Source organism: Pongo abelii, chromosome 10 (genome assembly GCF_028885655.2).
Source record: "Pongo abelii isolate AG06213 chromosome 10, NHGRI_mPonAbe1-v2.0_pri, whole genome shotgun sequence".
NCBI lineage: Eukaryota > Metazoa > Chordata > Mammalia > Primates > Hominidae > Pongo > Pongo abelii.
Window position 1 is genome coordinate 4,406,730 of NC_071995.2, and position 576,716 is coordinate 4,983,445.

The following is a 576,716-nucleotide window of genomic DNA, read 5'->3' on the forward strand; positions in this document are numbered from 1 at the left end:
CAGCGCTTGTGAGTCCCAAGGGAGCTTGAAGAATCTGGTAGGCAGGGGATAATTTCATTTTGTCAAGTCCGATGACCCAAAGATGGGTTGTGCACTCAACTCTTCAGAATTTCTTACAGCAAAGTAATAAGATGAACCAGAATTCAATAGAAATGGATAATTAGGAGGGGAAAAAAATACCCCTCACATTTTAGATTTCCGTCAGCGTAAAAACATTGCTTAACAGTCACTGATGAGGTCATTACAAATGCTTCACCAGACATTTAATTAGTTGTGCTTCTTATCTACATGCATTAATCTTTCCTCTTTCTTTTGGGTAACTTTTTTTTTGAGACGGAGTCTCACTCTGTCGCCCAGGCTGGAGCACAGTGGTGCGATCTCGGCTCACAGCAAGCTCCGCCTCCTGGGTACAAGTGATTCTTCTGCCTCAGCCTCCTAAGTAGCTGGGACTACAGGTGCGCACTATACCCTGCTAATTTTTGTTTTTTTTAGTAGAGACAGGGTTTCCCCATGTTGGCCAGGCTGGTCTCGAACCCCTGGCATCAAGTGATCCTCCCGCCTTGGCCTCCCAAAGTGCTGGGATTATACGCATGAGCCACCACACCTGGCCTCTTTTGGGTAACTTTTAATTGTAGTGTTTAATTTTTTTCTGCACTTTTTTTTCCCATAGTACACATGATAACTGATTGAACAGTACAAAAAGTTATCTACATAGACTAGGAAAAGTAGGTCTCCCTCCTGCTACCCTGACCCTAAGTTCCCCTCCCTGCATTCAGGTTTAACTCTTTAAAGATACAATGTTTAGCTAGTGCCTGTGTCTGAGGAAACAAAATCACATTTCTATTTTTAAAAATCTGAAGTCAGTTCAATTTATTTTGCTGCTTCTCAGTCATTTTAATTCACTCCAACTAGCACTCAGTGATCCCTTGGGGCCTGATACTAGGTGGGCTTTCAAGGAAAAGGTCTACAGTTCAGACTGCCAGCCCAGAAGGTTGACTCTTCACACTCACTCCCCACCGTAGCCAGCCTGTTCTGTTCTACCCTAATTCTTGTTCAGGAAGAAACGTCTTTAAGGAGTTCCTTTCAGCAATGGGATTCCAGGATTCGAGACAAGTTGTATAAACATTCTCTAGTTGGATGCAGCCCTTTCCGTCTAAGAGAATCAAAATAATTTACCATAATCTACTATTCTGCCTTTTAAATCACATATAGTCCTTTTTTTTTTTTTTTTTTTTTTGAGATGGAGTCTTGCTCTGTCGCCCAGGCTGGAGTGCAGTGGCGCAATCTCGGCTCACTGCAAGCTCCGCCTCCCGGGTTCACGCCATTCTCCTGCCTCAGCCTCCTGAGTAGCTGGGACTACAGGTGCCTGCCACCATGCCCGGCTAATTTTTTACATTTTTAGTAGAGATGGGGTTTCACTGTGTTTGCCAGGATGGTCTCGATCTCCTGACCTCGTGATCTGCCCACCTCGGCCTCCCAAAGTGCTGGGATTACAGGCGTGAGCCACCATGCCTGGCCCATATATAGTCTTGAATTAAAGTAAGGGTGGCCCCTCCATATGAGGCGCAAAATTGCATTTCCTAAAAGTCTGGTAGTGAGCTGGCTGACAAGGTAGGATGACAGACCACAAGGTCCTTGAAGGGTTGTGTCTTAGTTTTCAGTCACAGCGCTTGGTAGAATGCCAGGCACATTGTAGATCCTATTAAATAGCCATCGAATAAAATGAACAACACTTCGGGTGCATCAAGTGTATCCAGATTTAATTGAAATTTTTGCCATAAGACTCAAACTTGGTTTCCAAGATGTTGACTCCTGAGTCTTACTATATTCTCTGGAGTTCTGGAACCTGTTTGGTATTTGGAGAGAACTGTCCTCTCTCCTTTTATCTCCTATCAATATGCATTTAGCACTTGAAGAGGTTAAACTGTCAATTTCGCATGTTATATATCTTGCAACTTAATTTTGCATGTTATATGTCTTGCAACCAGGTTTAAGGACCTTTGGTGCCTAGAAGAATAAATGCCTCACACACAGCAAGGCCACAGCAAAAATAATTAATTTATTTATTACAATAATAAAGGGCAAATCATAATTCCTATAAGACATTTTCTTTAGTTAGAGATTGTCTAACTAATTTTTCTTTCTTTTAATTTGAGCTGTATTGGATCAGTTTGCATTTTTCTGTATCCTTTGAGGTGTTTTCACATGTTTTCTTAAAATAGAAATCCCTGCTTCCACCACATTACCCCTTATATAGGTGCACACAAAGGGGCCCTCATTTGAATCATTGCTAATGGATTGATTATTGTGGATTGTGATCCAATTCTCCACAAATCTGATCTTTAAAAACATTCCAGTTGTTTCATGTTGCCAATATGTTTCTAACTAGCTTGACTTGGTACTGACTGGACACCTTTCAGTTCCACAGAGAAGAATCACCAACTCATACTGGATACCTGGGTACCTGGGTATCTGAAACACCCATTAAACCTGTTGGATGGATGGATGGATGCATGAACAAATGAAGGGTGGATGGGTTGTATACTTGGCCATTCTCACCAAGACAACATACATGGACAGTTTGTCTTTAATACATTTTTCCAAGAATTTTTATAAGGCCAGAGTTGGAAAGAGCCCCCAGATTTATCTATAACAATCCGGGTATGACCCAGGAATCTTCTTTACAACCTCTCTAGTTAACCCAGTCCGAAGTCCATGAGCTGAAACTTAGTATCTGTTGATCTGCCTGGCTTCTTTTTCTCTTAGGCTCCTTGCCTTTCTTTCTGTACATTTTTTGAATCTTTTGACGGGGCAAAGGGAACATGGCTCCTACTGTGGGAAGGGTTTTAGTTGAAATAAAAATTATTCATATTGAGAAAAACCAGCAAACACTAATTAGGAGAGTGACAGAATCTTCCCCTAAGATTTAAATACACACACACACACACACACACACACACACTCACACACAAAGACAATAAGTGGTTCCTGGGCAGAAAGCTAGGAGGGTTGGATTAGCCCTCCAGTCTAGTCCCCAACCTCCCCAAGCCCCCTGTAGATGGACAACAGGGGTGTTCCCCTTCTTCCCAGCCTGAAGCCCTACTCACTGTAGATGGTCTGATGGGGTGCGCCATCCACATGGCCATTCTTGTGGATCTGCAGGTGGTAGCTGTTCCTGGCTGTGGCTGTGTACAGGTGGATCAGGCCACCCCAGCTGGAGCCGAGCAGTGGGGAGGCATTGGGATAGGCTCTGAGGACGCTCACGCTGCAGACGCTGCACAAGGCACAGACCCAGAGCCTGAGGCGGGCCCCCAACATTGTGCCCTGCTCTAAGTGGCTGGTGCTGAGATTGAAACCTGACACTCCTGTCGGGACTCTCCTGGCCCAGGCCTCACTGGCCTTTTCCTTCTTCCTTGCAAGTAGCTGGTGTGAGGATCCTAGACTGGATTCCCTCCTTTCTGCCATCAGACTTTTAAAGGGTAGCAGTGTGACATCAAACAGGAAAAACTCCACTGTCCACATCCTCTGTGTTGTAATCAGCCCATTGAAAGAAAGTGCAAAGACCCCGGAGGCGCACGGAAGGCACGTCGGTTCCAGACACACACACCCCTCAATTTCAAGCCAACGCTCCAAAAAATGAATGACGTGTGGGCAAAAGTTATCTGCCACTCTGGGCTGTCTGTTGACCTGTCCCACTTCCATCAGGAAATGTGAAGGCAGCCAGCGGTTCCCAAAAAAAATCCAGCTTCAGTCAAGCAGTCAACCGACTCCTAGGCAATTAATCTCCCGTCGAGTTTACTTATTTTGGTTTTCTTTAAATTCCAATCAGCAAGTATGTATCCAGTGCTTAATCTGTGAGCAGGATTTGGTGGGTAGCTTGCAGGATACAGAGATACATGACACCATCAGGCAGATGGCATCCTCTGAGAACCCCCACTTCATGAAAGATGGGAGCTGGGAGCAGGGGCACAAAAGCCAAAGTTGCCATTTTGGGAAGATTTTGAAATGGAAGAAAAAGAAGCAAGACCTTGAGGTCAGTGAACATGCCAAGGTTCAGTTTCTCAGCTTCCTTAGTCTGGACTTCACTGAACATGCCAATGTTCAATTTCTCAATTTCCCTAGTTTGGACTATCGAGGGCAACTAAACTAGTAGTCTCTCCAGTAGTAAGGAGACTCATTCAGAGACCTCATGGGGATTGGAACAGCTGCTGGCTGAGCATCGGGGATCCGAGCCTCAGGACAGGGTGTCCCCACATTTAGTGTCTGTACATGAGTGCTCAGCTTGGTGTTGGATGCCTGCCTGCAGATGCTGTTCACAGTGAGCCCTCTGGGAAGCTACACCTGATGTTGGGGGGAATAGTCCTGGCACATACAGTCTAAAGGGGAGCAATCTACTGGAACACACACCCAAAAAAACACACAAGGAGACTGCTACTCTTCCAATTTCCCATGTACTGAGTATATGCCATGTACAGGCATCAAGCTAGACTCATGTACAGGTTGATATAGGAGACAGCAAGATGTGATTCCTATCTCGAGGAGTTCAAATCTAATGCAGGAGGCAGATAAAAATAAGTAACCATGATACAAAATGAGTGCAAGCATACAGGTATAGACAGAAAGAGATGGCATTTGTTACCCTACATTTGTACAGTTTTTTTTTATAGTTTACAAAGCATTTTCACATCTATTAGCTTATTTGAACCTCACTGCCACTCTGTGAGATAGGCAGTCCATGCATTATCAAGATTTTAATACTTTACATGAAGAAATGGGGATCTTAGTGTTTCCATGTCCAAAGGCACAAAGCAAATAAATGGTAGAGCCAGGACAAGGTCTTCTCCTTCCCTAGGCTGCTTCTCCAAAGAATCACAGCAACAACTAACACTCATGGAGAGCTTACTGTTCCACTTACTGCTCTAAGTGCTTTACTTGTAGTAACCCATTTCATCTTCAGAATAACTCTTGAGGAGATGCTGTTATTTTCTTTTTATAGATCAGGAAACTGATGCACACAGTTTAAGTAACTTGCCTAGAGATAGAAAGGTAACATGTGGAAGAGGTTGGATTTGAATCCAGGTCTGGCCCCAAGACCTCCTAAGCACTTTTCAAGGTGTCCAAACCTATACAACATGTTAGAGCTAAAGCCATGAGAGCCAGGAGCTTGGTAAGAAAGTGCAGGTGGCAAAGCAGTCCTCTGTTATTCTCTAAAAACCCCAGCTTTTACCCACGATGAATCTCTAGGACACATGGTGCTTGTCTCCCCAGGGTTGAATGGAAGAAGTATGACATGAAATGTTTATATGTAAAACAGTCTTCTTTCCTAATAGCCACAGAATGGATTATAAATATAATGCCACGTCTTAGCTAATTGAAGAAATAGCTAGCTTTCAGAATTGAGATGCAAATCACTTAGAAACATTTGCCCTGCATTTCTTATTCTGGTTGTGAAAGGTAAAGAGATGGGAAGTAATTACAAGGCAATCAGCAGCCATTGAGAACCTTCTCTGTGTAAGAGATGAAAGGGAGGGTGTAGGACTACAAAGCAGGACTAACTCCTCTAGGGGCTTGCAGTGTAATTGAGCAGGGAACATCTTTGTTCAATACAAGGCACTATGTGGGAGGAGCTTCGTTACTAGGAGCAAATTAGTGAAGATGTGGTACTATATTTATAAACCATCCTGTGGCCATTACTAAAGAAGCCTGCTTTGTACATAAACATTTAATGTCATACATCTTCTAAACAACCCTGGGGAGACAAGCACTATGTACCCTAGAGATTCACCCTGGGTAAAGGCCTGGGTTTCTGAGAGAATAACAGAGGAGTGCTTTGCTGCCTGCACTTTTTTACCAAGCTCCTTCACAAAAAAGAAAGGTTGGCCAGGCATGGTGGTTCACGCCTGTAATCCCAGCACTTTGGGGGGCCGAGGTGGGCAGATCACTTGAGGTCAGGAGTTCGAGACCAGCCTGGCCAACACAGTGAAACCCTGTCTAAACCCCGTTTAGTAGAAACCCTGTCTCTATTAAAAATACAAAAAATTAGCTGGGCGTATTGTGTAATCTCAGCTACCTGGGAGGCTGAGGCAGGAGAATCACTTGAACTGGGAGGTGGAGATTGCAGTGAGTTGAGATTGCACCACTGCGCTCCAGCCTGGATGACAGGGCGAGGATCTGTCACACACACACACACACACACACACACAAAGGTCATGGTGGGTGGATGCTGTGGTCAAGGAGGGCTTTGAGGGAAGGAGAGAACTGAGGGAGCTTTGTAGGATACACAGAGAAGGGTTTTCCCCAGCACCTGCCAAGCATGATGGAGAGGGAGCGCTGGTGTCTTGGGATAAGTCCACAGCCATTGGGTCATTCCCTTAGCTCCTAGAGGGACTGGGGAAGGGGCTCCTCTGTGGCTACTTCAGCTTGTCTTATTAGGAAAGAGAGCCCTGTGCCAGCTTACCCAGGTCCAAAGGCTCCCCTCCAAGAAGAAGCCCTGTGTGCTTAGCATCTGGCTCTAATGGCAGAGTCCAGCCCAGAGGAGTAGATTTATTTTTAAGAAGGATGGGAGGAGAAGCAGCATTTCCCACTTAGAGAGAGTAAAGGAAGGCACAAGAATCTCAGATTAATTCTCCCCATTTGAGATAGGGAAACATTGAGAGCGGAGATGAGGATTTGCCCATTGGAACATGGAGACGGCAGAACGTCCAGCTCCTGGCTGAACTCCCTACCAGTGGCTTCCGAATCTGGCTGCTCACTGGAATTACCTGTGGAGCTTTAAAGCCATAATTGCCCCAGGACTAATCTTAGACCTACTGAATCTGCAGGGGCAAAAGTCAGTTTATTTGTACTTTATTCAAAGCCACCTGGGAGCTTCTAATTCTCTACACCAGACATGGCTGATACTAAAGTACTTATCAATAAACAGGCTTTGAGCACCAACCACACATCAAGCACTGGAAATAGTACACAGAGACTAAGGCCCTCTTCAGTGGCAGGCTCAACTTTCCGTTCCCTTCTAGGATGTCCAGCCTAACTGCAGGTCAAGATGTAAATGGGCCTTTCTAGGGAATTTAGTACTGAATTCTAAATCGGTACCTCGTGCTGACAAGTACCCTGTCCTAGAGTCCAGTGCATGGTCTCCTCTGAAGCTTCAGTGGGTAAGAGAAGGGAGAGGCCAGAAGATGTCGGTTCCTGTCCTTTGCACCTAGAGGGCACTCCTCCGTCACAGTTCAGGTCCAAGGGTCTGGGAACCAGTGTGACCTCAGGAGCCCAAAGAGAAACACAGATACCAGCTGTGAGCAGGAAGCCCAGGGAGGAGGCCCTGGGTTTGTGCTGTTTGGATGTCACTGTCCTTGGTTCCCAGGTAGCTACCTGAATGCAGCAGATAGGCTGGTTCCATGGCAGGCAGGGAAACCTGTTGTCTCCAGCCTGGCTTGGAACCCACTTCTCTGGCATCAAGAGAATTTGCCCCAGGAGCTGTATGGAAGCATCAAGTCTAGTCCCTGCATTTACACTCATAGAATCAAGGCTGTTAGTATAGATAAGGGCCTATAAGAATCTGTATTCCAGCTGGCTGCAGTGGCTCATGCCTGTAATCCCAGCACTTTGGGAGGCTGAGGCAGGCGGATCACCTGAGATCAGGAGTTTGAGATCAGCCTGGGCAACATGGTGAAACCCTGTCTCTACAAAAATACAAAAATTAGCCGAGCATGAGTGCATGCCTGTAGTCCAAGCTGCTCAAGAGGCTGAGGCAGGAGAATTGCTCAAATCTGGGAGGCAGAGGTTGCAGTGAGCCGAGATTGCACCACTGCACTCCATCCTGGGTGACAGAATAAGACCCTGTCAAAAAAAAAAAAAAAAAAGTATTCCTGCAAATTCATTACTTTCCTTCATCTCCTGACTTCTTTTTATCAGCGTCTGCTCTGAGAAGGTACTGAAGAAGATTCTCACCCAGATCACGTTCACTCAAAGTAAAGACTGGGCAATAATTTTCAAACAATAACATCAACTTCATTGTCCTTAGCCATGATGAAAAAATGTCAGAGGAATCAAGGTAAAAAAAAAAGCTGGGAGATAGGAGAGAAGGTGGTCTTACGGTGGCTTGCAGCTTTCTTTTCTTTTTGAGACCCTGGAAGGACCTGGCAGGCCTCTGCTCCCTGTCCCTTTACTCCTCCTGAGTCTGTCTCCACCATTTCAGTAACGGTGTCCCTGCCCTCTTGCTTTCTCAGAGCATTACACATTGTCCAGACCTCCAGTGTTCAGGGAGATGGATATCTAAGCCATCTAGAACAAAATTTTTTTTTTTTGGGCTTCTTGAAGTTCTCTGGAGAGGTGCCATTCCTGTATCTCATCTGAAAATGCCATCCTAGTGTCATCTTGACAGCAAAAATATGCTTCCCTATAGCCAATCTATTCTCTCTTGCTTTAATGCATCCAAGCAATCAACACATAACTTTTTATGGAAAGCCTGTTATGTGGCTACTACCTTGTAGAAAATCTTTAGAGAAGTCTGAGAATGAAAAGGTACAGTCCTGATCTTCAGGGAATTTGCAGTCTACTAGGCAGAATATTCTTCGTATTTGTCTAGCACTTCACAGCCCATAAAGTACACTCACATCTATTGGCTCTACTGAGGCTCAAAACAGTCCTATGGGCTGGTCTGGGGGGTGTCGGGGACGACTTTCCCAAGAGCATCCTGTCTCCTGATACACACATTCTGTATCGTAGGAATTTAAAGAAAAGAGAGAAAAAAACCATTATTTTAAAAAAATCTGTTTTTATTAAAAAGTAGATCAATGCAGAAATGTATGAAGTAGAAAGTGAACATCCAGTATAGTTTGTACCCTCTAGAGGTAAAATGTTATTGAAGACAAATTATAGGTTTAGGGCATATATATAAAATATACATTATATTTAATATAATAAAATACATTAATATATTGCCAATAATACATGTTAATAAAATATATAACATATTAATAAATATTTAATAAAATATGTATATATTTATATTTATGTATTTCTAAATATGTATATATTTAACATTATATATTAATACTAAAGTGCATATTATATATAAGTATATATATATCTAAATATGCACTTTTATTTTAAAATTTTAAAAAAATTTTGCATCTATCAGCCAGAAAAATACGTACTTTTAAAAGACAAAATTGAGGGCATACCGTATATAATATATACCCACTTTGTCCGTTGAAGTCGATTTTGACCACCTTTCCAGGTCAGTATGCATATCTTTACCTCATTCTTTTAAATTATTCCATTCCATTGTATCTGAGAGTGGTCAGCTCTTCTGAAAGCCTCATTTCCTTCCAAGCTCTGCCCCAGAGGCTTTTGTGGTGGTTCCCAAGGCCACAGGACTTTATATTTACATTTATGTGTATGTACACATACACACCCATTATATACCTGTGCATACATACATATATACAGATACATACACACATATACATATAATAATGGCCCTGCATGGGATGGCACTGGTGGCTGGGGTTACCACAGTTCTCTGCTACATCAAGAACTTACCCCCTTTTAGTCTAGAACCAATACCTCCCATAGAATCAGTCTCCAGTTCCCTTCTTTCCCTCCAAATGACATGTTCCAATTTCTCCTCCCCAAGACAAAATTTCCAGCTTATTTTTGTCATGGCAACCTTTCCAAAATAAAGGCCCATGGCGGGGGGCTTGTCTTCAGGGCAGCCTTCTCCAATGGGCAAGGGAGGCTGGAATTCCAGCAGCGGAGGGACATCAAAGCTTGGAAAGGGGTTTGAATCCACAGAAAATGTGGAGGTGCTTCTCCACGGTTCAGCTGTGATAGTTTTCCCTTCTGCCACTATGGCCAATAAATCTCCACACTTGCAGTGATCTCATAAAGACCACACTTGTTAATTTATAAATATGGCCACTGATAGCTGGTAATGACTGCTGATGACAAGGTGACAAGGATGGGCATAGAAGTGCTATTTACTGAAGCCTTTGGAAAATAAGCTTTGATTTTCAAACATGTAATATAAAATTTTGCAACCTATTTTGAACTTAAAACAGAGCATAAAGTTTTTATAAGAACAGGAAATGTTTGAGGGTATTTAAATATGCATATCTGAGTATTTATTTAGAAGTTTAAAGTTATTCAAGAGTATAAAACGGCTATGCTGAGTATCAGAATTCTGAAGAACATTAGAAGAGAGAGGGTAACTGAAAAGAAACTGATGCAAAAACCATGCAAAAAGAATGGCTGCATAAAAAAGAATGAATTCATGTCCGTTGCAGCATCATGGTTGCAGCTGGAGGCCATTATCCTAAGCAAACTAATGCAGAAACAGAAAACCAAAGACCACATGTTCTCACTTATAAGTGGGAGCTAGACACTGGGTATGCATGAACATAAAGATGGGAACAGTAGACACTGGGGACTACTAGTAGGGGAGGGTAGGAGGGAGGAAAGGCCTGAAAAACTACCTATTGAGTACTGTGCTCACTACCTGGGTGATGGGTTTAATCATTCCCCAGACCTCAGCATCACATAATATGACCTTGTAACAAACCTGCACACAAACCCCCGATTCTAAAATAAAAGTTGAAAAAAAAAGTTGGGGGGAATGGCTGGAAACCAGCAGAAACAGAAAAACCAAAGGGCTAATCAACAGCAGGTGCAGATGAGAGAAGCCAGCCAGGAGCTAATTACGTTAGCCAATGACATAATTACAGGCAAGAGCATCACTGGCAAGTGCTGTGCACAGTGAGCGTGGCCCTGTAAGATGTTAGGGGCTGAAGCTGAATACGGCCGATACACTATAGACTGTCATTCATGGGTAGTTAGTTATCACTTCGTCCGCTGCCTGAGACAGCTGCACAACAGGAGAACTGAGCACAGGGAGGGCACACAAAGTCAAGGACTGGGGCACAGGGATGTTTGGAGCAGTGGCACGCTTCTGTACGATGCTGTGGGTACATGGCACTATGCATTTGTCAAAACCCGTAGAACTGTACGACACAAAGAGTAGACCCTAATGCAAACGGTGGATGTTAGTTAATAATAATGCTTCAATAGTGTTTCATCAGTGATTAACAAATGCACCACACTGATGCAAGATGTTAATAGGGAAAATTGTGTGCAGAGTAGGGAGAAGGAATATATGGGACCTCACACTTTCTGCTTAACTTTTCTGTAAACCAGTAACTGCTCTGAAAAATAAAGTCTATCAAAAAATGAGAGCAAAATTCAGCAAAATGGTGAGCAAAATGAGCAAAACGGTGTTTGCTCAATAGGTGTTCAGCATTTCATCACTGCCTGGAATTATTCATTCCAGGTTCACATCAGTGAGATGAGCTAAAACAGCATATATTTCACTGTGTACAGCCAGTTACCTTTCAGTCCTTTAAAACAAGACAAAAGAAAATTTCTCACCCATCCGCGTCACGTGGGTTAGCTTCCCCACATGATCTACCTGCCTCGGCCTCCCAAAGTGCTGGGATTACAGGTGTGTGCCACCATACCCTTTTAATTAATTAATTTTATTTAATTAAAACTAATGGAAAAATTAAAAATAATTCATTAAAAGTAATGGCAAAAACAGTTTTTTGTTGTTGTTTTTTTTTTTTTAGATCTGTATGTGCAGCCTTAGGCAAGTGACTCCCCTCTTGCACTTGCTCTCCCAGCCTGGAATTGGGGAGGTGGGACATGTGGATGAAATCACCTGTAAAGCTCCTCTCAGCTGCTGCAGTCTGGAGGTAGGATGCTGTCTCATCGTCCAGCTTCCCCAAACTGTTTGCTTTATCACCTGCTACACTTGATCATCTACACAAGAGTTACCCACCTTGTCCATGACGACTGGAAGTGTTTACATTCCCTGCTGGGAGATTTGTTTCCCTCTCTCTGCTTTGCTTAAAATGTCCACACTGGATTAGGGATAAACTTAAGGAAGGCATATTCCTTTAATCTAATATACATTATTAGATTATATATTTTTATAATGTAACATTACAGGTACCTATAATAGCACAACAGATTTCCTCAATAGCAAATCTAAATATATAAGTAGAACCTTCACCCTGCTTCCCAAAAGGAAATACACATGGCTTCTGTAATATTATGAAATCCATGGTCTTGCTCTCCCAACTTTGGTGCCCACAACCAGAAGCTCATTTTGCCAGGACAAAAAGAGGTTAAAGCATCTTAGGTGCCCTCAGCTGGGGAATCCTAGAAAACTGAAGGTTATAGCAGAACTTGAGAGCAAAGGCTGTTGAAGTCCAGGCCATTGATCAATAGCTGCAGCCTCAACTCACTTTTCCTTCCCTCTCAACCCCTCACCCCCTCACCCCCTCCTCTTTTCCGCCAACACACTCTTTTTCCTGGAAACCCTCTCCTGGCCTCCACCGCTGCAGCTTGTGGGAGATAAGACATGTGTCCCACGGGTGGGGGAGGCCAAGCCTGTGTGAGTGATTTTACAAAAGGTTCACTTTGGGTGATAAGAACAGGGTTATGACTGTTCTACTTAGAGCTAAGCCAGGGAAGAGGGGACAGTTTTGAAGGAAGGTTTCCCAGTGGAAGGTTTGTTCATTTGTTTCCTCCCTCCTGAAACCCTACAAATATTCTTACTTCCAGGAGTCTCCTTAACTCTCCTTTCTTTGTCTCCATCACTCTTTACCCTCCAAGAAAAATGTCTTTTCACTTTATATTAGAATGGTGCTTTTCAGCTTTTCAAAATGTTTTTGTAATGGTTGTCTCATAGAAATAGTCCACTTGGACAGGCACTTCCCCCAAGCTGTTCTTCCTATAAGTCATTGTGAAGCCAAGGCTCCTTTTGGCTGGCCAGACTAGGGCATTTATGGTGCTTACTGGAGGAACCAAGAGCCCCAGCCTCACTGTCCCCACCCAGGGCGCCCCCACATGTCTCCTCTTCGGGCCTTTTCGAATCAGAACCCCACCAGTTTTCTGAACTTGGGAGACTTGTATCCCCTCCCTCTGTTTCTTCTCCTTCCTTTGCCACCAATGCCCCCAAACCGGAGTGACCCAGGAGTCTCTTCTCCCCACCCTCCTCTTTGTATCAGCTGTGAAAACAGAATCTGAGAGTTGGATGTTGGGAACCCTGGTGATCATCATCCTAGCCTGTTTTTATGAGGTCGGTGCAAAAAGTAATTGCGGTTTTTGCCATTACTTTTAATTAATTATTTTTAATTTTCCCATTACTTTTAATTAGATAAAATTAATTAATTAAAAGGGTGCAGTGTCTCACACCTGTAATCCCAGCACTTTGGAAGGCCGAGGCGGGTAGATCACTTCAGATCAAATGTTTGAGACCAGCCTGGCCAACATGGCGAAACCCTGTCTCTACCCAAAATACAAAAATTAGCCAGGCGTGGTGGCGTGTGCCTGTAGCCCCAGTGACTCAGAAGGCTGAGGCATGAGAATTGCTTCAACCTGGGAGGAGGAGGCTGCAGTGAGCTGACATCAGGCCACTGCGCTCCAGCCTGGGCGACAGAGCAACACTCTGTCTCAAAAAAAAAAAAAAAGGAATGGCAAAAACTGCAACTTTTGTAGTGATCTAATACAAGAAGAAAACTGAGGTCTCCAGAGTGATTTGCCCAAGGTTACACGGCCAAGTTGAGGGCAGAGCTTAGAATTAGAATCAGGCTTCTGACCCTGAGCACAGAGGCCCTTCCAGCACCCCTCAGTACAGTAATTCATTTGAACACACTCACTGGAAGGGAATCAGCCACCTGGGCTCTGAGCCTGCCTCAGGACTAGCAGGTGACTTTTCATCTGCCCCATGCAGGCATCTGACCCCTCATCTGTGCCACCTGGAATACACGTGCTGTGAAGATCATGGAAGCCGCACTTTGGCACTGGAGGAACCCTTTGCACACAGACCCCTCCTGCCCTCCTTAGTCCTAGCACTGCCCAGGGAGCAGTGAAGCTTGACTTCCCGTAACTTCATGGCCCTCATCTTAGGGGCATGAACTCCTTTTAGTGCCTTCAAGGAAGGTTTTGGAATCATTTCTTGCACAATTGTTTTGTCTCCAGCCCTGGTCTTTCCCATACTAACTCACATCATGGAGTGGCAGGAGCTGAGCCAGGAGTCTTGGAATCCGCCTTCTCCCTCCCCTCTGTAGGTCTCGTTTCTGGCCTTTGTTGAATACGGGGATTCAACTAGCAGAGGTGTGCCTTCAGGCAGATCCAGCTCTGAAACCTGTGCGCCTCAGCCTCCCATCATGGCTGCACTAACCATTGCCTCAGCATTATCATCTCTAGACCCAGAAATCGAGCTTCTAGAGTTAAAAAATATATATATATGGCCTTCTTTAGAGATGTCTAAGAATTTGTGTCTTGGTTGAGGCATTCCAACAGTCTCTAGACACCTCCACTATCCTCAAACTAATCTCACTTTTTCTGGGGGTAGGACGGAGTTACTATTATTTTTAATTCTAAGGTAGAGCTTCCTGAACTGTATGTTCTGGAAGCTACCATGGAGGTAAGAGATGCATACAGGCAGTGACTCTCTGAGCCCGCAGTTGCTGGAATCTGGGCTGAGGGATTGCCTCTGGAGTCAGGAGTGGCCTCTGTGTCCTAAAAATATTCTGTTTTTTTTTTGAGACGGAGTCTCGCTCTGTCACCCAGGCTGGAGTGCAGTGGCGCGACCTCAGCTCACTGCAAGCTCCGCCTCCCGTGTTCACGCCATTCTTCTGCCTCAGCCTCCCAAGTAGCTGGGACTACAGGCGCCCGCCACCACGCCCGGCTAATATTTTTGTAGTTTTAGTAGAGACAGGGTTTCACCGTGTTAGCGAGGATGGTCTCGATCTCCTGATCTCGTGATCCGCCCGCCTCGGCCTCCCAAAGTGCTGGGATTACAGGCGTGAGCCACCGCCCCTGGCCAAAACATTCTTATTTTCTATGTGGGCCATGGTGTGAAAAGATTGAAAAGCTGTTGAACCAAGGTCCACACACTAGCTACAGGTGTAATAACAACCACAATGACAAAGTGCTTTTGCAGACCCACTCTGGGCTACATATAACCCCACAACACAGGCTGGGGCAGTATCATAACATGACATGTTTAAGTCACATGCCCAAGAGGACCTGTAATTGAAGCTGGGACTAGATCCTGCACCATAAGTCGCATGTAGTGACATCCCTTACATTTGCAAATAACCTTCCTAACCGTACACTTTTTACAGAGCATTCTCACAGGCATTCTCTTATTCTATCTTCCCCAAACCCCATGAGATACAAAGAATCCTCATCTTTCATTTGAAGAGACTGAGGAACAATCTGTGACTTGCCTAAGAGCACACACCTAGTATGTGGCAGAACTGAGAGTCGAATCCAGGTTTTCTTACTCTGAATTCAGATCTTTGTCAATGACCCCACAGCCCTCTTCTATGAATGTCCCTGTTTTCAAGAACGTATCTTCGGGACTGAAGCCACCAGGATGAGCACGTGGCAGGCCAAGGGCATGGATTGGGGGAGGGAGGGGAACTTGGTACATGGGGAACAAGTTCTATTCAGGGCGAGATTTGATGTTTCTTTTCTAGGTGGGGGACGAAGGAGCAATGGTTAGAGCCTTTGGTTCTTCTGCCTGCAGGGCTCAGCCAGGCTGCTGTCTACTCCTGTGAGCCCACTCAGTTCCTTGATCCCAAACCAGAGGGAAGGCAGCCATGCTTCCAAGGCTGGGATTCTGCCCAAGGAAGGAACAATGGAAACTTGGGACTGCAGAGGAGCCGTGTGTGTGTGTGTGTGTGTGTGTGTCCACACAGGCTGTCCAATCTGATTGGTGCTCAAAGGCTGCCCTAGAGGACCCAGCCCACCCTCTCAGGATGCCTGGGGCTTGTCACGCAGCCCACGTCAGGGAGCAGACATCCTGGTTCCCACTCACCTCGTTGGAGCCGGTGACCTAGGCCAGCCCACCACGTTTGGGACTCTGCACATCCGGACTGGTGTTATCTCGGGATCCTGGGACTCCTTGGCTCCCCTGCCCTGCCTCCTCCCTTCCCTGTGGACACGTAGCCACCACACACTTCTCGGAGGGCTATTTCTAGCCAAGGGGCCGGTCTCTCAGCCCCAGCCTGTCAGCTCCGGCCGTCTGTGTGCTGCAGCTGGGACGGGCGGCCTGACACATTGTGGGTTCAGCAGAATGCAGGATGTGGGGGCTTCCGGAGGCAGCATCCCCTCAGCCTGCTGGAGGTCAGGGTTGCTGAGATGTGGGGGTGGGGGGCAGACAGGATGCTCCTGCCGCGTGGTCAGGAGGAGCTGGGTGTCTATGGGAGAGGCTAGACCTCAGCCTCCTCACACCTCTAGCAGGTCTGTGACCCTCAGCAGCCCTTTCCCTGGCAAGAATCATTTATTTGTCTTTAGTAGAGCAGATGATGAATAGCCCTGTGGTTGAATGCAGGCCCTGGGTTAAACAATCTGGCTCAGAAGCCAAACCATGCCCTGTACGAGGCGTACCATCTTTGTCAACTCACCTTGCTTCTCTGAGCCTCAGTTTCCTGATCTGTGGCAAAGGGAATGATAGTACCTGCCTCATTATATTGTTGACAGAATTCAATAATATGACACTTATAATGCTTCATGTCACATGAAGTGCTCACGGAAACCTGCTGGGTAAGTGGTAAATGTTTATTGTTGTTTTGTTGCTGTTGCTGTTGTTATTGTTCCTTTTCCAAACCCCAACCTCCTATCACAACTTCAGGTCATTCCAACAAGCCCCTCACCGCTCAGCAGGATTCCTCACAGGTGGCCATCAGAATTACTGCTATTTCAGAGTGATTTCGGACGCCTGGCACATTTTAGGTGCTCCATAAGTTTTCACCAAATGAAGGAGTAAATTCTTCCCTTAGTTTGATATGCTGGAAAGAACACTGACCTTGCAATTAGAACAAAAACCAAAAACAAAGCCTGGGTTAGTCCTCAGCCGTGCCACTTGGCCAGTGTTGTGATGTGGCAGAGGAAGCTCACTCAGTGTCCCTAAGTCCCCCACCTAAGGCCCTGGCTCCCACCTAGCCTCTTTCCTGGTCGGGAGGACAAATGTGCACAGGGCTGGCACTGCTCTGCGAACCATACAGGGCTGTGCAGTTCAAGGCAGACTATTCTTTATCTTCAGCTGTTTCACATTTCAGATTCCCCACTCCAGAAAGATAGATCCGTATTTTTTTCTTTCTTTCTTTCTTTTTGAGATGGAGTCTCGCTCTGTCACCAGACTGGAGTGCAGTGGCATGATCTTGGCTCACTGCAACCTCTGCCTCCCGGGTTCAAGCAATTCTCCTGCCTCAGCCTCCCAAGTAGCTGGGACTACAGGTGTGCACCACCACACCCAGCTAATTTTTGTATTTTTGTAGTACAGACGGGGTTTCACCATGTTGGCCAGGATGGTCTGATCTCCTGACCTCGTGATCCACCTGCCTCAGCCTCCCAAAGTGCTGGGATTACAGGCGTGAGCCACCATGCCTGGCCGATAAATCTGTTTTATTTAACTTCCTTTCACGTCGCCATGTTCTCCACCAGCACTGAGGTTTGCCTTAATGGTGCCACAGTCTCTTCTGTCTTTTTTATCCTCTCCCTCAAAACATGGGGCTCCCTTCCTTCCAAGTTAAAGGAACTGAGCCAACTCACCCCATTAAGGAAGCCTTCCCCCACCAGCTTCACCCAAATCCAAGAACTCCATCCAACTCATCACCCAATGCTCCCTGTACAGAGGCATTGAGAATGATGTACTCTTTTCCTCTGAGTGTATTTTCATATTTTTGAGGAATTCATTCACTTATTTGACATAACTTTATGAGAATCATCTGGGCACCTTCCACCCTCCCTTGGTGTCTTTCTAAGCAAAGTCACCTGATCTGGATTGAACCTCACCACAACTATCTGAGGGAAGTAAGCCTAGCCTTATTGCCTTCATTTTCTAGGTGAGGTCATGGACACCTAAAAAGGGTGATTCACTGACCCAAGGTCTCATAGCCAACGCATTGTGCCCAGGTCTCCAGTTTCCGTGCATTATGGCTGGGGGATCCTGAAGGTGACATCGGGGATGTAACAGGGTTCTTCTGATGTGTCACCTGATGTGGGAGCTCCAACTTCATGTGTCATAGATTTGAAAGTTCCAATTCTCTTACTGGCTATCATCTTGGACAAGCTATGTGATGTCCCTGAGCTTAGTTAACATGTCTATAAAATGGGGATATAACATCTACCTCATATGCAACTTATCTGGCCCCTCATAGGTACCCAACATTTCCTCCCTTTCCTTCTATTTCCTCAAAGAACCCAACCATCCCTAAAAAGTGCATATTCATATTTCCATTCCCCCACCCTACCATTAAGGTCTTTCAAGGTAAGGTGAACAGAAGATTTATCCAATTATTCAATGAGTCTACACTTGGTGCCTAGTATATACAAGATGCTGTGCTAGATTCAGGGATACGTGGGTGAAAAAAAGACACCGTCCTTGCCTTCAGGGAGCTTACAGTATAATGGGGAAAAGCACCTGCTAAAGAGATAATTACTCTAAGTGTGATCTGTGCCGTGAAGGAGCGGGTGTTTGAAGGGCTCTGGGAGCCCAGCAGGAAGAGCCTCTAAATGGCCAGGGGAAGTGAAGTTGGGCTTCACAGAGGGACCAACAGCCGAGCTGAGTTTTGAAGGACTAAGAGTTGCCCAAACAAGCAAGGTATGATAGAGGGGAGAGTATTTTAAAAGGGGAGATCGTATGTGAAAAGGCACAGAGTCATGAAAGAATATGATATCTTGGGACATCTGTAACAATTTCAATATAAACACAGTGTAAAAGGAGGCATGGAGGCTGGGCGCAGTGGCTCACACCTGTAATCCCAGCACTTTGGGAGGCTGAGGCAGGTGGATCACCTGAGGTCAGAAGTTTGAGACCAGCCTGGCCAACATGGTGAAACCCTGTCCCTACTAAAAATACAAAAATTAGCCGGGCGTGGTGGTGCATGCCTGTAGTCCCAGCTACTCAGGAGGCTGAGGCAGGAGAATGGCGTGAACCTGGGAGGTGGAGCTTGCATTGCGCCGAGATCGCACCACTGGACCCCAGCCTGGGCGACAGAGCGAGATTCCATCTCAAAAAAAAAAAAAAAAAAGGGAGGCATGGAGTATTGGGAAATTGGGGGAAAGGTGAACAGAGTTGGATCACACATGGACTTGTGTGACATGTGAAGGGATTTAGATTGTAACTTTGAGCCTATAAGGACACCCTGGAAATTTTGAGCAGGGAATTACCGTGATTAGACCTGTGTTTCAGATGATCGCTGTGGTAGCCGTGTGGTGAATGAATTCAAAGGGAAACATGACTATATGCAGGGAGACCAATTAGAAAATTTCTGAAATATTTTAGATGAAAGGTGGTAGCAGGTTGAACTAAAGCAGGGTCATTTGAGGCTGGAATAAAAGGGTTATCCAAGATCTTCAGAAAGAAGAAGTCATGGGAATAAATGATTGATTGCACATGGGGTTGGGGGAGCAGAGAGGGAGGAGTGAAGCATGAGCTCCGGTCTCAGAGTTGAGTGCTTCTAGGAGGCTACAAAATACTAGAAAGGAGAAGGACTGGAAGCTGGAAGAAGGGATGAAGGGTTCAGCTTGGTTGGACTTGGAGTTCATTAAGAGATGTGTGGCTCTGGGGTAGAGATCAGGCCTGGTAGGAGAGAAATGAGAGAATGAGCTGTTTGCATAGAGGTGATAGTTAAAGAGATCTTAAAAAGAGATAATCCAGGGAGAGCACATGGACTTACGAAGGAGGACCCAGGATGAGAAATAGCAACATTTAAGAAGAGGATGGAGGAAGAGGAACCTGCAAAGGAGACCAAGAATTGTTGCGCAGCGAGTTTCGGCTGAGAAACCTGAGTGCCTGATTCCTGGATTAACGTTGGTTGCCGTGGATTCCTGAAGGCGAGAAGATGTACAGTAGATGTCACAGGCGAGTGTGCTGCCTTTGTCTTGAGCAGAACTTCTAGCCTGGTGAGCTCTGCTGGGTAGCGTGTGAATGCTAAGGGCCTCACAACTAATTTGAAATGCTGACCAAAGACAGACAGAAGGCAGCTTCTTCTCATCCTCTTTCCTCCAAGCTTCTATTCTACTCCTCACCCTTGGGGTTTTACCTTTCCAATTGCCAAAGGAGGAGATGAATACGTATATTTAAATAAATGAAAGATTGAGGCTTGTTTCCTAAAGGCTTGAGCAGAGCTAATGTAGCCTCTTCTCCCTCTACCCTCCCTCCAGCCCCATCACAGTGGGCTAGACTTCTAAGGAGATAGGGAAGGAATAAAAGAGATCTTAGTGGCTGAGAAGAGGGCATGGTGAGATTTACCTGCTGCCACTTCCATGTAAAGTTCATTTATTCCCCCTACTGAAAAGCTCCAGCTGAGAGTATCAGGACCCCAATGTATACCTATAAAAGGAAGAGGCCCATTTTTCTATTGACTCATATCGCCTCCATTCCCTGGAGGTGGAACTAAGAAGTCTTAAGCTCTCTTTAGAGCTCAGAATGTGTCCTTAATTATAAGGAATGGGGAAAGGAAAACAAGAGGGTAGGGTGTTAGGGAAGCCAGAGGAAGCAACATTTCCAGAAAGAGGACATAAGCAACCATGTCAAATGCTGAAGACAGGAGACATAGCTAAAGGACCAAATAATTTTTTATTTATGATTTTGCAAAGAGCTGTTTCAATGGAGTAGGATTGGGGGCCAGATTGTGTAGGTTAAGGACAGAATGAGGGATGAGAAAATTAAAATACAGAGTACAGACACGCTTTTGAAGTCTGGAATAGACAATAATAGGAAGGGACATAGAGTAATGTTCCAAGGTAATTAGTTAAAAAACTCAAAAGAAAAATGCTGTAATCATCAGACCACCAAAAGAAATTTTTTGGAGAAGTATTGCTTCATTTATTTACTTCCATTTTTCCAAAATTATTTGGGTCAGTTTCGGGAGGGTTTATAGGATAATTCATGACTGTCTTTTCAATCAGGGAAACGGAAAACTAGGAACTACATTTTGAGTTTAAAAATGATTTCCTGCTTAAAATGTCCATGTAACTTTTTTTTTTTTTTTTTTTTGAGACAAGTTTTTACTGTTGCTCAGGATGGTGCTGTCATGGCTCACTACAGCTTCCACCTCCCTCCCCAGGCTCAGATTGTCCTCCTACCTCAGCCTCCTGAGCAGCTGGGACCGCAGGTGTGCACCACCACACCCAGCTAATTTTTGTATTTTTAGTAGAGACAGGGTTTCACCACGTTGGCCAGGTTGGTCTAGAATTCCTGGGCTCAAGTGATCCACCTGCCTTGACCTCCCAAAGTGCTGGGATTACAGGCATGAGCCACCATGCCTGGCCCGGGTACCTTATAGCCTGACAGGTTTGGCAAAACCAAAGGATTAGACTTAGAAAATAAAAAGCAGTTGCTGTGTGCTGCTGTTTGTTGTCTTTGTTCTGTGATACAATTTCAACATATATATTCACTTAATATATATTTAGGCTGGGCACAGTGGCTCACACCTATAATCCCAGCACTTTGGGAGGCCAAGGAAGGTGGATCACTTGAGGCCAGGAGTTTGAGACTAGCCTGGCCAACATGGTGAAACTCCATCTCTACTAAAAATACAACAATTAGCTGGGTGTGGTGGCTTGCGCCTGTAGTTCCAATTACTCGAGAGGCCGAGGCATGAGAATTGCTTAAATCCAGGAGGTGAAGGTTGCAGTGAGCCAAGATCACACCACTGCACTCCAGCCTGGGTGACAAAGAGAAACTCTGCCCCCCCCACCCCCAAAAAAAGAAAGCAGTTGCTGTGTGCTGCTGTAGTCTCTGCTCTGTGATACAACTTCAGCATATATATTCATTTAGTATATATGTATTGGGTAGAGTTGCTTTGTGATACTTTAGCAATGAAAAGAAAAAGACAGATGTGGCCTCTGCTCTCAAAGTGACTGATGTGTAGAAGGGAAGAAAGACAATTCTATAAGTAACATTAAAATGTGATTAATGTTATAATAGGGGTAGAATTCAGCCCCATAAGAAGGTGTGGCAATGGGTCCTATCCAGACAGGCGAATCGGTGAAGAATCAGGAAGAAATGATGACGTCTAAGCTGACATCTGAAAGATGAACAACTCTGGAAAATATAGAAAAGTAGAGGGGTAAAAAAATCCATAATCTTTCTGAACATAAATGATTATTTGATAACAGCTTAGTTTATTTTCTTCTGATCTTTATTTATTAAATAATATTTTTTGTGAAAATAATACTCATAAATACTTTAAGAAAAAAGAGTAAAAAGAACAAAGTAAAAAAAAAAAACTCACTTGGCCGGGCGCGGTGGCTCACGCCTGTAATCCCAGCACTTTGGGAAGCCGAGGTGGGTGGATCACGAGGTCAGGAGATGGAGACCATTCTGGCTAATACGGTGAAATCCCTTCTTTACTAAAAATACAAAAAATTAGCCAGGCGTGGTGGCATGCGCCTGTAGTCCCAGCTACCCAGGAGACTGAAGCAGGGGAATCCCTTTAACCTGGGAGGTGGAGGTTGCAGTGAGCCGAGATCGCATCACTGCACTCCAGCCTGAACCACAGAGAGAGACTCTATCTCAAAAAAAAAAAAAAAAAAAAGAATACTCAGTGCCTTTGTTAGTCCGTTTTGTGCTCCTATAACAGAATACCCGAAACTGGTTAATTTATAAAGAACAGGTATTTATTTCTTATAATTCTGGAGTTTGGTAAGTCCAAGGTTGAGGAGCCTGCATCTGGTGAGGGTTTTCTTGCTGTGTTATTCCATGGTAGAAGGCAGAAAGGCAAGAGGGCAAGAGAGCATGGGGACAGGGGGAGGGAGAGAGAAAAAGAGAGGGAAAGAGAGAGAGAGAGAGAAGGAGGGAGGGAGGAAGAAGAAAGGAAGGGAAGACAGGAAGGATGGAGGGAGGGAGAGATTGAACTCACACCTCAAGCTTTTTTATAATTGGCGTTAACCTATTTATGAGAATGGAGCCCTCCTAGTACTGTTGCACGGGGGATTAAGTTTCCAACCTATGCTTTCTGGGGAACACATTCAAACCACAGCACCACCCATAAATATCCACTCTTGAATGAACATTATTTCATATATATATATATGTTTATGGATAGAATATTAGGTAAAAATGTTAACAGACATACTTTTATAAAAATGGGATCATACTATTTGTGCTATTTTTTAAAACAAATGTTTAATGAAATGTTCCTTGGATTTAACAGAAGAAAAAGAAATGGAAATCAAACTGAAGGAACTGGTGAAATTTAATTAAATTTGTCTTTTCTATTAAATGTGTCCTTTGCACAAGAGGTATTGTTTTAATAAAATCCTTCTACATTTAAGAAAACAGATATGAAAATATTATGAGAGCCATGAAGAGATTAGAATAATTGGCTATATATTTTTGGAAACTTATTTAGACAGTTTAAATTGGGTAAGCGCGATGAAAAATAAGATAATAAGCATTTCTCACATGTCCTCTCTCCTCACGACTCCCTAATTGTGTTAATTATATTGTTAATTTTACACTGTCAAAAGTTACCAGAAAATTGTCAAAGTTTATGTTGTTGAAATTTGTTCTGTAATCATAATTTCCACAATTGTTTAGTCTTCCTTCAGTATCTAATAGTTTCAGTACTTACCACCAGTACTTTTTTGACTGTTTCTCCTTTCTTGAATTTTTATTTGGATTTATAGCTTAATATATAAAATCTTATAATCAAGTAGGTATTTTTCCTCCAAGTATGATTCCTCGGTGCTATCTTTCTAGAGAAAGAACTTAGAAATTATTTTTTCTTTTCGCCTTTGTGTTAAATGACTTCTTGATGGTTATAATTTTGGGTGCCATTTTCTTTCCTCGAAACTTTGTAAATATCACTACATTGTTTTCTGACATTAAATATTGCTTTTGGAAGTCTGAGGTCGGCTTGGTTTTGCTCCTTGTACATTAATTGCTTTTGTGCCTAGCTTTTGTTCTTTTGTTTGTTTTTTAGGAAGGCCTTACTAAGTGCCAGGCACTGTTCTTTTTTTTTTTTTTTTAATACTTGAGTTATAGTAATTAATTTAACATTTTATATCATCTTCAAGATGCCTGAGGAATTCTTGAAGTTCAATACTTTAACTAGATATATCTTGGTGTTGAAGCTTCCATGTTAGTTTTTCATGAAACCAGTAAGTGTAGATTTGATTCTTTCTGCATTTCTGGGAAAATTCTTGTATTATATACCTTTAATGTTTCTAGTCCATTTCTTGGCTTCTTTACCTCAGTGACATGAAATACCTTATGTTGTGTGGTCTCTCACCATCCTTTAGATTTATTGTTTTTTTCTCTAATTGCTTTTAGTTCTTGTCTTTGTCTTCTGCATCCACTGGCACTAGCTAAAGCCTTTCCACTGGCAAATACATTCACATGAAGTGTATCTGTTCTGCTTCTTATTTATTTATTGCTTTGCCTCCTTATTTCTTTCCTTAGCACTATAATTTTCCTCTCCTCCTCTCTCCCCCAGCTCCCTCTCTGGTTCTCTCTCTGCCTCTCTGTCTCTGTCTTTCTCTCTTTTGTTCTTATTCTATTGTTTTATCATCTTGTCTTTGAGTTTTCATTTTAATCAAATTCATGTTCCTTTAAAGATTTATTTTCTATTGTAAAACACTTGTGAAGAATTTCCTTCTTTTCCTTGGGTTATGTTTTCTTCCAGAATGGGTTCTTTGTTTTTTGCATGCTGTGATTCCTTCTTTGCTTTTACTTTGCTTTTTCTCTTCCTCTCTCACTCCCTCTATTCCTTCCTTCCTTCCTTCCCTTCTTTCCCTTCTTTCCCTTCCTTCCTTCCTTTCTTTCCCTTCCTTCCTTCTTTCTTTCCTCTGTAGTATTTTTGCATACTTTCCATGCTATTTCTTTGTATCTTATTCGTGCCTGGGCAGCTCTACGCCCACCTTCCGTTTGCTCTGGGTTTAGAGATGAGGCTGAAGAAAGCTCTGCAGAATCTATATGGATTTCTATTGGATTATTTAACTCTCCTTTCCCTTCTGAGATTTGGTAAAGTTTCTAGTGTCGTGGGTTACTCTATCTTCTGGATTTCAAGGCAAAAAACCTTTTTTAAAAACTGGGGTAACACTATTGTGGTGTAGTAGATCTGGTTCAGGCCAGGTGCAGTGGCTCACACCTGTAATCCCAGTACTTTGGGAGGCCGAGGCAGGTGGATCACCTGAGGTCAAGAATTTGAGACCAGTCTGGCCAACATGGTGAAAGTCCGTTTCTATCGAAAATACAAAAATTACCCAGGCATGGTGGCACATGCCTGTATTCCCAGCTACTCTGGATGCTGAGTGAGGCAGGAGAATCACTTGAACCTAGGAGGCGGAGGTTGCAGTGAGCTAAGATCATACCACTGCATTCCAGCCTGGGCAACAGAACGAGACTCTGTCTCAAAAAAAAATTTTTTGAATTTGAAAAAAAATTTTTCAAATTCTTCATTGTTCTTCCTGTTAAGAGACAAAGGCTATCTCTGCTCTGTCAAATCTGGATTGGCCTATGACTTGTTCTGGTTGGGAGATTATGGCTTAAGTGGCATCGCCTAACTCCCAAAGCTTAGCCTCAAGGGAGATGCAGCTTCTGCTTTCTTACACTCGGAATGCTCCCTCTTGGAAGCCAGCTATCACATAAACAGTCTAAATGGCCTGAGACCACCATGCCATGAGGAAATCCAAGCTAGCCACAGTGCCAGACATGTGACACCTTCTTGGACCTTTCAGCTACCAGCTAAATGCAAGTAAGTAAATGATCCCATCTGATGACACATGGAGCAGAAGAGCCACCCATTTGAGCACCATTTTGTCTCTTCACTCTGCTTCACAGAAGCCTTCTTTGGATCCAATCCTCTGTCCAAAAAGTGATGCTCAGTTGCCCTGCCCCTGGAGCCTTGAGAGCGGCTTCAGGGCTGGAGCACTCATTCGCTCATGGTAGTGTCAACCTCCACTGCCCGGGGACTCTGTGGAGAACCCTCCACCTCCATCTCCAGTGAAACGGGAGCTCAAGGGCTTTCGTTTCGAGGGTCCATGTGGTCTGAGAGGGGACAGGATGCTGTGAAGGGCCTGCCTTTATCAAGAGATGGGGACACAGGGTCCTAAGAACCAAACAGAGAACACCTGAAAATGTACGGGGACAGCCAAGAAACTGCGGGGAAAGAGGGGCAGCAGAGTCCAGGGGTCTTGGCAGGTGCAGAAACCTCAGGGCTAGCAGACTGAGGAAAAGAGTAGAGCTCTTTCTTCACTGAGATTCATGGAACCAGAAACTTTCCTTTTGGAAAAGTCACTTTCTTTATGCCATTTTTATTTTTTGCCATTACTTCCTTGTTGTTTCACCTGAAGACTTAGAAAAGTTTCTTTGGGAAATGCCAGCCGCCTCAGCTCTCCTGAAGAGATGTCGGGAAAAGATTTCTCTTTGGTTGGTTTGTCAACAGGACGGGTTGCAGTGGGGAGAAAACCCCATTGAGATGGCAAACACAGATAGAAAAATAAAAGTGTAGAACTTTGATCTCCTATCCAATTAAACATGCCACTCCCACTCCCACCTGCAAGCACAGGGTGGACCCACAGCTTGAGGGGCTGGGGTGGGTCTGCTCCTCTCCTGCTGCCCACTCAGCTCCTGGAGGCAGGGGTCTCCTTGTGTGTCCACCCCATGTAGAAGGTGGCCAGGTGTCCCTGGCCCTCCTCCAGCTTTCTGTGGGCCTGTGTGTTTGCTAGTGGACTCCCTCCCTGGCAAGATGGTCTCCGTGGAGTGGTTGTGGTTCCTGCCATGGTGTTCAGCTTCACTCCACCATCCTGTCCCTGAGAAATCTCCTAAAAATTTCCTAGGAAAAATCAAGATTCTTTTGACCCAACCAGAAGCACTTGCCAGTGAGTGTTTCTCTGGTGGGCTGTCCCATCTTCCAGCAGGCTGCTGTCCCACACCTCCTACTCCTCACTGACCTGTGAGCTCTCCGCCTTGAAGCCTCAGGAGCTACCAGGTCCTCCTCTGGCCCCGCTCTGTGCACCTGGCCTTCCCTAAAGTGCTGGTGGCCACCACACCCTTCCTTCCCAGTTGACTTTTAGTCCACATTGATGGGAGGGGAGACCAAGAGTGGGGCTGCTTTGGCTGCCTCTTTAAAGCCTTTAATGAGGGCTGGTGGTGGTGGTGGGGATATGGTTTGTCTTTGTGTCCCCCACATTTATGGAACTTTGAACTTGAGATAGACGATTTAGAAAGGAATTTCTAAGCAGCAAAGCATTCAAGAGGTGACTTGGGTGCTGTTAAAGGCATTTAGTTTTATAAGGGAAGCAGAGCATAAAAGTTCAGAAAATTTGCAGCCTGACAATGCAATAGAAAAGAAAAACTCATTTTCTGAGGAGAAATTCAAGCTGGCTACAGAAATTTGCATAAGTAACAAGGAGCCAAATGTTAATCCCCAGAACAATGGGGAAAAGTCTCCAGGGCATGTCAGAGGTCTCTGAAGGCAGCCCCTCCCATCACAGGCCCAGAGGCCTAGGAGGAAAAAAGTGGTTTCAAGGGCTGGGCCCAGGGTCTTTGTGCAGTGTACAGCCTAGGGACTTGGTGCCCTGCATCCCAGCCATGGCTGAAAGGGTCCAACATAGAGCTTGGGCCATGGCTTTAGAGGGTGCAAGCCTCAAGCTTTGGCAGCTTCCACATGGTGTTAAGCCTGCAAGTATACAGAAGTCAAGAATTGAGGTTCTTGACTAGATTTCAGAAGATGTATTAGGAAACACCTGGATGTCCAGGCAGAAGTTTGCTGTAGGGGGTGGCTCTCATGGAGTACCTCTGCTAGGGCAGTGTGGAAAGGAAATGTGGGGTCCCCACACAGAGTCCTCACTGGGATGCTGCCCAGTGGAGCTGTGAGAAGAGGGCCACCATTTCAAATCCCAGAATGGTACATCCACTGACAGCTTGCACCATGTGCCTGGAAAAGCTGCAGAAACACAACACCAGCTCATGAAAGCAGCCAGGAGGGGCGCTATACCCTACAAAGCCACAGGGGCAGAGCTGCCCAAGTTCATGGGAGCTCACCTCTTGCATCAGTGTGATCTGGATGTTAGACTATGGGGTCAAAGGAGATCATTTGGGAGGTTTAAGATTTCACTGCCCGGAGATTAAGACCATCCTGGCTCCACTAAAAATAAATATATATATAAAAAAATGAGCTGGGCATGGTGGTGGGTGCCTGTAGTCCCAGCTACTCAGGAGGCTGAGACACGAGAGGCGGGAGGCGGAGCTTGCAGTGAGCCAAACCCGGGTTTTGCAGTGAGCCAAACCCGGGAGGCGGAGCTTGCAGTGAGCCAAGATCGCACCACTGCACTCCAGTCTGGGCGACAGAATGAGACTCTGTCTCAAAAAAAAAAAAAGATTTCACTGCCCTACTGGATTTCAGACTTGCATGGAGCTTGTATCCCCTTTGTTTTGGCCAATTTCTCCCATTTGGAACAGCTGTATTTACCTAATGCCTGTACCCCCATTGTATCTGGGAAGTAACTAACTTGTTTTTTGATTTTACAGGCTCATGAGCAGAATGGACTCACCTTGTCTCAGATGAGACTTTGGACTCTGGACTTTTGAGTTAATGCTGAAATGAGTTAAGACTTTGAGGGACTGTTGGGAAGGTGTGATTGGTTTTGAAATGTGAAGATATGAGATTTAGGATGGGCCAGGGGCAGAATGATATGGTTTGGCTCTGTGTCCCCACCCAAATCTCATCTTGTAGCTCCCATAATTCTCATGTGTTGTGGGAGGGACCCAGTGGGAGATAATTGAATCATGGGGGCAGGTCTTTCCCATGCTGTTCTTGTGACAGTGAATAAGTCTCATGAGCTCTGATGGTTTTAAAAAAAGGGGGTTTCCCTGCGCAAGCTGTCTCTTTGCCTGCTGCCATCCATGTAAGATGTGACTTGCTCCTCCTTGCCTTCCACCATGATTGTGAGGCCTCCTCAGCCACATGGAACTGTAAGTCCATTAAATCCTTTTTCCTGTATAAATTACCCAGTCTTAGGTATGTCTTTATCAGCAGCATGAAAACGGACTAATACAGGGGGTGTAAGCCCCAACTCATTAAAAGCTTTCTTTCAAGTGTGAAGGTTCTTGGAGCCCCTTACTTGTACCTCTGGATTAGCCACAATTCTAGGACAACAGGAAAAGTCCCACCCAGCATGTACAGTATTTTAAATGAGACCATCCCAAACACTCCTCTACATTTGGTAGATGGCAGGAGATGGGCTGTAGGATGACATTGTTCCCATGGAGACACCCAGGTGCTGGGACTTCGGGACTCAGAAAGGTGGCAGCAGAATTGTTGCAGCTCTTGAGGCTCTAGTGTGATGGTCTTAGATGCAATGTGGAATAGGACAAGACCAGGAGCCCCAAGGCCTAAGAGCTAATGAGCTCTGGTAGAACCGAAAGCCTGAGCTCTATAAGCTTGACTTTAAGGCACATTCTAGGTTCATTTCCTGGTAGTTCTTCATTAGTATTTAGAAAATTTATGTTTAGTGTCAGCTTATTTCAAAATACTAAAAAGAATTTAAAGCTGGTGAGGGATTTTGTTTTTTTAATAAGAGCATTTTTAATATACCAATAGGTACACTATATTTTGGCTATGTATAATATAATATGTTGCCGTGGAGATGTCCTGTATTTCTGGTGACGACACTCGAAACACAAAAATCAAGATGCATTGAACTGTATGGACACACTTGTGGGGACAGTGGAAAAGAGTATTTAAGATTGGGACTGTCCTGGAAGATCTAGAACATGTGCTCATTGTTCCTGTGGAGTGCAGCCACCTCCCTTGACCCAGTCACTCTGCTGGGTTCTAGGCTGCCAGTACAAGGGATTTGGGAGCCAGAACAAAAACTGAATATTTAAGGTCTAATGGGAGCTTAGTCCCATTCTCAGATGGAGAAACTGAGGCCCAAAAAGAAGTGTGTTGTCTATAGTCATGTGGTTAATTAGATATTTAGATTTAATTCAGGGATATACACATTGACTATGCATGTCTATAAAAAACAGCCAGCTAGAAAGTGAAGGTAATTTACCCAGTCACTCAGATGTTTGGCCCACAAGATGTCCAACAACTGTCTTCAGACATTTTTTTGTTGTTGTTTTGCACTAGTTTTTTTTTTTTTTTTTTTTTTTTTGAGATGAAGTTTCACTCTTGTTGCCCAGGCTGGAGTGCAATGGCACAATTTTGGCTCACTGCAACTTCCACCTCCTGGGCTCAAGTAATTCTCCTGCCTCAGCCTCCCGAGTAGCTGGGATTACAGGTGCCCACCACCACACCCAGCTAATTTTTTATATTTTAAGTAGAGACGGGCTTTCAACATGTTGGCCAGGCTGGTCTTGAACTCCCGACCTTCAGGTGATCCACCCACCTTGGCCTCCCAAAATGCTGGGACTACAGGCGTGAACCACTGTGCCCCGCCTGTTTTGCACTAGTTTTTAATGGTTGTCATCATCTCTGGGTGTGAGAGTATTTTACAATTTACAAAACACTTTCCTATCTATGGTCTTCATCCTCTTAACATTTGTGCATCGTGGTGTATCAGGAATGCATTTGGCTGCAGTTATCAGGAAACCCAACAACAATGGCTCAAACTCAGAGGGGGCTATTTTTCTCACATAACAATAAATTCATAGATAGGTGTTTGTTGGTGATGGTTTAGTGGCTCAATAATGCCGTGGCTGACATCACTGTGATTCTTTACCCCATGGTTGAAAGATGGCTGCTCTAGCACCAGGCATCATATTCATTTTTCAAGTCAGGAATAAAAGAGAGGACGCAGGTTGCTTCCCACAGCCCTGAGAATTCTTCTCATTGGTCAGAAGTGTGTCACAGGCCCACCTCTGGCTACAGAGAGGCTAAGTAAGTGACTTTTGCCTGGAGTTGGACACATTGTGGGCCCAAGCAAAACTGAGTTCCATCAGTAAGGCAACCAACAGTGCCTGCCGTAGGTGGGCCTCAGCTGCTCCTTCTCCCCTGCCTGGTCAGCAGGGATGTTTGGCTTTGCTGCATTTTCATTTCCTTTTTCTGCACGAACCTATTTATATAATAACCTTCATTCCTCCTGTGATGACAGAGGAAGAAAATGCTCATTGTAAAGCCCTAGAAATTTCAGGAAAAAATAGAGAGCATATCATCTATAATCTTATACCTAAAGATAATGACAAATGTTAACATTTTAGAGTATTTCCTTCCTGAAATTTTCCCATGCGTATATAAATGATATTACATTATATATTTATGATTGTATCATGCTTTTTTACTCAATAGTATATTGCATGTTCCCAGGCCATTAAAGTTTTTCAAAGTAATAATTTTTTTTAATTTTTACCATTTTTCTGATCACCATAGTAACACATGCTTGTTGTAAAACATTAATGTTTAGCATATGAATATTCCCTATATTTCTTCCTCAAGAGAAAACCACTATAAACAGTCAGGAAGTTTATCAGAATTTTTTGAACTATTCCCACGTTATTGGACATTCAGGTTATTTCCAATTTTTCATTATTAAGGACAACATTTTATTGAATATCCTTATACATGGATTTCATTCACATTTCTGATTATTTTCTTTGTGTAGATTCCTAGAACTGGGATTACTGGGTTAAAGGGTATGAACATTTTCAAAGCTCCTGACGCATATTGCCAAATTGCTTTCTGGAAGGACTGTACAATTTATACTCTGACTAGTATTTTATAAGCATGCCCAACTTACTCCATACTCGCCAGGATTTCAGAATCTCTTTCGGCCATTTTGCAAGAAAGCAATGTGGCTTAGCAGAATGCATTGCAGTCAGAAGTTCAACTAATTTTGACTAGTAGTCAGAAATCCTGATTTTAAGTTCTGAGTATATCAGAACTTGTGTGTGACATTAGGTAGGTCACTTTCTCAGTTTACTTAAAAAATATTGTGTAGTGTAGTCGACATTGTTGGTTCCTTTTTTTTGAGAAGGAGTCTTGCTCTGTTGCCCAGGCTGAAGTGCAGTGGTGTGATCCCGGCTCACTGCAACCTCTGCCTCTCCGGTTCAAGTGATTATCCTGCTTCAGCCTCCTGAGTAGCTGGGACTACAGGTGTGCACCACCATGCCTGGCTAATTTTTGTATTTTCAGTAGAGATGGGGTTTCACCGTGTTGGCCAGGCTGGTCTCCAACTCCTGACCTCGTGATCCACCAGCCTCAGCCTCCCAAATTGCTTGGATTACAGGTGTGAGCAACCGTGCTCAGCTGGTTACCTTTTCAGTAATTACCTCCTCTTTATTTCATTGTAACAGAACCCTGATCTGTTCAGATGCGCACCTCTCCTCTCCATAGCCTTAGAGCTTCAGGAGATGCTGACCTCCGCTTTGACGCGTGGACACTGATTAATATCAGCAGAGCTCATCAGACTTTTTGGTCTCAGACCCCTTTACAATCTTAACAATTATTGAAAAACCTGAAGAAGATTTGCTGATGTGGGCTATATCTATTGATATTTACTGTATTTGATGCTAAAATTGAGAAATTTAAAAACTATTAATTAATTTAAAGATAACAACATATGGGAGGCTGAGGCATCCATATGGACCACTTGAGCCCAGGAGTTTGAGACCAGCCTGGGCAACATAGCAAAACCCCGTCTGTATTAAAAATACAAAAAATTAGCTGGGCCTGGTGGCACATGTCTATAGATCCTCCCACTTCGGGAGGCTGAGATGGGAGGCTGAGGTGGGAGGATCACCTGAGCCCATAGAGCCAAGGCCGCAGTGATTCAGCCACTGGACTACAGCCTGGGTGACAGGAGCAAGACCCTGTCTCAATAAAAAAAGATAACAACATATAAGCCCATAATATGTTAATCTGATTAACATATTTTAATGAAAATAACTATATTTTCAAAAAAATGTAGTAAGTAGAGCAGTACTGTTATGTATTTTTGCAAATCTTTTTACTGCTTGGCTGAGTAGAAGACAGCTGGATTCTCATATCTGCTTCTACATTCAATCTGTCGTGATCTCATACATCATGTAGTCTCTAAAACTTCGTTGTGAGAGAATGAGGAAGAAAAAGGGGATAATGTTATGAAAATAATTTTGGCCTCATGGACCCCCTTAAAGGATCTCCAGGGACCTGAAACCACACTTTGAAACAGCCATGGTGATCCCATTCCCTTTGCGAGTAATTGGTGCAGGAGTGGGCTAGTATGCTTTTCTTTGGGAGCATGAATTTTCCCAAAGCCCACCAGCATCCTCTCCTAATTCCTCACTGGTCAAAATGAATTTTTGCTCCCAAAGGAAAGCATAAGAAATATATATGTTATTTTGTCTGTATGTGACATCAGGAAATGCTTCAACAATTTTTATTCCAGCCTGAGGATGACGCCAGCCCATATGAAAAGCAAAGACTAGGGATGGTGTGCAGGCCAAGCTGGGGGCCATGCTTGGAGTCCACCCTCGTTGTGTGACATAGAAAATTGATTTGGAGAAGGCATGTTAACAAAATTTGGTATGAGGAAGTAGAGGCGTTACACGCACCATAACCTAAGATAAGGACTGGGATGAGTTGAGAAGGTGTCTCTGCAGGCAGCAGGAATCAAGAAGCCTGCTGTTCCAGGCTGGGAAGCTGGCGACACTGTTATGTGGTTGTGAATTAATGGATCCCACTATTTTCCTTTGAACTTGGAGACAGTAAGTGCCCATTGAGAGCACTAGGGGAAATGGTTTAATATTTAGGATATTAATATGCACCGGCTATTATTTTGGTGGCCTTTGGTAGATTCCTATAAGAAAGAAACAAACTTATGCCTGTCTTAGAGCAGAGAAAGCAGGAATCTTATCTGCAGGAGATATTGGGGCCCAGAAAATCCCTACTGGCCAGGTCTCTCTTAAACACCTTCCTCTAAGCTCTTCTCCACTGACACACTGGACAGGCTTTGACAAGATTAGCTTGTTGGTGGTGACCCCCTGCCTGAGAATATTTTGGACTGTCTCCAGGCCGAGGTCTTTAAACTAGCTCCAGGGAGATGGGCAGAGCACAAAGGCCAGTGACCAGGAGACTCAAAGAACATATATCCAGACAAAGTCTTTGACCCATGCTTAATAAGCCATAGAACTGACCAGAAACAAATTGATGGAAGCCTACTAACTTTTAAAAGCCATACTGTCAAAGAAACCCTCATCTTGGCCAAGAAAAGCCATGGTATTTTTACTCTGTAGGGCAATCCCCACACCTTGAACCTCTGGTTGCTAAAGCCCTTCTAATTAATTTATTATTATTATTATTTTGAGATGTGATCTCTCTTGCCCAGACTGGTCTCAAGCTACTGGGCTCAAATGATTCTCCTATTTATTTTTAATTTTTCTAAAACTTTTACAAGTTTTGAGAGGGGAGCTTCAGTTTTAATATTTTGAGATTTGCTATGTAAAGTCTGCATTTATCCTAATTATCCTTAATTATTTTGCAGATTTTGATATCATTATATCTCTGCCTTTTTCTTAGTACTCACTTTTTTCTAAGTCTTTTTAAACTTAGAACATGATCTGGCTGATCTCAAAGAATTATGGAATTCTAAAGCCAGAAAGGACCTGATATGACTGTTCTCGAGTATTGGTTAAGTGACCTGCCTCATAAACCTTAAAAGAGTGAGTTTATTTAGTATACTTCTAATACAACTTTTATGTACCAAAATTATCTTTGGAAGCAGTTTTCATGAAGACAGCTAATACATAAGCTGGTGTTAATCTGTGCTCAGTTGACGTCTGGTAACGGTCCTCTTTTTCTCCCCCTTTATGTCATCTTCCTGGTGAAACTGACCACCAGTAGAGGACAAGGGTGCACTCTCTTTCTGTAGTAGCTATATCCCCCTTCATAACTCTAACACTGGTCTGAGCACAGGAGATACTTAATGAATGTTTACCCATGAATGGGCTAAATGAATGGAGGCAGCCCAATGCCTGAGACTTGTCCTCCTTTATGGCAAGGCATAAATAACATGCAAATTCCAGAAACAGCAATAAGGATACCATTCCAGTAAAGAGAAGAAGAAACTTGTTTCCGGCCAGCATCTGCCAAAATTGGTCCAGGAAAGAGGACAGCAATGACGATTATTTCTCAGAAAATGTTTTGCCCAGGCATGGATACAATTGCCCTGGGAAACAAAACCATGTAGAGGTGCAGAGGCCGGGGGTCTTTCTGCCCACCTTCCTTTTCCCCTACTCCAACTTCTCCCCTCTCTTCCGAGGCATGCTCGTCAGCAGTGTACCCCAGTGTGTGGTTCAGATTCCAAGAAGTTTTGGAACTTGGAAAGGGTCTGAATCAGTAGGACAGAAGGAAAGAGAGGCAACATCCGGAGGTCTTGAATGTTACGCTGCAGACCTGGACTAGTTGTAAATTGTCTGTTTCCTTGCTAATGAAGAGAGGCAGAGGTATGGCTCATATGGAAAAGTAGAAGCTTCAGAAATCACATGTACAACACTTTGGGAGACTTTTAAAAGCATTAAGAGATGCTCTTTGGAGCACACATCTGCTGATGTGAAGTTTTCAACAGAAATAAATATAATGGAGGCTCTATACAAGAGGCCAATGAAGACCAGTTTATTCAATGTAGTGAGGTCTGAGTAAAAGAACGTAAAAGAAAGTCTCTTTGTTAGTATCTGGTTAACATGAGCTGTTTGATTTAGTTTTGATTGTTCAACAAGTTTTCTTGTCTTCTGAGTAAAGGCCATCAATTTGACCATTTCTGAGAGATTTGCTCATCCTGGCTGAATTAAGGAGGACGGTCAAGCATAAAAATCATATAGGAATCTGGACTGATTCCTAAGGAAGCCTCAAGTGTTGAATGAATCTATTGTAGACCACACTTAGCTGAAACCTTTGGCACTTGGGATGGAATTTGCTTTATTAATTAAGATGGGGAATGTTGAACTCTTCCAATTTTTTGTATTTATAAAATTATGACTGATACTAACTCTTTTCTCTCCTTCCCTTGTGGAGGGCTTGAAGAAATTAAGGGTAACATTTAGCTCGAGGCTGCATAGAGGGGAAAATAGTGAAAGGGCAGGAGAGTTCCTGCCCTCCCTTGAGTTCAAAGAGGAAGTTGAAGCTCATTATCATATAATTATAGAGAATATTGGGGGCAGCGCCAACACACTGCCTCAGAGGCTCACATGTGGGCACCAGATGTAGTTCCTATGAGATCTGAAAAGTAGTATTGTTCCTGCGTAGTTAGAAGTGACCTCAAGTTATTTATGCCCTCTGGGCCTCACTTTTCTCATATGCAAAATGAGAGGGCTGGCTGGGACTGTTTATTCTCCACTCAAGCTATACATTATATCACCTGGGCAGATGATTGAAAAATGATTCTGGATTCGGAATCCACAAATGACTTAAGTGGAAACCAGGCATCACGATTTTTTAAAAGCCCCGCAGGTGATTCTTAAATGCAGCCAGTTTCACAACCACCACCCAGGTGATCTCTGTGGTCTCATACAGCAAAAGCTTCCAAATTTTAGAGCTAATGGATAGCTGAATAACGGCACCTGCATTGCAATCATTCTTTCTGGTTTGTAATGGACCTCTGAAGGGATATTTGTAGGAATGTACTTATTTTATAACTGATGATGGGCAAGGATGCGCTTTTTAAAAAGTTCGGAGGGCCTTGATTTCAACTTGGGCCGTCTAGCTACATTAATCCTTTTCCATGTAGGGGTGTACCTATGAATATGCTTCTTGTGACCTGGAAAATGGTATGGCCAGGAAAGCATAACCGGTTTAAGAAAGGCTTGATAATTTGGTTAATAATGCAAGCAAGGAACCTTCAGGAATAATTCTCTAGCCTATCAAATCATCTACCCACCCAAAATATTTACTGAATGGCTGCTTTTTCTAGAAGACGCTGTCCCAGGTGAATTCTTTTAGATTGCTCTGGGAGCTCTCTTGAGCTCCTGTCAGAGAGATTCTACTGAACAGAGAAAGCCACGCTTCCGTGCTGGGATCGCTTTTCTCCTCTTCTGATATGGTTAATGTCTAACAATGAAGATAGCGTGGATCCACCTTCTCTTCCCACGCGGGCACTTTTGTCTCTGTAGTGTCAAAATAGTAGCAGCTGAAGTTGATGAAGTTCTTACTGTGTGCTGGGCATTGTGGTTTTTTGTTTGTTTGTTTCTTTTTTTTTTAATAGTTTGTATTACCTCTTTTTTTCTTTTTCTTTCTTTTTTTTCTTTTCTTTTTTTTTTTTTTTTGACAGAGTCTCGCTTTGTTGCCCCGGCTAGAGTGCAGCAGCACGATCTCAGCTCACTGCAACCTCCGCCTCCCAGGTTCAAGTGATTCTCCTGCCTCAGCCTCCCGAGTAGCTGGGACTACAGACACACACCACCATGCCTAATTTTTGTGTTTTAAGTGGAGATGGGGTTTCACTATGTTGGCCAGGCTGGTCTCAAACTCCTGACCTCAAATGATCCACTGGCCTCCATCTCCCAAAGTGCTGAGATTACAGCCGTGAGCCACCATGCCCAGCCTGTATTACCTCATTTAATCGTCCCAACCACTCTAGGAAACAGGCTGTATTCTATTATTACTCTGGACTGAATATTTGTGGCCCCTCCCCACCCAAATTCGTATATTGAAATCCTAATCTCCAATGTAATGGTGTTTGGGGTGGGGCCTTTGGTAGGTAATTGGGGTTAGATGAAATCCTGAGGGTAGAACTCCCATGATGCGATTAATTCCTTCATAAAAAGAGGAAGAGACACGAGATTGCTTGTGAGAACATAACTGGGAAGAGGGCCCTCACCAAGAACCTAACCATGCTGGCATCCTGATCTCAGATTTCCAGCCTCCACAACTGTAAGAAACAAATTTCCATTGTTAAAGCCACCCAGTGTATGATATTTGTTATAGCAGCCTGAGCTGACCAAGACAAGTTTTTATTTGTTTGTTTTGGTTTTTTCTGGGACAGCATCTCGCTCTGTCACCCAGGCTGGAATGCAGTGGCGTGATCACGGCTCACTGCAGCCTCAAACTCCTGGGCACAGGTGATCCTCCCACCTCAGTCTCCCAAGTAGCAGGGACTACAGGTGCACACCACCACGCCTAGCTAATTTTTTGTATTTTTTGTAGAGATGGGTTGCACCATGTTGCCCAGGCTGATCTCAAACTCCTGGGCTCAAAACAATCCACCTGCCTCGGCCTCCCAAAGTGCTGGGATTACAGGTGTGACCACCTGTAATTATTTTTATAGGTGAGAAAACGAGGACTTAGAGAGGTTAATTAACCCGTGCAAAGTCACAGGGTTAAGAAATGAGAGTCAAAACACCACCCCAGCTCTCCAGCCTTGCCTTGGGTGCAGGGACCAGGCACTATACTCCTTGGTGTCCTCCCACGGCAGCTAACAGTGCTGAGCACACAGTGGTACAGAGTCAGAAAATGAACTGGGGTGGGCTGAACGGAAAGGGAAAAGAGGCTGGCTGTGGGTGAACTCCTTCACCGGCGAAACTTCCGGAACAGGTGCCCCAAGGCAGCTGTGAGCAGCGTCCTGAGAACTGCTAAGAACTGAGCAGGTATTCGGGGTATGCTCAGCCTCCAGGGGAAATGCAGGCTTGTTGGCCCCTGTCGGTTCTTTCCAGCTCAAGGATTCAATATTCCGCTGATTTCTAGAACTGTTGGCTGAAAGGGAAATGTTTACGATCAACCACAGCACGCTACTAAAGGTGACAGGAATTGTGCGAGTGTTTGGCCTGATGCTTATCCTGTGGGCTAGCCAGTGATAGGCAACCATTTGCTAGCGTGTCATCAGCTGCACAGGGCTTTCCCCAGCAGCTTCCTTTCCAATTATTCACTCCTACTGTAAGCGTGGGAGAATGAGGGCACACGGGGGAAGGGAGCTGTCTCCCTGCAGCCATGGACGATGCGCACAGAAGGAGCATGAGCTGCCCAGAGCAAGTGTGATTTCTGGGGCTCTCAAAACGTCCGTGTTTGCCCTTTGTCCTCATGTTCTCTCTCCAATCACTTAAGCAGATTATTCCTACAAATGCAGGTGAGGTGAGGTAAGCAGAATCTGTCACTCCATGGCTAGAGCAAAGAAATTACTAATGCATGTCAAGAATATTCACATGCATCAATGGACCCTTAAATCCACACTGTGCAGTTGGTACTGTCATCTTCATTCCATATGAGTAAATGAAACTTGGAGAGACCAACTGACTTTCTACCAGCTGGGTATGGAGCTGAGATTCAAACCACATCTTCTCTGTATCTATTTCCTATTCTTTTCACTTATATTGACACTGCTTAAATTTGTAAGGATAAAGAACCAATATGGGGAAGGAAGAGCAGGAAGGAAGAGGTTTCTGAAGGGTGCAGACGGGCGTGGGGGAGAGGTCTATCAGGTGAAACACAGGACACCCAGGGAAACTTGAATTTCAGAAAAAGAATGAATTTTTAAAAATATAAATAAGTACCAAATATTCCATGAAGGCATACTTGTACGAAAACATTTTTCATTGTTTATCTGAAATTCCATAATTCAGGTACTGTGTTTCTGTTTGCTAGATCTGCAGCCCTACGCGGGAGTATGAGAAGATCCACAGTAAAGGATCCTGAAAGCAGACTTTATGGAATTCAAAGTTTGCGGTCAAGCTAAGTCCACATTTCTCTCCCCAGTGTGTGTGTGCATGAGAAACCGTGGCGTGTCTCAGGTCTGGGGTCTGGTTGTGTGTCCCGAGTTGGTTCCTTCCGGTGGGTTCGTGGTCTCGCTGACTTCGAGAACGGAGCCTCGGACCTTTGTGGTGAGTGTTACAGCTCTTAAAGATGGCACGGACCCAAAGAGTGAGCAGCATCAAGATTTATTGTGAAGAGCGTGGAATTTATTGTGAAGAGCGTGGAAAGGGGGACCTGAACGGGTTACTGCAGCTGGCCAGGATGGCTAGTTTTTATTTCCTTATTTGTCCCTGCCCATGTCCTGCTGATTGGTCCATTTTACAAACCTCTAGCTAGCTACAGAGCGCTGATTGGTGCGTTTTTGTTGTTGTTGTTGTTTGTTTGTTTTGAGACAGAGTCTTACTCTGTCACTCAGGCTGGAGTGCAGTGGCACAATCTCAGCTCACTGCAACCTCTGCCTTCTGGGTTAAAGCGATTCTCATGCCTCAGCCTCCCGAGTAGCTGGGACCACAGGTGCCCGCCAGCACACCTGGCTACTTTTTTGTATTTTTAGTAGAGATGGGGTTTCACTGTGTTAGCCAGGATGGTCTCGATCTCCTGACCTCATGATCCACCCACCTCAGCCTCCCAAAGTGCTGGGATTACAGGCGTGAGCCACGGCGCCCGGCCTGATTGGTACGTTTTTACAGAACACTGATTGGTGCATTTTACAAACCTCTAGCTAACTCCAGAAAAGTTCTCCAAGTCCCCACTCGACCCAGGAAGCCCAGCTGGCTTCACCTCTCAGTTGGAGGGAAGGAGAGAGGGACCTAAGAATTCGGTCTGCTGCCACAGCAGGCAACCTTGATGACACGGCACTAAATGCAATGAGCCAGACACGAAAGGACAGATATCGCATCATTCCATCCATATGAAGCGCCTGGATTACACACATTCATAGAGACAGGTAGTGGAATGGTGGTTGCCAGGGGTTGGGGCTGAGGGGCAATGGGGTGTTAGTATTTAATGGGGCAGAATTTCAGTAGGGAAAAATGAAAAAGTTCTGGAGAGGGATGGTGGTGACGATTACACCACATTGTGAATATAGGCAACACCACGAAACTGCAGAGTTAAACAAGATTAAAAGTGCAAATTTTATGTTATGCATATTTCATCACCATTATACACAAAAAGATTCCAGTTCAAGGTCCTGCCCTATCCTTAAAAGAGCTCTGTAGAGAGCGGCAGCCAGCTTGCCCCCGGGTTGCCCTGGACAAGAGAAACTCAGAAATACACATGAAGCTCAGGCTTCTCCTGCTGCTCAGCGTCCAGGGTGCAGGGGCCAGGCATTCAGCGCCAGCCAGGAGGGGGAGAGGTTTATGTGGCTCAGTGGAGGTCACACTGCAGACAGAGGCTCAGGGAACCCAAGTCTCCCAGCCTCCATGTGGGGCTCATTCCTCTGCCTTAAAGGGAGAGGAACACACAGCCCTCCTGCTGCTCCTCCTCCTGCTCCAACCGCTGTGCAATGAGCTAATCTCCGAAAAGAGCTTAGAGCTCTTCTCAGAAAGATGCTCTATAAATACAGCATCCTCTTGCTAACCAGGACTCCAGGGGTGAGGAACAGATCACCGGAGGGATCCAAATGGGGGGAAGGGGTCCCTGGGGGACTTAAATTTAACCCCAGAAACTGGGCTGAGGTCACTGACTGCGACAGCCCTGTGCCCTGTCCCCAGGAGAAACCATCCGGAGAATACTGTTTATTCTTTGTAATTTAGGGGCTTCCCCTGCCCCCAGTCACTGCCTAGGAGGATCATGGATTAATATGGGCTTTTGGATAGAATATGAATTTTTATCAGCAGCTGTTAGGACATCTTCCCTGGTCTTTGCTTTAGGGGCTCAGGCTCTGCTAAATTCAGACCAGACAGAGTTAGTTGCTTCTCAGACAGACCTTACAAGGAAGCAGCAAGGCCAGAGAGGCGTGGGGTAAACAATTTCAGTGACAGTTCTCAATCTGCCGTGGGAACAGATCACCAGGGGCTTCTGACAGCTTTCACTCAACCTTCTCCAGGTAAACAAACTGCTGCAGTCCTTCTCTCCCCTGTCACCCCAAACAGCACTTTTAATAACAAATATTTTATAACACTATCTTTACTATTTAAAGTGAAACTGATGGTCAATATAATAGTGCCTACACATATCACTTAAAAGATTAATAAAATGCCTTAACTGTAGAGAAAAAAGGGAGAAGGTAACTTAAAAGATTGTATTTCAAGATCTAAATGCTCAGGCACAGCCACATTAAGACAATGGAGGATTCAGACGCTCATAGTTAGTTATAATGAATACATGTGGATTTAAGAATGGCAAGAAAGTGTTCCACTAAAAACTATGTGCCGTTTTTGACATTTGAGATAGGATTAGGTGTGTCTGTGTAAATACATATAGTGAGAGAATCACTGTGAATGTGAGAGCTACAAATGTACTGATAACTGACTGGTTATCATGCTAGGGTTTTTCAAAGTGGTGCACTGTGCTTAAAAGGTTTCAAACAAAATACAGTCTTCCCTAGATTTATACCCTCGTTGGGAAACTTTGTGTTTTAAGGCGATAGAGAAAAACATTCTCTGCTTTATGTAAAGCAGTTTGATTCTAGGCTCAGATTTATAAACAGGTGTTCTACCGACGTGACATTCTGAAAGCTGAGCAATGCTCAGGACAATTCTTCATGATGGAGACTGTCCTCTGTGTTGCAGATGCCTCTCATCTGTGGCTTCTGTTCACTGATGCTAGCAGCATCCCCAGTTACTGTGATAACCAAACACCCTCCCAAACTGCCGAAGTGCTTCACTGAGAACAACCGATGCAACAGGGCTGAGTGCCTGGTCCTTACAGAGATATTCCTTCCCTCCCCTCCCCTCCCCTCCCCTCCCCTCCCCTCCCCTCCCCTCCCCTCCCCTCCCCTCCCCTCCCCCCTCCCCTCCCCCCTCCCCTCCCCCCTCCCCTCCCCTCCCCTCCTCCCTCCCCCTCCTCTCCCCCTCCCCTCCCCTCCCCTCCCTTCCTCTTTCCTTTCCCTTTTCTTTCCTTTTCCTTTTTTCCTTTCATCTTTCCATATGATTCTAAGAAGTGGGATCCAGGAAAGGGAGAAAATAACTCGGTCTTGCTGTGTGGAGTGGCTCAGGAAAAACCAGATGAGTTGACTGTGAGGGAACACTAGGGCAAAGGCCCTAAAGATCTTACTAGGAGTCCATTTTCTAAAATCATTATATTAAAAAGATACATTCACTCATATGTTTATCGCAACACTATTCACAATAGCACAAAGATATGAAATCAACCTAAATGTACATCAATGGATGACTGGATAAAGAAAATGTGGTACATGTGCACGATGGAATACTATACAGCCATAAAAAGAATGAAATCATGTCCTTTGCAGCAACATGGATGGAACTAGAGGCCGTTGTTTAAGTGAAACAACTCAGAAAGTCAAATACCACATGTTCTCACTTTTAAGTGAGAGTTACATAATGTATACACATGGGCATAGAGTATGGACTGATAGAAATTGGAGACTTGGAAGGGGGAGAGTGAGAGGTGGTTGGGTGATGAGAAATTACTTAATGAGTACAATGTACATTATTTGTATGATGGATACATTAAAAGCCCAGACATCACTACTAAGCAGTATATCCATTTAACAAAATTGTGCTTGTACTCCTTAAATTTAATCTCCTAAGAATCCATGAACAGTAGGGATTCTCATAAGAATCCATTTTCTTTCTTTCTTTTTCTTTGAGACAAGGTCTCACTCTGTCACCCAGGCTAGAGTGCAGTGGTGCAATCACAGCTCACTGCAGCCTTGAACTCCCCGGGCTCAGCCTCTCAAGTAGCTGGGCTACAGGCGTGTGCCACCACGCCTGGCTAATTTTTCCACTTTTTGTAGAGACGAGGGTTCACCACATTGCCCAGCCTGGTCTTGAACTCCTGGGCTCCAGCAATCAGCCTGCCTCAGCCTTCCAATGTGTTGGGATTACAGGTGTGAGCCACTGCGCCAAGCCAAGAATCCATTTTCATTCTACTTCTGTAAGTGATTTACACTTCACACAACTCTTTCCAGCATATCATCTCATTTGAATCTACACACTGATTCTGCTTGGCAGGCAGGGCAGGAATATAAGCTGCACTTAAGAGATGAAGACATAGAGGCAGAGCAAGCTTAAGTGATTTATTTATCCAAGGTTATTCTCTATCTTATCCCTGTGTATAGTTCCTTGCCAGCCCTCCCATGACATGAAGTAATGCTGTACTGTTGCATGGGAAACTCATGGATGTGTATACTCTCTGTTAGAATGAAAGCTCCCAGCAGACAACAGTCCGCTTTCTCTCTAGTTCACTGTTCTTCACAGGCACCAGCATAGTTATTTAAAGCTAGTAGGTTTAAGATAAATATTTATTTCATAAATGAATTAGCAGCCTCCTTGCTTCCAATCCTTTATTCTCTTCATAGAATTCTCCTCTTAAAATAGTCGAATCACCTCATGCCACATCATTGCAAAAATCTACTGTGGCTCACTGCTGTATAGAAGATAATTTTAAGCTCCTTAGCTTGGCATTCCAGCTCTGTCTTCAACTTCTGTTCCCCTCTGCGCCCTTAAATGCCATCCATACTCCAAAACAGCCTGCGTCACTTGCCATTAGCAGCTAACATTTATTGAACGCTTACTGTAGGCCAAGTACTGCCAAGCACTTTACGTATATTATTCTATTTAATCTTCACAAGGACTCTGTGAAATAGCCACTATTGTCTCCATTTTAATGAAAAGGGAAACTGAGGCTTAAATAACTTACCTAAGATCATGCAGCTCTTGAATGGCACACCGGGGCTTGAACCCCCACCTTTCCGCCCTCAAGTGCGTGCACTAAGTCCCACGTTAGGTTGAACTTACTCTGCCTTTACACCTTGGCTGGGGCCCATGCTTGGGTTCCTTGCTCGGGCTGGGATAACTCTTCTCTTCTCCACGTGCCTGCATCCTTGCTGTCCCTGCCTCAGTGGCCTTTCATCCAAGAGCCTTCCCATCCTACCCACTCTGGTGAGCCACTTTTTCCTCTGCAACACAATGCATTCTGATTTAAAGCAGTATTAGCTGGGCAGGAGACTGTCCTCCAGAAGGGTCTGTGAGCTCTTTTTAGGCAAATACTATAATCCATTCTTTTAAAAATTTTTTTAAAAATTACTTTATTTTTAAATTGAATAATTGCACATATTCAGTAATAATTGTACATGTTCATGGAGATACATGGTGATGTTTCAATACATATAATGGTGAATAAATGAGAGTAGTTAGCATATTCATCATCTAAATTTTTATCATCTCTTTGTGTTAGGAACATTTAACTTCCTGCTAGCTATTTGAAACTACATAATACGTTGCTGTTAACTATAGTCATCCTACAGTGATGTAGGATACTAGAACTGATTCCTCCTACCTGATAGCATTTTGTATCCTTTAACAAACCTCTCCCTATCCCTCTCCTCTAAAATCAGCATCCCAGTCCCAACTTACAATTGGTGTTCAATGACTCTTAGACAACTCAGGATGAAGTTTAGTGATGATGTTATTATTATTAAGGAAATAGCCACAAGGGGGCAGTACCAACGGGTCTTAGAATGGATTGCCCTCCCTGTTCCACCTGGGAGAGGGATGTTCTGCTCCCAACTCGCACCATGGCCCTGAGGGGCAGAGGAACCAAGGTCCAATATAATGAAGTGTGCACGACCAAAAGGTAAACAACAATGGGAAGCGTGGGAGGAAAATTGGAAGAAAGTTAGAAAAAAACCCAATTTTTTGGAAGCTCTTGAAAACTTTTGGAGTTTTAAAAACGTTCAGATAATATATGGATTATAGTTTTTATCCTGCAGAGTGTTATTTGGTTTTCTTCATACAATATTTATATCTTTAGTTCCCTAAACATAATTTTGTTAGCAGACTAAGAAACACATAACACATTTCGTGTTATTGAAGAAAACTCACAGTTCCATAAAGAGGGCTAAAAATGATTAATGCTATTTTCTACTGTGCTTCCTTAAATTTTCTATTGTTCTTTCTCTACCTTCCTCCTAATTGTTGTTTGTGGAGATTGTAAGTTATATCTTCACTCATTGTTATTGCTGTTTTGCCTGTTTTTTTTTTTTTTTTTTTTTTTTTTTTCCTAGTTAAAAAGGAGATACGTTCTTTTCTAGCCCTAATGGAACCTGCAGCTAATTCTGGCAAAAGATGGAGCAGGGCTGGGGGGAGAAGGATGGAGAAGGGCCACAGAGTATTGACGGGCCTTACGGGCCTGTGCTCAAAAATTCACGGGATTCGTGGGATTCAAGACCGGGCATAGTGGCTCACACCTGCAATCCCAGAACTTTGGGAGGCCTAAGTGGGCAGATCGCTTGAGCCCAAGAGTTCAAGACCAGCCTGACCAATGTGGCGAAACCCCGTCTCTACTAAAAATACAAAAATTAGCCTGGCTTGGTGGCGGGTGCCTGTAATCCCAGCTACTCTGGAGGCTGAGGCAGGAGAATCATTTGAACCCAGGAAGTGGAGGTTGCAGTGAGCCGAGATCGCACCACTGCATTCCAGCCTGAGTAGCAGAGTGAGACTCTATCTCAAAAAAATAAATAAATATGAAAAATTCATGGATTCACCCATATCGAGGGTTGGAAAATAAAAGGATTTTGAGAAGTCTTTCTGAGGGAAAGACTTTTCAGGGGACCTTTTAGGAAGGCCTGGAATAGCTTCACGAGTGAAGAGAAACTTCAGTAAGATCCCATGGAAGGCTTGACATGTGTTCCCGAAGCTGAGGGGTACCGTGGACCGCTCTGTGATGCCTACGTGGAAAATTCCAAGGCAGGAGAGAGTGTGTTTCCTGCTGCTGCAGTGCTAAGAGTGAAGGGCAGGCTGCCTCTGCCCTGGGCTTGGGCTTCATTCCCGGAGTTTGCAGGGACCCAGATTTTCTGCATGTTTCCCGGAGACCGGCCATGAGCCACACATAAGAGCATCCCTAGCTGCCACCCACCGCCTACTGCACAGCCTCCCCAGCCACCACCCACCACCCAAAACCCTCAGCCTCCCCAGCCGCCACCCACCACCCAACCCTCAGCCTCCCCAGCCGCCACCCACCACCCAATCCTCAGCCTCCCCAGCCGCCACCCACCACCCAATCCTCAGCCTCCCCAGCCGCCACCCACCACCCAACCCTCAGCCTCCCCAACCGCCACCCACCACCCAAAACCCTCAGCCTCCCCAGCCGCCACCCACCACCCAACCCTCAGCCTCCCCAGCCACCACCCACCACCCACCACACAGCATCCCCAGCTGCCACCCACCACCCAACCCTCAGCCTCCCCAGTCGCCACCCACCACCCACTGCACAGCATCCCCAGCTGCCACCCACCACTCACTGCATAGCATCCCTAGCTGCTGTCCACTACCCACTCTCCATCCCCAGTTGTGACAACCAAAAGGGTCTTCAGGCATTGCCAAATGTCCTGTAGATGTCAAAATTACCCCCGCTTGAGAGTAGCTGCCTTTGAGGGAACTGCGTATCACACCCAAAAGAATAGGCCCCCCAGTTAGGGCTACTTTTGATGATAGGAGACCACTTGGGGGCCTGGTAAATGCACCAGCTGCTGACTCCTGTCGTGGCACAGGAAATTAGAATGACACCCTGTGTGAGGGCAGCCTTCCCCAGATGGCAGCAAGGCACTGGTTTGGACTGAATGTGTGCTCCCCAAGTTCATATGTGAAAGCTCTGACCCCTACTGTGGCTGGATTGAGAGATAGGGTCTGTAAGGAAGTACATGAGGTTATAAGGGTGGGGCCCTAATCTAATAGGACTATGGCCTTATAGGAAAAGAAAGACACACCCAGGTGTGCGGTGTCTGTCCTTATGCCTGGAGGAAAGGCTGATTAAGGACACGGTGAGAAGGTGGCCTTCTACAAGCCAGGAAGAGAGGCCTCACGGGACATCCATCCTGCCAGACCTCGATCTTGGACTTCCAGCCTCCAGAACTGTGAGGAGGAAATCGGTGTCTGTTGTTGAAGACACTGTGTGTGGCACACTGCTCGGGGGCCCCAGCTCTGAGATGGCACTGGATGCGCATCTGTGACACCAGAGGCAGGCCCCAGGGGTCCCTGGCACCACGAGTAGCCGTGCCTCAAGGTGATGTGTGCCCACTCTATTGGACGCCATGTGTCCCACCAAAACCAGATGGGAGGGCTCTTGTGTTCTTTGTAAGAAAAATGAATGGCTAATATTGACATTTACAACCAACCCTTCAACTGGCCAGCCTAGTTAGACCCTGCAACCTCCTCTGCAGCCTAAGCCTCCCCAACGCTGCAGTCACCAACCTCCCTTCTCTCTTCACGGGAACCTCTGTAGGAATGTCAAGGAATGGAATATGCTGGTTGGTTGATTTTGAAAAAACAAACAGTATTAAACTTGTTGGGGGGTGTGTCCAAAATTTTGTGTTGAAAAATCTTTTTAAAGTTATGCATTCATTTTTAAATAAACATGCTTGTTAACTGAGTATTTTGCGGGTTCAGCATTTTCATCCTGAGCATCATTTGTCTATAGGATGATTGGACTGTAGATGAATACAGTATAGAAGTCTTAATGGAATATGGACACATTCCAGAATGTCCCTGGGATATTGTTTTCACGGTATCTGTTATTAGCTTGTTTTCTTGGCATTTTGGCTTTTTTTCTTCTAAAACCGGAGGAAAGGAGGAAAAGCAGCTGTCCTGGCCAAGTATCTGTGTGTGAAATGAGGTTGTCGTGTCCGTCTGCTTGTGTTTAGCACCATCGTGTTTAGTCTCAGGGCCCTGACAATAGACGGATAGCAGCAGGGCAGCAGAAGGCTTCTTGTTAGTCCCTTTAGGGGACGTGAATTGTCGGGCAAAGAATATGAAAGCTCTTGGGATCTCCCTCAGAAAATGGAGGGGCTGGTTCTTGTGTGCTTTAGAAGAATCCGATTCAGCCCAAGAGGCACTCCCTGGAGTCAGGGCTGTGCTGTGAGCCACACATGCGGACTTCTTTTTCTTGTTTTTTTTTTTTTTGTTTTTTTTTTTTTTAGATAGAGTCTCACTCTGTCACCCAGGCTGGAGTGCAGTGGCGTAACCTCGGCTTACTGAAACCCGGGTTCAAGCCATTCTTCAGCCTCAGCCTCCTGAGTAGCCGGGATTACAGGGTGAGCCAACATGCCTGGCTAATTTTTGTATTTTTAGTAGAGACGGGGTTTTGCCATACTGGCAAGGCTGGTCTCGAACTCCTGACCTCAGGCGATCCACCCACCTTGGCCTGCCAAAGTGCTGAGATTACAGGCATGAGCCACCATGCTCGGCCCACACATGTGGACTTCTTTCCGTCCAGGCGTCACTGCTCTCTCCAGTGCTGTCTCCTCTAGCCTGGAACACTCCTGTGTGGGAGCCTCCAAATTGTTCTCCCTGCACACAGGCTCACCTCACCTCATCATTTTACGGGAGACAGTTCTGATGATTGTTCTAGAATCCCTACCTGGTCTTGTTACTTTTTTTTTTTTTTTTTGAGACAGGGTCTTGCTCTGTCACCCAGGCTGGAGTGCGATGGCGCGATCTTGGCTCAGTGCAACCTCTGCTCCTGGATTCAAGAGATTCTTGTGCCTCAGCCTCCTGAGTAGCTGGGACTACAGGTGTTACAGGAAAGGGGTCCCAATAAAGACCCCAAGAGAGAGTCCTTGGATCTGATGTAAGAAAGAATTCAGGGCGAATCCACAAAGCAAAAGCAAGTTTATTAAGAAAGTAAAGTGGTGAAAGAACGGCTACTCCATAGACAGAGTAGGGTGTTCCCAAAAGTACGAGGAGGAACGTGTCCACCCGAAGTACAATACTCATTTATATATAGGATAAAAACAGATCATGGGGAGATGTGCTCTTCTATAAGGGTTTCTGATGAAGGATTAATTTTCTTAATTACTATATGTTGCAAGAATCAATATTATTATCTTTAAAGCAAAATTAGGAATGTTTTTGTTCTCAAGATATCAGGATATCAGGTCACTCTGATTCATCTAGTCTACTGTAGATGAATACACCTACTGTATTTATCTACAGTACAATCATCCTATAGACATCCTATAGACCAAAGTCTGCGTGTGTTTATTAAACATCAATCTGTTCCCTTAACCATAAACATCTGGAGGCTAGGAATACCTAACTTCCTAAGAATGCGGCCCAGCAGTCGCAGCCTCATTTTCCTAGCCCTCATTCAAGAGGCAATCACTGTGGTTCAAACACCTCTGACACAGGCTCATGTCACCATACCCGGCTAATTTTTTGCATTTTTAGTAGAGATGGGGTTTCACCATGTTGGCCTTGAACTCCTGACCTCAAGTGATCCGCCACCTCAGCCTCCAAAGTGCTGCAATTACAGGTGCTTGCCACCCTGCCAGGCTAATTTTTGTCTTTTTAGTAGAGATAGAGTTTTTCCATGTGGCCCAGGCTGGTCTCGAAGTCCCGACCTCAAGTGAGCCTCCTGCTTTGGCCTCCCAAAGTGCTGGGATTACAGGCATCAGCCACCATGCCCAGCCTGGTCTTGTTACTTCTTAAACCTCCCTAAGGGCCTCTCAGTGTTTTCAGATTAAAATTCAAGCTCCTCTAAAGAGACTGCATATTGTGTGACTATAGGAAATATCCAGAAAAGGGAAAACGACGGAAACAGAAAGTAGATCTGTGGTAGCTGGGGTGAAAGCAGGGAGGAGGGGATTAAATGTGCATGAAGAACATAATGAGCCCTCATCTCAAAAAAAAAATTTTTTTTAACTAGCTGTTTGTGGTGGTGCGTGCCTGTGGTCCCAGCTACTCAGGAGGCTGAGGCGGGAGGGTTGCTTGAGCCTGGGAGTTCAAGGCCGCACTGAGCTATGATTGTGCCCCTGAACTCCAGCCTGGGACACAGAGAGACACCTTGTCTCTGAAATTAATAAGTGCATAATTTAAAAAATGTGCCTGAAGGGTCTTAAAGGAGTAATGAGATGCTCTAAAACTGATTTATGGTGATGGTAACGTTACCTTAAATTCATTGAGTTACACAATAAGGGTGAATTGTATGATACGCAAAATTTTAAAAAATTCAAGCGTGTTAACATAGCTTCCCAGTGCTCTGGGATACAGTTCCTGTCCACCTGCTTGAGCTCCATCCTGCCCATGCTCCTCTCATTCTGGATACAATACTGACCCTGCTTAAATCCTTGAAGGGACCATGTTTTTCCCCAGCTCTACCGGCAAACACCTGCTGCATCCTTCCTTCCTCACAACATTCTTCCCCTGCCTGTCAGCCCCCTGTGTTTAGCACCATCGTGTTTAGCACCCTGCCCTAAATCTGGCTGGGACCCTTCAGAGCTCAGCTTTCCCAAGGATGGATTCTGTCATCCACCAACAGGAGGTCCTAACCCTGTTCTGTGCTCCCGTAATATACTTGAAGTTTCTCTTTTGTGCTGCTCATTACGTTTTGCTGTAATTATTTTATTTATTTATTTTGATTTTTATTTATTTATTCATTTAGATGGAGTTTCACTCTTCTTGCCCAGGGTAGAATACAATGCACGATCTTGGCTCACTGCAACTTCCGCCTCCTGGGTTCAAGCAATTCTCCTGCCTCAGCATCCCAAGTAGCTGGGATTACAGGTGTGCACCACCACGCCTGACTAATTTTGTATTTTTAGTAGAGACGGGGTTTCTCCATGTTGGCAGGCTGGTTTCGAACTCCCGACCTCAGGTGATCCGCCCACCTTGGCCTTCCAAAGTGCTGGGATTACAGGCGTGAGCCACCGCGCCCGGCCTTATTTTTTATTTTTATTTTTTCCCCCCTGAGACGGAGTCTTGCTCTGTCACCTAGGCTGGAATGCAGTGGCATGATCTCGGCTCATGGCAACCCCTGCCTCCTGGGTTCAAGTGATTCTCCTGCCTCAGCCTCCTGAGTAGCTGGGATTACAGGTAGCCACCACCAGGCCTGGCTAATTTTTGTATTTTTAGTAGAGATGAGTTCTAACCATGTTGGCCAGGCTGGTCTCGAACTCCTGACCTCATGTGATCCACCCACCTTGGCCTCCCAAAGTGCTGGGATTACAGGTGTGAGCCACTGCGCCTGGCCTATTTTGCTGTAATTGTTTATTTAATGTCTGTCTTCCTTGCCAGTTTATAAACCCATATATAGTTTTCACAGTGATATTCCCAGGGCCCCGAGTGGTTTCTGCTGCATAGTAGGGTGTTAGAAATATTAATTGCATAAATAATACAGGAATGAGGTGCAGAGTCCGAAGGACCAGGCAGCTCTTCTTCCAAGAGAACATAGATTTATTTGGAACCCAGAGTTGCTCGACTGAAGGCACATTGGGATCACCCCCAAAGATGGCATGAAAGGGGTGAGAGAGTGGGGGTGGCCACAGCAGGGACATGGCACAGAGATGACAGGGCTGATGACACGAAGCTCAGGAAGGGGGCAGTGTGAAGGGAAGGAGGAAACTCAGGAGGCTGTGGGATCCTAGTGACTTAAACTCTCTAGTCATCTTCTTTTTATTTAACCTATAAAAAGATGGCATAATTTATAGTCTCCCCCAGCTCAAATGTCCTGCCATCCCAGTCATCCTACTAGATGGGTGCTTCAACATCAGACCCACCTGGGATGTGTATTAAACGTGCAGACTCCTGGGCATCGTCAGAATATCTGGGAGTGGGACTTGGAGATCTGGAGATCTACGTCTTAACGTGCTCTTGGGTGATTTTTTGTAATGCAAGTTAATGAGAGCATGGGGACTGCGTCTACCTTGTTCACATGTGTATCCCAAAAACCTAGCCTAGTCCGGGGCAGGGATGAGCAACTCAGTATATCTTGATGGGTAAATAAATGAATGAATGAACTCTATAGTCACAGAAATGTGTATATTTGGTTTTGACCAAGGCAAAAAAGGAAGAGGGATGCTGCCTCGCTATAGTCTTCCATTGCTGTCTTCACCCTCCTGGGCCAATTTCCCCATTGGCAAGCTACAGGGCTGTCGGACTGAGTACGCCACAGGACTTCTTCCTGCCTTAATAATCAAGAGCACCATGAATCGGTGCTTTCGGTTTCTCTTTGCCTGCCTTCCTGCAAGGGGGGAAAGAATCAAGATGAAAATCAACGACAACCCAGAGATTTGTTGTCAGTTTTAATAGGAGGAGTGGAGTCAGAGTTTAGAGAAATGTAGAAAAAGACCTTTTACTTTTTGCTGGAACATGATATGGTTTGTGCATGGCACATACATATTAAAAAAATAGAGGTATCACATTTCACAATCACATGACCGAACAGCATCTGGGTTGTACTACGTGCTGTGCCTAAGCTGGAGGGCAGCTCTACCCTGGGACCAGCCTGAGGTACTCAGCGATTTACAGAAAGAGGAAACCACTCAGGACACAGCTCTCTGGTGCTGGAATTTCAGTCGTTCAATGAGGTATACAAACATGGTTCTGCGTTGGCTATCTGCATGATGGACCAGATTCAGGACCTGCTTGGGACATCATCACATCTTCCACCTGTTCTGGGAAGAGGAAGCATCAACTCAGATGTAAGCAGAGACTGGAGTATTTCTCTCTATTCTTCTGGCCTTGTCCCAAACATTCCTCTCTTTGGAGTTTTTCTGGGAGGTAGCAGAATGAGTGGCTGGTTCCTTCAGGGGACAAACAAGTATTAGAGACCCACTTTATAGACACAGGCATGGTAAGTGGCAGAGAATGCTTCCTCAGTGACAGCTGACCCAGAGTCTTTGAGGAAAAACATTGGATAGAAGGATGAAGGAGTTTTCTTTCTTTCTTTTTTTTTTTTTTTTGAGACGGAGTCTCGCTCTGTCGCCCAGGCTGGAGTGCAGTGGTGCAACCTCAGCTCACTACAAGCTCCGCCTCCCGGGTTCACGCCATTCTCCTGCCTCAGCCTCCCAAGTAGTTGGGACTACAGGTGCCCGCCACCACGCCCAGCTAATTTTTTTTTGTATTTTTAGTAGAGATGGGGTCTCACGATGTTAGCCAGGATGGTCTCGATCTCCTGACCTTGTGATCCGCCCATCTCGGCCTCCCAAAGTGCTGGGATTACAGGCGTGAGCCACCATGCCCGGCCAGTGAAGGAGTTTTCTAGCTTGTGTCCACATGAAAGGGGCAGAAGGAGATAGAGGACAGAGGGGAGATCCTCGTGTCTTGCAGCACATTGGTAGATGTGCATTTAGTAGATATGTTTGCACCAGTGACTGCTGCACAGGACGGGCGAAGGCAGTGGACTTCAACAGGGGGAGAGAGGAGAACTATAGCTCATGGACTCTCCTATTTCTTTTGTCTGTCAGGACTTGCATAGAACAAGAACTTGAAGGGTCTCAGGTCTAGGACAAGAAAGTGGCCCAGCGCCAGCATTGAAGGAGAATCGCAAACTGGCCAGTACAGGACGACGGTCACGAGAGAATCTGAGGCCTGGGTTTCCGGGCAGGAGAGGTATCTATATGTCTAAAGAGGAGAGAGGTTTGGCCGGGCGCGGTGGCTCACGCCTGTAATCCCAGCACTTTGGGAGGCTGAGGCGGGCGGATCACGAGGTCAGGAGATTGAGACCATCCTGGCTAACATGGTGAAACCCCGTCTCTACTAAAAATACAAAATATTAGCTGGGCGTGGTGGTGGGCGCCTGTAGTCCCAGCTACTTGGGAGGCTGAGGCAGGAGCATGGTGTGAACCCTGGAGGCGGAGCTTGCAGTGAGCCAAGATCCCGCCACTGCACTCCAGCCTGGGTGACAGAGCAAGACTCCATCTTAAAAAAAAACAAAACAAAAAAAAAGAGGAGAGAGGTTTGTACCCTGAATCAGAAGGCAGAAGAAAATGTTCTTTTTGTTAGGTCATAGACTGGCCCTGACCAAGGGCTTGGCATGTGTATTAGGGCACTGTGGGATGTGGCAGCAGAGGGGAAGGCTGTGGAGGATAATGGTAGGGTGTTAATTAGAAAATTACATGCTGCTTTCCAGAGAGGTTCAAAAATGTATGGGAAGTGGGAAGGGAAGGGGTGTTACAAGGCAGTGAATGATGAAACAAACATAATCAACAGCTTGAACAAGGCATTTGGAGTTTTCTGGTTTCCTATGAGGTTCATCCATTGCCCTGAAAATGGTGGAGGTTTTACAGGGAGCCTGAGGCTCCCCCATTGCTTCTAAGCTAACCTCTACAGCTGCAGCTGAGAAGTGTATCTTGAAGGGTGTGCAGATATGCTGCTCTCCTCTTTATTATTTGCTCTTGAAGAGAGAATAAAACAGCCTCTTGGCTCTTGGAACTCCAAGTTTGCATGGAGCTGCCAAAGAAGATTCAGGATGAAAGAGAGGTGAATTAGCTACAAAACTCTAGAAATCAGGCTCATTGCTCAGCACTTGGGGGATGGAGGGCCCAAGTCTTAGTACATCCTCATTGGGAAAGTGGGGTACACTCTGGTTCCCCTGCATATAGCAGTGTCTTCTGCAGCCTTTGGGAGCCAATGAGCCTGACAACTGAATTCAGGACTCAGTGGACATGTGACCAGATAGGAAACAACTCTCCATGCCCAGGCACAGAAACGGAAGCTGGAGAGAAGGGACTGAAATGCGTCCTGCTGATCTTACTCTGGTCTTGTCCCTTAGCTCACTTCTGTAGATGGGGATTGACTTTTCTTAAGCCTAAGTCACTTACAGGAAAACAGGAAGCCCTTGAGAGAATTCCTTTGCATGGGAAGAATTTTAAAGAGTCACCCACACATACCTGCATCCAAAGGTGGTATTCAAAATACTTAGCAACCAGCTAGGTGTCGTGGCACATGCCTGTAATCCCAACAGTTTGGGAGGCTGAGGCGGGTGGATTGCTTGAGCACAGGCGTTCAAGACCAGCCTGGCCAATATGGCAAAACCCTATTTCTCCAAAAATAAATACAAAAATTAGCTGGACCTGTAGTCCCAGCTACTTGGGAGGCTGAGGAAGGAGAATCGCTTGAGCCTGGGAGGTGGAGGTTACAGTGAGCCGAGATCACACCACTGCACTCCAGCCCGGGCGACAGAGTGAGACCCTGTCACAAACAAATAAACAACCCCCAAATACTTAGCAATTCATACAGCATGAGCCCTGGTACCAGTTAGACAGACACCCAGACCCTCATATCCAGTGCGGGTGCAACTGCCATGCAGTGGCTCAGTATCATGCGTGCTTGATCGTAGGCATTTCGTAGCTTCTCCTTCTCCCTCCTAGCATGAAAAATGAAAGTGGACATTTGGGGAAATGCCTTGCCAGGATTTGAGCAAGGTTATGATCCTCTAGAGAGATGAAGGACAGGGCTGGCAGCCCAAGGCTTTGGAGACTCTCTTGAAGATGGCTCCTCTCATGCCATGTGAGCTGAAAGATCTTGGAAAAAAGGAAAGTATGCTATGGGACCTAAAACTTCTTTCTCCTTTTTTCTCTGGATCACAGTCATGCCGTCCACCAGCCATCCCACATTCCAAGCTCCACTAGGAACTGATATGCACCTCAGGCTTGGGGTGCCTGCATTTCTGATGGACCCTGTTCAAGAGACTGATTGCACTGGACAAGACTCCCTAAAAAACAGTGGAGAGTTTTATCCCTGCCTCCAAGCAGACCTGCACTTCAACCTTCCACGGAATCAAGATGGACCAGTTTTCTCCCTTTTCTACCACATCCAAGGGTCTGCCGTGTGCACACGTGCTCTGGGGCTTCTACAGTTTCTTCCATCTTCATGTACCTGGGTGTGGCCTTTTCCTCCTCACCCACCACATGTCCTTCCTGACATTTGCAGGGCACAGGAGGTGGCCAGTAAGGTGTCTCCCCCTTTGATTGCCAACTTCCCATCTTCAGCTGAGAATCCCTCAACCCAGATCTATCTATAGATGGATGCAACTGCAAATAGCAAGGTATGTTGAAGATGAAGGTATTTGCAACAGATGAGGGATTGTCTTGCAGGCCGGGGCCCCTGAGAGTCGCAGAGGGCGTCAGGTCATTTTGTAACTTGATGGTTCACATATGCCAAAAATATTTGCACTCTGATATGGCTCTCTCTGGTTTCAGATTTAGGAACATTCCAATGGTTCAGGAATCTGAAGGCTCCAGGCAGACAACATTTATAGTCACTTGGGGAACCTCTGCTTTAAATATTCTCAAAGGACAGGAGGCAAGAAGGCATTGTGCAGCAAGGAGCTGCTTCAGCTTGGCTGCTTGACTCCATGGGATTATCACTCTCTTCTACTGCAGGGAGGGAGAGAGCACAAACTCTGGAGGTCACGGTGCCCATTCTGCTGCATCCAGGCACAATGCGTATGTGAGATGAGGATGAGCAAGAAGGAAGTGAGGGTATCAGATGAGAACCTGGGTGCGTTTCCTGGACATAGTTGGAGAGGAATTACCATCTGTAGTCCAAAGCCTCTCTACTTCCTTCACGCCCTATTTTGTCCCCCTACCCCTCGCCAAAGAGGTTGCCATTATTAGGATCCTTGTCATCTGAGGTTAAAATAAGACCAGTTCAAAGTGAGGAAACGTTATGGGCAGGCAGCCTGGCCCCTGCTTGTTCTTGGAGCCACACGCAGCCTGAGTTCTCCAGGCAGAGTGGCTCTCCTAGAACATCCAGTCCCTTCTGCTGCCTCCGCAAGCCTTCCTCAGCTGCCCTAGATGCTGCTCTACCCCTTTTCTCCAAGAAGGGAACCGCTTCTCCCCCAGCTTCCCTGACAGTTCATCCCAGTGTCCCCAGAGCCCTCACTGGCAGGAAGCTTGAAGTGCCTGATCACTCTCTTTCTGGTTTGCAGTTCAGCCTCACACCCTCTCACTCTGCCGTCTCTGCACTTTGAGGACAGCTGCTCCCTGCTGACCTGTGCAACCCCTGTAGTTAGTGGCCTCTGAATGGAAAGATGATTGGAAAGAGGCAGAATGGGAGCACACATCAATCCTGCTGGTTTGACAAGTGACATTCTTACAGGCAGATTCCTGCAGCGATGATGCTAGGAGAAAGAAACCTGATGCTTTGAAATGCCATTGCTCTGAGAATGTATATAAAGCTGTATGGATGTACGACAATGCACACAAAGTCCTACCCTGGCCTTGTCCTGTGCACACGGTCACATTCCACAAGTGTCACCGATACCTTCTCTCCTCGAGGGAGGTCAGAGCATGGGATAAATTGCCATTCTAAAGTTGCTGATTGCAGCCGTCGTTTGAATGGGCTGCAGGCCGTGGGGTCCAGTGGCCGAGGGAAACAACTGGGGTCTCCCCAAGCACAAGATGAGCCTGATTCAGAAGCCGTGGAAGGCAAGTGGTATTATTCGCTTGCGCAAAATTCCAATAAAACAGATGCTGCTTTAAATCTGAGCCTTCTTTCGTGGGTCCTTATATCCTGGGAAGGAAATGAGTGACAGTCATGATCGGGGACACCTTGCTGCCCCGCTTTACCCGTCCGTATTTGCTCAGGGCGATGTAGGTCCCTCGGTACAAGTCTGACTCATAGGCATTGTAATTGTTGGGCAGGAGGGTTTCTCTGAACTTGCATTCTTCTTGGAAGCTGGGCTGTGAAAGACACGGGCAAACAGCAGAGACTGCGTTAGAAATGAGGAGTGCTGCAGATGCCAGCTGGGCCGCAGAGAGTAGGCCCCTCTGCCAGGTGCCCTTCCCTTCTCTTTGTGAGACAACCACCGTGAGGTCTGAGCATCCTGGGTGAACAGAATGGTGAAAGGTTAGGATGGGAAGAGGCTGCAGGCTCTCATGGTTTCCTCTCACCTTCCCTCCTTTACGATAAGGAAACCAAGGCCCAGGGACACAGGGGATGGTTTGTGCCACATGGGGTAGAGCTGAGGCTCTACCACTCAGGTCTGACTTCCAGAGTAGTTTCTACTAAGTCCCTAGATGGTAACTTATTCCATTCAAAGAACAGACCAGGAAATGACACAAGCTGTTTTCTCAAGTTCACTGTGAGAGGGAGTCTACTGGAGCAGGGATGAGAGCCCAGGGTGCTATTTCGTGACTTTTCTACTTCCTAATTGTGTGACCTTGGGCAGGTTCCTCCCCTTTCAGCCTCAGTTCTCTTTTCTGCAGACTGTGTGTGGTGGGGGAAGAAGGAGAGGTGGTTGGTGGAGAGGGAGGGGGCACAAGTGATCTCTTAAGCCCTTTCCAGCACTGCCTGTCTCTTTCTTTCTGCTTTTGGTTCCTCAGTCTGTCTTTCCTGGTTTAAGTCCCAAGTTTTCTATCCCTCAAAAAGGCCCATTCTCAGTTTTGACTTTGAGTCTAGAAGAGGTCTGGTACGTCCTAGACCAGGGGTCCCCAACCCCCAGGCTGCAGACCCATACCAGTCGTGGCCCATACCAGTGCAAGACCTGGGCTGTACAGCAGGAGGTGAGCTGTGGGTGAACGAAGCTTCATTTGTTTTCCAGCCACTCCCTATTGCTTGCATGACCACCTGAGCTCCGCCTCCTGTCAGATCAGCAGTGGCATTAGATTCTCATAGGAGCAAGAACCCTTTTATGAACTTTGCATGTGAGGGATCTTGGTTGCCTGCTCCTTCTGAGAATCTAACTAATGCCTGATGATCTGAGGTGGAACAGTTTCATCCCCAAACCGTCCCCCCATGTCCCCATCACTCACCCTGTCCATGGAAATAGTCTTCCATGAAACTGGTCCCTGGTGCCAAAAAGGCTGGGGACTGCTGTCCAAGACAATCATAGTTTTCCAGGGACATGCATGAACAGAAATGGTGAGGAGCAGGAATTTTTATGGGGAAAAGGACCTGGTTCCCAATGTGACAGGTGACGCCAAGGAGCCTGGGACCAACAAAAAAATGGTCTTTTCCATGCTAATTTTGTAGAGTGTGTGTGGACCACCTGTTCAGAACATGAACGCTGGACTTCCTGTCACATGAACGCTGGACTTCCTGTCAGTCTCACATGCACAAATTCATTCCCAGTATATCACCCCAAGTCCTCCTCTTTCCTCTGCAACCTGCCTGGGTGGCTGCCCTAAGGGAGTATGCGGGGATTTCCTGCTCTTGTGGGGAAGCAGCTGGGTCAGGGCTAGAAGAACAGAGAGCGAGGTGGGAGCCAGAGACCTGGGATCTACTCTTGAAAAGAAATATAGAATGAGAAATGGGTGGAGGATAACTTCTGACTCCTTCTTGCTTGAGTATAAAAAAAAAACCCGCTCGATGGCTACTGGGCTTTGCCAGAGGTGTCCTCTGACCTTCTGTAAAGGAATCGTACTGCTAGTGTCCCATCTTGCTGGCAGTTTAGCTGGACGAGAACCTCTGAAGGGCTGGTTACTAGCTTGTTCCTCAGGGCCCCAAGACTCCCAGAGCCCTTTCAGTGGACCTCTCTGGCAACATTTAGAATAGCCATACTTTCTTTCCCAATAGGCTCCAAGATCCCGGAGATGAGGACTGTGTCTTGCTTGGTACATGATGCTGAGTGGATGGTGGTTTAATAGCAACAACATGGCTGGTTTCAGTGGCTCACACCTGTAATCCAGTACTTTGGGAGGCCAAGGCAGGAGGATCACTTCACTTGAGCCCAGGAGTTTGAGAGGAACCTAGGCAACATAGCAAGACCTTGTCTCTACAAAAGCTTAAAAAAAAAATAAAAATTAAAAAAAAAAGGGCAGGTATGGTGGTGCATGCCTGTAGTCCCAGCTACTCTGGAGGCTGAGGTGGGAGAATCGCTTGAGGTCGAGGCTGCAGTGAGCCATGATCGCTCCACTGTACTCCAGCGTGGGTGACAGAGTGAGGCCGTGTCTCAAGAATAAATAAATAAGTAAATAAGGACAGCACTGAAACATAAGGAGACCCCTGCATGGGTGGCTCTTTCAACGTGATGTGAGCGTGGGCGAGAGGACAGCCTTGCCTATGGGAACGTGGTGAAACTCCCCTCATACATTTTCCCCATCTTCTCCTCTCACGCTTGCAGCTTATTTACAAAGCACTTTCACGGATGTTAACTTGCTTGAGATAAATGTGAAGGCGTTCACCAGCCATGTCAACAGGTTAATGCCACACCAGGGGGATGGGTTTTTCATAAGCTTTCCTGTTTTCCTCGTTAGGATGCTCAGTGAACATTTGTGGAATGGATGAATGAAGGGATGTCCTAAAGGTAAAAATGATGAACTAATCAATGTAGGTCAAGAACGTATTTGTGCCACAGCTTTGAGGTTAGACTGATGACAATAGCCTCTTACTTAGCTACGTGAGCCTGGGGAAATCGTTTAACCTCTAAAGCTTCAATTCCCTCATCTGTGAAGTAAGAACAGTAAGAAAAATTGTGTCATAGAACTGGAGTAAGCATTAATTGAAAGAATGCATGGAAAGTCCTGGGAACAATGCTTGCTATACGGTAGAATTAAAAACAAATTAGTAGTGGTAGTATTCTTCTCCAAGTAAATCATGAACTACTTTACATTAAAAGCCTCAAAAGACTGCCTTACTCTGGATCACCAGTCCCATAAGACTTGCTGTGGGTTACTGGACAATTTAGCTTTTAAGCTCTGTGGTTTTTGACGGAGTGCCTGGGAGACAGTGAGCTTGCATGGAAGAGCAGGAAGCGAGAGGAAAGGCAGAGGCTGACACTGGCTCTGAACCACGGCCCCTCATTAGGAGCCTCTCTGGACCCTGGTTTCCTGCCCTGTGCACAGGACTTCAGTCGTTGGTGGGCAAGCTTGGGAGAAGCAGCACCAGGAAAAATTCACCTCAGAACTGAGTGAAACATTCCAAGTAAAGCTACACTAATGAGAAGTCCAGTACATGTCAATGAACAAAATAGAGTCCGGCAGTAGATCCCAACACATACATGGATGTAAAATGAAATGAATCTGAAATGAATATAAAGTAAAAGTGTTATTTTAAATCACTAGAGGAAACATGGTGTTGGAACAACTGAATGGGATTTTATTATAATGATAATAAAGTTTGATGTGTATGACTTTATCCCTTACATCAAAATAAATTCCAAAAGGAGCAAAGATTCAAATGTAAAAAAAAGAACCATTAAAATCCAGAAAAAGTTTTTTAATAAACTTAGAATGAGGAACATCTTTCTAAGCAGGACAAAAAAAATTAAAGCCATTTAAAAAAAGTAATAAATTAGTCTTCTACTTGAAAAATATTACCTTAAATAAAATAAGAACAGAAATGGCAAACTGGATGAAAATACGTACAATACACATATGTCAAAGAGTACATTTTGTTACTATATTCAGAACCCTAAACTCACTGGAGAATGAACAACATTTATAAAACAGAAAATTCCCAGGAAAGGAACTATCAATGGCATTTGAGCAGAAGAGAATATGCCTAATAAGAGAAATATAAGTTATAACCGTGAGATCCCATTTTTAGTGGCCAGATTTCAAAGAGAAAAGCGTTTGACACTATGCTCTCATTAGTGACAGCACAGAAACGAGGAATTCTCATGTAATGTCCTCTGATGTGTATACTGTTATAATCTCTACAAAGAGCAATTTGGCAGCATCTACCAGAATAAAGGATGAATATAGCAACTGATCAGCAATTCCACTCCTAGAAATTTATCTTACTGATATGTTCCCACACACGCACAAAAGTTACTACAGCATTAAATAACAAAAGACCAAAAACAACGTATCTATTAAGAGAGGAGTAACTGAGGTGGCTCATGCCTGTAATCCCAGCACTTTGGGAGGCCAAGGTGGGTGGATCACGAGGTCAGGAGATTGAGACCATCCTGGTCAACATGGTGAAACCGTGTCTCTACCAAAATACAAAAAATTAGCTGGGTATGGTGGTGCACGCCTGTAGTCCCAGCTACTTGGTAGGCTAAGGCAGGGGTATCTCTTGGACCGGGGAGGCGGAGATTGTAGTGAGCCAAGACCGCACTTCAGCCTGGTGATAGAGCGAGACTCTGTCTCAAAAAAAAAAAAAGAGAGGAGTAACTAACTCAATTATGGTAGATCTACATGATGGAATTCTATAAGCCTTGAAAAGATAAGAAGCCTCTCTGTACTGACATGAAATGGCCTCAAAGATACATTGCTAAGTGAAGACACAAGGTTTGAAAAAGTGTTAGCATAGTATGCTCCTGTTTGTGTGATTTTAAAAAGATGATACCGGTGCATGCATGTGTGCGTTAGCTATTTCTGGAACGATATACTGGAATGAAACACTGGTAACTGTGGCTGCCTCTAGGGAGGAACTCAGTGGCTTCAAGACAATGGTAGGAGTGAGACTTTCCATAGAATATTCTTTGATACTTTTTTCTCCTTAAAACATATTCATGTATTACCTAGTCAAGTACGTAAATTATTTAAAGTGGGAAGGGAATTTAGGGTAGCAGATGGGCCAGGAAACGGAGCAAGAAAACATTTTGATCAGAAACTGGTGGTCTCCTCCTTGTTGGGTCACAGCCCCTCTCCACCCACCAGCCTCCCCCCTGTTCTAACTTTGTATGTCCCTGGAGAGTAACCCGCCCAGTCAGTTCCAGAGAATTTATTTCTGATCTGGATGGTGGTTAAGGGAGAGGTTTCATGTGTTGTTTGCAAGCTCTAGTGAGGAAATGAAATCTTGAGGTGGAGGAAGGGGAAGTGGGAGGAACTGAGTGACTTGGACAAGAAACTCTCAAGCCATTGCCCACGTCCCCGTGCCTAGAATGTGTCCATTTGAGAACCCAGCCTCTCCTAAATGTCTGGATCTCCTAAAACATGATTGTTTAAGCGTGCATGACCGTGGATGTGTAGATTGTACTTTGCTTCTCTGGTCATTCGATTTTGGATCATTCAAATCCACTCCCCCTCAACATACACACTTTTTTTTTTCTTTTTCTTTTTTTTTTTAAGTTTACTACTTTTTTTTTCTTTCCATTCTGCCCTTTTCTCTAACCTGTCTCATATCCCTGGACTTCCCCAGAATCCTGTACAAAACTGAAGTGAAAAAAGACAACTAGTAGATGAAGCTTGTGTTAGAAGCCCTAACCTTCCCCTTGCTGCTCTCTCTCCTCCGCCCTCAGCACCCACATCCGTGGGGTTTGGGAGGCCAGGAGGCCTGTGGCATGAAGGAGAGATAATGCATTTTCCCTGAATGCTTCAGGCTGATGGGATTTTCCCGCTGCCCAGAGTGATGCTCAAGACCCAGCCCCTTAATTCGTCTTCATCAGAGCCCTGAGCTTTGAGTTTTCATGGCTTGGGAATGTTGGCCCCCAGCTCTGGTGAAGAATGCACTCAAGTCAAGTGAATGCCATGTTCATAAAAGCAGCTACCGTATATGATTACTTGAACAAATGAAAATCATTCCACTGGGTCACATTTCCTGGGCCTGCCGGGCTCAAGCCCCAGCATGACAATGTCTTCAATTCCATGAGGTCTACTCAGACTTATGTGTGTTTGGCACTCACTATGGAGAAGGGCATTTCGCAGAGGAGCAAGCATATCCATGGGGTAGAAGTGCCCCAAAAGTGTGAGGCGGACAAGACAGCCACCCTCTTGCCTTTAGAGCTAAGTCATTTGGACCAATGAGGATCTAATCCTGCCTTTAAACATCTTCATCCTGTGACCGCTGGGGCCATTTGTCCCTGTTCCTCCTGGGAGTGTGTGTTGGATGGAGAAGGGTGGGGTGGAAGGATGTGGGCAAGAAGGAAAAATAAACCAACTCTTTGTCCTAAGACTTTCTTCTGCAGCCCCTGACTGCTTCTTTTCCTGTCTTTAGCTGAAATATTGTCAGCTCTGAAGATGCCTGCATTTTCCAACCCTTTTTCCCAGCACACAATTGCACTGTTGATTTAAGAATGTTGGAAAGTGTTTTCACCAGGTGTTTCATTCTTCTCACTCCAGTGCAGCTCTTTGTAGCAGGTGGGGATTTGTATGCAGAGCCTCAGGCCCTGCATAAGGGCACGTGCCTCCCGCTGCTCTCCAGCCCCATCTCCCAGCACTTCCTCATGGTGGGTGTCCTTCGCCCCATTCCCTCAGGAGTGCTGTTTTCTGCTAGCGTGGCAGCTGAGCCAAGGCAAGGCTGGTCCTCCCAGCCTTGTAATGCCCCAGATAATAATGTAATGCCCCAGATAATAATCAAAGGTCTCTGCAGGAAATCATTTTTGTCCTTTGCACAATTGTCATACTGTTGATGAAAAGGATGTAAATGCAGTTCTTAGTAAAACTGAGATCACTTGAAAGCATAACCGAATTGCTGGTATCTTTTTACTAGTATATATTTTTCTAAACTAAAGGATTCTAATAGAACCACTGTCAGGTGGAGATCCTTGATATTTTGTTTTCTGAATTTCAAAGGGGACCAAAGGGGCTAGAACTCACTGATTTCTGCCTCATCCTCAGAGAGCAGAGATCCAGGCCCAGAGAAGTTCAGTGACGTTGCCCAAAGTAAGATGAGTAGCTGGAGGGTAGGTTGGCCAGGAACTGGAACTCGGGTCACAGAGCCCTGAGACAGGGCTGCACACAGCTGTGGCTGGACGTGTGACCCTGGAGACCAGGTGTCCGCAGCCGCACAGGGAGGATGAAGATCAAATGCACTTCCTAGGGGTGCTGTGAGATCATGCTCGTAAAGCCCTCTGCAGCCTGTGAATCCTAGCACAAGGAGTAGGCTAGTGCTCAGGGCAGGGCAGCTGTTTATATTGTCTAAAGGGGGGCCTGGCAAACTGCCCTGAGCCTCCACACCCCTCTTTCCAGGAGACAGACATGTGTGAAGCCACTTCTAGCCAGGTTTCCTTGGCCCTTATTCTCTGCCCATGAGTCGAGTCGTTGCCTTGTTCCCCTCACCAACACCTCAGCCCCAGCCCAGTTTCCCTCCCCGACCCATGAGAAATCCCATGTAGTGGCAGTAGCAGCTGAGCCTGGGAGATGAGGCAGCTCCGGGGGCTTAAAAGGAAATAGTGTGAATGAAATCATCACCCAGCAGGAGTCTTCCTGGCTCCGGGGATCAGTTGGCAATTGTTTTTTTAGACTGTGATAACGGCCTCCGAGGGGCGGAGAGGGAGGGGTAGAAGTTGCTCAGGAGCATCTGGTCCTGAGCCACACAAAACATCAGGTGCCCCAGGCTTGGGGCACAGCTGTCCAGCCCCACTCTCTGTGTGCAGGCCCGGCTGGCCCTGAGGTCCAGGGAGGAGAATCTCCCTCCCTGGAGAAGATGCTCTTTGGCCAAATGCTACTGAGGGTGAAGGTAGGAGGGGTGGGAGGGCAGAGGTGAAGGGCGCCGGGTCTTTTCCCGGAAGTTTTCCGTTCTCCTGGACTCTGCTTATTTAGTGAGCCCAGCAGTTCATCAGCCTGCTTAACCCCCTTTAAAGTCATCAGCCAGTAATGGTGCTGCAGAGTGAGGGCTGGGGGTGGGGTGGGGGGTTTCAGGCATTAGGAGTCGGCCTCCTTTCCTTTTTGCTATTCTGAATGCTCTTCCCCGCTTTGTGGCTCTTTCTCTGATGGTTAAATCTTATATTCCCTTCCCCAGCCTTTCCCAGCTTCTCCTTCCAGGGCCAAGAGATTTAAAGTGGGAAGTGGGTAAATTTCCTCTATATTTGTGCATTTTCTCCTTCCCACAATTAAATTCCTTTCTGGGTAGGAAGAAAAAACTAATAAGTAGTTGGTTGATAAAGGTGACAAGGAGAAAGAAGAGTTTATGAAATTTATGCTTTCTCCCAGGAGATTTACTTGCTAAAACGTCCCTTGCTTGCATGGAGTCCCACAGCCAACAGCCCAAATTCCTGGCTCTCCCGACCCTGTGGGATTCTGGGCATTATGCAGGCTGGAAAGAAGGGGTTCTTTGGGATGCCCCACCCTACAGAGGGGAAACCTGCTCCACCAAAACATGGGTTGGTCCCAGGCCTCTTCCTGTCCTCGCCATCACTTTTCCAGAGAGCGGTAACAAGGATATGTCTCTTCTGTCTCATCTCACCAGGTTCTGGTGAACCAGAGCTGTCCAGCTCTCAGGTTCAGTGTAACATGGGCAGTGGGTGGTCCCCTGCCCTCCAGAGGCCATGTAGCCTGCTGACCCCCAAGCCTGCCTGTTCCTCAGAAACACCTGGCAAATTTAAAATACAAAAGCAAACGGATTTCCAGGCCCACATCCCAGCTCTGTTGAATAAGAATCTCCTAGGTAGGTACCTGGAAATCCATACTTTTAACAAGCTTCCAAGCTGATAGAGATGCAGACTGTCCACAGACCCGTGTGAGAGACCCACTGATTGTAATACATGCCGTATGTCCACATAAACCAACCCAGACTGAGAGATGTTAGCACTAAAGATTATGGGGTAGAGGCAACCTGGTGAACCCGTTCTTGTATTTCATAGACCTCCTCTGTTGGGACAGCTCCCCTGGGACCCAGTGCCAGTCCTGGATCTATTTCTTCACATCCCAGTCCTCAGTTTATCCTCCAAGGGGCAGTAGATCAGCCCTCCACACCCTCCCCATAAATAACTTTGATATTTTTTGAGGCCTGCTCTGAGGTCTTCCTTTTTAGCTTGCTTATTTCTGTCAAAGGAACTCTCCATTTCTTTAGCCTCATAGGGATGTTTGCCCAGCCATATTTTGTAATAAGCCAAATGATGGGCTGAGGGCTGCAGGAACGAGTAGGTCAGTGAGAGCAGAGGCTTTGGTCATGTGCTTAGAAACTGGTTGCATTAACCCAAGTGCCAGCATTGGCACTCCCAGGGGTGACCTATGGGGGTGGGGATGGGAACGGGTGGGACTGGAACCAGCCTAAAGTGTATAATGGGTAGCCTGCTTCTCTAGCTTATGCGATCGGAGACCAGAGGATTGAAAACCCTAGCGCAGAATCTCAGCACACTGATGAGGATGAAAATAGCCTCCCATTCCACTCCTCCTGCTGCGCACGAGGCTGGGGCGTCTTGCAGGGCGCGTGTCATGGAGCAGCACACCCAGGCAGAGAGACAGGCTTGCTCCCGGGGCCTCGCCAGTGCAGGGAATCACACCTGCCCACAAGCCTGGATGCCAGAATGCGGGTTTCCCTCTGGCCCACAGGCTCCCTGAGCTGTGGTTTCTGTTTAATCACACAGGCTCCATCCAGCAGGTGGGAACAGAAGAAGCACGGGCCAGGGCAGAGGACAATCACCCATGAGGCGGAAGAAGCACAAGCTGCAAGGCCCCTCCCTCTCACAGGCTCCTTTCACAGCCTTTCCTTTCCCATTTAGATAGTCACTTCTCTACTCAGGATTTCATATTATTTTCTTCAACTGTGTAAGCATCAAGCCTTGTAAACCTGGCACTTCCCCGGCCTGGTGAACTCACCGTTGCGTACAATCTTCCTTTACTGTTCATGGCAATGAAGAGGGCACTTCTCACTCCAAAGAGACTCACCACGCCTCGCTCCACGGTGGAAATTTCCAGCAGGCCTGACAAGGAAAGGGGGGCCACATTACCTAAGGCTCATGCAAATCAGAGTGGGAACCTGAGCCGACAAGGGCATCTCAGTCCATCCCCCTTCTCCTAGAAAGCCAGACTCTCCATCACCCCATCCATGATCCCTCTAACTCTAGGAGACCCTGGCTGCTGGACTCATCAAGTGCTGCCATTGTGCTGTTAAAAATCCAGTTCTGCAAGGGAAAGTTCTGATATCAGAGTTAGGGACTGCAATGACCACTTAGCTATCTATTTAAGATGAGCTTTGAATCTGGGCTTTCACTGACATAATTACTTGAGGTCGTTGACTTGAGTAAAAAAATAAATTCTGATTATTATTATTCTTAATGTGTACTCTACATGTTTCAACAAATCTCAACCCACTTAATCTTGAAAACACAGCAGCCACACCATGGCTGGTGACTTTCTTGGATCCTGCAGCCCTCATCCTTTCTTGGATAGGAGACTAACCATACAGCAAGCTGACAACTTGCAGGATAAGAACCTGGGGACAGAGGGAGACCATTGAAATAAAAAGAAAGGATGTGCTTCAGTTGGACATTTTGCAATTGAATTTCCTCTTTCCCCAAGAAAGAAGCTGAATAAAAATGAGCTTGTGTCAAATTTGATCCAAGTCTACTAACTGATTCTCCCTACCCCTGCCTTGGGGGCTTCCCAGACTAATGGTTCCTAGTGGTCTTACAAGGCGTCAGATGGGCCAGTAATGCTGAAATAGTTAGTGCCACTGAGGATCTAACCGAGGCGATGGCAAAGAACACCAGGATGCTTGGACCCCAGTATACTGAGCCTGCACCCAGGCAGGGTCTCATGGAATCATCTAAGTGGTGAGCAGCATTTCTACCCCCTTTATTGTGCATCCTGTCCACTAGAGCAGGGCCCCTTCACCTTTTAGCCCTGCATGAGCCCAAACCCCCAAGCATCCCGACTGGCTGCAGCTGGCACTCACTGTAGGGGTTCTCCTCGTGGGTCCCGCTGATCCGGCCGTCGGGGAGCACCTGGAGGTGAAAGCCGATGCCCACGTTGCAGTAAAGCCTCCGCTGCCGCTTGATCCCCACCAAATAGCCACTTTCCCAGTTCACCCCGGCAATCTCTCCAGCTAGCCCGGCGCGAGACCTGGACAGCAGGGTGCCCCAGCCCCTCGAGTCCAGCAGCGTGTTGTTGGCACGGGTGCCTGCAGGCGAGGGCACCACCATGCCCACTAGGATGCCTAGGAAGACGAGAGCCCACAGCGTGCCCTGCAGACGTCCTGCTCCCCGGGACATAGTGATGAACAGCCTCTGTCCCAGGGCCATCCACCTTGCCTCTCAGGCACGTGGTCAGAATTAATGGCCCTAAAAATACCGCCCTTCTTGTTTTTCTCCCTCCGGCATGGCGGCAGGGGCTTATTTTTGGAAGGCAGATGAAGGCTGCTGACATGAAACCAAAGCCTCCATCGGGCACTCGGGTTGAGAGCAGAGGGACCCAAGCTGAGCCGTGGCCGGTAGAGACCATGGCTCGGGGACGCTCTCTAGCTCACCCGCTTGCTCCGTCCCGAGTTGATGATATTTGATTTGACCTATCTTTATAGTTGCTTCAGCAGCCCGGCCCTCCCCTCCACCCATCATCACCCTGACGTCAACCCGCCCAGCTCACTTATCCAGGGCTGTAACATTAACCTGCTCTTGGGCCTGGCTGCCTCCCCAGACCCCCATCACCCTCCACACTCCCTAGGGGTTCTGGGAGCCACTGTCATTCCAACTATGAGGCAGGAATGAAGTGAGCAGGGAGCATCTCTGGGGGAGGGGGGAGCTGGCTGGGGGCCCAGGGAAAGAGAGAAGCGAGAGGCCACCCAGGACCCATATTGGGCAGAAGTTCTTTGCCTGGCAGCACTGGCTTCCTTATTTAGAGGGCAATAGGTAGAGGCAGGGATGGGAAAAGGCTCGTGGTAGTGATGACCGTAGCCTGCAAGTCACTCTTGAGATCTTTTCATGGAAACAGCTCATGGTGGAGGGGAACACTGAAAGGCCAAACCCTTTCAGCAGGAGGGCACAGACATTCTCAGGGGGTGGGGATGGGGGTTGTTCAGGGAGCTTTAAGATTGTGGAGGGAAGGAGGGCAAGGGCAAGGTTTGCCTGCTTACTGTCCTGGTCCTGACGTTCACCTGGGGTGGAAGTTGTGTCTGGCCTTTGACATAGCCCCCTGGCCATTCTCCTCCCTGGATTTATCCCTGGCATGTGACTGATATTATTCCCATTTCACAGATGAAGAAGTTGAGGCTTAGAGAGGTTAAATGACCTGCCCGAGTTATCACAGCTAATAAGTAGCAAAGCCAGAACTTCTAAGGTCTGCCTGAGTCTAAAGCCTGTGTATGTCTAATGCTTGCAGTAGAAGTTGGCTGGCCCATAGAATCTGTTTAGCTCCTTAAATGCCAATAGCACATCATAGAGTTATTTCAGTAGCATAAAATGATTCATTTGTTAAAAAAACTTGAGTGTCTTTGATGTACATGGGAACTTCTGTATTTGCAGATAACTTTTGCTGGGCTGATATTACACTCAGAAACTAGTAAAAATATTTCTGCCAGGAAGTTATTCCTACACTCATTTTTCTTATTCCCATATTACTTTTAAATAGATTACATGTCTAACTGAAGTGAGAAAAAAAATGTAAAGCTACCAGGAAACTCACCGCACAAATTGCTATACGATATAAGAAGGAACTATTAATACGTCTCTGAGGGTGAATAAGTTAACAAGGGTCGCCTGGGGAATTGAATTAACTTGAATTAAAAATCCTGTTTCTTGTACTTCAATCCAGGTCTTAATCTGTAGGTGAGACATTAGCGCTGATTGTGCCGGGATTGGAGGGAGTGTGTGGGGGGTGATGACAATGGCGTACAGATGGATTTGAGTGTCCTCAGCAGTAGAGCTGATCCCAGCAGGCAGCTCCCTTAGCCACACTCTGCACCCACGTTGCAGGCTGCAGGCAGCCTGGAAAAGCTCCTGGGGTGAGTTCCATGGCCCAAGGACTCCACTGAGGCACCACCGCCTTCCCTCTGATTCTAAACCTTCTGCTGTGCCCTGGGTCCCAGCCTCTGGTCTGTGCCTCTGCCCTTCTGCCTCATTCACTGGGTTCGATGCGTTGGTTCAAATTTCTGTCAAGCCATGGGTTTCAGTGTTACCCTAGACATGCCTTCTCAAATCCTGTGAAGCCCAGATGTCTGTCTTTACCCTCAGCTGGTAAACTGAATGGGGAGGGACATAGGCACCACTTGTTCCTACTGTCACCACGGGCCCCCTGACTTCCCCATTGGCTTCCTCTCCCTTCCACTGCCGTTGTGCCATACCCAATCTCATCATCACCAGCACTGCCATTTCCCATGAGGAAAGATGATGCCTTATGGGCTCAGATTGAGTCTACTATGTAGGCCTTTGTTGGAAAACTGTTTTTAAAAATCCTTCTGCAAAGTAAAAGGTTCATGAATAATCCGAAGACAAAGTTGTCAATAAAAAGAACTTCACTTTGGATTTCTAGCTGGGTTTCATATAGTTAAGCTTTCATGGATGCAAGAGCAGTGGGGACACTTTCTCAGTGATGTTGTTTGGAATCTTGTGTTAATTATGCTGGTGGTCCTCACTTAGGGAAGAGACAGTCCAGAAACATGTTGGATGGTAAGGAGAAGTCAGTCTGAAATTAACACTTGCCTTGGATAATCGGAGAGGTGCTCACCAGCAGAGCTCAGAATCTCTGTGGAATTTCTTGGAACCCATCCACTTTGGGACTGCCTTAGGAGAGAGATTAAACTATAACAAGGTCCATGCCATATACCAATAAAAATGGTGATGCTCCTTAGATTCACCTCATCCTGGATTCCTCTCTGTGCGGAGGTTGTGGCTGATGTCTCATAGAGCAATGGGCTTTGGAATGGGGACACCCGGATTTGAATCTCAACTCCACCATTTAGTAGCTGTGTGACCTTAGGAAAGTTCTGGACCTCTCTGAGCTTATTTTGTCATCTGCAAAATGAGATCATTACTTCCTAAGGTTGTTACAGTGACTAGCAATAATACATACAACTGGCCCAGTGCAGAGCTCAGTATAGTTATTTCCCAGAAATTTCCCTGAAACACATTGAAAATCTCTCACCCAATTAAAGAGGACAAACCCAAAGTGAGAAAGACCATCTCTCATCTCAGGGGGTGGGAGAGACACATGGGCTTCCAGTTCTTCATTGCCATCCGCCAGAGCATATGTTGTGATGGCTGCTAACATATGCAGAAGCAGGCAGCCCAGATTCCTCAAATGTTCTGAAAACCAGTGAGAGCCTTGGTGTCGTCCCCTGTTAAATTTAAAACTTAAGTAATTCATGCTATTAAAAAGCCTGGGTCTTATTTTTATCGGGTGATGCGATGAGGCCCTGTTCTAAATGCACCTCCCCTGCCTGTCTCTATAGCAACTTTACTGTGCTCATATAGGCATATATTTTTCCTGAAGGCTAATTAAGTTGACAACTGCTAGGTCTTCTTGGCTTACCAGATTTGCACTTGACCCTTCTCTTGGGGCTTAGGGACCCCTATGGATGTGAAGTGATAGAGAAAAGAGTAACAGGTGGAAGAGGCCTCTCTCCATGGACCCCTCTTGCAAATAGTTGTCCAACAGCCTTTGGGGATTGTCAATCACTCTCGCTGGATGAGCCAAGATCCAGTGGAGGTGAGTGGGAAAATACGTTAATGTCTGTCTCCTTCCACAACAGGGTCCTTGTCCCCAAGGGGGATACCACAAAATACAGATTTGTCAAATTTGGCAGTGCTTAGCCACACCAACCTTCCGCATCATCTGCATGGCAGAACTCCCTCCGTCACACCAGGTGGTTGCTCTGTGACTGCTGTGTGTTACATAATCAAGATCAAACGCCTGAGGGGTGACCAAAAGGGAAAGCACATAAAACTCAGATGAGCCTCATCCACGTGAATTGTGAAAAGCTGTGCTTACTTGTACTTTTTACATTTGGTTTTGAAAAACTAGCATTTGCCTTTTTCTATAGATAATTTGGAAAATGTGGAAAATGATAATGTGGAAAACAAAATAGCTGTTTGTGCTTAGTGTCTTTGTCTCTTTTGTCTCACAGTCTGTCCTTGTGTGAGCTTGGCACAGCGGCCTTGAAGCCTCCCTGTATCTCTCCCCCATCTTGCTCAGACAGGCAGCTCTGCACCTATCCCTGGTTTTTTAGTGGTAGAGATTGCTCACGGGATTTAATCGGCATGAGATGGACATGTGTAGAGATGAGGATCTAGGAAGGATTCCTGCCCTAGGCCTGAGCAAAGAGGGACATTTGTAGCTCGTAAACTTGCTACATGAGGGAGAATTCAAGAGAAACAGTTTCAACTGATCAACGGTGTCCAGGTTGGACTTCTACAAGGACGAGCCAGCCATTATCTTGCTAGCTATTCCCTGGGGAAACCTAAACTTTGTACTTTCCTAGTAGAACTCAACTTTTCCCAGGCCTCACCCACTTACAAAGTGGGAGCCATTAACAGTTATAATCCACATTTCCCTGGTTCTTGCTTCTTCCAACTCATGTGGAACTTCACCCCACTACAAATCACCCCTAAGATATTTCTGCAGTTTCAGAGCATGTCTCACATATGTTCACGAGCACGTGACTGCTTCTGCCTGGGCACATTGCCAGGCACCTGCGTGGATCACCCTGTTCTCCAGCCCTTCCACCTCCTGCTGGGCAGCCCGGGGGTGTTCCCTTTCTCACTACAGCTCAGCACCTGAAGCCCTCAAGGAGCCAGAACTGCTTTATGTTCTGTTTCAAAGCCAGGAAGAATAACTTAGTCCCTGTCTTCATGTTATACCTATTAAGGAAATACCTGGCCAGTACTACTCATGGCCTGGCAATCTGCTGATTTGAAGTTTTTTTCAGACTCCCTGCCCTGCAAAGGACTCAGTCTTGTTATGGGTTGAGCTGATCAGGTGGGATTCCCATTTCCTTCCATGTGGATTATTTTTCTGGAGGCCCCTCGACCCCTCAGACAAATACACTTCTGCTGGGGCCGGCCCATCTGCATTGTCTATATGTGTCTGAATCCTGGCTTGAGTTCAGATTGGAGACCCTGCCCCACTCCCAGAGACCCCTACAATGAGGAGGGAGGGAGCCCCTGAACATGCAGCTTTGTGGTCTGGTTGGTCACCAAGTATTTGCAGAGTTTTCTGGGAGAAAGATTCTCCTCTCCACACTAGCAATCATCTTCTTGCATTAAAGTGCTTCTTGATCCATCCCTTCAATCTGAGCCCCATGTGGCTGTGTCTCTCAGCATGACTTCCTATCTCTTAGCGCTGTCTTTCTTCTCTGTCTCACTCATGCTCTCCCCTTCCCCCTCCTTACTATGCTCCAGTCATAGATGCAAGTCTAAAGGCTCAGCCAACTGCCAAGAAAGCAGCGCCTCAGGGCTGGCTGACCACTACGGCCACACATCTCAGCTGAATCTGCAAAGGGGCAGAGGAGTCAGATAACTTTCTGGAACTTCGGAACCTAAGGGATTTTGGCTCCGCTCAGAGTTTTGCGGTTTCTCAGATTTGCCTCTCATGATCATCATCTAATAATACCTGCTGCGTGCTGAGGCGGGCATGCACCCTGCCAGCCACCATGCAAAGTTATGTAAAAGACTCAGCCCTTAGTGGCAGGCTCCCCAGTGTGACACAAAAAGGCCCTCCCTCTCCTGACCTCTCCCGGCCTCTCCAGCTCCATCCCCTGCCTGTCCCTCTCTGGGAATTTTTGCTTCAGCGACCTCAAATGGCCTGTTGTTCCCAGGCATACTGTGTGCTGTTTCTGCCTCTTGTTTTTGCTCAAACTGTCCTCTCTTTGCCTGGTGAATTGCTTCCGTCTTTAAAGAGTCAGCTTAAATGTCACCTCTGGAAGTAATCCCTGACAACCTTCCACCTGTCTCTAAACTGGATTCAGTGGCCTGTTCCCCTCCCTGCTTTCCCTGCCTCATTGATATTTCGCGTGATTATGTTTGTCACTGCCCTTACTGGGTTTATAACGCTCTGACAACCCTGCCTCATTGATATTTCGCATGATTATCTCTGTCACTGCCCTTACTGGGTTTATAACACTCTGACAAGGTGCTGACTTTGATAGTGAAATCCTTAAGGCACCAATGGCGTCTTACCTGTCTCTGTATCTTCAGAACCGAGCACTGTGCCCGCCATGCAATACAGTTTATGAAATGTTTGAATAAATGTTGTTGAATTAAAGGCTTTAAGTCCATGGATTTCACTAGACAAGTTATTCTCAAACATGGGCCAGCCCTCTGTAGAGGAGTGATCAGAATTTTGGTAGGAGTGGGATATTAATTTGAAAAAAGCACTTTCAATATAATGATTTGCATTTTGTCATTTAAAATAGTTACATTGAAGAATTCTGCTTTCACGATGATGGAGAAACTTGTGTTGCACTTGCACCCCATAATAAACAACAAGAAAACGGGACGAATGAAACAGCAGTTTTTAAACATTGGATAACAGGAAGCACAGGACTCTGACCCCTGAAAAAAAGGAAACAAATAAGATAGACCCCATAAGCGCATCTTCTTTCTGCCTGGAGGCACTCTCCAGACCTCAGAGCAGGAAAGGAGAACCTACACAGAGTGCAGGGGTGACCATGAGTGGAGGGTTCAGAGACTGAAGTTTGGCGAGGCTAAGGCAGTCACAATTTGCAAAGCAGAGGAAGCTGCGTAGAGAAAGGGCTGCAGAAATCGGTATATAGGTTTGCTCTTGTGTTTGTTGCTGAAAGCAAAGCCACACAAGTACGGATGAAACTCCATGAAATTAGGAAAAGCACTGCCAGAAAGCAGTGAGGTGAGCAATCCTGAGTGCTCACACGGGGAATCTTTGTTCAGACCAGCCAGGTGGAGAAAACTAGATGTTCTCAGTGGAGAGTATTCAGTAGAGACCCCAGAAGGGTCATGTCTTGGTAATAGGGATAAATAGGCTCTGCAGGAACTGGATTTATTCTCTTGTCCCAAATAACGAAAACATTGGAAAAATACATCAAAGAACAGTTTTCAAGACATTAGACATCAGGCAACAAAGAACAGTGATCCTTGAGAAATGAGAAGCTGAGATGAATCCTACACTTCTACCAGCTGACTGATTTAAGAGAGATTTCAGGCATGACGCAGGGAGGAGGAGCCTTGTTGGATCCTGGAAAACACCTTGAATTGAGGAGATGAAGCTGACTGAGAAAGACTAAGGCAAAGAGGGCTTTCAGGGAAGAGTACCAGAGAAGAGAGAGCTGCCCAAAAAAAGAAGCTAGAGATGAATTGAGGGACCCCCCTCAAGTGTTCACAGAGTACTGATTAGCACATGTGTACACTACCTGAGGCTGGAGAAGGAACTAGGGAAAAAGATTAGAGGGAGCAGTATCTGGAGCTCATACAAGACTGGAAACAGTACCTGTTCCCACCAGCCAGACTGGAAAATATCTTCATTCCTGGGGTGTTGGGTTGAGTCTTGCCTCGCTAGTGGGGAATAATTATCCTCAGACCAAATGCTGCTCTGATCCCACCTAACAAATACTATAAGCAAACACAAAAAGGATCAATCTGTTTTCAAGTATATTAAATGCACTCTAGGAAAAAATTCAAGAATATTTATAGAACATCGGGCCGGGTGTGGTGGCTCAGGCCTGTAATCCCAGCACTTTGGGAGGCTCAAGGCAGGCAGATCACAAGGTCAGGAGTTCGAGACCAGCCTGACCAACATGGTGAAACCCTGTCTCTACTAAAAATACAGAAATTAGCCGGGCGTGGTGGCGTGTGCCATAATCCCAGCTTCTCAGGAGGTTGAGGCAGGATAATTGGTTAAACCCGGAAGGTGGAAGTTGCAGTGATCTGAGATCATGCCACTGCACTCCAGCCTGGGTGACAGAGCGAGAATCCATCTTAAAAAAAAAAAAAGAAAAAAGAAAAAAGAAAAAGAAAAAGAAATAAAATACATACAGCCCTGAACAGGGCAAAATTTATACATTAAATTGACATATAGTAAAAAATGCCAAGTCATGCAGAGAGGTAGGATAATATGAGTCATAATGAGGAAAATAGTAATAAAGTTGAAACCAACCTGGAATTAACACAGATGTTAGAATTAGCAGACAGAGACATTAAAAAGGTTATCATAACTGTATTTAATATGTTCAAAAAGTTAAAGAGAAGATAAGAAATGTTAAGTAGAGACATGGAAGATGTAAAAAAGATCCAAATCAAACTTCTGAAGATAAAAAGTACAATGCTTGAAATGAAAAATACACCGGACAGGTTTAATGACAGGTTGGACATTACAGTAGAAAGCATTAGTGAAAGCGAAAACATAACCATAGAAACTTTTCAACATGAATCACGGATAAAAAAATAATCTAAAAAATGAACAGAACAGACTTCTGGGTTATGGTCTGGTATATAAGTAGCTTGAAAGTTGTCATTCGATCCTAACGACAAGTAAAAGCCCAAACACACTAAAAAATAATCAACACTTTTTCTCAGATTTGTTAGAGAGATGATGTCATAGGAGCTGTTGCTTGAAAAACTAGAGAGACAGACAGGCGAATACAAAGAATCACAACTTGCTGGAGCAGACACCCAGGAGCTGAAACCTCCATGGAAACCAGAGCTGGGGCAGGGAAACCTGAGCTGCAATTGATCAATTGTTGGAGGCTCAGTGAATAAGATTGAGTGATAAAAACTCCATTGGAGGGTGGTTGGGGGCGGTACACTTTTGTGACTTTTACCTCCAGAAGCTGTACCAGGTTCTCATGGTGGATATCAGAGAAATCTAGATCAAAAACACTGTAACAGAAATGAAGAATGCCTTTGATGGGCTAATTAGTAGACTGGACATGGCTGAGGAAAGAATCTCTGAACTTGAGGATATGACAATTGAAACTTAAAAGCAAAGGGAAGAATGAAAAAAACAGAACAGAATATCCAAGAACTCTGGGGCTACAGAAGATGTAACATATGCACAATGGGAAAGAAATAGAACCAATATTTGCAGCAATAATGACCGAGAATTTCCCCAAATTAACGTCAGAAGCCAAACCACAGATATAGAAAGTTCAGAGAACACCAAACCAAATAAATGTCAAAAACGACATGTAGGAAATTATATTCAAATTTCAGAAAATTGATGATAAAAAAAAATTCTTGAAAGGAGCCAGAGGAAAAAACACCTTACTTACAGAGCAGTATTGGGGCATACCCTGAAGTATGGTTCCTCGGCATGCTGATTACTTTGAACTGAAGATTGGAAAGGTCTCAGGAGCAAGGTCTTTCTGACCTTCTTCTGCCTTCCTATCTCCTGCCCCTCCACAAAGTGAGTCACAGGAACCAGAAAGAATCCAGCTGGGCAGGGTGGCTCATGCCTGTAATCCCAGCACTTTGGGAGGCCAAGGCAGGCAGATCAGCTGAGATTGGGAATTCAAGACCAGCCTAACCAATATGGTGAAACCCTGTCTCTACTAAAAATACAAAAATTAGCCGGGCTGTGGTGGTGCATGCCTGTCATCCCAGCTACTCAGGAGGCTGAGGCAGGAGAATCGCTTGAACCTGGGAGGTGGAGGTTGCAGTGAGCCGAGATCGTGCCCCTGCACACCAGCCTGGGCGACAAAGGGAGACCCTATCCCGCGCTCCCCGTCCGCCCCACCAGGAAAAAGAATCCTTCTTCCCCAAGGTGAGTCATAGAAACTAGAACCCCTCTCCCCCAAAGCAAGCAATAAAAACGAGGAGGGTCACTCTCTCCCTTTTCTCTTCTCCCTTGAAGACCCTCATTCCAGAGAGGTCCTGCTCCATTCCCAGGAGGAAGGAAAGCTACACAGAGAGGCCAAGAAAAATCTGAACAGACAAGCATTGCTGCGTTTCCCCTTTCCACTCTATTACCATGAGATCATACTTTTTAGTCCAATTCCATTTCTACATGGCTGTCCATTTTTCATTGCACATAAGCACAAAACAGAAAGTTTCCCCTGAGTCCTTGTGTCTTCATTTCTGAAGTCTTAATTTTTCTTTCATTTTTAAAGGATAATTTCACAGGGTACAGAATTCTAGTTTGGTGAATTTTCCTTCAACACTTTAAATATTTCACTCCACTTTCATTTGCATGGTTTTTGAGGATGCCAGATATAATTCTTATCTTTGCTCCTGTGGGAATGAATAGATGTGATACCTTTCCTCACAAATCACAAGGTTCATGGCCAACGAGAAAAAAAATGATAATAGCAACAATGTATTCAACTCTGTATGTTTATGTATGTATAAGATAATTATGTATGCTTATGTAGAAATGAAATGAATACTTATACAATTATACAGTAAGTGGGAGGCAAAAATTAGAAATGTTTTATTATAAGGTACTTGCACTATCTGTGAAGTTGTATTGTGCTATTTAAAAGTGAACTTGGCCGGGTGTGGTGGCTCACACCTGTAATCCCAGCACTTTGGGAGGATGAGGCAGGCAGATCACTTAAGGTCAGGAGTTTGAGACCAGCCTGGCCAACATGGTGAAACCCCATCTCTACTAAAAATACAAAAATTAGCCGGGTGTGGTGGTGCATGCCTGTAATCCCAGCTACTCAGGAGGCTGAGGCAGGAGAATTGCTTGAACCTGGGAGGTGGAGGTTGCAGTGAGCCGAGATGGTGCCACTGCACTACAGCCTGGGTGACAGAGTGAGACACCATCTCAAAAAAAACAAAAACAAAGAAACAAACAAACAAAAACACAAAAAAAGTGAACCTGAGGTTAGGCATGATGACTCACACCTGGAATTCTAGCACTTTGGGAGGCTGAGGTAAGAGGACTGCTTGAGGCCAGGAGTTTGAAACCAGCCTAGTCAACATAGTGAGACCTCATCAGTATTTAAGAAAAAAAAAAAAGAAAAAAGTTAAATAAATAAACAAAGAAAAGCAAAAAGTAAAAGTGGGCTTGAATTTATTGTCAATGTATATTGCAAACACTAGTGCAACCACTGGAAAAAAAGTAAAAAAAAATATAGTTGATATGCTAAGAAAGGAGAGAAAAGAGAATTATATAAAATATTCAATTAAAACTAAAAAAGGCATAAAAAGAGCAGACAACAAAAATAAGAACAAATACCAAGGACAATGAATAGAAACAAAGAAACAAATATGAGAGATATTAATTCAAATATATCAATAATCACTCTAAACTTCAATAGTCTAAATACACTAATTAAAAAACAAAGATTGCCAGAGTGGATCCAAAAACAAGACCCAACTACATGTTGTCTACAAGAAATCCACTTTAAATACAAAAACTTATATAGATTAAAAGTACAGGAGTGGAGAAAGAAATACTCATTAACACTAATCAAAATAAAGTGCGAGTAACTATATTAATTTCAGACAGTGCAGACTTCAGAGCAAGAAAACTTATCAGAGATAAAGCAGGACATCATAGAATGATGAAGGTGTCAATACTGCAGGAAGACACAGCAATTCTTAATAAATGAATCCACTATTATAGGTAGTGACTTCAGCACTCCTCTATCAGAAATAGACAGTTCCAGCAGGCAGAAAATCAGTAAGGGCATAGCTGAACTCAACAGCGACATCAATCACCTGAATATAATTTACATCTATAGACGACTCCATCTAACAACAGCAAATTTCACGTTATTCTCAAACATACGTGGGATATTCACCAAGTTAGACTAAATTCTGGGCCATAAAACACACCTGAAAAAATGTGAAAGAACAGAAATAACATAATGTCTGCTCTCAGACTGTAATGGAATTAAACTAGAAATCAATAACAGAACTATAGATGGAAAATCCTCAAATACTTAGAGACTAAACAATGCACTTCCAAATAACACACGGGCCAAAGAAAAAATTTCAAGATAAATGTAAAAATACTTTGAACTAAATAAAAATGAAAAGACAACTTACTGAAATTTGTGGGATTCAGTGAAAGCAGTGCTTTAGGGAAATTTACAGAATTGAATGCATGTATTTGAAAGGAAGAAATATCTAAAAATCAATAATCTAGGATTATTGATTTCACCTTAGGAAACTAGAAAAAGAATAGAAAATAAAATCCAAATTAAGAGAAAAAATAATTAAAATTATAGTAGAAATTAATGAAATTGAAAAGAGAAAATCAATAGAGAAAATCAACAAAATCAAAAGCTGATTTTTGGAATGGGTTGATAAAATATATAAGCCTTTTGCCAAGCTAACTAAGAAGAAAAAAGACACAAATTACTAATTTAAGAAATGAAAGAGGGCACATCACTACAAGTTCCAAGGACATTAAAAGGATAATAAAGGAAAATTATGAAAAACTCTATGCTCACAAATTTGACAACTTAAGTAAAATTAATCAAGTCCTTAAAGACACAGTCTGCTAAAACAAAAATAAAAAAAATAGACAACGTAAATAGGCCTATCTCCACTAAAAGAAATTGAATTAATAACTAATAATCTTCTAAAACAGAAAGCACTAGGCCCTTACAGATTTATCTGGTGAATTCTCCCAAACACTTAAGAAAGAAATTATACCAATTCACTACAAACTCTTCCAGAAGGTAAAAAGAGGGAATATTTTTAATTCATTCTACGAGGTCCACATTACTCTAAACCAAATCCAGACAAGGACATTCAAGAAAAGAAAATCACATACTAACATCTCTCATGAAAATCGATGCAAAAATTCTCAGTGAAATATTAGCAAATTGAATCCATTAATTTATAAAAAGAATTTTATACCAGAACCAAATGCAATTTATCTGAGGTATGCAAGTCTGTTTCAACATTCAAAAATCAATTAGTGTAATCCATCACATTAATAGGCTAACAAAGAAAAATCACATAATTATATCATTAAATGCAGAAAAAGCATTTGACAAAATCCAACATCTATCCATAATAAAGAAAACTCTTAATATACGAGGAATGGAGGAGAAATTTCTCAACTTAATAAGAACATTTACAAATGCCCAAGAGTTAACATCATACTTAATGGTGAGAAACTAGACGCTTTCCCACTACCGTCAGAAATAAGGCAATGATGTCTCCTTTAACCACTGCTTTTCAATTCCTACTGGAAGTTCTAGCTCATGCGATAAAACAAGAAAAGAAAAGGTATACAGTTTGGGTAGGAAGAAAGAAAACTGTCTTTGTTTGCAGATAATATTATTGTCTACGGAGAAAAACTTTAAAAAATCAACAAAAAATCTCCTAGAACTAACAAGCAATAATAACAGGTTGCAGGATACAAAGTTAATGTACAAAAAGTTCATCACTTTCCTATATGTCAGCAATGAACAAGTTGAATTTGAAATTAAAAACACATTATCGACTAGGGCGGTGGCTCACATCTGTAATCCCAGCACTTTGGGAGGTGGAGGCAGGCAGATCATGAGGTCAGGAGTTCGAGACCAGCCTGGCCAACATAGTGAAACCCCATCTCTACTAAAAATACAAAAAACTTAGCTGGGCATGGTGGCAGGCAACTGTGATCCCAGCTACTCGAGATGCTGAGACGGGAGAATCGCTTGAACCCGGGAGGCGGAGGTTGCAGTGAGCCAAGATCACGCCAGTGCACTCCAGCCTGGGTGACAGAGGGAGACTCTGTCTCAGAAAAAAAAAAGAAATTATTTACATTGGCACCCCTAAAATGGAAATACTTAGGTATAAACATAATAAAATATGTATAAGAGCTTTATGAGGAAAACTACAAAACTCTAATGAAAGGTATCAAAAAATAACAAATGGAGAGACACTTCATGTTCATGCATAGGAAGACTCAATATTATCAAAATGTCCATTCTTCTCAACCTGATCTGCAGATTGAATGCAATATCAATTAAAATCCCAGTAAATTGTTTTATAGATATCAGCAAACTTATTCTAAAGTTTATATGGAAAAGCAAAAGACCCAGAATAGCCGACAAAATATTGAAGGAGAAGAACAAAGTTGGAGAATAGACAGGACATCAAGACTCACTATAAAGCTATAGTAATTGAGACAGTGTGGTACTGGTGAAAGAAGAGATAAACAGATCAATGGAATAGAATATAGAGCTAAAAACAGACTGACAAAGTAGTCAATTGCTTTTGACAAAAGAGCAAAGGCAATATAATGGAGAAATGGCAATCCTTTCAACAAATGGTGCTAGAATACTTGCACAACCATGTGGAGAAAAATGAATCTAAACAGACCTTATACTTTTCACAAAACTTTACTCAAGATGGATCATAGATCTATATGTAAAATGCAAAACTATAAAACTCCTAGAGTATAACATAGGAGAAAGCCAATATAATTTTGGAAAAGGCAGTGACTCTTTAGATACAACAGGAAAGGCACAATCCGTGAAAGAAATAATTGATAAGCTAGACTTCATTAAAAGAAAAACTTCGGCTCCATGAAAGACAATGTCAAGAGAATAAGAAGACAAGCCACAGACTGAAAATACTTGCAAAAGACACATCTAACAAAGGACTGTTATCCAAAGTACACAAAGAAATCTTAATACTTAACAACAAGAAAATGAACAACCTGGATGAGAAATGTACCAAAAACCTTAACAGATACCCCACCAAAGAAGATATACAGATGGCAAGTTAGTATATGAACAGATGTTCAACATCATATGTCATTAGGGAATTGTAAATTAAAGCAATGAGATATCCCTACTTACCTATTAGCATGGCAAAAATCCAAAATACCACACAAAATGCCGGTGAGGATGTGGAATAATAGCAACACTCATCCATTGCTGGTAGAAATGCAAAATGGTATAGCTACTTTGGAATATTGTTTGTAAGTTTCTAAAAAGAACAAAACATATTCTCACCAGCAATCACACTCCTTAGTATTAACCCAAATGAATTGAAAACTTAATGTCCACACAAAACTTGCATGTGAAAGTCCATACCAGCTTTATTCATAATTGTTAAGACTTGGAAGCAATCAATATGCTCTTTAATAGGTAAATAGGGCTGGGTGCAGTGGCTAATGCGTGTAATCCCAGCATTTTGGGAGGCCGAGGCAGGTGGATCACGAGGTCAGGATTTGAGACCAGCCTGGCCAATATAGTGAAACCCCATCTCTACTAAAAACACAAAAATAAGCTGGGTGTGGTGGTGCATGCCTGTAGTCCAAAGCTGCTCAGGAGGCTGAAGTAGGAGAATCGCTTGAACTCGGGAGATGGAGGTTGCAGTGAGCTGAGATCACACCACTGCACTTCAGCCTGGGTGAAAAAGTGAGACTCCAGCTCAAAAAAAAAAAAAAAAAAAATTTAAATAGATGAATAAACTGTAGTACATCCAGACAATGGGATGTAAACAAACAAGCAAACAACAACAACAACAACAACAAAGAGCTATCAATCTATGAAAAGACACAGAGGAAACTTACACGCATATCACTATATCACTAAGTGTAAAGAACTCAATCTGAAAAGGCCACTCCTGTATGATTCCAACTATATGACATTCTGGAAAAGGCAAAACTATAAAGACAGTAAAAAGATTACTAGTTGTTAGGGGTTGTCGGGTGGGAAGGATGAATAGGTAGAGAACACAGGATTTTTAGGGCAGTGAAACTATTTGGTATGATACGAAAACAGTGGATACATGTCATTACAGATTTTTCAAAAGCCATAGAGTGTACACTACAAGGAGTGAACTCTTATGTAAGTTATGGACTTTGGATGATAACGACATGTAAAAGGAGGTTCATCAATTGTAACAGAAGTACAACTGTGGTGCAGGATGATGATAGTGAGGGAGGTTGCATGTATGTGGGAACAGGTGATACATGGGGACTGTACTGTGACCCTAGAACTGCTCTGAAAAAAACTAACATTTCTGTTGAACAGACCATCATTTAAGCAACCTAATATATGTGTAATGGGAGTCTCTAATAGAGGGGAAGGGATGGAAAAAATATTTGAAGAAATGGTGGCTCAAATTTTCCAAATTTGTGGAAAACTATAAAGTCACAGATCCAAGAAGCTCAAGTAGAAGAAGCATAAAGAAAACTATGAGGTGTGGGCCGGGCACGGTGGCTCACGCCTGTAATCCCAGCACTCTGGGAGGCCGAGACGGGCGGATCACGAGGTCAGGAGATTGAGAGCATCCTGGCTAACGAGATGAAATCCCATCTCTACTAAAAAATACAAAAAATTAGCCGGGCGTGGTGGTGGGCGTCTGTAGTCCCAGCTACTCGGGAGGCTGAGGCAGGAGAATGGTGTGAACCCAGGAGGCGGAGCTTGTGCACCGAGATGGCGCCACTGCACTCCAGCCTGGGCGACAGAGCCAGACTCCGTCTCAAAAAAAAAAAAAAAAAAAAGAAAGAAAGAAAACCACCAAGAGGTGTAACGTAATCCAATTGCTGAAAAACGGGGATAAAAAATATTTAAAAACTTTCACTTTTCTTTTTTGTATATATTTATTTTTATTTTGTATATAATTGATACATAATAATTATGTATGTTTGTGGGGTACAATGTGGTGTTTCAGTACACGTACACATTACATAATGATCAAGGCAGGGTAGTTAGCATGTCTGTTGCCTCAAAGCTTTATCATTTCATTGTGGTGATAACTTTCAAGATCCTCTTTTCCAGCTATTTTGAAATTTACTCTACATTGTTATTGGCTATAGTCACCACGCTATGTAATTGAACATCCCAACTTATTTTTCCTAGCTGTAACTTTATACCCATTGACCAGCCTTTCCTTGTTTGCACTCCCTCTCCTAACCTCTAATAGCCACTATTCTATTCTGTACTTCGATGAGACCAACTCTTAGATTTCACATGTGAGTGAGATCATACTGTGTTTGTCTTTCTGTGTCTGGCTTATTTCACTTAACGTAATGTCATCCAGGTTTATCCATGTTGCTTCAAATGACAGGATTTCATTATTTTATGTAGCTCAATAGTATTCCATTGTATATATATACAATATTTTCTTACAAAAAAATCTTAAAGCATTTGGGAGGGCGAGGCGGGTGGATCACAAGGTCAAGAGATCGAGACCATCTTGGCCAACATGGTGAAACCCCGTCTCTACTAAAAACATAAAAATTAGCTGGGCATGGTGGCATGCACCTGTAGTCCCAGCTACTTGGGAGGCTGAGGCAGGAGAATCACTTGAACCTGGGAGGCAGAGGTTGCAGTGAGCCGAGATCGTGTCACTGCACTCCAGCCTGGCGACAGAGTGAGACTCCATCTTGAAAAAAAAAAAAAAAAAAAAAAAAAAAAAAAAAAAAAAAAGAATCTTAAAGCAACCAAAGGAAAAAACAAAGTTGAGGATGACCATACATTTTTGTAGGATATATTGAAAGCAAGAAGACAGGGACCAACATCGTTAAAATACTGCAAGAAAACAGTCAATCTAGAATTCTATGCCTAACAAAATATATTTTAAAAAGGCAAAATGATGACATTTTCAGCCAGTAAGAGTTAAATATTAAAGTGAGTCCTTTAGGAAGAAGAAAAATGATGCCAGATAGAAATGTGGACTACATACAGGAATGAAAAGCACCCAAAATGGTAAATATGTTGGCAAATATATAAGATTTTTAAAAAAGTCATTTAAGTATATTTAAGAGATAATTGATTAAACACAAATAATAACAATGTAGCGTAGAGTTTATAATACATGTAGAAATAGAATTTATGACAATAGCAGAAAGTTCAGGAAGAGACAAATGTTTTAAAGTTCTTATGTTATACAGGAAGTAATAGAATGACACTTGAAGGTGGAGTGTGATAAGTTAAAAATGTACTATAAACTGTAAAGCAACTACTAAAAGAATAACAGGCTTACAGTTAATAAGTCAACAAAAATGGGATGTTTAAAAGTACTCAATTAACTCAAAGCAGAAAAAGAAGAAAAAGGGAACAGAGATAAGACAAATAGAAAAATAGTGATGTTAGATTTAAACTCAGTCATACCAATAATCATATTAAAAACAAATAGTACAAATATGTCAATTAACAGCTGAGATTGGCACATTAGATAAAACAGAATTATGATGTATGCTGCCTAGAACAAAGCCATTGTAAATATAAAGATACAAATATCTCAAAAATAAATCAAGAGACAGCTTGAGTGTCTAAAAGCTGGAGTGCCAAAATAGATTTCAAAGCAAAGAATGCTATAAGCAACAAAGAAGGTGATTTCATAATGGAAAAAGAGTCAAATAATAGAAGCGAGCATAACAATCATAACTATTTATGTACCTGACAGTAGAATTTTAGAAAACATGATGCAAAACTGATATAATTACAGAAAGAAACAGACAAATCCACAACTACAGTCAGAGATTTCAATACTCTGTCTCAATAAGTCATAGAACACGTAGACTGAAAATTAGTAGGGATAGAGGTTATCAAAAATCTTACCTAATATAAATTTCAAGAACTCTCCATCCAATAATAGCAGAATACTCATTATTTTTAAGGGCACATGATACATTTACCCAAGTAGATCATGGATTCACTGGTAAATTTTACCAAACATTTAAGGAAAAAATAATATCTGTTCTACACAAACTCTTCCAGAAAATTGATAAAGAGGATACTTCTCAATTAAACCAGCATTTTTACCATACCCAGATAAAAACATTAGAATTAAAATAATAACAGCAAACAACAGCAATTATAGCCCAATATCTTTCATGAACATAGATGCAAACTTTTTTTTTTTTTGAGACAGAGTCTTGCTCTGTTGCCCAGGCTGGAGTGCAGTGGCGGAATCTTGGCTCACTGCAAGCTCCACCTCCTGGGTTCACGCCATTCTCCTGCCTCACCCTCCCGAGGAGCTGGGATTACAGGCGCCCGCCACCATGCCCAGCTAATTTTGTGTGTGTGTATTTTTAGTAGAGACGGGGTTTCACCATGTTAGCCAGGATGGTCTCGATCTCCTGACCTCGTGATCTGCCTGCCTCGGCCTCCCAAAGTGCTAGGATTACAGGCGTGAGCCACCGCATCTGGCCAGATGCAATCATTCTTAATACAATTTTAGCAAATCAATTACAACAGTATATAAAAGGATAACATATCATAACTTCATGGGATTTTTCCCAAAAATGCAGTCTTAGTTTAACATTCAAAAATCAATGTAATTCACCATTTAACAAACAAAAAAAATTATGATAATTTCAATGTACACAGAAAAAGCATTTAACAGAATTAATATCCATTCCTAATGAAAACTCTCAGAAAATCAAGAATAAACTGGAAATGCCTAAGCTTGGTAAAGGGCATCTGTGAAAAACCTAAGCTAACATTATACTTAATGGTTTAAGATTAAATACTTTCACCCTAATATTTGAAACAAGTCAAACATATTTGCTGTCATTACTTCTATTCAACATTATACTAAAGGTTCTAACCAGTGCAATTAGGCAAGAAAAAGAAGTAAAAGTCTTCTATATTGGAGAGAAAGAAGAAAAACTGTATTTGCAGAGAATATGATTCTCTGGAGAGAAAGTCCCAAGGAGTTAACAACAACAACAACAACAACAACAACACAAAAAAGTTGGTAGTATAACGAACAGCCTACAAGTGAAATTAAGAAAATAATTCTATTCACAATAGCAGCAAAAAGAATATAATACTTAGGAATAAATTCAGCCAAAGACATTCAAAACTTACACACTGAAAACTACAAAGGATTGCTGAGAGAAATGTTAAAAGATCTAAATAAATGCATAGTCATTTGTGATGGTTAATTTTGTGTCAACTTTGTTGGGTTACGGTGCGCAGCTATTAGGTCAAACATTATTCTGGATGTTCCTGCGAGGCTGTTTTTAGATAAGTTTAACATTTAAATGGGTAAACTTTGAATAAAGCATGCTCTCCTCCATAATGTGAGTGAGTCTCACCCAGTCAGTGGAAGGCCAGAATAGAACAAAAGGGCTGACCTCCCCTGAGCAAGAAGGGATTCTGCAGCAGGTGGTCTTCAGATTAAACCTCTACCTCTACATATACAAAACCAACTATGTATACAAGACCATATACAAAAATCAACTCAAAATGAATTCAAGACTTAAACGTAAAACCCAAAACTATGAAATTACTATAAGAAAACATAGGGGAATTACTTCACAAATTGGGTTGGGTAAGAAGTCTTTAAATAAGACCTCGAAAGCACAAGTAACAAAAGCAAAAATGGACAAATGAGACTATATCAAACTAAAAAGCTTTTCCAAAGCAAAAGCAAAAATAAAAAAAAAAAACAGAGTTGAGACAACCTACAGAATGACAGAAGACATTTGCAAAGTATACATCTGTCAAGGATTAATATCCAGAATAGATAAGGAATTCAAAGAACTCAACAGCAAAACAACAACAACAACAACAACAAAGCAAAGCAAAACAAAAAAAGGCTGATTTTAAAATGGGCAAAAGACCTTAACAGACATTTCTTAAAAGAAGACACACCAATGGCCAACAGGCATATGAAGAAATGCTCAACATCACTAATCATCGGGGAAATGCAAATCAAAACTACCGTGAGTCACCGTCTCACTCCAGTTAGAATAGCTATTGTAAAAAAGGTGAAAGAAAACAAGTGCTAGTGAGGATGTGGAGAAAAGGGAACACTTACACATTGTTGGTGGAATTGTAAACTAGTACAGCCATTATGAAAAACAGCATGGAGTTTCCTAAAAATATTAAAAATAGAACTACCATATTATGCAGCAATCCCACTACAAAGTATACGTCCAAAGGAAATGAAATCAGTATGCCAAAGAGATATCTGCACCCTCGTGTTTATTGCACCACTATTTACAGTAGCCAAGATATGAAGATATGGAATCAACTTAAATGTCCATCAACAGATAAATGGAGAAAGAAATATACATATACACACACACACAATGAAATACTACTCAGCTATAAAAAGAATGAAATCCTGTCATTCATGACAACATGGATGGACGTGGAAGACACCATGTGAAGTAAAATGAGCCAGACACAGAAAGACAAATACTGCATTATCTCACTTATATATGGAATCTAAAAACATAAGAGTTGATATTATAGAAGCAGAGAGTAGAACAGTGGTTACCAGAGACTGGGAAGGGGAAGTGGAAGAAGCAGATGAGGAGAGGTTGGTCAATGGGAGCAAAGTCGCCATTGATGGGAGGAATAAGTTCTGGTGTTCTATTGTATGGTGGGGTGATTATGGCTAATAGTAAAATATTGTATATTACAAAATAGCTAGAAGAGAGGCTTTTGAATGTTCTCACCACAAAGAAATGATAAATGCATGAGGTGATAGATGAGGTGTCATTAGAGAAATACAAATAAAAACTACAATGAGATATCCTTTCACACCCACTAGAAAGGCTCTATAATAAAAAACATAGACAATAACAAGGGTTTGTGAGATTGTGGAAAAGAAAAAACTGAAACCCCCATATACTGCTGGAGAGAAGGTAAAATGACACACCCTTGAAGAATAGCTTAGTGACTCCTCAAAAAGCTAAGTGTAAATTTACAGTATGATCCAGCATTTCCACTCCTAGATATCTACCCAAAATAGATAGATAAAAACATGTATCCACACCAAGATTTATATAGGAATGGTCACAGCAACATTATTCATGGTAACTCCAAAGTGGAAACAATAAAATGCCTGGTGAATGAATGAACAAAATGTGCTCTATCCTTATGGGGACTACTGTTTGGCAATAAATGATACAAAATACTAATACATGCTATACAGTGGAAAAACTTTAAAAGCTTTATGCTAAATTAAAGAAGCCAGGCCCCTAAAATCACATATCGTATGTTTCTATTATATAAAATATCCCTAAGAGGCAAATCTATAGAGACAGAAAGTAAATTAGTGGTTGCCAGAGACTACAGGTGAAAAAGGGTGGTTACTCTAGATGAACATGAGGGATCTTTTGAGGATGATGAAATGTTTTAAAATTGAATTGTGGTGATAGTTGCACACATGTAAATTTACTGAAACTCCTGAAATTTTATATTTGAAACAAGCAAATTTTATAATATGCAAATTATACTTCAATCAAGCTGTCTAAAAACACAGGAGAGCTTTTTATCGAAATTGACAATTTGACTCTAAAATGTATAGGAAGTGGAAATGTCCAAAAATAGTGAAAACAATTTCGAAAAGGAAGAACAAAGTTGGAAAACTTATGTGAAGATTTCTATAAAGCTGCAGAAATCAAGAGGGCATGATACTGTTGCAAGACAGATGTATAGATCAATGCAGCTGAATAGAATCCAGGCAGAGATTCACACATGAATAGACAACTGCTTTCAGCAAAAACAAAAGGGTAATTCAATAAATGATGCTGGAACAATCCACAGGTGGGGTAGACAGAATGATGCTCACCTATCCCCATCCCAAGATGTCCATGTTCTAATCCCCAGAACATGAGGATGTTACCTTATATGAAAAATAGGATGTCGCATGTATGAGCAAATGAAGGACTTTCAGATGGGGAGATTATCCTGGATTATTGAGGTGAGCCCAATCTAAGTAAGAGAGTCCTTAAACATGGGAGAAACAAGGAGGAAAGAGAGGAAGATGTGACTACAAGAGGAAGGCACAGAGTAATGCAGTGTTTCTGCCTCTGAAGATGGAGAAAAGAGGACATGAGCCAAGGAGTAGAATATGGGTGGCATCTAGAAGCTGGAAAGGCAAAGAAATGGAGATTATCTTGTAGAGTATCCAGAAAAGAACATTTATGACTTTGGTTAGGAGACGGTTACTTAGGTACTATACTAAAAGCAGGATCTATGAAACAAAATACTTTTAAATTAGATGTGTTTTTTGAAGACCAGAAGTTTTAAAAAATTAATTAATATTTATTTATTTATTTTTTGAGACAGAGTCTCACTCTGCTGCCCAGGCTTGAGTGCAGTGGCACCATCTCAGCTCACTGCAGCCTTCACCTCCCAGGTTCAAGCGATTCTCATGCCTCAGCCACCCCTGTAGCTGGGACTACAGGTGCTTGCCACCATGCCCAGCTAATTTTTGTATTTTAGGTAGAGATGGAGTTTCACCATGTTGGCCAGGCTGGTCTTGAACTTATGGCCTCAAGTGATCCACCTGCCTCAGCCTCCCAAAGTACTGGGATTACAGGCATGAGTCACTGCACCTGGCCAGAAGTTTTTAATTTTGATAAAATTAATGTTGTTAAGAAAATAAAAAACAAGCCACAACCTGGGAGAAAATAATTGCAATACATATTTGTGAGAAAGGACTGATGTTCAGAATATATAAAGAACTCTTGCAGCTCAATAATATGACACAACTCAATTGAGCAAAAGATTTGAGCAGACCCTCCATAAAAGAAATACACAAGTGGTCAATTAGCACATGAAGAGATGCTTAACATCATTTTTGCCTGGAAAAGGCAGATCGATACCACAATGAGATGCTATTTCATACCCACTAGAATAGCTAAAATTAAAAGATATGAGAATGCCAAGTATGGATGAGGATGAGGAGCAACTTGGAGCTCTCAAACACTGCTGGTGGGAATGTAAAATGGTACAACCTTTTGGCAGTTCTTATAAAGCTTAAAGTATACTTACTATATAGCTCAACAATTTCATGCTAGGCCTTTGCCCAAGAGACATTCATTTCATACAAAAACTGTAAACTTGTACATGAAAATTAAGAGCAGATATATACATAATTGCTCTGAACCGGAAACAACTCACATGTACACCAACCAGAGAATGATTGACAAAATGTGGTACATCCATACAATGGACAACTGCTGAACAATAACACTGTTATATGCAGTAACATGTATGCATCTCAAAACTGTTTGCTGGGCCCAAGCTACACAAGAGAGTTCAGACTTTATGATTCAATTTCTTAAGAAATAAAATGCTAGAATAGGAAAAAACCCCAAAAAACCCAATACTGACAGAAGGCAGATTAGTGGTGCACTGACCCAGGAGTGGTGGGAATTGAATGCAAAGGGGCGTGTGGGAACATTTTGGGGTGATGGAAATAATCTGTATCTTGACTGTTGTGATGGTTGCACATTTTTCAAAATGTATTAAATAGTATACTTAAATGACTATATTTTATTCTATGTAAATTATATTTTTAAAAAGTTGATTAAAATATGATTTTGAAATTCCAAATAAAAAAGGAAGGTGAGACAATATTTATTCTATGTAATTAGAAGCACTGACTGAAGATATTTGAGAAATACAGGGGCACATAATCTCTAACGTCACATTGGCTCTGATACTCCATGACTTCAGTAAAGAGGTTGAAAGCCTAGGAAAACAGGTTTAGGCTTGACATGAGGAAGAAATCCCAGCAATAAATATAGAACAATTGATTTTGGAGGAGGGAGCTTGGTTATATTATGCTAACTTTTTATCCTATATAGGAATGCCTGTTATAGACTCTTTTATTAGGTTATTGTGGAGATCTACTTTAAGCCATCACTCGGCAAAGCAAATCCATTATTGGATTATACTAATTGTTAAAAAAATTATTAATAGGATTAAACTGGGAATCTTTTTCTCCTGGTCACTTTTACCCTTGGATCTTAGTCATCCAATTTTGAATTTTACTGTTATGAGAAAAAGTCATTTGGGGGATGTCTCTCCTGGAATTCACTTCAAGGGCAGGAGAGATGAGCTGCCCATCTACATGGCAGTCAGAGAGTGACGGAGGCAGTTCCCAATTAAAAAAACCCCATTGGGCTCGCATAGTTCCTGTTACCAGTTAGAGGCTCAGGGATTGTCCTCCAAATAGCTTGGCCTCAACTTTTTACATTTCTTATAAGTCTGTACTTAGACCAAAAGGCTCTGTCACATATGCAGGGAGTCCATGCTAACTTACTACAGTGAAAGGAAATCTTGGTGGTTAGCTATGTTCCCCGGATGTGCTAGAAGGGACACAAACATCAGATGGAGGCAGGACTTGGTTATCTTTAAGACCCTCTGATTCTAGGGAAGTTACAAGTATACTCTTTCAGATTACTGAATTCGGCCTCATGTTCATATATTGGGTTTCTGTGGCAAGACTGTTAGCTGGCTATCCAATAGAGATTCCTTTCTTTTTTCTGCTTTCACAAGCAACTTCGTAAGTATGAAATGTGGGCTGTGGCAACCATCTTGTGATGAAGAGGGAAAAGCCAAGAAAACTGCAGAAAGATTTAATAAGAACCTGATATCATCAAGCTGCTGAATATACCAACCCTGAATCCTCCCACCTTTAGATTCTTTTTTAAGTGAACAAACACCATCGCTTAAGCAACATTAAGTTGGGTCTTTTTTTGTTGTTTCCTTTCTTCAAGTACATTCTAACTAATACAAATTCCTAAGCCATCCTAATAGACAGATGCTGTACTGAGAGCTACATCTTTTAGCTCTCTTTGATATTATGGTGCTAGGTATACAGCTTCCAAGATGGGCCCCAATGATCCTTACCTACTGGTATTTCCATCCTTTGTTGGCCTCCTTCACACTGAATCAGGGATGGGTTTTGTGACCGTAGATTATGGCGGAAATGATGGTGTGTGACTTCCGAAGCTTGCTGATGAAGGACATTGAAGCTTCTGCTTGTTCTCTTGAATTGCTTCCCTGTGGGAAGCTAGCCACCCTGTTGAGAGGACACTCAAGCAACCTGTGGAGAGGCCCATGTGGAGAAGAACTGAGGCCTCTCACCATAGCCAGTCCCAGCTTCTCAGGCACGTGAAGGAGGCCCTGCAGCTCTGTCAAGCCTGTAGATGACTGCAGTCTGGCTGACCTCTGACTCTGCCTTATGAGAAACCATGAGCCAGGCCACCTGGCCAAGCCATTCTGAAATTTCTGACCCATAGAAAATATTAGAGATAATAAATATTTATTTTTAAGTCACTAAGTTTGGGTAAAATTGTTACATAGAAATAGATAATTAATACCGGTAGCAAGTTCTTTTATCTTAGGACCCACATTTTATTCCTCAGTTCTTAGTCACAAGTGCTTTCCTTACCATTACTCAAAGCTCTACTTGAGGCTTTCCTAAATTTATCCAAAAAATTACCCACACTAGGATTTTTACTCTTTGTGTACCCAGGTCGTAGATCCAGATGCGTCAGGTCGTCCCTGTTCTGAAAACAGCTACAGTTATTCACCGCCTCTTCCTCTTCTTCCTTTCTGTCTCCATCCTTCCTGATTCTGCAGTTACTCTAATAGTTGCAAGATTTTTCAGAACTAGGTCCTTACAATCACTCAGAGCAGGAGTCAGAAAACTACGGTCTGTGGGCCAAGTTGGACCTTCTTCCTGTTTTGGTAAATAAAGTTTTATTGCACCATAGCCATGTTTATTTGTGTACATATTGTCTATGTCTGCTTTTGCAGTACAATGGCAAAGTTGAGTGGTGGTAACAGAAACCATATGGCTCACAAAACTTAAGTTTGCACCACCAGAGTTAGCGTTTCTAATATTTCATATTGTGTACCAGCCTACCTGGGGCTTCTGTTGCAAAACTCCTGGGGAGAACTGGGCACAACATATCACCATGTGGCAGCATTCACCTTCACAATCTGGGGAGTCTGTTATTCCAGGTTCTCATTTTCTGGCCCACAATAACCATCGGTAAATCACAACTCACCCCACTTCAGTTTTTTGGCTTTCTTCATACTAGAGTTCTCACTCCACACTTGAAGTTGTGGGATGGGCGCATGGTTCTTTCTATTCTCCCTTCCTTCCTTTCTTTCCTCTCTCTTTCTTCCTTCCTTCTCCCCAAAAAGGATGGGCAAGATGGCAAAATCATTTGAATTCATTACTCATGAATTGAGAAACAGTGCAAGGAGATGGGAAAATTTTGGCTGTGGGACACACACGCACACACACATACACACACACACACAAAACCAGAGCTGGGCGAGTTTGGCATGGAGATGCCATCCCCTGACACATAATCACAGAGCACTTCTCAGCTCTGACCCTTCAAAGAGGAAGAGGAACAAGGGTAATTCCAGCTATTACAGGTTCTTGGGCACCAAATGAAATACTCTGTTGTAAATTGCATATAATCAGAGAGGAAGACTTTTATTTCTCTGTGGTTATGAATGGGACTTTTCCTTCCTCTTGTCTAGGAGGAAAGGAACTGGTTTAGATCAGTCTGGGGGAGTTTCCTTTGACGGAGATGACCAGAACTCTCTCTGGATCCTAACAGGGTTCCTGTCCTATATTGAGAACATGTGTCATGGAAATTCTTATGTCTCTTTTATTATACCAAAATCTCCCTTCTCCTTACCACACAATTTCTGTCCTTAGGACCAAGTACATAAACTACAAGACGGTGGAAACTTTCAGATGGTTGGAAGTGATGGATACAGATTATAGGCTCCTGCTCATTCTATAACGTTTTTGCAACTCTATCCACATAGTCCGTGTCCTCTGGGAGCTCTCTGTTTTGTAGGGGAGACAATTATTTGTAGGAAAATACAGAGTTACAGAGGTCTGACCCTCAAGAAGCACAGAGGGGAATATATTTCACATATTGCATATATTTTTTTTTCTGTGCAAAGGCAGGCTGGACAAGTTTCTGCTATTTTATGCTTTTAGAGAGGACTCTTCCAGGAGTGACTGGTGATATCCTACAGGTGATGACAGTGGCATTTGGAGATTGTTGTGCCCCTACTGGTCCAACTTCTATATCAGGACTGTCTCGCAACACATTTTCTCTTAGCCTCACACTGAGTAGGATACTAAGAGTAGAGTGGTAGATCCACTCTCACTGGGGACACAGTCTTCTGGAATAAAGACAAAGAATTTCATACACAAAACCATTAGAAAACCAGACAGAAGAAAACAGATTTCTGAACTGTTCAGAACAAAGTGTTCCTAACTGAAGGAAGAGGACAACATGGTCTAGAAGTTGGAGAAGACAGAGCTGAGCTAGTGGAGGTGGGGTGAGCAGAGAGGAAGGGGCAGGGCTAGGACAGCAGTCTCCCCCATCCCACATACTGAAGCCATTTAATCCCCCCTGACCTAGTTCTTACCTCCACCCTCCGTTTTGTCTTCCCATTATGACTTTTTTCCATTTAGCATTTAGCACTATTTTTTATGTATCATTCTGAGCTTATCATCTATCTACATTAGTTGATCTCTCTCAGTTTCATCAGCTCGTTTTTGCCACTATCTTCTAGCTCTATTATATTTTCATTGTGTGACATATTTACTTCTCAACCTTGTCATTTCATATCTATTTCCCTATCTATTCTCTGTCAAATAATGTATTTCTCTATCCCTATTTATGATCATCTGTTTTTACTTTCCTGTCCTTTCTCTATTATGTCTAAATGGTTATCTGCCTTAAGTCTTTCATTCTAAGAAATTAAACTGTTTCCATTTTTAGATGACACAATCTCATATATAGAAAACCCTAAAAACTCCACCAAAAAACTTAGGACTAATAAATGATTTAGTAAAGTTGTGGGATACAAAATCAAGATAAAAAAGCAGTAGCATTTCTACATACTAATATCAAAAAACGGAATCAAGAAAACAATTTTATTTACAATAATATCAAAAAATATGTAAAATGTAAACAATTAAATACTTAGACATAAATTTAATCAAACAGGTGAAAGATCTGTACACTGAAAACTATAAAATATTGATGAAAGAAATTTAAGAAGACATAAATAAATGAAAAGATATCCTGTGTTCATGGATGGGAAGAATTAATATTGTTAAAATGTTCACACTACCCATAGTGATCTGAGACTCAATGCAATCCCTATCAAAATTCCAGTGGCATTCCCCATAGAAATATCAAAAAAGAGTTCTAAAACTTATATGGAAGCTCAAAAGACCCTGAATCACCGAAGCAATTTTGATTGAGCACAAGGAACAAAGCTAGAGGAATCACACTACTTGAACTCAAAATCTACTATAAAGCCATAGTAATGAAAAATGCATGGTACTGCTACAAAGATAGACATTCTAGACCCGTGGAACAGAACAGAGAGCCCAGAAATAAGTCCATGGATTTACGATGAACCAATCTTCCACAAAGGTGCCAAGAACATACAACCCAGAAAGGACAGTCTATTCACAAAATGCCGTGGGGAAAACCTAATATCCACATGCAAAAGAATGAAATTGAAACCCTATCTCACCCCCTATATAAAAATCAACTTGAAATGGATTAAATGCTTAAATGTAAGACCCAAAAATCTTCTTGACATTGGTCTGGCAAAGATTTTATGGATATGACCCCAAAAGCACAGGCAATAGAAACGAAAATAGACAAATGGGCTTTCATCAAACTAAAAGCTTACACGCAGCACAGGAAACAATCAACAGAATAAAGAAAAAATCTACAGGATGGGAGAAAATATTTGGAGATCATACACCTGACAGGGAGTATGCAAAATATACAGTGAACTCAAACAACTAGATAACAAGAACACAAGTAATCTAATTTAAAAAGGACTTGAGTAGCTTTTTCTAAAAGAAAAAAAAAAAGACATAAGACATATAAATGGCCGAGTAGATGAAAAAAATGCTCAACATCAGTAATCATCAGAAATGACATGAGAAATGTCATCAGAAATGACATCAGAAATTGAAATGACAATGAAATGTCACCCAACACCTGTTAGGATGTCTATTATGTATCAAAAAGATAGGCTAACAAATGTTGGTGAAGATGTGGAGAAAAAAGAATCCTTGCACACAATAAAATGCAAGGAATATAAGAATATATATTCCCATATTCACCATGGAATACTATTCAGCCATAACATAGAATTGTGAGGAATATAGGAATATATATTCCCGTATTCACCATGGAATACTATTCAGCCTTAAAATAGACAGCAGTCCTTCCATTTGCAACAACATGGATGAAACTGGAGGACATTATGCTGAGTGAAATAAGCAAAGCACCGAAAGGCAAATACTGCATGATGTCATTCATATGTGGAACCTTAACAAGTCGAACTCATAGAAGCAGGGAGTAGAATGGTGGTGGTTACCAAGGGCTGGGTGAAGGGGAAGAATTAGGCAGATGTTGGAGAAATTAGGGGGATAATTAGGCAGATGTTCAATTAGACAGAAGGAATAAGTTCAGGAGGTCTACTGTACAACATGGTGGCTACAGTTAATAAAAACATATTGCATACTTCCAATAGCTAACAGAGTCAATTTTAAATGTTCTTACGACAAAAAAGTAAGTATGTGAGGTAATAAATATGTTAATTAGCTTGATTTAGCATTTCCACCATGTATACATCTATCAAAACATTTGTAGGCCATAAATAGTATAATTTTTGTCAATAACAATTAATTTTTAAAAGTCTTGCATCCTTAATATTCCCTCTATTTTTCAGGTTTTTCTCTTCATTACTCGTAAATCTTTCCCTACCCTTGTTTCCACCCAATAGTCCTTACAGGACAATACTCCACCACCCTGTGCCAATGATTTATTTTTCTCTCATTTATTAATAGTAACAAGCAAACCCTTATATAGCTCTCCTTATATGACAGGCAGTGTTATAAGTATTTCATGTATGTTCATTCATTTAGTCCTCAGAACAAGATCATTGATTCTCATTATCCTCATTTCAAGGAAACCCAGATAGAAGTTCAGTGACATGCCCAAGGTCAAGGCTCAATTCCAGGTAGTCAAGCACCAGAATCTGTTCTATTAACGACTGCGACATACAACCAGTTTTGGGGAATCTCTGCTCTCTCAGCTTCAGCTTCCACTGCTCCCAAATAGTCCCCTTTCTCCCCTCCCCAAATATAATCCCAACACTGAGTTCAGAATTCCTAAAACAGAAGTCAGGAGAGGATTTTAGATTAGCTTCCAGTACTGCTTAGGCTAGGGAACACAAACGTCTGGCCATGCTTTTGGCATGAGTGAGGAAAAATACAAGGAGAAAAATATACAGATTATTATTTCAATAAATTATCCCACTTCATGGATGAGGTGAGAATATCATGGAATGGAGGTGGCACTGTGACCTATTCTGGCCCAGGTCCCCAAGCCTCTGAGCCTGTTAGCTTGCTTCCATGTCCAATTCTATATCACACATAATCATTCCTGCTCTTGTAGCTAGGGTAATCTGCTTGAAAAACAATTTTATCCCATGAACCCTTTGTTCAGAAACATTCAGAAAGATGTTATCTGTTCTGGAATTAGATCATGGTGATGGTTACATAACTTTGTGAATATACTAAAAACCACTGAATTTTACACTTTAAAAGGATGGGTTTGATGGTGTGAATTAAAGCCTAATTTTGAAAAAGAGGAAAGGTATTTTATCATCTCTCCCTTTGGAGTTAAATTCTGGATCTTCAAGATCTTCCACAATATGATCCTTCATTATCTCTCCAGTCTAATTTCATCTCCCACTATTCAGCTGTCCTTTCCACTCTCCATACCCAGTCCTCCTCCACATCTCTGGTCATGTCGTTTCTCTTAATTAAAATCCCTTTCTCCTTTCGTTCATCTTTATCTCATACTTTCCTCAAGACCAGTTCAAGCCCTACTTTTCTGAAAACTAGTCTTTGTTAATTTCTTTGGACTCTAAACCCTGTTTGCTTTTATAGTATTCCTACTTTGGCATAAATTTTAGTATAATGACAGTTCCTTGAATGAAGAGACCCTTCTTTTTCATCTTTATAACTCAGCATCCTGCACAGTGCCTGGTACTGAGTATACACTTTGAAAAGTGAATGTATAAACTGCATTTTTACTAATTTCTAAATGGTTCATATGTGCTTGTCTTGTTTCTTCAACTTGACTGTAAGGTCCTGCAGAAAGAGTCTACACCTCTATTTGAGATTTAGCACAAGTTCAGAACAGGACATATGGTTGACCCCTGAGTGAGTTAGACCCTTCAGCTGCTTAATTACCTGATGTCTTGGCAGAGAGAGTTGTGCCTTTGACATTTTACTGGTGGTGCACTGAAAGGGAGGACACTGAACTGGCGGAGAGAGTCCCCAGGATGCCTGGCTGAATGGTGGTTGCTCCACCCTTAACCACAAATGGTTCATTGTCCACCACTTTTGGCATTTGCAACAGTATGTGGAAAGAGATGTAGCAATTTCCCCCCCAGGGCTTATTTTTAAAGTCAGTGGCTGAGAGTGCTTGTCGGAAGTGGGGTCAGACAGGGCTGAGGGCTCTGAGCTGCCTGGTGGATGGGATGGGTGCTGCTCAAGAAGAGATATAGTGGTTGGTCCTTAATTTTGGACCTCTACTGCCCTGGGAGAAAAGTCCAGGCCAAAGGAAAGGGATGACTTGCCCAAAACAGATCACAGCTTCCATGGAGATACAACTACACAGTCAGGCAGTGTTTTGCCAACCCTAAAGTTTTAAGACTAGGGCTGGGTCAGCCAGAGGGCTAGTGGGCTTCTACTCACTCAATGAGAAATGTAAGTTTTATTGAGGGCTCTATGTGCCTGGTAGTAGTACTCTGCTACGCACTAGAGATTAAAGTGTAGACATGGCAGTTTCTGCCCTTGAAAAGATTATAGACAAATAGAGAAAGCCAGACAAATGAAAAGATAAATATATTAGTGTGGTAAGTGCAACAATGGTGGTAGAGGGATAAAGACTCTTTAGTTCCTTAAAGAAGTGGCATCCAAATTGAGGCCTGGTGGTGAATTGAAGGTAACCAGATCAAGGAGGGAGATATTTCAGAGAGTAGATTGTGCAGTACTCAAGAAATGAAAGAAAATGTCATCTACACAGATCTGGAGGTAGTTCAGTTGTGTAAAGCAGGGGATCATCATATAATAGCCCATGAGCCAAATCCAGCAAGCCATCTGTTTTTGTAATTAAAGTTTTATTTAAACACAATCCCACTCATCCATTTGCATATTATCTATGGCTGCTGTTGCACTACAGCTACAGAACTGAGTAGTTGCAATGGACAACACATGGTCCTTAAATCCTAAAATAGTTACTGTGCTGGTCTAGAGAATATTGTTTGGGGGAAGGAGTTGGAGAGTGTCCAGAAATGAGGCTGGAGAGGTAATCAGGAGACAGACCAAAGAGTTCACTCTTTATTTTAAAAGCAACATAGGAGCAACTGACATGTTTGAAGCAGGAACACAGCATGATAATATTTGAATTTTAGATAATTATGGTGAGATTAAGAAAGAAGAAGAGGCAAAACTGGAGTTGGAGAAACCAGTTTGAAAGATGGCATATAGGCAAGAAATAATGGCACCAATTATTTCTTAAATTATGAAGGCACCAATGGGATGGAAATAAATGAACAGATTTGAAAGATGAGGATTTGGTGATCAGCTATGGAATTGTGTGAGAGGGATGGTACTTCAGGCAAACTTTCCATTTGGAATTTTTCTAAGATGAGGAAGAAGCAGTAGTGACCCAATAGCTCAATGATACTATTAGACTGCTCTCATTTACATGAATGTTTCAGTCTTTCTTGTCTCACAATATTGTTTTTCCCCAGTCTACTTAGACTCAATATTACCACTTCAGTGGAATGTAGAAACCTTGTCGCCATATAGGTTTCCATTTACATTCTAGTTGTTCTTTGCATAAATATGTTGAAAATCTCATTATATAATGTTATAATTTTTGCTTTCAATAATCAAACATACTTTAAAGAACTCAAGAGGAAAATATTGTATTTACTCAGGCATTTACCATTTCTATTCCTTTTCCTTCATTCCTCATGTTCCAATTTTTATCCTGAAAGTCATTTTCCTTTTGTCTGAAGAAATTCCTCTAGCAATACTTCCTTTAGCAGGTCCGCTGGCAACAAATTCTCTTAGTTTTTCTTTCTTGGAGAATGTCTTTATTTCCCCTTCATTCCTGAAGAATTTTTGTACTGGATATAGAATTGTGGATTGACAGTCTTTTAGCACTTTAAAATTGTTCCACCTCCTTCTGGCTTCCACAAGTTTAGATGAGAAATCTGCAGTCGTTCAAACTGGTGTTTCCTTATGAGTAATGCATTGGGTTTCTCTGGCTGCTTTCAAGATTATTTTCTTTGTCTTTAGTTTTCAGTATTTTGATTATTCACTAAATTTGGAGAAATTTCAGCCAACATTTCTCCAAATATATGTTTTCTCATCACTACATCTTTTCTCTTCTTTTGGGACTCCAATGTCATGAATTTAGAACTTTTTGTTTTTCCCATACAGCCCATGAGGCTCAGATCATTTTTTCATTTTTTTTCCTCTGTGTATTCAACGTGGAAATTTTCTATTGATCTATTTCCAAGTTCACTGGCCATTGACTCTTCTCTTTGTCATCTTGATTGTGCTTCTGATCCTATCCAGTGAGTTTTTTTTTTAAATTTTGGAGATTGTTATTTTTTATCTCTAAAATTTCCATTTGGTTCTTCTTTAGATCTATTTCTTTGCTAAGAATTTCTATTGTTTTACACATTTCAAACGAATTTTAAAAGGGCTTTTATAATAGCTGTTTTAAAGTCTTTGTATTATAATCCCAACATGTGCCATCTCAGAATTACTGTCTATGGATTGTTTTTTGAGAGTTGAGTTTTTTTCTGATTCTTTGTAAGGCAAGTAATTTTAGATTGTATCCAGGTCATTTTTACTATTGTTATGAGACTCTAGGTTTTAAATCCTATGGAGAATGTTGATATTTTTCTCTAGCAGACAATCAACCAGTCTGTTTCAGGCCACACATTCAGACCGACCTCTCGTGGGTTATGGTTTCAATGTCATTCCCATTTTCAAAGACTTTGCAGTGTTATCTGAATTTGTCTTGCATGTGTGTCACTCAGTGGACAGTCTAAAATCTGGGTGTAGTCTAAGCTCTCAAAAGCTTTGGTATGAAGTTTAGAATTAGATTCATGCTGGCACATCTCTAGTGTAAGCCCAGGAGTTCATAAACAACTTTATGGGTTGGCTTTCAAACTCTCCCTTTCTATAATTTTCCTTGTGTTTACCTTGTGTCTCCCATTTTCAGCTTTCTAGACAGAAATCCAGGGCTTTAGTTTCCCACACTCAGTTGTGTTCATCCTGTAACTCCTGCTTTTTGGTTTTGTTTGTTTTTTGTTTTGTTTCCTCAGCCTGGGAAAGCAACTTCCTCTACTCTTTATCTGGCTAATTGCTACCGATTTTTCAGGTCTTAGTTTAAATATAATTTCCTCCTAAAAGCTTTGTCTTATTTGCATATCAATTATATTCCCCTTGTTATTTTCTCACAGGACCCATAATAATCTATAATTACATATATAGTTGTTCATTGATTTTAATGTCTCTTCTGCTAGACAGAGGATGAGATTATCTGTCTTATTCAGTATTATGCAACGTTTCCAGTATCTAAAACAATGCATGGTACACAAAAGATGCTCAATAAATATTCATTTAATGCATAATTATATTCTTCCTTTCGTCCATGCATCCAACTTTCCATGCTCTGCCTCATCCCCAAAAAAATATGAAGATTGTCACATTCAAATATGAACCTACTCTCAATGATCAAAGTAAACTATATCTTCTTGTAACTTTATAATTTGTAAAGCATTCTTATTTTTTTCGTGTGGTTTTATGAATTAGAGAGAGGAAAATGTATTAATCGTACTTTATGGGCAAATTAACTGAGATTCAAAGAGATAAAATAATTTGTCCTAGTCACAGCTAGTAATGAAAGTGATGGATAGGGCTTAAATGACAGGTTAGTTAGTTATAAAATTTTAAATTGGCAGTTATTTTCTCTTAATGCTTATCATTTTCTGGTGCTTATTGTTGCTGTTGAAAATTTGTAGTCTTTAAAATTGTCATGCAAATCTCTCTTTATTTGATTCTTAAAAAGTTTTTTAGAGACTTTTAAGATTTACCTTTGTTTTAGGTGTTCTGCAATTTTACCACAAAGGGTCTAGCTGTAGATTTATTTTTCTTTTTCTGCTTAGATGTCTACCTGCTTCCTGAATCTGAAGATTCATGTCCATCAATTTTGGGAAATTTTTAGTTATGTTTTGTTATTGTCTTCTACCTGTTTCTGTCTACAGCCCTAATAAAATTGGATGCTTACCTCACAATATTCAAAAGTGAATCTCAAATGGAATAAAGGCCCAAATAAGAAAAAGCAAAATGTTAAAACTCATAGGAGAAAACATATGAGTATTTAGCTATGATACTGGGGGTAAGAAACAGTATCTCAAGTGAGACATAAGAAGTTTAAACCATAAAGGAAAAGATTGATATGTCACATCAAAATTTAAGACCTCTGTGAAAATAAAACATAATAAAAAGTAAAACAACAAACCATAGCCTGGGAAAAGAAAAGAGGTTTTCAAGAATACCGAATAAAAGTTTAATATTTGGGGCCAGGCGCGGTGGCTCACGCCTGTAATCCTAGCACTTTGGGAGACCGAGGCGGGTGGATCATGAGGTCAGGAGTTCAAGACCAGCCTGGCCAACATGGTGAAAACCTGTCTCTACTAAAAATACAAAAAATAGCTGGGCATTGTGGTGGGTACCTATAATCCCAGCTACTTGGGAGGCTGAGGCAAGAGAATCATTTGAATCCAAGAAGGGGAGGCTGCAGTGAGCCAAGATCACGCCATTGCACTCCAGCCTGGGTAACAGGAAGAGATTCCATCTCAAAAAAAAAAAAAGTTTAATATTTGGAATATAGAAAGAATGTCTGCAAATTCAATATGGAAACGGAAAACAAGGGAAGAGAAAAAAATGGACAGAGGATTCAAACAGACAACTCATGAAAAGGGAAATCCATGCGGGGAGTGGTGTCTCACACCTGTAACCCCAGGACTTTGGGAGGCTGAGGAGGGCGGATTACCTGAGGTCTGGAGTTCAAGACCAGCCTGGTCAATATGGTGAAACCCCGTCTCTACTAAAAATACAAAAATTAGCTGGGCATGGTGGTGCACACCTGCAATCCCAGCTACTCGGGAAGCTGAGGCATGAGAATCACTTGAACCTGGGAGGCGGAGGTTGCAGTGAGCCAAGATTGTGCCACTACACTCCAACCTGGGCGACAGAGCAAGACTCTGTCTCAAAAAAAAAAAAAAAAAAGAAAAAAGAAAAGCGAAATCCAAATGGCCAACAAATGTGCCATGCTGCTCAACATCGCCACTAACCAGGGAAATGCAAAATAAAACAGTAACGAGATACTATTTCATACTTATCAGAATGGTAAGAATTAAAATTTCCAAAAATTTCTGCCCAGTCTATATGAAGCAAAAGGAGTGTTCATACATGCCATTAGAAGGAAAATTTGGTACAACTATGGAGTTAAATATGGAATTTATTAAATTTTAAGATGTCAATAATCCAGAAATTGTTTTCAGAGATATAAATCATGGAAAAACTGTAACATATGTACACAATGATACACGTACAAGAATGTAGTTGCTGTGGCACAGTATGAAATGACATAAAAGTAAAAGCAACCTCACTGTCAATAAATAGGAGAATGAATAAATACATAAATTGGACTATAGGCATATAATTCAGTCTTCAAATATACTGCAGCCAAAATTAGTAAAGTAGCTATATGTATATTAGCGTGATTAAATCCCAAAAGCATGATATTGGATTCTTAAAAATGCAAATATTGAACGATATGTAGAAGATAAAGCTTTCAATACAATACTATATACATCTTATGGCTACGCTCTGTAGATATGCATTAAAACTATAAATTAACCTATAAGAATGAATAACAACAAAGTCAAGATAGTGGTTACTGCCAAGGAGAAAGTATGACACATTGAAGACAAAAATATTCCCAATCCTTCTCCTTATCCTGTGTTCACGCTCTTTTCAATGTGACTTTTTAGCACTTCTCATCAAAATGAGGAGTCTATTACCCCACCTCTTGAGTATGGGATGGCTGTGTGAACCAGATTTAATCAACGACAGAATGTAGTGGAAGTGATGGTGTGTCAATTCTCTTTTCCAACTCTACTACCACTATGTAAACACGTCTGGGCTAGCCTCACGGAGGATGACTCACGGTGAAGAAAAGTCCAGTTGTGCCAGCAGAGGTCATCTATTCCAGCCTACAGCCAGCCAACCCCCAAATATGTGACAAAGCCTAGCCCAGATAATCAGAGTGGCCTACTCGACCCACCACTGACCAAAGACTTAAAAATGAGCCCAGGCGAGACCAGAACTGCTGAGGTGACCACCCGTAGAATCGTAAAGAATAAATGCTTATTGTTTCAGCCACTAAGTTTTGGAGTGGTTTGTTCCTCAGAAGTAGCTGATACAAGGAGAGACTAGAGCTACGGGAGCAGAAGAGAACCTGCATCTGTGATCTTTTATGTGATAAAAAAGAGAGCCCTAAAGCAAATGTGGCAAAATTTTAAGCTTGAACAAAAATAAGTAGTAGGCACATGGTTATTTGTTATAATTTCTCTAACTTCTTTTTATTTTTGAAGTATTTCACGATAAAAGGAAATTCAGACAGCAGAGTCAATGTGCTACACTAGCTGAGACAGCCAAGATGATTTTTAAAAAGAAAAAGTATTTATCCTAGTGCCCCTCCCCCATCCTCATCACCACACACATAAAGTAGACTAAATAGATTAGTGATTTCTAAGTTCTGATCCTCTTCTCTCATCCCAGGACATCTCCTGTATACCTTCCTAGCATCTAATCCTCTTGCCTCAGTTGCTCATCTGCAAGACAGCAAACACATGATCAGCTTGCTGACAAGAGGGTCATAAGAGTTGAACCAGGAAAGCATTACAGGGACAAGTTGTTCATTCGGTTGCTATGTGGGTAGCAGACTTTAAATTCCATAAGTACCTCATACTATTGTTATTTCTAAAATCTAGATTCACTTCATATAAAAAATATGATAGTCCTTCCTGCTCTACTCAAATACAGGGTTAGTCACCTACCCTGTGACTTCCTCCTGACATTCAGATCCTTTGTATCTGAAATTGTTGCCATTGCTGGCACAGATGGCATTCTGCCCATCTTCCAGGAGGATTTGTGCTTCACCTGTTGAGAATAATGAGGGTTCAGAGGATACTCACTCAGTGCCAGAGAAAGGCAGGGATAAGCAGTCTGCTTTCAAGGGGCTCAACATCTCTCTTGGCCCAACGTATGCTAATGTTTCTATTTTGATTTCCATAGCACTCTGTGTATGCTTTTTTCTGCACTGACCGTATACCTCTAGTATATGCTGGCTGGTACTGTGGTTACTGTGTGTTCTCTTACCAACTCAATTGGGCTGCAAGCTTCTTGAGGACACGGTGTCTTAAGTGACTTAGCATCCCTTCTATCTAGTGAAAGGAAGAAAGGGAAGAAGGAGAAAGGTCAGACAGGAAGGAAGAAAGGAAGGAGGAGACAGGAAGGAATGAAGGAAGGAAGGATAATAGCAGCAAATATTTATAGAATGACTATATGCCAGGTAATGTGCACTTCTTATGCAATCCTTCCAACCATTCAATGAGGTAGATACTATTATTAATTTTCCCTAGCTTACAGATGAGGAAACATGCTTAACCGGATTAGGTAATATGCCCGATGTAATAAGCCACAGCAAATAAACTGAGGAGTCAGCATTTGAATCAGGCTTAACTTTAGAGACTGTGTTCCTGATCTCTGATGTTATATTGTTGCTCAGAGTAGAGACTTTTGAGCACAGATGAGTTGATACCAGGAAATGAGAATTTATTATAAAGAAAGAAAAGGAGAGAAGGCTAGAAAGTGGGGGAGAAAGAGGGAGAGATGCATCAATACATTCTCCTCCTGCAGATGTCACACCTAACGTATGACAGATGACAGTACAGTTTCTGCTTAATTCCTGAACATCTCCAGAAAGGATCTGTTTGCATCTTTGGTAATGTGTTCCAGGTTTCATTCTCTATGCACCAAAGATATCTACAAATAGCTCTTACACCCTCGACGGTGAGGGAAGACACATACAGTCGACTCTCACAGTTCACAGTAGTTATGTTCGATAAAGTTGCTGTGAACCCTGAATTAGAGAATACTAAATCACTGCTCCCAAGGGAGATAGAGAGTTAAATTCCTGCAAGTCTCGACCACAACATTCTCATAAGCTCATCAATATATAATCTCGTTTTATGTGTGCTACTGTTGAAAGACACCTTATTTAATACACATCACTGATTCATTATCATTGAACTTTTGACAAACAGCACTACATTGCATACCTGGACAGAGCTTATCTAGACATGTGTTGTCTTCATCAGGGACATCACAACTTTCTTGCACTTGGGAACACCAGATAGCACTTGAGCACTACACTTGGACCATTTTGAACAACAAAATCACCACAAAGCAATGGAAAAAAACATGGTGCTAAACAGACCCATGAAAGGGACATTTATTTGCACTGTGAAAGCTAAAATAAGGCAGCAGAGCATCACCTTGCTCCATCTGAGCTGGGAACATATGTGTTGGGCGACTCAAACATTTTGGTGCTCTGAACATGCCCACAGATCACCTGAAAGTGCTGCCAAAGGCCCTGCTTTTTATTCTGTTGGCCAGTTACAACATCTACATGACTTTGATGTGATGAATCTATTGTCTTTGTAAATGACTGTATGCTTTTGTAAATGTCTTTAACAATTTCGGAGTTACAAATAAATTTTAGTGAATAGGTGATTTCATAAATATGGTATCTTCAACTAATGATTGACTGTATATAGTATGAAGTTCAGCCAGCCTTAGATTTGGATATATGAGAAAGCCTCATATGTCTTCGATTTGGACATATCCAGAACCATTTTCCTGTAGGAAAACAGGAAATGAACCGCAAGAGAGATCTGAAGTATATGGTAATTTTATCTGTGCATATTTAAATAGGACATTATAAGCACATATTGGTCCTGCAGGCAACCTCAGGAGGTTACTCCTCCTTTCCCCTGCTTTAGCTGAAATTTTATTTTCGTTATTAGAGATCATCAGCATCACAGATTACAGAAAAGCCTGCCAAGTCTTCTGTCTTTACAAGTCCCATTGCCTTTGTATAACCTTCTAGGGGCTGAATCTTGCTTGCACTATGCCTTTGTGTATAGAAGAAACTCAGTAAACACTGGCTGTTTATTGAACGAGATTCTCAGGGTCAATCTGCTATTTATGTTTTCTTGATCTCTGCCTTCCCTTTGTAACATACTCTCATGTAAATATTTCTGCCCAAGGTTGTGGTTCCCAGCTTGGGGTTCCTGGAATTAGTGATCCTTCAAGATGTTATTGAGCTATTTAAACAATCTCTCAAAAAATACATTTCACTTGGATGATGTCCCACAGGTTAAGTCAAACACCAAGGCTTTTTTTTACAAGTTTGCCTGGAATTACACAATGATAATTCTATGTATTTTATGTGGTAATACTATGCATGAGAATGCACGGTGATAATTGTAGGTGATAATGCTATGTACCATTTGCTAATCAGAAGCTTCTCTCCAGACATACCTGTCTTTGATTTAGTAAAAAAGATTGCTCAAATAATTCCAATTGTTTATGTTCTCAAAACATTTCGGACAAAGATGGGATGGATAATGAAAGGTTCTTGAATAAAGGATAGAAAACCACTGATTTAAAAGGTTCTGAAAACATGGTACTTTTTCCAAATAGGTGTTGTATTCTTTTTGCTTCACATTTATAATGATTTTTATACTTCTATTACTCCTACTGAGCAAATCAGTCCAACTTCATATAAATGGAAAAACTTAAGTCACAGAAAAGCAGCCATTTTCACCTAGAAACTGAAAAATAGAAAATAAAATAAAAAGAAACTGAAAAATAGGCCTGCAGCTCCAGTCTCTAAATTTGGTGGGTTCTTTCTACAGTTCTGTGAATTCTCCCTCAGAGCTTCTAGAAAAGAAATATTTCTGTGATTTCATCTTTCTTTTGTGAAACATGTTTTCTTCTTGTGAGAATCAGCCAGGATCCAACTGAAGTGACACAAATGATGGTGTGTACTGTGCCAATAAGAGATCTCCCAACTCCCAGGCAAGCTCAGTTTCTTCCCGCTGAAATTCTTTTCCATGCATTTCTTCCATTCTGGTCACACTGTCATGCTGAGAAACAGCGGGTGCCACACTTCTAGATCAATGGCTTTGCTTGTGTGGTGCTTTGAGAGCAGAAATGGGGGAAGGAGGAGAAAGAGCAGCACAGAATGGAGACCTCAGGTTCAGTGCCTCTGCCTGATTTCCAAAGCACACTCTTAAGGCCTTGAGGGCCATTTAGGAATATGTAACTGTTTATACAAACAGAAAACGTCTAACTCACAATCCTCACCAATGTCAATGTTTGTGCTAATCTCCCCATCCTCAAAGACTCTTGTGGTCAGCTCCTCTCAACTTATTGGCCATTTACCACTGCCTCCATTCTATTTCTGCTCCTATCTGCGCCTTACTCAGTTGTCCCTTGGTGTCTGCAGGAGACTGGTTCCAGACCTCCTGCCAATATCAATATCCCTGGATGCTCCAGTCTCTCATATAAAGTGGTGTAGTAATTGCATACAACCTACACACAGCCTCCCATATACTTAATTCATCTATACATTACTTATACCAAATACAATGTAAATGTCATGTAAACAGATGTTACATTGTATTTTTAAAATTTTTATTGATTTTTTTTTTCAGAATATTTTCCATCCACAGTTGGTTGAACAGAGTGCCACCTGTACCTAGAATGCGGTCGCAGCCTAAGGTAACTTCTTCACATCATTCATGGAGCGCTTTAAACCACTCCCCTCCAAGAAGCCCTTTAGAACACTCAGAAAAAGATCCTCATCTCATAATTCTTGGTCCAAATACAAAACTCCAGACTCTTCAATTACTGCATCACTAAAATTCCCACCACTTAAGTGCATATAATTAGCTTTTTAAGTTATATATTTATTATTGGCTTGGTGTTTGTGTATTTCCATCAGTGGTAACACTATAAACATAATTCTTCCATTTTTACTACTTCTATAACAGTTGCATGTGGAAAAAGGACATTCGATAAATTTATCCTGATTTCATATGCCAAATAGTACCTTTACACAGCCCTCAGTTAAAGCCACCAGTTTATAAGTAACTTAGTGGAATGGCCTAGAGGTGACAAAGGAAGAGTTGGACAGCAGCATTCAACAAACATCCGTGAATGAAACTCTGCTCCTCCATTCCGATACCTGGGCTGCACTGATCTACCACTCTCCTGGTTTCTGCCTCTGTCTTCCCTGCTTTGCATTAGAATCAGTCTCAGTGATAACAGTGGTGCCTGAAAGACAATTTCTCCAAGAGAACTGTATAGGCTCTAAGGGCAAAATACCTGCCAAGAAGGCTCCCTGACAAATAATTTGGAGAGTTTGAGTGTCTAATGGACATACCGCTGGAGTGGGTGTTCTCCTTAGGGTTGTCTTTAGTGTTGTTACCTGGACAAACCTTTCCCTTGAGTAGAAAATTAAGACACATTCTGTTATAGGAAAGCACTCTGCTTGCCAACAGAGTTTCCATAATAATTATTACACTGAGGCATGTTAATGAAGCGTGTTTTGTTTCTTGTCATCAAGACATGCCATCTTATGACACCAAATGCCCTCCATTTCATTCTTGTGGCCAGTTACAATATCCACACAACTTGGAATTGATGAAACTATTGCTTTTCTAAACACCCGTGTGCTTTTGTAAATGCCTTTGTTTAATGGCGTTACTACTCATAGAAAATGTTATAGATGGGACAAATATATGACATGCAGCACCTGAGAAAGTAGTACCATAAGGAAAAACAATGGAAAAGGAGGGGAAACAGAGAAGAGACAGAAATGGGGATACATTTATCTGCAAAGAAAGGCAAGAGGTAGAGGAATGGTTAAGCAAGCTGAGAACGCAGGGAGGACAGAAATATAAAAATGATCTTCCTTGTCTGATTGTCACAATGTTGATGAGCACTAAAATACTGCCAGGTGCTGGTTTAGACTAACTCGACATCAAGCTTGCAAAAAAGAACACTATTTCCCCGTCCATGAAATGTTATTAATATGCGAGTGCAAGGTCACACAGGGAGGATGAGAGAGAGGGAAAAAATCCAAAACGTCTTCTGACTCTAACTTGTACATCCTTAGAAGGGGTAGATTAAAAAGACGGTTCTGAAACAGGAGAATTTAAAAGAATAAGCACATTTGTCTTATACATTTGTGTTTCTATAAAAAGATTTTCACAGGAAATTTGTACTTGCAATGTATATTTCAGTGCTTTTAAATTTTGTTTTGGCAAATAGAGTAAAAGGAAGATTTTTTTTGTATGTTTAATTAAGGCTTGCACCTGCGACAAGTCAAGCCTCTTGAAAAAGTCAAATGCCTCCATGTAAATATAATCAAGTTTCCTTTCGCAAATGTCCATGTGTGATAAATAAAAAGTTTTAGATTACTAATATTCAGAGGTAACACAGAGAAGAAAAAAAAGAGAAATTCATAAAGAGACTTGAAGTGTTTAAGTTAGGGGATGATCACTAGTTTGTGCAGTATATAAATTTTTGGAATGGTTTCACAGACATGTATCCTGATTTGTGGATTGAGTTGCAAGTTCTCTTTCTGGGCATCTTTTGCTTGACAGATTCCCAGCATAGCACAAGTTCCTGGAGAGTTTAACAATCATCTTCTGCCAGCATGTCAATCTATAAGGGTTTAGTGCTTGGATGTCAGAGTGAGTGTTGATGATACTCGGAAGATCTGGGGAAGCATGTTACTAAGTTGATAAAACATTTCTTCAGAAATACTCTGTAAGAGGAAAAAATAATAATTGCACTTGTTAAATCATCATTGATTTAAAAAATAATTTTAGAAGTATTTTAAAATATGGACCTAGTTCTACTAGGAATATGTGAGTACAGTATGTGAAAATTATCTTTCGTGACTGATGTAACTGCATGGCCATGGACAAGGGCTGGTTTTCTGGCTCCATCTTCTGAGAACTTATGTCATTTCTGTCAAATAATATGTTTGAGTAATAGAAAAACCTCTAGATAACACTAGTGTAATCAGTAATAAAAAACCACTAATTTTGCTAAGTTCTTCACAGAATACAGAATCATCTGCTAATGTCATTATTTAAGAATCCTTTATAATCTATATAATACAAATATGGAGAAAAACAAAGGAATGATGAGTCAAGTTTTGTTCAGGGGTTAAGTAACAAATCCCTTGAGTGGTAGACGCTAATATCTTTGACAATACACTAAGTGCCTTTATCACATCCAAATACTTCTCTCCTTAAAAAACAGAAAGCGATTAGCCTTTTGTGTTGTTTTTAGGATTTTAGAGCAGGATGCCTAGCTGTATCTGTGAGAAATCTAATAAAAGAGATTAAATTGGGGTGAGATCTATTCAGATAACATACCTGTGGTACTAGAAATTGCACTGTCCTAGAAATTCCTCCATCCCATGAAGCCATTTCCATCATGAAACCTAAAATAGAAAAACAGATGTTGCTGCATAACAAGTTCTGGCCTTCAAACCTACCAGTCACTTACTGAAATTAACTGAATTCTCACTGTGGGGCTTCATGTCTTGATTTTTTAGGTAGCCATTTGCTCGTAGGATAGGCTACGCCTAAAGGACAGATAAATGTTTGCAATTCCTAATTCTTCATGCCAGGGAGGTTTAACAGAGTTTTGTCAACATGCTCTTATTTATGATTTCTCAAATCAAATTTAGTCTCCATATAATGAAGCCAAGACAGTTTATTAAAAGTTAATAAATATGTGGCTCTATTTTTTTTCGTTTTAAGAGAATAAAGGTAATAGCAAGCTGGCAGCAGAACAAAATATAAATAATGTCTAAATAGCCTTGTATTTCAAAGGGGCTGGAGACTTATTTTGTGACTAGAAAAATAAAACTAAAAAAGCCTATTATAAAATATTTGCTTGCTAAACTATCTAACTGAGGCACTAGATTACAAGGGTATCTTTCACATTCTCTCTTCTGGGTTGCTCTACTTTCAATATTTGGGAGGAAACACAGGTGGTGGTTGTCAGAGATAAGATTATGCTCACCTTTGACACACTTGAACACAAGTTCCGCTCTCCTTAAGCACCAGGGTATAGTCATTTCCTAAAAACAGAAACGAAACATAAGATATGTTTTTCATAGAACTTTGTATAAAAAATAAAGTCAGATCTTTATTTATCTATAATGTTGACTATCCATGTTGTGAACAGATTTAGGCAACTGTTTGCTAATCCCAACTGGATTTCCTCTAGTTTTTAGGCATGCAGCTTCTTCCAGCTGTTAGACTATACTTGTGGAATACAAACTAATTTAGTTAGCCCCCTAAATACAATTAAAAAAAAAATATCCTTAATTTTTCTGGATAATTCTAAAGACAAATATAAATGACACAGGAACTCTACCTACTACTCTCAATGTTAGCATGAATAATTCTATTACACTGTATATTTGCATAAGCAATAAAATGTTTTTACTGTATAATACATTATTACAAATGAGTGGAAATAAACAAATGCCCCATCCCAGCCACCTAACAAAACAAATGCATTCATTTTTCTATGTTCCTTTCTAATCTTCAGTCAAATATGGACATAAGTGTCACTGTCAGTCTATAACCAAAACATTGATAATTTTCCACAGTATGATTAGCATGTATGCCATTTAAAAATCTATTCCCCTTCACAAACACCAGAATTGTTTTTCCCTAAATCTTCATAATTATAACTATAAAACATGTAGATTATTTCATTATTGTGATTCTCAAACTTTGTGGGTCTCAGGATCTTTTGCACTCTTAAATATTAGCCTGGTGCAATGGTGCACATCTGTAGTCCCAGCTACTTGGGAGGCTGAAGCAGGAGGATTGCTTGAGTCGAAGAGTTCAAGTCCACCTGGGCAACATAGTGAGACCCCCTACTCTAAAAAAAATTTTTTTAAATCACTGAGGACTCCAATGAGCTTTTCTTTATGTAGATTATATCTCTTGATATTTATTGCATTAGGAATTAAAACTAAGAAAACATTAATTTAAAAACAATAAACCCATTCATGTTAATATAAATAACATTTTAATGAAAAATAACTATTTTCTAAAACAAAAAAAATCTTAGTAAGTGTAATAATGTTTTAAATTTCTGCAAATCTCATTAAGGCCTAGCCTAACGGAAGATATCTGGATTCTTATATCTGTCTCTGCATTCAATCTGTTATATTATCACACAGCACATAGCTTCTGAAAAACTCACTGGACACCCGTGCAAGAATAAGAATAAAAAGGCAAATAATGTCTTCCTTAACAACTACTCAGTCTTTCATCTTTTCTAAGTAGGCTTCCATCCCATCACTCAACTGAAAATTCTTTATGTGAGATCATCAATGATTATTAATTACCAAACCTTTTCTCAGTCTTATTCTAATTGCCGTTTACTTATTGTTGTAATTCACATACCTGGTGACTACTCCTTTTCATCCTGACATTTTTCCCCCCTCTGCCCTGGGGCTGATGTATCATCAAATTATTCCAGTTCTTCACCTATCTCTGAAGGTCTTTGTGACCTCAAGGCTAGTTACCGCTATGGCTTCCTACCTAGTGTCCTGAATTCTAGTGTTTCCCCTCTAAACCACTAATTTTGGCTATTTTAAGTACATTTCTGATCATATTATACTCCTGTTTTAAGAACTTACAATTGCTTCCTACTGTCTCACACATAATATGTAAGCCTTTCTTTTACTATTTAAGGCTACATACTTTAAAGCCAAAGCTACTTTAAGCTTCTGTGACTTTTAAATTTTTAAAAATGAAGGTTTCATTCAAGTATATCTGCTCACATTTGCCTAAACATGGTCTGCAATGCCTGTCACCCACCTCCCTCCATTCTTCCTCAATCTGTTTCTTCTACCTACAATGCCCTTCTCGGTAATTCCATCTATTGAAACTGATCTTCATTCTTCAATGTCCAGCTGAATTGCCGTCTCCTCCATGCAGTACTTCCTCTTTGCCCAGCCACAAGTATGTCTCCATTTTCTGAACTCCCAAAGTGCTTTACTGTTCTTTTATCTCAATGCTCACATTTTTATCCTGTCGTTTTCCGGGAGGAAGGCAGAGGAATGTGCAGAAGGATGGGATTTATTCTTTCTCTTGATTAAGTTGTGTGCTCTCTGAAGGTAGAAGCCACTTTTTATTCACCTTTATTACCTTTACAATGCCTTCTATAATACTGAGCAATACACATGCTCAAAAACATAGGTTGAGTGAATTAGCTTTTATCCATGGACATTTAAAAAGAATGCGACTTTCTCTGTAGCCAGAAATAGGGTTTAATAGGAAGCTACTTTTAAATTTGTGTCCAAGACACTTTAAGATTGATTAATGAAAGAGGTCTAGTTTTTTAGTTGGCTAAAAAGTAAAGAATCCTCTTGGGTTAGGTTCTGGAAGCTTCTAAAAATTCACTAGAATTTTCTGATATTCAACTTTAAGTTATAACACTTTGGCTTCAAAGTTGACAGAAAGAAGAGTATTTCCTTGTAACTGCAAAGGCTGCTGCAAAAGAGCTACAGTGGTCTTATGGAGTACACACATGCATGGAGCGGCAAGTGTTTGGTTTTTTTGTCTTACTTCCTCCTAGTGAAAAGATGATGTACAGAGAGAACAAGGTGACTAAGAAATGTCTACAGCTGGCTGGGAGTGGTGGCTCACAACTGTAATCCCAGCACTTTGGGAGGCCGAGGCAGGCGGATCATGAGAGGTCAGGAGTTTGAGACCAGCCTGGCCAACATGGTGAAACCCCGTCTCTACTAAAAATACAAAAATTAGCTGGGCATGGTGGTGGGCGCCTATAATCCCAGCTACTCGGGAGGATGAGGCAGAATTGCTTGAACCTGCGAGGCGAAGGTTGCAGTGAGCTGAGATCAAGCCACTATACTCCAGCCTGGGTAACAGAGCAGGACTCCGTCTCAATAAATAAATAAATAAATAAACAAATAAATGTCTACAGCTACAGAGCAATGCTGATGGCCCTAAAAACTACAATAAAAATGTCTTATGTTTACATGGAACTTTACAATATACATAATCTAACAAAAATAACCTTTATAAATTAAAAAAAAAAAAGATGCTCAGAGAGGTACAGTGAATTGCTCATGTGACAGCCTGAGGCTTGAATTTTCATTTTCTTATTAGCATCTTTGATGAGCTAAAGTTTTGAATTTTAAAATATAATTTATTATGTTCTTCTTTTATGGCTTATGCCTTTCTGGCCTAACAAATTTTAACCTGCTTAACCTGACATCATCAGGATTTTCTTTTATGTTTTCCTCTAGAAGTGTTATAATATTAGCTCTTTTGTTTAGGTCTGATCCATTTTAAACTAATTTTTATATATGATATAATGTAAGGGTTACGATTGTCTTTTCTATATGAATATCCAGTTGTTTCAACAACACTGAAAAGATTATCCTTTCTCCCACTGCACTGGCTTGGCATCTTTGCTGGAAATCAAATGACCATATATGTATGGATTTATGTCTGGATGCCTTATTATGTTTTCTGATCCATAGTCTATTCTTTTGCCAATATCACATTGCATTGATTACTGTAACTTCATAGCAAGTTTTGAAATTAGTTAGTGTAAGTTCTTTAACTTTGTTCTTTTTCAAAATTGTTTTGGCTGTTTCAGGTCCTGTGCATTTCCATATACATTTTAGAATTAGCTTGTCAAAATCTCAAAATTACCTTATAAGAATTCCAATTGAGATTTAAATCTATAGATCAATTTTAGAACTATTATCTTGACAATATTGAGTGTTCCAATCCATGAGCACAGTATATATTTCCATTTATGTAGGTCTTTTAAAATATCTCTCAGCAATGTTTTATAGTTGCCAGGTCATTTTTCATAACATCTTTTTACTTGAAGGCATTTTAAGCTTGTCTTCAGTTCTTTAAACACAGTAATCAACTATTGTATGGTCTGTGTTTTATAATTCCAGTGCTTCAAGTCTTTGTGCATCTGTTTTTATGTTCAGACGTTTCTGCTGATTCTCATTCATGGCATCTAATTTCATTAAGGATCTACTTATTCACTTATGTTAAACATTGTATTCAAGAACCCATATGTAGGAATAAATACTATTGTATAACTGAGTATTTGTATCATCTTAAAATATTACTCTAAAACCAATCATTTTTTGAAATACTATGATAGTAATCAGAATCAAGGAATTAGTACTATTTATACTGTTTTAATGAAGCACTCATTTTTAAATATAAAAAAGCATTTTCTGACAGTAACTTTTCTTATAATCTAGAATTTACTGACATCTATGATTAGCCTTGAATTATTTCAGGCTAAGGTCAAGTCTAAGCACCACTAGTCACATGAGGACAACTAATATGAACTGTAAGCATAGAGCTTATTGAAGGGCTAGTTTTGAACACCCACAAATAGAATACATATTCCAATGCATTAAAATTAGGATACTAATGGTAATAATGAAAGATTGTAATGAAAGTTAAAATAGGGATGGGTTAAATGGTATGACCAAAAGTAGGTAGGGGAAGAGTAATCAAGTTAATTGTCCCACTTGTCCAAAGATCATCAGATTTTCCTCATTAATACCCTGCTTTCTTGCTTTGTGTATATGTGTGATTAATAGCATGGTCTAGGGCAAGTATTTGTGATACAAATTAAGAACTTCACACTTTTCAGAATGGTGTGAATTAATGACAAAATTTCATCAATGCTATTTAGAGAATATACCAAAATACCAATTTGTGACAGGACCCCAGGAAATCTTTGAAGTGACCGACATATTTTAAAAATAAATTTAATTCTCAGATGATATAAACTCTCATATTCAGTATACTTTAACTTAATGCCATTTAGCAGCGTATGACTCTAAGAGGAAACTAGACAGCTACCTGTATATGCATGTGCACGCACACAAACACACAGACACATATGTCTGAGTTGTTTTCAAATCTTCCATGTGCCTCCATAGAGACTCCACCGTAAGCTTAAGATAGAAGCTTGCAAGGTTTTTTAATCCTGTCATTTTGTCTCTGATTAAAACCAGCACCTAAAAAGAATGGCTTTGGGTACTTAGAAAAAGTAAACTGTAAGCTTTAGAATTCAATAAGGTCATGAGAAGAATGACTTATTCAATGTCATCACGAGTTGTGGTCAGCAGTTTCACAAGGAGCTCACTTCTGGAAACAAATCTTAGTATATATGATATAATAGATGGTATAGACAACATAGTGGGCCAGGTAACAGTATAGAAAGTTTTTGACCATAAGTTCTAAATAATGGAAAAGTGACTAAATCTTAGTGACATGCGTGTGATAATGCACTGTTAGAGAAATCCAATGAAGCTGGAAGGATCAGGTGGAACACTATAGACTTTATAACTGGCCAAAAATTGGGCCCTACTGTCACACTTTAGATGACACGTGCACAGAAGAGATTCTAAACCTATGAAAATGAAATTGAAATCTCAGTTCTGACTATAACTGAGACAACGCCTTCTATCTAAAGCTCACTGTTACTCAACTTGAATCCTCTCATTAGGGTAAGGCTGAACTGCAGAGTTAGCCAGTATGTTCTTTGAAGTCTTCACTGTATGTCTTGGAATTCAGATATAAGAATTATTATCTGAGTTTATGCACCAATGGGGAATATTCCAAGATTATTCTTTACTTCTCAAGTATGTGCCTCTGAGGTACTTGAAACACTTGTGTTAATAAGTTTCACAGTCCTTATAAGACGAGAAATAGTTTGGCTTTATTTCTTATTTTTTGCATTCAATATAACAGCATAGGTACAACCACTTTGAAAAACTATTTGGCATATCTACCAAAGCTAAACATAAATATACCCTGAGACCTAACAATTCTATCCCTAAGTATTTTGACAAGCTAATTTTCAACAGAAATGTCAAAAGATGTCTATTGGAATGTTCATAGCAATACTACTCATAATAATAAAAATCTGGAAAAACTACCCAAATGTTCATAAATAGTAGAATGTATAAATAATTGTGGTCTAGTCACACAATGAAATAATATATAACAATAACAATGAACAATCTATAACCATGCACAATATTATGGATAGATCTCACAAACATAATATTGAACGAAAGAAGCCAGATATAAGATAAACAGCAAAAGCAAGCCCAACTAATCCATAATTTTCAAGATGGAGTGGCTACCCTTGAGGAGGGAGTGTGGTTTAAGTGACTAAAAGGGAGGTGGCTGCTGGGTACTGGTCGTGTTCCGTTTCATCATCTGCATATTTGTTATATATGGATGTTCAGTCTGTGAAAAGTTGAGCTGTATACCTATGTGTACCTTTCTATATGTGTGTTATACTCCAATATAGAAGTTAAAAACAAACAACAAAACCTTCATTAGTAACCAACAGTTACAAAACTAAATAATTTGGTAAGCCCCAAATTATTCAACAAGTTAACAGCAAAAATAAAAGGAAGTTGAGAATTCAGTATTCTTGACTTGTAGCTCCTCATTCCATAAGACTAACTCCAATAAGACAGTATCTTCAGATCACAAAGATCTACTGAGATAAAACTGATACGTCTTTCTTCTTGCTGATAGGTTATTTTTCCTTTATTCTTTTTAAACTGCAATTAATTTCTATAGCTCTTTTATCTGACATAGGACATGGGCTGTTTCAGTCATCTTCATTTTCTTGCACACACTAAAACATGGTAACTGAGTGTCTAACAATTCTGTTAGAAGAGGAAAATGACACCTGAAAATGCTTTGGGATCCTTGCACCAAAGCTAAAACAATATTACCTCTATATCCTGTATAGTGTTGTCTGAGTTTATAGAGTAAACTTCTTGACCTGAATGGATGTTTAAATACAACAAATGGGAGAATCATAGCTCAATATACTTTTGTGAATTAAATTGGACACTTTGGAAACAAACAATGTTCTGCAGCTGGCCTTCCCAATTTAAAACATGTAACTTTTGTAACATTGTGGGAGAGGGAATGCTAGTAGTATCAGATGTCTGGAAGTAAATCTGAACTTAGTGACTTTTGGAAACACTGTTTTTGAGGTTGTTTCCCACCTACATATAACCATTTTTATAAACTGGCTAACCAGGAGTCCAGCTGCAGGAATGTTTGGATGAATTTCTTGTGGTAGGAATTCATCATAAACTTTGTTACTCCCCAAAGACCCTTTTATAGATAGACTAGTTAGTGATGATGATTTAACAATAGCTAAAAATTCCTGATGGAACTAAAACTTTATAAAGCTACAGTGGGGAAAAAAATGTCCATCTCTCTTGATACCATATTAGGTATGACTGAGGCTACAGAAGTGAATGGAATGAGAAATTAGTAAGTCTGATGAAGCTTTCATAGGATAGTGCCAGGATTCTCCTAATCAAAACAACAACGTGCCTGGTAAAAATATACCAGCATAGATTATAAATGGGAAATCATTGAAAATCACCCTGTCTTGGAAGGACAAGAATTATTTTTTTGTGTTTATATAGCAGCAGGCCCCAACCTTTTTGGCACCAGGAACCAGTTTCATGGAAGACAATTTTTCCACAGACTGGAGTTGGGGGTGAGGGTGGGGATAGCAGGGATGGTTTCAGGATGAAACTGTTCCACCTCAGATCATCAGGCATTAGATTCTCACAAGGAGCACACAACCTAGCTCCCTCGCACATGCAGTTCACAATAGGGTTCACGCTCCTATGACAATCTAATGTGGCTGCTGATCTGACAGGAGGCAGAGCTCAGGCAGTAATGCTTGCCCTTCGATGCTCACCTCCTGCTGTGTGGCAGGTTCTTGGCCTGGCGGTTTGGGACCCCTGTTATACAGGATACGAAATTTAAAATGAGGCCTCTGTAATAAAATGAATCTAAGTGGGGACTTAGTCTAAAAAGTAAAACATAAAATCTTTTACACTGTCCTTTACAATATAGCATTTTTCTTTTGGTAAATAACGATTTATAATCAGTAATCAAACTTCCTTCCTGACAATCACAATCTCCGCTTCCCAGTCAGTGATTTTTTTAAGAAACACAGTTTCAGCATGTCGCTCAGGCTGGTCTTGAACTCTGGGCTAAAACAATCTTCCTGCCTCAGTCCTGGGAGGAGCTGGGACTACAGGTGCCAATTTTGCTTTTTAAAAAAATGCGTCCTCAAAATAAGCAGGCACAGAGTTGTTGACAGGAGTCCTTCATCACCAAGTTAAGCACTGGCTCTCCTATGACTTGTCTGGACCTGTTTGGCTTGAGGCTCATTTGTTTCTCCAGACTATGTAAAGTTGAATTTTAGTCTTTATATTATTTCTACAGTGTATGCCTTCTAACCAGTTTCTATGTGGGGGAAGGAAGAAAGAGGAAAACCAGTCATGGAAAGAGACTGTTAAAAATTAAATTATAGTACATAACCAAATGGAAGAATGATTATGCTACATCTTAATTGCAGAACTGTATTATCTAAAAAGAACCCTTGAGGAAAATGTTAAACTAAGGCTGGCTTCTTCCTGTCATCTAGCATCTTTTTCCATTACCTATTAATGCAAACTCAGAAAATGCAGACTAATTTTCATGGCAGCCTAAGCCAAATATATGTGTATGTAAATCTAATGCTACTTAAGCCAAAAAGAAGAAAGAGGGGTAAGAAGAGGGGGAAGGGGAGAAGGAAGACAGGGAAGAGGAGGAAAAAAAGGAGGAGAAAGAAGTGTAGGGGCACATGCCTTATCCAAAGCTAAATATTATTTTGATTTTCTAGTTTATTTACTATAGGACAACGCTATAGCTCTCTGAACATAAATGGTTAAGGATTATTCACCATTTTGTATTATATTTCACTCGATTCTACTAATCAGATAGGAGATGCAAAAATCCATTAGTTTAAAAAAATGTAAAGTGGATTATTATACAATATTGGGGGTTAAATCAATATTATGATTATGTAAATCATAAAATTACAGGATTTTTCTATCTGCTTACCTCTGACATATCATGTACCAGCAAGAGAGGAATGCTTATTGTTGTGATGTCATGGGTACAGCAAACTTTCAGTATATTTCGGAGTCCCATAATGGCAGGATCACGAGCAGTGATGTTTCCCGATTTCACATGGTCATCCACACAAAGATGGAAAGCAACATGGATTTCTGAGAGGTTAGAATGCCGTGTAATATAAAATTCCCCTGTGAACAATAAATACAATCATGATTATCAAATGCCTAAGTCACATTCATTAATGGGCTTTATAAATAAGTGTAATGGGCAATCAATGTGTTGAACTAGTAGGGGTGTATCATGAACATTTACCGGATTCAGGAAGCAACTGTGATTACTGCTCTTTAATTCTCGGAGAGAAGGTAATGAAAATAAGAGACAATAGCCAATTATGCAATAGGTTCATAAATTGGTATGAAGTGACCACCAAGTAGTAAATAAATCAAATGAGTACTCATCTTTATTTTGATGTAAATGCCTAAGATGTCAAATTAATTAATTAATTAATTAATTTTGAGATGGAGTCTTACTCTGTCACCAAGCTGGAGGGCAGTGGCACAATCTTGGCTCACTGCAACCTCCAATTCCCTGGTTCAAGCAATTCTCCTGCCTCAGCCTCTCGAGTAGCTGGGATTACAGGCATGTGCCATCATGCCCAGCTAATTTTTGTATTTTTAGTAGAGATGGGGTTTCACCATGTTGGCTAGGATGGTCCCCATCTCCTGACCTCATGATCCGCCTGCCTCGGCCTCCCGGAGTGCTGGGATTACAGGCGTGGGCCACCGCGCCCGGCCTAAAATGTCAAATTTAACACGTAAAAAAGGTTACTTGTTTTTTCCATGCCCTAAATCTGCTGTTCCTCATCTCAACTTATGAGACCAATCTGTCCAGTTAGTTGCCCAGGACAGAAAGATAAGTGTCCTTAATTCCTTTGCTTTCCCTCAATGCCTATCACCCCATCCACAATCCAGTCTACCACCAACTATTTTCAGTTCTATCTCCAGAACAGCCCACATCTGAGTATTCCACTTTCATTGGTGTCACCCCAGTTCATGCCACTGTAATTTCTCACCTAGGTTTTTGTAACATTCTCTTAATTGATCTCCTTACTCCCTACTTGTCCACCTACAAACCAATTCTTCATGCAGCTATGACTTAAATATATATCATATTATATCTCTCCCCTACTTAAAATCCATACCCTTTATTGTGGTCTAGAACAAGGGTCCCCCATGGACTGGCACCGTCCATCACCTGTTAGGAGCCAGGCTGCATAGCGGGAGGTGAGTGGCAGCAAGTGAGTGAAGCTTCATCTGTATTTACAGCCGCTCCTCACTGCTCACATTACTGCCTGAGCTCCGCCTCCTGTCAGATCAGCGGCAGCATTAGATTCTCACAGGAGCCCAAACCCTACTGTGAACTGCGCATGTGAGGGATCTAGGTTGCATGCTCCTTATGAGATTCTAATGCCTGATGATCTGTCACTGTCTCCCATCCCCCCCCAGATGGGATCATCCAGTTGCAGGAAAACAAGCTCAGGGCTCCCAACTGATTCTATATTACAGTGACTTGTGTAATTATTTCATTAAATATTGCGATGTAATAATAATAGAAATAAAGTACACAATAAATGTAATGCACTTCAATCATCCTCAAACTTCCCCAACACCCGGTCTGTGGAAAAACTGTCTTCCATGAAACTGGTCCCTGGTGCTGGTGCCAAAAAGGTTGGGGACCACTAGTCTAGAAGGCCAAGATGACTTGGACCCTGCATCTCCCTCCAACATCATCTTGTCTCACTCTTTCCTCACTCCAGTTACACATGCTTTTATTTAGTTCTTCAAACATGCAGAGCTTGTTCCCAATTCAGGGCTGCTGCCTGGAGGACTTTTCTCCAAGATTCTCACAGGGCTGACTTCTTTTCATCAATCACATCTCAGATCAAAAGTCACTCCTCAGAAAGGTCTTCCTTGACTATCCTATCTACTAGTGGTCTCCTCCACCCTTTACTCTTTCACCTTATTCGGTTTTATTTTCTTCTTAGCACTGAAATTCTTTTATGTACATATTATGTTAAAGAGACCACTGTGTATGTGCCATAATTATAGGGATTTTATCTTGTTAAATGTTCTATCTTTAGCAAGCAGAACAGCACCTGGCACATAGAAGGTACTCAATAAATATTTGTTGAATGAATGAGTATTTAAGGCTGAATGCTGGAGCAGGCTTTCTCAAACATTAAAATCCATGCTTCCTACCATCACTTTTTTCTGTGTAGCTCTACAAACCAAGAAAAATCTCATCAGCTTGTATTTTCTGTAGTTCCTATCAATATAAAGAAATAAAATAGAAAACATAGAAAGGATATGTTCTTACCAATACACAGACCTCACTGGAAATTCTGATAAGTCCTTCTAGGAAAGGTCTGCGTATCTCTACTCTTCCACTCTTAACCTTTGCCCTCACAAATTCTGCTCGCCCTTGTAGCAACATCATTATCTTAGGATCTACTTGTAAACATACAGTATACTTAAAATACTTAATATACTTTAGCCCTAAGGTTAACATTTCAAGTTGCCAGTGTGCATCAGCTGTATCCACAGATGCCTCTGACAGGTCCCAGGCAAAGGTCTTTTTATTTTTTATTTTAACTTGAACAAGATAAAGGAATTAGATAAACAGAGAAGGAAATTAAAGAAAGGACAGCAACAAATATATCACAATAAACTGGATAAAGTGAAAGTAAAAAAGAAAATTGGTGAGGAATAGTTTAGTTATAATTTTCTAGGAAGGCAACAAAAGACACAGACTGTTTATCAGAAACTCAGTGGACTATATGATAAGACAATATCCTTCTGGCCCAGTGAAGTGTATTACCTTCTAAACTGCTACTGATAATTCAGATGATGGAAGTCATAGCTTGAGATATGGGCCATGATCCAGGAGTGTAGCAGGATGACTTAGTGAACAAGTCAGGTGCTCCTAATCCCCAAATTGGCACTGCTTTCTTTGACCTTAAATGACTTGTTTCTTGGCCTAATTTTACCCATTAATAAAATGGGGGCCATGGGGCTGGCAGTATTAATCAAATTAATATGATATAGTAGAAAAAGGACTAGATTGTTAAGAAGATCTGATTTCTAGCACGTTGGCTGAGTGATCTTGGGCAAATCAATTCAACTTATTGATACTCTGTTACTTAGTGTATGAGATGGGAAAAATAATGCTGATTGCTTTCCTTACAAGGTTATTATGAGAATTAGATGACATAAACTGTAAATACTTAGATCACTATTAAGTAAACTACGACTGGCTTACAAGTATATAAATAAAACTGTTTTTCTTTGCAATTTAAAAATTAATTTTTGATTTAGATTTTTTTCATCTACTGTAAACATCCTGGTTGTGTAGGTATACTTTAAATGGAAATTAAGATGCTATTATCTCTAACTGAATAATATTCCTTTTCTAACTCAGACTTACGATATATCCTCCTGATTTGGTTGTAGTACACAGATAAAGTATACAAATAAGAGAGTCCTTGTTATGTTCTGTGATACAAACACTACTAAGGGTCATCAGAGTGAATTCAATCAGAAACAGGATTGAGAGACTGAACTTCCAGTTGTTAAACAACTTATAGGCTTTTTCCAAAAAAGACTAAGGAAGGAAATACATTAACAACAAAGAGTTATGTTTAAAAAAAAAAAACAGACATTGGTTCTTCCAGAGTAGTAATAAGATTGGCAAATTTTAAGAAAGCCACAAAATACGGATGATTTAAATTGTGGATCCATGAAGAGAAATACAATAGATCCTTCATTGAAGGCATTTTTAGATGAAGAGGAGGATGGTTTCCTGTTCCACACAGTGGAGGAAACAGCATGTGGTGATTCTAACATTATCCACCGAGGTGGGATAACTGAAGGTGGGAGGAAATTTCGAGGCTGATGACCACAGGCTAACGGACTGGGCCTGACAAGATGAATACCAGAAACGGGTATAATATTTGTTTAGATTAAATGTAATGTGCTCCAACTGAGTGACAGTGGCTTAGTGTGTAGGTTAATGTGATCTACATGTCAAAGATTTGGGGAAGAAAATGTGAGAAAATCACCTTAGAGGAGAATAAAAACCATCAAGAGATGGCTATTTCTGAAGCTGTAAAATGTACCACTCAGTTAAAAAATTTTATAAAGTGTACAAATAGTCCTTGCTATGCTCTGTGATACAAACACTAAGGGTCATCAGAGTGAATTCAATCAGAAAGAGGATTGAGAGACTGAATTTTCAGTTGTTAAACAACATATTCAAGAATAATAAAGGAAAAAAATGGAAAGCAGAAAAATGTAGGGGAAGTGAAAATAAAATAAATGAGATGATCCATTCTCTTTATATTTAAGTTCAACTGTTTATATCTCTGTGTACTATTGTTCATATATCACTTGATTTTAGCTATAAGGCTGAGAAGTGTATAGTTTATATTCAGAGTAAAACTTATTTTTTGGTTTATTTCTTAAGAAACTAAGAGAAGATGGCCGAATAGGAACAGCTCCAGTCTACAGCTCCCAGCGTGAGCGACGCAGAAGACGGGTGATTTCTGCATTTCCATCCGAGGTACCCTCTTCATCTCACTAGGGAGTGCCAGACAGTGGGCGCAGGTCAGTGGGTGAGTGCACCGTGCGCCAGCCGAAGCAGGGGCGAGGCATTGCCTCACTCGGGAAGCGCAAGGGGTCAGGGAGTTCCCTTTCCGGGGGTGACAGACGGCACCTGGAAAATAAGGCCACTCCCACCCAAATACCGTGCTTTTCTGACGGGCTTAGGAAACGGTGCCCCAGGAGAGTATAGCCCGCACCTGGCTCAGAGGGTCCTACGCCCACGGAGTCTCGCTGATTGCTAGCACAGCAGTCTGAGATCAAACAGCAAGTCGGCAGCGAGGCTGGGGGAGGGGCGCCCGCCATTGCCCAGGCTCGCTTAGGTAAACAAAGCAGCCTGGAAGCTTCAACTGGGTGGAGCCCACCACAGCTCAAGGAGGCCTGCCTGCCTCTGTAGGCTCCACCTCTGGGGGCGGGGCACAGACAAACAAAAAGACAGCAGTAACCTCTGCAGACTTAAATGTCCCTGTCTGACAGCTTTGAGGAGAGCAGTGGTTCTCCCAGCACGCAGCTGGAGATCTGAGAACGGGCTGACTGCCTCCTCAAGTGGGTCCCTGACCCCTGACCCCCGAGCAGCCTAACTGGGAGGCACCCCCCAGCAGGGGCAGACTGACACCTCACACGGCTGGCCAGGTACTCCAACAGACCTGCAGCTGAGGGTCCTGTCTGTGAGAAGGAAAACTAACAGAAAGGACATCCACACCAAAAACCCATCTGTACATCACCATCATCAAAGACCAAAAGTAGATAAAACCACAAAGATGGGGAAAAAACAGAGCAGAAAAACTGGAAACTCTAAAAACCAGAGTACCTCTCCTCCTCCAAAGGAACTCAGTTCCTCACCAGCAACGGAACAAAGCTGGACGGAGAATGACTTTGACGAGCTGAGAGAAGAAGGCTTCAGATGATCAAATTACTCCGAGCTACGGGAGGATATTCAAACCAAAGGCAAAGAAGTTGAAAACTTTGAAAAAAATTTAGAAGAATGTATAACTAGAATAACCAATACAGAGAAGTGCTTAAAGGAGCTGATGGAGCTGAAAACCAAGGCTCGAGAACTACGTGAAGAATGCAGAAGCCTCAGGAGCCGATGCGATCAAATGGAAGAAAGGGTATCAGCCCTGGAAGATGAAATGAATGAAATGAAGCGAGAAGGGAAGTTTAGAGAAAAAAGAATAAAAAGAAACGAGCAAAGCCTCCAAGAAATGTGGGACTATGTGAAAAGACCAAATCTACGTCTGATTGGTGTACCTGAAAGTGACGGGGAGAATGGAAACAAGTTGGAAAACACTCTGCAGGATATTATCCAGGAGAACTTCCCCAATCTAGCAAGGCAGGCCAACATTCAGATTCAGGAAATACAGAGAATGCCACAAAGATACTCCTCGAGAAGAGCAACTCCAAGACACATAATTGTCAGATTCACCAAAGTTGAAATGAAGGAAAAAATGTTAAGGGCAGCCAGAGAGAAAGGTCGGGTTACCCTCAAAGGGAAGCCCATCAGACTAACAGCGGATCTCTCGGCAGAAACCCTACAAGCCAGAAGAGAGTGGGGGCCAATATTCAACATTCTTAAAGAAAAGAATTTTCAACCCAGAATTTCATATCCAGCCAAACTAAGCTTCATAAGTGAAGGAGAAATAAAATACTTTACAGCCAAGCAAATGCTGAGAGATTTTGTCACCACCAAGCCTGCCCTAAAAGAGCTCCTGAAGGAAGCGCTAAACATGGAAAGGCACAACCGGTACCAGCCACTGCAAAATCATGCCAAAATGTAAAGACCATCGAGACTAGGAAGAAACTGCATCAACTAACGAGCAAAATAACCAGCTAACATCATAATGACAGGATCAAATTCACACATAACAATATTAACTTTAAATGTAAATGGACTAAATGCTCCAATTAAAAGACACAGACTGGCAAACTGGATAAAGACTCAAGACCCATCAGTGTGCTGTATTCAGGAAACCCATCTCAAGTGCAGAGACACATATAGGCTCAAAATAAAAGGATGGAGGAAGATCTACCAAGCAAATGGAAAACAAAAAAAGGCAGGGGTTGCAATCCTAGTCTCTGATAAAACAGACTTTAAACCAACAAAGATCAAAAGAGACAAAGAAGGCCATTACATAATGGTAAAGGGATTAATTCAACAAGAAGAGCTAACTATCCTAAATATATATGCACCCAATACAGGAGCACCCAGATTCATAAAGCAAGTCTTGAGTGACCTACAAAGAGACTTAGACTCCCACACATTAATAATGGGAGACTTTAACACCCCACTGTCAACATTAGGCAGATCAACGAGACAGAAAGTCAACAAGGATACCCAGGAATTGAACTCAGCTCTGCACCAAGCAGACCTAATAGACATCTACAGAACTCTCCACCCCAAATCAACAGAATATATGTTTTTTTCAGCACCACACCACACATATTCCAAAATTGACCACATACTTGGAAGTAAGGCTCTCCTCAATAAATGTAAAAGAACAGAAATTATAACAAACTATCTCTCAGATCACAGTGCAATCAAGCTAGAACTCAGGATTAAGAATCTCACTCAAAACTGCTCAACTATGTGGAAACTGAACAACCTGCTCCTGAATGACTACTGGGTACATAATGAAATGAAGGCAGAAATAAAGATGTTCTTTGAAACCAACGAGAACCAAGACACAACATACCAGAATCTCTGGGATGCATTCAAAGCAGTGTGTAGAGGGAAATTTATAGCACTAAATGCCCACAAGAGAAAGCAGGAAAGATCTAAAATTGACACCCTAACATCACAATTAAAAGAACTAGAAAAGCAAGAGCAAACACATTCAAAAGCTAGCAGAAGGCAAGAAATAACTAAAATCAGAGCAGAACTGAAGGAGATAGAGACACAAAAAACCCTTCAAAAAATAAATGAATCCAGGAGCTGGTTTTTTGAAAGGATCAACAAAATTGATAGACCGCTAGCAAGATTAATAAAGAAAAAAAGAGAGAAGAATCAAATAGATGCAATAAAAAATGATGAAGGGGATATCACCACCGATCCCACAGAAATACAAACTACCATCAGAGAATATTACAAACACCTCTACGCAAATAAACTAGAAAATCTAGAAGAAATGGATAAATTCCTCAACACATACACCCTCCCAAGACTAAACCAGGAAGAAGTTGAATCTCTGAATAGACCAATAACAGGAGCTGAAATTGTGGCAATAATCAATAGCTTACCAACCAAAAAAAGTCCAGGACCAGATGGGTTCACAGCCGAATTCTACCAGAGGTACAAGGAGGAGCTGGTACCATTCCTTCTGAAACTATTCCAATCAATAGAAAAAGAGGGAATCCTCCCTAACTCATTTTATGAGGCCAGCATCATCCTGATACCAAAGCCTGGCAGAGACACAACCAAAAAAGAGAATTTTAGACCAATATCCTTGATGAACACTGATGCAAAAATCCTCAATAAAATACTGGCAAACAGAATCCAGCAGCACATCAAAAAGCTTATCCACCATGATCAAGTGGGCTTCATCCCTGGGATGCAAGGCTGGTTCAATATACGCAAATCAATAAATGTAATCCAGCATATAAACAGAACCAAAGACAAAAACCACATGATTATCTCAATAGATGCAGAAAAGGCCTTTGACAAAATTCAACAACCCTTCATGCTAAAAACTCTCAATAAATTAGGTATTGATGGGACGTATCTCAAAATAATAAGAGCTATCTATGACAAACCCACAGCCAATATCATACTGAATGGGCAAAAACTGGAAGCATTCCCTTTGAAAACTGGCACAAGACAGGGATGCCCTCTCTCACCACTTCTATTCAACATAGTGTTGGAAGTTCTGGCCAGGGCAATTAGGCAGGAGAAGGAAATCAAGGGTATTCAATTAGGAAAAGAGGAAGTCAAATTGTCCCTGTTTGCAGATGACATGATTGTATATCTAGAAAACCCCATTGTCTCAGCCCAAAATCTCCTTAAGCGGATAAGCAACTTCAGCAAAGTCTCAGGATACAAAAATCAATGTACAAAAATCACAAGCATTCTTATACATCAATAACAGACAGAGAGCCAAATCATGAGTGAACTCCCATTCACAATTGCTTCAAAGAGAATAAAATACCTAGGAATCCAACTTACAAGGGATGTGAAGGACCTCTTCAAGGAGAACTACAAACCACTGCTCAAGGAAATAAAAGAGGATACAAACAAATGGAAGAACATTCCATGCTCATGGGTAGGAAGAATCAATATCGTGAAAATGGCCACCCTTCCCAAGGTAATTTACAGATTCAATGCCATCCCCATCAAGCTACCAATGACTTTCTTCACAGAATTGGAAAAAACTACTTTAAAGTTCATATGGAACCAAAAAAGAGCCCGCATCGCCAAGTCAATCCTAAGCCAAAAGAACAAAGCTGGAGGCATCACACTACCTGACTTCAAACTATACTACAAGGCTACAGTAACCAAAACAGCATGGTACTGGTACCAAAACAGAGATATAGATCAATGGAACAGAACAGAGCCCTCAGAAATAATGCCACATATCTACAACTATCTGATCTTTGACAAACCTGAGAAAAACAAGAAATGGGGAGAGGATTCCCTATTTAATAAATGGTGCTGGCAAAACTGGCTAGCCATATGTAGAAAGCTGAAACTGGATCCCTTCCTTACACCTTATACAAAAATCAATTCAAGATGGATTAAAGACTTAAATGTTAGACCTAAAACCATAAAAACCCTAGAAGAAAACCTAGGCATTACCATTCAGGACATAGGCATGGGCAAGGACTTCATGTCTAAAACACCAAAAGCAATGGCAACAAAAGCCAAAATTGACAAATGAGATCTAATTAAACTAAAGAGCTTCTGCACAGCAAAGGAAACTACCATCAAAGTGAACAGGCAACCTACAAAATGGGAGAAAATTTTCGCAACCTACTCATCTGACAAAGGGCTAATATCCAGAATCTACAATGAACTCCAACAAATTGACAAGAAAAAAATAAACAACCCCATCAAAAAGTGGGCGAAGGACATGAACAGACACTTCTCAAAAGAAGACATTTATGCAGCCAAAAAACACATGAAAAAATGCTCACCATCACTGGCCATCAGAGAAATGCAAATCCAAACCACAATGAGATACCGTCTCACACCAGTTAGAATAGCAATCATTAAAAAGTCAGGAAACAACAGGTGCTGGAGAGGATGTGGAGAAATAGGAATACTATTACACTGTTGGTGGGACTGTAAACTAGTTCAACCCTTGTGGAAGTCAGTGTGGCGATTCCTCAGGGATCTAGAACTAGAAATACCATTCGACCCAGCCATCCCATTACTGGGTATATACCCAAAGGACTATAAATCATGCTCCTATAAAGACACATGCACACGTATGTTTATTGCGGCATTATTCACAATAGCAAAGACTTGGAACCAACCCAAATGTCCCACAATGATAGACTGGATTAAGAAAATGTGGCACATATACACCATGGAATACTATGCAGCCATAAGAAAGGATGAGTTCATGTCCTTTGTAGGGACATGGATGAAATTGGAAATCATCATTCTCAGTAAACTATCGCAAGAACAAAAAACCAAACACCGCATATTCTCACTCATAGGTGGGAATTGAACAATGAGAACACATGGACACAGGAAGGGGAACATCACACTTTGGGGACTGTTGTTGGGCGGGGGGAGGGGGGAGGGATAGCATTGGGAGATATACCTAATGCTAGATGACAAGTTAGTGGGTGCAGCGCACCAGCATGGCTCATGTATACATATGTAACTAACCTGCACATTGGGCACATGTACCATAAAACCTAAAGTATAATAATAATAATAATAATAAAAAAAAAAGAAACTAAGAAATAATGTATAAGAGAAAATTTGCCATAGCAAACAATGATAAAACTTATGCAAATTCTTGAGCAATTTTTCTTTTATGGATCTAGAAAAAAGTGAGTACTAGTATAATATTAATAATTTTTAGGCCAGGCATGGTGGCTTACGCTTGTAATCCCAGCACTTTGGGAGGCTGAAGCAGGTGGATCACGTGAGGTCAGGAGTTGAAGACCCGCCCGGCTAACATGGTGAAACACCATCTCTACAAAAAATACAAAAAAAGTAGCCGGGTGTGGTGGCATGGGCCTGTAGTCCCAGGTACTCAGGAGGCTGAGGCAGGAGAATTGCTTGAACCCGGGTGGCAGAGGTTGCAGTGTACTGAGATCGCACCACTGTGCTCCAGCCTGGGCAACAGAACGAGGCTTTGTCTCAAAATAAACAAACCAACAAAATAATTAAGTTTAACACTGGAAAACATCTGTGAAAGTGTATTATAGAAGTACAAAGTGTTGTTTCAAAGTGATATAATGACATACTAAAATCATAGATCTAAAACATAAATTCCTATGGTGTGCATTATAAAACACCTTTTGGTATAAGAAAACAGTAATTAAGAAATACTTACCAGGTAAAACATTTAAATAGTTCCTCTCAGCATTCTTAGTCTTATCATCATTTCCTCCATTTTGGTTTCCAGAATCTATTCATAAGACAATGCAATATGAAAGAACATAACAACATATGAGAATATGTTACTATGACTGCTCCCAAAAGAATCACAACAACAGCAAAAATTCACTAAGGGCATCTATGCGCCAGGCATTCTGCTATATGCTTTATATGGATGATGTCATTTAATTCTTACAAAACCTCTATAACCACAGCCCTGGGAGGTAAGTCCTACTACTATGTTCATTTTATGTATGAGGAGACAGAGGCTTGGATGGGTTAAGTAACTTAACCAAGTATGCACAGATAAATAGTGGAGCCAGGTCTTTAATGCACATACTCAGATTAGAAGTCCTATGGTATTACCCATATTAGACATGCCAGTATCCTATTTTTCATCTGGGAGGTTCAGGGCACCAAGTTAACCATATATAAAATAACTTCATTAGATAGTTGTGGTGTGGCCATCTTTATTTTTAGAATCTGAGTCACTGTTGTTGATATAACTTGTTCAGGGCTACAAATAAACGGCTAGTGGGACCAGGAATCACTGTATATTCACCCCACTCCTAAAATTTATTTCTTACCTGACATTATATACAATTATAACAGATAGCTGAAACTGTTTCAAATGAAACATTTTTTTTCAGGTATTTAAGTTTTTCTTCTTTTTTGAAGGCACGTTATTTCTTAGAAGAATAAATGTTGGTAAAATAAACATTATGATTGAACATACATTATAAAGACTGAATGCAAATTATTTTACATATATTTTATTAAAAGAGACATCTAAAGTTTATAAGAAATTCCATCAGAACTCACAAATGCAAACTGAATATTAGCCTTCAAAGTAGCTATCTTGAAGAGATTGCATATTTATTCCAATTAAAAACTATTTTGGAATCTATTTTGGAATGGCCTTTAGCATCAGAAAATCACATGAAAACAGACCTTCAAACAAGTAAACAGCAAATATCAAAATGTTATAGTTTTAAAAGAGATCTGAATAAAAGTAACAATATTTTTATCCAGTGACTTTGATAAATTGATTTGTAACACCGTACTCTGTAAATGCACACATTTTATAAATCAAGAGTCAGAGAGATAGAAGGCTCTGATGCTAGAATCCATATTTAATGAATTATTGTTTCTAATATAGAGCCATGTGATTTGATGGGGTTTGAATAGATGTCTAATCGTAGCATAGATTATAAGGAACAATGAAGAAGGACTCTAATCTTGTTCACATGGAGTATGAACAAATAGAATCTCTGTTAAGTAAACAAGAGAGAACAGTTCATAGTCCATTTCCCTTTCCATGTTTTCATGGCAATACCTTGTTTAGTAATAGTAAGAAGATGGCTAGTTTTATTTTTTTTAAATGTATATAAAATGTGCATAAACATTTTTGGCTTTTTATCGTGGACCATAGAAATATGAAGATGTTAATATAACAACCATAGTAAGAAAAATAATGGAATGTCTTAGAATAAACAAGTAATTGCATATCAGGATGTAAATGTGCAGAACACACATGTAGGCGTGCACAGAAAAAGATGGAGAAGGTATTTTCACAAAGTTCTTCTATAACAACATGCAGCTTTCTTTAAGAAAGTCTTTTATAAACCTACTTACATCACTGACTCACTGAAACCACAAAGTAGTTGCTTGAACAAGAACAAAATAAAATCATGATATACACACACTGCCTTAGCCGTATGTGGTTTAAAAACTTCCTGTCATTAACTGCACACTTTCTATCTCTCATAAATATACTTAGAATCCTCCTCCTCCTTCCACACCTGTCATGATCTCAATCTTCATGCTTTTAGTCACTACTAAGAATAATGTTCAAATGTTTCTGATCACATCACTGCTAGTTTGTATAAGAAGAAGGAAGCTATTTTTACGTAATATGGATATGAGTTCTTTTTGCGAGGTTGATAAAAGTAATAACAATTGGTAGAAGAATAAGAAGGTATACCGAGATTTTCTGAAAGGTTTTGTTAGGATATACTTCTATAGGGATTTTCTAATACTCAGCTGGCTCTGTTATATACAACACATATTGCCACAGCAAAGCCTCAACTGCCTTTAGTGGGAATATAAACTGGTAGAAATACTATAGAGAGTAATTGCCAATGCTATGGAAAATTATAAACGTATGCGTCCTTTAACCTGGGAATTTATCTTTAGGAATCTCTTCTGTAGATATGCTTACTGCTCACACACATGCACAATTATTCATATGCAAGGTTATTTACAATTAATAGGCATTACTACTTATAATAACAAAAAATAAGGAATAGATCAAATGTCTATTAGTAGGAGACTGATTAATAACAGGATATCCTGCAATGGACTACTATGCAACAGCATAAAAGTATGAGGATGGTCTTTATGGACTGATACGAAATGACCTCCAAGATAAATTACTCAGTGAAAAAGGCAGAGTACAGAATAGTGTTATGTAGAAAGCTGCCATTTATGTAAAAAAGGAAAATAAATAAGTACACACATACACTTGCTTATACATACATAAACATCTGTCTGGAAGGTACATGTGAGATAGCACTGGGTGCCTCTGAAGAGGGAAACTGGATGGCTGGGAAAAGAGTTAGGGACACTTTCACTGTATGCTCTTTTGTACAGTTTGAATTGTGAATCTTCAGAATGTTTTACCTATTTAAAAAATGATTAAAAACATATAAACCATTTTTTAAAAGTTTATTGAATAGATAAAAGAAACTGCAGTGAATCCTAGTCAAGTTATGACTAGATAGCCACATTCTAGCTACGGGAGAAAGGAAGGAATTCTATAATTTCTGGGAGAGAGGAAGATGGGAGACGGGAACAAAGACCCTTCAGAAAGGTCTTCCTTATACCAAGCAAAGATATAATATCTCTCTGCTACTGTACAACAGAAAATATATGCACCTAAAATACTACAATGGTTTCTTTAAACACAGCAGGTGCAAACAAAAGAAAGAAATAAAAAAGCATTCAAAAGTACCGAACACAGATTTAAAGGGGCAAACAGCCTCAATTTTAAAGCTTACCACATTTTATTTCCTGGGCACCAACATCAGGTTTTTATAAGAAATAATAAAATACTTGCCAGGTGCAGTGGCTCATGCCTGTAATCCCAGCACTTTGGGAGGCCAAGGCGGGCAGATCACATGAGGCCAGGAGTTTGAGACCAGCCTGGCCAACATGGCAAAACTCCGTCTCTATTAAAAATACAAAAATTAGCCAGGCACGGTGGTACATATCTGTAATCCCAGCTACTCAGGAGGCTGAGGCATGAGAATTGCTTGAGCCCAGGAGACAGAGGTTGCAGGGACTGAGATTGCGCCACTGCATTCCAGCCTAGATGACAGAGTGAGACTCTGTCTCAAAAAAAAAAAAAAAAAAAAAAGGAGAAATAATAAAATACTGTGTATGCATTCAAGCCAGACAAGAGGATGTTTGTGAATTTACATCCATGATATATGAAATATAAGAAAAACACAACTTAAAAAATATTTGAAATGACTATTACCCTAATATTTAGGTCCTAACTAAACAAACCTACGGTACCAATTTAATTTACAAAGAAACCACTTTAAACTTTCATTTTTCAATTAAAAAACAGCTGAATTACTCAGGGATTTGAGCCAGAAATTTTTCTTTTACCTGCCTTCCCTTAATCCTCTTCCTATGTGTAGATAGAAAGCTTCTAAAGAAAGATGCCATTAACTTTTTCAATAGCTTTAAAAGCCATTTCCAGGATGGAGGTTTCTTAAAAAATTAAAAACAGAACTATCTTATGATCCAGCAACGCCACTTTAGTGTATATATCCAAAGGAAATGAAATTAGTGTCTTAAAGACTTCATTTTGGCATTAGTCACAATAATCAAGATATTAAAAACACACCTAAATGTCCACACATACACAAACAGACAAACAATGGAATATTATTCAGCCTTAAACAAGAAAATCCTGCCATTTGTAACAACATGGATGGACCTGGAGGACACTAAGCATCCTGGAGGATGCTAAGTGAAGTAAGCCAGACACAGAAAAACAAATATTATATCATCTCACTTATACATGGAACCTAAAATAGTTGAACTCACACTGATTGATAGAGTAGAAGGTGGTTACCAGGGCTGGGTCGGGGGGAAATGGGGAGATTTTGGTCAAGGGGTACAAAGTTTCAGCCACACAGATGGTTAAGCTCTGGAAATCTAATGTACGACAATGTGATTATATTTAACAATATTCTAGTGTATACTTGAAATTCATTAAGAGGACAGATCTTAAGTGTTCTCACCACGGACACAGAAAAGTGGTAACTATCTGAGGTAATAAATATGCTAATTCGTTTGAAGTAATTATTTTACATTATCTGTGCACATTGAATCATCAAATTGTATACCTCAAATATATACAATCTTTAATTGCCAAATACATCTCAATAAATCAAAAAATTTTTTCCTGTAAATTTCCTAAACAGAAAGAATGTTATGTTATGGATAAATATAGAAAAAGCAGTCATTCAAGGATACAGTGATTTTTTTTTAAAAGAACCAAAAATAATTCATTTAACTGACTTCATGCTACTTAAGCCAGTCAAAGATATAACATACAAAAAGTGTGTATTTTGTGCTACCTTTTAGTCCATGTTTCCAATCCCCTCTGTAGTAATAATTACGTCCACTTTAAAGATATAGAACTTGGATCAAAAGATCAGCAATCTTCCACTGAGTGCCTACTTCAAGTATAACTACAGTACTGAAATTTAACAATAGTTTTCACTCAGAACCTTGAAGAAAATCATCCTCTTAAAAAAGAAAATTAGGCACAGAGTCCAAGCTTCTGAAGATCTGGGTATATATCCAAAAGAATAGAAATCATTCTATATAAAGATACACGCACACGCATGTTCTTCGCAGCACTATTCACATTAGCAAAGACGTGGAATCAACCTGAATGCCCATCAGTGATAGACTGGATACAGAAAATGTGGCACATATACATCATGGAACACATGGTATAAAAGGGAATGAGATCATATCCTTTGCAGAGACATGGATGGAGCTGGAAACCGTTATCCTCAGCAAACTAATGTAGGAACAGAAGACCAAACACCACATGCTCTCACTTATAAATGGGAGCTGAATGATCAGAACACATGGACGCATGGTGGGGAACAACACACACTTGGGCCTGTTAGGAGAAGGGAAGAACATCAGGAAGAATAGCTAATAGACGATGGGCTTAATACCTAGGCGATGGGTTGATCTGTGAAGCAAACCACCATGGCACACATTTACCTATGTAACAAACCTGTGCATCCTGTACATGTACCCTGGAACTTAAAGTAAAAGTTGAAGGAAAAAAAACCCCAAAAAACCAAAAATACATTTTGATGTTCTTTTTAAATAAAAAAAAAACTTTAAAAAAATCTTAAATTTTGTTTTTAATTTCCTTCTATCTTCCACCAATATAATTTTCTATATGATTTTAATATTGATCCACACACTATTACAGTGATTACAGACAGAATATAATAAAATTGAGTTTTACCCACCAAGTGATTCTTTCAACTTACTCCTGCGCTGGGTTCTAGCATAAAGTACCACCTGTTGGACAACTTCTAATTGCTCTTCAATTCGGGGGAAATGGAAGTCAGTGCATTCTTGGCAAACTGTGGCAAAATCTAAGGGACCCAAAACATTTACAAACTTCTAAATGTGAACTACGAAATATTTAGTATTTACTTACAATGAGATTTAGTAGAAACAGAAAATAATGCTTATTTTTCTTAATGAGATTTCTTATACTTGTGTTTTAAATAATTATGCCTTAAGTTAGGGCACAGCAATTTTGTTTTGATTAGAAACTTAACCTCTCGATCACTCAAAAGAGTTAATTATATTAACATTTCTTTGTGAATGTAATTCCAGGTCTTCTTTAAATAATACTTTCATCATAATCCACCCCAAAAGGTGCTATAAAATATAAGCAGGTTCTTATATTTATGAGGGGAAATAAATTCTATTTAAGCTTCTTTCAAAAACAAGTATACATTTCATATATTTTATATATTTTACATTTTACATATTTACAAATTTAGAAATAATCGTAAAAAGTGAGTTGTAGTAAGAGGGAAGGTAGAATTTTACCTAGCAAATTTAAGAGGTAGGTTATTAAAAAATATATATATATATAGAGAGAGAGAGAGAGGGAGAGAGAGACAAATGGATGAGCTAAAAATCACCAAGCCAGGATTTGCTTCTAAACTGAAAACATGTGATTGCTCTTTTTGTTCTACCTCGTAATGAGAATTCTATAAAAACATTATTTATAATATAATAGCATTTTAAGAAAAATAAATATCATGAAGCACTCTATCAATGCTACAGTTTGAAATAAAATAACTATGGCTGGGTATGTTTGTTTGGTCTACTTGAATGTCAAGGTGATTAAAATTTTTTTTCATTTTCCCCGTAATTCCTTTCTTTGTAAGAATGGTGTTACAGGGTGAAATTCAACAAAATAAATGTGTATGATGTTAACTTACCTCTTTTAATACCACTATATGAATTAATTCGATTATCTACTAGTAAAACCAGGCCACAGAGAGATGTAGAATAAAGTGACAGAGCTGTTTGCAGCCGATGAAGTTTCACACCACTTCGATGATTTCTTTTATGCTTACAGAAGTCCAGCATATCTGCTCTCAGCAATCTCAAATTATGCATGGTCTTCAACTGGGCTCCTGGGGGTAGGCAACAGTCCAGGAAAGATACTTAAGCAGCTACAAAAAGTCCAGTTTAACAGGATGCAAATCTCTATGGCAAGAATCCAGATAAATCTGTATTCTTTAATACATTATACATTATGTATTATGTATACATATGTATACATATACACAAATGTATACATATATACAAATGTATTCTTTAATACATAATAATTAAAAATGGGCCTTGCAACTTCCCATTTTAATGACTATTTCAATTTAATCTATCTGCAAAAAACATTATATAAATATACAAAACTTAAAGCCAACAAAATATAGTCTTTCTTAAAGTAAAACATAATTTGGAATTAAAAATAACATAGGTACACTCTACTCATGTTAGGGATTTTTCTCTTACAGCATATAAAAAAAAGTTTCAGCGGCCAGGCACGGTGACTCATGCCTGTAATCCTAACACTTTGGGAGGCCAAGGTGGGTGGACTGCTTGAGCCCAGGAGTTCAAGACCAGCCTGGGCAACATAGCGAAACCTTGTCTCTATTATTTTAAAAAAATAATAATCAAAAAATAGTTTCAGAAGTTACAATAAATTATAACTGCAAAAAAATTAACACACTTACCTAAGTGAATGGTAAAACTTTCTTCTAACTTTCTCTGTTCCTCATAAATCCTTCCAATTGCTTCTACAGATTCTCTGAACTGACTTGGCTGAACTTTAATTTCCTCACTAAAAGTAATAAAATTATTGATATACTTTTATGTTTGTCAAAAACTTTTCTTAAAGGAAAGCTTTATAATGAGAGAAAACTCAACAGCTGAAAGTCTTGCTTAATTTTTTCCTAAACTCATCCTTAATCCACGGTGACAAGTAAGACAGATAAGCACCAACAAGTTCTAAAATTCCCACTTGTTCTTTCATTTCCTCACAATAAATAAAGCAGATTATTATTTTCAATCATTATAATGTCAATTAATATATTGCCATTTAACACTTTTAGCAGCCTAAGAGAATGATTAAATGAAGCGATTAACTTATTACTTTAAAATCACATTATATTTTAAAATACATAATACATCCTATACCAGGGCTAGCCCTAGGCAAAATTAGAAAATAGATGAAGTGATAGCAATAAAAATTTAAAGTCAAATAAAATAGATAATAAAAAAGATGAAATTCATTTTGACGTATACATACCCTTTACCATTTCTTGTTTGTTTTGTTTTTTACCTCCAGCATTCTCCTCCCACTAAACTGCCTTTCTCTTTGCTCTCCTCTTTATAGTTCCTGAGAAGACTTCCACAAAACAGCAATAACTGTATCACTGTTCAGTTCAAACAGTGGTATATGCTGAGGATGATACAAGTCTGTACGAGTCATCCATTTCCCTGACTAAATTTTTGGGGCTAATCCCAACAGTCCCATTAGACTCAATGACTGACTTCATTAGTAAATACGGTAAATTCAAATCCAGCCAGACAATCTACAACAGGGGACCCCAATTCCCCATACTGGCCTGTTAGGAACCGGGCCGCACAGCAGGAGGTGAGCATTACCACCTGAGCTCCACCTCCCATCCGATCAGCAGCAGCATTAGGTTCTCACAGGAGCGTGAACTGTATTGTGAACTGTGCTGCCAGCGATCTAGGTTGTGTGCTCCTTGTGGAACAGTTTCATCCCCAAACCCTCTCCACCTCTCCTGGAAAAAATTGTCCTCTGTGAAACTGGTCCTTGGTGCCAAAAAGGCTCAGAGGACTGCTGATCTACAAAATCATACTTTTCTGGAGTCCATCAATGATTTGTGATAATAAGGCAACCTAGTAAACTGAATTCCAACTGTGACATAACCCTCCAAGGACAGACAGGATACATAAGGAGTTTCATCTTCGTTACAGCATAGCTGAAATAGGATGCTGCCATGCAAGGGGGTAAAAAGAAAGCAGCTAAAATGTGAACAGATTCTTGAAGGCCAAGGGGGCTGGCAGCCACAGGCACATGAACTTGCAAACTCTTTTCCACTGGCCTCCATTCAGGTATTTCCAGAAAAGACTGAGGGCAGGAGACGAGAGCCTTCTCAAGGGCACAGGCAGAAATGCTGGGAATCAAGATACATGAGGCTTGACCAAACCGGGAGCTGACAAAGACAACAAAGATGGAGAAGAGCTGAACAAAGTGACCTTCCTGACCCCCAACTATGAGCCTAGATTCAAGTAACAAGTAACAAGCCTACTGCTGGGAGGCAGAGCAAAAGTATGGAGACAGACTCCACTCTGCAGCTCTGGCATGCGAAGACTGCTGAAAGCAAGGGATGGAGCAGAGAGACGGAGAAAAATCCTCCTGGACCCCTAAGTGCCGTTCTAAGCACAAAGCAGCACCAGTAGAAAATGAAGCTGGTGGTACACTGAAGGTACTGACAGACACGAAACCAAACTGGGATAAAAGTGGGGTAAAAGACTACACATTGGGTACAGTGTACATTGCTCGGGTGATGGATGCACCAAAATCTTAGAAATCACCACTCAAGAACTTATTTGTGTAACCAAACACCACCTATTCCCCAAAAACCTACTGAAATAAAAAAATAAAAAGTTTTTAAAAAAGAAACCCATAAAGTCTACAAATTATATGAAAGCAAGATCTCTAACAAACTTGCCATGCATTTTCAGATTTCTCCAAGCATTGTTCCAGTGAATTAGCTAATAAATAAAGTCTAATGCAAAGGGAAAAAAAAAAGGAAACCAAACTTACCTCAACTGCTGATAAGATGTGCACAACCTTCACATTAATATTGTTCATTTCTGGACATAAATACTATTAACCTCAGTCTCTTCTAATACTCACAATAACCAGTATTCAGTTAAAAAAAAGAAAAGAAGAAAAATAGGCTGGGTGCGATGGCTCATGCCTGTAATCCCAGCACTTTGGGAGGCCGAGGTGGGGGGATCACGAGATCAGGAGTTCAAGACCAGCCTGGCCAACATGGTGAAACACTGTCTCTACTAAAAATACAAAAATTAGCCAGGCGTGGTGGCATATGCCTGTAATCCCAGCTACTTAGGAGGCTGAGGCAGGAGAATTGCTTGAACGCAGGAGGTGGAGGTTGCAATGAGCCAAGATCGCAGCATTGTAGGCATTGTACTCCAGCCTGGGAGACAGAGAAAGACTCTGTCTCGGGGCAGGGGAGGAGAAGAAAAAAGAAGAAGAGACAACCAGAAAAGCAAGAAAAAAACCCAACCCACTGTCAAGAGATAAAGCAATCAACAGAAACAGATTTAGAAAGGATCCAGATATTGGGACTAAAAGAAAGGGACTTTGAAAAACTATAACCAACATGTTAAAAGATCTAGTGGAAAGGTAGACAACACACAAGGAATTTTAGCAAAGAGCAAAAACAAATGGAAATACTAGAAATCAAAACATTGTATCAGACTGACGACCACAGATCAACTCATTTTACAGTGCCCCCATTAACCTGACACCAAAACCAAATGAAGATGTTATAAGAAAAACAAACAAACTATACACCAACATACATGCATAAATATATAGGTTGGTGGATATATGTCACATACATATATGTGTGTGAAACAATGTATATCATGACCTATATGTGAAACCTAAAACAATAAAACTTCCAGAAGAAAAAACACAGGATAAAATCTTTGTGATCTTCCATTAGGCAAAGATATCTTAGGCAAGATAGAAATCATTTAAAAATAGATAAATTGGCAGAGCACAGAGGATTTTTGAGTAACAAAACTACTCTGTATGATACTATAATGGCAGATACACGTCCTATACATTTGTCCAAACTGACAGAATATACAATGGCAAGAGTGAGCCCTGATATAAACTATGGACTTTGAATGATTATGATGTCAATATACGTTCTTGATCATAACAAAGGTACCACCTTGCTGGGGGATGCTGATAATGGGGAAGACTATGCATTTGTAGGTCAGGCGGTAAATCTTAGTACCTTCCTCTCAGTTTTGCTGTGAACCTAAAACTACTTTGAAGAAATAAAGTCTTTAACTGATAAACTGCACTTAACTAAAATGAAAAACTTCACTCTCTGACTGACACTATTAAGAAAATGAAAAGACAAGCCACAGAGTGGGAGATTGTAAAATACATTATTTGATGATGGACTTGTATCCAGAATATATAAAAAACTCTCACAACTCAGTAAGAAGACACATTTTTCCAGCACATGAAAAAAAGTTAACATAATTAGGCATCAGGGAAATGCAAAGTAAAATTACGAGATATCACTGCAAAACTCACTAGAATGTCTAAATAGCAATATTGAGTGCTGATGAAGATATGGAACATCTGGAACCTTCATACATTGGTGGTAGGAACGCAAAATTGTATAGTCACTTTGGAAAATAGTCTGGCAGTTTCTTCTGAAGTTAAATGTACACTTACCATATGACCAAGCAATCCCATTCCTAGGGGAGAGGGATTGCATATTTATGAAAGAGAAATCAAAACACATGTCTACACAAGACCTGTTCATGAATGTTTATAGCAGCTTTATAATTGCTAAAATCTGGAAATATCCAACATGTCCATCACTGAGTAAATGGATAAACAAATGGATGATAGAACAGTACTGAGTAATAAAAAGAAACACTGATAAACACAACAACTCAAATGAGTCTCAAAAGTATTATGCCACATGAAAGAAGCAAGATACAAATTGCTACATACAGTTTGATTCCATTTATGTGACATTCTAGAAAAATCAAACTACAATGAAATAAAACTACCAAAAAGGGAAATTCTGTATTTTGATTGCAGTGATGATTTTATGACTAAGTTTGTCAAAATTCATCAAACTGTACACCTAAAACAGAAGAATTTTAACTTTATGTAATTTATTCCTCAACTGACCTGACTTTAAAGAAAAATAAAGCAAAAATAAATTTTAAAATACCACTTTTATCAATCTCTTATAAGGGTTCCATATATAGTTGTGTTGAAAACAGATCTCTCCTGCCCAAAGAAACATCTATCAAAAAGAAAAGCAAAGTAACAAAGTCACAATAAAAACATTATTTCCTAGGAATACTTGATTTTTAAAAGCAGCATCAGCTACAGGCCAATATTTACACAATGAAATTGATTCTACACTTTTACACTGTTGGTGGGACTGTAAACTAGTTCAACCATTCTGGAAGACAGTGTGGCGATTCCTCAAGGATCTAGAACTAGAAATACCATTTGACCCAGCAATCCCATTACTGGGTATATACCCAAAGGATTATAAATCATGTGCTATAAAGACACACGCACACATATGTTTATTGCGGCACTATTCACAATAGCAAAGACTTGGAACCAACCCAAATGTCCATCAATGATAAACTGGATTAAGAAAATGTGGCACATATACACCATGGAATACTATGCAGCTATAAAAAAGGATGAGTTCATGTCCTTTGGAGGGACATGGATAAAGCTGGAAACCATCATTCTCAGCAAACTATCGCAAGGACAAAAAACCAAACACCGCATGTTCTCACTCACAGGTGGGAACTGAACAATGAGAACACTTGGACACAGGGTGGGGAACATCACACACCGGGGCCTGTCATGGGGTTGAGGGAGGGGGAAGAGATAGCATTAGGAGATACACCTAATGTAAATGACAAGTTAATGGTGCAGCACACCAGCATGGCGCATGTATACATATGTAACAAACCTGCACGTTGTGCACATGTACCCTAGAACTTAAAGTATAATAAAAAAAAATTTTTTTTAAAAAGAAATTGATTCTAAACATTGAATTTCTGAAACTCTAGCAGCAAAGTAAGGGATAACTTTTTTTTTTTTTTTTTAAGAGTTTCTCACTCTTGTTACCCAGGCTGGAGTGCAGTAGCATGATCATAAAGGGATAACTTTCACAGCAAAGGGCTTTCACAGCTTCCTTAAATCAGTGGCTTTCAATGTTTCTGACTACAATATACAGTATATATTTTACATTTTGGCTCAATACACACATTCATTTATAGAAAGCTTCACGTATGATGCACCCTGATTTTTTTTCCTATCGTTATTTTTAAAAGGCTGGTTGGAAAATAAGGGATGTAGAATGGTTCATAGCAGGTTGCGACGAACAGTGTGGGGAAAACGGTAAGGCAAATGAAAAACTGTAATATTTAGATAAGAGATGATACAGACGTCAGGTAAAGATTTTAACAATAACCTATCCATCTGTCCATCCATTCATCCCATAGATTTTTACTGAGCATGTCTTATGTGCTAGTGTCAAGAACTAAACACTTGGCAAGGAACTGGGTATACAACGAAAAAAAAAAAAGACATGAGACTGACATTATACAAATAAAATGCTATTTTAAAATATTTATAGCATACACTGGCATATGCTGGAAATAGGATTATTATACTATACTCAGTATATTTCCAACTGAATATACTTTAGGATTTGAAAAATATTAATTCTCAAACATAACAGATACATAGCCAGGAAATAACATGGGCATGGTCAAGCTCTAAGGGAATATGTGAAACACAATTTATCTAGGCCAAGAGATGCCACACAAGTTATAATTTATGAGAAATCCTTCCTGCTATTTCTGTACCTTCTACATGCTTCTGTTACTGCACATACCACTCTGTGCAGTATTATTTTATTTATAGATCAGTCTCTCTTTCTAGAATATAAGCTCCATATAGGCAGGTTTTTTGTTTGTTTGTTTTTCTGCTTAGAGAGTGTTTGGCATTCAACCAATGTTTACTGCATGGAGTGGAAACTAAAGAAATAAAGATAGTATTTAAGTATTTAGGTGTATGTATCTAGAACATAAAACTAAAGTTCTATTTCAAACTAACCAATAACCATTGCCCCCCAAATAACCCACATAAAGCCTATAATGCAAAAGGTGGTAAAAGCACAGCATAAAATTGTCTTGAACTTTCACTAGCAAATTAAAAAGACATACAGCTAAAAGGTTTAATTTTGCAGTAAACATAAACATTACTAACAATGGACTATCATATGAATAAGAACAATACATAGTTAATACCTAAGGGAGCTGTTGTTGGGGTTTTTTAGGTCTTGGTGAAGTTTTATTACCCATTCTTGATACTCTTGTTTTTGGATAGCAGTTGATTGTTTTAATTCATTCGACCATTTATTTTCTAGGTCCTAAAAGAAACAGTGTGCCAACTGGTTAATTTTTTTAACAAAAACAAACAAACAAAAAAACAAAAGAAAATGCAACTGCATACCTAAAAGTCACTGTATTTCACTTACTTGCTGGGATTCAAAATGCTGAGCAGCCAGTGAATTTACATCTTGATCTGTCAGTGATTTTCCCAATTCCTGCATCACTTTTTCCATTTCAATACCTTGCCTAAAACACAAATAAGCAAATCAGGGATATTCATCAAACTTTCAAGGTATATGATCCTTCAGATTCATCGAACAAGCTCTATAAAGTGAAAATAAAACATTTATTTTATAGAAATGTGTCCACGAATGAGAATTGTAACTGGAAAGTACTTAGAATCCTTGGAAATGGAGACTAGCCAGTAACGATGATAGTGTCATATAATATCAACATCATTTGTGCAGCTAAATTTTCATCTAAATTTATTGCACAGATGAATGCAGTCAAAATCTAAGTTACCTTTCAATTACCATGGCTAATGTTAAAAACTCTGGACCCCTTTTCACCTGTAAATTTCCTCAAAGAAGAGGCTCTGCAATTTCAGCTTAAATGGATTTTCTATTTGTATATGAACTGAAGTGACTTCAACCTCTGAAAGTTAGTTTACATTATATCCAGAAGCAGACAATTAGATCCTGAGTCAAATTACTATTAAGTCATAAAATTTACAGAGGGATGTAAAATACAGTCTGAAGATGTTAGTCACACCTTCTGCATTTATCCAAAGAAATAATGTGTAAAAATTAAAAATGGTTTTTCCTACAGGAAAAACTAACCAATGGTGTTAGAAGTACAGATAATGGTTATTTATGAGGGGAAGGGTGAAGGAGTAGAGGGCATGAAAGAAATATTCTATTTCTTGATCTGGGCAATGGTTACGTGGTCGTGCTTAATTTGTGAAAGTTTACTGAGCTGTACACCCACAGTTTGTTGCCTTTTCTGTGTGTATGTTATATTTTAATAAATAAGTTCACTTAAAAAATTGAAATTAAAGATTATCTTCTAATACAAATGTATGCAAAAAGTTTGTTCTAAAACAAATTTCTAACAAACTGGGAAAGAACAAAACACAGATATAAACTAAAAGGATTTTATCGTCCTAGTTAATTCAGGTAAATTGCTCTTAACAGTGAATTTTTGGCCGGGCGCGATGGCTCAGGCCTGTACTCCCAGCACTTTGGGAGGCCGAGGTGGGCGGATCACCTGAGGTCAGGAGTTCAAGACCAGCCTGGCCAACATGGTGAAACTCCATCTCTACTAAAAATGCAAAAATTAGCTGGGCATGGTAGCAGGCGCCTGTAATCCTAGCTACTCGGGAGGCTGAGATAGGAGAACTGCTTGAGCCCAGGAGACTGAGGTTGCAGTGAGCTGAGATCGTGTCACTGTACTTCAGCCTGGGCAACAGAGCAAGACTCCATCTCAAAAAAAAAAAAAAAAAAAGAGTGAATTTATACTTATTTATAGCACCGATTAAGATACTTATATATATATATATGATAAATTAAATTCAAGCAAGTTACACATATATACATTTCTATATATACCTTCTGGTAGTAAATATTCAATATCATTTAAATCCCACTTAGTTCTAAGGCAGATGACTCCATTAACTTTTAATAACTACTACGGGTCAAATGAAAATTATGCTTGCAAGTGAGATTCTTATTTAGAAACAGAAATAACTGCTAACCATTTATAAATACAAACTTAGATATAAATATATATTACTATTTTACATTACACATGTTCCCTCTAGTGGATAAAAGGTATCATTGCCATTTTTAAAGTTTAAAGAAATATCTAGAATCTGGTTTGCTTAAAAAAAGAGCACATTTCTTGTGAAGAAAAAGAAGACAGATAGAAATTCAACAAATAAAATTTCATGAACATTTATTTCATCCTAAATATGTCCAAAAGGCAACTAGCTAATCCTATACTTGATGATACAATATATATTTTCTATGATTAAGATAGAAGAAAATTTTATTACGTCTCAGATGAAATACTAAATATAGCCTGGCTTAGTATGTCAGATGTGACAACTCTGGCAACCTGTATATTATCTTGAAGATACTTAAAGAAAAAAAACATTATAACTTGTATTATTGATGCTGTGCCAAGAAACTGTCTTTTAAAGATGTACAATGGCATTAAAATGAAATAAGAAAATGTGTCATTTCTGCTCATGAAATGGATAAATAAATTAAGCATCAAAATTTTGGGTCAACCTCCACAGACACTAGTGAATTTCAACTTAAGTCATACTGTTCACCTTTGCAATAAATATTACCTACCACAGGAATACAGCTTATTTTTCTTTTTCAAGCTAGCGGTTTGGACAGGTTAAAAATAAATTACAAAACTTTTAAAAATAGATGAATTGAAGTATTATTTGTATGTTTAGAAAGAAAAAAGGCCAAACCCCATCAAGAAATATGGCCAAATATGATTTCAAACAATAAAATAAGCCAAAACAAACCTCTACTAAAAAACTATTCCATGAAAAAAAAGTATGAATACCAGTAAATGCAGGTAATTAGTAAGTTAACTGAACTTCCCAAAAGATAAAGAATCATGTAGAACACAAATCTTCTTCAGATTTAGAATAAAGAAGCATTATAGACTGTGAATAGCTAGATATAGAGTTTTCTGGGGGGTATAGGCAGCAAACTATGCTGCAAGTTACAGTCACTCAACAACTCAACGAAAGTACTAGGAATGGAAGTATAGGGAGCCAAAATGGGAATTTATCAATATACCCAAAGAGGCAGAATGAGTATAGTCACAGAAAACCTGACGGCTAATAGCAGATTCAGGATGACTTGAAGGTTATATTATTTGAAGGCCTAGGAGGAAAAATCAAACAAATGAAGTTCAACAGAAAGTAATTAATTAGTATTAGGTAATTCTACTTTTACGTATTTTTAAAAACCTAATTCTATATTTTGTTCTTCTTTTTAAACTATATTCACAATTTTATGGGCCACATAATAAAGAACTAGAAAAAAAATTTTGTCTTCCCCAGGGAAATATGTTTCAACTATATAGCTAGCGGCAACCACTCACTGCAGGTATCTCATCAAAAAGGAATAAACTGCCTCAATACAGCTGGTCAAGAAACCAAACCTATAAACAGTGACAAATATCTCAAAACATCACGTTCTTTTTGACAAAGAGATCATTCTAATATTTTACAAACTATGAGAATAAGTGGTCCAGAGGAGTGCAATTGTTATGAAAATTTACAAATCTATGCAATATAATAAAAATGCTAATTTGGTACACAGAAGAGAGTATCCCTCAGGAACAATTATTAAATACATTTCCTTATTATTTTTCTGTACTTAAAATCTTCTTAACCATGACAATGCTCCAAAGATTATTCTCATCTTGCTAGCCTTACTGTTTTCTAATGGGAAGCTAATAAGAACCAGGAACAAACCAGAACATCTTTTTAAATTTACTCCTTTGGGACTATTAAATCAGTTACACACACACACACAAAAGTGATTTAGTCCTAATATACTCTCACAATCAAAGCAACACTAAAACTATTATCTTAATGGCATATACACCCAATGTCTTAAATAAGTGTTTTTAAGATAATAAATATTATTAGATTCTGCTAAATTACAATGGATTATCTAGAAGGACACATCCTGAATTCCTATCACAATTTATATAGAGTTACTAGAAAGCAGTCAGGGAAGCCACTTATTACTTTAAAATAAATAATGCTAGAAGTTTTTTACATACTCTGAAGAAAAGATAAATAATAAAAACGTTGTTTGTATACTGTGTTAAGTAATCCATACAGCAGGAATTCAAATCTAATTACAACTTCTTGGAACAATACTAGTGTTATTATTTTTTTCTAAGGTACTTGAGCGTACAAAATGAACTGAAAGAGCCATGGACATAGTTAGAGCAGGGCAATACAGAGGTTCTGAATAGGGAGACAGAATGGTACAGTGGTTAACAGTTCTTAAGTCAGATTTCCTGGTTTCAAATTCCAGCATGCCCTTGGACAAGTTACTTATTTAAGCAAAAACTTCTTCATCTGTAAAATGGAAATAATAGTAGGGTTATGGTAAAGATCAAATGAGACAGGGCATCCAAAGCACTTTGCACAGTGCCTGGAACAAAGCAAACCTTCAACAGAAGAAATCTATTCCTCTTATTAGAGATAAGAATATATAAGGCCCACCGGTATCATTTATTTAGTTAAACCACTTAGAAGGTGTATAAACCTATGAGGACCCTCCCAGTTGTAGTTACCCATTTAAACATACAAGAAAATTAATTCTAATATTGAAGTATTTTTTTCTATCTTATCCTTTTTGTAAAAAATAAAAACAAGTTGTTCTGCAGGCCATCTATTTGACAACGTAACATTTAATTCTGATAATGCAAGAAATTTGAAATACCTCTCTCGTAATTTTTTCAGCTCCACATCTCTTTCACCAATCAGTTCTGAGATACTAACAAAGTAATTATGTTCCAAATTTAAGAGAGTTTCAGAGGCAGGAGAATGAATTAAGTCATGGTACACATCTGCAAAATCTTCATCCCAGCTGGGTTCTTCAGGCCTTGCATGCTCTAATGTGGTCTACAAGATAATACACAGACATTCTTAAATCATGATCTAGTATTTTTATTCAACACACTACTAGAAAAGTATGTATGATTCCATTTTTGTACTTCAATGACAGAAAGACCCTCTTTTTTATATATATATGTGTAAATATATGTGTGTGTACTATATAGGATTGTCTAAGCACAGAAAAAAAAAATGTGGAGAGATACAGACTAAGTTCTTAATATAAGTTACCCGGAAGCAGAAATGAGAAGGAGGCACTAATGTGGAGGAAGGGACAGGAAGTGTCCACAATAAGAGCATATGCTGTGACCTCATTTCTGTGAAATCTCACATACACACACACACACACACACACACACACGATCAACAAAATGCTAATGGTGGCTATTTCAGGACAGTGGGATTTCTGATAGCCTTTATTTATATTCTAACATACGGTATGGTAAAATAACTTGCATGCATTAGTTACATAATCAGAGAAAACTTTTCATTATTAAAAAAATACTGTTAAAGTAGGTTACATATTTAAAAAATAAGGTGATCTATGTGGTCACCTGCGAATGAAAGCCAAATCCATGTATACCTATATCAAGATAAATGTGTAATTATGCATTTAGTTTGACCTTTTCTAGTGTTACATTTTCTTTTTAAAATATCAGCAGGCTTTTAAGGATATAAAATGGTAGCTATTAAAATGATGAAGGGACTGAGTAAACGCTGATAGACAAGAAAAGCAGAAACAGGGAGAAACGAAATGGGAATGCCCTCAGCACACACAGATACATCCAGGGAGGTACAGATGCCTATCCCAAGGGCTGCCTCCTCAACTCATCGGAGGAAACTGATACTGAGAAGTCAAAGATCATATGATTTAATGGCATGAAGTGGAAATAAAACAAAGATTTTGATGTTTTTTCCATTATAGATTTTTGCAAAAGATACCTGTAAAAAAAAAAAAAACTAAATTCTTCCCTTTTCTTACCCACGAAAATATTAAAAACTGGAATTTATAATATGACTTGAGTAATAATTTACCTTAAAACAAACGAACACATCACATAAACAGGTATCTTGAACTCAGTCAGTCAACAGGAAAACTTTTCTAGTTTGTTCTCTTTCACTTCAATCAGTTGCCACATCAGAAGGCAGGAGACTAGCTGAACCTAGAACTACGATTTCATATACTCTATGCCTCTGAAACTCCAAAACTGTTCTGATAACTGTTCATCTTTAGACGTGGGACTGCTGTAGGAATTATAACCAGCCTACGGGACTTAACTTCTGTTTAAAATTCACTTCAGGGCAAAGTTGAAATTTTGTAGGGAGGAGCTACTGTAAGACTGTAGGGATGTGCTTGGCCACACATAACACCAGATGTTCAGCAGCCCCACTACCAGATCATCTAACTACAATAATCTGCAGCATTAATTTTAAACTCTGCCTAGGGGAAGCCTTATGAATAGGTAGAAGATACCTACGTGAGAAGAACTAAGCATAGTTTTTTCCTTGACCTAATTTACGCCACTCCCTCAGGACAGATGCTACTAGAAAGGGGACTATGACAGCTGAGAGGAATGGGGCACTGAGGAAGTGACTGCAGAGAGAAAGCGATTCCATGTCCAGGCCATTATTTCTCCACCTCCACTTTCAGGCATAATGCCTGACTTCTTTGAGGTTCAAACCATTCAGCACCCCTTATCTTTCATGGCCATCATTATCTAACAACCTACCTGTCTGTCACTCACCCTCATTTCTGTAAAGCTTTGGCACCAAGTTCAAAGACTTCCTCTCTGCCCCACATCCTGCCATCAACCTGGGTTACTTGGATATCCATGTGGATAACCATCCAAGGCCCTGCCTTCTTACTTTCCCGAACTCTACAATCTTTACTGTGGAGTCCCAATTAGGGAAAAGGAATCAGCCTGACAGGACCAGGGGAAAGCAAAAAGAGAAAGCAGATAAGCTGTAAGTGTGCCTTTCTTCATGGTCCAGACCAAGCTTGTCCAACCTGTGGCACAGGATGGCTTTGAATGCCGCCCAACACAAATTCATAAATAGTGAATTTTTGTTTTGTTTTGTTTTGTTTTTAGCTCATCAGCTATCCCTCATGTTAGTGTATTTTATGTGTGGCCAAAGACAATTCTTCTTCTTCCAGTGTGGCCCAGGGAAGCCAAAAGATTGGACACCCCTGGTCCAGGCCATGTAGCCCTCCTGCACTCACCTTTCACCAGACACCTGCAAGATAGCTGCCAGACTGCAGCTCACTGCAATCTTGGGGTTATCAGTACTGCACGCAGCACTCTACAGCATACAGCATAAACACTGTCCTATAAAATCTCCAGCAAGCCTTTGTTTCCTTGAAGTCAGCTTCTCTTCTGCTGGCCTGCCCATTGCCTCCTTGCAACGTATTTTCCTGCTTTCTCTAATAAATCTACCTTTCTTTATCTACAACTGTCTTGGGAAATTCTTTTACCCCTGTACCACCAGCCCAGATAGTCACATTCATCTGCAACATTTATTAGTTCTCCACACCACCTCAGCCATCCATTTAGTAACCTCACCAGAAACTCAGTCCATCAGTATTCAAACATTCTAGTCTCTGACTGTAAACTCCACCCAAGATTTCTCACTCAATAATTCCCAGGTAATTGATATTTAGCCTAATCAGGACCTCCACTTCATAAGTTTCTCAATGTTTTCTTTTTTTTTTTTAATCAGCCAGCAACTGCCACTTAGCTTCACTTCCTTCCCTATGTAGCTTACATTTTGTGATCTAGCATTCAACCGCTGTCTTGCCAATATCCTCAACTCCCTTGACTGATGTACGTTATCTTACCCACCTAACAAAACCCTCATCTTATTCCTCTTCTCTACGCCTGCAGTCAGGCTTTAGAGAGCTGTAGCAGAAAAATCACAAAACTCTATAAAGTTTATGGTGACAAACTGGTGCCACTCTTAATCTTGGCCTCAATGATGCCTGGCAATCCTATCATTCCCTGCTCAGTTTTCTCCTTAAATATCCAACAATCTTATTATACCTACTGCCTCATCTAAACAAATAACCTGTCTTTCCTTAAAGTTGAAACAATCAGAAGAGAATATTCTCAACTTCCTGCTACCAAATTAATAAAATTATCTGAATTTATATCCAAACTTTCCTGTTTCTCTTTGGCTACAAGTGGAGAAGCATCTGTCTTCCCAGTTACGATTAATTCTCCATTTGAGTTCTGGATTCTATCCCTTCCAGTCCTAAACTCTGCTGCCTTAAAAAACAAACAAACCTTTGACCTTGTGTTCCCATTTAGCCAGTGCCCCATCCTTCACCTCTTTATATTCAAACTTCTTCAGTTAGTATCCTAATTCTTCCTATTTCCACACTCCCACATTCTTAAAGTCAATGAAATCTCATTTCCACCACCACCAACTTACTGAAACTGATCTTGCCACAGACAAGATTACTTGATAAACGCAATGGATATTTTTGAGTCTTTTCTTTGCCTCTTATACTTGATGTCATCTTGGCATTCTCTCATAGTTTAATTTGCAGTGCTCTTTCTTAGTAAATAAAATCATTTGTGGTATACCTAATGGCATCTTAGACTTTATGAAACAGGGTATATTATTTAAATAGAAAATGATATTATGTGACTACACAACAGTAATGAAGATAAGTTTATAAAAGTAAACCAAAGGTTAAATGAATACTATTGCTGGTTTAGGGTTGCCAGATAAAATACAGAACACTCACTTAAATTAGAATTTCAGATACATAGTGAAAAATTTTTTAGTATAAATATGTTCCATGTAATATGTTATACTAAATGATAAAATAAATGATATACTAAAAATATTCATTTACCTGAAATTCTAACTTAACTGGGTGTCCTATATTTTTAATTACTAAATCTGGTGACCCTATGCTGGTGAGATATACGCAAGTAGCCTCTTGTTTTACAAAGGTATTACATAAAAAACATTTTGTCTTATGTGCTCACCCTGATATAGGAAGCACAGAAGCAGCAATATATATTATAGAATATTGGTATATGGAGAAAAAGGATCTTATAACTATTTCAGGATTACCATAGCATTTTAAAAATTTTCACCAAAATCCAGAATATCCTTGAAATTTACAATCTGACCTATTTTCTTACCTCAGCATAAGCTTTGGCCCATGTACTTGCCAGCTGATGTAAATCTACTTCACCTGATTTCACAGCTTCCAGGGATGCTTCAGCATCTCTGTCATAATCGCTCAGGGATTCTTCTTCTATAAACTGAGTCAGAGCTTCTTTTAAGTCTGTTACAGGGACATCAAACACCATCATCAGCAAAGTCCAGGTATAAATAGGGAACATTTTACTTGGCTGAGAGTTCCAATGTGAAATCTTATTTTTAAATTTTTATTTATTTATTTAGAGATGGGGTCTCTGTTACACAGGCTGGAGTGCAGTGGCATGATCACAGCTCACTGCAACCCTGAATTCTCGGACTCCAGTGATCCTCCCACCTCAGCCTCCTGAGTAGCTGGGACCACAGATGCATGCCACCATGCATGGCTAATTTTTGTATTTTTGGTAGAGACAGGTCTCACCATGTTGCCCAGGCTGGTCCTGAACTCTTGAGCTCAAGTGATCCACCTGCCTTAGCCTCCCAAAGTGCTGGGATTACAGGTGTGAGCCACCTTGCCCGGACATGAAATTTTATTTTATCAAGCTGATACTCTTAATAGAATCTCCAACTAAAACGAAATCAGCTTAGGGGATCATTTAACTAATTTCATGATTATTTTCCTTTACTATTACAGGCTATTGCAGACAGAAAGGTCAAAAGTCTTAACTCTTATGTATTCCCTTGATACTAGTAAAGTAATGTTACTTTCTTAAGCCTGATATTTCAGTTTGAAGCCAAGTGGGTATAAGTACATAAAGAAAATGCTACAGATTTTGAGTGTCTGAACATTACTGTATTTACATTAAAAAGAGTTTTCCATGTAACTTTAAAGGGTACATTGTTACATCCTTTGAAAGAGAAGTTAAATGACTAGCTTATTAAAACATTTAACTCAGATGACTGACCGATTTCAGTTTTACAGACACCACTTAGAGAATGATATAATCGAAGAGCACTGAGAGAGAAGTTAGGACACCTGTGTTCTGGCTTTGGCTCTATCATTATCACTATGTTCGCCACTTTAGACGGTGGTTCACAACCTTAAGTGTGCATTAGAAACCCCTGGAGGCCTTATTTAAACAGACTGCTGCATGCTACCCCAGTTTCTGATTCAGCAGGAATGGGATGTAGCCCGAGAATGTGCATGTCTAACAAGCTCGCAAGTGATGCTGTTGCTGCTAAATGATTAGAAACCATATTTCAAGAACCACTGCCTTGGGCAAATAATTTAACCTCTTTATGTTCCAGTTTCCCTGTTTGTACAATGTGATTGGGCTATAAAGCTTCTAGGTTCTCTTATAACTCTAACCTGTGATCTAACATATTCTGAATTTTAAATTTTTCCTAGACTGTGAGATAGAACACAGACCTTTAAAAATGGTTTAATACATATAACTTTATAAAACTAATTTAGGTAAGCAAAGACTATTCAAAAATTAGTACACTTTCTGTTCTACGGTATCTCAGAAATTAATGACCAGATTATTAAAAGGGTAACCAATTTAGCACTATAATTCTATTACCACGATTAGCGATAGCTAAACTGCCTTATAACTTCACCCAACTAAATTCAGAAGAGCTCCTCTAATTCCAAACTTTGTAGCTAATTTTTCATTATAAAATCTAATTTGTATACTTTATAAACAACTACCACTTATAGGAAAAAACACTCAATAAAAGAAAGCTCTGGAGAAATGTTTTTATTTTTGGAATCAGTTCCTATGTTGTGGCTGTTTCCAAAGCTTCTTAGGTTTATGCTTTCTAATATGAAACTTCTAATGACAGACTATTGAAACTAATAAAGTGGTGTTACTTAAAAAAAAAATCAGTCCTCACCTTTTTCTATAAAGCACGGTAAACTGTGCAGCAGCATCAGACGTCCATGTAAATGACTGGCATTCTCTTGAACAGGAAATCTGAGTGGCACTCTCAGTTCTAAGCACTGACTTCCTACTTTAAATTTATATACAAATTCTCTCTCTCTATTGCAGAATCTTTCTCTGTTTTTCTTCATATTCTTTGACAGGATTTCTATAGAACTAACAAAAAAGCAGTAGGTTATAAGTCCATAAAGAAATTATGTTTCATTATTGCTGTCCCACTTCTAAGAAAACATTCCACCATTCAAGAGATTTTGTCTATGAGCCAATTACTCTAGTTTTTGCCAAGTGTTTATCCCTGTACTTCCATCTTCATGATGAAAACAAAGTGCTTCTTAAAAAAAAAAAAAAAAAAAAAGACACTTTGTTTTAAACTTGATTTAAGAAAAAAAATTATGGCCATAAATTACTTTAAAGTCCAAGGCAGGGTTCTCAATAACAGGGAAGGACCATGGAGAGAAGAGGAGAGAGAATTCTTAGGGAGAGTTCATGGGTGGGGAAATACAAAGCTTATGAAACCGTTGGTAAAAAGAAAGTCAAAGAAGCAGATCAGGGATCAAGCAGTGATCCTGGAGAACTTAGAGGTTGTGGTTATGAGATCCGATTTGGGGAAGGGGAGTAAGAAAGTGTAAGAAAGATTTCCATGTGGGAAGAAGATACACAGAAAAGAGGGAGTACAGGACCTCCACTTCCGGCCCACACCCCAAAGGCAAACTAGACACTACTAAGGAAGAACATCTAGTTAAAGGGAGTAAGTATCAACATCAATTAAAGATTAATTTATTCATCAGCCTTGTAACTGGACTTACTATGGCTAGACTTTCTCCCAACAAATCAGTTCTCACATTATTTTCTACACTGAAGTTATAGTAATCTTTCTGTTAAAAAAAAAAAGGAATAAACTTATCTGATCATGTTGTTCATCCGCTTAAAAACTTTCTATGATATTCCATTGCTCTCAGGATAAAATGTAAACTCCTTATCCCAGTTTACAACACCCCTGCTTATATTTCCACTCTTCTCTCAGAAACTGCACCTCTCCTTCCTAACACACAAATTCACAAATTTTATTTTCCAGCCATTCTGAACTTCTATCAACACCAAACTTCTCTTTCCAAGCTGAATTTTTTTGAATGCCTTTTCCTTTGCCTAGAGCACTCTTACTGATCTTAATTTCCTTGGATAACAATTGTTAATTCTTCAGGTCTCAGTTTAGCCTCTAGGAAGACTTATCCAACACCCTAAAACTGGATTGGGTCCCGACAGGCTCTCTCATATTAGCCTGGACTTATTTGAATCATGGCACTTATCACGCTCTATTTCTTACTCTTGCTAGAAAACAGTCTTCTTGAAGTGGAAGGAATACTGTCTTGTATTCCATGTATTAGGCAGGATGTTGGGAATGGCAAGAACTAATAAATCATTGTTGGATTGTATGGCATTTTTATTTTATGGTGCTCACTGGAAAAATAAAGAACAAGCAATTATTCATACCGTTCTTTAAAAAGATATCACCTAAAATATAAAAAAAAACTCAAAGGATTTTTGTACGTGTCGTGGGGCGGGGCTAAGTTGAATTATCCAGACTATATTTTCAAATCTGTGTGTAGGCTATACACAAAAATCTTCGTCTATTTCACCATAATGCAAAGCGATAGGGTATGTTGAAAAATGTTGGAAAAAAAGGCAAACACAAAAGCTCTGGTTCAGCATTTAGACTTGTGTTTCAAGAAACTGATAAGTTTAGTTCTTTCTCCCCTCACTCTTTTTTTAGACTAATGGTCTATCCTGAAGCCTTGGCTCAGTTTTAGCAACCGTGAAATCCAGGAAGGTTTCCCATAAGAAAACGGGATGGGAGGAGGGCTGGACCGAACACATACAGCTAACAGAGCGGAGGCTCTGAGGCTCACATTAGTCAGGGAAAAGGAAGGCAGACGGTCGAGCTGAGAAACTTCAGCCGGGTGAGGGGACTAATCCCTCTGCAACGGGTGTCAGTCTGAAAGGGCGTCCTCACTCGGTTCTGGGCTCACCTCGTCCAGTTCCGAAGTCCTGAGCAGTCCGCTCACTCGAGCTGTCAGCGCGTCCTGCACTGGGAAACCAGCTGACTTGCCGACATACTTTTTCCACCCCGCGGATCCGCGACCGTAGATTCGCCACATCATTTTCTATTTCCTGGCATCTCGCAGAAAATTTCTCAGTCCAAGTGCCCCTATGTCCCAACCTGTTTCAATTTGACCATTTGAAAAGTGCAATAAGGTGTATTTCTATTGTTATTCTGTATTTCAGAGACAGAGCAAATCCGCCGTTGACGAAAGTGCAGAGACAAAGCACAAACTCGGCTCTGGTGGACCGGATACGGAAAAGCGGTGCCTTGGGAAGGGCGGGAGCAAATTCGCTTTCCCCACAGCGCGTGCGCCGCCGCAAGCATGGCTGGTGATGATTGGACGACTGGTAACAGGGGGCGGAGGGCCCCGAGGTCTGGTTTTGGGCGGGAATTGAAACCGCCGCTGAAGCCAACAAGAATTTGAGAACTGTAAATACCAAGCCTTGAAAGGGACCATGGTGCGGCCTGTGAGGTGGGTAGTTGCTGACATTCGTCGGGGTGGAAAGAAAACTAAGAGAAAAGGCATGAGACTAAGGGGAAAGGATCGAGTAAGACCGGAGGGCAGCGATGGTGGGGTTAGGATGGACGGTTATCAAGAACCCAGACTCCAGTGAGAGCCACCCGTTGCTCAGAAGTATCCTAGCATCGTAGCTTTTTCCTTCTCTTTGCCTCCCTCACAGCCGTCGCCGTTTCTTTTACCAAGACCTTGTTGTTAGCTCGTTTCACCGAGCGCCCAATTATGTGTTATTTTATTTGTTCATCACTGTAGTTATTTGATATAGAAAGAGTAAGCATTCCTGTTTTATTGATTTAACATTTCTACCTATAGAGGGTAAGTTATCTGAGTCATACAGCCCAGTAAGTGGCAGGGCAATACTCAAACCTAAGTCATCCCACTCCAGATCCTCTGTGCTTTCCATTGTGGTATTAGAAACGATTCTTCAATTTACACAGTTGAGTGCCATGGAAGCCTACGGTTAGCCATTCATTTAGTAAAATTATTGAATATATTCACTTCTTTAATGTACGAGGTGCTGGAGGTTACATTCTAGCGGGAGGTGAGGTTAGGGGGCCGAAAATAAGCCTCGAAATATGATAAGAGTGCGAAAGAGGAAAGCACTACTTTGAATATAGTAGTTAGTATGTGACTCTGAGGCGATAATACATGCACTGAGTCATGAATCGGGGTAGAGGGAATAGGAGCCAAGGCCCCATACTTGACCATATTTTAGGGACAGTCTAAAGCTGTAGGATTAACAAGCAGTGGGGAGAATCATAGGGGATTAGGCCAGAGAAATAGGCAGGTGCCAGAACAGATAGGGTCTTGTAAGTCTTAGAAAGGAGTTTAGGTTTTATTTTAAGTCAATGGGAAGTCAGTGGAGGGTTTTAAGTAGGGGAGAGAAATCTAAGTTTGCTTTTATAAAGGTCACTGGCTGCTGGTGGAGAATAAATGATGGATGGGGTGACCAGAATGGGAGCAGGAAAATCAGGCTATTATATCATTGGAGAGCGGTTTGGGATAGGGTATTATCAGTGGGCATGGAATGGAACAGATGAATTTGGGATGTATTTCGGAGGCACTGCAGACAGAACTTGCTGATGAAGTAGATGTACAGGTAAGGGAAAGAAAGAATCAGAGATGACTCCACAATAGTTTTGGTCTGAGCTACAGAATGGATGATCTTTGTATTAAGATAGGGAAGACTAGGAAAAGGAAGGTCAGGAGGTGTGAGGGATCAAGATTTCTGTTTCGAACATGCTGAATTTGAAATGAGTTTTAAGCATCCAGGCAGTGGAGTCATAATCCCTTTGTATGGAACAGCAGTTGTTAAAGTATGGTCTACAGACCTCTGGGGGTCCCTGGAAACTTCTCTAGAGGTCTATGAGGTCAAAACTCTTTTCATAACAATACTAAGACATGATTTGCCTTTTTCGCTGCTTTGTCATTTGCACTGCAGTGACGATAAAACTGCTGGCACCTCAGAACAATTAAGGCAGTGGCACTAAATTGTACTACTAGTCTTTGCAATGTTTACTGCTGTACTCTTAAAAGTAAAAAAAAAAATTCATTTCAGTTGAGAATATGCTTGATGAAGTAGTGGAAATTATTATATTCATCATAGCTTAACCCTTAAGTATACTAATTAAAAATAGGCTATTGATTTTATTTTACTATTATTCAAGTTCAGAATTTCTAAAGGGGTTTTCACATTTTATTCAGCTCTAAATTCTTTAACTCTGAAGAGTAAGAGAGTAATATGAGTGCACTTCTTAATATTTTGCGTGAGGAAGTACACATAAAGCACTTCTACATACTGATGTGTGATAGTTTTCTCAAGGAAAAGCACTTGTGAGATTGTCTGAGTTGTGAGCTGAGCTTACCTCTTTTTCATAGAACATTCTTTTTTCTTGAAAGAACAACCAGCTGACAAATTCACATTTAGCCATTTGGAAAAATATAGAAATAAAAACTAGAAAAACATTTTATTTAGTACCTAGAGGAGGGAGGAAAAAATTATTTTTTTCACTTTGAATATCATTTTCTTTTAATGCCCTCTGAAGTAGTACAGGTTGAGCATCCCAAATTTGAAATGCTCCAAAATTTGAAGCTTTTGCAGTATCTACATGGCACTCAAAGGAAATGTTCATTGGAGCACTTCAGATTTTAGATTTTCAGATTTGGGATGCTCAGCTGGTAAGTATATAATGCAGATATTCCAAAATCTGAACAAATCCAAAATTCAAAACATTTCTGGTTCCAAGCATTTCAGATAAGGGATACTCATCTCAGGTGGCAGGAACAAGGTCACTCACCATTTTTAAGTGTCCATTGCATAAAAATGTTATTTGGTATTGTGGAGAGATTGAAAAAAAAGAAAGTAGCTTTTAGTGTCAAGACATTTATAATCTAGTAAGAAAGATAGAATGCACACACAAAACAGAAGAACACGTACAACGGGAACTTACAAATGCCCAACAGCAATTAAACAGTATAGCAATTATAAATGTTAATTATATAGATTATTGTTTGTAAATTATCTGAATTTTTTTCCTTTATCATATAATTGAAAAGCCAACAATACCCAGATATATTAGGTATAGTTGTAACTATTTTAGCTAATGATAAATCCCTGTGGTAAAATGCAAATTATGTTTAGAGTTAAATATTCTTACATGAACCCAAACACATTTTCATTTATTCAAACACATTTCATTTATTTAACACATTTTAATTTATTTTGTTTATTTATTCATTAATTATTAATAAATGAATAATATTAAATAAATAAATAATATTCATTAATAGCCTTAAGTAATAGAGGTAAGAAATTGACATTTGTGTTAATGAAAAAATTCTGTTTTGGTCATAGACGTAAGAAACCAGTCAATTACTCACAGTTTGACCACTCTGACAGTGATGGTAAGTAAAGCTTCTTATTTTTGCTCTAAAGATTTGGAAACTCATTTCCTCAGAATTTATATGGCATATATAGCTCAAACACTGACTAAATTGCCCAGTTGCATATGAGGTAGGTCTGGAAAGATAGTTTTCTAATCATTTGGGATAATTATGCTGATAATTATACTGATAAAAATTATGTTAGTAGGTGATAAATGAACAGGCCAGGTGAAAAGTCTCTTTAGATCTAAACTACTCTAAGTCCATAGTTGTCACATAGAGGTTTGTCTCCTATTCCATCCCTGAAGAAGGAAAACACTGTCTTTTTGAGATACAAAGATGTTACAGCATATTATATAAAATTCCTATTAATGATACTATAAAACAAGACCTTGAAGAAAGGTTAGACTTATGTTATGCCTTTTAAGCATTAGTCATATGTTTACTTGACTCTGCTATGATTGAAAAGTTTGAGGAACATTGCATTAGATTATGTTATACATTGAAGTGGATTTAATATTTCTTTCTTAGACCACTAGAGTTTTCTGTAAGTCAAATATTTAGTAAGTCTTCGGTTTGAAGGAGTCTGTTTTTGCCTTGAGCACAGCCTTAACTGTGTCTACCACTTGGGAAAAAGAGTGTACAATATAACATCTAGCTTTTTTTTTTTTTTTTTTGTCATCAGTCTGTCATCAGATACTTAGAAATTGCCAGGTGTGTAGTAGTAGGTGGGGGGTGGCAGTAGGTGGGGGGAGTCATAAGTTATCTTATTTTTACATGGGGAAGCATATAAGAGACAACAAGTATTAGTGCTTGCTGAGTATGTGATTAAGACTACATAGACCCTGAAGGTATGCATGTATGCGTTGTGTGCATGTATGCGTTGTGTGCATGTATGTGTTGTGTGCGTGTATGTGTTGTATACATGTGGAAAAGCCACAGTAGTAGTTTTACGTTGACAGTCAAGAGTAGAACTACAACAGTTCAGAGGATTGGTAAGACAGAAAAACCTGTGAGAAACAGTAATGGACTGGAAAAGAACATCCTTTTGCCAGAAAATAAGAAGTTACTTTGGTAGGATCTTAGGAAGATCATTATGGTAATGGAAAGAGAAAATACTACTATTGTAAAAATCCTCAAATAGCAGCTACTTTCTCTTCCCCCCATAATGCTTCTTATTTGCTCTAGCATGGTTAATGTACTAGGAATAGGTAATGGACTTTTTTTTTTCTTTTTTCTGAGACGGAGTCTCACTCTCGCGCCTAGGCTAGAGTGCAACAGCGTGATCTTGGCTTACTGCAACCTCCACCTCCCAGGTTCAAGCGATTCTCCCGCCTCAGCCTCCTGAGTAGCTGGGATTATAGGCGTCCGCCACCATGCCTGGCTAATTTTTGTATTTTTTAGTAGAGACAGGGTTTCACCACGTTGGCCAGGCTGGTCTTGAACTCGTGACTTCAGGTGATCTGCCCGCCTTGGCCTCCCAAAGTGCTGGGATTACAAGTGTGAGCCACTGTGCCTGGCCCAAGTAATGGGCTTTGAAAAAAGATATTTGGCTACATTGTGAAGTTCCCATAAAAATAATTTATTTCCACTTTTCAATGTGATTAAATTCTACCAATTTTTCTAATGGTTTTACAAGTTTTTAATCATTTTTTCTTTGACATTTATATGCTGTCTTAATTGCTTTTGCAGTTTTTAGTGAATTGGTTTTTGATAGACTGATATTTTTAAATATAAAGGGCACAAAAACAAAAGTCGAAATAGATGAATGAGAATAAAGATAAACAAAATACTAACGATGATTTTTAAATTGTGGAAATTAAACAATCTGCCTAGCCTATAAAAACTTGAACACACATTGTAATGATTTTCATTTACGAAGAAAATAATATTTTTCTTTTGGTTTTAATTCACACATGAATAGATGATTTTGTTTCTGCAACTGTACCTTTAAACAAGAAATCCAGAACAGCACCAAAGGAGTTAAAACAAGATAAACCAAAACCTAACTTGAACAATCTCCGGAAAGAAGAAATCCCAGTACAAGAGAAAACCCCTAAAAAAAGGTGAGAGGTAAGACATGCAGTAAATATGTGATGTTAGATGCGTTAATTTTAAAGAGACACAGATTCAAACGCTTGGTTTAAATTAGAACTTGAGCAGAGTCATAGGTCTTATTTTACTAGGTGCATGTCAGAAAACAGGACGTACTATTTTTTTCTGGCTTTCTGACTTAAAGAAATTCACAAACATACAAGGAAGTATCATTAAATATTAAGACAATAATGATTGTGGAATTCAGAAGTTATGACTGGTTTTGACAGGACCCGGCACTTGTCTCTGAATTCCTCAAATCATACGAGACTACTTTGTTAAAAATGACATTAGATGACTTAAGATGATTAAGACACAAGATGACTTAATATGAGGACAGTTTTTAAAATATAAAACCATGTATTTTTTTGCAGAAAAAGATGTCTTCTCCCCATGTTGTTAAGATTTATCCAGCAGTGAGAAGTTCCCATAGTTTCTAGACTAACCATGGAATTCCATTAGATAGTACCAAGAGGCAGAAAGGAGTGAAAGAAGTCCTTAGAGACCCAAAACTTGCAGTATGGAGAAGAGATGGGTGGAAGGGGAATATTAACAAATGGAACATGGCATATATAATGTTTTACTGCCACAAGTTTCTCTATGAAAAATGAGTTAGCCTGGAGAAACTTACCTCATGTCATGCTCTTTTTTGCTTTTTTTTTTGGTTTTTGTTTGTGAGTTTCTTGTATTACATTTTAAATATATAGAAAAAGGAACCCACACGTGGGAGAAAATATTTGTAATCAGATAACTGATTAGGGACTGTATCCAGAGTATACACAGAACTCGTAAAACTCAACAGTAAAAAGACTAACAACACAATTTAAAATGTGCAAAAGATTTGAATAGACTTTCTCCAGAGAAGATACACAAATAACCAATAAACACATGAAAAGATGCTCAATATCATTAGCTGTGAGGGCAATGCAAATCAAAATCAGAATGAGATAATACTTCACACCCACTGGATGACTTAATGAAAAAGACAAGGAATGTGGAGAAATTTGAACCCTCATATATTGCTGGTGGGAAAGTAAAATGGTGCAGCTAAATTGGAAAATGGTTTAGCAGTTCCTCAAAATGTTAAACATAGACTTATTACATGACCCAGCCTATGTATGTATCCAAGAGAAATGAAAACATATGCCCACACAAAAACCCATACATGAATGTTCATACCAACATTATTCATAATAGCTAAAAAAATTGAGGCAATCTAATGTCTCTCTGCTAATGAATGGATAAGTAAAACGTGGTATCCACAAAATGGAATATTTTTCAGCCATAGAAAGAAATGACTACTGATAACTGATATATACTGCAATATGGATGAACCTTGAAAACATCATTCTGAGTGAAAGGAGCCAGATATACAGGTCACATATTACATGATTTCATTTGCATGAAATGTCCAGAATAGTCAAATCCATAGAAACGGAAAGTAGATTAATGGTTGCTGGGGGCCGGGAGAGGGGTAAACAGGAAGTGAGTGCTAATGGGTATGGGGTTTCTTTTTGGGGTAATAAAGATGTTCTGAAATTAGGTAGTGATGGTAGTTTTACAACTCTGAATGTACTAAAAACTGCTGAATTGTTTACTTTAAAAGGTAAACTTTATGATATGTGAATTACAGCTTAAGAAAACTGTTACTCCAAAAAAATAAATTCTTTAAGGTACATCTCAGTGCTTCTTCCTTTATATAACTTTTCCTTATCTTTCTTTGATGTTTTTTTCCTCTTATACTCCATAGCACTTTTGACCAGCTTGAATAGGACTTTATAATCTGCCTTTTATAGGATAATTATTAGCATGTCTTATTTCCCCACCCTCCTCCTTTAATTGCAGACTCCCTGAAGGTACTTTTAGTATTCCAGCTAGTGCAGTGCCTTGTACAAAGTAAGTGCTTGGTAAAATATTTGTTAAAGTCTGGATTGGGAGGAAGAGATGTAAAAAAATGATAATAATTTTAATTTAATGTAAGAGCTAGAATATCTGCTAAAGGGGAGTGGGTGAGGTCAAGGAAGAGTTTTAAGTGGAAGTGATGTTTGAACCAAGTCTGTTTTGGGTTGAGTAGGGTGTTTCCCACCTGGAAACAGCTGGTAGTAAGGTGACACATTACAATGAAAGGGAACAGTCATTGCAAAGAGGCACATGGTCCTCCTATTTCAAACCTCTTATTCTGTATGTAACACGATACTGTGACATTTTAGGAGTCTTATCATCAAAGGTCTGTTAATGATGATGATTGTTTAAAACATTTTTGCGAAGTTAGCAACTCTGGAATAGTAATTTAGAGAAATCTCAAACTTTGCTCTTTAGTTGAGATTGATATTTTGAAGAACTCATTATTACTTGTGTATCTATTTTAGGATGGCTTTAGATGACAAGCTCTACCAGAGAGACTTAGAAGTTGCACTAGCTTTATCAGTGAAGGAACTTCCAACAGTCACCACTAATGTGCAGAACTCTCAAGATAAAAGTAACTTTATTTTCTGTATATTTCTATTTCTATTTGTATAAAAACCTTTTCGGTGCTTTTGTAATTATTTGTTTGGGTGGGCCTTCACAGAGGAAAGAGGTAAAATGTGAATACTTTGCACTAAAAATAGACCCATTTGCAGAGAATACGATTGGATTTAGTTCTTAATTCAGCTGCCTAAATCTCATACAAACAGACATACATCTCTGCTTAACACCCAGCGTAAGCTTGAGGGCATGGACTGTGAGCCTCAGTGTTCAAATTGTATGTTGTTGTACAGTGAACATTTAATTTCTTCATCAAATGAATTGATCTGTACAGTCCTAACAATCCATCTCCATTTTTTCCAGATCAGTTGAACATACCCTAATTATGGTAATTTTTATTACTTGCAAAGGTCAAAGGTATTAACTTGGTTAGCAAGCTCAGTAGACTTAAGAGAATGGCTTTTGGATTTCTCTGTTGATTTTCTCCTTTGATTTTTCTGGCAATATATTAATATTCTAGAGAGGCAGAAATCATTATTCCTGAAAAAGATACTCTACTGCTAAAATGCTTTTTGGCTTAAAGTTTTTATGTTGGGGGATATTTTAGCTTATTATCTTATTTAGGGGTATACATGGAGCTTTTTTTCTTTGTTTCCTAAATCAGTACTACCTCCTTATTTATTTATTTATTTGAGACGGGGTCTCACTGTCATCCAGGCGGGAATACGGTGGCATGATCATGGGTCAATACAACCTTGACCTCCTAGGCTCAAGCAATCCTCCCGCCTCAGCCTCCTGAGTAGCCCGGACTACAGGCATGTGCCGCCATGCCTGGCTAATTTTTTATTTTGTAGAGAGGGGTCTCACTATGTTGCCCATGCTGGCCTCAAACTCCCAGCCCCAAGCAATCCTCCCGCCTCAGCCTCCCAAAGTGCTGGGATTACAGGCAAGAGCCACCTTACCTGGCTGTCTCCTCTTTAAAAAGAAATGAAAGTTTGATTAGGAAGACTTTTAGTAACCGAGAATCAAAGAAACATCAAAAGAGAGTTGTCATGAATTACATTTAAAATGGAGGTACTGAAATTCATCTCTCTCTTTTAAGACATTGTAGAATGTATAAGGGGATTTCCTTAGAAGTATTAATATTATACCACTTCTTATTAAATAATGCATCTTATAGCATTGGAATTTAATAGTACCAATTATTGTGTCTTAAAGTCCTCTTAGAATGCTTTGGGTCATTTTAAGGTTATTGTAACGATTGGAGAGTTCTTAACGTTAGTAAAAGCATGGATTTGCCTACACAGAATTGATAGTTTATTGACCATTTCCTGCGCATTGGGCACGATAATAAGCAATTCCTATGTGAGATCCACATTTGGTCTTCTGTAATACCACTGGGTAAGACACTATTTTTATCTCCACATTATAGATGAGGAAATTCAGTCTTCGGATAAGCAACTTGCCCATGGTCATATAGCCAGTTTACGTGGTAGAGCCTGAATTTAAACATAAGTATGTTAGATTTCAGAGCCCAGACTTCTAACCATATGTTAACCTCTCTGAATAAAATTATTGTGCTAGTTTGAGTTTGGGATCATTTATTTATATCTAAATGCTATTACATTTTAGTACTAATTTTCCTATTTCTAGACATTGATTAAGATATATCTGAATTTTCTTTCTTATTCCTTATATTTAGGCATTGAAAAACATGGCAGTAGTAAAATAGAAACAATGAATAAGTCTCCTCATATCTCTAATTGCAGTGTAGCCAGTGATTATTTAGGTAAGTTTTTTATATTAATAATTATTCTCATCAACAATGCTATTTTTCTGACTTTTGTTTAAATTGCTGAAATTGTGGCTAGAAGCAAGTTCTTTAAATTTGTCAAGACTCTCTTGATGTCATGGCCTTTATTTCTTTGTGTTTTAGTCTCATTCTGTCGTACTGCAGACACACACTCTTCCCTGAAGGGTCATAACTACCCATGGCTTCTAGTTGGAGCAACTGACCTTTGAAGAAAGGGGCTGCATATTCCCAATTCTAGTTTGAAAATTTTGGGGGAAAGATTATCTCTGTTTGGGTCTTGGATTTATCCCTAAAACTAGAGGTGTTCCCAGGGCAATGATGTACCATGGTTGACCCAGATTGGGCTGGTAAATAGTCTATTACTAGAAGTAGGGGAGGGATGAACCTGGGCAAATAAAAACAATAGCTGTAATAGAGTCTGCTCTGCAGTTCTTGAAATATCAGCTGTCACAGAAAGTTTTCCATTGATTTTTATGCCTCTTCTGAAGATTTGGATAAGATTACTGTGGAAGATGATGTTGGTGGTGTTCAAGGGAAAAGAAAAGCAGCATCTAAAGCTGCAGTACAGCAGAGGAAGATTCTTCTGGAAGGCAGTGATGGTGATAGTGCTAATGACACTGAACCAGACTTTGCACCTGGTAGGTTTTATCCTACTTTGAAATTCATTCTATGGGAATTCAGTCAAAAAAGTTCTTGGAAGCCATTAATTGTGCAAAGCACTGTGTTAAACCTTTGGGGTGTGCAAACTTCAGGGACACACAGAACAGTTCAATTCAGTGATAGCATTTGGGGAAAAAGCTTTTTCTACGAGTTAACCTTTAAGCTATGCCTTGAAAAATGAGTAGCGTTTCAACAAACTAAAGGTGTAAAGTAGCATTTCTGACTAATAGAAAGGCATTACCTGTGGAATAGACAAATGCTCTATTTGTCTCTAACTGAGGCTTGCTGGGATGAACGTGGAAGAGGCTCAGGAGGGAGGCTGGTACTAATCATGGAGGGTCTCAGACCCACTCGAAGAAGTGTAGGCTTTTTTTTCCTGTAGGTAGTAGAAATCTATGAATTATTCTGAGGCAGAAGTGATATGAAATCTATATTTTATTATGATGGTTTTTAGACTCATTTAGAAATTGGGCAAATGGAAAGTGTAGTGACCTTGACAGAACATTATAACATATTAATTAAAAATTTAAATTCATAAATGCATAAATGTAGGCCAAATCAAGATACCATATTTTAGATTTTGATATACTATCAACAAACAATAACAGATTTGCTCATCGTCACCTATTCGACTAATATTTGAATGCTTTTTATGTGCACTATATTCTAGATACTAGGGATACAATAGTGAAAAAAACAAACAGCTCCTGTCCTTGTGGAACAAAGGAAATACATGAAAAAAGACTGTTTTGCATTTATTTTACTTTGGGAGGGCCTGGGAGACAGGAAAATGCAAAGACACTCTTTGAGCGCCAATGTGATGCTCCAAGGAAATACTCATTTGAGCATTTTGGATTTCTGGAATTGGAATGCCCAGCTGGGTATAATGCAGATGTTCCAAAACCCAAAGAAAATCTGAACCCTGAAACACGTCTGGTCCCAAGCACCTCAGATAAGGGATACTCAGCCTATACTATATGATCTAGCAATCCACTCCTGAGTATGTATCCAAAACAATTGAAAGCAGGATCTCAGGGAGATATTTGCATACCCGTGTTCATAGCAGCATTATTCATAATAGCCAAGAAGTGGAAGCAGCCCCAAAGTGACATTTCAGTTTTCCCCCTGCATTCGCTTGTCCTGGATGAGAATAGAAAGGACCATGTGTGACCTTCATTAGGGAAAGAAAAGAGAAAATTGCAGAGAAGATAAGTCTTTTCTCTAACAGTTCCCAAAATCCGTAACTGAAGTGTTTGGGCCTTCCAGATTTTCCTCTATGGGATGGGAATGACTTGGAATTTTGGGAACTCCAACTCCCCATCTCTAATTTTATTTAAATTGCTTTCTCAGTTGACTATTGAAGATTAGTTGGACCCCATTTCTGAACAAGCTTGTTAAACAGAAATGTAGCCAGCTCCTACTGTTTATCCTCTTGAGCCAAGAAGAGAATCTAAGTTACTGAACACATGCAGTGTCAGAGCTATTGGATACACAGAAAGTTTTGTTCTAGATTATATATTCTGAAAGTTTGGAGAAACTTCCTCTACCACTTGCCTTCTTTGGACGGAGAGCCTCTTAGGATTACTTGAATTTGCAGGCTACATTTCTAACAGCCTTCATGTGATCAGCTGGCCTTTTTTGGGCTAATTCTATATAGCACAGGAACCATTATGTGAATATGTGAGTTGATTATTTTTAAAATTTTGTGTGGGAACAATGATAGAATAAGGAAATTGCAATTTGAAGATCATAATGACATTGTTTTTTGTTTTTGTTTTGTTTTGTTTTGTTTTCTGAGATGGAATCTCGCTCTGTCGCCTAGGCGGGAGTGTAGTGGTACGATCTTGGCTGACTGTGGCCTCTGCCTCCCAGGTTCAAGCAATTCTCGTGTCTCAGCCTCCCAAGGAGCTGGGACTACAGGCATGCGCCGCCATGCCTAACTAATTTTTGTATTTTTAGTAGAGATGGAGTTTCAGCATGTTGGCCAGGGTGGTCTTGAACTCCTGACCTCATGTGATCCACCTGCTTTGGCCTACCAAAGTGTTGGGATTACAGGGGTGAACCACTGTGCCCAGCCCATAAATGACATTGTTGATTTAGGTAAAGGTCATCAATGGAAGGTTGGTAAGGATCTTTACAATGATGAATTCAGGCTGGCATCACCTGAACCACCTAAGAGAGGGACAACCACACATTATATGATTTCTGATGTGATGTACTATGAAGTACAGAGAATGTACCTATGAAGTATATTCTTGCCCTCCCCCCTACCCACCCCCCCCAAAAAAAAGTGAGCCTGAATCCACTCAAGCCTTGAGACCAGAATTCCAGCTCACATAAAATGCAAGAATATGGCCGGGCATGGTGGCTCACACCTGTAATCCTCGCACTTTGGGAGGCTGAGGTGGGCGGATCAGTTGAAGTCAGGAGTTCGAGACCAGCCTGGCCAACATGGTGAAACCCCTTCTCTACTAAAATACAAAAATTAGCTGGGTGTGGTGTTGTGTGCCTGTAATCCCAGCTACTCGGGAGGCTGAGGCAGGAGAATTGCTTGAACCTGGGAGACAGAGGTTGCAGTGAGCCAGGATTGTGCCACTGCACTCCAGCCTGGGTGACAGAGTGAGGCTCCATCTCAACAAAAAAAAAAAAAAAAAAAAAAAAGCAAGATTAAGTTAAATGACACCATGAGCTAGAAAACAGACAAATCCAGAATTTAGGACATTCTACAGGACAATTGACTCAACTGCTTCAGCAAGTCAGACACGAGGACAGGGAGAAGTTACTGCTCTATATTAAAAGAGATTAATATAGACTGAATAGAAGATGATACCAAGAAACTAGTGTTGGTGTTGCTAGATGTAATAATGGCATTGTTGTGTGAGAAAATGCTCATGTTTTTTAGAGACACATTCTGAAGTATGTAGGAATGTAATGACGTGATGCCTTGATTTTATCTTAATATACAACAAAAGGGAAGAGAAGAAGAAAAGCAAGATAGATGAAACAAATGGAGCAAAATGTTGATAATTGTTGAATCTGAGTGGTGGTTTATTACTGTCTACTGTGGTGTATGTTTGAAAATTTTATATGATTTTTATTTTACATATAGTATTTCATATAGATAGGTAGATATTAGTATGTGAGGACAATAGTGGTTATCTCTGAGTGGCGAGATTACAGAGTAGATTTTCTTTAATAAAGTTTTGTATGGTCTGTATTTTCTACAATAAGCATGTACTGTTTATTTTTCATTTTATTTGTACATTTTCTGATTTAAGCATTTTCTGCAATAAGCATGTTCATAATATTAAAAATGTAAAAAAGTTTTATATGAATATAGGACTAACCCTATTTACGCTTAGTTTTCAGAGTTCATCTACAAGGCATGGTTTTCTGATCCTAACCCCCTCAAAAAATAGAAAGATCATTGCTTAACTATCAGGTTAGGACATGCTTTTTTCCAGAGCAGCTGTAGCACTTTCAAAATTAGATCACTGGCTTATATTTTCCCATGAAGTGCAGAAGAGCATTTTTGAGAAATAAAGGTTTGTCCCAAATGAAATCAGCTCTAGGATTATCTGCTAAGATTGTTGTGTATGGTTATCTCAATTCTCATTTGGTCTGTTCCAGAATGCTGAAGTTTATGTGATTAAGGGAAGGCTCACTATTACCATAAATGTCACTGTTTTGAAAGACTAGTTATTGTCATAGCCTACCATTCTTTTCAAAAGTTACTGAGTTAAAATGGTAAAATCTGAAGTAAAGATTACTGATGGGAAATTTATAGTGATAGTGGTAATAGCAAACAATTTTATTTTGCTCAGTATATGCCAGATGTTATTCTAAATGCATTATATATATATTAACTCATTTAATCCACGCAACAACCCTTTGATGGAGGTTTATGGTTATCCCCATTTTCTAGGTGAGGAAACTGAGGCTCAGTGAAGTTAGTGACCCTGTCTGAGGATGCAAACCCAGGCACCCACAATGTCAACCACTGCAGTGTTGTGCTACTGGAAACAGTGCAGCACAAGGGTGCATAAGAATCTGAAAGCTGTGGATAAAGTTAAGGCAACAGAATCCTCATTTTTTAGAGCAAAGATGAACTATGTAATCTTCTGTTTTAGGTGAAGATTCTGAGGATGATTCTGATTTTTGTGAGAGTGAGGATAATGACGAAGACTTCTCTATGAGAAAAAGTAAAGTTAAAGAAATTAAAAAGAAAGAAGTGAAGGTAAAATCCCCAGTAGAAAAGAAAGAGAAGAAATCTAAATCCAAATGTAATGCTTTGGGTAAGCTTGGTCCAAAACACTTAATTTTATAAAGGAAATGTATGTGGTTTGTTTGCTGTATTTTTCTTATTTTTGCCTTTGTTCTCTTTAACATTTTCCTAATGTCCATTTCTCATTAAAATATGTAAAAGGAAGGTAGGGGTGGAGAAGGGAGAAAAGCAGACAAGAATGCTGACTGCACTACCTATGCTAGGACTTACTATATACGACCTCACTTTGGTACTCATGGCTGCCTTCTGTGGTTAGCTGTTGTACCTGCATTCTACAGTGAAAAACTGAGTGTCAGAGAGGTTAAATAATTTGTTGGAAATATTACATCTAATAGGTGAAGGGCTAGAATTTGAACCCATGTTTGTCCATTCAGAGTCTAAGCTGTATCTTGGACCGTATTTTCTCCAGGCAAAACAAGGAAGTTTGCATAATTCTAATTTTTTGCTTTTGTGCTTTACTTAGTCTGATTTGAGAGCTCTTTTGCCACATGTTTAGGGCCCTTTTTTTCATTTCCCCAAAACAAATTCCATTAGAAACTACTTTTATGATGAAACGTTTAAAATTTATGATGACTCGAACATGGAATACCTGTTTCTTGTGTAAAAGAAGTTAGGATATTTCTGAGTTCATAGTATATGACAGGTTATTGCAAAATATAACTGTCATTAACTGAATTTGTTTTATTTCTTGATAATCATTTTTATGTCTTGGTTTATTTAATATATATGCTATTGATATTAAAAGTTCCATTATTTAGTCTTTCCATTTATTCATAGGAGCTGCTGTCACCTTAAATAGCCTGTTGCTGAGTACTTACTAAAAATTAAAGGAGAATTAAGTACTGATTGAGTTATATTCTTCTCTCTCCTGTATTTTGAATTAATGAGGTTTTTTAATTAGAGTGTTTTTTTTTTAATTGATGACTTCATCTGGGTAGAAATTCTGAGTATCAGAAGTCGAAAGTGGTTCTCACTGGGCTAAAATCAAGCAGTCAGCAGAACTGTGCTCCTTTGTGGAGGCTCTAGGAGACAAACCACGTTCTTGCCTTTTCTAGCTCCTTGAGGGTGCATTTCTTGGCTTTTGGCCTCTTCCACCTTCAGAGAGCAATGGCAGGGACTTTCTCACATCATGTCACTCGACTCTGACTTTCTTCCTGCTCACATTTACTTATAAGGACCCCTGTGATTACATTGGGCCCCTCCAGATAATTCAGTGTAATTTCCCCATCTAAGATTCTTAATTATATCTTCAAAGTCCCTTTGCCATGTAAGGTAACGTATTCACATGTTCTGGCAATGACAATGTAGACATCTGAGGAGCCAGTATTCTGCCTACTACAAGCTATAATAGGAAAAAGTTATTAACACCATGAATAAATTTTGTATTTTCTTTAGATGTTTGTTTATGCTTCTTCACCAAGACACACTAATAACTAAAAATAAAACTCCAGTTCCCAAGTTGGAGTTTACCATTTAAAATCTTTTCTCTATCCCTTGGAGCAAGTTGCTTCACAACTGAGATTTAATATACAACATTAGAAATGAAATTTAACCATTAAGTGATAGGATTAGGAATTAGGAAAAATGGATTATATTTTTAGTCCTACTAGTAATGTATTGGGTAAACTTTGAGAATTGTGTCTAGCACATGTTATAATTTTCCCTTGATAGAAAAAATGTTGAGAGCTATGCTGTCCAATATGGTAACCTCTAGCCATGTGTGGCTATATTACATTTGAATTAATTAAAATTAAGTAAAATTTAAAAATCAGTTCCTCTGTTTTGCAAGCCACATTTCAAGTGCACAGTAACTGTATATGGCTAGCGGCTACTATATTGGACAGTGCAAACAAAACATTTCTATAATCACAGAAAGTTCCATCAGACAGTGCTGATCTAGAGGATGCAGATGTTAACATTAGGAAGAGTATATGGTGAAAATGTTCATATTTATATGTGTTGAAATACCCCTAGGTATCTCAAAACAAGCACTATCTGAAAGTGAACTTAATGCCACCTCTCCTCCCTCCCCACCACCAAAAAAATAAATAAATAAGAACCAAAACATACTTCCAGGCGTGTGTTTGTTCTCTAGATAAATGGCACCATCAGACGGTGTGCGCATGACAGGAACTTGCAAGTCATGGATTATTTCTTCATCTCCATTGCTGCCTCCCACCTATTTTTGCCAAAACATATCTAATGTGCTGTTTTCCTTCTATTCTCCACCTTAGTAGGCCCCCATTTCCTCTTACCTGATTACCATAATAACCTTCTAAGTGGCCTACTTCTCCTACACTACCACCAGAAAGATGTTTTTAAAATACAGATCACTCCTGAGAAAAATATATGCATGATTGTGACTAGCCAGACTGTTGTACATGGTCTGCAAAGCTCTTCATAAGTGATCTACACCCAGTGTCTATCTCTCACATTTTCTACCCTTGAGATTTCTGCTCCAGCCATATACTGAACCAGTTAGTACTACTGATTCTGGAACTTGGTGCATCCTCCATCTTTGCACACTGTACTCCGTCTGCCTGGAAGGCTTCTTTCAATTCACCTTTACTCTTCAATCTTGATTTGGTTCAGACCATCCTCACTCACCTCCCTCTAACTTTAAAACACATACCCCCAGATTGTAGTTTCCTTTTCTACTTGGCGTACCTCTAGAGTCTGCCATATCCCTTACCACACTGCATTTTACACATCTTTACTTTCCTGTTCTTCCCACTAAAGTCTGGTGACTAGACCTTAAAGTCTTTGCGAGCAGGAGCCATGAATGATACTGTTTCTAACCCTAGAGCCTGACACATAATCTCACTGACACATACTCACGAGACACTATTGTGTAATGGTTGGTTACAAGGGTGGGATTTTGGAGGAAAATCTGGTTTCTAAGCTTAGACGCTTACTAGCTGTCAGACTACAGGCAGATTGCTTAACGTCTCTGTTTCCTTCTCTGAGAGTGGGGATAGTAATATCTGTGTTGGAGTTGTTGTAAAGAGTTAGAGGTAATGTGTGTGATATGCCTACCACACTGCCTGGCATATTAATGCTCATAAAAGATGGCTATTCTTAGGCTCTCAATAAATGTTTGTTGATTAATAAGTTTAATTTTTATATGATTATGTAACTTTATAATTTTTACACATGTATGCTAGACTTACTTTTTCTTCCTACATGACAAACATTTTTACTTATATTTTTCAAATAAGTGACTTCTGTGGACTCTGCTCCAGCTGCCGTCAGATCAGAATCTCAGTCGTCGCCAAAAAAGGTTTCTCTTTCTTCAGATACCACTAGGAAACCATTAGAAATACGCAGTCCTTCAGCTGAAAGCAAGAAACCTAAATGGGTCCCACCAGGTATGGCATATTTACCATCAAGGACAGGAGCTTGGAAAATTATCACTGGTAAATTTTTTTCCTCATACGAACGTCATGTGTGAGCATTTCCCCATATTATTACATAGTCAAAACCAAAGTTTCTGGTTGCTGCATATATTCGTTTATTTAACCATTCCTTATTATTGGACATCCAGGTTTATGATTTTTTCAGTGCTATAAATAAGATTGCAACAAGTGCAAATGTCCTTATTTTAGAAATCTCTGAGCATATTACTGATTATTTTCCTAGGATAAAATTTCTAGTAGGAAAATTACAGTGTTAAAAGGTATAAACATTTGAGATTCCTGATGTATGTATTTCTGGCAGCATATCTTTTGCTCAGGACCTGCTGACCTCCACAGTCTGACTGAAGCCTTGGGATCTATATGTGGCAATTCTAGCATTTAACAAATGCCCTAGCAAACTCAGCCTCTTGCTTTTACAAATTTCACTTCTCTTTGTTTTCTTTTGCTCCACAGCCAAGTCTCATGAGTCCTTCAAGAATTCTTTGACCTTCACCCTTCTTGACATTACTAAAACCCTAATCCAGGCCCAAATTGTTGCTGCCTTTCCTAAGCAGTCCTGTCTTTACTTTCATCCACCTACATGAACCCTCCACTTCAGCGAAATAGAAACACTTTTTGTCTCTCAAACATGTTGTATGTATGCCTCTCTCAGGGCCTCTCTTTATCCTCCTCTGCCTGGTGTGTCTTTCTTCATGTGTCTCCTCTCCTTGCCTGAGCGCTTCCAATTCTACTCCTGTTTTTCTTTTGAGGGGCCTCTCTTGATTGGTCCACAGTGCTCACTCCCCTGCTGACTACTATTCATAGATTTAGGCATGAGCTGTGAGGCTGCATGATTACTTAACTTACAGAGTCTTCATTTCATCATGTGAAATATTGGGAACAACTGTAATCTTTAAAGTCCATTCTGGTTTACAACTTCTAAGATTTTTAATGAGGACTTAAAAACTTTTTGGAGAAGGAAAGGAGGGAAGATTAATTACTTGATGTCATATCATTCAAAGAGTAATACTTAGTATATTTCTAAAAATAATTAATGCTTCCCCAATGAAGGAAATTTAAAAGAAGTGATATAACTATAGAAATTTAAAAGTAGCATAACCAAAAAGATACAAGGAAACAGTGGAATGATGGATAAAGAGTTAATGTCATAAAGCACAAAGTGCTTATCAAGTCAGCATGTGACAGTCAGGCAAGTGATGTAAATGAGTGAATTGGGCCCATGCAGTAGACTTGTGTGGGTAGGAATTTTGTTGGACTCAGGAGCGCGTACCCACTTGAAGGAAGCAGCTGCTACTCAGCTCCATCTTATTGTTTCCATGCAAGATTATGGGCTTGGTATTTCTAGATCTGATTGTTGTTTTCAAGAGAAGCCAGAAATCCAGATTTTAATATGAAATCCACTAATTTTTGTAAGTTGATCTTTTTTTTTTTTTTTTTTTGTTAGCACCATGTGAACCAAAACAATATATCTGAGAGCTAGATTTGGCCCTCAGATTGCCAGTTTGTTACCTATCTTATACAACTGGAGAAGACCACCAAGACCCCAAAAGTAAAATTAGCCAGTGGCATAAATATACCAGTGTCCCCAAGAACTATTAATACAACTAGAAAATATGAAGAGTTTCAGTCTCACTGGTAATTAAGGAAATGTAAATTAAAATAAAATACTATTTTATACCTTTCAAACTAGAAAACAATAAAGGAGTATAGTCTGAGTTATAGGGTAGCAGGTATAATTATTTATTTTAAATTTTTAATACTGTTGTGTAGGTGAGCAACTGCAATCACCATCACCTGTGAACATTAATGTGGATAATTTTGAAATAGATGGAAATAATTGCTACATTAGGGTAATAGTATAATGAAACTAATATAAATAAATAACTATTTGCCATTTTTAAAGGTATTTAATAATTGAAAAATAGACTCAAGGACTACTTGTAAAAATTGCAGGACCTTAAAAATGCATTTGCGTTTTCTATTACTTTAGAAATTATAATTATATGCATTTTTGTATGCCTTTACAACTAGCATTATTTGTTCGCAGCCTTCCTTTTTCAGCTTTCATGGTGAGGTTTTAGTGTTATTACCTTGACTTCTGGGATGTTTGGAAACAGGCAATACTGTATTAATTTCTGCTCTTTAGAACATTCTGTTCTTTTGATCTAGTTTATTGCTTGATAGACCCTGGAAAGCAGAATAATGCTTAACTACCTTTTTTTGCTACTTATTTTATAAATTAATCTTTGTTAAGAGATTTCTGACATCATCAGCATCACATCATATGTTTCCTTTCAGCGGCATCTGGAGGTAGCAGAAGTAGCAGCAGCCCACTGGTGGTAGTGTCTGTGAAGTCTCCCAATCAGAGTCTCCGCCTTGGCTTGTCCAGATTAGCACGAGTTAAACCTTTGCATCCAAATGCCACTAGCACCTGAGTGTGGTACCAGAGGAATGTTTGGTTGAGAGTCACAGCTTTACAAGGGTGTTTATATTTGATTTGTGTTTATATTTGAGGCAGGTATTGTAATATAAAGGAATCCATTACCATGTCCTATAAATGACCTCTAGCCATTTTATGATTATGTTCTCTGTAAAACTCTTCAAGCCTTCAATGAGAAGTTTGTTTATAAGAATTATCTTCTCATACCTTTCCTTGTGAAGAGCGTATTCTGTTTTTCTATTAGTTCGACATGAAGTCCACATCACATGCTGTTCTTTTCTAGTTACATGATGTGCCTTTCTAGCTTTGTCTAGTTTATAGCACCTTAACTTTAACTGTTCAGTTTTATCTGGCAGAGGGAAACATTCTTATTTCTTTCAGAAGACATTTCTGAAATCTTATAAGCTACTTAAGCTTCATTGTCAGTTTTATCGCAAAGATGTTTTGTATTTTAGCCAAATCTTTTTATAGTACAAACTTAGAATTATTTTACACACTAAAATGGTTGCAGTTTTATGGCATGTGTCTCCTATTTAGATGGTTATTCTCTAGAAAATAGAATTTAAAGACATTTTATGAAATCTTCATTGTCAAAACCTTTAATAAAAGTGGAAATATTTTGAAATGCCCTTTTTCTTGATACCACTCATCCACGTGTTCCTGATTGTCCACATTTCATGATAAAATGAGAGCTCTGCAGAGAATGTTAGCCTTTTTGTTGTAATATAATCTTCAAGTAGTCATTTTTTGTTAAGTTCTTTAGAAAGTAGTTGTCAAGTACTTAGTCATCCCCATTATGATATTAGATAATACAGCTTTTCAGGAAGCTTAGATCTGAATTTACTTTGAAAAACAATTATAATGAATATTTTATATTTACATTGAGAATTTCAACTAGCTTCTGATCAATTTTTAATAAAATTTCAAATCATGTTAACTGTTAAAAAATGTATAATACTTAACTCAGTTTTTCTTGGTTTATGGAAATATCTATGTTAATGTGAAAATAATTAATTTAGAATTGTGATTAAAGTGAGCATTTGTCTATTGCTGTTGTATACTTCTTTTATCTAACATATATTTTTATAGTGTCATATACCAGCCCCCTAACCTGCCCCACCTGTCCACTTTTTAAAAACATATTTTTCAGTTACATAGCATTGAGGTACTCTATTTGGTGTAGATCAACAATAAACATAAGAGCCTACTGTATATTAGGTACTGATATAATTGATTAATCATCTGGCATCAGCTTAATAACCTGTTTTTGCTATGTTCTTTATAGTTTATCGGGGGGGTTGAAAATTACCTCAAAGTATGTTAAACCCAGCCTGGCTGAAAGCACTGATACCTTTATGTTGCCAAACCCAGTGTACAATTTTCTCACCTAATCTTATACACCCTATTCATTATACTCTGATGGAAACATTTGATTTCCTTGGCTCATGTGACACATTTCTTTGTCATTTTCTTCCCATCTCCATGCCTACTCTTCATTATTTTGCAGCTTTCTAATCTGTTATGTCACCTTTACCTACTTGTCTTACCAGTTTCATGTTCTATGCAAACTCTAGTGGTCACTTACGTGACAGTGACTGCCAAGTCAAGATCTTTACCCTACACCTTGCTCTTGACAACAAAACCTGTGGATGGTCCACTGACAATTTGATGTAGCAGATCAGTTGTTAAATTCAGTGTCTCCTCCTACCCTTGACATCTCTCCTGTGTTTTCTCTTGGTAAATGAATGGCACCACCATCACTGCGGGTGCCAAAGGTGTAATCCTGGGATTGAGTCTTCTCTCGACTTTCACATCCAGTCACCAAGTCTTACTCCGTTTCCTAAATTTCTCAGAACTACTCTTCCCGTGTGCTCTCCCTTACTCTGAAACATCATCACTCACTATTTCTAACAGGCATCCTTGCCTTGATTCTTAACCTACTCGGTCCTACCGCCATTGTTATTGCCACAGAGGGTTTTATAAAATAAAGTCAGCATGAACACCCCTCTGCAGTCCACACATATACACCTTACCCTGGTCAAGTTCATAGGCTACTTGGTGTCTGACTCGCCCCTTCCTGCTGCTTCAACCTTGTCTCTGCCCCACTAAACTGGGTGCTGGCACAATGGTACCAAGCTTTTCAATGGCTCTGGCCTTCAGAATAGGACTTGCTTCCTTTACGTAGACAACTACTACCTGTCCTTGAAGACTCAGATTCAACTCAGCTCTTTCAGAAAGCTTCATTTGAATGTCTTTTCTGCCTGGACCAGACTGTGCACCTCCAGGTCAACCTACTGTCACTCAATTACAAATTTCCCTTTTCATGCTTTCTACAATCTGTGCAGAGTAAGCACTCAAAAAGTGTTCAGCTGATAAATGGATTTTACCCAGAACTTTTGCTATGTACTTACTTTTTTTCTTTTTCTTTTTTTTTTTTTTTTGAGATGGAGTCTCCTTCTGTCGCCAGGCTGGAGTGCAGTGGCACGATCTCGGCTCACTGCAAACCTCCACCTCCCGGGTTCAAGCGATTCTCCTGCCTCAGCCGCCCAAGTACCTGGGACTACAGGTGCGCACCACCACGCCCCGCTTATTTTTGTATTTTTAGTAGAGATGGAGTTTCACCATGTTGGCCAGGATGGTCTTGATCTCTTGGCCTCGTGATCCACCCGACTCGGCCTCTCAAAGTGCTGGGATTACAGAAAAACATGTCTAAATAGAGACGGGGGAGGGGAGGTATCTCACTACTTTCAGCAGTTTGGTCTCGAACTCCAGACCTCAAGTGGTCTGCCTAGGTCTCCCAAAGTGCTGGGATTGCAGGTGTAAAACCACCGCGCCCGGCTAGAACTTTTGTGATGTAATTCTGATAACCACATGCTTCGCTTGAAGAAGGGGAGAGAGTAGGGATAATTTCATGTGTCTGGTCTGGGCAACCAACTTTAAGTTCTTCATGCTGGGATTTTGTTCAATTCTTGCCCTATACTTTAAAGAACTGGGGCAAGAGAATGCGAGTAGGAGGACGAGAAGTATGTTGTTCAGGCTGCTGCTCTGCAAGGTGGTTTGGGACCATAGCCTGAGAGAGCCCCTTCAGCTCTGGAGTCACAGAAAGGGCGGAAGCCGTTTCTATAGCGACAGGAGGAGGGCGTGGCCGTTTCTATAGCGACAGGAGGAGGGCGTGGCCGTCCCTTGCACTCTGCCGGGCTCTCCCAGCCTCCCGCAGCGGCGGGCGGTCAGCGCCAGCCTCATGCAGCTCCTCCCGCAGCCTATCCGCACCGGAACAAAGTAAGGGCCGCGGAGGCTCGTACTTCACGAGCAGTCAGGCGCGAGTACGAACCAGGCGACGAAGCTTCTGGTCGACGGGGTCGTGGGGGAGAATGAAAAGCGTGCAGAATGCAAGAGTTGACTGGGGAATGTGGGTCAGAGAGAGGCGGGGTGTGGTGCGCAGACAAGAAAATACAGTTGTAGTTTTTGCAACAGCTGCATCCCCGGAATCCAACATCAGTATACTTTTATGTTAAGTTGCTGTTGCATCGCCGACTCCAGCTGAGTGCAGGACAGGGAGCGAGGGGTTCTGAGGAACTCATCAGACCTATCCTGGAACTGTGCTTCCAGCCCTCATTGGGACGCGAGACTTTCTTCCTCCCTTTCTTTCTCTTCTTTACTGAATGCCCTCTTGGTAGTCATAAGTGGGTCCACGACCACACGCCTCGCGTTGATGAGGCTCTGGCAGGCATTACCCATGTTCCCACCCAGCCCATATGACTGGGCACCTCTGTGCTCAACCAGGGCCCAGCCCCTGGCAAAAAAAGCACGCGAAGGTGTGTGTAGGTCACACACCCAGAGCTGCCACTCTGAGGAAATTCCCAATATTAGCAAATCTTTCCTTAAAAAAGAGATGAACAATGCACAATTTGAGGGCTTTTTAAAGGCTCTTCTGTGACATTTGCTGCATTTGAAATGTCCAGCAGCCCCTCAAAGCTTAGGAAAATTGTGACCCCTCTGACATGTCTTAAGCAACTGACAGCATCACCAATATTAATTCAAGCTTCACTGTCCAGGCTTAAGTGGAGACTTGGCAAAAGCAGCAGGCCATTTAGTGGAAAAGTTCAAACGGTGGAAACGACAAATGAAAATGTCCTTTGTCTTGCTTGAGCGATTTGATCACCTACATGTGGTCGGTATGTAAAACCTAGGAGTTCTAAGAAATTCTTCAAACATGGACTCTACCTGATTGGTTCTGTTACTTAAATCTGTTGTTTCTCTTGTTTGTTTTGGTCCTTATGGAGAAAGCAGAGGTAAACTGGAAGAGACTCTCTAGCAATATGCCAGCCACTCTTCCCTGACTTTGCTGTCTCCAACTCCACATATTGTTGCCTACAACTTGGCTAGAATGCATAGTTCTGAAGCGTGGGGAGGACGCAGCGCTGGGAGTTAGTGGTTTTAGCTGACTCTAAGCCCATCATGAGTGTGTTGTGATGGCTCCCCAAAGGGCAAATGCTGGTGGAGGCTGCATTAATAGAAATGCAATGACCACATCAAAGGATATGGTCTTGCTGCCTGACTTAGCAAAGAGTAGAACGTAATCCAGACTCTAGAAACTGTAGCTACTTTGAGATCATAAAAAACTAGAAAATAGGAACAACCACAAGGCAGGCTGTCTCTGTCAGGCCTGGATATGCCATCACATGAAATCAGGTTTGAAAAAACTTCACAGAGTGCCTGGAGATGAGGAGGTGCAGGGGAGAGAAACAAGCTTTTTTCTACTCAACTTTTGAACATTCAAGAACTCTTGAGTAGAAAACAGGTAGATTTGTTCCTTGGTACTCTGCAGAGGATAGCAAGGATCAGTGGAGGAAATTTTGCTCAATATAGTTTATTCTTCCAAGAAATATCAAGTACCAACCCTATGTAAATTAACAGTTGAGTGTGAAATGGGTTCCCTAGAAAAACAGTGCACTCTGTCATAGAAATATTCCAGTACAGACAGAGTGATTGCCAGGAATACCATAGAAAGAGGATTCTTCCCCAGGGTGGGAAAATGGATGAGATGGTCTCCAAAACCTCTTCTAGCTCTTTAGAGTCTGGGAGTCAGTGAACCCTCAAGAGTTTCAGGGATATATGCAGAGGGTCCAAGGAATTCTCTGGCAGAAATGAGTGTGACTTAAAATACGGTGAGATAGAAGAAATAAGACCTAGTGTTTAATAAATCAGTAGAATGACAATAGTAAACAATAATCTATTGTATATTTCAAAATAGCTAGTAGAGAATAATTTGAAGCCCTGACTTGATTATATATTATATAAATATAAATATATACATCTATTATATATCAATTAAAAAATGAATGTAACTTAAATTCATTAAAAACATTATCACCTATTCACAGAATGCAAACGGAATCCCTGCAAACCCTGCACTGCCACACTTTCTGCCCCAAAGACAGCCCCCAGGGCATAAAGATCAAGCTACTGGCAATTGCAGTAGAAATCCTAAAATCATAACAGGTAAATCTCAAAAGACTTGTTTCCTTTCTGGATATTGAAGTACTCTATACATAGATAATGTGTATATATTAATATAAAATACTATGCAGTGCAGTAAGGCTGGCACCTCTGTGGATCTCTCTTGCCCTTGAGACTTCGAACTCCTTGAAAACAAGGATTCTGTTTTATTTATCTTTGAATCCTCCATGCTTAGCACAGTAGCGGGCACACAGTTGATGCTCTGGAATTTTTTGATGAATTAATCTATTTTAGATTTCTCTTCCCTCAGCAAATTTGTACCAAGTTTTCAACAGACAAGTCATTGTCCTTACCCCAAAAGGAATTTTTAAAAAATGCAGGCTCACCATCTATGTCCCCAAAAGACTAGCAATCAATATGAGACAAAAAAATATATACACCTAAGATAATTAAGTGACACTAAAGCTCTTGACCAAGTGAAAAAATGAGTTTCTTAGGCAAACGCATCATTGAACGCTCGAGGAAAGAGAGGATGGGGAAGGAGAACTCCAATCTGCATATAAGATGAAAATGAGAATGGCCAAACTTTTGGTTTCAGTTCTCAAAGGAACATTCACTCTAGTTCTGAGCTGAGTTTATTAGTTATCTTCAATCCTTCGTGTAACAAGATACGAACGAAATATAAAAAGTATTTTAATTCTTTTCCACATCGCTCACCACATATTTTGAGGATAAAAAGGTAGCATTTGCAAAGCTTTGAGCAAGGGTTAAGTTGTACTGTTGGAAGCCAGAGTTCATGCATAAAAAAAGAAAGGCACAAAATAGTCTTTAATAATCACAGAATTATCCAAGGGATGGCAAAGTTGGAATAAGTCACAACAGATTTTTTTTTCAGTCTGTCAATATTTTTGTAGAATTAAAGAAATTCAGACCCCAAAGGGACTTTAGAAGTCACCTGCTCCAGTCTCATCATTTTGCAGGTGAGAAAACTGAGCACAGAGAGGACAAATGGCTCATTCAAAATCATGACACTGTGTGTTAGGTGGCATTGAGACAAGACTCCATGATTCCTCAGCATATCCTTCAGTGTTTGCTCCTTCTCTGCCTCCAGAGCTGTCAGAGCTGAACAGCGGAAAGGGCTCCAGTTGTTTGGAGATTTCACATTTATTTATTTATTTATTTTTTTAAGATGGAGTCTCGCTCTGTTGCCCAGGCTGGAGTGCAGTGGTGCGATCTCCGCTCACTGCAACCTCTGCCTTCCAGGTTCAAGAGATTCTCCTGCCTCAGCCTCCCGAGTAGCTGGGATTACAGGCGTGAGGCACTGCGCACGGCTAACTTCTTTTGTATTTTTAGTAGAGATGGAGTTTCACCATGTTGGCCAGGCTGGTCTCGAATTCCTGACCTCAGATGATCCACCCGCCATGGCCTCCCAGAGTGCTGGGATTACAGGCGTGAGCCACCATGCCCATCCCACACGTACTTTCATAGTCTCCCACATCTCTGTGAAGTAAAGGAAGGCAACACTCGACACAGAGTCTTGGCAGGAAAAATTTTTGTATTCATTTTTGCCCAATGTTGAGATGTGACAAATCCCACGTCCAGTTGATGGCCAAAATTCCACCTGTTCTGTCTCCCAAATCGTTCCCTAGTTCATACTTCTATCCTCACTGCCACTGCCTTGGTTGAGGCTTTCATTCACTCTTATCTAGACACCCAAAATGCCTTCCTAGTTCCTGCAAATCATGCTTCATGATTTTGCCAGAGAAATGGTACCAGAATACAAATCTGATCTTCGGCCCAGATTTAGCGTAGCCACGTAGGCTCCAAGACTCTAACTTGGACTATGTGTCCCTTTACCACCTAATCTACCTCCCTGGCCCTGCACCAGCAAGGTCCAAGGACAGTGCTCAAAATTCCTGGAAAGACAATGTTCTTTCATATTTATGTTCTTTGTGTGTCTTCCTCCGTCTGCCCTTGACACTCCTGCCTGCCCTGCTCATTCTTCAGAGATAGTTCTACCCTGCTCAAGCGTGAAGGCTTCCTCAGCATCCCCAGCCGACTTAGTCAACACCTGGAAGCATGCTCTGGGAGCTGGTTGCACAAGCCTGTATTAATACATCGATCACATGCATTGTCATGATCTAGTTTCTTCTATGTACCTCCTTTCCTGGATACGGAGTTCTCTTTGAGGGCAGAGACCATGTCTGGTTTATCAGTGAAATTGTCTCAGCAAATGTTTATAGAAAGAAAGGAAGAGAAGGAAGAAGTGAAACTATGATGATCATAAGCAGAGAAGTTACTGGTAATTTTTGTTTGCTTTTGTGCAGGATTTTTTCATATTGTATGTATGTGTGTGTATGTTAAAGTTAATGTTCCTACTTACCTCCCTCAGCCCTACTGAGAAGAGGTCACTATTACAGTTCATTTCTTCTAGATCTTTCGATATGCCTGTATAAAGACATGCAAGCATTTTGTTTTCTGTTAAATAAATATAGAATTATATTACACACACGTTCTACTGTTTTTGCTGAATACATTATGGGCACATATAAAGATCTATCTTATTTTTTAAATGGCTGCATTATATTTCATAAAACATATGTGTGCCATGATTTTTTAACTTCCCATTATGGACAAGTTCTGATTTTTCAATAGTTATGCTGCAAGAAATGTTAGCATGACTTTTCTTTAATCCTCTGAATACTTTCAAAGTTGTGGTGCCATCATCATTTACATGATGTCTGCAAGAGCCTGCCAGTGGAGTGATTTGCAGAAGCTGTCATAACATTTGCATTGGTTCCTGTTCTGCCCCTGTTTCTTGTATTCTTGACTCCCTTGGCTCTTGGCTAAAGTTAGAAGCTGAAAAGGGACTTGCAAAGGACACAGAGCAAGCGGTTTCAGCTGTGCTCTGCTAATGTAACAGGGAATGTAGGTGTCCTGAGACCCCTCTGAGACTCACCTTCCACTTATAGAAATTACTGCTTACACTAGATTCCATAAATGTGTGCAGGGTTTTTTTTGTCTTGCAGTAAGTTAAGTATTAATAGAACTGTGCTCTGAATGAAGAAGATGCAAACATGGCCAAATGAGAGTTAGAGGAAGTGTTTCTACCAATTGTCCCCCTTTTCTTTTTCTATCGGCATTAAACTATCTAAGTAGCCCACGAATACGCCCATCCTGTAGGGGGATATTATGTTTGTGGCAAAAGCATGAGGTTTACTTTCCAGTTAACTAGGGGAAATGGTTTTTTTCCCCTTGGGTTGTCCAAACTGCTAATCACCTGATTATCTCTTCCTCCTTGCCTGGCTTCTGTCTGACCTCCTGACCTCATGTGACCATCAGAAGGGAAGCGAGGGAGAAGCAGGGACCCTGCTCCTGCTTTTAGGCCTGTTGCCTTCTTTTCTTCAAACCTGCCTGCTTTCTTCTGTCCCTGAGTGTGTGGGCCATTACTTAGATTTGACTCCTCCTGCCAATTTATTTTTTACTTTCCCTCTTGCAGGACTCAAATGGATGCTAAAAAGCCAAGGAAATGCGATTTGACTCCCTTCCTGGTTTTGAGAGCAATAAAGAAACAAAAGTTTACCTCTGCAAAGGTAAAGATCCTTGAATTTTCACTGGGGAAGAGAGGTATCATTGCGAGGACCTAGGGACTCAGGACCCAGTGCTGATGGTTGTGCCCCAAGCACCTCTGGGGACAGCGCAAAGGGAAATGTGTGGAGGATCACGCTGATTGGCAGGGCCAAATCTGGGTGGGTGTGGAGGGAAAATCAGCAGAAGGGCAAGGCCTTAATTTAACAGGTAAGCTGTGTTCCAGAAGACCCTGGATGAGTGCATCCATGGTATCTTTTATTCTGCTCTATGTATGTGAGATCCTACTGGAAGTGTCCTGGAATAGTTGAAGAACATTTCCAGAAAAGATCTGCTTTTTTTCTTTTTTTTTTATTTATTTGAGATGGAGTTTCACTCTTGTTGCCCAGGCTGGAGTGAAACGGTGCGATCTCAGCTCACCGCAACCTCCGCCTCCCGGGTTTAAGCAATTCTCCTGCCTCAGCCTCCCAAGTAGCTGGGATTACAAGCATGCACCACCACGCCCGGCTAATTTTTGTATTTTCAGTAGAGATGGGGTTTCTTCATGTTGGTCAGGCTGGTCTCGAACTCCCGACCTCAGGTGATCCGCCCGCCTCGGCCTCCCAAAGTGCTGGGATTACAGGCGTGAGCCACCATGCCTGGCCAAGACCTACTTTTTTTCTAATACAGACATGGTGTCTTTCCTTTCACTCTGCCTCAAAAACTAGTAAAATGCCACTGCACTGAAGTTAAAATTGTGATGGGATGACTTTGTGATAACCATCTATGGGATCAACTTCCAAATCAGGTGTATTTTAAAAATCTAACACCACTCAGTTTGAATTTCTTAGTTTGTTCAAAAGATCATATTGTTTGGGGTCTTTGTCTTGAAAGTTTTGCAGCAAACTTCAGCCCAAAGCATTCGGGTTTGACTTCTGAATCCTGCCTGCATCACTGTTTGGGAGAACTGGAGTTCAGCAGCCTAACCCAAGGCCTAGCAAAAATTGTTCTCCTATAAATCACATACACTTTCTTAAAATTATGACTTTAGGTTTCCTCTTCCAAGTACTGTTCCTGATTTAACTCTAGTGTCGTCCCCCTTGGGATTATTATAACTCATACAAATGGACCCTAATGCAAAGTCCTTTGCTCCACCCCGCTACCCGTGCCACTACCATGTATAACAAAACACGTTTATTTTGCAATTTATAGGTGCAATTTTTAATACCTAAAACAAACTTATTTTGACAAAACAAAAATTACTGTAAAATATTTGAAATAATAAATCTCTAGCAAAACATGCTAATATAATAAAGATGGCATTCTTTTCAAATGTTAAAATATGATGGAAACAAAACAGTCTTGGTTATGATTTTATTTTAGCAAAATCATCATGAGGTTTGCAACTTGCATTTTTTTAAGCCGCATGAGCGCACATTTATTGAGTGCTGAGGTGACTCACACATGCGCCTTAGCAGCAAGTGCTATTGTTATCCCCAGTTTTACAGAGAAGGAAATTGATATACAAGCAAGGCCATTTAGCCCATGGTCATAATGCCAGTGAGTGAAGGATGGAATTCAAACCCATATTCTTTTTTAAGTGTTATTTAAAAAATTTTTGAAAGTAGAGACAGGGTCTCGCTATGTTGCCCAGGCTGGTCTCGAACTCCTGGGCTCAAGCAATCCTCCCACTTCAGCCTCCCAAACTGCTGGGATTACAGGTGTGAGCCGCCACACCTGACCAAATCCATATTCTTAACCACTCTCTTCCACGTCTCTCTGTTGCATAATGATAGCTCTGTTAAATGTTGTTCTGTAAAGTTCCTTATACATTTCAATTAATTTTAAAGAAAGCAAACTCTGTTGCAGTTACAATGACAGGAATTGTCAAAAATAAAATAAGTCTGGGGTGTGATGATTCACACCTGTAATCTTAGCACTTTGGGAGGTTGAGGTAGGAGGATCATTTGAGCCTGGGAGTTTGAGACCAGCCTGGGTAACATAGCAAGACCCCGTCGCTACAAATAATAATAATAATAATAATAATAATAATGATAATAACAAATTAGCTGGCTGTGGTAGTGTACGCCTGTAGTCCCGGCTACTTGGGAGCCTGAGGTAGTAGCATCGCTTGAGCCCAGGAGGTTGAGGCTGCAGTGAGCCGTGCTTGCGCCACTGCGTCCAGCCTGGGCAACAGAAGAAAACCCTGTCTCAAAATAAATAAAATTAAAAAATAAAAATGTCACATTCAAAATTGATTTGATTATGTTGTATTTTACGTAATTACTGGCAAATTCACAGTATCATTTAAAAATACTCTTGAGCTCTCCCTATCCCTATCCCTATCCCTATCCCTCTCCCTCTCCCTCTCCCCACTCTTTCTTCGGTCTCCCTCTACTTCTTTTTTCGGTCTCCCTCTGTTGCCGAAGCTGGACTACTGCCGTGATCTCGGCTCGCTGCAACCTCCCTGCCTCGGTCTCCTGTGATTCTCCTGCCTCGGCCTGCCGAGTGCCTGGGATTGCAGGCGCGCGCCGCCACGCCTGACTGGTCTTTGTATTTTTGGTGGAGACGGGGTTTCGCCGTGTTGACCCGGCTGGTATCCAGCTCTTGGCCTCCAGTGATCTGCCCGCCTCGGCCTCCCGAGGTGCTGGGATTGCAGACCGAGTCTCGCTCACTCAATGCTCAGTGTTGCTCAGGCTGGAGTGCAGTGGCGTGATCTCGGCTCGCTACAACCTCCACCTCCCAGCCGCCTGCCTTGGCCTCCTGAAGTGCTAAGATTACAGCCTCTGCCCCGCCGCCACCCAGTCTAGGAAGTGAGGAGCGTCTCTGCCCCGCCGCCCATCGTCTGGGAAGTGAGGAGCCCCTCTGCCCGGCCGCCCCTTCTGGGAGGTGAGGAGCCCCTCTGCCCGGCCGCCCCTTCTGGGAGGTGAGGAGCGCCTCTGCCCGGCCGCCCCGTCTGGGAGGTGAGGAGCGCCTCTGCCCGGCCGCCCCGTCTGGGAGGTGAGGAGCGCCTCTGCCCGGCCACCACCCCGTCTGGGAGGAAGTGAGGAGCGCCTCTGCCCGGCCGTCACCCCGTCTGGGAGATGAGGAGCGCCTCTGCCTGGCCGCCCCCTCTGGGAGGTGAGGAGCGCCTCTGCCCAGCCGCCCATCGTCTGGGAGGTGAGGAGGGCCTCTGCCCGGCTGCCCCGTCTGGGAAGTGAGGAGCACCTCTGCCCGGCTGCCACCCCGTCTGGGAGGAAGTGAGGAGCGCCTCTGCCCGGCCACCCCGTCTGGGGAGTGAGGAGCGCCTCTGCCCGGCCGCCCCGTCTGGGAAGTGAGGAGCACCTCTGCCCGGCTGCCACCCCGTCTGGGAGGAAGTGAGGAGCGCCTCTGCCTGGCCGCCCCGTCTGGGAGGTGAGGAGCGCCTCTGCCCGGCCGCCCCGTCTGGGGAGGTGAGGAGCGCCTCTGCCCGGCCGCCCCGTCTGGGAAGTGAGGAGCACCTCTGCCCGGCTGCCACCCCGTCTGGGAGGAAGTGAGGAGCGCCTCTGCCTGGCCGCCCCGTCTGGGAGGTGAGGAGCGCCTCTGCCCGGCCGCCCCGTCTGGGAGGAAGTGAGGAGCGCCTCTGCCCGGCAGCCCCATCTGGGAAGTGAGGAGCGCCTCTGCCCGACCGCCCCGTCTGGGAGGTGAGGAGCGCCTCTGCCCGGCAGGCCTGTCTGGGAGGTGAGGAGGACCTCTGCCCGGCCGCCACCCATCGTCTGGGATGTGAGGAGCGCCTCTGCCTGGCCGCCCCGTCTGGGAGGAAGTGAGGAGCGCCTCTGCCCAGCCACCCCGTCTGGGAAGTGAGGAGCGCCTCTGCCCCGCAGCCCCATCTAGGAAGTGAGGAGCGCCTCTGCCCGGCCGCCCCGTCTGGGAGGTGAGGAGCGCCTCTGCCCGGCCGCCACCCCGTCTGGGAGGAAGTGAGGAGCGCCTCTACCCGGTCACCCCGTCTGGGAGATGAGGAGCGCCTCTGCCCGGCCGCCCCCTCTGGGAGGTGAGGAGCGCCTCTGCCCAGCCGCCCCGTCTGGGAGGAAGTGAGGAGCGCCTCTGCCCGGCAGCCCCATCTGGGAAGTGAGGAGCGCCTCTGCCCGACCGCCCCGTCTGGGAGGTGAGGAGCGCCTCTGCCCGGCCGCCCTGTCTGGGAGGTGAGGAGGACCTCTGCCCGGCCGCCACCCATCGTCTGGGAGGTGAGGAGCGCCTCTGCCCAGCTGCCCCATCTGGGAGATGAGGAGCGCCTCTGCCCGGCCGCCCCGTCTGGGAGGTGAGGAGCGCCTCTGCCCGGCCGCCCCGTCTGGGAGGTGAGGAGCACCTCTGCCCGGCCGCCCCGTCTGGGATGTGAGGAGCGCCTCTGCCCGGCCGCCCCGTCTGGGAGGAAGTGAGGAGCGCCTCTGCCCAGCCACCCCGTCTGGGAAGTGAGGAGCGCCTCTGCCCGGCCACCACCCCGTCTGGGAGGAAGTGAGGAGCGCCTCTGCCTGGCCGCCCCGTCTGGGAAGTGAGGAGCGCCTCTGCCCTGCAGCCCCATCTGGGAAGTGAGGAGCGCCTCTGCCCGGCCGCCCCGTCTGGGAGGTGAGGAGCGCCTCTGCCCGGCCGCCACCCCGTCTGGGAGGAAGTGAGGAGCGCCTCTACCCGGTCACCCCGTCTGGGAGATGAGGAGCGCCTCTGCCCGGCTGCCCCCTCTGGGAGGTGAGGAGCGCCTCTGCCCAGCCGCCCCGTCTGGGAGGAAGTGAGGAGCGCCTCTGCCCGGCAGCCCCATCTGGGAAGTGAGGAGCGCCTCTGCCCGACCGCCCCGTCTGGGAGGTGAGGAGCGCCTCTGCCCAGCCGCCCTGTCTGGGAGGTGAGGAGCGCCTCTGCCCGGCCTCCCCGTCTGGGAGGTGAGGAGCGCCTCTGCCCGGCCGCCCCGTCTGGGAGGTGAGGAGCGCCTCTGCCCGGCTGCCCTGTCTGGGAAGTGAGAAGCGCCTCTGCCCGGCCGCCCCGTCTGGGAGGAAGTGAGGAGCGCCTCTGCCCGGCCGCCCCGTCTGGGAGGAAGTGAGGAGCGCCTCTGCCCGGCCACCCCGTCTGGGAGATGAGGAGCGCCTCTGCCCGGCCTCCCCGTCTGGGAGGTGAGGAGCGCCTCTGCCCGGCCGCCCCGTCTGGGAGGTGAGGAGCGCCTCTGCCCGGCTGCCCCGTCTGGGAAGTGAGGAGCGCCTCTGCCTGGCCGCCCCGTCTGGGAGGGGAGGAGCGCCTCTGCCCGGCCGCCCCGTCTGGGAGGTGAGGAGCGCCTCTGCCCGGCCGCCCCGTCTGGGAGGTGAGGAGCGCCTCTGCCCGGCTGCCACCCGGTATGGGAGGAAGTGAGGAGCGCCTCTGCCTGGGCGGCCCCGTCTGGGAAGTGAGGAGCGCCTCTGCCCGGGCGGCCCCGTCTGGGAAGCGAGGAGCGCCTCTGCCCGGCCGCCCTGTCTGGGAAGTGAGGAGCGCCTCTGCCCGGCTGCCCTGTCTGGGAGGTGTACCCAACAGCTCTGAAGAGACAGCGACCATCGGGAGCGGGCCATGAGGACGATGGCGGTTTTGTTGAAGAGAAGCGGGGGAAGTGTGGGGAAAGGAAGGAGAGATCAGATTGTTGCTGTGTCTGTGTAGAAAGAGGTGGGCATAGGAGACTCCATTTTGTTCTGACTAGGAGAAGTTCTTCTACCTTGGGATGCTGTTGATCTATGGCCTTTCCCCCAGCCCCCTGCTCTCTGAAACATGTGCTGTGTCAACTCAGGGTTAAATGGATTAAGGGCGGTGCAAGATGTGCTTTGTTAAACAGATGCTTGAAGGCAGCATGCTCTTTAAAGAGTCATCACCACTCCCTAATCTCAAGTACCCAGGGGCACAAACACTGCAGAAGGCCGCAGGGACCTCTGCCTAGGAAAACCAGAGACCTTTGTTCATGTGTTTATCTCCTGACCTTCTCTGTACTATTATCCTATGACCCTGCCATATCCCCCTCTCCGAGAAACACCCAAGAATGATCAATAAATGCTTCATAAAAAAAAAAATACTCTTGAAGCTTAAAACTACTGTGTTTGTATTGCTAGTTGTTCTGATGAGTCTTAAATGTCTTTTCAACATCTATTGGCTTTCCTCAATGGATTTCTCATCCAGTTGAATTTAATAGGTTTAAGTAAGGAAATGCAAACAACTCAGTAACTGGCTTCTGCACATGAAGTCTTGGGTTTCAGTGGACAGTTATGATACTAATTGGAGAAAGAAAATGAATTGTATGACTTATAATCCTTTCATCTAAAAAACACTGAAGAAGAGACAGCTGTGGATCTCACCATGTCTACTGCCCCAAGCAGGTGTTGAGAGGACAACTTATTTAAATAAATTAATCATTATTTATGTTTTTCACAATATTTAAAATTATAGATTATAAGTGTAATATTTATAACAATCAAGTATTCACATATTTTAATTTGGATCTTGGTAACATTTCAGCCAAGGGAAATTTTAAAATGTGATTTCACTGGACTTTAAGACAATAGTGTGGCTCTCTCTCTAGTAATCTGGAGTTCTTTTCAGAATGCCCTATTCATTTGGCTAACACGGAGTAAAACCTTGATGCCAGTGGAGGGTCCCTATCCTTTCTGCTTAGCTGGCAAGGATCGAAGAACTCTCAGGAAAATGCTCCGTGTTGTATTTATCGTAACTGCCGGCAGGGGGAACAGAGGCCCTTTGGTCCTCAGTCATCTCAACCAAGTAGGCTTGAGGACATCTGGCTTTTCTGCATCTCAGCATTGCCTCAGCTGGTTTCTGGGACTCGAGGAGCTAGCTGAGCTCCAGGATCACAGGTTAGGCTGTGCCAGGAAGAGAACCTGGGAGAGAGTCCTAGGGAGGGAAGCTGTTAATTTAGGATATTACACTATGGTCTCCCCGACAACTACAAGATGCTACAAAGCACATCCAGAATCATACTGAAGACACATTTCTATTTCAGCACCAGAAGCACAGCTACTTTTTCTCTGTTAATTTCTTAGATCCTTTCAATCATTCACTTGCTGAATATCACCTCCTTAGAGAGGCGTTCCTTCCCCACGCTTTCTAATTACACATCTGTTTGTTTACTTGTTTATTGTCTGTCTTGCCCTCCAGAACTGCGCTGTCCAATATGGTAGCCCTTGGCACATGGCCTTTGACATTTATCCTACTGGGGGTGTGCTGTGAGTGTCAGACACACACCAGATTCCAAAGACTGGATGTGAAAACAATAAATGTAAAATGATGTATTAGTAATTTTTATAGTTGGGTTTATATGTTGTGGTATTTTATTGTATTTTATTTTATTTATATCATATTGTAGTTTATATTTTATCGTATGCCAATTAATACCCAATAAAGTTGTAAAATAATTTTATACATTTGTATGTTAAAATAGTATTTTGAATATAATGCGTTAAATAAAACATATTATGAAAATTAATTTCATCTGTTTCTTTTTACCTCTTTAATGCGGCTACCAGAAAATTTAAAATTATACTCATGACTCACATAATGTTTCTATTGGACAGTGCTGCTCTAGAATGGACACTGCACAATGGCAAAGGTTTTACTGGACTGGCTCAGTGCCAACTCCCCAGAACTTAGGTCAGTGCCTCACACAGTCTAGCAGTTGATGTGTACTTGTGGAATAAAAACTAGGAGTGTGTTTATTCATTTGTTTCCTCTACAAGTATGTGCTGTCTACTCATCTCAGACATTGTTCTGGGGACTAGGGATGCAGTGGAGAACAAAACAGGCCATACAACTCTCATAAAGCTTAAAATTGGGATTCTTTGTAGGAAGATCAGATGTTTTGGTTAAATGCTGAGAATGGTAATGACTCACCTTCATTTTTGCTGGCAGTTAAAGAGTTGGAACTGAATAGACCAGTGGTTTCTTAGCCTGGGTTGTATATTGGGAACACCCGGGGAAGTTTTAAAGACTAATGAAATCAGAATCTTTAGGGGTCATGGACATTTTTGTTTTTTTGAGACAAAGTCTCTCTCTGTCGCCCAGGCTGGAGTGCAGGGGCGCGATCTCGGCTCACTGCAAGCTCCACCTCCCGGGTTCACGCCATTCTCCTGCCTCAGCCTCCGAAGTAGCTGGGACTACAGGCGCCCGCCACCACGCCCGGCTAATTTTTTTGTTGTTGTTGTTGTATTTTTAGTAGAGACAGAGTTTCACCGTGTTAGCCAGGATGGTCTCGATCTCCTGACCTCGTGGTCCGTCTGCCTCGGCCTCCCAAACTGCTGGGATTACAGGCGTGAGCCACCGCACCCGGCCTATGGAAATTTTTTAAAAAGTTCTTTATTATCATGTGGGGACAGGTGTCCATTTCATCACCAGGTGTGAGACCTCAGTTAGGTCATTAAGTCTCTGACGTTTTACTCTTTGTGAAACTGGAATAATTATTCCTACATCCCCTGATTGCAGTGGTATTAAAGGAGGTAAGAGAATGTGAGCTCTCCGGGCGGCACATGTTGGAAGCCCGATAAGTATTGGTTGCTTTTATCTTCCCTCTGTCTCTCCATTTAACAGAAAGGGGCTTCCTGTAAGAGACGGGCTTATCAGTGAGTGTCACACAGTGGAAGAGGATATCCGAGGGTCATTCATTGTCTCATTTCCGTGTCTCATCAGCACTTCCTATACAAAAAGCAGGAACAAAACAAAATCCTGATCCGACCATTTGGTGTTAGGCAAAGGAATGGAAATCAGTTCAAGCTGAAGAGACAGCAAACAGCAGAGATGTTAATTGCTAGTTCTGTCTATGTTTTTAGGTTGGCACACTATTATTTATGGTGATGCATTCACCTGTTAAATGCAAATGGAAGACTCGAACTAGAAGAACTTGTAATGATCATTGCAAGTTAACATTAAAACGTTTAAAATAAAACCATAAGCAGCCAATCTAGAATCAGTGGCTCAATGAAGATAGGCATTTACTTCTATATAATATCTACATTTGGAATGGATTTGGGGCCCTGAAGGAGAGTTTTACATACTTTTCCCCATTCTTTCCTAGGGCCCCACTCTTTCTGAGTTCTACATGGTAAGTACCAGTTCCTTTGTTCTGTGTGTTCATTGGTGCTTTAATTTCCCATCAAAGAAAGGAGAACAAAGATTTGAAATTACCTTTGGTTTCTGTCAAAGGAATGTGAAGTGAGCAGGAATTGGCGGGTGGGGGGCATGTCTCTGAGCACAAGAATTAATCAGAGCAATAGTTACTTCTATGGAAAGCTTCTTCAGGCCATGACAAATAGAGTATCAGTTCGACGTTGGAGTTGGGGATAAGGAGATGTTCGGAATGCAATCCCTGCCCTCCCGGTGTGTGTTATAGCGGTGTTTGTTCGCTTCTTTCAACATTGTTGAGGGGGTCATCACCTCCATTTTACCGAGGAGGAAACTGAGATCCAAAGAGATTTATACAGCAAGGCACCTGAAGTCGTTCTGGGAATAAAAGCTGAAATCAGGATTCAGATTTTATTCTGTAATTCATGAATGCTTTTCAAGAAATAATTTTTATTATTAAGTGTTGAGTATATATAAAATAATATTAAAGAAATATGTGTAAGGTATAAAGAACGATACTGCAATACAATGATCACCCTTGTGTGTACCCAACACAAGTTTTTAAGAAAGCAGTCCCAGGCCCTGCGCGGTGGCTCACGCCTGTAATCCCAGCACTTTGGGAGGCCAAGGCGGGTGGATCACAAGGTCAGGAGTTGGAGACCATCCTGGCTAACATGGTGAAACCCCATCTCTACTAAAAATACAAAAAATTAGCCGTGCGTGGTGGCAGGTGCCTGTAATCCCAGCTGCTTGGGAGGCTGAGGCAGGAGAATTGCTTGAACCTGGGAGGCGGAGGTTGCAGTGTGCCGAGATCGTGCCACTGCACCCTGGCCTGGGCGACAGAGCGAGACTCCATCTTAAAAAAAAAAAAAAAGGAAAGCAAGCAGTCCCATGTGTGTCCCTCCCCATGGTATCTCGTCCTGTTCATTGTCTCCTCTGAGATAACTACTCTCTTGAGTTTTACATCTATTATTCCACTAATTTTCTTTATCTGTTTCTAAACCTTCTAAACTATGTATTGGCTCATTTTGCATGTTTTTTTTTTAATATATATGGAAACATACTGTTGAGTGTTCTTCTGCAACTTGCTTTTTATGCTCAGTGCAAAGCCAGGGTACACTGGTATAACATTTGGCTGCTTTCACTGGGATTGATTAGGCCTCTTCTGAGTGATCATTACCTGTGCCCCGAGTCTTTAAATACTATGAATATCACCTCTGTTCTAGGAACACTGGTTCTCAATTAATTTAACTGCCATGTTTCATTATACGGGAACACTACATTTTTTATCAGTTTTACAATTAATGGACTTTTTTTTTTCTTGTGTGTTTGCTATTTATTTATTTTTTATTCAAAAGTTTTTTTTTTTTTTAGACACAGTCTTGCTTTGTCACCCAGGCTGGAGTGCAGTGGTGTGATCTTGGCTCACTGCAGCCTCCGCCTCCCCGGTTCAAGTGATTCTTGTGCCTCAGCCTCCCCAGTAGCTGGGATTACAGGTGCATGCCACCATGCCCAACTAATTTTTGTATTTTTAGTAGAAACGGGGTTTCACCATGTTGGCCAGACTGGTCTCTCAAACTCCTGACCTCGAGTGATCCACCAGCCTGGGCATCCCAAAGTGCTGGGATTATAGGCGTGAGCCAACGTGCCCGGCCATGTTTGCTATTGAAAATGATGCTGCTATGAGCATTCTTGTGCATGTTTCTTAGTGTGTCTGTCTAGGTATTTCTAAGGTGTCTTCCCAGGAGGGGAATTGCTGGGTAACAGGATATGTGAATGCTTAACTTTACCAGATAATGACAAACTGTTTTCCAAAACACTGGTGCAAATGTACCTTGTCACCAGCAGTGTGCATACATTTCAGTCATTCCACATCCTTTTTATTACCTGATATGTGTGACATTTTAGTTTGCCAATTTACTAACAATAACTTTTTTTTTTTTTTTTTTTTTTGAGATGGAGTCTCGCTCTGTTGCCCAGGCTGGAGTGCAGTGTCATGATCTCAGCTAACTGCAACCTCCACCACCTGGGTTCAAGCAATTTTCCTGCCTCAGCCTCTTGAGTAGTTGGGACCACAGGTGCATGCCGCCACACCTGGCTGATTTTTTTGTATTTTTCGTAGAGATAGGGGTTTCACTATGTTGGCCAGGATGGTCTTGATCTCCTGACCTTGTGATCCACCCGCCCCGACCTCCCAAAGTGCTGGGATTACAGGCATGAGCCACCACGCCCAGCCAATTTGTTGTATTTTAATGTGCATTTTGATGATTGTTAATGATACTGAAACTTTTTAAATATATTTATTGGCCATTTGTGTTTCCTCTTCTTTGAAATCCTTGGTCATGCCTTTATTGTTTAAATATTTTTCTGTTGTGCTGTTTGTCCTTTTTTATTGATTTATAGAATATTTTACGTATTCTGTCTACTAATCCTTTGTCAGTTGTATGTGCTACAAACACTTTCTCCTAGTTGTTGGCTTGTCTGTTTTTTATTTACTTAATTTTTAAAGAGCAGTTTTAGGTTCCCAGAAAAATTGAGCAGAGAAGTACACTTTCCATATACCCCATTCCTCTTTACAGTTTCTCCTATTATTAACATTTTACATTCATGTGTAGTTGGCACAATTGATGAACCAAGATTGATACATTATTATTAGCTGATGTTCATAGTTTACATTAGAGTTCCTCCTTTGTGTTGTACATTCTAGGAGTTTGACAAAGGCATAATGTCATTTACCTACTATTATACGATGATATAGGATAGTTTCACTGACCTAAAAATACCCCATTGTCATCTATTCATCCCTTCCCCCCACAATAAAACCCCTAGGTCACCTAGATTTTCTTCTATGTCACCTTCTAGAAGTTTTATAGTTTCGTGATTTCTATTTAGGTCTATGAGCCATTTTGAGTTAATCTTTGTGGAAGGTATAAATTCTGTGTCTAGATTAATTTTTTTATGTGGATGTCCAATTGTGCCAGCACTGCTTTTGTTTGTTTGTGATAGGTCTTGCTACATTTCCCAGGCTGGTCTCAAACTCATGACCTCAAGTGATCCTCTGGCCTCAGCCTCCTTGAGTAATTGGGACTACAGGTGTGCACCACCATGCTGGGCTTAGTACTATTTGTTGAAGAGATGCCTTTCTCCATTGAATTGATTTTGCTCCTTTGTCAATGATCAGTTGACTGTGTTTGTGTGGGTCTATTTATGGGGCCTCTATTTGTTCCATTGAACTATTTGTCTATTCTTTCTTCAGTGCCACACTATCTTGATCGCTGTAGCTTTATAGTAAGTCTTGAGGTTGGGTCATCGGTCCTCTAACTTTGCTGTTCTTTAGTTTTGTGTTGGCTATTCTAGGTCTTTTCGTTTTCCACATGAATTTTAGAATCAGTTTGTTGATGTCCATAAAATAACTTGCTAGGATTCTGATTGGGATAGTGTTGATTCTACAGATTAAGTTGGGAAGAACTAATCTTAATGATATTTAGTCTTCCTATCATGAAAATGGAAAATATCTCAATTTATTTAGATCCTCTTTGATTTCTTCAATCAGAGTTTTTTAGTTTTTCTCAGATAGATCTCATACATATTTTGTCATATTTATAGTTAAGTATTTCAATTTCTTGGGAGTGTTAATGTAAATGGTATTACACTTTTAATTTCAAATTCCAATGGTTCATTTCTGTATATAAAAGAGCAATTGACTTTTGTATATTAATGTCTTTTATCCTGAAGCTTTTATATAATCTTGGGTTTTCTTTTTACTTTCTTTATGTTGTTTTTAGATAAACAGAAGTAATTAATTAAAAGTAGGTAAATTTATGGTATTCACTTTTTGTCTTAATAAATCATTTCCTACTCTGAAGTTATACAGGTATTGGCTTCTAAAAGTTTTATAATTTTGCCTTTCATCAGTTCTGAAAAATTCTTCTAGCCATTTTGTCATTATCTCTTTCATACTCTTTCTCTTCTTCTGAAACTCAGATTAAACATATGTTAAACCTTGTTTTATCCTCTACGTCTATAATCTCTGACCAGATTTTTTTATCTCTTTGTCTCTCTGTGCTGTTTGCTGGTTAATTTCTTCAAACCTGTCTTTTCCAGTTCATTCATGCTCTCTTTGGCTATGTATAATATGTTATTAAGCCCATTCATTTGGTTTTTAATTTCAACTGTCATATTTTTTAGTTTTGAAAATTCTAATTTGTTCATTTTTAAATGAACAAATTTATTTGCATGGAGTCTTACATTTTACTCACATTTTTAGGCTCTTTAATTTCTTTAAGCAAGTTATGCATAGTTAATTTATAAGTTTTACCTGATAATTCCAATACCTGGATATTATATTTGGAAATATAAGTATTCGGAAATATTGGGGGTGATCTGATTCTGGTATTTATAGTTTTTGCTAATTCTCACCCACAGCACCTTGTTGTCTTGTATCTTTTAACTTTTTACTAGTCTTGTTTTGTGGAAAAGGCGGCTGAGCCTGAGAGAGCATGAATGGTTTGCCAAGGCCACACAGCCAGCAAGTGGCAGAGTAGGAATGCCAGTCAAAATCTGTCTGACTCTGAGGTCTGTGTACTTTTCTCTATCCTGTGAGGCCTAATGACCCTTGACTGATGAACTCTTTTATAAATCATCCCATACATGATTATTGAGAGCCAAGCATTGTTTTTGGTGCTGGGATACAAAAATAAACATGCACATCTCCTTTCACAGTATGCACAGTCTAGGGTGACATAAACCGCAAATGGGCCAGGCGCAGTGGCTCACGCCTGTAATCCCAGCACTTTGGGAGGCCGAGGTGGGTGGATCATGAGGTCAAGAGATTGAGACCATCCTGACCAACATGGTGAAACCCCGTCTCTACTAAAAATACAAAAATTAGCTGAGCGTGGTGGCGTGCCCTGTAGTCCCAGCTACTTGAGAGGCTGAGGCAGGAGAATCGTTTGAACCCGGGAGGTGGAGGTTGCAGTGAGCTGAGATTGTACCACTGCACTCCAGCCTGGCAACAGAGCGAGATTCTGTCTCAAAATGATAATAATAAGCATGATAATAATAATGATAAATAAATAAAAATAAAAAATAAAACACACAATGGCCAAGTGACACTGAGGCATGGGAGTGCTCTCATGCAGGTAAAAACAGTTCTCTGAGAGTCTAGACAAAGTTTTCTTAAGCCATTGGTTAATGCCCAGCATACCATTTCATGCTTCACTGACATGCCAGTCATTTTAGTACTGTCACATGGCATGAGTTACAGGGCTCTTTATTCATATTTTCATCTAAATGAATCATTCCCCCTGGAGTTATGCAAGGACTGGAGGGAGGGCATTTCAGGCAGAAGAAATAACATATACAAAAGCATGCAAAGGCATTCTACCTAAATTGATAGAAATAGAGCCTTAGAAATTATCTACTCAAACCCTCCTACATGAGGCATAAATCCACTTTATATTATAGGAAATTTAGTGTCTAATTTATAGAAGAAATGCTTACTTTCTGAATGTCTCTATTGTCAACTGAATTCAGGCACTATCAGAATAAAAGCATGATCTTATTCTTAATTAGAGACCTTTGGAGGGGAAGTTCTTTATAATCCCTTGTCACCCGGTTTCCTGGCAGAACACAAAGAGGTCAGAGGAGATCACTGGGTGGCAGCATGAGACAGTAAAACGACGCTAGAGGGCTTACGTTCTAGACGGGCTTGCTGCTGTTAATTGTGTTATCTTGGACAAGTCACTTGGATAACCTTTGCCTCCCTTTCTCCATCTGTAAAATGAAGGCATTATACTACACATGCCCTAAGGTCACTTTCAGGATCATGATTTACCAAGGTGCATTTAACAGAAGTCCAGAAAACAAAGAATCTCCCCAAGGCCCTGTACTGAATGCATTAGTAATTGACTCCAGCTGTCTGGACCTCCAGGCTCTTGCCCTATCTCAAGGATGGCAGGGCCTCCTCTTTCCACCTCTACTAGGGACAGAGCTGGTGGGTAGGACCCCAGGGAGGCTACTACATCAACGAGAGGAAAATCTGGTCCTCCCAAGAGGCTGGCCACATTCGTCCCACTAATGGGTCTCAGGGGTGCAGCTGTGGCTGTTGGTGTGATTTGGAGGCGACTCCTCTCCATCTAGGCATCCTGGGCTTCCTCATGCACAGCAAAGGGGCTTTAAGGGCAGACTCTTAGCTTCAAATGGCAGTGGGAGAGATGCTGTGATTTGTTCAAGGTCTGTAGCAGCCAGGGTAGCTTAATCCCTTAGATGGGGACCCTTAGGAGCCCAGACACCTCCCTCCCTCCCTCCCAGTTCTTTGTGATGCTCTGCTGAGCCTAATCGTCTAACTAGTTGCATTCTGCAGAAAATCCCTAAAGAGTTTGTTTCTTTCTCCTGGTCACACCCCCTCCCTGCATGAATGCATTTATTTTTAACTCCTGGTAGTTCTGGCCTCTGGGAAGGGATGACAGAGCCTGTAAGGAAGAAGCTGTGAGCTGATATCACAGAAGTTGAGCTTCATTCGCCCGTCCAACCACCAGGCACTTAGGGATTTTTTTTTTTTTAATGGGAAAGAGGAAGAGGCAAGGAGGAGTCAGCTGAGAAAATAGGAAAATCGCCTGTGAAGTATGACTGAGGCGAGATGGTGTGATGGAGGTGTGCCTTTCTGAAAAGGCTGGGTAGCCTGAGGCCTGCAGAGAGTCCAGTTGCTATCTTCCCTGAACAGCCCAGCTGAGGACATCCAGCATTCGGTCCAAGGTAATAAGATGAGCCAGTGCTTCTAGAGTTCTGCTCTAACTAGCCCTAAATAGGGACCAGTCCTATTATCCTTTGGGTCTTGGTGTGAAAGGGCAGGACATATACTCCCCTGTGGTCCTTGGGTAAACTGAGCTTTATACCCAAGGTGAGAGAGCCTGTGCTTGCTGGGGGTCAGGGCCTGACATGATGAGAATGCAGAATAGAGGGGAAGGCAGAGCACCTATGGACAAGACACTGAAGTGAGACATGGGACCGGGAATTCCACCCTTCAGGGTACCTCTTTCAGCCACTCTGACACAGAGATTATGTGGTCAGGTCAGTGCAGTTTGTAATGGGAACGGGCTTCTGCCAGACAGGTTCTTCTTTCCTACCATGAACCATCTCTTGTCTCCTTTGAGTAGCAATTCATTTATTTGGAACAAAGCGCTTCCTTTTCCAGGCATTCTCTTTGAAATTGCAGTTGCCTTTGAGAGGGGGCATGAGCAGAGAAGATTCTCTCGTGTGAATTCGCTGATTAGAGGCTTTCCTTCCAAAAGAAGGGCCGGGGAGCAGGGGAGCACTGATTCCTGCTGGGGATAGAAGCCACTAGCAGTGAGGAATGAGGCTAGAACAGGGCAAGGATGGACTGACCACCAGGAGGGGGAAGGACTGAAGTCAAGCCTCAGCTGTCTCCCTGGACAGCCTAGAGTTGTCTCAGATCTTTCAGGACAAGTGCTGGGTCCCGAAACGTCCTGCTCCCTCCCTCCCTCTCTCCTGTCCTTCCCTCTCGCCTTCTTTTCCTCCTCCTTTAGCAGATATTTAAGTGCCCACTACAGGTTGAGTATCTGTTGTCCGAAATGCTTGGGACCAAAAGTGTTTTGAGTTTCAGATGTTTTTAGATTTAAGAATATTTGCATATACATAATGAGATGTTTTGGGGATGGGACCCAACTCTAAACACAAAATTCATTTATGTTTCATATACACTTTATGCACATGGCCTGAGGCACATTTATACAGTATTTTAAATAATTTTGTGCATGAAACAAAGTTTGTGCACGTGAGTGGTGTCATTGTCGGCACTCAGCAGTGGAGCATTTCAGGCTAGGGATGCTCAATCTGTAATGCAAGATATCATGTCAGGCTTTGAGATAAGACCTAGGTCTTTTAGTAAAGAGTCTTGGCCGGGCGCAGTGGCTCACGCCTGTAATCCCAGAACTTTGGGAGGCTGAGGTGGGAGTTTCACCTGAGGTCTGGTGTTCGAGACCAGCCTGACCAACATGGAGAAACCCCGTATCTACTAAAAATACAAAATTAGCCAGGCGTGGTGTTGCATGCCTGTAATCCCAGCCACTCGGGAGGCTGAGGCTGGAGAATCACTTGAACCTGGGAGGCGGAGGTTGCAGTGAGCCAAGATGGCACCATTGCACTCCAGCAATAAGAGTGAAACTCCATCTCAAATAAAATAAAATAAAATAAAATAGAGTCTTATAGACCAGAAGAAGAAACCAGTAAAACAACCTTGTCTAACAAGCCTTTGCAGGTGCTGTGATAGAGTACAGAGCACGGGGTAGCGAGTGGCTTTTACAAATATTAATACAAGAGGGAATGGTCACAGAGGCTTCCTGGAGAAAGCGCTGCTATGGCTGGGGCCCAAATGCGGGTGAACGATGGGGACATGGACTGGGTGACATGGTGGTGGGGTGTGTGATGGGAGAACATTCCAAGCAGAAACAGAGCAGGAGCGAAAGTGCTGAGACGTGGAACAGTGCCGTGTTTGAAAATGGCAAGATTTGCAATGGCAGGAGCCACAAGTCAGGGGCAGGGCCATGACGAGGGTTGAGGCTGGGGGCGCTTTGTGAACCAGGACTTCTGCCCCCTGGGAAGTTGCTAGGAGATGGAGGCAACTTACTAATGTGATCAGATGCTCATGTTTAATTTCTGAGGCCACTCAGGAGGAAGGGTAGAGGATGGGATGGACTGGGGAGAGGCAAGAAAACTGCTTAGGAGACCATTGCAATAGGTGCCTGAACTAGGGACGTGGTGGGTAAAGAATGGTGAAAGGATATCTTTATTGTCACATAATTATGCCGCTCACAGTGAGAAATCGTGATAATTTGAAGTTTGAAAAAGAGACAGAGTCTTGCTCCATGACCAAGGCTAGAGTGCAGTGGTGCCATCTCAGCTCACTGCAACCTCCACCTCCTGGGTTCAAACAATTCTCATTCCTCAGCTTCTACCCCTGCCTTTTGGCTCCTGCCCTTGCAAGTCTTGCCATTTTCAAACACGGCACTGTTCTGCATCTCAGCACTTTTGCTCCTGCTCTGTTTCTGCTTGGAATGTTCTCCCATCACCCACCCCAACGCCATGTGACCCAGTCCATGTCCCCATCGTCCACCTGCATTTGGGCCTCAGCCATAGCAGCACTTTCTTCAGGAAGCCTCTGTGTTCCCTCTTGTATTAATATTTGTAAGCCACTCGCTACCCCGTGCTCTGTACTTCAGTCACAGCATCTTTGCTGGGACTACAGGCGCCTGCCACCACGCCCGACTAATTTTTGTATTTTTAGTAGAGACAGGGTTTCACCGTGTTGGCCAGGCTGGTCTCCAACTCCCGACCTCAGGTGGTCCACCTGCCTCGGCCTCCCAAAGTGCTGGGATTACAGGCATCAGCCACTGTGCCCAGCCTTGACTCTCACTTTTGAAAGTGAGATGGTTGTCAGCTTGTGTTCATTAATATGAATTTGCAATTGAGGCACTTCCCTCTGACATCATACAAAGAAGCAGTGTCAGGGAAGATGACACTCAGTGAAATTCTACTCCCTCCTGAGACGTGCAGCAAATCCACGGTTGGCTCTGGAGCTGGTCCCAGCTCACTTTGCGTTCTTGTAATTATGGCAGGGACACTGACAGGCAGCGTGGGTTCTGTAGGACCCGCTGATGACCCAGCCAGTGGGACTGGTCTTGAAGTTCCAGGGCTGGCACATTGTGGAAAGCCTAATGTTTGTTGCCATGGAATTTCCTGGGGGAAGATGAGAAAAATTTGTAAAAAGTTAGAAAGGATACATAAACATCAATGACACAAAGAAAAACAAAAGTTCAGAGGTGGGAGAGACTAGTTCCAAAGGAGGGGATTATATTAGAATGTGGCTCCCAAATCTGCCTGCACAGAACTCACTTGGGGAAGCTTAAAATACAGGTTTCTGGGCTCTACTGCTAGGGAGCCTGGACCGTGTGATCTGTGCTTGGCACACTGCTTGGTAGGCACGTAGATATGTTCAGTAAACACGTTAAGAATGAATGCATCTCCAAGGTCCATTGCAACTCAGTGATTCTGTGCATCCTTCTGGCTTGGGGAAGCAGAAGGGAGCTCTTGCTGGAAGAACCTTTGAGGCAAGAAGAGCAGGATCACAGGACTGAGTAAGGGGAAGGAACAGTTTGGCATCTTTGTAGCTATTTTGCATAAATGCCAGGTGCAGAGTAGGGGGCGGGGTGCGTAAGCTGGGTTCAACTTTCCCCCTTCCTTTTCTAATCAGCTTTTTTTTTTTTTTTTGAGATGGAGTCTTGCTCTGTTGCCCAGGCTGGAGTACAGTGGTGCGATCTCGGCTCACTGCAAGCTCTGCCTCCCAGGTTCACGCCATTCTCCTGCCTCAGCCTCCTGAGTAGCTGGGACTACAGGCGCCCACCACCACACCCAGCTTATTTTTTGTGGTTTTAGTAGAGACGGGATTTCACTGTGTTGGCCAGGATGGTCTCGATCTCCTGACCTCGTGATCCACCCGCCTCGGCCTCCCAAAGTGTTGGGATTACAGGCGTGAGCCACCGCGCCTGGCCTCTAATCAGCTTTTAAGCTGAACTCAGTTTCTATTGGAGAAGGGTGAGCTAGCTGAAACATAAGGATGGAGTTTGCTGTTTTTCTTCTGAGAAAACAAAAGGTGTGAGAACCCAAATGCTTAGCTAGCTCAAAACACAGACTCACAAGAGGGCAGAGGAGGGGCCCTGGGTCAGGACTTGAGACTGGAGCACCCCTCACCTGACATTGGCCTGCCTGTGGCATGTCACCGCAGTGTTCAGATCCTGTGGGTTTATCTCCTAGTGATGGCAAGCACAGCCGGAGACCCCAGGGAATCCCAAGACTCCAGCATGGGCCTATGTGTGAGAGAATCTTAATGGCCTCAGCCTACTTGTGAGCCCAGCATCTCCTGTCCCTTCTCTTGATTCCCACCATTGCTGTTTCTATAGACTGAGGCTCTCCCAGCGTAGTTTCCTTGATGCCTCCTTCTAGAGCCCATTCCACTCTCTCGAGGGTCTCATGGAGAGAGTGCTGCTGCATTTATCATTGCCTTCTCCTCCCTTGCATTGCATGGAACCATTTATAGTTATCTGCTATAATATCTTTTGCTTTTAAACAATGGTATACTATGCAGCCATAGAAAATGATGAGTTCATGTCCTTTGTAGGGACGTGGATGAAGCTGGAAACCATCATTCTCAGCAAACTATCACAAGGACAAAAAACCAAACACTGCATGTTCTCACTCACAGGTGGGAATTGAACAATGAGAACATATGGACACAGGAAGGGGAACATCACACACCGGGGACTGTTGTGGGGTGGGGGGAGGGGGGAGGGATAGCATTAGGAGATATACCTAATGTAAATGATGAGTTAATGGGTACAGCACACCAACATGGCAAATGTATACATATGTAACAAACCTGCACGTTGTGCACATGTACCCTAAAACTTAAAGTATAATAATAATTTTAAAAAATGGTATTTTTAATGATAAAAGCAGTACATATTCATACAAAAAGTGTGGAAGATAAAGAAACTTCACAGTTTAGTTCTGGCTGTTTAGAAGGCTTCTGAGAGCTGTGATGGTCACAAAAAGGGGAACTGAAAAGAACTTCAGCTGGGGGCATGATGGTTCATGCCTGTAATCCCAACACTGGGAGGCCAAGGCAGGAGGATTGCTTGAGCTCAGGAGTTCGAGACCAGCCTGGGCAAATAGCAAGATCCTGTCTCTACCAAAAATAAAAATAAAAATAAGAATTAGCTGGGCTTGGTGGCATGCACCTGTAGTCCCAGCTACTTGGGAGGCTGAGGTGGGAGGATTGCTTGAGGCCAGGAGGTTGAGGCTGCAGCCTGGGTGACAGGGCAAGACACCATCTCTAGAAACAAGAAAACGGCATTGGCTTTCGCTGATGCCCTTTCTTCTGATCTGTCCCCTCCAGAGGCTTCACCCAGCCATTCTCCAGTGCCCAGGTCTTGGACTGCACAGGAAGCACCCCCATGCTCTGGACCCCTGTGAATAAAATCTTTTGTTACATAGGAGATTCTAGATGTAGATACAGAGCTCAGGACTATTAAGGAGATTCCTGTTTTATTGGCTTAGAAATAACAATGTCATGAAAGCTCACTTTCTTCAAGAAAAATCCTGTCTTGCAGCTGTGAATATGGGAGAGCACACCCGCTTCCTCTTGCCTCCGAGTGATCCCTTGGTCGAATTAAGTGTTGTTATGGGGCATTGTGTGCCTCTTGAGGAAGCTGCTGAAAGACAGCCAACAATCAGCAAGTTCATAAACTTGTGTGACCTATGGGTATTTGAGAATGGAGTACAAGTGTGCAGAGATGTAGAAGCCACCAGTCCTCAGGGTCACTTGGTCACCTGGGGCTGCTAAACTCCTGGGCTGCGTACACACACACACACACACACACACACACACACACACACACCTTTGCTCTGTCAGCTAAGCTCTGAGTCCGTGGTTTTCCTGTTCATGGGAAATGAGCAAAGATCGCTCTCTCCATTTTGCAAATAAGGAAAATGAACTCTGGCAGACAACTTTAGCATGTGCAAAGCACTTTACACATATTAACTCCCTTAATCCTCACAATGTTTTGAGGTTGGTACTAATATTATCCCCACATTACACGAGGATAGGCTAATAACTTGCCCAGGTTCAAACAATTAGTAGTGGAACCGGGAATCAAAATGAAAGAGTGTGATTTTAGAGTCCATACCCATGAGCATTATTTTATCACATTGCTGCTAATGGGGTCTTTCTGAAATACTGCTTTGCACATGCAACCCCCAGCTATACAAATTGTTAGTGGTTCACTGTTGCCCACGGGATAAAGACCAAGCGTCTTAGTCTTTCAGTGCTTTCCATGCCCCATGGTCAACCCCCTGCTCCTGCTTACCCAGCATGAGCAGGGAAGAGCCCTGGAGTGTGCCTGGATGGTGTTGTTTCACTGAGCAAGCATGCTCTCTACCCGTCCTCTCAGTTTAAGCCCAGACCAAGCCTCACCCATTCAGAAGAGCACCCCCTTTACCACCATCCTCCTGGGCTGATTGCATTCACAGTGATCTTTTCCTTCTTTGTTGATACTCACTGTTCATGCCCTTTGTTTCGTATTTAGTTTGGGCTGTATTCTGTTAATGTACCTTTCATTTATCTGTCCAGTCTCCCTACCGCATCCTCAATGTCAGCCTGTTATTGACGATGCTAATGAATATTCATCCCCACAAACCTACTTGATGAGAAATTGAGACTCTGAGATTTGCAATTGCAATATTTGCTCAGATATCATTTTCCATTCAATAGTGGAATCCTAAATATAGCACACTAGCGAATTAACGTGGTCTGAGACCATGCCCCATGTTCTATGCAACCCTCTCTCCCTCAGACTACCTCCCTATTCCAGGAGGTCAAGATTGACTGTCCCAAATAGTCCTCATCATTACTGTGCTGTGCAGGACTTAGCTGTGCTGGATGATATTAAGTGTTGTACCCAGTTGTTATTTCAATGTGGCCAAATGTTTACAGAAGTGGGTCTGATACCAGCTGTGTGTCAGCTTTGGATAAACATCCTTCAACTCCATAGGGGAGGTCTGGAAGAAGGAGAACCCCTGGTTTGGCTTCAAAGACCAGAACTTCGATTCAAGCTGTAGCCTGTTGTTTGCTAGACTTCAGTCATTTGAGTGCCAGCTTCACAGTTTTTGCCACGCCTACGCCTACATGGTCCTCACACTGTGTTTTATTTTATTATTGTTTTTTGTAGAGACAAAATCTCTATCTGTTGCTCAGGCTGGAGTGCAGTGGCACGATCATAGCTCACTATAACCTGGAAATCTTGGCCTCAAGTGATTGTCCCACCTCAGCCTCTCAAAGCACTGGGATTACAGCTGTGAGACACCATGCCTGGCCTTACTTTTTTTTTAATTTAAAGTTTAATCTCATCCTAAATAATAACAACCACAACGTTACAAGTTCAATGTGCTCATTACAGTTTTTCAAATGGATATTACAGTAAATCCATCCCCATTAGATAACTCTTTATCTGCGTACTGTACACATTACGCCCCCTTCCTCTGCGGGGTGCTTGCCACCTTCTGGGACACACTGCTCTAGTATTTTGGTCTTCTCCTCCTCACCCTTTCTAGGTGTGAAGTCTCTTCTGATCAGGGCACTGGTGTCCAGGCTGGGTGCCTGTGTTCCACTGGGTGGGTTCCACTATGCCACCTTCAGAGCCACGCTCAGGGTGAAAAGACTTCCAGGCAAGGCAATGGCCATTTTCTTTTCTAAAGAGCAAGAGCAGCTCAGCTGTTACTCCTTACCGTAACCAGGGTCTCTGGTTAAGATTTCGTTGGAAGAAAAGGCCATATTGATTTTTTTAAAGCATGAACACCATAGGCCAAACCCATCCAGGATGAACACTTTGGGAAATATCATTTGTTTGGATAATCATCCATTCATACATTCATTGAGTACTTATTGGAGCCTCTCTTGGCTCTTCCTAGCTTGGGGGTCAGGAGAGCTGGCCTCAAGCATAGTTTGTTTATTGTAATGTAACAAAAATATGCAGTGTGGGATGAAGCCATGCCAAGCACTGTTCCTATTTTCTTCCACTTGATCCAGGTTGGAAGTAAACCTTCGGTTCAAGTCCAGAAGCCACCTTCCAATATCAAGAACTCCAGAATGACCCAAGTCTTTCATAAGGTAGGGAGTGATGGTCAGCTCCTTTTCTCTAGGAGAGAATGAGGAGAGGTGGGTGGCCAGGATAGCTTTGAACAGGCAGTTTTGGCCAGTTTATCATAACATGTATCATAACATGATGACAACACTCTATCCACATCACCATGCCCCATCTCCACATGATTTTTTAAAATGTTTTTATTTTAATTTTTGTGGGTATATAGTAGGTGCATATATTTATGGGCTACATGAGATGTTTTGATATAGATATGCAATGTGTAATAATCACATCATGGAAAATGGGGTATTTGTCCCCTCAAGCATTTATTCTTTGTGTTACATACAATAAGATACAATTAAATTACTATTGATCATAGTCACCCTGTTGTGCTGGCAAACACGAGGTCTTATTCAGTGTATGTTTTTGTACCCATTAACCATCCCCACCTCTCCTCTGACCACTACCCTTCCCAGCCTCTGATAACCATCCTTTTAATCTCTATCTCCCTTAATTCAATTGTTTGGATTTTTTAGATCCCACAAATAAGTGAGAACATGTGATATTTCTTTTTCTGTGCCTGGCTTATTTCACTTAACATAATGATCTCTAGTTCTATCCATATTGTTGCAAATGACAGGTTCTCATTCTTTTTTATGACTGAATAGTATTCCATTGTGTTTAAGTATCACACTTTCTTTATTCATTCATCTGTTGATGGACACTTAGGTTGTTTCCAAATTTTAGCTATTGTGACCTCTCTCCTGATTAATCAGTCAATCAATCCGTGCAGGAAGGCAGGGATCCAAGTGAGTAGGTCAAGCCAATAATGTAGTCATAGAGGAAACAGAAGCTTATGTTGCACTGAGGAAGATTTGTGTGATGTAACAGGAAGAACTTCCCTGCCTTAGGGTGGGAAGATATTGGAGTAATAATAATAATGGCCAGCACTTACAGAATACTCTCTATATATTGACTCATTTACCTCACAAAAGCCTTATAAGGTAGGCCCCATTTTTGTTCCCGTGGTAGTGATGAAATAATTGAGATTCTGAGAAAGAGTCAGTGTGAGCTGTTGAAAGCCTGCAGGTAGTAAGTAGTAGAGCAGGGACTCAAACCCAGAGCCCATGTGTTTGTTGACTCTGCTGCTCTGGAATCTGCATTTCTTGCCAAGAACTTTAAGAATAGGTTTATGTCCAGATTGGGGTTAGGCTCATTCTTGTTGGGGAATTGGGAAGGGAGGCTGGAAGAAATGACCCCTGGAGACGTTTTCTTGCCTGAGGCTTTTGTAACGTATGCAATTTCTCTTTCTACAGAACACCAGTGTTACTTCACTCCCCTTTGTGGACACCAAGAGGAAGAAGAATATGGTAAGCTTCCCACACATTAGTAAGAAAGTCCTGCTGAAGTCATCCCTGCTGTATCAGGTGAGTGCAGATGGACTGGACCCTGAGAAGGCAGGTGAAAGACCTGGTTTTAGTCCAAAGCCAGTTTTAGAAAAGCCCAGGATGGTGGGGAAAAGCATAGTAGCCGCTGAAGAGTTGAGTTCTAGTCCTGTTCTCATTCTTTATAATGACTGTAAGCTTGAGCAAATAAGTCCTTGACCTTTTCTTAGCTACAAAATGGGCCCTCTCTAGAGCTGTCAAGAGGATTCATTGAGGAAAGGAAAAACGAAGTGCTGGTGCATAAAAGGTGGAACCATACAAAATATTAGTTTCCTCCCATGTCCTCCTACTTCTTTTGTTTAGGGACCAAATGAGATAATATGTGGGAAAGTGCCAACTGAAAGAGGTGTCACCCACACATAAGTCTGTGTGCTCCTGGGCAAGTCACTTTGTCTAGTTGAGAATTCACCTTCTTAAGAGTAGCAGTGAAAAACTGTTCCCATCTCTTCCCATAGTGAGATGTTGCTGGGGTTGTCAGTAGCATACTGTAAGGTACAGGGGTCTCCCCAGGAATAGTGTGAGTCAGACAGATGCTTCCTTTGGGAGAGAGGTAGGGAGAACCTACTGTCTCTTAATCACTGTTTTCTCCCTGGAGAGATAGGTAAAGAGCCTGGCTGAAGGTGGGTGTCTTTGGTTAAATAAATGGTTTATGGTCCCCAGGAGAGTCCTAAGTAGTTATTTATTGCAAACCTCTTTTCCTGGACAGGAGAATCAAGCTCACAATCAGATGCCGGCCTCAGAGCTCAAGGCTTCAGAAATACCTTTCCACCCTAGCATTAAAACCCAGGATCCCAAGGCAGAGGAGAAGTCACCAAAGAAGCACAAGGTGCCTCTGACAGCCGCAGGTATGCCTTTGGGGCAGTAGCAGGGTGGGGAGGTGGTTATGGAAGGTCAGGGTGTTAAGAGCTAAGCTGCGCCGGAGTGAGCTAAGCTGCCAGGTGTCAGAGTAGTCAATGAAGGCAGCCAGCCAAGAGGAAAGTAGAAGTTAAGCGTTGAACCTCTGACTGTGGTAGTATAAGCAAGAGGCTGAATAGGAGGCTGAATTTCCCCCATGGAGTGGCTCTGGGCAAGGGCGGGATGTACCAATGCAGACAGAAGGAAGTGTCTCATTTGCCTAAGGAGCCCAGACACAAGGCTCCTGTCATTTTATGGACCCAGGGGCCAGGGGGAAGGCAGAGAGAGTGGAAGAGCTAGGATTGGAAAGGTACTGAATACTGAGAGCAGAGCACAGGGTGCTGAAGCTTGCTCCTTCTTCTTGATAAGGAGGTGTTGGAGAGGAGCCTCTGTAGGGGGATCTTGGTTAGAAATGCAGACATGTAGAAGAGCATGGCCAGCCAGGGGTCTCAGTCCTTGGCTGTAGCTTCCTCCGGAGACTGCAATGCATTGGCTGTGCACCAGCTCTGGTGCAGGGAGGGCAGCTTTGCCAGTGAGGCTTGCCAGGTGAAGCCTTTGTGGATTGCCTTGTGGTCAGGCCTGAAAGATTACACGTGGGTTTTTGGCCAGTAGCTAGACTTCTAATGGGGTTCAGAGGCTCATAACCTATTAGGATGCAAAGGAAGATAACCCAAATCCACCGAGCATCCACTATGTGCGTCATCATCAGATGCTTTACAGCTCTTCTGCCACAGCTTAGAAACTGAAATTGGTGCTTGTTGTTCTTAAACAACTCCGGGAACTATGCATGAAGAGGTAATTTCAGTCCTGAGCTAGTTCTGCCTTTACAGAGCTGCCATCTGCCCCCCTGCTATCTTATGCCTTGGCTCTGTCCTCTGGGCAAAGAATATGCCTTATTCAGCTTATACTTGACTGCCCTTCACTTATATGAAAACAGAAGTCTTGTCCCCTATAAGTCTTTTTTCTTTTTCCTTGCAGTTCCTTCTCTAATGCTTCAGCAGTTTGTCAAATAATATGGTACCCCCTGTCCTAATCCTAGTTTCTTTTCTCTGAGAATGCTCTAGTTCATCAGTTACTGTGAATTTTACCCCTGACCACGCAGCAGAGCGCCGATGTGATCTGGCCGGTGTAGAGAAGTCCTAACTCATAATCTCTCCTTGCAATCTGAGGTCCTTCCTGATTCAGCTGCAGATTTCAGCGTGAAGCCTCCTGGGCCTTTAATGTTGCCTTTATGTTACCTGTCTGGCCCTGCAGACATCACAGTTCTCAAAGCCTCTCAAGACAGACTAATTATAGCTTAATTTCACATTAACTTGGGCAACTTGCCACCTAAACTATATACTAGTGTTGACACTAATCTTACTCCTGGAATTTTTACCCACGCTGCTCTAACCCCCAGGTGTTTGGGGACTGAGCTCTCCCTTTCCCCGTCCTTGTGTTCTTTTCTTGATTTGTTGAAATAAATACAAGACCTTGACATTTATCCTTGTCATACTTCCATCTTGTGAGATGCCAGATGCAGGGTCCTCAGTGAGCCACCCAGCTGGGGAACAGGCTGAGGGCTCGTGACCTGGAAGGGATGCCATTGTCTGCATCCTGGGAAAATCCCATGCTGCCTCAACTTAACTCACAATTGTAGTGTTTTTCACGCAGAGGCCCTAAAGCTTTTTAAGAACCAGCTGTCTCTATACGAGCAAAGTGAAATCCTGGGCTACGCGGAGCTGTGGTTCCTGGGGCTTGAAGCCAAGAAGCTCGACATGGCTCCTGAGAAATTGAGCAAGACGAGTTTTGATGATGAGCATGGCTCCTATCTGAAGGTGATGGCGGTGGGGGCCATGGGAACCTGCAGGGGCCCGGGGACAAGAGGTAGTCTAGAAAGGAAAAAAGCAGGGGTATTTTGTAGTATTTGGGGCTGATATGTTGAAGACTAGATGTCCTGAAGTATTCTGGTAGTGCCAAACCAAAGAAATACCATGTTTGAAAATGGGGAAACATGCAATTTAGTATGCGAAATACTCTACTAATGGAAGACAGATTTTCCCCCAAGCGTACTTGGGGTAGCCGGTTTGCATCCTGGGTGAGCTCCCACAGGCTCCTTCCCTGCATAGCCCACTGGAAAAGGCCAGACTGAAATAAGGAGCAGTTTTCCCAATATTCCCTTTTTTGTCTCTTCAATACAAGCCCATACATGGACTCTTTTCTATTTTATAGTAGATGTCACTTCCTCCACAGACAAAAAAGCTTTTGTCATGTAGACCCTGGTGCATAGAGCTTAATTTCATTCTGTTTTTTTAAAAAATGATCCCAACAGCTCCTCTTCCTCCTCCTCTTCTGACTGTAGCCCTTGGCTTCCCCAGGACAGTGCCTCTTCCCAGCCTTAAGGTGAAAGCTGAGCAGTGATTCCCAGGGCTGAGCATGTTGGGATGTGTGCTGCTTAGTCCACTAGGCTGTGGACTGTCAGGAATTTCCTCTTCTGAACATTTCATCGCAACTTGGATTTAAGAGACAAGATGAGTCTGATGGATCATAGAAGAGGCAGATTTTATTAACAGCATTTAGGGCCGTGTTTGTCTAGCATTACTATGAACACAAACCACTTGGAGGATCTTGTTAAAATACAAGTTCTTATCCAGCAGGTCTGGGACTGGGGCCTGAGCTTCCAGGTGATGCCTGTGCTGCTGATCCTTGGACCACACTTTGAGAAGCAAGGATTTCGTTTCTGTCACACAGCTGCCTTCTAGAGCCCGTTTTCAATATTTTCGGCCAAGCATCCCTTTGGGAGCCTGATAAAAGCTATAGGTCCTCATCTCAGAAAGGACAACCTGCGCATACATAAAATTATAGGGGGTTAGTGGACCCTTGGTTAGGAATCTCCAATATAAATATGTATATATATTTTTTGAGATGGAGTTGCCCAGGCTGGAGTGCAGTGGTGTGATCACGGCTCACTGCAACCTCCACCTCCTGGGTTCAGGCGATTCTCTTGCTTCAGGCTCCAGAGTAGCAGGGATTACAGGCGCCCGCCACCATGCCTGGCTGATTTTTGTGTTTTCAGTAGAGGCAGGGTTTCACCGTGTTGGCCAGGCTGGCCTCAAACTCCTGACCTCAGGCGATCCGTCAGTCTTGGCCTCCCAAAGGGCTGGGATTACAGGTGTGAGCCACTGTGCCCGGCTGGGAATCTCCAGTATAAATCTTAACTCTGATTCAGCTAGACCTCCGCAACCCCTCCCTCCCTGCTCCCTCCTCTGCTCCACCCGACCTGAGTCTAGGGTCTCTGGGGAATTCCCTAAGGGTGTCAGTACTACTTTTAAGTTAATTCATTGGAACTCAGTTCTTCAGTCTCAAATCTTAGAAAAGGCTTTTTTTTTTTTTTTTTTTTGGTGGGGGCATTGTGGGGAAGAAAGGGACAATGTGTGTTCTCTGTAAGCTCAGAATCACCATCCTTATTGCATTCCAGTACACACACAAATACATACTGCACACAGCCAAATTCCCAAGCAAGCAACGTAGCTGCATTCTCACTTTATTTTGTCAACAAATGTTAATTGTTGAATGCCTATGTTTTGATAATCTATCACAAACTTGGGCATCTATTAGACTCTGGAAATATAAAGGAAGCTATCACAAATGAATACAAAATGGTTCTTCCTTTTAAGTAACCATAATCAATGTCAAAGTTGACATGCGAACGAACAATTATGACACAAAGTGGTAGTATGCAGAAGGCAAGCACAGATGCTAAGAAAACACATATGTAATTTTATAGCAACATGTGTGTGGATCCTGTCCCTGTCCTTTTCCCATACATTCTCATGACAGACCCTTACAAGTAGACTAACCTACATCCATACATCAGGAAAGTTGTACGTGTTCAAATTCAGTCTTGATTCCTCCTATATGAACAGACACCTGGCGCACATTCTCAAACACATCCCGAGGACTTGTACACAAACAGTCCTTCACCTCTTCCAAACTCATGAGTGTAACACTAGACATTAGAGACCCACAGAGCTTGAGGACCTTCGAGATAATCTTATCCAGCATCTTCAGTTTACAGACAACAGCACTGCAGCTCAGAATGGATAAATTGCTTGTCTAAAGCTGAAGTCTTTTTAATAGAAAATTTCTTGTGGTTTTGGTTAACCCCCTGCTCCCTAGTTTCCAGCATAGGGAGAGACATGGGTGATTCTGGCTCTTGAAGTATTTCTCTTCACCAAGAAAGGTCCAAGTTCTGTACCGCTAACTCCAGGATAGGATTAAATCCCAGTAAGTCCAAAGGAGAAACAAATTTGGCCAGGAAGAGGCAGAGGAGACCTAATGCCTTCTCTAATTGATAGAGACACATCAGGGGTCAGAAATAAAACTTTCCCAAACCAGAGATGCTGCTTAACTTCAAGAATCATAAAATGTCCAAATAAAAGGGACTTTCAGGGCCACTTTGTCCAACCCTCTTACTTTATAGGTCCTAAAACCTGCAGAAAACGAGAGGACTAGAACTAGAACTACAATACTGGCACTAGATCCCAAGTTTCCTAAGACCATCCAGTGTTCTTTGTGCTGCTTGACATGGATCAAGCCTGTGGGACTTTCCTTGGCACCACATGGGTGGCCAAAGAATCCAGGCAACAAGCTCCCCATTGCAGTCGCAATGAGATGAGGGCGAGAGTTGCACAAGTGCCCAGTGTAGTTAGAGCATTCCTCCAGGACTGAGCCATAATCTGGGGATGGGAATGCCGGGGCCATGTGCCAGGAAGGCCTGGGAGCCCATGGCTTTGCTCTTCACCTCCGGTCTGGCTTCCACAGGTCCTGCATGATCACATTGCCTACCGCTATGAAGTTCTGGAGATGATCGGGAAGGGGTCCTTTGGACAGGTGGCCAAGTGCTTGGATCACAAAAACAATGAGCTGGTGGCCCTGAAAATCATCAGGAACAAGAAGAGGTGTGGCTTGGGGGATGACACAGGCCACAGAGGAGGGACTGCGTGACTCTGGCCCCTGCAGAAGGCCAGCCCTTCCTGACTGTGCCTCTCCCTCCAATCTTCCCTTTTGTTTTCCCTTTTCTGTTTCTACCCATCTTATTCCATGAGGGGGCAAAGAGGAGGTGAGAGTGTGGTGTTTTTAGTGCTTCCTGCCACTAGACAGTCTTGTTGGGGTCACGGGGAGGGACTGACCGCTGCAGCGGGACCTGACACTGATGTTTCTGTCCCCATTTCCCACCCTGCCTGCCACTCCCAATCACCTCAGATTTCACCAGCAGGCCCTGATGGAGCTGAAGATCCTGGAAGCTCTCAGAAAGAAGGACAAAGACAACACCTACAATGTGGTGCATATGAAGGACTTTTTCTACTTTCGCAATCACTTCTGCATCACCTTTGAGCTCCTGGGGTCAGCTGCCTTTTCTTCTTAACTCATTTTCTCTGGAAAAGTTACCTAAGTGATAGTGTTTGAGGTCAGAACACTAGATTTCTCTGGATGTGAATATTTAGTAACTAGAATGGACATGACAGTCACTCAGTTATCCAGAATGCCCAGGAGCAAGGAGGCTGGGATGAAAGCAGGCCATCTTGGTATGCCTGTCACCTGCCAGCATACCTGTGATGTACTTCCCTGGTGCTGGGTACTAAGCCAGGTGACATGACCAAAACAAGGTCTCTTTCCTCAAGAGCTAAACTGAAATAGTCAAAAAGGACATTTCTTTGTTTGCGATCATTTTCCCCACTCATTGGCTTTCTGGCCTGATTGTGCAGAGGCTGAATCCCAAAGGAACAGGAAGCTGGCTGCTCAGAGTGGGAAAAGGGTTTTGATTTTGAGTAAATAAGGATAACAGCAGATATTTTTGGTAAGAGAGCAGAGCCTGACTTAAATAGATTGGCATGGCCTGGCTGAATATTGGAGCTGACAAGGCATGCTAATTGCAAGGGCATGCTAATTTGATTATTTTTCTCTCTGGGAAGACCATCTGATGCAATTTATATAAAACTAGAAATCCAGAATGCATTTAGCAAAGGAGAATAATCAGGGGAGAGCTCTCAGAGTGTTACTGGATTCAGCAAGCTGGTAGCTCAGTGCTCCCATGACACCATTGCTGATGGTGAAATTCTAGGAACCAGCTACATTTGAATTAACAGGTAAGGTGACACTCTCCTCACCATTTCTGGTTATTACAAAGCATGGTCGAGTCTCTGATATGCAGAGGTAAATTATCTTCTCTGTGGCCAAATGGACAGCTCGGTCTGCCTTTCTTGGCCATGAATCACAGTGCACAGTTAGGATGTCATTGTGCTTAAAAGAGCTCTGGGAGGTCAGAGGGCCAGGGGTGTACAGGGGGAATCCAAAGCCCAGAGAGATGAGGGAGTTGCCCAGGTGACTAGTCAGGATGGGGCCAGAGCCAAGACTCACATCTCCATTGCAGCCCTTAAGAATGAATGGCGGCCAGGCGTGGTGGCTCGTGCCTGTAATCCCAGCACTTTGGGAGGCCAAGGTGAGTGGGTCACTTGAGGTCAGGAGTTCAAGACCAGCCTGGCCAACATGGTGAAACCCCATCTCTACTAATAACACAACTGTGCTAAAAACCCCATCTCTACTAAAAACCCCATCTCTACTAAAAATAGCTGAGCGTGGTGGTGCCTGCCTGTAATCCAGCTACTCAAGAGGCTGAGGCAGGAGAATCGCTTAAACGTGGGAAGCAGAGGTTGCAGTGAGCTGAGATTGTGCCACTGCACTCCAGCCTGGGCAACAGAGCAAGACTCTGTCTCAAACAAACAAACAAACAAAAAAAGAATGAATGGCTCTGACGGTATGGTGACTCACACCTGTAATCTCAGCATTTTGGGAGGCCAAGTTGGGAGGTCACTTGAGTCGAAAAGTTTGAGACCAGCCTGGACAACATAGCAAGACCCCATCTCTAAAAAAACATTAAGAATGAGTGGCTTGCTAAATACTACCAAAGCTAGACGATCTTAGAAATGGAAGATGAGGAGGAACCAGTAGAAGTTTGCTGCAGAGCCATTTTGGGGTCATGTTCTTTCCCTTCTCTCCCCATCTCACAGCTTGCACAGAGGTTGCAACTGGCAGCTCACAAATAAATGTTTCTTTTTCAAATGCATTGTATTAATATTAGTTTCTAACATTCATAAGTCTGTAGACGTCATATAATATAGTAGACTTCTGCCACCCTAGAGAATTTAAGATTCTCTGGCAAGAGCGAGCTTTCATTTCTCAAGGGAACAGTTAGGTGGGACCAAACAGCCACACTTTGGGTGGAGCAGGGGCTCCCTTTGGCCTCAGCCCCCATCTGCCCACTCTCTTGTTCCTTACTTGTCAGGAACCTCATGTCCTTAGACAGCCCTTACTAGGCCTGGGCAGGAGTGGCTGCTTGTTTGAGTGACTGGTGGGCTTCCTGGGTCCCTCCCAAGGGCCTGAGGAACTATGACTATTTCAGAAGTTTGGGACAACCTCTTAACCCACCTGCATAACAAAGTGCTTCAGTGGCCTTGTCACATAAGAAATGAGGGGACATCTTAGAGTCTGACACAGTTTCACCCTGGGCCCACCATGATTCAGTGGGAAAGCTGAGTCTATAAGGGCATGAAAGCCCTGCCTCCTGGTCTGAGGCTTGCCTGCTACTAGACAGAAACCAGGTGATACAAGATTGTTTGCAGGTTCAAACTCAGCCTTATATATTTCTTTACACCCATATGCATCACTTTCCCCCTCTTCTCCAGAATCAACTTGTATGAGTTGATGAAGAATAACAACTTTCAAGGCTTCAGTCTGTCGATAGTTCGGCGCTTCACTCTCTCTGTTTTGAAGTGCTTGCAAATGCTTTCTGTAGAGAAAATCATCCACTGCGATCTCAAGCCCGTGAGTACCACCTCCGTCCTGCCATGGAAACACTCTGGAAATACCCATTCTATTCCCTAGGCTGCATAAGAATCACAAACTCCAATCGAATCATTGCCTTTGACTTTTTTTTTTTTTTTTGGTGCTCTACTGTCATAGCAGTATGTCAAGGGAGGGCATTTAATGGGAATGTTGAACAAATTCAGTCAATGGCATTTCTAAGGCCATGCAAGCAAGGCCTAGAACCAGGTGCCAAAGAAGATAAAAGCAAAGTCATAATCTTCAGGAGTTGCAGAATCAATAGGGGGAAAGTGACAAAATATATGCAAAGGAAACTCTGAAAAGCAGTGACTATGAGGTCCAAATGAGAAACGCCGACCACAAGTCCAGTGGAAAGTCAGAGGGGAGGATGATGGGATTTTGGAGAGGATGTGGGAGGAGGCCCATGGAGGTGGTCCTATTTGAACTGGGCCCTGAAGGATGAGGAGCATTTAGGTAAGCAGAGGGCCCAGGGCAGCATTACTGTAGCTTGACCTATGTCTTTTCTTCTCTCCAGGAAAATATAGTGCTATACCAAAAGGGCCAAGTCTCTGTTAAAGTCATTGACTTTGGATCAAGCTGTTATGAACACCAGAAAGGTGGGTCCCATGTCAGTCCCATCATCTGAGTTTTCCTGTTGCAATTTCTCTCCCTTCACATACAAGGTCATCCGGCTTCTAGGCTGCGCTCAGCTAGCACCACTACCAGTATGATTTTGAACAAGGTGCTTCGCTTCTCTGAGCCCAAGTTGCCTCATCTATAATTTGAGAAAGTTGTATCCAAATACTATAAGGGTGCTTTCAAGCTCTCATATTCTGTAGATATGGAATTATCCTAGAACAGTGAGCCCCAAAACTAACTAAATGTGTATCTGAATTGCTTTGGGGCTCTGAAAAATTGTAGTTTGTTCCTAATCCAAATTTCTGGGAAGTAGCTAGGAGTCTGCACTTCAGAAACCACAGTCATTCTGAAGTTTGGAATTCACTGCCCCAGATCCTCTAGGTTTTATACTTTTTCAAGCTAGGATCCAAAAAAGTAGCTCTGGAGTACATTTTCACAGCATTTACTGAACTTTATTTAATATTGTGTTCTTTTGGCTTCTATCAGGTTCACTATAGAGAATATGTACCATTCTATAGACATTTATGATCTGTTTTGTGTCAGTCACTGTCCTGGGTACCAGGAACAATTAGTGAACATTCCCTGTCCTCAGGTTGCTTACTATCTAATGTAAGAGACAGAAAGATAAAATAATATGGTGAATACAATGATTAGAGATATACACAGGCTGTGTTAAAGATACACAACACAGGGACTTTGGGACCAGCTTTTAAGGTGGCAAGAGCTGTCAGAGAAAGCTTCCTGAGGCTGAAGAAAGGACTACTAGATGGTTGTTTCCAAATATTTGGCGTATCAATTTTTTTTTCAGGGAAACACATTTACAAGTTTATTAATAAAGAATATAATAAAAGACACAGATGAAGAGATACACAAGGCAAAGTATTGGGAAGGGGTGTGAAGCTTCCATGCCCTCTTGGGGGCACGCCACCCTCCCAACACCACATTTCCCATACCCTGGAAGCTCTCTGAATCCTGCAGCTTGGGGATTTTTATGAAGGCATCATCACATAGTCATTGAAGTTATTAACTCAGTCTCTAGCCCCTTCCCCCTTCCTAGAAGAAAGGAGTTAGAACTGAAAGTTCCTAGCTTCTAATCATGGCTTAGTCTTTTTGGCAACCAGCCCCTATTCAGGAGCCCATCAAGAGTCATCTCATTAGAACAAAGAGAGTCCTATCACCTAAGAAGTTCCAAAAGATTAGGAGCTCTGTGTCAGAAGCCAGGATAAAAAGTCAATTATTAGAACAAGAGATACATGTAGAACCCCTATCACTCAAGAAATTAAAAAGGTTTTAGGAGCTCTGTGCCAAAAGCTAGGGGTAGAGTCCTATATCTATTTCTTATTATGTCTCACACATGCTCATATACAAGCATGTATATTATTAGTTTGAAGAAAAAAATAAGTCGATGCACCACATACAGTGTTAGCCATTCACTCTCACACATTGTTGGAGGAGCTATAAATTCATATTATCTTTTGGGAGGATACTTTTGCATCTTTAACCAAACATTTCACTCTAAACCTTCAAAAATTATAAATTCCCCTCTGAAGAACCTCTCCTACAGATTACAGATGTTCCCATAGAATGTACATCTTCACTACTGCACTGTTAACTAGCACAACATTGGAACCAACCTAAACATCTACAAATGAAGAAGGGTTTAATAAATTAACGCTGTAATACCACGCAGCTATTTGAAAAGAGAGATTTAAATGTAATGGCCTAGACAGATGTCCATGATGAAGTAAGTGAAAAAACTGAATAATGAAACTTTTGACATGTAAATATATAAATATAAATAAGATATAAAAGGATTTGCACCACACTGTTAAAAGTGGTTATCACTGGAGATGAGCCTGGAAGAGCTTAGGGTTGAGTTTTCAACTTTTAGTTTACATATATATCTTTTTTTTAGTAAGGATATGGATGATTTTCAAAATTTTCTCTTGGATTTTCAATTTTTAAAATTTTTTAAAATTAAATAATTTGGTGTCTTTAATTTGCTAAAGATTTGCATAAGATTTCTGTATGTCTAGTCTTAAGTGAGACCAGTCTGTAGGGTTTGTGTGTGTTTGTGTATGTATCTTTGCCCTGTTTGAATACCAAAGTTACATGTTGAAAAAATGAATTGATCGTTTTCTATTTTCTGTTCCTTCAAAGTCTGAACAAAATAGGAATCATTTTATTTTCACAAGGCCTCTTAGAACCTAATTGGAAAGTCATCTGCATGTTGCATCTTTTGCAAGGGTAGTTCTTGAACCACTTTTCTACTTCTTTCATAAGCTGATATCCAGACTCCCTTTTGTAATGAAGTTCAGCTTTCATATCTGTATGAACTTATTTTTCAGAAAAGTTTTACTTATTCTGCTGTTCATGTCTTCAATCTGCTTTGCTTGTTGAATTCTCCTCATTTCTAAGACCTGCTCTCTTTTCTTTTGCAACCATGCTTTAAATACTATGTCATTCTCCCTCTTTTTTTCTTTGTCTTCTTCTATTTTCTGTTGCTCTTCCTCTCTTTTCAGCTTTTCTCTCTTTTGTTCTCGTTTTTGTAGTTCTTTCTGTCGAGGGGAAAGACAGTATGTTGAGGTCACTGATGAGATACGTGCAGACTGTCCTGATTAGATTTCCCATTCCCTTTACTTCGATCTGAGCTGGCAGCAGAGCTTGGACAAGTCTTGCTGTTGAGTGGTGGGATATAAGCCAACTTGTAAGTGGAGGGATATAAGCCAATGGCTCTCCTGTTGATGAGTGAGTGGCAGCATCAATCTTTGCTGCAGAATCTTCTTTCTTGATACCACTGACACAGGAGTTGGAATATCTGGGTAACAACTGCTGAGGGTCATTTTCTGTACTATTTGCATTATTAATGGGAGGCAAATACCCCTGACTCTTCAATGTCTTGTAAATTCAGAAGTTCAAATTTTCCATCTCTCTCTACCAGTATTGTCCTATCCTTGTTTATTTCATAGCTTCCATTAGTAGGTGACAGGAGCACACTTTCTTGTCCCAAATCATTGGAAATACATCACTGTGACAGTTTCCCAAATATATTTCTTTCATTTTCAAAATAACTTTTGTAAGTATTAATGTCTTTTAGTGGAGGAACTTTCAGATCAACTAATTTGCCGTTGAGCTTAAGTTTTCACTCCCTTTTACCATTCATGGGTTCTTGATTCTGTAGAAGCTTGTTAGCTTGCACAATTTTCTCTGTAATATCCCCTTAATTCCTCATCCTCTTCCTCCTCCAAGTCTTTCTGGCTTTCTAGTTTGGACTCGTGGAAAGAGTTTTCACTATCTGAATCTGATATGGGATCCAAAGGTTGAATACTCGGTACCGAAATGAAGTCATTTCTTCTTGGTGAGACCTCATCCTGCAAAGATTTGTCAGGATCAGAAAGCTGTTTGGTGTGTTCTATTACTGTTTCATTCTCTTTTAAGTCTTGGTTAATATTCTCTTCCTTCTCACAAGCCATCTCTATTATGCTGGCATCACTTTTTTCATTTTCATTAGTTAACCACTCCAGGTCCTTTTCAGAGTCATCTTCGTATTCTTCACTTTCTTTTGAATCAGTATCTTTATTTTCATTCATTTTCCTCTCTCCCACCATTAATATTTCCGCTCCGCATCATCCTTCCCTTCTCTCCCTCTGTTTCCCTCCTGGCTGTGTAAAATGTGGCGGCTGGGGTGACAGAGATGGCCAGGGGAGTTCTCCTCTCCTCCTCTTTCTAAGCTCTTCACATTGAGGCAAGGGAGACCCTGGCACCTGCCTCCGCAGCAGCCAGGACCACACTGCCATGGCAACCGCATGCCTCTGTGTCCTCCATCCGGGCCTCTCTCTGGCAGATCAATTTTTGAGGACGTAAGACCTTTATGTCTTTTATGTATGAATCCTATAAGAAATTCCAGCTAGAAAGTAATGCTTCCCACAAAGCACTTGTTTTCCCTTCGCAGATGTTGAAAGCTGTGTAACTTATCAGTTTTCATTTATCGTGGCTGCCAAGGTGCTCGGAACTGAATTTGTAATTATTTTATTCTTGGTTTCTAGCAGTCATTTCCCCCTTTGCATATTTTCTGACTTCTTTTTTATCTTTATTTTAACTGTGAGGCAGTATCTAATATTGATACTAGAATTGGACTGCCTACTCTCAAATCCCAGCTCTGTCACTTATAGCTGAGTAACCTTGACATTTTAACCTCTGTATGCCTCAGTTTTCTCTTCTTTAAATTGGAGGCAATAATACTACTTGCTTCACAGAATTAATGTAAGGGTTGAAAGGGCTTATCTATAAAAGTACTTGGAATCGTGCCTGGCACATACTAAACATAATGTAAATACCATTAAATCCATGTTCTGAAATACTCTGTGCATATGTACTTTGCAAAGTACTACAAATACATTTGGGAAGCAGGCAGGATATAAACATTACTTTTATTAAATCTCTATTTTGTTTTAAATCACAGAATTATGTTCTGACAATAACCAATTTAAACAACAGAAAAGTGGTTACAAAATCCCTGCCCCTCCCCAAGTAACCAGAAACCCCAGTTACGTGGAAATAACTACCGTGTTCCATTTCTTCGACTTCAGTCTATTCATCCTCATCTGTTGAGATTTTTCTTTCACAATAAGTGCACATGCTATATTGAATATAGACTTTGCATGCTCCCTTTCTAACTTGATATGCCTCTTCCCTTGCCAAGTCACAAGACTCAGAAGCTGTCTACCCCAAATTAATCTGACAGTTTGAAAACTTAGTCTTATATTTGTCTTATGTTTTGTTTGTTTGTTATAAACTTGGCTGACTTAAATTCACTTTCCTACAACAATGCCTACGTTGGAGTTTGTTATCAATAAAGCAGGGACAATAACACCTCCTTTATAATCAGATTGCTGTGCGGATTTGATGCTGTGATGGTGTAATGAGAGTTGTTAAGTGCTGGCCAGCTGGACTTCCCTTTCACTGCCAGCGGAGGCGCAATCTAAAGGAGAAGGTGTCCTGGGGGAGAGTGTTGTGGAGAGTAAGAAGTTTTCCCCACGAGTTTTCTCTTACTTTGCCTCCGCAGTATACACGTACATCCAAAGCCGGTTCTACCGATCCCCAGAAGTGATCCTGGGCCACCCCTACGACATGGCCATTGACATGTGGAGCCTGGGGTGCATCATGGCAGAGTTGTACACGGGCTACCCCCTGTTTCCTGGGGAGAATGAGGTGGAGCAGCTGGCCTGCATCATGGAGGTACGGGGAGGGCTGGCGGTCCGCTCCCACGGAGACCATGGGCTTGGCCCTCAGACACTGGGCTGCATCAGACTCGCCCAGGACCATGGCCTGCATACTTTGTTGTTGTTGTTGTTGAGTGTTCCCTAAAAGTAGTTTTGAAATTGTGTACTCCCTTGTACTTGTCAAGTCGACATCTAACGTTTTTATCATAAATTTAAATAGTTGCAGAGGATGTCATTTCCATCATATTGTAAATAGTGACATTTTAAAATAAAACTGTTACACTGCTCTTTCAAAAATATCCAAAAGAATGCAAAATCAGACTGACATGACACCCATTAAAATCTATCTGAAAGTATGTGAACAGGTTCTTAAGAGTTGTGCAATTATTTTACTTTGTTCTTTTTCCTTTTTGTTTCTACTCTTTTTTTCTACTTCCTCCATGGAATTTTATTCTAATTTAATATACATTTATGTTTAGAAACTTCTATCATCATTATAGCTTTAAAAATTTCCTGATACCGTAAGCTTCATGTGTAAAAATTTCTTTCTGGTAAGTTACCATTAAAATATATCTGGTGTGCAAATTTTGATAATTATTGAAAATAAAATGTGAAATCTTATTGGGCATACAGCTCTTAGAAAAATGAATAGAGCTGGGTTTTTTTTTTTTTTTTTCAAATTAATGCCTGTATCCATAGGTGAATAATGCTTCTTGCTAGAATGCCCAGGCTCGGGATCAATGCGATTCCAATTGCTTGGTGGTGTAGATGTGAACCCAGTGAGGAAGCCTGTTCTATTTAATGTCATCTAATTCAGTGACTCCTTTTGAGTTCTGTGTAAGAATCAAATGGTGATCTGTCATCTAAAATTTTGTTTACCAACCTGTCAGCTGACAACCCGCTTAAAATGTTGAAAACAAAGAATTGGAAATTTTTTTACTTCAAAACATGTGTATTGTTCAGGCATTAGTCATTCGTTACGGGAAATGACAGTTTTCTGGGAAAACTATCTCCTAATAGCAAGGCTTTACCAAGACTCATTATATGATTATTAATTATATCAATTATGCTTTCACTTGAAAGCCATCTTGTTATGGAAATAAATTAGACAAAATAGAAAAATCACCTTAAAAATTTAAAATTTTACATTTTAGGATTTTCCCAGTGAACAAATATATTTTGTGTGCAAACACTAAGCTAGCTGGCAGGCTGGCTATCTATCTATCTATCTATCTATCTATCTATCTATCTATCTAATCTATCTATCTATCTTTGCCAAATTTCTATTTTCCAGATTGTCTCAAAGTTACAGAGAAACGCACATAGCCTTGAGAATGACTAAACATAGATAATTTCATTTCATGATTGAAACTAATAATAAAATATTAAAATAACTTAGGTAAAAATAGCTGTGGTGGAATGAACACTGGCCTGCGAGTCATTAAACCTGGGGTCTTAGTCCTGGCTCTGTCTTTTTGACTAGTCATTTCCTGGCTCTGGACTATAAAGTGAGGGGAGCAGAGAAGATGGCTTCTAAGGTTGATAATGAGTGATTTTATAAAGCATCCCCAGACCATTCCTGCTTCCAATACCAAAGAGAACGGGGCCTATGTTTCAACTTTCCTACAGCCCCAGAACTGACTCAGCTTCCTCTTGACCTCAGTGTCAAGGGGTCTGAGGAACAGAAGAGCAGGATAATGGATGGATTATGGGTGGGAACCGAGCAGCAAGGGTAGGTGACCCACACTGTAATTTCCTTATCTCTGTGTGCCCCTCTAAGTTGCAGTAGGAAAAGATGAACAAGTAGGTGGTACACTTTTCTTTTCAAGAAGGTATTTTGTCTTATAATTGTCTGATGCTCATCCGGTGATTTTCATCTTTTCTTCTCCCTTTCCAGTACTCCATGGTGGGATATATCATTCTTTAATTCCGACATGGCAGCCTGTATACTAGTTTATTTGCTTTGACAATGACATCTGGCTGCTATCAAGGGTGGTGGCCCACCCCTAGTTGGTGCTGATGTTTGTGTAGAATAACATGGCCAGTGTCGATTTTTAGGATATGAAACCAGCCCTGGATTAGGAGTTAAAAGGCCCAGGCTCTGGGTTTGCTCTGCTACTGACCTGATGTTATTACTTAATGCTTTGAATCCTTATCTGTAGAAGGCAAAGCTTGGCCAAAGTACGCTCCACCCCTCAGCCTTTGAATCTGTGATCCCACAAAGAATGAACCAATTGAATTATCTTTATTAAGGTGCTGGGTCTGCCACCAGCTGGCTTCATTCAGATGGCCTCCAGGAGACAGACATTCTTTGGTAAGTCCTAGTGTGTCTAATGAGGTGTCACAGGCCTTGAAGACACCTGCCATACCTTAAGGCTCATTTCATTCTTTTCCCCTGGCCACATACCAAAGGGCTGTGATTAAGAGCGTCTTTCAGAGAAGTAAAAAAGATAATGAGCAGGGGAATCAGATAGCATGATGGAGATGGGATGGGGGAGTCACAATGGGAATGGGGTCTTGACAGTAAAAATGTTCAGGAGGAGGAGAATAGCCAGGTCTCTGCTCAGAAGAGCTATCAGCAAATATTGCACCCTCAAAATATTGTAACTGCATCCTCTCCTGGAAGTTCTCCCCACTGTCCCAAGCAACTTGCCCTCTCACACTATGCACTGTGCAGGGAAATCAAAGAGCAGAAGCTTCATTTCAAGAATAGTGGAAAATTCCATTGCGCATTATTGTTTCCCCTGCTAAAATTCTTCTTATCCTCCAGACCTTACTGTGCCAGGTTCATTGCCAATGGTTAAGCAAGGACTTAGTTTTGCTTTAATGTGTTGCGGCTGGTAGTTGTGTATGTGTCATCTGTCTGATTGTTGGGAGTAAACTTTGTCCACAGTCCAGGCTGCCCCTCTCCTCATAATTCCCAGAATTCTGGATTTTTATGATCTTCTACCTTTCTTAAATAAAGTGGTCCTATACAAGATGGAAGGATGGGTCGACAAGGTATCAACTGAGGCAGGGCTTTCAACGCACATGCACCAAAAAGACGCAGCAAGTCTCATACCTAAAATCCCTTTAAAGAACCACAGGAAGCTAAGAGTCCCAGATAGAAACAGCCAGAGTGGCCTGAAGGTCAGCAAAGTGGAGCAAAGCCAAACAGGAGGAAAAGGGAACTCCACAGACAGGGACTCCCTGCTACCTGGAGTGACATTTCTGACCAGCCATTGTTGTCGGGTCTGTTCATGGGCTCCCTCTGACTACACAATCCCAGACATTCCTGGCCCTCCCACCTCTGATTTTCAACTGCAAGCAGCTTCTGAGTGTGTATGCAAATCACACAATTTCTGTTCACAACTTGTCCCATCAGTAGGAAGGTCCAAGACACTCTCACGGGGAGATCCTTTAGGATAAAAGGGTTTGGGTCATGCTGGTCAGTATGAACTGATTCAGCCATGTGGGGGTTATAATTTGTCTATTTCTGTACCATTTGGTAAAAAGCCACAGCCCTAAGCCCTGCTACAACTTCAAGCTCCCTGGCCCTCTCCTAGGGCTCCTTAAACTCTCCATGATCCAAAAACCTAAAAGCGGAAGGCCAAGCAAGCAGAGGTGCTCTACGATCCTACTCCAGTGCCAGGGCTGTCTTCCATTCTGATTAGTCGGTTCCATGCCATTCATTCCAAGGTTAATTCTTTTAAACATCATCTTGTAATCATGGCTGGAGCTTTGGAGACCTTGCCTCTCAGCAGGGCAGTATCCTGGTTGCCATAGCGTGGTGCCCACCCATTAACCGAGCAATCTGGCGGTAGGCAGAGAATCTGGCTGGCTCCCCAGTATAATTTACACGTGGAGCATGGGAACTGGTCTTTGAATCCCAAATATACTTTTTCTACCCACAACTTAATAATTCAGTCTTTTGGATTAGGCAGAGTCATTGTGGGAAGACATAACTCTGAACTCATGAGGTAGCATCTAGGTGGGGACTAGCAGGAAGGGAACACAGAGCATCTTCATAGGAACGTACTAAAGACATAGGCACGTCTACTTCATAGAGTTCCTTATTTTTACCATCAGCACTAGGCTTTAGGATAGTGACGGGATTTTGGCAGCAACATCCGTGTCTTCGCTTCCTGCGAAAGAAGGAATGTTGCTGAGAACTGCATCTTCGTCCGTGTTTTCCAAACTCTATCTAAACATAAGAATCATTTGGGGACTTGGCAAAAAAGCTAATTCCTATGATTCTCTTCTATAAGCTATGCTATGGGAAGATTGAGATAGGACCCAGGATTCGACATTTTTAATGACAGCTCTTTGTGATTCTTATGACAAAATAAGTTTGGGAAACACTGTTGTCCACTTCAGTTCTTGACTGTTCCTTTCCCAGGTTTGGGCTGCCAACTCCTCCTCTGCCCCTGGCGATTCCTAGTTAATACCCCTAATTAGCAGCAAAATGGTGTTGCCTCAAGGCTGGTAAGATATTATACTTAGGTGGCCCAGGTGGCTCAGGTAGTAAGAAGGGGATGGAGGGAATGATTGATGTAGGCTAGAGTGAGAAAAAACAATTACGTGATCATGACTTTAGGAGCTTTGTTATTTATAAGACTGTGAGTTTGATTCTTCTTTGGTCATTGGTAAAAAGGACAACGTAGGATGAAGTGGGAGGGCTAAGGCCATGATCCAAAAGGAAATGGATATTTGTACAATTTCACAGGACCTTGTCACTTAAGATTTACTTTACCATTTTTATTATTATCATTAGCATTATTATTTTTTCTTGGTTAGTGTTAAACCATTTAAATTATTTGTTTGATTTGGAGAGGAGGTAGTGGGAAGGAAGTTCAGAACATACTGAATAGTAGGAAAAAAATCAATTTTTAAAGTAAATTGTATTCCTTGGGTAATCTACACATGGTTATTTCAAACTGAGACTGTGTGTGTGTGTGTGTGTGTGTTTACTGGGGTGTAGCATGAGGCGAGTGTGTAAGACAGACAGCAAAAGAGCTACAGAGGCCACTCTAAGCAGCAGCATGATGTGACCACTAAATATTTACACCTGAAACTAAGTACAGAATGTTGTATCTCTACAGATTCCAAAGGTTTTCCTAAAAATATAACCAACAACAGGGGGAACAAAAGATACCCAGATTCCAAGGACCTCACGATGGTGCTGAAAACCTATGACAGCAGCTTCCTGGACTTTCTCAGAAGGTGTTTGGTGTGAGTTTGTTGGGATATCTCTGTTTCTGGGTTTCCTCTTAAATGCTATACTTTGACACACGTTTGCTGGTGAAAGTCTAAGGCTGGGAGATACTTATAAAAGTAACAAGAAATGCTAACAATAGAGCCTTAAAGTCTACAAATTGCTTCCACATGTGTTGTCTCATCAGACATCTCTCCCTACTGTGTGGTTGTCAGGGCAGATGATTTGCTCTGTTTTGCATGTATGGAGGTTGGGGTTCAAAGAGATTAAGTGACCTGCCCTGGAATACGCAGTGTGTGGTAGAGTTTGTCATCTTCTTGGCCTCAAACTGCCTGGCAGTGAGACTGTAGGCCAGTCCTAAACGTCTTCTGCTCTGTGAGCTGAAGCCAACCCCCTAAGTGCTTGTTGTAATGATTTGTATACACATCCAGTGTAAACTGGTTTCAGGGCCTGTCCCCCTCCCCCTAGGATTTAGTACCCAAATCCTCTTATATTAGGGAATTAGGGGAAGGTGAGCTGTAAACCATTTATTATGTACAACTTTTTACAATCTATATGCATATTTTGAATCTTAGAAATTAGGTCTGTACTTAAGTCGTAGTACCCAGCACAGTGCCCAGTTTAAAAGGTGTTTAGAAAACGTTAGCTATTCTTATTATTTTACGACTATTAAAGAGGTAAATCTATCTCTACAGAGTGGCAAGTAGATTATCCATGTGATACTTGAAAAGTCATCACTTTTGTCTGGGCCTCAGTGTTCTTTCCTATAAAATAGGGTATTCCTAAGCTCCCTTCCAGTTCTATCAGTCCTGTAATTTAGTATTTTTAGAAGACCATATCATTACAGTCTCTTATTCTTGCAGTTGGATGGAGTAGTGTTACCAAAATACTCTTCTGGCATCTGTGATCTCCGGAATTTCAGTACTAGCTCAGAGGGTGAACCGTGAGGTAGTGATCAAAGTATTCCCGTCGTAGGGAGTCATGCTATTCACTCATCAGAATAATCAAGGTAGAGAAGGTTCTTGTACCCCATCTTTACCCCTACCTTAACAAATGACAGAAACCAACTGCTGAGACAGATGGGTTATCCAGAAACCTCGACCATCCAGAACACAGCTCAGCACCAAGGAAGGCATTATTTTCTTCTTTAGTGCAAAGGACTGATTACTTACAACTTGCAAGAGGCAGTCGGGCTGATGGGGACTGTTACCTTATATATATATGTAGCTAATTAGAAAATCTTTGAGACTAAAAGTTTTTGAGCCAAGTTCAATAGGCATAAACGTAAAGCCCTGTGTCTAGACTTTGTAGGCTAACTCCAAAAGTCCAGGAAAGGAGAGATGTTGTTTAACAGCAATTCATTTGACACAGAAATGAGAGTTTGAGCTGTTTTAGGACCTTGATGAGTCTAGAATGTTTATACTGTCTCCCTGCAGTTATAGAAGCTATTCCTACCATGATGGACACCAGTCAGACAACTGCTACAATATCCTTATTTCAGAAGGTGGTCAGATGGTGAAAACCATATCATATGATCATTAGTTAGTAGCGATGTAAATATTTTCAGATGGTTGAAGGACTGAACCATAAAATAAGGATTAGTTATTTTGTATGATGGTAATGCGTTGATGAATTAGGACCTGGGTAAAAGTTACTGGGAAGCAAACCAGTTTTGGCACAATAAAAGTCAAGAACTTTTAAAGAATCAGAGTTTTTTCAAAATTGGAATAGATGGTTCTGTGAGTTAATGTCTTGTCACTAAATAACTTAAGAATTGCAGGGTGATTCCATGATGGTAGTTCGGTCAATGTAGTCTGCTACTGAATTACGTGTTTGATTGGATTATATCCAAGTCCCAATATTCTAGAATTCTGTAAATCTCCTTGCAATATTTTTGAAGCCCCAATTCTGTAGTCTGGAAATTGAAATCTTTGTTTTTAATATTCTTAGCTTACCAAACCCTAAATCCTATTGATTAAGCTTTTGTAAAATAATATTTCTTATAAGGAAATTTCTAGGAATGCTGGAAGACTTGGACTGTAATATATATTCCCCAGCTTGTTATACACATCTTCTAAAAAGATTATTTCCATTAGTTGTTTCCAGGTACTTTTAAGTTATATGCCATAATCTCTGTTCTATGATGATATATCTTTGAGATATCAACATAGCTTAAATAGAAACCTTTATTGGGTTTTAAAAATGTTTTAATATATTAAAAGGAAATAAAACAATAACCCATGCGGGGCTTTGTTGGGGTGCAGATGGGAACCTTCTCTTCGCATGACCCCGGACCAGGCCCTCAAGCATGCTTGGATTCATCAGTCTCAGAACCTCAAGCCACAGCCCAGGCCCCAGACCCTAAGGAAATCCAATTCCTTTTTCTCCTCTGAGACAAGGAAGAACAAGGTTCAAGGCTGTCATCACTCGAGGAAAAAAGGTACAGCCTGTCAAATAACCAGTCCTATTCCCACAGTCCAGGAATTAATATTCTAGAATTCTGTAAATCTCCTTGCGATATTTTTGAAGCCCCAATTCTGTAGTCTGGAAATTGAAATCTTTGTTTTTAATATTCTGTTTAATATGCTGTGTAAGCATTTCTGAAGGACTTGCATGTCAATTTCTCTAACCTCAACCTGGGATAATTCTTGTGGCTACATCATGACTAGCCTGCCATTTCTTACCTTTGGGATTTTCCTTTTCCGGGAAATTTGCCATTAGCCTGGATCTTTTTTGCCCCTTATTAGGATTTTCCATTTTTCTCCTATAATCAATTTCCTTTCTCCTCCTCCCCTTTTCATTAACTGCGTCCACCCCTTTATGCCCTATAATTACCTTTACAATTTCTGTCAGTGCCAGATTATGGCATTATGCAAATTTTTATATGCAATATAGCCTAGTGGTTACGTACATGGTCACAAGAGTCAGGTTACCTGGGGATTAAATTCTGGTTCTACTACTTATCAGGTGTGGACTTAACCTCTCCATAGCTCAGTATCTCCATTTATGAGAATGAGAATAATGCCTATTCTCCAGGGTCGCTGAAATGATCAGATGAATTAGTAAACGTACAGTGCTTAGAATAATGCCCGGTACATTGAACGTGCTTTACAAATGAACTGTTTATGTATCATCACAGTCATGGTTTCCACTAAGTGATGTACAACCTAAAGGACAATTAACATATAATCCATATTTGAATCTTGTTCCCTTCTGTCTTCTCTCTCCTTCAGCAGATGAGATCACCAAAGAGACTACAGAGAAAACAAAAGATGGCCCCATGAAGCATGTTCAGCATTCAGGTGATCAGCAGGACTCTCTCCAGCTCGGAGCTGACACTGTTCAGCTGCCTCAACTGGTAGAAGCTCCCAAGAAGTCAGAGGCAGCTGTTGGGGCGGAGGTGTCCGTGACCTCCCCAGGACAAAGCAAAAACTTCTCCCTCAAGAACACAAACATTTTACCCCCTATTGTATGACCTTTGCTGAGGGTATGTCCTGCTCCTTTCCACCAGTGATTTGTATTAAGACAGCACTTATATTGTACAATACTTCAGACTGTTTTTTTTTAAATACATAAAAGTTTATTTTAAAAAACTCTATTAAATATGGCCAATTGGCATGACTGCTCTTATGAGGGACGAGGGAGGATGTCCTTGCACTTAAATTCATTCCATATGTGTCTGTGTGTGTAGAGGGGTGGGTAGTTTTTAACTCTCAGTGTTACAGCATCATTAATGGAACTCCAAACAAAAGAAAAATTTTTTTCTTCTTGCCCATGACTGCCAACCTATGTCAGGATTTTTGTTTGAAAATGATAGAAGCTGAATTCAAAAGCAGTTTAAACAATGGAAGACATTTATTGACTTACATAATTGGGGAATCAGAAAGGGTAGATGTAGTTTCAGGCACAGCAGGATCCAGGAATTCAAATTAGGTTGTAGGGCTCAGACTCCCCCTTCATCTATTAGGCTTGCTTCTCACTATGGTTAACTTCATCCTGATGACAGGCCTTGCTCAGAAGTTAACCATCAACATCCAGTCAAAAGATACAGGCTTCCTTGCTAACAGGGAGTCTCCAAAATGACTGTGACACAGAAATTGTGACTGGGGGACTGGGATGCTTGGCCAGTCTGGGCCCCAAGCCCACAGTGATGGTGAAGGCACTGTGACTGATGCTTCTCTAGACTAGAGCGAGGGATGGAAGGTTTCCCAAAGGAAGGGAAGCTAGGTAAACAGGCAGGACATGTTCACTCATCTACCATACACCAAATCTAAGTATGTCAAGAATTCTTACTTCCCTTTCTAATCCTCATCTACACAAATACATAATTTTTATGTAGCTGTCATGGGACAGATAGAATTTTACATGAAACTTAAGATCATAACATCAGAAACAACATAGAATATATAAAAATAGTTTTCTTTTTTACTTGCCATTTGGAATAAACTGCCCCCAATACAGTTTTCATTTTAATTGTTGCATAATATTTTATGAAGGGGGACACCAGCCCATTGAAGCAATGGATTTGGACGTAATCTCCCAGGAAAAATCTTGAGTTAGAATAGCAGAGGGTTGAGAGAAAGTCCCAGGGAAGACAAATATATAAGGAGTTGCCAGAGTTGAGGAGGTCCCCCAAGAGACCCAGAGATACAGAAAGAAAATTAGAAGCCAATGAGAAGTTTCTAGAAGGAAAGAGGAGTCAAGATAGAAAATTTCCACAGAAAATCCAGGATAAGAATAGAAAATATTTCTTAAGTGGGGTGATATGGACATTAAGTCAGAGCAATGTTAGAACAGGTAACTTATCCAGTTTCTATAGCCAGAAAGCCACAAAACCAGCAATAGAACTCAGATCCTTGGGAATATTCTCGACACGATCTTCAACCATGGATGAAATTGGAGGTGGACACTGTTCTGCAGCTCTACAGATAATAAGAAGCCAAGTCTTCAACATTGTAATCAGGATGATTTTGATTGAATATTCAAAAGTATCTTCTGATTTTCATCATTATAAAAGGTTAAAATGAATTCTTGATAAACTGTGGCTTATTTTAAGAGAATAGTTTAAATAAGGAAACTGCAAATTGTGACACAGACAGGGGACAGGCTGAGTGACCTTCAGCAGGGCCTCTCAGTCCAGCTCTGTTGTACCTCTAGCATTCATCTGGTTATTTTTTTCATTCCTGGGATTTCTTTACCTGATTGTCCCATTGGATCCCAAAGAAACAAAACATGTGGAGCCCTTTAATTGTAATTTAATTGTAATTTTACGTCCTTGCTCGCATGGACGGGAAAATCTGCAAAATCCAGTGACTAGCATAAGATGACATGTCTTTGATGAGAGTGGTAGGAAGATAATGTTAGGGCTCTGTGAGGATATAGAAGGGGAGATATGAAAGTGAGAAAGAAGGGCGGGGATAAGGGCCGGCCCTGCTGCCAGAAGAGGGGAAAGCAGTGGGGTTGCCGATCACAGGTTCACCATCAGCCAGTCCAGCAGCTGCAGCGGTGTGACATTCCCCACCGCCTCATTCAGCTGGCGCTCCTTCTCATAGCGCAGCACCGACTGCAGAACCTCGCCCACGCTGCATCCTTTGTCCACGGCAGCAGCTGAGAGCTGAAGTAGCTGTGAAAGGAAAGAAAACACTAGTGGTGAGGCACAGCATCCCATGGCAGGCCAGATGGAGCCTGCCAAGGCTAGAGCAGAGAGGCCAGGCAGACCTTGGGAAACTGCAACACAGACTTTAAAGTTTGCTGGCCTGTTTAACAGAAGGAGGTTGGAGACATCATTCTTAGTTTAAAGAAGAGATGTTAACACCCACCTGCCCATGATCTTCCTCTCTAAGAATTCTAAGGTTCTAAGCTCACCCTAATATCATAAAAGTCTCCATCATTGTCCTAAGACCAATAAGGCAAGATGGAAAATATCCAGTGGACAAATGTGGATGCTGCTTTCCATGCCCCATACGCCACAGAATCCTAAAATGTTAGAGCAAAAAGGCACCTCAGAGATCAATTCAACCCTCATGAAAATGTTTCCCAGAGAAGTACAGAGATTTGTCAGAATTAACTGCTAGTAATTAGCAGAACCAAAACTCATTGCAGGTATTGGATCCTATCTTTAGCTCTTTTTCCAAGTACAAAATGAGAAAAGTTAGTTAAGCAACCATTCTAATATAAATACAACACTGTCTTTATTAATGGAATCCTAAGGGCAACAAACTGTCTCAAGTAATCAGATTTTTATTTTGTTCATTTTGCTCTTGACTTTTTACAACAAAGGGCAGGCAACAGATCAAATATTGAGAGCCTCTTCAGAGAAAGAAATATCCATGTGAGAAACTGAAATAGAAGAACCAAATGGAAATTTTAGAACTAAAACTTACCAACAAAATATAAAATAAAAACCTATCAGATGGGCTAAATAGCAGAACGTAAATGAGGGAGGAAAGTCAGTAAACTTGAACGTAGATCAATAGAAATTATCCATGCTGAACAACACATGAAATTGATTAAACTTATTTCAAAAAACATTTAAAAAATAAACAGAGCCCAAGGACTTGTGGGCAATACCAAAAACTTTAACATTTATGTTATTAGAATACCAAAGAAGAGAAAAGCGATGATGCAAAACATATTTGAAGAAAAATAGATGACAGTATTCCTAATTTGCCAAAAAGTTTTAAACCTATACATTCAAAAAGCTCAGGGAACCTAAAATAAGACAAACCCAAACCCAAACCCAAAGAAATTAACTCCAAGACCTACCATAACTAAATCGCTGAAAATTAAAGAAAAAGAAAAAAATCTTAAAAGCATCCAGAGAAAACCATTTATAGGGGAACTGCAAGTCAAATGACAGCCAATTTCTCATCAGAAACCATAGAGGACAGAAGAAAGTGTCACGTCTTTTAACCGCTAAGAGAAAAAAACTTGCCAAATTAGAATTCTATATCCAGCATAAATTATAACTCAAGAATGAAAGTCAAATAAAGACATTGTCAGAATAAATAAAACTGAGAGAATTCATTGCCAGAAAATGTGTTCTAAAAGAATTGCTAAAGGAAGTTCTTCAGAGAGAAGGACGATGATATCAGAAGGAAACTGGGAACATTAAGAATGAATGAAGAGCAACATAAACAGTAAAACTCTCAGTATAAATAGTAGGCTATCCTCTTCAGTTCTTAAAATATGTTTTAAGGGCCAGGAGCAGTGGTTCACGCCTGTAATCCCAGTACTTTGGGAGGCTGAGGCAGGAGGATCACCTGGGGTCAGGAGTTTGAGACCAGCCTGGCCAACATGGCAAAACCCCATCTCTACTAAAAATACAAAAATAACTGGGCGTCATGGCATGTCCCTGTAATCCCAGCTACTCAAGAGGCTGAGGCAAGAGAATCGCTTGAATTCAGGAGGCGGAGGTTGCAATGAGCTGAGATCATGCCACTGCACTCCAGCCTGGGCAACAGAGTGAGATTCTGTCTCAAAAAAAAAAAAAAAATGTTTTAAGGTTGAAAGCAAAAGTAACATTGAGGGTTTTTTCAAAGTATGTAGATTAAATACATAAAGCAACTCAACTATAAAGGGAAAAGGATAAAGGAACCTTATATGGTAGTAATATTTCTACATTCCAGCTTAAGTGGTAAACTATTGACGCTACATGGATTCTGAGAAGTTGGTATATATATTGTAATCCCTAGATTAACTACTAAAAAAACTACACAAAAAGATATAGTCAAAAATGCAATAGATAAATTAAAATGGAATACTAAAACATGTTCAAATAGTCCAAGAGAAGGCAGCAAAGGGAAAACAGGAGGAAAAGAGAAGCAACAAATAATAAAATGGTAAACTTAAATCCAAACATATCCATAAATTGGGCTAAGCATAAATGATCTAAACATATCAAATGTCAGAATGGACAAAAAATATAACCCAAGTGTATGCTGCCTACAAAAAACCTCACTTCAAATATAAGAAGTTAAAATTATAGGAAAAGATGTCCCATGAAAATGCCAATCAAAAGAAGACTTGAATCTAACATTTATGGTCAATAGAATTTTTTAATAAAGGAGATGGATAATTCAGAGGGGCCAGATTCCCAGTGGTCTTTTCAACAAATGGTGCCAACATAAGCTTCATATCTATATGCAAAATACTGAATTTGGACTCCTACCTCAAAAAAATTAACTCAAAGTAGATCATAGACCTAAATATAAGAGCTAAAATTATCAAGCATGTAGACAAAAACAAGGAGAAAATCTTCATGGCCTTGCATAGGTCAAGGTTTCTAGCTCTCAGCACTCCTGGCCTTCTGGGTTTGTTGTGGGGCTATTTTGCTCATTGCATGTTGTTTAGCAGTATCCTTGGCCTCTACCTGTTTGACTCCCGTGGTAACCCCTTTCTCTGTTGTGACAGCCAAATACGTCTCCAGACATTGCCAAATATCCCCTGGGGGGCAAAATTGCTCCTGGTTGAGAACCACTGGGTAGGCAAAAATTTGTTATGACACTAAAATCACAAGACATAAAAGTAAAAAATGATAAATTGGATGTCATTTAGTTAGAGAGACTTCATTTTGCTCTTCAAAAGACTCCATTAAATAAAAAGAAAAGCCACAAACTGAGAGAAAATATTTGCAAAAATGTATCAGATAAAGGACTTGTATCCAGAATATATAAAAGAGCTCTTATAATTCTAATCAAGAAGAAAACAATCCAACCAAATTATGGGTGAAAGAATTGCACAGATATCTCACTAAAGAATATATATGAATGGCTAATGAGCACATAATAGAATAACGTGCTCAATATTTTTCATCATTTTAATGTATGTATGCCAAATGAAATCCACAATGAGATACCACTATAATTATTACAATAAATGAAAGAATAATATTGACCAGGATGTGGAGAAACTGAAACCTGTGTAAATTACTGGTGAAAATGTAAAATGCTACAGCCACTTCAGGAAATAGTTTGGCAATTTCTCAAGAAATTACACTTAACCGGTCAGGCGTGGTGGCTCATGCCTGTTTTCCTGGCACTTTGGGAGGCCGAGGTGTTCGGATCACTTGAGCCCTGGAGCTTGAGACCAGCCTGGGCAACATGACAATACCCCATCTCTAAAAAAAAATACAATTAACTGGGCGTGGTGGGGGGCGCCTGTAGTCCCAGCTACTCGGGAGGCTGAGGTGGGAGGATCACTTAAGCCTAGGGAGTCTGAGGCTGCAGTGACTATGATTATGCCACTGCACTCCAGCCTGGGCAAGAGAGGGAGACCCTGTCTCAAAAAAAAAAAAAAAAAAGAAAGAAAGAAAAAAAGAAAGAAAATAAATTACAAAATTACATTTATTGAATTACACTTATTGTAACATGCTGCAATTCCATTCCTCATTATCTGCCCAAAAGAAATGAAAACATATAACCACACAGACTTGTATGTGAATGCTCATAGTCGCATTACTCATAATAGCAAAAACGGAAACCATCTAAATATCTATTAACTGATAGGTGGACAAACAAAATGCAGTATATCTACATAACGAAGTACTATTCAGCAATAAAAAGAAATAAACTACTGATACATGCTACAACACAGATGAACCACAAAAAACTTACACTAAGTGTAAGGAGCCTGATGTAAAAGACCACATACTTTATGGCTCCGTTACATAAAAGGTCAAGGAAAGACAAATTTATAATGATGGAAAGGTTAATGGCTGCACATGGATGGGAGATGAAAACTGAGAAATGTAAACACGAATAGCCTAGAAAATTCTGAGGCAGAGAAATAAAGAGTCTCCAGTCCTATCGGATATTCAAAAATATTATAGAATTACAGTAATTAAAATAAGATGCTATTGGTACAAGAGTAGATGGACAATTCAATGGCACAGAGTAGAAAGTTTAGAAAAAGAATAGGAAAATAATTAGAGATTGTGGCCAGACGCGGTGGCTCATGCTTGTAATCCCAGCACTTTGGGAGGCCGAGGCGGGTGAATCATGAGGTCAGGAGTTCAAGACCAGCCTGGCCAAGATTATGAAACCCTGTCTCTACTAAAAGTACAAAAATTACAGTGTGCCTGTAATCCTAGCTACTTGGGAGGCTGAGACAGGAGAATCGCTTGAACCTGGGGGGCGGAGGTTGCAGTGAGCCAAGATCGCACCACTACACTCCAGCCTGGGTGACATTGTGAGACTGTCTCAAAAAAAAAAAAAAAGATTGTAACTCTAATTCGTACCTTATATAAAAATGAATTCAAAATGTATTAAAGTCTTAAATATATTTTAAAAATCATAAAAGTACAGTCATACACTGCATAATGCTGTTTCAGTGAACCACAGACTGTACATATGATGGTGGTTCCATATGCTTATACTGGACCTGAAAAACTCCTATTTTCTAGTGATGTCATAGTTATCGTAAAAGAGCACAACACATTACTCACTTGTTTGGGGTGATGCTGCTGTAAACAAACCTACCGTGCTGCCAGTTATATAAAAGTCTAGCACACACTATTACATATAGTGGATAGTACTTCATAATGATAATAAATGAGTACATTACTGATTTCTGTATCACTGTACTATACTTTTAGTGTTATTTTAGTCTACTCCTTCTACTTATTAAAAAAATTAATTGTAAAACAGCCTCAGGCAGGTCCTTCAGGACAAAGGCATTGTCATCATAGGACATAATAGCTCCATGAGTGTTACTAACCCTGAAGACCTTCTAGTGGGAGAACATGCAGAGGTGGAAGGCAATGATATTGATGATCGTGACCCTGTGTGGGCCTAGGTCAATGTGTGTGTTTGTATCTTCATTTTTAATAAAAAGTAAAAAAATTAAATAGAAAAAAGCTTATAAAAAAGAATATAAAGAAAATATTTTTGTATAACTGTACAATGTGTGTTTTAAGCTAAGTGTTATTACAAAAGAGTCAAAAAGTTAAAAAAATTAAAAGTTTGTAACGTAAAAATGTTACAGTAATCTGCTAACTTACTATTGAAGAAAGAAAAATATTTTAAAATATTTATTGTAGCCTAAATATACAGTGTTTATGAAGTCTACAGCAGTGAACAGTAATGTCCTAGGCCTTCACATTCACTCGCCACTCAGTCACTCACTCATCAAGAGCAACTTCTAGTCCTGTGAGCTCCATTCATGGTAAGTGACCTATACAGATGTACCATTTTTTATCTTTCAAACCATATTTTTACTGTACCTTTTCTATATTTAGATATGTTTAGATCCACACATACTGTGGTGTTACAATTGCTTACAGTATTCAGTACAGTAACATGCTGTATATAGGTGTGTAGCCTAGGAGCAATAGGCTATACAATATAAGCTAGATATGCAGTAGGCTATACCAGCTAGGTTTGTGTAAATACCGTCTATTATGTTCACACAATGAGGAAATCGCTTAATGACACACTTCTCAGAACATATCTCCATGACTAAGCGATGCATGACTGAACTAGAAAAAAACATGGGAAAGTTTTGCTAATATCGTAAAGTGGAGAATGTTTTCCAAAATATAACATAAAACCCAGCAAAAATAAAAGAAAAATGTCTCATATTTGATGACATTTGTATAGCAGAAACAAACTACAACAACAACAAAAAAAACACCAATCAAAAGACCAATGGCAAAGGAAATATTTGTATTTAATATCATAAAGGTTGATTCCTTGTAATATATAAAACTCTTATAGATCAATAAGAAAAAGGCCTACAATGCAATAAAAAAATGGGCAGAACATAAAAAGAATACCTAGGAATACAGCTAACTAGGGAGGTGAAAATCTCTACAATGAGAATTACAAAACACTGCTCAAAGAAATCAGAAATGACACAAACAAATGGAAAAATATTCCATTCTCATGGATAGAAAGAGTCAATATTGTTAAAATGGTCATATTGCCCAAAGCAACTTAAATGTTCAATGCTATTCCTATTAAACTACCAATGAAATTCTTCACAGAACTAGAAAAAACTATTTTAAAATTCATATAGAACCAAAAAAGAGCCTGCCAACAGCCAAGGCACTCCTAGGTGAAAAGAACAAAGCTAGAGGCATCACATTACTCAACTTCAAACTATACTACAGGACCACAGTAACCAAAACAGCACAGTACTGGTACAAAAACAGACATATAGATCAATGGAACAGAATAGAGAGCCCAAAAATAAGGCCACACAGCTACAACCATCTGATCTTTGACAAAGCTGACAAAAACAAGCAATGGGGAAGGACTCCCTATTCAATAGGTGCTGGGATAACTGGCTAGCCATATACAGAAGATTGAAACTGGACCCCTTCCTTACACCATATACAAAAATCAACTCAAGATGGATTAAAGAATTAAATGTAAGATTAAAAACTGTAAAAACTCTGGAAGAACACCTAGACAATACCATTCTGGACATAGGAAGCAGCAAAGATTTCATGATGAATACACCAAAAGCAACTGCAACAAGAGCAAAAATTGACAAATGGGATCTAATTAAATTTAAGAGCTTCTGCACAGCAATAGAAACTATTAATAGAGTAAACAGACAACCTACATAATGGAAGGAAATATTTGCAAACTATGCATCTGACAAAGGTCTAATGTTCAGCATCTATAAGGAACTGAAACAAATTTGCAAGAAAAAAACAACCCCATTAAAAAGTGGGCAAAGGACACAAACAGACTCTTTGCAAAAGAAGACATATGTGTGGCCAAAAAGCATATAAAAACAAGCTTAATATCACTGGTCACTAGATAAATGCAAATCAAAACCATAATGAGATACCATCTCACACCAGTTAGAATGGCTATTATTAAAAGTAATGGCAAGGATGTGGAGAAAAGGCAACACTTATACACTGTTGGTGGGAGTGTAAATTAGTTCAACCATTGTCAAAAGCAGTGTGGCAATTCCTCAAAGAGCTAAAAACAGAACTACTATTCAACCCAGCAATCCCATTACTGGGTGTATACCCAAAGGAATATAAATTGTTTTACCATAAAGACACGTGCACATGGATGTTCATTGCAACACTATTCACAATAACAAAGACATGGAGATAACCTAAATGCCCATTAATGGCAGATGGGATAAAGAAAATGTGGTACATATACACCATGGAATGTTATGCAGCCATAAAAAAGAACACAGCCATTTCCTTTGCAGGAACATGGATGCAATTGGAGGCCATTGCCATTGGCAAATTAACTCAGGAACAGAAAATGAAATAGAGCATGTTATCAGAAGTGGGAGTTAAATGATGAGAACACATGGACACAAAGAGGGAACAACAGACACTTGAGGGTGAAGGGTGGGAGGAAGAAGACACTCAGAAAAAAATAACTATTGGGTCAGTACTAGGCTTAGTACCTGGATGACAAAATAATCTGTACAACAAACCCGTGTGACCTGAGTTTACCTATATAACAAACACACACATATACCCCTGAACCTAAAATAAAAGTTAAAAAAAAATGGGCAGAAGTTATGACCAATTTATCCACAGAAGAGGAAATTCAAATGGTCTTAAATATATGCAAAGATACTCACCCTCATTGCTAATAAGACAAGAAGTAAAGCAACTTAGCAAATTAAAAATTTTAGCATGCACTGTTGGTTAAAGTGTGAGGAAATAGTCCTCTTACACTGTTTTAATAGGTGTGTTAATTGGTACAAGCTCTATGGAAGGCAATTTGGAAACATGTATCAAATTACACAAATAATATTCTCAGTGACCTTGAAATTCCTTTCCTAGGTGTATAGCACATGTGAATACATTTGAATCTGTGCAAAATTATGTATATTCAAGGATATTCAGTGTAGCATTGCTTACAGTGCAAAATAGTGGCAACTGAAATATCCATACATAGGGGAGGGGTTAAATATATAAAACATATATAAAACATATATGATATATGAAATGGCTTCATATATTTTATAATACATGAAGCCATTAAAAAGAATGTGGCAGCTCTATATGTTGCAGAAGAGGATATATATATAAAAAATAATAATTTGTGACTTTACGTGTGTGTGTGTGTGTGTGTGTGTGTGTGTGTGTGTATTTCTGGAAGGATAAATAAGAAATTGATCCAAATGGTTTTTTTTCTCCAGGGAAGGCAACGGGATGGAGCACACAAATGAGAAAACAACCCTTAATTTTCACCGTGCATCCTTTTGTACTTTTGAATTTTGAACTATGCACACATATTATTTATTCAAAAATAAATACAAATGTATTTAAAGACATCGGGCTCACAGACATCCCAGTGACAGCAGGTTCAATCACCTGAATCAGTATGATAATATTTGCATACATTAATCTCTTTTCAAAAAGTCATTTTTAGGTAGTTTCTTTGGTGTCTATGTCATCCCTGTTCTTAAAAATATACTAATATTCAGTGCATCTATTTATTAGTTGAAGTTTGAGCATGCTGCTTCTCATTCCTTCTACTCTTAGAGGGAGTCAATAAAATAGATGACTGTCTTTATCTTTAGAGTAGACAAAGGTGTGTGTGTGTGTGTGTGTGTGTGTGTATAAAAGTGGGGGACTGCAAGTCTATTGTCCTATTTTAGATACATGTTTCAATTTAAAATAATCTAAAACAACACATTCCAATACAAAAAAGTCTAAAGCCAGAATGTATTATGTGTGTTATATATGATGGGTTTGATTTCAAAGATGGCTACAAAAGGCTTTCTCACACATTATACACATGAAGGCTATGCTTGTTTTTAGATTTTTTTCATCAGTTTAAATTTTCTTCAGAATATAGCCTCCCACTCCCCACCTCTGCTAATTGCTATATACTATAAAATAGTTGTCTGTTTTATGGATTGGAAACCCTGCGTGGAGACAGAGCTTGCCAACGACCCTTAGGAATAGATCTAATATTGGAAGTTCACATTGTCTTCTAGCCTAACTTGAATGTGCACACAGCTCACTTGGGTATTTTGCTAAGATGAAGATTCTGATTCAGTAGGTCTGGAGGGAAGTGTGAGATTCTGCACTTCTAAAAAGTTCCCAGGTGATGCCAATGTTGTAGGTCCACAGACTACACTTTAAGTAGCAAGTGTAGTCTTGCTAAGACCAAAGTCAAAGACCATACAGTTTCTTGTTTAGCCTTGATATAGCCTAATCTGGATGCTCTGTAATCGTGTGTCTTCCCAGTCATCAGAGAAATGTAGCGACCCAGTTGCAAGCGTTGCTAATACCATGTAAATACCACTTAATTAAGCAGAGAAAGCCTCTTTTTCCTTATCTTCTGATTTCTATGATGATGAAATTTTCTAAATAATTCTAGCCTCTTGTGCCACCCTTTGCTACTTAATGATTAACAGCAGTTGGTCCACTTTTCTCAATCAAGAGGAGACAATCAAAAGCACTGAGGAAGAGAAAATGAGAGAGAGAGAGAGCGAGAAGGCAGAGAAGAGAGAGAAGGGAAGGTTGTAGGGATGGTCTTTTTAATTCCCGCACTTCAGTATGAAGCATCTTGGGTAAGTGTGCGTGTTCTCCAGACTCAAACCCTCCCTTTGGCGAGCAGTTCTGATGCTTACTGGGCACCTTGGGTGGAGGACAAGAACTTATCAGGCACGTTTACCTTTATCAGTAATAACAGTGATAAGTTGATTTCCCATCTGCCTTATGCTTTAGTCTTACTTGTCAACTGATTGAGAGCTAAGGGTAGGGGGAAGAGGGGTGTTATCCACTGAATCCTTTCAAATCCCCAAAGCCACCTAGACAACCAGCTAAGACAGTAATGGCATGTTTGAAAAGGTCATAAATTCAGACTCTGCCTCTTCCCTAACACATCGCAGGGCTACTTTCCAGCTTCATCTCATCCTTTGAGCAATGCTGTCCTATCCAAAACTCAGCCTAGAGCCCAGACCTTAATCTGATTCTTTCACTAGGTCTCTTGGAGGTTCATCATCTGTACACTCCTACTCCTAAATGCAGAAAACAGAAGCATATCATTTATCCCCCTTTTCCCCTTTGATATGCTTGTATTGGGCAAAAACTAATTTTACTTTATCCATTATCTCTGCCAAAAGGCATGATCTTCAAATCCCACTGTTCCCATTTTACCTTCTCTGTGGCTATCTTCCCATTCAGAAAGAAACCAGAACTTAAAGCTCTAGTTAAATCTTAATAAAGCTTCCAAATTCCTCTGCCTTTGTTTCTTACCTTCTCCTGGATCCCTTCATCATCACCAGCAAAATACAAAATAGGGACATTGAGCTCAGAGGCAGCTACCCATTGAAGGACGGCTTGGAGTTGCTTGTTCTGAACTGTATCCGTTAGGTTGTGATTGCTGACAATCACCTTGGGTGCTGCACACCCTTCAGGGGGCTGTCCTGATATACCTCTCATTTCATTATGGATAGCTTGATAGGCATTCTGCAGGAGAGCTTCTGCTGACCCTGTGCCCTTGACTGGCAAACACTCATATAAACTATCTGGGAAGGCCGAAGTTAGCCTACTGGCATCTCCAGACTTGTCATCTCCCAGCTTGTCATCTCCCAGCTCTGCCAACGAAGAATCACAGGACTTAGCAATGATGACACACAGCTTCATCACTGAGTTCATCAGATGTTCTACCATCTGCCCACTCATGTGGCTATCTATCTGGTTGACAACCACCTTGGTCAGCCCAGAAAGGGCACCAGGGGTCTCATCATCTTCATGTAGTCTGGGGGGAGAAGAGGCTAACGGTCTTTCACACAACTTCCTATCTTCCTTAACTGGCTGTTCCGGCACCTTGGGTTCAGGGCTCTGATCACGCTTGAAAATGGTCTCACTAAGTAAGCTCCGGATGAAATTGAAGAAAACACTCCTTAGGTCCTTCTTTTCTGCTTGTTCTTGGTCACCTACAATGGGAGCAGACTTAAGGCAGGATTCATCAGGAACTACAGGAGGCTCATTGGCAGGAAAGTTGGTGGTGCCAGCAGCTTCAAGGAAGCTCTGCACATCCCTTCTTCCTCCCTGGGCCAGGTGATATTGAATCAGAAGTAGGGCAGACACGATCAGGTCCTTGGCCCAGGAGTCTGAATCATACATAAAATTCTCAGGTTTCTCTGGGGGATATGGAGGAGGGCCGAGGTTGCCAATATCTTCAGGGTACTCAAAGGAAATGTCTGATGCAGGCTTACACTGTGTGTTGGGAGCTTCAAATGCTGCATGCTGGAAACCTAGAGATTTACATTCTTTCTGCTGACTTTTATGCCACAAGGTAAGCCCCTCTTTGATAATGTGCTCACCCAGAGTTTTGGCACAAGTGTCCTCCTCTGATTTGGGTTCAGAATACATTTTTTCTCTCAATTTAGTTTCAGATTTCATGGCAAAGTTCACATTTCGGTTTTTAGGATCACCCATTCCTTTCATGGAGATGAGGGAATAACTCTCAGCCTTGTCTTGGGCTTTCCTGACATGCTCAGGGACTTTCTTGGCAAACATTACATTGTACAGCTTCCTTAGCATGGCATCCATGATATCTGTGGCCTTTTGGCTTCCATGAGAGAAGACAGTTCTTTTCACAGCCGAGACAAACTGTGTGTCAGTCATGAGGGTCCCTGTGACGCTGTGGAGGTTCCTCATGAAGGAGTCGATGAGATCCGAGACCACCTCTTTTGCATGCTTGAGCAGAACCTTCTTCAGTAGGATGGTGGCAATGGTTGTGTCTTTCACTTGGATCTTCAGTGTCTTCATGATGGAGACCATCATATCAGACACCACACTGTTAGCGTAGGTCATGATCCCTTCACTAACAGAAGCCGTAAAGTCATCAGGCCTTTCCTGCCCTCGAAATCTCTTTCTCTCCCGAGGAAAGAACCTTCCACCCTCTCTGGCATAATCTCCATTACGAGATTCAAACACTTCCTTATAGAAGAAAGACTTCTTAGAAGCAGGCTTGTCATCTGGACTCTGTCTTTCTTTGGTGCTCTCCTTGATCTTCAAAGTGGACTTGTATTTCAAATTTGGGGGACTTTGTGATGATCCTGAGACTCTGTCTCCAGAGCCAGGAGCCTTGTCTGGGGCAGCATTCCTGGAACATGCAGAGACGGTCTCATTCACAAGCTCTGATGCTATCTTACTGAGGCTTTTGGTGGGTGTGGGTTCATTCCCCATGTACAATGACTGATAGACACATTTGTTTTCAGAGCCATCGATCTTCTCATTGATCTCTTTGCGGGCCATGGCTATGACTAGATTCGTGAGGCGGTTAGCATAGAAGGAAACTTCATCTACTGAACTCCCGTTGCCAAGTTGGGCCCTGGGGCCCTGGCAAGGATTCTCTTTGTGAGTCATCTCAAAATGCAATCTTTCTGGAGTGCCCTTGGTGGTGGTGTTGTAATAGTCTACAGAGAAACCTTTGTGTGGGTCTCCGGAGTTGGACGTTTCCCCACCAAATGATTCTCCGGGTTTGAACCTAACATCTTGGAACTCTGCTGTACTTTTCTCCAGGTCTCTGCGGAGCCAGCTGAGCACTCTGACAGGATCCGTGGAGGTGTCCTTAAAAATAGACAAGGATTCATCTGACTATAACAAAGTAAAGATACGGGATATTCAAGACAACCTCAAAGTTCAGTTACAAATGTCATCAGCCCTCTCAAGTTTGCTCCATCTTGGCAATAAAAGTAACCATTTATTGAGTACTCACTGTGTATCAGACATTGTTCCAAGTATTTAAAGTCTATTATCTCATTTAATTATTCTCATAATAAACCTGAGATTTAGCTCTCTTATTATCTTCTTTTTACAGAGGAGGAAATTGAAGAAGTGAGAGGTTAAGTTTGTAACTTACTTGAAATAATACAGCTAACCATTGATGGAGCAGAAATTCTAGCCCTGGCAGTCTGACTCCACAGCCCGTGCTCTCAGCTAGTATATTATATTGCTTCTAATGACATATATCTTTAAGATCGGATAGTCTGCTAAGGATAATGGCCTCCAGCTCCATCCATGTCCCTGTAAAGGACGTGATATCATTCTTTTTTTATGGCTGCATAGTATTCCATGGTGTATACATACCACATTTTCTTTATCCAATCGATCATTGATGAGCATTTAGGTTGATTCATGAACAGAAAACCAAATACCACATGTTCATACTTATAAGTGGGAGCTAAATGATGAGAACACATGGACACACAGAGGGGAACAACACACACTGGGGCCTTTTGGAGAGTGGAGGTAGGGAGGAGGGAGAGGACAAGGAAAAATAATTAATGGGTACTAGGCTTAACACCTGGGTGATTAAATAATCTGTACAACTACTCCCATGACACAAGTTTACCTATGTAACAAACCTGCACATGTACCCCTGAACTTAAAATAAAAGTTAGAAAACAGATCTGACAGTCATCAGCTAGATAGGAGAGTTAGCATTTGAACTGAATCAGATTTTTTCTTGTTTTAATATTAATTGCTATTTTCTATGGTTTACCTGTTTTTATTTAGGTCTTATTACAAGTATAGTTTCCAAAAAAATGAGAAAATTCAGGGAAAATTGTGGATAATTAATCACTTTACCAGGCTGCACAAACACTATCTGGATATGTTAAATGGCTTCCAATGGACTGACATCATTTAAGTTAACAATCTGATTTATAAGTCAGGAGTTAATATGTATGGGCAATTTATTAGTTTTGTGTGAATACAGATTCTTTGATGGACACTAGCTGTGATAAGCATATGAACATGTTTATATGTTTATAAATTGTACAATCTGCATGTGGGAAAAACTCTGAAACACAGGATAAAATAACATAATATATACGAAAGTCTCCTATTTATTATCAAATGTAAAGAATCACTGTAATTATTGGAGTTCATATGTCTATCTGGGAATGACCACAAACATTACCCACCTTTAAAGAACAATTTGGTATTTTTATTACCAAGTGTCATATAGTTACTAGTTACTATTTGTGAAGTACTCGTAATGTTTGCCAGGCACTGTGCTAAATGCTTTATAGGCACTATTTTGTTTAATCCTCATATTCGTCTAGTAAGATAGGTTTTACTCTACTAGTTTCACAGGTAAGAAAACAGAGACTTAGAGAAGTTAAATAGTTTGCCAGGCATCTCACAGCTAGTCCATGGTGGGGTTTCGTATTCAGATGCAATTCTGATTCTAAAATCTGGGCTCTCCACCTCTACAATATCCTGCTGTGCTTTGACTACTTGGAAAGAAAAGAAAAGAAAAGTAGTTGTGCTAGTTATCTGCAGGACTGGTTTAAGTGGCTTGTTACCATGTCGGAGTTAAGATCCATTGCGCTTGGTTCAAAATTCTCCCAAATGGTTCTCCTAATTAGAATAATAGCTACTATATGGGGTATTTTGTGCTTTAGTGGAAAACTACACATCATCTATAGCATACGCTTCCACATTATCTGATTCTCATTCCCTTGGAGCTATTTTACAACTCTGTTAACTGTAGACAACTGACATCAATGCAATATAATTCTTGTCTAGACACCTGTAAGGGGAAGGTCGACTGACTGCCTCTCCCACTGTAGAGAAGGTCAGTTTGCCTCCAATGGCACGTTTACTTCAATATTTCCAAGCTATATGTGTCTTTTGAACCTCACCACTTCCTTGTTAATGAGTTAAATAAAATCTTTGACACATATTCATTTTTATATATGTATGGGAGTCATTATTTTGCCCTTCTTTGAAAATTATCTTTTAATGGTTTTGGAAGTCTTCCATCAAGATGCCCAATAGATCCACCTAATGGAGATAAATGTCCTCATGAGACAGGTGCACTAGGTGTGTCTTTTCTCAGCCCTCAGAGTAGCAATAGGAGTCTGCAGATACTCGGTTTTTCTAGTTTTAATTTTCCTCTCTACTAATTTTGTTTTTGGTTCTCACTTCGGTTTCTTTATGGCCAATTGGTGGCAGCAATGATTGGAAATTTGATTTTATGTCTAACCATTTGGTAATCTCTTTTATGGATTAATGATTTGTAGAGTTATATTCTCTGTTGGGTGTGAGGCAACAGAAAATCTGTTTTGACAGCATTTTTTGTCCATCTTAAGCTCATCAATTAAGATGTTTGTGCTCACTTGGAAGGAGAAGTGCTCTTTGATATCCGGACAGGTGAGTTTTATGTTTCTGGTTTATTTTTGCCACAAAGTGTGGCTGAAAGTTTAGAATTGAAGCTATAAACTGTCTCTATCAGTGTCTGTATCACTATGTGTCTGTAACTCAGAAAATGTTAGGTGTAAGCAGCAATGTCTTCCTCCAGAGAGCATTAATGTGTTATACTATGAAGTCTCTTAAAGGAAGTTTATTCTGATTGGTGCGTGCTCACACACACACAGGCACACAAACACACACTTATGTAAATTACATATTCTTGTATCCCCAGAAAATAAGGAAATCAAGCTCCTAATACTTAAAATATTCAAAGGGAATGCTAAGAAAACAAAGTATTTTTACGGAACCTAACTCAGAAACACTTTAGAAACCCAAATTCACATAAATTAGGTAAATCTTTGGCAAATAATACTAGTTTGATAATTTTGGTTTAATAAAAACAGCTATATCTTTTCTTATTTATCAATGTTAGATATTATACAATTGTATGCTTTTATTTTACTTTGATATGCTTTTCATAAACTCATACAGGTTTATAGATCCAAAAAAGCCAGGATTACTTCTATTTAATGTTTAAGATTATGAAAAATGTAAATTTGCATTTAACCAAGTTGAATAATCATTCTGACAAACTTTATTTCAACAGTTACTATGTTTTACTGTATGTTAGCCTAATGATAAGTTTCCAACATCTTTATATAACTTAAAACACTGGAGTGGTATTACATGGAGTTAATGCATATTCACTGGATATGTAAATCATTTCTAAGTAAGATGGAACACTGAGACATTGATGGCTAAGTGTAAAATTTATAAGCTTTTGCTTATTATTTTTATCACTTATAGAAAGGCTATATCTTTAAATCTGTTAATGAGTGTGTTCAGCTTCTCCACTTAGAGAGGTGGTATAAGGGGTGTATGTGACTGTAGGAAGTCGTCTTCATGTGTAGTCATGAGTTCTACTCATCAGCATTTCAGCTGGTTTGTGATGTTCCCAATTATATACCCCTCACCCTAGGTTTTTTGTGATACAGAAAGAGTGTATATTCTTTCATAATCATAACTGTTAACTTTGGGTTAGCAGTTATGATTAATATTAGTGGTTGAGACTATAATCAGGAACAAGAGTTTCAGAGAAGTCTAAATGTATACCTGCTTGTTTTCCTAGCGACTGCAGGTGAAACCTGGTGGAGAGTGTTTCTTAGGCTTGACTTCCTAATCTCAGGACAGTAAATAACAGAGGGCTTTTTTTTTTTTTTTTTTTGATACGGAGTCTTGCTCTGTCACCCAGGCTGGAGTGCAGTCGTGTGATCTCAGCTCACTGCAAGCTCTGCCTCCCGGGTTCATGACATTCTCTGGCTTCAGCCTCCCAAGTAGCTGGGACTACAGGCGCCCGCCACCACATCTTGATCTCCTGACCTCGTGATCTGCCCGCCTCGGCCTCCCAAAGTGCTGGGATTACAGGCATGAGCCACTGTGCCCAGCCCCCTTTGCCCACTTTTTAATGAGGTTTTTGAAAATGATAATGTATTACTACCTAGTTATTTACGAATAAGCACATTAACTTGCAAATAGGTGTGTTTCCATAAATGGGCTGTAACAGTACAGGAAAGCCTTACTATAGTGCAGCTGTGGAGTTTATTCTTTTACCCTTTTCAATTTAAAAAAAAAAACCCAAACCTGTTGGGTGCAGTTGCCTGCAGTCCCATCACTTTGGGAGACCGAGGAGGGCAGATCTCACTTGAGCTCAGGAGTTTGAGACCAGCCTGGAACAACATGGTGAAAACCCATCTCTACAAAAAATATATTTTAAAAGATAAATAAAATTAAAAAAATAAAAATAAAAAACCAAACCTACAGCACAACATAGAGCTTTACAATGGAGTCCACAGAACTGTGTTAAGTTACTGTGTTTATGGATTTTTAATGTCTATATATTTTTAAACCTAAAATGTGTGTACCCTATGTCTATTATTCCCGTCTATCCACAAGGATTTTGCAAAAGGGGTTAATCCAACTGTAGTGACTGAAAGACTAAGTAGCCACATTTCCTTTCTTATCAATGCAGTCTATAACCAAACACTCATCTCTTCAAACCCCCTTGCCCTCTTGCAAGCTTCCTCTTCTTACACAATAGTATTCTGAGCAATTAGGGAAGGAAGATGCCAAATTATCTCAGTATTTCTGAATCCTGGGGGCAAGTTTTCATGTCCATGAAGGAGAATATAAGAAGAGGTCATGGGTTTTATTTTCTCTGCTCAGCATCTTTTGCTTCAGCAGTTTTAAGTCAGCTATCTACCTCCCTGTTCTATTTCTCTTCTCCACCTTTGTCTCAATTAAACATACCTTATAAAATTTTCTCTGACCACCTCCCATTTTGAAATGATCAATTCTTTAAACACCTATAGCAATTATTGTCTAGAAAATACATTTGACAAATAATCATGAACTGCTTTTCATTAGTCCAACAGTTATTCAGAGCTTTCAAGTGTCATTTCTATATTCTTTTTTTTCTTTTTATACCACTTTATTCAAACCTGAGCACCTCAATATAAAACTAAACACTGGTGACCCATTTTCCTAATTCTGAATTATTGTAAATGTACAAGTTCTCCTAACAGTCCAACACTTAAACAGATTAAATCATCTCCGACACATGGTAGCTCTCATGTAAGGAAAATACCTAAAATAATTAGTGCAATATACTGAATTGATCAAAATAAAATGAAGGTTGAAACACAAGGCTGCAAGATTGTTACTAACATATTGCAATACTTTATGTTACAAATTACAGGCACATTGTTCCTTATGGTTCATGAGCCACGGAGGAACAACTGAAGCCCCTTCCTGTCAAAGGGGGAGAGAGAAATCATTGGCTGTTTTAGTAACTGTACATTTTGTATACTTTTAAGCAACTCTTAAATATTACAGAAAAGTAATACATGTATGGAGACTATAATGCAGTACCCTATTGACAGTACAGCTGAAGGTCGAATTTAAAATAATCAAGTTTAAATATACATAATTGTTAGTGCATTGACTACATTGTGTCACAAGCGAACAAAAGTCCCCTCCCTGCACCAAACAACCAAACCTATGTAATGGCCAGCGGTGATTAATTAGAAATCACAGACACCTGGTTTATTTCATTTTTGTTAAAGAACTCACATGTTTGAAAGGAACACTATCCATTAAGATGCATTTATTAGTTCTCAAATTCCTAAAACAAGATGGGATTGCATTTGATTATTTTTTACCCCATTAAAAAAAAAAAAACACAGGACTGGCTATAATTTAGATGCCATTAACGCTCTTTCCACCCCCCACCTTGTATATGTGGGATTATTTTCTTGTGGTTCATTTATTAAAATATGGAATGTTCATTTTAAATACTGATACCAGGAGAAATGAACATTTGCCTGAATACTATGGCTAAGCATAAATAACTTTAGAATCTTCTTCTACAAAAAGAATGTTTTTGAAAAGCCCAAATTAGTAAATTCTATTTTTTTTCCACAGATGACTACTGTACCAGTGTGGAGAAACGGGCTGGTTAACTGTGTGGGTCCAGATAGTCATTTGTCTATATTCCTAGTGATGAGAAATTATTCCCCCTAACCTTCCAATGAAACAAGTATACACATAGTTCTCCTTTTTCCCTATTGCTGAAACATTAGTAAGAGGGACCCATGCATGTTATTAAAAATTAAGTTCAAAACACTTAATCTGCATTAGAAACTTGACTCTATCATAAGTCTCTTTTGGAAATCATACTGGGCTGGTTAAATGGTCCAATTCCATTGTTATTAACATTTAAGAAGCAGAAGACTATTCCAGCTAGTTCAAACTGGAGGTTTAGTTACTACAACACTGACTCCTGTTTGGTTGTGTGGGTTCAGTAAGGGCTACTCCTCTTCTTCTGGCAGAATCTGCTTCTGGATTTTGCAGTTCGTTCTTTGGCAATTTTTTAGCTATTGCCATGAACATTTCATTTACATTCACTGATGTTTTAGCTGATGTCTTCATGAATGATAAACTATTGTCATCTGCATAGGACTGTGCTTCTGGAAATCTACTGCTTTTTTATTTGCTAGGTCAGCCTTGTTTCCTGATAAAGCTACTACAATGTCAGGACACGCTTGCCTCTGAAGTTCTTTAACTCAATTTTTTGCTCTTGCAAAGGACTCCTCATTTGTGATATCATATACAACTATGGCTGCTTGTGCTCCTCTGTAGTACATTGGTGCTAGGCTACGGTATCATTCTTGACCAGCTGTATCCCATATTTCAAACTATACTGTAGTGCCATCAAGACACACAGTTTGGGTTAGAAAATCAGCCGAATCTGTAGAAGCACTTTAACTTATCCAAAACATCTATTTGCTGGCTAAGAACCACCACTCTTAGATCTCTTCATTTTGTCTTCACTTCCATCACCAGCACTAGCAGTTGGTTTTCTTTTTGGGCCCAAATTTCACAAAGAAACAGCTTTTACCACTTTGAGAGTTACCCCGATGGTACTCTCTCGAAACTCATGAAATTGGCCTTTCACAGAACGAAGCACTAGGCTTGATTTGCCAACAGCAGACTCTCCCAGAAGTACTAGTTTGAACTGGCATATTTTATTTCCAGTATTTGGGCCACACGGTCTTGGTTGTGCCTCGATTAGCCATGTTCACATGTGAAATAAGTCCCTAATTTCAGACTCTTCAATGAACTTCCACAATTCAAGGGGTCAATTTTCTTCTTTCTGGAGGCAAAGAAACCTGAGATGTGGCAAGCGGAGCTGTGGGCTGAAGCCCCAGGCATGGCCTGTAGGACGAGAGTGTGTCTATGACGGTGGTCGTGGTGGTGGTGGTGGCCGTGGCATCTGCTCTTCGGGCCGCTCGCTACCCTCACCGACATTTCTACTTTGATATGTGTGTTTTTTATTCTCCGAAATGAATGATAAGGCTCGGAGGGGCAGTAACTGTTATATTCCTTTTTGTTTCTCACTTAGTAAAAAATCACTAAGTTCATTTGATTTAACATTGAAACTGATCTGCCTTTTGTTTCTCCAAATGAAAGGGCAGAAGTAAATCAAAGATCTAGTTGAAGCAGTTTTGGTTGGCCCTTACTCTATAGTAATTGAATATTTATTATCTTTATGTCTTAATGTCTTATGTAGATTTGTTAATATTTTCTCTTTAAAACTTTATATAGATCGACCAGATTTGGACAAATAGAAGAGGACGGGTCATTTGCATTTGATTACATGCAAATAAATGTCTGATAAATGTTAACTTTTTTTTTATTTTGAGACAGAGTCTCACTGTTGCCCAGGCTGGAGCGCAGTGGCATGGTAATAGCTCACTACGACCTCAAACTCCTGGGCTCAAGTGATTCTCCTGCCTCAGCCTCTCAAGTTGCTGGGACTACAGGCGTGTGCAACCACTCTGGCTAATTCTTTTTCTAGTAAAGACAAGAGTTTTGCTGTGTTGCCTGGGCTGGTCTCCAACTCCTGGGCTCAAGCAATCCTCCCGCCTTGGCCTCCCAAAGTGTTAGGATTACAGGTGTGAGCCACTGTGCCCAGTCTGATAAATGTTGTAATAGGATAGAGTCTATTAATAATAGTGATTCCACTAGATTATGAGATCCTTAAAAGGAGAGAATCCCAATTTATTTTTATATCTCTGACCCTGACAGTCAGGACAGTGTCTGTGCCAGTTATTGACTTACTGTCTCTCACTCCAAATCCACCCTTCTTTGCCTTGCTTTGTGATACCAGAGCTGAACCCTAAACATTTCTCCTTTGCAGTTGGCATTGTCAACAGAGGGTACTGGGGGACACTGCATGGTCAGAGCAGGAGGAAAGGGCTTCCTTCTGGCAAGTTTCCTGTGGCAGCCACATTCTCTCCAAAGAGATGGGAAGCAGCTTTGGTTGAGGTAGAGCGAGCTCTTGTGAGTATTTACTTAGTTTCTTCCTTGTTTATGTAATTCTCAGCCTGGGGGTAGTAGCTGCTTTCTGCATTTGTTATTTCTGGGATTCCTAGAGTCCTCTTTTATGCCTGTTAGCAGTTAACTACGTTTTATTAGTAAATAATTTTTAAATGTTAAGTTACTGGTATGGTTTCTATCTTCTGACTAGACCCTGACGATACATTGCCTGATATTAAGTAAGCATTTAATACATGTTTGTTGAATGATGAAGGCAGGATGACAATGTTACTTAGATGAGAGTTTATAGTTCTGAGAATTTTAAGGCATCCTACATTTTAGAAAATATTTTCTATAAGCCTTGGAGACATTTATCTCCAATTCCTTTCTGTTTGAAAATTAAAATTTTATACCTGTAATATACAGCTGACATATACATATATATTTATATATACATACATGATATATGTTTTACAGCTTATATGTACATATATATTTCATTAATTATAGTATATTAAATACCATAGGATGGGAATTTTTTCCAGAAAACTATAAATGGGAATGTTTTGTTCTATAAGGGCTGATTTCCCACCTGCCTCAATAATCCCACCTTGAAAAATAAGAGGTTGGTGGTATGGTGGAGAGAATAAGGCTACTCTTAATGACAGCCTCCATATTCTTAACCTAGTGTTTATCAAGAGGTTGACCCTTACCATTTTCCAGTCCTGGGCTTGGTTGTCTCCAGGAGAATAGACATCAACTTTGCATACTCCATTTTGGCTTTGTAACCAGTCAACCTTTTCTGACATCTGGAAGTAGGGGAAAAAAATGAGAAAGGGTCATCACAAGGGCAGATTTTATGAAAGTAAGAAGAAATGTGGTAAAGGGCTAAAGTATGGGAAAGATGAACAATGCCTTCAGTAGAGACCTTCCCTAACAGCCACTTCAGACCCACTCCACTCTGAATAGCTTCATCCTCAGCTCTCAACAGAAGGAATATTTCTTAAACATATTTGTACCTCTAAGGAAGAAGCTGGTGCCTGGTATCTGCTACAGGTGCTTAACACATCTTTGTTAAATGAATGAACCTGGGCAGCCATGTCCTGCCCCTTTATGTCCTTGCTTGGCGACCCTACCCCTGCACTCACAGGATTTTCAGTAGACACTCAAAACTCAAGATGACCAAAACAGAATTAATTTACTGCTCCTTTGTCTGTTCTTGCCCCACCAACTTAGCTTTTAAGTAATTGTTTTATTTTTAATTAATTTCTAAAGCTGTTGCTTACTCATACTAGCAGTAAGTCTGGTAGCTCTTTCTTAAGACCAAACCCTCTTCATTAGCCAAGGATCCTGGGGGAATTCTCAGCCTCTAGGGTTCAGCTAAATTTCTGAGTATCAGTCAGGACAAAAGAGATGTCATGTGTGCCATTCAAAGGGCTTTTGTCCATGGATGCAGCGATTTCCTTGCTGATGTGAATTTGTTCACAACCTTCCCAATACTTTGCTCTATTCCCTAATCTCAGTAATGGCACCACCATTTACCTGGGCTTCTAAGCCAGAAAACTGAGATTCATTTTAATTGTCTTATTCCACCCCAAGCTTCCCTCTAGCTACTATTTCTCTCTTTTTCCATTTGCAGTCATTTTTCTTAAACATATTGCTTATACCTGCTGCTTTCATTGTTTCTCCTCGCAAATGAGTATTATATGTACATACCTATTATATGTACTCCTTTGGGCTTTGGCCTTAGTCTCACACACTTTCCACACCATCATATCTTACTTGCTAGTCTTTGAAAACATGGCCAACTCTCATGATGACTGAGAGTTATCCACTGATCATCTAAAAGTATGAGAACCTTCTCTTTGCCTTCTTTTTCTATGCCAGACTTCCATTCCCAGGCTTTCACACTGAAGTTTCCCTTCTTATGTTCTTTGCTCAGCTCACCCCTCCTTCCCTCTTCATCCCTTAGGCTCGGTTGGCATTAAAAAATTTTTTTCTTTTGGGGGGTGCAGTAATATTTTATTTTATTTTATTTTTTCTTTTTTTAAATTATACTTTAAGTTCTAGGGCACATGTGCACAATGTGCAGGTTTGTTACACATGTATACGTGTGCTGTCTTGGTTTGCTGCACCCATTAGCTCATCATTTACATTACGTATTTCCCTAATGCTGTCCCTCCCCCATCCCCCAACCCCACGACAGGCCCCGGTGTGTGATGTTCCCCACCCTGTGTCCAAGTGTTCTCATTGCTCAATTCCCACCTATGAGTGAGAACATGCAGTGTTTGGTTTTCTGTCCTTGCGATAGTTTGCTCCGAATGATGGTTTCCAGCTTCATCCCTGACACTACAAAGGACATGAACTCATCCTTTTTTATGGCTGCATAGTAGTCCATGGTGTATATGTGCCACATTTTCTTTCTTTTTTTGTTTTTTTTTGAGACAGAGTCTCACTCTTTCACTGCAGGCCGGACTGCAGTGGCACTATCTCAGCTCACTGGAAGCTCCGCCTCCTGGGTTCACGCCATTCTCCTGCCTCAGCCTCCCAAGTAGCTGGGACTACAGGTGCCTGCCACTGCGCCCAGCTAATTTTTTGTATTTTTAGTAGAGACGGGGTTTCACTGTGTTAGCCAGGATGGTCTCGATCTCCTGACCTCGTGATCCACCCGCCTCAGCCTCCCAAAGTGCTGGGATTATAGGCATGAGCCACCGCGCCCAGCCTATGTGCCACATTTTCTTAATCCAGTCTATCTATCATTCATGGACATTTGGGTTGGTGGCGTTAAAAAATTTAAAAACAAACAAACAAAACTCCGCTCAGATCTATACTTCTCAATGATCAAGGTGGAATAAGATAGCCTATTTCTCCTCTCCAATGCCTCAAACGTCTTTATGAAATAGAATATCTCTGTGCTTTGATTCCAACCAAACACTGGTTTAAAATACTGTTAAAATCAAGCTCAACAGCTTATCCTAATTTTTTATAGTGAAATTGTGTTTTATGAAGAATTGCTTGAAATAAGTGAAGCAGTATTAAGGCATGAACATCTGGTTAACTGGAAATATTTGTTTTAAAGGACTGTGGACTGTGGTGAGGGTAGACGTCCTCCCTCAAAATAAAACCAACACAGATTAAAGAAAGATTAAATACATCATTGCAACTTATATAAGTGGATATGTCATTTTTGTTATACGGGGTGTTTTAGATAATCATTACAAAGAAAATACAAGATCTTTTAAGAGCTACTTATTCTTTGCTCCCACAAGGATTTGTACTCATTTTCACACAGAAATCACTAACTCAGATTACTGAGCTAAGGAAGCAGTTTATTTTAATATTCCAGGCACTCAAATACAATGGATTCCTTAGGTAAACAATGGGTTTTCCATCCTAATTAGACATGAGCATCACCAAGAGAACTGTGTAAAGATACTGAATCCGAGTTACCACCCCCCGAAAATCGTATTTCAATGGTTTTGGGTTGGGGAAACTTAGGCATTCTTAACATTCTTAAATGCTCTCTGAGTGATTCTAAAACACATCAAAGAATTGAGAATTCCTATCAAGAATTGAGAATTCCTAGACCAGGGCTTATCTGGAGAGACTCTGTGAAAAAGACTGGGTAGGTCCAGAAAGATAATTATTTACCCATTTCTTTAAAAATTTTCTCTGAGACAGATTTTCTAACTTCCATTTTTTTTTTTTTTTTTTTTTTTTTGCGACAAAGTCTCACTCTGTTGGCCAGGTTGGAGTGTACTGGCACTATCTCGGCTCACTGCAACATCTGCCTCCCAGAATGCTCACCACAACCTCCGCCTCCCAAGGGAGTATCTAACTCCTTTAGATATTCCAGCTCTGTCTGCTAACATCCTGGAAGCTGTGAAATTTTCCCATGGCCAATAGAAGGATTGGATTAAAATGTTCCTCAAAAATGTTCATGTGATGATTACCTGCCTCAGCCTCCCAAGTAGTTGGGACTACACCAGGCGCTCCACATCTGGCTAATTTTTGTAATTTTAGTAGGGACAGGGTTTCACCATGTTGGCCAGGCTGGTCTTGAACTCCTGACCTCAAGTGATCCGCCCGCCTTGGCCTGCAGGTGTGGGCCACCGCACCCGGCCAGATTTCCTAATTTTCTTTGGTATCTTATGTTAATGTTTTGTTATCTTAACAAGGAAGTTGTTAATGCCTTGAAGTTAAACTCTGTAATGTCCTCTGCATAAACATACATACATATAAATATTTTTATACTTGCATCATTACTATAAAGAAAATAATGAATGCTACTATTATTTGGCCAAAGAATTGGAAGACTCAGAAGCAGGTTGTCCTAGATTATTGATAGTACAAGTGAGAGCCAGAAACACAATCTCCTAATCTTCAGTGTATATTTCATCCAAATGAGTTACTTCTAATAGAAAATTGTGACAAAATCAATAGGATCTATTGCTTTATTTAAGCTATATATAATTAAAATGCTGACAATTATGTACAAAAAGTACAGAAATTATGTGATCACTTACTCTTACTGAGGATAGGTTCTGAGATATGAGGAAAGCTCTTGATTAATTTACTGTTGTCTTCACTATCCCTCAGTTTACCCCCCTCCTGCCATGTAATATAAGGAATCTGCAATGGAAAGACACAGATAAAAATGACTAATTTTACAAAAGGAACTTATTGCTCTTATTACCAAATAATGATTTTGACTTGTTTATTATTTTTCACGTGTGCATTTAAGTAATGAGCTCAAAATGACATTCAGATTTCATGAGTGCACATCTTATTCTTGATGCAGTCTAGCAGTTGCAAGATGACAAAAAAGGTTGCACTTTTGGGCCAATGATTTCTTAAATGACTATTGTTATTTCTCACTTTCAAATCACTGGTATACAGTCTTTTTAAACAATGAAGACCCTAAAAATTTTTAGCTTAATTTTAAATTTGCTTAAATAGGAAGTTGGAAGAAAAATAGCTGGAATGAAGAATAAGCACCCTGAAATTATGGAACTGAAAACACTTTGCAAGCATCTTTGAGGACTTGAGAGAAATACACACACTCAAGTTATAAAGGGAGTTCATAGATATCTTCCAGATAAATTAACTTCCTTGTTTTAGTTCTACTAAGACATTTCAGTGGAAGACATTAGGGCACTGTACTCTCTTCTTGAATATCCACCCAGCCCCCCAGTAATGGCTCTCTAAATTCTACTCTTACTTTTTAGCCCAGGTCAAGGGCTACCCCATCCATGAAATATTTTCTAGCTACCTAATGAATGTGATTGCTCCCTCACTGAGGTTTCCATCATATTTTGTTTCAACATGTACATTCTATCTAGTATTTTAATTGCTCCCATATATTTCATTTTCTTTATTGGATGACTTCATAAGGGGAGAGGCATTTTCCTATTCATCTTGATATCTCTCATAGTAGCTAGTATCTTAAAATTAGAGCTCAATAATTATCTGCTGAAAGAATGAATATGCACAGTCTGCCCATTTTCAGATAGCTCATTTTTTCTTTTGGATTGGAGAATCCAAGGACAAAAAAGAGACAGCTTGCTCAAATTTACTATGGTGGTAATCCATATATTCAAGCCTTCTTGAAGCTTGACTCCTTTGGGAGATATGTTCACCGCACAGACTTAGTCAATGATTTACTAACAGACCTTCCTATTCCACTAGTACAAATAAATCAACATCTTAAAAGTGCTTTTGTATTTTTTTTTCACAGAAAGCGTAACTACTAGTCAAATATATTCAGCAAACACTTCACTTAAATATATTCTAATGTTTTAATTCTATTTTCTAGGTCCTATGTGTGGGTTTATCTGCATCATGAAACTTGTTTTGGACTTTTAAAAATTCCTAATTGTCTGTCCTAGATGACAGCATCTATAAAGAGGTACTTTAATACTTATTAATGATAACGACATTCAGATTTCTAAATCAATGTTTCTCATAATAAAGTGGAAAAGAAGAAAGATCTAAAGAGTTTAATGAAGTCAGTGAATGGATTAATAAATTGCTGTAAGTTTAAAAGCTGGTAAATAATATCCTGGAGTTAGGGTAGGAAAAAAAAAGAGAAAATGATACTTTGTGTTATCTATTAAAGATAAATGGACCTTAGAAACCATATTTTCTAATACTCTCAGCTTATAGATTAGGATATTGAGGCTCAGAAAGAAATACTAGAATCAGCAGATATATTCCTTTAGATATTCCAGCCCTGCTAACATTCTGGCAGCTGTGAAATTTTCCCATGGCCAATAGAAGGATTGGACTAAAATGTTCCTCAAAAATGTCAATGTGACGATTACTTCAAGTTGAGGAGGAGTGCAAATCTGAATGCCAGTCATGAAGGGCATAAGCAACATAGGGGCTTGGTTATGGTCGTTATATCCTAGACCACAGCTCCATCTCAAGGTAGTTTTCTCCTGTATCCATTTTAAGTGAGAGGCCCCTGTTTACCCAAAGTTCCTAAACTCATGTAAAAACTCAGATTGCAGAAGCGAAAGCGTAAGTAAAGTTCTTGCAGGGTTGCTAAGTACTTGATCGAGTTTTGAGGTTCATTCAACCAGGTTTTATTACTAGTTTTGAGAGGGAAGGGTATGTTTCTTACATCCGTTTTCTTTTACTGCCTTCCTTTCTGTAAGTGCCTGCTACATTGTAGAAGTTCAATAAACTTGGTTGCTGATTAAATCAGAGTTTCAATCCATTTTCTTTAAATAAAGATTTGTGTGTGTGTGTGTCTCAATGGCACCATTCATTGTTAAGCTTTCCGGTGGAACGTCTTTATTTTTACCTTCCCTAAGTAATAGGTGCTTCTTCTAGTCCCTGTTAGTATAGATACTTTCACTACATAGCTATAGATATCCTGCCCTTTCCCAGTTCTGTTGTCTAACCAAGACTTCAGAAATAACAGTGAGAGGATAAAAGTGTATGAGAATTGGACTCAGGGTTATACCAGTTCTATTTCGCTCTTGGGGTACTGGAGAGGAAATAAATTTAGGAATGGCCACACAATGAATAGGAAAAGTCAGTGGGTAGTCAAGCTTCTACTCTATCAAATGGGGAAGCAGGAAGTAAGGCCCCTCATGTCTCCAAAAGGATGGCTGAGGAGATCTTGTCAAATCTGTAACAAAATCACAATGTCAGCAGCAAAGATGGTAGGTTTGACTTTAAAGCTGCTGAAGGAGAGGTTCACTTATTTCCAGAGGATTCACAGGTAAGATTAAAATTGGCTGAGCAGGCCGGGCACGGTGACTCACACCTGTAATCCCAGTACTTTGGGAGGCCGAAGTGGAGGGGATCCCTTGAGGTCAGGAGTTTGAGACCAGCCTGGCCGACATGGCGAAACCCTGTCTCTACTAAAAATACAAAAATTAGCCAGGTGAGATGGTGGATGCCTGTAATCTCAGCTACTCGGGAGTCTGAGGCAGAGGAATCACTTGAATCCAGGAGGTGGAGGTTGCAGTGAGCCGAGATTGCAGTACTGCACTCCAGTTGGGCAACAGAGTGAGACTCCATCTCAAACAAAAAAAAAATTGGCTGGACAGAAGAACAACGCTAAGTTGAACATAACAAGTTTCCTATCACTTGTCACTGAATTCTCCCTTCCAACCACAGAGGATCAGAAAATGGGCTGTTATATCAGTCCAGTAAGATTACCTACCTCTGTAGTACTGGAATAGTGAACCACAGAAGACTCCAGAATATACTTTTAAAGTCAATGAAGATGCTGGGATGTTCTTGCTCAGCTCAAGATCTTGTTTCTTCCTGTGGCCTTCCATGTACCTCCCCCTTGCTGGGACCGGACAGTGACATCAGAATCACAATTGGTGATATCACTGCCTCTATAGCAACAGTAGTGAGGCTACCAGAAAATGAATGGTCAAAAGGACAAAGAGGAGGGGTGAAGATATACTCCAAGGAGCTGATGTTTAGTTTAGAAGGACTGGGCTTTATTCTGATTAATTCTCTCTTTAGAGCAGTGGTCCCCAAACTTTTTCACACCAGGGACCAGTTTTGGGAACGACAATGTTTCCATACATGGGAGTGGGGTGGGAGTATGGTTTCTGGATGATTCAAGCACATTACATTTGTTGTGCGCTTTATTTCTACTATTATGCCATAATATAGAATCAGCGGGAGTCCTGTCTTCCTGCAACTAGATGGTCTCATCTGGGGATGGTGGGAGACAGCGACAGATCATCAGGCACTAGATTCTCATAAGGAGTGCACAACCTACACTTTTCACAATAGGGTTCAAGCTCCTATGAGAATCTAATGCCACCACTGATCTGACAGGAGGTGGAGCTCAGCTTTGCTCACTTGCTCACCATTTACCTGCTGTGTGGCCAGGTTCTAACAGACCATGGACTGGTACCGGTCCATGGCCTGAGGGTTGGGGACCTCTGCTTTAGAGTGTTTAATATAGGTGGGGGAATATGGGAGGGGGACATTTTGCCAACGGATTCCACTTAAAGCAGCAGAGTATTATGTATTAACAAATCTAGAGGGCTGCAGAGGAAAATGAGAAATAAAAGAATTGAGGGTCTAAATTTTATGCAAAGCCCATGGAATCACTTCATTTTGTCAGATCCAGCCAGGACTCTTCTTATTTACAAGCATCTTGCCTTTTGTAAAAAAATTATTTTTAGGATATTTTGCCTAAACTGACCATCTCTGGGTTAAAATTTGTCTTAGATGCTCAGAGATACAATAACCCTATTTTATCGTTTGCAATGCCTGACCTGAGAAACTGTAGTGGGAAAAATCAGACCAAGAGGCATTTGGTTAGCTACTCTTTCTGTGCTTTATTACTACATTCTCTGAAAATGTTACCTCAGCTACTCTGTAATTAATAATTAAATATAGGACTAGTATATAGTTTCCATAGAGCAAAAAGAACTTCCAAGCATGGCCACGAGATAATGATGAAAATTGCCACAGATTCAAAAGTGACTGGTTTATTACAGGGTTCCTTCAAAAAAGTTATTTATCGCTGGGCGCAGTGGCTCACGTCTGTAATCCCAGCACTTTGGGAGGCTGAGGCAGGCAGATCACTAGAGGTCAGGAGTTCAGGACCAGCCTGGCCAACATGGCAGAACCCTGTCTCTAATAAAAATACAAAAAATTAGCCAGGCATGGTGGTACATGCTTGTAATCCCAGCTACTCGGGAGACTGAGGCAGGAGAATCGCTTGAACCTGGGAGGCAGAAGTTGCAGTGAGCAGAGATAGCACCATCGCACTCCAGCCTGGGTGACAGAGTGAGACTCAAAAAAAAAAAGTTACTTATCCACTGATGATCTTTTATATTGTCTCAAGAGCTTTTGTATTCTTTTCACAGAAAGTGCACCTACTAGTCAAATTATATTTGTCAATATATCTCAGTTTCTTTTTTTCTTTTTTTTGAGACAGTCTCAACTCTCGCCCAGGCTGGAGTACAGCGGGCACGATCTCGGCTCACTGCAACCTTCGCTTCCCAGGTTCAAGTGATTCTCATGCCTCAGCCTCCTGAGTAACTGGGATTACAGGTGCACACCACCACACATGGCTAATTTTTGTATTTTTAGTAGAGGCTGGGTTTCACTATGTTGGCCAAGCTGGTCTCGAACTCCTGACCTCAAGTGATCTGCCTGCCTCGACCTCCCAAAGTGCTGGGATTACAGGCATGAGCCACTGCACCTGGCCTCTTCGTCTTTGAAATAATGGGGCTTGCTGAGCTCCTAAAATCTCTTCCAGCTCTAACATTCTATGATTTTGATATTTCAGTGGTATTTGAATAGTACTGCATGGACCTACATATAGCACTTTGCGGTGACAAAGCATCTTTGCATCTATTACGTCACCCGATTCTCATAATAACCTTTTGAGGTACCAGGGTAGGTTTTATTTACCCTGTTAGACAGGTGTAGAAACTTGTCCAGGTCACAACTAATGACTGATAAAACTGGGAATGGGATCTACTATTCTGGGTGTTAAAAATCGGTGTTCTTTCAGCCGGTCACAGTGACTCATGCCTGTAAACCCAGCACTTTTGGAGGCCAAGGTGAGAGGAGGTCTTGAGCCCAGGAATTTGAGACAAGCCTGGGCAATATAGTAAGACCTCATCTCTGGGGAAAAAAAAAGTCAGTGTTCTTTTAATTACATCATGCAACCTTGAAACTAGAACTGAGAACGTGAGGCAGTGTTTAACTTAGAGATTTTAAATTATATAATTGGCAGTGTTATACAGGAGTTAGCAGGTTGCTGATGACAGTCAGGATCTGTTGATCTGAACAAGGAAAGTATGTTAGTATCCATATTGGTCCCAAAATCAAGTATTAGCAAATTGTGTTAAGTGAACATAGGATAAGGCCAAGAAATATGACAGTGTAGCAATACTACTAAGCTTCTTGGATGAAATTCAAGGTTTTTTTCTCTCTTCCAATTCAATTTGGTAGGCGACACTTCAGTAAACTGTAGGGGTAAGATAGAGTGGAAACAGCCAAGATTTCAAGCCTAGAAATAAGCAACTTCTACATCCCTACTCATCACAGGCCTTTTTGTCTATCTCAGAAACACATACTTTTCCTGAAAAAACAAAGCACTAGAAGTATTACCAAGTCTAGAAGGAACCCGCCCTCCCCAAACTAGGTGGTTTTCTGATAAGCCTAAGGTATGTTTCACAGGATCACTGGTTGCTGTCTCCTACCCAGGAATCTGGAGAGGTTGACCAGAATAAAGTATTTTAAAATCCAAGCGCTTAGTCTAACTTGGAATTTCCTCAGTTTCTAGATGGCTCTTTGTAGAACAATGCAGATTCTCAAAGGTGTCCACAGTTAAAGAAAAAATTACAAGCCATTGCGCTAGAGAGAGCCATCTGCAGTTTCCCCTTAGACGGATGTTCAGATGGCACACATGGCCACTAAATTTTACATAATATTTCAGGAAGTTCACAGATTTCCCGAAGCCCACTCATGAATCACACTTCTGGTTAAGAACTCCTAGATTCATATGCCAGTTGGTGATAAGTGCTTTGGTATCTAAACTTAAACCAAAAATTGGTGGAATAATTACCACCTTGGATAGGATGGTCAGAGAAGTTTTATCCGAAGAGGTCACTTTTGAGCAGAGACTTGAGCTGGTGCAGACACCTGAGTGTGCATTCCAGGAAACGCGACCAGCAGGCGCAAGGGTCCCTATGAGAGAATGTGCTTGGCGGGCTCGACGTACATTTATTTACTTGGGACACACCCTATTTTGGTTTCTCTTCTCCACTTTTCCCCTCGTCCTTGTCCCCCTTTTTCTCTCTCCTGGGCCCTGGACCTCCTGAGCGCAGAGGGCTACGCCTCCTTCTTCCTCCGGACTCACCAGGGCTGCCAGCTTAGCTGACATTTTCAGGGAACAGGAAACTGAGAGTCAGGAAAGGTGAGCTCTTCTACCTCGGGTCTTGCCATTTTGCATGTCCTGAGTCAGTCACTGGTTAACTCTGAACTTCAGGTTCCTCGGCAACTAGAGATTATAAACAGCCTATACAGCCTATTCCAGATCTGAGATTCCAACAGCCAAAGTCTTTTCACTTCCTTTCTTCCCCATCTCCTTCACTTTCCCAGCTTTCTTCTTAACCAACAATCTACCCGAAACCGTCCTTTCTTGGTTAGCGCTTGCGCAGACAGGCGAGGAAAATAAGTTTTGACCCAGCTTAGTAGCCGTAGTCAGCCTGGAGCGCTGTCGTGGGGGATTGTGGGAAAAGATGGCGGCTGCCGCACAATCCCGGGTTGTCCGGGTCCTGTCAATGTCACGTAAGTGTCACCGGGAACGGCGGCCCCTGATCGGGATTCCGAGACGGGGATCTAAGGTTTTGGGAGTGGCACCGTGCTGCAGCGGTCACGCCAACTTCCTAGGCACTGTGGTTTCTCTAGGTTTGGAGCTGCCTCAGTCTGGTTTCTCCTTTTGCTTTCCGCTTCCCCGGCTCACATATTCAGTTGTGCACCACCTTGGGAGGGGACAAAAGATCTTAAGCAGCTGTAAGCGAAGAGGAGAATGCGGGGGACACGTTAGGGATCGAGAGAATCAGAATTCTGATGTGGTTGTAAGGGTTTAGGGTTATGAGAAATATTTGTATGGGGCGGGGGGAGAAATGTGTAAGGGAGCGGAAAAAAGGCTAGTGGCGAGAGGTTTTCTTGGATTGACTTTATGACCTTGTGCAAACCCTTAATGGGTCTCAATTCATATGAGCACAATGGAAATGATAATATTACAATACAAGGGAGTCTCTGATAAGATTAAATGAGCTAATATTTATAAAAGCATCCTTTTACCCAAAAGCGTCTGTACGGATATAGAATGTGTTGGGCAAAGTGCGCTGGGGTCTGGGGGAGAGAGTGATGTTTGAGGAGAGAAGAATCAGGAGCTTGGTGGAAAGGAAAGTGAAGAATGAAGGCTATGTTAGAATTTGTTAGTATTATTTAGTTTCCCTTCTGTTCTGATTGGATCTGCTCCCACTCCTCAAACTGAAAACATACATTTGTCCTTCCACTCACTAAAAAGCAAGGAAATTAGAAATACGGTTACACTTCATCATTGTTCTTTCACCCTCTACTCTTCCACAAACATATTCCAATCAAACCCCCAAAGTTGTATTTTTCTTAGTGTATTTTAGTCGTTACAGAATATCATTTGCTTTCAAAATCGGCTCATGTCAGAATCACTCGTAAAGCTTTATAAAAATTAGAAATGAGGACTGAGTGTAGAGCTATTGAGTCAGAATTTGTGAGATTAGCTCCTTGCACCTTTAATTTTTAAAAGCACCACAGATAGGTTTGATGTTCAGCCTGAGGCAAGAATTAGGAGTGTTTAGAGGGTCCTTTTTTTTTCTGTTTTCCATCTTGGGTAGAACTCCTGCATACCACTGGGAAGGTGGTGGTGCACATCACTTATAGTGGATGGTTTTGTAGTCACAATGTCTTTGCAAAGACATTTGCTGGTTCTTGTTAAACTGTTACAATTGTATGACATAATGTAGATTGTGAATGGTAATCACTATTTATTGAGTACCTGCTATCTGCAATCTCCAGTTCTAGGTATTTTTATTAATTTTCTCTTTTAACTTACTTTCCTCTGACTGACACCATAGTTTGTGTTCTTAACCACTCTGCGTTATTGTCTGGTAAAGTAAGTTTTTGAGTAAATTCTGTAGAGGCAAGTCTAGTATGTAACATAATCCACACACTATAGGACAGAACTGTGTAAGACAACTATATATAGTTAAGTGTGGCAAGACTAGTAAGTATCACAGGAAATCATAAAAGGGAAAGATTAGTATCATTTGAGGTACGGAGGGATGATTGGAAGACCAGTGGAGAATTGTAGTGCTCCCACTGATCTCTTTAGGGCTGTTATGATCTGGAAAGTCCTCTGGTAAAGGCAAGTGGATGAGAATGGAGTCATGAGGTATTCAAGAGGCAGTGAAATGACTACCTGTATATCTGGGATAGTGGAAAAGGAAGTTGAATGTGTTAGATGGGATCAGACAATGGAGACCTTTGAAAGCCAAGCAGAGCTTAGATCGGTAGTCTCCAAAGGGAGTTGTGCAAGAGGACCTAATAAGTTGTGGAAATATAATATTAGAACTCCTAACAATTGCTTTCTATAGTAATAATAGCTAACACTTATGTAGTTTAAACTGTATGCCACACACTATTCTAAGTAATATATGATTTATAATGTGTATATCATATTGGTACTACATAGAACATGCATATAATTTTTAAAATAAATACTTAAAAAAATTAATGCAGTGTGCAAGCAAATATGTCTGGACTTGGTTTGGGTATTGCAGTAGGAAACTAGGTTTTTAAGCAGAGAAATGTAATGAATATATAATTAATAAAGAATATCGTTCTTCTAATAGTACTCATAATAAATGGAAGAAAGTGGAGAGGCTGGAACCAAAGAGAGTAATAATTTATATTTATCGCACCTACTACTTGCAAGGCACTGTGACAGATACTTGCCCATATGTTATTCTCATCAACCCTTTAAACTGTGAGCTTCATGAAGCCAGGGTTTTGCATTTTACTGTGATAGTCACAGTTTCTAGAATAATTCTTGGCCCATAATTATTAAAAAAACAAATAGCCATGTGAGGTTAGTGTGACATTACCTTCTGAGAAATTTCAAAGTAATAAAAGCAACTATTATTCATAGAATGCTTAATGTGCTCTAGGTAATGTGCTACATGGTTTATGTATGTTTAATCCTCTTAACAGTCCTTTGAGGTATTAATTCCTTAACTCAAGTAATTCTTCCCAGTTCATTGACTCTGCCATCTTTTGCTTGTCTTATCCTATGTCCTCACTTCGTTACTCATCACTCTTATCATTCCCTTTTATGCATTCTCAGCTCCCCAGCCCAACTCCCATTGTCGTAAACATTGACCCTGATTAAACAAAACTTTCCACGTAATTTGCTGCCTGCCACTGAGCAATGGAGAACGGGGCTAGGGAAAACTTCAAACTAATTTAAATTCATGAATACAAATCTCAAGTAGATTTTCAGTGCTACATTTTTCTAGGAAATTTGGTTTCCTTGTCTCCATAATCATTACTTAACATAGCGAGTTTCCTAAAACCTCTAACATGTGCTTTTGTCTCATTCTCAGCTTTACAGAGAAATCAAAGGAATCAGATGAGAACAGTCATTTTCCCACCATAAACTCTAATAGTTGATATGTGATAATTCTTTGCCTTTTCTCTTGTTACAGTGGGTGAGCTCCTTCTGTTCCAATCTGTGGCCAGTTCCTTCACTTTGCATTCAATCTCATCCTCTCAACTATTCATTCCCTTTCCTGAATCAGTAATTTTCTACCTCTACCGTGGAAATCATGTCATTTCCATCAGCACATAAATGTTAACTCGTATTTAAAACAAACAAACAAACAAACCTATCCCTGTCCTTGTTTCTCTAGTCCCATTTCTCCTTTCTCAGAAGGATTGTCTATACTCCTCATCTACTTCCTTGCCTCACAGCCTCTCTTGTTTGCTCCAGTCTGGCTTTCAGTCCCACTAATCCAATAAAATTGCTCTTATTTATGCCACCTACAGCCACATCCTCCAGCTTCTGTGGTCCTTTGTCCTCTTCCTACTTCACTTTCAGCATTTGGTAAAGTTAACCATTCTCTCCTTGAAACACTTTCTTTTTTTGGGGTTTTAGATTCTGTTTCCTTCTGAGTTTTTCTCCGACCTCATGGGACTGCTTTTTAATCTCCTTTACTAGTGCTTTGGGCTAGTCGCTAACCTTATCCATAAAGTGGTGATAAAGATAGCATTAAAAAAGATAATACCTATGCAGCACTTAGAATAATGCTGGACACCTGCCAAGAGCTCTGTAAAGGTAGCTGTTAATATGATGTTATTATTTTGTTATTATGATGTGTGTGGTCCATGATGTTTACTTTTAATTTCTGTCACTATCAGTGAGCTAGGCTATTTCTCCAATTCAATACTTTTGGATAGGGAAGAACAATGGCCTTTGGGCAGAATGCCACCTGAAAGTCATCCCTAGAAACAAACACAGATTTTCTAAAGAAAGTCCTGTTTGTGTCTTTCACCTCTCCCAGTGTACAAAGCACGAATGCTAAGCTCTGAAGTTTGTTGATTGGAGCAGAAGTGCATTAGCACTTTAAACCTTTTTGTTTCTACTTACATGAAAGTTGAGCAGCTAACTCTAAAATTCCTTTCTAAGGAGTTAGAAGTAACTTGAAAACTGGAGTGTATCCAAAAGAGATTCGCATTCCTGCCATATGAAGAATATTTGACAGGACGGGAATGTTTAACCTGGAGAAGAAGATATTTAGTGGGGCTATAATTGCTGCACTTAATTGTAGAAGAGGGATTAGACTTGTTCTTCGCCATTCTGGAGGAACACAGGGATAAAAACTTCTGGGAAGCAGTCACTGATTTCCCCTTGTGGTAGAACTTTCTTTCTGTTAGAATGGCTCAAAGCAGAATGGGCCGCTACAGGAAGTAGTGAGTTTCCCAACTCCACAGGTGTTCAGGCAAAAGCCAGATGATTTCTTTGCACACATGCTGTAGAGAAGATGTAAGCATTGGTACATGAACTTTGAGGGTTCATTCTAGTACCAAGAACCTCAGTCGATGAAAAAGAAATGGTGGAATGTTTGACAAGTCTCTTGCTGTTAAGCTTTCTAAAAGTCAGAACATCTTTTCTCAAGCACTTCACTCCTTTTATCATTATTTGTGATGTTCTTCAGTGGTTTTATAGTAAGTCTGAACTATTGAACTGCATTCTTTCTTTTTTTAATGTTCTGTACTAATAATCATCTGCTTCTGACCAATATCATCAACTTTGTTTTTCATTAGTCACCAGTTTCAGATTCTGTTCCAGGAGAGTCTTTTGCTGTTGCCCTGTGCTGTAGGCTTATTCATTCTACCTCTGCATTGTGATGTGTTCCTCATGGGATTCTGTCCTTTCTTTTTCTTTCTTCTTTAAGACCTTTCTCAAAACATTTTATCCAGGAATACTTCCTCATGGTAATGTGATTTATTGCTCCTTTATTACATATTCTCAGTTCCTTTTACCATATAGGCTTATACTTTCCTACTTTGTGACTGTTTAATGTGTTTTTTAAAAAATGTGACTTATCTTCTTAGGTAAGTTACATTGTATAGGGTAGGGAGTATATTTCCTCATGTCCTCTGGATTCTATGTTGTAGTAGTTTGTGTTTATTATTGCCCTTGATACTTAAATTGCTAAAGTACTGATTGCAAAATAATGTTACAAGTTTTTAGGGAAAGGAGCTATTTGTGTTCACAGTTTTAAAAATATTAATATTTGCCATGCTTGTATACTTTGGGGTTTTGTTTAAGGTTCTGCCATTACTGCAATAGCCACATCTGTGTGTCACGGCCCACCCCGTCGCCAGCTTCATCATGCCCTCATACCTCATGGGAAAGGTGGACGTTCCTCAGTCAGTGGGATTGTGGCCACTGTGTTTGGAGCAACAGGATTCCTGGGGCGATATGTTGTCAACCACCTTGGTAAGTAAAGTTCCTTGAGTTCATATGCTCCATTGCCATTGATCAGGATTGCCTGATGAGAAGCATGAGCTATGTTTCTCTTCATTTTAACAGTATTATGAATTACTCCTATCTTGGATGTATGTAGTTTTTATTTGTTGTGACATGAAGAGCACACTCATGCTCCTATATAGGAATTATTAGGATAGGAATAAGGGACTTTGAAAAGCTATGGCATCTTTAGCATGGCAAAATATTTTTTGTCAAATATAATATCAATTCACATACCATACTAGAATTTAAATATTTACCAAGTCACAATTGTATAATATATCCACATTATGTTAATGTTGATCCTTTTTTCAATCCATTCTCTTTTAGGACGCATGGGGTCACAGGTAATCATACCCTATCGGTGTGATACATATGACATCATGCACCTTCGTCCAATGGGTGACCTGGGCCAGCTTCTGTTTCTGGTAAGGGCCTTTATGACAGAATGAAGTTGACAAATACAAATTACTAAGATCATTTTTAGGAGTGATAGGCAGTATAATAAGGCAGTAATTTCTTCCCAGAATGGACCAAAGGCATCCTCTATTCCCAGGTCATTCTTTCAGCTAGGTTCCGGCATCTCCTTTGTCATGCAAGCTCTAGATTGGCAGTTGGCAAACTTTTTCTGTGAAGGGACAGATAGTAAATACTTCTGGCTTCGCAGGTCGTAGAGTCTTTGTCATAATTACTCAGCTCTGCCTTTGTAACTGGAAGTAGCCATAGACAATATGTACACAAATGGGCATGGCTGCATTTCAGTAAAATTTTATTTACAAAATGAGGCTGCAGGCTGAATTTGGCCTATGGACTATAGTTTGTCAATCCCTGCTCTAGACCTGTGCTGTCCAGTGTGGTAGCCACTGGCCACATGTGGCTACTGAGCACATGAAATGTGGCTAGTCTGAATTGAGATATGCTGTACGTATAAAATATACACCAGATTTCAAAGACTCAGTATGAAGAAAAGAATATACAATTCATCATTAATAATTTTTTATATTTGTTACATATTAAAATAATATTTTGGATATATTAGGTTAATTCATTATTAAAATGAATTTTACTTGTTTCTTTTTTACCTATGTGCTTCATGTTATATTTCTATTGGATAGTGCTCTATAAACATAAAAAAGTCACAAATAGGGTGTTTTATAACTTGGTTGTTTAGTATAGATTTAACTTAGAACAGTCCTTTCTGAGCATTCCCTTTGTCGTTCTTTAATCTACAGGTTCTTCCTTTAGGGCAGTAGTTGCCAATGGGGTGAGGCAGGGGAAAGAGGGTAGAGGAGGGCCATTAAGGGAGTGATTAATGGAACTCTTTGATTGTCACAGTGATTGGGGAGCAATCCTGGTTATTAGGTACAGGCCAGGGATGCTAAATATCCTACTGAGCACAGGACAGTCCCTTTCCACAAAGAGTTGTGCTGCCCCAAATGCCTGCAGCTAAGCTATTGATTGCTATACTCTCTGGGCCTTGATGTTTAAATCTACTGATCTTATAGCTGACTTCCTACTTGTTTTGTCCTGTAAGGAATGGAGTTACATATTTTCCCTTTTAAAAAAGATGTGCTAAACATCCTTACTATCTCTGGTAATATTCATACAGATTATTTGTAATCCCTTTAAAGTTTGATTTATTTTCATTTCATTTTCACATTTTCATTTATTCTTGACTCAGTGTTCACAAGCTAAGTATAATACTTATATCAGAAATTTCTTATTTCCAAAATGTTTTTCTTCTCCAAAATCTTACTATTAAGTATCTTCTTGGTATTAAAGTTACAGAAGCTTAGTTTATTCCTAGTTCTTTGTCCCTTAAGTTTGTTGGTCACCTTGTCAGAGCCTCAAAATTGAAGTATTTAAAAAGTGATGGGTGAAAACTTTTGAACCATTGGAATTAAACCAAATGACGTCTATTGCATTATTTCTGCAGAGATTTATTTCCTGAGTGTCTGGCATTGACCTGTGCTCTGAGCACGTTGGATGAGCAAGAGCACAGGAAACTCAGAGGCTTATATGTTTAGTGTTTGTTTATGTGTTTATTTTCAAGAAGGACTATTTGGGGTATGAGGTGCTGATTTCCCCACTTTAGTCTTTGTTTGCAACTGCTGTCTGAATGTCCATTTGGTTTGCCCACCTGACTGTGTGCCCTTGGGCCTTATCCCTGAAAGTTTGGTTTCCTTTTATTACATCATTCATTGCTGTAGATTTTATGTATATTTCACTTAATCGTCATAATAACCTCGTGAGGTAAGTTGTGTTTTCTAATTTTACTTGGGGCTTGAAGAGATAATTTGTACAAAGTTAGTATATGGCAAACTGGGATTCGCATTCCTGTCTGACTCCAAAGCCACTGTTTAGACTGTGTCTTTTAACCCACTTTCTATCATCAGTCCTAACTGGTTCTTCCTGCTGGGGCTTCATCTTTTTGTTCTTGAATCTGATTTTATAGTTTGTTTTCTCTTTTCTAAATTAAACAGGCATTTTAGTTCTCTCTCTCTCTCTTTCATCCCCACTTTCTTTCTCTTTTCCCTTCTTGTTCTGTCTCCTTCCTATTGCACTGACTCATGCATGTGCACTTATTATTTGGTGCTAAGAAATTCTTATTACTTGTTATCTTCCATTGAAATGCTTATAGAAACCTGCCCTTGGCTCACCCTGAAGTTTTAGGTAGTTCTTTTTGACTCTTGTTTTTATGTTGTTAATGGAGAAATTACTAGATCTGGGGTTATAAAAGAGGAAAGAATTAAAAAGAAATAAGGAAATAGTCGTGAATGGCCCCAACTGACACTAGCCTTTAAAAGACACTCTTCCTATCTTCAGTCTGTAAGTGGTTGCTGTCAAAAAGGGAAAGTCTATCTCCTTAATGCTCCTTGCTTCTTTGGCTGTATTTCCGGATTGGAGACTTGGTCTCCTGGGTTTCTTTTGAAACTTAGTAGGGAGTAGTTGGGTGGACAAAAACTAATATGCTCCATTAAAAATCAATAGCTTCCTTTTTAGCTCTGTCATTTGATTACCTGAGTAAAGTGTACTTTTACCTGTTTGTCTCCAAAAGAGTGAGGGAATCAGCAGGGAGTTTCAGACGTCATTTCTGTGGTAATAAGTGGAGCTTAGATGAAATGGCACCATATTATGACTACAGCAGATGGCCCATTTTGAAACTTGCGTTGAGGAGGCTGCAGAAGTGTTGAATGCTGAGGTATACCCCTATGTTTTCATCCGATTGCTTTCTGCTATCATAGGAATGGGACGCGAGAGATAAAGATTCTATCCGACGAGTAGTACAACACAGCAATGTGGTCATCAATCTTATTGGACGAGACTGGGAAACCAGGTAAGTCTTTGACTGTCGTTTCTTCTTTGCTTAAGTCTTAGTTAGGGCTTAATAGACCTTCGTTGGGCACCTTCTATGTGCCAGCTATCACAGTGACATTTTCAATTAGTGAATAAGGGTTGGTTGAACAACCGCTTGCATACCCAGTGACACCCCTGAGGAGATGTAGCTGACATTAAGTCTGGTATAAGTCAGCAGTGTGATATACTGCCCATAAAAATCCAGTAGGTGGTATTGTTGTGGCTGGTGTTGGTCCTGTGCTTGGATCAGTCCCTATGGGATGGGGTTAGGAAATAGGATTTTGCCTGTTCTGCTGTTTAGCAAGCTGAACTTTGGTTTTTCTTGTGTAGACAGTGTTCTAGATGTCTTTTCTGCATTATTAATTGGAGATGGCGCGGGGACTAATTTGAACAGTTCTTTGTGTGGATTGTTTATTAACAAATAATGTTTCAGTCCTATAGTCCACAACACTTTGTTTACACCTCTTTTTTTAGCGTTAAAGTTTGACTTAGTTTTCTAATATATGTCTGTTTTATAAATTATTTGATGACTTGGGGGTCTAACTCAACTTTTTATCCCCCCTAATGATTAACATAGTATATTGTACAGAGTAAACATTTAGTTAATGTTACTGAATGAAATTGTTGACTGACTTGTTTTTAGTTTCCTTTTTTTTCCCTTGCGGGGAACAAAGTCCCGGGGTAAGAAGTGATTCCTAACACTTCAGCAACCAGTACGGCCAGGTTTCTTTAAAGGGCTTCAGCCTCAGGATTCCCTGATAATGCAGAACATGATGTATACTGGATTTCTAACTTAGAGTAGGCCTTAAATTGTGTAGAGTAATGACAGTGCGCAGAGCTGTCAACTTTTTTTAAAAAATAATTTTGGCTTAAAAAAATTTAAAAAAAATTTTTTTTTTTTTTTTTTTTTTTTTTTAGAAATAGAGACAGGGTTTTACCGTTTTGCCCAGGCTGGTCTTGAACTCCTGGGCTCTAGTGATTCACTCGCCTTGGCCTCCCAAAGTGCTGGGATTACAGGCATGGGCCACCACACCCGGCCAAATTTAGCTTTAAGTTAAATCATTGCTGTTTAAAAGTTTAAGTAGTATGAATTTCAGTACTGTTACGAAAACCAGCTTATCACTTAAAGCTTTGAGATCCTGTGTGTGGAGTTCTTAACCAATCCTTTTTTTTTTCTTCCAGAAACTTTGATTTTGAGGATGTTTTTGTGAAGATTCCCCAAGCAATTGCTCAACTGTCCAAGGAAGCTGGAGTTGAAAAATTCATTCATGTTTCACATCTGAATGCGAATATTAAAAGCTCTTCTAGATATTTGAGAAATAAGGTAAGTAACAAATTGATGTGGGAAGTGGTTCACAGAGCCAGAGTTTCTTGGCCCATTTGAAACATGATTTCAGTGAGAAGGGTTTATCACAGACATATGTAGAATTAAAAGGTTTTCTGATTCCCTGCATCCAGAACTAGGGGTGTGTGTGATGTTTTGACATTTTGATTGTGTGCCTTCTGTTTGTAGGGAACTGTGCTAAGGGGCTTCAGAGTTGGCTAGACCATGTTACTATTGGCATTCAGATACTTAAAGTTTCTTTGGGGCATCATTGAATTATACAGAAACCATCACAGATTTCTGCCAAAGGAATCATACCTGTGTCATCTACCATGGTTAAAGGACCATCTTTCTTTCTCACCCCTTGCACTGTAGTGGTTTTATGCCACTCTTAAAGGGGTGATGCGAAGGCTCAGAATGACAGGGATTAATATTTGCCAGGGAAGATGCCTATTCACACAGTACTTATGCTCCTTTTACTCCCAGAAATCCCATACCTAGAGACTGACCACTGTAGTTTGGAGTCAGTCTGTAACCTAAGTGAAACGTGTTCATTATTAGGGACTCAGAAGGGATATCAGTGTCTGGCAGTGCGCTTAACATTGGGATTCTGCCATATGGAAGCCTGTTTTCAATCATACTGATAAGGACAACAGAGTTCCTTGATAATGGTTCCAAGTTTTTGACTCACCACATTAGTTTACTGGATAAACTATTCATTAAGCACCTACTATGTATCACATATTGTGTTAAGCACTGTGGCTACAGTAGTAAATAGAGAGAAAATAAGAGAGAGGATACTTGTGCCTGCCTCTGCCCAAACATTCATAAAATCATCAGAATTTCATGACTGGAAGGGAATGGGAGGTGTCAATGGTGAGGAAGAGAGAAGAGTCAAAGATGTCCAGCCCTCTGGCTGAAGCCAGTGGGTAGGTGATAGTACTGTTGAATCAGATGGGAAATACTTGAGAGGGACTAGGCTGTAGGGCAGTGACTCTTAGCCTTAGTTGCACATTAAAACCACTGAGGGAGCTTTTAAAAATTCTGATGCCTAGGCTATGCTCCAGACCAATTAAAACAATTTCTGGGGTTGCAACTTCAACACCAGTATTTTTTAACTCTCTGTAGGTAATTCCGAGTACAGCAAAGATTGAGGAGCACTATTTTACTTGAGAGAATGGAAGATGATTGAGTTTTGGACTCACGTTTCAGGTGCATTTCAGATGTGTGTCGATCTGGAGGTCAGAAGAGAGGTCTGGGTTGGAGACAGAAATGTGGGAGTTACCAGCATTTGTTGTTAATTGAAGTAATGACAGGGGAGAAGATGGCTGAAGATTGAGAAGGGAGTTTCAGATTGGGCCCAGAACATACCAATGGTTAGTAATCTGGTAGAGAAGGAGGCACCTGCAGAAACCCAAACCAATCAAACAGAAAGACTAAGCAGGACATGATAAGGCAGAAGGGAAACCAGGAGAGTACAGTGCTAGGGAAGCCATGGCAAGACAGTCTCACAGGAGGAAGTGAATACTTACGAATGCTATTGAGAAGTCAAGCAAATATTAACTGTAAAGTCACCTTGGATCTACTGACATGGAGGTCATTGGTGATCTTATCAAGAATAGATTCAGTGCAATGGTTGGAGCAGAATCCAGAATGCGAGTGCGTGAAGAGTGAGTTGGAACTGAGGAAGTGGGAATGGTAAGGGTAGGTACATTTTCAGGTAGCTTGACTGGCAAGAGGAAGATGAAAGACTGAGAGGATAGAAGCTGGAGGGGGATGTGGAGTTGGTATTTTTTTTTTAAGTTAGAGGATCTACATTGTTTACATGCTGGTAAAAAGAGTGAGGCTGAGGATGTGGAAGAGAGAGTAAATTGGACAGGTTCCTGAAAAAGTGAAAGGACCTGAGCTCTAAAGCATTGAAAGAGGCACTGTTCCTCCCATCAGGTAAGAGAGGAGGAGAAAATTGTGCTTTATATACCAGAGTTTGTAGATTTAGTGGTGAGAACTAGAGGTGGTTTTTCCTCTACTGTCTTATATTTTCTCTTTTATTAGAAGGCAAAGTCATTTACTGGAAGGAAGAGAAAAGAAAGGGATGTCTGAAATTTGAATAGAATAGAAAATGTTTCATATAGTCTTGTGGGAAGGTAAGTTAATTAGAGGAAAACACGGTTTTTGGGAAATGTTGAGGGCCCGGTTAAAATTGGAGGCATGAGTTTATAGTGGTACCAATTCATGATTTTTATTGACTCATTTTCCTGCCAGCTGCTCAAGGCAGTGGGAGTGCATGGCCCAAGGGAGGCAAATGGAGTTCTTCTAGGATTAGAATTTTGCCTGGTGGCTAGAGTAAAGGACAAAGGGACAAGGTAGTTTACAATGTTGGCAAGAGAGTGGTGAGAAGATGGTCTTTGGAACCTAATCTGGAATTCAGAGAGAAGAACAGGAACAGTCGGAAGAGTTGATACAGGGGAAGCAGAATCAGTGCACTAGAGTTCTTGAGAAAGTTGAGAAACAGGTATCCCAGGAGCAGATGAACAAAGAACAGGCAGGCTGGAAATTGTAGGAAATGGACATCTAAGAGTAGGATGTCTTCATTTAATACCTCAGAAGAAGAGCAATTCCAGATGCTGATATAGTAGGTGGTGTAACTGAGTTAAGAGTGGTAGAGGTGGAAGGAAGAGGAGGTCATTGGAGTTGAGCAGCTCAAGAACCTGAGAAGTCCAAGCCCACTTGGACATCATGTCACCCCCAGTGGTGGTGGAAGTAGAAAGGAAGACTGAATTAGGTGCTGATATTTTCATCGAACAAGAAGACTTGCCTAGGAGGCTAGTAGATGATAACAAGTAAGGATGGTACAGCAGTTGAGATTAGGAAGATTAGTTACTCTATCCCCAACCTCCTTTGGATATGTAGGTACTGGTGACACTTCCATTATTGTAGCCTGCTGCCACCATACTGTCCTTTTTCTAACAGGCTGCTAGATGATTGACACAAACCAGAGAATCTGTAAATAGAAGGAAAAATGGAGGCTGAAAAAATTCTACTTTGATTTTTCTGCTTCTTCAATGTAAGCTTCCTTTAAAATAAAAAACGGGAAGAGACCCAACCAAATCTGTAAGGTGCAGGACATTTTTGTGGATTATATTTTTTAAAAGTTCTGTGTAACTGAGTTTTATGAATTACACGATTACCTTTATCTGGAGGAAAATATCACCTTTGAAATACAAGTCATGTTTTAATAGTGGAAAGAATGGATGCTTTATTCACTTGTCTCTAAACTCAAAACAGGTTTGTTTGGTTATTGTTTAGGCTGTTGGAGAGAAAGTAGTGAGAGATGCATTTCCAGAAGCCATTATCATAAAGCCATCGGACATCTTTGGAAGAGAGGATAGATTCCTTAATTCTTTTGCAAGTACGTATTCTTTCTTAATGGTAAAAGAGAGGGATACTGATTAACCAAGTTGAAGTTGCTCAAGCTAACACTTTTCTCTGATTGGCAGACTAAGGATATATTTTTTCTTTCCCAGTTGCCTTTTTCTCCCCTAAGTTTATATTTTCATAGTCAATGTAGTCTTTGTTATATTCCATATCAAAAGAAGCAACTTAGATTAATGGAAAGAGCATGAACTTGGGAGTCAGAGACTTGAGTTTAAGTCTTGGTCCAGCTAACTCTGTGACCTTGGCAAATACTCGAATATCACATGGAATAGGTTCTCTATCCTAAAATCCCCTGTGTTATATGTATTGATTCTTACTCTCCTACCCACCCGCAACCCCAGACAACCACTGATCCTTTTATTGTCTCTATAGTTTTGCCTTTTCCAGGATATTATATATATGGTCAGAATCATGCAGTATGTAGCCTTTTTAGGTGGACTTCTTTCACCTTCTTTCACTTAGCAATATGCATTTAAGGTTCTTTCATTTCTTTTCATAGCTTGATAGCTCATTTCTTTATATTAGCTAAATAGTATTCCATTGTGTGGATTCCATTGTATTGGATATTGGTTTATCCAATTTAGATGTTTCTATCTTGTTTTTCCCCCTGTTGTTTGTGTCCACCTAACTCTGTAATAATTCTACTTAAAAAAATGTGTGGTAAAATATACGTAGTATAAAATTTCCTGTCTGCTGTGGGCTAAATTGTGCCCCCTCATAATTCATATATTGAAGCCTTAACACCATTGTGAATTTATTTGGAGTGAGGACTTTTGGAGGAAATTAAGGTTAAATGAGGCCATAAGGGTGAGGTCGTAATTCAGTGGGATTGGTGGCCTTATAAGAAGAGGCACAAAGAGAGATCTCTCTCTCCCTGTGTGCACATACTGAGGAAAGGCCATATATGAGGACATAGCAAGAAATCTGCTGTCTACAAGCCAGGAAGAGAGCCCTTACCAGGAACCAAACTGGCTGGCACTTTGATCTTGAATTTGCCAGCCTCCAGAACTGTGAGAAAATACATTTTTATTGTACAAGCCACCCAGTCTATGGTGTTTTGTGATGGTAGCCTGAGCAGACCAAAATAGATTTTGGTACCAAGAAGTGGGGTGCTGCTGTAACAAATACCTAAAAATGTGAACGTGCCTTTGGAACTAGGTAAAGGTAGAGGCTAGAAGAGTTTTGAGGTACCTAGTAGAAATATGGACATTAAGGGTGATTTTTGTAAGGTCTCAGATGGAAATGAGTAATATGTCATTGGAAACCGGAGGAAAGGTGATCCATGTAATAAAATGGCAAAGAAATTGGCTGATCTGTGTGTGTTCTAGTGGAAGGTAGAACTTGTGAGTGATAAAATTGTTTATTCAGCTGAGAAGATTTCTAAGTACAAAGTATTGAAGAAATGCCTTGGTTCCTCCCGACTGCTTATAATAGAATACAAAAAGAGAGAAAGATGAAATGAAGAAGGACTTGTTAAGCAAAAAGGAACCAGAACCTGAAGATTTGGAAAATTCTCAGCTTACCCATATTGCAAAAAATGAGAAAGCTTGTTTTGAAGAGAACACTAAGAGTGTGGCTGAACAACCATCTGATGAAGAGATTGTGGACGCGACTCACCAACTAATAAGCTATCTTGGCAGAAGCCAGGAATAGAGATGAGATTACATCAGCAAAGTCACCACCAGTTTGAACTAGAAGGGGCAGAATGAAAGAAGCCTGTCTGACTTCTGATATCCTAGAGGACCAGACCACAGAGCTATTTGGCTGTGAATTTGAACTATTCTTCAAGAAAAGGGAAGAATGACCCCAAAAGTGGTTCAGAGATGTTTAGAACTACCTCTTTGGTTTCAAAGGATGGGGCCATTGCCTCGGTTTAAACAGATCACACGGTCTTTGTCAGAGGCCTTGGAGGTGGGACCACCCAGAGTCTTGGAGGTACAGCTGCCTGATCCTTGGGGCTACAGCCCCCTGGAAACTTTGAGATGTGACCCTCTGCCCAGCAGAGCTATTGGGGTGGGACTGCTGCCCCAGTAGGTCCTGGAAGTTAGAACTACCGCTTCAGTGGGTCCTGAAGGTGAGACCACCACCTCTGTGAATCTAGAAGGCAATGCATCTAGGCAAAGAAGATTATTCTTGATTTTTAGTAGCCACCCTAATAGGTGGTATTTCATTGTGTGTGTTTTTTATTAGATTCTAAAATCTAATAGAATTTACCTTGCAAGTTTTGGACTTGCTTGGGACTTGTTACCCTTTCTTCTTTCTTACGTCTTCCTTTTAGAATAGGAATGTCTATCTTATGCCTGTCTCACGGCTGTATTTTGGAAGCACATAACTTGTCTGGTTTCACATGTTCATAGTTAGGAATTTTGCCTCAGGATGACCCACACCTTGAGTCTTATCTATATCTGATTTAGATAATATTTGGATGTGACTTTGGAGTTTAGAGTCTTAAGACTAAGACAAGATTAAGACCCTTTTAACTATTTATAAGAGTATAGTTCAGTAGTATTAAGATATTTACATTGTTGTACAACCAATCCCCAGAACTTTTTCATCTTGTAAAACTGAAATTCTGTACCCCTTAAACAACTCCCTGTTCCCTCCTTCCCCCCAGCCCCTGGCAACTACCATTCTGCTTTTGGTTTCTATGAATTTGACCACCTCATATAAGTGGAATCATACAGTATTTGTCTTTTCGTAGCTGGCTTATTTGACTTAGCATAATATGCAAGGTTCATCCCTGTTGTACTACGTGATGTGATTTCCTTCCTACTGAAGGCTGAATAATATTCTGTTATATGTGTATACCACATTTTGTTTAATAAGCCATCCATCAATGGATACTTGGGTTGCTTCCCACTTTTGGCTATTGTGAATAATGCTGCAATGACCATGGATGTACAAAATATAGCTAATTTAAGTTATTTGGTGTATGTACTGAGAAGTGGAATTCTGTATCATATGGTATATCTATTTTTACTTTTTCGACAAGCCACCATAGTGTATTCCATAGTGGCTGCACCATTTTACATTGCCACCAACAGTGCACAAGGTTTCCAATTTCTCCAGATCTTTGTCAACATTTGTTATTTTCTGGTTTTTTGATAATAGCCATCCTAATGGTTGTAAGGTGGTATTTCATTGTGTGTGTTTTTTTTTGTTTTTGTTTTTGAGATTGGGTCTTGCTCTGTCACCTAGGCAGTGATACAATCACAGCTGACTGCAGCCTTGAACTCCTGGGCTCAGGGGATCCTCCTGCCTCAGTTTCCTACATAGGTGGGACTGCAGGTGTGTACCACCACACCTGGCTAAAAATATTATATGTATTTTTGTAGAGACAGGTCTTGCTCTCTTGCCTGGGCTGGACTCAAACTCCTGGCCTCAAGCAGTCTTTTTGCCCCAGCCTCCCAAAGTGCTGGGATTATAGGCATGGGCCACCATGCCTGGCAACAATGTGGTTTTGATTTATGTTTTCCTAATGATTAGTGATGTGGAGCATCTTTTCATTGCTTTTTGGCTACTTTATTATTTGGAGAAATGTCTATTCATGTCCTTGGCTAATTTTTTAAATTGGGTTGTTTATTTTTGTTATTGAGTTGTAGGAATTTTTTATTTATTCAGAACATTAAATGCTTATCAGATATGTGATTTGTAAAATTCTCTCATTTTTTAGTTTGTCTCTTCACTCTGTTGTGTTCTTTGATGCACAGACGTTTTTAATTTTGATGTAGTCAAGCTTATCTATTTTTACTTTTGTTGCCTGTGCTTTTAGTATTGTAGCTAAGGAGTCGTTGCCAAGTCCAATGCCATGAGGCTTTCTCCTTTTGTTTTTGTCTAAGAGTTTTAGAGTTTTAGCTCTGAGGTTTAGGTCTTTGATCCATTTTGACTTAGTTTTTGTGTATGGTATGAGGTAAGGGTCCAATTTTATTCTTTTGCATGTAGATATCCAGTATGTTGAAAAGATTGTCTTTCCCCATTGAATGGTCTTGGTGCTTTTGTTGGAAATCATTTGACCATGTATGCAAGAGTTATTTTTCTCTGTTCCATTGCTCTGTATGTTTGTCTTTATGCCACTGTTTTGATCACTACACTGTTTTGATTACTGTGCCTTTGTAGTAAGTTTTGAAATCAGAAAGTGTGAGACTTCCAAAAATTTGTTCTTTTTCAAGATTGTTTTGGCTATTTAAAGGAATCCCTTTAAACGCCATGTGAATTTTAGAATGGAGTTTTCTATATTTCTGCAAAAATAAAAAGCCATTGGAATTTTGATAGAGGTTGCATTAAATCTGAGATTGCTTTGGGTAGAATTGACATATGTCTTAGTCCATTTTGTGGTACAACAAACGTTGAGTAATTTATAAAGAAGAGAAATTTATTTCCAACAGTTCTGGAGGCTGGGAATCTCAAGATCCAGGTGCTGTCATCTGGTGAGGGCCTTCTTGCTGTGCGCTTACATGGTGGAAGGTGGAAGGGTGAAAGGGACAAATGCTATGTCCCCACATGGCAGAAGAGGAGAAGAGCAAGCTAGCTGAATGCTGCATGAAACCTCCTTTATGAGGGCCTTAATCCCATTCATGAGGGAGCACCCTCATGGCCTAATTATCTCTTAGTTCATATCACACTGGCGACATCTGAACTTTTTAATATTTAAACCGTAGCAACATCCTAACAATATTAAGTCTTCCATTCCATGAACTTGGGATGCCTTTCCATTTAATTGTGCCTTTAATTTCTTTCAGCAATGTTTTGTGGTTTTCAGCATATGTGTGTTTTGCCACTTTGATAAAGTTTATTTTTAAGTATTTTATTCTTTATTGTACTGTTGTGAATAATTTCTACTCTTTTTTTTTTTTTTTTTTTTTTGAGACAGAGTCTCACTCTGTCACCCAGGTTGGAGTGCGGTGGCACGATCTCGGCTCACTGCAACCTCTGCCTCCTGGGTTCAAGCGATTCTCCAGCCTCAGCCTCCCAAGTAGCTGGGACTACAGGTGTGTGCCACCACACCCAGCTAATTTTTGTATTTTTAGTAGAGATGGGGTTTCACCACATTGGCCAGGCTGGTCTCAAACTCCTGACCTTGTGATCCACCCGTCTTGGCCTCCCAAAGTGCTTGGATTGCAGGCATGAGCCACTGTGCCCGGCCTAATTTCTACTCTTAAATGCTATTTAAAAAAAAGAAAAACAAACAAACAAAAAAAACAAAAAAAAACTTTTTTAATCTAACATTTAAACTACTTGGGATTTGTTTTAGTTTATGGTGAGAACTAAAACATTATCTCACATTTTTTTCAAATAGCAGAGTAATTGTGCCAGCACCATATATCAGCTAATATTTCCATCAGGCCCTTTTTCTGGGTTACCTGTGCTGTATCACTCATCTGTTGATACAGCAGCAGAACTCATCTAGATATTAACTAGATAGACAGCTCATCTGTTCTGTTGCCATATCAACAGATAAGTATCATAAGGAGGAAGAGTTCTGTGTTTCTCCTTAGAATGGGTGCAACTAGAGTCCAGTCTTGGGCATGGCAATGCATTTAGCATTGCAGAGCAGACTAGTTTTCAAGGCATTTGACCTCTTTTCTTTGTTCTTCATGGTTTTAAACGTTTGGCCTTTTTATTTTCCGAGTTTGTTATCTGAAAAACTAATGACTGCCTTTTGTAAGTGCATTCATTTCCTCAGAGTCAGCTACATTCATTATATTATTTCTGTTATGCACAATAATTATGTTAATCTTAAGATTGTTGGGTCTTACAGCAACTTAAGCCTTCTCAGTATAGTTCTTATTCTTTCTTCCGCTAGGTATGCATCGGTTTGGTCCTACACCCCTTGGTTCCTTGGGCTGGAAGACAGTTAAACAACCAGTATATGTAAGTACTTGGATGAAGGGGGTCAGAAAGGGATTTTTGATGAATTCAGATTTCAGTGATCAAGTTTCTGGTTTTGTCCTAATTTAGTAACTCTGTCATTTTCTTTGTCAACTTGTGTCAGCTAGCTGCCTCTCAGTTTACTTAAGAGGTACATGCCTTCTCTGTGTCTTCACTTGTTCATTTAAGAAAAAATTATTGAACTCATAATGTGCTAGACACATCATACATGTCACGTGTCACTAGGGAAATAAAGATATTAACTAGCTAGACACAAATTGCTGTTCTCAAATTACTTTCAGTCTGAGGCAGATAAATAAAGCAGTTATTGTACAATGTGATGAGTGCTATGATAAGGAGAGGGTTTTATGTAATTACATCAGAAGGGCACCTAATCTAGACTTGGGCATTTCAAAAGGAAGGGCATTTAGGGTAAAACCTTAAAGATGACTAAAGGTAAGCCTGATGAAGGGAGTTGGGGAAGAGTATTGCATGCAGAGGGAACAGTATATACAGGGGCCCAGAGGTGAAAGAGCATGTTGGATTCCATGTTAGATTGAACCAAGTTTTCTCAGTAGTGGCACTATTGACATTTTGAGCCAGATAATTCTTCATTATGGGGGTTGTTAAAGGATGTTTGGCAGCATTCCTGGCCTCTAGCCACTAGATGCCAGTCACACCACCCTTCAGTTGTGACAACTGAAAATGACTCCAGACAGTTGTCAAATGTCCCCTGGGGGCCAAAATCACTATTACTATTATTGTTTTTGAAAATCAAAATGGTAGAATATTAGCAATTCCATATGGTTCAGCCTAATAGCTTGTGATGGTCAATAAGAGAGTTGGGAGTGGTAAGACATGAGCTTGGCAAGTTGTGGGCAAAAGCAAATCAGAAAGGCCTCAAGCTATCTGAAGGTAAGTGTGTTCCTACTACAGAAAATACTTGGATGAGCCTTGGATTATGCGTACTTGGAAAATACTTGGATAGCAGGGATTATTTGAGCTCTTGAGAAGGCTCATTCTTTTAAGAAGCTTTCTGGGAATAGATAATGCCATTATTTTAACTTCACATTTTCTTTGTTGAGATCGGTGTGGCCTTCTTCCTTTCTCCTTCCTTCCTTCCTTCTTTCCTTCCTTCCTTCCTCCCTTCTTTCCTTTCTTTCTATCTCTCCATCTCCCATTCTATCTCTTTTTCAACAATTACTTAAACGTATATTATAATTTCTTACAGGTCGTAGATGTATCCAAAGGAATTGTTAATGCAGTTAAGGATCCTGATGCCAATGGGAAATCCTTTGCTTTCGTTGGGTAAGTGCTTAGAGTTTGAATTTAAAATTGTGCTATTATAATGAAGGAATCAATGTCTAAATTAGTTACTAACAGATTTATTTGTTGCACTTTTACAATATCAAAATCTCCTCATTGCTTGCATTAAATCAGAATTCGAGGGAACCTGGAATCTACTTTAATGAATGATTCTTCTGTTACCAAAGTCTGAGAACCACTGCCCTAGACTGTTACATATACTTAGTCCAATGACCCTTAGGGATGGTTTTGTACTACTCCAGTGATGTTTTTAATATATAAAAGGATATTGCTGTAAATTCTAAAACACAAACAAAACACTTTTAGGGAGTGAGTATGGTTATAAAACCACATTAATTTTGATGGAGTATCACAATGCCCCCAGAGGCTGAAAAATGGATGGTTTATAGCACAATTACTAGTGCTGTGCAAGATTGATTATTTCTTTTATGCTCTTTGCTGAAATTTGCTCTCAGAAAAAAAGGGGTACAGTTAAGCTATGTGACTTACCTGAAATTACTAAATCATGTCACAGCTAAGCTTAGGAATTTTTTTGCTGAATTAACTAAAAGTCAAAAACTAAGACTTCATTTGCCAAGTTGAGAGGTATCAAATTCACCTGGTAAGTGGTTCAGAACCCTGTGATTCTGTGAAGCAAACACTTGGCATCTATGAAAGTTGAGGATCTGGCTCAGTGATTAAGGGATAGCCTAATTCCTAAGAAATATTTGCCTCTAGGGGAAAATGACACTCTTCTCTTTAAGCCAAGAGGCATAGAATATATTCCCAGAATTCTGAATCTATACATTGTTATGTTCCACTATTATTATTTAATAAATCATTTTTTTCAGTGTGAAAAGTCTTGGTTTTCCATGTCAACTAGCAGCTGCAAAATATATTTCTCCTTTTCAGTTCCCAGTTTGGTACATTAGCATGCAATCAGTTATATAGTCTAGGTAAGAATTACAATTCAATATATTCAATACAGGTTTGATAAAATACTAAACACAAAAGACATTAGTTCCAGTGAAGAGCTACATGGACTAGGATTTCAGGGAATAAATGAGCAGAAATGGCTTTGTGAACTTTACTTGCTCTAGCTCTGGATGAGTTGCACGTTTTCCTTTTTACCTTTGCCCAGCCATTATCCTTTTGTCTGGGCTCCAGTAAGTCATTGTTGTTTGGCATAATGATGGAAAAAATAATACTAGACATTGCAGTGTAGATATTTTTCCTCTTGAAATTGTAGATACGCATCTACACATTTCTTGTCTCTTCAGCCCCAGGAAAAAACTTTGCTTCTTTCTCTGATATTTTGAGGCTAAGGCAGTGGCGTAAGACTATAATTTTCCTCCTAGGTTTTTTGTAGTTATGAATTATATTATGTTGGTCCATTCTATTTGCCATTCATTCATAAAATACCTATTGATACACACTCATACAACATTACACACAAGTGTGATGATGAATAAACACATTCAGTGAAATCACGATGTATAAGATCAGCATAGAAAAATCAATATATACTAGTAAATGAACAATGTGAAAATAAAATTAAGAAAAGAATTTTATTCACAGCAGTGTAAAAAATAATAGAATATTTAAGTATAAATTTAATAATTAAATTTATTATATTATACCTAATAAATAATAAGACATACCATGTTCATGGATTGGATGAGTCAGTATGATTAAAATGATAATTTCCTTCAAATTGATTGACAAATTCAACTTAATTCTATCAAAATTCCAACAGACTTTTTTGCAGAAGTTGATAAATTGATTCTAAATTTATATGGTAATGCAAAGACCCACAATAGACAAAACAGTTAAGTTTCATAACTTAATAGCTATAATTATCAAGATAGTGTGGTACTGACATAAGAATTGACATATAGATGAATTAACCAGAATTGATAGTTCAGAAATAAATCTTTATGGACAATTGATTTTTGAAAAAGGTGCTATGGCATTTCAGAGGAGAAAGGATAGTCTTTTCAACAAATGGTTTTGGGATATCCACATTAAAAAAAAGATGAACTTCAACTCCTACCTCGCACTCTATGTGAAAAAATTAAAATAATTCAGAGACTTCAGTGTAAGAGTTATAAAACAAGGATTGCTGGCAAGATGGCTGAATAGGAACAGCTCCAGTCTGCAACTCCCAGCGAGATTGACACAGAAGGCGAGTGATTTCTGCATTTCCAACTGAGGTACCTGGTTCATCTCATTGGGACTGGTTGGATGGTGGGTGCAGTCCAAGGAGGGTGAGCCAAAACAGGGTGGGGTGTCACCTCACCCAGGAAGCATAAGGGGTCGGGGAACTCCCTCTCCTAGCCAAGGGAAGCCATTAGGGACTGTACCATGCACTCTGGCCCAGATACTGCGCTTTTCCCATGGTCTTTGCAATCCGCAGGCCGGGAGATTCACTAAGGTGCCCACGCCACCAGGGCCCTGGGTTTCTAGCACAAAACTGGGCAGCCGTTTGGGCAGACACTGGGCTAGCTGCAGGAGTTTTTTTTCCATACCCCAGTGGCACCTGGAACGCCAGTGAGACAGAACCTTTCACTCCCCTGGAAAGTGGGCTGAAGCCAGGGAGCCAAGTGATCTGGCTCGGCAGGTCCCACCCCCACAGAGCCCAGCAAGCTAAGATCTACTGGCTTGAAATTCTTGCTCCTAGCACAGCAGTCTTGAGTTCAACCTGGGACGTATGAGCTTGGGAGGGAGGGGCGTCCACCATTGCTGAGGCTTGAGTAGGTGGTTTTACCCTCACAGTAAATGAAGCCCCCAGGAAGTTCAAACTGGGCAGAGCCCACTGCAGCTCAGCAAGATCACTGTGGCCAGACTACCTCTCCAGATTCCCTCCTCTCTGGGCCAGGCATCTCTGAAAAAAAGGCAGCAGCCCCAGTCAGAGACTTATAGATACAACCCCCACCATCCTGGGACAGAGTACCTAGGGGAAGGGGCAGTTGGGGGTGCAGCTTCAGCAGACTTTAACATCCCTGCCTGGCAGCTCTAAAGAAAGCAGCAGATCTCCCAGCACAGCATTTGAGCTCTGATAAGGGACAGACTGCCTCCTCAAGTGGGTCGCTGCCCCCATGTATCCTGACTGGGAGATACATCCCTGTAGGGGCCAACAGACACCTCATACAGGGGAGATCTGGTTGGCATCTGGCAGGTGCCCCTCTGGGACGAAGCTTCCAGAGGAAGGAACAGGCAACAATCTTTGCTGTTCTGCCGCCTCTGCTAGTGATACCCAGGCAAACAGGGTCTGGAGTGGACCTCCAGCAGACCTGCAGCAGAGGGGTCTGTTAGAAGGAAAACTAACAGAAAAGAATAGTATCAACATCAACAAAAAGGACGTCCACTCAGAGACCCCAGCCGAAGGTCACTGACTTCAAAGACCAAAGGTAGATAAATCCATGAAGATGGGGAGAAACTAGTGCAGAAAGGCTGAAAATTCCAAAAACCAGAAAGCCTCTTCTCTCCAAAGGATTACAACTCCTTGCCAGCAAGGAAACAAAACTGGATGGATAATGAGTTTGACGATTTGAGAGAAGTAGGCATGTTCTAACCCAATGCAAGGAAGCTAAGAACCTTGAGAAAAGGTTAGATGAATTGCTAACTAGAATAACCAGTTTAGAGAACAACATAAATGACCTGATGGAGCTGAAAAACACAGCACAAGAACTTTGTGAAGCATACACAAGTATCAATAGCCAAATTGATCAGGTGGAAGAAAGGATATCAGAGATTGAAGATCAACTCAACGAAATAAAGTGAAAAGACAAGATAAGAGATAAAAGAGTGAAAATAAATGAACAAAACCTCCAAGAAATATGGGCTTATGTGAAAAGACGAAATCTACATTTGGTTGGTGTAACTGAAAGTGATGGGGAGAATGGAACCAGGAGCCAAGTTGGAAAACTCCAGAACTTCCCCAACTAGCAAGGCAGGCCAACATTCAAATTCAGGAAATACAGAGAACACCACAAAGATACTCCTCGAGAAGAGCAACCACAAGACACATAATTGTCAGATTCACCAAGGCTGAAATGAAGGAAAAAATATTAAGGCCAGCCAGAGAAAAAGGTCAGGTTACCCACAAAGGGAAGCCCATCAGGCTAACAGTGGATCTCTCAGCAGAAACCCTACAAGCCAGAAGAGAATGGGGGCTGATATTCAACATTCTTAAAGAAAAGAATTTTCAACCCAGAATTTCACATCCAGCCAAACTGAGCTTCATAAGTGAAGGAGAAATAAAATCCTTTACAGACAAGCAAATGCTGAGAGATTTTGTCACCACCAGGCCTGCCTTACAAGAGCTCCTGAAGGAAGCACTAAACATGGAAAGGATCAACTGAAACCAGCCACTGCAAAAACATACCAAATTCTTAAGACCATTGACGCTATGAAGAAACTGCATCAACTAACGGGCAAAATAACCAGCTAGCATCATAATGGCAGGATCAAATTCACACATAAAAATATTAACCTTAAATGGCTTCCTTGCGTTGGCTAAATGCCCCAATTAAAAGACACAGACTGGCAAATTGGAGAAAGGGTCAAGACTCATCAGTTTGCTGTATTCAGGAAACCCATTTCACATGCAAAGACACACATAGGCTCAAAATAAAGGGATGGAGGAATATTTACCAAGCAAATGGAAAGCAAAAAAAAGCAGGAGTGGCAATCCTACTCTGATAAAACAAACTTTAAACCAACAAAGATCAAAAGAGACAAGGGCATTACATAATGGTAAAGGGATCAATGCAATAAGAAGAGCTAACTATCCTGAATATATATGCTCCCAATACAGGAACACCCAGATTCAAAAAGCAAGTTCTTGGAGACCTACAAAGAGACTTAGACTCCCACACAATAATAGGGGGAGACTTTAACACTCCACTGTCAATATTAGAAAGATCAGTGAGACCGAAAATTAACAAGGATATCTAGGACTTGAACTCAGCTCTGGACCAAGTGGATCTAATAGACATCTACAGAACTCTCCACCCCAAATCAACAGAATATAATTCTCAGCACCACATTGCACTTATTCTAAAATTGATCACATTATTGAAAGTAAAACACTCCTCAGCAAATGCAAAAGAACAGAAATCATAACAGTTTCTCAGACCACAGGGCAATCAAATTAGAACTCAGGATTAAGAAACTCACTCAAAACTGCACAACTACATGGAAACTGAACAACCTGCTCCTGAATGACTACTGGGTACATAATGAAATGAAGGCAGAAATAAAGGTGTTCTTTGAAACTGATGAGAACAAAGACACAACATTCCAGAATCTCTGGGACACATTTAAAACAGTGTGTAGCGGGAAATTTATAGCACTAAATGCCCACAAGAGAAAGCAGGAAAGATCTAAAATCGACACTCTAACATCACATTTAAAAGAACTAGAGAAGCAGGAACAAACAAATTTAAAAGCTAGCAGAAGGCAAGAAATAGCTAAGATCAGAGCAGAACCAAAGGAGATAGAGACAGGAAAAACCCTTCAAAAAATCAATGAATCCAGGAGCTGGTTTTTTCAACAACATAGATAGACTCCTAGCCAGACTAATAAAGAAGAAAAGAGAGAAGAATCAAATAGATGCAATAAAAAATGATAAAGGGGATATCACCACTGATCCCACAGAAATACTAAGTACCATCAGAGAATACTATAAACACCTCTATGCCAGTAAACTAGAAAATCTAGAAGAAATGGATAGGTTCCTGGACACATACCCCCTCCCAAGACTAAACCAGGAAGAAATTGAACAAGTTCTGAAATTGAGGCAGCAATTAATAGCTTATCAACCAAAAAAAGTCCAGGACCAGATGGATTCACAGCTGAATTATTCCAGAGGTACAAAGAGGAGCTGGTACCATTCCTTCTGAAACTATTCCAATCAATAGAAAAAGAGGGAATCCTCCCTAATTCATTTTATGAGGCCAGCATCATCTTAATACCAAAACCTGGCAGAGACAACAAAAAAAGAAAATTTCAGGCCAATATCCCTGATGAACATTCAATCGAAGATCATCAATAAAATCCAGCAGCACATCAAAAAGTTTATCCAGCATGATAAAGTTGGCTTCATCCGGGGATAAAAGCCTGGTTCAACATATGCAAATCAATAAATGTAATCCATCACATAAACAGAACCAATGACAAAAACGACATGAATATTTCAATAGATGCAGAAAAGGCCTTTGACAAAATTCAACAGCCCTTCATGCTAAAAACCCTCAATAAACTAGGTATTGATGGAATATATCTCAAAATAATAAGAGCTATTTATGACAAACCCACAGCCAATATCATACTGAATGGGCAAAAACTGGAAGCATTCCCTTTGAAAATCGGCACAAGACAAGGATGCCGTCTCTCACCACTCATGTTCAACGTAGTGTTGGAAGTTCTGGCTGGGATGATTAGGCAAGAGAAAGAAAAAGGGTATTCAATTAGGAAAAGAGGAAGTCAAATTGTCTGTTTGCAGATGACATGATTGTATATTTAGGAAACCCCATCGTCTCAGCCCAAAATCTCCTTAAGCTGGTAAGCAACTTCAGCAAAGTCTCGGGATACAAAATCAATGTGCAAAAATCACAAGCATTCCCATACACCAATAACAGACAAACCATGAGTGAACCAAATCATGAGTGAACTCCCATTCACAATTGCTACAAAGAGAATAAAATACCTAAGAATCCAACTTACAAGGGATGTGAAGGACCTGTTCAAGGAGAACTACCAACCACTGCTCAAGGAAATAAGAGAGAACACAAACAAATGGAAAAACATTCCATGATCATGGATAGGAAGAATCAATACAATGAAAATGGCCATACTGCCCAAAGTAATTTATAGATTCAGTGCTATCCCCATCAAACTTCCATTGACTTTCTTCACAGAATTGGAAAAATACTACTTTAAATTTCATATGGAACCAAAAAAGAGCCCACATAGCCAAGACAATCCTAAGCAAAAAGAACAAAGCTGGAGGCATCATGTTACCTGACTTTAAACAATACTGCAAGGCTACAGTAACCAAAACAGCACAGTACTGGTACCAAAACAGGTATATAGACCAATGGGACAGAACAGAGGGCTCAGAAATAATGCCACACATCTACAACCATCTGATCTTTGACAAATCTGACAAAAACAAGCAATGAGGAAATGATTCTCCATTTAATAAATGGTGTTGGGAAAACTGGCTAGCCATATGCAGAAAGCTGAAACTGGATCCTTTCCTTACACCTGATACAAAAATTAACTCAAGATGGATTAAAGACTTAAACATAAGACCTAAAACCATAAAAACCTTAGAAGAAAAGCTAGGTAATACCATTCAGGACATAGGCATGGGCAAAGACTTCATAATTGAAACACCAAAAGCAATGGCAACAAAAGCCAAAATAGACAAATGGGATCTAATTAAACTAAAGAGCTTGTGCACAGCAAAAGAAACTATGGTCAGAGTGAACAGGCAACCTACAGAATGGGAGAAAACTTTTGCAATCTATCCTTCTGAAAAAGGGCCAATATCCAGAATCTACAAAGAACTTAAACAGATTTACAAGAAAAACCTCCATCAAAAAGTGAGCGAAGGATATGAACAGACACTTCTCAAAAGAAGACATTTATGCAGCTCGACAAACATACGAAAAAAGCTCATCATCACTGGTCATTAGAGAAATGCAAATCAAAACCACAGCGAGGTACCATCTCACGCCAGTTAGGATGACGATCATTAAAAAGTCAGGAAACAACGGATGCTGGAGAGGATGTGGAGAAATAGTGATGCTTTTACACTGTTGATGGAAGTGTAAACCATTGTGGAAGACAGTGTGGCAATTCCTCAAGGATCTTGAAGTAGAAATACCATTTGACCCAGTAATCCCATTACTGAGTATATATACCCAAAGGATTATAAATCATTCTAGTATAAAGCCACATGCACATGTATGTTTATTGCAGCACTGTTCACAATAGCAAAGACTTGGAACCAACCCAAATGCCCATCAATGATAGACTGGATAAAGAAAATGTGGCACATATACGCCATGGAATACTATGCAGCCAGTATACAGAAAAGGATGAGTTCATGTCCTTTGCAGGGACATGGATGAAGCTGGAAACCATCATTCTCAGCAAACTAACACAAGAACAGAAAACCAAACACCATATGTTCTCACTCATAAGTGGGAGTTGAACAATAAGAACACATGGAAACAGAGAGGTGAACATCACATACCAGGGCCTGTCGGGAGTGGGAGGCTAGAGGAGGGATAGCATTAGGAGAAATACCTAATGTAGATGACAGGTTTATGGGTGCAGCAAACCACCATGGCACATGTATACGTATGTAACAAACCTGTACATTCTGCACATGTACCCCAGAAGTTAAAGTATAATTTAAAAAGTTTTTTTTCAATTGGTAAAAATGTAAAAAAATAAATAAAAGGGTTATAAAACTATAATAATTTTGGAAGGAAAATAGAAAATCTTCTAGACCTTGGATTCTAGAAGATTTTTAGCTATGGCATCAAAAGCCTATTTCATAAAATAAAAAATAAATGGATACATTAGACTTCACCGAAATTAAAGCTCTTGTGTTTCAAAAGATACCATTAAGAAAACGAAAAAACAAGTCACAGACTGGGGGAAAATATTTGTTAATTACATATCTGATAAGGGACTACTATCCAGAATATACAAAGAAATCTTAGAACTCAATGAGAAGACGATCCATTTTTTAATATGAGCAAAAGACATGAATAGGCATATCAGCCCAGCCGATGTACTTAATCACTAAAAAACACATGAAAAGGTGCTCCATATCATTAGTCATTACAGAAAATGCAAATCAAAACCATTATGAGATACCAGTTCACAGAGAGAAAATAACAAATGTTGATGAAGACATGGAGTAATGGGAACCTTCATACATTGCTGGTAGGGGTGTAAAATTGTATAGCCACTTTAGAAAACAGTTTGGCATCTTCTTCAAAAGTTATCATAAATTTACCGTATGGCCTATTGATTTTACTCCTAGGTATTTACCCAAAAGAAATGAAAATGGGTCTACACAAAGATTTGCACTTGAATTTTCACAGCAGCGTTATCATAAATGCTAAAATTTGGAAACATCCCACATATTCATTAACTGATGAAAGGAGAAATAAAATATAGTAGCATTCTCATGTAATAGAAGTTCAACAATAAAAGGAATGAAATATTGACATGTTACAAGTATGAACCTCAAAAACATGGTAAATGAAAGAAGCTAGATACAGAAGATCACATGTTGTATGATTCCATTTATATGAAGTATCTATAAAAGGCAAATGTAAGTAGATTAGTGATTGCCTGAGCCTGGGAGTAAAATCCAGGATTAAATGGCTGTGGAGGATCTTACTAGAGTAAGGAAAAATATTCTAAAACTGGATTATGGTAATGATTGTACAACTTGGTAAATGTATGAAAAATCATTGAATTATATGCTTAAAATGGATGAATTTTAATGTATGTAAATTATACCGCAATAGTGAATAGCATATGTAAGATTTCTCCCTTTGTGGAGCTTATAGATTAGTGATGAGATGCATAAGTAATAATTAAGCAAAATAATTAAAATAAATGACCGAAAAGGAAAGTCCAGTGAATTGGAAAGAAAACCAGAAGGAGGGAGTTGGCAACTAGATTGGGTGCTGCCAGGAGGTTGAGTGAGTGACAGCATAGAGATTCATGGTCACCTCAGTGACCTCATTTGAACATTGGGCAAAGGGCAGATTGGATTGCAGTGAGATTTGAATGGCAGGATAGGAAGTGGAGGCAACAGTTAGGTAACTATTGGGAGAAGTTTCCCTGTAAAAGGGAGCAAAGGAAAGGGGTAAAGAGAAGGCTATGAAAACATGAATGTCTTATCAAGGGAGGTACCACCCTGGATTTGGAAGACTGTACATCTTGTTTGTAAATTGGTAAGAATGGTCCAGGAAAGAGGTATCACTTGATGACTCAGGAGATGGGGCCGACAGAAAAGGAGCAAAGTCCTTCAGGAATTGAGAGGAGTTGGATACAGAGTGCAAATGAGAGTTTGACCTTTGTAAAAGGCAAACATTTCTTCAATTTTAATGAGGAAAAGAATTCAAGGATATATGCAGATGCAGGTAGGTTTGGCTGTGGGAATTTAAGGAGTATCTTTTCTTGTTGGAATGTGAGGTTAGCTAAAAGGCAGGATGGAGTGGGTCAGAAAAGTGTGTGGAAAATTTGAGGACAGAGAAGATAGAAAGTATGCCCTGGGAGAACAGGAAAGAGCATTTCCTAGAACATGTGGGATTGCCAGGCAGAACTGAGTGTTCCATTTGAAATTACTGATAAAAAAATAAGGCGAAGTCAATCAGCTCAATTGTATTTTGTCTACAGTTTTGTCCTTCTGGGGTTTCAGGCTCAGAGAAGGCAGATGTTTGGGTCAACCAGAGTAAGAGTTTTGCTTAGCAAGTATAGTGGGTAGGGGCCTGGGAGACAAGATTTTGCTGAGGATATTTGCAGAGGAATAACTGTGATGCTAAACCTTGAAATCTAAGCTGGGAGGACGCAGGCTTCAGTGTACCTTTGGCTGTAAGCAAGGGCACTTAAACTAGTGTTCCAGTTGCACTTAATGGAACACAAAGTGCTTTAGAACAGCTGAAGAGGAAACCTATGATGTAGAATTAGTTTACCCATGATACCAGTTTTGTTTGTCATCGTAAAAATTCAAGTTGTTCTTGGCGTAGCATGTCTTACATGTCCTGTAATGATCCTTACAAATCCCTCTGGAATTTGAAGAACCCTACTGAGGCCTTTGTCTGATATTTCTCCTGGCTGATAGTTTCATGTTTTTTAGTAAAGTATGTCAGGATAATGAGGTTCTCACTGAATTACCTTCACTCAGCTCTTGGTTGTCACAGATTTACTGTCATGAAGCATGCAAATGAATTAGGAAATGGGTAAAGAAATATTAAAATGCATTATAAACACTAATACTTATTAATGCTAGGTTAAAATCGTACAGAACTATTCAGATTAATGGAATAGAGTGGAAAGTTCAGAAACAGTCCCATTATATGTAAGGATATAGTATGTAATAAGGGTGACATTTCAGTATAGGGAAAGAGGCAGTACAGTAAATGATTCTGTAAATAGCATTGAAGCAATTGGCTTACATCTTGGGAAAAATATAATTACATGTTTACCTTATATCATGTACAAAAAATGTCACAGAAGGAACTTACTTTATAGTAAAAAGAAAAAAACCTTTTTTATAAGCTTTAGACAAAATATGTGGAAATTTATATCACTGCAGAGGAATTTTCTAACTATGAATCCAAGCCATAAAGAAAATCAGTAGTTTTGGTTAAATTAAACAGTTAAAATTTTATGTGCACAAAACACTGTAAATAACACTAAAAGGTAAAATACAAACAATAAAAGATATTTCCAACAGTATCACTAAAATATAGAGAATTCTTACAAATTATTTTTATAGACAGGGACTCCAGGAGGAAAGAAAAGATAAATGTATAAATGACCAAAAATTTGTGAAGAAATAATCTCTCATATGAAAGACATAATAATTAAAACATAAGATACCTTTTTTTTTTAACCTAGCAGATTGGCAAAAATTTTGTTTTTTTATGACAACTCATTTCGGGTGGAGGGGGCATTCTTATATATAATTACATATATATAATTATAATTATATATAATTACATATATATAATTATATATAATTACATATATATAATTATAATTATATATACTTATATAAAATGTTATATAATTAACATTTTATATAAATTGATAGAACCATTTTGAAAAGCAGTTTAGAAGTATTCAATAAAAGCCTTAAAATTTCAAAGTCTACACTGACCCAGTTCCACTTCTACAAATATATTCTAAATGCGTAATCATGGATAAGTACAAATATTTATTACAGGAATGTTCATTAAAACATTATTTTATAAAAGAGATTTTTAATAGCATAAATATCTCAAAACTGGCAATTGATAAAATAATTGTGATTATGTGCCGTGCAATATGTTCAGTCATGAAACATGCAATAAAATATTTAATGCTGTGGAAAGATGATTATGATGTAATGTTAAATGGAAAAGACATTACAGAATAGAACGGATTGTGTATTTATTAAAACCAAAATAATGTGTATATGTAAGGGGATGAGAAGGATATAGATCAAATATATTAACTATCTTTCATAATGGGATTACGGGTGATTTTTCTTTGTGCTATTCTGTATCTACTACGGTGCATATATGTTTCCTTTTTTATAAGAAAAATGTTATTTTGTTATAAAGGAAAATTTGTGAGAAGCATGTAATTGAAAGAACTGTGTCTTGTCTTTTTATAGTCCCAATCGGTACCTTCTCTTTCACCTGGTGAAGTACATCTTTGCTGTGGCTCACAGATTGTTCCTCCCATTCCCCTTGCCACTTTTTGCCTATCGGTAAGTAGAGTGCTCCTTTTGTGTGACTTCTGAAAAAGCTAACTCCACACACTTGTTCCTAATGTTCTCCCTTAGGGTTATAGGGTGTGTGAAGAGCTGGTCTCTAGATCTCCTAGTATTATGACATTAGTATAGGGTTGAAGCAGAAATAGATTAGTGTCAGTTAAAAAAAAAAGTGTTGGGAGATTAAATCTGCAGTTCTTCACTTTCTCCAATTTAAAACCATTAAGTTTAATTTTGTAGAAATATCTTGCTGGGCACATACATAAGGGGCAGTCAGGTTCCCCTGTGTTTCATGTTGCTCATTATTAAATCAGCCTGATCATGCTATTGGGGAAAGGAGTCAGGCTAATTCAGACTTGGATTTGTGGTTGCCTTCTCTTCTTTGCCTGCTTCTTAGTTCACTTCTTCTCTTTGTGGGTTAAATATCTTTGACTTGGCTGGGAGTGGTGGCTCATGCCTATAATTCCAGCACTTTGGGAGGCCAAGGTGGGCAGATTGCTTGAGCCCAGGAGTTCGAGACCAGCCTGGGCAATATAGCGAAGCCCCATCTCTACAAAACATACCAAATTAGCTGGATGTGGTGGCATCTGCCTGTAGTCCCACCTACTGGGGTGGAGGTGGGGTGATGCAAGAGAATTGCTTGAGCTCGGGAGTTCAAGGCTTCCAGTGAGCTGAGATTGTGCCACTGCACTCCAGCCTAGGTGACTGCTACTGCACACAGTGGTGCACACCTATAGTCCCAGCTACTTGGGAGGCTGAGGTAGGAGGATCACTTGAGCCCAGGAGTTTGAATCCAGCCTGGACAACATAGTGAGACCCAGTCTCTGGAATGAAAAAAAAAAAAAGAAAGAAAACCCCACTGCCCTGAGGTAACTGTTGATGGGAGCTCCTTTCTTGTCCTGGGTTTTGTATTGTTGTCCTGATTTTAACCAAATAAAATAAAATCTTGAACTTACCATGTCACACCCTAGTGGTCTGGTTAAAGAGACTGTCACATCCATTGTGCCACAAACTGATCTTCATTTGGGTTTTCATCCATTCATTCAACAAACGTTTATTGAATGCCTACTGTGTCTTAGATAATGTACTAGGTACTCAGAATGTTACAACAAACACTCAAAAATCTTATGGTCAGGATGTTACGATAAAAACTCAAAAATCTTATGGTCTAACAGGGGTACCAGAAAAATAGACCACTAGAATGCAGGGTGATAACAATATTTATTGAGTGTTACACCTTTCAGACTATTCACTTTGTCTCCTTTAATACTCAGTTATCTATAAAGTAAGTAAGGAGAGTATATGGAGTGAGTGGAAGAGGAGCCCACAGAGTAAGAGAAACTTACAAGAAGGCTAAAAAGTGATCAGACATTTAAGTGGGAAGTGAGAGTTTGGAATTCTAGATGCCAAAGGGAATGGAGTGTTTTAAGGAGGGAATCGGTGTTTTAAGAAGGGGAACATTGCTGTTCATTCACATGTATCTCAAGCCCCTAGAACAATGCCTGGTACACATTAGGCACTCTGTTAATATTGGTAGAATGAAGTCTTACAGAAAAGTCAAATAAGATAAAGGACCAAAAAATGTCTACAAATGACCATTTGTGACCATGGCTTCAGTGCCGTGAAAGGGATATAAGCCAGACTGCAGTGAGGCACTCTCATGGTTGTATATAAAATTGAGTTAGAGTTGGCTTATGTGTGCCCATGACATAGCCCACTGAGGACACTAGAACAGAGACCTGAAGTGATCTGTTACCATAGAATGAGGGCACAGAGAATTAGAGGTTTGTAATGAGTGTTTTTATTAAGCTATGTTAGCCCAATAAATTATTTTTTTCTGCCATTGAGGAATCTGAGGCTTTATATGTTGCTGGAGAAATTCTAGCCAGTTTCTTTTTTCATTTATTTATACTATGCATTAGAATGTTGTTTTTCAAGCCTTTAAACAGCTGTGGAACCCTGTGCTCACTGAAGTTTTACATCAAGTCCTGCTGGGTGAATCCAATAAAAGAGCTGGTCTGGTTGCAGTGATGGGTGATACTCAACGCATGTACTCCCAAACCCTTGGCCCCCCAGGACTCTGTGGGGCCCCAGCAAATTCCTAGTGTTCCTCAGATGCTAGTTGAAAACGCACTGCTACTGGGCACAGTGGTGTACACCTGTAGTCCCAGCTACTTGGGAGGCTGAGGTGGGAGGATCACTTGAGCCCGGGAGTGTGAGTCCAGCCTGGACAACATAGTGAGACCCTGTCTCGAACAAAAACAAGGAAAGAAAAGAAAAAGTCACTGCCCTGAGGTAACCGATGATGAGAGCTCAAGTGGCATGTAAGGAGCCCTTCAATTTTCATTAGCAGTGAAGAGATGGCAGTAATGAAGATAGGTGGCCGTTCTAGTTTTGGGTTTTATATTGTCCTCCTGATTTGAACCATAGATTTTAGCCTTCTCCTTGCTTTTGGATTTTTTTTTTTCCTCAAGGGCCCCAGCTTTTAGGGGTTATGCTGTATATTTTACACACCATTCAGCTTACCCTGCTTCTGTAAAGGCAGCATATTTGAATATCTGAGGTTTAGATTAGATTGAATTTCACAGACTTGATTGAATATTGGAGTTTTTCTGTTTGCTTTGTTGTTTGTTGGTTTTATTTCATTTTAAGTTTAAGATCTGTCGTTTCTTTGGAGGAGAACAAAGTGTACCAGCAGTTACAGCAGCCAACTGGGTTGGCTTGAGAGGAGATGGACCAAAAAGCAGAGGTAGCCTCACAGGTCGAGGTTGTTATTTTCTTAAAAAACAAATCAGTTCAGACTGCTCTACAGCAGTCTGTTTTCCTGTAGTTCTTATAGGCTAGCTTACATCTTGGGCAGAGAGATGCTTATCACATGTGCTATATATATTTCTTTTTCCAGATGGGTAGCAAGAGTCTTTGAAATAAGCCCATTTGAGCCCTGGATAACAAGGGATAAAGTGGAGCGGGTGAGTATATGTGTGGAAAGCATCTGCCTGGGCAGATGATGAGAAGTTAGACTTATTTTGGTTGGCTTGCTTGCTTGTTTCCCGGCTCTTGTCTGTTTGCTGTTCTTGCTGTCTGCAGTCAGCCCCTCTACTAGCACTGAAACTCATCCACCTGCCTTGCTCCAGGGGGCGGCTCCTCCATACTTTCTGTCTGTCATTATCAGTGTTTCTTTCTCTGCTTGATCATTCCTGTCAACACACAAAATTGCCTAATAGCTCCCCTGCCAAAGCCTCTCTTCCTCCCATCACTCTTCTAGCTACTTTCCTGTTGTGTCCCTTCACATCCTAACTCCTCCTAACTTCCTCCTAACATCCTGAAGAAACTGTTGACAGTTTCTTCATTCTTTCTTTAACCTACTCCAGTCAGGCATTTATTCCCATTTCTCCCCTAAAATTGCTCTTTTCAAGGTTATCCACAATCTCCTTGCTGCCACATCCAATAGTCAGTTCTCAGACCTCGCATTTGCTTCTAGGGAGGATGCAAAATAAAATAAAAATACTATACCAATACCACATCTACCTTGGAAGACCTGTGGACCATATATTGACAAGAAGCAGCCAAATTGTCCCCTGAATGCTACCTAAAAGCTAAAGTGTAGAGAAGATGAGAAAGTAGCGCTTAGGGAACATGTGGAAGTGGGCAACTCACATACTTTCTTCAGACATTGTTTATGAAAGATCAGGCAGGAGAGCTGGTTGTCAGACACTTCAGTTTATCTTACACTAAAGTGTCTCTTACATTTATACTTGAGAAAGTGTTGATACAGTGGCCTGAGTGGGTTTTGGATTTGGTTTGCAGACTGGCTTACAGCCCTCTGGTAAAAGAATTGCAGACTTTCAGGTGGGTAGGATGAAGGATTGCTGCTGCTCTAGGTGCAAATGGATTCTATTTATGCGGTTTTGAATAATAATCTGGGATCTTTGCAAACTTTACAGTTCATTATGTTTCCCTATAAACAAGATGGGTTTGGTTTTCTAGCTCTGCAGTGAGCATTAGTCAACTAGGTTCAGTATAGCTGGAGCAAAAAAAGTTAGTTTTTTTTTTTTTTAATGGGCAAGGAACAAATGTTGTGTTATCTCTGAAATTCAAAGTTAAAACTGAGTCGGAACGCCCGTGCTCAGAAAACAGGGGCGTGAGAGGACTGAGGAATGGACCAGCTCTGCTTAAGCCCTGATTTTATTCCTAAACCCTCCTTTTCAGCCTCCCCTGGCAAGTGTGATGACTTGTGCTTCCCTGCCCTAGATTTATTTCTGTTGAAATCTGTATATAGAATGGCTCATGTAGTGCCAACATCCTGTGCTCGCGGCTACCACTGGGGACCTCGATCTGATACTTGGTGATCTCGCCCTTTTTTTGTCTTAAGCCCTCTTTGTGTGTTCTACTTTTATAGTGATTTGCATGAATCGAAAATTGCCACATATTCTTTGAAAGCAATTAAGTCTCAATAATAGGACTCATGCCAGCTTGAATGTTTAAATGCTTGCTAGGATAGCACTTTCTTCTCAGCCAGTTTTCAGCATTGTCTGCGGTCCTTTGTTTATCCAAAGATGCACATCACAGACATGAAATTGCCTCACCTGCCCGGCTTAGAAGACCTTGGTATTCAGGCAACACCACTGGAACTCAAGGCCATTGAGGTGCTGCGGCGTCATCGCACTTACCGCTGGCTGTCTGCTGAAATTGAGGATGTGAAGCCCGCCAAGACTGTCAACATTTAGTGCCTCCTGAGCAGCTCTTGGTTTTGGCGTCTTTTGGGTCAGCCCATGTGGTTTGAGCACCCAGCCAGGCGGTCTCTTTAGAGGATCCTGTACACAGTTCCACTATTAAAACATTTGAGGTTGAATTCTGCAGTATTTTCTTCCTTGATTTACAAAATGAGAAATGTAGTCACTTAGAACTTGAGCATAATTTTTGTTAAACATACATATTTAATAATGATATATATACTATTTATTCTCTGAAATGCCAGAGAGTTTGAATTTTCCTATGACAAACCACTTCTAGCATACGTTCTAGAAGACAAGGACCCTTTTTAATGTCAAAGTATTGTAAAGACCCCAAGTGATATGTGATTATTTTTTAATTTCCATTAAATGAGAGAGCATACAGTATCCCCTAACCCGAATGTGTTTATACTGAAGGTGTTTTTAAAATTTATTTTAATAATGTCCATATACCTTTTAAAAATAGTAGTACATAATAGAAAAACATTGTCCATAGATTCTCAAACCCCTTGCAGTAATTCCACAGTCTTCTTGGATCTGAGCTATCTGAGGCCAGCCCGATGCCCTTAGTACCACATCTGGATTATTTCAGACACATAGGTGGAGATAGATTCTCTTCCCATGCAAAGGAGATGCTTCAGCTTCTATGCCAGTAGTGCCAGCACTTAGGAATTAGGACCTTCTAATGAAGTTCTTAAAATTGCAGCCAAGATCCAGATGAACAATTGGTTTAGTGTTGGCAAATCCCCCCAGTGCCGTATGATTTAAAACTCCCACAATTTGTGGTGAAGCCAACATACCACTATCGTAGATGACCCAGGGTTGGTCATTGTGTTTCACTGGACTTCAGCCTCCTTATCTATGTTTGGGACAGGGATGTCAGTAAAAACGCTGTTTGATTAGGGAATGCCCATCTCCTTATAGAGAGAGAGGTATATCAGTGTTGAAGGTAGGTTCTCCACCTGCCCTTTCTGCCTGCATCAGAATCTTTTTATCCCAAAACGGTCAACAGTGAGCTACTCCAAGTGTGGTCCATAGATCACCAACATTGGGATCATCTTGGGGCTTGTTAGAAATGCAGAACCCGGGCTGGGCACAGTGGCTCACACCTGTAATCCCAACGCTTTTGAGTTGCTGTGGTGGGACGGTCGCTTGAGGCCAGGAGTTTGAGACCAGCCTAGGCAATATGGCAAGACCTTGTCTCTACAGAAAAATTTCAAAAAGTTAGTAGGGCATGGTGGCACGCACCTGTAGTCTCAGTTATTCGGGAGGCTAAGGTATGAGGATTGCTTGAGCCTGGGAGTTCAAGGTTACAGTGAGCTATGATAGTGCCACTGCACTTCAGCTTGGACTGAAGATCCTGTCTCAGAAAAAAAAAAAAAAAAGGCAGAATCCTAGGTTTTGTCCTGTCCCAGGCCTGTTGAATCAGAATCTGCATTTTAGCAAGGTCTCCAGGAGATTTGTATGCACATTAGAGTATGATAAGCACTGTCATACAGAAGAGCTGTATCAGAGTTCGGTGATTCCTGTTATTAATCCAGGTTGCTGACCCCCACCCCAGACCTACTGAACCAGAGTCTCAGGAAGGAGGGCCCAGGAATTTTAGTTTTATTAAACATTCTAGTTTATTCTCCTGTACACTAATATGTCAGAATCAGCGTACTAGGGAAAGGAACACAAACCCAACTTCACGTTTTTTCTTCAGATACTGCCTGTTATTTCGGATGACACCCCTGCTGGCCATAAGCCAGCCAGTAGGCACAGAGATGGGTGGATTTAATTTGAAAAGGAACTATAATTCTATAATGCACAGTGTCCTCTCTTAGAATATCTGCACTTTCTTTCCTTTTTTTGATTCTTAAAAAAAAAAACGTATTGATACATAATAGATGTAAATATTGTCAGGGTATATGTGGTAATTTGATATATTCATATAATCAGTGTAATTGGGATATCCATCACCTTAAATATTTATGCTAGTAACATTTGAATTACTCTCTTCTAGCTATTTTGAAATGTACAGTAGATTAGTATTAACTCTAGTTACCCTACTGATCTATTGAACACCAGGTCTTACTTCGTCTGTCTTAACTGTAATTATCTTCATTTTCTAGCAATGCTATTTCTCATCTCTAACTTGTATCATCTCAGGATGCCGTATACTTCTAAAGCTATAATTCAACCAGGATAGTTTTCCCTTCTTATCACACCCAGTGCCCCCTTTTGTAACAAATAGTTGGTAATGCACCTTTCATTATCCAGATATGGAAGTCATAGTTACTCTAACCTGTCTATATATGTAATCAAGATATAATTAATGCCTTATGTAAACAAGAAGTGAAAGGAAAGTAATACACAGTAAGATGTATATAGAGCACACCAACACTGAAGACATGATGAGGTAGTCCGTTGCTTGCATCCATGTGGGCAATCACCATGGATGCAATAACAAATGCAGAATGGTCTGATGCAGGGGTAGGTTGTAGTCTCCATTTAAATGCCATCAGCAGCATTGCTATTATGTCAACTTCTGAAATAGTGAATGACTTCTAGTAAAGTTCAGAACAAAATAGAATCGAATCGTCTCCAAATTCACATGGTACTTGCATTAATTGGTACATATATGTATATAATACATATAATTGGTACATATATTAAACCCATACCAAAGACCTTTTATATCTGTAAAACAGATTCTAAGTTCAGATGACTATAAGTAGGTTTTCGAAAGTCTTGTGATGTGTGTTTCAATTCTTCATTTTCATGTTCTGACACCATGGTATGCCTATTCCTGGTGTGCCTATTCCTCTACATGTCCATAGTGCTCTTCAATCATTGTTTACCACAAAGAAGTGATAAATACTTGAGGTGATGAGTATGCTAATTATACTGACTTGATTACTATACAGCGTATGCATGTATTGAAACATCACATTGTATCCCATAAATGTACGATTATTGTGTGTCAGAAATAAAACTTAAAAATGCTAAATTCTTAAATATTGCATTCTTTAAATACCAATATGCAGAGATTATTTCCAAATTTAGCACAAAATATTAATAAGGGTTTGAATCTCTGCATTATCTATACTTAATTTTAAGTCTTTCAGAGCTTGAAGACCTTTACTAACTGGATTAGTTCATATCTCCTATTATAACAAAATACCTTAGACTGGGTAATTTGAAAATAGTAGAAATATATTTCTCACAGTTTTGGAGGCTGGGAAGTTCAAGATCAAGGCACCAGCAGATTTGGTGTCTGGTGAGAGCTGCTCTTTCTGCTCCACAGACCGTTCCTTCTGTCTGTGTCTTCACATGGTGGACATGGGTAGAAGGGCAAAAAGGAACAAGGGCACTTTCTTCAACCTCTTTTATAAGAACACTAGTCCCATGTATGAAAACAGAGCTCTCATGACTGAATCACCTCCTAAAGGCCCTCCTCCACCCCCACCAACACTATTGCACTGGGGACTAAATTCAACATTGATTTTGGAGTGACACAAACATTGAAGCCATAGCACTGACTAAGGAAACAATTTTACCATCCTAAGCTAGTGGTTATCACCCTCTCAGTGTATGGAGATTGCATATGACCAGGAACTGGGAGCTGGGCATAAGATCTAGGACACTCATATCCAGGGTGATTCTTTTCATCAGGAGGGATGGGCTGAATCTCCATTTATAGGGGCTGTCCCCATAGAGACTTCAAGCCACACCCTTCTCGGGATTCAGGTTGCACATTACCTGATTCTCACAGTTGATTTGAGCCTGCAAGACTGGAAACCCATCCCATTATCATGTTTTCTTCCTCATTTACCTACATTTATCGTGAAACCTTTGTGATTCAGCAAATCTGTTTACCTTCTGATTCTACTTTAAATTCCGTTGATGTTCTTCCTTGGCTCTCCTGTGTATTTCCCGCAGCTTTGCTAGGCCTTCAGATCATCTCACATTCTTCATCCTAATGATAAAAATAAGTTCTATGGGCTGGGCGCGGTGGCTCTTGCCTGTAATCCCAGCACTTTGGGAGGCCGAAGAGGGTGGATCATGATGTTAGGAGTTCAAGACCAGCCTGGCCAATATGGTGAAACCTCGTCTCTACTAAAAAATACAAAAAATTAGCCAGGCATGGTGGGGCCCACCTGTATGTAGTCCCAGCCCAGGAGGGAGACTGAGGTGGAAGAATCACTGGAACCCGGAAGGCAGAGGTTGCAGTGAGCTGAGATCACACCACTGCACTCCAGCCTGGGAGACAGAGTGAGACTCCATCTAAAATAAATAATAATAATAATAATAATAATAATAATAAAGGTATATGATGGAAGCATATATAGGAATATATGCAAAGATCTCTGAGAAGACAAAGAAAGGTCTCTGGAAAGATTAGCAAAAACTCCATAGAAAGTGGATTTTTAAAGCTGCATCTTGATGTTAACCTGCTGAAATGTGTGTGTTGGACCGGGGTGAGGGGGAAGCAGTCATTCATGCTGTGGAAGAGAACAGCATGAGCAGTTGCAGTGGGGCATGAGTGAGTGGGTGGTTATGAGTGGGAGGCAGAGTTGATGAGTTGGGAGGGGCACAAGCGAGTTTAACCTTTACCTTGGAGGTGATGCAGAGCAGTTGAGTTCCATACAGATTTGGCTTCGAATATGAGTTCCACTACTTCTTAGTTGTGAGATTGGACAAGTCACTTGACCTCTCTTTGTCAGCTTCAGTTTTCTTGTTTATAAAATGGGGGTGATAGTAATAACTACATGATGGGATTGTGATGATGAATTAAGTGAGATCATGCATGTAAAATGCTGAGCCCTGCACATAATAAGAACTAAGTAAATGTGAGCCGTTATCATTTAAGTAGGGAATATCATGCCCATCTGAGTCCATACATTTGTTTCCTGACTTAATAAAATAGCTGCCGTTCGTGAGAGGGAGGGATTCCTATTTCCTAAATGCTGGAAACAGGGACTTATAGAAGGTAAATTGCCCCATTAGTAAGTAGCTGAATTGGTTTTCCAACCTGGATCTATTTGGCTACAAAACTGATGCCTTGTTCCAGAAAGGATTTAAGGGTGCTCAGGAGGAAGACATTCCCAGAGTTACACTCTAGAAGGTCATGGAGTGAATGGGAGGTGTAGTGGAATGGAGGGTATATTTGAAGAAACCCTTCCTGTGAAGGAAAATCCAAGAGAGAATGAAGTAAGGAGAGACTTCAACTTGAAAAGATTCTTGTGAGAGAAGGATAGGGGCTATTTACAATAGAGAAGAGACTAGAAGAAAGTCTGAACTCACCTCCCTGGAAGCAGAGGGTGGTGGGGTTTTCGAGGGCTGAGTGAGAGTGTAGAAGTACTGGGAACAAGAAGCCATCTGGATCCTGTAAGGGCCAGGATGAGAGGGGGTCATGGGTCATCTGTGTTTGCTGATTGGCTTTATCCAAAGGAAGAGTAAACATCTCATCCTTATGACAGGAAGTAGTCCTGCAGCTTGGAGCAAGGTGCCCACCAAAGTTAGGCACATCCCACAGAAAGTGAGAGAAAGGGGTGCTATCTCCTTCTGAGGTTACGTTTCAGAGAATGGTTCCCCTGGGTCCTTGAGAAAGACATTCCTGGGTTGTAAAACTGGCAAGAGGCTGAGGGAAGATGTATGTCTCAAAGGGGAACAGAAATAATTTATAATTTTAAGTTTTCTAATGCTCTAAGGGAAGTCAGGGGCGTAATATTAGTGATGTGGTTTAGATGTCCCCACCCAAATCTCACGTTGAAATGTAATCTCCAGTGTTAGAGTTGCGGCCTAGTGGGAGACGACTGGATCATGGGGTAGATTTCTCATGAATGATTTAGTACCATTCTCTTGGTACAATCCTCAAGATAGTGAGTTCTTGCAAGATCTGGTCATTTAAAAGTGTGAGGCAACTCTCCCCACCCCTTGCTCCTTCTCCTGCCATGTGAGATGCTTGCTCCCCTTTCACCTACTGCCATGACTGGAAGCTTCCTGAATCCTCCCCAGAAGCAGATGCCTATGTGACGCTTCCTGTACAGCCTGCAGAACCATGAGCCAATTAAACCTCTTTTCTTTAGACATTACCTAGACTCAGATATTTCTTTATAGCAATACAAGAATGGCCTAATCGAGTTAGGAAGAAGCCTGTCTGCAGTGCAGTCAGGCTGAGGGGAGCATGAAGGCCATCTTGATGGGGGAAATCTTTTAGTACCCTAATGCGAGCAGATGATATGATGTTGGCAGAGAGGGAGGGTATAACTTGTGGTGCCTGGCCCTAGAGGGAATGGAAGGGCCAGAATCCAGAGCATAGGTGGGATTGTGTGGGCTGACAAGTAATAGTATATGATAGCATAGTATATGATAGCATGTGTGTGAGTCCATTTTGTATTGCCATAAAGGAATACCTGAAGCTGGGTAATTAATAAAGAAAAGGGGTTTATTTGGCTCACTGTTCTGTAGGCTGTACAAACATGTCACTAACATCTGCTTGGCATGAGCCACCACGCCCGGCCAGAATTTTATTTTTAGTGACTAGGCTTTCCTTTAAAATCTCTGTTCTAGGCCGGGTGCAGTGGCTCGCGCCTGTAATCCCAGCACTTTGGGAGGCTGAGGTGTGAGGATCACTTGAACCCAGGAGTTTGAGACCAGCCTGGGCAACATAGTGAAACCCCATCTCTTTAAAAAAATAAAGCACTTGAAGCAGGACTTTTTATCTGTCATAATCACTGCTATGTCCGCAGCACCTAAAACAGTGCCAGGCATCTGTTGAATAAATGAATGAATGAGATGGGAAGTCTTTCTTTACACTTAGATGAAGACTCCATCGGACCCCAAATTGTTCTGGTCTTGTTCAGGTAATAATTTTAATTCTATAATGAAATCTCAAGTTATAATAGGCTCAATTTGATAATTAGGATGCCCAGTGTTGTGTAATGATTAAAGCCTTAAATTTCCTCTCTGCCCCACAGCTGGGGTCCAAGAAGACCATGTGGCTGGCTACTTTTCTGTATTTTCATTTATCTCCACCCCTAGTTTACCAGCAGTGGTTATCCTCTCTCCAAGACTGGGCCAGGGGTGAGAAGGGCAGTCTTAGCAGGCAAGGGTCTTTGCTGACAGATGTCTGGGCCTTCTTGACAGCAGGTGTTTAAAGCTAAATCTGGTTCTACTTTCAGGAAAGTGATGGTTTGAGATGGTAACTGAAGTTGTAGAAGTAGATGTTGAGGATAAAGTATCATATTAATAAAACATTGCCCATTAACACCTTAGCGCAAATTAAAACTAGCTATACCTCACTGATAAGGACCTGAATGGCCAAATAATGATGAATGATTTATGGATGTAGGGGGGAATTGGGTGGAAGCAGTAGTAAGAAATTTGAATTAAGGAATCGTAAGGGAATTGAGATTATCTCGTCTCACCTCGACATTTTATAACTGAATAAACTGAATAAAAAACAAGAGAAGTGACAGCTTTATAGCATCTGATTGGGGAAAAACACATCTTTTCTGGGGCTAGACAGTCCATAAATAGGACATGGAAATGGAAGTGTAGGGGGAGATCCCATTGTGCGTCAGAGGAAAACTATGCATTGTTTGGAATCTAGACTCTGGATGAAGACCCGTCTTTCCTGGCTATTTGATTTTGATTCTGTGGGAGCTATCTTGCAACTCTGTAAGCTGTAGGTAACTGATAGCAGAGCAAAATAATTCTTGTCTATAGACGTGTACATTGTGTCTTAGCGTAGATTCACCCGACCTCCTTCCCCAGTTTTGCTTCTATTAGCACATTTATTTCAGTAATTTTGATCTTTGGATTCTCCTTGGACATTCCTCACTGAAAAATGAAATAAAATTTTTGGCATGTGCTCTTCTTTAGCATCTGTTTGACAGCTGCAATTTTTACCTTCATTTCAAAATTATCCTTTAATCAAAGGGACGGTGGTAAACTAGGCAGCCGGAGCTGCCCACTCCAGGTGGTTGTTACCAGGGGAGGGCACTGGCCAGTGTTGCCAGATCTCCAGTTTTTCAAGGGAAGCTGAAAAATCTCATTTTTGTCAATATGTGAAACTTCTTTATGTTTCAATATTGGCAACCAATTGAAAAAAAAAAAAGTGCCTAAGAAAACTCACCTGTGGTGGGATCTGTTCCATTGGCCACCTTGTTGGGTCAGGGAAACAGGGCATCTGGATCTAAGAAGTGCTGTATGCTGACCTGAAGTGGACCAAGTACTCCTCATGTATTTTCTCATTCTCACCACAGCCTTGTGAGGTAGATATTGTCATGCCATTTTACAGGACAGCCACACATATGCCAAGTGTCAGAGAGTAAATGGCAACAGCAGGACCAGACCCAGATTTACTGTCCAGTACAGTTTTGCTGGGAGCAGTGAGAGGTGGAGGAGGCATCTAAAGGGCTTGCTTTACAATTTTGCCTGGAGCCAGTCCACATCCGAGCCATGTGAGGTCACAAGAAATGTGAGTTGGGAGATCCTTTAACGGAGTGGGATGGGTGGATTTACAAAGAAGCTTCCATAACCCGCCACGTTCTCCAAGTAACCTTGGGTGTGAGCTCCGTTTGGCTTTTTTTTTCGAAGCAGGTTTTTAAAGGCAAAAAGGGGAACAAGGAGTGAGCTGATACAAAGTTGTTTGTCAGGAATTCTCATTGGTTTATAGAAATAACATTGATTAGTGATTGACTATGCATTGTTGAATTACAGGGTATGAGCTACTTGTGTTAGTCAGTCTAGAGTCCATACAGCAGGCAGCTTCAAGAGGTGATTACTTAGCTCAAGGTGGGTGAGTGGGACATGACTGCTGTCTCATTTCAAGGGCTCTCTGAGCCAGGTAATTTAGAGGAGGCTCACATTCCTCAGATAAAAGTTTCTTTTCTTTCTCATCCAAATGACTTTTGTCAGTGATTACTAGGTTTTGAAGCCTAATACTTAGATTCTTTCTCTAGGAGAGTCTGAATCTAATGGTTGTAAACCAATATAAAAACAAAACCATGAGGCCGGGCATGGTGACTCATGCCTGTAATCCCAGCACTTTGGGAGGCCAAGGTGGGCGGATCACCTGAGGTCAGGAGTTTGAGACCAGCCTGACCCACACGGAGAAACCCCATCTCTACTAAAAATACAAAATTAGCCGGGCTTGGTGGCGCATGCCTATAATCCCAGCTACTTGGGAAGGCTGAGGCAGGAGAATCACTTGAACCTGGGAGGTGGAGGTTGGGTTGAGCCGAGATTGCGCCATTGCACTCCAGCCTGGGCAACAGGATCAAAACACTGTCTCAAAAAAAAAACAAAAAAACAAAAAACACCACGAATAAATTATTAGGAAAGCAGGTGGAATCAGAGGGTGGACAAAAAACAGAGCTTCCACACTCTTGAGCTTCCTTAATATGTTTCATGACATGAAGCATTCCTTCCTTTATCTAAAAAATTGTTGACCTCCTGCCAAATATATCCTTACAGGTAAGGAGAAGTTGGTAGATTTACCTACAGGTGCATAGCTGCTATGTGGCAAAACATCAAAGTCCAGAGCTCTAAACCAGTATGTCTTGTAGTGCTCATAATTGTATGCTCTGAAATAAAACAAAAAGGAAGACTATATTACATGCTAATCACTGACAAAACAAATCTTTCTGCGATGCCGGTTCAATTGCCTTCTTTGATTATTGCAGAATTTTCTATTTGATTCACTTTGGTGAACTCTCATGACATTTTAGATGTTGTGTTAGGTGTTGGGGATTCCAAGCTAATTAAGAAATTGACACTACTCCAAAGAAGACCTCCTAATTGGTCTCTTTATCTTGATTTGTACTCATTCTGCGTCTCGTCATTGTCTGAATTTTCTCCTTAACATAAGAGCTCGAATTCTTATTTCCTTATTTAAAAATGCTAAATGATTCTCTCATAATAAAGTAAAAACTCCTGAGCAGGGCCAGAGTTGGAATGAGGATCAGAAAGGGAATTTAGTTCAATAGGGATAATGATGTTCATTTTAGACATGTGGACATGTGATTCTGGGGGATCAGACAGGAGGGGTTTCAAAGTTCACAGCTGGCATAGTGGCGAAAGTTAGTTCTGAAGGTACAGATGTGGAGACCATCAATGCTGAGTCCAAGGGGAAAGAAGAGCCCTTGAAACGGGATACAAGTAGAGATACGCTGAGGATGTTGGAGAATAATCTAGAAACTCTCAGGGCTCCAGGGTCTTGGCATGGCCACCTCAAATCCTTTCTGCATGAGGCCACTTGGTTCCTTTGCTTTTGAAGAAAATGGCAAAATTAATACAAATGCTCCCCTGACTTACAATGGGGTTATGTCCCAGTAAATCCATCAGAAATGGAAAATATTGTAATTTGAGAATGCACTTAATATACTTAGCCTACGGAACATAATTGCTTGGCCTAGTCTACCTTAAACGTGCTCAGAACACTTACATTAGCCTACTGTTGGGCAAAATTATCAGCACGAAGCCTGTTTTATGATAAAGTGTTAAACATCTCGTGTAATTCATTGACTACTGTACTGAAAGTGAACACCAGAATGGTTGTATGGGTACTCAAACTACAGCTTCTACTGAATGCATATTGCTTTTGCACCACTGTAAAGTGTGAACAATTGTGAGTCAAACCATAGAGTAAGTTCAGGACCATCGGTACTGCATCAAGTTCCCCAGGACCTGAACACAAGTGGTATAAATTATTCCCACTCCTGGATAAAAATTTGTTCCAGCAAAGCAGGTAAATTAGCATGATATAAACCTTCAAATTACATTTGCCCAGTTTGGAGATGATGATCCAGCATGGTGTGACAAACAGTGTTTTCTCATCAACACCATAAGTAATTCTGCAAAGGACATGCTGTACACTTTGCCCAGATTTGTGATTATTTCCTCAAGAAATGGAATTACTGGGCTAAAGGGAGTTAACATCTTTAAGGTTCTAGTTAACCACTGAGAAACTGGCCTCAAGAAATATTGGATAATGTATATAGCTGTCAATTGCAGCCCATCATTGCTACTGCTAAATATATTCCTTTAAATTTTTTTCTATTTAATAGGGTGTAAAGGACATTTTATTTTTTATTCAATATGCCTTACTTTGATCATGAATGATTAACTTTCTTATGTTTATTGGTCATTATACTTCTTATAAAGATTATTTGCATATTTTCTTGTTGAGATGATCATCTTTAACTGGCATGTGACATTTTACATAGCAAAACTATTAATCCTATGACATATTGAACATGGAAAAATTTAGACTGCTTTCACACCACAACAATCAACACATAAGACCTCTGTGATTAAATTTGTGTGTGTGTGTGTGTGTGTGTGTGTGTGTGTGTGTGTGTGTGTGTCGGGGTTGGGGACATTCTGCAGTGGACACCAGCTGGGTGTCCTTCAATTTAATTCTGACAGTATCCACCTGAGATAGCGTAAGATCCCACAGATTGAGGACTCAGTCCCATAAGACTGCCCCCCACTTCCAATGTCTATCCCAAGCCCTAAGTTTTTCTATCGGTGCTTCTGACCGATTGGCTACAAATCGGGTATCCCACGACCTTCTCCCTGAGTTCGTTTAATTTACTAGAGCAGCTCAAAGAACTCAGGGAAACACTTTTACCAGTTTATTATAAAAGAAACTACAAAGGACACAGATGGAGATGCATAGGGTAAGGTATGGGGGAAGAGATGCGCAGTGTCCATGCTCTCTCTGGATGTGCTGCCCTCCAGGAACCTCCACATGTTCAGCAATCCAATATGAAAAGAAAATAAAATCTCAGGCTGGGCGCAGTGACTCACGCCTGTAATCCCGGCACTTTGGGAGGCCGAGGCGGGTGGATCACGAGGTCATGAGATCGAGATCATCCTGGCTAACACGGTGAAACTCCGTCTCTACCAAAAATACAAAAAAATTAGCCGGGCGTGGTGGCAGGCACCTGTAGTCCTAGCTACTCGGGAGGCTGAGGCAGGAGAACGGCGTGAATTTGGGAGGCGGAGCTTGCAGTGAGCCAAGATCGCGCCACTGCACTCCAGCCTGGGCAACAGAGCGAGACTCCATCTCAAAAGAAAACAAAAAAAAGAAAAGAAAATCTCAGGACCCCAATTCACTATGCAAAAAGGAAAAAAATAAGCTAAAACCTGATCGTGCAAAAACTGTCTTTCCTTTTGTTCCTAAGCAGATAGCTACAGATAAAATGTTAAATATCTCCACAGGTAGCTACTCTGTGTTCACCTTAAGTGCCGATTTACTGAATGTGAGACAAATACATAATTGACTATTCCCCTACCTGTTCCGTTTCTCTTACAACATGTGGATTCAGTAATGTGACCATACCTTCCCTCTTTCCTCTTCAGCCTGCCTTTCTCCTTTAAATATTGAAGGCATCAAAATCATCTTTGGAAAAAGGCATGGACCACAGATTATTCCTGTGGATTTGTGTTCCTTTTTTCTGGGCATCTCCTTACCTTTGGCAAAATAAACTTCTAAATGGATTGAGACCTGTGTCAGATACATTTTGGTTTACACCAGAAAACTCTCTGAACCATGTGTTTTTGCATTTTTATAGAGACTTCATTACATAGGCATGGTTGATTAAGTCACTGACCGTTAGTTATCAATTTAACCTTAAACCCCTTTTCCTTCTTCGGCGATCAGGGGATGGGGCTAAAACTCTAACCCTCTAATCCTACTTGGTGTTTTCAGTGACCAGCCCCCAGCCTGAAGCCACCCAGGGGCTGCCAACCCTCAGTCAACTCATGAGCACACAGAAAGACATCACTTTGGGCCAGGTGCAGTGGCTCATGCCTGCAATCCCAGCACTTTAGGAGGCCGAGGTAGGCAGATTGCTTGAGCTCAGGAGTTCAAGACCATCTTGGGCAACATAGCAAAACTCCTTCTCTACTAAAAATTGCCCGGGCATGCTGGTGTGCGCCTGTAGTCCCAGCTACTTGGGAGGCTAAGAGGGAGGAGGTTGCAGTGAGCCGAGATCATGCCACTGCACTCCAACCTGGGTGACAGAGCCAGACCTTGTCTCAAAAACAAACAAACAAACAAACAAAAACATCGCTTTGAAGATTCTGAGGATTTTAGAAGTTATAGGCAAGGAAATAAATCCAAAGACCAAATATTAATATATATTTTACAATATCACACTTTTGTTACACTTTGTTTCTAGGTGATTACTTGATTTTTAATATATAGAAGTTTACATTTTTATCTATTGAAATGTATTAAAGATGTATCTATTAAAGATTTTCATTTGTGGATTCTTCCAGTATTCTTCTCTTTTCCAATATCAAGTTAATACTTACTCATATTTTCTTATTTTTTTAATGTTTAACTCTAAAACATCTGAATTTTATTTCAGGACAGAGTAGATAGTGAATCTGTGACTTTCTGTCCTTTTTCTGTTGCTTACCAAGTAACCTTTTCTGTAGTCAATAATGTGTGATACCATCTATGTCATAGGAGAAAGGTTAAATGCATGAATTCTGGAACCAGCCTGCCTGATTTTAAATCCTAACTTCAACAACTGCTGGCTTGGTGATCTTGGGCAAGTTTTTTTAACCCCTCTGTGCCTCAGTCTGCTCATCTGTAAAATGGTTTTAATAGTGTCTACTCACACGATGGTTGTGAGAACTGAATGAAATAATGTATCTAGAGCACTTTGAAGCATGCCTGAAACATGATTAAATGCCGCATATGTGTTGGCTATTATTATGTACCTAATTTTGTCACTATTTGGGTCTGGTTTGGAGCTCTACTGTTTCACTGATTATTTTGTGTCAAGTTGAATTCTATTTTAATTATTGTAGCTTTATAGTATTTTTAATGTCCAGTGTTGTACACCTAAAATCTACCTTGGTACTTGATGGATCAAGATCTTGGATGAAATGAGAAGTCATAGAATTGAGCTCAGAAAGGAAGAACACATTTTCTCCAAGAAAACATTTTGGAGAATCAACAGTTCACTGTATTGTTTCATTTATTTATTAATTCTTTTATTCAGCATTTATTAAGACACTGCTATGTGTTGAACTCTATGTTAGGTTATGCAAAGCAGAGATGAAGGAGATACTTTATCTTTACGGAGCAAAAGTCTAGTGGGGAAGACGTGTACATTAACAGATAAATTAAAACAGCTCTGTGGAGCTTTTACAGAGATACAAGCCACATGGGAATGCAGGGAGCACTTCACTGGCTGAATAGGGAGTTAGAAAAAGCATCACAGGGAAGCTGACGTGTAAGCTGGATCTCACAGGATAGGAGTTTGGCACACCGTGAAACGAGAGAAAAGGGGAAGGACATTCTAGGCAGGGGGAACAAAAACACAGCACTATGAAGAAACTTGTCTGGTCAAGTAGCAGGGGTCAGGCATGTACACGTACAGCATGTTAAGAGGCTTGGACCTCATCCAGCTGGAAGTAGGAGCCACTAAAGGGCTTGAAGCAAAACAGTGATAGCAGATTTGTGTTTTGGAAAGATCTCTCTGATTATACCATGTAAAGGGAGTCAGAAGGGGGCAGAGCTGGAGGCGGGAGACCGGCTGGGTCTGGGGAAGTCATTCAAGCAAGACATGATGATAGCTCAGAAAAGTGGATAGAAAGACGTGGATCCGTTTGAGGGATATTTAGAAAGTTGAATGTGTGCTTCTGGTGATAAAGTGGATGTGGAAGATGAAGAATCATGGATGCTTCCAAAGTTCTTGGCTTGGGAACCTTGCTAGCTGGTGGTACCATTGACCAAGGCGTGGAACACTGGAAAAGAAGCAGATATACAAAGGGAAGAAGATAAAATCAAAACTTTGAGGGTGCCTGTGGAACATGGAAATATTCAAAAAGCAAAAAGGTATTTGACTAATAAGGCTTTGAAAAAGGCAAACCTAATTAGTGACCAAAGAATGCAAATTTAAATGACAATAAGGGATTTTTTCCCATGTAGTATATTAGTTAATAAACATTTCAAATGTTAGAAAGTATTGATTTAATCTTTCTTTCTTTCCTTTTTCTTTCTTTCTTTCTTTCTTTCTTTCTTTCTTTCTTTCTTTCTTTCTTTCTCTCTCTCTCTTTCTTTCTCTCTCTTTCTTTCTTTCTTTTTTCTTCTTTCTTTCCTTCCTTCCTTCCTTTTTATTTTATTTTTGTTTTAGCAGTCTAACACTTTCTTCAGCTGAAATCTTCCTTTTCTGGTAGCTCATGTATGAAACAGATAAGAGCAGGATACTCTGGTAGATGCAGGAAGCGGTGCAGAGCATAGAAGCCTTAGTGCTCTGCTGACTCCTTGTTCTCCTTCTGACCCTTACATCATCTCCACTGCATCTGTATGGAGTCCTTAGAGCTTCTCAGAGCATGATGGGTAAAACCACTGGCTTAGAGCACTAGGGATAAAAAGCCAAGCTCCTTGGAAAGGTAGAACTAGTCTTAGTTACTGGCAGCAGAGTTTCCTAATGGCAAACTGCCCAGGAAAGGGAAGGATGTCCAGAAAGGCTTCATCTGCAGCTGTGTTGGGGTGGGAGAAGGAACACTGGGAAGGAGGGTCAGGCTCTTTCCCAGGATCCGCCTCAGCCCTGAAGCACAGAACCTTTAGTAGAGCCACTCCACCAGTTTGGAGGGTCATGCCATCACTTGTCTGAATAAATCAGCTACATTCACAATCAAGCCAAGATACCAACTATGTACATATATACACACGCCTAACAAATATGCATGATGGGCTGTTTCTTACTTTGGCTATCGTCCTGAGAAGGTGTGAGAAAATATATATGTTAAAGCCTCAGAGGGATGGATGGGAGTCTATTCCCAGAGAGATAGAAGTATGACAAAACCTCAAAATAAGTTTTTGAACACATTTCTCTCCCTGCCTCCCAAATGAGCTCATTGTGGCAACATTAGGAATGTCTAACAGAAGTCACAGCAATAGCAACAGCTGCCGCAGAAGCATCCACAGCCCAGGCTGCCTCCAGCCCTTCACAGAAATAGCAATCTTCACTCACTCCACCACCACCGCCGCCGCCGCCACCACCACCACCACACATGCACGGAGCCCCCTGTTATCTGTGGATGCTGCTCTCACAATTCCTCTTCCTGCGCTGATGATGTACACCATCCCAGCATTGGATGAAACTGGAGTCCTATCTGGGCTATCCCTGGTCCAAAGTCTATAGCTAAGAGCTCAGGGTTCCAAGGAAGGAGAAAGAGAAGGCAAACACCAGGAAATTGTTTCATTTATTTAGCAGCCTCTCTGGCTGTCTCACATTTCTTCAGTGATTTCAGAAAAGGAATTTTTTTTTTCTGGAGTTTTTCATTGCCTTTATTTTTCTCATTCTGAAAAGACATATGCTTTAATTGTATCATTAGAATCTTCTATTTTGTTAATTATGCAATCTTATTAATATTCATATAAAAGTCTTTATTATTTAGGAGAGGAATAGCTGGATCATAGTGTAGGTCTATGCTTAACTTTATGAATGACTGTTCTGGAAACACCAGTTAAGCCATGTTGATTATGTTGTTCAGATCTTCTATATCATCACTGTGATAGACAGAATTCTAAGATGGGCCTTATGATCCCCACTCCCTGATGTTACTCTCATGATTATATTGTGTTATATGGCAAAATAGGATTATATTATGTTATATGGCAAAATAGGATTTTGCAGATACAATTAAGATTACTAAGTTGACCTTAAGATAAGTAGATTGTCTGAGTAGACTTGCTACATTCGTATGAGCCCTTTAAAAGCAAATAGTTTTCTCTGACTAGTAGCTGAAGAAGTCAGAGGGACCCTGAGCGTGAGGAGGGTATAATGTACAGTTGCAGACTTTGATGAGGTGTTAAGGAATGCAGGTAGCTTCTAAGAGCTGAGAGCAGCCCTGGCTGACAACCAGCAAGGAACTGGGGACCTCAGTTCTATAACTGCAAGGAACTGCATTCTGCCAACAACCTGAATGACGTCGTAAGCAAATTCTTCCCTGGGACTACAGATAAAACCCCAGGCCAGCTGACACCTTGATTTTGGCCTCCAGAAACATTCAGCAGAGAACCCAGCTGAGACTGCCCAGACTTCTGACATTCAAAACTGTGTTGTTTTAAGCCACCAACTGTGTGATGATTTGTTAGTCAGCAATAGGAAACTAATAAATACACTTACTAACTTTTTGTTATATTTTTTCGTTTGTTATTCTCGCCACAATTGTAGATATGTATATTTAACTTTAGTTCTGTCAGTTTTTGCTTCATGTATTTTGATGATCTGTTACGTGGTTGTTGACTGAAATGAGGGCTGTTGAGACAGAAATTATTTTATTTATTTTATTTTTTATTTTTAATAGAGATGGGGTCTCACTGTGTCGTCCAGGCTGATCTCAAACCCATGGGCTCAAGCAATCTTCTTGCCCCAGCCTCCCGAAGTGCTGGGATTACAGGCATGGGCCACTGTACCTAGCCAGCAGAAATAATTTGATAAAGGTTTATTGGAAGCCAAATGTAAGGACTGACTTGGGAAAACACACCAACAAAGTTGCTCATGTTCTGGAGTCTGTTACAAATTGGAAGGCTTTTATAGAAAAGTTTAGGAGCAGGGAGGGGGACTCCTTATACCAAACTTGTCCTTTTTCATTGGAGGGTTCAATACAAAGGTTACAATCATTGAATACACATTACAACATACAGGTTAAAATGTCTACATGCAAGACCATCCTTAAAACTTCATGATTCAGCAATAAATCAGCATTCTTTTCAATGCCAGTAGGTTATGTATCAATCATTGCATCAATAATTTGAGGAACTCATGGTAAGATTTCTTTATTCAAGGACAGATTGTCACCATAAGACCTTCTCAAGGTGGGTTACTTTGAAAGACTGTTGGCCGAGCATGGTGGCTCACGCCTGTAATCCCAGCACTTTGGGAGGCTGAGGAGGGCAGATCATGAGGTCAGGAGTTCGAGACCAGCCTGGCCAACATGGTGAAACCCCGTCTCTACTAAGAATACAAAAATTAGCTGGGCGTGGTGGTGTGCACCTGTAGTCCCAGCTACTTGGGAGGCTGAGGCAGAAGAATCACTTGAACCCAGGAGGCGGAGGTTGCAGTGAGCTGATTGTGCCATTGCACTCCAGCCTGGGTGACAGGGGAAGATTCCATCTGAAAAAAAAAACAAAAAAAGAGACTCTTTTAAGTAAATTGTCAAAGGTGGCCTGAAGGTTATCAAGGTATGTATACATTTAAGATTTTTATGTCCTGTTGACTAATTGGTCCTTTTATTATTATAAAAATTACTTCTTTATCTTTGATAATACTCCTTGTTTGAAGTCTTTCTTATCTGATATTAATATAACCACACCAATTTTCTTATCCTTAGTGGGTTTTTTTTTTGGTATTTCTTTTTCAAATCTTTTACTTTTGACACACTTGTGTCTTATATTTAAGATGAGTCTCTTGGTGAGGATCAAAGAACTACCTATTGGGTACCATGCGTATTATCTGGGTGACAAAATAATCTGCACACCAAACCCCTGTGACATGCAATCTACTGATATTACAAACCTGCACATGCACCCTTGAACCTAAAATGAAAGTTGGAAAGAAAAGATAAAATTTTAAAAAGTCTATTGTAAGCAGAATATAGTTGAGCCTTGCCTTTTTATCTAATGTAGCCCAGGGGTGAGCAAACGTTTTCTGTGGCGGACCAGATAGTAAATATTTTCGGCTTTGTGGGTCAGAAGGACTCTGTCACAACTACTCATTCATTTATGTATTCCAACAAAATTTTATTTTCCAAAATAGATTGGATGTGTAATTTCTGGTTCAACATGTAAGAAGCTTAAGGGTCATCACCCTATCCTAACAATCAGTAAAAAGCCGAACAGGCTGGGCGCAGTGGCTCACGCCTGTAATCCCAGCACTTTGGGAGGCCGAGGTGGGTGGATCACGAGGTCAGGAGTTCGAGACCAGCCTGGGCAACATGGCAAAACCCCATCTCTACTAAAAATACAAAAATTAGCCTGGTGTGGTGGTAGGCGCCTGTAATCCCAGCTACTTGGGAGGCTGAGGCAGGAGAAGCACTTGAACCTGGGAGGCAGAGGTTGCAGTGAGCCAAGATCGTGCCACTGCACTCCAGCATGGGCGATATGAGCAAGACTCCATCTCAAAAAAAAAAAAAAAAAAAAAAGGTGAACAAACTGAAAACTGAAAATCAACAGCTCTTCTTGGATCTCTCAGAAATTTGAGGCCATAGGGCAAACCACTGCCACCAAAATGGAAGAGACAGACAGGCAGGTACAGAGGATCACAACTCATCAGAATAGAAACCCACAAGCAGAAAACTATGAGGGGCCTGTGCTGGGATAGGAAAACCTAAACTGCAGTGGATGAATTGCTAGAGACTCAGTGTGGACAAGTCTGAGAGTTAAAATCTCCAGGGTTGTCAGGTATTAGGGGGCCACTTACACTTTTATGAGTTTTACCTCCAGGAGCTGAACAATGTTCTCACAGTGAAACTCAAACATCCCCTTATGCTCTGGCCGGAGTGGGAGAAAAGTAGACATTTTGAAGTAAGCTAGACCACTCTATTCTTCTTAACAAGCCTGAGCCTAACCTGACCCGGGAGTTTTCTCAGACCTTGGGGGAGAGAGATATCCAACTCCAGCCACTAAGTCATCCTGTCCCACCTATGGGGTAAAATAAAATTAAATTTAAAAAGGCAAAAAACAAAGTTTGAGGTGAGAAGGCAAACATTAGCACCAGACTGAGATATGGCAAGGATGTTGAAATTTTCAGACTAGGAATTTAAAATAACTATGATTAATATGGTAATTTCACTAATGATCAAAGTAGACAGCATGAAAAAATAGATGACTAATATATAAACAGAGAGATCAAAATTCTAAGAAAGAATAAAAAGATATGCTATAGATCAAAAACACTGTTACATACATGAATAATGCCTTTGAGGGGGTTATTAGTAGACTGGACTTGGATGAGAAAAAAACCTGAGCTTCAGGATATATCAATAGAAACTTCTATAACTAAAAGACAAAGAGAAAAAGATTTAAAAAAAGAACAGGATATTCAAAAACTGTGAGACAATTATAAAAGGTGTAATGTATGCATAATGAACATACCAGAATGAGAATAAAGAGAGAATGGAATAGAAGAAATGCCTGAAGCAATAATAACTTGGAATATCCCCAAATTAATGTCAGACACCAAACCACAGATTCAGTATACTCAGAGAGTACAAAGCAGGAGAAGTGCCAAAATCTACACCTAGGTATTTCATACTTAATCTCCAGAAAATCAAAGATAAAGAAAAAATATTGAAACAAGCCAGGAGGATTAAAAAAGACCTTATTTATAGAAGGGCAAACATAAGAATTACATTTGACTTCACCTCAGAGGCCATGGAGGCAAGAAGAGAGTGAAGTGAAATATTTAATGTGTTGAGAGAAAAAAAAAACCCATCTGCCTAGAATTCTGTATTTTGTGAAACTGTCCTTCAAAAGTAAAGGAGAAATAAATACTTTCTCAGACAAACAAAAATTGAGGGAGTATTTTGATAACGGGGGCATGATAAAGAGGTCGATACTTTAAGAAGATGTAACAATGCTTACTATATATGCACCTACTAACACGGCATCAAATATGTGAGACAAAAACTGAAAGAACTGAAAGAGGACACAGATGAATTCACTGTTATAGTTGGAGACTTCCGCATCACTCTATCAGTAATAGATTCAGCAGGCAATCAGTCAGGACATAAGTTGAACTCAATAATACCATCAATCAACTGAATGTAATTGACATGTATAGAACACTTCATCCAAGAACAGAAGATACAGATTCTTTTCAAGCTCACATGGAACATTCACCAAGGTAGACCACATTCTGGACAATAAAACCCACCTTAACAAGTTTGAAAGAATAGAAATCATAAAATATGCGCTCTCAGATCACAATAAAATTAAGCTAGAATGGTATCTGCAAAATCTAAAAACGTGGAGATTAAACAAAACACTTCCAAATAAAGCACAGGTCAAAAAAGAGATCTCAAGATAAATTTTAAAATGCTTTGAACTAAATGAAAATGAAAATACAACATGTCAACATTTATGAAATGCAGTGAAAGCAATATTTAAAGGAAAATTTATAGTATAGAATGTGTATACTAAAAAAGAAGATCTAAAATCAGTAATCTGAGCTTAACTAGAAAAAGAAGAGCAAATTAAGTCCAAAGCAAGCAGAAGACATTATAGAAATTAGAAGAGAAATCAATGAAATTGAAAACAAGATATCAAGAGAAAAGACAGTGAACCCAAAGCTGATTCTTTGAAAAGATCGATTAAGTCAATAAGTCTCTAGCGAGAAACAAACAAAAAAAAAAAAAAAGAGAGACAGGATACAAATTACTAAAATCAGAAATGAAAGAAGGGACATCCTTTACAGATCCATGGACATTAAAAAAAAAAGAAAGAAAGAAATACTTTATTTCTAGGAATAACTAGAAATTTGACAATCTAGATAAAATGGACCAAAGTTTTTGATTATTTGTTTTGTTTTGTTTTTTTAATACAAACAACAATGAGCTTTCAATGACCAAGTTTTTGAAAAACACAATCTGCCAAAACATACAAGAAGAAATCGACAATCTGAATAAGCCTGTATCTATTTAAGAAATGGAATCCATAATCAATATTCTTCCAAAATAGAAAGCACAAGGCTCAGATCAATTTGCTGGTGAATTCTACCAAAAATTAAAGGAAGAAATTATGCTAATTCTCCATAGTCTCTTTCAGAAGACAGAAGCAGACGAAATACTTCCTAACTCATTATTTGCAGCTAGCATTACCTTAATACCAAAACCAGACAAAGACTTTACAAGAAAAGTACAGACCAATATCTCTCATGAACATAAATGCAAAAATTCTCAGCAAAATATTAGGATATTGAAGCCAACAATGTAAGAAGAGAATTAAACACTACAACCAAATGGGATTTATTCCAGGTATGCAAGGCTGGCTCAACGTTTGGAAATCAGTAATATAATCCATCACATCAACTGGTTAAAGCACAAAAATCACATGATCACATTGATAGATACAGAAAGAGCATTTGACAAAATTCCAACACTCATTCATGATAAAAACACTTACCAAACTGTGATTAGAGGGGAACTTCCTCAACTTGATAAAGAACGTCTCCAAAAAACTATAGCTAATGTTATACCTACTGGTGAGCAACTAGGTTTTCAATTGAGATCAGAAACAAGAAAAGGATGTCTCCTCTCACCACTTCTTTTTAACATTGTACTGGAAGTAAAGCAATAAAAAAGAGCAAGAAATAAAAGGAGCACAGGGAAGGAGAAATAAAATTGTCTTTGCTCACAGATGATATAGCTGTCTTTGTAGAAAAATCCCAAAGAACCAACAGAAACCTCTTGGAACTAAGAAGTGATTACGGCAAGTTTGTAGGATACAAGATTAATATACAACACTCAACCACTTTCCTATATATCAACAATGAACAATTGGAATTTGAAATCATAACACCATTTATGTTATCACACCCCAAGAAAGAAATACTTAGGTATAAATCCAATGAAATACATACAAGATCTATGTGAGGGAAACTACAACCTCTGAGGAAACAAATCAAAGAACAACTAAATAAATGGAGAGATATTTTAAGTTAATGGATAGGAAGATTCAGTACTGTCAAGATTTGCATTCTTTCCAACTTGATCTATAGATTTAATGCAATCCCAATAAAAATCCCAGCAATTTATTTTGTGGATATCGAGAAATTAATTCCAAAGTTTATATGGAGAAGCAAAAGATCCAGACTAGCTAACATAATACTTAAGGAGAAAAAAAAAAAAGGAAGGGCCCAGACTACCTGAACTCCAGACTTTCTTTCTTTTTTTTTTTTTTTGAGATGGAGTCTTGCCCTGTTGCCCAGGCTGGAGTGCAATGGTGCAATCTCGGCTCACTGCAGCCTCCACCCCACAAGTTCAAGTGATTCTCCTGCATCAGCCTCCCCAGTAACTGGGATTACAAGTGTGTGCAACCACACCCAGCTAAATTTTTTTGTATTTTTTTAAGCAGAGACAGGGTTTCGCCATGTTGGCCAGGCTGGGCTTGAACTCCTGACCTTAAGTGATCCGCCCGCCTCAGCCTCCCAAAGTGCTGGGATTATAGGCATGAGCCACCATGCCTGGCCTTCAGACTTCTTATAAAGCTACAATGATCAAGGCAGTGTGGTACTGACAAAAGAAGAGACAAATAGGTAAATGAAACAGAATAGAAACACTTTTCCTTTACTTGCCTGAAATTCCAAAGTATCTTTCCCTAAGTGCTTCTTCCAATTTTTGTATAAACTGATTAGTTCTACCTTGAATTATTTAAAGTCTCACTAGAATGCCTAAATGAAATGGAAACTGGGCTGTTGGCTGGCAGGTGGCAGCTGGTAGGTAAGGCAGTGCTTCAAATCATTATCCATCAGATAACATGCGAAGAACTGAGGCTTATGAAAGTGAATTACATGGACACGTATAGGCTGTATAAAAATTGTATCTACTCTAAAGTAGTTCTGATGCTAGTGGCCAAGTCTTCCTTGCTAGGTCATTAATGAAACCCATAACCAGGCATGGTAAACAACAATGCAACAACAACAGCAACAGCAAGACAAATAATCCAGACCCCATATTTTAGTTCTGGTCCCAGTTCTCTTCTGTTGCCTTGTTCTGCAATCTATATTGGCCTATTTTCCAGGATAATCTTTTTCCTTGGGTCAATTCCCTTTTTCAAAAGTCGGTACTGTGGGATGATTAATTAATGACAAAGAATTCTGTCACTCTGCCATTGCTCAAAGTTAAATATTTAGCAACAATATTGACTACACCATTGGTTCTTCCTCTTTACACTTTACGTGCAACTGCATTACGTATTATCATGCTGTCCAATTCTGCGTTGGCGTGTCCAGTTTCCTCTGTTGGCGTGGTTGGAGAGATTTGTCAAAGCCTCTTGATTTTTGTGGAAAAGACCATGTTTAAACTGAGTTATGCCTGAAAGCTTTTTTACTCAGGAAACTTATGATTTCTTCCTGGGTCATATTATTTCTTTTTCCCCTCCTGGATGAGCAGTTGGGGTCAAAACACTTACATCTGTGTCATATATAGAGCAGCACAATGATAAATATATAGGCAACTAACCCAGGTGATCAGGAAGGACAGTCGGAAGTGGATTTATATGAAAAAGAAAAACGACATGCAGGCTGTCTGTACTAAGCCCCAAGAAATATGACCTAAAACACTAAAAAGAAGAGGATGCAACCGATCTAGAGTGAATATTATTGAACCTTCTTGTCCTCAGTTTCCTTACCTATGGAATGAAATAATAATTCCTGCATCACAGGCTGATCGTGAAGATCAAATGAAATCACATGTACGATATACGTAACACTGGATGGCCCTTGGAAGATGCTTACAAAATATTTATTTCTTTTTTTTCCCTCCATCACATACTCACAATCTATAAATAAGCTTTTTTTTAGCCATCATTATCAATCTTACTCTTTGTAAAATGAATGAATCTTCTGACGTTGCACAAATACTTGTCTTTTTTAAATTTTTATTTTTTAGAAATTGGGTCTTGCTATTTTGCCTAGGTTGGTCTTGAACTCCTTCTACCTCAGCTTCCTAAGTAGGTGGGACTGTGGGTGACTGCCATCACACCCAGCTCTGTACAGATATTTATAACTGATTTAGTAAGAATACAGCTTAATCTCTTGAGAACATATCCCCAAATAGAATAGAATGTGCAGAAATTTTAGTGATGAAATATGAAGGAGGAGTTTCTCTCACAAAAGGTCAGAATAATGATCAACAAAAGTAATCCTTTCTGAAACATCTCCTGTCTGACTAGAGGCTTTTGTGGCAAGGGAGAGCAAAGAAAGACATTATTAATTGTCGAATCACCATTTTTTCCCAATAGGATTTAAGACAACATAAACATAAAATTTTCCATTGTTATTGAATGTTCCATTGTTATGTTTAATTCCAGTACACTTCTACTCTCACAACTATGTTCATTTCCTCTGAGGAAATTTTCTACCCTATCCTTGATGTCTTTCCAGTGCTTGAGACTCAAATTTCCATTTGCTTACAGGACACATCTGATCTTCAGAGGCCTTCCGATGAAACATGTGCCTAGTTGACCTAGGTGTTTCCTCTCGTCTCTCTTCTTCCCCTTTGTTCTCTTCCTCTGTTATGGGCACTACCAAGCACAAAGGTGCAGAAGCTGAACGTTCGGTTCCTCCTTCATCACTTCTTTCCCCTATGTCTGTTTTCAAATGGCTACCATGAATAGTGATTCTACTTTAAAATATCACTAATTTATAAATGGTTTCCATTATAAAGCTGATAGGGCCATGTCAGAATAATAAAAAATAGAAAAAGAAAATTAATTGCCTATAGTCTAACGACCATAAGATGACCATTCTTACAATTTCAACATATTTCCTTCTAGTCTTTTTAAAAATTGTATTTCTGTTTGGTTTTCTTGTTTTAGTTTTCTTTCCTTTTTCATCTCTCTTCCCCCAACACCACCTCTTAGCTTTTTGAGCCTTTTCTTACTTTCTGGTACTATGAAATGCTTTGGGTTCATCTTGTATTTTGCCTGCTTCAGATTTTAGAATCAATCATGTTTCCAAAGTTACACTGGTTCCTTGTATTGAAGAATCTGGGCATTGGGTTTTCTTTTACACATGGCTGTAATCACAGTCTTGCATTGAAGTGGGAGTGAGGTTTCCATCTGGTTTCTAAGCTATGCTTATTGCTTGGGCTTAGTCATCTATGGGCACAACTGGCAGGGTGGTAGTGTAGGCAACCGGGAGTCTGCTAAGACCTAGGGAGCCTCCTGGGAAAGAACCCAAGCTAAGGAAAGGAATCAGGCAGACAAGTGTGGTCAAATACAATGTCCTCATCCCCTGAGCGAAAAGTGATTCTGACTAGGTGTGGCAGGTGACATTTGGATGATCTCTGACTTAACATTTCTGCCATTCTCTGTTGGGTTTGTGTCCTAGGGGGCAAAATGGCTGTCTGTGGGTAAACACTCAAAGTCATTTTCACTACATACTGTAAGATAATGGACTGTAAGATACATTGACTTTGCCGCTCATCACCCTTAACTGCGTGGAGCATGAAAAGTAGGGTAAGTTTTTCCAGCTTTGTCATAGACAGTCTCATGGTTTTGAGTACTTCTAAGATGCCCGTTCTCTGAGGCAGTAGGGGCCTGGGTATTCCACAGAGGAATGGGCTGTGAGAGGCTGCAGGGTTTGGTGGAGAGACAACTTAGGCAAGACTGCTGAGGAACTTGAGAAAGAAAGCTGTAAGATGCTACCTGGATCCTTGCTGGACCCCTTCAGAGACCCCTCTGAGGACCTTGAGAAATACTTGAGGAGACTTTGCAGAAGCTTGGAATCCTATGTCAGCAGATGTGGTAAGGGTACAATAAATTTGGGCTGTTAGTGGCACTGTGACACTATTTAGGACTCCTGTAAGTCCCCATTTGGAAAGCTCAACAATTTTCTAGCCTTTTTTTGTTCACTTAGCATTTTATTATAAGCTGTTTTCCATGTTGCAATATGGCCTTCAAAATTTTAAAACAAAAACCACAGCAATGATTGCACAGTGAAAATCAGTGATATTGCATAGTGAAAATTAGTCTTCTCCTACCTCTATCTCTCAGTTCTCCAATCCCCGCCAACTCTAGAGGTAACCACTGTTTGCGTGTGTGCATGTGTGTGTGTGTTTTGAGACAAGGTCTGGCTCCAGGCTGGAGTGCAGTGGCTTAATCTCAGCTCACCGCAACGTCTGCCTCCTGGGCTCAAGCCATCCTCCCACCTCAGCCTACCGAGTAGCTGGGACTACAGGTGCCCTCCACCTCCCGCAGCCCGGCTCATTTTTGTATTTTTTTTTAGAGATGGGGTTTTGTCATGTTGTCTAGGCTGGTCTCGAACTTGTGAGCTCAAGGGATCCACCTATCTCAGCCTCTCAAAGTGTGGGGATTACAGGCATGAACCATCTTGCCTGACTTCGTGTGTGTTTTTAATAAAGAGTTTGTAATTTTAGAAAATTACCTAATGTTTATTGAATATGCCAGACAAGTTACAAAGGTTATCCCATATCCCATAACAGCTCTGTAAAGAAGAGTATTATATATCCCCATATTGCACATAAGGTAAATTATGTTCAGAGAGGTGAAATAACTTGCCTTAGTTTACCTGGCTAGTAAGTAATAGAATTATTACCTTGCTCTAAAATCTATACTATTTCCAACAGTATCTCCTTGTTGTCCATAATATTCTAATATTCTGTGCAGTGGAGATGGCATAATTTACTTAACTATTATGCACAGTTAATTATTTAACTATTCGCTTGTGGTTGGAAACTTTAGGTCAGCTTATTATTATTTGCTATTATAAACAAAAATGAGGTAGACAACTCTTATCATCTTATCGCAGTCCCCGCCTCCGCCTCCACGTTCTGACTGCTTTTATCCATTTGATCTTCGTTAAAATAATTTGTGGCCAGGAGCGGTAGCTCATGCCTCTAATCCCAGCTATTTGGGAGGTTTAGGCAGGCAGATTGCTTGAGCTCAGGAGTTTGAGACCAGCCTGGGCAACAAAGTGAGATCCCAGCCCTATTTTCTGGTTTTTTTTTTTTTTTTTTTTTTTTTTGTGAGACAGAGTCTCACTCTGTTGCCCAGGCTGGAGTGCAATGGTGCGATCTCGGCTCACTGCAACCTCTGCCTCCCGGGTCCAAGCAATTCTCCTGCCTCAGCCTTCTGAGTAGCTGGGACAACAGGCGTGTGCCCCTATGCCTGGCTAATTTTTTGTATTTTTAGTAGAAATGGGATATCACCGTGTTAGCTAGGATGGTCTCAGTCTCCTGACCTTGTGATCCGCCCGCCTCGGCCTCCCAAAGTGCTGGGATTACAGGTGTGAAGCACCGTGCCCGGCCCCTATTATTTTTAAAATAATAAAAAAAAAAATTGTACTTTCTTGTCCCCATAACCTTCCTTACACATGCTCCCTTTGCTGGAGGAACTGACACACACACATATACACACACACGCACACGCTCAATCTTTCAAGATGCCACATCCCTAGGCAGATTGGTCACTTGCCCTTTCGTGACCCTTGGTGCAAGTTGGGGCCTCCTACAGGGTAGTAAGCACATTGACTCTAACTGTAAATCAGCCCCTCTCCCATGGATTTGTGGGCTCCCTCGGGGCAGAGGTGTAAACCTATTCATATAAGGGATTTGTTAAAAGTGCAGGTGTCCGGGTCTCCTAATGACCTACAGAATAGGATCTTCTGGCTTAGAACCTGGACGTGTGCATTTTTACCAAGCTACCCAGGTGAATTTTATGAAGTAAACATTGGAAGAACACTGCCCCAGTGTTCTGGTCAGTGATTGGATGCATGAGAGGGCACCTGGTGTTCCTAGAAAGAGGGGTCTCGTCAGCGTCTTAGTGGAGAAGGACAAGTGCACGCGAGACTGCAGAGGAGTATTTGCTGGTCTCTCTAGCTGAGTGAACTTTGACCTATTCTAGACAGCAGTAAAATGGCACCGATTATGGTGCAATGTTTGATCAAATTATTTTATTTATTTTTAATGGATAATTCATGTAATATGAAACAAAATGTAGAATATATTAAAAAAAATTATGCAGTGGAAATCAGTTTCCTCCCACCTCTAGCCCTCAGTCCTCCAATCCCCGCCAACTCTAGAGGTAGCCACGATTTTTGTGTGGGTTTTTAATAAAGACTTTGTAATTTTAGAAAGTGATCTACTTCAGCAGTCAGTTTCTGCAGGGTAGGAATCTTTTTGTTTTAAAAGAAAACAATTTTGAAGTAATTACAGATTCACAAAATTTGCAAGAATTGTACAGAGCAGTTCTGTACACCTCTTACACCCAGTTTTTCCCAATGACTATAACTATATTTATATAACTGTATATATAACTATATAACTGAGCAGTGATTGGATGCATGAGAGGGCACCTAGTATTCCCAGAAAGAAGATATATAACTGCATATATAACTATAGTGCAATAGCAAAGAAGCTGATGACATTTCTATATTATATATGTAGTTATATAACTATAGTGCGATAGCAAAAGCAGAAAATTGACATTGATACTGTGTGTATATAGTTCTATGCTATTTTATCACATGTAGATATTACATGTAGACATGCAAACACTGTCACTCAAGATACTTTAGAACTATTTAATCACCATTGTATATACATAACACAGTCTACTGGTGTTGCCATCTTACCAGTCCACGTGAGATGAAGAAACATTACCTTATTTAAGTCCCTAATTTACCCTCCCCCATATATAGTATAATTGTCTTAAATATCTCTTCCATATATTTTCAGACCACAGCAGACAATGTTATGATTTTTGGTTGCCAAACACAATTTAGAAAACTCAAGAGGAAAAGGAAAGTCTTTTGTATTTACTCAGATTTTAACACTGTTCTTTTGTTTTTCTTGTTCCAAGATTCCTTCTTTCGTCATTTCTTTACTTAGAACAATTTCTGTAGTCATCCTTTTGAAGTAAGTCTGCTGGAAACAAATTCTATTAGTTTTCTTATCTGAAGATGTCTTGATTTCTTCTCCATTCCTGAAGGGTATTTTTGTTGGATATAGGATTCAGGATTGACCATTCTTTTCTTCCAGCGCTTGAAAAGTTGTGCTACTTTCTTCAGGTCATCTTGATTTCTGATGAGAACTCTATCATTTGAATTGTTTTTCCCCTATAAGTGTCATTTTTCTCTTGCTACTTTTAAGAATTTTTATTTGTCTTTAGTTTTTAGAAGTTTGATTATAATGCATCTGGGCATCAGATGATCATGAATTTCTTTGAGTTTGTCCTATTTGGGATTTGCTCAGCATTTTGAATTTGTAGGTTTGTGTCTTTTGCCAACCTTCGGAAATTTTCTTTCTTTCTTCCCTTTCTTCCTTTCTTTCTGACTTTCGATCTTTTTGCCCAGGCTACAGTGCAGTGGCGGGATCTCGGCTCACTGCAACCTCTGCCTCCTGGGTTCAAGTGATTCTCCTGCCTCAGCCTCCCAAGTAGCTGGAATTACAGGTGTGCACCACCATGGCCAGCTAACTTTTTGTATTTTTAGTAGAGACGGGGTTTCACCATGTTGGTCAGGCTGGTCTCGAACTCCTGACTTCAGGTCCACCTACCTCGGCCTCCCAAAGTGTTGGGATCACAGGTGTGAGCCACCGTGCCCAGCCAGCACTTATTTCTTTGCATTCTTATTTAGCCCCACATTTTGTCTTTTCCTTCTAAGGCTCCGATGACATGAATGTTAGGTCTGTTGTAATCTCTCACCAGTCTTTGAGGTTTAATATTTTTTTTAGTCTACTTTCTGTTTTTCAGATTGAACATTTTCTATTGTTCTGTCTTCAAGTTCACTGATTCTTTTCTCTGTCCTTGTCATTCTACAGTTGAGGCTCACCCAGTGATTTTTAAATTTTTTTTATTGTGTTTTTCACTTATAAAATTTCCATTTGGTTCTTTTTTATGTCTTCAATTTCTTTCCTGAGGTTTCTATATCTTTGCTGAAACGTTTGATTTCCTTGCTGTTTCTTCATTTGTTTCAAGCATGTTCATAATCACTCACTGAAGCAGTTACTATGGCTGCTTTTAAATCCTTGTCAGACAGTTCCAGCATCTGTGTCATCTTGGTGTTGGTATCTGCTTTAATTTTTTTTTTTTTTTGAGACAGGGTCTCACTCTGTCACCCAGGCTGGAGTGCAATGGCATGATCATGGCTTACTGCACCTTCAGCCTCCTGGGCTCAGGTGATCCTCCCACCTCAGCATCCTGGGTAGTTGGGGCCAGAGGCATGTGCCATCATGCCTGGCGATTTTTTAAAATTTTTTTAGAGATGGGGTTGTACCATGTTGCTCAGGCTGGTCTTGAACTCCTGGGCTCAAGTGATCTGCTTGCTTCAGCCTCCCAAAGTGCTGGGATTACAGATGTGAGCCACCATGCCATGCCAGTTTAAAAAAAAAGTTTATTTTTTAGTAGAAACAGGGTCTCACTATGTTGCCCAAGCTGGTCTCAAACTCCTGGGAATCAAGCCATCCTCCTCCTGCCTCAGCCTCCCAAAGTGCTGTGATTGCAGACATGAGCCACCATGCCCGGCTGGTGTTGGTGTCTGTTGATAGGTTCTTCCAAGTTGAGATTTTCCTGGTTGTTGATATGACAAGTGATTTTCTATTGCATCTTGGCCATTCTGAATATAACTTTATGAGACTCTGGATCCTATGTAAATCTGTTTTAGCAGGGCTTTCATACACTGTTCTGGTGGGAAAGGGAGATTTCATCTCATCGCTGCCAGGTGGGAGAGGAAGCCCAGGTTCCATGCTTGGCCTCCACTGACACCTGGTGGGGAGGGCTGCCTCATTACTGATGGGTGAGGGAGGGAGTTCAGGTTCCCCACTAGCCCTCTGCTGACACCACACTGGCTGAAAAGGGGAGGGCCACTGTTCCTTTACTGATATCATGTGGGGACAATGACAAAAATGCCAGCTCCCCAAGAGACCTTCACTGACACACCCTGGAGGGGAAGGTGGGGGATGCAGGGGCACACCCTCACAGCTGGGGTGAGGTTGGAAGTCTAGGCTCCCCACGAGGCCTCTGTGGATGGGGTGGGCATGGCACTGCAAGGTTTTCAGTGGCATTTGGCTGGAGTAGGGCAGTTGTTGTCTAAACATTTTCTGTCTTGCTAGGCTTCCCATTTCCTGTTTTTTTTTGGTTAGAGAAAGCAGCTTTTTCTTGGGGCTTCTATTGTTTCTGCCCATTGGCATTTCCAAGTTGTTGACTGCTCCAGCATCCAGCAACTTGGAATCTATTTCCTAATATAGCTAGGATATCTGGAGATCTCTAGTCAGCCTGCCCTGTTCTCTCTACCTTTCAGAGTCTTCTTACGTTTGTTTTACATATCATGTGTACTTTTTACTTGCCCTGGTGGGAAGGAATAGAGAAGATAAATGTAGGTATTTCATCTTGTCCCAGAAGCAGAAGCGTCATGCGTTTTTGTTTGTTTGTTTGTTTGTTTTTTGTAGTTGTTGTTTTTGTTGTTGTTTGAGGTGGAGTTTTGTTCTTGTTGCCCAGGCTGGAGTGCAGTGGTGCAATCTCGACTCACTGCAACCTCCGTCTCCTGGGTTCAAGCGATTTTCCTGCCTCTGCCTCCCAAGTCGCTGGGATTACAGGTGCCTGCCACCATGCCCAGCTAATTTTGTTATTTTTAGTAGAGATGGCGTTTCGCCATGTTGGCCAGGCTGGTCTTGAACTCCTGACCTCAGGTGATCCACCTGCCTCAGCCTCCCAAAGTGCTGGGATTACAGGCATGAGCCACTGCGCCTGGCCGGATCATGGGTTTTTTATGTTTTGAGTCTAATTTGCAAGTGGGAGGCTGGGAGACATTTTCTATCCCTGCAAAACAGAAGAAGTGATTCCTTTTCATTTTGTTCATTTTCATCCTGTTTTTCCTAAAGCCACATTTCTTTCCTTTAATCCACATGTCCGCCTCAGCACATGTCACAATGTGCTGTGTTTGGGACCTAGTAAATAGTCCAAAGAGCCAGGCCGGGGTGGAAGCTGTGATTTTGACGGGATTGACAGTAGACTGAGAACTTTAAACTTTTAGCCTTGGGGAACAATTTTAAGTGTTTATTCTACAATGATGATCACTGGTGATTTGTCCAAAACATATTATAAGTGTGAGGTGTGGAGGCAAAGGAGTTACTGGAAGCTGGGGCAGGGCAGAAGCCCAGTGTATGAAGTTGTGCAGAGGACAAGCAAAGGACAGAGACCAGTGAATCGGGGTCATCCCCTGAGGCTCAACCCTGGGTGCCGCCTCCAGCTCTTCTCCACCTTCTTCTAGGCAGTGAAGTCCTAGGAACTAGCAAGAAATTCTCTCCTTAAGTTTGTGGGACAAGCATTTGTTGCACACCTACTATGTCCAAAACCCTGTAGAGTTAGGTAAAAAGACGTCTTAGATCCTGGCTCTCCAAAAAAGCAAGGATCTAAGTGTACAGAGACTTCTTGCTTCGTGATTTCTTTTTCATCCTATTTATCCCCTTCTTATACCCACAGGACTGGACCTCACATGCCCTATCAGAGTCTCCCGGGTGGTTTTTCCAGGGAGAGAGAACATTAAACATCAAACAAACATATATAGAGAAAAGCCTCTCACCCAGGCAGCCTGAGCTAGCTGCAGGAGCAAGCATTCTTCTGACTTCTGAGACAGTACAAGGTGTGTCCAGGTGACTTACCCGTCGCTGGGCAGCTGCCATGCACACTCCTCACACCTGACGCTGCTCAGGGAGAAGCCAGGCAGCTATAATAGTGTTCTTGGCCAGAGAACATCTGGCCTAGCAGGCAGGGTGTCATCTATGAAGTTGGGCTTGGAGACAAAGCTGTTGGGGAAAACAGCCCCACACCACCCAGCAGGTACCTCGAGTCCGGCGGAGACAAAGGAGTTAGAAAGAGACAGAATAAGCGTTTAAAAGGCAGGTCCAGGGGACCAAAGCATCAGAGGCTTGCTCATGGCCCAGAGCTCTCGGGCTCCACCCAGTTTATTGGTTTACAAGCTCTTTGTTCTTAGGGCAGATGGGAAGGGGAGGGAGGGATGAGGAAAAGGATTAATCAGTGAGTCATTGGATAAGATGTGTAACAGTGGCGGTTTCTGTGAATTTCCTTGAGCAAAGGCGTGTGTCTAAACTACTTAAGATCTTTAACGACTGAAATGGGTGGGAGTGGGTTTCAGGAGGAGCCAAGATGTTTGATTATACTCCTCTGCTTCAAGGGAGTGTTATCTCCCTGAGCAACCTGTGGAAAGCAGCAGAGCGGTTATCCTCTCGGGGCATAAAGACAAAGAAGGCAATAAGGAGACTTTTCTCCTCAGAGGCCGCCTGTGGCTTCCCATGGGTGTCTCACACAGGGGAGACCAACTCAACTGCCACCTAGAACTCTCTTTCCCACAAAAGCTGGGCTGGTTCTGATCCTTAACCTGCTCCGGCAGTGACACACTCAGCCTCACAGGGAGTGGACGAGCTCCAGGAAGATGATGTTTTGGAGAAAACTCCCCAAAGCCCTCTGCATTGGGCTGACTCTGGCCATTGCTGTCAATCTCCTTCTGGTATTTTCTAGCAAGGGGACTTTACAAAACCTGTTTACGGGTGGTCTCCACAGGGAGCTTCCTTTACATCTGAATAAGCGCGACGGGGCAGTGATAAAGAGACTCTCCCACTTGGAGGTGGAATTGCAGGATCTGAGTGAGTTTACAGCGCTAACCTGGAAGGTGTGTGTGTGGGTGTGTGTGTGTGTGTTTGGGGCACTTAGGAAAAAATGGATGTGGAGGGAAAAATGGGTGAGAGGTCACATTTTCATCTCAGTCGCTCATTGAAGCATCTGACACTGAATTCTGTGTCTTCAAATGGGAGATGGGTATTGAGAATGAAGTGAGCAGAAGTGGAAATTAGAGCAAGCAGTATGGGGGAGGTGAGCATGTGTGTGTGTATGCGTGTGTGGGCTTGTGCACATGCATTATTGTTATATCTACATATATGCAGGCAACGAGAAGAATAAGAATCCCAAGGGCCTTAGGAATGTCTAGCATAGCCCTGTCCTTAGGCCTATGTGTGGTAGGGGCTGTTCAAGAGAGGTGGCAATCTCTGGGGCAAAGGCCTCACTTCCGTTTTGCTGTGTGCTCCTATCATGAACTAATGAGGGCTTTGTTAGAGGACCTAAGATCGAATCCTGATGTGCCATTGTGGTTGTGTGACTTTGAGCAAGTGCTTCTCTCCCTCAGCCTCAGGTTCCTGGTCTGTAAATGGAGATGATGATAACAATAATGAAAGTTATCTACTTGACCTAATAGGGTTGTGAATAGATGCAGAAGGTGATCTATAAACTGCTCTGTGCCAAATTTTAACCTCCTCATTTAAACTTAAGGGTAAGATTTCAACAAATTCTGGGGTTTGTTTGTGATTCCGGCTCATGGAACTCTAATGCCTCTGAATTTTATGTGCCTGCACATCCAACTTCAGCAAGGGAAGCAGCAATTTCCCCCTGCTCCCCAGGTAACAGGGATCAAATGCTGGAACCCCATAGGGAGGTCTTTTATGTGTGGGCAGGGATGTGACTGCCCAGGTGTGTGCACATGGGGCTGGAGTCGGGGAAAGTGTCTTTTAAAATGAGAACTGAGCATTGTCAGGGTTCAGGGTGAGGCTGGGAGATGGGTGGAAGGAAAGGCAGGAAGAGAAAAAGGAAGGGAGAGAAGAAATCAGGGAAAGAGCGAGGAGAGTGAGAAGGGAGATGAGAGAGGAGAAAAGAGCTGGGACAGGAAAGGAGCAGAGAAGTGAGGGAGTCCAGAGAGAGAGAGTGAAAGAGTTTGTATGGAGACAAGAAGAAAAGAAGGGAAAGTGTGATGGGAGAGAAGGAGAGAATAAAAGGAGAGAGGAGGAGGCCTAAGGCACCCATAGCACCTTCTACGTCCTCCTTCATAAGACTCATCATATCTTATTATGGTACAGTTTTATGGAAAGTAAGTTTCATAAGTGCTGTTTCCATGAACGTCTCATTCACTACTCATTTCTATTCATACATCGAAATTCCATAGATGAATAAATGAGTGGGTGTGTCTAGGAAAGAAAGAGAAAAAGACAGGCAGACAGGGATGAAGGGAAGAGTGATACAGGGTAAGAGAGTGGATGAAACAGAGGGAAGATCATCAGCTCCACAAGCCCTGGCTTACCTGGGTGGGTCGGACATTGCCCATGCAAATATGCTTGGTGCAGCTTCACCAGGAGGATGCCTGTGTACCTAGGGTGGTGACCCCAGCACCACCCTCACTATTTGGCAGAGCACCCAGACCACACCAGGACTGTCTCACCCATCCCCAAGGCTCATCAGACTGGCTCAGCCTCCTCAAGCCGTAAAATGGCAGGAGTTCTACCCAAAGCCCTGCTATTCTTTCCATCAGCTAGGACACAATGTGCCATGAGGAGCCAGCCAGAGCCATCTGGTTTACTCCTCTTTCCTTCTTTGCAAAGATCTTTCTTGTTATTCTTGGTGCTCCCACATTTTATTCGCTCTGAAATGTGATGTCAGAGACTCACTACCACCTGAGTTGAACCTCAGAAAGTCTTCTGGGCCCTGTTTCTAGATCACCAATGCTTTTGTTTTTTTTTCCACAGGGCTTCCTGTAACTAAAAGCCTGTTTAATTACCCTTCATCCTGTTTGCTCATTGCCTCCAGGATTCCAGGAAGATTTAAAAAAAAATCAGAAGTCGGCCGGGCGCGGTGGCTCACGCCTGTAATCCTAGCACTTTGGAAGGCCGAGGCGGGCGGATCACAAGGTCAGGAGATCGAGACCATCCTGGCTAACACGGTGAAACCCCGTCTCTAGTAAAAATACAAAAAATTAGCTGGGCGTGGTGGCGGGCGCCTGTAGTCCCAGCTACTCGGGAAGCTGAGGCAGGAGAATGGCGTGAATCCAGGAGGTGGAGGTTGCAGTGAGCCGAGATCGCACCACTGCACTCCAGCCCAGGTGACAGAGCGAGACTCCGTCTCAAAAAAAAAAAAAAAAAAAAAAATTCAGAAGTCAATAAGGATACTTAGTTGAATCATGTAAGCTACCAAGAGCAAAAGCAAACAATAATAATTATATCCCTATTGAGGGAGGGATCAATGACTCTAAGCCAGTTTTTTGGAACCTCCCCCAGGGTTCATAAAAGCCCCACCAGGGGGATGTCAATGGATGTGTCTGTTTTGGGGCTTGGAAGGTTTCGGTATAAGTTATGGGGATAACCTAGTGACACTGTATTCATACTACCAGATTATGCATTTCCTCAAATTGACTTTAGGATGGCCAGGCCTAAACCAGCTCCCACTGACAGCTATGAGTGAAAGAGAAAATCAGATATCCCTCCAAGGAAGAACGCAGAGGAGCTCAGACGTAGGAAGAACGCAGCACCACCCTGTGGCTCCTGTATGCTTAGGACAGAAAAGTAGGAATAACCATAGTGTTCCATCTGGGACACTGTAAACAGTATGCTCTCACTTCTTTTTTCTACCTGAACAAATATGCATGGTGTTCACATGAGCCTCCTTCGAGAGACCTACCATTGACTTTTTGCCCAAGTTTTTTCGACTATCCTCTTTTTGTCTTAACCACTTCAAGAGGTGATTTTCTTTCTCCTTTTCCTTATTTTTGGGCCGGTCTTACATCACTTTACAAACATGTTCTCCTCCCAGTCACAGGACTCCCCTGCTTCCCTCTTGGGGGCTGTATATGGATCTGAAATCCAGCACATGTTCTGCTTGCCAAGCCACGTGCTGTGGCACGAGATGCATCTACCCGGAGAAAATTCACACGATGGGGCTGTCCCCTCACCAAGCTGGTGACCCTGAGTTGCAATCATCCAGAAAAAAAGGATGCCTTCTTCTAACTTGCAGAAAGATGCTGGACAGGCTACACGTGATCCTGTCAGTCTGGTTGAAGTTTAGTGTGGGCTTAAGGGAGGATTAGTAGGAACAAAGTGGATCCTATGTCAGAGTGCCTTGATCACCATGGTGGGATTTAGTGCTGAAGAATGTCGTAATCACTAAATACTAAAATGGTTACTTTTTCTCTCTTTTTGCTGAGTTCACAGATTGAGCTTGAGGGAGTTCAGGGTGCATATGCTAAGATACTCCAGCACAAATCTTACTGGGTGGAAAGGTGAGGTAAATAATAGATGACGTCATGGATCCTGGAGGGCGGCTTCTGCATAAAACATCCTCTGCCTGGGTCTATCACTATCTGTTCATTCTTTTGAGTTAAGGCAGTGTTTCCCGAATTAATGTGACAATTAGATTTATCTAGACCAATTGTTTAAAATATAGATTCTCAGGCTCTACCCCAGAACTGAGTCAGAATCTTCAGGGGAGGCCTGGGATTCTGTATTTTTAACAAGCTTTTGAAGACATTCTTATGATCACGCAAGTTGGAAATTGCAAGACTAGGACATCTCCAATTTTAAAGTTCCTCGTAAATCAAGCACATGAGAAGCAAGGGCATAGGTGGATGATGGTGAGTGGTTAGAGCAGATTTGTCTTTGTTAGGCATCAATGGTGTAGTAAGTGTTTCTTAAGTTTTACTGTAAAAAGAATTACTCCTTGGTTTTATTAAAAAGCAGGTTCTTGTAATTTCTCCTGTCTGTATTTCCACCCAACTCTCAGATCCTGATTTATGGGATTTGGAGATTAGCCTGAGTATCTACATTAAAAAAAGTCACAACTGATGATTCTGATGTAAGTGGTTCTCAGGCCTCATTCTGAAAAACACTAGCTTATTTTCCATCTATTTCTCAGATCATAGTCAGTTCTTCGAGGAGCTTTGAAGATGTGGGATGGAGGAGTTTTGATGGGGCTAAAGGGAGAGACGTATCTAGTACATACTTTGCTGGGACAGCCTTGCATGGCTGGACAAGTTCCCTGACATACTACATCCTCTGAGACAAGAGCTTATAAGTTTTAAGATGTAGTGGGTAAACCATTAGAGGAAATTAGAATGGAAAGAAATACCCAGGTAACTAAGGAGGGGCTGAAATGTTTTCTCTCCCACCCTGTCCTCTTCATTTGTAGAAGAAAGTATGAAATTGGCTCTGAGGCAACAAGAAAATGTGAACAACACACGGAAGAGGGCGAAAGATGAAGTACGCCCTGTTCTAAAGGCAATGGAAACCAAGGTGAATGAGGCAAAGAAGCACAAAACCCAAATGAAACTCTTCCCACACTCACAGCTTTTCAGGCAGTGGGGCGAGGATCTTTCTGAGGCCCAGCAGAAGGCGGCCCAGGACCTCTTCCGGAAGTTTGGTTACAACGCGTACCTCAGCAACCAGCTGCCTCTCAATCGCACCATCCCCGACACGCGAGACTACAGGTGGGATGAACCAGGCTTGGGCTTCTAGGTTCCTCAGTTTGATTTGAGGATGAGCTTTGGGAGCAGTGAAAATTGAAGGTTGGGGGAGGGGGGATTGGTGGGGAAGGGGTTCAGGCTGAGCAAATTTGTTGTTTTTAATTTATTTTATAATGACAGCTCAGAGAAGGTAACCAACTGATTCAAATATTTACAGACCCTTGGGAAAGAACAGAAATGTCAGAGGAGCAGAGGTCGTTTGCAACTCTGGTCCAGAAAACAGAGATATGGTGGGTCTAACTGATAATTTTGCAGATGAGGAACCTCAAGCTGAGAAGGGACTTGTGCAAGTCACGCCAAAGCCAGCAGGTCTACCTCCTTCCCTAGGACTTTGCTCAAATTCTCTACTTGGATTCCTCTTTGCTGGTAAATCTAATTTGAAGAGCAATCCCTCTCCCTCTCCTTCTGTTTCCCTTTCCTATTGTTTTTTTTTTTTCTCATTCTGTGTCTCCCACCCTCCTTCATAATACTTTTTTAGAAACAGCTTTGTTGAGATATAATTCACATACCATGCAATTTATTCATTTAAAGTGTACAATTTAATGTTTTTCAGTATATTCACGGAGTTATTTATCATTCCCACAATCAATTTTAAAGCATTTTCATCACTTTAAAAAGAAACGGCATTAGCAGGCCGTCCGCATTTTCCTACAACTTCCTCATCCATAGGCAACCACCGCTAATCTACTTTTTATCCTTATGGATTTGTCTGTTCCGGACCTTTTGTATTAATGGAATCATATTATATGGGGTCTTTTGTGACTAACATTTTTCACTTATCACAGTGTTTTCAAGTATCATTCACATTATAACACATATCAATACTTCATTCCTTTTTATTGTCAAATAATATTTCATTGTCTGGATTATACCGCATTTCCTTTATCCATTCAGCAGGTGATGAACATTTGGATTGTTCCCACTTTTTGACCATTATGAATAATACTGCTATTATTCATAAGTATAAGTTTTCGTGTGAACAAATGTCTTCTTTTCTTGTAGGTGTACCCTATCGGTAGAATTGCTGGGCCATATGATAATTCTGTATTTAGCCTTTCAAAGAACTGCCAGGTGGTTTTCCAAAGTGACTCCATCATTTAACATTCCCTCAAGCAGTATATGAGAGTTCTGATTTTTCCACATACTCACTAACATTTGTTATTATTTTTCTTTTTAACTATAGCCATCCTAGTGGGTCTGAAGTGGTATCTCATTGTGATTTTGTTTTAAATTTCCCTGAGGCCTAATAATGTGGGACATCTTTTCATGTACTATTGGCCATATGTATGTCTTCTTTGGAGAAATGTCTATTTGGAGACGTTCTTTTTTAAAAAAATTGGCTTATTTATCTTTTTATTATTGAGTTGCAAAGTACTTTATATATTCTAGATACAAATTCCTATCGGAAATATGACTTGTTAATGTTTTCTTTCATTGTGTAGATTGTCTGTTCACTTTCTTGATGGTCGTCTTTGAAACACAAGAGTTTTAAATCTTAATGATGTCCAATTTATCTATTTTCTCCTTGGTTGCTTGTACTTTTGGTGTTACATCTAAGAGACCATTGCTTGGTACAAGGTCGCAAAAGTTTACACCCATGTTTTCTTCTAAGAATTTTATAGTTTCCATCGTAAATTTAGGTGTTTGGTCCATTTTAAATTAGTTTTTGTACATAATGTGACAAGGAGGGTCCAACTTCATTATTTTGTGTGTGGCTAGTCAGCTATCTTACTACCTTGGTTGAATAGACGACTCTTTCCACATCAGATTGTCCTGCCACCCTTCTTGAGATCAATTGGTGATAAATGTAAGGGTTTATTTCTGGATATCAATACTCTTTCGTTGCTGTACAGGCCTATCCTTATGCCAGGAACACATTGTCTTAACAATTGTAATTTTGTAGTACATTTTGAAATTGAAAATGTGAATCTTCCAACTTTCTTCTTCTTTCTCAAGACTGTTTTGTCTATTCTAGGACCTTGAATTTCCATATGAGTTTTAGGATTAGTTTGTCAATTTCTGCAAAGAAACCAGCAGGATTTTGACAGGGATTTCATTAACTCTGTAGATTTGCAGATCTGTAGATTTGTGGAGGACTTCATTTAAAAATTAGATCTTCCAATCCACGAATGTGAGAAATCTTTCCATTTTTTTAGGTCTTTAATTTCTTTCAACAATGTTTTGAGTTTTCACAGTTTAAGTTTTTTCACGTCTTTTGTTAAATTTATTCCTGGGTGTTTGTCTTTTTGATGCTATTGGAAATGTGACTGTTTTTAAAAATATTTTATTTTATTTAAATTGGCAAAATTGTATGTCTTATCATGTGCCATATGATGTTTTGAAATGTATACACATCGTGGAATGGCTAATATATATCTAAATTAACATATGCATTACCTCACAGTTATGTTCAGTGAGAATACTTAACATCTAGTCTCTTAGCAATTTTCAAGAATACCACATATTGCTACTGACAATAGTCACCATGTCGTACAATACATCTCTTGAACTTATTCCTCCTATTTAACTGAAATTTGTATCCTTCAACCAACATCTCTCTAACCCCTCTTCGCCCAGCCCCCACCCTGGCTCCTGGTAACCACCTTTCATTCTACTGTCTTTCTGTGAGTTCAACTTTTTTAGATTCCACCTGTAAGTGAGATCATGTAGTATTTGTATTTCTGTTTCTTGCTTATTTTACTTAACATAATGTCCTCCACATTTATCCATGCTGTCACAAAAGACAGAATTTCCTTCTTTTTTGTGGCTGAATAGTATTCCATCTATTATGGAATAGTATTCCACTATTATGAATAATGCTTCAATGAAAATGGGAGTGCAGTCTCTCTTCAATATACTAATTCATTTCCTGTGGAGATATACCCAGTATAGGATTGCTAGATCATACAGTAGTTCCATTTTTAGTATTTGAGGAATCTCTATACTGTTTTCTTTATTGGGTATACTAATTTACATTCCCACTAACTGTGCAATGGTTCTATTTTTTCCACATTATCGTCAATACTTGTTATCTTTTATTTTTTGATAGTAGCCATTCTAACAGGGTGAGATGATAGTGCAATATGAGTTTAATTTGCATTTTCCCTGATGGTTAATGATATTGAACATTTTTTTCATAAAGCTCTTGGCCATTTATAGTCTTCTTTTGAGAAATGTTTGCTTAGGTCGTTTGCTGATTTTTATTTTTCTTGTTATTGAGTTGTTTCTGTTCCTTATATATTTTGGATATTAACTTCTTATTAAATATGTGGTTTGCAAATATTTTCTCTCATTCTGTAGGTTGTCTCTTCATTCTTTTGATTTTTTTCTTTGCTGTGTAGAAGCTTTTTAGTTTGATGTAATGCTATTTGTCTATTTTTGTTTTTGTTGCCTGTAGCTTTGGGGTCTTATCCAAAAAGTCGTTGCCTAAACCAATGTCCTGGAAAATTTTCTCTATTTTCTTTATAGGAGTTTTACAGTTTCGGGTTTTATGTTTAAGTCTTTAATCTAGTTTCAGTTGATTTTGTATATGGTGTGAGATAGGGTTCAGTATTATTCTTTTTAAACGTGGGTATTCCATTTTCCCAACACCGTTTATTGAAGAGGCAGTCCTTTTTCCATTGCGTTTTCTTGACATCTTTGTTGAAAATCAGTTGCTTATAAATGTGTGGATTTATATCTATGTTCTATATTCTGTTCCACTACTCTATGTCTGTTTTTATGGCAGTATCATGCTGTTTTGATTACCATAGCTTAATATAGTATATTTTGAAGTCATGTAGTATAATGTCTCCAGCTTTCTTCTTTTGGCTAAAGATTGCTTTGGCTATTCAGGATAATTTATGGTTCCATTTAGAACTTTTAGAGTTGTTTTTTCTGTCTGTAAAAAAAGTCTTTAGAATTTTGATAGGGATTGAATTCAATCTGTAGATCACTTTGGGAAGTATGAACATTTTAACAGTATTAATTCTTCCAACCCATGAACCTGAGATGATTAGATGATTTTTCTTTTTTTTTTTTTTTTTTTGAGACGGAGTCTCGCTCTGTCGCCCAGGCCGGAGTGCAGTGGCGCGATCTCAGCTCACTGCAAGCTGGACTACAGGCGCCTGCCACCACGCCCGGCTAATTTTTTGTATTTTTAGTAGAGACGGGGTTTCACCGTTGTCTCGATCTCCTGACCTTGTGATCCGCCCGCCTCGGCCTCCCAAAGTGCTGGGATTACAAGCGTGAGCCACCGCCCCCAGCCTGAGATGATTTTTCATTTATTTGTGTTTCTTTAATTTCATTCACCAGTATTTTATAGTTTTCAATGTAGATCTCTTTCACCTCCTTGGTTAAATGTATTCATAAGTATTAAGTGTTTGTATAGCTATCATATATAGAATTGTTTGCTTGATTTCCTTTTTTGACAGTTTGCTGTTGGTGTATAGTAAGGCTACTGATTTTTGTATGTTGATTTTGCAGCTTTACTGAATTTGTTTATTAGTTTTAACCATTTTTAGTGGGTCCTTTAGGGCTTTATATATATAGATCATGTCATCTGCAAACAGGGGCAATCTACACTTCTTTTCCAATTTTGATGCCTTTTATTTCTTTCTCTTGCCTGATTGCTCTTGGTAGGACTTCTAATAGCATGTTGAATACGAATGTGAGAGTCAGCATTCTTGTCTTGTTCCTGACCTTAGAGGAAAAGCTCTCAATTTTTCCTCATTGAGTATGATGTTAGCTGTGGGTTTGTCATATGACCTTTATTGTGTTGAAGGTACAATTCTTCTGTACCTAATTAGTTGAGAGTTTTTATCATGAAAAAATGTTGAGTTTTTGTTAAGTGATTTTTCACATCTATTGAGATGATCATATGGTTTTTGTCCTTCATTCTGTTAACGTGGTTTATTACGTATACAGATTTGTGTATGTTGGACTATCTTTGCATCGCATCCCTGAAATAAATCTCACTTCATCATGGTAAGTAATCTTTTAAATGTGTATTCAGTTCAGTTTGCTAGTATTTTGTATTTTGATGAAGATTTTTGCATCAGCATTCATCAGGGATATTGGCCTGTAGTTTTCTCTCTTTTTTTTTTTAGTCTTCTTCTCTGGTTTTGTTATCAGGGTAATATTGGGCTTATAAAATCAGTTTGAAAGTATTACCTACACTTCGATTTTTTGGAAGAGTTAGAGAAGGATTGGTATTATTAGTTCTTCTTTAAATGTTTGGTAGAATTCAGCAGTGAAGTCATCAGGTCCTGGGCTTGTCTTTTTTTTTTTTTTTTGAGACCGAGTCTCACACTGTCACCCAGGCTGGAGTGCAGTGGCACAGTCTTGGCTCACTGCAACCTCCACCCCTCAGGTTCAAGCGATTCTCGTGCCTCAGCCTGCTGAGTAGCTGGGCTTACAGGCACCTGCCAGCACATCCAGCTAACTAATGTTTGTATTTTTAGTAGAGACAGGGTTTTACCATGTTGGCCAGGCTAATTTCGAACTCCTGACCTCAAGTGATCCACCCGTCTCAGCCTCCCAAAGTGTTGGAATTACAAGCATGAGCCACCACACAGCCCCTAGGCTTGTCTTTGATAGGAAATGTTTTATTGCTAATTCAATCTCCTTACTCATTATTGGTCTGTTCAGATTTTCTGTTTTTCATGATTTAATCTTGGTATGTTGTATGTGTCCATGATTTATCTATTTCTTATGGGTTGTACAATTTGTTGATGTATAATTGTTCATAAGCCTCTTATGACCCTTTATATTTCTGTTGTATCCGTTGTAATTTCTCCTTCTCATTTCTGATTTTACTTATTTGATTCTTCTTTTTTTCTTAGTCTAGATAAAGATTTGTCAATTTTGTTTGTCTTCTCAAAAAAGCAAGTCTTAGTTTTATGAATATTTTCTATTTTTTTAGTCTCCATTGTATTTATTTTTGCTCTGATCTTTATTATTTACTCCTTCTACTAACTTTGAACTTAGTTTGTTCTTAGTTGTCTAGTTCCTTAAGGTCAAATTGTTTGTTCCATATATTTTTTTCTTTTTTTCATGTAGGCATTTATTCTGTAAGCTTGATTCTTAGAACTGCTTTTGCTGCATCCCATCAGTTTTGATAGGTTTCATTTTTATTTGTTCAATATTCTTTTAAATTTCCTTTTTATTTTCTTCATTGACCCACTGGTTGTTCAGGAGCATGTTATTTAATTTTTATATATTTGTAAATTATTCCAAATTCCTCCTGTTATTGATTTCTAGCTTTATACCATTGTGGTCAGAAAAGATACGTGATATGGTTTCAGTCTTCTTAAATTTGTTATGACTTGTTTTGTGGCCTAACATGTGATCTATCCTGGAGGATGTTCCTTGTGCACATGAGAAGAATGTGTGTTCTGTTGTGGTTATTGGAATGCTCTGTGTGTTTGTTAGTCTATTTGGTCTAGAGTGTAGTTTAAGTCTGATGTTTCCTTATTGATTTTCTGCCTGGATAATATTCCCATTGCTGAAAGTAGGGTATTAAAGTTCCCTACTATTATTGTATATTTTAAATATATTAACATTTGCTTTTTATATATTAGGTGCTCCAATGTTGATTGTCTATATATTTACAACGGTTGTATTCTCTTGCCAAATTAATCCCTGTATCATTATTAATGATATTCTTCGTCATGTTTTACAGTTTTTGGCGTAAAGTCTACTTTATCTAAATATGGCTATTCCTAATTGCTTTTGGTTTCCATTTACATGGAATATCATTTTCTAGTCCTTCACTTTCAATCTAGATGTGTCTTTAATGGTGATGTGAGTTTCTTATAAGCAGCATATAGTTGGGTCTTGTTTTCTTACCCATTTCGCCACTCTATGACTTTTGATTAAATAAAACCCACTTACATTCAAAGAAATTATTGATAGGTAAGGACTTTGTACTGCTATTTTGTTAATTGTTTTTCTGGTTTCTTTATTAGAACATTTGTTCCTTTCTTTCTTGCCATCATTCTTTGCGATTAAGTTGTTTTCTCTAGTGGCATGCTTTGATTCTTTACCTTTTATTTTTGTGTATCAATGATAAGTTTTTGCTGTATGCTTACCATGAAGCTTACAAAAAGCATATTATTACAAAAAGTATATATAACAAACTATTTTAAGCTGATAGCAACTTAACTTTGATTGCAAAGAATCTCTACACTTTTACTCCACTCTCCCAATTTTTAATTTTTAATGTCATCATTTACATCTTACCAAATTATTAGAGCTATTGTTTTAATAGTTTTGTCTTTTAATCTTTATATTAAAGATGTAAGTAACTTATATACCATCATTACAATATTATTCTGAATTTGTGTATTTACTTGTATGAGCAAGTTTTATAGGTTCACATGTTTTCACATTACTAATCAAATGCCTTTTCTCTCAGCTTGAAGAACTCTCTTCAGCATTTGTTGTAAGACAAATCTGGTGGTAATTAACCCCCTTGGGTTTCGTTTGTCTTTATCTATCCTTCATTGCTTAAGGATAGCTTTTCTGGGTACATATAGTATTCTTGGTTGGCAGATGTGTTTTCCCCTTCATCACGTTTTGCTATTATTTATTTAAATAGGCTTTCTACCACTTTGTCTTTTTCTTCTCCTTTTTGAACTTTTATACTTCAAATATTTGCTCTTTTGATGCTATCCCATAAATTCAATGAGCTTTGTTTATTTTATACCTTTTATCATTATAACATTTTCTCCTTTAGTGCTAGTAACATTTTTGTCTTTATATCTATTTTGTTTGATATTAGCATAGCCAGTCTAGTTTTCTTACAGTTGCTGTTTACACAATGTATCATTTTCTATCCTTTTACTTTCAACCTATTTGTCTCTTTCAACCTAAAGTATGGTTCCTATAGACAGCATATAGTTGGATCTTTTAAAAAATGCAATCTGTCATTCTCTACCTTTTTTTTTTTTTTTTTTTTTGAGATGAAGTCTCACTCTGTTGCCCAGGCTGGAGTGCAGTGGTGCGATCTCAGCTCACTGCAAGCTCCGCTTCCTGGGTTCACGCCATTCTCCTGGCTCAGCCTCCTGAGTAGCTGGGACTACAGGCACCCACCACTGCGCCTGGCTAATTTTTTGTGTTTTTTAGTAGAGATGGGGTTTCACCGTGTTAGCCAGGATGGTTTCGATCTCCTGACCTCGTGATCCGCCCGCCTTGGCCTCCCAAAGTGCTGGGATTACAGGCATGAGCCACCGCGCCCAGCCTCTACCTTTTGATTGGATTGTTTAATTTGTTCACATTTAATGTTTTATTCATACAGTTGAATTTATTTCTGCTGTTCTATTTTTGTTTTCTAGTGTCTCATGCATTTTCCCTCTATCCATCTTTTACTTTTTCTTTTTTCCCATTAAGTGAATATTTTCTAATATAACTGTATAATTCTTTTAATGATTTTTCACTATATTTTTTGAACTTTTTTTAGTGGTTGTTTTAGGGCTTGTCACATACATTTTAACTTATCAGAATCTACTTAGAATTATAGTAACTTAATTTCAATGAGGTATAAAAAGGTTATTAATATAGTGCTCTACTTGCCCTTCCTCCTTTTTTACTGTTATTGTTACATGTTACATATATGTGTGGTAAAACTCCAGACTACATTATTATTATATAATTTTATGTCTATTAAAGAAAATGAGAAAAAGGAGAGGAAGTACTAATTATAGGCTTTATTATATTCACCTTCTTATTTTACATGTCTGATTCTGTACATTCGTTCCTGTGGATTCATTTTATTCTCTGGTGTCATTTCTTAAACACAGCTTTCTTCCCATTCACCGTTGTGTGCTGCTATTACCAAATATATTACATTATGATGTTATAGATTGAATTATACAATTATATAGAAATTGCTTTATGCAATTGCTTTTTACTTTTTAAATTAAGAGAGGAAAAGAGAAAGATATATATCTATACTGTCTTTTATAATTACATAATTACCTTTGCTGATATTTGTGTGTGTGTGTGTGTGTGTGTGTGTGTGTGTATTTGAATTACTGTCTAAGGTCACTTGCTTTCAGCCTGAAGAGATTAGTATTTCTTGTAAGGTGGGTCTGCTAGCAACAAATAAATTATCTCAGCATTTGTTTATCTGTCAATGCCTTTATTTGAAAACTATAAGATAAAAAATGCTTGGTTGACAGTTTCATTTTTCTTCTGGCATTTTCAATATGCCATCTCATTGCTTTCTGACCTCTATTGTTTCTGATGAGATATCAACTGTTAATCTTATTGGCGTTCCCTTGTATGTGATAAGTCACTCTTTTTGTTTCTTTCAAGATATTCTTTCTGTCTTTGGCTCTCAGCATTTGGATTACGTTGGGCCTGGGTGTGTATCTCTGCATTTGTTCTAGTTGGAATTCATTGAGTTTCTTGGGTGTGTCTCAAAAATTTTTGAGAATGAATGTTTCTTTTGGGGATTATAAAGTGTATCATAGATTGCAGGCTCTTAGTACTAAGATCTTACAGCTGAATTGAGCAGACATCAAGTGAAAAAGAAACTGTGACCAGGAAATTACTTTCTCTTTATACTTTTAACCATCAGAACAAAATAATCCACATTCAAGATTCGACCTGTGATTCATGTAGTGCATGACAGTGGCTCAGTGTATGGTTTGATTGATGAATTGGTACTTTCCATCACATCACCCTAAAAATGATTCTCTGGCATCCCTGATTCTCTGAGTTAGAAGGAGGTAGGAGAGCCTTAAATGAAGAAGAGAAAATTACCTCTTTACCAAGGCCCATGTAGATTGCTTTACCTTGGATGTTTCGCCGTAAGGTATTTAGAGGAAACTTTAACCTAATTAGCTTGTGAAAGAAATGGTGAAACATTTCATCTTTCATGCCAGCTCCAACTAACTGTTAGTGACTACCTGGAGTATTGTAGTGGGAAGACTTTTGAGTCTATATGGTCAAAGACATAAGTGCTATGATCTATTAGCAATGCCTGCCATTCACAAGGAAGAGGAAATGGTGGCAATTGTGTCAGTATTTGCCACTTGTGACCCGGGAAGCAAGTAGGACCTAATATATTTTCTCCAGGATCCACTGTATGATTTAGGTCTTGAGGCATGAGGATAATATGCAGGGATCAATTGGTAACTGAAGCTGCTTTGTTCTTAATTTTGGAGCATTTATGTTTAATTCCATAGAGATTAATTCATAAAACCGCTTCTTAAAAAGTTTTACTGTGGTGAAAACTCTGTATGAATCAAGTGCCCATGTATACCTTAATAATGTCTGAGTCACATCTGATACTTATAAACCAAGAGAGAATCTGTCTTCCCTGATGCCCATAAAAACATCCATGTGGCTCAGACACATAAATTTCAGAGCTAAAGCATTCTGGAAACCTTTATGGTTGGAGTACTACAGATAGTTAACTCCATTGACTTTATTGAGAAATAAATCGTTTAGTGAATGAAAGCTGTCATGTAGAATCTTGAGTTTAGCATAGGCATTGTATGCTATTTAGTCCAGCTTCCTGCCAAGTGAGATGCCAAAGCAATTGTAGTTGCTAGGTTTCCTCAGCTTTGTGGATAGCTGTTTGATAACAGAAAGGTGCCAGCCCTGGCAGTTCTCGTGTTGTCATGTCCTCTCTCTACCTTTCGGAGACCAGAGAAAGGCTTCTCAGGAGAGTGTGCTATGTAATTGGAGAATGAGCCAGTCACTTAATTGAATTTGGATAGATATAAAATACCAACAAATGATTAAACAATTGAACACACAAAAAGGCATGGCTTCAATAATTAATCTCTAATAGGGAGCCCACCTGCTGTGAACAGGACCACCTACACAATTTGCAGAGCCCAGTGCAAAATGAAAATGAGGGACCTTCATTAAAAAATAATTAAGAATTTCAAGATGATAAAAGTAATGAATGAAATCAATAGGGGAGACCTACGTGTGGGGTCCTGTGTGACTGTACAGGTTGCATACCATAAAGCTGGCCCTCCCAATGTAAAATATATTCTCACATTGGGATTTTCTAAGGGAAATTATGTGGCTGGCATAATTTGCCTTAGAAAATCCCAATGTAAGAATACATATTTTGCGATTGGTTAAAGCCTGTTTGCATGTATACAAATTAGTTTATGTGTTCCACACAGCAGTAGTTTCAGGCAAAATTGTGATATGAATAAAGTTTATCTTTCCAGCTGTAGCACATAGAACTTACCTTATCTGCTTATGCCATTGTTCTCTCCCATTGCTTGAGATGGTACACTGTGATTCTCTACTGGGAGGAGTGCTAGAGATCAGTTCCTCTAGATGTCATCCAACCAACAAATACTTTTTCAGTATCTTCTGCTGCACTGTTCAATATGATAGCTACTAGTCACATATGGCTACTGAAATGTAAATTAATTAAAATTATTTGCTTGAGGTGGTACACTGTGATTCTCTGCTGGGAGGAGTGGCTAGAGATCTGTTCCTCTAGATGTCATCCAACCAACAAATACTTCTTCAGTATCTTCTGCTGCACTGTTCAATATGACAGCTACTAGTCACATATGGCTACTTAAATGTAAATTAATTAAAATTAAATTAAGCATTTAGGTTTTGGTTACATTAGCCATATTATAAGTGCTTGATAGGCACATGTGGCTAGTAGCTATCGTTATGTGTAGGATAGATATAAAACATTTCGTCATTGCAGAAAATTCTACTGGACAGTGCTGGTCTACACGTTCCAGGCCAGGTACTGGTGATGCAGGGAGGAGGGAGAGATTATTCTTTTGGAACCACGGGAGGCACATTTCCTACCTCTTTTGATTGATACACGGTGGATAAGAACATGTGGGTATGGATAAGAGAAGTGTTGTGAAAGCATTTAGAATGTAGCCAAGAATATGCAAAAGATGCACAGGAAACAGGGTAGAGGAAAGAAAATCTGAAGTCACTGATGTGATTATGTGGATTAGAGGAAAGAGAAGTTCAGCAGAATTTTAATCAGTCTTCAATTTAACATAATCACCTATTCTTACTCGAAATTAAATACAGATTTATTGTATAACCATCCCGTACCAGACATTAAACTGCCACTAGGCTTTAAAGAATTTAAAGTTCATCTCTGCCAGGCTCCTCTGCCTGTGCTTTAAATATTCATCATCCTCAGGCTTTAGTCCAAGGTTCCTTTCTACTGGTAGTTAAGGTGATTTTATCCACTTATGAATTCACCGCTTACATGGCAATGACTCCCAAATCCACAGGATTGTAATCCAGACTGTTCTTCTGAGGCTCCAGGGCCATATATGCAGTGACCTGCCAGGAAATTCCATGGTGTGACTCAGAGGCATCTCAGACTCCACATGGCCAAACCTAAGCTGATCCACTTCTCTTTCTCCCCTTATTGCTCCTAGCTCAGTGGATGTTGCCATTGTCCAAGTAATAATGACAACAAGAACAAAAATAACCAGCAAAATGGTAAGAATAGCAGATAACCTTTATGGAGCTTCTTTTATTCTGAGCACTTATGCACATTACCACATTTGAACCTCATAATAATACTATGATGTGAGGATTACTCCTTCTCCTACTATTACTACGAATACTACCGCTACTAACCACCACCACCCTCACCATCTTATAAATAAGGAAACGAGGAGAAGCACAAAAACATCATACAGATAGAAAGTGACAGCTGTGACTCGAGTGAACACAGGTCTTTCTGGAGACTCTGCTCCCACTCTTACTGTACCACCCTCTTACAGCATTGGTATCACTTGGGAGCCTGGAAGAAATTCAGGGTTTCAGACCCCGCTCAGACCTACTGATGAGAGTTTGCACTTTAACAAGATCTCCAAGTGATTTGTGTGCGGGTATTGTTAGAATCTGAGAACTTTTTTGTGATCTAGTATTGCCCCTTCAACTTCTATCTGCCCGCCACATTTGAATAATGAATGAGGTGAGGAAATCAGATTGAAAGCATCTTCCTTTTGCTCCTTTCTTTCTCCAGGGTTGGCCTTAGGTGAGGTCTTCACACCTTCCCACCTGTATTATGGCGTCCACATGTGGCTGATTACCTTCTGTTGTCCTCATGGCAGCCAGAATGGTTTCTTTAAAATGTTAATTTGATCATACCAATCCTTTGCTTAAAATCCTTTAGTCCTTCTAGGATGAAGTCCAATCTTCCTAGCTTTGAATGTCCAGTCCCTCTGGTGTGTCCATCCTCATATCTCTTGGCACTACTACTAAGCAGGGCAGTTCTCCAAGGAGCGTGTGCTTTTTTGTGTCCCTGGCATTCACCTGCATTTTGGCTTTTGCCTAAAATTCCCTTGCAATTTCAGAGGCTGCAATTTAAATGCCTGCCAACATACATGTTGTGAGCATTTTGGGTGAGGGCGATGGTGAACGGGTGAACAGCGAGCTACACTGTGAGTAACTGCAGCAACCCTGGCTCTGGACAGAGCAGGGGCTATCTCCTGGAAAAGTGGTTGCAGTGAGATAAATATTTGCTTTGTCAGAGAGACAAGAAATCTGGATTTGTATGTTGGCAACTACTTGAAGTTTTTAAAAAATGTGTGGATTGAGGCTTCCTTCCAGAATGGCAAAGTGTTGAGTGCAACATTTTCTTTCCCTAGCAAAACAACTATTTGACTGGAGAAAATTATAATTATTTAATTTTTTTTACAAACTGTCCTAAGGAAATATGCAAATGGAAAAACATTCTTTCAAGAAAATCTACTAAATATCCTTCAGAACAGCAGGAGTCTGTGGCATTGGAGCCATGACTTGTTCCCCCCACCCACCGTCAGCACTGTCTTATGGAAACTTCTCAAGGTTATCTGCTCTGGTGGCTGTGGTCAAGAAGGGGGCTCCCTGTCCCTGCAGGTCCTAGCATACATAGGTCCTTGGTATCACCCCAGGAAGGGCAGGCCACCCACATTTCATGCCTTCTCCTTCCTCCGCTAGGAATGCAAAAGCTCTATGCCTAGTGGAGGTGATTGAGAGAGACAATTGTGACTCCCTTCTTCTACTTTGCCTCTACTCATAGGGTGAAATTTCAACTCCAGTTGCATGAGTCCAAGAACACGGGGCTCCAGTTGCCCCTTCTCCAACTTGCTGTCAGAGTGGAAGTTCCATACCAGAATGCACAAGCTAGGAAGACCAGGAGCTCCAGGGGGCCACCTCCTTCCCCCCAGCCCACGTCTACCTGTAGAGCAGGGTGTCATTCTAGAAGTGGGCTTCTGTCTCCACCTCCCGCTTCTGTGCAGTGGTGCACAAGTTCTGTTCAGGAGGAAAGACAGGATGAAAACCTCCCCAGCTGTATTTAAGGGACTGACCTCATTTAGAAGAGAGGGTAAAGAATTCCAGCTCAATGATGTTGTCTGAAACAATAGAGATCTTGGTGGAGAAAATTAAGGAGTATGCTCATAGCTCCATCATACTAGTAGCAACAAGCAAAATGGCAGAACAACCAGAAATTTAACAGGAAGAATCAGGGAAAAAGATTGCCAAGAAGAGCCCTCCTTGGATTACACTTATCTCTGGGTCGTCTAGAAGTTTGTGTGCCAGCCCCAGGCTGAACCTGCTCAGGAACAGCAAGAGTAGAATGAGGGGAAGACTGAAAATCATTTGCCAACCAGAACACAGATCCATCAGAAAATAGCTGAAGCCCCACCAGCACTAGGGGCTTAAGCCCAACCTCTGAACAAATACTGCTTGAACAATAAACTACTCTGACTCAGAGGCAACTACTAGGAAGCCAGGATTAAAAATAAAATCATGCACATCCCTGGTAATCTGGAAGACTATGTGCATACCTAAGGCTGTGCTCTCTCAGGAGTTATCACAGAGAAAAAAATCCAAGCTACCGGTATGTGGGTCAAAATGTAAACTCCTTGAACTGTGATCGCAGCCCTCATATATCCAGGAATCTAATGCCACATATATCCAGAAATCTAATCAACCAAGGAGTTTTAACCCAATCTTTGATGAATAAGTGGCTTACGATGACCCAGAAGCAACCCCTAGATAGCCAGGCTAAAAGAGAAAAACAAGAAAAGAAAAGAAAAAAAAATCAAGATCATGAGCATTAAAGGCTGAACACTGCAAGAGAAATAGATTTTGTAGACTTTGCAAATTAGTTTAACTAAGTTACCAATTGAATAAATAAACAACCGAGCAAATTACAATGACATCTACTCCTCGGTTATATACAGAGTTACTAGATGCTTTGTCTAAAATGATAAGTTTTTAATAAGAAATTATGAGACATACAAAGATACAGGAAAGAGTAATAACTCGTGCACAAGAGAAAACAAAGCAACAGACTTTAGAAGGGGCCCAGATATTGGACTTATCTGATAATGACTTCAAAGACATCATTATAAATATATTCAAAACACTAAAGTTAGCCATGTCTAAAGCATTAAAGGAAGGTTATAATGACAATGTCTCATCAAATAGAAACTATCAATAAAGACTTATACATTATAAAAAGGTGTCATATGATCCTTCTAAAACTGAAAAGTACAATAATAAAAATGAAGAGTTTGACTTTCATTTTCTGGTCTGGCTTTTAAGGAGCTTAGAAGTCCCCACTATATCTTAACAACAAGTAAAAAGCTGAAAAAATGGAAAAATAAACTCTTCTCAGCTCTTTTAGAGAAGTGACATGGCAGGGCAAACTGCTCCCCACAAAATTGGAGAGACAGACAGGTGGATACAGAGAATCACAACTTTACCGGAGCAGAAACCCTGGGAACCAGTGCTAGGATAGGAAAACCTGAATTGTAAATTGGTGAATTGTGGACAAGTCTGAGAATTAAACACTCCAGGGAGACCCAGTCATAGGGCTTCTACACCTGTGTACATTTTACCCCCAGGACCTCTACCAGATCCTCACAGTAAATATCAGAGAAAAATCTCCTGCCTCTGGGAGGGAGAAGGGAAGAGGTGAAAAGGAATCATTTTGAATCACTTTGGCATATTTTGAAATATGCCACATTATTCTGTTTTACTTAACAAGGTCTGCCCAAAAGAGAAACTATTTTACCAGAGCCTAACCTGCTGGAGTTTTATGATAGCCTAACTGCTGTGGTTTGAATGTTTGTCTTCTCTGAAACTCATGTTAAAATGTATTTGCCATTGCAACAGTATTGGAAGGTGGGACATTGAAGAGGTGTTTAGGTCGTGAAGGCTCTGCTCTGGTGAATAGGCAAATGGCTCTTACCACATCATTATCATGAGAGGGGGTTTGTTATCATGGGACTGGGCTCTTGTTCTTTTCATCCTCTCTTTGTTCATTCTGCCATGTGATACCTTCTACCATGTTATAATGCAGCATGAAGCCCCTCACCAGAGGCCAGCACCTTGATGTTAGACTTACTAGCCTCCAGAACCAGGAGCCAATAAATTTCTGTTCATTATAAGTTACCCAGTCTCAGGTATACTGTTACAACTGCACAAAATGGACTAAGACACTAACCTACCTGGGAGAAGGGGAACATTCAACTCCAGCTTGCTTTAGCTTTCTACATGGTGGAATGAAAATACCCAACTTTAGCTCCCTCTATCTTTTTACATGGGGAAAAAATATACACTTAAATTTATGATCAACTGATTCTTGACAAGGGTGCCAAGACAATGCAATGGGAGAGAGAATAGTCTCTTCAACAAATGGGTGCTGAGACAAGTGGATATCTAGATGCAAAATAATAAAGTTGGATCCCTCATCACACCATACACGAATATTAACACAAAATGGTCATAGATGTAAATATAAGAGATAAAACTATAAAACTCTTAGAAAAAAATGACAGCAAATCTTGGGAGATAGGGGTTGGCAAGAGTTTCTTAGGTATGACACCAAAAGCATAGGTGAAACAAGATTGAAAGTTGAACTTTATCAAAACTAACTTTGTTTTTCCTGAAATAATACCATCAAGAAAGTGCAAAGACTGCCCATGGAGTGGGAGAAAATATTTGCAAACCATATATCTGATAAGAAGTCTAGAATATATAAAGAATGCTTATAAAACTCAATAATAAAGAAATTAAAAATGGGCAAACATATAGAAAAAACTTCTGGAGCTGATAGATAACGTTTATTACCTTGATTATGATATTGTGGGTGCATGCATATGTGCAGTTTTTATATATCAATTAAACCCCAAAAAAGCTATAAAAAGGGTAAACCAGTGCCTACCATATGGTAAGTATTTAGTAAATATAGGCTAGTTTGCCACCTGTCTCTGGTGGTGAAGTACAGGGTGTGTTAAAGGTGACTGGGGTCTGAGAACATGGGAAAAGGGCTGTGGCAATGACAAAAAGAAGGCTGCCAGCAAGGAAACTAATCCGGGTGTAGAAGAGGAAGGGGAATTCCTTTTGAAGTATGTTGAATGTTCAAATGGAAACATCTAGCAAAGATTAATAAAAAAAGATTTTATCCCCATAACAGGAGAATTTTGGATAAATGAATATAAAATCTTGCTACTGTGATAAGCCACTAAGAGTTTTGCTTTCCAGTGAGTTTGAGGGGTCGAAGAATTGGTCGATATAACATCATACAGAGTGAAAGGAAAGATTGGATAGCAGTGTTTAAGTAATTTAAAAAAAATGTTATAAAAATGGTCTCTTATAGATGTCTTCGGAAGACATACCCTTCCCAACTCCCATCCCTCAGTGTCATTCTCATATTTGTGAATGAAGCTCTGTCCATTATACAACGGGCCATCACCAGTATCATCAACCGGACACCCTCTCGATTGCTGAAGGAAATCATCTTGGTGGATGATTTCAGCTCAAATGGTGAGCAATGTGATCAAAGAATAATTGTAAAAATGACCACTTATCATCTGTGCTTGGCTGGAAAGAGGTTTTGGCTTAGAGTTTAGGACACCTTGAGTTTCTCATGTAGGGAAAATAAAAAGATCATTTGTTGAGGGTCTATTTGTGCTAGCCACATTTAATCTTCACAAAGTCAAGACAGAGGATAATTATCTCTACATGGATGAGGAAACTGAGACACAAAGAGATCACACAGTGTGCTTAAATTGGACTGCAAGCCAGTGGCAGAGGTAGGAGTTAGGCCAGGAGCATGTACCTCCAAATCTACCTGTGCCTCTCTCTTTTTTTTTTTTTTTTTTGAGATGGAGTCTTGGTCTGTCGCTCAGGCTGGAGTGCAGTGGCGGGATCTCGGCTCACTGCAAGCTCTGCCTACCGGGTCCACGTCATTCTCCTGCCTCAGCCTCCAGAGTAGGTGGGACTACAGGCACCCACCACCTCGCCCGGCTTCTTTTTTTGTATTTTTAGTAGAGACGGGGTTTCACCATGTTAACCAGGGTGGTCTCGATCTCCTGACTTCGTGATCCGCCTGCCTCGGCCTCTGAAAGTGCTGAGATTACAGGCGTGAGCCACTGTGCCCGGCCACCTGTGCCCCTCTTACGTGCCATGAAGAAGCCTGGGGGGTGAAGCGGAGTCTAGAGAAGGACTCCAGATACCAGGAAGGGACTTAGAGTTGCTCCTTATGAGGAACAGACCACTCGCCGGGTCATTAAGCCTGGAGAAAAGAGAGATTTGGGTGCTGACTCTTCACAGTGGCAACAGCTCTTGCCCACAGGGTACCTGTGTCCCAAGTCTAGCCCACCCAAGGAAGAGATGTGGAAGATAACAGACTTGAGTCCTTACTTTCTGAGTTCATAATCCCGGCTTCTCCTTTGTAAGTGTTATGTCCTTGGGTAACTAAACGTCTTCATATTCTGATTTTCTTATACACAAAATATGGATGTTGATAATAATAACCATTTTATGAACTATAGTGAGAATTAAATGAGATCATAATGGCAGCTAACATTGCTTGTTCTAAGCACCTTACATGTGTTAACTTTTTTTTTTTGAGACGGAGTTTCGCTCTTGTCGCCCAGGCTGGAGTGCAGTGGCGGGATCTCAGCGCACTGCAACCTCCACCTCCCGGGTTCAAGCGATTCTTCTGCCTCAGCCTCTTGAGTACCTGGGATTATAGGAGTGTGCCACCACACCCAGCTAATTTTTGTATTTTTAGTAGAGATGGAGTTTCACCATGTTGGCTAAGCTGGCCTTGAACTCCTGACCTCAGATGGTTTTCCCGCCTCGGCCTCTCAAAGTGCTGGGATTACAGGCGTGAGCCACAGCGCCCAGTCATGTTAACTATTTTAATCATTACAACAACCCTATGAGGAAGGAATCACTTTTTGACGCATTGCGTAGATGTGCAAAACTAAGGCATAGACTGATCAAGGAACTTGTTCAACATCCTACAGCTGGTAAGTGACAGAATTGAGATTTGACCATAAACTTCAGAGTCCAGAGCCCTGGTTCTAACCACTGTGTTCTCTTTCTAATACATGAATTATGTAAAGCATTTTGCACATGGTAGCCTCTCAGCAATTGTTGGCTCTTAGTTTTATTAATTTTGTGCAACAAATAAAAGAGAGTAGAATTAAGTTACAAAAACTTAGAGGTTTGGTCTAGCAGTAAGGAAGAATTTCTTGACTATAAGGGCTATGAAGTGGAAGCTCATTGGAGGCAGAATATGTTCCTTCTCTGAGGATCTTTAAGTACCAGATAGGTTATTGTACCTTCAACCTGTCTCTCAGGAGAGAGAGCAAACAAAATGACTGCTTAAACCTTCTTTTTTAGACTTCCACACAAAATACTTATATTCATCCTTTGCATACCTTCCTTTTTTTTTATTTCCAATGTAACTAAACAAAAAATAAGGTACAATTTTTAGAGCAAAATTCCACTGAAAACCAAAGAAACGAGACTGGTTTCATTCATTTCTGGGCATGGAGACTGGTACTGAGTTGCACACCTGGTTTTCCGAGCCAAAAATAGGAGCATGATTAGGAAGACCTCTGCCTTGGACTTCTGAAAACACTCTGGCTCTGCTCCCTGCCTGAGACAACCTCAGGCAAGTCCCCTCACCTCTTTGGGACTCAGGGTCTTCATGAGGCAAACACAAGAGTTGAGCTGGAATACTGTGAAAGATATCTTTTTCTGTGAAAAAAAAAAAGTCAATACTATACTCTGTGGCCTATACGCTATGTTCCATGGGTTGTAGATAAGACTTAATTCAGGATTTTTTCCTGTGGAACAATAAAATAAAAAAATACAAGGTTACAAACACAGGGTAGACACATAAAGAAAAACCAAAGCTTTCTTATTGTTCTAAGCTGCACTCCAATATAACACATTCCTCTCATTTAGGTCTGAAACCTACATTTGTTTTCCACAGAGATGATTTGTTTGGATGGTCACAGAAAAGGGGACTGTCAGCCAATCTTTGGTGTTACAGGGACAGGAATTAGAGAGTCTCTGTCATTAACCATGAAAACACCAGCCAAATTGAGCCTACACTGAGCATAACTCAAATACCTGTTTTATGTTAAACAGGAGGATAAATGGAAGTCTCTACCATGCCTAGCAAAAGAGAAACTCACTATCCATGTGAATCTGGGGGCAAGTGACTCAACCACTTCTCACCTCAGTTTCTGCATCTGTAACATCAGGAAATAATGGTGCCTACCTGATAGGATCACTTTTGGGATTAAATAATATGTGTAAAGGCCTCAGGAGAGAGCCTGTTCCCATTACATGCTAGCTAGTGTTCTGCTCCTTGCCTGTCTCAGTATTATTTGTAGTACTTTTGAAATGCCACAACCTGGTGCCAGAGGTTTGCCTCCTTTCTGTCTTTCCCTAGATGTTAAGCTTTATTCACATCACTCAAATATTATGAGCTTAAATGTTAAATGTCACTCAAATGTTAGATGAGGTGTAAGCTTTTTAAAAATTATATCAAGGTAGGTGGAATGCTGTATTTTCTCCCTAATTTTAGGAAAATTTCACAATCAACAACTACATGTTGAATTTCTACCCGTGTGCCAGGCACTGGACAGGAAAGAGGATATCAGAGAGTTCAAGTTTCCGTCTTAATTAATGAGGCAAGACACATCTGTGGAAAGATACCTCAATGTGTGAAGAATAATGTGACAAACCGAGTGAACTGTCAGTGAGCGAAAGAAAGCACGGTGTGGGGGTGGGGGGTGTGATGATCTAAGGAGGGTTCCTGATGGAGGCAGGCTTGGATTGGGACTTGAAGGCTTCATAGGATTTGAGACAGCAGAGAAAACGAGGGAAGACTGGGAAACTGGGTTGGGGTGGAGAACTAGGGAGTGCCGAAAGAATGGTGTGAACAAAAATGAGGAATCCAGAAGCACCCTGAGCTGACCAGCTTGGGATGACAGGTTTTGGGGAGGAGACCAGTAGGAGGGCAAAGCTGGGAAGGGAGCATAGGTTGTCTCAGAGAACCGGCTGAGGAGTCCTTAATTTTTGTGCTATATGATAGGCATTATTTTTCAGGAAGTGACTCAGAATCTATGGCTCATAAAAATTTGGAGTTGGAAGGGTCCTGACTATTTGGTACTTTTCTTGAATTTTTTTAATTTTTTTTTTTTTTCTAAAAAAGAGACAGAGTCTCACTCTGTTGCCCAGGCTGGTCTCAATCTCTTGGGCTTAAGCACTCCTCTGCCTCGGGCTCCCAAAGTGCTGGGATTACAGGCATGAGCCACCATGCCCACTATGGTACTTTTCTTTAAGTTGAGGAAACAGACATATCCAATGGGAAGTGATGCAGAATGATGTAGTGACTGAATTAGAATCTAGATATTCAGGTTCAATGGTACCTCCTGTGGATTACTGACTAAAAGTAGTGCCTGGGTAAGTGTACAGACTGGCAACTTTGGCTACCCCAGCTTACTCCCAGAGGAAGCAAACAGCCTTAGACGTACTGGCCCTGCTTAGCACCTTCAATAATTGAGACAATTACTCTTGAGGGCAGCAGATCTAAAATGGGGTAAATTTTACTGCCATAGTCACTTAGGTGTTGATTCCAGGTCTTGATCACTCTAGGTCTCACAAATATGCTCTTCTTTTGAGAGAGGAACCAGCAAGAATCTCGTTCCTTGGCTATGGGGAGAGAGGAGAGGGAGGGAGGACTTGATAAACCCAACCAGGTACTCACAGAGTTCTTGAGACACTGTGTTCTGGTGGCTAAACACAGCACAGGTTCACATCCAGGGCATCCCACTTACTAGATATGTGACTTGGAAAAGTTTTTAAAACTCTTTGTGCCTCAGTTTCTTTATCTGTAAAGTGGGGATATTGTAGTGCCTACCGCATGAGATACTTTCAGAATTAACTGAATTAATTTTATCAACGAGTAACTCAGAGTCATTTGGTTAGATATTTTGCATACTGCTCAGTGATTTGCATGGAGGTTGTTTACTTGCATGTGAGGAAGTCAGCAGTAGGCTGACTGAGGCCAAGAACAAAGCCATAGACAAGCTTTATTAAAAGAGAGGGAAGAAAACTACCTGTAAACAATCTGGGAATAGTGAATCTTGTTTGCATGATTTTTGGGCTAAATTTACTAGCTAGAAGCTGGCAAAGAGATTAATCTGTGCATTCTGTCCCAGTTGGTCCTTAAGTAGGTCAACTGGGAATATCTAAAACAAAATAATTTTAGTCATTTATGGATTCTCCAGTCTTGAGAGTTTAGCTCTGAAGATGTTCCAGGCCTTCCTGCAGTGTTTTCCATCAACCTGTGCACCTTAGGCTAGATCTGTCCTACTCATTCTCTCAAGAACTTCTCAATGTGAAAAAGCACTTATAACAGTGCCTGACACGTAGTAAGCAGTATTATCATTTTAAGATAGTTTAACTGTGAGGGAAAGGAAATTAGGAGTGATCACAGTACACCTCAGGTGCAAGGGAGAAGAGAGGCAGGTGTAGGGGAAATACTACTTATTTTCTAGCTGACTCTTAGAATTGCCTATTTTATGCTGGAGGTAGTCCAGCCACTAATATATGATAGTATAAAACTTTTGTATCACGTTGATTGTTGCACTCAGAATTTCTATAGGTGTGCCCTTGATTAACAGGAGAACTAAAGGTACACTTGGATGAGAAGATTAAGCTTTACAACCAGAAGTATCCAGGACTACTGAAAATAATACGGCATCCTGAGAGGAAAGGTCTTGCTCAAGCCCGCAACACTGGCTGGGAAGCTGCCACAGCAGACGTGGTCGCCATCTTGGATGCTCACATTGAAGTCAATGTTGGGTGGTAAGGCTCAAAGAGGCTAATTCTTCTGGAAAGGGCAGAGAGGAGATATTGTGCATGTACTGAACACAAGACAGGATACTGTGGACATAGGGAAAGTCAGCACCAGGTCTTAAATAAAGGGAATCTCCAAAAGAGCATGCTTTTATGCAGGGATTTTGCTTGGCTAAGAGAAGTAGCATGGTGGAGAGTATTGACAGTTGGATCATAACGCTGACTTTTCCAAATACTTTGTGAATTTGAGTAAGTCACTTCACTTAACTAGACATTGTGTCTTTACCTGTAAAGATGAGATTAGCCTTTGGTTATTTTAAAGATTTTTCCCCAGCCCTGAAATTACATAATAAAATAAAGAGAACTGTGTTCTTTAGAGAAAGTGAAGAATCAGCAGGAAAGAAGCATCATTTTGGAAACAGGGAGAACCAAGAGGTAACATAAATTCAAGGAGTAATATACATACTGATAATGCTGTTTCACAACGGCCTGGGGGTGTTACTTGGGTACTAATTTCAAGCCTGTTCTTGATGCGGGTTGGCTGCTAGCAACTTCAGCTATCCCGAAAGGTACAGAGATTCTCTGGACTCTGGAGAGTTCTACCCACAACCCAGTACAGCCTAAATGGAGGAGGTACTCAGTGTCAGGGCAAGGTGCTTGGAACAGCTTTATCTGCTCTCCCCTACTGCTTGTCCTCATATCCAAGCTGGACTTGCTGCACACTCTTCTTCTAGGGCAGAGCCAATCTTGGCTCGGATTCAGGAAGACCGCACTGTGATTGTGTCTCCTGTGTTTGACAACATTCGTTTTGACACCTTCAAACTGGATAAGTATGAACTGGCAGTTGATGGGTTTAACTGGGAACTCTGGTGCCGCTACGATGCACTGCCACAAGCCTGGATTGATGTGCATGATGTCACTGCCCCAGTGAAGTAAGTCCGAGGAGGTTCAGGGAACTTGAGTAGCATGTGGGAAGGCAGGAATGAACTGAATGGATTTTGTTTATCTTTGGTGGTAGTAATTGGGGTGATGTGGAAGGAGGGGAGGGGATGAGGTGAAGGACAAGGGATAGAGGGAAAAAAACCCAATAAGTTATCCCAGTTAAGAAATCACAGACACTTTGGGATATTTAGGGACTTTCAGGCAAAAATCAAGCAAAATATTTAAAATTTTGGAAAACATTTGGGCCATTTCAAGCTTTGGCAGGCTATGAAGTAAGGATACCTAGAAGAAAAAGATGTAATTTCAATATATTTTGAGAAGGGTTGTGATAACACAGTGGGCCAGGGAAAGCTACATGCACTTAGTCCTGCCTGAGAGTTTAGGGAAGGCCTTCATGATACGAACAGACTTAGGTAGAGTTCTGAAGCCCAAATAATCATTGAGCATCCCACCCCTCGCCTCCGCTCCTTATGGAGAGATTAGTGACTCTTGCTGTGTGCTCTGTAGGAGTCCTTCAATCATGGGCATCCTGGCTGCTAACAGGCACTTCCTGGGAGAGATCGGGTCTCTGGATGGCGGAATGCTCATCTATGGAGGAGAGAACGTGGAGCTTAGCCTAAGGGTGGGTACATTTCCATTCTCTTTATGGGACAAAGCAGAAAGGGGAATAATAGAAAGGTGGTAGGACCCTTGGAATCCTAGAACAAGGCTGAATGTCATTGGCTCAAAGGTGGATACATTCTCATGTTTCCAGGCAACTGGGCCAAGGACAGGGGGCAATAGGACTTCTGGAGTGGACACTCCTGGTATAGCCCATATAATCTGGGAGGTGGGGTGGGAAGGGGTCAAGTTGGGATTGAATAGATAGATGTCCCTATTTCACTTGAGGACTCGGCATTTTTCAAGCATCTCCTGGGATAAACCTAACCTTGGAGCAGACAATTCTCTAGAAGGCCAAAGACAGCAAAAACACGCGTGGGCAGCGTGACCAGGGAATGCAGACGTGTGGGCAGCCAGCCTGCTTCTGTACTCACAGCCAGAGCAGCTGACGTGATAGCCTGAGTTTGTGCTGAGTTATAGTCTAATCTAAGACAAATAGCCAGGTTTTTATCATTATATAATTGAAATCCTCAAACCCAGCCAGTCACGGTGGCTCACACCTGTAATCCCAGCACTTTGGGAGGCCGAGGCAGGCAGATTGCTTGAGCTCAGGAGTTCAAGGCCAGCCTGGGCAACATGGTGAAACCTCGTATCTATTAAAAAAGAAAGAAAAAGAAAAAATAAATCCTCAAACCAGTGCTAGTTCTGACCAACTTCTGTGTGTCTGGAAAAATACTGGCTTCACACTTCAGCAGTGATGCCTCTTATCTGCCCCTGACAGCTTCCCATGCTTGTTTAGGTTAAATGAACAACCTAAATTAAAAAAAAATTTAAATTTTAAATTTTCATGGGTACATTGTAGGTGTATATATTTAGGGCGTGCATGTGATGTTTTGATATAGGCGTGCAATGAATAATAATCACGTCATAGAGAATGGGGTATCCATCCCCTCAAGCATTTATCCTTTGTGTTACAAATAATCCAATTATATTCTTTTAGTTATTTTAAAATTCAAAATTAAATTATTGTTAACTATAGTCATCCTATTGTGCCATCAAATAGTAGGTCTTATTTGTCTTATTCATTATTTGTAACTATTATTTTTGTACCCATTAACCATCCCCATTTCCCCCAGCTACCCTTCCCAGCCTCTGATAACCATCCTTCTACTCTCTATGCCCATGAATTCAATTGTTTTGATTTTTAAATTTCACATCTAAGTGAGAAATACAGTGTTTGTCCTTCTGTGCCTGGCTTATTTCACTTAACATAATGATCTCCAGTTCCATCCATGTTGTTGCAAGTGACGGCCTCATTCTTTTTTTTATGGCTGAATAGTACTCTATTGCATACTACATTTTCTTTATCCATTCATCTGTTGATGGACACTTAGATTGCTTCCATATCTTGGCTGTTGTGAGCAGTGCTGCAACAAACAAAAGAGTGCAGATATCTCTTTGATTTACTGATTTCCTTTCTTTTGGGTGTATACCCAGCAGTGGGATTGCTGGATCATATGGTAGCTCTATTTTTTTTTTTTTTCTGAGGAACCTACAAACTGTTCTCCATAGTGGTTTTACTAATCTACATTGCCACCAACAGTGGATGAGGGTTCCCTTTTCTCCACATCCTCTCTAGCATTTTTATTGCCTGTCTTTTGGATATAAGCCATTTTAACTGGAGTAAGATGATATCTTACTGTAGTTTTGATTTGTATTTCTCTGATGATCAGTGATGTTGGGTATCTTTTCACGTGCTTGTTTGCCATTTGTATGTCTTCTTTTGAGAAATGTCTATTCAAATCTTTTGCCCATTTTTGGATTGGGTTATTAAATTTTTACCTATAGAGTTGTTTAAGCTCCTTACATATTCTGATTATTAATCCCTAGTCAGATGGGTAGTTTGTAAATATTTTCTCCCATTTTGTGGGCTGTATTTTCACTTTGTTGATTGTATCTTTTGCTGTGCAGAAGCTTTTTAACTTGATGTTATTCCATTTGTCAATGTTTGCATTGGTTGCCTGTGCTTGTGGGGTACTGCTGAAGAAATCTTTGCCCAGACCAGTGTCCTAGAGATTTTCCCCATTTTTTTTCTTGTAGTAGTTTCATAATTTGAGGTCTTAGATTTAAGTCTTTAATCTATTTTCATTTTATTTTTGTATATGGTGAGAGATACAGACCTACTTTCATTCTTCTGCATATGGATATCAAGTTTTCCCAGAACCATTTATTGAAGAGACTGTCTTTTTCCCCACTGTATGTTCTTGGCACCTTTGTCAAAAATGAGCTCACTATAGATGTGTGGATTTGTTTCTGGGTCCTTTATTGTGGTTCATTGGTCTATGTGTCTGTTTTTATGCTAGTACCATGCTGTTTTAATTACTATAGCTCTGTATTATAATTTGAAGTCAGGTAATGTGATTCCTCCAGTTTTGTTCTTTTTGCTAGGCATGGCTTTGGTTATTCTGGGTCTGTTGCAAGTTCCACATAAATTTTAGAATTGTTTTTTCTATTTCTGTGAAGAATGGCATTTTGATAGGGATTGCATTGAATCCGTATATTGCTTTGGGCAGTATGGACATTTTAATAATATTGATTCTTCCAATCCATGAACATGGAATATCTTTCCATTTTTTGGTGTCCTCTTCAATGTTTTTCATCAGTGTTTTATAGTTTTCATTTTAGAGGTATTTTTTACTTCTTCACTTAATTCCTAGGTATTTAATTTTATTTGTGGTGATTGTAAATGGAATTACTTTTAAAAATTTCTTTTCAAATTGTTCACTATTGACATAGAAATGCTACTGATTTTTGTATGTTGATTTTCCATCCTGCAACTTTACTCAATTTATCAGTTTTAATAGTTTTTTGGTGGAGTCTTTAGGTTTTCCCAATATAAGATTATGTCATCTGCAAACAAGGATAACTTGAACTTCATCCATTCCAATTTGGATGCCTGTATTTATTTCCCTTGTCTAATTGCTCTAGCTAGGACTTCCAGTAGTACACTGAATAACAGTGGTGAAAATGGGCACCTTTGTCATGTTCCAGATTTTAGAGGAAAGGCTTTCAGTTTTTCCCTGTTCAGTATGACATTAGCTGAGGGTCTGTTGTATATGGCTTTTATTATGTTAAGGTATGTCTCTTCTATACTTAGTTTTTTGAGGGGTTTTAAATGATGAGTAGATGTTGGATTTTATCAAATGCCTTTTCAGTGTCAATTGAAATGATGACATGGTTTTTGTCTTTCATCCTGTTAATATGGTGTTTCACATTGATTGATCTGTGTATGTTGAACAATCCTTGCATCCCAGGGATAAATCCCACTTGGTCATAATGAATGACCTTTCTAATGTATTGTCAAATTCAGTTTGCTAACATTTTGCTGAGGATTTTTGTGCCAATATTCATCAGAGATATTGGCCTGTAGTTTTCTTTCTTTTTTTTTTTTTTTTAATGCATCTTTGTCTTGTTTTGGTATCAGGGTAATACTGGCCTCATAGAATGAGTTTGGAAATGTTCCCTCCTCTATTTTTTGGAAAAATTTAAGTAGGATTGGTATTAGTTTTTCTTTAAATGTTCGGTAGAAATCAACAGTGAAACCAGTGAGTCCCAGGTTTTCCTTTACTGGGAGACTTTTTATTACAGCTTTGATCTCATTACTTGTTATTGTTCTGTTCATGTTTGGGATATTTTTCCTGGTTCAATCTTGAACCAGGTTCAATGTGTCTAGCAATTTGTCCATTTCTTCTAGATTTTCCAACTTATTGGCATACAGTTGCTTATAGGAGCCGTTAATCTTCCTTTAAATTTATGCGATATCAGTTGTAATGTCTTTTTCAATTCTTTTTATTTAGATATTCTCTCTTTTTTTCTTAGTCTGGATAAAGGTTTGTCAATTTTGTTTAACTTTTCAAAAAACCAACTTTTTGTTTCATTGATTTTTTGTATTTTTTATTTCAATTTCATTTATTTCTACTCTGATCTTTGTTATTTCTTTTTTATTTTTTAACTTTCGTTTTAAGTTTAAGGGTACTAGTGCAGGTTTGTTATATCAGTAAACTTGTGTCATGGCAGCCTATTGTACAGATTATTTAATCATCTAGGTATTAAGCCGAGTCTCCATTAATTATTTGTCCTGATCTTCTCCCTCCTCCCACCCCCCACCCTCCGAAAGGCCTCAGCGTGAGTTGTTCCCCTCTTTGTGTCCATGTGTTCTCATCATTTAACTTTCACTTAAAAGTGAGAACGTGTGGTATTTGGTTTTCTGTTCCTGTGTTAGTTTGCTAAGCATAATGGCCTCCAGCTCCGTCCACGTCCTTGTAAAGGACATGATTGCATTTTTTATGGCTGCATAGTATTTCTTGGTGTATATGTGCCACATTTTCTCTATCCAGTCTATCATTGATGGGCATTTAGGTTGATTTCATGTCCTTGCTATTATGAATAGTTCTACAATGAACATACATGTGTATGATTTATAATCCTTTGGGTATATACCCAGTAAAGGGATTGCTGGGTTGAATGGTATCTCTGTCTTTATATCTTTGAGGAATCATCACACTGCGTTCTACAATGGCTGAACTAATTTACACTCCCGTCAACAGTGTACAAGCATTCCTTTTTTTTCACAACCTTGCCAGCATCTGTTATTTTTTTTCTTTTTAATAATAACTACCTGACTTCAAACTATACTACAGGGCTACCACAACCAAAGCATCATGGCACTAGTGCAAAAACAGACACATAGACCAATGGAACAGAATAGAGAACCCAGAAAAAAGACCACACACCTATACCTATCTGATCTTCAACAAACCTGACAAAAACAAGCAATGGGGAAAGGATTCCCTATTCAATAAATGGTGCTGGGATAACTGGCTAGCCATATGCAGAAGATTGAAACTGGACCTCTTCCTTACACCATATACAAAAATTAACTCAAGATGGATTAAAAACTTAAGTGTAAAACCCAAAACTATAAAAACCCTGGAAGACAACCTAGGCAGTACCATTCAGGACATAGGGACGGGCAAAGATTTCATGACAAAGATGCCAAAAGCAATAGCAACAAAAGGAAAAATTGACAAATGGGATCTATTAGTTATTTTCTATTACAATTTTGGGTTTGGTTTCCTCTTGCTTTTCTAGTTCTTTAAGATTCATCATTAGATTGTTTGTTTGAAGTTTTTACTCTTCTTGATGTAGGCACTTAGAGCTATAAACATCCCTCTTAGTACTGTTTTTGTTACATTCCATAGGTTTTGGTGTGTTGTGTTTCCATTATCATTTGTTTCAAGAAACTTTCCAATTTCCTTCTCAATTTCTTCATTGACTCACTGGTCATTCAGGAGCATATTGTTTAATTTCCATTTGTCTGTATAGTTTCCCAAATTTCTCTTGTTATTGATTTCTAGTTTTATTCCACTGTGGTCAGAGAAGATGCATGCTATTATTTTTATTTTTTGAATGTTTTAAGACTTGTTTTGTGACCTAACATATGGTCTGTCCTTGAGAATGATCTATGTGCTGAGGAGAAGAATGTGTATTCTGCAACCACTGGATGAAATGTCTGTAAATATCTATTAGGTACACTTCGTCTGTAGTACAGATTAAGTCTGATGTTTCTTTGTTGATTTTCTGTCTGGAAGATCTGTCCAGTGCTGAAAATAGGATGTTAAAGTCTTCAGCTATTATTGTATTGGGGCCTATCTCTCTATTTAGCTCTAATAATATTTGCTTTATATATCTGGATGCTGCAGTGTTGGGTGCATATATATTTAAAATTGTTATAGCCTCTTGCTAAATTGACCCCTTTATTATTATATAGTGACCTTCTTTGTCTCTTCTTATAGTTTTTGTCTTGAAATCTATTTTGCCTGATATAAATACAGCTACTCTGCTTTGTTTTGGTTTCCATTGGAATGGAATATCTTTTTCCATACCTTTATTTTCAGTTTATGTGTGTTTTTATAGGTGAAGTATGTTTCTTATAGGCAACAGATCAGTGGGTCTTGTTTTTCATTCATTCAGCCACTCTATATCTTGATTGGCTGAAGTCCATTTACATTCAGTGTTATTATTGATAAGAAAGGACTTCTGCTATTTTGTTATCTGTTTTCTGATTGTTTTGTGGTCTTTTCTTTCTTGTTTCTTTTTTTTCCTGTCTTCCTCTAGTGAAGGTGATTTTCTCTGTTGATATGATTTAGTTTCTTGCTTTTTATTTTTTTGTGTATCTGTTGTATGTTTTTTGGTTTGGGGTTTTCATGAGGCTTGCAATACTATCTTATCACCCATTATTTTAAGATGATGACAGCTTAACACTATTTGCATTAACAGACAACCAAACAATTGAAAAAAAAACTAATAAAAACTCTACACCTTGACTTTGTCCCCCTGCTTTTTAACTTTTTGTTGTTTCTATTTATATCTTACTGTACTATGTCTTGAAAAGGTTTTGTAGTTATTATTGTTGATTGATTCATTATTTAGACTTTCTATTTAGAATAAGAGTAGTTTATACACCACAGTTACAGTGTTATAATATTCTGTGTTTTTCTGTGTACTGACTATTACCAGTGAATTTTATCCCTATAGATGATTACTTATGGCTCATTAACATCCTTTTCTTTCTGATTGAAGTACTCCCTTTAGCATTTCTTGTAGGATAGGTCTGGTGTTGATGAAGTCTTTCAGCTTTTGTTTTTGTGGGAAAGTCTTTATTTCTCCTTCATGTCTGAAGGATATTTTCACTGTATATGTTGTTCTAGGGTAAAAGTTTTTTCCTTCAACACTTAAATATGTCATATCACTCTCTCCTGGCCTGTAAGGTTTCCACGGAAAAGTCTGCTGCCAGAAAGTATAGGAGCTGCATTGTATGTTGTTCTCTTGCTGCTTTTAGAATACTTTCTTTATCCTTGATCTTTGGGAGTTTGATTATTCAATGCCTTGAGGTAGTTTTCTTTGGGTTAAATCTGCTTAGCATTCTGTAACATTCTTGTACTTGGACATTGATATCTTTCTCTAGGTTTGGGAAGTTCTGTGTTGTTATCCCTTTGAATAAACTTCCTACCCCTATCTCTTTCTCTACCTCCTCTTTCAGGCCTATAACTAACTCTTACATTTGTCCTTTTGAGGCTATTTTCTAGATGCTGTAGGCGTGCTTCATTGTTTTGTATTCTTTTTTCTTTTGTCTCCTCTGACTATGTATTTTACAAATAGCCTGTCCTCAAGCTTACTGATTCTTCCTTCTGTTTGACCAATTCTGCTATTAAAAGACACTGATGCATTCTTCAGTATGCCAATTGCATTTATCAGCTCCAGAATTTCTGCTTGATTGTTTTTTATCATTTCCATCTCATTGTTAAATTTATCTGATAGAATTCTGAATTCCTCCTCTAATTATCTTGAACTTCTTTGAGTTTCCTCAAAACAGCTATTTTGAATTTTCCACCTGAAAGGTCCCTTGTCTCTGTTTCTCTAGGATTGGTCCCTTAGTTCATTTGGTGAGATCATGTTTTCCTGAATTATCTTGATACTTGTAGATGTTCTTCTGTGTCTGAGCATTGAAGAGTTAGTCTACTTATTCTAAGTAAAGACTACTTATTGTAGTCTTTACTGTCTAGGCTTGTTTGTACCCATCCTTCTTGGGAAGGCTTTCCAGATATTCAAAAAGACATGGGTGTTATGATCTAAGCTGTACCTGCTTTAGGGGGCACCCCAAGCCCAGTAATGCTGTGGTTCTTCCAGACTCATAGAAGTACCACCTTGATGGTCTTGGACAAGATCCGGAAGAATCCTGTGGATTACCAGGCAGAGACCCTTGTTCTCTTCCCTTACTTTCTCCCAAACAAATGGAATCTCTCTCTTTTTCTGTTCTGAGTTACCTAAAGCTGGGGGTGGAGTGACACAAGCAACCCCATGACCACCACCACTATGACTGCTCTGGGTCAGACCTGAAGCTAGCACAGAACTGGGTCTCACTCAAGGCCTGCCGTAACCACTCACTGTATGCTTCCTATGTTCCCTTGAGACCCTGGTGCTCTACAATCAGTAGGTAGCAAAGCCAGGACGCAGGACAGAAGCCTGTGTCCTTCCTTTCAGGGCCGTGTGTTCCTCCAGGTCCCAAGTGGATCCAGAGGTGCTGTCTGGCAGTCAGACACTAAAGTAAAATACCTTAAAAGTCTACCTTATGTTTTATTATATTGTGCCTGAGCGTGACTGAGCTGGCACTCAAACCACAAGACACACTCCTTCCCACTCTTCCCTCTTCTTTCCAAAGTTAGAGACCAGTGCCACCACAGACCCACAGGGAGTACTGCCAGACTACCACTCATGTTCCCTTAGGGCCCAAGGACTCTCAAGTTAGCGTATGATGAATGCTGCCTGGCTTAGAACTCACCCATCAAGGAAGTGGGCTCCCTTCTGGCCCAGAGCAGGTCCAGAAATGCCATCTAAGAGTCAAGTCCTGGAATCAGGGACCCTCAAGAGACTGGTGCTCTCCCCACCTGTGGCCGAGCTGGTACCTAAAGTCAGCAAGTCTCAGAGACTCACCCGAGGCCCTCAATGTAGTATTGGGTATTGCTGCTAGTTGTTCAGGGTCCCAGGGCTCTTCACCAGCAGGTAATAAATGCTGCCAGGACTGGGTCTTTCCCTTCAAGGAAGTGAGCTCCCTTCTGGCCCAGGGTGTGTTTAGAAATGTCATCTGGGAGCTAGGGCCTGGACCAGGGACCACACAACTCTCACTGATTCCCTAGCCTTCTGTAGCTGAGCTGGTATCCAAGATGCAGTCAAAGTCCTCCTCACTTCTCCCTCCCCTCTCCTCAAGTGGAAGGAAGGGGTCTGTTATGGAGCTGCAAGTTGTGCATCCTGGGGTTAGGGACGGGTAATGCCAGTACTGCCTTAGTGGCCCCAGTTGATGTTCCAGTAGGTTGTGTGACCTGCCTCCCCACCCCCAATCCACCGTCTCTGGGCCCAGTTCAGCACTAGGATTCCCCTAATAGTTGCCTAGACTGCCTTTCAGGCTTACTTAGAGACTCAGAGCACTTTAACCTGGTGGCAAGGTTTGTGGGAACTCAAGGTCCTACTTCTGGGATCAGTGATTTCCCTCTGGCTGGGGCTGGTTTAAATGCTCCCCCTTTGGGTGGGCATCAGCTGAGTTTGGTTCAGTTTTCCTTTCTGCTCTAACAGGACAGCACTGAGTTCAGTGCCTCACAATTGCTGTGCTCTTCCTCCCCTAACACACAGAAATGCTGTCTACACCATGCTGCAGCCACTGGGGATGGGAGAAAGGTAGCATCAGTGATTCTCTACTGTCCTTTCTAGCTCTTCAGTGCCTCTTTCAGCAATATGAAGTTAAAATATGAGTACTGTGAGTGCTCACCTGATTTTTGGTTCTTATGAAGGTGCTTTGCTTGTGTAGATAGTTGTTAAATTTATATCCTTGTCAGGGGGATGATTGGTGGAGCCTTCTATTCCACCATCTTGCTCCACCATCTCTCCCAACCTGAATTTTTGTGCTCTATAAGGGAATTCAGGATGCAAACCAAGAAAAATAGAGAAATTACAAGTGCAGATTCAAAATATGTCAGCGTATTGGTTAACTCTTGCCAAAAAATGTCGCGCAATAAATCAACCCAAACTCAGTGCCTTAAAGCAGCAATAATCAATTCTCACAGATTTGCAGATCCAGCCAGCTTGGATGGAGTGGCTCTGTTCCACAAGTGTTCACCCTGGGGCTCAGGCAAATGTGGGATAGCAGCTACCTAGGACAGAAAGCTCTTCTTATGGTGTGTAAGAGGGCAAATGGGACCATGTGAAGTCTCGTAAGGCCTAGGTTTAGAAGTAGCAAACTATTTCAGAGTAAGTCACACGGCCAACCCTAAAATGGTGTGAAGAATTAGGGCCAATAAATTTCATGCATCAGAATCAATTTAGAAGGGGTTTTGTGGATAAAATATCATTTCCACAGTATCTCTTTTACCTTTTTGGTATAATCTACAGGGCCTCATTAGAAGGGGCTGGCCCGGGGGTTTGTGATTGTTCTTGGTAGTTCATCTTCTTTCGTCTTCCAGCCTAAGGCTGAACTCTTAAAAGAGGCAATGGAAAGAAGTCAAAATTACACAGGTGTTGGAGACAGACAGACTTAAGTCAAAATCCTGCTTTGCCTCTTAACAGTTTTTGTGCAACATATAAGCCCTCCAAGCCATACTTGCTGCATTAAGCACCAAGTATGGTGAGTGACACACGGTTTACACTCGATAAATGTTTAACGGTAAAAATGACAATAATAAGAATGTCAGGGTGGCATTGTAACAAACACTGACCATGAGTTGTAATGCTGTCTCTGCTAACTCACTGTGGACTAAGCTTCTATAAGATTACCGTTTTTCCCCCTCCAAGCCCTGAAATTCTGTGCTTGTGAGAAGGTGATCTCTGATCCACTGTGGTGTCTGGAGGAACAAAGTAATTTCCCATCTAGAGTTTATTTCATTCCACTCTCTTTAATTTCTTTCTAACTGAAACTGATGACCCCATAGCCATGTACTGTACCCAGTAAGGACCCACTCAGGACTCCACATTTAATGTTAACAAATGAATTTTGAGTCTTGTCTGGGTTGTACCTTAAGCCATAATCATTCTTTGGCAGAGAAAACTAACCTTTTTTGGATGGTGGTTGATATGGTTATAGGCTTTGTGTCCCCACTCAAATCTCATCCTAAATCATAAGCCCCATAATCCTCACGTGTCAAAGGAGAGACCAGGTGGAGGTCATTGGCTTATGTCGGGGGGGTTTCCCCCAGGTTGTTCTCCTGATAGTGAGTGAGTTTTCACAAGATCTGATGGTTTTATACGTGTTTGGTAGTTCCTCCTGCGTTCACTCTCCTTCCTGCCGCCTTGTGAAGAAGGTGCCTTGCTTCCCCTTTGCCTTCTGCCGTGATTGTAATTTTCCTGAGGCTTCCCTAGCCATGCTGAATTGCGAGTCAATGAAACCTCTTTCCTATAAGTTACCCAGTCTCAGGCAGTTCTCTATAGCAGTGTGAAAACAGACAAATACAGTGGTCTGATCAGTTTTCCCATTTGTGAAATGAAGAGAAGCATTTTGTTTAACGTACCTCATAAGAATGATGGTACAGTCACAATGTAATAATGAATTTGATATAATTTTATAGAGATATTAGAATGCTCATTCAGCTTCTCTGACAGAGGCTAAAATAACAGAAGCTTCAACATGATAGAAATTAATTTCTCTTTCCTATAACAGTTTGAACATAAGCAGTTCAGGATTGATATGGCAGCTCTAGGGTGATAGGGACCAAGACTTTTATTTGGTGGTCCTGCCACACTCAACACCATATTTATATTCTAGCCAGTAGGAAGAGAAAAGGGGGAAAGAGAGAGAGAAATCTCTTTCTTTTTAAGAGCACTACCTGAAAGTTGTGTATATTGTTTCTTTTCACATTCTGTTGGCCATTACCTAGTTACATGGCCACACCCGTGTGCAAAGGAGTCTGGGAAATATAGACTTTAGTTACTGGGTTATGTGCCCAGATGTTTCTTCTATCACTGTAGATGTAGAGCAGAATAGACACTGGGAGTACAGGTACTCTCTAACACAAAAAATATAAATGCAAAAATAATAAATTTATTTATGGTACTTAGCAAAGTCTTGAGGATGACCCTAGTTACACTGTGGCTGGGTTTTCCCACCTACCAGAGCTTTAGGTGAATTCCCCAATTCTTTAGCTTAAGACTCAAAGCCCTCATTATTTCTGAGTTCCTGATGCTTTGTTCTCTCCTTCTGCACCTAGGCTGAGTCTCTCTGTTTTCATTCTCCCAAACACACATAGAATACTGCCATTTCAGTTTCTACAAGACATTCTTTCTTTTAATATTTTGTGATTTTTAAAATGGATTTTGCTTAAAATATAGGGTCATCCTTTTCCTTTTTTTTGGATCAAGCAGTTCTGCCCATATCCAGCTTCTTGGTTTGTGTGTGACTATTTGCCTTTTAAATCTTCTAAGCACTTATTAGGATCTTTCTCCAGTAGCAGATATTGAACGTCAGAGCTGCCTGGAGTGCTTTATTCTGACATCTAGTGGCCATGACAGGGATGGTGCTCATCAATGTGTGTAAATGGAGATGATGGGTAGGAAAGGTTAAGAAGGGAGATGATGGATAGGAAAGAAAAAACAGCATTTGTTGAGCACCTTGTATATTTCACGCACTATGCCAGAACTGAACATGTAACTTCCTGGGTTCACAATGCAGCTCTGTCATTTACTAGCTGGTAAACATGGGCAGGTTACTTAAAGGGAGATACCTGTATGGTGAGGATTAAACTTATGGAAAGTATTAGGGCAGTATATGACACAAAGTAATATATTATTATTGGCAGAAGCTTAATGTCTGTGTGTGTATGTGTGTGTGTGTGTGTGTGTGTGTGTGAAAGAGAGAGAGAGAGAGAGATGATGGAAGGAGTTTGGCAAGTGGGAATAAATTTGGAGAGCAGAGTTTGGAAACTTTTGGGCAAAGCTAATTATGGGCATTACTTCATAAATGGCAATCTTTATTTTTCTTTTGAGACAGAGTCTCGCTCTGTTGCCCAGGCTGGAGTGCAGTGGCACAATCTAGGTTCATTGCAACCTCCACCTCCCAGGTTCAAGTGATTCTCCTGCCTCAGCCTCCTGAGTAGCTGGAATTACAGGTGCGCACGACCACACCCTGCTAATTTTTGTATTTTTAGTAGAGACAGCGTTTCACCATGTTGGCCAGGCTGGTCTCAAATTCCTGACCTCAAGTGATCTGCCTGCCTTGGCCTCCCAAATTGCTGAGATTACAGGCATGAACCACCACACCTGGCCTCAGCAATCTTGACTTTTAACTTGAATTTAAGATTTCTTATGATAACAGTTAATTTTTCTCCCCGAATTCATGTGAGTTGAAAACCTCCATCAGCTAGGAAAATTGGAGTAAGGTTATATTTGGATTTTTGAATGTTTGGCTAGAGAGAATAATAATATCTGAATGCAAGCTGGATGTAACCTCCACATGATTCTGGGGGCCAATGAGGAGAGCCAGAGAAGGATAATGAAAGAAAATGTGCACTTCAGGTTATCTCAGAGGCTGCCATAACTGATTCCTTATTATGTCACTTAATCCTGGTGACAACCCAAATAGTGGCTGTGCCCTTTTAGCAGATGAGTAAGTTGAGGGTCAACTTATTCCATCATTGCACACCTGGTAGCTACAGGCAGAACACTCTAGCTGCCAGGTGTGCAATGATGGAATAAGTTGACCCTTATGAGACTGACTACTGAGTTGGACACTCTTTTGGTAAGTTAACTGAACCAGTGGGGCCTAAGCTACACGCTGTTATCTCAGGCGCTCCCATTGGCATGAGTGTGGTAGGTTGCTAGCCACTGCTGTGGGCTAATTACCTCCCAGAAACTGCAGCTCACTTAGGCAACTGTGAAGAGAAGACACAGGAGACATCACATTGATCCAATATGATTAAATAGTCCTATTAGCTACTGAGATGAACATCATATTTTCTAAGCTCAATATTAGAATGTGTGTTTTGACAAGTATGTTTTGTACCCATCAGGATGGTAAAAATGAATATTTGTAATTGGGTCATAAGCCATTTTGTCAAGTTACGCAAATTAGTTATCTATTGTTGTATAACAATGTTATCACCAGCTTAGTGTTTTAAAGCAAGATGCATTCATTATTTCACAGTTTCTGTGGGTCAGGGGTCCATGCACAGTCTAGCTGGGTCTTCTGTAAGGCTGCCATCAGGTGTCAGCCAGAGTTGGGTTCTCATCTGGGCTCCACTGGGGAAAGATCTCCTTTCAAGTTCACATTATTATTGGCAGCATTCAGTTCCTTAAAGTCTTCCAGGCTGAGGAAGCATTCAGTTTTATGCTGGGTATCAGTTGGAAGCCACTCTTAATGTCTTACCTTTTCATGTGTTAGCTGACAACATGGCAGCTTCCTTCTTCAAAGCCAACAAGAGAGAGCATCTCTTGGCAAAATGGACTCTACAATCTTATGCAGTGTATTCATGATCCATGTAATCAAACACATCCTGCTATCTTTGCCGTATTCTGTTGGTTAGAAGCAGGTCACAGGCCCACACTCAAGGGGAGGGGATCAGGCAAGGCTGTAGACACCAGGAGGAGGGATCATGGGGTCACTTTGGCGTCTGTCTGCCACATTGCCCTTTGTCTAGCATGCAGGCAGAGAAGGGGCATGAGGAACTTAGTGCAGTGAGAGTGGCTCAGGGCATGGAGCCTCTCAGGACATGGGCACTTTCCTTGGGGATAAGGGAGCAGAGGCAGCCCCTCCTTTGGTCCATGTAGGAGGACTTCCTGAAAGAAGTATGATTTCAGGAGTTGTTTGAATGACAGGAGAGAAGCAGTTTGGCAGACTTCTAAGGAAAGATGATTTAGATAAGAAGGTTAGGAGGCAATATAAAGATAGGAGTGGGAGGACTGTGCTTACATTCTTTAAAAACGGTTCTAAAATGTAGTATTCTTGTGTCAATAAGCTACGCAATTCATTGGCTGTGAAGCACAGGTGACTTTTTTGTCTTCTTCTGCAGGTGTGGCAGTGTGGAGGGAGGATCGAGATTTTGCCCTGCTCCCGGATTGCTCACCTAGAGAGACACCACAAGCCCTACGCCTTGGATCTGACCCCTGCCTTGAAGCGCAATGCTCTGCGAGTGGCCGAAATCTGGATGGATGAGCACAAACACATGGTCTACTTGGCCTGGAACATACCTCTCCAGGTGAGTCATGGAATTGAACAGCAGCACGAAAGAATGAGAGGAGGAGGTGGCAGTTGTGTAATGGGGAGGGATAAAGCAAAAGTGCCATCGCAGCCCTAAAGAATTAGGGTGAGGTCCTGATGGTGTGATAATAATGGCTCTTAACATTTATGTAACAGTACAGTACTGCATTGTGGACCCTTCTCTATATTAACTTATTAGCCATCACAACATACGTAGGGGATAGGTTTTATTTTTATTATTCTAAATTTTACAGATGAGGAAGCTGAGGCACAGAGAGTTGGAAGAAACTTGTTTAAGGTAATGCAGGGAGTAAGATTCAAACCAAGGAAATCTGGCTTCTAAGTTCCATGTTCTTCATCTCTCTTTTATAATGAGAGATATAAACATAGCAGGTATGATGTGGGGTGGTGGGAGAAAGCACTGTAATCCTGTTGGATGCACAAAAATGAGGATAGCATTCTTTTTTAAGTTTTTTTTTTTTTTTTTTTTTTTGGTAGAGACAAAGTCTTGCTATTTTGCCCAGGCTGGTCTGGAACTCCTGGCCTCCCAAAGTGTTGAGTTTGAAAGTGTTAGCCCCTGTACCCAGCCAAGGATGGCCTTCTTAGCTAAGCCCACATCTTATACACTGGCTGCTTAAGGTCATGCTGTGCTGTCTCGTGTCCCTGAGCTCTGGCTCTGGGCTAGAGCATGTGGAGCTGTGCTGGCCCACAGGGAGGAGTCATCTCATTGACAAACTCATCCCTCCATCATAGTGAGTTCTAATGTAGCCCCCAGAAAGCCAGGGAGTCAGGATGGTGGGTAACTGTGGATGGACCTAGAAGAGAAAGTCTGGAAGGACTCCTAGGGTCAGGAGCCAGGTTAACACTGGGATCAGTAGGTCTGGAGACTGTAAAAATGTGCAGAAATTCCTGAGCCATCTTTATAATTTAGAGATACCAAAATGCTTCCTTTCATAATCCAAGCTGCCAATAACCTCTTACAGTTGGATCATTGTTTGAAGAGAGATGGATAAGAGTTGATTCTGATGTCCCAGTCTACCAAGGTATGATAGGAAAACAAGTACCCTCCAGGACATCCCTAACTTTTTTATTTCTACACAGTCATATTTTGACTGTCCCAAGCTGTACAAAGAGTTGTCTGTAAAATACTGAACCATCAAAGGATGGTCTAAATTTTTACATGGGATGATCCGAAATGAGCCCCAAAGGAAAATTCTGGGAAGAAGGCAGATATACAAGTAGTTTCTGCTTTTTCTAATTTGCCTCTTTAGTATTATTTTACATTGATTCCCCACAAATATCACTTCTAAAAAAGTCTCTTTTAATCTCCAAATGTTGGTATTAGAGTCTTCCTTCCAAAAGCCTTTTCTGGCCATATCATGAGGAGTATCTTGGGTTTTATTGATGTAAATATCATCTCAAACAGGAGAAATCTGCGTAAGCTTATGAGGCGAAATAAACCTGAGCGGCCCCACTATGCAGGCCTTGAAGGAGCAGAATTTGAAAGAGCAGAATTTTCTAGGGTTTAAGGTTTTTCCACTTTCTCTGGAAATATAAAATATCAAGGTTACTTCACAGGCTATCAGAAAAATACTCAGTTCCATCATGCGTGGTCCATACCCACTGGTGGAGTGAAGGAGCTGTTAAAAGAAAAACTTCAGCCAAATTAAATTTAAAGGAGTTTAACTGAGCAATGAATGATTCGCAAATGGGGCAGCACCCAGAATCACAGCAGATTCAGAGATTCCAGCGCAGCCATGTGGTGGAAGATTTATAGACCAAAAAAAGGGAAGTGACGTACAGTCATCGGAAGTGAGGTACAGAAACAGCTGGATTGGTTACAGCTCCGTGTTTGCTTTATTTGAACACAGTTTGAACACTGGGCAATGGATGAGTGGCTGCAATATGGTTGCCGGGATTGGCCAAGACCCAGCTATTGTTACAGGTGCATAGTCCTAAGTTAGGGTTTCAATCTTGTCTATCTATTAAGTTGGGTTGTAGTTCGTCCACAAGGACTCACGTGTAGAAATATGGAGTCCTTCTCAGGCCATATTTAGTTCGCTTTAACAGAGCTTTCATGAATCAAAGCACAGAAACACTTGGCGTTTTATTTACAGGACTCTGGAATAGATTTTGGAGACATTTCTTCCAGAATGGCACTCCGGAAAAAACTGAAATGTAAAACTTTTGACTGGTACCTGAAAAATGTTTATCCACTCTTGAAGCCAATCCACACCATCGTGGGCTATGGAAGAGTATGTATTATGAAATTGCACTTTGGATTTTAAATGTTTGACTGTGAAAGACAGTGCAGCCTGAATCTTGTGATTGCCTGTCCTGCCCAAGATGCCCTTCCTACCTCTGCTTTTTCCTCAGCTCTTTGCCCTCAACCCTCTCAGTTTCCTTTTGTCCTTTGCTCCCCGATCCCCATCTCTTTTCCTTCTCTCTGCTTCTACTCCCCTTGAAAACTGTAGCTCTTGCCTGCCGCCCCCGCCCCCGTTTCTCCACCAGCTGCAGCGATTGGCCTTGCCCACCTGAACTCTGCAGAGGTGCCCCTCCCTGTGTGTGTGGTGATGGCCTGAGGTGATGGGTGTTTCCAGGATGTGGGCCGCGCAGCAGCGCCTCCCTTCGGCGTTGGTCTGTTTCCCAGTGCTTAGAAAATGCCTGCCAGGATCCCAGCCCTCTGCTCCTTGTGGCTGGTCGTTCCTGGTGTCCTTGGTGTGTTGGGGAAAATGTAGGCCCTGGGAAGGATGGGGCCTCATTCTCTGCCCTTTCTAACAGTGTTGCCGTGTGTTTTGTCCCTTCAGATGAAAAACCTATTGGATGAAAATGTCTGCTTGGATCAGGGACCCATTCCAGGCAACACCCCCATCATGTATTACTGCCATGAATTCAGTTCACAGGTATCTTCCACAATCCTCCTGGCCCTGCCTGGGCAAGTCTGTCGTGGCTCAGCCCCTGGTAACCTTTACTGGGTCTGGACTCCATGATACGTGATGGGGAGGCAGGAGCGGAGCATCCTGGGTAAGGGCGAAACCCAGACCTGCACTTGTAACTGAGCACGTCTTAGTTTCTTCAGAAAGCCATGGCAATGTAGTTCCATTTCAGTTACAGGGAGGATAGGTAGAAAGGCTATGCTCTGTCACATTCATTCTCCATGGTGATATTTGCATTGACAATCACCTCTGGTCCCTTCCTTTTCCCCTCCTCCCACTGTTCCCGCTATCTTCTCACTGCTACTGGAAAGCCTGGGAAAGTGGACAGATGAAGCCACCTGTGCATCTCCTATAGAGAAGGAAACAGAGCTAGAGAGGATAGAGGCTGAGCAGATGCTCCTCCAAGGGATGGAAGGGCCCTGGCACCATGTGGAAGGTGCAGTCAGGGGACTTTTTTTTTGTTTGTTTGAGACGGAGTCTCGATCTGTCGCCCAGGCTGGAGTGCAGTGGCGCGATCTCGGCTCACTGCAAGCTCCGCCTTCCGGGTTCACGGCATTCTCCTGCCTCAGCCTCCCTAGTAGCTGGGACTACAGGCACCTGCCACCATGCCTGGCTAATTTTTTGTATTTTTTTTTAGTAGAGACGGTTTCACCATGTTAGCCAGGATGGTCTCGATCTCCTGACCTCGTGATCCGCCCGCCTTGGCCTCCCAAAGTGCTGGGATTACAGGCAGGAGCCACCGCGCCTGGCCGGGACTTTTTTTTTTTTTTTTAAGAGACAATATTCACATCTATCTTCTTACTTTGCATGCTGCCCTCATAGCAACCTTTTGAGGCATGCTCAATAGATATCATTTCTACTTAGTTGAAAAAATGGAGACACATTAATAACCTACTTGTCCAAGCTCACTGAGCAAGATAGTGTTAGATCAGGAATTTGAAAGGTTTTCTGACAACAAACCCATAGCTGAGGGCTACAGTGACAGATTGTGGAGTTCAGTTTTGTTTTTTCTTCAAAGACAAGCTTCTTCATCCATGTAAGCTATGATTCTGTTGGAACCCTCGTAGGCCTGGCCTTCTCCCTGGATTCAAGGAGAGACTAAGGAGAAGGAAGCAGAGGTGGCTTCATGTTGTCCAGGAAGGTTCAGTGCTCCTGGTGTGACTGGGTGTCTAGGGGCCCCAAGATCATTCTTCCTGCTCTCCCTCGGGCTGGGGTCTCCTGCTGGCTGACAATGCCTATGGCGAGCCCTCTGCCCTTTTTTTTTTTTTTTTTTTATTAGAATGTCTACTATCACCTAAATGGGGAGCTCTATGTGGGACAACTGATTGCAGAGGCCAGTGCTAGTGATCGCTGCCTGACAGACCCTGGCAAGGCGGAGAAGCCCACCTTAGAACCATGCTCCAAGGCAGCTAAGAATGGACTGCATATATATTGGGATTTTAAACCGGTGAGTTATGTGGGGTTTTTTTTGTTGGTTTTTTGTTTTTTTTTTTGTTTTTTGAGACTGAGTCTTGCTCTGTAGCCCAGGCTAGAGTGCAGTGGCTTCTCAGCTGACTGAGGCTACTGACAGAAAAGAGATTTGGGTTGGCTGTGAGATCTGGAAGGCAGGACATCCAGGGAAATTCTGCCAACCATTCTAACATACAGGCTGGGTCCATTTCTGTGGCTACTATGTCAAGAACCACAAAAATTGCAAAGGGAGATGATCATGTAATTTCTGGTGTGTTACCTAATATTGCAGTCTCGGCTCACTGCAATCTCCGCCTCCCAGGTCCTGGTTCAAGCAATTCTCCTGCCTCAGCCTCCCGAGTAGCTGGGATTACAGGCATGTGCCATCATGCCCAGTTAATTTTTGTGTTGTTGGTAGAGACGGGATTTCACCATGTTGGTCAGGCTGGTCTTGAATTCCTGACTTCATGATCTGCCCAACTCAGCCTCCCAAAGTGCTGGGATTACAGGCGTGAGCCACTGCGCTCGGCAAGTTACATGTTTTTTAAAGGATAGGTATATGAAAGGTTCAGATTTGATTTGCTAATGTTTTAGGAGAATTACTTCTTGTGGCCCCATGTAGGGAAAAGATTGGAAACAGGGAACTGGGTATGAAACACTGAGTCTCTTGACTAAGGCAGGGGTGGTTAAGGAGAAGAAATATTGGAGTCTGTTGTAGCTGAACAGTTGAGAGTTTGGGCACAAGTCCTAGCTCAGTATAGCAATTTCCTTACCCTCTCTGAAGCTCAGTTTCCTCATTATAAAATGATGGAGATGATAATATCTTCTGTATGCGACTTTTGGGAGGATTAAATGAGATAGTGTGTGTAAAGCATTTCACATGGTGCCTGGAGCAGAAGAGTGTTCAGTACGCATTAGCCATTGTGATCCATTTATTATTAATGATTATCAGAGGGTGTGGAATACTAGGCCAAAATCTGACAGAGGCTAATATAGAAGCTCTGCCTTTAACTTCAACATCAAATGACGAAGGACAGGGTGGAGGAATCTGGCAGAATTCATGTGACGACGACTTGAGGGTCTTGGCTGACAACAGTCTATGGGGAATTTATAATGGATGGGGTTGCTCCAAAAGCTTCTGCACTCTTGGACCAATTTGTTAGGAAGGGGCAGTGCCTCCTGGAGGGAGCTACTGCTCTGTCTGTGACTGTGTCTCTGAATGCGGTACTATGCTTGGTTCAGGTGCCGCATGGACAATCTAGTTCAACAGTTTCTAACTTTTCAAAGTTTATGACCCCTTTGAGAATTCATTGATAGCTATGGAGTCTCTCTCCAGGAAAACATACATATGAACCTATGTGCAAGATTTGCTTCCAGTTTCAGAGGTTTTCTGCATCCTAGATTAAGCTTCCCTCAACTAGACAATATTGATTAGAAGGAGGAGGATAATGTCTTCTCAGTCTCTGATGTCTCACTTTAAGCTCCAATTCTATGGAACTACATGTAATTCAATGAAAATCCAGGTTCCTTCTGACCTTAGGCCTTTCTGCAGGTATTATTCCCTCTCCTCCTACTTCTTCACCAGGCCAACTACAAAGTGTTCCCCTGGACTTAGACATCATCTCACTTGGGAAGCTTTCCGTGACCCCAGAGGAGTCAGTTGGGTGGTTCCTCTAGGTGCTCTCAGGGGCACTTTTGTAGCCCTGGTCTCACCATCTCTTGCAATTGTCTGCTCACTTGCTTCTTTTTATCATTTGGCTGTGAGCTGGAGGGCAGGGCCTGGGGTTTGCTGTTTTTTCTCTAGCGTCGGGCACAACCCCTAGAACATGGCAGGCACTCAACAAATGGTTGCAGAGAAAATGGAAGATTGGCAGGCCTGGAGATATTAACTTGAAAGGCTTGTTAGGCTTATGGATAGAGAAAAGGTGATGCTGTCTTTGTGAGGAAGAGGGAGCAGATTTGTTTAATGTCGCAGGAGGGCAGAACTGAGACCCACAGATAAAGATTAAGGAGGCAGATTTTGACTTAATGTAGGAGCAAGGGGAGGACTTACTAAGGCCTTACAGCTTCAGGTTTCCTACAGAAGAATAGGCTGCTGAGCATAGTGGTGAGTTCTCCATCAATGGCAGTCACCAAGCACAGCATGTCTGAGCATCTGGCAAGCCTAGGGTGCTAAATATGAGTTATTGATGTCCTTAATCATACCTTTTTTGTTCGTGTGAAGAAAACTACAAGTTTACTTTGTTTTAAAAAATTAATATTCACTGTATTCAAGTTATAAATTAAAACATTTAATGAGATAGTGTGTGTAAAGCATTTAGCATGGTACTCGGTGCAAAGGAGTGTTCAAAGAATCATGGTTTTTCTTTAAGCTTTTAAGTTTGGCTTACAAATTTTATTATTTTATCTATAAGCCTAACAAGTTTTGACAATCCCCTTTAAAGAAGATTTTTTAATTTAATAAATTTAATTCCATTAAACATGATGAGCTGTATTTACAAATTTAATATGTTAAATTTCCTTTCTTAAGAACTTCAATTACCTGACTCTAAATTTTTCAATTCTTAAGTTCTCTTAAATGCTTCAGAAGTGTTTATAAAGTCAGTAAAATTTCACCATCGAGTCACCAGTTTAATTACTCAAATACACATTTTAAAATTACTATCACAAGATTAATCTGTAAGATGCCAATTTTCTTAGATACAAGCACTTAAAAATAGTAAATATACACAGAATCTTTGGCAAGTACTATGTATTTGATTCCCTTAATAGCTATAGTTTATCCTAAACCTCGTAAGAATTAAAGATACAATGTATTCTAAAGAAATAATATTTTTAGATAAAATTTTATTCTCATTTTTTCATATCTTTTTTTTTCTGTTTTTTCTTTTCATGATAACAGCCTACCGTTACTAAATAAATAATTATGCATTCCAAACATTTTCAAGGTTGCCTTGCCAAGAAAATTTTGGATGATCGCCTTCTCAGCTGACTGAGGCTACTGACAGAAAAGAGATTTGGGTTGGCTGTGAGATCTGGAAGGCAGAACAACCAGGGAAATTCTGCCAACCATTCTAACATACAGGCTGGGTCCATTTCTATGGCCACTATGTCAAGAACCACAAAAATTGCAAAGGGAGGTGATCATGTAATTTCTGGTGTGTTACCTAATATTAAGTTCGTGTTGAGTGGGTTCACTCCATCTAATCCTTTTCCATCCATCTTACCTCTTAGGTCTACAATTCTTTCGGATATGAAAAATGATACTTGATTGAATGTTGGGCTCTTCTGGTTCTCACTTTACTTTGTAGACACAACTTACAAATTAATTTACTAAAAAGTTACCAAAGAAATTTTCCAAAATTGAGAGGGAGATGAGACTAGATCATCCCTTCGTTTTCTTTGATTCCATGATTCTGTGCTTTGGGTGTACCAGAGGAGGCTATGACCCTTGTGACTCACAAGAGAGCCAGAGTTGGGGCGGGGACCCAGTTCAAGAAGAGAAGGGCTAGTCAGACACATGGACTTTGAGGAGCACAGCGTTAAGATAGTGATGCCACTGAAATAAGGGGGCATTTGGAGAAGGTCATCCGTCTTCGGGGTGAAGCAACAGCTCACAATACAAAGAGGGTCTCTGTGAGGAGTAGTGAGGAATAGTGAGGAGGAGGAGAGCACTCGTGGTGAGGGGTTGGAAGTGTGGGGAAAGAGGAAGTGGGGAGGGAGTGCTCCCACACACTGCTGGTGAGCATGGAGACTGGCACCGCTCCAGAAGCAACTTGCCCACGTGTAGGAAAACCAGACACTCCTCAGAACCCAAACTAACTACAATCCTTTTTAAGGCACTGATTCTTTTTTAGGACAATATCTTTACTTAAAGAATAGTACAGAACATAGGCCAGGATTAATGTAGAAAATATCTTAATACTTATCACAGTGAAACACAAGGAAAAATTAAATGTCCAACAGTAGGGTAGGTTTTGCTCATCTCTTGAACTGAATATTATATAGCCATTCAAATGATGTTCTGAAGAAATCTATTTCAAAAAGTTAATAAAATTGGAAAAGATGTATATAGAATGTTAAATTTATATAAAGAAGCAAGATGTAAAGACCACATATACAATGTTATCTTGTTATGAGTGCTTTTATATACTTTATATATAAAATATTTTAAAATATATTTTTTATAAATACACTTCTAGTCAATCATCCCCTTCCCTGAAAGCCATCAGCGATCCTGAGGATATGACCTCATGGATGATCTCAGAGGAGCTGCTGCATGCCCGCCTCACCTGCCAGCAGCCCATGTGCCCTGAGCCCTGACCATTTATTTTAAAGTATTTTATGTATTTTTAAAATATATTTTCCAAGTTAAAAAAGAAGCATCTATTACTTTTGTAAAAGTGAAAAAGAAAAACAAAAATCCTTTTAAAAACTCTGACAGGCAGCACCCCAAAATAAAAACCAAAATGGCCAGGCGCGGTGGCTCATGCCTATAACCCCAGCACTTTGGGAGGCCGAGGTGGGCAGACCACGAACTGAGGTCAGGAGTTTGAGACCAGCCTGGCCAACATGGTGAAATCCTGTCTCTACTCAAAATACAAAAATTAGCTGGTCGTGGTGGTGGGCGCCTGTAATCCCAACCACCTGGGAGGCTGAGGCAGGAGAATTACCTGAACCTGGGAGGCGGAGGTTGCAATGAGCCAAGATCATGCCACTGCACTCTATCCTGGGCAACAGAGCGAGACTCTTGTCTCAGAAGGAAAAAAAAAAGCAAAAACAAAACCAACAAACAACAACAAAAAAAACCCAAAACAAAAATGTGTTAAGATCCAGATGAACACAATTTGAAAGAAACTAGAGGATGTGTGGAACACTGTCAAAGCTCATGTCACGTGGAAGTTGAGTGGAAATAGAAAACAGACCACTGACTTTGTCTAAAAGGTCCCAGTAAATTATAATAACCAAGAGTTATTGAATACATTTTTGCACCATGCATTGGGTTAAACATTATCTCATTTAGTTCTTATAAAACGTAAGTCTCATAACAGAAGTATGCTCACTAGCTCTATCTCACCCATGAAGTAACTGGGGCACTGAGGAGTCCAATTATTTGCTGAGGGCTACACAGTGAAGTAAATGCCCAGCACTCAAACACGGAATCTTAAACACTGTGTGCTATTGCCTCGTTGCTTGGGAATTTGATTCTGAAAGGGAGAGAAAAACTGAATGTTTGTTGAAAGGGATAGTAGAGTTAAGATCTGGGTTTATTTTGTCCTTCTAATATTGTGACATTTGGACATGTTTAAAGGCAGTAGAAAAGGAATCTGCAAAGAGGGAGAAATAAAAGATGGATGTTAGGAGGGGTGTTTCTCTAGCGTCGAGGATGGCCGGGGCTCAGGGAACAGAGTGGGGCTGCTGGCGGGTGAGGCGGGCATGGGGCTGCTCCTTTGAGATCATCTGTGAGGCCGTGTCCTCAGGATTGCTGATGGCTTGCAGGGGACGGGAAGGTTGAATAGAAGTGTGGTGTTCTTGACATTTAGTTAAAGTGAGTGCCAGGTGGGGGCTGACAGACAAAGCATGCTGAGGAGGCCTGGAAGAGGAACCCTGAGGAGTAAGCCGAGCTCTGGGGCCAGCCTGCTGTGGGCAGGTTTTTGAGCCAGGCCTGCTCAGTTGGCAGACCCTGTCCACAAGCGCTCTGTGGTCTGGAAGCAAAGAGAGAGGAGTGGTGGCGGTGGTGGAGGAGAAGTTCTAGAATCTGAAGAGTTGCCCTGAATGGCCAATGCTGGCTGGGTGCCCAGAGGAGGAAAGGGTGGTTGGGGCTGGGGGGAGTCCAGCGACAGGCAAATTTTGGGGGAGCAAGGGCTGTTGGAGGCAGTTTTTGATTGGAAGAGATGAGAGGCAGGGAGGTGATGGTGAGAGAGGAAGCAGAAATTTGGAGATATTACAGCTGCAGTCAGTCCCACTTGGTGTTCAAGAACTTGGTGGCAGTTTGTCTGAAGGGGAACAGTGAGGTCAGGGTTTCTCACTAGCCATCAGGATGAATGTTATGCACCCTGAGGATGATAGCAGAGTGCAGGGCATAAAAAGGAAAGAGCCTGACCCAGGAAGTAATGTAGATCATGTGAGTCCTGCAAAGGGTGGAGAGGGACGTGGGAGAGAGAGTGCCGGGAGCAGAGGGCAGGGCCAGGAGCAGAGGGCAGGACCAGGAGAGATAGTAGTTTGGACAGATGGCAGGAGTGTCAGTTGCTGAGATATGAAGATAAGGGGGAAGAAGCTCAGGGAGGTTGTGGGAATCACATAGGATCAAAGAGAAGGATGGCCCTTCCTTTCTCTTCTCCTATTAGAATGGGGGAGTGGCAGAGATGAACTAAGATTTGTTGCATGTTTCATGTGACAGGCCCAAGATGGTCCATCAATATTAACCCTAATTTTAACCTCAATATTAACTCTAAACTCATTTTATAGATGAGACTGACATTGAGACTTGGAGAGATTGGGTAATTTGCCCAAGCCCACACGGTTCGTATGTGGTAGAGCAAGGATTCAACCCTGACTTTGTAGCACTAAAGCCTATCATGTTCCCAGTTATAAACCTTGGCGAAGTCCCCTCAACAGGAGAGGCAGGAAGCTGCCTCAGAGGCTGAGATTCCTGAATGTAGCTCCTGCTCCAGGCCCACAACACAGTTTCCCTGAAGAGGGAGAGAAGCACAAGGTGAAGGTGACCCTGATGGGTCTCATGGGGTCAGGGGTGAGGACGTGGAGAGGAGGGCCAAGTTGAGAAGGCCCACGGTTCTCACAGATGCCTTCGTTCCATGGTAGTCAGTACTGACCCAACGCTTCCATCTCAGGAGAGGCTGAGGGCATCACACGAAGCCAGCACAACATTGGCTGGCTGGTCATGGGGCTGGTTGGTCAGTTGGCCATGGGGCTGGTAGAGGAAGCACGGGGTGATTTCATCCTACATTCTGCTTCCCTTTCTCCCCTGGATGACTTGTGGAGCATTGAGGGGTCCCTCAAGAATGTGGCTGAGCACAGCAGGGAGAGCAGGGCTAGAAGAGATGATGAATTACTGAGGCATTTCAGGCACCGTGGCTCTGTCTCTCTTCCCCTCCAGGGAGGAGCTGTCATAAACAGGGATACCAAGCGGTGTCTGGAGATGAAGAAGGATCTTTCGGGTAGCCACGTGCTTGTGCTCCAGACCTGTACCACGCAAGTGTGGGAAATCCAGCACACCGTCAGAGACTGGGGTCATACCAACAGCCAGTGATCCTCAGACGGCACTGGATCTGGGTCATCAATTCCTGCAAGTGGAGTGGCTTCTACCCCTAACACTCCCAGCTTCTTTCTCAATGAGAAAGAAAGCATGTGTATGTCTGTTTATGGCGACTTCAGGTGGGGCCTATGCGTGTGCCGGGGTGTCTCTGTTGGAGAGAGGAGAGGAAACTCTGATGCCTCGTCCCCAGCTTCCCTGGGAAGGTCGTGATATATATCAAATGCCATTCTTGGAAACTCCTTGAAATAACCAGCATCTTTTGGCTGTTACGTGGGGAGAGAAGGAGGAGGATGGAAGTTTATCTTTGACTTCTGCCCACGATGTTTAGCCTTCCTTCCCGACAGCTACTGTCGCCATCTGCCCCACACCTCCTCCCCAGCTCATCTGCTTGGGGACTCCCCAGGCTGCCAGGGGCCATTCCACGTGAGACGCTGGGCCCTTCTCAGGCCGGCAGCGTGACAGCTCTTCAGGTAGCACTAATTCTCCCTCCTGCCTGGACTGTCCTGAGAGATGCAGAAAATAGATAAGTGACTTTTAAACATTCCTCCATTCAACCTCCCATGGCAGTTTTATTTGGATTATCAATCTCTCCCACACCAAAGAGATTCTGGAGGCTGAGGGGAGGAGAGAAGGCACCTCGACTCATCACAGCTGTCCAAGGGACAGTGTGTTGAGAAGGGTAAGAAAATCCAGGGCCATCGGAGCCTTTCTCTTAGTAGGTCATAACATTTAATGACTTAATTACCTATTCCCTCCTCCTACTCTTGCAAATTATGGAGAAGATGAGGCTTGAATCAGAGGGGCACTGCTTGTTGGAGGCAAAGAAGAGATTGCAGGCAAAATCTTAAAACCAGGGATTCTATGGCTGTCCACTGGATAAATATTTTCTGCTAGTTGGTGAGTTGGGAAGATACATCTCAGCCTGCCAATTTTTGGCAAGGTCTTGGAGGTTGGTGGGACGGGGCACTTGGTGGGAGAGTAGGTAGGATGGTTCTGTGTGTGTGGTGTGTTGTGGAATTACCCTTCAAGCACGTGCTCCCAAAACCCCTTCTTCAGAGGGCCGCTTTTCTCTCTTAGTCCCATGTCAGGGCTGCCTGGAAGTGATTTGGAGAATCATTAGGTTTTCTTTAGGCATTAGGCAAGCAGGACAGTGATAATTTGGTACAGGATTTAATCAGTTGAAACTTATAAAAATGAACTTTTAAAAGTGTACAGGTTATAAATAGACAGCTTGATTAAAATTTCACTATGAACGCTGCCATATCAAGAACTAAAACTACTGCAGATACGATTTTATTACGAAAAAATAAAGGGACAAGATGAATGTTAAGCAAATGCATAACTTCTAGCTTCTGCCTGGCAAATTGAAGGGAAAATGCAATTCATAGCAAAGTTTTGAAAAAGTATGTACCCAATAGAAAGTTGGATAAAAGACACAATACCCTTAAACATATGAAAAGATGTTTAACCTCATTCGTAGTTAGAGAAATGCAAATTAAAACTGTATTGAGATACTTTTCACTTAAATTGGTAAAAATTAAAAAGTAGGACAGCACATTCTTTTGGAAGGGCTGTGGGAAACAGGCAATCTTATACATAAGGCAAACTGGGGATATTTAGCAATATCTAAATAAACTGTATGTACATTTTCTATTTGTGCCAGTAATTCCACCTCTAGAGATTTACCTTAAAAATAAGAAAATACTTACTCACAAAGTGACTCTTTGCAGTATTCATTGTAACTGAGAAATGTTGAAAAAAGAAAAGATGTGGCTGAACATCAGAGAATAATTGAATACCTCCATATAATGGAGTACTATGCAGCTATGATAAAGAACAAGGACTCTTTCTCTGAACTGATATGGGGTGATTTCCAGTACCTTTTGTTAAGTGGGAAAAGAAAAATAGTATCTATACTATATACCTTTTAGGTAAGAAATAAGGGGAAAATATACCTGCATCTGTTCATTTCTGCAAAGTAAAACATAAGAAGAATAAATAAGAAAATAATGAGATTGGTTACAATAGGTGGTGGTGGTTGGAAATAGGGCAGAAAAAATTGGGAATAGGAATGGGATAGAAGGGATGTAGGGAGAGTGACATTTCTCTAACTGTATATTTTCTATAGTTTTGACTTCTAGAACCGTGTTATGTTTCAAATGCTTAAAATATAAATATATAAAATCAATAAAGATAGAAACCCAAAATGGAGTATAAACAAAAATAAGTGAACCTAACTATATCTCCATATTGTAAATGAACACATACACACTCACTCATGCACACACACATTGATCACACCTAACATGCAGCATGCAGATCTTGTTTCTAAATATTTTCCAGTGAAAGGAATTACAAGCCTTTGGAGAAATAGCTAATTTTAGGGCTGGGGCTGGGATATCTTTCTATTTTAGAAAGTTATAAACTGCTCAAAAAATTATGGGGACCTGTCACAAACCACAATGGTCAGGTTGAAGGGGCTTCCACTGGCCAAATCTGGGACAATTTGAGTATTAAAATAAATAACGGTAATTTTAACTGAGTGATTGGCGTTAACATCATCAGTTGTCGGACAAACGGATATCATGGGCCTCCTGATATAATGCAAGAAGAACACAATATCACTTCTATGGTTTTCCTGCCAAAATACAGAACCTGAACCTATAATCTTGAGGAAACATCAATCAAACCCAAATTGAGGGAAGTTCTTCAAAAGAAATGGTCTGTATGCTTCAAAAATGTCAACTCATGGAAGACAAAGACTGAGGAAGTGTTCCAGATTCAAGGAGACTAATGAGATAACTAAATGTAATGTGTGATCCTGGATTAGATCCTAGACCTGAGGGCTTTTTCCCCCTTTGATTGTAAAGGACAGCAGTAGACAATAGGTGAAAGTTGAAGAAGGTTTGTTGATTAGATAATAGTATTGTATCCTGATTTTGATCATTGTACTCTGGCTATATAATAGAATGTTCTTTATTTTACAAAATAGTAACTGGATGGAGTTGAGGTGAAGGGACATTATCTCTGAGATTTTATATAGATAGATGATGGATGGATGAATGGATGGAGCAGTAGACAGATTCGATGGAGGAGTGGATGGATGGAGATAGATTGATAGATAGATAGATAGATAGACAGACAGATGGAACTGGGAATGATCAAGCAAATGTGGAAAAGTGAATCTGGATGAACAGTAAAAGGTTTGTTTACAAGAATTCTTCGTACTATGTTTGCAACTTTTCTGTACATCTGGAATTGTTTAAAAATAAAAAAAAAATTAAACAAACTCAATGCCTATCTAGATAGACACTAAAAATCTCTTCCCTTTTAACTGCAATGATAAGCAATAGCAGCTTAATTCAAGTTTGGTGTACTTTATTCTTTGAGGGAAATCTGTGATTCTCTCACACTTACAGTGAGGATACAAAAGGCCGCTTAGGCTCCCCAGCTTCCCAGAGGTCCTGAGCTTCCGCCAGCAGCTCTGTTCTCGAGGGTAGCCTGCTAGTTATGACAAAGAAAGTATTGGTTTGCTTCCTTGGCCCTAAAACCACCTATTCATTCCTTGTCCTAAGATGTACATGGAATTATGCGTATCTGGTCACTGTCTACTTCCAGCCTTCATTGGCAAGGACATGTGAAGGTTGTCTCAGCAGCTATCTTCAGTCCACTCAGGAAGCTGTTCCCTTGGCAACCAAGTTAATTATTTATTGACCCCTCTCTCTCTGATTTTTGGGAACATTGGAGCTCTACTATAAGTCAGTATTACCTTGTAAATAACAGTTAATATGACAAGTAAACTAGTCGATGACCCTGGAGTATGAAAGGTCACCAAAACTCCAACAGAGAAGTCTGTGTTTGATTCTAGGAGTTGGATATCTGGAACTGTGGACCCATCATTCATTCCCTTTCTTTGGCTCAGAAAGTGAAAATCCCTGGGGCATCTTGCAAATGGCCATTTTCTCCCCATCCCACATTACCTCTCAATTTCCAGATGGCCATACCCAATTTATCCCCTTATGGGAATAAGCCACGCTAGAGCAGCCTTAAAGAACCACAGTTTACTGTTACAAAATGCTCTTCTCTTGTTGACCTTAAAGTAACAGGCTTGTTCCTCTTGTCATTCCACCTATCCAAAAGTAAAATTACAAGGCAGCTTTGCTTGTTCTTCTCCCTACAACGCCAAACTTCAAACAGAAATCCCAGGAATGCAGCTTAGATCTGTCCCGCTCTTTATTGCAGCCTCTACTTCCCTAGGATTCTGGCACTTTTCCAAAGGGAGCAGGGCCTGGAGACTCAGGGGTCACTGCCATCATGTGCCTGGTTGTTTCTCTTCTCCAGGCCCTAAGCGTCACCTACACGAGGCTTGAGCATCCCAATTCTCTCTTCAGAGGGAGCAACTTCCTCATCTGTGTAAGACCTAAAGGGTACAGAGCTGTGAGCCATGCCATAATGCATTGACATTCTAGAATTTTAAAGTTAATCTCTTACAGAGTTCCCTCATTTTACATGTAATACATTTTAACAATAGGAAATGTCCTTTTAGCTAATTTTCCAAATTTAAAGAAATATGTGAAGTCCTTTTATAAAGATTAAATGAAATAGAGTGGGGTCTGTAATGTCAGGTTGAGTTAATTATCACTAGGATTAAAGGATAAAATCGACTGCTCATGACTTAAAGTTATAATTTTAACAAACACAATTTTTTCCCACAAATATATTATGTCTGAAGATTCCAAATCTACCATCTCGTTGGAACTATAAAAACCAAATCTGTCAATATCACCAGAAAGCTCTTTGGCTTCCGTAGCAAAAAACAAAACAAAACAAAACAAAAAAAAACTAGGAAGAAAATCAACTTTATATAACAAAATAAGAAGTAGGTATAGTTTTAACTTTAACTAATGAAACCAGATATGTCAACATTCCCTAATGTTAGTATTTTCCTTCTCTGTCTTACAAGTCACAAAGACTAAGTCAGGACTTGTCCTTTCAAAGTAAGTTGTCAACCTTCTTTCACTCTTTGAAGGTTCTTCATTAACTGCTGAGTGAGGCTGGTTGTTCTGCTTCCAGGGCATTTTCTAGCTGAGACTAAATTGATGAAAACGGGCTTGTGCTTTACTGTTGTCACAAGGACTTTGTCCTGGAGCCCCTGAGTCCCAGCTATTCCCCCCTCATCAAGCTCTCTACTCTGCTTTCCAGAGAGCCTGCTTGTGGGCCTTCCTGATGAGTCTGCAGCGGATCTTGACCAGGTTTTCCATATGGGAATCCTTTCCTAGCATTGCTCAGGAAATTCTGGTTTTTCCAAATCCCAAATTCGTAGAAAAATCAGTTGAAAAATAGGAAAAACAGAAAAGAGCTTTATAATTCTCCTGTGAGAATTAAAGTTTTGCAAGTGACATAGAGCTGTTACTGGTTTGATGAAACCATTGGTGTCCAATGGAACGCAAGAGCAGAAAACACAGACACAGTCCAAGACTAAGGTTGATATTTTCAAAAACCAGGACAGGAGTGCAAAGAAAAAAAAAAAGCAATCATGATCTAATCAGTTTAACATCCTTATATGTAGCAATAGCCATGTTATAAATGTATTTGTGATTTGTCTGCTTGTAATTTTGAGTAATTGTTGCAAATAAAATACATATTAGTATTTTTTATGCATGGTATATTTTATGCAAATATTCATACAAATCTTATGAAGGATATTTAAGAAATATCAAGTTTTGGAAGCAAAATATGTTCTTAAACTGGCAGTTTCAACCTGTGATTCTATCTATGCTGCTAGCCTTACTAGGGTACCTGAATGTTACATTATCTGAATATACACAATAATGTTTGCTGGAAAGTCCCAGAGTTTGAATATTTGCTACAGACCATAGTTTTTATAAATGTTATTGAACTTAATATTTCTTATTTATGAAATAACTTTTAGATATCTAAAACAATGAGTAAAGAGTATAATTAATTTTAGAAATACTTAAAGAGTAACTTATGATTTGGAAAATTCCTGAAAGTTTTGACTTTTTTACTCCTGAGCCCCAAAGATACTATCTGTTGGGAATTGTTGAAAATCCTACCCTAACATTTCTTAAACCTACCAGGCGGTCTCCTTCAATTTACTGCTCTGGGTTCACCATTAAACAATCAGACATGAATCTTCCAGGTATTTTTTAAATAAAAATGTGGTGCTTTTAGGTATTTTAATAAAAAATGGAAAACATTTCTTAATAAACCAAGTGTTTCAAAATGCTTTTGAAACAATTAGTTTCCCCACAGCCTTTGTGACCTTCTCATGCCTGTGTGTGTATGTGCGGTGCTTGGCTGTGAGAGGCAGGGCTGGGTAGACAGCAGCCCAGGCGCAGTGTGTGTATGTGCGGTGCTTGGCTGTGAGAGGCAGGGCTGGGTAGACAGCAGCCCAGGCGCAGTGTCTAGTGGGCCCTCACGGGGTTACAGTCACCACAGTGACAATCTCCAACAATTAGTCCAGTGACTTTATAATCTTCAAGAGCTTCTCTCCAGGGCAGGAGAGTTCTGTTAAAGATGGAGTTCACTCAAGATGGAGTGGAGCAACATGTACCTCCCAGCTTCCTCTGATCCCTGGGGAAAGGGGAAAATCTAAGAATGCAGATTGCAGCAACAATGACAACAAAAGGAATCCAAGAGTAGCTCCAACTCTAGCATCATAACCTGTGGAACCCCTTTCTTCCTGGAGCCCCCAACCCCAACCTTTATCATGGGGTCCCTTCCCTGTCCACTGGAACTCTTTGCCTAGAGTTTGGTCCCAGATACGGGATAGGTGCCATGTATCCTGTGGTGCAGATTTTGTCGGCACAAATGCTCTGTTGTGCTCTGCTTTTAAAACCTGGGGCTCTGTCAGTTTCATATGGGCTGCTCTTGTCCAGCTGGAGCCAGACACTAGGTCACACACAAAAGAGAGGGCTGGAACTCTGGTCCTGGGCAGACTGCTGTCCTGGGGACTGGCTACCTGCCTGGCCTTGTTTGCCTTCCTGGCCTAGAACGCTCACTCCTGAGTTCCCCAGCATGGCATAGGGAACAGTGGAGGTGGACTGAGGGGGCAGGAAAGCACTGGCTTGGGGCCACAGGGGTGGCAACTGCAAAGACAGTTCGGGGGATGAAGGACACTATGGGATGGATGGGGCTGGAGGTGCAGCTGCCACAGGGTCAGTGGACAGCAGGGCTTACGAGCGAGGAAAGGGATGGGGTAGGCGGGAGCCACACTTGCCTCCAGTAGCCGCTGCAGTGGGCTCAGGGGCCCTGGACAGCCATGGGAACCTCTGGCGATGGAAGGATCAGTGTAAACATGTCTGTAGCTAAGCCTGGGGATTGGCAGGGCAGCGGTGGCTGAGTGAGGCAGGAAAAGAGCCTGTGGCTGCTGCTACTCTCATTCTCCCCCCTGCAGCAGGGTTCCGGAGGCTCTCCTTGCCTCTGCTCACCCTCACAGGGGAGGGCTTTTGTGTGCAGGATGCACCTAACTCCTGCGGAGCCGGCCCTGGCTGCCCACTGATCTGTGGGCTGATCTGCTTGTGTGCATCTTTCTGTTCAGTCAGAGGGAAGCAACAGGGGGTCTTTACTCAGAAATACTTTGCCCAGGGGACCTTTAATCATGGACAGACAACTTTCCATATAGGGTTCTTCTTTGGAGCCTACCCCAGCTCTTAGGATCTTGAGAAGAGCTCTGTCAGGAGAGTCAGATTCCCACCTATGGGATTCCCCCTCTCTTCCTTGAACCCTTTGGGAACAGGGAGGATTCCTTACAACTCTGATAAGAAACACCCTAAAAATTACTGACGGCATCTCATCTACCTCACCCCTACTAGTCTGAACTCCCTGTAGCCAAGTTCTCTTAAAAAGAGAGGGAGAGGTGGTGGGGTGGAGGTAGGGGTGGGATTTGGTGATTGAGGCAAGGTCTAGAGCCGGGCAGAAGCACATCCGCTGATGCTGTCCAGTGCTGCCCTGCAAGTGACGGTCGGTGGCAAACACAGCAGATCCGTGGCCATCTGAGGTTTTCCAAACATCTTGTTTGTGCACAGAGGAGTTTGGAAAAATAACAGCAATTCAGGGCCACTTCCACCCAAAAGGCAAGGAAGGGAGGTTCTTCAGAGAGCAGCCAAAATGCCTGTGGCAGGGTGGCTGAGGTTGGGCAAATAGACCTGCTGGCCAGTTGCTCCCTGAAAGCAATGTGGTACAACAAACAGGTCCCTGTTCTGCAATCCAGCTCGCCTTTGGCCCTGGTGTGGAGTGGTCTGGCAAATCCAGGGACAGACAGACTTTACCTCAGACGTGCTTTGGGAAAGCACACCCAGCCGAGTTCTTGGCAGCATTCTGCCTGTCTCCACTCCATCCTTAGGGTCTCTTGGCTCCAGACAGGATCAAAGGTCCCCATGTCTCCTGGCCAGAGGCCTCAGAGAGAGACATTTGTGGGTGTCTTTTCATTACGGACTCCTGGTTACTGGAATTTGAAAATCTGGCTGTGAACGCTGATTCCAGGCCAACTGTTGGCACTCATGTTATAAGAAGGACGAGCTTCTACCCCCCCACACCCCTTTTTAAGTCAAAGATGGAAAAACTCCATTTGGCAGTTCTTTTCCCTGAAATAGCAACAAGAAGAGAGACAAACATCCCAAGTTTAAAAAAAGAAAACTTTATAGAGAAACAGAGATTCTCTTATAACGTTATTCTAATCAGTAATACCTTTAACTCTGTCATCAGACCCCTGATATTTGTGTTTATAAATGAGCCTCTAGACCGGGTGTGCAAGTCAGTTCTAAAGCCACAGCTGGGATTTTTTTTTTTTTCAAGTGTGGTAAAAGACACATAGCCAGATAGAAAGTTTAATTAAACCCACAAGTCAGATAATACGAAAGACCAAGGTAAATACGCTCTCCACAGATGTGGCTTTGGAGACAGGAAAGAGGCATCTTTGCTTGCCTGGAGGCTAGGTGTTCTCCCTCCTGTCTGGAGGGGACCTTGTGGTGGTGTTTGTCCTTGGAAAGTAGGCGTCCTCACACAAGGAGCATCCTGTTTACTCTCTTTCAGACACGGAGTCACCTGCCTCCTACTACCAGGGTCAAAGAAAAGAGAAAAAAAAAAGACGCTGTGAACTCCTTTCTGTTGTCTTTCGAGACTTTATAGCTGCAGGATGCCTGGCTTAAATATACCAAAGTTCTGCCGATTTAGTTGTGCTTCCTTTGAATTTTATGGGTTTCTTTCTTTTTTTCCCTTCTTCCCACCTACAGTCCTAATTTTCATTCTTTCTCATCTCACACTTGGCAGAATGAAGTTGAACGATACATAAAAGAAAGCAGGACCCCTGGGAATCAAGGATGGGGCTGGAAGGGGTGGCAGGAGATGTGGAGAAGGCTCCCATTGAGGGGGTTTAAGGAGGTGAGTGAAAAGCGGACACTGCCTGTTCTAGAGGCCTGAGCTGTTCCAGGGATGTGGCTATGAGCAAATAGAGATGTGGAACTGGGAGCAAAGGGAGCCCAAAATGAATTTGCCTGGATGGAATGAAAGAGCAAAGAAGACAGAGGGTGAATCCTGGGACAGAGACCCTGTGGGGCATACAGGTAAACACAGCAGCCAGTGGAAGTGTTTTCTATTCTGCCTTCTCCCTAAGGAGTGCGTAGAGAAATGAATGAATATTACTTGTTTTATTTCTCACTGTAAAAGTAACCCCACATTCATTGTATTGTAAAAATTTCCAGAACACATAAACACAAAATAAATAAGTAAAACCATGCATAATCTTACTGTTTGGATGTAATAATACTAAATTTTGTTCACTTTCATATTTTGTATTTGAACCTATGTGTCTGAACATATTTATATATTTCATGAAATTAGGACCATCCTTTATATATGCAGTTATAGCTTTTTTTTTTTTCTTTTTTGAGAAGGAGTCTCGCTCTGTGGCCCAGGCTGGAGTGCAGTGGCGTGATCTCAGCTCATTGCAAGCTCTGCCTCCCAGGTTCACGCCATTCTCCTGCCTCAGCCTCCCGAATAGCTGGGACTACAGGCGCCAGCCACCACGCCCGGCTAATTTTTTGTATTTTTTTGGTAGAGACGGGGTTTCACCATGTTAGCCAGGATGGTCTTGATCTCCTGACCTCGTGATCTGCCCGCCTCAGCCTCCCAAAGTGCTGGGACCATAGGCGTGAGCGACCGCGCCCGGCCTTTTTTTTTTTTTTTTGAGACAAGGTCTCAGTCTGCCACCCTGGGTGGAGTGCAGTGACACAATCGTAGCTCACTGGCTCACTGTAACCTCAAACTCCTGCCTCAGCCTCCTGAGTAGCTGGGACTGCAGACATGTGCCGCCACATTCAGCTAATTTTTTTATTTTTTTAAATTTTTGTAGAGGCAGGGTCTTGCTGTGTTGCCCAGGCTGATCTCAAACTTCTGGCCTCAAGCAATTTTCCCACCCTGGCCTTCCAAAGTGCTGGGATTACAGGCATGACTCATGCCCAGTCTGATTTTTCAATTTAGTATTTTTTTGTTTAGAAATCCAGCGTTATTCACTAGTCCATATTTATGGATATAGACAAGTTACCTGCCGAAAGATAAAAGTTTCTAGTACGGAATTTGGAGGATAACTCTGCAGAGCAATGGTGTGGGTGAATATCTTTTAGGCCGGGTTCTGTGTGGAGCAGAGCTTGCCCTCAGCTTCTCAGCACAGCAGAGGGATCAGCTGATCTGATAAAGAAGGTAGATGGAAGCATAATATGCTTTGAAAGAAACAGAAAAACATACCTTTCAATCACTTTCATTAAAACATATCTTTCTTTGCTGGGCATGGTGGCTCACGCCTGTAGTCCCAGCACTTTGGGAGGCTGAAGCCAGTGGATTGCTTGAGCCCAGCAGTTCAAGACCAGCCTGGGCAACATGATAAGACCCTGCCTTTAAAAAAATAAAAAATAAACATAACTTTATCTTAGATGATAAAGTAATAAATATTTATTGAAGAAAAATCACTACTAATCCCTTTTTCCTATGTTACTGGATGGAAAGTCTTGATTGTGAGTTTTTCAGGTTCTTGGTACATTGAGCAAAGAATTGAACAAAATGCACAAACAAAGCACCAAAAGAACGAAGCAATGAAAGAAGCAACAAAAGCACAGATTTATTGAAGTGAAAGTACACTCCACAGAGTGGGAGCAGTCTCAAGAAAGTGGCTCAAGAGCCCCGATTACAATGTTGTTTAGGGTTTTTATTAAGTTAAAGGATTTGGGTAACACCCCAGGTACCCTTAGAGGCTTCCAATTGGTTACACCCTATGAAAGATTGGCCCCTGACCAATCAGAGGCTGAAGTGGAGACTTCTGCCTTGATATCACAGGAGTGAGGATGTGGCCTGTATGTTGCCTAATCTTGCTTAGAACTGGCTGCACCTGCTGTTCTTTTGCTTATGCCTTAACCCTTGGTTACCCTAATTCCCTATTCTCCGGCCTCACCTGGTACCATGATTTGAAAATTCTCTTGTTATTTGATTTTCCCTCTCTGGATCTTACATTGATTTATTCAACAAATATTTATTTTTTAATTACCATGTATTAATCACTGTTCAGGAGAATTTTAAAAAATAGGTGAGATTATCCCCTGCCTCAAGAAATAGGCAGTACAATGGGAATCAGGTGGCCACACACACTAGCTATGACACCTGTAATGACTACTACCATAGAGATTGCATCAAGGGCTGAGGATGTGCGGTTGTGTGAAGACTATGGCTTCAAAACAAAGGTAGTTTCCTCTCTCCGTGTGTTGATTCTTTCATCTGTGTAATGACATCTGTGTAATGACAAGAGTGACTTCTGGATTTAGCATGCTCTAAGTCTCATTCCCTTGTCTTCTGTAGATTTGTCACTGGGAAGCTCTTTTCCATATGTAGTGAGTTCTGGTTTCCTGGGACAGCCTGATCTGGAGCCCACACAGGATGGTTGCCTTCAGAGGCCCCTGTTGCTGTCACGTGGAAAGTGGCCTACTTCAGCATTTCCCTACGCTTGTGTTTGTCAAGAGACACACCTGCTCAGCCACCTGTTCAAGTTACAGTTCTTTCCTACATTTCCCTGCCTCCCTCTTTCAATGCTTTCTAATATCTTTTAGTTTCAGGTCATTACCTGCTGCACCCCTCTAGACTCCAGATTTCCTGGAAGGATAGACCTTAAGGTCAGGATTTGTTCTGATACAGCTCTGTATCCCTCCAGGCCCTAGCACAGCTGTCTGCACATAGATGTCCAATTAATGTGGATGAATGACTAGTGGTTTTCTCTTCTGAAACTTCTTGGCATGCAGGGCTGACATCTTTCTGGAAGGCCTAGGAGAGAATTTGTGTTGTTTTATTTTGTTTGCTCTTGCCTTTTCCTGCCTATAGAGGCTGCCTGCCTTTCTGTGCTTGCGGCCTTCTTCCATCTTTAAAGTCAGTAGTGGCTTGTCAAATCTTTCTTACATGTCATCATTCTGACACTGACTGTTTGGCCTCCCTTTTCCATCTTTTATGAATTACTGTGAGTACATTGCAGCCATCTGGATAATCCAGGGTCATCTCCCTGTCTTAAGATCAGCAGGTCAGCAACCTTAATTCCCTTTTTACATTTAACACAATCTAGTTCCAGGGAGTAATATATGGACATTTTTGGGAGAGCCTATTACCTATCACAGTGCCAAGTAATTTTTCTTCAGGATTCTGTTTATTCAACCATCTAGCCACAAACCCATATAGCATTTATTGAGCTCCTACTGTGTTCCATGTGCTTGTGAAGTGCTGGGATATGAAGGATGCACAGTACCTAGTCCGGTAGGAGGCGAGAATGAACAATTGCAATGCGTTTGACCAGCAATATAATGTAGATGTGCAGAGGAGACCATGGGGTTACTGAGGAGGGGCATCAATTCCAGACCAGAGAATGGGATGGCACCTGACCTCATCTTTGTGGAGGCTGGGACTGGGGATGGAGGGCTATGCAGAGGGAGCAGTATTTGCAAAGACCTGGATAGCATGGTGTGCTGTGGGACTTAAGATAGTTCAAATTGCTGCAGCATAATGTACTCTTTTCACACTCTACCTCTGCCCTCCTTAAGAAGGAGTTGAAACTCGATAGGTAAGAGTAGAAGATCATGATTAACCTTGTTTGCAAGTTAAGGAGGTGGATTTTATGCTATAGCCACTGGGAAATGACAAGGATTTCTAACAGAGGAGTGATGGTGGGCTAGTGTGCTGGCTGTGCGTAATGGCTTTCCAAAGATTCTTTATTGCATTTTCATGACTTTCTTCCTGCCAGAAGAGATACTCAGTCTACCTTTTTCTAATGTGAACACACTATACCCATTTTTTACCCTTGCTGCCAATCTCCCTAAGCCTGTATTGCCCCTGTTGGCTAAGGCTGCTTTGAGGTCCTTCAGGGTGACTTTGCAGCATCTCTTCCCATATTGTGTCCAGGATCTGGCCCTGATTACCTCCCTGCTTTAGGTCTCTTTTCCCCCAGGGCCATCTTCATTAAGGTACTAATTAGGACAGCCTCAATGAACTGCAAATGCATTTGTATAAAATGACTGCGTGTCTCAGCAGATTTTTTGCTTCCTTGAAAGCAATAGCAGAAGCAGTTATGAAACAGCTGTGGTATGGTGACAAAAGCAATGGTTTTAGCCAGAAAATCTGGCTGTGAATCCCAGCTCTGCCATTTAATAGCTATTTGACCTTAGGGGCAGTCATAGAAATTCTTTGAGTCTCAATTTCATAGTCTATAGAATGGGGGTTGTAATAGTCAGGGTACGCTGACTATTGCAACCAAAATTTTAAGAGTTTAACAAAATAAAAATGTATGTCTTGCTGATGTGACAATACAAGGTGAGTGCCCCTGGTCAGGTGGCTCTTCTGCATAGCTCTTCTCCAACTATGGCTCAGGGACTTGGGGTCCCTCCACCTGTGACTCTCTCAACCCCTCACCCAACACAGTCCCCAGAGCCCTCCTCATTTGGCCAAACAATGAGGAATGGAGAGAGAATATTAAAGTTTGTGTAGTTTTATGGGCCAGCTCAAGAATGACCCACATCCCTTTTGCTCTCAATCCACTGTGCAGAACTCACTCACATGACTGCACCTAATTAATTGCAAGGGCAGCTGGGAAATGTAGTTCAGCTATGTGTCCAGGAAGAAAAGGAAATGGTTTACAGAAAAACTGGTCAGTCTGGCCAACTCTCCAACTATAAAAATAAAATTGTTTTTAGAATTAAATTAGATAAGTAGGTGCTAACTTAGAGCAGCACCTAGTATGCCATAAGTATTCCATGTGTTGTGTGTGTACGTGTGTGTGTGTTTGTGTGTGTGCGCCTTGCAAAGAGTGCCTCAGAGAACAACAAATGCTTCAGGGAGGAAATGGAAATTGTGGGTTGCGAGAGCAGTTCTCTTCAATGTTTTCTTTTAGAGTGTATCAGGGAAAAGTACTCAGTAAGAAATAGCCCATTAGCATCAGTAAAAAATACGTCAGAAGAAAATATAGTCCATTAGCCCTTGGCACCCTTTGAAAAAGCTCTGTCTGACAGATGCATCGCGGCCTCCCAGCTCTGCCGGTGGGTCCTCTGCCTTGCTTATCCTCCTCTGCTGCTGCTTTTCCTAATTGCTTCCCTCCTCCCTCTGCCATCCCCAACTTGTGCACACTAATTCCCCCTTGCATTGAGGATTATAATGGGAGTGGAATCAGGACTGATAAAAGGGGAAGAGGGGTGAATTAAATCAGACAAGATAATTTAGAGAAATAAGTAGGGCAAGATAGGTCCCCTAAAAGAGCATTAAGTAGAATTTGGCCTTAGAGAAAGGCCCAGACTAATTCACGTGCTTGTGCAACTGAGTATGCAAATCAATAGAACACAGAGTAGGGGGACTGCTAATGCCTATGTTTTATAATCACGTAAGTTTTTGCCTACCCCAAATGTTTGGGTCCTCAGGCTTCTCAATCTACTTGGCGTTCCCTGTCCCTCTCCATACCCCAGGTGATGAGATCATAAATAGGAATGGAGGAAATTCTGCCTCCCTTCCTGTATGTTCCAGGGATGATGATTTTATTTGAACAAGTATTTACTTTCCAAAGACATATTAAGGAGATTATTTCTTTTCCCTTTCACCAGTTCAATCCCTGCCTTGGAAAAAACAGCAGGAAGAAACTATTAACTGATGTGTGCTGCTTTTAGAGCCATCCCGGGGGACAGATCCATCTCCATTAAGCGCCCAGTTGTTGAGAGCTGCAATAGGCTTTGTAATGAACTCTGCGATTAGAAGGCTGGGGGCTGGTGGGGAGGGGGCTCCAATGGTGGCCTAGGAGGCAGGTCCTTCTCTGAAGATGTCCAAGAATGGTTTAGAGGAGAGCCGCTGCCACATGTGTGCAGGCTGAGGGGCAGGCTGCAGAGAGTGATGAATAGGGATCATTCGGAAGAAGGGACATGACAAGTTAAAGTAAAATAATGACTGCGGCTCACGACTCAGAGCTTTTTTCCAGCCACAGGCTAGTCTTGCTCTACTTGGGGGAGGGAAGGCTGCAGATTTTCTCTGATTCAGAAAGAGAATATAAAAACAAAAAGGGGCCTGGTCTAGGGGTGGGTGGGAGGGAGGGGAAGGGGAGGTTGGAGATTGGGGCCTGGTGCAGGAACTAGAGGAAAGTGGCAGGAGGAACAGGTTGAAGAAGGGAGGCATGCAGGTGAGTGCAGAAGACTCAGGACTCAGGACTCAGTACCTGGAGCTGCTTAGGGTCCCTGTTTCAGAAAGGAGGAGGATAAGGAACAGTGCAGAGTCATCTTCACCATTAGGGCAAAGAAGAACTCGGTAGATGTTTTCTTCTTTTAACTAGTTTTGCTTTTCCTTGTGTAAAATGGAACCTATTAAGGTGAATCTCCTTATGGGAGAGAGTTGTAATGTTTGGTTGTTAAAAACCTGGGCTTGAATTCCAACTCTGCCATTTGCTAGCTGCATGATTTTTTAGAAGTTCATTAGCTTCTCCGAACTTCGGAGATCAGTGAGGATTAGAAGAATAATGTATGTAAAACAGCACAGGATCTGGCACACAGCAATCATTTGTTAAAAGTTAACTGATGTTGTAAAAAAAAATGCTTATTTCGACCAAGGAGATGACTAGAAATTTGGGAAGGCATTTCAGAGAATCTGGTAGAGTCATTGTCCTCATGCAAGCAAAAATCCGTTTGTTCACAGGAGTTGTCCTGACCTGGAGTCAGAAGACCTGGGTCCTAGGCATAATGCCACCTCTAACAAACTGTGGGACCTGCAAGTAGCCTGAGCAAGCCCTTCAGGACTCAGGCTCTCATTTGTAAGATAGGGAGAACACTGAGTGCTTGATTTGCCTCACAGGGGTCTCATGGGGATCTCTAAGGCAAACCTGAGAGCACCCTGTGGAAGTGAGACTCTAGGCAAACACTAAGGGCTTACTAAGAAGGGTGACTGTTCATTGAGCAGGATGGGTGGTCCCTGGAGGGCAGAGGCTAGAGTGGCTAGGGGGTGAGAAGCTCCAGAAAGAGAAGAGGAGAGAAGAGGAAACTGGGAGGGCACAGAGAGCTTGGAAGGCTCACATAGGAGGTGGGAGGACTGAGTGGACCTTTTGGTTGGTTGGAGGATCAGAGTTAGAACCAGAAAGAACCAAATGCCAGGACCAAGGGTGGCAGTAGGAGGCATTGGAGAGACTGGTTAGTCCTAGGATTTTTTTTTTTTTTTGAGATGGAGTCTCGCTCTGTTGCCCAGGCTGCAATGCAGTGGCATGATCTTGGCTCACTGCAACCTCCGCCTCCTGGGTTCGAGCAATTCTCCTGCCTCAGCCTCCCGAGTAGCTGGGACTACAGGCATGTGCCACCACACTTGGCTAATTTATTTGTATTTTTAGTAGAGATGGGGTTTCACCATGTTGACCAGGCTACTCTTGAACTCCTGACCTCAGGTGATCCGCCTGCCTCTGCCTCCCAAAGTGCTGGGATTATAGGCGTGAGCCGCCGCACCAGGCCTAGTCATAGGAATTTTAAGCTGCAGGGTTGAAGCCCAGAGGGATTGAAAGTGTAAAATAATGAGCTGGGCATGGTGGCTCACGCCTATAATAATCCGAGCATTTTGGGAGGCTGAGGTGGGAGAATCACTTGAGCCCAGAGTGCAAGACCAGCCTGGGCAACACAGCAAAACTCCGTCTCTACAAAAAAATGCAAAAATTAGCCAGATGTGTTGTGCACACCTGTAGTCACAGCTACTCAGGAGGATTGCCTGAGCCTGGGAGGCTGAGGCTGCAGTGAGCTGAGATTGCACCACTGCACTTCAGCCTGGACAACAGATAGAGACCCTGTCTCAAAAAAATTAAAGAAAGAAAGAAAGAAAAGAAAAGAAAGCAAGGGTAAACTAATGATAATCTTAATAAATAACATTTATCAGTTAATTATTCCTCATTTATTCAACAAATATTCAGTGCCCCCATGTGCCAGTGTTTTAGGTGCTAATGATAGACACGTCAGTGAATAAAACAGAAAAGAATTTCTGTCCTCATGGAGCTTATGGCCTAAGCAGGAAAATATGTACATTAAAAAATAAATACATATGCTGGGGCAACTGGATAGCCACAGTTAGACCCCTACATCATACCATATATAAAAATAAACTCAAGCTAAACCAAGACCTAGGTGTAAAGGCTGAAACTATAAAACTCTTAAAAGAAACATAGGTATGACTGGGTGAGGTGGCTCACGCCTGTAATCCCAGCACTTTGGGAGGCTGAGGCAGGTGGATCACTTGAGGTCAGGAGTTCAACAGCAGCCTGGCCAACATGATGAAACCCCATCTCTACTAAAAAAATACAAAAATTAGCCAGATGTAGTGGCACATGCCTGTAGTCCCAGCTACTTGGGAGGCTGAGGCAGGAGAATCGCTTGAATCTAGGAGGTGGAGATTGCAGTGAGATGAGATTGCGCCACTGCACTCCAGCATGGGCAACAGAGTGAGGCTCCATCTCAAAAACAAAACAAAACAAACAAACAAACAAAAACAAACAAAAGAAACATAGGCATTAACTTTGGGAACTTGGGCTTGACAATGGCTTCTTATCTATGACACCAGAAAAAATGGAGAAATTAGACTTCATCAAATTAAAAACTTTTGTGCTTCAAATGACACTATCAAGAAAGTAAAAAGAACTCACAATTTTTCTGTAAACCCAAAATTGCTCTAAAACAATAAAGTCTATTAATTAAAAAAAAACCCACAAATGGGAGAAAATACAGCAAATCGTATACCTGATTAGGGACTCGTATCTAGAATATATAAATAACTCTTTAAAAATGAGCAAAGGATCTCAATAGACATTTTTCAAAAGAAGATATCCAAATGGCCAACAGACATATGAAAAAATGCTCAACATTCATTAATCATCAGGGAAATGCAAATCAAAACACAGTAGAATACCACTTCATACTCACTAGGATGGCTATGTAGTAATTTTTTTGAAAAGTAAAATAACAATTATTGGTGAGGATTTACAGAAATTAGAACCCTAATACATTGCTGGTGGGAATGTAAAACAGTTCTTCAGAAAGTTAAAGACAGGGTTACCATACGACCGAGAAATTCCACTCCTAGGTAGATACCCAAGAGATATAAGAACATGTCCACACAAAAACTTGTACGTGAATGCTCATAGCGACATTATTCATAAAGGCCAAATGGTAGAAACAATTCAACTTTCTATCAAGTGATGAATGGGTAGATAAAATGTGGTATATCCATACAATGGAATATTATTTGACAATGAAAAGGAATGAAATATTGATACATGCTATAGTAGGCACGACACTTGAAAATATCATAGTAAGTGAAAAAAAGCCAGTCACAAAAGACCGCATATGGTATGATTCCATTTATATGAAACATTCAGAATAGGCAAATCTATAGAGACAGAAACTAGTTATTGCTTAGGGCTGGTGGGAAATGGGGAGGGTGGCTTGGGGGAGCTTTTGGGGGTGAAGGCAAAAGGGATTTCTTTTGGAGGTGATGAAAATGTTCTAAGACTGTGGTGATGGTTGCACAACTCTTCACATACATTGAAAAACATTGAACTTCATACTTTAAATGGGCAAATTGTATGGTATGTGAATTGCATCTCAATAAAGCTGTTAGCAAATAAATATACATTATAGCAGGGTGATAAGTGCTGTGAGGAAGAATAAAACAGCAGCAGAGGATAGGTGGGGTATGCTATTTAGATAGAGTGATGAGGGAGGGCTTCTCCAAAGATATGACATTTGAGTGGAGACCAGAAAGAAGTGAGGGAGCAAGTGATGCAAGCATATTGGGGGAAGAGTGCTCCAGGCTGAAGACACAAGTCTAAAAGGGGTTGAAGCCACAGAGAGCTTTCCATGTCCAGGAACTCCCCAAAAGCCAGCATGACTGAAGCTGAAGAGGGGAGAGAAGTGTCAGCCAATGAGGACTCAGAGGGAGGTACTAGCCCAATTCCATGGGGCTGGTATGGACCCAGGCTGGGAGTTTAGACTTGATGCTTAGTGCAGTGAGGTGTCTTTGAGGCAGGCAAATGACACACGTGGATTTATGTGGTTTTTTTGTTTGTTCGTTTGTTTAAATCACTCTGCGTGTGTATGGAGAATTGTCTGCTGGGGGTGAAGTGAGTGGTATGCAGGTAAACCAGCTCTCTAGGTGGGGTAAAAAGCCTTGGGTTGTAATGCCTGCTAATTCCTGTGATGTAAATGCTCCCGCCATGGCCAATTTCAAATGACCAACAATTCGACAATGGACTCTTCAAAGCCCTGAAAATATAAGCAGTCAGCTCTTGTGAGCCATCATGAGTCAGCTGCAGCACGCTGCTGGCAGGAGACTAATCAAGAGACTTCCAGTGCGGCAGTAACGTGGTGAGAAAAAGTAATCAGATTTGGGGTATATTTTTAAAGCTTCCTCCTATTATGCATGAGGGTAAGTGATGTTCTTGCTTTATCCCACTTCATTCTCATACTAGTCCAGAGCCACCGTTTGCCTATAGAATACCTTCATGCAAATCAGAACAAAGCACCCCTTCCTCTGGGAGCAAAGAGCCTTGAACTGGGACACAATGGTATAGGGTATGCAGCGTGGGCCCCATTGCAGCCTCATGCTTACCAGCTGCCCTGTGCAGGGCACAGCCTGGCAGATCCTAAGGTGGCAACCCTGTAATAATGCTGGTGAGGATGCCACTGTAACTCCCTTTTTTAATGGATGAGAAATTAGAAGCCCATATTAGTTAACTAACTTGTCTATAGCGAAGGAGATATGATTTAAACCCAAGCTGCTCTATCTCAAAGTCTTTGATAGTTTTCCTTAAAACCCCTTTGAGATATTTCTGGTCAGTACCTCAGATGAACTCCAGTGGAGGCTCAGTTCCCAAAGTATATCTGCAAGCCTGAGCTGTCAGGTATGCCAGACTGCAAGGGCAAGAGGGTGGAAAGGAAGAGAAGGAACGGAGAGATGTAGAGTCAAAGATTTTTATACCTAGAGAGGCGGCAAGCCAAGATGAAGAGAAAGGAACAAAACACTTTTGAAGTACATGCTTAGTGAGAAATATTTCAAATATTTTCCTGTTAACTTGGAAAAAAATCAACTTCATTTTAAAATGAGGCTCAGAGAGGTTAAGGAGCATGCTCAGGGTAACGTGCTGATAGGTGGCATCTGGGGCAATAGCCTATGCTCTTTCCACATAATCTTCCAGCAGCTTGAGCTTTACTGATTGGCAAGGGAGCCCCACTCTTTTAGTGTCCACTCTTCCTCAGAAGATGATGGTTATGATTCTGGGAGCAATCCGGCCACTTCCTGAAATATTTCAGGAACTTGACATCAAGGTGGTTGTACGGGGGTCATTTTTTTCATTAATTCAACAAACATAGATCATCTATTATATTCCTGGCACCCCAGTTAGGTAATGGGGCTGTTGTGATGAATATGACATTGTCTCTGACCTTATAAATTACTCAACACTCCTGTTTCCTTTTACAATCTGGGGCTCAAGTCCCCTTTGTTCACTCCCAGTCTATCCATGGCTTGAAGGGAATCCAGGATGCTCACGTAGTTTGACCTTTCCCTAAGCAGCTGTGGGAAATGGAATCTGGACACACAGAAGGGGTTAAAAATGGCAACTTCCCTTTCCTGTGCCCAAAATGTGACTTTGCTCCTTCCTCTGCCTATCTCTGAGCTGACAAATTTGGGACTGCCAACTGCAGAATTTCTGGACAGCATTGGGTCAGCCCTCCACTTGCACTCACTTATCCATTCCTGGTCTCCCTGTTTCTGATCAGGGAGTAAGAACCTGTCTTGTGGGGATGTGGGGTACTTCCCTAGAGCAGAGCCCCTTCTTGGCTTTGGGAAGGACCAGAGGATTAGGCTGGAAGTTTTTTTCATGGAAATGGAATTCAAATTGGAACTTTATGTTGGATTCTCTGGGCTTCAGAGCACAGCTATAGCATGGCCTACATGCGCCACACCTGTCCTCCTGAAGGTCTGCTGACCCTTTGAGTTGACAAGCACATGCTTTCTCCCCCAAGGTAGAGGCTACATGCACATCCTTTTCCTGTAAGAACGCCCATCAGGTGAGGAGATAGTGTAATACAATGCCCATGCACATCTGCATGAATATGTGTGTGCGTATGCATGCTTATGTATGTGTGTGCGCATGTATGTGTGTGTGCATTTGTGAGTGTGTGTGTGTGTGTGTTTAAAGAAAAAGGAAGCCACAGAAAGTTAGTTCTGCATTCAGGAAAGCAGATGGATAGGATGAGCATTGGGCTGCTCTGAGCTCTCACATTGTATTCACTCCCTGGAAGGCTGCTCATTATAGCTGCTCAGCTGGGTTTGAATCTTCACTCCATAACTTATTATTTGAGTGACTTTCTGCAAGTTCTTGACTTCTCTGAGGGAACCAGTTATCTATTGCCGCATAACGAGATACCCAACACATAGTGGCTTAAAATAACAATTTATTATTATATTCACAAATCTGTGATTCAGGAATTAAGTCATAGTGGGAACGTTCTGTATCGCTTTATGATGTCTGAAGCCTCAGCTGGGATGGCTTGAATGGCTGAACACTGAAACAGCTGGGGGCTGTTTGGGGACTCTCTCTCTCTCTCTTTCTTCCCATATATATATGTACCTATATATCAGTTAGAGTTCAGCCTTGCATGGCTGAACGCTGAAACAGCTGGGGGCTGTTTGGGGACTCTCTCTCTCTCTCTCTCTCTCCCCATATATATATGTACCTCTATATCAGTTAGAGTTCTCTACAGGGACAGAAATAATAGGAAATATATATATATATATATATATATATATATATATATATATATATGGGAGTTTATTAAGTAGTATTAACTCACATGATCACAAGGTCCCACAATAGGCTGTCTGCAAGCTGAGGAATAAGGAAGGCAGTCCGAGTCCCAAAGCTAAAGAACTTGGAGTCCAATATTCGAGGGCAGGAAGCACCCAGCATGGAAGAAAGATGTAGGCTGGGAGGCTAAGCCACTCTAGTCTTTTCACATTTTTTTTCTGCCTGCTTTATAGTCTAGCTGTGCTGGCAGCTGATTGGATGGTGCCCACCCAGATTGAGGGTGGGTCTGCCTTTCCTAGTCCACTGACTCAAATGTTAATCTCCTTTGGCAACATCCTCACACACACACCCAGGATCAATACTTTGCATCCTTCAGTCCAATCAAGTTGACACTTGGTATTAACCATCACAACGTGGAAGGGGTGATATGAATGTATGTGTGTGTGTGTGTGTGTGTGTGTGTGTGTGTACCTATGACTAGATAGACAATCCTTGAGGGCAGATACCATGACTCTTTTGTTCCCCACTCTATACCCAGTGCCTAACACTGTACCTTGTACACAGAAGGTGCTGAATACATATTTATCAAATAAATGAACAGATTGTTCTCAAGTCTACCCTATGTATGGTCAAAAGAAAGAAGGCAATTATGACAAGAAAGAGTGAGGGTAGGAGAGGCAGTCCTCTCAAGGAGCCTTCTTTTTATTCTCTCCACATGCATAAATATTGCTCAAGTCATCTCTGAAATGGGTGGAGAATTCTGTGTATTTTGCAGTTAATAAAGCCTGAGGTGCTCAGGGCTCACAGATTCTTACCTGCATACTAGGATAATATAAAAGGCCTGCATGAATTGATACAGGCTTTTCTGATTAATGGGTTCTGGGAATAAATAGTAGATACAGAGTACTTTGAGATTTTTCGATGACAAATCAGTTGGAAATGTCCTCCACTGTAATTTTTACCTCTCCATATTTTGGCTGTTAGTATAAGAACCTTCAGCTTCTGCCATCCTTCATCTTATCCTCAGAAATGGCACTTCCCAATATAGAATGGTACAGGAATACTTTAGAATAGAGGGAAATGAAGGGAAATAGCACCGAAATGATGAGTGTGTTTGCGTCCTCCCTCTCTATGCCTCTGTGCTGTGTAGAACGCAGCTGGTAGCACTTTTCCTCCCCCGCGTCCCCTCTGAGAATCAGGCCCGGCTCAGCGGGGAGGGGTGCATAAAGCCCACTCCTGCCCAGAGGAAGAGCCTGGTTGTGATGTCTGCTGTTGCAGTATCAGGCCAGACAGGAATTAGGGGAAAACTGCTGTCATTAGGGAGTTGCTGCCACTGTTGTTCTTCGTAAAATGTGGTTCTTTCTACCAATCAGTAGGCAGATGCCCAGAGACCCTCAGAAATGGTATAAGCCTAGAATTTGCAGCACTCATCCAGGGTCTGAGGCTTATAGAACTAGGATTAAAACTTACATTGGACCTCAGTCCTCTGGTCTAAGCCCGTCTCTGTGCAAGAGGGGAAACTGAGGCCCAGGAAAACGAAGTGACACAGGTGAATCAGCAGCCCGGCCAGGCCCGCAAGTCAGGCTTTTGACTCCAATGTTAGTGTTCAAGGCTCCAGATGTGGACATTCCTTGTAAACTGTAAAACACCCAAAAAGGAAGATCATTATTCATGTTGTTACATTCCTGTGTCCCTTGGTCATTTGGATGGGAAATGTAAAAGAACAGGAAGTAGGAGTACATTTGAGAATCTCCCTTCTCTTCAGAACAGCCATCACCTCATCCTCTTCTCCCTGAAACCTCTCCCACCCCACCCTTCACAAAATGATCCTCCCCTTCCCTGGACTCTGGCTACTGCGCTGTTTCCTAAACCTGGGTTTGGCTGGAAACAACACCCAAATATCAGAGAGGAGGATGCATGGGAGAAGGTGGACTGTGAAGGGCTTGGGCCAGGCTTTCACTTATAAGAAGAAATGGATGAAATGGACATGCTCCAAAAAAGGGCAAGACAGGTCCCCTTCACTTGCTCACTTGCCTCACATTGCTCCTGGCCCCAATCCCCAAACGTCCCGGGAGGTCTATGCGGAGTCCTTGCTCTCAACCCATTGCAGCAGCATCACCCCTCTCTGTTATCAGGAGCCTGGCAGCCTCTGTAAATTGTGTCTGGGAGGAAATGAGATCCTCCTTACACAGGGCCATTTCCAGGCTTCCTGAAACACTGAGAGTGCTGGAGGAGGAGGGGATGAATATTTTATAAAAGGCCATAAAACATAATTTGTTCCTTTGAGTGAATTAGAGACTGTAGTTAAAAAAAGAGAGAAGTTACCATCAGTGGACCAGGAGTTTTGCATTATTTAGCCCCAGCTATTTCATTACATCTGTAAAGCAGGAGAACCAGAACATTAAAATCACACCCTTTGCTCCTCAGGAAGGGAAGCAGAATCTTAGAGGCCCAAATACATACAACATAGACTCACTAGGCAAGGAGCAGCGGCTCCCTGCCTGGAATGTGCTCACAGGGGTGACATGAATGTTTTGGAAGGAAACAGGCAACCAGCTTGTCCAGCTCACCACACTGCTCCCATCTAATTGCATCAAAGGGGGAAAGGTGAGCCAGTGGACCTAGCGGGGTCTCCTTTTTCTGTTAGGATCTTCCCTAACCTCCCCTTTCCTCCTTTCCTGAAGCAACTTCCTTTCCTTCTTCCAGACTGGAAGAGGAATTTGAGTCCAGAATAGAGAACAGCCTAAAAGTGGACATCAGACATCCCTGTTCCAGTCTCTGCATCCCACCAGCAATAGTGCCTTACAAGTAATGTCTTTGAGACCTTGCCTTCCCATCTTCTTTTGGGGACCTGTCCTATTCAACAGATATTTAGTCTTCTCTAATTTCTTCTCTTTTCCAACCATAGGCTTTTCCAAATTTCTGACTGTGGGAGAAAACTGAAAATCATTTTTTTTGTTGCAAAGCAATTTAACTTCCTTTGCCTTAAGGTCTCCATCATGAACCATATCCTAGTCTTGACCATTCTTAACCATAAAGTCCTTTAGTTTGTTTTCAGAACTAAAAATACCTTTTTACCCCATGGATTCCACATCTACCAAAATAAGCAATAGATATGAATTTTAAAACTACAATTTCGTTAACTGTGCCAAAGGCTTAAGATCAATCTCTTGGGGATCATATTCAAAGAACTTATGCTTCCTTCTAGTGGTAGAAGAGGCAGGAAAATATTTTCCCCATTTTTACAGAACATGCCCTGAAAGTCATGGCTTTTTTATTCTTCCATGGACTGGCATTTGGTATTCCTTCCCTTCGTGCCTGCTATTTGGGGCAATTCCTGCAATTGAACGTGGCTTTGTGTGTCTTGTCCAGCTCTCCTTCCATCAACCCACTCCTCCCCTCTACACACATACACATACACATTCTCTCTCTCTCTCTTTCTCCCTCTCTTTCTCTCTCTCTCTTTCTCTTCCCCCTCTCTCTCTCATGCACACATGCGCAGCTGCATAGAATTTGCTTTTATTCCATCAGTGCCTTGAGAGGGATGGTGTTGCAGCTGAAGAGAGATCCTTTTGGACCTGTGTCATTCCTTATATCACCTGCTTAGTAACAAGTGCTCTCTGCACATAAGCCACCTGGTCCTTTGCCTCTTCTTCTTGGTTGCTTGATCCTCCTTCTGTCCCTCATTGTTACTCATTAACTGACATTTATCGAGCACCTGCTTTGTGAAGGACATTGTGCTAGGCCAGGGGGAGAAGGCATAATAACAGGGTCTTTGTCCTCAGGATCCTTGGAGTCGATGAGAAACTTGTGATTCTCTCTGACCTGCCACTTTGTCCTTGGAGAATTTGCTATTTATAACCTTTTGGGGTAGAGTAATCCTGCTGAACAGGGAATTAAGAGATCTAGATTTCAGTCATTGTAGCCATTAAGACTATGGAAAAGTCATTTGCTCACCTTATGCTCTGATTCTGGCATCAGCAAAATCATGCGGTTTTTTGAGATGAGGTTCACCATCCCTCCTAGTGCTTGATTTCTATGATCTTATGTTCTTATGTTCTATAATACACAAGTGCCTCCGAATGTGAGGCTTGGTGAGAAATAGGGTTTTGTGGTTAAATACATCTGGGAAACATTGGGTTAAATAATTTTAAGAGATGTATCAGAGGCTTTACTATTCTAATGTCTATTGTGAGGCTCTCTGAGACAAAGTGTAAGATTCCTAAACTCCTTTAACTGGGGTGGGTGTTTATAAATATCGAATCAATTTTTTATCAAACTAATTTCTTTTTCTTCTGAGTTAAAGAATTTACATCTCTAGGTGGCTGGTTCTTTGATCGGGAGTGGAACCCAGATCGTGTCAGTTTGGAATCCTAACCACAAGGCTACAGGGTGGAGTGCCTTGTCTGTGTAAATATCTATTGACATGGTGAGAACTAGAATTGTGTAGAACACAGTTTGGGAATATGAAGAAAGAGAGCTCCCCACATGGGCTCTGGACTCAAGACTGAGCTCATTTTTTGAAGGGTCTTACTGTATCACCCAGGCTAGAGTATAGTGGCATGATCATAGCCCCACTGCAGCCTCCAACTCCTCGGTTCAAGTCATCCTCCTGCCTCAGTTTCCCAGGGTGGGACTACAGAAATGTGCCACCGTGCCTGGATAACTTAAAACAAATATTTTTTTTTTTTTTTTTTTTTTTTTTTTTTTTGTAGAATGGCTGCATTTGAAGCCTGCTCAGGTACCCACTGGCTCTGTGAGCTGGTAAATTAAACTTCCTGTCCTTCTGTTTTCTCATTTTTAAAAGGAGGCTAGGAAAAGCTTCTACCTCATACCTCTTAGCAAAGTGCTTGGAATGCAGCATGCATTCACAAAATGCTTATCATTAGCTATTACTATCTTTAGTCAATATTTATTGAAAAGTTAGTAAACAGAAGAAAGTTACAACATTTTATCATAAAGACTTAGCTACTGTCCATGACCCCATTGGAGATGCAGATAGGACACCAGAGTTAGACAACAGGTTGCTATCATTTCAGTGGTAGAGTTAGGTCAGAAAATGGACAAGGAAGAACAAAAATTCAGACCAGGTTTAGTATAAACAAAGTGAAGATCTCTATAGAAAGCTGTGGTAGGAGGAGAAGTAAGCAAGAGTAAGAATGAAAAAGTTGGCCAAAGTTAGGCTTTTGAAATTAATTTCATGATCCATGTTCAATTCTCTTCTTATAGGCATAGAAAATAGAATATTAATGATCTCTGTATTGTATTTATCTTCCAAGCAGGAATGCAAGTAGGCATATTGGTCAGGAGAGACAGGGTTATGCTGCAGTAACAAACAGCCCACAAAGCTTAGTGGGTTATAGCAAAGGACTATTTATTGCTCAGACTACATAGCCATCCCTGGCATTCCTAGGGTTCTGCTCTATGTCTTTCAATCTGGGTTGTAGGCTGATGGGCTTGCTACCTTCTCAAGTGCTATGGATCATTATGGCAGAGGAAGAGAGCATTGGCAATTAAGTGCTGCAGGCCAGATATGACACATGGCACAACTTATCAGCTAGAACTAGTCACATGACTCTCACCCAACCACATGAAAACCAAGAAAGACACAATCTTACCATGTACCCAGGAGGTGAACAGGCTGGAAATGTTTGTCAAATAGCAGCAATGACTACCATTACCTGCTGTTAGGGTCACAAAATGTTTGTCTCCCCCAGGCAAAATACACTTATTTACTACCTAAGGAAGACAGCCTAAAAGTCCTACCCAGTCCTGGTATCAAGCTGAAATGCTAGGGTGTCTTGTGGCGTGTAACAGGGCAGTTGTCACCTTAGGGAGCAGCATGTTCTAGTGTCCACATCAGTTGTGAATGTGGATCCTTTCCTTTCTGAGACTTAGGCTCCAAAAAGATAAGTAATCCTTTCTCTCCCACAAGACAAGAAACGATTCATTTGAAGTAGGATAACTGCAATCAATATTCCCTTTCAGAAAGGGGGAAGATTGGGGAAGCACAGCAGTCACTGGTCCATAACAACTCTGAAATCCTGTGAAACAGAATTTGACCCTCACTAAGCTGCCTGGGAGGAGATCCCAGCTCACTGTTCTCTGCCTATGGATTCTCCCTCTGGGGGGTCTTCTTTCTGTTGCCCTCCTTGCTCCTATCAGAGATGGGAATTGCAGATGATATTGAGCAGCTTTCTTGGCCAGCTTCTTGTCCATGATAATTTGGGGGCCCAACGGTACTTTACATTTTGAAAAGTCATGAATGGTTTCGTTAGGTCATGGTTCCTTTGGCAGGATGACTGTCTGAAAATCTTCTTAGGCTTTTTCCTATGTGTTTCAGGCAGATCTATGGACCGATAGCCAATAACCACACCTATGGTTACAGTTGTTATCCTATTCTAAATGAGCCATTGTATGTCGTGATATGGGATAGAGGCAGATAATTTGTCTTTTGGGTTTCTAAGTCTCCGAATTGCAGAAATCCATATTCAAAACTGACGTAGAGACTAGCACATGTCACTCCTTAATGTAAAAACTACTACACACTGCTAGAGAACATCAAGCATTTCAGCTTGATACCAGGACTGGGTAGGACTTTGGGGTTATCTTCCTTAGGGAATAGGTAAGTGTATTTTGCCTGGGGGAGCCATGGTTCTTCTCAACGTGAACCTAACAGCAATAATTTGGGTCTATACATTATTTGTGGGATGTTACAGCTTTAGTCTTGTTTTTTCTCTTGCTCTTACCTGAGCCAGTTTGCCCAGTTTGAATGATTTTTTGAAGCCATAACTTCAATTAAACTTTTGCCCTAAAATGACTTATTCCATTCAGAGGAACTGACAATGGACATGACTGCCCTGTGCTTGATTTGTTCCATGGCATGAGCGGAAGTACTCATCAGTCTTTCTTGTATAAAGGTCTTTTAAGTTTTGTTTACTTCTTTGGGGAATGAGAAGCAGCTATCTCTGTCTACACTGAAAATCCCCACATTTCTGGACTCTGGACTCTCTCCTGTCCATTTTATCTCTGCTCGCTAACTGGCCAAATCTTTTCTGAACTCATCAATATCTTGCACTACATTGTCAGATGCAGCCAACAGTGGCCACCATACAATATAACAAGCTGTTTTTCAACCATCTTCCTAGATATGCAGGATTTTAGGGATATAATCTGCTTTATAAGTTATCACAGGTGACAATGGAATATTTTTCCATTTGTAATATGGATTGCCTGCAATGGCTTCCTGTAAAATTTCTTCAATACCTGCCATCCAGCCACAGAACAAATGTCACAAGTTTTTTTTAAATTTTTAAAATTTTATTTATTTATTTTTTTGAGACGGAGTCTCGCTCTGTCACCAGGCTGGAGTGCAGTGGTGCAATCTCAGCTCACTGCAACCTCCGCCTCCCAAGTTCAAGCAATTCTCCTGCCTCAGCCTCCCAAGTAGCTGGGACTACAAGTGCATACCACCACACCCAGCTAACTTTTGTATTTTTAGAAATGGGGTTTCACCATGTTGGTTGGGATGATCTCGATCTCTTGACCTTGTGATCTGCCCACCACAGCCTCCCAAAGTGCTGGGAGTACAGGTGTGAGCCACCACACCTGGCCATGTCACAGGTTTTAACTTTTTACTTTTGGCAGCTTCTTACTTCAGTTTGGATAGACTTGATTCTGCTATGGGAACAAACCAATCCCTGAATACCAGAGGATTAGAGCAATAAAGGTTTGTTTCTCACTCATGCTACTATTGCTTCAGCTGGGGGCCAAGCTTCCTGCCACCTCACCCTGTAAAGCAGCTCACTCTAACAGAGAAGCCACCATCTTGAACAAAGCTGGTCATTGTGGCTAGCATGAAGAAAGCTCTGGGGGCTTTCCCATGAGGAATTAAATATTTTGGTTCAGAAGTGACACATATCACTTCTGCTTATAACTCACTGTCCGGAACTACTTGCCTGGTACCACACAGCCACAAGTGAGTGAGACAGTAAAATTCTCCATGTTCCTGAAAAGTAGAAAGCTGGAGACATTTGGAAAACAGCATTAATAACTATCACAGGAGAAGAATTGGATGAAGATGCAGGCTGCAAACTTAGGATACTAACAAGCTCTCTTGGGATCCTCCCCGAAGGATAAGGAGTTCATTATAGATTTATTTCTTGGCATGGATAGTAATTTCCTGAGGCTGTTGATTGGTGTGGCACAGATGTCTAATGCATTTCTTTTCTAATATACAGCTTCACTCAAGTGGAAGCTGTTAGATTCTTCTCTACTGAATTATGGAACATCATCATCACCATCACTACTTTGTAATTGACATCATCATCCTCATTAAAAATTGGACTAAGCAGCTAATTATAAATAGTGCTTTTGTATAGCACATGTGTTTTCATTTGTCCCCCTGAATCCATCCACTTGACCACAGGGGAAGCCCACGAGGAGGGAAATGGCCACAGTGCATCCAGAGACTAAATCAATAGAAGGGAACTTCAGGTCAAAGCGTTGTGCTATCAAGTGTTGGCAGGGCACATCAATTAGTTTGTGGAACCAGTGGGTGCTACTGCAGGAAATTAACCCTCGAAGTTCAGGATATCTGACTTCTTTTTAATGTAACTCTCAGATGACCAAATTTTTGGTGTGTGTGTGTGTGTGTGTGTGTGTGTGTGTATGTGTGCGTGTAGAAGGAGGGGAACAAAAGGAAAATAGCAAAAATTGACTGCAAAGTATAGAATTACCCAGTCATCCATTTTTCTCCCTTTCTTCCCCAGGATTCAATGCTGTCTTCTCTCTCCAGCAGAAAAAGTAGGAGAAGGTTAAGAGAAGGAGTAAACATGACCCAGGCCCTGGGGAAAGGGGTGAACGAGGGAACCAGAAGAAGGGGGTTGGGCCAGGCAGAACGCTGTGTTTGGACAGAGGAGCTTCCACTTGGAACACCCTGAAGAACCGAAGCTCAAGGGCAGAGCCTTGCCCAGAGTGAGATGGTGAGAGGAGGGACACGGGCTCAGACTCATCATCCCTGCTTCTCGCTGGCTCTGAGTGGTTTGGATTCCACAGTGGAAAGCTCAAGAGTGGGGTGGGTCATTCTAGGGAGGGTGTGTCTGTGCTTGTGCACAAGTGTTGTGTTCTCTCAGTAAGAGGTAAGGGAGCTGACGACTCGCCACCCTGTCCTCACAGCAGGGGCCTGTGGGTGACAGGACCATGAGGAGAACCATTCTCAGAGGTTACACAGAGAAAGAGGAAAACTTCAGGGATCCTATTACCAGAGTGATGACAAATAAACACACACACACACACACACACACACACACACAGCAAAATAAAAATGTAAAGAAGCCTGGAAGACAGATCATTTATGTCATTTATATACCTGGAATAGGTACATTTTAGAACCTAGGGCAGAGGTCAGAATATAAATGGTTATCACACGATGCTTCACATTATCTGTGCTCATCTTGTGGGCACATACATCCATTCTTAGGTGGTTCTTCCCATGGATGCCCCCCACATACTCCTGACCTGTTGCAGATCATGTGTTCCACTGGAAGGCCAGTGTGGGCCCAGGAGGACGGGGCCCCTGGGGTCTAGTCTTGGTTGTTGGTTTCCCGGACCTCTCCATCTCTTGACTTTTCTTTGACCTCACTGACAACCCCTCAGCCTCCTTTGCTGGCCGCCCTTCCTCCTGACCTTGATGGGTAGATTGAAGACTGCTGTGAAGGACTTGGTCTTGGTCATTTCTCTTCATTGTCCATATTCTGTTTTTGCGGAAGACCTTAGTGCCATGAATTTATATATTTCTAGATGTTTTAAATTCATAAATCGTAAATTTCTTTTTCATATTCCAGACCTAAATAAATAACCGCCTCCTTGATATCTTCATTTGCATGTATAATTTCCCTCTCCAATTTAATACATCTAAAGGTGAGGTCTTGACGCATCCCAATTTGTTTAACCCCTTGTCTTCTCTTTCTCAGTAAAGGGCGACACCTACCTGCCTAGTTGCTTGAGCTTGGCATTGGCTGCTTATTTCTCATGTTCTATTGATGACCAATTCCTGCTGATTACATCATCTAAACATACCTCCTCAGTTCCCCTCACCTCCTCTCCACTCTATCTCTACTGACTCTACCTTTCTCTGGCCCAAGTCACCATCATCTTTTCCCCAGATGACTGCAATTTCCTGGTCTTTCTATTTCTTCTTCTACCTCTTCACAATTCATTCCCCTCACAGCCTCTAAGTAAATCACATCACGTCTCTCCTCTGCTTGAAAACCATCATTGGCTTCATACCGCCCTTAAGATAAAACCTGAACACCTCACCCTACAAGATGGTACCCTTGCTAATTCTTCAATCTTATCTTGCACCTCCCTTTCCCTTGCCCATTCTCCTCCCAACACACAGCCTTCTTTTTGATCTTGAACACCCATGACCTTTCTAGCTCAGGGCTTTTGCACTTGTCAGTCCAGAATGCTCTTCCCTACTTTTGGCACTGTGGCCCCATTCTCTTATTTATTTATTTTTGAGACAGAGTCTCAGTCTGTCACCTAGGCTGGAGTGCAGTGGTACAATCTTGGCTCACTGCAACCTCCACCTCCCAGGTTAAAGCGATTCTCCTGCCTCAACCTCCCAAGTAGCTGGGACTATAGGCACCTTCCACCATGCCCAGATAATTTTTGCATTTTTAGTAGAGACAGAGTTTTGCCATGTTTGTCAGGCTGGTCTTGAACTCCTAACCTCAGGTGATCCACCTGCCTCAGCCTCCCAAAGTGCTGGGATTACAGGTGTGAGCCACCGTGCCAGTCTCCATTCTCTTCTTTGGATTGTCAGTTGAAATACCACCTCTTCAGAGGGAACTTTTCCAGCTACCCTTGCAAAGTCGAGTCCCCAAGTTCATTTCTGACATAGCATCCCATTTATCCTCCTCAAGGCATTTACTGCAATATGGAATTATCTTCCTTATTGTCTACTGTTAAAATTTTCTGTCTATAATGTAATTTATTTATTACATGAAAATGTATGCTTATCAAAGCAGATATTTTGTATAGATCACTGCTAAATCCTCAGCACCTGGCACCATGCTGGCACGCAGTAGCTGCTCAATAAATACTTTTTAAATAAATGAATGATCGCTAGGACCATGGCAAACAACTGAATCTGGATACAACAACAAAAAATAACAACAAAATCTATGCTGGCATGAAATTGGTGCTTGGTGAATGCTGGGGAAAAATCACCTGCCATTGGAAGCCACTTGGCAGTGTCTATGGATGGAGCTGTGTCTTCCTTCACCTGGGAACTGGCACTTTTGAAGGTGTGATTGTACTCATCCTTAACATACGCTTGGGGGGAATGATCTAGGCATAGGGTTTTTCTTAAGCTAAGAAATGAGTCTATTTCACAAAAGAACTAAAAACAGAACTCTGATTCACGAATTTGCCAGTGGCTTGTCCTTCTCAGGGGAACCTCCCCGGGCACAGTGAAACCCCTCTTGGGGCACAACCTCATGCTTGATGTGAAGGTAATCACGGAACATCAGCTCCGCCTGTAGGGTGGCCGGCAGCCCAGCCAGGCTTAACCCGAGGGGTACTCAAATGGAGGTTCTTGACACCTTATCAGGGTGTGTACGCTTCTGCAGAATGAAGGGTCCTTCCCATGCTTTGCCAGGATTGGTTTTGAAGAATTACTGACCTAGTTGACAGTCTCGTGAATAAAAATGGCAATGATGAAAACAAATCTGCAAATGAATCATTCATTATAAATGTGAAAACAAAAAGAATCATGTGTTAGTCAATTTATGACTCAGAATATAATGACAGATAACTGGATGAGGGTAAAGTGACAGATAACTGGATGAGGGTAAAGAGTATCTTCTATGTTGTATTTGCCGTTGGTTTCCTTTTCTTTTCTTTCAAAAACTTTTTTAAACAGAGCAACTTTTGTGTGGAGTCTAAATGGCTTAATTACATAGTCTGTAAGTGAGAAAACTCCGCTGGATGACTCCGTGTACTTGCTTTCTCTCCCTTCACTGAAACATGCAAGGCGAGAGAAGGGAGTGGAAATGAGACAGGGAAGCATGAGATGGGCAAGCTGGCTGCTTTCCTGTTGTGATGTGATTTGGAGAAAAAAGAACAAAAGCCCCTTACTCAAGCTGTAACTCCCAGCCAGTCAGCATCAAAGGCCCAATAAGCTATTAATCACAAATTCATTAACCCCTTGCTTTAGAGAACTAAGGACCTTTCTGAGGCCCTACGTGCCTAGCTAGGCTTAACTTTCACCTCATCGTGAACTTTTCCTTATTTTAGTACTAAAAATCATGCCCACAGGTGGAGATTTAAGATGCTAATGAGACATATGTTGTATGAAGCAGCATCTTAAGCCACCGTACATGCGCCAGAAAAACCTCACCTCTACATGCCCTGACTTCCCTTTACTGCAGTCCCCGACAAAGGGAACCCACACCTTGACTTTGGAGAGCAACCCACTTCCTTTCTTGGTGTTTGGTCCCTTATATCCATAAGCTTTCATAAAAATCTTTCTCTTTGCTACTGTATGCTGTGATCTCTTTTGATTTCCATCCTGGGGGATCAAAAAAGCCCACAGGGCGTTAGTGCCAGAAATCAGCTGTGCAAGCACAGAAAGGGAGCAGAGGCTGTTGCCTGGCTCAACTGGTAAGGAGCAGGATTGGAGAATGATCATGCAGTGAGTTCTAACACTAGCACCTTTCTTACCCACTCAACACCTGACCCCTTCCCGTCACATCCAGGAGCCTTGGTTCTCTCCTTCCTCCAACCCTCTGAGAGTGAATGCTGCTGAGAACCACTGTGGTTTTAAAATACTCCGTGCAATACAAAGAACTCTCAGATGCATCCTGTGGTTTGAGAGCACCTTTATATGTCATTCTCGTCATTAACCTCAATGAATGCATACTAATGATCTAATATGCACCAGAAGCTACACAAAAACACTTTGTAGTTGTTAGCCAATTCATTTTGGCTACAGCCAGCCAGAAAAGAGGAAACTGAGGCATAGAGAAACAAATGTCAACCGTACCTGGAAGTGTCAGTCTGGAAAGATCAGTTGAGTCTTCCTCTACCAGACCCCAACTTGTCTGGTCTCATGAAGAAAGACAGAAATGGATGGAAAACCATTCTTATCAAAGTTTGTTACAACAAACTTTGCCCTACTCAAATACTGCCAAAGGGGTCTTTGTTGTAACATGGCCTACAAGGAGAGGACATCTTTCTGGGAAAGCACCTAGAATGTGGCTGGCACATATTCAATGCCCAGTAAATGTAGCTATTATTTTTTCAATCAACACTCTTACATACCCCTTTTCCACTCACCCTCTTCTCCCTGTTTTTGGTCACCCAATAAGCAGAAATTCCAGACGCATCCTTCGGGGTGGCTGGGAGCAATGGATCCCCAGGGTGCAGTGTGCCCTGGGCTGAGGTATCTCGGAGGTGCTTCCATCTTCTGGGTCCTTCCTCACTGGGGCTGTTGCCTCAGGCTCTCAGGACTCCCCTGGAAATCTTCTGATGGGAAAGGCATTGATCGACTTGCCACCCTTTCTCTACCATCCCTTTGCAATTCTAGGAGAGTTGCAGCCTCGCCCTCCCAGGCTTGCAAAGGTAGACGGAGAATTATATTGGAATTTAAATTGGAAGCTCTCAAGGCATCTCAAAAATACTTTCTCTATTTTTTTTTTCCTGTAGATATTGGAGAGGTTGGCAAACGGGTCTTCCTAAAGACAGAAGAATGTATGATTTAATGTTTTCTTTAGATTTCTGTATGAGTGGATGCACAGTGCTCCGTATTGTGTGGTGGGGCGGGGTGTGTCTTCTTATTGATGAAATACACTGCGCAGGTCAACTCGGTAAATCAAAATGAGAAAAGCCGATTGCGGGGGTGGAGGGGGTGTGGTAATAGGGTGCCGGCGCTTGTGGAGGGGGGCGCGAATGTGAACGTGTGAAAGCGAGAGGCGTGCCAGGAGAGCGCGGGAAAGCTTACTGGTGAGGCAAGTGTGCGTCTATTTCCATGGCGCCCTGGCTCGCGGCAGCCCCTGGCTGGGCGAGGGGTGTGATGTGGGAGTGGGGTGGGAGGGGGCAGCAGGCGGGGCCTGCCACGTCACTTGGAGAGTGTGTGTTGGGAAGGAAGGGCAGAGCGGAGAGCCGAGCCGCTGCAGCTGCGGCGGCGGCAGCAGCGAAGCCTTGAGCCGTGGGGAGGTGGGTCCCCGCGCTCGGGCGCCGGGGCAGCCCAGGGCCCTCTGCGAGGCCTGCGGCGCGGCTCCTAGGGAGGAGGTGGCGGCCGTGGCGGCCGGAACCGCGACCTTGGCCGGACCCAGCCCCGCGGTGGACGCAGGGCGGAGGCCGAGCCCCGCCAGGAGTCTTTGCCGAGCCGGAGGGAGGCGCATCTGGCGCTTCGGTACCAGCGGCAGCCGGGGGTCCGGAGCGGCTGGAGGAGCGCAGTGGGAACTGGGAAGAGCTAGCCCGGCTGGAGGGCGGACCTCTGCGTCCGGGAGCCGGGTCTCAGGCACCGCTGGGGGCGAAGCCACGCGTCTTTTCGGGCAGCCAGTTTCACACGCGCCTGTGTGCGGTTCCGGGCATCCCAGTAAGCTCTAGCACCGGGGCGCGGGTAACGGGAAGCGCAGAACCAAATCCCTAGCGCCCAGTCACCTCCCCAGACCCCGCCTTGCAGGGACCAGGGCTTTAGGGCTCACGGACCCAACCGCCAGGTCAGACCGCGAACCGGGAGGAGCGCGAGCCCCACCCTAAAGAGGGCGCAGCCGGGAGCTGGGGAGCGGGTGCCGCGCTCCAGAGATTGTGTCGTGGGCGCCGTCCTAGTGGCGGGGAGCGCACCTCCGAGGGGGCATGAGATCGGAGAAATCCCTTACGCTGGCGGCGCCGGGGGAGGTCCGTGGGCCGGAGGGGGAGCAACAGGATGCGGGAGACTTCCCGGAGGCCGGCGGGGGCGGGGGCTGCTGTAGTAGCGAGCGGCTGGTGATCAATATCTCCGGGCTGCGCTTTGAGACACAATTGCGCACCCTGTCGCTGTTTCCGGACACGCTGCTCGGAGACCCTGGCCGGCGAGTCCGCTTCTTCGACCCCCTGAGGAACGAGTACTTCTTCGACCGCAACCGGCCCAGCTTCGACGCCATCCTCTACTACTACCAGTCTGGGGGCCGCCTGCGGAGGCCGGTCAACGTGCCCCTGGACATTTTCCTGGAGGAGATCCGCTTCTACCAGCTGGGGGACGAGGCCCTGGCGGCCTTCCGGGAGGACGAGGGCTGCCTGCCCGAAGGTGGCGAGGACGAGAAGCCGCTGCCCTCCCAGCCCTTCCAGCGCCAGGTGTGGCTGCTCTTCGAGTACCCAGAGAGCTCTGGGCCGGCCAGGGGCATCGCCATCGTCTCCGTGTTGGTCATTCTCATCTCCATAGTCATCTTTTGCCTGGAGACCTTACCCCAGTTCCGTGTAGATGGTCGAGGTGGAAACAATGGTGGTGTGAGTCGAGTCTCCCCAGTTTCCAGGGGGAGTCAGGAGGAAGAGGAGGATGAAGACGATTCCTACACATTTCATCATGGCATCACCCCTGGGGAAATGGGGACTGGCGGCTCGTCCTCACTCAGTACTCTTGGGGGCTCCTTCTTTACAGACCCCTTCTTTCTGGTGGAGACGCTGTGCATTGTCTGGTTCACTTTTGAGCTCCTGGTGCGCTTCTCCGCCTGCCCTAGCAAGCCGGCCTTCTTCCGGAACATCATGAACATCATTGACTTGGTGGCTATCTTCCCCTACTTCATCACCCTGGGCACTGAGCTGGTGCAGCAGCAGGAGCAGCAACCAGCCAGTGGAGGAGGCAGCCAGAATGGGCAGCAGGCCATGTCCCTGGCCATCCTCCGAGTCATCCGCCTGGTCCGGGTGTTCCGCATCTTCAAGCTCTCCCGCCACTCCAAGGGGCTGCAGATCCTGGGCAAGACCTTGCAGGCTTCCATGAGGGAGCTGGGGCTGCTCATCTTCTTCCTCTTCATCGGGGTCATCCTCTTCTCCAGTGCCGTCTACTTCGCAGAGGCTGACGATGACGATTCGCTTTTTCCCAGCATCCCGGATGCCTTCTGGTGGGCAGTGGTTACAATGACCACGGTAGGTTACGGGGACATGTACCCCATGACTGTGGGGGGCAAGATTGTGGGCTCGCTGTGTGCCATCGCCGGGGTCCTCACCATTGCCCTGCCTGTGCCTGTCATCGTCTCCAACTTCAACTACTTCTACCACCGGGAGACGGAGCAGGAGGAGCAAGGCCAGTATACCCACGTCACTTGTGGGCAGCCAGCACCGGACCTGAGGGCAACTGACAACGGACTTGGCAAGCCTGACTTCGCCGAGGCTAACCGGGAACGGAGACCCAGCTACCTTCCTACGCCACATCGGGCCTATGCAGAGAAAAGAATGCTCACGGAGGTCTGACCCATGCAGGCAGGGCCTGCAGGAGGGGAGCACTGAGCTAACAGTCTCTTAGGCTTCCTTCTCATTTCCACTACTCACTCTAGCTTCAGTTGACTTCTTGACTGTCTCCCCTACACCCACTACCTGGCATCCAGGACCAAATACCTGGACTATCAACCTTGTTGCTTAATCCCTGCAGCATTCAAGGTTAATCCATCTAAGTGACATTTTTAAATTCCAGCGGTGCCACCCAATCATGCCCAGCTTCTGTCATATGGATGAGATATACATTTATGTCTGACCTTCCCTCAAGACTGATTTTTCATGTCTGGGACTCATAATATCTCAAGGAACAGCAATGTCAACAGGATGGAAACCAGCCATATCTGAGTCTTCGCTCCCTCCTTAGTGTTCTTTGCTTTGGGTCATGTGTGTTTCCTAGCTTCAGGCCACTTGGTAACTGGAAGAAGCTGGAGGACAGAAGCAGTACTCAACTTGCTGTTATTCCAGTGCCCTGTAACACCCACTGGTCCTCCTGCAGATGACCCTTGGTAGAGTCTTTATTTGCACAGCCTCAAAATAGGTTATTCGTTTCTAAACTTGGATGGAATTAGAGAAAATACAATCAAACTTTACCACTTGGAGGACATGGGGGTTAGTCCAGGACCAAAGGGGCCAATGGATTTATCAAAGTGTGCCCCAGCACAAGAGGCACTGGTGTTTGGTCTACATTTAGTCCTCCCCACTCTGATGCCCTGACTCTCCAGCTTCCAGGAAGGTTCCTTCTCAGAGCCAAATACTCTTTGTGCAAGTGCCTTCCTGAGCAGAAGAACTGGAGAAAGGGAATCACAGAGCCAGGAGGAATGTCTGAGTAGAGTCAAGCAACTGGCTTGACCACAGTCTGAAGCAAGGTGCCACTTAAACAGATACCGTTTTCTCAAAGGGGCAGGGGAATCGTGTTGCAGATGGCAGCCTTTTCTCCTTCATTTTCCCCAAATTTTCTCTACCCTCTACCTTGCTTCCTGGGAATTTGATTTAGGATTGCTGTTGAAGGCTTCCTCGAGCAAACTCCAGCCTAAAGCCCTAGAGAGGTAAAAGCACACATTGGATGGCAGCATGGGTTTCTTCCCATTTTATGGGCATGAAATATGTGGTTTAGAATAAGGAACAAGCATTATTCCTTTGCCAACAGCCTCACTCTAAGAGGCTTTTTTGCTGAGTCAAGCAAACACTTGCCTGCTCTGCCCCCTTGGAGCTGCATTTGACCTGCTCTCACTGGTAAGGTGACGTGGTGGCATTCCCACTTGATCTAAGCCATTTTCTTCCATTGTGAGACCACTGCCGTCTATCCACCTGCCCACCTCCCCTCTTTTCTCTCTCAGTAACATTGCCATTTGTTTTTTGCCTTTGATAAACTGTGATGTACTGTTCTGAGATCTTTTGGGTGCAGTTCTGAAACTGAAAGGACTGTTAACATGTTTTTAATTTTGTATCTGTGCTTTCAGACTCTTTGATGATAATTTTTTTTTTTTTTAATTATTCTCTCGAAGAGCAACTTACAAGAGGACAGCCTTATGAGGGTTTGCTTGAGAGGCAGTGTGGCTTCTGTGACTGCCAGATCTAAATCTCGATCTTGCCATAACTTTACAGGGTAACTTGGGTCCACAGTCCCTCTTTGTGCCTCAGTTTACCCACCCATTAAATGGGAACATTACTGTCTTCCCCTCCCTACCTCATGGGGAATGTCTGGGAAGCTGGGGACATTGCTATGCAAATGTGTGAATCTTAGTCATGGATTTGATTTTTAGTTCTCCCCATACCCCCATAGGAAAGGCCTTCCCCCCGAGTTCCTGCTTTGGATCCAAAGCCTAAGAATAGGCCATTATGGACCATTGGCTCCCTAAATCCCTCCTTGGCCTCTTGGACTGAGCCCCTCAGCCTTTCTTCTTACCCTTCAGAAAGGAGGGTTCTCTTTAGATATGTTCAGGGGGATCCTTCCATGGCTGGAGGTCACCTTGACTGGGAGCTTGGCTTCTCCAAACCTGAAACACAGATAGAGATGTTTATGATGCAAAAACCTGCTCTGAGGTCAGAAAGTGCTAGTTTTCCAAATCTCTCCCATTGCTGCTGGCTATTTGGTGAAAGAAGAGAAAAGCCCATTCCAGAGGCAGAAGGGAAGCTCCCAGCCGAGGGTAAAAGTTGAGACCTATATGCATGTATCTCTGTATATGTGTATGTAATCACCCTCATCACCATCCCTGAGAAAACATTTCATTTTCAAGTCAGAGCACGCCTGAAAGCGTTTGTGGAGAGCCCAGCTCACCAGGGACTCTGGTTGCCGTAGCAACCTTCCAGACTGTTCTCTCGATCTTCTGCTTTGGGCATCAGGGGAGACCAGGGGACTACATCTTCCCAGCTTCTCAAATGGGAGCACCTCCCACATCGTGGCTTAGGGGCTGGGAGTGCCAGGACACGGATGTGGGACTTTTGGAAAATGTGGAGGAAGCAGGGCCTCAAAGCTTCCTGTCTGGACTTTTCTTCCTAGTTTCCCCACCCAGTCATTGAAGCTGCCTCCTCTTACTCCTGATTCTTCAGAAATTTGAATGTTAAGCAACCAGTTAAACCAACGTCAGTATTAATTTTTTCAAGCTGTCGAGGGGAGCCCTTAGAGGGGACAACTTCTCCTTGGAGTGGCGGCCAGGCTGGGCCTCACCAGGTGTGATCATGGTCTTAGATACCATGGAGTTCCCGTCTCCGCAGAGGCAGGCTCTTCCCAGCTTCATGAGAGGTGGAGAATTGCAACTTCTTCCTCCCCGGGAACAGTCTATCTAGCTCCTGAGAGGAATCTCAAAGATCTTTCTTCTCAAGACATCGAAGAAAAACTGAGAGGCTGTAGCTCGACCTAGTTTCTGTGAAGAATTTTGTCAAGTGATCCCTCTCTGACCCTGAGCCTCTTTATTTGGATTTTGTGCCTTGAGCACCAAGAGAAATTGCACTCTGTGTTGCCTGGACAGCTGGGGTGGTGATTCACAGGAAGGGTCCAAGCCATCACTACACCTGACTCAAGCCGGAAAGAGCTCCCAGAGGACTTCCTGGAACTGCCAGCCTCAGCCTGAGATGCGGGATATTCGTCCCCAAGGAGCGAGGAGGGACAGCTCGCCGTCTTTGCAGGTGAGGTAGGTTCTACTGGAGGGGAATTTCTTTTTTGGCTCAGTCCTGCAGGCAAAATTAGAATGGAGTGGGGAGAGAGAGAAGGTGGGGAAGCGTGTGCATCTGGAGAGATGCAGAGTTTTCATTCCCCTTCCCTCAGGGGCTACCTCGCTTTTTCTGTGTTTTTCTCTTTGACTCCGTTGACTTCAGTTTCTTTTTTCTCTGTTTCTGTCCCCTTGATGCTGCTGGTCCCTTTAAAAAATTATCTCTTTTTCTGTGCATTTTTCCCTTTCCTTCTTTTCATTCTTACTGTTTCTGCCTTTTCTTCCCCTTTCTCCAGTTTTCTTCCTTTTGGTTTTCCCCGTCTGTTGTTTTACCATCTTCTTCCTTCTATGTGTGTCTTCCTGCCTGTCTTTCTCCCTCTCTCCACCTTTTCAGTGGCCGGGAGCACCTAGAGTGTTGACGTCGAGGTCGCACATTGAACTCTAGGACAGCTGTGCTTGCTAAAGTCTGTCTGCAGCAGGAGTATTCCACTTTTTCCTGACTTCTCACTCTGCCATTCTTTCCTACCATGCTCACCTCTGTGGGGGCAAGTCCTGAACCTACCAAGCAAGATGAGACTGCCATGGGCTCAGAAAAATGTCTCCCAGAAATTTCCTGAACCTGCAAGCATAAATGAGAGAAGGCAGGCTGGGAGGGAGAGAATGACCCTGAGAAGTCTCAGACAAATCCTCTGCTGAGTAGCCCTGGACCACCTCAGGGTCTCCAAGCTTAGGAGGCTGGCAGAGAGGTCAAAGACAGAGGAACAGTAGAAATGTCAAATAAACAGAAAAAAGAGGGCTTAGGAGGCAGGCATAAGGTTGGAGTTAGCCTGGAAAAAGCCTTAAATCGGGGATGGCCTTAGAACTGCCTTTAATTCACTTGAAGGTTTTGTTAGTATCTGGCTGTCTCTCTCGGGTACTGAAGGCAGAACAAAAGGAAAGGACATAAATCTCAGTGGTGCAAGGTGCAGGGAACACTCCTTGACAAGGAGGATTAAGATTCACCAGGCAGTCTGCAAGGATAATTGATGGACTCCTTGCTAGAAGTCTTAGAGCATGGGCTGAGTCCCACCTGCAGCGGGACATTAGGACAACCTGAGGGGCCCCCAGGGGGTTGAAGGTTGTGCTATTACAATTGACCCCAGATAAGTTTTGGGGGGTAATACAAATGCTCTAAAGCAGGATTGTAGTAATAATCATACAACTCTAAAAATCGCACCCCAAAATCATTGAATTGTGAAGAAAAAAAAAAAGAAAGAAAGCAACGAGTCTAATAATCTGGGAGTTTTCCATCTGGGCTGGGAGAACGGTTTGGTCCTATAAATCTAGAAGCTTAGCATGTCTAAAAATGGACCAGACAATATCTAGAATAGAATGACAGTTTTTTTCTTCTGCCACATGGGGACACTTTAGAGCTTATATGCAGTTGATCGTTGCTATTCATGCACAATACCACGAACTGGTGTGTGTGTGTGTGTGTGTGTGTGTGTGTGTCTGCATGTGCTTTGTTTTGATATCAAATTGTTACGAGAGTTACATGCTTTTTTCTTTTTTTTTCCTCTAAAGATATGTCATGCCATTTTTTGGGTAAGTGCAGGGCATAATTAGCATGCATTGAACTATGATATATATGTTGAACATTATTCATTATATAGGACTATGGCCTTGAGCTTGCCCAGGGAACTTACACTTTGCTGGCAAAAAGAAAAAAACTCCAAGAAAAGTTCCCACAAACCAAAAACCCCACCAAATCCCTGCACCTGTAAACTCAGAATTCCTTAAGAGATTGCACAGGGCCCAAGGTTTTATTTATTTATCTACTATGGTTATTATTTTATTTTTGAATTTTTTGAAATTCTTTTTTTGTGGGTACATAAAGGTTTTATTTTCCCTGGCCCCTTCCCTACAGTCCCTCTACAGTCGTTATTGATGCTTAACAGCCCTATGACGAGGTCCCAGCCGTCTTTGGTGCTTCGGGTAAACAAAAGAAGTGGGCGGTAACGGCCTTCATTTGTCTTACTGAGCCTTGCGATGATTCTCTCCCAGACTCTGATCTCCTCTTGGCCTGCTTTGCCTTGTGCCCACCGGACCCTCCCTTGCCTCCCCTTGGTGCTTTCCTCAGATGCACCAGCCAGTCCTGTGGCTTGTCATTTCTCCTCTCCGCTGGCTGAGCCCTTGCTTGCAGCGGCATTTCTATCTGCCTGCAACTCAACATACATTCCAAGATAGATTCCCAGAGAGCGTGGTCCTTCCAGGACAATCTGGCTGGAGCTGCCATCCTGGCTCACATGGGTTTTGACTGTGTGTTATTGCCATGGGAAGGAAGTGAGGAGGAAAGTGTGCTCCAGTCCTACCTTGTCACAGTCACTTGGGGAGGAAAAGAGTTCCATTTACTAGGTGGTAGGAATTCCTCTCTCCATCCCACTTCATATTTTGCCTCGGGTTGCACAGATAGCTCATGGCAGAACAAGGTCTGGAGCTTGGCCGTTGGCAGGGAGAGGGATCTTCCCAGACATAGGCCGCGGGGAGGAAAGACAGATGGGCTCTTAGCCTCTCATCTTGCCAGGTCTCCTGATGAACCACTTTTCTGAGCTGGGCTTGAGGTCTCTGTGGGGTAGGGGATGGTCATGTTTTTCACGTCCCTTTGTTCTGAACTTGAGAAAGTATTTCACCCTGCCTCTTGGTCTTCTTGGTCCTCATCCCCTGGCTTCACCTGGTACCCTAAAGGGGGAGTGGAAATCGATCAGCCACTGCCTTTGAAGGGTTATCAAAGCAGCTGCTGTGTTTGAAGGTGCACAGTAACAACAGGAGAGTGACTCCCTAGTTTTCAGAACAAAAGAGGAAAGGTTCCTACCCTACAGGAAGTATCATTCACACTGGTCTAACCTTGGCTATCACTTGACCTGTTTGGGGACTGGCCCTGATGAGATTTATTACAATTTTTTTTTTTTTAAATCCAACTCCAACCTCTTCATTGTTACTCTAAAGAGAATTCCTCATTCCTCGGTCACGAGCCACAGCAGATACACTTTACCTCCTCCTAGAAAACATTTTGGAATCTTAAGCAGCTTCTGCTGCAGGCTGCAAGGAGCGCAGACAGACCCTGGCTCTTTGGTGAGAGCAAAGCCGACATTTCAAAAGGAAATTGCAGCCACGCAGTCTGCTGGCGCTGCTATTTTTGACATGCTTGCTGTTCTCTCAGGGCTTGACAACCGCTGTCTCCAGGAGACAGACAAACCTGCTCTTGGCAGCAGAGACACTGCTTTGAAAAAGAACATAGGAAGACAGTCCTGCAACTGGGAGGGGCGGGGAGGACTTGCCACTGGAAGCGTGGTACCTGGCTAGTGGGGCTGCAGATCTGAGGCTGCAGGATTTATCCTCACCCAGGGAATCCTGACCTTGCGTTGCATCCTTCCCAGTGGGAATAGTCCTAGCAAGAATAAGAATGGTGCCATTCATTTACAGAACATTTTCAAACACGTTCAGTGCTTTCAGACATCGTGCTGTTTAACAAAGGAGTGAAGAACATAGTTGCTGGAGCCAGATCGTCGCGGCTCAAATCCCTCCTTTGCTGGGTAACATTGAGCAAGTTATAAAACAGTTCTGTGGCCTCAGTTTCTTTTTCTGTCAAATGGAGGATAATAGTACCAATCTGATAGGGTTGTTTTGAGGATTAAATGGATTAATGTATGTACAGTGTTTAAATGTACAATGTCAGCTGTTATTATCATCCTTCAGCAATGAAATGAGGCAGGTAGGCTAGGCTTTGTTTTTTTCTTTGGCAGATAAGAAAACTGAAGCTCAGAGGAGTTGTGATGTATTTAAGGGCACACAGTAATGTGTGTTTCATCCTCTCCAGGGGAGTTGGAACAGAATGGAATGCAGTGAGGGTCTAACTGTTATTGGACAAGAAGAATGAAGCCATAGCTCCTAAATGTGTATATAGACTTCTGTTTACATGCCAGCTTGTCTCTGATGGAGCAGCAGCGGGTGTCCTGTGCTTTTGTTCCCTATGAGTCTCTGAAAGTGCGCACACACACACACACACACACACACATGCGTATACATACATACATATATACACACATAAATATATATACATACATACACATATATACACATACATACATACACAAATACACACACATACACATATATACACATATACACACACAAAACCACATATACACACACATATATATACACAAACATAAATATACACATGCACATGTATACACACGCACATGTATACACACATATATGCACACACAAACATATATACACACATGTAGGCACAGGCACATACATACATGCTTATACATATACCCATATATATACACACACACATATGGTGCTATATTTTCTATATGTGTGTAGCATATATACATGGAACATCTTTCTATGGAGCCCTTCCTCAGTACTGCCACTGATCTCCCTCTCCCATTTTAACATTCTCAGTTGTTGACACTCCACTCGAGTTTTCCTCACACAGCTGCTCATGCCTTCTTCCTTGGGACGAATGCAGGGTCTTAGAGTTAGCAGAAGGGACAGAACCCACAAGCCAGACCCTGGCTCAGAGTTTTCCCACACTGTTCCAGTGGCTTTCAAACTTCCACCGTCCTGGTCCTCATCCTCAGCATGCATTCTGTTCCCCAGTCACCTTCATGGACCCCTTTGCAGGTGGGGGTAGCCTTTAATCTCTTGTTGGTATGTTTCTGCTTTCCTGTCCTTCTTTGAGGTGGAGGAGACAGGAGGCCTTGTAGTTGGAAGAAGCCAGCTCCCCTGCCCTTGTGGGTCTCCATTGGCCTTCACTCCGCCTAAAGAGCATTTATGACAACTCTTGTTAGGGGTCTTGGCACGGGCCAGATTGCAGTCTTCACCCTCAGCTCGCTGCCATAGCCACTACAGCTTCTTACAAAGGTCCCATCCCAGGGCAAGGTGACGTGGCTGCCCTCATGTTTGAGGATTCTGAGCTTGCTGGCTTGCCTGCCATGGGAGTTGGAGAACTGGTCTGAATCACTGTTTATTAGCTGTACCTCATTTAACCTCACCAAGCTTCAGTTTCGTCATCTGCAAAATAAGGAAGCTAACATTACTTGCTTTACACAGTTGCTGTGAGATTCAGAAGAGGCAGCCAGTTAAAGAGTTTAGCAGGAAATAAACTCTTAGCAAAGTGTGGCTCTTCCCACTGCCAATCAGCAGAGAGACCCTTAGAGGCACCAAACACCCATCTGAGAGTGGGGCCGAAACTACCTGCACGTCAGAGAAAGGCAGGGTCCCTGCCGACTGCAGTTTTGTTCTCTGAAATAAACATTTAAATGAAATATGACATAAAAAATAGACTCAGGATAGCTAGCTATTTTTACCAGAAGGCTCTTTGCCTAGAGGATTCACAGCAGAATTTCTTTAAATAATTGCACTTACGGTGTGATTTAATATACAGAAATATAATCTGAATATATCTTGGAAGAATAGGATGGATATACTGGTAATATGTATATACTTTAACAAAGTTTGTTTCCAGCCAAACTAGAATGAGAATTCTCACTTAACCCTTCCCTCAAGCCCTGGAGCATTGCAGAGGGTGGTGCTGAGGGCCACAGATGGAGGGGGCAGTGAATGCCTCTTTATGAAGAAGGAGACTGATGCAGAAAAGTGAAGTGAAGAGAAGAGAAGTGAAATAATTTGCCCAAGATCACACAGGAAATTAGGGGCAGAACTGTGCCTGGGACCCAAATTTTCTAACTCCAACTCCAGCATATTTTCCCATGGGAAATGGAACTGTAAGGATTACCTAAACACACTAAACACACACACACACACACACACACACACTTAAAAATAACTATTCATTTTCTACCCAACCAAACTCCTTAGCAGAGCTGCCCATAGAAAATGGAATTAAGTGATTTTAAATTTTATCTTTCCCTCCCCTGAGTTTCCAGGGCACAGAGGCAGTGAGCCTAGCTAGAGAAGCCCAGAACCAGATGACCAGCTTCTGGATTTTTAAGGAAGGACTAATGACTGAGGACTAGTGCAGGCCCAAGGTATTTAGCACTGGACAAAGAGAGGCTCATGTACAGGCTTTGGGCTTCTAATCTCACTGATTAAGGGATTCTTTAACCTCTTAAGGCTTTATTTTTTCTGTTAAATTTAGTGACTAGACAGAAGGAAACTGTCATAGATTGGAAATCAGGAAGTCAAGGGGTTATCTGAGTCTTCTGAATTTTATAGCGGAAGGAAGGGATGCAGAAGGTCAGCATCTTACCCAGGAGCGCTGACTTCTGATGCCTTGGGAGGCAGAAACCAGCTTCTAGACTCTTCCCTGCGCTTTGTTGCCCAGATAGAGAAAGAGAAGTTACTGTCAGTTACAGAGCTCTTTTACAAATCACAGGACCAGGGTCAGGAGGAAGAACGTGTCCAGAAGACCTGGTAGTTGAGCCATAAATCAGCCAGGCACTCCCCAGCTGCTTTAAGGCAATTTGGCATCGGTGGAAAGAGAAAAAAGGTCCGGTATGGTGGGGAAAATAGCTGTGTTCCCTGCAGAAGACTGCTTTCTGTGCTTCAGGGGAAGGATCGCGTTCACCCAGGAGAGCATACGTGTGCACACGCAGGTGCTCAGGCACACCCTCCCCAACCAGACCCTCTACTCACTTGGACATGTGTGTGTATGTGTGTGTGTTTTGTTTTTCTTTTTTCTGCATCTGCAATCTTCTGGTTTATGGTTTTACATGCCTCCAGCAATTCCAAATTGCAATCACAGAGCACCTTCCCTAAAACTGGGCAGATTACCTTCTAAGAGGTCCTCAACTGTCACTTGTGGCTTGTGAGTCACATGGGACACAACACTAAGAAATACTGGAATATTTCACACACACACATCTGAAGTTTTGGTTTCTCTTAAAAGCAAAGGTCTGGGCTTCTTGATCCTGCACGTTTGCTTTCCACCCACCATCAGCAAAAGCTGAGGGACAGCGGCCCCCTGCAGAAGGACGTGGGTTCTCTTTGCCCAGTGCCCATCACTTCTTAGTCCCTGCCGCTGAGGCTGGGCCGTCTGTCATTTTTTTTTTTTTTAGACGGAGTTTCGCTCTTGTTTCCCAGGCTGGAGTGCAATGGCACGGTCTCAGCTCACTGCAACCTCCGCCTCGCAGGTTCAAGCGATTCTCCTGCCTTAGTCTCCTGAGTAGCTGGAATTAGTGCCCGCCACCAGGCCTGACTAATTTTTTGCATTTTTATTAGAGAGGGGGTTTTACCATGTTGGCCAGGCTGGTCTCAGACTCCTGACCTCAAGTGATCCGCCCGCCTTGGCCTCCCAAAGTGTTGGGATTACAGGTGTGAGCCACCGTGCCCGGCCCGTCTGTCAGTTTTAATTACGCCCCTAGCCATGTTTTTTCATAGGTGGGAGATATTTCTCTCTATGTACATTTCTACCAAAGTTTAGAAAAGGAAAGATGGAAAGAGTATCATGTTTAGGGAAAACGATACCTGGCTTATGTCACCTGCTAACCCCTGGGGACACTGGTGCTTGCGGCCATACTCAGAGCCTTCCCGTGTGATTTCATCTAAGTGGCTCAGAATCAACTATCTGACTTCGAAGTAGCAGGTCAGATGGAGATGGGAGTATGTGTGTTTGCTGGAAAAAACAGAAATGAGAGCAGAAATGAAGGCTGCTTGCCGGGAGGAGCCGGTTCCAGCTACCCACGAGAGATGGAACTGTGAGGCTGCACAGAGAAGAAGGCACTGGAGAGTAACAAGAGCACGCCATGTTCTGTGTCCAGTTAAGCAGACAGGGGCATGTGTGATGTAATTCAGAACTCCCAACCAAAATGACAAAAATGAGAAATCAGGCAAACTTATGCGTTCAGAGATGTATCCAATTAGAGAACCGCCTCCCGTTTCTGTGATGTCAGACTGTGGAGCACTACTCCACTCCTGCTGGCTAGGACTGAGTGGGCGTCAGAGTGGGGATTCATGAGTGGCATCATGTGGCTTTCCTGATAACGACTGGCCACCCAGCCATGGGCTATGCATCTGTCTGTTTGCTTCTGCGATGTCATGAGGCCCATGGCCATCCCCGGATTCGATCTTGCCTCTCCTGGGTTATTCCCATTTGGTTTCAGCTCTCAGGTGGAATCTTAACAGCCAATTCCTATGCACGTTGTTAACCAAATCAAAAATTGTAACATGGATTTTTTTTACAATCACTTTTCTAACTAAAACCTTTTGATGAAAACATTCATGATAACCTTTACTAACTATCCTATTTATGAAATCTTACTCACAATCTGAGAAAGATGCAAATACCAGCAGTGAGTTGTATGTAACCAGGTTTTCTCAGTATTCTTTTCCATCTTCCTAAACACTGTTTTCAAGTGCGACATTTGTCCTTTCTCCCAAAGCATTTCTGGTGCTGACACACCACAGTTGGACCTGGTTCCTCTGGTGCTTGGATTTCAGTCCCCTGGAAAGCTGTTTTCTGCTAGGTGTTTTTCGTTTATTTGTTTTGTTTTGTTTTGTTTTTTTGGTGCTGCTGAGGGCTCTTACCTCTGACCCTCCTCTGCTCATCCAGCAAGGCCTGAGGCTTGCTGTCTGCTCCTCACCAACTGGCCCAGGCTGAAATTCCTTCTTCCGTGGTGTCCCTTCTGTGCTCAGAGGCAAAAGCAGAAAGGATGTAGTTGCTCTTGTCCTGTTGTTGCCTTTGTACCAATTCCTTTTCTGTACATCTTGAGCCATGAGGAAAAGTTTCTGGTATTAAAGCCACTAAAAGTCAGAAGAAGTGGACTGTGGGGTGGGTGAGGATTGCATCCAGTTCTGGGTCTGTCACTAACCTGCTGTGTGACCCTACGCATGTCACCTGCCTGGCCCTCAGCAAATGGTAGCCATTAGTATTGTTCTCCCACCAGAGTCTTCACTGTAAAGTGAGGTCATTGGATTCGACGACTGGGTTTCTGCTTGAAAATTCTGCAGATACCCAAGCGTATTAATCAGATGTGCAGCTGGCTTCCTGAAAACTTGACAGACTTTATTGCTTGGCTTTTGCCACTGGAGTGATGTTTGAAAAAGAGTGTTGGAGTTACTAGGTTTTCAACTTTATGTAGAATCACTGAATTTCAGAGCTCATATACTCCAGTCTATTATTTTACAAAGATCAGAACTTACATTTAAAAATATACTGAGCAGGTTGTAGCAAAGTTTTGAAAGAGATACAATAATTTTTGTCTACTGTCAAGCAATGATAAACGTCTTCCTTCTCCTTCCTTTCTGCTTCTATTCCTTCCTCCCTCCTTCCTTTCCTCCTCTCCTCCATCCTCCCTCTTGCTTTCCTTCCTTCCCTACCTCTTTTCCTCCTTCCTCCCCTCCATCCTCCCCTCTTTCCTCCTTCCTCCTTCTTTCCTTGCTTCCTTCTTTCCCTCCCTCCCTCCTTCCTTCCTTCCCTCCTTCCTTCTTTCCTTTCTCTCGCCCTTCCCTCCTCCTTCCCTCCCTCCTTTCTTTCTATTTTTCTTAGATGAAGTCTATCCTAGTTATTAAGTGATTCCAGATCCTTCTTTATTTCGGTGTTGCAAAATAAACATTCCTTGGTTTTGGCCGTTTCAAGCACCTTGGCATTATGATGGGAAAAATGCTGGGCAAGAAAAGACATTTCTATATTAAGGAGAAGCAGGGGAGTGCGGCCCAGCAGGGATGCGAACCAGTATTCCCTGGGTCTCAGACTCCACACTAGAGGAAGAAGTCTGTAGAAAGGACAAAGGAAAGCAAGGTTGGTGTTACTCTCTGGTATCCTTAGACAAAATAGAAGCTGGCTTTTTCCATTTCTGGGAGAGAGCAGTGAGCAGCCCCAAGGGCAGGCATTGGATTGTAGTGCCTGGGTCACCTCACTGTGCCACAGGGTGGCTCTGGGATAGAAAAGTCCCTGGAAAAGTGTCTAGCTCTGACCTCACAGCTCTGCCCTGGGAAGCTTCCGAGCTGGGGCCTAGCCCTGCACGGCTCCACCAAGGTCCTGCTGCTTTTTGACGTGTGTTCATCATTCTCATCCCTCTCAGCTTCCTTCCTACTCTTAGTGCAGCCTCATGAAGCCTCACAATCCCTGGACGGGGATAGGAAGCCCGTGTGGGCTCCTAATGTGCTGTTTGACCTTCAGCAAGTTGCTTCAATTGAACACTTTATTTTCAGACTCTAAAAGGAATATCTGCTCATCATAGAAAATTACCCCAATTTAGAAAACTATAAGGGAGAAAATAAAAATCCCATATCCCCACCACCAGAGACACTCAGTGATGGGACTTGGTTGTATTTTTTCCCCAGACTAACTTTGTCTTTGTCTGTATGTGTATCTCTATAGAGACACTTAGTGTTGGAACTCGGTTGTATTTTTCCCGCAGACTAACTTTATCTATGTCTGTATGTGTATCTCTATAGAGACACTCAGTGTTGGAACTCGGTTGTATTTTTCCCCCAGACTAACTTTGTCTATGTCTGTATGTGTATCTCTGTAGAGACACTCAGTGTTGGAACTCGGTTGTATTTTTCCCCCAGACTAACTTTGTCTATGTCTGTATGTGTATCTCTGTAGAGACACTCAGTGTTGGAACTCGGTTGTATTTTTCCCCCAGACTAACTTTGTCTATGTCTGTATGTGTATCTCTGTAGAGACACTCAGTGTTGGAACTCGGTTGTATTTTTCCCCCAGACTAACTTTGTCTATGTCTGTATGTGTATCTCTGTAGAGACACTCAGTGTTGGAACTCGGTTGTATTCTTCCCCCAGACTAACTTTGTCTATGTCTGTATGTGTATCTCTGTAGAGACACTCAGTGTTGGAACTCGTTGTATTTTTCCCCCAGACTAACTTTGTCTATGTCTGTATGTGTATCTCTGTAGAGACACTCAGTGTTGGAACTCGGTTGTATTTTTCCCCCAGACTAACTTTGTCTATGTCTGTATGTGTATCTCTGTAGAGACACTCAGTGTTGGAACTCGGTTGTATTTTTCCCCCAGACTAACTTTGTCTATGTCTGTATGTGTATCTCTGTAGAGACACTCAGTGTTGGAACTCGGTTGTATTTTTCCCCCAGACTAACTTTGTCTATGTCTGTATGTGTATCTCTGTAGAGACACTCAGTGTTGGAACTCGGTTGTATTTTTCCCCCAGACTAACTTTGTCTATGTCTGTATGTGTATCTCTGTAGAGACACTCAGTGTTGGAACTCGTTGTATTTTTCCCCCAGACTAACTTTGTCTATGTCTGTATGTGTATCTCTGTAGAGACACTCAGTGTTGGAACTCGGTTGTATTTTTCCCCCAGACTAACTTTGTCTATGTCTGTATGTGTATCTCTGTAGAGACACTCAGTGTTGGAACTCGGTTGTATTTTTCCCCCAGACTAACTTTGTCTATGTCTGTATGTGTATCTCTGTAGAGACACTCAGTGTTGGAACTCGTTGTATTTTTCCCCCAGACTAACTTTGTCTATGTCTGTATGTGTATCTCTGTAGAGACACTCAGTGTTGGAACTCGGTTGTATTTTTCCCCCAGACTAACTTTGTCTATGTCTGTATGTGTATCTCTGTAGAGACACTCAGTGTTGGAACTCGGTTGTATTTTTCCCCCAGACTAACTTTGTCTATGTCTGTATGTGTATCTCTGTAGAGACACTCAGTGTTGGAACTCGGTTGTATTTTTCCCCCAGACTAACTTTGTCTATGTCTGTATGTGTATCTCTATAGAGACACTCAGTGTTGGAACTCGGTTGTATTTTTCCCCCAGACTAACTTTGTCTATGTCTGTATGTGTATCTCTATAGAGACACTCAGTGTTGGAACTCGGTTGTATTTTTCCCCCAGACTAACTTTGTCTATGTCTGTATCTGTATCTCTATAGAGATCATTCAGCATTTCATTTGAAAAGCTTCCTATTATATCTCTAGTTTTCTCAGGCAATTACTACATAGCCGTCATAGAGATGCAGCATTCTTTTGGTAACCCACTTCCTATTGGACATTCAGGTTGCTTCTAATGAATGATGCTACAACGAACACTTGTAGTGTAGCTATTTGTTCACATTTATGACTCCTTTCTTGGCTGTACTCCTAAAAGAGTCAAGAGATGTGAACCAAGTGAGCAATTAATTTTCTAGGTATCACCTTTCTCACCTATAGTAAAACAACAACAGAAACAACAATCACTGATAGCAGCGGACACTCACGTAGCATCTTGTGTGCCAGGCATGTCTCTGAGGTCTTATGTGTACCAACGCATTTAATCGTCCCAGTTGCCCCGTTATTATCTCCATTTCACAGAAGTAGCTTGCCCAGAGTCACACACAACCAATAAGTGGGGTGCTAGGATTTCAGCCTAGGCAGTCTGGCTCCAGAGTTGTGCTCTTATCTGCTAAGCTAGTATTGCCCCTGTGGGATGAAAGAGCTAAAATGAAGAATCCCTGGGGTCCTGTTACCTGGGAACATCGCTGATGTAGCATGGAATCCTGCAAATAATGCTAGAATGGAGTAATGCAGTTGCCTGATGAGAGTTCACCGGCTCCTGTCATCCTCTTCGTCCTCCCATTTGTGTGTTTGACGAGCTTGGGGTCTCTGTGTTTTTGAGTGCATGTGCGATATGCGTGTGTTTGTATAGTTTTATGAATGGAACGGACTTAGCAGAGTGTGAAGCAAGAAAGCCTGAAAATCTATTGACACAACAATAAAGCACTCATAATTGATGCTGTTAGTTATAGATAACTCATCATTGTTTCCTTTTTATCTTAAGGTTCCCAGGCACTTTGGCTGGGAAATGTGTCATTTTGTAATTGGAGTTTCACTCCGGTGGAGCAGGAATAGGATGGGATTTGGCCATCTATTATAACCCCATCCCCCCAAAGCATGTCTGTACTTATCGTCTGAGGAGGGTGCTTCCCCTCCTTGAGCTGATTTGCCTGTGCTGTCCAGAAGCATTGCTGGATATGATTATCCAGTAGAAAAGGAGCTAATCGAAAACTTTTCACTGGCATAATGTGTCCACATTGCTCTTATTGCTTGCTAAATATAGAGGTTGCCAGGACCCCTTGAAATTTTGATTCAGAAGATCTGGGAGAAACCTGAGAATATGCTTTTTTAAAAAACGTGCTCTGAGTGATCATCTTCAGGGAGTTTGGGGAAGTCTTAGGTAGCAGGTCTCAACCTTCATAGGATATCAGCATCACCAGATTCTTTTGAAAAGAGTACCACTTCCTGTCCTTCTGCTGACTGCCTGCCCTAATTTGAATAAGTGATCTAGGGTGGTTTCCAAGTGCAGGATTAAAAAAAAAAAATGTCTCTAGAAGTTCTTGTGTGCAGCCATAGTTGGGTACCCCCAGCCTAAGAAGTTCTGGTGATAATATCGCACCTATACATTTAATTGCACTTCACATTTTACAACTCTCTTTCACCATTGAACATCGTAACAATTCACTAAGGTCAGTAAAGCAGGCATTATTATATTGACCTTGGCCGAGAGAGGTTGATTGAATTGCCTAAGGCTGCACAGCTTCTCTCTCAGTCAGCAGCAGCTGTTCTCTACTTGGCTCATGGCCAGTCCTGCCAGTTCTTTTAGGAAGGGGCAGCCTCCACTCCCCTGAGACTCTCAGGATGAAATCAGTTGCCTCTCCTAGTGCTGATGCTCGCGAGGCTCTTTCTGCCCCTTCTCAGCCACATCTTTTCTACTGCAGCCACTCTTCCTGCTCAGAGGGCCTCTCTCTGAAAGGTGCAGTTGCGTTTCCCTCCCATGCTCCATCCCACTTAACAGTTAGGTCATGGCACTGAGGGATGTACAGCTTGGAGCCTGGACAGTCCACATCCTCCACCGTGGTCTGAGGACAGAGACATGCTGTCCCCAAGCTCCAGCCCCTTCGATGCCATCTTGCAGAAAGCACCGTGCACGGTGCATGGCAGGAGCCGGGAAAGTCTCATCCCAAACACCGCTGCCCCCGGCTACAGCCTCACACCCCCATCCCAAATTCTCACATCCACCACCAAAGCTTCCTTCACCCCTGCATCCCACGCCGGATAACCTGAAAGCCCACCTGAGTCCTTCCTGGGAGACGGCTGTGTGGGGCTGGAGCCCCCTGCAGTGGTGAGTCCCACTCCGGACACCTGGCCAATGGGAGCTTAACAAGGTGGCCAGCGAAAGAGAACAAGGGGCAGATGGCAGCTGCCCCTTCCGCCATCCTCCACCCCGCAACCAACTGCGGGCTCAAAATCTCTCCCGATTCAAACCGATGACTTTTGTTTCTCTTTACTGTTCCTCTCCTTGTCCAAACCTTTTCCTTCACACAGGCTGTATCTTGGAGAGACTCCCAGTGACTGCAGACTTCCTGTGTCAGAATCCTGCAGCCTCTGTCCCTGGGCTGCTTGGCTGGAGTGGGAGGCTGCGGGAGAAGGCGGGGTTTGCCTTGCAGGCAATGCAGGCAGTGGCGCTGCACCCAGGGAAGAGTTCCAAACGCTGATTCTCCCCATTCCCTTTACCTACCTACCTATTCAGCAGCCTTGCAACTGAGACGAAGCCACCGGCTAGCAGACTCTTGCAGGATATCGTTCACTTTCCTCTCTCTGGCCCTGCCCACCACGGGTTGTTGGTTTTGTGAGTTGGTGTGGGGGAGTCAGCAGGGTCCTCAGTGACTTCTGATCGTTCAGCACTGACTTTCAGGAAAGGTAAGCTCTCTGCCAACAAAGCTGGTCCCCACTGTGCCTCCTCCTCTTATACAACAACCTTAGGTGGCTTTCCTGCCAGGTGAGAGGATTTGCAAGGACTGCGGAGGAATATGGGACCGACGAGCTCTCCTTTCTCGAAACAGAGGGAGCCTTGGTGCAGATGCACAAAGTGGTCCTTGAAGTTGCATGCGGCCCAGAGCGGCTGGCTTGGTGGATCTTTACTGTTCTGGCTGGACATTGTCAGGCAGCTACCAGAGGGTCCAAGAGTCCTTCACAATATCCCCTTATCACCCACAAGCAGCCAGCCAAGTTGGTACTGCTTGATCCCGTCCTGCTGACGGTGGATTGGACCAGGGTTGAGCCTGAGAGCCAGCCAGCATGAGCCTCTTTCCTAGAAACCATTAGTCAGGAAAAAAAGGTTCTGGTTCAGTCTGGGCTAGCCTCTCTATGGAAGAGATGGAAAACCTCCCAGCCATGGGAGCTAGAAGGGATCGGATCCATCCTCCAGCTCCTCTTTCTCTTTTTATAAATGCCAAAAAGAATTGGGGTCCTGAGTGATGACTTGATTGGCCCAAGGCCACATGGCTACTACGACTACTTTATAACAGAGCTGGATTTTGGAGTCCAATGTGTTAATTCACTTACTCCCTTGGCTAAGACACAAAGCTTCTGAAAATAATCTTTTATGAGAGCTTCCATTCAGCTCAGACTTTGAAGAAATGATAGTTGTTACGTACTATATACGGAGAGGGTGCAGGTCTCAGTATCATACTGATCTGGGCTCAAACCCTGGCTCTCCTAGTCACTAGTGTTGAGATCTTGGGCACATTTCTCATACACCTTGTGTTCCTCCAGTATAAAATGGGGATCACTCTGGTCTCCTCGCAGAAACATGGCGAGGGTGTTCTATTGAGTAGAAGATATGCTTAGCAAATACTCATTGCTAAATAAAACAAGGCTTCCTGGTCAAAATGAGTAATAGCTCCCTCCTTCCTAGTGCTCTGATTCTGAAGCTGGTGTAGTTGTGGAATTATTTAGTGCCCTCATGTTTGTGGTTGGGACCAGAGAACAGGGGCCTTTCTTTGCTTTTCTTCAGACCCCAGGGGAATGCTCTGCACAGAGCCTGGGTGTCATCAGTCAGCCCACGACCATGCCTTGTAGGCTTGGGAAAACTCAGACAGAGAGGGAAATGTGAGACTCTGGCAATGTGAAAAACCAAGTACCTCTCTATTACTTTTTTTCTAGCCTTGTGAAGTTTGTTCAGCCTACAACCCAGCATTGATTAAAGGCCTGCTCTGTTACCCCACCCCAGTGGCAGTGCACCCACTGGGTAAGATAAAGTGAGGGGTGCAGGGACGCACAGGTAGAAGGAGATCCTTCAGGCCTGGTCACATCTGAGGTTATGGGGCGGTGGCCTGATACCCCTGAGACAATACGCTTTTTGATACTCTTTTGAGGGTGGCTGCAGAGGACATTGGCTTGTACCTCTGGCCTCTCTGTTCATTCTTCACCTCATAGAATGAACATTTGTGGGCCTGCATTGAGGCACTGTTTTGTCCTTGTTATGTGCTTCATGCCCTAAATCACCACATCTGAATTCAATTCCTAGTCACTCACCTGTCTCTAGAACCTCTTTCTAGACCCAGAGAGGGTCCTGCCTCTCTCAATCTTCCCTCTGTCCTCATTGCTCTAAATCCTAAATCTCCTTCAAAGACCACCTAGCTCATATCCAGCTTTCTTCATGAAGTCTATATGTGGACTGGACCATTCCTTTTGCACTCAGCAGAGGTTACCCTGTGTTGCTGTACATTTTTAGACTGTAAGAGTCCTTTCTAGACATACATGTACAACCAAACCCTCACCTCAAGGGGTCAACAACCTAGTTGAAAATATGTCTTAGGTACAATTGGGCTGCCATTTTCTTGAAGGCAGGGCCCTGTCTCATCGTTTTTATTCCTCAGAGCACAATATCAGGGAACTATAGGCTGCATATAACAGTGGCATTAAAAAAAAGAGAACATTTTTTATCTCATAAGAAATGGAGTCTTGAGGAAGGACAGCTTCAGGATTGGTAATGCATCAGTTAGCTATGGCTACGTAGCTAATCAGTTCAAAACTGAAGAGTTTGGAACACCACTATTACTTTATAGCTCCCAATTCAAGCAAGTCAGCAATTTTGGCTGAGCTCAGCTAGGCAGCTCTTCTGGTCTCACCTGTGCTTCCTCATGCATCTGTGGTCACCTCTAGGTTGATCAGGTGGTGCTGCTGGGGGTTGTGTGTCTGTTGGCCAGGGAGTCTCAGTATCTTGCCCATGTTGCTCCCATGTCTCTAGCAGGGCAGCCTGGAGTATCCCTCTTGAGATGAGATTTGGAGTTGGTGCAGTCACTTCTGCTGCAATGCTGTTGACTAAAACTCAGTGATGGGGAAATGGACGCTGCCTCTTCATGGAAGGAGCTTCAAGGTCACATTGCCAAGGGCAGATGGAGCATTGGAAGCATTTTTTGTAGTGGGTCTGCCATAGCCAATGATGTTAGGGCTTGAAGAAGTTTGTTCTTAGGACTTGCTTGGCTTTTTGCCTCATGCTCACAGATGGCAGCAGCAGTTCCAAGCATCATGTCCTCACACAACAGTGTGTGAAGGCAGGAAGGGTTGAGCCTAAGGATGAGGAAAACTTCCCCAGCTGTCTCCTATGAGCCTTTCCTTAGGCTGTGGTTAGGGCGGGGCTGTCCTAACCAGAATAGACCAACGGCTAGGGTTACCATGATTAACTTAGAGTCATCCCCAGGCTGGGAGGGACTTGTCTTCTTCTTGTTCTGCTTCTCCTTCTTCATCTCCTTCTTCTTTAAATTAATTTTTTTTTTTTTTTTTTTTTTTTAGACAAGGTCTTTCTCTGTCACCCAGGCTGGAGTGCAGTGGCATGATCATGACTCTCTGTAGCCTTGATGTCTCAGGTCCAAGTGATCCTCTCACCTCGGCCTCCTGAATGGCTGGGACTACAGGCACACCCACCATGTCTGGCTAATAAATTTTTATTTTTATTTTTTGTAGAGACAGGGTCTTGCTATGTTTCCCAGGTTGGTCTGAAACTTCTGGGCTCAAGTAATCTTCCCACTTTGGCCTCCCAAAGTGCTGAGATTACAGGCATGAGCCACCATGCCCAGCCAGCCTGTCTTCTTTGAAATGTTGGCTTCCAGAAACCTGAACAAAATTGGGGTTCTGAGAGCACAAAGACGGTAGTGGGGGCTGTCAGCTGGTGAGATGGAGTTTTGCTCTTGTTGCCCAGGCTGGAACCAGTAGGGTGTGGAAGAAGAAATTTATGTGGTGCCTTGTACCCACTTTTTTTTTAAATAGACATTGATATTAAGCCTATATGTGTGAGGCACTAGAGAATTAAAGGGGAGCAAAACTTTAATCTTCTAAGAAGGTCACGTCTAGATGGCAGATACGAGTAGACAGCTGACTGTAGTACAATGGTGGTAAATGGTAGAATCGGGGGCTTGGGGATTTAGGGCAGACTTTCAGGGCTTATGTGAGGGCCCAGATCCTGCCCTGCTGTTCATGCCTTATCACCAGTGGGTTCTGACAGTAAAGACCAATGCAGGCAGCAAGGTACCACTTTATTAGTATCCAAAGCAGGACCCAGCTACCTGCAATTCAGGGCTCTCCAGTAAAAGACTGAGTTGAAACCCACAACTGGGACTACAGGCCAAAGTGGGGTCTCTTACTCTCATCTACCTTGGAGTCAAAATCTGTGACAAGCTCTTTTAGAGGTGACTTTCAGGAGGGTGAGAGAACAGGACCCAAAAGTGGTTCTAAGCCCTCTTACCCAGCTGATTTCATGGAGTGAGAATCATACGGACAGAAAGAAAAGGCGCCTGGTCCCACCCAAGGGGCCAGGGACTGAAAAGCAAGCTGGTTATGAGGACTGACTTAAGGCACAATAACTCTGTTAACTAGTAAAATGTAGCCTAACCAATGTATTGGATTCAACTATTGGGATTAGGAATTTAGCATTCTTGGAGTCTATATAGGAGGGAAGCTAATACATGCAAAACGTAACTGAGTACTCCCATTTTTCTAAGAAACAGAGAATGATTTTTTTTTTTTTTTTTTTCTTTTTGAGATGGAGTCTTGCTCTGTCGCCCAGGCTGGAGTGCAGTTGGCTCACTGCAAGCTCTGCCTCCCGGGTTCATGCCATTCTCCTGCCTCAGCCTCCCAAGTAGCTGGGACTACAGACACCCACCACCACGCCCGGCTAATTTTTTGTATTTTTAGTAAAGATGGGGTTTCACCATGTTAGCCAGGATGGTCTTGATCTCCTGACCTCATGATCCATCTGCCTCAACCTCCCAAAGTGCTGGGATTACAGGCGTGAGCCACCACACCCGGCCAAGAATGATTTTTTTTAAATTATTTTTTTCTTTCCTTTTTTTTCTCCATTTCCCCCTGTTCCCACTTCCTACTTAGCCCTTTATAAATGTAATTCTAACCTTTACCTTCCCTTCAGCAGACACTCCCTACAGGGCAATTTCATCTAACTATGTGCTTAGAAGCTACAGAGTGGAACTCTCCCACCAGGAGACTTCCTCATGGGACAACAGTCAATCTCCAACCCAAGTTGCTTGTTATGAAACTGTCTCCCACCTGGAGAGTTTTGGCTACCTTTGACAACCTAGTTCTGCCCGCAAAGACATCAACTCAGCTGCCTGATAGATAAGGCACCGAAGCCAATATGTGTACCCCGACCTGCTGGCTTCCTTTCCTGCATGTCATTCATGCTAGGCCCCCTTTAAAAAGAACCTTCTTTCTGTTCCAAAAGCAAAGTGGTGCCCTTAAGGCAGGAAGCCTGTACTTCTTCCCCTAAGGTAGCTATGGAATAAAAAGTCACTTTTTTTTTTTTTTTTGATGGAGTTTTGCTCTTGTTGCCCAGGCTGGAGTGCAATGGCACAACCTTGGCTCACTGCAACCTCCACCTCCTTGGTTCAAGTGATTCTCCTGCCTCAGCCTCACAAGTAGCTGGGATTACAGGTGCCTGCCACCATGCCTGGCTATTTTTTTTTGTATTTTTAGTAGAGACGGGGTTTCACCATGTTGGCCAGGCTGGTCATGATGAACTCTGACCTCGGGTGATCCACCTGCCTTGGCCTCCCAAAGTGCTGGGATTACAGGCACAAGCCAGCATGCCTGGCCAAAAGTCACTGTCTTTATACCAGACCTCACTCTTGTTAATTGGACTCTGCCAGCAGCGAGTAGATCAGGTGGACTCTGCAGTAAGTAATACTGGGAAGGCAGGTAACGGGTGGTCTGGGTAAGTGAGGAAGAACAACAAATTCTTCCTTGGCACTGGAGGGGGTCAGGGAAGGTTTCCCAGGGGAATTAACACTTCAGCAGGGCCTTGGAAGATGACTTGGAATTTTCATTGTTGAAAATAAAATTCTTAATAAAATAAATGGCTTGAACAAAAGCACGGGGCTCGAGAATGGGATGCTGTGTTCAAGGACCTAGGAGCTTGGGATATATGGGGTGAGAGAAAGGGTGCAGGAAAGGCTAGAAAAATAATAATAAAGACTCAAGATTGTGAAGAGTCATGAAGCTGCTTAGAAGTGGGATTCATTCTGAAGGCCATGGGAGCAAGCAGGAGTTTTAGATCAAAGTGACATCCTCAGGTCACATTTAGGAATGATGCCTCTGGCTGAAGCAAGATGGGAGTGGGACAGACTAGCATTGAGGGCACCCAGTGGGAGTGTCTGATACAGCCAGTTGCAGGGAGACATGCCCCGGCGGCTCACCCAGGAGAAATACTTTATCATTGATATTGCTTATAATTGCTAACTGTGATATTGTGGAATATATATTTGATCTTCATCCTGTTTCCTGGCATAGGGATCTCCAAAGTGATGTCTTCTTGTATGTCAATGAGTTTACTGATGGCTGGCAGCCCCTGGATAGCTTCAGGACAGTGGCTGGTCACTGAAAAGACCAAGGCAGGATTATAAGGCTGGAACTTTCAATCCTGCCCCCCACAAGGGGTGAGGGGCTGAAGGTCAAGGCAATCATCAATGGCCAGTGGTTAAATCAATCATGCCTATGTAATGAAGCCTCCATAAAAACTCCAAAAAGGCCAGTTTCAAAGAGCTTCTGGATAGCTGAACACATTGAGGTTCCTAGAAGGTGGCACACCCTGAGAGGGCATAGAAGCTCTGTGCCTCTTATCCATACCTTGCCCTGTGCATCTCTTCATCACTATCCTTTGTAATAAACCCATAAATGGAAGTAAGTATTCTGAGTTCTGTGAGCCACTCTAGCAAATTAAGCAAACCCAAGGAGGGGGTCATGGCAACTCCAGTGTATAAAACCAGTCCCTCAGAAGCACAGGCAAAACAACGTGGGGCTGTGACTGGCACTGGAAGTTGGGGGCAGTCTTGTGGGGCTGAGCCCTCAACCTGTGGGATCTGATGCTATCTCCAGGTAGACAGCATCAGAATGGAATTGGAGGACACTGGCTGGTATCTGCTGCAATTGTTTGCATGTTGATGGGGAGGAATCCCCAAAGATTTTATCACAGAAATCTGTGCTGATTGTGGTGTGAGAGCAGAGGAAGAAGTTTGTGTTTTTTTCTACTTACAGACACATATGGAAATAAAAAGCTATGAACTTTTGGCCAGTATTATTGTTTTAATATCCTCTGTGGACAATGCAACCCTTTATTGCCTGTGTGGGTAGACTGCTCTCCACGCACTCCTCGTTGCTCCACCTATGGGAGGCTTTTATGGAAACCCAAGCAGAAGAGGCTACAGTCACTTACTGAGCATTTGTTGGGAGTGCATGGATAGACTGCGTGAGTGCGGGCTCTGCAGCTCGGAGGTGGTTTGAAGAGAGCCTTTGTATTTGGGTGCTGCTGCGCTAGGCTGCAGAGACTGCTCTCCAAGTGTTCCACTCTGAGAGAGTAGAAAATTAAGCACACCCACTAAGAGGGTTTAAGGTGGGGTGGTTATCGTCATCTGACTGTCCTCAGCTGCAGGGTCTCATAAGTTCCACCTCCTGTGGCCATGGCCACAGTGGCATCCCCTTGACCCTCTCCCGGAGCCTAAGAACCCCTTCCTCAGACTGCTTGGAGGGGGTGGTAAGGAACAGTGTCTCTTTTGTTCTTGGGATGTCCTCCATAAAAATTTCAGAGCTGCCTGGGAATCAAGTTGAGTGGAGATGTTTGATGAATAGGTTTATTCAGAAACAAACCTAAAGCTTTGCCTGCAGCCTCTGTGGCTCCTGGCTTGTCTAGGAGCCCTGCTCCCTGACTTTGATACTGGGAGGTGGCACCTTACACACACTGGGGGCTACCAGTGAGTTTACAGGGTGATACTATTTGCAGAGCAGTGACTGAAGACAGCTGCTTTTCTTGACCTCTTATTGCTTTTCAAGTGTAGCCTAGTTGAAATGGGATATGATGGTCCAGTTTACTCAGTCGCCTCTGAAAAATGAGAAACTTTGTTATATCTATTTGCTGTTTACCTGCTACCTGATTTTGAACAGAGCATATAACCTATCTGCCATAACTAAATACCATACACTTGGAGGCTTCAATAACAGAGACTTATTTTTTAACTGCTGTGGTGGCTAGAAATCCGTCATCAAGATGTCAGCAAATTGGTTTCTGGTGAGGGCTCTCTTCCTGGCTTGCAGATGGCTGCCTTCTCGCTGAGGATGCACATGGCCTTTCGTCTGTGCACAGAGTGAGAAAGAGCTCCAGTGTCTCTCCCCTTTTTATGAGGTCACCAATCCCATGGGACTAGGGCCCCACCCTTATGACCTCATGTAACCTTAACTACTTCCTTAGAGGTCCATCCTCAAATACAGGCATCCTGAGGTGTAGGGCTTCAGCATGTGAGTTTTGGGGAAACACAAACATTGGTGCATAAGATATTCTCCTGCTCTGATTGCTTTCAAAGGCTCTCAGGAGTTCAGGCATAATATGCATAAAAAAGCAGGCAAACTCTGCTTATGCATAGAATAATAAAGTTTGTGCATTGAACTCAAAAACTTAAGGAAGACTTGGTTTAAAGATTTATAATCTTAATAAATTGAATGTAGTTGACCTGTAAACAACATGGGTTTAAACTGCATGAGTCACTTATGCATGGATTTTCTTCTGCTTCTGCCACCCCTGGAACAGCAAGACCAACCCTTCGTCTTCCTCCTTCTCCTCAGCCTACTTGGTGTGAAGACAATGAGGATGAAGACCTTTACGATGATACACTTCCACTTAATAACCAGTAACTATATTTTCTCTTCCTTATTATTTTCCTAACATTTTCTTTTCTCTAGCTTACTTTATTGTAAGAATATACTACATAATACATATAACATACAAAATATGTGTTAAATGACTTTTTATGTCATCAGCAAGGCTTCTGGTCGACAGTAGTAGTTAAGTTTTGGGGGAGTCAAACGTTCTATGCAAATTTTCAACTGCTCAGGGGTCGGCACCCCTAATCCCAAGTTGTTCAAAGTCAACTGTATTTATTTATCAAAGCAATGTATTTTCTAAATAACTATTCAGGAAACAAAAGCCACCCTGTGGAAACATAAAAAGTGCCCATTGACATGTATGTATACATGTATAGAAAAAAGACTGGAAGTTATGTTAATAATAATAGTCATAGCTAGCAGTTACAGAACACTGTGCCTTATACCAACATTATCTTAAATCCTCCCATTGTGGAGTAGCTTCCATTATAATTCCCATTTATCAGAGGAGGCCACCAAGCAATTGGCTTAAGACCAAGTTTGTGTGACTCCAAAGGCAAAGTGCTTTTTTTTCTGGGTAGAAGGGACATTCACAATTTTTTGTTTCTTTTTTATGGTTTTCTGAAGTCAGTGAATTATTTATAATGACTGTGTACTTTTTCTTTTGGAAGAGAAAAAACTTCCATCATGAAAATTTATAATGGATGGCTATGGTAAGAGGCAAACAGGGAAAAGAAATCATAAGCTCTGTATGAAAGGGTTTATATCACTCCTGAATATTCTAGTTGGAGAAAGAAGCAGTTGATGTGGGCATAAAATGGTATTTTGTTTGCATTTCACTGATGATTATGATATATATATATATATATATATATATATATATATAATGTATACATCCTTTTAAAGATAAAGTGACGCTTGAGAGTGTCTGGTCTATTTTCCTGTAAGTAACAACCTCAATAAAAAGTGGGCAAAAGACCTGAACAGACACTTTTCCAAAGAAGGCATGCACGTGGTCAATAAGCACACGAAAAAAGCTCAATATCACTCATCATTAGAGAAATGCAAATCAAACCCACAATGAGATAACATCTCACACCAGCCAGAATGGCTATTACTAAAAAGCATAAACTGTAGCCCTAACTTGTTGCATGCCACTTCTTTACCTCCTGGGAATGAATGCACAGGGCTCTAGTGACAAATCTGAGGGAAGTAGAAAATTTTACCAAGCTCAAGGTTTTAAGGGATGACACGTTTCACATCAATCACAGAAATGGCAGAATGCTTGGGGAACATCTGTTGAGCCTAACTCCAATGAGACTGAGATGATCAGTGGTACACACTGGGTCAGCAAGAAGGATGGTTCAGATTCTGGTCCCAGAATTCCCTGCTGATGTGGCATAGCCCAAGCTCTGGGGAGTGGAGCTCATTTAGGGATGTGTCCCCCAATAGCTAGCTATTGCCAGAGACTGATTGGAGGCAGAGGATAGGGTGTTTTTAAAGTGCACACAAGGAAGATTCTCAATTGTATTATATTGTGAACACAAAAATTTAGGACTCCCCATGTTGATTGCAGCTTGTGTCTGAGGGGAGCTTACTTAAGGAAGACAACCTGATAGTCTTACTCCTTAGAAGGAACTTTAAAGAATATTTAGTTGATCATATAGTCCTGATAAGCAGGAAGAAAAAGAAAGGATGAATTTAAACTCATTTTATTCAGCAAAGGGTGACATTAATATTGGATTATCAGGCAGTACCTAATTGCACAAGGAGTATAAACAAGTGGTGCTCAACATTCGATGTTCAAATTTAGAATCCCCTAATGCTCTCATCTTATGCTGAATTTGGAATCGTGTGCGTTAGCTGACAGATGAGCATTCTTATGGTGGCCCCATCAGCCAGCCAGTATCACCATCTTTTCTGTATAATAATGCTGTATGTATAATAATTTGGCAATTTATTAAGATTATAAAATAAATAATAAAGATTTAATAAGATTGATTTAATCTTATTTTTGGCATTTTTTTGTCCTTATTTTATAAAAGTGAGAAGAAAATAGAGACATCTACAGCACAAAGCATAGGTGTTAAAACTTAATAGACTTGAGGCAAGATGAAAATCATTAGATTTGCCCAAAGTGGTCTATCAGATGTTCAGTGGAATTCAGCCAGTTGAATATGTATTAAAGTGCAGAGGAAGGTAACATATTTAAAGATCATGTGTGAAGTGCTGGAAATGTACCATCGATGATTATGTCTAAAAGGCAAACTGTGAAGGAGGGTTTTGTACCATGTTAGCTTGCCGGCATAGAAACTCACAACACATGATCTTTTGCACGCTTTCTGTCAGTCAATTTCCATTTCCAGAAATTTAAATTTTATATCTAAAAATGGGGACTGGTAATATAGAGAGGAGAGAGGGAAACAGGGCATTCAAAGAAAAAACATGCGATCTCCAAGTTGTAGAATTTTAGGGTAGAGATGAGACAGATGAATAAAATGTTATTTAAACCAAAGCAATACATACTGGTTATTGCCATAGTAAAGAATAATGTTTCATACCAATTTTTCAGCATATATGTATTGAGGTCCTCCTGTCTTCTAGGCACTGGGGATATAGTGATAAATGAAACAAAAGATTTCTTCCTTTTATGGAGCTTACGTGTGTGTGTGTGTGTGTGTGTGTGTGTGTGTGTGTGCTGATGAGGAGGAGGAGTGGAAGGAGATGTTAATCCATTAAGCCCAAATGTAAAATTGCAACTGTGCACATGTTACTAGGAACTGATACCCACAAAACTGCTATGAAAGTCCAAATTAGGGACATTTAACTCAATGACATTTTAGCTGATATTTGAATGACTAACAGGAGTTAAATAGTCAAAGGAGGTAGAAACCACATTCCAGGGAGAGGGGACAGTATATCCAAAGGCCCCATGATTAGAGAAACATGGTAAGTATGAGCACGGTGAGCTTGGAGCTAGCTCCACAGGTTGAGTTTTATCTTCAGCCTTGGAGCCACGGGATGAATGCCTTAGGTAGGTTTTAAGTGGTGGGGTGGTGAAATGGTTTGTTAGTTCTCACTCTGCTATAAAAAGCTACCTGAGACTTGGTAATTTATGAAGAAAAGAGGTTTAATAGACTCACAGTTCCACAGGCTATACAGGAAACATGACTGGAGAGGCTTCAGGAAACTTACAGTCATGGTGGAAGGGTGAATGAGAAGCAACCATGTCTTCATGTGGCGGCAGGAGAGAGAGAGAGCAAAAGGGGAAGTGTTACACACTTTCAAACAATCAGATCTCATGAGAACTCACTCACTATCATGAGAACAGCAAGGGGGAAATCCACCCCCATGATCCAATCACCTCCCACCAGGTCCCACCCCCAACATTGGGGATTACAATTCAACATGAGATTTGAGTGGGGACACAGCCTAACCATATCAGATGGGGTAATATGATTGGATTTGTGAGTGAAAGTATCAGTCTGGCCACAGTGTAATGGATTGGAGGGACTGGATGGATGCAGGTGGACCAATTATAAAACTTGTGTCCATGGCCAGGTGAAAGGTGGGACTAGGGCAATGGTGATGGAGATGGAAAGAGGTGAATGGGGTTGAGAGCTTTGAGAGGGTGAAAGCTTTGGTACTTGGGAATCAACTGGAGGTGGTGGGATAGACAGAAAGGGAGGAAGAGGATGACTTCTAGGCATTAATAATACAAAATAGTAGATAATTCAATAGTCACTTCATTTTGGTATTAGAATGAAATATGATTTGGGTGGAGGGCAAAACAATGATCACGTTTTTAAAAATTCTTTACTTTTTATTAAAATAATATATGCACACAGTTTGAAAAGCGAAACAATAGTTATATTAGGCCATTCTTGCATCGCTATAAGGAAATACCTGAGAGTGGATAATTTATAAGAAAAGAGGTTTAATTGGCTCACAGTTCTGTAGGTTGTACAGGAAGCATGGAGGCATCTGCTTCCGGGAAGGCTTTGGGAAGCTTTTACTCATGGTAGAAGTCAAAGTGGGAGCAGGCAGTTCACATGGCGAAACCAGAAGCAAGAGAGCAAGGTGGGCAGTGCCACATACTTTTAAACAACCAGATATCATGAGAACTCACTCGCTATCTCAAGGACAGCACCAAGGACATGGTGCTAAACCATTCTTGAGAACTCCACCCCCATTACCCAGTCACCTCCCACCAGGACCTACCTCTAATATTGGAGATTACATTTGACATAAAGTTTGGGTGGAGACACAGATCCAAAACCATATCAATAGTATAAGGTTTCCAAGGAAAACCAGCTTGCCCATGTCTCTCTCTTGCCCATGTCTTCCTTACCATGAAGCCAATCCATAGGGGGACCACTTCATTTATCTTAAGTTCGTTTTCTGCGATTGACCTTTAATTTTTCCCAGTAAATGCAGATGTTGCTATTTCTTGATTTACTTTTTCTTTCTAAAGCACCTAGTATGTGCCAGTCACTCTGTTCTAACCATAGATGCATCAGCAAACAAATTATGGATACATGTAGCAAACAGAATTCCCTGTCCTCATGGTGCTTTAATTACAGTAGGGAGAATAAGCAAATATTTAAATAAAATATTACTATAATCATCTCATTATAATGAGGTGGTGCCCTTCATAGAGATTATAAATAATATGGAGAAAAGTAAACAACAGCAGAGGTAATGTAGGGAATGTCAGGGAAGAAGTACAGTGTTAAATAATGGAGTGGGAGAAGGGGATGACCTTACTGAGAAGATGGCATCTGAGTACAGAACCTGAAGGATGGGAGGACTGGACCCTGTGGATATTAGGGGAAGGGCATGCTCAGCAAAGGGAACAGCATGTGCAAAGGCCCTGAGGTGGGAGGACATGGGGTAACAGAACAGCAAAGGGGCCTTTACTGCTGGAGGAAAGTGAATGAGGAGGAGAGTAATTTGGGTGGGGTAAGCCAGGGTGACACAGATTGCATAGGGCCTTTGGGCTACCATAAGGACTGTGACTCTGCGTGATGGGCATTACCTCTTGCCTTTGTACATGAAGCCGTATGTCGTCTACCACTTTCTCTGCCTCCTCCATAATTTTTTGGTTAAATCAGTATTCAGTGTATCTGTCATTATTACTATCAAAGACTATTTTCTGCATTGCCAAGCAGTATGTTATAATGTTCATTTAATCTCTTATAAACATTTTGTTAATAATTGCCTCATTTTCTTCACCTGCTTAATTTTCAGTGTTCCTGTTTATAATTCTTTCCAGATTTGCCAATGAAGTTGTAAAAAACCCTCTAAACATGGTTTTCCATGGGATCAGATGCATGAGGCTCTGGACCATTTGGTTCCTTTCCCCCTGGTGTCTTCCATTCCGGAGGCTTCCCTCCCCCACTGTCTTGCCTGCTTTCTCTCTGCCCTGTACAGCTGGTGTCCTGGGAATTCTTTTCCTTCCCTTCTACATTGGGTCTTCGTTTTCCTGGGCTATATGTTTCTTCTTTCTTGGTTTATTTCTTCTCTGGATGGGACAAACCCTACAGTAGGGTAAGAAAGGGTAAATGGAAAGTACAGCTTTGAGCTTTCATGCCTAAAAATGCCTTTATCCAGTTCTCAAACTTTATTAATTATTGGATGGATGTTAAATTCCAGAATGGGTATCATGGTTTCTTAGAATTTTGAAAGCATTGCTTTGCTGCTTCCTAACTTCCACCCTCGCTGCAATAAGTCAACGCTTTTCTGATTTCTTTGTACATGAACTTCTCTCCCTCTGCAGGTTGTTAAGCTTTTCTCTTTATGGATGCTTTGCAATCATGGTTATGTGCATTGTTGTGGATGTGTTGGACATGAGGCATAGGGTTCCTAGAAAAAACAGAAGATGCCTGTTAAATTTGAATTTTAGATAAACTAGGAGTAATTTGTGCAATGTTTGGGACATACTTGTACTAAAAGATTTAAATGTAAAATTTAAATGTACCTGGTGTCCTTTTTTGTTTGTTTTTGCTAAATCTGGCAACCTCAGAACTCAGGCTCTTCAGTCTAGAGACCCAGTTTGGGGCCATTTTCATGTGTCATTTCTTTTCTTTTCAATTAAAATATTAGTCTAAGGATAAAAAGGTAAAATATTTCAATAAGGCTTATAACAACAGTAACAATCCCCTGCCCTAGCCTTCCTCATCCCTATCTTGCATCCTTCAGAAACAATTTCTTGGAACTCTTTAGCTGTTTCTTCTACATTTGTCACTGGATTTCTCAGTACAGGTTGCAGATCCTTTATCTCACATTCCTGGACCAGACATGTTTCAAATTTTAGAGTTTTTTTTTTTTTTTTTTTTGATTTTGGAATATTTGCATATACATAATGAGGTATCTTGGGGATGGTACCCAAGTCTAAACCAAAATTCATTTATGTTTCATATACACTTTGTACACATAGCCTGAAGGTAATTTTTAAATAACTCTGTGCATGAAACAAAGTTTGTGTACATCGAACCACCAGAAAGCAAAGGTGTCACTATTTCATGTTGTCACTCAGCAAGTTTCAGACTTTGGAGCATTTTGGATTTGGGATTTTGGGATTAGGGATGCTAGACCTGTAACATACTTACATTGCTTTTTAATTTTTATTTTTTAAGTCTTAGGAAAATTGACTTCCAACTATGGAAGATAAGGATTTAGCTTTCTTACATTACCCACCATTACTCTCCACAATATAGACACATACCCATCTCAACCCACTGTAATATAAATGACATATTTGTTAGTTCAGTGTTCATCCTACTTTATTAGATGGTGTCAATAGTATTCCTCCTCAAGCCACATCAAGTGTAGTGTTGTAATTCTGTTTCCTTTCTTGTACTACTTTTTGCTTTCTTCTGGAGTTACTGAACATCTTCTTTTTCCTTGTTTAGTTTTCTATATACCTATCACTGACACCCAAATGGAGAGTGGAGTTCAGTAAACTTCCCACCAGAAACGTAAATCTCCTGCTACATGCAAATGCACCAGGCTCTCTCTCACCTTCATCTTGACTTCCGGGACCACTCTGTCCCCCTGCTCCAGGATAGTCTAGGCCTGTTGCTTCACCACTGTCCTGGAACACCTCTTTTTTTTTTTTTTTTATTTGAGGCGGAGTCTCGCTCTGTCTCCCAGACTGGAGTGCCGTGGCGCGATCTCAGCTCACTGCAAGCTCTGCCTCCCGGGTTCACGTCGTTCTCCTGCCTCAGCCTCCCGAGTAGCTGGGACTACAGGTGCCCGCCACCACGCCCAGCTAATTTTTTTTTTTTTTGTATTTTTAGTAGAGAGGGGGTTTCACCATGTTAGCCAGGATGGTCTTGATCTCCTAACCTTGTGATCCACCTGCCTTGTCCTCTCAAAGTGCTGGGATTACAGACGTGAGCCACCGCGCCCAGCTGGAACACCTCTTTGCTATTGTCCAGAGATTTCCCTCTGCCTCTCTGCTGCAAGTAGTTGCTTTGATGAGGATAGCATTTGAGGTTGAAAACCACCCCTATTGTCTTCTAGTTTCTAATGAAGCTTTTGATAAAATCTGATATCCTAATTTTTAAATTTCATGATGCTATACCTTGATGTAGGTCTATTTTTATCCATTTTCTTGAGTGTTCATTGGGCACTCTGGGTCTGGAAATGCATGTTTTCAATTCTTGAACATTTAAAAAACTATTTCTTTAATAATGTTCTTTCATTCTTTTTGCCTGTTCTCTTTTTCTATAACTCTGGATCCCCTGGGCTGGTTCTCAAATTTCCTTATTTTTTCTCTATTCTTTTCCATTCTACTTTCTGGCAGAGTTCCTCAACTCTAGTTTCTGGCTCTCCTATTGAAGTTTTGATCTTGGCTGTCATATTTTTAATTTCCAAAGAATTATTTTCTTCTTCTTGGGTGGTTCCTTTTTTTTAATAGCAGCCTGTTCTTGTTTCATGGATAAAATAGTCCATCTTATTTATCTGAGGATTTTAAATATATCTGAAGTTTTTTTCTTGCTTCTGGAATTTTCTGTTTTCTCTGAGTTTCTGTCTTTGGTTTTGACCTTTCAGAGGCTTTCCTGAGATGTTTGTAATTTGATGATCTCTGTTCATTTGCATGAGTGAAGTACTAAGAAGCTTACTGGAATCTCTGTGTCTTTGGAGCTTGTGGAGTGGTGAGCTTACTGCAGAGTGATGAAGCTGGGATCAGGCTGTGTCACTGGGGGCCTCCAGTGTCTACAGGCCTTTTTGTCTTGGAATCCTTTGGTTTTTCTAGGAAAATATTCTCCAGCTGCCTGTTCGATATTACCTTGGGAGCAGAGCAGGGAAAATGGCCAGCTGTCTCACCGTTCAGCATGTGGATGTTCTCCTCAAACTTAACTCCTTGCTTTCAGTAGAGTTCCTCCAGAGCCTTATACGGTGCCAGCTTTCCTTGAGACCAGGCCTTTCTGGTCTAGTTTCTCCAGAATAAATTTTACATCTTTTGACAAGGTGGTGGGATGAGTAGGTGCTTGGCTTTGTGAGGTTGCAAAGGAGACCTGAAAAGGTGTGTCTACCTGCAACCAGTTTTTAGCTCTGCCCGTCAACCCTGCTTCTGTTGCAACTGACACCCTCAACTCCTGAGCCTTTATAGGTTCCTGGGGGTAAATCAGGTTGTATCTCATTGGCATCAGCAGGGACTCAGGCTTTAAATCTTGCCGCCTCCCAAGTAAAATGCTATTTCTCCAGGGGCTTTCCATCATCTGCAAATTGGCTTTTAATATTTTCATCCACTATTCTGATTTATTTGTCTGTGTAATTTACCTCCTCTCTCCTCTGTAAAATTTTCCTACACTGTTATTTTTGTAGGGTTTCAGGAGGGAGCAAAATAAAAAAAAAAAAATCCAACTTAAAAAAAATTTTTTTTGAGATGAAGTTTTGCTCTTGTTGCCCAGGCTGGAGTGCAATGGCTCGATCTCGGCTCACCGCAACCTCCGACTTCCGGGTTCAAACGATTCTCCTGCTTCGGCCTCCCGAGTAGCTGGGATTACAGGCATGCACCACCACGCCCGGCTAATTTTGTATTTTTAGTAGAGACGGGGTTTCTCCATGTTGGTCGAGCTGATCCCAACTTTTTAATCAGCCATTTTAAACTCTAGATCAGATGGACTTCCCCAGTAATGTTTTTTCTTTGGGCTCATATAAAAATTACAGTGCATTCAGGGGCTCACGCCTGTAATCCCAGCACTTTGGGAGGCAGAGGCGGGCAGATCACGAGGTCAGGAGATCGAGATTGAGACCATCCTGGCCAACACGGTGAAACCCCGTCTCTACTAAAAATACAAAAATTAGCCGGGCGTGGTGGCACGCGCCTGTAATCCCAGCTACTCGGGAGGCTGAGGCAGGAGAATCGTTTGAACCCGGGAGTCGGAGGTTGCAGTGAGCCAAGATCGCCACTGCATCTAGCCTGGCGACAGAACGAGACCCCGTCTCAAAAAATAAAAATAAAATAAAAATAAAAAAATAAAAAATAAAATAAAAAATTACGGTGCATTCCCTAAGAACATACTGTAGGTGGAGCCATAGAGCAGTCCAGGGAGAAAGCTTATGATGTTTAATTTACATTCACAGCAGGATAATTGAGTCTAATGACCCTTAGCGTTTGGAACTTGTGTTCAGGCACCTGACACAACTCCACATTTATGAACGCAGAAGTGCTTGTACAGTCTTTTCCTTAATCACATGTGTGTGGGAAGAGCAATGAGTTTTCTGTTCATTTCCCTTTGAAACAATCAAAGAAAACTTCGACCGTTTGCTAAGGTGTTACCTTTCACCTGATGGGCACTGGGATTTCACACAGAGATTTTTGCTCTTTTTTTTTTTTCACCACTTTGCAAGAGCTATTGCACCCTGATGAAGCCAGTAGGAAGCCCTGGGCAATGTCCTTGTGAGTCTGACGCCAGAGAGTCAGTGACAGTCACCAGGCAAACTGCTGTCGTGAACACCAGGCTTTACAGTTAAATTTGTGCTTGAGTAAGATTACAAGTTCCTCCATATTATGGACCTTTGGGCTTGCTCCCAAATGATTCAAATTACAAATATGAAGTCTTTTCCTTCTGCAGAAGCCTACTGCATGGGCACAATCATGATACCAACTGGAGTTTATGGAAACCTTATGTACCTTTTCCAAAGCAGTTTCACAAACACATTGTTGTTGTTGCTTCCGTTTCACGTGCAGAAACAGAAATGACAATGATTGCTGGTTTGTTTGGCTACGCTGGCTGGCCCTTGGAGTGCTTTGTAGTAGTCACAGAGACACATGCATTGTGTCAGGGATGACAAGCGAGGAGTTTAACTTTGCCCAGGCCACGGAGGCGGATGTTAAACACGGGACTTCGGGCAGCACATCTCACAGGCTTTGCAATACAGTGCGGGCCAGACAGTAAAGGCAGCAGAGAGATCAGTCATGCAGGGGACAGCCAAAGGGGCTCTTGGAGGTGGGGGGTTCAGCTGGGCCTAGAGGGACTGGACTCAGCATTGTGGGAAGGAGACTCGAGAACATTCCGGCAGGGTAGGGGCGGGGTAAGGAGGAGCCAGGTGGTGGCAGGAACTCTTTCAGGGAGAGAGGAACTCACCTGACGCTGGTGCAGGCTGAGGGTCCGAGAGGGGACCCTTCGACCATGTGGATGGTGGGAGGTGTTAGGGAGCAGCAAGAGCAGCTGGATAGATCAGATGAGACTGTGCTTTCTGGGGCCTGGAAGTCAGGCACACGGCTTGGACTTGACTCTAGAGGGACTCGGGGGCCATTAAAGGTGGAGTATTAATGACAGCAGCATTAAGGACAACACTGGCAGAAATGGCTTCAGGTTGCACAAGCTCACAGTCACTGATTAGTTGCTGGAGTTCATTGGGTGGCAGTGGGAGGTACAGTTTGAACAGACCAGAGCACCTAAGGATGGGGACCCGGTAGGAGACCACTAGACAAATGCCAGCGGGGTGAGGAAGGACACTGGTGTGTCCAGGTTTCTCAGGTCCATCCCTCATGCGACACAACCTCGTATCACTAACTACACGTCCTTTTGTTCTGGTTCCTCCCTGGCAGGAAAAATGCTGGCAGGTGGCGCAAGCAAGGACATCTACGCATAGAATTCTGACAGCAGCTGGACCCTCAGCTTCTTCAGAAGACGAGACCCCCTGCCTAGGTGATCTGGCCTGACACCCCTCTGGAGGCCTCCCACAAGCATGCTGCAACCAAGCCAGAAAGAGCTGAGACCAGACCTGCTGTCCCTAAAGATGGGCCCAGAATGTCGGGGTGAAGCTGTAGGAACAGGGTGAAAGCTGGTGGTGTGGGCAAAGATACCAGCTATGGGGTGGTCAGGGGATTCCGGGAGGTGCATGGTTATGTTGCAGACCCACCCAGGACAAGGGTGGCTGTGGAAGAATGGCAAATAAACACATGGCAAAGTCTCAGAGGCTGTGCATTATGCCATGAGAAAACATCGACGGCCGAGTTAGGCAGACAAGCCAAGTGGTCTCCACAAGAGTAGGCGGGGATCTGAAATTCAGAGAACCTGCAGCTTTCTGGGCATCCTCACTACACAGGAGGATGTGATGGCCACACACAGATCACCAGGAAGAGGGCTTGATCACCCTCTGCCATTACCCGGCCCACAGATAGGGGACATTCTGCAAGAAAGTAAGATGCGTAACCCATGATCTAAGAGTTATCTGCCTCTGACAGACACATGACTGGGCAAATATCCAGGGCAGAGTTATTTTTTTACATGGACTTGCCAGAGGCCAGATGATGCTGTGTGCGGGGTCTCCCAGGTACAGTAAGGACGTTCTTTCTAGTCACCCGCATTGTTCTTGCAACTGACAGCTGTTCTTTCTTGGCCTGTCCTCAGTGGAAGGGGATAACGTTACTTCTTAACAATCAAACAAGCCCTTGTACTCTTCTAGGATCTCTGGTGGGGGACATTCCCACTGCTAGTCATTCATTCACCTATATTTTCCTCTTCCTGATAAAATGAAGGATCAGGATGATTTTCTTGCATGGAATTTTCTTTTCTAATGAGGTGTTGCTGGGGCTCCAGGTTGCTTTAATGCCCACCCCCTCCCAGATTGTCCTGAGTGCTGGGGCTTCGTGACCATGCTGCAGAGGTCTGGACAGCAGGGACTGTAGCCTTCGCCATGTGTCTAGCAGAGCACCTGATACAGAATTGTCACTCATACAATGTGTGGTGAATGAATGAGTGAGGAAATAAATGAAGGAAGTATTGGATCTGGTTAATACATATGGTTAAAACACTTACATACAAATAATCAGGGGCCCACACATTGTTTACTACAAGTGAAGGTGGCTGTCAAACATCCCTGAAAGACACACACACACACACACACACACATATACACACTCCTTTTCTCTGCCAGCCTTCTCTAAATAAACCCAGTAACTCCACTAGATAAACTCTATCCAATTTCCTACTACCTAAACCCAACAATTCTGACATCTCCTGTGAGGGTCTGTTTCCCAAACCATGTCTAACACTGATTTGTTCATCATTCAGCAAGCGTTCATTGAGTGCCCACTATGTACTGAGCACTTTTCTAGGTGAATGAAATGAATAAAAGCAACAAGAGCCCATGCCCCTACGAAGGCTGGGTTCTGGTTGGGGAGAAAGGCACACAATACAATAAATAACTAAAATATGTTGTATGCTAGGTGAGTATAGGCAACAGAGGAAAATCAAGCAAGGGGGCTAGAGAATACAGCAGGAGTGTGTGTGTATGTGTGTGTGATCGCACGTGTGTGTGTGTGTGTGTGTGTGTTGGGTTGCGGGGTGGACAGCAGCTTAAAGCAGGGGAGACACAGAAAGTATGACTTACAAGGTAATGTTTACATAAAGAGCAGAATGAGGCCAAAGGGAGCCAGGTAGATGTGCGGTGCAAGGGAGGGTTAGAAACGTTCTCGGAGGAGGCGCAAGTGCGAAGGCCCAGAGGTGGGTGTGTGGCTGGCATGTTCCAGGAACAGCAAGGAGGACACTGTGGCATTTGGGGGGCAGTCAGCCAGCAGGAGAGCAGGAGGTGGGGCCAGGGACAGTTGAGTGGTGGAGAGTGGGGCCCATCAGCTGGGGCCTTGCAGGACTTTGCTTGTACTCTGAGTTGCAGGGGAAGCCATTTCTCCAGGGTTTTGAGCAGAGACGGGATATGACCGGACGTAAATTGTAACAGAATTACCAGTTAGGAGGCTGTTTGAATGGTCCAGCAGAGAGCTGAGGATGGTTTGGACGAGGCTGTCGCAATGAGACGCGGACAGATCCGGATCATTTTGCAGAGTGTGCCAACGGGAGGAACTGGATGTGGAGTGGGCGTGAGAGAAAGCCAAGGCCAGGAAGCCTCCAGGGTGGTGAACTTAAGTGACGGGTGGAAGAAGGGAAAGGCAGTTGAGCCAGCAACTGGGCCCTGGAGGCTGGACCCCTCTCCCTGGCTGCTGCTTGAGGCTGGTTGCCACCCCTCCCAGAAGCTCCCAGAGGCTGGCCTGCGGGGCCACCCTAGCCAGCGAAACAGGCTCAGATGCCGGCCGACCCTCCTCCATGTTTCACAGCAGGTCTAGCGGGGCCTGACTCCACGTCCCAGCCTCCACCTTTCTCTCGAGGAAGCCAGCGGGAGGAAGCACCGTCACTGCCCTCCCTGCCTGTGTTCCTGACTCCGTGTCGGGGCGGGAGGCATCTGAGCATCTGTGATTCATTCTTAGCCTCTCACCCTTCCTGCCCTTCATACACCCACCGCCCAATTTTATTCACTACCTTCTTCACATTCCCACTGTCCGCACTCACACTAGAGCAGGCCAGGGCTGCTTCTTGGCTGGCCATGTGACAGAGTACCCACAAGAAAGTAGCTAGAGAACCCTAAAGTGCCCTCAGGCCAGGGAAACGCCACCAAGTCTATGGCAACAGAGCTGTAGAGACAGACTATCTGGAAGGTGCTCCTTCCACCTAGCCACTCCTCGGAAAGTTGGGGATATGACTGGCACTGACTCCGGCTGGCAAGTGACATCTGCTGGAAGCAACTCCAAAATGGGAAGCAGGACACCAAATACTCTGGGGTAGAGGTGGTGGGGAAGGGAAAACTGGGTGTGTGGAGTGCCTCAGCAGAAGGACCTGAAACCATTCTGGAGAAAAGAGGAAAAACCAGTAGGAGGCTGAGAACACCTCCATCATAGCTCCTGAGGAGGGGCCAGGGTGATCTCGTCCAGAATGGACAGATAATGGAGGATGGCAACTCACCATGATGCGAGCAGGAGGGCTGATGGCCCAGGCCGCCCTCCAACTGTCCCTGCTCTCTGCTGTCTGCTTGTCTTTGGAATGTGTCTCTCCAGGGGTGACTCTTGTCTTTATTTTCAGGGTGAGGTAACAGAGAACCAATTTGCCAGGACACTCTTGGGTGCTGTAGGCTGATATTCGAAAGATTCTGCTTCCAGAGCTCAGTTGGGCTGGCTGATGACCACGGAGCTTCCTGGGCCGTTGAAAGGGAGACCTCGGGACTGTTCATTCCCATGGCGGCCACAGCATGGGAGAGTGGAAAAGCTTTGGGCTGAAGCGTAGAGACCTGGGGGCCAGCCGCAGCCCTGCCACTACCTCACTGTGGGATTCACATCAGCACTCCACATCTTCATTCCCTAGTGAGCTCACCTGGGAAATGGGGAAATGGACCAGATCATCTCCAGTGTCTCTTCCCACTTAGTAATTCTGAGATGAGTAACTGTCACGAGAATAACCAAGGGTGAACCAATTTCTAAGTCCATGCTGGAAAATGGAAGCCCTCTCCTCTTCGCTAGGGAGATCCGTGTAAATTCCACACCTGTTAAGCATCCATACTCTGTGGCAGGAAGTTATAATAACCAGGTGACTCTGGCTCTTATTACAGTGATTCTGGGTCCAGGCAAGAGTGGCAGGTTTTGGGATGACCTGTGACATAGGGTTGCTGTGATGATTAAACGAGTTGCTGTAAGCATAGCACTTCCTGTGCCTGCCCGGCAGGAAGCATGCATAAGTGTTAACCATCATCATTATTATCATCACTGTTACGGGATGGGTCACATAGACTTTCTCTTTCTGCTAAGGAAGCCTGGAATTCCTCAGCTTCATTTTCATGGGGCTCCTAGGCCAAGCCAACAGCCCTGATTGAACCCTAGGCCTGCTTTGGCTTTGTGGGCTGCAGAGAAGGACCTATCTCTCTTAGCTCAATCTCAGAACACAAAGCCAACCTGGTGGCTGGGGCGAAGTGGGAGAGGTGAGGATAAGGTGAATCTGATGGTCATCGCGACAGCAAAGTGCAGTGATGTTCATGAAAGTGCGTGTAGCTGCCGGGCTCCCTTCAAGTGTAGAAGGCCGTGAACAGTTCTCCTAGCTGCCTCTTAGATGAACAATGAACCATGAACTCATTCAGTCATCTCTATGGAGTCCTCGTGTGTCAGAGCATTTTAGAGACGGGAGGTCAGCTGGTGGACCTGCACACCACACTCCCTAGCAAATGGAGGAAAGCAAGCTTCAGGGAAGGGAGAGTGGTTGGTTCACGGCGAGGCAGGGCTGAAAGAGGCTTCCAAGGTAGGGGAGCAGCACTCCGGGAGCTCTGGCTTCAAGCCTGCCTGTGGCTGACCGTGAGGCTACAGTCAGAGATGAAGAGTGATTGTCTTTGTGGCCAAGGCCTCCACGTGCTGGACATGATGAAACAAACAAACAAACAAACAAACAAACAAACAAACAAACGACTTCCTCTAGAAGCGGTGTGTGTGACCTGAGGGCCATGCATGAGAATCTTTGAGCCGCACGCATCAGCCCTGTAGCTTCCAGCAGAGCCCTTCCTGCCTCCCTTGAAGATTCAGAGCCACATTCGCATTCTGACGACTCTCCACTAGAGGGAGACATCACCACTTGTATTTACTATTTCTCCCTAGACCCTCAGTGCTGCCCTCAGGTAAGCCATGCTTGTTGGAAGAGCTCTCAGGGAAGGACCAACCCAGCCTGCGGTGTGAATCCACTCAGGGGCTGCCGGATTCTCTTCCCCTTTGACAGAGGCGCGGCCAGCCGTCCAGATGTGGCTGGATGACCAGTTAAGAGGCAATCACCTGCCCTTCTGCCCCACTCCGCGCGAGGTATTGGGTGCACAAGTAAACGTGGCTGCTCGGGGATTCCAAGTAGATGTAGGGGAGCCGAGGCCTCAAAGGCTCCCGATCTCCTGGCCTGTGAAAACAAGTGGGCATCTTAGGGAGTCCTTGCTTACGGGTGCCTGCAACTTCCAGGAAGAGGTCGTAGAGGAAGCAGCAGGAAGCAGCAGGAAGTGATCCTGGAAACTCCACGCAGAGGCTGGACGCCCTGGGAACTTTGGCTCAGTTTGCTCAGTGGAGGGAAATTATCTGTAGGGACCAGGATATAACACAGCAAAGGGATCAGGTGTCTTTTGGAAAAAATGATTTTCCAGGTCAAATTAAATACCACTTTGCTTACAGATTTTCTGGAATCTCACCAGGCTAAGAATCAGGCTGAATTATTTTGAACGCCTACCCGATCACTGGACCTGGAGTGAGGAGGGGAGACATGGAAAGGTGACCTCGTATGCAACCCTTTTTCCTCTGGTGTCAGTCTTCCACTCAGGGCCTTGGTTTCCCCCTCTGGCAAGCGAGAAGTTGATTTAGGTGATCTCCAAGTTTCCTCCTGCAACAGACAGTGGTATGTTCAGTTTTTCCTCCTGTGTTATGGGTCATTTGTCACCAACTTGCTACTTTCCGCAGTTTGAAGCATATTAAAAGTGGCCCCCATCTCCCACATAAGCAAGCATTTAAAAAAAAAATACCAGTTAAAATAAAATGAGATTGGCCTCTTAGAACCAGTCAACTCATCAAAATGATGCTGAGCCCTTGTGAGCTCAACAATGTTGACAGTAATTGATGCATTTCACAGCACTAGGCTGGAAAAGTGCAAGCGCAGGGCTAAGGCTTACATTTCCTGTGTCAACAGTCACTTGCCTGCTGTCTGGTTTCGTTTTTGGTCCTGCTTACTTTGTGCCGGCCGGTGCCAGCTCAGGGGGCTCTGTGAGACCACCTCCCCTGCTGGTGACAGAGTCCTCGCTGCTCTTAATTTCCAAGTACTGCTTCATCTCTTGGAGATGCTTCAGTGACTCCATTCCAAGGTGGGTTTAGATGACAAAGTGGATGACAATGGGAGGAGTAGGGGAATCTCCTTAGAGACAAACCTGGGAGAAGGCATTTCTCATTCCAATCAATACATAAATGTTATTGATTGGAATCATATTGGATACATATTGCTTGGAACAAGGAAGAAGTATCTTTCCATTTCTTTTTGTTTAGCTCTTTAATAGGAAAAGTCTCTGTCTTTTTTTTTTTTTTTTTTTTCAGTTTCCCTCTTGTCGCCCAGGCTGGAGTGCAATGGCGTGATCTTGGCTCACTGCAACCTCCGCCTCCCGGGTTCAAGCGATTCTCCTGCCTCAGCCTCCTGAGTAGCTGGGATTACAGGCATGCACCACCATGCCCAGCTAATTTTGTATTTTTAGTAGAGATGGGGTTTCTCCATGTTGGCCAGGCTGGTCTTGAACTCTCGACCTCAGGTGATCCGCCTGCCTCGGCCTCCCAAAGTGCTGGGATTACAGGTGTGAGCCACCGTGCCCAGCTGTTTCTGGTTATTAATAGGAACAAAATACCAGGGCATGCTTTGTCTAGGTCAGTCCTCATTCTTCATTGTGGATCAGAATCAGCTGGAGAACTTGTCAAAATGCAGATTTCTGGGCTCTGAACCCCCGAGTTATGGACTCAGTAGGCCTCAGAGGCCTGAGAATTTGCATTTCTATCAAGCTCCCAGGTGATGCTCATGCATAGGTCAAGGACCACACTTTGAGAAGCACTGGCCTGGAACACAGTGTTACCAGGTCTTGGTCTCCATCCAATGCAGTAAACACTATGCGATAACAACCTGGGGGCTTTTGAGCTTATAGGAACAGTCAATGCAATAGAAGCACGCGCTGCTATGTCTCCAAGGAAACAGGGACAGTCTCTTCTCCCGCTGTTAGTTAATGAGAGTGTGGTTGTAACTAAACTACTGGCTAATTACCATGATCGTGGGAAGCGTCCCAGGTCGGCGCTATGAGCTTCTGCCACTAGGGGGAACCAGGGCTATTTCTCTGCAGGCTCCAGGGTGTGAGAAGAGGAAAAGTACTGAAGAGAGCGAGCAAAGCCTTTCAGAAAATACTGCAACACTGCGTGCCCGAGGCCCCCGCACATCGCTGCAATCTTGATGTGCACAGACACCGTCGAGAACCAAGGCTTGGCAGGGAGGGGGGGATGGTTGATTTTCTACGTCGTTTGGTTTTCCTCCCTTTCCTTAAAGTACATCCACATTAAGCCCTTTATGCCACGGGTGACCTGTGGTATGAGAAGAAACACAGGTCGCTATCCTGGCTTTGCAGATAGAGTAAGCTCAGGAGAGAGGGAAAGGAGCTGGGCAAGATGCCAGCAAGGGAGGGCTGGGCTGGTGGGACCCAGACGTTCCCTGCCCAGGAGCGTCGTGGAGAGAAGGGGAGGCAGGCCTGGGGTTTGGACTGGCCAGCTTGCAGGTGGCTGTCAACACTGGATGTTGTGACACAGGTCAGGATGAGATCCCTTGGGGTGGGGAAGGCAGAGGAATTCCTAAGGGAGAAAAAGACAGGAAAGCAGGTTTTGAGGCTAAGAAGACAAAATGACTGAGAGGGTATTTTACCTGCCTTGAACTTGCAAACAAGTATGGGTCATGACCTCTTGTGAGTGCTGCCGCAAGCCCTGCCAGCTGCTGTCTTCTGGGGACACACATATTCTGACCGCTACAGAGGGCAGCATAGCAGCCACAGTGCCTGCTGAGCAGGAACATGCCGCCTAACCGGTCCCTCGCGTCCCTGCCTCTTTCTCTCTCATTAAGCCCCCTTTCTCAGAACCACAGCTTTGGAAACAGCTTAATCTCTAACAAGTGATCCGGCAGGGACTTGCATTTCAGTCCCTAAAAACCACTTTGTTCCCTTTCTTGGCATGACAGTGGCCTTCTAATGGTTTTGGAGATAAGATATGAGCCCAGGTGATGTTGGGACATGCAGAATCCATGGTAGGCTGCATAGGTATTAATTCGAGGAACAAATTTCCACAACGTGTGTGTTTGTGGGCATGAGGGTGTACACCTCAATGGCAAATTATGATAACAAAACATTAGCTATAAACATTCAGTTTGAGGACTTGGTATATAGTTCCGTCCCCAATGATCTCATTAGCTTACTAACATTCAATTGTCCCTGTGACCAACACATGCAACTCACTGTTCAGAGGGAGCCCCCACCACAGCTAAACAGAGGGAGCAGGAGTCTTCCTTCTCAAGCTGCAGCCTGACTTTTCTCTAGCTTACTGTGATAGTTTTTTGGCATGAGCAAAATAAGCAGACCCTGCCTCTCATAATTGAAAAGTGTGTGTGTGTGTGTTTGTGTGTATGTATGCATCCTTTTCATATTCCTTAAAACATTTTTAGCAGGTAAAATCATGTCTCTATGCTATTCTTTCACTGCCAGCCACAGAAAGGATCTTACACAAAGAAGTCCATGGGGTTCCCCTTCTCCTGCACTCAAGTCCTGGATAGGAATTCTGACTTTCTGAGTGACAGTTTCCAAAAGGGTTCCTTTTCACCTTTGTTGAGTGCAGAAGCAGTGGCTCTTCAAGAGAGAGCATCTCCCTCACCCCTTAGTCATTCCGAGCTGTTTGGCTCACAGGTACTTTCAGCATCAGATCTGGTCCTGACTCCAGCTTCCACTGAGTACACATCTTTAGGGTTTCTGCAGGGCAGTGCACCCATGCCTGGGAGGCCTCTCCATCCCTGGATCCCTGTGGCCACTCCTCAAGGTTCCTATTGCCAACCCAGGGATCTGCTGCTCCGTGCTGCTATCTTGAGCACTGCCTGGCTGCTTGGACCAGGCAGGGTCCAATTACCACGAGTCAGGGAATGGAGAGAGGCGTTTGCTGCAGATTGAGATTCTGATCCTTCCTCTGTCCTTGAAGGACCCCCTCCTCCCCTATCTCCCTCACAGCCTTCTCCAGTGCTGGAGCTGACCCGGAACATCAGAGACAGGAAAGTCACTGCTCCAGTTGAATTTTGCTGCAGTTTCTTTTTTTCTCCCCTAGATGCTGAGAGCTATTTTTAGACAGGGACTTTTTTTTTTTTTTGCAGGGGATTCACAGTCTATTTTTAAAGGACTTACGGAGGCCACATCATTCAGTGTTTCTCACAGGGACTTCAGAGAGAGTTAGGTGGGACAGGCCAGGGCAGTGGGGGTGGTGGCACCTTCCTGAGGATGAGAGGGTATCAGGAGAGCCCTGGGGAAGGTTGGGAGAAGCATGGTGCCCAGGCAGGGCAGAGTGGGCTGCTTTCTCATGCTGGAGAGCATACGAGGGACTCACCATGCTCCTCCCTCCAGTCACCCCAGCCTTCAGGGCCAGAGCCGCCTGACTATCTTCCCATCCCAGCAGCCACAATGACATTGCCCTCCAACGTGGCAGTGGGTTTAATTGACTGTACTTTCCTTCCTTTTTCCTGAACTTCTATGTTCAGATCTCTTCCACATCTCCTCTTTGCATGGCACTCCCTTGTCTCTGCAAACTGAGCTGTGGAAAGTTTTGGATCATGTCTTGGGCCTGAAGCCAGCCCCAAGAGGGCAAAGCTGAAGTCCTGGGTGAAGACGGGACCTCGTGTGTCGCAAGATGGGGACCAGGGTGGATAGGCTTCTGCTGCAACAGGGAGGATACAACCAGGCGCTGATCTTGTCCTGGGCTCCCCAGGAGGGAAAGAAGAAGGAGGAAAAGGAGGAATCAGAGGAGAGCCGCTCAGAGTGACTTGGGCAGAGGCAGTAACAGGCTGCAGTGTTCTCAGAGACTCCCCTAGACCCGCTCTTGCTTCCACTCCTGAGTCCAGCCCTCAGTGTGTAACTCCAAGGTCTGTGGATTTGGGGTCTGGATTCACAAGACTAGGATGGAGTAGTTAGGGAGAAGGGCCTGGGTGGAAAATTCCAGACAGAGTTGGTGAAAATGCTTCCAAACAGAGCTAAAGAGCTTTCCTCTCAGTGAATAGACAGAGGGCTGTCCTCGCAGAAGTCCCGCGGCCACTGCATTGCGTGAGCCTCTCCCGCTTCTCCTTGCTGTCTCCTTGCAGAACTCAGGCCGCAGGGCCAGGGCCTGGAACTGCTCTGAAAATAACTGGGGATTCCTGGTGCTCTCTGAATCCTCCTGCCAATCTTCAGTTGTACCAAGAAGTGAGAAGGAAGGAGGCAGTGAGTGAGGAAGTCTAATTCCAGCTCGTTAGCCGACACCTGCACTGCCCTTCAGAGAAGGGCAGGCTGGGATTGCTGTCGTGTGGCCCCCCTTGGGGTGCCAGGGCCCCTGGGTAAGGCTGCCTGCCTTGGGTGGGAGCTGAGACACAGCCCGGGCACCTTCTGCACCGTGGATGGGCCAGGACAGCCTGGCCTCCCTGGCTCTGTCGGCAGGCGAGGAAGGGGCGAGAGCACAGTGTGCTCCTAGAAAGATTCTTATGCTCCCCACATCAAAGCCTCCCAGCATCATCTTCCTGAGAGCCTCAGGCAAAGCTGCAGGACCCTCTTTCCCTGTTCACATCAATCTTCGCAACAATCCCAGGATGCCAGCCCTGTCCTCATTCTGAACTCTCCAGAGGCCCCTAACTTTATCAATGGTCACTGGATCAGTGAGGCCCTTCCTGACTACTCTATTTAAAATGGTCACTCCCCTCGCTAGCACCCACCCCCCACACCCTCCTTACCTAAGCTGCGATTTCTCCCACCTGCCATAGATCTCCCCACCTGTGGTTTATTATCTGTCTCCTGACAGGATCTCCACAAAGACGGGGTTTTGTCTATTTTCTTTATGGCTAAATCCCTCAGTGCCAACAAACATGAAGCACCAAATATATATTTGCTGAATGAATTAAGAAAAAGAACAAAATGTGCCATGGCATAAGCATTCCCGGGGAAACTTTCTCTCTGACCTTCTCTCACTCCAGCCCAGCAGAGAATTTAGGGAAAAGAGTGACCTCTCACCCCTTCCGCAGCAGATTAGTTCAAGCCCTAGAATAATCAGCAGTTCAGAACCTCAGCATATCAAAGCAGGAAGGGGCCAAAGAGATAATCAGATTTAAGCCCCACATTTTTGTGGAAGAGAGAACTAAAGCCCAGAGAGGTGAAGAAACTTTTCCAGAGTCACACAGCCAATTGGTGGCAGCAAGTGGAACCCAAGTTCCCTGCTCCCAGGCTAGGATTCCTTCAATAAGCTCAAGTGGCCACAAACCCCTCTGCTTAGAAATGTGGAATTAGCCAGGTATGGTGGTGTGCACATGCAGTCCCAGCTGTTTGGGAGGCTGAGGCAGGAGGATCACTTGAGCCCAGGAGTTTGAGGCTGCAGTCAGCTATGATCATGCCACTGCACTCCAGCCTGGACAACAGAACAAGACCCTGTCTCAAAAACAAAACAAAACAAAACAAAACAAAACAAGAACAGAAAACAATCAAACAAAAAGCCCAGAAATGAGGGAAAGCATTACATTCCCTCCCAGGCCAAGGAGGCCAAGGACCTCTTGACAAGCAGGATAGGATTGTCCTCGAACTTGGGGCTAATAAACCCAAAATCCAGAGTGACCAGACTCTTTGCCAGCTGGAGGGTTCTGGGAGGCTGCTGAAAAATGTGCCTTGTAAGATGTCTACTCTCGGCAGGACCCAAACTACACACAGGGAAGAAACCATATCAGCAGGGACAGAGACTGCTTCTAGAGGCCATCCAGGGCTGGCCATAACCTCCACCCAGTGGAGTCAATGTATATATGTATTCACAAGGAACAGCTAGAAGCTGACCAGAATATAAATATATATATTTCACAAGTCACTCTGAATGGGAAAGCAGACCTGAACTCTTTACAGCCTCTCAGTTCATTCCCTTTCCCTACGCAGCACCAAGCAGGAGTCAGGCTCAGGTCCACGGGGCTGGCAATCTGAGTGACATGCCATATCCCTCTGTTTTCCACTCATGTGGCACCATTGCTCCTAGATGGAGAGTGCGTTCAGTCTCCAGAATTAGTTCATTCTCGGGGATATCAGTGCCTCATACGAATCACCTGCTGTGTTAGATTCTCCCCACTGGGGCTTCAGATATGTGCAGATGAGTCTGAATTTATGTTGAACCCAGTTTTACATCTCAAGCTGATGTTTTGAGATGAGTCAGATTGGGGAGGGAGCTGGCAAGCTAGGGAGTTCAAACACCATGTGGACCCATGAAGGGTGTTAAAGGTTGCAATAGAACTGCATTAGAATGTGGATAGCATTTTCCAATTTTCACATGACGTTTGTTTACACTGGGTCATCCTCTCCCTTTTAAGTGTCTATGATGATCCACCAGCTCTCCAGGGCGCTTCTGCTGCCTTGACAAGCTCTGGAGTGGATTGGCCCTGGAATGGGATGGCTTAGACCTGAGCTTCCAGGTCTGAAGGTTTGCAGCTTCCAGGAGGAGGTGGTTTCAGAAAAGAACTAGGGCTGAGCTAATAGTAACCTGTGCAGGGTGGAAAAGCCCTGGATTAAGTCTCATCAGTAGAAAATTCCTTTTGTCTCTTTATGTCTCAAATGCAAGTGTCTTACTTGGCTACTAGTTTATTTATCTGATCGTAGTGTGGGGGACTTGCAAAGTCAGAGCTGTTAACTGGGCTCTAGAAGCCTTCAAAACCTGTCTTTACCAGTGTTGGAGGATGAGGGTGGATGGCACTGAATTATTTCCTGAGACTTTTCTGGTCTGAAGAAATTTCCAAAAAGGGCTGAAGAATTCAGAAAGATGCGTGGGCAGATGCTTACTTACAGCCCAAGACATTTATGTGGATAATAATGATGATGATTATCTGAGGTTGATAATAATAAAGATACGATGATGAAACTAATATCAGCAAATGTTTTTTATATGCTAACTCTGTACTGGGCATTGGGCTGGGTCCTTGACATGCAATAACTCATTTAATCCTTACAGTAACTCCAGGAGGTAGGTTCTTCTAGTATTTCCATTTCACAGATAAGAAAACTGAGGTTCAGAGAAGTTAAGTAGCTTGCCTGAGGTCACATAGCAGGTAAGTGCTGAAGCTGAGCCTCATATGCAGGAAGTCTGCTTCCAGAGCCCCAGGGATGAAGCGATACCTTCTACCACGTTTTTAGTTTCTGGTTACCCCTCGTGCATTCCGGATCTGTAACCCAGGTAATGGCCTCAACTCTCCCGGAAGAAAAAGTTAACGTGCTCTTACCCAATAAAGGGGACACAAATAGTGTGCAGGCAATAATTAGAGTTGCCTAGATAGCATACATGGAAAACAGCCACAAGAGGAGATGGTGCAAAAAAGAGTGGAAGGAAAAGAAACTAGAGAGGTGGGTTGGCTGAGGAAATGAAGGAGGTTGGGGTTTAACTGCATTCTGGGGGCATTAGGGAGCCATGAGAGGTTTTGGAGCAGGGAAATGATGAGATCAAGCTTGTGTTTTGGGAAAGTTAACTTCAGTGACTAAGATCTGGAAGGTGTGATTTTATGATTCTATCTGTATTCCTTCATGTCATAGCAGCAGGGAGGCCCTCTCTTCCACGCACTTCTGAGGCTGTGCAGCCTGTGAGATGGAAAGCAATGGAGCATCCTCCCATTTTATAGAGAAGGAAGTTGAGACTCGCTTATGGGTTCCGTGCCATTCTGGCTTCCTAGAGCACTTGGAGATAAGGAAATACACCTGTGCAAGCAGTGGTGTGTTGGTGAATGCTTAGCAACTGACCCTCTAGTGGAAAAAAGCCCTGACTAGAAGCATTGGCAAATTCCTCTGGTAAATACTCTCACTGAGGCTAATTTCAAGCTACAATATGATGTCCACTGGGTTGCAGAACTCCTGAAAATTTAACAATGAGTTCTAGCAAATCAGCATGAGCTGGCTCCAATGCCTCTGCGTGCAGTCTAGTGGCATCGCCGGGTGTGTATTCATGCAGACCTGGAGGGAGCTTGCAGACAGCTGATGAGAAAGGCAAGGTAACTTGCCCAGGCCAGAACTGACTTGGAGATGCAGGAATTGAATGAGGGGTAGGAACCGGCATCTTCGTGTTTATGCAGGCTCTGTTTAGGAAGGCAAAATTTGATCTTTGCCTGGTCCGCCTTCAGAAGAGAAGGGACAGCAACATTTTTCCTCTGGCTCCTAAGAAATATGTGTCAGCCACAACCTCCCACCCGAACTAGAAAAACAATGTCATGGAATATTTTTAATAGTGAGTACAAATCCCATACAGTGATGGATGAAGTGTGAAGATTCAAGTCCAGAGTGTCTGCTAGAAGATTACAAATCATTTTTCAGTTTGCATCGTGCTTCTATTCGTTGGCTCATTCACTCAGCCATTTATTCAATCATTCAACTGACATAAATTGGGAGCCCCGACATGGAGATGATTAGCAACAGAAGAGAAGGACCGCCAGTCAGTTACTGATGAGAGAGGAAGGCCAGTTGGTGGAGGGAGAGTGTCAGAGATCAGAGGTCAGAGGCAGGAGCAGACAGTTGATGATGAGTCTTCACATGCAAGAAAAAAGTTACAAAGTCAGCAGTAACCGGAGTTTCAAGAACCAACAGGTGAGAAGCTCAGGACCACCTAGCAGGTGGCTGGGGAGTACTGAGCACCAGTGAGCAGAGAACGTTGCTCTAAGCAGACTTGTTCCAGTCACTGGGCACTTACACCCTTAAAAAAATAAAATACATTTATTTATTTTTTTCGAGACAGGATCTCACTCTGTCACCCAGGCTGGAGTGCAGTGGGGTACCATCTCGGCTCAGTGCAGCCTTTGTTTCCCAGGCTCCAGTGATCCTCCCACCTCAGCCTCCTAAGTAGCCTGCAATCCCAGCACTTTGGAAGGCCAAAGTGGTTGGATCACTTGAGGTCAGTTGTGTACCACCACAGCTGGCTAATTTTTGTATTTTCGGTAGAGACAGGGTTTCACCATGTTGGCCAGTCTGGTCTCGAACTCCTGAGCTCAAGAGATCCACCAGTATCGGCCTCCCAAAGTGCTGGGATTACAGGTATGAGCCACTGTGCCCAGCCTACACACTTTTTATTGGTACAAGAGATAGCATCAGGTAGGGGATTGCACAAAGGTGGAACAGGTAAAAGGAAAGGAATGAACGCTTGTAGAGAGACCCTGGCATCCACAGGCACTGTATGAGACTTGTTTTTTCAAGTCTTATCAGCAAAGGGAGACTTTTGTGAGCTAGGTGGTATTATTATTTACTTGAGAAAACTGATGCTCAGAAAGTTTAAGTGACTTGCCTATGGTCACACAGCTAGTAAGTGGCAGAACCAAGGGGAATGAAATAAGCAGCGGAATACACATTCAGCCAAATTGGCAGCTGAGCCAGTTAGGTGTCTCCCCGCACATGAGGGCTCTTTGGCTATTGGTGGGCTGGAGTGACCAGGGGCAGACAGGGTTGGAAGAAGGACAGTGGTATTTTCATTCTCTCCAGGCCACTAGGAGCAAGGTGTTCACTGTCCCGTCCATGTGTCCTCCCTGGAGGAAAGGATCTGAGTGTTTACACAAGGGCACATTTCTGGTACGCTGAGGAGGGCCAAACTGTAAACAGAGATCATGCCCCCAGCTCGGCAGATGCCTGAGAGTGAGGCGCTTGCTGACATGCTGATGGAGAACAGGGACTTCTTGTTTACCCGGCTCACCATCTGGAGTCGTGAAGCAATGTCCAAGGAAGTGGCTGTAACTAAAAGCTCAGAGCTACTTCCCTGGCTCCCTCCGTGCTTGCGCTACTGCCTGTCCAGGTGCAGTGTGGCTGGTAGGGGAGGGAGGGCAGGGGCTCAGAACAGGGGCAGTGTGGGGACACTGCCATGGGGTCTAGGCAGGGTGGATGGTAACTGCGAATGTCTGGAGGTGAGCAGTTGAGCACATTCTCTCCGAGGACTTTTATGAGTGAATGGACTTCTTTCAGAAGAGAAATTTAGATCAAACAAGTGGGAGCATTTTCTCATTAAACAGTTGGAAAACAGTACAATGTGTTAAGCAGACCATTCAGTGAAGTGCTTTTCTTAAAAAATTTTTATTTTAGGTTGGCGGGTACATGTGCATGTGTGTTACATGGATATATCACTTAATGATGAGGTTTGGGCTTCTAGTATGTATACCCTTCACCCAAATAGCGAACGTTGTACCTAGTAGGTAATTTTTCAACCTTCACCCCCATCCCAACCTCCTCATTTTGATAGTCCCCAGTGTCTCTTATTTCCATCTTAATTTCCATATGTACCCAATTGTTTAGCTTCCACTTATAAGTAAGAACATGCAGTATTTGATTTTCTGTTTCTGAGTTATTTCCCTTAGGATAATGGCCTCTAGCTACATCTATGTTGTTGCAAAGGACATGATTGTATTCTTTTTATGGCTGCATAGTATTCCACAGTGTATATGTACCATGTTTTCTTTATCTAATCCACCATCGATGGACATTTAGGTGGATTCCATGACTTTGGTATTGTGAATATGCTGAGATAAACATACAAGTGCAGATGTCTTTTTGATAAAATGTGTCTTTTTTATTTCTTTTCCTTTGGGATTGCTGTGTCAAATGGGTTTCTATTTTTGGTTCTTTGAGAAATCTCCATACTGTTTTCCATAGAGTTTGAACTAATCTACATTCCCATCAACAGTGTATAAGTTCCTGGTTTGCTTTTGGGATTGGTGGAGAGAGACGGCTGGGAGCAGCGCCTCTGCATGGTTCGGAGGAGTAACTGATGAGGGTGACTCTCTCCCAGCCTAGACCATGCTGTTTGGGAGACATCAACTCATTCCACTTGAAAGAGCTGAGGAAACTTGGGGAGGGTTTGAACCATTGCATCCTTTGTGGGGACGTGGGTGTGAAAGTAGGTCACTCGTTCTCTTGCCCTATACCATTCCTGCCCTTTAAAGAGCACAGTGATCTGGAGAATCCAGAATTGTGAGCAATCCTCAGATTGTTTCTGTTTGGCATTAGGATGCCCTCCTTAGTTGCTTTGGTTCAGGCTAATTTGAAAAATTGCTTTCATTTTGTATTGGTCAGGATGGAGTTGCACCAAATGATCCCAAAATCTCAATGGCTTCACTTGATAAATTGTACTTCTCACTCACATCACAGCTGCACATGAGTTGGTAAAAGAAGGAGGGCATGGGGGAGGCTGTGTTCTAGTAGTCATTCAGAGATCCAGGCCCTACCATTCCCCAGCCCTATGGCTCTCCACTGCTTGTTGCTGGGAGGTGGGGGAGGGAGAAAGAGAGTAGGATTTCTCAGAAGATTTTTAGGGACTAGTTCTAGAAGTGACATAAATTATTCATGACTATATTCCACTGACCAGAATCAGTTATATGGCCCCAACTACTGCAAGAAAGATTAGAAATGAAGTGCCCAGGAGGAAAAGAACCCTGGGTTTGGTGAACTTATAGCAGTGTCTCCGGCCCAAATGTCCTGAGGTTTCTGGGATTACAATGCATATTAGTATTAGGGGAATGGGTTGTAAGGTCCTCTATGATTTCCCTCACAGACACAGGCTGAAATAAGCACTGTGTGGATAAGTCATAGCTGTTTTAAAAGGGCCATGGTGCATTCTCCTGGGGAAGCAGGACTCTCCACTCTGCGTTGTGGAGACACCTGGTACTGGTGTCAGCTCTGTCTTTGTTATTGGGAAAAGGTGGTGAATCTGGGACCTCATATGAATTGAGCCTTTGCAGGGTAGCCCCACTGTGGTTCATTTATAGTTCATTCATCTGAATGACTCAGGCATCAGATCTGGAGACTTTTAGGACCTGAGCTCAAGAACTTTAAGAGGTTTTGCTGGCTTCCTGGGACCATTGCATTGGATTGTATTTGTAAGATAATAGGTCTAAGATCCCTGTAGACTCTAGGTTCCAATCCCCTCATACAGGGGTGTCCTCATACAGGACATCCAGGCCTATCCAACATGGATTTTCTAGCATTTCTACCTAACTCTACGTAGGGAAGCTCATAGATGTGAAGGAAAAATCCGTTTGAATGTCTGCAACTGATGGATGGGACGATCACTGTCTTGGTTCACCAGGACAGCCCTGGTTTATGCTTATTGTCCAGGCATAATGATTTACAGTGCCTGCTTTTGCTATTGAAAGTGTACCGGTTTGGAAAATAAGTTATGCAGTCACCCTTCTGAGAAGACACTCATGACCTAGGCTGCATCCTGACTCTGTGATCAGATGCATCCTTGCAAGCAGCCTGCACACAAAGCCTGATGTTGCCACCATGATGCTGGAGTTGGGCCTGCATTCCCAATATCCTTGTCATTGTCACCCTGTGACTTCTAGTTGCTACAGGATCTTGGTCTCCTTTCTTTCAGGCCTCAGAATCACAGGCCTGTGCTCAAACAGTATTCACTAAGCAGACAATAAAAAGCCCAACATGCTTAGGAGTTTACTAAAGCATGGATTATTAGTTCTAGTTTACAGGACTGTAAATATTTAGGACCCTGAAGATAAGTGATATTTCCAAAGTCAGACGAAGCCCAGACTCTAGTTCTAACCCAGACATCCTGATTCTAGGTGGCTTTTTTTTCCCCTATGCCAGATATAATGTCTCAGATGCCCCTTACCTAATGGGAGGTCCAAGTTCATACCAGGCAAAATTCTACAGGAGGACCAAAAACCAAACGAATAACTAAAAAGGATCTGTGGTATGGTTAATTTATACATATTATTGTAACTTTCTGGATCCTCTCTCTGAGTAATTCATCTTTGTCTCCAAAAAGCCTTGTTTGCTTGGAGAAATATACATAGGCCCTAAGCCACATGTGTTCCTGGCTCTGTAAGTGAAAGGCCCATAGAGCACTTCTCTGAAGGTAAGGATGACATTTCTGCTCCACGAAGGAAGTGTAAAATATAAACTCTTAATTTGTTAAATATCAACATCAAATAGAGTCCAGGATTAGTACCATTTGGAGTGGGAAGAACACGCAGTAGTGTGTAATCTGGTAGTGATGAATGTTGCCACCAAACCCACATATTAACCAAATTGAACTCTCCAAATTTCTGCACCTGTTTTGGTTATGGTTTTATGTTTAGTTTGGATGGACCATTTATAAACCTGGTTTGGAATTGCAAGTGTGATCTTTGGATCTCTTAGACTGTGCTTTCAGCAACCTGGAGCCTTCTCTGCACAGAGTTTCTAGGAAACAAACAAAAAGGATGGACCAGAGAAGCAAAGAACATCTATTATAGATCTTGGAGTCCATCGCTCGATGTTCCTCTAGTCCTCCTTCCTGATTTCTTTGGGGCCTTGGGGATATCATTCAAAGCTTATTTCATGAAAACACAGACTCTTTGGAACTGGAAGGGACTTTGGAGACTATTCAACAATTACCAAACGTGATATATTGTATCGCTGATGGTATGCTAGATTCCAGGAGCTACATAAACTTCAAACATGTGTACAGTAAGTCCTCACTTACCGTCATCTTCATCGGTAGGTTCCTGGAAACTGCACCTTTAAGGATAATTGATATAAACAAGACTGAAGTTCCTACAGTATATTTCTGGTTTCAAAAGAATCAACAAATTTCTAAGTAAAGACCCAAACATTTCTAATATTAAACGTTGAAGTAAATGTGAGCTAGTCATATAATTAACAAAGATTAATAAAAACAAGTAAGATAATTATTTACCCAGTTATTCCAGCTATGTATCACAGGTGGCCAGAGCTTTCAAGAACTCAGGGTGCCAGGCAGGACTGGCCCAGTGCAGGGCACATTCGCACATGTGGTCATGCTGGGACCATGTGGACACACCCGCTCTCCTAACAGGTACGGCTTTGGGATGTGGGAGGAAACCAGAGTGTCCAGAGAAAACCCATGCAGATATGGGGAGAACATTCAGACTCCACACAGACTTCCTTTCAGGGAAGTATTTTTTTTCTCATCAACTTTATAGGGAAGCAACATAGAATGAAACGACATTATTTGAGGACCTGCTGTATTACTTGGGTGTTTAATTAAATGTAGCTTAGAAAGAATATACAACTACAACCTCAAAGCCATTAGTCTACAAATGGTATTGATTAAGACAAGGCAAGTAGTAAGTAAAACAAAGTCAATCTGAAGAGAAATGATGATGACATTAAGGTTGGCCCATGGGTATGTAAAAAAAATGTCAAAGTGTTGCCAAATGAATGCATTTTGGAAAATTCTGATTTCGTGTACTTCTCTTGTTTACAGACGAAGAAATTGAGGACCGAATAGAAAAAAGTAGATCCAGGGATTGAACCATGGTGCCCACCCCTCCCTATACACACACCACCTTCCTAGGCATGCTTTCTGGGGACCATTGCCCCCTAGGACCCACAGCTAGAAACAAATGTCCAGTCAGCATTCCCCGACCCTCACTGGTAGGGCTCCTCCCGGAGAGTTGAGTCACTGCTCCCTCCTACAATTGAAGGCACACCCCATCTTCATTCCACCAGACACACATTTCCTATCCTATGGAATATGGTTTATTTTTTTCTTTTGTGGATCCAAGACAGGAAGGTAGGACCTTGCCTGTAGACTCAGGACCCTTAATGTTGTCTGGATGTTTTAGAAAAAGCAAAGCAAAGATTTCTGTCTGTTCATTGAATGAAGAGCAATGTGCAGAGGCCAAATACACAAGCAGATTATCAGCTTCAGCAGGGGTTGGGGTCAGGCCCCTCATTGCTAGAGATCCTCTGCTTCAATCTCTAGCACTGTGATCAGCAATTGAGACCTGGGAGAAAATCTCTCAAGCATCTTCTGGAAGAAGGCACTCGATCAACCACACAGTGGTTTACATTGGTTCCCTGGGGCTGAGACCTTTTCTCTCTGTTCCGAGGAGCACCCTCCCCACCTACATGAAACTATAAATATCAGTAGGCAGAAGCACTGCATGTGCTTAAGCTTTAGAGCCAGGATCTCTCTTGGCCATCAAACACTAGCTGTGCATGGACTTGCAGGCTGGCGGGTGTCTGCAACACTCATGCTGTAAAATCCCCCATCTCCAGATGCAGACTGGGGGCTCTAACAGCTTTCATGAACATCGAAACTTCTCTTAAAGCTTCCAGTTTCAATCTGGATATTTGGATATATGTGTGATGTGGCCACACTAGCATTACAGAACCCAAGACCTTGGTGGAGGAGAATGAACGAGAAAAAGAACAGCCTAATGTGATGGAAAGAAGAGTAACTACAACAGAGCAAGGCTGAAAATGAAGGGGTGGAAAATGCATGCCGAGCAAATACTAACTAAGAGAAATCCAGGTTGGCCATATGAATACTAGTCAGAAAAGATCTGAGAGGAAGACAGTTTTGGAGATAAAGAGTCATTCTTTAATTACTAAAGGAGTAATTCATGAATAACATATAATAATTCTGGGCTGAACTATACCTAACAATTCAAACTAAAACTATATAATGCAACTATTGCCAGCATTATAAGGAGGAGTTGGCGAATACATTTAAACATACCTTTCTAAAAACTAGTAGATCAAGAAGGCAAAAAATAATTTGGCAAATACATTTAAACATACCTTTCTAAAAACTAATAGATCAAGAAGGCAAAAAATAATAACATAGAGAAGATTTGAACAACATGGTTAGCAACCTTTGCCCAATGTAAGTGTGTAGAATCTGGCACTCCAAAATTAGAGAGTTCGGTCTTTTCAATCAAACATGGAACAATAGCCAAATTTACTATAATTTTTAGTTTCTTTAAATTGATTGACTTTTTTCAAAAAAGTTCCAGATGTTTTAAATCACAACTTTCTTTCAGGTAGCAGGTGCAAATTGATTGACTTTTGTCTTTTAATTGACTACTTGTCATTTTATAAGGACTACCACCCATGAACCATTAAGTTTGATGTGATAGTTATTATATTTATATCCAAGACATATTTTATTATGTAATAAGTAGTACACATTTAAAAGAAGTGCTCCTCAGAATTTCCTTTTATTCTACCTGTCATATATATAAGAAATATGTAAAAATGCTGAAATTAATGAAATGAGTCCAACTCAAGAAGTTATAAAAGAACAATGAGTAATCTAATGGAAGTAGAAAGAGAAAATAATAAAGATAAGAGTAAAATGAACAAAACAAGAAAATATAGAAAGAAATGACTAAAAAAGTTGGTTATTTGAAATAAGCAACAAAATAGGCAATCCTTAGGCAATATTGATGAAATAAAAGAGCACATAAATACAAAATCATAGAAATGAAAACTGAGAATTAATTCCATGTACAGCATAGATTCCATGTACAGTTATGGGATAACTGTAATTAAATGTATGACAATACATTTGAAAATCTAGGCAAAATATTAATATCACTTATCAAGACTGAGTAAATAAAACAATAGATCACACGAGTAGATCTAAAACTATTAAAGTGCATCAGTAGTTAAAAAGTTACCTATGAAACAAGTAAACAGCAAAACACCATACTCAGATAGTTGTACATTGAATTCTACCAAAGCTGCAATGAAGAAATAATTCACATCCTATATAAATCTCCTCAGAAAACAAACAGGGAGAACTGTGCACCATTGATATCAAAATCAGCTAAGTTATAAGATGGGCAAATTATAGACTAATTTCACTTATAAATAGATGCAAATGGCCTGAATAAAATATTCTCAGGCCAAATCCATCAATGTATTAAAAAACACATTGTGACTGAGTTGAATTTGTCCTAGGAATTTGTTTTTTTTTTTTGAGATGGAGTCTCACTCTGTCACCCAGGCTGGAGTGCAGTGACACGATCTTGGTTCACTGCAAGCTCCGCCTCCCGAGTTCACGCCATTCTCCTGCCTCAGCCTCAGCCTCCTGAGTAGCTGGGACTACAGGCACCCACCACCACGCCCGGCTAATTTTTTGTATTTTTAGTAGAGATGGGGTTTCACCATGGTCTCGATCTCCTGACCTCGTGATCCGCCCGCCTCGGCCTCCCAAAATGCTGGGATTACATATCCTAGGAATTTAAGAATAGTTTATTGAAAGCATTACTAATGTAATTGACAACATTCGAGTAATAAGCTATTAGCATCTCAGAGATATAGAAACAGTATTTTAAAAATTCAACACTCATTCTTGACTAAATAAAAAAAAAACCTTAGCAAACTAAGAGTTGAACAGAATTTCTTTAACTTGATAGAGAGTGGCCACCAAAAATTCACAGCAAAATCTTACTTAAAGGTCTGATCTAATAAGCACTATCTCCAAAGTTAGAAACAAGACAAGGTTGCCTGCTATTGCCGCTTCTATTAAAAGTGATGTTTACACAAGGAAAAGAAAGAAAGAAAGAAAGAAAGAAAGAAAGAAAGAAAGAAAGAAAGAGAAAGAAAGAAAGAAAGACAGACAGAAAGAGAAAGAAAGAAAGAAAGAGAAAGAAAGAAGAAAGGAAGGAAGGAAGGAAATAAGGAAGGAAGGAAGAAGGATTGGAAGGGAAGAACAAGTTTCTCATTATTACGGGTGAGATAACTGCCAGTATAGAAGATAAAAATAATCTGTAGACCAACAATTATAAATAACAAGTATTCATCAAGGTTATTGGATATAAGAGCAGTACAGAAACCAACAGTATTTATATCTAATCAACAACAACAAATGGTGAATGTGGTTTAGTAAATGAAATACGATAGAGCAGATGAAAGAAATGAATGAGATCAGCCTGTATCAACAGTGATACATCTCAATTACCAAAACACACTGAGTTTAGAAAAGCAAGTTGCAAACTGATATGTACAGCATGATACCATAAATACAGCAAATGCATAAAGACATGCTTAGGAATGATAGAAACCTTTCATGGTAGTGGTATGTCTGGGGACAGAGGGAAAGACATGGAAGGCAGAGATTCTGCAGAACTCTTAATGTTCTTTGGAGAGGAGGTTTGAAGTGAATATCATAAAATGTTTGATTTTAGTGTCTATTATATTATTTCATTACATTTTAACAGATTTTTAACATTCCATTATTAAATCTTAAAAAGGAAAAAAATCTCTAGTGGCAAAACTTAAGGCATGGCTCCAAGCAGGTGTTGGGAACCTTCACCAGCAGGCCTGGGGCAGCTCACTTCCTGGAAGGAGTAGTGCTATATGGAAGACATCACTTGGACTTCCTGGGCACATCTGCCACATGATATGAGCAGAATGAGCTTACCTGCATTGCAGCAGAATGCTTCCCCATACCATCCCCCATTCCAAACTCCCACCCCACTGGGGGTCCTGTCTAACAGGGGAAGCTACTGCACTCTGTATTCTGTAGCCAGAGGATATTGTGAATCTGTTTTAGACTAAGGTAGGTGCTGTAAAACATAGCCCAAGGCAACCAATTATGGGATTGAGTCCACTAAGAAAAGAGAGCAGAAAAATTTTACAGAGGGAAAATTGGGGTAAAACACAAAGAAAGGTATTTTATATCCATGGTTTCCTTTTCGTGTTATCAGTCTCGGATTGAAAGGGATAATGTTGTAAAACCTGGCTTAGCAGGTGGGGAGGAAGGAGTGATTTGAAGCTATGTATTCTCTTACTTGTAAATATCCCTTGAAATGTCCTTCCCATAATAAAATACAACCACAAGAAGATAAATGAGCTGGTGTCTTGTGGGCGGTGCACCACGTCTCCTAGAAGGAAGAACAATGTAAAGAAAATGCGAAGTGTTGCAGTCTTGGCAGTCTAAGCCGGGAGCACACGTTCCTCCTTCTCCAGATTCTTGATATGTTTTGTTCATTTGGGGAGCTTTTTCTTTTTTCTTGCGAGGTGATTAATTTTACGCTTTTTTTGCTTTGTTGGAATATCATGCTGTAAATGATGATAGTTTGATGCTATCTTAGTCTTTCTTATGAGTGGAGGAAAGGTCCACAAGTCATCTGATCCAGCCACATGTCCCCATGGCCATCCCCAACACTAGGGCATGGAGATAGATCCATTTTCTTTGTAACAACCAGATGAAGAAAGAACATCACTAACTAAACACCCATTCCAGGTATGAAAAATCTTTCCTCTCTGAAACATTTTTCCTTCGGTCTAACCTGATTTCTTTACATTGCAGCCTTGTGGGTTCCAAAATGAAATTGAATGGAAGGGAAAATCTACGGACAGTCAGTCTATAATGCACAAGCCTGATATCATGAAGAAGAATTGCTTTAAGCCTGAAATAACTTGATTATGGAAATAGAGAAAAGCACCAATACTAAATAGACTACCTCCAGAGTATTATGTATGTGTGGATCTGTGCAAGACGAAATGGGTACTCAAAATGAAAGTATGCAGAGGATAGCAACCACAAAAGACAGACATTGATGGAAACCATGCAACAAGATGTATTGGTGATGGATTGGAATGATTTGACCCAGAGAACAGGAGACTCAAAGAGATATGAAACTTATTAATAGGATTGATGGTTGGCTTGCCCAGATGGCAGGTAGGACTGCCAAGTGTACTAGTAGAGTGGCTGAAGAGGAAGGAGAAGGATCAGCAGGATATAAACACCCTCTCATATTTAGTTCCCTGGAGTCTGGCCTTGAGGGTGACCCTGGGCCATGCAATTGGCAAACCTGCTCTGTGTATCAATCAGTGGAGCTTCTCATTTGCTGAGTACAATTCTTCTTCTTGCCTCTACTGGTGATCTTTTCTGAATGTCTTCTAATACATTGTCCTGGGAGAGGATGGAACGGGGTGGAGGTCAGAACAGTGCACTATAATGGGGAAGAAACTGAGGTCCAGTTGGAGACATGCTCGGATTTCATCCTTGCTTCTGCCTGTGCACCTGAGTCTGAATGATTCTGGGCACTGCCTGAGCATCAAAAGATGGGTATAATACCAGTGTAGGACCTAGTGACTTTGAAACCTTATCTAGCTCTAGGTTTTATTTTGTCTTTTTCCACTATTCTACCCTGGGACTTTTTGCACTCTGAGTTCCTACAACTCCAGATAGATCCTTCACTTTGAAAATTCTCTGATCCATCCTTCAGATGGGCAATAGCAATGCCTCACTAGTCTGGATCAAAGCATAGATTTTTCTCCTGAGTATTTCCACAAAACAGTGAGCACTAGTATACACTTTTAGAGTGCTATAGGCCCATGGGACTGTGAGCCCCTTTAGGACACAGCAGACATCCTGAATGTCTTTATCCCCAAAGCTAAGTACTTGGTCTAGCACATAAGTGTTCAGTAAATGTCTTATAATAGTGAATGAAGAAGTAGACGTTATTGATTTAAAATGCTCTATGTTGTGCCCAAAAGACATTTTTTTTCTGGAGATATTTCCAGCGCAGTAACTTGTGTATAGACAAGATAACTACTTTAGTGCTAGGAGCTTTCAATATGTGTTAATGGGTTCATCATTGGCCCTTAATTGTGTGTTCGAATTTTAAGTCCTCTTTACTTTGGCATAGAGACAATTCCTAGGGAAGCAGGTAAATAAATACTCAGTAATAAGCAGTAATGCTAGGGGCTTTCATAGTGGTTTCATGGTATATTAACCACATCTTTTATTTTCTGTATCTTGATGCTTTGACATCTGGGGCCTTGCGGACCCTGGAGGGACTGTCCGTTCCAAGGTCAGCCAATTTCTTGAGATAATAAAGAATTCACCCACAAGCATGCCTGTCAAATGCAAACCAGAGAAGTCAGAGTCCATATCCCCAGCCACCTCCTTTACTGGGCTCTCACACTCCAGGCTACTATCCATCTGCCCTAGTCACCCCACGGCCATGACCAGGCAAATATGGACAGCCATTGCACCCAGAGCCCTCTGAAATTATTCAAACTAGCCAGTTCTAAACCTTCTCACCCTCCTACACCCGTTCTTTCTTTCAGAAACCATAGTCATGGCTACTGCCACAGTTACTTCCTCTCCCTCTACCTGCTGACCAGTGCCGGGGCTCCTCAGTTGGCCCCTTGTGACCTGGTGTGCCCAATTCTCTTGGGCTCTGTCAAGATGGCAAACCACCTTTTCAGTGGTAGTTGTCTCTTGATCTGTTGGCTTTACCATATCCAAATTATAATAAAAACCCATGAACTTATCACAACACCCTGGGAAGCAAGATTTCACAAATCAACAGCTCAGGCAAGTGAAGTGGCAAAAATGAGATAGGAAGTAAGTGGTGGAGCTTTGATTGGAACCCAGGCCTAGAAGCCCTACATTCAATGTTCTTTCCACCACAACATGTGATAACTGGGTCTTTTGATGGAAAAGCACTTGACAATAAGCATTTTTAAACATATACGAGGGAATGTGGACATATACACATATTCCTATTTGTATACAGAGGTCATATGCTTTATATGGTGCTTTCCATTTTGCTTTATTTTCTTGAAACGATACATCTTAGGTTTCTTTGTTTTTAACCAAACTTTTTTCTGTTTTAAAGTGGAGAGGAATATATTCGTAGTGTGCATTTTTCCCAGTTTTAATACTGACCAAATAGAGCCTGCTGAGGCCAAGATCAGTGTAATTTGGAGTATAACATTTCCCTAGCTGCAACTGTCATGTAAAAATCATAATCATAATCATAATCATTTCACCAATAGAGGCTAACTATGCGCCAGTCACCATTGTAAGCATGCATTTGCTCATATACTTCCTCAAGAGTGCTGAAGGAGAAGCAATTATTATTCCCATTTTGAAGTCGTGGAAACTGAGGAACCTGCTGGTATTAGTCCGTTTTCATTCTGCTGATAAAGACATATCCGAGATTGGGCAGTTTACAAAAGAAAGAGGTTTAATTGGACTTGCAGTTCCACGTGGCTGGGGAGTCCTCCCAATCATGGTGGAAGGAAAGGAGGAGGAAATCACATTTTATGTGGATAGCAGCACGCAAAGAGAGAGCTCGTGCAGAGAAACTCCCCTTTTAAAACCATCAGATCTTGTGAGACCCATTAATTGTCAGAACAGCATGGGAAAGACCCATCCCCATGATTCAATCATCTCCCACCAGGTCCCTCTCACAACACGTGGAAATTATGGGAGCTAGAAGATTAGATTTGGGTGGGGACACAGAGCCAAACCATACCATTCCATACCTGTCCCCTCTCAAATCTCATATCTTCACATTTCAAAACCAATCGTGCCTTCCCAACAGTCCCCCAAAATCTCAGCTCGTTTCAGCATTAACTCAAAAGTCCACAATCCAAAGTCTCATCCAAGACAAGGCAAGTCTCTTCCCCCTATAAGCCTGTAAAATCAAAAGCAGTTAGTTACTTCCTAGATACAGTGGGGGTACAGATATTGGGTAAATACAGCCATTCCAAGTGGGAGAAATTGGCCAAAACAAAGGGACTAAAGGCCCCATGCAAGTCTGAAATCCAGCAGGGCAGTCAAATCTTAAAGCTCCAAAATGATCTCTTTTGACTCCATGTCTCACATACAGGTCACGCTGATGCAAGAGATAGGTTTTCATAGTCTTGGGCAGCTCTGCCCCTGTGGCTTTGCAGGGTACAACCTTCCTTCTGGCTGCCTTCACAAGCTGGCATTGAGTGTCTGTGGCTTTTCCAGGTGCACAGTGCAAGCTGTCAGTGGATCTACCATTCTGGGGTCTGGAGGACTGTGGCCCTCTTCTCATAGCTCCACTAGGTGGTGCCCCAGTAGGGATTCTGTGTGGGGGCTCCAACTCCACATTTCTGTTCTGCACTGCCCTAGCAGAGGTTCTCCATGAGGGCCCTGCCCCTATAGCAAACTTCTGCCTGGACATCCAGGCATTTCCATACATCTTCTGAAATCTAGGTGGAGGTTCCCAAACCTCAGTTCTTGATTTCTGTGCACTTACAGGCTCAACACCAAGTGGAGTCTGCCAAGGCTTGATATTTGCACCCTCTGAAGCCATGACCTGAATCCTACATTGGCCCCTTTCAGCCACAGCTGGAGCAGCTGGGACACAGGGCACCAAGTCCCTAGGCTGCACACAGCATGGGGATCCTGGGCTCAGCCCATGACATCAGTTTTTCCTCCTAAGCTTCTGGGCCTGGGATGGGAGGGGCTGCCTTAAAGACCTCTGACATGCCCTGGAGACATTTTCCCCATTATCTTGGGGATTAACATTTGGGTCCTTGTTACTTAAGCAAATTTTGGCAGCTGGCTTGAATTTCTCCTCAGAAAATGGGATTTTCTTTTTTATCACATTGTCAAGCTGCACATTTTCTGAACTTTTATGCTCTGTTTCTCTTATAAAACTCAATGCCTTTAACAGCATCAAAGTCACATCTTGAATGCTTTGCTGCTTATAAATTTATTTTGCTAGATACCCTAAATCATCTCTCTCAAGGTCAAAGTTTCACAAATCTCTGGGGCAGAGGCAAAATTCCACCAGTCTCTTTGCTAAAACATAACAATCGTCACCTTTACTCCAGTTCCCAAGAAATTCCTCATCTTCATCTGAGACCACCTCAGCCTGAAGTGATCTCATTGTCCATATCATTATCAGCATTTTGGCCAAAGTCATTCAACAAGTCTCTAGGGAGTTCCAAACTTTCCCACATTTTCCTGCCTTCTTCTGAGCCCTCCAAACTACTCCAACCTCTGCCTGTTACCCAGTTCCAAAGTTGCTTCCACATTTTCAGGTATCTTTTCAGCAATGCCCCACTCTCAGTACCAATTTACTGTATTAGTTCATTTTCACACTGCTGATAAAGACATACCCGAGACTGGGCACTTTACAAAAGAAAGAGGTTTAATTGGACTTGCAGTTCCATGTGGCTGGGGAGGACTCACAATCATGGTGGAAGGCAAGGAGGAGCAAATCACATCTTACATGGATGGTGGCAGGCAAAGAGAGAGCTTGTGCAGAGAAACTCCCATTTTAAAACCATCAGATCTCATGATACCCATTCACTATCACAAGAACAGCGTGGGAAAGACCTGCCCCCATGATTCAGTCGTCTCCTACTGGATGCCTCTCACAACACGTGGAAATTATGGAAGCTACAAGATGAGATTTGGGTGGGGACGCAGAACCAAACCGTATCACCGCCTAAGGTTGCACAGTGAGAAAGTGGTGGAGTCCAGGACTCCACCCCCAGCTGTGTGATTCTAAAGATCATGCACCAGGTCAGTGTTCCTCTAACTGATCTACATATGACTCATGGAGGGATCTTTCTAAAATGCAGATTCTGATGTGAAAGGCCTGGAGTGGGGCTCCCAGGGAATACTGGTGCTGCTTGTCTGCAGACCACACTTTACACAACAAGGTTCTCCACTATTGTGGAGAGCCTGTTGGCATTGCCTATGAGCTGCAGTCCTTTACTCTGCCTTTCAAAGAATGTGCCATTTGGGTGTCCTTCACTGCTTATTTCCAAACTTCAGCAATTCTCCAGCTGTTGTGTGAAAGGACAGTAGCCTCTGGGGATGATGTTGGGTGGGGAGGAGAAATGAATCTCATCTTTGCTCATGTAATTGGCAGTGATGGGGGAAAGAGGAGAAGAAATGAAGGAGGAAAATGTTTGAACAAAGAAAGTAGAGGGTAGAGGATCCTTTATTCCAATAGAGACTGAACTGTTTCTCTATTTTGGCAGATGAAGCTTCAGTAAAATGAATTTCCACCAGAGCATATTTGAGCCCCACTTGTTTTGATGGAAGATCTAATTAAAGACCATTAGCAGGAAAACATGGAGAAACAAAACTATCCTCAAAACAAATTCACTGCTGATCTGTAGAGAGAGAAGACACTTCTCTGCTCTCTTGCAATGGACAAGGTGCTTTGTCAACAGGCAAAGAATTCTTAATGTGGATCAATGATTTGCAACGTATCTTTTCCCTTGTGCATCATTCTGTGCTACTTCACAAGTAATTAGAAGTACAGGTTATATTTTATTTCCTCTCCTAAAAGAAATTTTAAAAAGTGGGTATAACAAATGGGAAATCCATGGCTTCCATTGCAAGGCAAAAGATATATAGCTTTGTGTTTCAGTGCTATGAGGTAATTCATAGCTATACTTCAACTTCCTTAAGGAAACCACTATGACATGAAAATGGCTCGAGTGATCACAAAAGTTGTATTGCTGAAGTGCCCATCTTGATAACTCTGGGATGGCAATATAATCAGGACCCCCTTGGCCCCCTTGACAGAGAAAATGACCACAGCTCCTTCTTCCCGTTTCAGCTGGGGAAAACTATTCACAGCAAACTTAGGAGACTTTTCTCTTTCTCTCTTTTCTAAGGGTCTGGAGAAATTTGTTTGTTTATTCAGTAAAAATTAATGAGTACCACCTTTTATGTACCAAGCATCAAGGTATGTTTATTTTACCTTATATCTAATGATATTCATGTAATAATTACTACTACATACCTACTCTGAAAATAAATTAAAAATATATCAAATGCTCAGGCTTTTTGTTTGTTTTTGTTATTTATTGACATTTTCCTGCTAAAACTGAGTGATAGCATAATATTCCAGCCTTCAATTTACATTCAACTTTCTTAGCAAAGTCATAAAAATATGTTTTACAAAAATAATAAAAGGTTTTATTAATTTTCCCAACAGCTTCTCTTAAGTTTTTGACAATTATGTCATTCTGCTTTTAATTATCATCCTTTTAGCATCCTTGTAGAATTAGTTTTTCTACTGTTAGCTGGTCTTATACCGCATTTATCGATGGTCAGTGTGTTTTTCTGAAGGTCAGGTCTTTTCACTTCAGTTTAATCATAGGCTTTACTTTAAAAAAAAACCCCTCAACTATGATCAAAATCTCTGGCTCTTTCCGCTTTTCCTGACTCCTTGCTGTACCCATGTCCCCGCTAGGCCACATTCAAGGGCTCCTTACTGCCACTTGGAAGGGCTCCCATCTGCCACTACTTCTGCCACATCCTCGAGGGTCTACATGAATATTTCACTCTAACAACCTGGAAATATGGATGTTGAACTCAGCAACTCTTTTGAGCAAAATAGTATGTTCTAAATAAATACTTGGTTGATGTGTAAAACCACAATACTCAGCAACTCATTGCAATGAAGAGTGTGTCTCTCCCATCTCTGGCCCAATCTATCTCACCTCTAATTAAATTCAATATTAATTTTCATCCTGACTCTGTCACTATGAACTGTAAGTGTTGCTTAGGTTACTTAACTCTACCAAGCTTGAGCTCATTCATTCCCCTGCAAAGCAGAGGCAATAACATCCAGAAATTAGACAAGATAGTACATGTGCCTGGCACATGGAAACTTCTTAGCACATCTTAATTCTCCTGTGATCTAATTTCCTAGTTCTTCTCTTTTTTTTTTTCTCCTGGGAATATGGTTTATTGCATGTGAAATAGCTTTGCAAATAAAATATTGCAGAAACGTTGTTGCTCCTATTATGTGATGTTTATGGTATAATTTCTCCCTTTAACATACATTTTCTAATATAATATTAAATAGAATGATGGCCAAGTTCCCTGAGCCTCTGTTTGTCTGTCTTTAAAATGGAATGTTATAGATATGGAATGTTATAAATATTCAGGGAAGTCGCATTTGTTAATTGTCCTACACGGTATTTGATACATAAAAGGGGCTCAATAAATGGTAGCTGTTACTCTTATTTTATAATCACTCCCATATCTTTGTGCGCTTCACCAGTTAGTCTCTCCAGTTCGTGGTTTCCTGTACTCCTCACCCTCCCCTTTCAGTAAAAAATTTGATCAAGGAGTGAGGAAACCCGTAATGTTGAGATGCACTGAATATACTTGGGATCCTCATGAGTCGTAACACAAGGGCTAAAAAAAGTCTATAGTTTGCTGGGTCCAGCACGTAAAGTGGATGGTTATTTTATGTAACTAGTCATTGATTCGCGGTCCTCTGTTTATAGGTACCATTTCCTTTCCCCAGTATAACAAACTAGCAAACAATAAACTTGTTGATCTGTGAATGTTCCTATTCTCTGAGGTCTCCCATTGAGAAAGAAGATTTGTAACTAAGCCTCCATGCTATTCGTTCCTTGCTGGTGGAATGCTGTAACACTCACAACCTTATATGGTCTTATGTGTAAATAGGGCAGTTTTTATTATGTCCAATTTGCAATAAGCCCAGCAGGTCCTGTTATAAAAGAACAGGAGAGAAGTTTCAGCACTGAAGCTCAGATGCCAGTCAGCATCTTGGGCTTTGCATCCCAGTGGTTAGAACATGTGCTCAGGGCCCTGCCAGATGTGCTCTCTGGCAGCTGTCTTTGCCATCTCTGTTTGTGAGTGAAGCTGCAAGCCTCTGAGAGTCAAACCCGAGCAGAAAAGGTGGAGGGAGGAGAAAAGCACCTTTAGCTTAAATGTGGTTGGCCTCTCCTTTCAATCCTTAGCTGACACCTTAGACAGCTGCTGCACTGGGCTTCAGTGCATACACACAGAACTGGAACTCAGCCATCAACCAGTAAGGACCAGCAGATCCTCACCATGTGCCAAGGCAAGCCCCGAGACTTGTGAAATGGTGCAGAGAAAGGAGACCTATCACAAGAAGTTACAGATATTGATACAGCTTATTTGGAGCAAATGACTGTCACAGCACTTTATAAGTTGCACCTGTGTAATGTCATCTCTAGCCCATTCTTATTTTGCTGCTTAAGGAATCTTCCAAAAGTGCATTCTTGTATTTGAACACTCCGTATTCAAATAGCTTCCATGGCTCTAGATGGCTTCTCAAATAGTCTAAATTCTGAAGCCCAACATTTGACAATCCGTTGCAAATCCACATGTCTAGGTTTATCTTGGATTACTCTCCATGATGAACCCTTACACTTCAGCCAAACTAAACTACATGGCACTCAGGGGCTTGCACGACACCCCCTTCCCTAAACCCAGACATTTGTTCACAGTGTTCCTTCTGCACACATTTTCTTTTCGTCTCCTCCCTCCAAACTGCGTGTCTCAGACGCATTTGCCTTTCATTGACCAGCTCACAGGCCACGCTCTTCATGACACAGTCTCTGAGCTCCCCAGTCGGAATTTATTTCTTCCTCCCCTAAACTTCCCTAGCACCTTTCATGGCATTGTACTGGTGTAATTGGTGAAATCTTTCTTCCCAAACTATATTATTAATCTTTGAGAGCATAGTTTTATATCCCATCTTGTGCCTACATTAGTGAATTACATTTAATAAAACACCATAAATATTAAACCAGTGACTCTACTCTGTACTTTTCAATTGGCTTTAACTCAATGATTATTTACATATAAATCGGGCAGTTTTTATCATCTCCATTTTACAATGGGTGAAACTGAGATTCAGAAAGTTTAAGGAACTCGCCTAAGGCTACACAGATCAATGATCCTGGAGTTAGGAAAACAACATGAAAGAACTCCTTGTCTTAGTCCTTTTACTCAACTCCAAGGTGAAAATAGTTTCACCTGTCATCCTCAGTGCAGGGCTCTGCTGGGGAATGGAGTGGTCTGAATTGTTCGATGAAGCAAGCAGTGGATTCACAGGGAAGAGAGAAGTGGATGTTCCAGGAAGGAGATAGTGACAAAGGTGGACATGAATATATTGTGGTTCACAGGTGAAAAATATTTTCAATATGCCCATGGCCCAGCCTAGTGCCTAGTGCCTGGTAGAAAGCAGGTACTGAATATGTGTTAACTAAAGACATAAAGGAAGGGAAGAAGAAAGGGAAGTGGGGAGGAAAGTTTGGAGGAGGAACATTGTATCCAGATTAATGAAGAAGCACAGAAATTACCAGCCCAGTGCTGGAAAACATGCTGGGTTGTCAGTGAAGCTTTATTGCACGGGAGGAGAAGTGCTGTCTGGCTGAGAGGAAGGTGTGTGCTCCATTCAGCACTGCAGAGGGACAGAGTTCCCTAGGCCATCGCCATTACTGTTGGCATCTTTGTCCCATATGAGTATCAGTGGTAAATGTCTGATTTTAATAGGTGAGAGATCCCAGTGGTGGGGCCCACTAGAACCTACTTTGCATGTTACCAAGCCACTCTTCCAACCCATTTCCTTGAAGATCCTGATGGCTCTTGAACATAATAACGCACGTTAAAGTGGGGAAGAAAAACATAGACTAGAAAGCAACAGACTTGTGTGGCTTTAGGCAAGTCATTTCTCGTCATGTCTCTCGGCCTTAGTTGTTCCCCAAGTGTCAGATAGGGATAATAAAATCTGCCTTAACCTCACGGATCATGAGGCTGCAATGAGACAGACCGGAAGTACTTTGAAAGTACGAAGCGACGCATAGCATTGGAAACAAGGGTGGATTTCTGCCTTAGAAAAAATAATTGGAATGCTCATTCTCCAAGTCTGACATTTTGATTTTACCTTGCAACCTGACCTGAGAAGTAAACCACAGCCCAGTGGGAGGGGCTTTGCGCATAACCCACCCTCTAGATCTAGGACAGCACAGAAGACTCCCACAGCCTCAAAGGTCTTTCCTAGAGCACTACCTGGGAACCACCCAGTGAGGTCTCAGATCCAGCCCTCCATGCAGACATGGCCTGACCTACCTTGCTGACCATTTTTTGTTTGTTCCTTATGAAATAACCAAGACGGCAATAACTCAGCTCTTTATCTTTTTATTTCAATGAAACTGGAGTTGCTATATGCATTTAACCTAAAGAGTCCATATGGTGTGACAAACGGCAGAGCAAAGAAACCCCATGTGTTCTTCCTCTTTGCTTTCTTTCCCTTGCTCATGCCAGCTTCCCAGTAAAATGCAGTCCCTAAAATTGTTTATTTGCATCAGCATTGCAATTAATAATCACTAATATTAGTATATCTTCTAGCCCAGTGGCTCTTCATCCCTCAGGAACACCCTGGCCACAAGTCTAAAAGTACGCACTGCAGTCTGTGAAATTCTTACCCGGCTGTTATTTCGGAGCTCTTGGAAGCAGCATGCTCAGATGGCTGACGGCATCGGAATGGGAAATACCTGCTCCAGAGGGGGCCAGTCAAACAATCTCGGTTGGTTTTATTGCTGCCACATCCAGGAATCAGGTGCCTGGAAAAAATATGCTGACAGGATCAGACTGGGGAAGCTGCAATGCCATCTGGGGTCAGGAAAAGATTTTTGTCCAAGCGCCAACTGCGGGGGCTGAGGCAGTGTGGTGCTCCGCTGGCACGGAGTCTGAAATAGCCCAGGAGGTGCTGGGGAAGCAAGGAGGAAAGCTGCCCAGAATGTTACCAGGGGAGGACTGGGGACTTCGGTGAGGGTGGGGGAAGATACCGAAGGCTTGAGCCTTCTAGGCTGGACATTTTAGAAAACGTTCCGTTTGGGAAATTTTGAAACATACGCAGAAGTAGAGATGCAGCATAAGAAGTCTTCAGGCACCCACTGCTCAACTTCAACACCTACCAACTCAAAGCCAATCTCATTTCGTTCTCATCCATATTGTCTTTTGTTTCCCGACCCCCAACCTCACTGGGTTTCATGGAGGCAAATCCTAGACATCATATTATTGCGTCCATGAACATTTCTTTCTTCTTCTTCTTATTTTTTGAGACGGAGGCTCGCTCTGTCGCCCAGGCTGGAGTGCAGTGGCGCGATCTCGGCTCACTGCAAGCTCCGCCTCCTGGGTTCCCGCCTTTCTCTTGCCTCAGCTTCCCGAGTAGCTGGGACTACAGGTGCCCACCACCACGCCCTGCTAATTTTTTTTTTTTTTGTATTTTTAGTAGAGATGGGGTTTCACCGTGTTAGCCAGGATGGTCTGGATCTCGTGACCTCGTGATCTGCCCGCCTTGGCCTCCCAAAGTGCTGGGATTACAGGCGTGAGCCACCGCGCCCGGCTGCATTCATGAATATTTCTGCAAGCATCTCTAAAAATAAAAATCTTAGCTATCATACCATTATCATATGTTAAAATTTACAATCATTCTACTCTATTAAAAAATTCAGTATTCAAATTTCCCAAATTGTTCCCTAATAGCACTTGATATTTTGATCATCCTGAGCTAGAATTAAAGCTAATAATTAAAAAGAGAAAATGAGAGACAGAAGGCAAAAATAATAAGGGAAAGAAAGAGGGGGAAATTAATGAACATGTATTTGTTGGATGTCTATAATATACCAGGCCTTGTACTGGGTTCTAGGGCACTGTGACCTCATTTTAGGAGATAAGAAAACCAAAAGGCAGACAGGTTAAGTCATTTGTCAAAAGCCAGTTCACTTGTAAGTCTTGAAGATGTAATTCCAATTCAGGTCTATACAGTTCCAAAGCCTACCTTTTTCTTCTATACCATGTTTCATCTGAAATAACTAAATCATCTACTAGGAGTTCTTGGAAAGAAGGAGAAGAGAAAGGATAGGGGGAGTAAAATTCTATTATCATCAAAAAGTAGTAAAGTAGAATTGTTTTGGAGCCAGATATTCCTGGATTTGAATCTCAGCTCTGCAACTGAGTGGAGAAGTTTCTTTACTTTCCTGAATCTTACTTTCTTCATAAGTGAAATGGGATGTAGCAAGGATTAAAATAAAGAATTCAAACATTTAATAGTGGTTGTTGGATGTGAGTGGGGATGGGAAAAGAGAAGACAAGAAGTGGTCAGTATTTACCTCATTCTTCTGCAGACTAGTGCTTCCCAGGCACTGATAAGAATAATAACTAAGAACTAGACAAGGCAATCCAGTAGCAATAACGAGAACAACAGGGATCTGTGTAGGAGGTGGAGAGGTGCAGAGGAAGGATGGATCAAGGAAGTCCTCAGCCAGTGCCTGTCCCTTTCTGAGCACAGGAGCAAAGGAGGGGAGTGGAGGTGAAGATGGTGTGAGAGTGGGAGAGTCAGGGGACCCACCTGAATGATGGAGTGCGTGGAGGTGGCTCAGCAGAAGGGGGAATAAGACTGGATAGACGGAACCTCAAAAAGTGGGAGATGACAGAAATACTCCTTCAAATACTGTTATCGTGTATATTTAAGGTGTACAGCATGACGTTATGAGTTACATATAGATAGTAAAATGGTTACTATAGTGAAGCAAATTAGCATATCTGTCATCTCACTGAGTTACTCCAACCCGTTTTTTGTGTCAAGAGCAGCTAAAATCTACTCATGTAGCAGAAATCCCTCATACAGCACAATTTTATTACCTACGGTCCTCGTGTAATTAGACCTCTATACTTGTCCATCCTACATGCTGCTACTTTGTGTTCTCAGACACACATCTCTTTATTTTTCTCCCTCCCACTCCCACAGCTGGTAACCACTGTTTTATTCTCTACCCAGAGATATTCTTAATCAAGCAAAAGGTTTGCTCAGAACTTCAGGAACATGAATCCAACTCTGATATGCCAGCCAGATTGGGTAAGAGAGAGAGGGGGCAGGGACACTAATATAGTAGGTGTTGTAAATTCTAAAGTGGGTCTCAATGTGTTGGGATGAATGCTGATTTTATAGGTCTGTGCAAAGTTCCCTATGCCCAAAGATTTTTGAATCCTATTCACAGAATTTTTTTTTTTTTTTTTAAGACAAGGTATTGCTCTGTTGCCCAGAGTGGAGTGCAGTGGTACCAACGTGGCTCACTGCAGCCTTGAATTCTTGGGCTCAAGCGATCCTCCCACCTCAGCCTCCAAAGTAGCTAGCACTACAGGCCTGCATCACTATGCCCAGCTACTTAATTTTTTTTTTTTTTTTTTTGTAGAGATGGGGTCCTGCTATTTGCCCAGGCAGGTCTTCAACTCCTGGCCTCAAGTGCTCTCCCATTGTGGCCTCCCAAAGTGCAGAGATTACAGGTGTGAGCCACTGCTTCCACCTGATGATATTAGTCTAATGTTCTGATGGTAAAGTCTTCTGGTCTCAAGAAAAAAAAAAGATATGCTCCAGATATCCAAAGACACCTTGACCAACCACGCCCCCTTTGCAGAAAGAACACATTGATCAAAGCCAAAACCCTATCCACCAGCAACTGCAGACACAAGTCATGATGAATGACGATGTTGCCAAAGATTATGCCAGCAAAAATATGCAATGGAGGCACTACGTTATTATCATAAAATAAACTCAGATACCCAACAAGCTCTGAGAATCTTGCTGATTTTGGATACTTCTTCAAATGGACACTTATTTTAAGACTCTTAAAATGCCATTTTGGAGCAGCAGCCTTAGTGACAGGAAAATTTGAGTTGATGACAATGTCAAGGGTTTCCTCCACTACCTATAGCTATTAAAAACAATCTCATAGTCTCTTAGGAAGATTTCCTTTTGACCCAAATTGAGGTTCAGCTATTGATTTCCAAAGAGTTAGATTACTAGAATCATTAGGTTGGAATGAAATACCAGGGACGTCTTGCCCGTTCTCATTTTCCTGCAGAAGAACCCATGTGTGTGTGTGCATGTATGTGTGTGTGTGTGATTTTGTAATATATATATATATACACTCTCTCTATATATACATAGATATATATCTAGATATATATAGATATATATACCTAGATATATATCTAGATATAGATATATATACATAGATATATATCTATATATATCTAGATATATATACATAGATATATAGCTATATATATCTAGATATATACATAGATATATATCTATATATCTAGATATATATACATAGATATATAGCTATATATATCTAGATATATACATAGATATATATCTATATACATAGATATATATCTAGATATATATCTATATACATAGATATATATCTAGATATATATCTAGATATATATCTAGATATATATCTAGATATATGTACATAGATATCTAGATATATATCTAGATATGTGTACATAGATATATATCTAGATATATATCTAGATATATGTACATAGATATATATCTAGATATATGTACATAGATATATATCTAGATATATGTACATAGATACATATCTAGATAAATATCTAGATATATGTACATAGATATATATCTAGATATATGTACATAGATATATATCTAGATAAATATCTAGATATATGTACATAGATATATATCTAGATATATGTACATAGATATATATCTAGATATATGTACATAGATATATATCTAGATAAATATCTAGATATATGTACATAGATATATATCTAGATATATATCTATGTATATATATATATAGAGAGAGAGAGAGAGAGACAGAGACAGAGAGAATCATAAAATCATGGTAAAGCTTAAATACTGTATGTGAAGGATATTCCACCAAATATTTTTATTTGCTGGTTTAACAATAGTCACTTTCAGAAAATTCTTCCATCTATCTGGCTTGCATTCCATTGTTGTAATTCAGGTCAATATTCTAGATTTGCAAGCACATTTAATAAGCTTTACATAAGCACTTTAAAAACATTTAGTCAGAGTACCAGGAGAGAATTGTGGTATGATAGGGCCCATTTATTGAGACATGAGGATTCACTTTCAGCACTAAATGATGGCTTAAGGTCACTGATAGCTTTTGGTTCAAGCCTACAATCTTGATTAGACTTTAAAGTGGTAGAGAAATATATCTAGTCAGACCTCGTTTCTTCATTTATTTCTTTGTTCATTTCTTCATTCTTTCTTTCCTCTCTCCCCTTCTATTGATATCTATCAACCACACAGATATTATAAGTCAATTTTCAAAACAGTGACTTTCTAATCTATCTCTTGTTCCTTTGTCTTGATTCCTCTTTTGAGAAATATCTTCTTTAAAGAATCAGTTTTTGGAGCAATAATTTTCCTGAAGGGACAGCTAAGAATTCACGTACTCTGTTCTTTGAGCAGTAGTGAGAAAAGAAATAGTGATTAACTTCAGTTCCTGTGTCATGCTAGGTACGTGAACCAATCCTTCTCTTAAATACAATTAAAAATTTGGCTGCGATTTTTTAAAAAAGTATCTTCAAAGCCAGAATTGCTGATGTGAGAGTAAGAAAGATCAGGAAAACTATCAGAGAGATAATCAGAGCTCCAAAGTTGCCTCAAATATTCTTGATTCTAACAAACCTGAGCTTCAGTTTTGGGAGACATGAGGGGTAAAAGGGAATTATTTCAAGGATTTAGTCTTACTCAAGGTGGGAAGTCTGATAGAAAATATTCCCTCCATTAAGTAAGGACCCAAAGTGATTCACCATCAGAATAAGAGGAATAAGAACTAGCCCCAAGTCCAAAGCTCCGGGAAAGTCGCCCTGATGCTGAAGGGGGCAGAGGAACAAAGGCAAAAGAAACATCCTCAGGAGGTTGTGGAAATAAGACGGGCCTATAGAGATTTGCAAGTGTGACTGGTGTTGTCTAGGGGGTCCAGGGAAGCTGAAGCAATGAACTTGGTTAACATTACCTAGAATAGTAGTACTTCCAGGAGCCTAGAATAAACAAACAAAAATTCTTACTGAATGAAGATACTTTTTATCCTAGACCTCAAAAAATCTCCCATAAATGCCTTTTGCAAGGATAGTAAACAGTACACAGTAAAACACAATTAAGAATAAAAAGGGAAACAAGGCAATATGAGTGAGAAGCAGCAGAAATGGCAAACAGCAGGAACCAAGCCATAAAGATTTTAGATATGAAAATTATCAGACACAGGCTATAAAAGAACTATGCCTTATTTCTAGATTAAAAATATGAAAGCATGAAATTGTAAGATGTGAAATTTTTTTTAAAAGGCACATTGGAGAGAATTTCTAGAATTGAAAAACGTAATAACTAGAAATAAACCTAAATGGATTGAATTAACAGCCCATTAGATGCAGGGGGAATTTGTGAACCAAAAGATAGATTAAAAATTAACATAGTGAAACAAAAAGATGAAAATGGTGGAAGAGAGGTAAAGAAATCTAGAGGATATAGGCCGGGCGTGGTGGCTCACGCCTGTAATCCCCGCACTTTGGGAGGCCGAGGCGGGCGGATCACGAGGTAAGGAGATCGAGACCATCCTGGCTAACATGGTGAAAACCCGTCTCTACTAAAAGCACAAAAAATTAGTCGGGCGTGGTGGCGGGTACCTGTAGTCGTAGCTACTCGGGAGGCTGAGGCAGGAGAACGGCGTGAACCCCGGGGGGCGGAGCCTGCACTGAGCCGAGATGGCCCCACTGCACTCCAGCCTGGGCGACAGCGAGACTCCATCTCAAAAAAAAAAAAAAAAAAAAAAAGAAATCTAGAGGATATAGTTCCAGAAGGAGCAGGGAGAGAATGAGGACAATATTTGAAGAGAAAATAGCTCATGAAGGATGTAAGTCCACATATTCGAAATACCAAATAAGTTACACAAGATGAATAAATGAAAGTAAACCACACCTGGATTTATTAGAGGAAAACTTCAGAGACCTAAAGACAAACATAGCACATCAAAAGGAAAAAAGACAAATTACCTTCAAAGAAGCAACAATAAGACTAAAATTAGACTTCCCAGCAGACACAGTGGAAGCCAAAGAAAATAACTGTTAACCTAGAGTTCTATATATAGCAAGAATACATTCAAGAACAAGGAGTGAAGATATTTGCAAACAAAACGGTAAGTTCAATGCCAGAAGACCTGCACTAAAGAATGTACTTCAGGAAGAAAAATTACCTCTAATGGGAAGTATAAGATGCAAGAAGGATTGGAGAGCAGAAATTAATTAAATAGAAAAGATACATATAGTAGAATAGATGGACAAATGTAAAACTGATTCTTTGAAAAGTCCAATGAAATTGACAAATCTGATGGACAATTGATCATAAAAAGAAAAGGAAGGTGCAAATAAATATTTGGAATAATAAGGGGAAGTAACTGTAAGTGTGCATAATTAAATATATGGTAAGAAGATACCAATAGCAACTTCAATGCAGCAAACCTTAAAATCTGATTTCTTTGAGAATATATAGTAGCAGTCTAAAACAAATCCAAAAATAGCCACCTTATTAATCTTATTACCTTAAGTTGTTAATCAAATTCATAGGTAAAAATCTTCTCATAAAGAAATAATCAGGCTTAGTTGACTTTGCTAATGAATTCTACCAAAATTTAATAAAAAATTTCCAATGTTACAAAACTATTTATAGTATATCTTATGAAAGACTAACAATTTGCTAACTCTTATTATGAAACTAGCATAACCTTGATACCTCTCTTAAGGAAGGAAAATCACAAGCCAATTTCACTCATGTATCTCCTAAAGATAAAAAAATTCTAAACCAAATAATAGTACAACAAAACCTGCAAAGTTGGGTTTCACTGAAGAATGCATGGGTTGCTTAATAATAGAGAAAAATAAATTCACCACATTAACAGATTCAAAGAGAGATGTTATGGACTGAATGTTTGTGTCTCCCCTTCTCAACTCATCTGTTGAAATCCTAGTCTCTGAGGTAAGGGTATTTGGAGATGGAGCCTTTAGGAGATAATTAGGTCGTGCGGGTTGTATCTTCCTGATAAGATTAGTGCCCCTATAAGAAGAGACACAAGAGAGCTTGCCTCCTCTGTCTCTGTCCCTCCTCTATGTGAGGATATAGCAAGAAGGGGGACATTCAGAAAGAGGGCCCTCACCAGACACCAGTTCTATCAGTGCCTTGAACTTGGACTTCCAGTCTCCAGAACTGTGAGAAATAAATGTTCGTTGTTTAAACCACCTATTCTATGTCATTCTGTCACAGCAGCCCAAACTGACTAAGATGAGGGAAATACTATAATTATTTTAAAAGATGCAAAAAGTGATACAATTTAACATCTATTAATGCTAGTAGCTATGAGGAAAATAATGTTAGAAGGGAGCTTCCTTTATCTAATAAGGAATATTGAAATAAATACAAAAATAATAAAAATTTCCTAAGGCAAAAATTGTATTTTATAGAGGAATGTCAATCCTGCTCACTACTTCTAGTCATTCTGCTAGACAGCACAGTAAGTCAAGAGAAAGAAATACGAGGTGTAAAGATTTCAAAGGAAGGAATAAATCTATTATCAGTTGCAGATGCCATATTTCTGACCTAGAAAACTCAAATGAGACTACAAACAAATTATTAGAATTAATTAGATAATGTAATGAGTTTGCTGAGTGCAAGTCAACATAAAAAATTAATTGCATTTCTGTATCCTAGCAATAGTTAGAAGTTGCATATTTAAAATTCATGTCATTTGCAATAGCATAAAAATAAGGTAGATACAAATAAATCTAATAAAATTATAGAAGACTTTTATGATAATATTATAAAACTTTTATTGGAAGACATTAATGAAGACCCTTTCTCAAAATTGATCTTTACATTCAGTGCAAACAATAGCCTCAGTTTTGTTTTTATTTTGATGGAATTTGGCACAATATATATGAACCAGCAAAAGGCCAAATAAAGCCAGAATATTCCTGAAGAAGAAAAGATTCAGAATGACTGTGAAGCTATGGTAATTAAGAAATTATAGTATAGGATTGGTGAAGATATACAAAAATATAAATCACTAATACAGAAAAAAGAACACATAAACAAACCCACACATATATTTATACTGCAGCACAACAGTGTAGATCAATAAGGAAAATAAGGTCTTTCAATAAAATAATCATTTGGATAATATGAATTATTTTCCCTATTTGCATTAAAAATGAAACTGGGTCCCCATGTCATGTCAAAAACAAAATTCATTGCAGATGAATTTTCACATTTCAAATGTTAAAGTGAAAACTATACAAGAGTTAGAAGACAATTTAAGATGCTTATTTTTTGCCTTGGGTAGGGAAGGATTCTTAAATAATTCAGAAGAAATGCAAATTGTAAGGAAAAATATTTATTTAATTGTTTATTTTAAAATTGAGAATTTCTCTTCATAAAAAATAGTATAAAGAAAGTGAAATTAAGCCACAAGCTGGAAGAAAAAAATCATAGGAATAGAACAGATAGAGAATTAATATCCAGCATATGTTAGGTTGGTGCAAAAGTAACTGCGGTTTTTGCCGTTACTTTTGCCATTAAAAGTAATGGCAAAAACCACAATAGATTTTGCACTAAGCTAACATAAAGGACTGTTACAAATTAATATATAAGAGACCACTCAAGATAAAAATAGGAAAAGACTTTCAGGTATTCAACCAAAAAAATGGTCATTATGAAAATATTTTCAATTTCAGAAAGTCAGGGAAATAAAAATTAAAATACAATGAGATATTTCTCTTAATTCCCGTTAGGAAGCCTAGTATCAAGAAACAAATAAACAAAACTACAAAATAACAAATGTTGACAAGGATGTGGATAAACTGGAATCCTTGTGCACTGATTGTGAGAATGTAAAATGATATGAGCACTGTGCAAAACAATATGGCATTTCCTCAAAAAAATTTAAACAGAATTACCTTATGATCCAGCAATTCCACTTCTGGATATGTACCCAAAAGAACTGAAAGTAGGATCTCAAACAGATATTTGTACACGCATGTTAGAGCAGCATTATTCACAATAGCCTTAGGATGGAAGCAACACCAGTGTCCCTCAATGGATGAATGGATTAGCAAAATATGGTATATTTATACAATGGAATTTTATTTACTCTTAAAGAAGAAGGAAATTCTGACACATGTTGCAACAAGGGTGAATCTTGAGGACAGTATGTTAAGGGAAATAAGCCTATCACAAAATGAAACATACTGTGAGTCCAGTTCTGTGAGGTACTTAGAGTAGTCAAATTCTTTGAGACAGAAAGTAGAATGAATGAATGGTGGTTGCCAGGGGCTGGAGGGAAGAGAGGAAGGGGGAGGTATAATGGGTACAGAGTTTCAGTTTGGCAAGTTGAAAAGCATTCTAGAGATGAGTGGTTGTGATGGTTGCATATCAGTGTGAATGTGCTCGATGTCCTTGAACTGTATACCTAAAATGGTTATGATAGCAAATTTTATGAGATGTATATTTTGCCACAACTCCTAAAAAATGAGATAGTTCATATCGATCAGAATGGCAAATTTTTAAAAGTTTGGACAATAGCTAGTGATAGTGAATATGTGGAACAACTCTAAGTCTTATATACTGCTTGTGGGAGCATAAGATTCAATAACTTTGGGAAAACCATTTGCCATCACCTTATAAACTAAATGTCTCTATACCTAATGGCTCAGATCTTCCATTCTAGGTATTGATCTTAAAGCAACTCTTGCTGTGTACATATACACAAGGAGATGCTAGCCCTGTTGATAATGGCAACACAAACACACTGAAAATTACCCATATATGCCTCAACAGTGGAATGAATAAATACACTATATATATTCATAAGCTGAATTATTACATAACAATAATACATGACTGAATTCCAGGAACATAAAATTGACTAGAAAAAACACATGACAAAACAATACATATTCTGTTTGGGATATGCTGTTTCAGGTTGAATATCCCTTATCTAAAATGTTTGGGACCAGCACTGTTTCAGATTTTGGATTTTTTTGAATTTTGGAATATTTGCATATACATAATGAGATATCTTGCAGTTGAGACCCAAGTCTAAAACAAAATTTCTTTATGTTTCATATATACTGTATACACATAGTCTGAAAGTATCTTTATACAATATTTTAAATAATTTTGTGCATAAAACAAAGTTTGCGTTATTTATGTGGGGAATTTTCCATTTACGATGTCATGTTGGTGTTGAAAAAGTCTTGGATTTTGGAGCATTTTGGATTTGGGATTTCAGATTTTTGGACTAGGGATGTTCAATCTGTGCATTCAAAAGTACACAAAATATGCTCTGTGAGGCTATAAAACAAATGTTGTAAAACTATACTGATAAGGAAGGGAATGAAATGAGAAACTCTGGGCAGGGAGCAGGGAGGGAGTCGAGACACAGAGAGAACATTGGGGGTTTAAAAGGTAGTGGTAATGTTTTATTTATTAAACCTGAAGGTTAGTACATTGTTGTTTATTGGATTTTCTATACCTCAAACCTGTTTTATAAATATTAATTTATATATTTTCAATATTTAACAAAGTTTCTTCAACACTGGCCCACGGGTGTGTTGGAAGATATATCAGGAAGTAACCAGCTATAGGCACAAGTATGTGTTTACATTATCCACAGCTATGTCTACATATGTGTAATGTAGATACATGTCCTTTCCTTTTCAAGACAGGCGTTTTTACAAAACGGTAGGGAAAAAACCTTCCAGAAGCGTCCACTTAAGAGGGAATTTGAAAGTACAAGGGAGAGAATTTGCTGGTAATCCATGGTGAAGCTTCCTGAGAAGGTGTGTGGGCAGAGGATCCAAGCTCAGGTGGAGGCACAGGCCTTAGAGAAGGGAAGAACAGGCTCAGGTATAGCCTGGGTTGGGGGGCAGGTGTTTGCTGGATAGAAATGAAGTGTGGGAATTGTCTTCCAGTGGATTCTGGTTTTCTCTGTAAAGCAGAAGGCAAGGGTGTTTTCCGAGAATGAGGGATTGGATACAAAATCTTTTCAGAAATGATTAAAACTTTGGAAATGAGAACAGGTTCATCGGTCCTTGTTCTTGGGAAGGAGAGACTGGGAAAGCTATAGAGCATGAAGATTCCAAGTCAAGGTGGTCTGTCTTAACTTCCTGGTAGTTCCTGGTCTGAGACCCTTCTGACATCAGAGATCTGAGAGCACAATGGGTCAGAGTCTACAGGGAGGGCTGGAAAATGAACCCTAAGAGATAAGTGTTGGTATTGGTCACAGGGAGAGACCTTTGGGTCTTGTAGTCAAGTGGGTCATGGCTCTGAGTTGAATAAGTAGCTGGACACTGCTGAGAGAGTCAAGGCAGGGTGGAGGCTTAACAGCTCAGAAGAAACAAACACATATGGCTGAATCAATTAATTGCTGAAATAGATGAGTTGTATGTTCTGTCAGGCTGCCAAGAGAGGAGATTTCTTCCTGACGACAATAGGTAAAGCTGTTTCCAACAGTGCTGAGAAGGTGCTAAGATTTTAGAGAAATGCAGTTTTGGAGGAAGTACAAAGTGTTCTATTTGCAAAATTATTGTGTCTGATACATAAGCTTCTTTGCAGTGGCTTTGAAGATAGAATTCATTTGTCCAAGCAAAAGTATTTAATTCTGTTGTGCTGCAGTTGATAAAATATTTACATTGTTATTCTACACATACACATCGCTTACAATCCAGTTGCATTTCTCTCTGATGCACTTTCAATAAGATTTGGACTCCTGACAATGTCATCCAAGCCAATTGTTAGGGGAAAGAATCACAGAATCACTGCAGCTCACAAAGGCCTCAGGATGTCAAACCATCCATCCATCCTGCTGTCTTCAGGCAGAATACAACCCAAACTAGCCCAAATAAAGAGACTTGTCTCCTAAGCATGAAAAATCAAGAAAGACAAGTTGACCAATCTTTCTTAATTCTCAGCTATCCTCCTCGAAATCAGAATGTTCTGAATAACCCACTTTCCTCCTACTGTAATTACCGTGTTTCTTAGAATGTGGTATTTAAACAGAAAATCCCAAAGTCGCTGACAAAGGACTCTGAGTTCCAAATGTGTGAAAGTGAATTAGAAGCAATTTAAGGCAGTGTGGTATAAAGGAAAAATAATGAACTAGGAGTCGGGGCAGTGTATGCTGTCTCTGTCCACATTGCCTATAAAAACTTGGAGAGGTCAAGGGCTTATCATCCTTTCCTACTCAATGTCCTTACCATGTTAGGATAATAAATGCTTTCTTCCCCTACCTCCAAGGGTTTATCTGAGGATGAAGCAATAATGCATAAGAGTTTTTGAAAAGTAGGAAGCATGGTATGTAGATAAAGATTTAAAACAATCCATTACCATGGGCTGGGTGATGACTGCCGTCAGAAACCCACCTTCTTTTACTATAGCACTGAAAACTGTCTGCAAATTGGCTTTTATTTTTCCTTCTGAGACTAAAGCAGTTGGTATCCTATTGATAATGCTTGGCTGCTCGACGGTGGATTGCTGAGTGTGCAGGGCTTTCACAGTTCCTTGCTTGGTCTTCCATCTCCCTCCCACCTGGTTTTGTCATTTCACTGCTCATTTACATGTCCACTTGAGTGCGCTTCCAAGACTGACCTACTCTGTCCCCGGAAAGGACTTGTGCTTCCCACGTCTGCATCTTTGCTCTTGCCTTCCCTCCCTCGTAAATTGCACCCTTCTCTTCCCCTCTGCTGGCCTTTAGGAGACACTGCTCCTGCAGAGCAGCTCCAGCTGCCCATGCTATGAGACACCACCTGTCTCCCCTCCCAAAAGCCTTCTTAAACACATTCGATAGCACTAATCACTTGCCTTGTTTTGGAAGCTGTCGTTTTCCATTCATATGTCTTGTCTCCTCAACAAAGATAATAAATTTATTGAGGGTACGGACAATGCATTTTTTTTTTGCCTTTTCCTCAGCAAAAGACATGTGACTTGTAAATATTCAGTACTGTAAAGAGTTAATTGGCAGGGTGCGGTGGCTCACACCTGTAATCCCAGCACTTTGGGAGGCCGAGGCAGGTGGATCATGAGGTTAAGAGATCAAGATCATCCTGGCTAACATGGTGGAACTCCATCTCTACTAAAAATACAAAAATTAGGAGGGCATGCTGGCACACACACACGTAGTCCCCGCTACTCGGGAGGCTGAGGCAGGAGAATTGCTTGAACCCGGGAGGCGGAGGTTGCAGTGAGCCAAGATTGTGCCACTGCACTCCAGCCTGGCGACAAAGTGAGATTCCATCTCAGAAAAAAAAAAAAAGAGTTAATTGATATGAATAAAAAGAAAAGTGCAAGACATTCAGAGTGGGGTATTTTTTGGGTGAGGTGTGAAAAGAAAGAAGGAACAAATTGGTCTGGAAATTCTGAATTCAATTTTTCTATGGCATCCCTATCTTTAATTATGTTGGATAATTCATCATAGTATTTATTTGTGGCTTAATTTATTGTGTGAATAAAGTGTGTGCTGCATAATCAGTGAGAGGTGAGGGGGGCATGTTAGGTTTCAGTAGTCTGAAACCAGAGCAATAGCATTTTGCTTCTAAATGACTAGGATTTTAAAAAATATATGGTACTCATAAAACCACACTGCAACCACTCTGGAAACCATTAAAATACCCACAATGCAGGACAGACATTGCTCTGCCTGTTACCTGCCAGCAGCAATTACATGTTGGATTCGTCAAGCCTCTAAAAGCCTAGCACTTTAATACAGGGTTGCATATTTGTCACATGACACCGGCACCTTGGTTATGGTGAATCTGTTATGCAGCAAAGCAATGGTTTAGGGTACTGTCCTAGGTGGCTGAGAAGGATAGTGGAAGTGATGAATTAGAGCATTTAAGGGCTGTGTTTTAAGGATATGGGTTTTTACTAATGATCTCATCCTAGGAACACAGATCTGGGTTTGAATGAAAGATAATTGTATGCATACAAGTATGTATGTATGCATGTAACAGTTTGCTCTGTTTACTTACATTTTACCTCTATGTCAGGAAGGACTTAGGAAGTTAAAAAATACATGCAGGCTGAAAGCATAAAATAAATTTTGGAGGGCAAGAAACACACACACACACACACACACACACACACACACACATACCCTACACACAGAAATGCATACTGTGGTGCCCTATTTGGTTGCGAGAAGAAGGCTGAAAATGCGGTTTTAAGAGTTTACCTGAAGATAAAAAGGCAAATGCAGTCAGCTTCAAGAATCACAGTAACCACAAGACACAATCGATGTTTAAGAGAACCACAGCTATCTTGGACATTGAGACGAAGATTTCTTCCAGGGATCCTCATAGCGGAAGACACTGTGTAACATGGTGGATGATGTCCTCCACAAAGTCCAGATGATACTTACCATCATTCGTTTATAGGGCTTTTTCTTATAATGTTCCTCTTTGCAAGCTAAATCAATAAAAACAATTCTATAAGGGACCCAAACGGTGCTGCCCTTTTGTAGAGCTCACTGTGAGCCAGGATTGACCCAAGGGTAGAATCTCTAAGCAGCATTATCTAATAAAAATTTCTGTGGGCCAGGCGCGGTGGCTCACGCCTGTAATCCCACCACTTTGGGAGGCCAAGGCAGGCGGATCACAAGGTCAGAAGATCGAGACCATCCTGACTAACACGGTGAAACCCCGTCTCTACTAAAAATACAAAAAATTAGCTGGGCGAGGTGGCGGGCACCTGTAGTCTCAGCTACTCGGGAGGCTGAGGCAGGAGAATGGTGTGAACCTGGGAGGTGGAGCTTGCAGTGAGCCAAGATTGTGCCACTGCACTCCAGCCTGGGCGACAGAGCGAGACTCCATCTGAAAAAAAAAAAAAAAAAATTCCGTGATGGTGAAACTGTTCCCTACCTGCACCATCCAATATGGTAATCACAAGCTACACACGGTTGTTCAGCCCTTGACATGTGGCCAGGGGACGGAGGAACAGAAGTTCAATTCTTATTTGAATTCATTTAAATGTAAATAGCCACATGTTGCTAGTGGCTATTGTGCTGGACAGAGCAGCTCTAGGAAATGTCTGTATCACATGCCTTTCAACAATCATGGATGTTATTTCTTGCAACTGAGATTTGACAAGTTATAGGGCTAAGGGAACACTTATGGCAAGGGCAAAATTTACCTCTGAAAACATTTCTAGGTCTGCTGCAGCACAGAGAAGATTAGGCAATAGAGGTCTCAAAGCTCCATGCCATCAGGTAGATGTAGTTATTATAGAGCATTTTGAGATGTAAGCACTCCCAGCATATGTATTGTTAGTTAGAAGTTATAATCTATGTTCTGGTGTTCTAATCTGTTTTGTAACTTATAGACACACGCATCATTTTAGCAACTGTTTTTAAACCAATACTGTCAACCTCTTTTTCTATTCGACACCAGAGATGCTGAATTTTTTGGAGAAAGATCACACACAAATAGGCATTTCTCCAAATTCCTGGTTTCTGATCTCAACTGGGCCTTTGATGCTTTCTTGTGAGCCTTTTATGTGTGTCCTTCTTAAGGCTTCATTCCTCCCACTCTCACCTCTGGCGGAGAGGGGATCTTTTCCAAAATAACACATTTTGGGTGCATGAGTGGTTCTGTGGTAGAATTCTTGCTGCCAAAATAGCACAGTTTGATTATCACAGAGGTGATCAACATTAGCAAGAAGGAAAGTAGCTTTTCTTTCTGTGATCCTTTCCGAGGCACCACTGCCCTGCTAGGATAAGCGTAAGCATAGGTCTCTCCAGCTCAGATATGAGGGACAAAAAGGTTTCTCCAATCTGCCGTAGAAGAAGGGCATGATGGAGTGGGGACCCTGAGAGCAAGGCAGAGGAGTGAACACAGAATAAAAGGGATGACAAGGGGAGGAAAGACTTGTGGGCTTCCATCTGACATGGAGCTTGAGTGGATTGGAAGGTGATCCACTTAGAATAATCACCTTAGAAGGAAGGTAACAGTTAAATATATTCATGAGATGGAAATATGTTCTGAGAAATGCATCATTGGGTAATTTCATCATTGTACAAACATCATAGAGTGTAGTTATATAAACCTAGATTCTACAGCCTACTGCACACCTAGGCTATATAGTACAGCCCATTGCTCCTAGGCTACAGACCTGCACAGCATGCGACTGTACTGAATACTGTAGGCAATTGTAACACAATGGTAAGTACCTGTGTATCTAAGCATATCTACTCATAGAGAAAGTACAGTAGCACTGACATGGTGGCTCATGCCTTTAATCCCAGCACTTTGGGAGCCCGAGGCAGGAGGATCGCTTGAGCCCAGGGGTTCAAGACCAGCCTGGGAAACATGGCAAAACCTCATCTCTACACAATTACAAAAAATTAGCCGAGTGTGGTGGCGTGTACCTGTAGTACCAGCTACTTGGGAGGCTGAGGTGGGAGGATGGCTTGAGCCCAGGAGGTCAAGGCTGCAGTGAGCTGTGAACACACCACTGCGCTCCAGCCTGGGCAACACAGTGAGACCCTGTCTCAATTTAAGAAAAAAAGAAAAGAAAAAGATACAGTAAAAATATGGCATAAAACCTGTCTAGAGCACTTACCATGAATGGAGCTTGCAGGACTGGAAGTTGCTCTGGGTGAGTCAGCGAGTGAGTGGTGAGTGAATGTGAAGGCCTCGGACACTACTGTACACTACTGTAGACTTTATAAACACTGCACACTTAGGCTACACTCAATCTATTAAAATACATTTCTTTCTTCAATAATAAATTAACCTTAGCTTACTGTCACATTTTTACTTAATACACTTTATTTTTTTAACTTTTTGACTCTTTCATAACACAATTTAAAACATAAAAACGTTGTACAGCTATGCAAAAGTATTTTTTCTTTGTACCCCTATTTCATAAGCTTTTATCTATTTTTAATTTTTAAAAAATCTTTTAAACTTTATTGTTCAAAACTAAGACACAGACAAACATATTAACCCAGGCCTTCATGGCATCAGGATCATCAATATCACTGTCTTCCACCTGCTCATCTTGTCTCACTGGAAGCCTTTCAAGGGCAGTAACACTCACGGAGCTGTCATTTCCTATTATTACAATGCCTTCTTCTAGAATGCCTCATAAAGGACCTGCCTGAGGCTATTTTACAGTTAACTTTTTTTTTAAATAAGTAGGAGTACATGATAAAATAATAATAAAAATTATAGTATAGTAAATACATAAACCAGTAACAGTTGTTTTATTATTACCAGGTATTATGTACTGTACATAATTGTATGTTCCATAGTTTTATATGATCAACAGCAAAGTAGGTTTGTTTACACCTGCATCACCACGGGCAAGGGAGTAATATGTTACATCACTATGTCACTAGGCGATCGGAAGCTTTCAGCTCCATTACAACCTTATGGGACTACCATCTTATACATAGTCTGTTGTTGACCAAAAGGTTGTTATCTGATGCATGACCGTACATTATCCCGGACATTGAACTCTGATTGATTTGTGATTTACTGTGAGTAAGACTGGGTCTTTACGGTAACGGACTACACACCTTCCAGATGATGTGGGGCAAAAAGGCAAGGTTCCACGTGTTTTCCTAATCCACTCTCTCTTCTATTCTTCTTTGGGACTCTCTTCAACGTTTCATGGTCTCCTTTTCTATACCCATCAGTAGATAACATCTACTTCACTCAGAAACTAGAAACCTTCAGATGAAATCTCCCTCTAGTTTCTGAATTCACTCTCGGCTCACAGGTGCAGAAACATGTTCCCATCAGTCCTTGCCTCTTTCCAGTTGATTACAGTGAATAGGTCCCTTACTCTATAAAATGAATTATTCTAGCTGTACTCTTGATCCCTCTTCTCTTTATTCCTAGGAATCTCCATTAATTTTTCACATTTCTCTGCTATAGCTTCAACCTTGTTCTCATATTTTCTTCAGTTATCATTCTTAGCATTTAAGCATGCTCAAATTTTGAAAAAAAATCCCTTGACCTCAGGGACCCCTTTAACTATTACCTCTATCTTTCTCCTGCCCTCTAGTTTTAAATCTCTTCAAAGAATGCCGAGTTTCCCTAACATTACCTGCTCCCTTAATTGATTCCTTTCTTACTGCAACCTAGTATCCGTTCCCACTACTTCACTGAAACTGCTCCTTCAGTGCAAGACAATCAATGGCCAGTTGGTGGCTACGTCTCACTATATTTCTTATTCTAACTGATCTTCCTGAAGTGCTCCCTTCTCTTTGTACGTTTCTCTCTAAGATGCTCAGGCCAAAGACCTGGGAGCCACTCCTAACTCTCTCTGTCCCCTGCTTTTCTGGAGACTTATTAATCAACTCCCTACTGTGCAGTCCTCCCTTGTCCTTTTTAACAGTGCTCCGAAATCTCCAACCTCACAGTTTGGGTGAGACTGACCACATTCCATCTCCAGGAAGGGGTCCTGATTTCTTTAATCCAATCAGCACATCCCATCTTCCTGGCTGCAGTGATTGGCTCAAGGATAAGTAAATAATACAAGGCAGGGCAATCAGAGTCACTGAGACTCAATTCTGAAACTCTTTTTTGAGCTGTCAGAGAAGTGGACTTATTTCCTGCTAGACATGAGGGATATAGCCTCAGGAGTGCGCAGCCATCTTGGGAACTCACACAAGAGGTCTGCTGGAGAGTGGAGTCAGTCTGGAGGCCTGGAGGGATGGAGAAATGCAGAGGGAAAAAAAATAGGTCATGGTCTTATGTGCTGGCGAAAGCCTTTCCTGAAGCTCCAAACCTATTCTAAAAATGCTCAGTTTTCTTATCCAGTAAGTCCTTTTTTCCTGTGTAAGCCATTTTGGGTCACATTTTTCATGTCTATAATCAGAAAAAAGTTCTGACATAAGGCCCTACATCTGAATCCTTTATCCATAATGTGTTGGAAGTCTGTTTAAAATTTTTAATGAGAAGTTCTTTAATGAAATTTAATGAGCAAACTCAACTCTAACTTGAGAATGAGGAAAGTTATTGAATTTTGTAACAGGAAGTTCCATGAGAAGAAGGCTTCATGACTGGTTGATTCAGAAGCCTAACGCTGTTGCCAGATTCCAGGGTTTTTGTCTCCCTCTGCTATGACATCTTCACTGTTGGCTTAATCATTTGGCCTGGTAACAGCATGGATATAGCAATGACTCATACAGACATGGCATTTAGATGATGAAAGGAAAACAGTCTTTCTACAGTGTTTTCCTATCACTGAGGAAGCCTCTCCCTGAAGACGTCCAGAAGAAATCCTCTCGCATCTCCTAAGCTAGAACTGCATCTCAGGCCAGTTCCTGAGTGAGATACACTGGAGCAGTGGGCTTCTCTTCTGGCACATGGCTAGGTAGAAGGAAGTTCTCAGGGAGATAACAGGGAAGATTGGAAGGTCAGGAGGAAGCCAACAGGATCCACTATAGCGACGAACAAGAGGCTTCATGACCTGGCTCCTGCCACTTCTCTGACCTTATCTTTTGCCACTCACCTCTTTGTACTTGACCTTGCAGCTCTACTTACCTAAGTTCTATTTTTCTGAGCATTTTATTCACTCACTTGTGCGTCTAAGACCTTAAAGTGTGCTGCTGCCTTTGTTCTAGAAGACACTCCCACGTCCATACAGCATTGTCTACTCATCTTTTGGGATTCATCTTATGTTGTACCTTGTTGCTTACCCTGAGAATTGCTCCCTCACTACCAAGGCTTGTTTAGGGGCCACTCTTCCATAGTCCCAACACACCTCTGCCTGTCCCAGTAAAGTGTTTGTCATGTTGCCTTGTAATTACCTGTTTATTTCCTTGTCTTCACAACTAGAATATGACCTTGAGGATATGATTTCTATCTTGGCCTCTGACGTATTACACAATAATTGAGGCATAGCAGGTGTTCCATAATTTTTTTTTTTAGTGAATTTCTAAGTGCATACTCCTCCAAGATCTGAGCCTGTCCAAGTAGTCCTACTAAGGCAAAATATTCTGCCAGTCCTTCCTACTACATATACTCCTCTTTTGAAGGGCAACCCAGAGCAGTTTCTTTGAGAAATCACAGGTCAAACTCTTGAAAAATTCTTTTTTTTAAAATTTTATTTTATTATTATTATACTTTAAGTTTTAGGGCACATGTGCACAATGTGCAGGTTAGTTTCATATGTATACATCAGAGTGAACAGGCAACCTACAAAATGGGAGAAAATTTTCGCAACCTACTCATCTGACAAAGGGCTAATATCCAGAATCTACAATGAACTCAAACAAATTTACAAGAGAAAAACAAACAACCCCATCAAAAAGTGGGCAAAGAACATGAACAGACACTTCTCAAAAGAAGACATTTATGCAGCCAAAAAACACATGAAAAAACGCTCACCATCACTGGCCATCAGAGAAATGCAAATCCACAATGAGATACCATCTCACACCAGTTAGAATGGCAATCATTAAAAAGTCAGGAAACAACAGGTGCTGGAGAGGATGTGGAGAAACAGGTACACTTTTACACTGTTGGTGGGACTGTAAACTAGTTCAACCATTGTGGAAGTCAGTGTGGCGATTCCTCAGGGATCTAGAACTAGAAATATCATTTGACCCAGCCATCCCATTACTGGGTATATACCCAAAGGACTATAAATCATGCTGCTATAAAGACACATGCACACGTATGTTTATTGCAGCACTATTCACAATAACAAAGACTTGGAACCAACCCAAATGTCCAACAGTGATAGACTGGATTAAGAAAATGTGGCACATATACACCATGGAATGCTATGTAGCCAAAAAAAGTGATGAGTTCATGTCCTTTGTAGGGACATGGATGAAATTGGAAATCATCATTCTCAGTAAACTATCGCAAGAACAAAAAACCAAACACCGCATATTCTCACTCATTGGTGGGAATTGAACAATGAGAACACATGGACACAGGAAGGGGAACATCACACTCTGGGGACTGTTGTGGGCTGGGGGGAGCGGGGAGGGATAGCAGTAGGAGATATACCTAATGTTAAATGACGAGTTAATGGGTGCAGCACACCAGCATGGCACATGTATACATATGAAAAATTCTTATTTCTAAACTTCTTCTGTCAGCTATATACACTTCAATAGTATTTATTTGACAAGGCATAATTTTAAAAAATGTTACTTAGGTATAATTTACACACAACAAAATGTAACCACCTTAAGTGTACAATTATATGAGTTTTGGCTAAATTAGACGTCCATGTAACTACTAACACAATCAAGATATGAAACCCCTACAATTCCCTCATGCCCTTTTCCAGTCAATCCCCTCATCCCTGATACCCACAAACCACTGATCTGTGTTTGCTTCGTCTAGAATCTCATATAAATATAATCATACAGTATGTGTTCTTTTGTATCAATTCAAATCTTTCGCTCATTTTTTATTGTGTCATCTGTCTTCTGCTTGTTTAGTTGTAAGAGCTACTTATTTGTCTCAATGTGAGTTCTTTGTCCGACATATGTATTATGAATATTTTCTCCCAGTCTATGGGAGGCTTGTCTTTTCATCTTCTTAACACTGTCTTTTGAAGTACATAAGTTTTAAGTTTTTATAAAGTTAATTGTCTCAACTTTTTATTTTATGGTGCGTTTGTGTTCTAAATTATAAAAATTTTCTCTTGTGTTTTCTTCTAAAAGTCACATAGCTTTAGCTTTTATATTTAGGTGGCAATCCATTTTGAGTAATTTTTATATAGAGTGTGAGATGGATGTGAAGTTTTATGAATGTCCAGTTGTTCTAGGTCCATTTGTTGAGAAGACTGTCTTTTCTCCATTACCTTGACATCTTTTTTGAAAATCAACTGACCATATATGAATGGGTCTATTTCTAGAGTATTATGTTCTATGGATCTATATGTCTCTCCTTATACCAATACTACACTGTCTGGATTATTGTAGCTTTAAAGTAAGACTTAAAATGAGGTAGAGTAAGTCCTATAACCTAGTTTCTTTTAAAACTTCTTTTAGCTATTGTAGGTCCCCTGTAGTTTTTGAAATACGTTTTAGAATCAGTTTGATTTTAGAATCAATTTCTGTGAATAAGTCTGATGGTATTTTGATTATCTTGAATCTTTAGATATTTGGGGAAAATTGATATCATCTTAGTATTGAGTCTTCCAATCCATGATCATGGTATATCTTTCCATTTATTCAAGTCTTCTTTAATTTATCTCAGCAGTATTTTGTAGTTTCCCATGCATAGGTCTCACATATAACATATTTTATTATATTAATCTAAGTATTTTATGTTTTTTATTATTTTAAATGCTAGATACTTGACTGATTTTTAAATACTCAACTGGTATCCTTCATAAGTTCACTTGTATTCTAGTGGCTTTTTTGTAGATTCTCTAGGATTTTCCATATATACAATCATCATGCTGTCTATAAATAACGACAGCTTTTCTTCTTTATTTCCAATATATTTTTTTATTTCCTGGTATTGCTTTATTGCATTGGCTAGGTCTCTAATATGATGTTGAGTAGAAATGATAAGAGTGCATATCCTTGCCTTGTTCTCAGTCCTAGGAGGAAAGTATTCAGCTTTTTTACAATTAAATATGATGTTTGCTGTAGGTTTTTTTGTTTGTGTGTGTGTGTGTACATCATTTATCAGATTAAAGAAATTCCCTCTACTCTGTGTGCCAAAAGGCTTGTTTTGTTTTAATTATAAATGGGTGTTGAATTTTGTCAAATAGCTCTTCTGAATCAATTTTGAATCTCCTATGATTCTCTGAATTGAGTGAATTGCATTGACTAATTTTTTAATATTAAACAAACTCAGCTTCATAGAGTTGTGTAGAGTTAACCTCACCCACGCACAGTTTAGTGTTCAGCAACAGACTCAAGGAGGACTCCATGCAGATTTCGGGTGCTTTTTCTCTATGTATCTCCTTCTTCTCCAGTGCTTTGTCTCATGACTTTCAGTCATCTCACCCTTCTCAATTTAAAATTCTGTCTGAGTGAGAACATCAGACTCTGCTTGGATCTCATCCTTCTGCATAGCTTCTGAAAAGTACCTCCAGGCAAAGAGCCAAGGTGATCACAGGGGTCACCTCATTTGTTTCCCTTTTCTAAAAGTCACCATCCTGTCCTGCCTATTGCTCAGTGCTGCCCCACATATGTATTTTAGTTTATGGTGGGAAAGTCCAGTACTCATTATACTGATATAGCTGAATGTTGAAGTTAGCTGTAAGGATTCTTGATGGTAGAGGTAGCGTTTGTTCTTTTCTCTGATTCTTTAGTATTTATTGACTGTTTTCTCTCAGTAAATATTTATTAAAGACCTGTCTAATGTAATGTTTCCTGACCTTTTTGGTGCCTTTTTCTTTTGTAGCTGATACTTCGTTGACCATCAACTCTATGTTGGGCACTGATCAGTATTTGATTGTGTTATACCCTCACAGGAGCCTATGATATAGGGATTATATTTTACACATAAAGAGATGAACATGTAAAGTGACAGAGTGACTTATCCAAGATCATAGTGATTGAATTAGAATTCATCTCTGATTTAAGAACTTAGGCTTTTGGCTGGGGGAGGTGGCTCACGCCTGTAATCCCAGCACTCTGGGAGGCTGAGGTGGGCGGATCACGAGGTTAGGAGATCGAGACCATCCTGGCTAACACGGTGAAACCCCATCTCTACTATAAAATACAAAAAATTAGCCCAGCATGGTGGTGGGCACCTGTAGTCCCAGCTACTCAGGAGGCTGAGGCAGGAGAATGGCGTGAACCCGGAAGGTGGAGTTTGCAGTGAGCTGAGATTGCGCCACTGCACTCCAGCCTGGGTGACAGAGAGAGACTCCGACTCAAAAACAACAACAACAACAACAACTTAGGCTTTTAACTATAACAGTGTAATCTCCCATTGAGATTTTGATAAAATTATGTTTGAATCTTGTCCTTCCACAGATGAGCCTAATCATAATGCCACCAAGAGGACCCCATGTTACTCATTGTCATCTTAAATCCTTGGTGACTTCTGAGCTTTCCCTTTCAAGTCCTACTGGTTCTATATTACTTTTCACAATTATACTTCAAATCTTGTAAGACCCCCATTCCTCTGCTTGTGACACTGCCCTCAACAGGGTCTATAGTGAGTCCGTGGGCACATTCCTGCCTAGTATGACCACCTTCCTTCATGCTATTTCTTGCCTTACCACTGCATAACACTTAAGAAACTGATCTTAAGAAGGACACTACATGTAGAACTAGTGCACATTTTTTCATAAACGATCATCAGGATGAATTCTATCCTGACTCGCTTCCAGGTTTATCTCAGACACCCAGTGCCCAGTTACTTAAATGCATGGTTCCTCACCACAAGTGAGCCCTTGCTGCTGCCAGGCAACCCTGCTACATTCCCCAACCCATTCACTTTCCAATTCTCCTAAGTGGTTATTTTGCAGTTTTCCCCTCCCATTTCTTTTCTTTTCTTTTTTTTTCCTTTTTTCGGAGATGGAGTCTTGCTCTGTTGCTCAGGCTGGAGTGCAGTGGCTCAATCTTGGCTCACTGCAACCTCCGCCTCCTGGGTTAAAGTGATTCTCTTGCCTCAGACTCCCAAGTAGCTGGGACTACAGGTGCACGCTACCATACCCGGCTAATTTTTGTATTTTTAGTTGAGACAGGTTTCACCATGTTGGCCAGGCTGGTCTTGAACTCCTGACCTCAAGTGATCCACCCACTCTGGCCTTCCAAAGTGCTGGGATTGCAGGAATGAGCCACCACGTCTGGCCACCCCTCCTATTTCTAAGGCCTCCTTCCCCATCCTCACTTTCAGCTGATGATCTTGCTTTCCTTTTTACTGAGAAAATTTCTTCTGATTGCATAGGTGAATGTCCACTAACTCCCACAACTTCTACTCAACTACTTGCAGCTGACTTCTGCTCTCTGTCTCTCTCCCATTTCTATAGAGAAATTGCGCTTTTCCAAGGCCAATCCCTTATTTTGGGTCTTAGATTCCATTCTCCTTTTGCTTTCTCAGGAATACTGCTCTGATTTTTCTCTTTCTACCACATCACTATTTATTTCCTTTCTACTGAATCATTGCCCTCAGCATACAAACATATTGTAATAGATTTCATCATTTTTTTAAAAAAAGTCTTATCACTCATCATCTTCCTTCAGTCTACTACTCCATTCTTCTGTTCCCCTGGGTGCCAAAACTCCAAGAGCTGCTTTATACCTACTGTCCTCAGTTCTCTCTCAATATCTTTTCAACTCAATTTTTCTAAATCTGATAGTCATTTCTATGTTCCTCATTCTACTCATCGTACTGGCAGTAAGCAACAATGTTGATGTCTCCCTTCTTCTTAACATACTGTTCTCATTTGGTTTCGCAGACCCCACATTCTCCTGTTTTGTTCACCTTCATCACTCCTTCTCAGTTTCCTTGGGTGGCTCTTTCTTCTTTTATCGACCTCTAAGCGTTAGAGCATCCCAAGGCACAATCTCTGCAAATTTCCTCTTCCTTTTCTACCCTCAGGTTCAAGGGCTCTAATCTGCTACTCTGGCTTTAATTACTATCCACCCCAGTGGTTCTCAGCTGAGGGTGATTTTTGCATTGTCTGGAAACACCTTTGGTTGTCACAACTAGGGGAAGGTGCTACTGGCATCTAATGGCAGGAGGCAAGGGAAGATGCTGAAGGTACTAAAATCCACAGGACCACACCCCACAACAATAAAAGTATTCAGCCCAAATGTGCTAAAGTTGAGAAACCTTGATCTACCCAGACCTCTTCTCTGAACTCTAACCTTGTATGTTTAACTTTCTACTCAACATCCTCATTTGCATATTTATAGGTATCTCAAAGGTAACATGTCCCAAACCAAAGTTGTGATTCCCCATGCCTCAGCTCAGCTTCCCTAGAAAGCATAACCCAAGACAGGATTACGTGAAAATGCTTTAATGGGAGGTGTGAACCCAGAACCACGAGAAGAAGAGAAAAGGAGAGTGAGACAGGGAAGGACAGGGTGCAGATCCAAGGAGAAGAGTTACCAAACTAGTTACTGCTTCATGAGTCACAAAGAGATACAGCCTTTTCATTAGACCATGTGGTTGCTTGGCCATGAAAATAATAAAGGTAGAGGGGATTTACTGACGAGCTCCATCCTAGCTTGCATCTCCCACTGGGCAAGCTCCTCTTGGTCCATTGAGCTAATGCCCCACTAGGTTTGTGTTGCTCACCTAAGCCTTTTTGCAGTCTTGAGGAATCCAGATTCCACTCCTTGCAGTGCTGTCCACTTCAGGAGGCAGAACTCTGCCACCCATAGAGTTGACTTTTCCAGCAGCACCTGCAGTGGGGCAAGTGGCCATAGGACAAGACAATGGTGAGCTGGAGAGAATCTGAGGAGATGGCCTAAGCTGCCCAATACAGTGACAACTAAGACACACAAGGTCTCAGACTTCAAGGAGCTCCTAAGCTGCCCAACACAGTGACAACTAAGACACAGAAGATCTCAGACTTCAAGGAACTCACATCTAGGTAGGAGCGAAACTGTTTGGGACACTCCTGCAGTAAATGATATTACAATTTATCTGGTTATTAAGGCCACAAGCCTAGGAGACAGTCCTAAAACTTTTCTTTCCTCACATCCCAAATTCTGCCATCTCTATTTCAAAATGTAATTCTCTTCCAAAAACTCCTTACAAGCTCACTACAGTCTCCCTCATCTAAGCCATCATTGCTTATGCTACTTAGTAACCTCCAACCTTGTGTCTTGTTTCTAGTAGCCAGAATAATCTTCAAGAAATGCAAATCATATTACTATATTGATGCGTATCCTCAGTAGGTTCCCATTGTACTCAGAATGAAATGAACTATTCTTACCATAGCCTGAGAGGCCCTGCATGATCTGGGCTCTGCCTGCCTTTCTGACCTACCTTTGATGACATTCTTTCTCAGTCACTTCTTTCTGGCCACACTGGCCCTCTTGTTTCCTGAATATGCTGAGTCTGTCCTTGCCTGGGGACCTTTGCTCTTACACCTGTCCTCATCTTCCTGTTCCTCGCTCTCTCTTCTTGATGTTTTTTGTTCAAATGTTACTTCTGCAGAGATGCCCTTCTTATCTGCAAACCTATATTTGTCACTTGCTGTGACTGATTAATTTTCTTTATCTAACACTATAATGTATGATGTATGTGTTTATTGTCTGTATCTCCCACCAGAATATGAGTTCCATGGGACCTGGGACCTTATATGTCTCCATTCTAGTGCAAGGGCACTGTCTGGCCCATTGCTGGGGCTGGGCAAATATTTGTTGAGTTAATAAATATCTTCAGACCCTTACCAAGGGAGGACTTCCACCAAGAATGCTGAGTTCCAGTTAGCCAGGCGTGATGGCTTGTGCCTGTTGTCCTCCAGTTACTCCAGAGGCTAAGATGGGAGGATTGTTTGAGCCCAATACTTCAAGGTTGCAGTGAGCTATGATTACACCACTACACTCTGTCTCAAAGAAGAAGAAGAGGAAGAAGAGGAAGAGGAAGAAGGAGGAGGAGGAGAATGCTGAGTTCCTAGCTCACAATTTTCTTCCAGTCCCTTGGAGGTCCAGTCCTGCTGTAAACACATCTATCAGAGATGTCGTAGATTTCCTAATATGCCCCCCAATAAAACCCGGGATTTAGGAACCTGGGATCTCATCCAATCTGTGAATCTCTTCTAGTAAGGCAATCTCCTAATGCTGAGTCAGGGCACATGCATTCACATGAAGCTAGGAAGACGACAGTCTTAGGGACATTTAAAGGAAGGCAATGGGTTATAGGAAGAGGGAGGTACAAGATAAGGACAGATAAAGTGGAGAATAGGGAAGCTCAGTAGTGCTAGGATATGGTCAGAAAACCCTTGTCTAGTAGGGTTATCCCCAGTAGGGTTCTAGTAGTGGCAGCAGCAACAAAACCAAAAGACTTGACAGTACTTCAGCCGGGAGCTTCATATTTATATCTTTGTTTTTATTTTTAAAATTTTGTTAAAAATATATTTATTTGCATTAGAGCAGCAGTGCAGAAAGGTAGGGATCCCTGGAGCTATTGTGATTGAGGGATATGCGTGTGGAAGGTGGGAAAAGGGCAGAGTTTAATATGGGAAGGAGGAGTATAAGAGAACTCATTGTTCATGAAAGAAAAGCTGGGGTATGGATCTGAAGAAGGGGAGGGAACATACACTTTTGTTTTTCTGAAAGGAATGCTGGCGTCTGAATCTGGAGGAAGGATTTAACTAGTTCCAGACAGGGACTGTTGCACTGCCTAGGCAATCCCGCAGAGGCCCCTGCTTTCCACTAGCCACAATAGAGCGGGGAGGATGCAATCATTGGCTTTGATTAAGGAGGTGGGTGGTGTAGGCGGGAGGCAACGGTGGTGAGAAGGGTGGTCCCAAGGCCGCGGGAGGAGCCAATCAGCGGCGACTCTGGGCTCTTGCAGCCTCCTTAGAGACTCCGCAGCCCTGGAAGTACCAAGCTGCCTGCTGCCTTTTCTCGCGCTGCAGGCGCGGAGATGCAGCGCCTCTGGGGGCGCAGCTCCAGCCGCACTCGCAGGGCAAGGCACACGCCCCCGGCTCCCGCTGCCATGCGCCTCTGCGGGGGACCCTTTCCGAATAAATTGCAAGCTTTGAAAGTGGCCCTGTGGAGGCACTAGGCTGGGGAAAAAGGCTGCGAGAGGAGGGACATCGGGTGGGAGGTGAGTAGGCGACTTGCTTCTCAGATTATTCCCAATTAGCACCAAGTTGGCAGACAACCCCACAAACCCACGAAGCCTTCGGTCCCCCACAAGTCACATTCCCTGTATTTCAGAATAATCGGATCGTAAGAAAACTTCAAGTCCCATCGTAGGTTAAAGAGGGACAGGCTCTTAGCACCGCCGCCGCCCGGTAAAACTACATGGAACAAACCCAGGGATCCTCAACTGCACAGCTCTGCCTAAAGTCTGCAGCTTTGCGAGTCCAGCCGGCGGGGGGAGCTGGGTGGGCCCCGCAGAGAGCAAGGGCCTTCTTGGGGGAGGAGCGGGATGGGGCGCAGAGCAGTGCGATCGAAGAGGGTTACTGTGGGACTGCACAAAAGCAAACCCATCGGAGGAGTTTTGCCAGAAACACCACCGCCTGCATTGCGTCGGACCTGACCATTTCCAATGTGAAATTCCAGGGGAAGGTCGCGAGCAGCTAGGGGCCGTGCGTGGGCGGGGCGGTGGGCCACAAGGGAAGAGTTAGTGGTCGGTTTTTCTGGTAGGAGAGGAAAAAGCTGTGCTGGCAAGGGTGGGAACTGAATGACAACCCCGCTCTCTTCCAAACCACCCCCTCATATTTTCCATCCACCTCCTCGCTCCTGCCCTCCCCCGCCCTCCCCAACCCACGCCCGGGTGGGCCAATCGCTGCTCGGTATTCCAGGCGCTCTCTCAGGTTTCTGCTGATCTTGCAGCGCCCAGAAATGGACCGAGCGGACCCACAGCCGCACGCACCCTGCTCCACTCCAAGCTCCTAAAGGCTCCCGGCGCGCCGCGTAGCCTTGGCGAGGTCCGCGCTGGGGTGCGGAGAGCGAAGGGAACTGGAGAGCCATGTAGATCCAGGCTCTTGCCCGCCCGCCTCCTTCGGGATCGAATCAAGGGCTCCCATAGTGTTAGGAGGGGGCGAGAGTGCTGTTTATCGTCATTTGCCTCGGAGCTTCGGGAGAGGGTGGTATTTTGCTTTTCCGCCCCGCATCCTCCGGAACTCCCTGCACCGGAGAGAGGACGGCGTCTCCAGGTTGCTGGCAACCGGTGAGAATGGGGGTAGGGAATGAACATTTTCGCCGTAGCTGCTCGGTAAAGCGATTGTCCAACTGAGAGGGGCGTCGGACGAGTGGACCAGGGCGGCGAGTTTGCCCGGCGCGTCTCGGACGCTGCTGCGGTGGCCGCCGCGGCTCCCGCCAGGGCACTGCAAAGGCGACCTGCCGCATTCCCACGCGGGCTCTCCGCCGACTCAGCACCGCCCCTGCGCCAAGCCAGCCGGCCAGGTAGGGGGTTCCCCAGCTTGGGGCTGCAGAAGCGGGGGTTGGGGCTACCGGGTGGGGGAGGCCGGGGGTGCGGGGATGCTGCCCGGGACCCGGAGCTTCCCCCGGCGTCTCTCGGCGCTTTTCCGATCTCTAGTTTAACGAAGTTGTAAACAGATCGGCTGTCGGGCATTGGGGAAAGTGGGATGGAAGAGCCCCAAACTTGGATTTCCGGGTGTCTGCGTGTCGTCTGTCCGTGTGTGTGTGATAGCCCTAGCAAACGTCCAGTGCTTTCTCAAGCTAGAGGTCTGTGTTCTTCGGTGTCTGTAGGTCCGTCCCATCTGAATGCTTCTGATTTTCTACCCCCGTATCACTTTCTATTTCTCTGCAGCGTGCATCGATCGCCCTGGTGGGAGCTTAGAAGGCGGCAGGCGAAGAGGGTTAGGAGGGGGGAGAGCCGAGGAGAAGCAGAGAGGGTGGCAGGCGTGGGGATCTGCTGAGCCGGCACTGCACCGGGTCCTAGGAAGGCTCTCGGAGGGGAGGGGAGGCCAGGGCGACCCCCGAAGCGATGGCCCAGTCCGCTAGAACGGCACTGCGTTAAGGCACCCGGGATCAGGAAGAAATATCTAAACAACAACAACAACAACAAAAAACCAACAAACCCCCAAACCCAAACCCAACCCTCTGCAAAAAGCTGCACCCGGCCCGCAGGCAAGGGGGATTCCAAATCGAGTAAAAGGCAGGGTGGAGGGGAAGGCAGCGAGAGGCAAAGTCGCAGATCTCCCGACCTGCTCGTTTTGAAGCACCTCCCCCTGGGCGTGAGAGAGCCGCGCACTCCGGTGGGGGGGGCGCTCGGGTCCCCCCCACCCCTGGTCCCTGGCTGTTTCCCACCACCCCGGGCTCTCTCCTGGCCTCCCACCCCCGCGCCCGGCTTCCACCATGACGGTGATGTCTGGGGAGAACGTGGACGAGGCTTCGGCCGCCCCGGGCCACCCCCAGGATGGCAGCTACCCCCGGCAGGCCGACCACGACGACCACGAGTGCTGCGAGCGCGTGGTGATCAACATCTCCGGGCTGCGCTTCGAGACGCAGCTCAAGACCCTGGCGCAGTTCCCCAACACGCTGCTGGGCAACCCTAAGAAACGCATGCGCTACTTCGACCCCCTGAGGAACGAGTACTTCTTCGACCGCAACCGGCCCAGCTTCGACGCCATCCTCTACTACTACCAGTCCGGCGGCCGCCTGCGGAGGCCGGTCAACGTGCCCCTGGACATGTTCTCCGAGGAGATCAAGTTTTACGAGTTGGGCGAGGAGGCCATGGAGAAGTTCCGGGAGGACGAGGGCTTCATCAAGGAGGAGGAACGCCCTCTACCCGAGAAGGAGTACCAGCGCCAGGTGTGGCTGCTCTTCGAGTACCCCGAGAGCTCGGGGCCCGCCAGGGTCATCGCCATCGTCTCCGTCATGGTCATCCTCATCTCCATCGTCATCTTTTGCCTGGAGACGCTCCCTGAGCTGAAGGATGACAAGGACTTCACGGGCACCGTCCGCCGCATCGACAACACCACGGTCATCTACAATTCCAACATCTTCACAGACCCCTTCTTCATCGTGGAAACGCTGTGTATCATCTGGTTCTCCTTCGAGCTGGTGGTGCGCTTCTTCGCCTGCCCCAGCAAGACGGACTTCTTCAAAAACATCATGAACTTCATCGACATCGTGGCCATCATTCCTTATTTCATCACCCTGGGCACCGAGATAGCTGAGCAGGAAGGAAACCAGAAGGGCGAGCAGGCCACCTCGCTGGCCATCCTCAGGGTCATCCGCTTGGTAAGGGTTTTTAGAATCTTCAAGCTCTCCCGCCACTCTAAGGGCCTCCAGATCCTGGGCCAGACCCTCAAAGCTAGTATGAGAGAGCTAGGGCTGCTCATCTTTTTCCTCTTCATCGGGGTCATCCTGTTTTCTAGTGCAGTGTACTTTGCCGAGGCGGAAGAAGCTGAGTCGCACTTCTCCAGTATCCCCGATGCTTTCTGGTGGGCGGTGGTATCCATGACCACTGTAGGATACGGTGACATGTACCCTGTGACAATTGGAGGCAAGATCGTGGGCTCCTTGTGTGCCATCGCTGGTGTGCTAACAATTGCCCTGCCCGTACCTGTCATTGTGTCCAATTTCAACTATTTCTACCACCGAGAAACTGAGGGGGAAGAGCAGGCTCAGTTGCTCCACGTCAGTTCCCCTAACTTAGCCTCTGACAGTGACCTCAGTCGCCGCAGTTCCTCTACTATGAGCAAGTCTGAGTACATGGAGATCGAAGAGGATATGAATAATAGCATAGCCCATTATAGACAGGTCAATATCAGAACTGGCAATTGCACCACAGCTAACCAAAACTGCGTTAATAAGAGCAAGCTACTGACCGATGTTTAAAAAACAAAAGCAAGCAAACAAAAAAGCCCCACTTAGCAGCTCAAAAGACTTAAAAAACAAAACAGAAAACCTAGTGACTCATGTCACGCTTTGTAGATACTTTACTAAGTAGACTTGGAATGCTCTATTTAACTGTCAATGCATTGTTGCATTGAGGATTTTGGGGGTGGTGAACCCGAAGCTTTCAAGATCCATGACAAAATAAACTATTTTCCTTTTATTAAAAAATGGGAAAAGAGAGAGTATTTTCTAAAACTGGCTTAAAAAGATTCAGTCCATGAATGAGTCTAGGTAAAATAATAATCACATGCTTCCCCAAACTGAAACATTTTTAATGCTTTGGTTTCTTTAACTTTTTTAAAAACTCAAAACAAGATGATCACTTAGAAATATAAAATTGAAATTTGCATGGGACTCCAGTAAAAAATCTTTGCAAACCGCATAGCACATTGAAGACAGTGCATCAGATGTATTATATGTAACATGATAGACCAGCCAAAATGGACAATGAATAGATATTTTTATTTCGATCAACTGAACTGCATATTACAAGGTGAAAAAAGAAAACTCCGATTACTTAAGACTGGTTCACAAAGCACCTTATAAATTGGATACTGGTCCTGATCTGTAGGGATTTCCCCCTGGGCCCATTCTCTTTCTAATCCAGATTATTCTCTAAGAAAAAGATAACTGAATTAAATTAATTGATTCATCTGCAGTGCTGCTAAATTTTCTCAACTGCAGATGAGCCAAATACAGGTCTTTTCTCACCAGGCCTGCACTCCGACCCCTGGCTTTCAGAACTGGATGTAAAACCTTAGCCTCCTTATTGCAAGAGAGCACAAATGAAGTTAAATGTAAGCATGTTTGAATCTGATACAATTTATTTTATAATCGCATGCTGAGAAGTTAACCCAGACAATAGGGGATAAGCTTAAGTTGAAATCGATTCTTCTAAAAATAGATCCTTTTTCATTTGCATTCACCAAAAGTGCACTCCTCCATTTATTAACTATTTTATTAGTAAATAAAGTACTGTATTTAAGTGCATATGTTAGTCAGATGGGAACAATAACTTTTTGGAGCTCAAAGCATGTTCTCTTATTCAGCATTATGGCCTATTTGACTAAGATGTACCTTGAATTAATTAATGCATGATTTCAGTAATAAAAATTTTAAAAGTAATAAAAATCACAAGTCTGTGGGATGAAAGGCCCAATAGAAATTTTGGGGGGTGGGGGTGGGGGCACTCAGTCAATTTTCCTGCCTTTGCTCAGGGAAATACCAGGTTTTTGTGCAGGTATAGGCGGAGAGAGGACCAATATGCCCATCCCTTAAAGGGAAGCCATGTGAAAAACTAAATAAGTCATCAAAGTATATATATAGCAACACCTAAGAACAAGTATTCTTTCTAGCTGAAGACAAACACAAGCAACACAAACAAGCAAACAAACAAACAAAAAGGTGCAATACTGCATGTTTTTTGGTGCATTCTTAGGATGTAAATGAAAATGTTTCTCTATTGTATGCATCCAAAGCAGGCAGAGCTGATTTTTTTTTCTTTGCAGTCATTCTTTGAAGTCTGTAGAGACTTCAGCCCTCCCCTTGAGGCTCCCTGAAGAAACTAAACCAATTGATTTAATAGTTGCTTAGTGCCTTTATCCTGTACCCACAGTGAACTGCAGAAAGTGCCTCCTTAACACAGCTGAGAAGTTAGGTAACAAAAGTGGGGAAGGGTTGGGGCACAGACCTTTTGCTTTTTCTTTTTCCATTCTCACTCTCTCATTTCACCACTGTGAGAAGACCACACCACCCTAAACCCTGGAGAGGAGAGACCCAGGAGGGTGCTGTCTGTCTGGCCATCTACTAGCGTTGGTCCCTTTGACAGCCTGACGCTGGATGTGAACTGAGACCCATCTTTCAACTGGACATGAACTGTGAACTTGTTTTTTCCTCTCTCCACCAGAAGCCAAGATAAACTTTTTGGGAATTTGTTTCCTATCGAGGGCCACTTTGGACACACAAGGCTTCCTCAGGTCCAGTGTAGTGCTCCTGGCACCTTTCCTTATTTTTTCTTTGTCGGTAACAGCAAATCTCTCTGACGGTCCAATCTTTTCAGGCATTGTTGTGGTTGTGGGAACACTCAGTTCATAATGACCTTTCCTAGGTCTTTCCTCCTGGTCTACCCCTTTCAGATATTTCCTGATGCCCCTATGATCTTCCCACCTGGCAGTCACTTCACAGGTTGAACATCTACCTTCTGCTGCCCCAGTTACCCAGCCCAGAGAATGGTGGGGACCCTGTTCCTGGCTGAAAGAGAGCCATGGAACACAGGCCTCTGGAGCTCGGCAGCTGCCCACCCGTGGAGAGGTACTCACAGCCTTTTTAAGGACCCTGAGGTGGGGAATCTTCATTCTGCACTTAGCATGTGGCTGCCTGTTACCTGACATTCTGGCCCAGCTTCTTCTGAAAATCTGTTCTGTTTCTCCCACCCCTTTCCCCCATCCTGTCCTAGAACTAGCAGTGAGCTAATCACCCTAGAAACTCGAGTTACACCCATTCTGGCTAACTCGATTAAAAGAAAGAACATGGATATCTTATTTTCCTATGTGACTTCTGTGAATCTGTGAGATGAACACAGCACACATCGTGGAAGATGAGGGGCCAAGAACTGCACAGCATCTGACTACAGGGCATTAAACCCTCCCATGTGATGTCTCCTTCTCGTCTGAACCTTAACTCATTCTGGTGATTCCTTTCCTACTTGCTTAAAAATCCCCAATTAGGAAAAAAATGCCAACCTCCTCCCAGTCTTGGGGTTATCTTGATCTTTCATTTCAACGTTGAGGTCTAGTGTACACAGAACTTGAAACACCGCACTCTGTCAACAGCAATAATCCACTCAGTACTGTGGGATGGATGGGTTAATGGATGAGAAAATGGCACCAAGACTGACTTTGGGTATTTGGTATATTTACCGTGGTTACACCCTGGACTGGTTGATTCTTCTGCATTTGATACAGAAAAAAGTGCTGCATGCGGTGAACCTGTCAGCCTGGGACTGGGGATGAGTTGTTGTTATGAGTTTGGGGTGGTGTGAGGAAAATGAATGCTGCTTAGCTCATCTGTAGCTTACTGCAGTGAATTCAGTAAGAATGGAGTACAGGGATTATCTGTGTAGCATAGGCATGCCATGTTTGACCAAGCTCTTACCCTCGCACTGTAATGTGTTGAAATGTCTTTGTAGACCTGAAGGTGCACTTAACAAAACTGCCTATTAAGGGATGACTATTTTTTGGTTTACTTATTCATATTTATTTTAGCAGGCTTTTGACCTTTTCTTCCCCTTCCTAGGCATGGAGCTCTAACAGCTCATGTCCTGACTACGTGTTTTCTCCAGAAGGAGAAGACTTCTGATGTGCTGATAGCCATAATTCCTCTCTTCCAGTCTATTGGGGCCCTAGTTCAATAGGGTGGCAATAGAAGGGTTGGTCACACCAGGGCTGTTAGCCATCCCAGAATCTCTGAAGTGGTTAACTCACCTGAAGTGATCTGAATCAGAGAGACCAAAGACATTCATTTCCTCTGTCCTCAGATTTCTAGAAGACAAATTCTAGCCAGGAAAACTTTCTGGTTTTGCATCTCCCTTTTCCCATTTGTGCACAACTCCCCTTGCACTCCCTGGAGACTTGAGTTCTGATTTTCAGTTATATCAGTTCATTGGGAGTGTTTTCGTGGGTGAGCCTTGCAGAATCAGATAAACCAATAGCAAGTCCTTCTCCAGGATTCTGGCCAGTGGGCAGTCATTTCCCTGAAATGGGATTGTAGGGCAGGTTTAGATTCCACTATGGTGGACCTGAAGCACAGGTGGTGTCACAATCTTGATTTGCTTGAGAATTAAAAAAAATACATGTAAATGGTAAATGAGGAATACTTTTTTTTAAGCAGAAATTTGGTTTAGCCTATAAAGGGCCTTCTTCCCATTGTGTATAGTTACACATTTTTCAAATTAGCTACCATCTAAAAGCCAATAAAAATAGTTTCCTAGCCCTCTCATTTAATATAGGAGACCTCAAAACACATGCTTTTTAACAATTTTACATTTTAATTCTTAGTTTGGTAGATTGGATTGAAAGAAAGGAGAAAGAACATTAGCAGAAGGCACTTTCCCATTTTCTTCCAGGAATGACTTATTCCTGGGGTGGTGAGAATTGGTGGGTGGTAACCATCCATAGTATAAAATTGTTAGAAAGAATATAAACTGCCAAACAAGCATGTTATCTTCAGGCTTTTCCAAGCAAGAATGAAGTCTTTTGATGTTTATGTTCATTTTAAGAAGACAAACAAACTAAAATTTTAAGACCAGACACAACCCAAGTTGAATTGTGATCTCAGGAGGTGACCTCTCATTCACCATGTGGCATATTACTACTTGTATTTATATCATGGAATTTCAGGGTATATGTGAACATGTCTAGTATGACTCAGGTAAACCTTAAAAGAATGTATGTTACTTACCATTTTTGTAAAGAAGCAAACAGGAGCTGAATTGTTAACCAAAACTGTTCCATTACCTTGGGTCACTGTGCAAACTAATTCAGGGTATAGACATAAAGTTTAGAAGCCTTGGGATTAAATGCCAGCCTCTTTGCTCAGGCAAAATGACCCTGGGCTTTCCTGGGAAGTCCAGCATGTATGTAAGGGGTGAGGCCCTGCTGACCTCAGGGCTATTCGCTCTAAGGAGATTAACCCTAGTCACAGTGATTTTCATTTAGGAGCTAACTAGGAGTTTACTTTTTATGATGTGAAACTTCAAAGAGTATAGAAAACTTTTGTACCACAATCAAAGAAGAAGAAGAAATGGTGTATGGAAAGAAAACAAAACAAAACAAGAAATCTCTTGTAAAATATTCCAGGTCAAAGTTGTCTCCTCTCCAAATCTTGCAGAAGCACCTTTCTTCTCTTCAGCGCACTGTTTTGGGACTGTTTATGCAGCAGACGTAAGTAGACAGCATGGACTCCATGTGACATGCCTCTGATAGTAAAGATAAAGTATTACTGAGGTTAAAAATAAAAATTGAGTGGTATTAATTTAAAGTGCACCGTCAGGACAACAAACCATTGAAGCTGAAAAAATGCTATTTTAGTTCTTGAGTTTGCCAGTTGCTTCCACCTTGAGTTAAGGACATGTCTCATCTTCACCTACTGTGCATTTTCCCTTCTCTAACTGTGTAATATGTCAGGTCAAGGACATTGAATGTTATGAATTGAGAACCTAATTGATGCGCATAGTTTTCATCTATGCAATTTTACTTGCTTCTGTCACTTTATGATCTGTTCATATTTGGCATCAATTAAAGATAATTTTTAAGGATCTTATCAAGGAATATCTTGACTGGTTATTTGTCTCTTGTTTAACTGGTCTTTTGGGGGCCCTTTTCTTCCCTTCTTCTGTGGGGTCTCTTTGAATAGTGGGGTGAATCCAAGATCAGATCATGAAACAGACTTGTTTCCTTTGGCCCACATGGTCTGTTTCTGCTGTCCAAGGACATGTCCGGGGGTTATATTTTGAGGATAAATTCAGTTTGGTCTCAGGTAAGATCCCAAGTGAAGGCCATTGGAATTTGGCCTGTGGAAGTTAGAGTGGAAGGAAGATCAAGCTTTTAAAATAAAACAAGAAATGAGGCTCAGGAGAGCAAAGTAATTGGTTATATCCACTTAAGTTGTTTTGATTTGAAACTAGTTTTTATGCACAGTCTGAGAAGCTTTGCAGGAAGGATAATCGCGTGTGTGTGTGTGTGTGTGTGAGAGAGAGAGAGAGAGAGGGAGAGAGACAGAGACAGACACGACTGTGTGTGTGAGTGTAACAGTGTTGTGGTCTGGAATCAACTGACTTGATAGTTGCAGTGTGGTGTTAGGAGTGATTTTGATGTGGAAAAACAACGTGGTTCCTATCCATTCTTTACACAGGCTTTTTCCATGGACTTCTACATGTGGTTCACATTTCTTTCTTCCTGGTTTTTTTTTTTTTTTTTTTTTTTTTTTAATGACTCGTCGTTGCATTTCCTTTTGATTCTTCCTGAGATTTAGATCTTCTATTTTCCTCCTTGTGAATATCACATTTTCTACACATTCTTTTATGTCAGAGCAAACAGGGGGAGGTGCTCTTGACAGGGGTCTGTTACATGCTAAATGCACCGGGTGGCTGGTGCATCATTGTAGAAGAGTATTGCACTGTGATAGGTTCATGTTACAAGATTTGCAGATGAATCTTGCTTTTGCTGTATAAGCTGACACTGAAAGTAGACTACAAAGCTAGGCAGGCTGCCCATGATTTTTCTCTTGTGGTCAGGAAACAGGCCAGGCTAAGCTCTGACAGAGAAGGTAAGAGACAGCCCAAGACACCCCAACAGCAGTGGATGTTTCTCAAAGTTCAGCCTTAGAATGGTCTTCTTAAAGCAGAAAGAGATAGAACCAGGTAGCTGCTAGGAATGGGGCTATAACTGGGAGCTTTGTTGTCTACAAAGCTTTAAAAAGAAGTCAAGTCAGTTTAAAGGGGGGAGAACAGAGAGCAGATGTGATCTGAAGTCAGCTACTCTGCCACTGGGTGGGAAGCTGCCTGCCGCAGTCAGTCCTGATTTCTGGATTCTGACCAGGCTTGAGTGTGGAGGGAGGGCCAGCCCTAAGGCTGAGCAGAGGTGCCTGGTGGCAAAGTACTGAGTGGATAAGACACAGCATGGTAGGCAGTATACCTGGAAAGCAGCCCTTTGAACCAGCTCGAAAACAGACAATTTACGACATCTTATTTAATTAATTAAATCTAAGATAGCATTAATTGTAAGATGCAGTGTTATCTGACATATTTGTAAGAAAGAGAGAACACTGACAACTACGACCTGCCATTGCATTGATTCATCCCAATTTTACAGATGTAAAAAGGTAAAAAGAGGAATCTTAGAATTGATACACTATAGTGATTCTAATATTTCCCTCCCCCGCTTTTGTTTCCTGGTGTGATTAAATGTTTGAATTCTGATCCCTTAAATTTGGCAGTTTTGTGCAGATGTGAACCTTGGCTAGAACCTTTAGATCTTCTTTTAACTGTATTTTTATCCCTCAGTATTTTTCTTGGCCCTGCCCCTGACTTAGGCTTCGTGCTAGGCATTGGAGGTGTGTTAGTTGACAAAGCAGTGGGCTCTACAGATCCTTTGCCCAGCGAAGCACTTAGACTTAATTGTGATATATGGAAGGAGGCTGGTCTTGTGTTACTCCCTCTCTCGCCCTATAAAAGCACTCCCTCTATCATCAGATGTTCAGAATCATCAGCAGCCCTTTGCTTTTAAAGTTCAAAGCAACCCGGCACGCTCATTCCCAGTAAGGTGCTAACAGCAACACTTCCAGTTTGGATAGCTCTCTTTGCAGTTTTCAAACCCTTTCCACGTTAGTTATATTGCTTTATTCTACTTGATGAATTAGGTCGGGCTGATATTGCTATCTTTATTTTATAGGCACAGGGATCTGCCCCCAAGATTGCTGGGCAGATGAAGTCGGCCTGGGTTTATTGACGATTTTATGGGCCAGTGTCTGGCACACAGTAGGGGCTCTGAATGTTTATTGAGCTGATCAAATGTTGGAAAGTGTAATGTTACATGGTAAAAAGAAACCAGTGGATTTTGTGTAGGCATTTAGCCTTTCTGAGCTTTTAAATTGCTTTTTTTTTTTGAGATGGAATCTCACTCTGTTGCCCAGGCTAGAGTGCAGTGGCATGATCTTGGTTCACTGCAACCTCTGCCTCCCAGGTTCAAGTGATTCTCCTGCCTCAGCCTCCTGAGCAGCTGGGGTTACAGGTGCGTGCCACCACACCCCGCTAGTTTTTGTATTTTTGTAGAGGCAAGCTTTCACCATGTTTACCAGTCTGGTCTCGAACTCCTGGCCTCAAGCAATCTGCCCGCCTCGGCCTCCTGGAGTGCTAGGATTACAGGCGTGAGCCACCGTGCCTGGCCTAAATTGCTCATTTCTAAAATACAAATATAATAGCTTATAAGGTTGTGTGGATTAAATGAGATAATATAGGTCCACATGTTTGGCAAATTCTAAAGAGTTTCATCAATGTGAGATATTAATAGATATGTTATCAATTACAAGGACAAAGGAAAGAGCAGGAGGAGGCCACGGCATCATTTCTTCCCAGAGGGGGAGCCACATTTTAAAGAAAGACTCCAGGGAGATCAGGTGCCTAATTCAAAGGACGTCTTGTATGATGGCGGATCTGAAGACTTGGGGCTGAGTTTTTTTCAGTAGGAACTTCAGTTCATCCTGCACATAGTACCAGGCATACAGCAGCCTCCCAGAACCCTCAGCCACTATGTCTAGTCTTGTTCCTCCCTTGCCCTGTGGCATTAATACTATTTCACATCTTCAGACCCCCAATGTGAAGGTTAAGCTGTGCCATGCAGTAAGCTGAGGAACAAGAAGGGATCTTCAATAATTATATCACTTCTGATCACCTCATTTCTCCTATGTGCAAAATATTGTCTGATCTGATATGTTTTCTTCCACTTATGAATATTGAAAAATCAAGCAAGATGCTTGGGTAGGGTTCTCATATGCTTGTCTGAGAGTCATTTTATAAATACAAAAATTTATTATAAACTGTCCTTGCTAAAAATAAAACAATGCTCACAAGCATATATGAATCTGTATGGTCTTTTCTTGAATAGCACACACTACACAGATGCTTATAATATGAATCTGTATAGTCTTTTCTTGAATAGCACACACTACACAGATGCTTATAATATGAATCTGTATAGTCTTTTCTTGAATAGCACATACTACACAGATGCTTATAAAAATTTACAATTATCTCTGCAGTGGTCTAGCTCTTCCTTCTTAAACTGGTTGGATTTAAACATCAGTTAACTTTTGCCTGCATTTCTTTAGGAACTTCATTGGAATTAAAGTAAGGAGTTAGAATCAATCTGTTAGAATCTTGGGTTCACAAAACATTTTTCTAGAGGATAATATTCAGGGGCTACATTGAATTCTTTAAATCTTAATCATTTTTTAAAATAGATTTTATGCAGTTTGTCCATGTGCGCTAACATATTCTCAATGTTTCAAGTGTTGAGCATTAAATGCACTGTAGGAATGTTTCCAGATAAACTAATTCCAGTTGGAATTTATTTTTTTCAGAATTGAAATCAGAGGATGATCAATGAGTAAGGACTAAGTTTAGAATAATTACGTTTTTGGGCCCAAGGCCAAATTCAACTTTTGTTAAAAATGTTTATTCCTCAGTATAATGAATTAAGAGTGTTTGGAAACCCCAAATGCTTTAATTATCTCTATAGTGATGACACTTTTTTTTGCATTCCACTCAGCATCATTATTTCACTGCTTCAGAAAGGAACCAATTTTGTTTTATGTGAGTTTCAAAGGGAATCTTTCTGAGACGAAGATTCACTATACATTGCATTCCTCTTTCATTAACAGGCAAAATATTTTTTAGTATTAAGGAGAAAGTAGTGCATGTGTCAGCCTTAAAAGATGGAATGCCCACCTCAGTTTTTGAAAGATCAAAGGATATTAGCTTATTGTCAAAGGAAGTTTCTAGTGAAGATGGAATAGCTGTCTTAAGTTTACACAGGGTGAAGATCACTTTTTTTGGCATTTACAAAATAATGCTCACCCCTAATGGATAAAAACGAGTACTCAAAACATAATTTAATCATGGCGTTGGTGATACAAAAAAGAAAATTGTTTAACTTTATCCCATACAAAGTAATTAGTGTGCTGGAAGAAGACTGTTTGCCCACTGCAAGAATTTCCAAGCAGTGCATTAGAACAGAATGTTCTAAGCCAAAGACACCCACCAGACATAAAACAAGGGCAAAAGAAGGTTGCTTAGCATGTGAAAGTCAAATACTTTACTTTAGTTATAATGCCCAAGAATTTGCAGCAAGAGTATGAAGCGTAAAATGAGGATGATGACATTTACCTGACCGAAGGTGGTAAGTTTGGCCAGGGCAACTTTCCAGTCTCTGGTTTTCAGATAGAGGATTAGGAAGTGGAATGATACTGGGAAGATTTGACATCCTTCTTACCTGTTGAGCAATATGCAGTGTATCTAGTCACTCAATAAGTACCCGAGGCTAAAATGGTGACTAAAACAATGACTCGTCAGTTAATGCTATTTAATGTTGAGGGATGGACTCTGATGCTGTTTCTAAAAAGCCATGTAAATCATCCAACATGTTAATTTTGCGTGCTTAGTGGTCAGCCAAATATGACAGAAAAGGTTATTGGACTCTGGACTAAATTATCCAGGAATTTTGCTGGTGTTCAGTAGCATAGACTCTTAGTTATCACAGATTTTGTAGACATAGTCTTGCAGAGAGGAAGAGGAATACATTAGATGACTTTAAGATGTGATCTTGGGAAGCCTTAAAATTCTAGTGTTTGATACTAAAGGGCAACATTTCATGAGTCCCAAAGCTACATACTGACCTAAGTGGCAAATGATTAAAGATGATTGTTAAAAAGCAGAGTCTTATAATGGCTATAGAGTAGGGATGATTGTTTTTCATTTAAGTACATTTTCTTTATACCTGATTAATATATTAGGCAAAATCTTTACCATTCACATAAATTATACAATTACTCTGTGAATGAAAATTCTGAACTTCTCGGCCTGTTACAGCAATTCCCAACTTCTCTGGCTGGGCTGACATTGAACTTTTATTATATTGAGTTCAGTTCCCCAATTCAGAAAACATAGTAATTGAGATTCTCAACAAAAAACGTTGTTCTTGGTGTCCTTTCCTTTGGGGAGGAATCTTTATTTTGGGTCACTTTGACAGAGTTTGTTGTTTTAATCAAAATAGTTCATTATTAATTGAATTCCCTCTCAAAACCTGCAGCCTGAATGTTTCCAGAGAATATATTTCTTCTTCGTTCTGCTTAAGACTGGATTGGTGCATTCTCCACATATATCCCTGCTTTCTTCAGAGGTCAGAGGTTGGCAGTTTATTTTGCTAAAAAATGATTTATGTTCGAAGACCATCTGGGATTTGATTTGTTAGAGCATCATCTTTTGGACTGATGAGTGTAGACATTCTAATATTTCTTGAGAGTCTTAAAAGTTGTTTTATTGTCACTTTAGTGAAAGTGGGAAAGGAGAACTCGGCACTTAACTTGAAGATAGAGAAATGGGACTCTAAAAATAAGTGTTGGTAGAGAAGTCTCTGGAATTTGAATTATAGTCCAGATATATTTCATCTCTTGCATAGGCTTTAAACACCCATACATCACTTATTTGGGGCCCCTGATACTTGTGTCTCCAGGAAAATACCTATTCCCATCCCTGGTTCATGCATACATGGGTGAACATTGTCATACATACACAACCACATGCATGCACACATACCCATACGCCTGTCCATGAACCTGTTGGTATCACCCGTGCTATAGGGCAGGTATGTGTTAGCCCCAGTGAGATAGCACTTTCAACTGATACTAAAGATTTGTCTGCTGGACACAGTGGCTCATGCCTGAAATCCCAGCGCTTTGGGAGGCCAAGACGGGTGAATCTCCTGAGCCCAGGTGTTTGAAACCAGCTGGGGCGACATGGCAAAACCCCATCTCTACAAAAAAATACAAAAATTACGTGGGTGTAGTGGTGCATGCATGTAGTCTTGGCTGCTTGGGAGGCTGAGGTCGGAGGATCAACTGAACCTGGAAGATGGAGGCTGCAGTGAGCTGTGATAGCACCACTGTACTCCAGCCTAGGCAACAGAGTGAGACCCCATCTCAAGAAGAAGAAGAAAAAAAGATTTGTCACCACCCCCTTACAATTAAGCAGAACACATTTTCATAAAGAGATCATAATAAAATTTTCCATTTTGTAATTAGAGAAATTGCCACTCAAATGAAGGAAAAAGCAAAACCAAAGAGCAGAAGTTGAAGATCCCAGGATATTTTCCTTTGGGCCCAGGGCGCACATCACAGTGAATGTGGTGAGGAGCACTCTGATTCTTTCCTGTCTGGTCTATGCTCCATCTACTCCCCAGACAGCTCAAGTGCACAGGGACAAGCAGTGGGCCTGGAGCGACAAGATGTACGTGGAGCTCTGACACGGCTGGAGATGTGGCCATCTCTGAATGCTGGTCTATTCCTGCCTGGGCCAATGCCTTCTACTTTGTTAAATTCAAAAAGTGTGTATTTTCTGTCCTATGATCTGCTGAGAAAGTGACATTTCTAAGTGGAACACTAGGCTTTAAATTTTTAAGCTTTAATTTATCACCTTAAATTTGCAGAATTTGGGTTTGTGGACCAATTCCATGTCTCTTTGCTACCCCAAGACTTTGTTTGCTGGTTTAGAAATATATGTGATAACAAGAATATCTGTCTCAGCAATGCTATCTGGCTGAATTACTAATGCTACACTATTTTGATTCTTTTTGAAGAAAAGTGCTTTTCCCCTACAAATCCCGGTGACACTCTTCAAATTTGGATTCGTGTAAGACTTGTCATAAATGAATAAAAATGTAAGTGATATAATATGCTAAAGGCATGCCGTTTTAGTATTATTTAAATTCATGCCTCGGCAAGCTTGGGCCTTCTGGCTTTATTTAAATTCTAACACTGCAGAACATAGAAAAGGTGTACATTTGTCTACTCCATGTACAAATATCACATAATTTAATGGCATCTTAGTTAAAGAGGAAATAAGTGTTTCTTTTATATTTTTTACAATTCATGAAGAACTTTCTCATACATCATCCTATTTGACCATCACACTAGACTCTTGAGGTGGTGGGTAAGCTATATGTATTTCTTTCTGCATGAAAATTGTAGTGACATGGATGAAGCTGGGAACTCAATTTTCATGCAGAAAGAAATACATATAGCTGACCCACCACCTCAAGAGTCTAGTGTGATGGTCAAATAGGATGATGTATGAGAAAGTTCTTCATGAATTTCACTCACAGGTGGGAACTGAACAATGAGAACACATGGACACAGGAAGCGGAACATCACACACCAGGGCCTGTTGTGGGGTGGGGGGAGGGGGGAGGGATAGCATTAGTAGATATACCTAATGTTAAATGATGAGTTAATGGGTGCAACACACCAACATGGCACATGTATACATATGTAACTAACCTGCACGTTGTGCACATGTACCCTAAAACTTAAAGTATAATTAAAAAAAAAAAAAGAAAAAAGAAAATTACTTCCCTGGGAAACAGACTGGGAGATGAAGATTATGTGCGGGAAGATTATTAGGGAGTGCTCTTGGTATGATACTTGAGGGGAGAAAGCAAATGCTGAACAGAAGGAGAAGCAGAGCTGCAACGCAGTCAACACAGAGGCCAAGTCCTCTGGGAGCGAGCTCTGCAGAAGCTAAGATGGCCCTTCAGAGTTGTCCTTAGTTGGCACAGGGAGGTGAGGACTTCACACTTCTCTCATTGACCTGTCCATGGGTGCAGCTGCCCTGTGCAGAAGCCAAGATGGCCCTTCAGGGTTGTCCTTAGTTGGCACAGGGAGGTGAGGACTTCACACTTCTCTCATTGACCTGTCCATGGGTGCAGCTGCCCTGGGAAGGAACATGACCTTGGGCAAGGCAACTCTGTTGTCAGAGGCAATTCCCCAAGAGAGCTGATGGCTGAAGGTACTTCTAGAAGCTGGGGGATAAGTTCTCCAGTAGTGAAGGGGATCAGGGTATGACATCAGAGCACTGACTATGGCAGTATAATACATTTGTCTGTGGCCAGAAGGAAGGCACCAAGAAAGAAAAAGATGAACAGTGAAGCACAAGGAACACTCATGCAAGGGATCATCAGTTTCTAATAATCAAGAGTGGACTGTAGTTTAGAAATTGACTTGTTAAATGTACAAAGTGCTCTGCAGCCCCTGGGGATGACCCTTTCTAATGCATACCAGAAGGCAGCCTCCAGACTAGCCTGAGCTGTCTTGTATGGATCGAGTTCAATTACTAATCAGAAGCGATGGGTGATGCTGGCTAATGCTGCCTAATGGCACAGACTGGGTAATTGTGCTCCTCTGTAATGCGTGTTCAGAACATAGGTTTGAATGGAACTGATACAGCCTGCTCCTCCCTTGTCTGGACCCCTCAGTGGTGTAATGCTTTGAGGTCCCAGTGAAATGCACCAAACCACTTGTGTGACTTAATGCATCTGTATAACATTAGCACTTCCTCTTAATGTGTCATATGGATGATAAAGAAGTGCCTGGAAGGGAGCTGGTGGGAAGAGGGCTTTTAAAAGCAAACCCTCAGCCCGTGTGGTACTATCACCATGCCCCTAAGTGTTTTTGTGGCCAGTTTAGAAGTACTCAGCATGGAATTAATACACCTGGATCTTCATTAAGACAGTCAACTTGGCATTTGGTCCAGAAATGACAGAGTTATTTAGATTTTTCATCGGAAAACAGATCTCAGGGGAACTAGTTGTTTGGGCAGCTTTGCACTTGGATCTGAAAAAACCTGTAAGCTACATGATTACTGGTGATTCCTCTGTTACTCTGTGCCTTCAAACTGTTAGCAAGAACTTTGCATTTTGCTAAAATGTCCAACTTGTTTCACCAGAAACAGAGCAGATTTGAAACTATTCAGAAAACAAATATGATTCCCCAAACTTCTGCCATTGTGTAGTATTAAATCACAGTTGTGTTGGAAATCTAGATTTCATATTTTAAATCCCGAACCTTAGCATTTTAATACTTGAACTTTAGAATAAAATGCCAACTTCTTTTAGCTTAGGTATCAAATCATAGATGCTCATGGATCCCTGCAGTTTACAAATGAACCATTTAAGGAGTAAAACTGGATTAGCCATATTTATGGCAAGCCAGTTTCAGAGGTGTTGAAGACCCTATGATACTTGGATATTGCCAGAATCACTGGGGCCATGAGACTACCAGAAGCAGGCAGGTCTCTGAACAAAGGAAGAGAGAAGATAGGGGAGCCTCCACCTCAAACGTTTGGCTCTCTGACCTCCACACTGGAAATACTATCCATGTGTGCTGCTTTGCAGAGCCTTTACTTTCTTACTTACCTTTCTTTCTGATTTTCATTAAATTTTTTCCAAGCACCAGTAAAAAATAGCTAGTTATGACCTTATTTCCAAATCAGGCTCTTCTAGAAAAGTGACCTGTTGGGAAGAGCTGAGTTGGAACAGAAAGTCCATTTCTTTCTGGCACCCTAGCAACATCATAGAAGTTCTCTCGTTCTTCCTAGAAAAATGAGCAAGTCTCCCCAAATGGATTCCTTTCTCTCTTCAGAGCTGGACAACAAGACGAGAAGGTCTCTAAACAAATGAGATCACTAACACTGAAGTGCCCTCTGGTGAAGGAAGGCATTATTTCTGCGACGTAAACTGAATAGACATACAAAACTGATAGATTCACTTTTGCGAGTAAAAATATTTGGTCCTACCTAAGACTCTACTGATCCACTCTTGCAGGGGACAGGGTACGGTGGCACAAGCCTGTAATCCCAGCACTTTTGGAGGCCAAGACAGGTGGATTGCTTGAGCCCAGGTATTCAAGACCCACCTGGGCAACATAATGAAACCCCATGTCTACTAAAAATACAGAAATTACCTGGCTGTAGTGGTGCACACCTGTAGTCCCAGCTACTTGGGAGGCTGAGGAGGGAGGATTGATTGGGCCTGGGAGGTATAGACTGCAATGACCCAAGATTGCGCCACTGCACTCCAGCCTGAGTGACAGAATGAGACCCTGACTCAAAAAAAAAAAAAAAAAAAAAGAAAAAAAGAGAAAGAAAAAGAAAAGAAAGAAATTTGCAGGGGTGTGAAGTTCTGAGTTACCTACCCTCTTGCTGAATTTAACTGTGATGAATGCCACGTGTATACATGTGTGTAAGGCACCTTTAGAGGCACAGTCCACATCATTTTCCTTCAAGCAAAGTGTACCAATGGCTGTTGGCAACACACCTGATCCTGGCCTTTGTCATTACCAAGCCTTCCTCTTCAAAGTGACTATCTCAAACAGCACAGCTTCTATTTAAACAGAATTTTAATTCATCCACATTTAAAGGTGGAACAATAGAAGACTATTATCGGTCTTTGGGCCTCAGGTCACACAAAAACTGGAATCTTGAACACAAGCTGCCAAGTGACATCCTGAATATTACAGAAGATCTAGGAATCAGCTGGAATTTCGTTACATTTTGTTGGGAAATAGTGGGTAATGGTATGAGATATGTTACAGGTTAAGACTAATTGTTAGAACTGTATTGGTCAAGGCAGTCCGGTGAGCACAAATGCCAGTCCAGGGCTGTAATAGACAGAAGAATCTAGACAATATGCAAGACCGGGAATATTTTTAGTTACTATGAAATGAATAATTCTTGTCTGCCAGCTCCTTAAGAGAGAGGATTAAGGAAGTACATCCTTGCCTTAGAAATTTTCTCTCTGGGTCTTTGCAACTGCCATGCAGTGGCAGCATTGGGGCCTCTAGTAACATCTTGGGCAGTATTTTGGTGAGAGTATTCTTAACTCGGTGGCAGCCTCACAAAGGCGCTCACTGTAACGTAGAAGGGTTTTTGAGGGATTTTTTTTTTTTTTACTCACTCAGAAGCAAAATCTGAACTCAGAACCCCCCCATTTATTAAGTTGCTGTGTTTGAGTGTCCTGTAGTTTTCATAGCTGATCTTTTGTGTGTGTGTCAAGTGTTAAGAGACAACTCCTTATTTCCATCGTAGCACTGAGATCTTTACATCGAGAGAAGCTACAATTGTTATTTGGACCTTGCCTGTAAGCCAATGACAACAAGATCTGATACTAACAATGACTTGGATACGTGTCATAGAGTTATAGAATCTCAGAGTTGACCTGAACTTTAAAAGTAATCTCTGTCTTTCACCTGTTTCATATTTGAACCACCTTAATACTATCCTTGCCAGGTTCACATCTTTTCTGGGTGCGTTACTCAAAGAACTTGACAGTTACTTGTTTACAAATCCAGCTTTTTATTATTATATCGATGTATCATAAGCTTGATTTCATAGATGACCAAGGGCAGAACAATAGAAAATCTCTAACTGCCGAAGGTCATAAAGCCAAATGCTAAAAGAGATAAAAGTCAGGAATCCTGATTCTCCAACTGGGATTTAGTTTATGTGGTCTCATACTGATATGAAAATAAGTGATCTGATGCAAGCTTAGAAAGATGGTGAAAATAGCAATTACTGTATTTTATTCATGTGCCCATGTTAAGTCAGCCTATCTTGACACAATGGTTATTTAGTATGATGTTAGGAACACTCATTTAAGCCAAATCTAAAATGCATTTGTTTTTACAGACAGAAATAAACTTGAAATTTGCAAAAGCCCATTTTAAAAATAAATTTGTTGAGGTCTTCCTACTGCAAGTTTGTACATGATTGCATATTTTACCAGTGCTGTATATTGTAATATTAAATGTTAGATTTTTTTTTAGCATGCCAGACTTCATTTTATCAGCCTAAGCACTTGCACTTAAAATAAATAAAATCAGGCTTTGGTTAAATAAAAATTTTAGCAGAAATAGAAGATTGACCCACTTTTTTGGGTGTCATTATTCTCTGCTTTAAAAATATTAATGCTTCCCTATTATACAGAGGATAAATCTCAATCTCCTTAGCATGGTAAAGAAGGACCCTACAAATCTAACACAGCAAAACTAACCTTGTGGCAGGGATGCACTTCCTTCTCTGCTCTCTGAGGTAGCTAGCACTCAAGTAATTTTCATTTCACAATATCATCTTCTGCAACTTCACTTTGTGCATCTTGTATTTATTTCAAACTCACAGACCCACCCAGCATTTCTAAACATTATAGTAACGTCATATGTATTGTTATTATACCTTTGCATGCATTGACCTTTGCCGGACCTTGTTTTGCCCTCCCACTTTTATTCTTACTGGATCCATAAAGACCCAGCTCAGACATCACCACCACTGTATCCCACAAAGATTTGAAAAATATATTTGAATGTGAATTCTTATTTGTCTCTGTCACCCCCACTACCCTGAATTCCACCAGAGTAGGACTTATATTTGTCACACAGTAGGTGTTCAGTGAGTCCTGAATGAAGAAAGAATATTTTGCTATGTTGGATGCTGTGGGGAAGACCCAAGGAAATTTTTGCAAGCAGGTAAGAATTTTAAGTGCTTATAATATATTATTTATACAACAGCTTTCTTCAAGGAGCTTAATGTTCTAAAGTCTTGAGCTTTATTTTATCCTTCCAGATTTACCATTTGACTTTTGCAAATAAGGTAAATAGTTCTCCATCTGTTATTCCTGTGGGCAGGAAACAGATTTCTCTCCTTCACACTACTCATAGAGGTCTTCCTAGTAAATTTCATGCCTTTATACATTAAATTAAAAATTACATAATGGGATGAATAACTACACTTCTTTAAGCATTCCAGGGAGAGGGAGACATTTCTGGAAGACCGGAAGACCTTTCTGGAAAAGATAATGAAACAAGCCCAGAAAAGGAAGAGAACCTTCAAACATGACATTAAATTCATGGCAGACCTGATACTAGAAACCAGAAGTCCTAGCAGGGTTGAAATATTCTCACTTAGACACCAGACTATGACTGTTCAGAGTGCAGCAGAGACTGCTTTTCCTCCTTCTGTTCTCACTCAGGTCCAGGAATTATGTGGGGTTTTCCATTTAGGCCTTCTGCTTTTCAAGGCTCATAAAAGCAGATTAACTCTTTTAATGTTTCCAGGATTAAATTAGCACAACCTCCCCTCACCCCCACCAAAAAAAAAAAAAAAAGCATTATATCATCGTATTATAGAAACATTGGAGTTTTTTGAAAAAAAATTATTTTCTCTACATGAATGACTACTGATGCAAACTATGTCCTGTGTTGAGGACCCAATGGCTTCTGCAGGTGAATTGGGTCCCTTCACCAGTTGAATCCTCTCCTGCTCTCCTTTGCTGAGATTGTCTCCACCATCCCAATCTTGTGCTTCTTCTTTGTCCTTTGTGTGTTTGCAACACCTCCCAATTTAGCATCCTCCTGCCTTTAATGAATGTGCTGTTTGTGTTTTCCCCTCCTACCTCATCATTAATAAAGATGTTAAGGGAAACTGGGCCCATCACCAATCCATGGAGCACCCCACTAAACACCTCCCACCCACTTGCCACATAACCATTTATCATTACCCTTTGTTTACAATCCTTTCAACGGTTTCTAATCCATGTGGCAGTGCTTACATCCAAGCCAAATTGCAATTGTTTTACAAGACAGACAGAGAATCCTGTACTTTTCAGCGATCTTGTAATCCATAGGAGAGCTTTTGTTCAGTGGGAGAGTACTTTCATGAGATGTAAGGAATTTGGGAAAGAAGGAATACAAATGCTGGAGGACGGATTTTTTTTTTTCAGTTATTTCCAGGGAAAAAATAGACGGTACCCTGAGAGTCGATATAGGACCCAGACGCCAAGAAAGTGGCAAGTGTAGCCTGTTAATCTGCCAGAGAGATGCCAGCAGCTTTCATCAAGCCCAGAATGGATGTGGAGCCACTTGCAGAGGCACACACACTCACTCATTTTCTTGTGGCTTAAAAATAGGCTCACAGTAACCTGACCCCCAAACGTTGGGTGAGGAATACATTCTCTTGGTCCGTTCTCAGGACGAATTGTATTTGACTGGTATTCTAAACTCTGGCAATGGAAAAACAGATAAGGTGCATTCCCGAGGTCCACAAGGAGCTTGGTGCAGTGAGACAGACAGACATGACCGTGGACAGTGGGATAAGCCAAGAACACTAGGAGCAGAGAAAGCCAAGAACAAGCTAGGGGAGCCCAGAAGAGGAAGTCCTGGTTCTGAAAGGAACGTCTAGAGAACTTTTGAGAGGAGGAAATGTTTACATTGGGCCTTAGAGCATTCTTACTTCTTCTTCTTCTTCTTTTTTTTTTTTTTTCTTAAAACAATATAAATTTATTTCCTCACAATTCTGGGGGTTTGAAGTCTGAAATCAAGGAGTCAGCAAAGCCATGCTCTCCCAGCAGATGGAGGAGTCATCCCTGCCTCTTCCAGTTTCTGGCAGCTGCCAGCAATCCTTGGCGCTCCGTGGCTTATGGCTGCATAGCTCCAATCTCTTTGTCTTCACATGGCAGTCTTCCCCGTGTGCGTTTGTGTCCAAATTTCCCATGTCCTGAAAGGATATCAGTCACTGGACTGGGACCCACCCTAACCCAGTAAGCATCGAGACATGTTATTGTTACAGATCATTCTGCTTCCTACCTGTGGGCACTGATCATTTCAGCATGACCATCCATTTTCTGCCTCTCTTAAGTTTCAGTCACCCAAACTGCATATTGTAGTTCAGGCACGGATATCCCATAAAAGGAAAGGAAGCTTTTTCTTTGTTCTTCCTTTATAATGCCTGTTTGGTTGAAATAAATCTTCAAACTAATTTCAGCCAAGTATCTTTTCTCTATTCTCTGAACTCCCAAACCACTATATTCACCTCTTTTTGTGGTACTCAACACATAATAATTATTTGTGTATATCTTTCTCCCTTACAACATTGTAATGTCCTTCTTGGAAAGAGCCACATTGTATACACATGTGTGACCCCCTGCAAATGGCTTGATACTGCATGAATAAATGAATAGATGAACACATGAATGAATGAATGAAAGAATGAGTGGTTGTCCTAATATTTTCTGAACTAAATATCAAATGATTTCTCCTTCTGAAATCTTTCTGTCCCACTTTTCTACTTTAAAATTGTAGCAGATACATTTAATCAAAGGTAATGGTATTAAAAAGTGTCAATCACTGTCATTGAAAAAATAGAATGTGTTTTGTCCTTCTCACTTCGCATTGACATTGTTTATCTGACCTCTGCACACTTCCTTTCATAACCCTCAGCACTCCTGTGGGCTGGCAGCTCCTGTGCCTCTGATGGGAGGGTTGCCAGAGTTAGAATGGGGCTTTGATGTAATTTTTCCTACAGTCTTATACAGCACTAAAACCACTCATCTAAAGCTTGAAAGGAAAGGAAAGTGTAAATGTACATAAACTTTTTAATCTTTCTTCAGATCACCATGTCCAAGAATTCTCTCCACTCCTTTCAGGCATTCTGACATGTAGGACATTTACATCGCTTATATGTGGTATATACATTGTTTCAATCCCATTTTGGTGTTCTAAACTGAGAGTGATGGTTGACAGGGGTATAAATATGATTATCATTCTATCCCTTCTTTTTGCTTGGGAATGAATATAGTAGGGGAAAGGTAGAAAATTAAGTTCGTAAGTATGATATTGGTGGAATGAGTAGGTTCAGTAGAACAAAGTCTGGTGGGACTGTGCATACCTGGGATCTACTACTGTTTGTCACTAATAGGCAGTGTGATCCTGGGAAAGTTACTTCCCCTCTCTGGGCCTCAGTTTCCCTTTTATTTCCAGTCCTGATTTCTAGGTATCCTTCCAGCTCTGAAGACAAAGTAGACCAAGAGAATTCTTGTCACCATTTGCATTTCTCAGCTCAGTCTTACAATTCCAAATCATGGTTGGATTTGTATTACTTATCATGGTCAATCCAATTCTTCACTTTGTGAAGAATTATTCAGACCCCTTGCTTCTCATATTCTGCCATGCTTTTTTATGATTGAGTGAGGGGGAGGAAAGTGGGGAGATTGAATCAAATGTTACTTCTAGGCACTTCTTGCAACGTTTGAGGGAGGAAAACTGAAGTTGGTTTCTTAGCCAAACCTTTTCAATTCTTTGTGAATTTGATTTTAAGGTTTTACGCTCATTTTTCCATTGTCTGAAGAAGTCAAAATAGAGTTTCTTTTGATGATAATGATATGGACATTTCGTGCGCCAATAGAATGATTTTTGCTGGCACTTACATAGACATAGTGATGATGTAGTGCAAGCTGACTAAGCCAAACCTTCTGAGCCACGTTTATTCATTTATTAATTATTCATTTTTGGACTTCTTCCAAAAATAATATGGAGGAGTATACAATAAAAGCTACTTTTTCAATAGAACTTTAAAACCAAAGATGAAATGACCATGTAATGATGCAGGCAGAGATCATCATACAAGAAAGCCAGAGTTAAAGGTCTTCCTTTCAGTTGAGCACATGCTTTACCTTTGAGATTACTGGCAGCCCAGGAGAGAGAGGAAACATGAGTCACACAGCTCTCATCATCTAGTAAAATAAGCATGCTATGCATTTAGGTGAGACGATACAATATTTTTTCTTATACCAAGCTCTAAGAGCAATTTAATATACGATTTTTATGACAGTATAATTTATTTTCATATTTTAATAGTGCTTTTACAACAGATGTAGAATTTTTATCTCACAAAACTATATTTTATATAAATGTTCAAATAAAGCTGATTGCATGTTAAATTGTAATTATGAAAGCATTTCTACTTGGGTAAAACAAAGCAATTCAGGTACATAGGTGTTTGTTTTTGTTTCATGATTTTGATAATTTAAGTGCATACAGTGATGGGGCTTAGAAAATTAGATCAAATTGTTATCGTGTTCCCCCTACTGTCTGTCTCAAAGGTTAATGATCCCCTGCAGATTTTCAACTGCACTGGGATGGTATACCGAGTGCCAAACATCCAGAAGCCCAGCTGTTGATAGAAAAGGTAGCCATATGCTTAACCTACAGGGCAGGTTGGTGACAAAGTAAGCATTTTGCTATACAATTAAAAAGTTTCTCTTGGATTCTCACCCTATGGAAATCCATTCTGTGTGAGAGGGAAGTGGGCTGCTGAATATTTCAGACAAGGTTAGCTTTCAGTATTTAGAGTAAGGCCAACAATAAAGGTAGAAAAACCCCAATATAGCATAATTTTCTCATTTGGGGAGACAGCCTTGAGTAGAAAAGATAATTTTTTTTTGACGGAGTCTCACTCTGTCCTCCAGCCTGGAGTGCAGTGGTGCAATCTCGGCTCACTGCAACCTCCACTTCCTGAGTTCAAGCAATTCTCTTCCTCAGCCTTCCCAGTAGATGGGATTACAGGTGCCTGCCACCACACCCGGCTAATTTTTTTTTCTGTATTTTTAGCAGAGATGGGGTTTCACCATCTTGGCCAGACTGATCTTGAACTCTTCACCTTGTGATCCACCCGCCTCGGCCTCCCAAAGTGCTGGGATTACAGGCGTGAGTCACCACGCCCAGCCAGAAAAGATAATTCTTAAAGTCTATGGAGATAACTATGATGTAGCGATGTCATCATAGATAACTATGATGCAGCATTTCCCAGACCCATTGAACTATGAAACTCTCTTTTACTTACAGTGTATTGATAGACCTTCAATAGAAGCTTCTGAGATATAATTCTTGCTGAAAAATGTGATATCACAGATGCATAAATCATTGTAAGAAATGATCAAAACTTGATTCATATGTTTCATATATAATAAACATTGACTAATATCATAAAGATATGTGAAAATAAGACATGATACATAACATAGACCAGCAGTCTTCAAAGAGATGAGGTACTATTTGATGCTAGTTTGCAATTGTTAGGGCCAAGGTTTGAGTTTCGTCACCCCTTTGCTTCTCCAGAGTGCTTGTGGCAGGTAAGGCATAAACAAAGAGCACTGGGCCAAATACGGGTGACAATATCAGCTTATTACCCAAGGCCTTGCCGAATGTTATTATAGAGCATGACTTAGACTCCAAACCCAAGTGGACCATACTCTTCCTCCTCATCTCTGCGAGAACCTGCCCACTCAGGCATGGGTTGAGGAGCAGAATTTTGAGCAATGTCTCATCTTCACCACACACACCCCACCCAGTGCTGTGCTGGAGCTTGATATTGTCAACTTGAGAGATTCAATTGTTAAATTTTCAGGAATTTTGCAAGCCTGTTGTAAAACATAGCCATTATAAAAAAATAAATTTAATAAACTTCAAATAAAATAAATTATATTAAAAATGAGGCAATATTTATAGCTTCTCAGCTCCCAATTATTTATTCCATTTTATCATTATCTATAGTCTTGAGATTCTTTACATCTATTTTATCCATATGGTAGAAAAACTCCATGATCAGTGATGTCAAGCTGGTAGCTTAAAATTGACAATGGTGGGAGTGTTTACACCACGGGAAATTGGCTACCACTCCAGACCCTTTTTTATTTCTTCAAGAGTTAGTTGTTAAACACATAGCAGCACTACTAGCCCATTCCTAACCATGACACTAGAGTCATCCCCATTTTGTTAAGAGGAAGTGCAGACAAACAAAACTTAAATAACACACATAGCTAGTTAGCCAGGTGGACTGGCCTAGATCTTCCACTCAGGTACTTTCCTCTATTATCTTTTTACGTGTTGAGCGCAAGGTTTCTATATGTGGGACCCCTGCTTCATGTACAAACAGGATATTAGGCAGTGGTAAACTATGGTTATTGGCTAATGGGAGGCATGAAAATAATTAACTAATTTATTCAGAAACACTGAGATCTCTACTGTGCTAGACCCTTAGCTTGGAGCTCCTTGCGCCTAAGGAGATCATAGACTGTAACAAGACCCAGAGAAGTCATCCTGGATTTCAGTATTGTAGGGTAAATGCTATGGTAGGACAAATACAAGGTCTCCTGACAGTACATAATGGGGGAACCTAGCCAGGACTCAAGATCCAGGAAGTCCTCTAAACTGCAAGAAGTGACTTCTAAACTGAGATCTGAAGGATAAATGAGCCTTAGCCAGGCAAAGATCAGGAAGGACATTGCAAGCAGTGGGAACAGCATGTGGTGGGGTCCTGTACAGAGACAGAGTGCTGGGGAGTTCCAGTGCCACAGGAGGCCCGTGAGCATGGAGCACAGAGACCAGCAAAGGGGGCAGGAAGCAGACCGCGGCCAACTGTGTGGAGCTTTGCCAGGCACACTCCAGACATTAGACTTGACTCCACAGAAATGCGGGAGGGAAGATTTTAAACAGGGGAGTGATCGCTTCAGCTTCACATTTTACAATTCCTCTGATAGCTATTTGGAAAACAGACTGCAAAGGGCCAAGACTAAAAGTAAAAATACTATCCAGGGTACTGAAATATGGAAATACAGCAGGCAAGGGGGAAGCTTGCAAGATTAAGACTCCATTCCTGGCCGGACTAGTGGCTCACACCTGTAATTCCAGCACTTTGGGTGGGATTACAGGTGGGTGGATCATGAGGTCAGGAGTTCAAGACCAGCCTGGCCAACATGGTGAAACCCCGTCTCTACTAAAAAATACAAAAATTAGCCAGGCATGGTGGCATGCGCCTGTAATTCCAGCTACTTGGGAGGCTGAGGCAGGAGAATCGCTTGAACCCAGGAGACAGAAGTTGCCATGAGCCAAGATTATGCCACTGCACTCCAGCCTGGGTGACCGAGCAAGACTCTGTCTCAAAAGAAAAAAAAAGAAGAAGAAGAAGAAAGAAAAGACTACATCCCTTCCCACGGATTTTTCACCTGGAAGATTAATAGTGATGTTGTCGGGAGCAGTATTGGGAGAATGGTTGAGAGGACCAATTGCATTGAATTGAGGATTGAATAGGACATGAGGAGGTGTTGACAGTGTTTAGAAGAATCTTGGTAGAGAGGGAGGGATAGAGAAAGAGTGAAGGTCACACGAGGTTGGAGGAAGGCGTCTGCCCTCGCCACCCCCTCGAAAGTGCCTTTGTTCTTTTCCTTCTGGCTTAAGATGTTCTTCCTGTCCTCCTGCGGGCTACTTGATGTCCTAGTCCCAGGCTGCGACATTTAAATTACTTGTAGCAGCCACCCATAGTGTTCCCCCCCACACACCAGACCTGGGCTTCAGAGCATTCTCTCCTTCCTCAGGCCTCCTTTGACAAAGTGTTAATTTCCTCCACTCTCAATTTTATTCAGAGTAGATATTTACCAATCTTTGCAGAGTGATTGATTAAGTCACAATTAGATGAGAATGACTTTTAGTACTTTCACATTAAAGAGGCATTTGTTAACTCAAATGAATCTAATTTGAGAATGTGAGGAGAAAAGCTATTTGGAGAGTGGAAGCATTTATGATTTCTTTTTAGTCACTCTTGCCCACTCAGCCCAGTCTCTTCAGTTTTCCCAGAACTGGATGTGGAGGTGGGAAGGGGACGTTTCTATCCACCCCTCTCCTCAGGCCCCTGTTTCCACGGGGAGGAATGCATAGTGCCACTCACCACATTGCCCTCAAACCGGCTCCTCTTCCATTTCTGAAGTGGCGGACAGTTAATCAAACTCCTCAACTAAAACTTCCCTGTGGTCCTCAGCAACTCTCAATTGCTGCATCTTTGCAGCTCTGAGCTCTTGCCACAGTGAGCTTCTCACACTTGCCGAGACACCGCCTCTGGCATCACGCAGGCCCTCTCATGCCACACGCCTTTGCCTTGACGCCCATCTCTTCCTAGACAATTCTTAGCTCTCCTTCAAGACACTGCTCACATGTCACTTCCTTGATGGAAGCTTTTTGACTCACACAGGCAGACTGAGTTGCTTCACATATTTCTCCAGTAACACTTTCATGTTGTCAGGTAATTTGTCTGTTTACAAGCCTGTCTCTTCTAAATCATGAGCTATTTCTGTATAGACTCACATCTATAGGATGAAGACATGACTATATGACTAAGGAGGACCAGGTTCCTGGTTGGTCCCTGGAAAATGTCTCTGTATTTTAGGAAGACATTCTCCATGCCCTTCTCTAGACTGACGTGGTTTGATTGACTCCTCAGTTCCATTTAGTGATGCTCAGTTGAAACCCAACTGTCTCGTGCATATCCTGTGACATCCCCAGTCTGCCATATACGTTTGACTGCCTCTCAGGAGGGCACACGTGAATGCTATTTCAACATGAAGCTGCTTTTGTTACACTCCCCTATAATTAGCCTCTCTATATAATGGCACTTGCTAAATCGGGAGCAGTTAGAGCAGGTGTGGGGGTGGGAAATAAGACTGATAGATTATATTCAGCTCAAACTCTCAATCACTCACATAATCTGTTGCAGACACGGCAGATGGTGGAATGTTCGAAAGGGACTCCTAGGAAGGATGCACAGGAGGCTGTGGAAGCAAAAGGCAAAACAGTCAAACGTGACGTGCAGTGGTCAGGCATGGACACGAGAGGGCATTCGTTCATTCACTCCCCCAATATTTTCTCACTCTGGCTGTTCCAAATGTCAGGGATACTGCAGTGAATGATACAGGCAAGCAGTCTCTGCTGTTAGGGAGCTTATATTCTTGTAGGAGGAGGCAGACAATGAACAGTAAATAAGTAAAACATATAGGGTTTTAGTCAGTGCTAAGTGCTGTGAAGCACAATAAGGCAGAGAAGGACAAAAAGGAATATCAGGGGATTCTAATTTTAAATAGAGACTCCAGGAAAAGCAACACTAAGATGGTGATATTTAGATGAAGGCCAACAATAGTAAGGCAGCGAGCCCTACAGATATATGGAGGTGCACATTCCACGCAGAGGGCACAGCAAGTGCAAGGGACCTGAGATGGCCATGGGCCTCACTTGTTCCAACAACAGTCTAATGGGGGGGGGGATAGGTTATGTTGGATCTGAAGGTTGTTTTAAGGACTTTGGCTTTTACTTTAAGACAGGAAACCAATGGAAAACTATGAGTCAAGGAGTAGCATTTGACTTTATTTTACAAAGATAGGATGGACCTACTCTATTTGGTAACACTGAAATAACTAGATTTCCTAGATGAGGATAAGACTGAGCAAGACATAGTAGGTAGCTCAGATTCTATGTTACTTCTCCTGCTAGTCTACTGGGGTACTACCTTCCCCTTTTCATTCATTCAGCAAATCTTTACTGAGAGCCTTTTTTTGTGCCAGTCACTGAGGATACAGTGATGAGCAAGAGGGATGGAGTTCTTGCTTTTTCTGAACTTGCAGATAATGGGAAAAACTGACATGAAACAAATGTAGATAAGGCCATTGTGTGGTATACAGGAGAATACACCAGGAGCACACAATAGGTGTACCTAACTTCTTCTGGGAGCACAAAGGCATCTCTCCCGGGGAAAGGGCCTCTAAGCTGGAATCTGATGGCCTGCTAGACACAGCCAGGCGAGGCAATGTAGGAGAGCATTTCAGGCTGAAGAAGCTGCAGTTGTGGAGGTTCTGGGTCCAAGGCAAGCACTACACCTTCTCCACCCTAACATATGCTGGGCAGCTGGTATGGCCTGGGTAAAAAGAGCAAGGAGCTTGAGGGGTGGGCATCTGGTGTGCGTGGAAGCTGGAGGGGAAGGTGGGAACCACATCATGAAGGGCTCTAGAGGTGTTTATTCTAAGGGCAACAAGAGGCTACCAGATAATACCATTATAAAGTTTAGCACTTCTTTGTGCTGCAGTGTGGTGGATGGATTGTCAGGTGGAGACTGGAAGGACATTGTTGTGTAGTCAGGTGAGAGTGACGGAGGTTTTGGCCAGCCTTGTGGCAGGCGCATGAGGAGAAGTGGATGGATCTGGAGTCTATTAGGAGGTGAAATGAACAGGAGTTGGTGATGGATTCAATAAGTTGGGGGACAGGGGAGTGGGAAATATCACGAAGAGCTCCCAGGCTCCTGGCTTGGGTGGCTGGAAGGAAATAGTGCTGAATTCTGACAGGTAGCACAC

The 576,716-nt window shown here is 41.7% G+C and overlaps 9 protein-coding genes, 2 long non-coding RNA genes and 2 pseudogenes across 50 annotated transcripts in view; 6 read left to right on the forward strand and 7 right to left on the reverse strand.

The window, feature by feature from the left end:
- The window catches only part of FGF23 (fibroblast growth factor 23), a 10,688-nt gene extending 7,370 nt beyond the window's left edge, over positions 1-3,318 (reverse strand). The window contains exon 1 of the mRNA XM_024257283.3: positions 3,108-3,318. Within this exon, the coding sequence (XP_024113051.1) occupies positions 3,108-3,318 (211 nt within the window). The remainder of the gene's footprint in view (positions 1-3,107) is intronic.
- Positions 3,319-51,978: 48,660 nt separating this feature from the next.
- LOC129049030 (uncharacterized) lies at positions 51,979-60,616 on the forward strand. 3 transcript variants are annotated; one of them, XR_008511785.1, is made up of 4 exons: positions 51,979-53,289; positions 54,055-54,199; positions 56,179-56,636; positions 60,110-60,616. It is a non-coding gene; the product is annotated as an uncharacterized LOC129049030 (long non-coding RNA). The 3 variants fall into 3 exon arrangements; XR_008511784.2 differs by lacking the exon at positions 60,110-60,616 and adding an exon at positions 56,791-58,075 and having other exon boundaries at positions 52,651-53,289; XR_010135699.1 differs by lacking the exon at positions 60,110-60,616 and having other exon boundaries at positions 52,651-53,289; positions 56,179-58,075.
- FGF6 (fibroblast growth factor 6) lies at positions 57,805-69,631 on the reverse strand. Its single transcript, XM_002822786.3, has 3 exons — positions 69,041-69,631; positions 67,963-68,066; positions 57,805-58,275 (listed from the first exon to the last, which is right to left on the reverse strand). Exons 1-3 carry the CDS (start codon positions 69,384-69,386, stop codon positions 58,099-58,101), a joined length of 627 nt encoding a protein of 208 aa, XP_002822832.1. The 5' UTR covers positions 69,387-69,631; the 3' UTR covers positions 57,805-58,098.
- Positions 69,632-111,645: 42,014 nt separating this feature from the next.
- Positions 111,646-162,168, reverse strand: FERRY3 (FERRY endosomal RAB5 effector complex subunit 3). 2 transcript variants are annotated; one of them, XM_054526318.2, is made up of 14 exons: positions 161,887-162,168; positions 159,813-160,007; positions 157,958-158,103; positions 153,631-153,812; positions 149,287-149,386; positions 149,057-149,178; positions 142,624-142,730; positions 141,823-142,020; positions 140,830-140,958; positions 135,210-135,284; positions 124,034-124,236; positions 115,077-115,134; positions 114,422-114,489; positions 111,646-113,802 (listed from the first exon to the last, which is right to left on the reverse strand). In XM_054526318.2, the coding sequence occupies exons 2-14, from the start codon at positions 159,988-159,990 to the stop codon at positions 113,710-113,712; spliced, it is 1,659 nt and encodes a 552-aa protein (XP_054382293.1). In that variant the 5' UTR covers positions 159,991-160,007; positions 161,887-162,168; the 3' UTR covers positions 111,646-113,709.
- A 30-nt stretch (positions 162,169-162,198) lies between these two features.
- On the forward strand, positions 162,199-240,160 carry RAD51AP1 (RAD51 associated protein 1). 25 transcript variants are annotated; one of them, XM_054526697.2, is made up of 24 exons: positions 162,245-162,432; positions 165,332-165,381; positions 167,285-167,426; positions 169,300-169,350; positions 169,824-169,933; positions 171,623-171,709; positions 172,222-172,371; positions 176,524-176,630; positions 184,979-185,100; positions 191,494-191,587; positions 200,596-200,622; positions 215,302-215,382; positions 216,673-216,783; positions 217,508-217,646; positions 219,349-219,512; positions 222,499-222,635; positions 222,940-223,080; positions 225,420-225,558; positions 226,094-226,175; positions 231,263-231,435; positions 233,673-233,733; positions 236,501-236,621; positions 238,878-239,053; positions 239,847-240,160. In XM_054526697.2, exons 1-24 carry the CDS (start codon positions 162,416-162,418, stop codon positions 240,086-240,088), a joined length of 2,724 nt encoding a protein of 907 aa, XP_054382672.1. In that variant the 5' UTR covers positions 162,245-162,415; the 3' UTR covers positions 240,089-240,160. The 25 variants fall into 25 exon arrangements, with proteins under 25 accessions (XP_054382677.1, XP_009245611.2, XP_002822834.2 ...); XM_054526698.1 differs by having other exon boundaries at positions 239,850-240,160; XM_054526695.1 differs by having other exon boundaries at positions 162,246-162,432; positions 236,501-236,630.
- LOC129049032 (uncharacterized) lies at positions 171,225-185,643 on the reverse strand. 3 transcript variants are annotated; one of them, XR_008511787.1, is made up of 4 exons: positions 184,946-185,643; positions 173,445-173,533; positions 172,635-172,769; positions 171,225-171,419 (listed from the first exon to the last, which is right to left on the reverse strand). It is a non-coding gene; the product is annotated as an uncharacterized LOC129049032 (long non-coding RNA). The 3 variants fall into 3 exon arrangements; XR_008511786.1 differs by having other exon boundaries at positions 173,445-173,564; positions 184,946-185,626; XR_008511788.1 differs by lacking the exon at positions 184,946-185,643 and adding an exon at positions 179,849-179,983.
- Positions 228,519-229,811, reverse strand: LOC129049031 (coiled-coil domain-containing protein 181-like; annotated as a pseudogene).
- Positions 240,161-240,449: 289 nt separating the features above from the next.
- Positions 240,450-275,435, reverse strand: AKAP3 (A-kinase anchoring protein 3). Of its 3 annotated transcripts, none has more exons than XM_054526718.2 (5): positions 274,716-275,435; positions 268,171-268,276; positions 264,358-264,453; positions 252,812-255,136; positions 240,450-242,236 (listed from the first exon to the last, which is right to left on the reverse strand). In XM_054526718.2, exons 3-5 carry the CDS (start codon positions 264,451-264,453, stop codon positions 242,081-242,083), a joined length of 2,577 nt encoding a protein of 858 aa, XP_054382693.1. In that variant the 5' UTR covers positions 268,171-268,276; positions 274,716-275,435; the 3' UTR covers positions 240,450-242,080. The 3 variants fall into 3 exon arrangements, with proteins under 3 accessions (XP_054382693.1, XP_054382694.1, XP_002822837.1); XM_054526719.2 differs by having other exon boundaries at positions 275,007-275,362; XM_002822791.6 differs by lacking the exon at positions 274,716-275,435 and adding an exon at positions 271,323-271,752.
- LOC100461779 (ras-related protein Rab-5A-like) lies at positions 261,263-262,401 on the reverse strand (annotated as a pseudogene).
- Positions 275,371-316,264, forward strand: NDUFA9 (NADH:ubiquinone oxidoreductase subunit A9; the record flags this gene model as incomplete). Its single annotated transcript, NM_001134130.1, is given in 11 exon segments — positions 275,371-275,437; positions 280,527-280,697; positions 281,058-281,155; positions 283,973-284,064; positions 285,267-285,408; positions 288,715-288,817; positions 294,647-294,714; positions 295,943-296,019; positions 308,441-308,536; positions 311,442-311,508; positions 313,096-316,264. Coding segments are annotated over 11 exon segments (1,134 nt in total). The 3' UTR covers positions 313,267-316,264.
- Positions 316,265-344,234: 27,970 nt separating this feature from the next.
- GALNT8 (polypeptide N-acetylgalactosaminyltransferase 8) lies at positions 344,235-408,322 on the forward strand. Of its 2 annotated transcripts, none has more exons than XM_009247343.3 (11): positions 344,235-347,640; positions 351,995-352,292; positions 369,934-370,100; positions 375,272-375,455; positions 376,181-376,378; positions 376,896-377,010; positions 391,595-391,780; positions 393,900-394,037; positions 394,590-394,685; positions 395,998-396,165; positions 403,285-408,322. In XM_009247343.3, the coding sequence occupies exons 1-11, from the start codon at positions 347,430-347,432 to the stop codon at positions 403,435-403,437; spliced, it is 1,914 nt and encodes a 637-aa protein (XP_009245618.2). In that variant the 5' UTR covers positions 344,235-347,429; the 3' UTR covers positions 403,438-408,322. The 2 variants fall into 2 exon arrangements, with proteins under 2 accessions (XP_009245618.2, XP_063568068.1); XM_063711998.1 differs by lacking the exon at positions 403,285-408,322 and adding an exon at positions 399,116-401,563 and having other exon boundaries at positions 347,520-349,725.
- Positions 408,323-439,949: 31,627 nt separating this feature from the next.
- On the forward strand, positions 439,950-479,778 carry KCNA6 (potassium voltage-gated channel subfamily A member 6). Of its 5 annotated transcripts, none has more exons than XM_054526723.2 (3): positions 439,950-445,404; positions 468,269-468,368; positions 479,411-479,778. In XM_054526723.2, exon 1 carries the CDS (start codon positions 440,660-440,662, stop codon positions 442,247-442,249), a length of 1,590 nt encoding a protein of 529 aa, XP_054382698.1. In that variant the 5' UTR covers positions 439,950-440,659; the 3' UTR covers positions 442,250-445,404; positions 468,269-468,368; positions 479,411-479,778. The 5 variants fall into 5 exon arrangements, 4 of the variants coding, with proteins under 4 accessions (XP_054382698.1, XP_054382697.1, XP_054382699.1 ...); XM_054526722.2 differs by having other exon boundaries at positions 439,950-445,399; XR_008511789.2 differs by lacking the exon at positions 439,950-445,404 and adding an exon at positions 467,795-467,979.
- A 65,744-nt stretch (positions 479,779-545,522) lies between these two features.
- Positions 545,523-553,483, forward strand: KCNA1 (potassium voltage-gated channel subfamily A member 1). 4 transcript variants are annotated; one of them, XM_054526727.2, is made up of 3 exons: positions 545,523-545,655; positions 546,023-547,458; positions 552,975-553,483. In XM_054526727.2, the coding sequence occupies exons 2-3, from the start codon at positions 546,571-546,573 to the stop codon at positions 553,095-553,097; spliced, it is 1,011 nt and encodes a 336-aa protein (XP_054382702.1). In that variant the 5' UTR covers positions 545,523-545,655; positions 546,023-546,570; the 3' UTR covers positions 553,098-553,483. The 4 variants fall into 4 exon arrangements, with proteins under 4 accessions (XP_054382702.1, XP_054382705.1, XP_054382703.1 ...); XM_054526730.1 differs by lacking the exons at positions 545,523-545,655; positions 552,975-553,483 and adding an exon at positions 547,596-549,218 and having other exon boundaries at positions 546,341-547,458; XM_054526728.1 differs by lacking the exons at positions 545,523-545,655; positions 552,975-553,483 and adding an exon at positions 548,833-549,218 and having other exon boundaries at positions 546,341-547,458.
- Positions 553,484-576,716: the final 23,233 nt, after the last annotated feature.

Excerpts from the sequence above, each read along its gene's own strand:
- GALNT8 (XM_009247343.3), top strand. The coding sequence starts at position 347,430 with ATGATGTTTTGGAGAAAACTCCCCAAAGCCCTCTGCATTGGGCTGACT. Across the intron at positions 352,293-369,933 it reads CCCGACACGCGAGACTACAG|ATGTCTTCGGAAGACATACC; the intron begins GTGGGATGAACC and ends GGTCTCTTATAG. Across the intron at positions 375,456-376,180 it reads ATTGAAGTCAATGTTGGGTG|GGCAGAGCCAATCTTGGCTC; the intron begins GTAAGGCTCAAA and ends CTCTTCTTCTAG.
- KCNA6 (XM_054526723.2), top strand. The coding sequence starts at position 440,660 with ATGAGATCGGAGAAATCCCTTACGCTGGCGGCGCCGGGGGAGGTCCGT.
- AKAP3 (XM_054526718.2), bottom strand. The coding sequence starts at position 264,453 with ATGTCAGAAAAGGTTGACTGGTTACAAAGCCAAAATGGAGTATGCAAA. Across the intron at positions 255,137-264,357 it reads AAGCCCAGGACTGGAAAATG|GACACCTCCACGGATCCTGT; the intron begins GTAAGGGTCAAC and ends TCTATTTTTAAG. Across the intron at positions 242,237-252,811 it reads ATGAAGGGATCCAGGAGAAG|CTACTTCAGCTCTCAGCTGC; the intron begins GTAAGAAACAAA and ends TTCCTTTCACAG.
- FERRY3 (XM_054526318.2), bottom strand. The coding sequence starts at position 159,990 with ATGAAGAAAAACAGAGAAAGATTCTGCAATAGAGAGAGAGAATTTGTA. Across the intron at positions 142,731-149,056 it reads CCCAACAACAGCTCCCTTAG|TGAGGAAATTAAAGTTCAGC; the intron begins GTATTAACTATG and ends TATTACTTTTAG. Across the intron at positions 114,490-115,076 it reads TGTGTTCAAGTGTGTCAAAG|GTTTCATGATGGAAATGGCT; the intron begins GTGAGCATAATC and ends TTTCTATTTTAG.
- KCNA1 (XM_024256933.3), top strand. The coding sequence starts at position 546,571 with ATGACGGTGATGTCTGGGGAGAACGTGGACGAGGCTTCGGCCGCCCCG.
- RAD51AP1 (XM_054526695.1), top strand. Across the intron at positions 215,383-216,672 it reads TGACCCAAGTCTTTCATAAG|AACACCAGTGTTACTTCACT; the intron begins GTAGGGAGTGAT and ends CTCTTTCTACAG. Across the intron at positions 222,636-222,939 it reads ATCATCAGGAACAAGAAGAG|ATTTCACCAGCAGGCCCTGA; the intron begins GTGTGGCTTGGG and ends CAATCACCTCAG.
- FGF6 (XM_002822786.3), bottom strand. The coding sequence starts at position 69,386 with ATGGCCCTGGGACAGAGGCTGTTCATCACTATGTCCCGGGGAGCAGGA. Across the intron at positions 68,067-69,040 it reads CCACGAGGAGAACCCCTACA|GCCTGCTGGAAATTTCCACC; the intron begins GTGAGTGCCAGC and ends TTTCCTTGTCAG. Across the intron at positions 58,276-67,962 it reads AAGGAAGATTGTACGCAACG|CCCAGCTTCCAAGAAGAATG; the intron begins GTGAGTTCACCA and ends TGTCTTTCACAG.